Below are 576716 nucleotides of genomic sequence, written 5' to 3' on the forward strand. Positions count from 1 at the left end.
GTGTAGTTGGTGTTTTCTAGAGGGATTTCAATCTGTTGCACCAGTCCTTTCTGAAGCGGTTCCCTTTGTTTATTTGGCTTCTGTTTGCAAGTCTCTTCGGAGCCTCATTTCCACCCTGACACAGGGGGGCGAAGGTGGACTCTTATTCAGGTAGCTAGTTCCATCGCTCTGCGGGGAGGGGCTGGCGCTGCAGGGAGGGGCTGGCATTGCGGGGAGGGGCTGTCGCTGCAGGGAGGGGCTGGTGCTGCGGGGAGGGGCTGGCGCTGCAGGGAGGGGCTGGCATTGCGGGGAGGGGCTGGCGCTGTGGGGAGGGGCTGGCGCTGCGGGGAGGGGCTGGAGCTGCCGGGAGGGGCTGATGCTGCTTTCTCCGTCTGTGCTGCTGAGGCTCCCAGCTGTTCTATATGGAGCGCGCCCCGTGCTGCGCGAGGTTCCAGCCCTCGGGTGTTCCACAAAAGCGCGGAAGGAAAAGCTGTGCCTGCTCTCTGTGCCTTCCCCGTCAGAGCGGTCCAGGCAGCCAGGGGCTTGGTGGGCGCACTCTCCCCAGGTGTGGCGCGCCCACTCCCTTCCGCGGACCCAGTCTCAGTTTCTGCTGGCGCCAGTCGGGTGCGTGCGCCTTCTGCCCTCTGTGTCCCCAGCCCCAGTCCCCACCCGCGCTGGTCGGGTGCCTGTGCCCTGTGTCTCGCCGTGACCTTCCCCTCCCCCCTGCCTCCTGCCTCCGGCGGGGCTGGGCCGGTCCGCAGCCTGTGAGCTCTTCTCTGCACTTTCTCGGTCTCTTTGTTCTGCGAACGGCCGGCAGTGTGTTTGGGCCGGTTAATTTACTCTCTCTCTTTTGGTCTCCCACAGTTCAAGTTGGCAACTCACAGAAGCTCCCTCCGATTGTCCTCAGGGCACTCAGGCCCGGACCCTACCCCAAGCAATGCCGCCTAAGACTCCCTTCCCGGGACAGACCTCCGTCCTTAGCTCTTTTGTCTCACTTTTTATCTTTTATATTTTGTCCTACCTCCTTTGGAAGACAATGGGCTGCTTTTCTGGGCGCCTGATGACCTCAGCTAGCGATCAGAAGTTGTTTTGCGAAGTTTGCTCTGCGTTCAGTTATTCTTTTGATGAATTTGTAGGAGGGAAAGTGGTCTCCCCGTCCTACTCCTCCGCCATCTTGGCTCCTCCCCCTGATATTCCCATCTCTTGAAGAATTTTCCATAGTTTGTTGTGATCCACTTAGTCAAAGGCTTTGGCATTGTCAGTAAAGCAGATGTAGATGGTTTTCATCAGAAAAGGTGGTTTAGTGAAGTGATTAAGTGAGTATTTAGGCTCTGCAGTTGGCTTTGGGTGGCTCTTCATGGTGGAGGTAGCCCCTGATGACTAGCTGTATCATCTTTGTTACTGTTGCTCAACCGCTTTGTCACAGTTTCATTATCCCTAAAGTGGAAATAGCAATAGTTCCTGCTTCATCAGGTTGAGATAAATGAGAGTTAACATGTGTAAAGCATTTAGAATGTGTACCTGACACAAGATACCCATCAATAAACTACCTACATGAGTTTTTCTTTATAAATGTGGCTGCTTTCATGTTTTTACTTTTCTTAAATAAGTGAGCAGAGAATTATTTGAGGTTACATTATTTAGCATATGAGGGAGAGGGTGCAGTGGTCCTCTGATTGGGTGGGGGTGAATTGGATGTGAGTGGGGCTTTGTAGGAACTGGTCTACAGAGTGTGACATCGTGACTGTCCTACGCTATCTGCCACTTCCAAGCCAATGCTCACTGTGGCCAACCGCCTTGAAAGTTGAGTTTATATCACCTCTCCACTGAGTTGCTTTTAAAATCTCCTTGGCCACCACTTGGAAAGGATGGTATAAGGGTTAGGTGGTCATAGGACATACTTCCCAGACTCTGTGGGCTCTCTGCCCAGGAGTGACAGACACTGGGCACAGAGAGAAGAAACAATAGACTCAGGCTCACACACACACAGCCATCCTGGACACCTGTACCCTGCTGAAAGCAGCCCTCTTGCTCCCCAGGAGATCAGCCCATCCTTATTTTTTTTTCTTTTCCGGCCCATTCTTTAAGCTACAATTATTTATAAGTTGCATCATATAGTGTCCAGTGGGTTAGAAGGATGAAGTTATCAGTCAGTGTTGATGCTACCCTTGATTTTCTGTTTAAGGGGTTTACGAACTTTTTAAAAAGCCTTTGGACATGTGCATGGCTGATAAGTAAGCTTTGGTAAAGCCCTCAGAATGTAGAGAATCACATGTTTCCTCCTCTGGAGATCAGCCCAGATGACATCATTTGGATTCAAAGGACTAGGAACTGTTCTAAGAATCTCCTTCCTTGAATGCAAATCTCTTGCTGTTAATTTGTGGTTTATTTTCCTACACAGGATGGCAGGGATCCCCCAGCTGGCTTCCACATGGGATTCTGTCCCTGTCCTAGCCCTGAGGAGCAGGCAAAAAAAAAAAAAATCCAGGGCCATTTCTGTTAGCGATGAATCTGGGAAGCTGAAGGATGGTGCATGCTCTTCCTGACCTACCAATAATTGTCCTGAATCCTATTGAGGCCCTCCTTCCATCCACTTCCCACCCCCACTGTAACAAAAGGCAAAAAAAAAAGGTGAAGAGAAGAATGATTTGTCTTAACAGCAAAATGTATGCATCTCGATTTTAAATTTTATTTATTTTTTTTTTTGGCTACTCTGGGTCTTTGTTGCCACATGTGCTTTCTCTAGTTGTGATGAGCAGGGGCTCTATTTGCAGAGCATGGGCTTCTGCACTGTGGTGGCTTATTTCATTGGGGAGCATGTATTCTACAGCATGGGTTCAGTAGTTATGGCACATGCATTTATTTGCTCTGCGGCATGTGGGATCTATCCAGACCAGCTATCAAATTGATGTCCCCTGCATTGCAAAGCAGATTTGCAACCACGGGACCACCAGAGAAGTCTCCCCCTCTCCATTGTAAACATAGTACAAGCTTTGTGAGAGAGGACCCTCACTTTTTGTCAGATGGTGGATCAGACTCTGTCACAGTGTGACTTTTTTTTATCATTTATTCCTGGGTTCCTGAATCCAAGTGAGTAATGAGTAAAGAAATCCCTTTTAGGGACATAACTAGATCAATTAATTCTTCCTTTGCTTTATTACTTCCCCCAAACAATCCAAGTTTATCTTTTTATTTATTTATTTATTTTCTGAAGCCAGAGCCAGACCTGTTTATAGGCTTTCCACACCACCCATCCATCCCTTGCCACCAGGCGCAGCACAATAGACCAGGGCTGAGTGATTGAGACGGCAGTGCCCAGCTAGCTCGGTGGGCTGGTATCAGTGACGGGACCGAGGAAGATGGGCCTGTCTAGGACTGCCCCTCCTGGAGGCCTCTGTGGGTCCTGTCCCCAAAGGTGAGAATGTTTTTTGGCCTTGATGTGAAAAAGTGAAAGTGAACGTGTTAGTCGCTTAGTCGTGTCTGACTCGTTGCAACCCCATGGACTGCAACCTTCCAGGCTCCTCTGTCTGAGGAATTTTCCAGGCAAGAAATTTGGAGTGGGTTGCCATTCCCTTCTCCAAGTGGTCTTGCCTACCCAGGGATCAAACCTGGGTCTCTTGCATTGCAGGCAGATTCCTCAACATGTGCTGAACTGCAAAAGAGGCATAGGCTCTCCAAGTTCCATGGATCCCCTCTCGTCAGATCCATGAGAGCACTCTTAGGGCAGGGCTCAGGGCTTGTTTGGGAGCTGTACCTGGGCTCTGATTGCCATCTCAGGGAACAAGGAGGGCCTCACAGTCAAGATGTCTTTGGGAATGTGCATGGAAGTGGAAAGAAAGGGAGGAAAAAGTGAACAGGAGCCTTTTGTTTGGGTGCCTGGATGATGGGCCCGGCAAACCAAGGACAACCCAGACCAGCAACCCTGTGGGATGGAAAGAGGAAAGAATGGGCAGGAGCGGGAAGCAGAACTGGAAAGACACCCGGGGATTCTGGCACCTAATTCTCATATGGGTAGGAAATCATTTTTTTCCACATCACCAAGCAATTCTCAGGACACGAGCTGGGTACTGGCTCAGGACAACCTTACAATTTAACTCAGTTCTGACACTGTCTACCCAGAGCAATGTCAGCTCCCATAGGTGCGGAGTCCAGTCCTGTGAGGCCTTCCCCCACGGCAGACAGCAGTCACAAGTCTAAGTCCTCACCTGTGTGGCTATGGATCAATGGTTCCAATGATCCGCCGCCAGCCCCCAACCCCCACCCGCCCCTCCGCCCCACCTTTGATTAATTTGCTACAGTGGCTCATAGACCTTACAGAGACATTTTACTCACTAGATCACTGGGTTATTATGAAAGCATGTAACTCAAACAGAGAGCAGGGATGCACAGGACCAGGTGTGGGGGAAGGGTGAGGCGCCTCACATGGCCTCTCCCAACAAGCTGCTCACCCCGGGTTCATCAGCCTGGGAACTCTCAGAATCGCACTCTTTTGGGGTTGTACGGAGGCTTCATTACATAGGCATGATTGATCAAATCATGGGCCATTGGAAATTGAGTCAACCCTCAGCCCCTCTCCCCTAAAGGAAGGTGAGTGGGTGGGTGAGAATGGGAAGGCAGGACTGAAATCTCCAACTCTGTAATCACTGTTGGCTCTGCTGGCAGCCAGCCCCCACCCTTAGGTGGGGTCCAAAAGTCACCTCATTAAAATAACAAAAATCCCTTACTGCTCTATTTGTTTAGGAAATTTCAAGAGTTTTCTGTGCCAGAAATGGGGAATGAAGGCCAAATATATTTCTGATTATAAATCATGATATTACACCCAATACACACCTCTCCCACCCACACCATAGTCCCAATCCCTGGGCTCATCCTGGCCACTGATGGTACCGGGAGACCCTCTGGCTGAGAACCTTTCTGAGACAGTGAGACTTATCCTCACTTTCTTGGTATATAAAGTAGTACTTTTATAACTCATTTGTTAATCTCTTCCTGGGATAATACACAAGGATAAGATACAGAAATACTTTCCAAGCAGATAAGCTGAATAAAGAAAGGCTAACTTCCTACCCTCTTGTTTGTTAAGCTTTGGAAGAGGACTTATGGGCAAAGATCCTATTCTGCATGTTCCATCTGGGGTCGATACATCAAATGCCTTATAACATTTTAACTGTGCAACACAAGTCTACTGTTAAGAACATTTTTTCAATGGTGACAGATTAAAAAGAAATGACAATGACAATGCCTTCATTTAAGAGTGGAATCTTTTCCAGTGAAGTCAGAGGAAGGTCCAATCTCAGCCATGATCATCAAATCTTGTTTATTATCAGATAGTGCTATGTTCTTAAGAAAGATGCAAGCCAGACAGAAAGCAAGCAAGCAAACAAACAAAGCTCCTCAAACCCCAGAACTGACCCCATGGTGGCAAATGCCTGAAGTGTTTGTGGCTTTTCAGGAGCCTCTGATAACCTGGGGCTACAGACAGGGAACCCTGACCCTAGACTGTTAACAACTCCAGACAGGAACAATTTCATATTTGCTATTGTGCCCCAGTCCAAGCACAGTGCTAGGCATCTAACAGATGCTACTACAATTTGTGGGGCTAGATTGATGGGTATTTTTGCTCTTTTAACAGAGAAGCATAGATATAAAGAACCAGGGACTTAGAGAGAGGAAAACTATAGCTGAAAAGTTGGAGAGGTAAGGCAAACACATGGCTACCCAAACCACTGGGAAGTGACTCCCCATTTCAGGAAGCTTATAAAAGACTGGTGAACAAACTCAGACCCAACAGCCAGCTAGAATTTAGGAGAGCATCTGAGGACAAGATCTCAATATGGTCATTGGGGCAGTGGTACAAGATGAAGTGTGACCAAGGAGAAGCCAGACAAGAACCAGTTAAGAAAAAGGATGCAGATGGCAGAGCATCGGTATTCCCGGCCCCCAGGCTGGAGTGAAGCTGGAGCTGCGAGGCAAGGAAACTACCACACAAGGCTGTCCCCCGCAGGTCACTCAGTTCTCTGAGGTTGTCTCAAGGCGGCTTGTGAGTTTCCAAATCTTCCTTAGACCCACTTGTAGAGCTTCATACATATCAAGCAGCTTTTTTGGTCTCAATTGTTTCTACTTTATGCTGGGTATATTGCACTGAAAAAATGAAACAGAGTGGATAAAAATAATTGTAAAAATAATCCATGGCTGATATTTAAATGTTGCTTATCCTTATTTGCAAAGTCCGATGGAAATGTTTTCAGTGTTTTTCAGTAAGTCCAGTGCTGTAAAGAGCAATATTGCATAGGAATATGGAATGTTAGGTCCATGAATCAAGGTAAATTGGAAGTGGTCAAACAGGAGATGGTAAGAGTGAACATTGACATTTTAGGAAACAGTGAACTAAAAGGGACTGGAATGGGTGAATTTAACTCAAATGACCATTATATCTACTACTGTGGGCAGGAATCCCTTAGAAGAAATGGAGTAGTCCTCACAGTCAACAAAAGAGTCTGAAATGCAGTTCTTGGGTGTAATCTCAAAAACGACAGAATGATCTCTGTTTGTTTCCAAGGCAAACCATTCAATATCACAGTAATCCAAGTTTATGCCCCAGCTTGTAATGCTGAAGAAGCTGAATGTTTCTATGAAGACCTTCGAGACCTTCTAGAACTAATACCCCAAAAAGATGTCCTTTTCATTATAGAGGACTGGAATGCAAAAGTAGCAAGAGATACCTGGAGTAACAGGAAAATTTGGCCTTGGAGTACAAAATGAAGCAGGGCAAAGGCTAACAGAGTTTTGCCAAGAGAACGCACTGGTCATAGCAAACACCCTCTTCTAGTAACACAAGAGAAGACTCTACACATGGACGTTACCACATGGTCAATACCAAAATCAGATTGATTATATTTTTTGTAGCCAAAGATGGAGAAGCTCTATACAGTCAGCAAAAACAAGACCTGGAGCTGCTGTGGCTCATGAACTCCTTACTGCCAAATTCAGACATAAATTGAAGAAAGTAGGGAAAACCACTAGATCATTCAGATATGACCTAAATCAAATCTCTTATGACTATACAATGGAAGTGAGAAATAGATTTAAGGGACTAGATCTGATAGACAGAGTGCCTGATGAACTATGAACGGAGGTTTGTGACATTGAACAGGAGGCAGTGAACAAGACCATCCCTAAGAAAAAGAAATACAAAAAGGCAAAATGGTTGCATGAGAAGACCTTACAAATAGATGAGAAGAGAAGAGAAGTGAAAGGCAAAGGAGAAAAGGAAAGATATGCCCATTTGGATGCAGAGTTCCAAAGGATAGCATGGAGAGATAAGAAAGCCTTCCTCAGTGGTCAATGCAAAGAAATAGAGGGAAACAATAGAATGGGAAAGACTAGAGATCTCTTCAAGAAAATTAGAGATACCAAGGGAACATTTCATGCAAGGATGGGCTCAATAAAGGAAATAAATTGTATGGACCTGACAGAAGTAGAAGATATTAAGAAGAGGTGGCAAGAATACATAGAAGAACTATACAAAAGAGATCTCCATGACCCAGGTAACCATGATGGTATGATCACTCACCTAGAACCAGACATTCCAGAATGCAAAGTCAAGTGGGCCTTACCAAGCATCACTACGAACAAAGCTAGAGGAGGTGATGGAATTCTATTTGAGCTATTTCAAATCCTAAAAGATGATACTGTGAAAGTGCTGCAGTCAATATACCAGCAAATTTGGAAGACTCAGCAGTGGCCACAGGACTGGAAAAGGTCAGTTTTCATTCCAGCTCCAAAGAAAGGCAATGCCAAAAATGTTCAAACTACCACACAATTGCACTCATCTCACAAGCTAGCAAATTAATGCTGAAAATTCTCTGAGCAAGGCTTCAAATGTACATGAATCATGAACTTTCAGATGTTCAAGTTGGATTTAGAAAAGGCAGAGGAACCAGATATCAAATTGCCAACATCCATTGGATCATTGAAAAAGAAAGTTCCAGAAAAACATCTACTTCTGCCTTATTTTTTATGCCAAAGCCTTTGACTGTGTGGATCACAGAAAACTGTAGAAAATTCTGAAAGAGATGGGAATACTAGTCCAGGCTGGATAAAGCACAAGCAGGAATCAAGATTGCTGGGAGAAATATCAATAACCTCAGATACACAGATGACACCACCCTTATGGCAGAGAGCAAAAAAGAACTAAAGAGCCTCTTGATGAAAGTGAAAGCAGAGAGTGAAGAAGTTGCCTTAAAGCTCAACATTCAGAAAACTAAGATCATGGCATCCAGTCCCATCACTTAATGACAATTAGATGGGAAAACAATGGAAACAGTGACAGACTTTATTTTTGGTGGCTCCAAAATCACTGCAGATGGTGACTGCATCCATGAAATTAAAAGATGCTTGCCCTTTGGAAGAAAAGCTATGACCCACCTAGACAGCATATTAAAAAGCAGAAACATTACTTTGCTGACAAAGGTCCATCTAGTCAAAGCTATGTTTTTTCCAGTAGTCATGTATGGATGTAAGAGTTGGACTATAAAGGAAGTTGAGCATGGAAGAATTGATGCTTTTGAATTGTGGTGTTGGAGAAGACTCTTGAGAGTCCATTGGACTACAGGGAGATCCAATCAGTCAATTCAAAGGAAATCAGACCTGAATATTCATTGGAAGGACTGATGCTGAAGCTGAAACTCTAGTACTGTGGCCACCTGATGTGAAGTACTGACTCATTGGAAAAGACCCTGATACTGGGAAAGATTGAAGGCAGGAGAAGGGGATGACAGAGGATAAGATGGTTGGATGACATAATGACTGGATGGACATGAGTTTGAGTAAGCTTCAGGAGTTTGTGATGGACAGAGAGGCCTAGCGTGCTATAGTTCATGGGGTCACAAGAAGTTGGACACAACTGAGTGACTGAACTGAACTGATCCTTATTTGTATTTCCATGTGGTATAATCTGACAGAAATCACTTAACCCCATCACTTAACCATGTCCTCTTCAAACACTGCTACTCTTACGAGAAATTATGCTCCATTATTCTTCAGTGCTAGGGATACTTAGAAAGGAGGACCCAGAAGGTGGGCTTCATAAGGGGATAGGCTGGGCTTTATCTCATATTGAATGAGTTACAAGAACAAAAACCCAATCAGCTGATATAGAGCAGCTAATTAAGACAACTTCTAAAAATAGCAAGTTTATAGAATATTAGCATTTGGAAGGGATCTTGATGATAACTGGTTTCAACCCCTACATTTAAATTGAGGCAAACAGGTTTAGAGTTTGAGTGATGTGCTGAAGGCCACGAAGTTACAGGAAGGGTTAGGGTGGAATTTTTCTAACTCTGATCCCAATCTGTGCTCCTTCCAGCAATCTTCCTTGCTAGATCAAAGGGAAAGGGGACTGGAGAGAGAACTGCAGAGAGAGACAGGAGGAGAACTACATCTACATTTACAGTTTCTTCCAAAGATCCACCAAATAGAAGTAATTTTGTAAAATGGGGAAATTGTAGGAAATATTTTTTTTAATTTCCTAGTAAAAATTAGCCTCATAAATCAGATCTCTCCTCTAGAATTTCTAGCTCTTTCTAAAGACAATTTATTCATTTAGTTTCATAGCATTCTCTGCTTTTCTTTTCAGAAAAGAAAAGTATGTAATAGTGATATTTTTGAAATGGAAAAAGCTGGGAGAGGAGAAACTTGCCTTTGAAAAAATTCCAAAGAAAACCAATTTTAAAAATTCGCTTGCTCTCTAAACTGTGTTACTTTTCTATAGCGTAATGCCAATACTGAATATTTGAAACTCTTTAAAGCAGTACTATAATCTGTTAATGAGGTTCAAATTGTGGCAAAATTAGTTTTTGATTATACTTCAAGTGATAGATATTTATGTGAGGAATTTGCAACCCTATAAAAGCTTTCCTTACATCTCTGTTTGAACGTCTGTAGTTTCTGGTTAAAATTGATTAAATCTAAGGACATGCTCATCCAAGATGAAGGGAGAGGTTCAAGATGGTGCGCATCCTCTGTAAATGTATTTGCTAGTGTCATGCTTACTTGTTATCGGATGTGGGCACATTCTATTGACATACCCATGAATAACTAATTAATAATTAACATGGAGAGTTAGAGTTTTCTCTCCCTTTTTTTAAAGTTTATTTTTAATTGGAGGATAATTGCCTTACAATGTTGTGTTGGTTTCCGCCATATAACAAGGTGATCAGCCGTAAGTGTGTGTGTGTATATGCATATATATATGTATTGCATCCCTCTTGGGCCTCCCACACCAGTATTCTTGGGCTTCCCCTGTGGCTCATCTGGTAAAGAATCCACCTGCAACGTGGGAAACTTGGGTTTGATCCCTGGGTTGTGAAGATCCCCTGGAGAAGGGAAAGGCTACCCACTCCAGTATTCTGGCCTGGAGAATCCCATGGACAGTATAATCCATGGGGTTGCAAAGAGTCAGACAACTGAACAACTTTCCTTTTCACTTTTCTTGAGCCTCCTTCCCAGCTGCTCCATCTCACTCCTTTAGGTCTCACAGAGCACCAGGCTGAGGTCCCTGTGTTATGCAGCAGCTTTCCACTAGTTAGCTATTTTACACACGGTAGTGTATATATTTCGATGCTACTGTTTAAGTTGGTTCCACCCTCTCCTTCCTCTTCTGTGCCCCAAGTCATGGAGGGTTTTTTGATAGGAGGCCACTTGACATTCATTAAATGTCAAATTTCTTTAGACATTAGGGATATCTTGTGCTCATGACATGGATCTCTTCAGATAAAGAAGCCACGCATATATGGTGCCAGAATTTTATGGATTTTGAACTGTCTTTATTGTTAAAAATTCAATGTATTCTTCTTTAAAGAAGAAAAGAGCTGACTTGGATGGAACACTATTACACTATTACTTGCAAGGCACTATTCTAAGTGCTTTGTATGGAGCAACAACCTTAGAGGTAGGCATTGTTATTGTCCTGATTGTACTGCTTTATTCAGGTACAACAGATTAAAAATTTGCAAGGCTTACACAGAAAGTACAAGGAAGTCTGAGTCCAAGTCTGTTCTTTCACACTGTGCATTTCATCAATAAAAATGTGTGTATGTTTTTATCATTGTTCCTAATAGATAATGATTTTAGAGTATACACTAAATAGTCTAGTAAATGGAGAAAATGTGAATCCTTAAATTACCTTAAATTAACGATTTCTAACTGTCTCCTTGGAATGATCAGTGATAGCAATGATAGCCATGATTATAATTATGGACTTTAAAAATTATCTTTTGGTATGCCTGTTAAGTATATATATCAGTAAAAATGAGGGAAGATGGATAAATTCAAGTGAATTAAAATAACTTCTGCTCAGCAAGACACTAAAAGAAAATAAAAAGGCAAAACACAACCTTGAAGAACATATGTTCAATCCACATAACTCACAAAAATGTCATGTCCAGGGTTAAAAAAGAATTCTTATAAACTAATAAAACCTAATACAAAAATCATCTCCCAGAAATGGGTAAAAGAATAGACTCCCAAGGTGGCACAGTGGTAAAGAATCCATCTGTCGGAGGAGGAGACACAAGAGACACGGGTTCAATTCCTGGGTCTGGAAGATCCTCTGGAAAAGGAAATGGCGACCCACTCCAGTATTCTTGCCTGGAAAATTCCATGGACACAAGAGTCTGATGGGTGATAGTCTATGGGTCACAAAGAGTTGGACACAACTGAGCAAATATGTGGACACGACTGAGTGCACATGCACACATAGAATAATAAGCATAGAATAGTGAGCATAATGGCCCCAAAATATGAAACGATGCTCAGGCACAAATAGCAATCAAGAAAATGCAAATTGGAGGAAAAAATTGATATCATTTTACTACTCCTAATAGAATGGCAAGTTTAAAAGGTCTAGTCTGAAAATGCTAAGTGTTGGTGAAATTTTACATTGAAACAACCATTTTAGAAAACAACCAAGCATTATCTCATAAAGTTTAAAGCCACATGTTCTCTAACCTAGCAATTCCACTCCTAAATATAAGCCCTAAGGAAATTCTTAGCAAGTGTCCCAGAAAACATCTGTAAGAATAATCATGTCATCATTAGCAACAGAAAACAGCTGAAGACAATCCAAATGTCCAAGATGAATGATGGTAGTTTCATTCTTACCAATAAAGGAAATGAGCTAATGTTGCACGAATGACACAACTTGAAGGAATTTTAGAAACATAATCGAATTAGTGAAGCAAATTAAAGAAATTGAAAGCATCTGATGATATTTTTATCAAACTCAGAAATAAAGCTAAGCAAATAGATATATAAGTCTATCTATCTATATGTTTCAAATTATTTATTTTTTTTAAAAAGCCAGAGAATAATTAAGACAAATTTCTGGATAGTGATTAACTCTGAAAAGATGGGATAGGAGAGGGCCATATAGTAAATTCAAATGCAGGTTTGAACGGGGGTAAAATAAAAGGAGCTTTCATTTCCAGTGAAAATAAATTGTCAACATTGTTGCTGTAGTCTGAATGTTTGTGTCCTCACCAACTTCATATGTTGAAAACCTAATGTGCAAGGAAAGGTGGCCTCAGGAGAGGGAAAGAGTAGAAACTGGGCAGATGAGAAGTGCTGGAGTTCTAAAGAATTACACAAGAAAGGAGAATGAAAAGATAAGACACATTCTATGGCTTTGCTTGACCACATAAAACTTGAAGCAATGGAGATTAACATTAAAATTAATATTTGTATAACCCCAGCAGCAAACCAGTCTATATTACTGGATACAAGTGACAGTTTCTCCTACTATTGCTGCCCAAGTGTGCTGTCCTGGAAGAGGTTGAGGCTGGCTGCTCAGACAATTCAGGGGACTTTCTGTGGTCTTAACAGGTGTTCTGTTAGGCACTACCATGCATAAGACTAGTCCTCTCTGAATTCTGATACATTAATTCATATCTCAGTTAAGGAAATATGACATCATTTTAGAGAACGGGTACTCTCTAGGAGTTAAGTAAATGAACATACATGATTAAACTGGCTCATCAAATGGCAAAATAACTCCATAGGGTGCAGAGGTGAGCATTCGTTTCCTTCACCACCCCAAGCCACTTGACACTTAACTAGTGTTACCCCGCTTTCCTCTAGACACATTGCCTTTCTGTGAGTGCAGAATGTTCTGCTGCTGTTTACCATTTGTTTTCTTTTCTTTTCTTCTCAAAACAGTCTGCTTAATTCTTATTAAAGAGCTTCTAAGGAGGCAGGGTGTTGGGGCTGATATGGAGGTGATGAAGAGAGAGGGCTGAGGAGGGAATCAGTCAGCAGAGCTGCTTATGAAAGTGAACAACAAAACTTGTATTCAGATTTTTGGCTCAAGTTTTTGTACTTTGTGGTGTACTCGAGGCCTACAGAAATAATTTTGAAAAGTAAAAGAAATGGAGAGCTAAGACATATTTCATCTATAGGGCATTAACTTGAGTCACACTGGGACTGACATCATTTGGAGCTCCAGAGAGAATAGTCTACAAAACATGATTTTTTTATCTTGTTTAATGTCTGAAGTCACAAAAATGACTATCACAGAAATTCTGGGTCAGTTTCTCTCTGCCTTCTCCCAAAGCCACACCTGTGTGTTGAATCACCATCAGCCCTATGGGTCCACCAATAACAATGGTATTGAGAATATTAAAAACACGATTTCATGTAAACATGCCTAAGGAGACATTCCAGTGATAGACATAGAAATCTATTATTCTACAAGCCTAATGCAGCTGCAGGCATTTGTAGGTGGAACCAAGTTGTCTCTGTATGTAGACTGGCATGCTGAACTCTGGAATCACCACAGATATACTGGGAACCCACTGCCTGCCAGACCCTGATTATGGGCTTCTGGAATCACCATGGGTACACTGGGAACCCACTGCCTGCCAGAAACTGATTGTGGGTTTGTGGAGGTTCATCCTCCTGAGAAAACTAGGTCTCATTTGGCCACAGTGAATACCATATGCTTTCTTTCCACACACCTCTCCTTGAAGGAAATCTCATGCTCAAAAGAGCCAGTAGTCACTAAGCATCCCTTTTCCTTTAAAGGAAAGAAACATGGAATTACATAAATGCAACTCTTCCCTACTTCCAGGATGGTTTTATTACCCTTGAAAAACAGCTTTCAGCATACAAAGCACTGTGATATGCATTTTCATATTTTTCAACTTCCTTGTATTATTCTGAAGGGAAGATGCAAATGGTGATTGTGTTGGGATGGAAAATCTATGTGTAGAAAGCTATGTTAAGGAGCTAGACACCTAAACCAACCTATTTAGTAACTAAAGCAACACAGTTTAGGGAGAAGTATCAGATTAGTATCATGTAGGTGAAAGGACAAATTCTAGATTATAGCTAAAATTTCCAGATGAAGGCTCAGTTTTTCCTGGGAGGACGATGGTAGCTTTATAATAGGATAAACTTTCTACTGTTATCCACACCAGACAAAACTTCCCAATATGTATTGCTTTGGAGAGATTCCTCCTCTTATTTATTTTTACATAGGGCAAGGAAAAGTGCAGACCTGATTGGAAAATCAGGGACTCCACTTCCAACAAATGCAATTAAGGCCAAAAACAAAACTACACTTAATTATGAAGTTGAACTGTGATGATCATTCCCTGGGTGCTTTCTATGGGTCACTTGCCAATCAGAAAATGCCATATCACATTCATCACAGAAACAAGGGACTCTTTTTCTCCAAATTTTAAGATGTGTATTTGAAAAACCTTGGCCATTCTTAGATTCTGTGGTTCACCCCAATAATCATGCAGTTACATGATTGCATTCACTCTCCTGGCATTCTTTGTAATGTGAAAGAAAAGAAAATCATTGGCAGAAGATGCTGATTAAAGCATACTGCCTAAAAAATTTTCCACAGCACTTGAATGCTTAGATTCATTGCCACAGTTTTCATGGGGAAAGACTTCTTCTTTAGAAGACAATTCATTTTCCCTAAGTTAGAAGTGTGATCTTAGATGAAGTCATGTTTTCAAGTCAAATCCTCTTATGTGATATTGATATTTGTAATCAATTCTACGTATTTTATTTTAAAAATCTCACTGACAACTCAGCTCTATGAATGTATTTTTCTTAATTTGCTTCAGGGTTTTTAAAGCAATAAAATATTATAAACTCATTTGAAACTCTATGTCACCCTCTTTCCAATGGTAAGCACTATTGCGAATTGGTTTCTTTTCCTAGGCATGTATTTATACTAATGTGGCTTCCCTGGTGGCTCAGTTGGTAAATAATCTGCCTGCAATGCAGAAGACCTGGTTTCAATACCTGGGTCGGGAAGATCCCCTGGAGAAGGGAATAGCAACCTACTCCAGTATTCTTGCCTGGAGAATTACATGGTCAGAGGAGCCTGGTGGGCTGCAGTCCACGGGACTGTAAAGAGTTGGACATGACTGAGCAACTAATACTTTCATTTTCACATATATCCTACATATGTATATGTTGATAAATAACTGATATAGCATATTTTGCATATTTTAAGTTTTATATAAATGGTGTAGGTTACTCTGTGATATAATATTTTAAAGACTTATCTGTACTGATAAAGATAGCTCTAGTACATTCAGTTTAACTCCTGGATAACATTATGAATATGCCACAAATATTTATCAATACTTCTTTTGAAGGAAAATTTTATTGTTTCCAATTTTTGCTTTTAGAATAGTACTGCAATAAGCAAGCTTATACATGTCTTCTTATATGCATAGGGACATTGTCTCTAGAATATAAACCTAGAAGTGGAATTAACTAGGTTGTCAGATAGAATATCTCAAACTTACTAAATATTGCCAAATTGCTCTCCATGATGGCTATAACAACTGATAAATGGTGTATGAAACTTAAATTCTCACAAGAATTGCATAAAAATTCCTCTACAATCCTGCCAACATTTGGTATTATATTTTCTTATTTTGCATAGAGTATATCTCATTGAGCATATATATACTTATTGGCTATACAAATTTCCTCTGTAACTCTCTCTTTTTTCTATTAAGCTATCACATTATTAGACTTCCCTGGTGGCTCAGATGGTAAAGCATCTGTCTACAATGTGGGAGACCTGGGTTCAATCCCTGGGTCAGGAAGATTCCCTGGAGAAGGAAATGGCAGCCCACTCCAGTACTCTTGCCTAGAAAATCCCATGGACAGAGGAGCCTGGTGCAGGCTACTGTCCATGGGGTCGCAAAGAGTCAGACATGACTGAGCGACTTCACTTTTACTTTCATCACATTATTAATGTTGTAAGGTATGGCTATCAAGTCCTTTTTCATGATATATTACTTTGTCAACAAAGGTTCGTCTAGTCAAGTCTACGGTTTTTCCAGTAGTCATGTATGGATGTGAGAGTTGGACTATAAAGAAAGCTGAGTGCTGAAGAATTGATGCTTTTGAACTGTGGTGTGGAGAAGACTCTTGAGAGTCCCTTGGACTGCAAGGAGATCCAACCAGTCCATACTAAAGGAGATCAGTCCTGGGTGTTCATTGGAAGGACTGATGCTAAAGCTGAAACTCCAATAATTTGGCCACCTGATGCAAAGAACTGACTCATTGGAAAGACCCTGATGCTGGGGAAGATTGAGGGCAGGAGGAGAAGGGGACGACAGAGGATCAGATGGTTGAATGGCATCACCAACTCAATGGACATGAGTTTGGGTAAACTCGGGGAGTTGGTGATGGACAAGGAGGCCTGGTGAGCTTCAGTTCATAGGGTCGCAAAGAGTTGGACACGTCTGAGTGACTGAATGATGATGTGATTATAAATGCCTTGTATAGGATATGGATTCTTTTATAACTTTGGTCATTTTATTGTTCATTCTTAATTTTAACATAATTATATTTTTCAGTCTTTTCTTTTGTATTTGTGTGTTTCATATCTGGTTTAATGAAGTCTTCCCTACTTTAAGGTCATGAAGATATTCTATGTTTTCTTCTCAAAGCTTAGAAGTTTTAGTTTTCACTATTATTTTGTATATATGAAAAAGATTAAATTTCATTTTCTTTTTAAAATACAAGTAACTTATAAGCTCAGCACAATTTATTAAATTATCCACCCTTTCCTTATTTAGTAAGCCATCTTCATATGAGATATCATACATACATTTTTTTCTAGGCCTCTCTAATCTATTCCATCTCCTTATATCTGGTAGGAAAAGTGATTCTCTCCCCATCTTTTCTTTTTTTTTTTCATATCATCTCTATTATTCTTGGATCTTTGCTTTTTTATGAATTATTAAATAACATTGTCCAATTTTACAAGAGTGTACATTGGCCTTTTGATTGAAGTGCACTGAGTTCAAAGATTAATTTATAGAGAACTACTATCGTCAATCATTTAGAATCCCCTTCCACTGAATACTTTTATTTAATTTGGTCTTTCATTTCCTACAATGTTTCAAAAATTCCTCAAAGGTCTTAATAATGTTGTTAGATTCATTCTTAGATGACTTACAGTTCTTATTGTTCTTGGGAATGAACTTTTGATCTGTTACACATTCCAGTTGATTATTGATGGCATATAAGGATGGCTGTTTGATGCTGATCTTGTATTCACAAACTTGCTTGATTTTCTATTAGTTCTAATTACTTACATGTGGAATCCTTGCATAGGGAGTGGTATTTTCTGCAGATAAAAACTGTTTTGTCTCTTTCTTTCAATTGTATACCTTATTTCTTTTTCCTAGTCTTGCTTCATTATATACAACTCTTAGGTACACTTTAAAATAGCCATGTAAGGCAAAAACCATCACAAACCATATCTACCAAGTAATTACCCTCCAATTAAAATAAATTAATTAATAAAAAATAAAATAGCCATATAAGAGATCTTTCTAAAATCATTCCTGACTTTAATGGGAATGCTGATTCTAGAATCAGATCTTATAATGACTTTCAAAGGCTTAGGTCTCTGAGTAATATTGGGATGTTGTAGAATAATCACCAAATTGTAGGCAAATGGGTTGATTTCTCATTCATCATAACATTGAGTTTTTACCCTTTTGTATCTCAAGTTCCTCAGCTTAGTAACAGCCAAGATCCCAGGTGATCAATAACATATCCCTGTCCATCCTTTTATGAGAGGAGGAACTTCAGCAGCCTTATTAAGTCTTGAAGCACTTAGTGTAGTCACAGTTCTTGTCTTACATGAAATCTTTTTAGCACTTTCCTACATGTCCAGGAAGGAAGGAAGCAATGTCTGCTTCCTGGAGAAGAGCAAATCCAAACTTCAGCCACACATTTTGCATTGATTTTCTGTTCCATACATATTCAATATCTTGGGAGATTTTTCTCTAGCATATACACTTAGAAATGGAATTAGTCAGCTTAAGGCTAAAACATGTTAAAATTTACTAAATAATGCCATGAAGATGATTATCTTGTTTTTGAGCCTATCTTATTTTTACTTTTGCTTAGAACATTTTATCTCTTACTACTTGTTTGCAGTGGAGACTGAAATAATTATTATGCAAGCTTTCAGAGCCATTTTGGGCAAAAATATTATTGGTTCTGTTTTTAAAATGTTTCCTATGTGTAAGAAATCGTGAGAATCAAGAAAATTATGCTACACCTGCAGTAGACTCCCTAAATTATCAGTCTCCTGTGACTATAAACCCAACACAAGATAAACCACTTGCCCAGTTGGCATATGGCTCATTTGCTGAACATGATTTTCACATCTTAAATAATTTTTAAAATGGAGCCAATAGAAGTTTATGATTTTTTCAAAAACAGAGATTCTTAAGGAACTTTCATGTATGAGGCAATATGGTGGAGGGGGTTAAGAGAAGAGCACCTAGGAACACCATTGAGTTGGACTCCAGATTCTGCCAATTACTAGCTCTTTCTGCCATGGTTTCCTTATTGGCTAAAAGGGATCATGTGAGTAACAACTCTAAAGGGTTGTTTTGAAGATTAAGCAAAACATAGTACACATAAAACATTCAGCACATATTTGGCACAGAATGAATACTCAAAAAAACTTAGCTATTATTTAAGTTCAAAAAGATTAATACATTTCCCTCCTATACGAAGTATAAGTTGATAATCTGAAGACATTTATTGTCGTGATTTTCAATTTGTCTATTTTATAAAATTAATCACATTCTTTCAATAGTTAGCATGTAGTATAGGGATTTCCCAGAGTTTTTAGACAAGAAGTAAAAACTATACTTGTAAATAAATTAAATTTAAAATGTGAAATTTTATAAAATAAGCAAAGTCCACTAAGTTTTGTCTCATTGTTGATAACCACATTACACTGGTAATATTCTAAAAATATGCAAGTTACTCCATTACATTAGCTGAAGAGAAAAGTTAGTGATGGGTTAAAAAACAAAAAAAGAAATAAAATAATTAAAAATTAAAAATTAAAATCCAAGTTAAAGACCAAATAGAGATCCTATTACTAACACTGTAAGGTTCTTCTGCTTAGTATATGAGCAAACTCTGTTCTTTGAAAAAACACTTAAAGCTGGTAAATTTATGGTTTAGTCAATAAGATATATTTATAAGTTAGTTTCATAATTGAACACAATGTGAAAAATAGCATCGGATTTGTTGTGTTATGGTGATAGACGTCTTTTCATTTTCGGAATTGGCATTTTCCACCAGGTGTTTCCAATCACATGCTTCTTCCTCTCTTAAAGCAGTGTAGAACATGGGGCCAGAGAATCCATCCTCCTGGGCAAATTACAAATTTGCATGATTGCAAAATGTCTTTCAGTCAAATTTATCACCCTTATATAGACTTCCCAGGTGGTGCCAGTGGTAAAGAACCCACCTGCTGATACAGGAGACATAAGCAACGCAGGTTTGATCCCTGGGCTGGGAAGATCTCTGGAGGAGGGCATGGCAACCCACTCCAGTATTCTTGCTTGGAGAATCCCATGGACAGATGAGCCTGGCAGGCTACAGTCCATAGGATGGTAAAGAGTTGGACAAAACTGAAGTGACTTAGCACTCACACATCACCCTTATTGCTCTGGATTCTGACCCATGGAGATTTCTTTATTTCTAGTTTATAGAAGTACACACTCAAGTTTTCCTCTAGTATTTACTTGTATTTATTCTGTTGTATAGTATAAAGAAAAGATCAATTTAGCTTTTTACATATGGCTGTCTAGTTATCCCAACCCTACTTCAAAAACTTGTTCACTAATTTGATGTGCTACCTTTATTCCATGGTTTATGTCTATATACACTCAGTTCTTTGAAGCCAATGTGTCATTTCTCTTTGAACGTTTCCAATAGCTTTTCATTTGTCACAGTAGTTATACTGTGATAGGCTGATTATGGTTTTCTTTTTATTTATTAAATCTGAGTCTCTAGTACATTTTGAATTGTGAGTTAATGTCAGTTTTGGAAGATTCTCAGCCATCGTCTTTTTCAATATTGTTTCTGGCTCATTTGGGATTTCGATTACTCATATGTCCAAACTTTAAGCCACATTCTACACATCTTTTATTATTTTTACACTATTTCCTAAACATCTTCCTATGTTTCAGTCCATATATTTTCTCTTGATTTACCTTCAGTTTAAGAATACTCTCTTCATCTGTGTCTAACCTGATGTTAAACATACTTATTGAGTTCTTTATTTCAATTATTGTATTTTTAACAACTTTATTGAGATATAATTCATGTGGTATACAGTTCATTTACTTAAAATGCTTAATTCAGTAGTTTCTATGTATTTACAAAGTTGTACAACCATCGTCATAATAAAATTTAGATCATTATCATGACTCCTTTTTCAGAAACTCCATATCAATTAGCAGTGACTCCTCATCTTCTTCCAACACTCCTAGGCCTAGACTCTGCTAATCTGCTGTCTGTCTCACTATATTTTCCTATTCTGGACATTACATATAAACAGAATCACATAATAAGTCTTCTCTTGTGACTGAATCTTTTCATTTCCCATAATGCTTTCAAATTCATCTGTGCTGTAGCATGTGTCAGTACTTAGTTCCTTTTAATGGCTAAATAATATACCATTATATAGATATACATTTGATTTATCTATTTATCAGTTTACATTTGGGTTATTTCCACTTTTAGCTATTATGAGTAAAATTTCTGTGAATATTCATAGGCAAGTCTTTGTATGAACATCATTTCATTTCTCTTGGGTATACACCAAGGAGTGGGTTTGGTAGGTAATTATGAAAACTGCTGCTGCTGCTGCTAAGTCGCTTCAGTCATGTCCGACTCTGTGCGACCCCATAGATGGCAGCCCACCAGGCTCCCCATCCCTGGGATTCTCCAGGCAAGAACACTGGAGTGGGTTGCCATTTCCTTCTCCAATGCATGAAAGTGAAAAGTGAAACTGAAGTCGCTCAGTCATGTCCGACTCTTAGCGATCCCATGGTCTGCAGCCTACCAGGCTCCTCCGTCCATGGGATTTTCCAGGCAGGTATGAAAACTAGGTATGTTTAAGTTTTTGAGGAACTCCTAGACTGTTTTTCATAGAGATCACCCTATTTATTTAACATTCCCATTAGCAATATATGAGAATTACAATTTCTCTACATCCTCACCAACTCTTGCTATTATCTATATACATATATTTATTACAGCCATCCTAGGGAGTCTGAAGTGGTAGTTATACATTGTAGTTTAGAATTTGCTTTCCTTTTTTAATAGTTTAAAGGTAGCTTTTTATAGTTTTATTATAGTTTAGTTTATATTTATTATAGTTCAGCTTTCTCCTGAAGTTCTCCACATGGCATGTAATTTATTGATATTATTTTTAAATTAATTTTTATTGGATTATATTTGCTTTAAAATATTGTGCTAGTTTCTTCTGTATATGAAGGTGAATCTGACACACACACACACACACACACACACACACACACACATCCCTTCTTTTTTGGATTTCCTTCCCATTTAGACCATCACAGAGCATCGAGAAGAGTTCCCTATGCTATTCAACAGGTTCTCATTAGTTACCTATTTTATACACAGTGGTGTATGTATATCAATGCCAATCTCTCAATTCACCCCACTCCTCTTGACCCCAATAGCGAACATCCATTCTCTATGTCCATATCTCTATTTCTGCTTCACAAATAAGCTCACCTGTATCACTTTTCTATATTTTGCATATAAGTGATATTATATGATATTTTTTCTCTCTTTCTGACTTACTTCATCCATGTGATCATCTCTAGGTCCATTTGTATCTCTGTAAATTGCAAAACGTTTCTTTTTATGTCTAAGTAGTGATCCATTGTATATATGTGCCCCATCTTCTTTACGTGCTCTTCTGTTGATGGAAATTTAGGTTGATTACTGGCTATGTAATAGTGCCACAGTGAACACTGGGGTGCATGGGACTTTTTGAATTATAGATTTCTTAGAGTGTATGCCCAGAAGTGGGACTTCTGGGTAATATGATAGTTCTAATTTTAGTGTTTTAAGGAACCTCCATACTGTGCTCCATAGTGTCTGTATCAGTTAACACTCCCATCTGCAATGTAAGAGCTTTTATTGTTTGTAGATTTTTTGATGATGGCCATTTGACCAGCATGAGGCGATACCTCATTGTAGCTTTGATTTACATTTCTCTAATAATGATGTTGAGCACCTTTTGATATGTTTGTTGGTCATCTGTATGTCATCATTGGAGAAATATCTATTTATGTCTCCTGCCCATTTTTTGACTGAATTATTGTTGTTGTTTTGATACTGAGATGCATGCACTGTTTGTATACTTTGGTGATTAATCCCTTGTCAGCTGTGTTGTTTGCAAATATATTCTCCCAAACTGAGGGTTGTCTTTTTGTCTTGTTTATGGTTTCCTTTGCTATACAAAGGATTTTAAGTTTGCTTAGGTCTTGTTTGTTTATTTGTCTTTTTACTTCCATTACACTAAAATGTGAGTAAAGAAAGATCTTGCTGTGATTTATGTCAAAGAGTGTTCTGCTTGATTTCTTCTAAGAGTTTTGTTAGGTCTTTAATATATTTGGAGTTTATTTTTGTGCATGATGTTAGGGAGTGTTCTCATTTCATTCTTTTGCATGTAACTGTCCAGTTTTCCCAGCACCACTTATTGAAGAGACTGTCTTTGTCCATTGTACATTCTTGTCCCTTTGTCATAGATTAGGTGACCATGGGTATATGTATGTATCTCTGTAATTTCTACCCCATTCCAGTGAACTGTGTTTCTGCTTTTGTGCAAGTACCATATTATCTTGATTACTATAGCTTTGTAATATAGTCTGAAGTCAGGGAACTTTATTCCTCTGACTGCATTTTTATTTCCAAACATTGCTTTGGCTTTTGGGGCCTTTTGTGTTTCTATAAAAATTGTAACTTTTGCTATAGTTCTGTGAAAAACATTCTTATTAATCTGATAAGAATTGCACTGAATCTGTATATTGCTTTGGGTAGTAATTGTAATTTTCATAATATTGATTCTTTTAATTCAAGAACATGATATATATCTCTCCATTGCTTGTGTTATATTTGAGTTCTTTCATCAATATCTTACAGTTTTCTGAGTACAAATCTTTTGCCTACTCAGGAAGGTTTCAGTTCAGTTCAGTTCAGTCGCTCAGTCGTGTCTAACTCTTTGCGACCCCATGGACTGCAGCATGCTAGGCCTCCCTGTCCATCACCAACTCCCGGAGCTTACCCAAACTCATGTCGATTGAGTCAGTGATGCCATCACATCATCTCATCCTCTGCTGTCCCCTTCTCCTCCTGCCTTCAATCTTCCCCAGCATCAGCGTCTTTCCAATGAGTCAGTTCTTCCCATCAGGTGGCCAAAATATTGCAGTTTCAGCTTCAACATCAGTCCTTCCAATGAACACCCAGGGCTGATCTCCTCTAGGATGGACTGGTTGGATCTCCTTGCAGTCCAAGAGACTCTCAAGAGTCTTCTCCAACACCACAGTTCAAAAGGATCAATTCTTCAGCACTCAGCTTTCTTTATAGTCCAACTCTCACACCCATAAGTGACCACTGGAAAAACGGACCTTTGTAGGCAAAGTAATGTCTCTGCTTTTTAATACGCTGTCTAGGTTGATCATATCTTTCCTTTGAAGGAATAAGCGTCTTTTAAAGTCATGGCTGCAGTCACCACCTGCAGTGATTTTGAAGCCCCCCAAAATAAAGTCTGCCACTGTTTCCTCATGTATTTGCCATGAAGTGATGGGACCACATGCCATGATCTTAGTTTTCTGAATGTTGAGTCTTAAGCTAACTTTTTCACTCTCCTCTTTCACTTTCATCAAGAGGCTCTTTAGTTCTTTGCTTTCTTCCATAAGGGTGGTGTCATCTGCATATCTGAGGTTATTGACATATATTGATTCCAGCTTGTGCTTTATTCAGCCCAGCGTTTCCCATGTTCTACTCTGTGTACAAGTTAAATAAGTAGGGTGACAATATACAGCCTTGACTTACTCCTTTTCCGATTTGGACCAGTCTGTTGTTCCATGTCCAGTTCTAACTGTTGCGTCCTGATCTGCATACAGATTTCTTAAAAGGCAGGTCAAGTGGTCTGGTATTCCCATCTCTTTCAGAATTTTCCACAGTTTGTTGTGATCCACACAGTCAAAGGCTTTGGTGTATTCAACAAAGCAGAAATAGACATTTTTCTAGAACTCTCTTGCTTTGTTGATGATCCAGCAGATGCTGGCAATTTGATCTCTGGTTCTTCTGCCTTTTCTAAAACCAGCTTGAACATCTGGAAGTTCATGGTTCACATATTGCTGAAGCCTGGCTTGGAGAATTTTGAGCATTACTTTACTAGCGTGTGAGATGAGTGCAATTGTGCAGTAGTTTGAGCATTCTTTGGCATTGCCTTTCTTTGGGATTGGAATGAAAACTGATCATTTCCAGTTCTGTGGCCACTGCTGAGTTTTCCAAATTTGCTGGCATATTGAGTGCAGCACTTACAGAGCATCATCTTTTAGGATTTGAAATAGCTCAACTGGAATTCCATCACCTCCACTAGCTTTGTTTGTAGTGAAGCTTCCTAAGGCCCACTTGACTTCACTTTCCAGGATGTCTGGCTCTAGGTGAGTGATCACACCATCATGATCATCTGGGTCGTGAAGATCTTTTTTGTATAGTTCTTCTGTGTATTCTTGCCACCTCTTCTTAATATCTTCTGCTTCTGTTAGGTCCATACCATTTTTGTCCTTTATTGAACCTGTTTTTGCGTGAAATGTTCCCTTGGTATCTCTAATTTTCTTGAAGAGATCTCTAGTCTTTCTCATTCTATTGTTTTCTTCTATTTCTTTGCACTGATCATTGAGGAAGGCTTTCTTATCTCTCCTTGCTATTCTTTGGAATTCTGCATTCAAATGGGTATATTTTTCCTTTTATCTTTTGTTTTTCACTTCCCTCCTTTTCACAGCTATTTGTAAGGCCTCTTCAGACAGTCATTTTGCTCTTTTGCATTTCTTTTTCTTGTGGATGGTCTTGATCCCTGTCTCCTGTAGAATGTCATGAACCTCTGTCCATAGTTCATCAGGCACTCTATCAGATCTAGTCCTTTAAATCTATTTCCCACTTCCACTGTATAATCTTAGGGGATTTGATTTAGGTCATACCTGAATGGTCTAGTGGTTTTCCCTATTCTCTTCAATTTAACTCTGAATGTGGCAATGAGTTCATGATGTGAGCCACAGTCAGTTCCCGGTCTTGTTTTTGATGATTGTATAGAGCTTCTCCATCTTTGGCTGCAAAGAATATAATCAATCTGATTTCAGTGTTGACCATCCAGTGATGTCCTTGTGTAGAGTATTCTCTTGTGTTGTTGGCAAAGGGTATTGCTATGACCAGTGCATTCTCTTGGCAATACTCTATTAGCCTTTGGCCTGCTTCATTCTGTACTCCAAGGCCAAATTTACCTGTTACCCCAGGTGTTTCTTGACTTCCCTCTTTTGCATACCTATAATGAAAAGGATATCTTTATTGGGTGTTAGTTCTAAAATGTCTTGTAGGTCTTCATAGAACCATTCAGTGTCAGCTTCTTCAGCATTACTGGCTGGGGCATAGACTTGGATTACCATGATATTGAATGGTTTGCCTTGGAAGTGAACAGAGATCATTCTGTCAGTTTTGAGATTGCATCCAAGTACTGCATTTTGAACTCCTTTGTTGACCATGATGGCTACTCCATTTCTTCTAAGGAATTCTTGCCCACAGTAGTAGATATGATGCTATTCGGAGTTATATTCACCCATTCCTGTCCATTTTAGTTCGCTGATTCCTAAAATGTCAACGTTCACTCTTGCCATCTCCTGTTGGATCACTTCCAATTTGCCTTGATTCATGGACCTAACATTCCAGGTTCCTATGCAATATTGCTCTTTATAGCATCAGACCTTGCTTCCATCACCAGTGACATCCACAATTGGCTGTTGTTTTTGCTAGGAAGGTTTATTCCTAGGTATTTTATTCTTTGTGTTGCATTGGTAAATGGGATTGTTTCCTTAATTTCTCATTCTTATCTGTTGCTATTAGTGTATAATAATGCAAAAGATTTATTTGTTTTAACTTGTATCTGGTAACTGTACCAAATTTATTATAAGCTCTAGAAGTTTTATGGTGGCATCTTTCAGATTTTCTATGTATAGTATCATGTCATCTGCAAAAGAGACAGTTTTAATTCTTCTTTTCCAATTTGAATCCCTTTTACTTCTTTTTCTTCTCTGACTGGTGTGGTTAGGGCTTCCAAAACTATGTTGGATAATAGGGGCAATAGAGGGCATCCTTGTCTTGTTCCTAATCTTAGAGGAAAGGCTTTCAGTTTTTCACCATTGAGAATAATCTTTGTTGTGTGTTTGTCATCTATGGCCTTTATTATGTTGATGTAGGTTCCTTCTATGGCCACTTTCTGAAGAAGTTTTATCCAAAAAAGGGTGTTGAATTTTGTCAGAAGGTTTTTCTGCATCTATTGAGAACATCATGTGGTTTTTCTTCAATTTATGATATCTTTTTCTGGTTTTGGTGTTCAGGTGATGGTGGCTTTGTAGCATGAGCTTGTAAGTGGTCCTCTCTCTGTAATTTTTTGGAAGAGTTTGAGAAGGATAGGTGCTAACTCTTCTCTAAATGTTTGATAGAATTTGCCTGGGAAGCCATCTGATCTAGACTTTTGTTGTTGGAAGATTTTTAAGTACTGTTTCAATTACTTGTGATTGGTCTGTTCATATTTTCTGTTTCCCCTAGCTTCAGTCTTGGAAGTTTGTACATTTCTAAGCATTTCTCCATTTCTTCCAGGTAGTCCACTTTATTAGTATACAGTTGCTTATAGTAACCTCTTATGATCCTTTGTATTTCTGCTATGTCAGTTGTAACCTCCTTTTTTATTTCTAATTTCATTGATTTCAGTCCTTTCCCTTTTTTCTTGATGAGTCTGGCTAAAGTTTTATCAGTTTTGTTTATCTTCCCAAAGAACCAAATTTTACTTTCATTGATCTTTGCCATAATTTTCTTTATTTCTACATCATTTATTTCTGCTCTGATCTTTATTGTTTTTTCTCTTTCTACTAACTTTGCATTTTGTTTATTCTTCTTTCTCCAGTTGCTTTAGGTGTAAGTATACATTGTTTGAGATTTTTCTTGTTTCTGAAGTGGGATTATATAAACTCTCCTTTTAGAACTGCTTTTGCTGCATCCACTCCCTTCTGGCTTGCAGAGTTTCTGCTGATAAATCATCTGATAATTTTATGATAATTCATTTGTACATTAATTTTTGCTTTTCCCTAGCTGCTTTTTAAGATTTCTTTTTGCATGTATTTTTAATTAGTTTCATTAAATAAGTGTCTCCATGTTTTTCTCCTTGGGCTTATCATAGATGGAACTCTCTTAACTTCCTGGATATGGGTAAATATTTCCTTTCCCATGTTAGGGAATTTTTGTATTATAATCTTTTCAAATGTATTCATAGGCCCTTTCTCTTCTTCTTCTCAAGTGAAGTTGCTCAGTCGTGTCCGACTCTTTGCAACCCCATGGACTGTAGCCTACCAGGTTCCCCATTCATGAGATTTTCCAGGCAAGAGTACTGGAGTGGGTTGCCATTTCCTTCTCCAGAGGATATTCTTCTGAGACCCCCTGTAATTCAAATACTGGTTTGTATAATGTCCTAGACATCTATGAGACTGTCCTCATTTCTTTTCATTCTTTATTCTGCTCCATGGAAGTTTTTTCCACCATTCTATATTCCAGTTCACTTATCCATTCTTCTATCTCAGTTATTCTGATGTTGATTTCTTTTAGTAGACTTTTAATCTCAGTTATTGTGTTGTTCATATTGTTAATCTGTTCTTTACTTCTTGTTAAATATTTTTTTGTATCTTCTTGATCCATGCCTCCATTTTATTTCTAAGATCTTGGATGAATCATTTTTACTATCATTACTCTGAATTATTTTTCAGATAGGTTGCCTATTTCCTCTTCATTTATTTGGTCTTGTGGTCCAGGGATTTGTGTAGGCTTCCTATTGGGAGTGACTGGTGCCTGCAGTTTGGTGGGTAGAGCTGAGTCTTATCCCTCTGATGGGCAGGGCTACTTTAAATGGTGTGTTTTGGGGTGTCTGTGAGCTTAGCATGACTTTAGGCAGATTTTCTGCTGATGTTTTGGGCTATGTTCCTGTCTTGCTAGGTTTTTGGTTGCAGCATCCAGCACCATTGCCTGCAGATATTTAAGCAGAGCCAAGCCTTGGTGTTCAAATGGAGACCTCCAAGAGAGCTCACACTGATTAATATTCCCTGGGGCTGGGAATTCTTTGGCTGTTCAGTATCGTGGCTCTTACCCAGGCCTGACCTCTGGCTAGGTAACCAAACCCCTGCAAGCTACCCAACATTGGCCCCCCACAGAAAAAGGAATAAGAAAATAAACAAAACCTAAGATGAATGATAAAAGTAAAACTAAACAAAGAAAGGGAAAAAAAAAAACTACAGAACAAAGAACCCTAAAACAAAAACAAAGAATAAAAGCAATACTAATGAAAACAAAAACCAGAAAAGAAACTAAAAACAAAAAGCAAAGAAAACATACAAAAATGATTAAAAAACAAAACAAAGCAAAGAAACGAAAACAAGGAAAAACATGAAACAGCAAAAACGTAAGGTAAAAATAGAAAAATTGAGAATAAATTCTAAATGAAAAGTAAAGAAAAAATAATAGAAAAAATAAAAACCAACAGCAGAATAAAACAAAACCAACAAACAAAATAATAGTAACATTTTCCTAAGGCCATTGCTGTCAATGTTCCCCACATCTCAGCGAGCCAGAGCTAACCCCTGCCTCCCCAGGAGGTGCCCTAGTTCCTCTAGGTAGGTCTTTGGAGCTGCTCTAGGCACTGTAGAGGCAGCTTACACTCTGACATGGCCCAACCCTTGCATGCATGTGCCCCTAAAATGCTAACTGCTAAAGTTAGACCAGTCTGGGTTTTGGTAGCACTCATCCATTCAGATATTCTGTAGATTCAGGGTTTTTCAAGCAGTTCATAAGGATTTAATCTGGGGCTTGTGCAGCTAGAAATGTCCATTTTTCTTCTTTAGTCCCACAGCCCCTGGTGCTCAGTTTTAGTTTTAGCCCCATATGTGCATGTGGGACACACTCAGGCATCTGTTCACTGCCCAAGTGAGACGGGGTGGAGGTGAAAGCTGAATACGGCACTCTGACTGATTAGGGCACTTACTCAGGCTGGGGAGAGATAAAGCAACCACATCTGGGGTGTGTGTAGGGACCCTGTGCAGCAGAGACAAGCAGGAAGTTGTAATGGACTGGGACATCCTCACTCTGGTTGGGGTCCCTCCACTGTCTGTGGAGGCAGGGACTGGCAGGTGGGGAAGGGGGTCGCAATGGTGGCCCCACCCCTCGTGCACCTCTCAGCAATGGCACCTAATTTCCAGGGCAGACAACACTTCCTCTAGGAAAACTTCCAGTTTCAGAGCCCCTCTCTGATGTCCCCTCTGGTTGTCTCTGTACAGCCCTCTCCCCAGATCTGCTCTTCTAACTCCACACTTTAGCTCTCAGCCCCTGCCAGCATTGGTGGCTTCCTGTTTTGGGCTGGGGTTCCCAGGGCTGATGCCATAGGTGGCTTTGGTGTGGGCAATTTGCACAGGCACAGCAGGGTCAAAACTGGTTTTGGTGGTAGCAGCACTCAGGACCCTGGAGCCTGTGCAGGCAGAGGAAGCCGTGGCTTGAGGAATGGGTGAGCCTGCTCAGATGGGTACCTCTCCCAATGCCTGCCAAGGCAGGGGCCGGCAGGTGGGGAAGGAGGGCCGGCAGGTGGGGAAGGGGGTGGCAGTGGTGGCCCAGCCCCTTGTGTGCCCCTCAGTGATGGCACCTTGCATCTACAGTGCTTTGGATGTCCTCTGAAAAATTTACTGGTTGTGAAGTTCCTAATTTCTGTCCCTTCTGGCTTTCTCTTTGCAGCCAAAACTGTTCTCCCTGCATCCACTCTGCAAACCCCACTTCCCAGCATCTGGCCCCCGTCTGCAGCAGGAGACACACAGCTCAGAACGGGGTGTACCAGGCAGCACACATACGCTGTGCACAGTGCTTGCTTGGTTCTGCCTCCACAGACATGTTGCTGCATTTCCCTGTGATCCACCAATGGTCCCTTTATGCCCCCAGCTGATTTCCCTGCTGTGAATGGGCTTTTCTGAGTGCAGGAACCTCTCTTCACCTTAGTCCCCCGTCAGAGGTGCTGGTCCCCTCCTGTTTCCTCTTTGCTATTCTTTCTTTCATCCTAACTGGTTGCACAGGTGGGGGGGTGGTTTCTTATACTTTTAGGTGTCCAAGGTCTTCCTCTTGGCCAGCGGGTGCTCTGTGAGAACTCCCATTTGTTGATGTATTCATGATGTACTTGTGAGGAGGGATGAATTCCATATCCTCTCATTCCACCATCTTGGCTCCTCCTTTGAATAGTTATTTTAAAGTCTATGTGGGATAATGTCCCACATATATGGAACATATATGGATCTCCTTTATGTCTGTTTCTACTATAATTTTTTTTCTTTAATTTTGATTACATAAGCCTTTTCTTCAGTACACCTAGCCATTTTGGATTTAATCCTGGCTATTATGAATAATCACAAGGATTCTGAATAATTTTTTGGAGCTCAGCTTTTTTCACAGTCCAACTCTCACAACCATACATGACCACTGGAAAAACCATAGCCTTGATTACACGGACCATTCTTGGCAAAGTAATGTCTCTGATTTTTAATATGCTGTCTAGGTTGGTCATAACTTTCCTTCCAAAGAGTAAGTATCTTTTAATTTCATGGCTGCAATCACCATCTGCAGTGATTTTGGAGCCCAAAAAATAGTCAGCCACTGTTTTCACTGTTTCCCCATCTATTTGCCATGAAGTGATGGGACCGGATGCCATGATCTTAGTTTTCTGAATGTTGAGCTTTAAGCCAACTTTTTCACTCTCCTCTCTCACTTTCATCAAGAGGCTTTTTAGTTCCTCTTCACTTTCTGCCACAAGGGTGGTGTCATCTGCATATCTGAGGTTATTGACATTTCTCCCAGCAGTCTTGATTCCAGCTTGTGCTTCTTCCAGCCCAGCTTTTCTCGTGAGGTACTCTGCATAGAAGTTAAATAAGCAGAGTGACAATATACAGCCTTGACGTACTCCTTTCCTATTTGGAACCAGTCTGTTGCTCCATGTCCAGTTCTAACTGTTGCTTCCTGACCTGCATGTAGGTTTCTCAAGAGGCAGGTCAGGTGGTCTGGTATGTCCATCTCTCAGAATTTTCCACAGTTTATTGCGATCTACACAGTCAACGGCTTTGGCATAGTCAATAAAGCAGAAATAGATATTTTTCTGGAACTCTCTTGCTTTTTCGATGATCTAGCGGATGTTGGCAATTTGATCTCTGGTTCTTCTGCCTTTTCTAAAACCAGCTTGAACATCTGGAAGTTCACAGTTAACGTATTACTGAAGCCTGGCTTGGAGAATTTTGAGCATTACTTTACTAGCGTGTGAGATGAGTGCAATTGTGCGGTAGTTTGAGCATTCTTTGGCATTGCCTTTCTTTGGGATTGGAATGAAAACTGACCATTTCCAGTTCTGTGGCCACTGCTGAGTTTTCCAAATTTGCTGGCATATTGAGTGCAGCACTTACAGAGCATCATCTTTCAGGATTTGAAATAGCTCAACTGGAATTCCATCACCTCCACTAGCTTTGTTCCTAGTGATGCTTTCTAAGGCCCACTTGACTTCACTTTCCAGCATGTCTGGCTCTAGGTGAGTGATCACACACCATTGTGATTATCTGGGTCGTGTAAATCTTTTTTGTACAGTTATTGTGTATTCTTGCCACCTCGTCTTAATATATTCTGCTTCTGTTAGGTCCATACCATTTCTGTCCTTTATCGAACTCATCTTTGCGTGAAATGCCCCCTTGGTATCTCTAATTTTCTTGAAGAGATCTCTAGTCTTTCCCATTCTGTTGTTTTCCTCTATTTCTTTGCATTGATTGCTGAGGAAGGCTTTCTTATCTCTCCTTGCTATTCTTTGGAACTCTGCATTCAAATGGGAATATCTTTCCCTTTCTCCTTTGCCTTTTGCTTCTCTTCTTTTCACAGCTATTTGCAAGGCCTCCTCAGACAACCATTTTGCCTTTTTGCATTTCTTTTCCATGCAGATGGTCTTGATCCCTGTCTCCTAAACAATGTCACAAACCTCCGTCCATAGTTCATCAGGCACTCTATCTATCAGATCTAGTCCCTTAAATCTATTTCTCACTTCCACTGTAGAGTCATAAGGGATTTGATTTAGGTCATACTTGAATGGTCTAGTGGTTTTCCCTACTTTCTTCAATTTAATTCTAAACTCGGCAATAAGGAGTTCATGATCTGAGCCACAGTCAGTTCCTGGTCTTGTTTTTGCTGACTGTATAGAGCTTCTCCATCTTTGGCTGCAAGGAATATAATTAATCTGATTTTGGTGTTGACTATCTGGTGATGTCCATGTGTAGAGTCTTCTCCTGTGTTGTTGGAACAGGGTGTTTGCTGTGACCAGTGTGTTCTCCTGGCAAAACTCTATTAGCCTTTGCCCTGCTTCATTCTGTACTCCAAGGCCAAATTTGCCTGTTACTCCAGGTGTTTCTTGACTTCCTACTTTTGCATTCCAGTCCCCTATAATGAAAAGGACATCTTTTTTGTGTGTTAGTTCTAAAAGGTCTTTTAGGTCTTCATAAAACCATTCAACTTCAGCTTCTTCAGTGTTACTGGTTGGGGCATAGGCTTGGATTACTGTGATATTGAATAGTTTGCCTTGGAAACCAACAGAGATCATCCTGTCATTTTTGAGACTGCAACCAAATACTGCATTTCGGACTCCTTTGTTGACCATGATGGCTATTCCATTTCTTCTAAGGGATTCCTACCCACAGTAGTAGATATAATTGTCATCTGAGTTAAATCCACCCGTTCCAGTCCATTTTAGTTCGCTGATTCCTAGAATGTCGACATTCACTCTTGCCATCTCCTGTTGACCACTTCCAATATGTCTTGATTCATGGATCGAACATTCCAGGTTCCTGTGCAGTATTGCTCTTGACAGCATTGGACCTTGCTTCTATCACCAGTCACATCCACAACTGGGTATTGTTTTTGCTTTGGTTCCATCCCTTCATTCTTTCTGGAGTTATTTCTCCACTGATCTCCAGTAGCATATTGGGCACCTACCAACCTGGGGAGTTCCTCATTCAGTATCCTAACATTTTGCCTTCTCATACTGTTCATGGGGTTCTCCAGGCAAGAATGCTGAAGTGGTTTGCCATTCCCTTCTCCAGTTGACCACATTCTGTCAGACCTCTCCACCATGACCCAACCGTCTTGGGTGGCCCCACAGGGCATGGCTTAGTTTCATTGAATTAGACACGACTGTGGTCCTGTGATCAGATTGGCTAGTTGTCTGTGATTGTGGTTTCAGTCTGTGTGCCTCTGATGCCTTCTCTCAGTGCCTACCATCTTACTTGGGTTTCTCTTACCTTGGACGTGGGGTATCTCTTCATGGCTGCTCCAGCAAAGTGCAGCCGCTGCTCCTTATCTTGGACGAGGAGTATCTCCTCACAGCTACCCCTCCTGACCTTGAACGTGGAGTAGCTCCTCTCGGCCCTCCTTCCCACTCCTTAGTAGGACTTTAATATTTGTCTCCACAAAACTTCCAGTGGCTGCTTTTAGCTTTTCAACCTTGGAGTTGACATTTTCCATTCAGCCTCAAGAGGGTTTGAGGCACAGTATATCAGTATGCCTCTCTGTGTTTCTGTTCTCCCCAGCAGCATGGTTTCTCTAGTACTTACTGGCTTGGTAGTTTTCTGTTGCCTCTTACACACATATACACAAAATTGTTTCTTTTTCTCCTTATCCTTCTTATTCTTATTCAGTTTTTTGCTTACTCTCAGCAAGAGAACTGGTATATAACATGTTAATTCATCACTACAGAAAGCCTTAACATGAACCTGGATTCATTTCTTGGCTTTCTATTCTGTTCTATTAGTCTATCTAGTCATGCACCAACACCAGTTTATTATAGAGAACTTCATGATGTATTTTGATATCTGGTAGGGTTAATGCTTATGTGGACACATGTATACACATACACACACAAACATAGACACAGTTCACTTTTCCCAGTATTTTTTAGTTATTCTTGCTTGTTTCAGTCAGTCAGCTCAGTCACTCAGTCATGTCCAACTCTTTGCGACCCCATGAACTGCAGCACGCCAGGCCTCCCTGTCCATCAACAACTCCTGGAGTCTACCTATATCCATGTCCATTGATTCGGTGATGCCATCCAATCATCTCATCCTCTGTCATCCCCTTCTCCTCCTGCCCTCAATCTTTCCCAGCATCAGGGTCTTTTCAAATGAGTCAGCTCCTTGCATGAGGTGGCCAAAGTATTGGAGTTTCAGCTTCAACATCAGTCCTTCCAATGAACACCCAGGATGGATCTCCTTTAGGATGGACTGGTTGGATCTCCTTGCAGTCCAAGGGACTCCCAAGCGTCTTCTCCAACACCACAGTTCAAAAGCATCAATTCTTTGGTGTTTAGCTTTTTTCACAGTCCAACTCTCACATCTATGCCTGACCAGTGGAAAAACTATAGCCTTGACTGACGGACCTTTGTTGGTAAAGTAATGTCTCTGCTTTTTAATATGCTGTCTAGGTTGGTCATAACTTTCCTTCCAAGGAGTAAGCGTCTTGCTTGTTTAGTATTCCAAATAAATTGTGTTAATCAAGTTATTTAACTCCAGAAAAAATTGATACATGTTTGGGGTCAGGTTAAATTTATAAAGTTATTCACAAACTGAGATGTTTCTAAGCATTGAATCTTAAAAATATTTATGTCTCTGTCTTTCCTATAACTTTACACATATGAATATTAGATATATTTTTGTTAAGGTTTTACTTAGAGTTTTTTTCTGTTGCAAATGGAGTTTTCTCTTCCATTTATCTTTTAACTAATTATTAATGGATGTGAAGGGTATTGATTTTTGATCTGTATATATTAATGTTATACCTTGTAACTTTACTGAATTCTTTCATGGTTTATAATAATTTTGAACCAATTAGTTTGACTTTTCTAGAAATACACAATGTAGTCCTCAAATAGAAATAGTTTTCCCTTGTTCTTTCAAATTCTTATTTCTAACTCCTTTCTTATTTTATTCTATAGACAAATTTCTACATTATAAGATTTTGGTGGAGATAGTAGGCATATTGCTCCTGGCTTTTGCAACAAAGAGTCTATAGTATCTTTGTTGGGGATCATATTGACTTTTGGATTCGATATGATTTTGTCTTTTTAAGGAAGTGTCCATTATATGTAAGTGTCCATTCATGACTACCAACTGATATTCAAAATGGATACTGTATTATGTTATGTACCTTTTTGCCATTTAGGAAAATGATATTATTTTTTCTCCATATTAATATGATGAATTATATTGATGGATGTCTTAATAATTATCTCTGTATTTCTAAAATGTTTCTCATGTAGATTACAAATTTTTAATGTACTGTTAATTGTTCTTGCTAATATTTAAGAATTTTGCATACTTATATAAGTGAGAATAGATTGCATTTTTCTTGTGCTTTATTTTTCAGATTTTGATATTAATTCTCTATTTAATTCATTACTTTGCTTACTTTTTCATGCTTTGGACTAGATTAAATAGCATTTGGATGATCTAATATTTATAGGTTTGGTAAAATTTCATTATCAAAATATCTGTGGGGATTATTCTTTATATCCTTATTTCATCTTTTAAATTCATTCTGTTAAGATTTTTACTGGGATAAATTTTTGTAATTTGTATTTTCCTAGAAAACTATTTCTTTTAGCATTTCAAATGAATTTGTATAGCGTTGGGCAGAAAAGTCTCTTTAACTTTTTTCTTATGGCAGTTATCCATTACTCCCTCTTTTCTGTTTCTTTTGTATATTATTTTCTTATATGCTACTTTCTAATTTTCTCACATTTAACTGATTTAATTTAGTTGACTTTTAAAGAACTAGATTTATTAATTCATAGGCTCTGTGGGCTTCTTTTTGTTTTATAGCTCATTAATGTCTGGTTTCACCTTTAGTTTCTTCTAATTCTAATACCCTTTGCTCACAGTTTGTATCTATAAGGCAATTAATGAGTATTCTATTTCCATGTACTCTTCCTTTCTTCCCTAATTTTTGAAGTTATAATTTATTTACATGGTCAGGGCATATATTAAGCATATACTATGCTACCACCTCAATATCCACTATCAGCTCTACATTTAAATATATTTAATATCCTTATGGTGAACCTTTCCCAGAATTCAGTTCCTAGTTGATTCTTTAGAAATATTCCTTGAGCTCTTGCATATTCATAGCCTCATTGATGATATATACACTTAGAGGTAAGTTTAGCTAGATATAAAATTCTGGCTTACATTTTAAGTATCTTAAATATGGATCACAATAAACTGTGGAAAATTGTGAAAGAGATGGGCATACCAGACCACCTGACCTGCCTCTTGAGAAACCTGTATGCAGGTCAAGAAGCAACAGTTAGAACTGGACATGGAACAACAGACTGGTTCCAAATAGGAAAAGGAGTATGTCAGGCTGTATATTGTCACCGTGCTTATTTAACTTCTATGCAGAGTACATCATGAGAAACGCTGGGCTGGAAGAAGCACAAGCTGGAATCAAGATTGCTGGGAGAAATATCAATAACCTCAGATATGCAGATGACACCACCCTTATGGCAGAATGTGAAGAAGAACTAAAAAGCCTCTTGATGAAAGTGAAAGAGGAGAGTGAAAAAGTTGGCTTAAAGCTCAACATTCATAAAACTAAGATCATGGCATCCGGTCCCATCACTTCATGGCAAATAGAGGGGGAAACAGTGGAAACAGTGAGAAACTGTTTGGGCTCCAAAATCACTGCAGATGGTGATTGCAGCCATGAAATTAAAAGACGCTTACTCTTTGGAAGGAAAGTTATGACCAATCTAGACAGCATGTTAAAAAGCAGAGACATTACTTTACCAACAAAGGTCCATCTAGTCAAGGTTGTGGTTTTACCACTGGTCATGTATGGATGTGAGAGTTGGACTGTGAAGAAAGCTGAGCACTGAAGAATTGATGCTTTTGAACTGTGGTGTTGCAGAAGACTCCTGAGAGTCCCTTGGACTGCAAGGAGACCCAACCAGTCCATCCTAGAGGAGATCAGCCCTGGGTGTTCATTGGAAGGACTGATGCTGAAGCTGAAACTCCAATACTTTGGCCACCTGATGGGAAGAGATGACTCATTGGAAAAGACACTGATGCTAGGAAAGATTGAGGGCAGGAGGAGAAGGGGATGACAGAGGAAAAGATGGTTGGATGGCATCACCAGCTCGATGGCCATAGGTTTGGGTGGACTCTGGGAGTTGGTGATGGACAGGGAGGCCTGGTGTGCTGTGGTTCATGGGGTCACAAAGAGTTAGACACAACTGAGTGAGTGAACTGAACTGAACTGACAGTCTTCTGGCTTCAAATACTATTATTGCAAAGTAAATCAATCTTATATTCCTTACATTGTAAGTGACTTGGCTTTTTTATCTAGGAGCCCAAAGGATATATTATTAACACTGATTGGATTTTCCCTGGTATATCTTTTCAACATGTAAATTCAAATTTTTTTTTTTTCATGTCTGCGAAGAGTTATTTATTGAATTATGATTTTTCTGCTTCATGTCTTTGGTTTTCTTCTCAAGGAGTGAAATATACACATGAATTGAATCATTTTCCCCCAGTCTGCTAATTTATCATCACTAATTCTTTTTATATTTTTTAAAAATTCTACTTGATTTTTTTGTCTTTTCATTCATTTTTTCTTACAATAGTTTAATTGATTTCTATTGACTTTTTTCCTTCTAATTTGTGCTGTGCTGTGCAAAGTTACTTCAGTTGTGTCTGACTTTTTGCAGCCCTATGGGCTGAAGCCCACCAGGCTCCTCTGTCTATGAGATTCTCCAAGCAAGAATACTGGAGTGGGTTGCCACATCCTTTTCCATCCTTCTAGTTTAGCCTTCTGATTTTTCTTTTATTTATTTTTTTTGATTTCTTTTTTTTATTATTATTTTTTTTTCCCAGTGGGTTTTGTCATACATTGATATGAATCAGCCATGGATTTACACGTATTCCCCATCCCGATCCCCCCTCCCACCTCCCTCTCCACCCGATTCCTCTGGGTCTTCCCAGTGCACCAGGCTGGAGCACTATACTATCTATGGTGATTTTTCTTTTATTTTTTAATTATCTGTTGAGCTCTTTTTCCTAACATCTTGTAGCAAGTCTTTTCATCTCTGAAGCTTTCTGACTGATTATAGAACCTATATAGTTTTTTATTGTTGTCTTAGTTTTCTTTAGCTAGTTTTGAAATATTGTCACAATTTTCTTTGGACTTCTTGCCATAATTTTTCTTGTGTGTCTTCACTGTCCATTGTTATCATTCAGAGAATTAGTCCTTTTGCTTACAATGTATCTTATGCTGGAATTATTTTCTGTTACTCATGCTTTATAGAGATGGATTTTCCTTATTTTAGAAGGTTACCATATCTGGTGACAGGGCAGAATAGTTTTCCTAGATTCATAACTCTAAGACTGCTCTTCTTATTTCTGCAAATTACTTATAAATAAGAGATTTTTGTACCTTCTGCTTTCTCTGGTCCCCCTTTCTCCTTTGTGTCCAGAATTTCTTTCCCTTTACTAGCCATATGAATTTGAATTCTACTTTTGGTAGACATAGTGTAGAATTCTGCTCTTCTAGGAGGCAATTTGGTCATGCATTTCTGAAAGCTCTGGGAACCCAGACACACCTGCATAGTCTAATTTTCCTTAGTCTTTCTACGTTAATCTACAAAGTAGGTGCTCTGTACCCCTTTCCCAGTTTTGGCAGTTAGTCTCAGACCTGTGCTAGGCTTCTATTTCAAGGATGGGTCTTTCCTTGCATAGGTGAGTATTTGCTGGTGATTCCTTGTTCTCTGGCTCAAAGAAAATTGGAAAGTTCTCCTTTGCTCCCCTCTGTTACTGCTACTAATTGATGCTTTTTATTTGCCCGCTCATATACTCGAATATAGGAATGAATACTCTTTTTGTGACAGATGTTGCCCATGAGCTTTCACTGAAACAACTGTTCTGTTTCATAAGGTCATTTGAGAAGACTAGAATCTACACTGATGTTGCTATCTTGCCTTAACTAGAATCTAGACTACCTTCCCAACTTGAATTCTGGAATATCAAACTATTTTCTCTAATTTTCTAGTTTATCTCATTAGTTGTTTTATCCTGGGAATTATTTGATGGGTATTCTTTATTTTTTGACCTTTTGGTCCTTGTCCCAAAGGTAGTTCTGGGATCTTTCCTCTATTTACACTTGCTCTTCAATAATCTCATCCAGATGACTTTAAATACCATCCCCAATCTGATAACTGCCATTTTTCTCTCTAGCCCTAAATTCTCTCTTAAATCCTGGACTCATGTCTAGCTTTCTCCATACCTGTATCCAATTCACTATCAAGAACTAGTAGCACTACCTCCAATATACATCTTGACTGTATTCACCTCCATTCATAACAGCTCAGCTGAATTACCATCATCACCAGCTGAGATTACTGCAATAGCCAATTGACTAGGGCACTGTTACCACACTAACTTCCTCCCCACCTCTGCCTTGGTCTACTTTTCACAAAGTAGCCAGTTACTCTTTAAAAATTCAAATCTGGATTTACACGCATTCCCAATCCCGATCCCCCTCCCACCTCCCTCTCCACCCAACTCCTCTGGGTCTTCCCAGTGCACCAGGCCGGAGCACTTAAATCCATGGCTGATTCATATCAATGTATGACAAAACCCACTGGAAAAAAAAATAATAATAATAAAAATAAAATAAAATACAAAAATAAATAAATAAAAAAAAATAAATAAAAATTCAAATCTGATAATATCACATATTGGGGCAGAAACCATCAATGACTTTCTTTAACACTTAGAACGAAACCTGAAATCTTTTACCATAGCCTCCAAGGCTCTACGTAATCTGAACCCTAGTTACCCCCATAATTTTATTTCCTACTATTCTTCCTCTTACTAATTCTGGACCATGCTGGCTTTAGTTTTCCAGACACTCTAAGTGCTCCTATCCCAAGCCCGCTGTACTTGTTGACACATGTACCTTCAATGTTTTCCCCTCAGATCTTTGTGTGGCTCATTCAATTCATTCAGTTCAAACAGCACCGTATCAAAAACATCCTTCAAGGTTTCATTCAAATTTGTATTCCTCCACAACCTTGTCAGTTATTGATGCCTTCTTTGCTTTTCTTTATAGCTTTTAAAATGTTTTCTTCTTATAATAACACTTACCATTACTTGAAATTTTATTTTTATCTCCCTCGACAAAAAGGAAGTACTATAAATGCACTGGTTTTATCTATTCTCTTGACTCTAGTATCTCCAGAGTGCAGATCCACACCTTGTCCACAATAGGTACTAAGTATTTGTTGACTAAATTTATGAAGTATTTCCCAATTGTCACTTCTCATAACTTGCTACAGTACTTTTTATTGTCATAGTTTGAAGTTACCATGTTACTGTTGCTCTTATATTTAAAAAAAGGTCTTTCCCACCTTTATTCTATGCTTTTCTTCCAGTCCTTATGGTTTCATTTTAATTTTACTCATTAATCTAGCTAGGATTCATTTTACTTATGGTATGAAAAGAAAATAGTTTACTCCCTCCCTCAATTCCTCAGTATGCATTAAATAACCTGTACTTGTTTGAAGTATCACTTTTTAACACATACTAAGTATATACATATATAGAATTTCCTTCATAAATTATTTACATTGCTTTTACTTTGCATTTTAATAAATTTTGATGATATCTAGGCTTATCTACTTAACTATGTTCTCTTCTTTTATTGGTGGAACTGCATTCCAGCCATAGGGCAGTTATGGTTTAATACACAAACTGAAATTAAATTAAACCAATGTGCTTAGTCATGTAATGTCACTGTCTCAAACAATATGCTTTTAAATGACATCTATAACTTGTTTCTATTGTGTCTAAAACTCATATGAGATGTATGGATATTATGAGGAAGGGAGGAAGAGAAAAAAAATAAGATTAAAGATGGAAATACCTGGGCATTTGACTTTATCTAAGATATTCTATAATATTTTGATAGGCTCTTTACACTGACTTTCTCTCTCTCCTATGACTGGTTAAAACTCACAGAACTGTGTTAGAATTCCCATCTAATGGGGTTAAGGCTTAAGTGTTGCACCTTCACACTTTGACCCACTCTGTGCCCATTCACATGTGTGCTCATTCATTCTAAGAACATCTGTATTTCATAATACAGGTGGAGACCAGGCCTTGGCCCTGAGGGTTTGCTATCTAACAAAGAAATCCATGTATTTAGTTTTCTAACCAAAATAATTCTTTCTCATTCAAGAGATGCACTTGTGCATCTGTTATTTATTTGATATGCTTTTCCTTCTCTCCTACTCACTTCACAGTTTTGGTTTAGCAAATATATTGGGCAAAATGAGGAAAATTATATAGACCAAAATAGTAGGAAGTGCTAAATTGTCATTAATTAAATAGCCAAGTGTCTAAGAGAAAGAAGTAGCCTGAAGCCATTTGTGGCTGATTCTTTCTAAGGTTGCCATAATTTTGTTTCTAATAGACAAATTTCTTTGATGTATATGGAATTAAAATAATTTTTGTCACCAGAATTCAAATAAAATTGATAATATTTGAGAACCCACTATTGATTATGTCTATATATGGTTGAAAAGTTAAATAATATATAACTTTTTAATATAAAATCCCAACTACCAAGCAAGCACTCATTTTTAAAAAGAATGAGCTACTGGGAAAAAAGACTAGGTATTAATTCCATATTCTGTCCCAGCTTCCATTATATGGGATAAAGTTACCTAATCAAAATAGTGGCTCTTACAATGCAAGGTTATGTAGAGTGGGGAATAAGGTAAGGCACTCATTCTATTTTTTTAATTCACTGCCCCCCGCCAAAAAGACCTAAACCACAACACATTCGAGTACTTCTGGTCAAATGTATTCTAGTTCATTGTTGCCTAGCTTTAGGTTCACAACCTGATAAACCTAAATTTTCAGATGATGGAGGGAAAGACTTGAATAGGAAGAAGGTGGAAAGAAATTCTTTTAAAAGGAGAGAGATTCCTCAACAGGATGAACTTATGAAGGGCAAGTGACTCAGCAAAATCTTCACATGTAAAAGCTTCTTTTCACAAGTCTTTACCTTTTGCACTCTTGCATTTCTCTACCCATGCCCTAAACGATCCCTTTTCAGCCTTGACCCTCTGTTTTCTCTTCTGTCCTTTGTCCTTCCTCTCCTTTCCTTCTTTTCTCCCTCCATCTTTAAAATGGGCGGAGGCTACTTTCAGTGACTCACACTGTAATGCTCAGTTTGGGTTATAAATAAAGCTTCTGCAACTTCCCTGACCCTGGAATTCCTCTTGGACAGAATGATTATCCATACAAACTCTCTCCAGCTGTGGCCAAACAGATAGCTCTATTCTTTAAGCTCAACTAAGACAAACCCAATGAGCTTATCCATAACATCACATGTTCACTTCATATCCTTCATTGCTCTGCAGTGGGTTAACATCTTAGATCTTTTTAGTTATGTTTTGCCTTTTTTTACTTAAAGTTAAGGTATGTGTAAAATGTCAAAACAAAGTAACAAGACATGTTTGGATGGAAATAATTTTTAAATTAATAATTTTCATTACCATAACTTCTAGAAAACACAGTAAGGGGGGCTCTGAAACTGAGGGTAAAGGTTCTGAGAACCTTTTTCACCTGGACATCTATCATGGACCAAGTGTGCACACCTGTAAGCAACTAGTAGCTTACAGTGCATTTTAATACTTTTACAGAACAGTTAAATTATCATATCCCTGAAGATGCAGCATTTTCTGTTTCTTTGCCTAGGAATCTGTTTTGGAAGCTAATTCAATGATTACTACTAGGACATGGAATTTTGATATTCATTTGGTCCTGATTTACACCAGTATTTTTAAGGCTGCCAACAAGAAAGTCCAGAATTTCAGTCAGCCAAAATTCCACAAGAGACAACTGTCTTTTATTTTATAGCTTATGAATTTGGGGCTTAATATGATTTTCCACTAACAAGTTCTGTACCCCCTCCAGAGTGCGAAAGCTGGTGTGTAGATCAGCAAAGTAATACAGAACATATGAGGCAAGTTAATATTAAACTTAAAGGAAAACTGTACAAATTATATTGTTTACTTAGGAAAAAAGCACTCTAGTTGAAAGGGCTGACATATGATTTATTGCAAACACTTAACCAGCATGTTCACATTTTTACTCTCAACTCTACTGTAACGGTCATTTGGAGGTGGTGCAGCATGGATATTGTATTAATAAAGTCATCAATTAAAAATCCACTAGACGTTGGTAAGGAATAGCACTAAATATTTCATGTCTTCTGTTTTTATTAAATGTTTAGGAAAAATGCAAAATCACGTCCAGAATGAGTAATAAAATCACAGGCAAATAACTTATGGAAGAGTTAGATAGATAACTTTTTAAGTGTAAGTAATGAAGAACCTGTTAATTAAAAACAACAAAATGCTTTTTGTTACGAGAAATAATTCTGTTGCCAAACAAAACTTCCATGTACAGTTATGTCAGGTGAGTGTATGCTTCTCAGTCCTGTCTCGTCACAACAAAGATTTGGAGTGACGGGCATTAAAGCCCTCGGCTATTCACAGCTCTCGGGTCCTGGACAGACTGTGTTATAGCTCTTAGCAAATCAGTGTTACAGCTCCGTGTTACAGCTCTATTTTATTTAGAAAATAGAGGGCAAATCCATCCTTGAGGTGTGAGGGCACGTTTTTATATGTTTTTTTCCTCCCCCTGGGCCTGCCCTATGTAAATTGAGCTACCCAGGAGTGCTGTTTGTTCTACCTGAGGTCCTTACTCTGGTCCTCGGACCTTCATTTGTTCTATTTTGGTGGGCTTTTCCCTTCCTTGTTTTTTAGCCACCGCCATTCTGGACTCCTGTTTCCTATTCCAACTACCTAACAGTTAGAAGAGGAATTCAGTATAGTATTTCTTCATATGCTCAAAGAAATCTTTTGAAGAAAATCAAAGAGAGAATAAACACTGGAATGCTGAAATAACTTATTATCTTTATGAAAAACTATGAAATCTTCTTCCCCAGATGCCATGGAGAAAAAGAGAGACAGGCATTCATCTTTACTATTTAATTGTTCTATACCTAAATCAATTTCCCTAGGATTCCAGCCCTCTTAAAAAACTTTTGTGTTTCATACAACTTCTAGTATATAACTGATAAAATCAGCATAGGAAGCCTCAGAATTATTTATCTACAAAACTAGATATCAAACATGTCATCTTACAGTGTTTCTCAGTAAAGACACATTAGTTATCTCACATAACTTTACAGATGAGGCCTACTGAAAGAAAACATAAAGGAAATGTTTCTCTAGCTGAATCCCATAGTAACTGCTAAGAAAACCACACCAGATGCTCTCTAGACTCGATGTTAGACTCCTAAACTCTTCTTTCAAAGTCTGGCCATGTTACCTACCATGGATGACTTCTGGACAAGCCTCATCAGGATGTGCTCTGCTTTCTTGGAAGAGATAAGAATCTCCGATGAATTCTCTGGTTCATCAGACAGAAAGAGATAGCAGTATATACATATATGAACACCAAACAACACCACTATATTTCTGAACCAGTAGCTGTACAAAACAAAATTATTTTAACCATGTTGACAAGCTGCTCTATCTAATGACAGTTAAAACTAAATATAAGTATGAACAAATGGAAGAAAGACTTCTGACATCTATTATTTGCTTTTACAATAAGAATATTTATATAAAAATCATTAAAATATGTTGCTAAATTACTATATGAAATTTATTATCAGCAAATAACATAATTTTACCTGTGTAAAACCTTTTAAACTTAAACTGAGTGGATAAATTATCTCTCATGTAAAGTTACTGTTTGTAGAAGAAAATAACATGAAGAAATATATTCAAGTTAATCTTCAAAGCTTAATGTCTGTATCTGTATCACGTTACAAGATCATTTTATTTTTAAAGAAGGCCAAGGAAACACATTTTTGGTGGCAGACAACCACATACTTAGTGCTTTATCAGTACTAGCTCTTCATTTGAAACATGTATTTCTGGTTCATTTAATCAAGAATAAATTTGTTTTATTTGACACAGAGTTATGACAAATTTCACTCTTAAGTTCTCATTAGATTTCCAAAAGACACCCTACTAAATTCAAATTATGGCTAAACTCCACAAGTATGCTTTATGGAGGAAGTGGAGAAACGCATTTTCAACTATATCAGATCTGCAGCCAATTGCTTCACATTATAACTTGTTTATCCTTCCAAACTTCCCCTCTCTATTACTTTCTGTCCTACACTCATTCTTTATTCAGTCTTTACTATTTTGTTTTATAAACAGCACTATAATCAGCAGTAATGTGACCAGAATGCAGTATATTATATTTCCATTCTTTTTCATATAAACATTTTGGCAGTCAGTCAAGTTCACTGTGACCTTTGGAAATCTAGCCATACAGAAGACCAGGTATGGTAGAATGTACACTACTTAATATATACAAACCTGAATCCTGACAGCAAAAAGTAGAGATTAAAAGACAGAGTAACTTATCATTAGGACTGAAATAAATTTGATAAACTTAAATGAGAGGGTTCTAAAAACCCAGACTAAATTATACCCCTCACTTGTAGATGAATGAACCCAGTCTCAGGGAGCTTGCTTTGGAATGTTTTGTCCAGTCATTCATGACCAATGGGGAGCAGGTGCTCGATATCACAATTGTTTTATATTTGAACTCCATCTGCTGCTTTAGGTTCAAGGCAAGAACCACTCAAATGTGTCCCAAATAATTCTCCATCTGACAGCAGTGGAGTCACGGCAGGGGTCTGTGTGGTCAGTAGGGAAAGGGATGGGGAAAAACCGGGAGTCATGTCTTCTGGCACAGAACTGTGATGATAGTGAATGGGGGAGTGTGGGTATTTCCAAAGTACCTGCCTTGAGGTTATGGCTGGCATTCTTGGTGGAACTGCTTTAATCCCAGGTTGGGCTACTGCTGTTATCAAAGGGGGTGGAAAAACAAAAGATTTCTTCTCTTTTGGAATGCCAGGCATATGTAAATGCTCATCCTTTAGTTTTGCAATATCATTAAATACTGAGGCAAGAGGTTGGAACTTGGGTTCCCAACTGAGGAGATAATCCCAGGGATATCTCATCATGACATCATGATCAGAATCTTTCTCGGTTGAGAGAGCTGCACGTCCTGCTTCCCGATCACTTGAAATAAAGATAGTCTCTTTTCTGACATCAGCCTGGATGCCCACTTTGACCTCTCTCTTCTTCAGTGTCTGGAGTAAGACATTATTTTGGACATAGGTCATGCCACAGCCCTCTCCTTGAGCTCCTCCCTCAAACATATGGCTGGTTTCTTCTGTTTCAGCAGTGACCATCACATCAGTTCCCCCAGACAAACAGGAGAGCTGGTCTGAGTCCCTTGGGATGCCAGAGTCTGGCACCCTGGACTCCTGATCACTCAAAGTTGAGTCAGCATCCTTTCTGTAAGGGTGTTCATTTATCCTCTGGATTTCCTTATCTTCTGCAGTTTCTCCTTCCACAGAACAGTGATCACTGGAGTTTGAGTGCCTGTACAGATGTGCAATGTCCTTCTCCATGACTCTTATTAAACTCAACCATTCAGGCGTGGAGTCCACAGGCACTGCCTTATCACTGCTCTCATTAGTTTTCTGGAAGGGTTTCAGTGAACTGGCATCCCTAGTCAGTCTCAAATTGATATCTAAGGATGATGATGTTTTCTTTCCTTCATAATTATTTATTGCATCTTTTTGTTTATGTTTTAAAATCAGTACAATTAGAATGAAGACAAGCAACAGAAACACTAGAAAGGAAATGGTGAGACTGATCGAAAAGCTGCTAGCTAATCCTGTGGAATGTTTCCCTTCTGAGGAAAAAGACACATTCACAAAAACAGTACAAGATGTAAACTTGGAGTCCAGTTTGGGGCTATGAGCAATTATCTTCATTTCGATAGTGTCTTCTTTGCCGACCTGACTTATTATTAGGGGAAGTGCTCTACTCAAATAAATGTCTCCATTAGTTTTATTTACTGAAAAGAAAGGAGATGGAGTTTCCAGGGAGTAAAGGATGACTCCATCAACACCAGCATCTGCATCTGATGCTTCCACTCTGCCAATCAAATGTCTTACATGACTCTTTTCTGGAAGGATGAAAAAATATTGATCCTGAGTGAAAATGGGTTCAAACTCATCTACCCCTTCAACATCCACCCAAACCATTAAGGAGGCTGTTGAGTCACCCTTGTCTTTGGCCTGAACTGTGAGGCAGTATCTGTTGTCAGTTTCATAGTCAAGGACTTGCTGAGCACTAATATCCCCTGTTAAAGGGTCAATGAGGAAGAAGTTATGCTCACGTGGCATTTCATGAGGGAGAGGACAGGGTGATACAATGGAATAGGTCAAGTCTCCATAAGGGCCTGCATCAAAATCCAAAGCGTTTACAGAACATATGGTGGAGAAAACAGGTAGATTTTCAGGAACAGCACACTTTAAGTTTGGGAACATAAACTGAGGTGCATGGTCATTATCATCCAGGACATTGACAAACACAATTGCAAAAGAAAAATGCTTCTTTTCCTCATCTGAAGCTTGGACAGTTAAAGTGAATTTTATCGTTTCTTCATAATCTAGTGGTTTAATCAAAGAAAGAACTCCAGTTTTTTCTGCTAAGCAAAAATGCCCCTTCTCATTTCCAGAGGTTAAGTAGTAGCTGACTTCTGCATGTGAGCCCACATCACGGTCACTTGCTGAGACCACAATGATGGGACTCCCTGGAGGGGTACTTTCCTTGATGTGGGCATAATATTCCAGACTGCTGAATGCAGGTGGGTTATCATCCACATCAAGGACTTCTATTGATACAGTGGTTGAGGAACTCAGTGGAGGGCAACCATGGTCAAATGCCAGAAGGACAAGCTCATGACTGGCAGTTGCTTCTCTGTCCAGATGGTGAAGCAACACTAGATAACCAACTTGCTTATAAGAATATTCTGAATGAATAAAACTAGCTTCCACATGGAAATTGTTCTGTGAATTACCACTGATGATAGAATATTCAACATGCGTGTTTTCACGGGTCCAGTCATGGTCAATGGTTGAGAAGGTGACAAGTGTGCTTCCAACTGGAGTGTCTTCACTTAAGCTAAGATTATAATATTCTATTGCAAACTCAGGGGCATAATTGTTCATATCTTGTATTTCTGTCTCCACTAAGGTAACAGCCTTCAGGTCAGGAAATCCACCATCACTGGCTTCAACAAGAAATCGAATTGTTGATTTTCTCTCCATAAGGAAGACAGGATTGATAGTAAATATTGTGCCTGAAAAACAACACAGCCTTACAATATTGTGAAATAAAATTTGTATGATCCTCTTAGTCAGCAAATATTTACTAATATGTAAAGTTATCTGTTAGATGTGTCATTTAAGTTATAACCAAGGGTAACCCTAAATAGAAAGCTTAAATTATTGTATTTATACTTCTGTAACACTTAAGATTCAGAAATATTCATGGAGTTCACTCAATTAAATATGTGTGCTGCTTAAAGATTATTTGCCATAATTTTTTAAAAAATTCATTTTTGTATGGTAAATTGTCCCATTACTATTTTTTAAGGAAAGGTGGCTTCCCAGGTGGCTTATCTGGTAAAGAATCCACCTGCAATGCATGAAATGCAGGAGATGTGTTAGATCCCTGGGTTGGGAATATCCTCTTGAGGAGGAAATGGCAACCCATGCCAGTATTCTTGCCTGGAGAATCCCAGGGACAGAAGAGTCTGGTGGGCTACAGTCCACGGGGTTGCAAAGAGACAGACATGACTGAAGCAGCTGAATACAAACACATTCTTATTTGAATAATGTATAACCCATTCTACCATCAATAGAAACATGTATAGGGACATTGTGGCATAAAGATATTTATTCTGGAAATGCCAGATGGTATTCATTTGAGTCAAATGAAAGTAGTAAATATAACAGTGCAGACTTAACAGCCATTGCTTAATTCTAGAGCTGTCTTTCCTAAAGCTATGGGTTTATTCAGCAAGTGGATCTTCCCACCATTGATGAAATATATGTAATTTAATTTATCATTTTTAAAGACACATTTTAAAATATATGTAATACATTTTCACTATTCTAAATATATATATATATAAGTATGTATGTAAAAATGCTTTTCTAAGGTAAATGTGCTTTTAGTACAGTCATGAAAAAAGAAAACAAAACAGTATCTTTTAAATGCCACATTTCAGTTAGAGTCCCACTGTGAACTCAGCTGACAAGGTAATAGTCAAGATTTTAAAAACATTCTAATCAATGTCTTACTGTAAAGTTTGTTGATAATACAAATACAAGGAAAAGTGCTGCTAGAATTGTGATTTGCTGCAGTCAAGAGAGTGAGACACACTAAGACAGAGGGACAGAAAAGTCAAATTCCTGACATAAATCTACACAGTAACCAATCATCCACCGGCCATGGGGCTACATTAGCTACTTCTCCTAATTATAACATTCCGAGCGCCTCATACTGATGTTTTGTGACCAAATTCTCCCTTCAGGTAATCCTGAGGTTAGCTTTTTAAAAATGAGAATATAATTGACATATAAAATTGTACTAGTTTTCAGTGTATCCAACATAAGATTCAATATTCATGTAACTGCAAAATGATCAGAGCAGTAAACCTAGTTAACATCCATCTTTCAGAAGTTAACTTCTAAGTCAGCTCTCCCTTGTGAAATGATGCAGTGGTGGGTACAGATGGGGAATACACAGCATAACATGTCCCAATTCAGTTCAGTTCCGTTACTCAATCCTGTCTGACTCTTTGCGACCCCATGGACTGCAGCATGCCAGGTTTCCCTGTCCATCACTAACTACCAGAGCTTGCTTAAACTCAAGTCCATTGAGTCGGTGATTCTATCCAACCATCTGATCCCCTGCCGTCCCCTTCTCCTCCTGCCTTCAATCTTTCCCAGCATCAGGGTCTTTTCCAATGAGTCAGTTCTTCGCATCAGGTGGCCAAAGTATTGGAGCTTCAGCTTTAGCATCAGTCCTTCCAATGAATATTCAGGACTGATTTCCTTTAGGATGGACAGATTTGATCTCCTTGCTGTGCAAGGGCCTCTCAAGGGTATTCTCCAACACCACAGTTCAAAAGCATCAATTCTTCAGCGCTCAGCTTTTTTTATAGTCAAACTCTCACATCCAAACATGACTACTGGAGAAGCCATAGCTTTGACTAGACGGATCTTTGTCATCAAAGTAATGTCTGTACTTTTTAAAATGCTGCATAGGTTTGTCATAGCTTTTCTTCAAAGGAGCAAGCGTCTTTTAATTTCATGACTGCAGTCACCATCTGCAGTGATTTTGGAGTCCAAAAAATAGTCTCTCACTGTTTCCACTGTTTCCCCATCTATTTGCCATGAAGTGATGGGACTGGATGCCCTGAGCTTAGTTTTCTGAATGTTGAGTTTTAAGCCGACTTTTTCACTCTCCTCTTTCACTTTCATCAAGAGGCTCTTTAGTTCTTCTTCACTTTCTGCCATAAGGGTGGTGTCATCTGCATATCTGAGGTTATTGATATTTCTCCTGGCAATCTTAATTCCAGCTTGTGCTTCATCTAGCCCAGCGTTTCTCATGGTGTACTCTGCATATACGTTAAATAAGCAGGGTGACAATATACAGCCTTGAGGCAGACCAATCCCTCTTTGGAACCAGTCTGTTGTTCCATGTCCAGTTCTAATTGTTGCTTTCTGACCTGCATACAGAGTTTTCAAGAGGCAGGTCAGGTAGTCTGCTATTCCCACCTCTTGAAGAATTTTCCACAGTTTGTTGTGATCCACACAGTCAAAGGCTTTAGCATAGTCAATGAAGCAAAGTAAATATTTTTCTATGATCCAGCAGATGTTGGCAATTTGATGTCTGGTTCCTCTGCCTTTTCTTAATCCAGCTTGGACATCTGGAAGTTCTCAGTTTACAAACAGTTGAAGCCTAGCTTGGAGAAATTTCAGCATTACTTTGCTGGTGTGTGAGATGAGTGCAATTGTGTGGTAGTTTGAGAATTCTTTGGCATTGCCTTTCTTTGGGACTGGAATGAAAACTGACCTTTTCCAGTCCTGTGGTCACTGCTGAGTTTTCCAAATTTGCCAGCATATTGAGTGCAGTAATTTTACAGCAACATCTTTTAGGATTTGAAACAGCTCTACTGGAATTCTATCACCTCCACTAGCTTTGTTTGTAACGATGCTTCCTAAGGTCCACTTGACTTCACATTCCAGGATGTCTGGCTCTAGGTGAGTGATCACACCATCGTGATTATCTGGGTCATGAAGATTTCTTTTTTTATAGTTCTTCTGTTTATTCTTGCACCTCTTGTTAATATCTTCTGTTTCTGTAAGGCCATACCGTTTATGTCCTTTATCGTGCTCATCTTTCCTGGAATGTTCCCTTGGTGTCTCTAATTTTCTTGAATAGATCTCTAGTCTTTCCATTTTATTGTTTGTCTCTACTTTTTTTTTTTTTTTTTTTTTTGCATTGATCACTTAGGAAGGCTTTCTTATTTCTCCTTTCTATTCTTTGGAACTCTGCATTCAGAAAGATATATCTTTTCTTTTCTCCTTCTTCTTTTCTTTTCTCAGCTGATTTTAAGGTCTCCTCAGACAAGCTTTTTGCCTTTCTTCTCCTTGGGGATGGTTTTGATCACCACCTCCTGTACAGTTTTATAAACCTCCATCCATAGTTCTTCAGGCACTCTATCTATCAAATATAATACCTTGAATCTATTTGTCACTTCCACTGTGTAATCATAAGGGATTTGATTTAGGTCATATCTGAACGGTCTAGATGTTTTTTGTACTTTCTTCTATTTAATTCTGAATTTTGCAATAAGGAGTTCATGATCTGAGACACAGTCACCTCCAGATTTTTTTTTTTTTTTTTGCTGATGGTATAGAGCTTCTCCATCTTTGACTGCAAAGAATATAATCAATCTGATTTCAGTGTTGACGATCTGGTGATGTCCATGTCCCAGGCCCTGTTATTTTTCTGAACTGTGCCCTGCTATGGACAGCATTTTACTAATTACTCATCTTTATTAAGCTTAGCTTTTAATGTCTGTTGTTCAGTTGCCAAGTCATGTCTGACTCTTTGTGATCTCATGGATTGCAGCAATCCAGGCTTCTCCGTCCTTTACTATCTCCTAGAATTTGCTCAAATTCATGTCTATTGAGTCTGTGATGCCATCCAACCATCTCATCTTCTGTCATCCCCTTCTCCTCCTGCCTTCTATCTTTCCCAGCATTGGAGTCTTTTCTAATGAGTCAGCTCTTCACATCAGGTGGCCAACATATTGGAGCTTCAGCTTCAGCATCAGTCCTTCCAATGAATATTCAGGGTAGATTTCCTTTAGGATTGACTGGTTTGATATTCTTGCTGTCCAAGGGACTCTACTTGTTGTTATATTTTCTCTATACAATGGTTAACTTTTTTGTAATCACTTGCCTGAATGCATTTCACAATCATAAATGTCTTGATCTCTAATAACCAAACAAACAGCCTTGGGAGGCATCAAAGAAATCAGAACAGCATGAAAAACACAGAACATTCTACTTAATGGGTAAACATCTCTCAGTCATGTCTGACTTTTTGCAACACTATGGACTGTAGCCTGCCAGGCTACCCTGTCCATGGATTTCTCCAGGCAAGGATTCTGGAGTGAGTTGCCACTCCCTTCTCCAGGGGATCTCCCTGCCTCAGGGATTGAAGCTGGTTGTCCTGTATTTCAGGCAGATTCTTTACCATCTGAGCCACCAGGGAAGGCCACTCCACTTAATAGAGGTGCTCAAAAAACTTTCCTGTTTCAGTTTTTTTGTGTTCCTTGTTGAATATATGATACTATTACCAAACTTCTTATTCTTGGCTTGGGGAAAAAGCTTCCAAATTCTGGTAACATGCAGTCTTCAGTTCTAAATGAATCCCTTCCATTTTACTTTGATTCTTGTGGAGGCCTGGTTTATTACCCCAACTGTAATCACCTAGCTGAATGAACTGGTGTTTACTATACTGAGGTCTCTGAATTTCTATGCATTTGCCAGCATCTAATCAATTCCTTTTTCTTTCCAACCACTGAGATGTTGGAGAAGAGATGTAGCACCAGAATTTGCTATCATAGCATCTGACATGAAGAGAAGTAAGAAGGTAGTGTCTTTGATCCCAGCAGCAGGGCCTGAGGGCTATTTTAGGTATATTTGGAAAGGATTATTTCAGGTTTCCTCTCTGTAACCCAAACCTATGAATGCTAAAGCCACTACAAATAACTCACCATTGGTAGGATCAACTGAAAACATCTTAGAAGAGGAAAGGATCCTGTAAGTGATGTTCTCACTGCTTTCCACATCTGTAGCCACAACAGTCAGCACTGGGTGCCCCAGAGGCACCAGTTCGGAAATGGTGACCTGAGGGGGAAAAAAGGGAGACAGGCCCTGTGTTTAAAGAATGCAGCTATTTTCATGAACAGGGCCAGGACCTGACTCTTTTATTTATTTTGTTTATGGAAGTAACAGAGAATCTCACTTTATTAGGTATTATTAATGTATAGAGTGGACATATTAAGAAGATTGTGTTAGTAGTTCCAGAATTCAGAAAAACAAAATTAAAATTTTTTAAAAAATGTTTCATGCAGTATTGATTTTTATTATGAAAATATTTCTTTCTAAATTATTTCTGTGTAGTGGAGGATAGCTAATGCATTCACTAATGTATTCACTAATGTTTCATTACACTGTACATTATGTAACTATGAGCCTTATATTACTTACATACTTAAGAAATTGAATTGAATGAGAGATTCAATTCCATATGTACTTCTATTCTCCACGATGCTAAATATAAAACTCTCAGCATCAACTTAGGCAGTAAAAACAGTGAATACTATCTGTCTGTCTAAATTACTTTGTTGACTATGGTAAGTTTACATTATTCCCTATTCTTTCAAGTTTGGTTATGGTTTCAGCATCTCTTTGTGCTATTTACCTGGTAAGAATCTTGAGAGAACACTGGTGGGTTATCATTGATGTCCAGCACATGGACAATGAGTGTCCCCTCTGTTTGGTGCAACAAATCTGAAATTTGGATCTGTAGCTCATATTTAGTAGCTTCTTCAAAATCCAGTGTTTCAACCAGCACCACTACCCCAGTGTTCCGATCAATAGCAAATTTGGTTCCAGAATTACTCTCTTTGACAAAACTGAAGGTGAAAGCTGGATTCAAATCCACATCATGAACTGATATCCGAGTCACAATCGTGCCAGGCAAAGAATCTGAAATAGTCATGACCACTGTCAGTCTCCATTAAAAGTCATCCTTTGAAATATTTTTCTTTAATAGTTCAATCCAAGCATTTTTATTTTATGTCCAATATGATTTTCTCTTTCTTGGCATGATTTCTCATACAAGGCTCATTACAAACTGAATAAAAACTCTGAAGAATTTATGAGCCAATAAAAGTGAAAATTTACCACTAAGTAGGGAATTGAAGAGGCAGACTATTTTCAATTTTTATATTTCACTTTTTATCATATGTTTATCACACAATCCCAGCACCAAGAAACATTGTAAGGCACTTATTTGCACTATATAATTTCTATATAAAATTCATATATTCATGGGGGATGTGGGTGAGAAGAAGGTTATTATTCATAACATTAATACAAAACATAAAATTCTGAAAAGCAAGCAAGATTTAAACGAAAATGTTTGGATACTGAAGCTAGATACTTAGTTCCTCATATTCATTTTTGTAAAATTATTTCTTTTGAGAGGCACACACTGCTTCCTTCTCTTAAAACCTGACTCTCAAAATTATCAAGACTATAGAAAGTATACCTCATACTGGTGATCACAAAAGATCTCTAATAGTACACAAAAATAAATCATGAATAGATGACATGGTAAATGTTTCACATGACATATGTGTTCTTTAAACTGCCATGACAGGGACTTTGGTTTGGACTTCATAGGTATGGTACAGGTAGAAAGAAGAGTCCAGGGCATTTAGAATAATCCCATTGTGTATGAGACTAATAATTTTCATATTTCAAATTTGAACAACCTTGACATGCACCAATTACACTTGACTCCTTCTGGTAAGTTTTGATATATACAGTTTATTTTTGTGATATATTTATTCTGAGCACATTACTGCATTTTTATTCCAATGCATGTGCTTTAGAATAGCACTTTCAGTAAAAGCAGATGAAAACGCATCAAATAGGTGAGAGGTAAAACTAGACAATTTTTTATTAGTATAATATTTTAAATTATATATAGGTATTCTTCTATATAAAAATTGCTGGAATATAGCCCTCTTTGAGCAGTGTGTTTGTAATTTGTTTGGAAAGTGAACATAACAAAATGTTAGGCACATTTTAGGAATAAGTTGGATATTAAGAGTGAAAACAGAGAGGAGAGTGATGGGCAATTTCTGCAATTTCTGCAATTTCAACTACAAAAAGTTGGGTTGGGTTTTACCAGTACAGCTATTACCCACAGACAACTTTGAGATCACAGACTATGGAGTCATCATGTAGCCCAGAGACCCAAACAATTAAGATTAATCAGCATATCATGTAAAACTTTGTATTTTCAACCTCTACCATTAATGTGATAAAAGTTTTCTGCAGATGTTAAACTTTAGTTTATAGTAGAGGAAAATGATGGCTCTGCAAAAATCATCCAACTCCCTTCACTAATTACTTGTCATTAGTATATTGCAGCAGCAGTATATTGCAAATAAAAATGAGCAGGGCTCTATGGGGCCTTCCTGGGACAAACACTCCTCCATGGCCCTTCCTTGTCTTTTTTCTGTCGAAAAACTTCAGTCAAAGAATAAATTTAGGGAATTCTCTGGCAGTCCATGGGTTTGGACTCCTTGCTTTTGGCCTGGGTTAAATTCTGAGTAAAAGAACTCAGATTCTGCAAGCCACCCAGTATGCCCCCATAACAAATAATAATAACATAAATTTAATCTGAGAAGTGAGGAAACACAGAAACAAAGGAAAAACAGTCAAATAGGACAAAATAATAACAGTTCAGTCCTTGAGCAAAGTCAAGGACCTTTAGTTCTTCCTCGAGGGCTATGGATAACATTCTGAGCCATATTCTATGAGCCGTCTTGTAGCTAATGAGACTCCACCAGGTGGACGAAGTTACGTGATGATCAGACTGTAGCCATAACATAAGCTACCACAACTCTGAGAACCGCCCTCGGAGAAATGAGAACCAACCAGTCCCAGAACTGAAGATTCACTGGGCTTACAACAATCAAGACAACGGTTGGATTACCACACAGGCAATTTCAAGCTGATCCTGAGGTGACTGTGCCGTTCTGCATGGAGCCCCCTTACTCTAACCATACACCCGTGAAGCTCCCTGTTAAAAGCTGTTGCCCCCTATTAGCACTGGGGAATTGGCCTTTGGACACAAGTATGCCTTCTTCCCCAGTTACTGGCCTCCTGAATAAAGCAACCTTTCCTTTCCAACACTTGCCTCTTGAATATTGGCTTTCAAGTGGCGAGCAGCCGAACCTGAGTTTGGTAACACAAAGATTGACAAAGCTATCAGTCTAATAACATTGCATTCTCTCAGGGGAGCTTTAGGGTGACCATCATAGTCAACAAAAGATGCTTCTTCATTGAGCAGATTTCACTTTTAAGAACTGTCTGTATACAAAAGAAGCTGTGTGGAGTAGTGGTTTGACCTTAGGAAATCAGCTTCCTGCTGGTTTGAATGCAAACCCCAACTTTAACTTTTAACTTCTTTGATATTTTATATTTAATTTTTGACTCTCCATTTTACATTCTGTAAAATGAAGATAAACACAATTTATAGTTGTGTGGTTGTTGAGGAATAGTATGCATATTTAACACAGCATCCAGCTGAAAAAATAGTAGATGATATACAAGCTAATCAAAACCATTATTTCAAATTACCACACTTACTTTCTGCAATTTCCACTGCTTCAGAGGGGAGAAAAGTTGGGGCATTGTCATTTATGTCAGTCACCTGTATCTTGATCACAGTTGTATCAGAAAGCCTGGGCATGCCTTTATCTGTTGCTTGTACAATCAAACTGGTTTGGAAAAGAATCAAGGAATGTTATCCATCATCCAGAGAATAAGAAAACAACATAAATATCAAATATCCACTTGAAAATTTTAAAATGAGCTGACTAGCTTTTTTATTTCTCCCCTGACTTTTCTAAAAGGCATCATTTAAAGTTTATTTCATAAGAATGGTAGTCTGAAGTGTATTTTTTGACACATTTAAAGAATCAAATCAATCTTGGTTATTTAAACTAAATGGACTCTCTCTGGGAGACAGACTATAAATTTCAGTCCTTTCCTACTAAGAACAACTTAAAAAGTACAAACACCAATACCTGTTCTTTAGATAAGCAGACTGCCTCCACTCTGCCACACATGGCCTGAATATTGCTGTTGATACGTATTTCCATTTTACTGCACCAACAAAAGATAGAGTCACTACAAGTTTGTTTTGTATTTTTTTTCAGATCTAAATTGCAAATCAATCAAAACTGAAGAATTAACAGAGGGTGTTGCCGTTTATAACACACGCGCAAAAGATGCCTTACCGACCAGGACTGTGAAGCAGAGGCAAAAGCCCTGATCTGAAAGAAGCTACACGCAGTCATTCAATCTCTCTTGGATGACGGTACAACTCTCTTCTCCAGTAACTGACTCAGAAACCTTATTAGTGTCTTCAACTTCTCCCTTTCTGTCACCACCCTGACAATATCTAACTAGTTATGAGTCTTATAGATTTTATCACCTGAATATGATTTGGATCAGTGTACCCATCCATTTCACTCCCACCTGCAGAGTCTCAGGTAAACTGACCAACTGACTGGCTTCACAGGAACTGAAAGGTTTCCTGGGGCATGGTACTTTCAGTTTCTTTTTTTTTTTTCCACACACAACAGTTTCAATATTTAATAGAGGATTATTTGACTTATTTTCAATATGCAGTCATTAAAAGAAAAGAAATAGAAACAGTAGAGAAAAGTAACAGCACATGCATGACAGTCTCAGGCAAACTAGGACAAGGTATTTGCTCTAACCTCATCACCTTATCGTCTTTAGCTGGCATGCTGTGTATTCACTGTATCTTTTCTCAACTGGAGTGCCTGCTACTCACCAATCTTCCTACTGCAATCTCTTCATTCTCCACTCTGCAACTCCTCAATTGCTTTATCAAAAATTCTGGTTTGAAAACCTGAATCCTCTAATTAAAACCTTTCCTTGCCTCTCCATGTCTACAAGAGGTAATATAAGTCTTGAGCATGTACACATAACCTTTCGTGACATAGCTTCTGCCTGGAATTCCTATGTCTACACCCTTTTGGTCTTTAAAAGCTAACATCTCTGTAAGCTTTCCCTGGCATCTTATCTGATTTGGGTGCCCCTTTCTCTGCTCCATAGCACCCTGCACATTCCTCCACCATAGCAATCATCATTCTTTCTTCTTAATGACTTATTTGTCTACCTCTCCTATAAATTCCTTGAGGAGAGATGTCTTGCCTTATTTGGGTTTCCTTAATATATGTTGATTGGTTTCTCAAGAATTGCTCAAGATTATAAATATATCAGATGACAGAGCCAGGATTTAAGTACAGGTCTTAGTTGACTGGAAAGCTTGTGCTCCACTGTCTGATACTCTTCTATATGTCTCTCTTCCTGTGTATATATCACACTCTAAGGTATAATCATTAGCTTTCCACTGCATTCTAAACACTATGAGTTACAGGAGAGTATCTGAGTAATAAAGTAAGTTGTCAATTGGAAGATGATGTTCCTTTCAGAAGTGGAATTAGTCTTAGCCAGTGGGTGATACTATCTTTTGAGAAACTGAGTCTTAGAAGGTAACACACTTCTACTTTCTTTCCCATTCTTAGCTTACCTGATAAGTGTTCTTTTTCTTCCAAACTTAACTTTTTAAAATCATGTAAAAAAGATTAGAGATAAACAAGGGAATATTCCATGCAAAGATGGGCTCAATAAAGGACAGAAATGGTAGGGACCTAACAGAAGCAGAAGAGATTAAGAAGAGGTGGCAAGAATATACAGAAGAACTGTACAAAAAAGATCTCCATGACCCAGATAATCACGATGGTGTGATCACTCACCTAGAGCCAGACATTCTGGAATGTGAAGTCAAGTGAGCCTTAGGAAGCATCACTGCAAACAAAGCTAGTGGAGGTGATGGAACTCCAGTTGAGCTATTTCAAATCCTGAAAGATGATGCTGTGAAAGTGCTGCAGTCAATATGCCAGCAAATTTGGAAAACTCAGCAGTGGCCACAGGACTGGAAATGGTCAGTTTTCATTCCAATCCCCCCAAAAAAGGCAATGCCAAAGAATGCTCAAACTACCGCACAATTGCACTCATCTCACACACTAGTAAAGTAATGCTTAAAATTCTCCAAGTCAGGCTTCAGCAATATGTACACCATGAACTTCCAGCTGTTCAAGGTGGTTTTAGAAAAGGCAGAGGAACCAGAGATCAAATTGCCAACATCTGCTGGATCATCAAAAAAGCAATAGAGTTCTAGAAAAATATCTATTTCCGCTTTATTGACTATGACAAAGCCTTTGAGTGTGTGGATCACAATAAACTGTGGAAAATTCTGAAAGAGATGGGCATACCAGACCACCTGACCTGCCTCTTGAGAAACCTACATGCAGGTTAAGAAGCAACAGTTAGAACTGGACATGGAACAACAGACTGGTTCCAAATAGGAAAAGGAGTATGCCAAGGCTGTATATTGTCACCCTGCTTATTTAACTTATATGTAGAGTACATCATGAGAAACACTGGGCTGGAGGAAGCACAAGCTAGAATCAAGATTGCTGGGAGAAATATCAATAACCTCAGATATGCAGATGACACCACCCTTATGGCAGAATGTGAAGAAGAACTAAAGAGCCTCTTGATGAAAGTGAAAGAGGAGAGTGAAAAAGTTGGCTTAAAACTCAACATTCATAAAACTAAGATCATGGCATCCGGTCCCATCACTTCATGGCAAATAGACGGGGAAACAGTGAAAACAGTGGCTTACTATTTTTTTGGGCTCCAAAATCACTGCAGATGGTGACTGCAGTCATGAAATTAAAAGATGCTTACTCCTTGGAAGGAAAGTTATGACCAACCTAGACAGCATATTAAAAAGCAGAGACATTACTTTGTCAACAAAGCTCCATCTTAGACAAGGCTATGGTTTTTCCAGTGGTCATGTATGGATGTGAGAGTTGGACTGTGAAGAAAGCTGAGCGCCAAAGAATTGATGCTTTTGAACTGTGGTGTTGGAGAAGACTCCTGAGAGTCCCTTGGACTGCAAGGAGATCCAACCAGTCCATCCTAGAGGAGATCAGTCCTGGGTGTTCACTGGAAGGACTGATGCTGAAGCTGAAACTCCAATACTTTGGCCACCTCATGCAAAGAGTTGACTCATTGGAAAAGACCCCATGCTGGGGAAGATTGAGGGCAGGAGGAGAAGGGGATGACAGAGGATGAGATGGTTGGATGGCATCACCAACTCAATGGACATGGGTCTGGGTAGACTCTGGGAGTTGGTGATGGACAGGAAGGCCTGGCGTGCTGCAATTCATGGGTTCGCAAAGAGTCGGACACGACTGAATGACTGAACTGAACTGCAAAAAGCATCAACTTTTCGTTGGTTTAAATTCCACTTAGTAGGAAATAATCACTGTTTATCTATGGTTCACAAAGTATACAGGCTGCCTTTTATACTACTGAAGTTGGGCCATCATTGGAACAGCTACTTAAATTTCACACTTTAAGAGCCTAGAAATAATTCCCTGTTGAAAGTTTGCTTTGTTAGCATGAACATAAGTCAGGTACATATGGAAAAATTTTACTAAAAATAATAATCAACTCACCGTGTTCTCTGCCCCTGCTGCCTGCCCCTCCCCAGTGTCACACTAAAATCTCAGCAAAGACATTAAAGTTATGGCTCTGTTGATTCTTCCCCTGTGGTCATAAGGACTCTTATTTTCACAGTATTCCAATTTTGGGGTTCTATATAATGCCTATGTCATGTTAAAAAGCAAGATTCTTTGATATAGAGAGAAATATGATTCTGTTTCAAAACAAAAGGGCACGTCAAAGGTTTCTCAGTGGCTTGACGCACAAATGAAAAATCATGGAGGTAGATCCACTGAAATTCTACACAGAACTTCTATGAGACCTCAAGTTTTCTGTGATGGCTCTTTGGCAGACTTTGCAAAACTCTTGGCTGTGGTCAGCCCAACTGGCTCCATGTTCCAAAACTGTTGGCCTGATTAGCATATCAACAGAGATGATAAATGAAGTTCATCAGATAAAAACAGTCCCATTCTAGTTCAGAGCATAGTTCTCCTAATCTACCAATGGTGGGAAGCTGCTTTTTGTCATGCTAAATTTTAAATGAGACTTCAACCAGGCAGATTCTTTTCTGATTGCCTTAATACCTAAGATAGTGATAGAGGATTTTTCAAAACTCGCTCTCAACAGTATATTGAATATATTCCCAGAAGTAAATGTTTCTTCTGTAATTCCAACAGAAACAAAATATCAGTCAACATCATAACATTTCTGAAAGGAAGAGCTATAACTTCTGGTTATATCTACACAGGTTTTATATCCTGTTCCTCTAGAGATTCTGCTATAACAATGGCAAAAGAACTTAGAATAAGGTGTATGTTGATAAGGCTAAAAAGAAATGGGTGAAGATATTAGTGAGTGGAATGGGTGAGAAGTTTCAACAAATTTCTGAAAAATGCAAGCAGACTGAGAAGTGGTTAAAGATGTGTGTGATTGTGTGTGTGTGTGTGTGTGTGTGTGTGTGTGTGTGCGCAAGCATGTTAATTCATGCATGCACACTCTTAGTCATGTCTGACTCTTTGAGACCCCATTGACTGTAGCCCACCAGGCTCTTCTGCCCGTAAAATTTTCCAGGCAAAATACTGGAGTGGGTTGCCATTTGTTACTTTAGGCGATCTTCTTGATTCAGGGATTGAACCCACATCTCTTGCATCTCCTGTATTGGCAGGTGGATTCTTTACTACTGTGTCACCTGGGAAATCGGGTGGCAAAGGAATGCATTGATTAAAATGCATCTTGCATTTGAAGGAAGACAAGGATGAGTAAGAAACAGATTTGCCCTCACATAACCAAGGAGAGGCTCAAAACATGGCAAACTGCAGGGTAAGATACTGAGCTAAAAATAGCTTAAAAGATTAAATTCAAAATATAGAACAATCAAGATCCCTTGCCCATTTCTTTTCACTCCCAGGCAAAACAATGTCTGATGTTCATACTCAGTAATATTGAGGGACTGTCCCTGAAGAAATGAAATCCCCTCCTGAAGGGGAAAAACCCTTTCTATATATTGTTATTTACATGTCATCCTGCAAAGTAGTCAAGTTCTTCCCTGGTTCATCTGAAAGTCAAGCATGCTGGTCAATGAGATCCATCAGGAGATTCTGACTTCGATATTGCCTAACTTAGGACCAAGGATGGTTATTTACTCAGAGAAAGTCTCTCACATGAATAAAAGAGGATAAACTAGACAAGTGGAAGAAATAAATCCAGGGGACACAGAGATCTTGAAAGAGCAAAAGACTGCTGCTGCTAAGTCGCTTCAGTCGTGTCCGACTCTGTGTGATCCCATAGATGGCAGCCCACCAGGCTCCCCTGTCCCTGGGATTCTCCAGGCAAGAACACTGGAGTGGGTTGCCATTTCCTTCTCCAATGCGTGAAAGTGAAGTCGCTCAGTCGTGTCCGACTCTTAGCAACTCCATGGACTGCAGCCTACCAGGCTCCTCCGTCCATGGGATTTTCCAGGCAAGAGTACTGGAGTGGGGTGCCATTGCCTTCTCCAGAGCAAAAGACTAGGTAAAAATAATTCCAACTAATGTCTTAGGAGAGCTATCATAAGATAATGCATAAATAAGAACAAGATGCTATGGAAAAGCTCAAAGATTAAGAGTTTTTGAAAATTATAAAATATGTAATATTCAAAAAAATTTAAACTAAAAACAACAACAAAAAAGAAAGTTTAAAAAGTTATAATTAAGAAAATCTCCCAGAAAAATAAAACAACAAAAATAACCCCCCACACAACAATAAATGGAAAGTAGAGAATAAAGTATCAGTGACAAAGGATCAATCCTAACAGCCTAACACTTGACTGAATAGGATCCAAGAAAAAGAAACAGGGTAAAGTAAACAAACAAAACAAAACAATAAACAGAAGGGAGGTAATTATCAGTGAAATCATATGAAAAAATAGAACATTTATCCTCATTAAAACACTACATCAAGTACTCAGCACAAGGAAATACCCACACTAAAGTACATAATCACAAAACGTCTAAACACTGCAGATGAAATAACCTGAGAATCTTCACAGAAAGTGCAAAAAAAAAAAAAAAAAAAGAAATCATGTACCAAACATATTAGAATGGCATCAGACTTCTCAATAGCAGAACTGAGTTTTAAAAGATAACAGAACAACGCCTTCAAAAATCTAAAAGAAATGTTCAACTTCTATATTATTCATTGCATAAATCACATGTGAAAGTAGAATAAAGGTGTTTTCAGATGTGTAAGAACTAAAAGAATTTACTCCCTTGGCACCTTTTCCTACAAAGCTACTATAAAAGTAAGAGAAAGACATGGGATCTTCAAGTCATGCAACTAACATAGGAAAGCAGTAAAGCAAAGTTGCAAGTCACGGGGTCCAGCTTTGCAGTGGGCTTGGAGAGCCATAGTGCCCAGCTAGATCAGGAGGAGAGGAAACAGTAGGACTCAGGTCCCCAAGAAAACAGAAGATTTGATAGAATACATGATATGAGAGGCATATTAGGGGAGAAAGATGAGTGGGCATGTCTGATAGAGCTAATGGAATATTTACAGGGACATAGCAAATCAGGTGAGCAAAAAGAAAGATAATCATAAACTCTGGGGGTAAGGGAAAGAATAAGGAAAGAAATACAATTATGAAGTATGACCTGGTTCTGAAGTAAACCCATGTATAACCATGACTGCAGTCATGAAATTAAAAGACACTTGCTCTCGGAAGAAAAGCTACGACCAACTTAGACAGCATACTAAAAAGCAGACATTACTTTGCCGACAAAGGTCCATCTAGTCAAAGCTATGGTTTTTCCAGTAGTCATGTACAGATGTGACAGTTGAACCATAAAGAAAGCTGGAGTGCCGAAAATTGATGCTTTTGAACTGTGGTGTTGGAGCATACTCTTGAGAATCCCTTGGACTGCAAGGAGATCAAACCAGTCCGTCCTAAAGGAAATCAGTCCTGACTATTCATTGGAAGGACTGACGCTGAAGCTGAAGTTCCAATACTTTGGCCACCTGATGGGAAGAACCAACTCATTGGAAAAGACCCTGATGCTGGGAAAGATTGAGGGCAGGAGGAGAAGGGGACAACAGAGGATGAGATGGTTGGATGGCATCACCGACTCAATGGACATGAGTTTGAGCAAGCTCCAGGAGTTGGTTATGGACAGGGAATCCTGGCATGCTGTAGTCCATGGGGTCACAAAGAGTTGGACACGACTGAGTGACTGAACTGAACTGAAACACTGATTATTGATGAAACGAAGAACAGTGCTATGAATACAAAGGGAGATAAGACGTAAGAAGGTAAAAATATTAAAACCACATTTATTATAATAGGATATTGAGATATGTTTAAAATTACAAAGTTAGACATCTTAATTTTTATAATGGAGAAAACAAGTTAAAAGTGTCTACTCAATGGACAGGTGAGGCAATGGTTGCTGACTTTCATCTAAGTCTGCTGATCTTTGTGATGCATTTTAAAAAATGTGTTATTCTGATAACAATACAGAATTTTAAATAAGTAAACATACTTAAATCAAAGTCTTGCTGCCATTTGCAGCAACATGGATGGACCTAGAGACTGTCAGTGACGTATGCCAAACAGAGACAAACATCACATGATATCACTTATGTGTGGGACTTAAAAACTGATATGAATGGACTTGTTTACAAACATAAACAGACTCGCAGACATAGAAAACAAACTTATGATTACCACAAGAGGTCGTAGGGGAGGAATAAGCTAGGAGTTTGGGATTAACAGGTACACAGCACTATATATAAAACAGATGAACAACACGGACCTAGTGAACAGAATAGGGAACTATATTCAGTATCTTGTAACAACCTATAATGGAAAAGAATCTGAAAGAGAATATATAGATAGATAGATAGATAGATATAGTTGAATCACTTTGCTATAGACCTGAAACTAACACAGAATTGTAAATAAACCATACTTCAATAAAAAAAATTTTCAATGTCAATGGGGAAAAATTGGTATGACTTTTAATTATTTTTCTTGCCTATTGAACTACATAGCTCCACTACTGTAATACTGAATAAAAATTGTGGAAAACATCTTTCATCTTTATCTGTCTGTTGAATAATAACTTCCTGCCTGTTACATGGTCAAACGGAGCCAATCCCCCAAACATAACCTCTTCTCAAGCTCAAATGCTACTGATTTATCACCATCAGATATCCCTTTCTTTTAACTCCACATTGATGAAAAAGAAAAGTTAGTCCATTTTAATTGTCTCTCCTTACTATTTTAGTTACTCCTCAACTTACTATAACACTTTCTATCCACTACTTCAGTAATTCTTCTTTGGAAAATAATGTCAAGAGTTTTCTAATCACCAGACAATGGTCTCTTTCCAGCTGCAGACATAAATATTATAAATTTCAAAATGTTTAATCAGCCTTGTTTGAGATGAAAAGAAATTTGAGGTCAAAATGTTATTCGTTGAGAAATAAACAGAGGAAGTAATCCTGCCACACGTATTTTGAAAACTATAAGTGCTATGCTAGTACTCTGTCCATTGTTTATCAACAGAATGTTAAGGGCTGGAGAATACGTGCATCCTGGTGACCACATGAGGAAAAATGAAAGAAAGCACTGTTGGAACCTTGGTCAAATGAGGCAAAATTTTATCTAAGTTCTTATCATAAATTATAACCCTTTCTCTCTGAAGTTTACAGAAGTTTTCTAGGATAGTAATTCACAACCATGAAGATGTTTGATCTCCTGAACTGGAGGTGCTTGTAATATATAGTGTTATAGGACGTTTTTTGTACTCAGTCTGTAAAATACTTTTGTTAATGAAAATCTGTTGACTTGAGTTTTTAAATTAACTTCACAGTTTTGTATTAATTAACCTACAAATACAATAGCATGTATTTTATCCTGTTAGGAAACAGTTTGAGAGACGTCTCTATTCCTTGCAAATTTCTTAAAATAAGGAATACTTTTACAGATTCCAATCCAAAAACATTCAGAAAACTTTTTCCCCATGCAGTCCAACCTTTCCCCTTGCTTTCTGAAATTACATTTCCCAGGTTCTGTTCTGTTCTTTCTAGTCCCTGAATCTACCTAGCTGGCTACTTTTGTTCTTTCTAGCCCTCAAAAGGTGACAATGTCCTAAGTTCTCATTTCACATACTCTCCGAAGGTAGGTAATTCCATTTTACACACTTTCCTTGGATGAAGCCCAAGTCTAAATCTTGAAAGAAGATCTCTTTCCCAAGCTCCAGATCATTATTTTAATCATAGAAGGAGTATATTTACTTTTATTCTTACACTAGCTTCTCAAACTCCAAATGCCAATAAAAAAACAAAATCCCAATCCCAATCTATTCTTCTTCCTGCCTTTCCTATGTGGAAACTTCAGAAGTATTTCTTATCTCCTTCCTTGTTGAATAAATTCAGCTGATTACCATGTTCCTATGGACTCTGTATCTGAATCAACCAGTAAGTATACCCCCTCTTTTCAACTCCACAGTTTCATCCTCATAACAGACTTTTCCCTGCTGTTGCCTAGTTTAACTGCTCTGTCTGATGCTGGTTCTCTGTCCTGCAAGACATCCTTATCAGATATCTTATAAAAATAAAGATCTGAACAGGCACTCTTATACTTTTCTATAGCCTATAGAATAGAGTATAATTTCTAATAGGAAAGAAATACAAAAGTGTTAGTCACTAAGTCATGTCTGACTCTTTTGCAACCCCATGGACCATATAGCCTGCCAGGCTCCTCTGTCCATGGAATTCTTCAGGCAAGAATACTGATGTGGGTAGCCATTCCCTTCTCCAGGGGATCTTGCTGACCAGGGATTGAACCCGGGTCTCCTGAATTATATGTGGAGTTTTTACCATCTGAGCCATCAAGGAAACCCAATTTCCAGTATATGACACGCAAACTCCTCCAAGCCTAGCCTGTGACCTATCAGCTTCTTTTTTCATTGTTTTGTTTTTCAGATCATTGGGCGAGTTTCCTCACAAGTTTTATTCTGATATAATTGATATATAGCACTGTATAAGCTTAAGGTGTACAGCATAAGTAAGGACTTGACTTGCATATACTCTGAAAAATTTTCCCTTGTGATGAGAACACTTAGAACCTACTCTCTTAACAATTCTCATGTATACCACACAGCAGTGTCAGCTACAGTCATCATGCTGTACATCACATCCCTCTCTCTCTCTGTAGTTGCTAAGTCACGTCCGACTCTCGCGACCCCATGGACTGTAACCTGCCAGGCTCCTCTGTCCATGGGATTCTCCAGGCAAGAGTACTGGAGTGGGTTGCCATTTCCTTCTCCAGGGGAATCTTCCCGACTCAGAGATTGAACCTGCGTCTCCTGCATTGGCAGATTCTTTACTGACTGAGCTAGAGGGAAGCCCCACATTACATCGCTAGTACCTATCGTATTGGAAGTTTGTCTGTTTTGATAGGTGGTGGTGGTGGTTTAGTCGCTAAGCCATGACCAACTCTTGCAACCCCATGAACTGCAGCCTGCCAGGCTCCTCTGTCCATGGGATTCTCCAGGCAAGAGTACTGGAGTGGGTTGCTGTTTCCTTCCATAGGCAATCTTCTTGACCCAGGAATCGAACCTGGGTCTCCTGCATTGCAGGCAGATTTTTTACTGACTGATCTAGTCCTCCAAACCCCCAACCTCCTGTTTTTATAGCCCCACACTCAAGCACTTCTCAGGGACACTTTACCGCTTGTTACTGCCAAATACACCACTTTCTCATGTCCAGGTCTTTCCTTAGGCCTCTCGCCTGGAATTCCTTTATTCCCTTTTCCACAGAGAATTACAATCCCAACCTTGCTGCTTATGACTCATGTATTTTGGAAAGGATAATTAACATTTCCACTCGTTTCCTATCTTGTATATGTAACTGCTTTTTATTATTTCCCTCGTACTCATAATGAGTGTTTATTGGAGCATATGAGTTTAGCATTGCTACTGGCAATAACTGCTCTTTGACCTTGAATACTTATATCTCAAAATTAAAATTTTAAACATCTAAATTAACTCTTATTTACCCAGGACCTATTTATTGCTCATTTTTATATAAAGTCCCTCAAAAGACTAATTAAATCTTGGCCCTAAAGTGTTAAAGACTTACATGAATATCAATTACTAACTTCAGCAGTAATAAGCCTCTTCATATCAGTTATAAGATTGGAATGCAAAAGTAGGAAGTCAAGAGATACCTGGAAAATAGGAGAGTTTGGCCTTGGAAAACAAAATGAAGCAGGGCAGAGGCTAACTGAATTCTGCCAAGAGAATGCATGTTGAAAACTGCACCATTTTTCAACAACACAAGAAACAATTTTGCATACGGATATCACCAAATGGCCAATAGTGAAATCAAATTGATTACATTATTTGTAGCTGAAGATGGAGAAGGTGCATACAGTCAGCAAAAACAAGACCTGGAGATGACTGTGGCTCAGATCATCAGCTTCTCATAGCAAAATTCAGGCTTAAACTAAAGAAAGCAGGGAAAATCACCAGGCTAGCCAGGTGTGATTTAAATCAAATCCCCTATGAATATGCAATGGAGGTAACGAATAGATTCAAGGGATTAGAACTTGTAAATAGTGTGCCTAAGGAACTATGGATGGAGACCCATAATGTGTACAGGAGGCAGTAAACAAAACCATCTCAAAGAAAAAGAAAAGCAAGAAGTGGTTATCTGAGGAGGTCTTACAAATAGCTAAAGTAAAAAGAGAAGTGAAAAGCAAGGGAGAAAAGAAAGGTATAGCCAACTAAATGCAGAGTTCCAAAGAACTGCATAGAGAGAAAAGAGGGCCTTCTTCAATGAACAGTGTATAAAACTAGAAAAAAACAAAAAAAACAACAGAAGGGGAAAGACTACAGATCTCTTCAGGAAAACTGGAGATATTAAGCAGATGTTTTGCCCAAAGTTGGGCACAATAAAAGGACAGAAACGCTAAGACCTAGTAGACACTGAAGAGATCAAGAAGAGATGGAAAGAATACATGGAAGAACTGTACAAAAAGATCCAAATGAATCAGATTACTATGATGGTATGGTCAGTCACCCAGAGCCAGACATTCTGGAAAGCAAAGTCAAGAGGGCCTGAGGAAGCACTGCTGTTAATAAAGCTAGTGGATATGATGGAATTCCAGTAGAACCTTTCAAAACCCTAAAGGATGATGCCATCAAGGTGTTCCATTCAACATGTCAGCAAATCGGGAAGACCCAGCAGTGGCCACAGGACTGGAAAAGGTCAATCTTCATTCCAATTCCCAAGAACGGTAGTACTAAAGAGTGTGCTAAGCATCAGATAAGTTGCACTCATCTCCTATGCTACTAAGGTCATGCTTAAAATCTTGCAATCTAGGCTTCAGCATTATGCAAACCAAGAATTTCCAGATGTTCAAGCTGGGTTTAGGAAAGGAAGAGGAACCAGAGATCAAATTGCCAACATCATTGGATCATAGATGAAGCTAGGGAATTCCAGAAAAATATCTACCTCTGTCTCATCAACTACACCAAAGCCAGCAACAGTTAGAACCCTGTATGGAAAAACTGATTGGTTCAAGATTGAGAAAGGAGTACAACAGGGCTGTCTGCTGTCACTCTGTCTAACCTGTACACTGAGCACCTCATGAGAAATGCTGGGCTGGGTGAGTTATAAGCTGGAATCAAGACAGGCGGGAGAAACATCAACAACCTAAGACATGCAGATGGTACCACTCTAATGACAGAAAGCAAAGAGGAACTAAAGAGCCTCTTGATGAGGATGAAGAAGGAGAGTGAAAGAGCTGGCATAAAACTAAATATTAAAAAACATAGTAAATATTTAAAAGGCATTTAAATATTGAAAAAACATATTAAGATCATGGCATCTGGCTGCATTACTTCATGGCAATTAGGAGGGGAAAAGGTGGAAGTCATGACAGATTTCTTCTTTGTGGGCTCTAAAATCACTGCAGATGGTGACTGCAGCCATGCAACCAGAAGACATTTGCTTATTGACTGGAAAGCTATGACAAACTTAGACAGTGGTTGAAAAGCAGACATTATTATGCTGATAAGGGTTCATATATTCAACGCTATGGTCTTCCCAGTGATCATGTGCAGTTGTAAGAGCTGGACCATAAAGAAGGCGGAGTGCTGAAGAATTGATGCTTTCGAACTGTGGTGTGGGAGAAGACTCCTGATAGTCCCTTGGAGAGCAAGGAGATCCAACCAGTCAATCTTAAGGGAAATCAACCCTGAATATTCCTTGGAAGGACTGAAGCTGAAACTCCAGTATTTTGGTCATCTGATGCGTATAGCTGACTCATTGGAAAAGTTCCTGATGCTGGGAAAGATTGAGGGCAGAAGGAGAAGGGGACATCAGAAGATGAGATGGCTTGATGGCATTACGGATGCAATGCAGGTGAACTTGGGGCAAACTTTGGGAGATGGTGGGGGACAGAGAGGCCTGGCATGCTGCAGTCCATGGGGTCGCAAAGAGCTGGACATGACTGGATGACTAAACAACAACAACCCAGGAGTTTTTGTTGCTCATTTTTATTTATTTAAAGTCCCTCAAAAGACAGTAATCTTGGCCCTAAAGTATTACAAGACTTACATGAATATCAATTACCAACCTTGGACTGGTCCTGAATGTTCATTAGAAGGGCTGATACTGAAGCTGAAACTCCAATACTTTGGCCACCTGAAGTGAAGAACTGACTCATTGGAAAAGACCCTGATGCTGGGAACGACTGAAGGCAGGAGGAGAAGGGGATGACAGAGGATGAGATGGTTGGATGGCATCACTGACACAATGGACATGAGTTTGCATAGGCTCTGGGAGTCGGTGATGGACAGGGAAGCCTGGCGTGCTACAGTCCATGGGGTCACAAAGAGTCGGACACGACTGAGTGACTGAACTGAACTGAAGTCTCCACATTAGTTATAAGTCAAGCAGAGGAAAGTCGTAATTGAAATCCCATCTTTTTATGCTCACACCTTGACGTGTAATTTCACAACTGTGAGCTGGAATTTATTTTCTATGTTTCTCAAAAGTGTTTTTTTCCTGTATTGTTTCAGTAAATATACAGTTATATGCTCTAAAGATTCATTCACATGATACAGCAGAAAGCTCTACTGCTGCTGCTGCTAAGTCGCTTCAGTTGTGTCCGACTCTGCGACCCCATAGACGGCAGCCCGCCAGGCTCCCCATCCCTGGGATTCTCCAGGCAGGAACACTGGAGTGGGTTGCCATTTCCTTCTCCAATGTATGAAAGTGAAAAGGGAAAGTGAAGTTGCTCAGTTGTGTCCAACTCTTAGCGACCCCATGGACTGCGGCCCACCAGGCTCCTCTGTCCATGGGATTTTCCAGGGGAGAGTACTGGAGTGGGTCACCAGTGCCTTTTCTGGAAAGCTCTACTAGGACCACTCATAAAGGAAAGAATATCAGTTCCACATTTACTAGCTGTCTATTCCTGGCAAACAATTTTACCCCTGTGAATTTGATTTCTTTACTTTGTAGATCTTAAGTCTGTTATAGGAATTCAACATGTAAGGAAGGTGCTCCATAAATGACATCTATTGTGATTATTACTATGCTTCCTCCCATGAGTTACTAGGGCACTTATTTTCAAGTTCCTGGAAAATAAGAACTGTTTCATGTGTCTTTCTATCCCCAGTCTCATGCTTGGTAATTCATTTTTAAAATTCAGAAATATCAGTCAGACAGAACCTTAAGATCTATTTTATAATTTTTCCACTGAGTTTTCTTATATGTGGCTTAATATGAGAACTAAAAATTACTTAGTTTTTGTTTAAGACATTTATATTGAATAGAATCATAACTGACAATATCTTTCCCTCCTTCATTTTATATTGTAAGACAGAGGGCTAGAACTGGGAATATCTTCCTCAGTCGGACAAAACAGCAGAATTCAAGAGTTAAAAAGAAAAGTTAAAAGCTAAATGATACCAATTCCAAAACATTTACTAAAGGTATAGCACTGGAGGAAGTCATCCTTTTTGTTCAGTGCCTTAAATATCAGGGAAAGCACTAGAAAGGCAGAGAAGTCACAAGGGGGTGGGCATGGGGACCTAGAGAGGCAGGAGGTTCAAACGCTCCCTTGCCTTGGAGACAAGGGAGGCAGAATGTGTGAAGGGTGCCTCTATGTCTCTCCGGGCGGGATGTGTAGATTTCATCTTCTCTCAGTTCCTACTTCTCCCAGCCTTGAATTCAGGGGGAACTGGGGAGGGGTGCTTTCACACATTGTGACCAGTTAAAATGATGTGAACACTGAAACCATGATGCAAATAGGACAAAGCTGAAAGGGGTTAGATTTAATTGATAATTAGGCTCCACTGAGGAAGAACTCTGTAACAGAAAGTCATTACAACCAGGAAATACATAGCTCCTGAAACAGGGCAGACACTCAAGAATCTGAATTTGTAATCATTCAGGTAGCAACTAGACTGAGATTTACCTGCAGTCAACTATGGAGAGTAAAAAGAGCTTTATGCTTAAAATTACTAGAGAAGCAATGTAGCAGGGTTTTAACATATTTATATGATTGATTTCAATGTTTATATAATATGTATCATAACAACTGATTACACTAAAATATTACTGAAAAGGATCCTACTAGTTAAGACAGGGTAAGACCTTAAACTAAACTTTTAAAATACCTTTGAAGTAATATTTTGAAATATATTAAACAAAAAGAACTAAATACTTAATCAAATGTTTAGAGTTGGGAAGTTTTTCAGAGGTAAATTAATCCAGTCTGCCCAGGAACAGATCCCATTTTAACCGGCTCTTGATGTTTAACCACAAGAGTGGGAAATGGCAACCCACTCAGTATTCTTGCCTGGAAAATGCCATGGACAGAGGAGCCTGCTATGCATGGGTCGCAGACTGGATACGTCTGACAGACTGAGCAACCGAGCCCATTCAGCCACAAGAATACACAGCGCTTTCCCCGCATAACATGTAAGTAGTCTGGCCTCGGACAATACTGACATTTGGGTCTCTTGTATTCCTACTTTCTCCCTCCAAAGGACATCCGCTGTGTAGCTAGTATGGTAGATGCAGCACAGCATCAGAACACCTGGTGGTAAGATGACTGACGATGAAATGGTTCTGTGATCCTGAGCAAAACACTGCATGTCACTCTCAGCAGTGAGTGAGAAAAAGCCTAACTCAACTTCCCTGGGGGGTGACGGGAAGATCACAGGAAACACTGTGTATGTGGCCTTTCAGAAAAACACACAAATACAAGGCTGACTGAAACGCATGATAAGAAAGTTCAGGCTTCCCATGTGACCACTTCCTCAGAAACAAGGTTTATGGTTTCTTAGGTTTCCTTCCTAAAGTTGTCCAATTTTACGGGTGTGCTTTCACTCAAAAAGGCCTGCAGGAAAGCACCGTGGCGCATCTTGTCCCCTCCTTCACTTAGTCATACATCCTGGGGTTCTGTCTTCATTGGTACACATATGCCTTTTTTTTAAAATCAGTTTTTCTGTCCTTTCATGGAAGACTGATTTTCCATGAAAGACTGTCCTTTCCATGAAAGGCTAGGTTATCATTCTTGATGCAGCCTCCATTCACAGATATCTTATGTTCCTTAGAGTCTTTCATTTTCTTTTATAGACTGTGATGTCACAAATATCTCTGTATATATGCCTAGACACTTGGGAACACTGACTTTTAAAAATCACAGAAGACCTATGACACATTCTCTCTTTCACAGAATTTCTGTGTAAGTCTGGCATATTTTGAACTCTAGGCAAAAAATACATCTCTTCTTGAATGTGCACTTTAAGATGATCATTTCTATCAGAACACAGTCACGTAACATGGACCTGATAACAGGGTTGTACTTTCCCACACAAAAATGAATAAATAATTAAAAACAGAAACACCACTCAGTCTTCACTGTTTTTAAAAGCAACTAAAGCAACATTTATAGGGTCTCTATAGCTCAGGAGGCATTTCACAAATGTCTTTAATGTCTCTTATTTAATATCATACTTAATGGCATCACAAATGCATAAACTCTTAGAACTAGAAGGAATCTTAACATTCTTGTAGTCCAATCACCTTTTCCAAATCACGTTTACTTTCTAAAACTCTCTCAGTGTATCAAGGAAGATCCTAAGTTGGTGCAAAGGGAAAACACATCTTACAGCTAAGCATACCAAACAGGAAGTCATGCCCAAAGCAACAAGGCAGAATAGCTGGTCAAATGATCTGAGTTTGGGACAAACCTGTAGGCGCTACTGTACTCATAATCCAGGATCACATTTGCTGTTAGCACACCACTCAGCGGATCCATTTGGAACACTTTTCCTTCGTTGCCAGAGAGAATGGAATACTCCACGAGGCCATTCGACCCACTGTCCAGGTCTGTGGCAAAAACCTGTGAGGAATGGTAATGCTTACCATTAGGTAAGCATTGAAAGTGCAGAACGGGTTAAGCCTATCTTTCAGAGCAATGCATTATGAAAGAATCACATTGTCAAACACATTTTAAAGACAATGATCAAAGGAATATTAGCCATGGCTGAATTTTATATAAAAGTGAATGATGGGTGACTATTCTATAGACTAGATGCAAGAGTTTCCAAGTAATTTCAGTAGGAGTACCACAAGTTTTGAGTGAAATGAAACAAAATCCAGATTTAGTGCTAGCAAATTTAGATCCTAGTGATTTATTTGATGAGTTGTCTAAGTACTAGTGTTGAAGATAAAAAAGTACTAATGGTGAAGTGTGCATCACTATCCACAGAGATGTATTATTTAGTCTGATTTACATTTTAATTGCAAACTAATTCTATTAATGTATTCAAGACCTTGCATAAGAACAAGTTGACTGATTAATTTCTTTCTGTTTATTTTTATTCCCTAGGCCCCTCAGTCTTGCTCTGAGCTCCCATCTCCTGTCCTCTCTCTCCTGGGCAACTACACTGATGTCCTAGTGGGTTTGGGCTTGTAACTCCCTTCTCTTTCAATCTATGCTTCACATTGCCGCCAGAGTTCTCAGGTGATCCAGGACCTCATCAGGAAGACACAACACCAGACATGTGGTACAGAAAGCAGCATCAGACAGTCCCCCTCAGGATCATAAGGACGAAACTTACCTGCATCCAGGGAGAATAAGTCCATCATGTTCCCTAGGTCATACATTTAAAAGAGTTACAGACAGGAGGCCTCCAAGGAGACATATCATTTAGGGTCTTCAGATGCCATTAACACAAATGCACTGTGGCCAACTTCAGGAAAGAAACAGCAAGGAGACAGTGCCCAGGTGAAGCACAGGAACATGGATATCTCTAGGGCACGGCTTCTCTGAGCTGTTGCCATCAAGATGAATCAGCTCTTACTTGTCTTCACCTTGGGTTCTACCAGCCAGGGTTCAAATTCCAGAGAGAGAAAGTCTGTATGAGGCAGACACAGTTGACAACACTCTGTGACTGGGTGGGGTGGGGTGGGGGTCACCACCTTGACTGACAATCCTACCAAGACTGCTTCTGCCAGAGGAGGGGAAGTTCCTAAAGGGCGTTTGTGGGGCTGCAACCAAAAGGAGGGCACTGGGCAGTGTGGGGGCAAAAAGCAAGAGCTCCAGAACGTTCTACATTCCTGTTCATCTGAACAGGACACAGGAAAAATGACAGTTCTATTAATAGCGTCCCTGAAATTAAATGATCTAAAAAACACGAAGAACAAAGTTCCTTGTATCTGTCCCTGACTGAGCCTTCTCAAAGTTTACATTACTGAAGCACTGGCAGGTCGGGCTGTTTCCCTATTGGGGGTACTGGAGCTTCAAAGCTGCCCTCACCTTAACATGAGTGGTCTAGCTCTGTCCAGGTCAGCATGTGTGACAAAGTGCAAAGCACCAGTGCCCTGGGGAGAGAGGGTCCGCTGTGACCAAGCCGGCCCTGCAGTGACACTGGGGGCATCGGTCATCCCGGCTGAACAGGCATCACTGGGGGTACAGACCAGGAGAGAGGATGCTCTTACTCCTTACCTTCCTCTTAAGCATCTCAGTCCTGGCTGAAGCCAAAGTAAAGGCTCAACAATTCTGCAACATGCTGGAACCTGGAGCAATTAGGCTAAATCTGCAAAAATAATTTAGGATATCCTGGGGATCCTGGACCAACTGAGAGCACAAATCTAAAACTCCAAGACAGCTGAGCCTCTGCTGGTCTTGTCTGCATCTTCAGAGGGGAAGATGGCATCTGGACTAGACAGGGATCAAAGAAAGGTCTGTGTGCATATACAGGTGAAAGTGCTGCATCGAAACCTAGGGGATCACCTATACCCCTGGCCCCATCTACCCCAGAGAGAGAGTCATGAGATGCTGGGTCATGGGTTATAGAGGTGAAAGGGAATGTTCCACTCAGCCACCAACTGTCAGGAAGGGGGTTTACACACATTCTCTGTGCAGATTCCCGAGCCTGTAGGTGTCCTAATGCCCAGTTCTTGAACTCAAAGCATTAGTTCAACCCTGAATGGAAAGATGAAGATGTGCAGCAGTCCTGAAGCAGGGAGAGTCTAGCAAGGGTGGGTGGGTTTGGAGCTTGAGCAAGAAGACTGCCGTGTGAACAGACCCTCTCTTTCAGGCCACAGGGCTTTCTCCTGAGACGGGGCTGGGCTTGAAAACAGTGGATGTGCCTTTCACGTGAGACACCTGAAGGTCCCAAGCCCAGGGGGCCTTCCCATGTGTCTGCACCTCAGTCTGTGTGAGTCTGGCTGCAGCTCCACTTGAGAAATGCCTGCTCACCCTTTAAGACCAAGTGCAAACCTCGGGACCCATCTGTGTTTCCTCTTAGCTCGCATGACATTCAATATACACTCTTCTATTATCACATTAGAAATTTAAGTTGTATAGTGAGTCTTCTGACCTCTCCACTAAGCCGTACACACTTAGAAGGTGAGCTGCTTTTTGTGCCCATCTAGAGTTCCTGCTAATCTCCAACAGGGTCCCAAGAAAGAGCAAGTAGGCGCTACATGCATGTTATGCATGCTAAAATGCTCAGTTATATCCAACTCTTTGTGACCCTATGCACTGTAGCTGCCTAGACTCTTCTGTCCGTGGGATTCTCCAGTCAAGGATACTGGAGTAGGTTGCCGTTTCCTACTCCAGGGGAACTTCCCTACCCAGGAATTGAATCTATATCTCCTGCATCTCCTGCATTGGCAGGGGGTTCTGAGCACAAAAAGAAGGGAGTAAGGGTAGTGAACTCAGAGACTCCAGACTTCCTTCAACCTAAGGTTCCATACAGTACATCATATAATGCATATGCCAAGGAAACAGTTGCAATTTAATGTCCTGGAAAAGGTCTTTAGGTATTTGGATGTACATTGATTGATAAAAATTCACATACACACATAAAACATGTTTCTATTACCTGTACAATGTGATGATTGTAGAACTGGCCCTCAGACACTGATGCTTGGTAAACTGTTTGCTCAAAGTGTGGTGGATGATCGTTCAGATCTTGGATAAAGACTGCTACTTTGCTGTAGGCTCTATGCCCCCTACTTTCAGCTAAAACGATGAGTTGAACTTCTTTTCTGACTTCAAAATCAAGAAACTTGGGTTCTTTCACAGTGACTTCTCCTATTTTTATTTCCAGAGAGAAAAAAAAGGAAAGAATAGAAAATGATTTTACCTTTGACTGATGCTCACATGCTCTCCTCTCCTTCAATGCCTCCCACTGGCTGGAACCCCCTTTCCTAGTGTCTGGGGTCATTGTGAAGAAAGGTGAGAACAGGCAGACATTTACACGGTTCAGACATGTAGGAGGGAAAGAAACCATGAAACAGCTGGGATCTGAGGGTTCTGTCTTAAGTCATCCTTCTGTCTCTGTATTTAGCCCATGGCCAGGTCTTTGCAGACATCTCTGAATTCACCCTGTCCCTGCTGCTGCCCTCCTCCAAGCAACCAGTATTTCCCACCTTGTCCCCTGCATTAGCCCACTCACTGGCCTCCGCACTTATCCAGTTCCCATTCTGAATTAAATAATTAAAAAGGTACTGTGACTATCCTTAGAGCCCTTGATTGGCTTCCACAGCAATTACGGTGAAGCTCAGCATTTTAGCCTCCCCAGGACCACCTGCTCCAGACTCTCCCACCTGAGAACTCTCATTCACCTCTTTCTCCCGTTTGCTCTCTCTGCTCTGATGCTAACACTCATACATGTTCTGCTTCTGAAACACACACTTTAGAGTTTCCCTGCAGGCTTTTCCATCCATCTGGGATTGTTCCCACTTCTGTGGATCCTCAGGGATCTTTCCAGCCTATGCCATCACCGTATCTGTCTCTAACACACTCTCCCAAAGTGCCTGCAGAGCCTTTGTTCACCTGTTTCTGCCGAGTTACTCCCCCTGGTTTCTTAGAAGATTCACCAAGGTGAGCATGGTTACCTCTTACACCACCCTCTCCCCAATGCCCAGCTCAGGATCTGGCACACGGATGCACCTAATAATATCTGTTCCACCCTCAGGCAACAAGTAGAACCAGGTGAGGGAAACTGAGCCTTGGGGGTTATTCCCTGCACAGGTTTTCCCTTGGATTAAGAAACTTCCTCCCCTGACATAATTTTCTTCTTAAGTTTCTACTCTTTCCTTTCTTTCCCTTTGCAATTAAATTTCTTACTGAGTTTATTGTTATTATTATTCCACTGTCATGATTTACTCAGCTGTCACTGTCAGAAGTTCCATCAAGTGGAGTTTGCTAAAATGGGTACTGATTTGAAGTTTGAGACACCTGAAGCCAAGCACAAATCCTAGCCCTGGATGCTTTATTCAGGTAAAGTACCTGGCTTCCCCACTGCCAAGCTTGTGACCGGTCGGAAGTGACTGAGGTTCTGCTGAGCAGAGGCTCACCTTCTGTAAAACAGGGCCCTGAAGGCCCCGTGGGGTTGCCGTGAGAGCGGCTCGGTGCGTGTCGTGGATCTCTTTGTAATCACATGATATGTAGCCCAGGGTTCTCCCCTTGTCTCTCACCCCCCCACCATCAGATACAGATTTAATACCTACAGAAGCTCTGAATTTAGAAGGAGAACATTTAGTAGTATGGATTATTACAAATTTGGTCTTCTGGTGAAATAATCTGTATAGTTTTTGGAAATATGGCCTAGAGTCACAGTTCTGATCCATCTGAATCAGTTTCCCTAGAGAACCAGAGTCGGCCAAGGAAACTTTAAGCTATCATGTACCTACCTGGATGCTAATAGTAATCATGCATTAGTGCATGCTGAATCACTTCAGACGTGTCTGACTCTTTCTGACCCCATGGACTGTAGCCCGCCAGGCTTCTCTGACCATGGAATTCTCCAGGCAAGAATACTGGAGTGGGCTGCCATGTCCTCCTCCAAATAGTTATCATAGCCTTTTCTAAAAAGTCTAATGCTAGCACTGAGCATTGTGGGAGGTATTTTATTGCTTCTATTCTATTACTAAGAAAAAAAATACTTATATTCTACATGAAAAACTAACTACAATACCAAATTTTAAAATTCATAAATTCACTTTTATTGTCATCAGATTCAGTTATCAATTTTAGAAAGCTAAATTACTTTTACAAACCACAGTTTGATGTTACCAAAATCCCTGATAGAAAATTCAGAGTAGATTTAATGACAGGCAGCTGAAGAATTATTAAGATGCATTTTGATGAGCTGGTAATGAAAGAAGACAGCTTTCAGAAGTCTCTGTGGAACAAGGGCTGAGCCCATACCTCCAAATGAGAGAGGGCCCCCAGTTGACGTGGATTCAAGGCTCTCATCTGGAGCTCTGTCTCCACCAAACAGGGCATTCAGCCTGCTGTCGTGTTCTGTTACTATTAGTAAAGGAAATAAAATTGAAACACAACACTTAATTGCCAGTGTCACTTAGTAGAAAGTGTGCCAATCACAGTGCAGATCAAAGTGGATTTTTTTTTAATTAAAGGGTTGGGTTTAGGCTTGATAATTGGAATTTTGCACTTGGAATGAATCTGTAGTTCTAATGCGTTCCTTGCTTGGTTTTTATTTTTGGCATAATAATTGGCACATGCTGTGGAAATTGTACAAATAGAAAAGACAATGACCAGTCTGTGAGGTGATTCCGGGCAGGCATACCTACCAGATACACAACTTGCCTTGGATGACTGATGTACACTTTTTCTTAGAGATCTCCAGGATCTACTATCACCAGGGAGATGAAAGTACTCCTGGGTTCTGTCTAATAGTAGGGGCAGAAGTCTATGCTTTCTTTTGAGTAAGAGGCTCACAAATATCAATTTTTTGCTCATTTACATGTGAGTGTGCCAGTTATGTGTTTAATAACCTGAGAAGAAAATTGCAGCAATACTTTTCTTCTGATATATGGACACGCATAGCCTTTATCCAAGTTATAAAGTCCACATCAAAATGAGATTAAGAGTCTTCAAATACTCAATGCCAGGTAGCATAATCGGGTTACTTCAGTCAATTACAAACTGTGTACATGCATATGTATATGCCCAAAGCTGAATGTGATAAATATTTATGTTATCCCAAAGCTTTTAAACTCTCTCCTCTAAAGCTACATCCTTGAAACACTGGAAGTTTGATCACTTTTTTTATGTCAATCTATCAAATCATAGAATGAAAACTACCATTTGTTCTTTACATGCACAATGTTAGCCAAACTGCAAAATTCCTTCTGGTTTAAACACTGAGTAGTAGATATTTTTAAGTCACAGTGGCAACAAGTTTAGATGCAAAAGTAAACTTCAGTTTGTGACTGTGGCACAGGGCAAACTCAGGCACAATTGGATAGAAAACAGTTCTCTCCAGAGAGCCACCTAATCATAACTTACCAAACCAGTGACTAATAAAGTGATTTTCTCACACTGTTACCCTGCAGAAAAGTGAATATAACATGAGAGATCAAGTTTACTGATTTATCATACATACCAGTTTTCTACTTTGGCATATGTTTTAAAATACATACATTGGTAAAACCTATATTAAATGACTTTTGACACAAGTTTAATGATTATCTGGCAAAGGTGGCATGCAAGATGAATTTAATATCATAATTTAAGATCCTTAGAAATATTTCTTGACAAAATTATGATAAACTATATATTGGAATAAACTGCATGATAAAAGCAACTAAAATGCTTGATAAATTGTATGTGTGTGTGTGTGTGTGTGTATTAAAGCACTTCAAAGAATCCTCAAATAAAAAGTTTCCATGACTATGTGGTCTATAGTTAACAAGCACAAAATTCACAAAGAAGCAGGGCACCATGAATGTCAGCCAGCAAATTCAGAGGTAGCAGAATAAATTTTCAAAAACTTAAATGCAGAAGTTATTGGACAAATAATATGTTATATTAAATTAAATATATTAAAATATATTAAAAGAAGGTTGAAAACAAGAGCAAGGAGCAAGAGATTACTTATTTAAAATACCAGAAGTTGAAATAGAATTAAAGAAAACTTGTAGAAATGAAAAGTGTACTTCCTTAGAGTGAAGAGAAGAGGCATGTAGAAATAAAAAATATAGAAAGGGATGTAAGAGACAGTAATATAGTTCCAATATTTGTCTAACTAAAGTTCCAAAGAAATATGTAAATAAATGATATTTAGATCAGCAGCTGACTTATTAATATAACAATTGGAAACCAGAAGACAGAGAGTAATATCTTAAATAAAGAGAAAATAACCGAGCCTGAAATTCTGAGCCCAGCAAAAATATCTCTTAAAAGCAAAACTGAATAAAGACTATAATAAACAAAATCTTAGAAAGTTCATTGCAACAGCTTCTCACTAAAGGATGTACTTCAAGTAGAAATAAAATTATTCTGAGATGTAAGAAAAAATTCTTACTAATAGGAAAGAAAATAGAAAATAAGCAGATGAGTCCATTTAAAAACATTAATAATGCCTAATTTGAAAGACCTAAATTTGTGGTCAAGAAAAAAACTTATAAATTGCAAAAGCAGATATTAGGAGATAAAGAATTCTAAATCTCAGGTATTGTTTAAGAGCAAGATATTGATTAATGTTAGACTTTAATTTGGGCTTCCCTGATGGTTAAGCAGTAAAGAATCCACCTTCAATGCAGGAGACACAGGAGACTTAGGTTTGATCCCTGGCTCAGTAAGATCCTCTGGAGGAAGAAATGATAACCCACTCCAATATTCTTGCCTGGAAAATCCTATGGACAGAGGGGTGTGGCAGGTTACAGTCCAAAGGGTTGCAAAGACTTGGACATGACTGAGAAACTGAGCATGCACACAGGTTTTAAGTATGCCTGTCAAAATAGCTAGGCTAACCAATAAAAGAAGAGAAAAACCTACATAACTTCCAACAAACATGGGAAAATTTTCAGATGATTGTATATGTCAAATATACAGAAAAATAGCAGAATCAGCAAGGGTTTACAAGTTTTCTAGATACAAAATCAAAATATAAAAGCTAATTTCAAGTAAACAAACCTACACTGCCAGAAAAAAAGCATATTTCATTTACCTAAGCAAGAAAAAGTATAAAATATTTAGGCTAAATTTAGCAAGATATATGTTGCAGAAAAATAATGTTATTAAAATTAGTAAAGAAAAAAATTGGTGTGAATTTCTGTATCATTCTTGGATTAGAAGATAATACTGTAAAGATACACATTTTCCCCCAAACTAATATGCTGTTGCTGTTGTTCAGTCACTAAGTCATGTCCAGCTCTTTGCAACCCCATGACTGCAGCACTTGGAGTTTGCACAAATTCCTGTCCATTGAGTCAGTGATGCTGTTTTGATCACCTCATCCTCTGCCACCTCTCTTTCCTTTTGCCTTCCAATCTTTCCCAGTATCAGGGTTTTTGCCAATGAATCGGTTCTTTGCATCAGGTGGCCAAACTATTGGAGCTTCAGTATCAGTTCTTCCAACGAATATTCAGGGATGATTTCCTTAGGCTTGACTGATTTGATCTTCTTCCAGTCCAAAGGACTCTAAAGAGTCTTCTATAGCAACACAATTTGAAAGTATCAATTCTTTTGTGCTCACCCTTCTTTATGATCCAACTCTCACATCTGTACACAACTACTGGAAAAATCGTAACTTTGACTATACAGGCCTTTGTCAGCAAAGCGATGCCTCTGCTTTTAATTTCATGGCTTCGGTCACTGTCTGCAGTGATTTTGGAGCCCAAAAAGGGAAATCTGTCACTGTTTCCACTTTTTCTTTTCTATTTGTCATGAAGTAATGGGGCTAGATGCCGGGATCTTTTTTTTTTTTTTTTTTAATGTTGAGTTTCAAGCCAGCTTTTTAACTCTCTTCTTTCACCCTCATAAAGAGGCTCTTTAGTTCCTCTTTACTTTCTGCCATTACAGAGGTATCACCTGCATATCTGGGGTTGTTAATATTTCTCCTGGCAATCTTGATTCCAGCTTGTGATTCATGCGGCCTGACATTCCACATGATGTACTATGCATAGAAGTTAAATACACATGGTGACAGTGAGAGAGTCAATTCCTAGGGAAGTTGATAGGAAGTCTAGGGGTCCCCAAGGAGAGAGGGGTCTGGAATTCTCAAGGAAGAAAGGACAAACATTTTTTTCCCTCTACATTCCTTAGGATTATATAACAATAATGTATCCTGCTTGAGGACAGTCTCTGGAAAAAACCTTCTGGCTAATTCTGTTATCTCAAATTGTAAATTATGGGAGTAGGTCTGGTGAGGTCTTTACAACCTCCAGACATTCTTTTGATTCACTGTAATAACTAATTTGAGAGTATGTAATTCCATTGCTAACACTGGCACGTGGGTACTCTTTCTACGCCCTTCTGATGTCTATGTCAGAAGCTTTCTCTATCTCCTTTATACTTTAATAAAACTTTATTACACAAAAGCTCTGAGCGATCCAGCCTCGTCTCTGGCCCCGGATTGAATTCTTCTCCTCCGGAAGCCAAGAACCCTGGCGTCTTTGCGTGATTCATTAACAACCTTTCAACAGTATACGGCCTTGTCTTACTCCTTTCCCAATTTTGAACCATTGTTCAAATGTCCATTGTTCCATGTCCAGTTCTAACTGTTTCTTCTTGACCTGCATACAGGTTTCTTAGGAGGCAGGTAAGGTGGTTTGGTCACTCCCATCTCTTCAAGAATTTTCCATGGTCTGCTGTGATCCATATAGTCAAAGCCTTTAGTGTAGTCAGAGGCAAAAGTAGATGTTTTTTCCTGGAACTCCCTTGCTTTCTCCATGATCCAAAGATTGTTGGCAATTTGATCTCTGGTTCCTCTTCCTTCTCGAAACCCAGCTTGTCCACCTGCAAGTTCTCAGTTCATACACTGCTAAAGCTTAGTTTGAAGGATTTTGAGCATAACCTAGCTAGCATGTGAAATGAGCCCAATTGTACAGTAGTTTGAACATTCTTTGGCATTGCCTCTCTATGGGATTGGAATGAAAACTGACATTTTCTAGTTCTGTGGCTACTGCTGAGTTTTCCAAATTTGCTGGCATATTGAGTGCAGCACTTTAACAGCATCATCTTTTAGGATTTTACATAGCTTAGCTGGAATTTCATCACCTCCACTAGCTTTGTTTGTAGTAATGCTTCCTAAGGTCCTCTTGACTTCACACTCCAGGATGTCTGGCTCTAGGTGAGTGGCTTCACTGTCATGGTTATCTGGGTCATTAAGACCTTTCTTGTATAGTTTTTCTGTGTTCTTAATCTCTTCTGCTTCTGTTAGGTCCTTACAAATTCTGGCCTATATTGTGCCCATCCTTACATGAAATGTTCTCTGGATATCTCCAGTTTTCTTGAAGAAACCTCTAGTCTTTCTCATTCAATTGTTTTCTTCCTCTTCTTTTTGCATTGTTCACTGAAAAAGGCCTCCTTATCTCCTTGCTATTCTCTGGAACTCTGTATTCAGTTGGGTATACCTTTCCCTTTTTCCCTTGCTTTATGCTCCTCTTCTTTCCTGAACTATTTATAAAGCCTTCTCAGACAACCACTTTAATTTGTAGGTTAATACAACTCCAGTAAAAATTCTAAGAAACTAAATATCCATCAATAGATGAATGGATAAAGAAAATATGATATATCCCTATAATGGTAATTATTCAGCCTTAACAAATAATATCCTGCCATATAATAACATGGATGAACCTTGAGGACACTACATTTAGTGAAATAAACCAGCCATAGAAAGAGAAATATTGCTTGATTCCACTTATGTGACAGATCTAAAATAGAAAACTCAGAAGCAGAGAACAGAATGGTGATTACCGGAGGCACGGCAGGGTGAAATGGGGTTGCTGTTTAGCAGGAAATGAAGTTTCAGTTATGCAAGATTAATATGTTTTAGATCATGGCATCCAGCCCCATCACTTCATGGCAAATCGATGGGGAAACAGTGGAAACAGTGGCTGACTTTATTTTTCCGGGCTCCAAAATCGCTGCAGATGGTGACTGCAGCCATGAAATTAAAAGACGCTTAATTCTTGGAAGGAAGGTTATGACCAACCTAGACAGCATATTAAAAAGCAGTGACATTACTTTGCCAACAAAGGTCCATCTGGTCAAGGTTATGGTTTTTCCAGTGGTCATATATGGATGTGAGAGTTGGACTATAAAGAAAGCTGAACACTGAAGAATTGATGCTTTTGAACTGTGGTGTTGGAGAAGACTCTTGAGAGTCCCTTGGACTACAAGGAGATCCAACCAGTCCATCCTAAAGGAGATCAGTCCTGGGTGTTCATTGGAAGGACTGATGTTGAAGCTGAAACTCCAATACTTTGGCCACCTGATGCGAAGAGTTGACTCATTTAAAATGACCCTGATGTTGAGAAAGATTAAAGGCAGGAGGAGAAGGGGATGACAGAGGATGAGATGGTTGGATGGCATCACCAACTCGATAGACATGGGTTTGGGTAAATTCCAGGAGTTCGTGACGGTCAGGGAGGCCTGGCATGCTGCAGTCCATGGGATCACAAGGAGTTGGACACAACTGAGCGACTGAACTGAACTGAACTGAATTGAATGTGTTTTAGAGATCTGCTGCACAGCAGTGTGCCTATAGTTAACATGCAGTTTTGTACACTTAAAATTTGTTAAGAGATTTAATGTTAAGTAGATTAAGTAGATTTAACTTTAACTTAATGTTAACATTAAGTGGATTTAATGTTAGATATGACAAATAAAAATCATCAAAAAAGGAAAAATTTTATGAGATGATTGCTATCCACAATGCATAGTTATATAAGCTTTGCAAGATTTAAAAGGAAGATGTTTTGGCCTAATGACTAAATTCTAGATTGGATCTATATGATTTTTTTTTAATTTTTCTCATTAATTTGGATGAGTTTTCACCTGAAATAAAATATGCATGCCATAGTTATGTGGGTTACATTAATGAAGATGTGATGAGCTGTATATTACCACAATATCATGAATAAATTTCCTTTTCATAGAAAAACAATCCCAGTAGACATGCATGTGGTGTGTGTGTGTGTGTGTGTGTGTGTGTGTGTGTAAAACTTAACAAGTGGATACAATGCTTTATGTTAGAGCAAATGACCAATAACAGCCAATATATTGTTACTTGAGGCAGAACATGAGGATGGGGTAAGTATTGAGGGAGGGAGTTCTGCTTCCCTGATATGAAGACTTATAAAGCCAAGGTAATTAAGATAGTGTGGTGTTGGTGTTTGGATAGACAAAGAAATGAATGGAAAAGTCACAGAAACATGATATATATACATATGATCATGGTGGTACTGCAGATCACAGGAGAAGGTTATTGCCATTAGAATAACAGGAAATCATGGTTTTAAAAAAAAGAAAGGAAAGGGAAGAAAAAGAAAGGGTAGGAAAAAGGCTATCCATAACTCATGTAAAACACAAAAATCAATTCTAGATGCACTAAAGATGAAAATATGAAACATAGGAAGACTATAAAATTTTAAAAAGACAATGTAAGAATAATTTCATGACCTCAAGGAAGGGAAGAATATCTTAAACAACTTACAAAAAAGGCAAACCAAAAAGTAAAAAATTCATTCTAAATTTTAGATTCATTCTAAAATTGATCTTCCCTGGTGGCTCAGTGGTAAAGGATTGACTTGCCAATGCAGGAGATACAGGCTCAATCCCTGGGTCAGGAAGATCCCCTGGAAAAGGAAATGGCAACCCATTCTAGTAGTCTTGCTTGGGAAATCCCATGGACAGAGAAGCCTGGTGGGCTACAAGTCCTTGGGGTCTTGAAAGAGTTGGACATGACTTAGCAACCAAACAATAACAACATTAAAAATCAAAACATATCATTAAGAGAGTGAAAGATAGGCCATAAATTATTAAAAAAAAATTTGTAACAAAACCAAAGGATGAATAATAGAATATATTTAAAGTCTTTACATTTCAGAAAGAAAAACACAAGCTTGAAGAAAAATAGGCAAAAATATCAATATGCATTTCACATAGAAGAAAACAGAAATGCTCAATAAACTATGAAAAAAGTGCCCAAATTCACTAGTAGAAAGAAAATATAAGTTAAAGCCACAGTGGGATAATATTTCACACCCACCAGATTGGCAATAGAAAGTAAACAACTGTGACAGCTCTCATTGGATGCCGGTAGAATATAATGGAGGAACTACTTTATAACACAAGTTGGCACCATCTATACAGCTTAACATACACACACATACACTAACAAACACTCACATATACTCTGAGGTATTTGTCCAGCCTACACTTCAGGGCTTAAAGAACTCTTTACTTGTGCACCAGAAGACACATATGAGATTGTTCATTATATCCCCAGACAAGAAAACCTCACTGCTCATCAACAGCAGATGGATAAATAACTGTGATATACATTTACAATAGCATATCATAAAGCAATGAAAATAAAAGAATAAAATAATACCAGCTACACACCTTAGCGTGGATGATTCTAACTCTGAATTTAAAAAACCTATCAATAGAATGCATGCATGTGTGCTAAGTTACTTCAGTCATGTCCGATTCTGTGCGATGCTATGGACTGCATCCCACCAGGCTCCTTTGTCCATGAAATTCTCTAGGCAAGAATACTGTAGTGGGTTGTCATGCACTCCTCTAGGGGATCTTCCCAATTCAGGGATCAAACTCACGTCTTCAATGTCTACCTGCATTGGCAGGTGGATTCTTTACCACTAGTGCCAGCTGGGAAGCCCAATACCAATAAATACATAGGGTAATTTTTGAATCCATTTAGGTAAATTCAAAGCAAAACCAATGCTTCTACTAAATTTCTATTTGTAGGAATGCATTTAGTATATTCACAAGGGAATAATTATCCCTGAAGTATGGGCATTACTCAGGCTGGAGCAGTGGAGAGAAAAGATGCAATAAAAAAACGGCCCAAAGGGAACATGAGTGATAATGACAGTGTTCTATTTTGTAACCTTGGCAGCAGGTACATATCATTCTTTGCTATTCTTCTTTAATAGCTTCTGTACTATACATCATAGTAAAAATGTTGAGCAAAAAGCAATTCACAGAAGAGTTCATTCAGTGTGATTCTATTATGAAGTTTAAATCAAAGTAAATTGAAACAATGCACTGTCTAGGGATTCAAACATAATGGGGAAATTATAATGAAAAAAAAAAAGGTAGTGTTCAATACCAAATAGAGATTACTGACTTACCGATTACATCTGGGGTGAAATAAGACAGCTACGAGAGGGAAGGGGCACACAGGGGCTTCTTGAGGTTCAGTGAGGTCTCTTATTTGGAGATGGGTGGCAAAGATGTGGCCTTTTATTTTACTGTTGTTCATTAAATAGTTGTATATCTCTCAACATAACAGCTTATAGCTATTACACAATAAAATTTTGAAATATATTTCAACTTGAGTCAATCACTAATTAAAACTATAGTTTTCTGTAGATGACCACTTTGAACTAACCCTTAGATGTATTCTATCTTCATTTTAATGAGAGACTAAAGAAAATAAGGCCAAGCCTGGGCCATGTTAGGGGTGATGTGGCAAAAGGATTTGGGTGACCTGGGAAAATGTGAAAACTCAAATTTACCTTCTCCCTAAGCATTCTAATCTCAGCTCCTTTCCTAGAACCCTCAGATGTCAGACTGCTAGAGACGTAATGACTGGTGGGGGAAAAAGGTTTGGTGGTGTTCACAAACGGCCTTCTTGCCAATAGGCTTCCTGAACCGTTTGCTAACCACATGATGGGGTGAAGAGATGAAGACTTCTTGCAGGCTACATCAGAGAGGTTGCTGAGCAAAGGCTGAATGTATAAAAACAACTGTAACACTACCCTGAAGGAGAAGGCTTTTGCTTAAGAAATGACCCCCCTCTCAATTCTTCCCATGTGTACACAGTATGGATTAAATAAGGCAGTTGTACGGTAATACAGAAATTATTAAAAACATTCTTCTTGAGGTTTGACAACGAAGCAGTAGATACATATCTATGACATAGTTGTTAGATTAAAAAAAGAATGTTTCAAATCATCAATTGGTATTCATTTAAGGCACAATAATGGTCTTATTAAAGCTAAATTTAATACATGCTGTATTTGGAAGTAATTTCTTTACCACCACATAGAAACCTTTCCAGTTTTCCTTTCTTGTTGCACTGTTGACATTAAGTGGCGAATTAGAAGAATCTCTGATGAAAACTTCCTAAGGCTAGACATGTGTGCTTATTTTCAGTTCAACCCCATTCTCACTGATCTCCCTATTACATTCCCAATTCTCCCAAATGGATAGGGAAATTATAAGTAGAAACCAATTTATCACCAGATAACAGGTAGGGTAGGGCAGGTACTGTTTAACTTGCAAATGTGAGGAATAGAATTCTTAGAGAATACATATAAACAAATATTTTCTGATATCTCATCAGCTACCATAAAAATGCTTTGTTGTTTACCTTTGAAATTATTTACATCTGGCAATTTCTACCTTTGCAATCTTGAGTTTTCTTTGCAGACGTATGCCTTACTAGCAACAGTAAGCGGAGCAGAAAATAAAGCACAGAGGGTTTACCTGATTTAGAATTCAAGGAAAAAGCTCCATCTTCATTTCCGTTAAAAACTGAGTATTTAATGCTGTCCCGAATTGAGTCTGGAGCAAAAGCTTTTATAGTCACAACAGAAGTACCTGTAAAAATTAGGCAAAACAAACACACAAACCAAAAAAAAAAAAAAAAAAACCAACTTTAGTAAAAGGAAACTCAGAAAAAACCACTGGGTGGTTATTATTTGCCCATTAATTATATTTTCACTTACTCATTCAGTCAATGATTACTTATTGAGTATAGTCCATAAGCCAAGTCCCATGAAAGGTGTTGGGGGATATAGCGACAAATAAGATAGAAAAGATCTCTGTCTTCCTGCTGGTAATTAACTGATGGGAGGATATGAGCAATAAACCATTAAAGAAACACATAATCAAGGTAGATTTTGGATGTTCTAAGTTCCCTGTAAAGAATTAAATAAAGTTACCTGATAGAAAATACTTCTGCTACTGGGGAGGTAAACACCCCTTTGTAGAGGCCTCAGAGGAATGACATTCCAGTTGAACTCTGAAGCATGAGAAGCCACAGAAAGGATCAGAAGAAATGGATTCTAGGAGAAAGAGTAGTGAGTGGTAAAGAGGCCCTGGGCTGGGAAAAGGCTTGCCTTGATGAGGCACAGTGAGTAGGAGAAATGTGGATGGTGAAGACAGGAATGAGGAGGGCAGGATCAGATTTTACTCAGTGCATTGGGAAGACACAGAAGCATTTTAAAGAAGTGAGCAAAATTATTGGATTTACTTTTAAAAGGCATCAATCTGACTGCTGTCTGGACAAGAAAAAAGGGGGTAAGTATGGAAAAGAGAGGCTGATTACGATACTACTGCACTAGTCCATGCAAAAGACAACAACCTAGGATAACTGGAGAGGAGGGATGAAAAAACGGGGACAATTAAGGTCATATGTTGACACATTTTCCTGAACATTGCATGAGACGTGGGAAAGGAGGTAACAAAAGTATAAATATAAGAAATCTTTCTTCAACCAGTTTCCACTAGAATTGTGGGTAAAAGGAACACAACTAGAGAGTAATCAAGGTCTTAACTGCATGATACACATTCACTCAAGAATTGCTAAGCTAGGGCAGAAACAGTCAAGAGAAAACTTCAAGGAAAAGACAGGAACTGATCTAGGGGTAGGAATTAATGAAGAAAGAACGAAGTCATGTCAGTTTTTAGGAAACAGACTGATTACCAGCATAAAAGAAAAATCAGCAAGGACCTAGCTAGTAAGACAACTGGTGTGATGAGCCGCAGTTTCCATGGAAACGTTTTCAAGAATCTATCTGGGTCCCAAGTCAGCAGTCCGTCATCTCCATTTATATAATATCTTATGCCCTTTGCTGTCACCTCTGCCTTGCGTCTAGTCTCTTCTGTCCACATAACTGATAGACTAACACAGTTTAAGTATTAGTTCTATATACTATACACACTTATAACACAACTATACACACCTGTGACAACTATACACACCTGTGGAGCCACCATCACATTTAAGATGTAGAATATTTCTACCTACACAAAAAGTTCTCTCAGACCCTTGGCCATTCTACATTTGTTTATCCTTTACTCGTCTATGGACATTTGTATTGTTTTCAGTATGGGGCTTATGAATAATGCTGCTATAAACATTCATGTAGAAGTATTTTTGTGGACAAACATCCTCATTTCTACAGGAAGTGTATATTTATCCTCATAAGAAATTAAAAAACTACTTTCCAAAGTGGTTGTAACATTTAATTAATTAGTTTATTATTGAAGTATAGGTGATTTATAATGTGTTAGTTTCTGGTCTACAGTAAAGTGATTCAACATACATGTACATAATCTTTTTCATATTCTTTTCCACTATGGCTTATTACAGGATCATGGCATCTGGTCCCATCACTTCATGGCAAATAGATGGGGAAATGGAAACAGTGACAGACTTTACTTTTTTGGGCTCCAAAATCACTGCAGATGGTGACTGCAGCCATGAAATTAAAGGATGTTTGCTCCTTGGAAGAAAAGTTATGACCAACCTACATGGCATATTAAAAAGCAAAGACATTACTTTGCCAACAAAGGGCCATCTAGTCAAAGCTTTGGTTTTTCCTGTAGTCATGTACGGATGTGAAAGTTGGACTATAAAGCTGAGTGCCAAAGAATTGATGCTTTTGACCTGTGGTGTTGGAGAAGACTCTTGAGAGTCCCTTGGACTGCACAGAGATTCAACCTAAAGGCGATCCTAAAGGAGATCAGTCCTGAATATTCATTGGAAGGACTGATGCTGAAACTCCAATACTTTGGCTACCTGATGCAAAGAACTGACTCATTTGAAGAGATACTGATGCTGGGAAAGATTGAAGGTGGAAGGAGAAGGGGATGACAGAGGATGCGATGGTTGGATGGCATCACTGACTTGATGGACATGAGTTTGAGTAAACTCCGGGAGTTGGTGATGGACTGAGAGGCCTGGCATGCTGCAGTCCATGGGGTTGCAAAGAGTCAGACATGACTGAACAACTGAACTGAATTGAATACAATTCCCTGTGCCATAGAGTAAGACCTTGATGTTTACGGTGGTTGTACCATTTTGTATTCCTGCTAGCAACATACAGGAATTCCATTTGCTCTACATTCACTGGTATTGTCAGTCTCTTTTAAATTTTGGTCATCCTAGTAGGTATGTAGTAGTGATTCGTGTGGCTTTAATCTCCCTAATATCTGATGATGTTGAACATATGTTCATGTGCTTATTGTCACTTCCAATTCCCTTTATAGTTCATTTTGTACTTTGCCTTCTTGTTCTCTATTTATCCACCACTTCTGATAATTCTTTATTTGTCCTGAGCCTCCTGTCATAGGCCCATAACTCATGGCATCTATTTTAGACTCCCACTCTGGCAATGAGTGTTCTGAACATACTTGAAGACTGATCTTATCTCTCCACTAAGTTGAACTAGATTCTGTGAGTGCAGAAGAATTTTATATTTGTATTCTATATATCTCTATAAATCTAGTTTTGCCTCTAAAATTTCATGTACTTACAAATCATATAATAACTGTCATCTTTGCTTAGCAAACATTTTTTTTCACTTATTTTTATTAGTTGGAGGCTAATTACTTTACAATATTGTAGTGGTTTTTGCCATACATTGACATGAGATCAGCCATGGATTTATATGTGTTCCCCATCCTGATCCCCTCTCCCGCCTCTCTCTCCACCACATCCCTCTGGGTCTTCCCAGTGCACCAGCCCTGAGCACTTGTCTCATGCATCCAACCTGGGCTGATGATCTGTTTCACCCTTGATAGTACACTTGTTTCAATGCTGTTCTCTCTGAACATCCCACCCTTGCCTTCTCCCACAGAGTCCAAACGTCTGTTCTGTACATCTGTGTCTCTTTTTCTGTTTTGCATATAGGGTTATCATTACCATCTTTTTAAACACCATATATATGTGTTAGTATACTGTATTGGTCTTTATCTTTCTGGCTTTGCTTAGCAAACATTTTTGAGAACCAAGTATGTTGCTGTGTGAATCAAGTGTTAGGAGCTTTGCATGTTCCAGATGAAACGACAAGATAGAACCCCAGAAAAACAACTAAGTAAAGTGAAGGTAAGAAATCTACCTGATAAGGAGTTCAAGATAATAATCATGAAGATACTCAAAGAACTCAGGATAAAACTCAGCTAGAAGTTTAACACAGTTTGAAAATTTAAAAGAGAACCAAACAAACTGAAGAATATAATAACTGAAATTAAAAATTCACTGGAAGGAATCAACAGTAGATTAGATGATACAGAGGAATGAATAATTGACATAGAAGACAGAGTATCAGAAATCCTGTAGGTTAAACAGAAAAGAAAAGAATAAAAAAATGAAGATATTTTAAGGGGCCTCTGGGACAATTATCAAGGTATATTTTCATTTACATTGTAGAGGTCCAGAAGAAAAGAGAGAAAGGGCTCAGAGAACATATTTGAAGACATAATAACAAGACTCCTCTAACCTGGGAAAGGAAACATTCCTCCAGGTCCAGAAATCATAGAGAATCATAGAGAAAGGATTAACACTAAAAAGGATGATGCTAGGACACATTATAATTAAAATGTCAAGAATTAAGGATAAAGAGATAATGTTAAAAGCAGCAAGAGGATATCAATAAGTTATATACCATGGAACTCTCATAAGGCTATCAGCTGACTTTTCAGCAGAAGGTCTGCAGAACAAAAGGGTGTGGCATAATATGCTTGAAGTGGTAAAAAAGACATACTTATAACCAAATCTGAAGGAAAGATCATCAATAATTTTACAGACGAGCAAAAGCTAAAACAGTTCAGCACCAGGAATCAAACTTTCTAAGAAATATTAAAGGGACTTCTCTAAGTGGAAAAGAAAAGGCCAAAACTAGAAATATTAAAATGACAAAAGGAAAAACTTCTTTGGTAAAGGCAAACATACAGTAAAGGTAGATCAATCACTTATAAAGCTAGTGCAGTTCAGCTCAGTTCAGTTCAGTCGCTTAGTCATGTCCGACTCTTTGTGACCCCATGAATCACAGCATGCCAGGCCTCCCTGTCCATCACCAACTCCCGGAGTTTAGTCAAACTCATGTCCATCGAGTCAGTGATGCCATCCAACCATTTCATCCTCTGTCGTCCCCTTCTCCTCCTGCCCTCAATCTTCCCCAGCATCAGGGTCTTTTCCAATGAGTCAGCACTTCGCATCAGGTGGCCAAAGTATTGTAGTTTCAGCTTCAACATCAGTCCTTCCAATGAATATTCAGGACTGATCTCCTTTAGGATCTCCTTTAGGTTGAATCTCCGTGCAGTCCAAGGGACTCTCAAGAGTCTTCTCCAACACCACAGTTCAAAAGCATCAATTCTTCGGCGCTGAGTTTTCTTTATAGTCCAACTCTCACATCCATACATGACCACTGGAAAAACCATAGCCTTAACTAGATGGCCCTTTGTTGGCAAAGTAATGTCACTGCTTTTTAATATGCTGTCTAGGTTGGTCATCACTTTTCTTCCAAGGAGTAAGTGTCTTTTAATTTCATGGCTGCAATCACCATCTGCAGGGATTTTGGAGCCTAGAAAAGTAGTCGGCCACTGTTTCCACATCTATTTGCCATCAAGTGATGGGACCAGATGCCATGATCTTCGTTTTCTGAATGTTGAACTTTAAGCAAACTTTTTCACTCTCCTCTTTCACTTTCATCCAGGGGCTCTTTAGTTCTTCTTCACTTTCTGCCATAAGGGTGGTGTCATCTGCATATCTGATTTATTGATATTTCTCCTGGAAATCTTGACTCCAGCTTGTGCTTCTTCCAGCCCAGTGTTTCTCATGATGTACTCTGCATAGAAGTTAAATAAGCAGGGTGACAATATACAGCCTTGATGTACTCCTTTTCCTATTTGGAACCAGTCTGTTGTTCCATGTCCATTTCTAACTGTTGCTTCCTGACCTGCATACAGGTTTCTCAAGAGGCAGGACAGGTAGTCTGGTATTCCTATCTCTTTCAGAATTTTCCACAGATAATTGTGATAAAGCTAGTATGGAGGTTAAAAGACAATAGTCAAATCATCTATAGTCACAATAAGTAGTTAGAGAATCCACAAAACAAAAAGATGTCAAAAAAATACAATGTCAAAAACAGTAAATGTGGTGGAGTGAAAATGTATGGTTGTTAAAATGTATTCAAACTAAGAAGTCAGCAACTTTAAATAGATAAACAAATAGCTATCTATAAACCACAAACAAGCAATCTACAACAGATACAACACAAAACAGAGAAAGGAATCCAAACATAACACATAAACAGTCATCACAAAGGAAGACAGCAAAAAGAAGAAAAAGAACTACAAATACAACCTCTACAGAATTAACAAAATGACAATAAGGTATACCTATCAATAACTACTTTAAATATAAATGGACCAAATTCTCCAATCAAGAGACACAGAGTGGCCAAATGAATGCAAAAACAATACCTATGTATGTGTTGCTTACAAAAGACCTACTTCAATCTAAACACACACACAAATTTGAAGTAGGGGATGGAAAAAGGTATCTCATTCAAATGCAAATGAAAGAAAGCCAGGGTAGTACCACTCATATCAGAAAAAATAGACTTTAAAACAAAGACTGTAATTTAAAATGAAGGACAATACAGAATGATTGTGACCATTCCAAGAATATATAATAACTAAAAATATATATACACCAAACTTGGGAGCACCTAAATACATAAAGCGAATATTAACAGACATAAAAGGAGAAACTGACAGTAATACAATAATAGTAGTGGACTATAACACCCTATTTACCTCAATGGAGAGATCATACAGGCAGAAAATCCACAAGGAAACACCAACCTCAAGCAACACATTACACTGGATGGACTTAATAAATATGTACAGAACAGTCCATCACAAAGCAGTAGAACACATATCATTTTCAAGTGTTCATCAATAGATGAATGTATAGAGAAGATGTGGTATGTATGTACAATGGACTATTACTCAGTCATAAAAAGAATGAAATTTTGTCAGTTTCAACATCTTGGATAGACCTAGAGGGAGCTATACTAAGTGAAATAATTCAGACAGAGACAGACAAATACTCTATGATTTCACTTAATGTGGATTCTAAAAAGCAAAACAAATGAACAAACATAACCAAACACAATCAGAATCACAGATATATACAAAGAACAAACAGGTGATTGCCAAAAGGGATGAGAGAAATAGGTGAGGGAGACTACTAGGTACAAAATCAATGAATTGTGAGCTTGGAATGTACAGTACGAGAAGTTGAGTTCAGTTCAGTCACTCAGTCATGTCCAACTCTTTGCAGCCCCATGGATTTCAGCATGCCAGGCTTCCCTGTCCATCACGAACTTCCGGAGCTCAATCAAACTCATGTCCATCAAGTTGGTGATGCCATCTTATCCTCTGTCATCCCCTTCTCCGCCTGGCTTCAATCTTTCCCAGCATCAGGGTCTTTCCCAGTGAGTCAGTTCTTCACATCAGGTGGCCAAATTACTGGAGTTTCAGCTTCAACATCAGTCCTTCCAGTGAATATTCAGGACTGATTTCTTTTAGGGTTGACAGGTTGGATCTCCTTGTAGTCCAAGGGACTCTCAAGAATCTTCTCCAACACCACAGTTCAAAAGCATCAATTCTTTGGCACTCAGCTTTCTTTATAGTCCAACTCTCACATCCATAATGACTACTGGAAAAACCATAGCTTTGACTAGACAGACCTTAGTTGGCAGAGTAATGTCTGTGAATTTTAATATGCTGTCTAGGTTGGTCATAGCTTTTCTTCCAAGGAGCAAGCGTCTTTTAATTTCATGACTGTAGTCACCATCTGCAGTGATTTTGGAGCCCAAGAAATTAAAGTCTCTCACTGTTTCCATTGTTTCCCCATCTTTTGCCATGAAATGATGGGACCAGATGCCATAACCTTCGTATTCTGAATGTTGAGCTTTAAGCCAACTTTTTCACTCTCCTCTTTCATTTTCTTTTTTTTTTTTTGTATTTTATTTTATTTTATTATTATTATTATTATTTTTTTTTCCAGTGGGTTTTGTCATACATTGATATGAATCAGCCATGGATTTACATGTATTCCCAATCCCGATCCCCCCTCCCACCTCCCTCTCCACCCAATTCCTCTGGGTCTTCGCAGTGCACCAGACCGGAGCACTTGTCTCGTGCATCCCACCTGGGCTGGTGACCTGTTTCACCATAGATAGTATACATGCTGTTCTTTTGAAATATCCCACCCTCACATTCTCCCACAAAGTTCAAAAGTCTGTTCTGTATTTCTGTGTCTCTTTTTCTGTTCTGCATATAGGGTTATCGTTATCACCTTTCTAAATTCCATATACATGTGTCAGTATGCTGTAATGTTCTTTATCTTTCTGGCTTACTTCACTCTGTATAAGGGGCTCCAGCTTCATCCATCTCATTAGGACTGGTTCAAATGAATTCTTTTTAATGGCTGAGTAATATTCCATGGTGTATACGTACCACAGCTTCCTTATCCATTCATCTGCTGATGGGCATCTAGGTTGCTTCCATGCCCTGGCTATTATAAACAGTGCTGCAATGAACATTGGGGTGCACGTGTCTCTTTCAGATCTGGTTTCCTCAGTGTGTATGCCCAGATGTGGGATTGCTGGGTCATATGGCAGTTCTGTTTCCAGTTTTTTAAGAAATCTCCACACTGTTTTCCATAGCGGCTGTACTAGTTTGCATTCCCACCAACAGTGTAAGAGGGTTCCCTTTTCTCCACACCCTCTCCAGCATTTATTGCTTGTAGACTTTTGGATAGCAGCCATCCTGACTGGCGTGTAATGGTACCTCATTGTGGTTTTGATTTGCATTTCTCCGATAATGAGTGATGTTGGGCATCTTTTCATGTGTTTGTTAGCCATCTGTATGTCTTCTTTGGAGAAATGTCTGTTTAGTTCTTTGGCCCATTTTTTGATTGGGTCATCTATTTTTCTGGAATTGAGCTGCAGGAGTTGCTTGTATATTTTTGAGATTAATCCTTTGTCTGTTTCTTCATTTGCTATTATTTTCTCCCAATCTGAGGGCTGTCTTTTCACCTTACTTATAGTTTCCTTTGTAGTGCAAAAGCTTTTAAGTTTCATTAGGTCCCATTTGTTTAGTTTTGCTTTTATTTCCAATATTCTGGGAGGTGGGTCATAGAGGATCTTGCTTTGATTTATGTCGAAGAGTGTTTTGCCTATGTTCTCCTCTAGGAGTTTTATAGTTTCTGGTCTTACATTTAGATCTTTAATCCATTTTGAGTTTATTTTTGTGTATGGTGTTAGAAAGTGTTCTAGTTTCATTCTTTTACAAGTGGTTGACCAGTTTTCCCAGCACCACTTGTTAAAGAGGTTGTCTTTTTTCCATTGTATATCCTTGCCTCCTTTGTCAAAGATAAGGTGTCCATAGGTTCGTGGATTTATCTCTGGGCTTTCTATTCTGTTCCATTGATCTATATTTCTGTCTTTGTGCCAGTACCATACTGTCTTGATGACTGTGGCTTTGTAGTAGAGCCTGAAGTCAGGCAGGTTGATTCCTCCAGCTCCATTCTTCTTTCTCAAGATTACTTTGGCTATTCGAGGTTTTTTGTATTTCCATACAAATTGTGAAATTCTTTGGTCTAGTTCTGTGAAAAATACCGTTGGTAGCTTGATAGGGATTGCATTGAATCTATAGATTGCTTTGGGTAGAATAGCCATTTTGACAATATTGATTCTTCCAATCCATGAACATGGTATGTTTCTCCATCTGTTTGTGTCCTCTTTGATTTCTTTCATCAGTGTTTTATAGTTTTCTATGTATAGGTCTTTTGTTTCTTTAGGTAGATATACTCCTAAGTATTTTATTCTTTTTGTTGCAATGGTGAATGGTATTGTTTCCTTAATTTCTGTTTCTGTTTTTTCATTGTTATTATATAGGAATGCAAGGGATTTCTGTGTGTTAATTTTATATCCTGCAACTTTACTATATTCATTGATTAGCCCTAGTAATTTTCTGGTAGAGTCTTTAGGGTTTTCTATGTAGAGGATCATGTCATCTGCAAACAGTGAGAGTTTTACTTCTTCTTTTCCTATCTGGATTCCTTTTACTTCTTTTTCTGCTCTGATTGCTGTGTCCAACACTTCCAACGCTATGTTGAATAGTAGTGGTGAGAGTGGGCACCCTTGTCTTGTTCCTGATTTCAGGGGAAATGCTTTCAACTTTTCACCATTGAGGGTGATGCTTGCTGTGGGTTTGTCATATATAGCTTTTATCATGTTGAGGTATGTTCCTTCTATTCCTGCTTTTTGGAGAGTTTTAATCATAAATGAGTGTTGAATTTTGTCAAAGGCTTTCTCTGCATCTATTGAGATAATCATATGGTTTTTATCTTTCAATTTGTTAATGTGGTGTATTACATTGATTGATTTGCGGATATTAAAGAATCCTTGCATTCCTGGGATAAAGCCCACTTGGTCATGGTGTATGATTTTTTTAATATGTTGTTGGATTCTGTTTGCTAGAATTTTGTTAAGGATTTTTGCATCTATGTTCATCAGTGATATTGGCCTGTAGTTTTCTTTTTTTTGTGGCATCTTTGTCTGGTTTTGTAATTAGGGTGATGGTGGCCTCATAGAATGAGTTTGGAAGCTTACCTTCTTCTGCAATTTTCTGGAAGAGTTTGAGTAAGATAGGTGTTAGCTCTTCTCTAAATTTTTGGCAGAATTCAGCTGTGAAGCCATCTAGTCCTGGGCTTTTGTTTGCTGGAAGATTTTTGATGACAGTTTCGATTTCCTTGCTTGTGATGGGCCTGTTAAGATCTTCTATTTCTTCCTGGTTCAGTTTTGGAAAGTTGTACTTTTCTAAGAATTTATCCATTTCATCCAAGTTGTCCATTTTATTGGCATAGAGCTGCTGGTAGTAGTCTCTTATGATCCTTTCTATTTCAGTGTTGTCTGTTGTGATCTCTCCATTTTCATTTCTAATTGTGTTAATTTGGTTCTTCTCTCTTTGTTTCTTAATGAGTCTTGCTAATGGTTTGTCAATTTTGTTTATTTTTTCAAAAAACCAGCTTTTAGCTTTGTTGATTTTTGCTATCGTCTCTTTAGTTTCTTTTGCATTTATTTCTGCCCTGATTTTTAAGATTTCTTTCCTTCTGCTAACTCTGGGGTTCTTCATTTCTTCCTTCTCTAATTGCTTTAGGTGTAGAGTTAGGTTATTTAATTGGTTTTTTTCCTGTTTCTTGATGAAAGCCTGTAATGCTATGAACCTTCCCCTTACACTGCTTTTACAGTGTCCCATAGGTTTTGGGTTGTTGTGTTTTCATTTTCATTCATTTCTATACATATTTTGATTTCTTTTTTGATTTCTTCTATGATTTCTTGGTTATTCAGAAGCGTGTTATTTAGCCTCCATATGTTTGAAGTTTTAACAATTTTTTTCCTGTAATTGAGATCGAATCTTACTGCACTGTGGTCAGAAAAGATGACTGGAATGATTTCAATTTTTTTGAATTTTCCAAGACCAGATTTATGGCCCAGGATGTGATCTATTCTGGAGAATGTTCCGTGTGCACTTGAGAAAAAGGTGAAGTTGATTGTTTTGGGGTGAAATGTCCTATAGATATCAATTAGGTCTAGCTGGTCCATTGTGTCATTTAAGGTTTGTGTTTCCTTGTTAATTTTCTGTTTAGTTGATCTATCCATAGTTGTGAGTGGGGTATTAAAGTCTCCCACTATTATTGTGTTACTATTAATTTCCTCTTTCATACTCGTTAGCGTTTGCCGTACATATTGCGGTGCTCCTATGTTGGGTGCATATATATTTATAATTGTTATATCTTCTTCTTGGATTGATCCTTTGATCATTATGTAGTGTCCTTCTTTGTCTCTTTTCACATCCTTTATTTGAAAGTCTATTTTATCTGATATGAGTATTGCGACTCCTGCTTTCTTTTGGTCTCCGTTTGCATGAAATATTTTTTTCCAGCCCTTCACTTTTAGTCTGTATGTGTCTCTTGTTTTGAGGTGGGTCTCTTGTAGACAGCATATATAGGGGTCTTGTTTTTGTATCCATTCAGCCAATCTTTGTCTTTTGGTTGGGGCATTCAACCTATTTACATTTAGGGTAATTATTGATAGGTGTGGTCCCGTTGCCATTTACTTTGTTGTTTTGGGTTCACGTTTATACGATCTTTCTGCATTTCCTGTCTAGAGAAGATCCTTTCGCATTTGTTGAAGAGCTGGTTTGGTGGTGCTGAATTCTCTCAGCTTTTGCTTATCTGTAAAGCTTTTGAATTCTCCTTCATATCTGAATGAGATCCTTGCTGGATACAGAAATCTAGGCTGTAGGTTATTCTCTTTCATTACTTTCAGTACGTCCTGCCATTCCCTTCTGGCCTGGAGGGTTTCTATTGATAGATCAGCTGTTATCCTTATGGGAATCCCTTTGTGTGTTATTTGTTGTTTTTCCCTTGCTGCTTTTAATATTTGTTCTTTGTGTTTGATCTTTGTTAATTTGATTAATATGTGTCTTGGGGTGTTTTGCCTTGGGTTTATCCTGTTTGGGACTCTCTGGGTTTCTTGGACTTGGGTGGCTATTTCCTTCCCCATTTTAGGGAAGTTTTCAGCTATTATCTCCCTGAGTATTTTCTCATGGCCTTTCTTTTTGTCTTCTTCTTCTGGAACTCCTATGATTCGAATGTTGGGCCGTTTCACGTTGTCCCAGAGGTCCCTGAGGTTGTCCTCATTTCTTTTGATCCTTTTTTCTTTTTTCCTCTCTGCTTCATTTATTTCCACCATTTTATCTTCTACCTCACTTATCCTATCTTCTGCCTCCGTTATTCTACTCTTGGTTCCCTCCAAAGTGTTTTTGATCTCATTCATTGCATTATTCATTTTTAATTGACTCTTTTTTATTTCTTCTAGGTCTTTATTAAACAGTTCTTGAATCTTTTCAATCTTTGTTTCCAGGCTATTTATCTGTAACTCCATTTTGTTTTCAAGATTTTGTATCATTTTTATTATCATTATTCTAAATTCTTTTTCAGGTAGATTCCCTATCTCCTCCTCTTTTGTTTGACTTGGTGGGCATTTTTCATGTTCCTTTACCTGTTGGGTATTTCTTTGCCTTTTCATCTTGTTTAGATTGCTGTGTCTGGAGTGGGCTTTCTGTATTCTGGAGGTCTGTGGTTCCTTTTTGTTGTGGAGGATTAACCCAGTGGGTGGGTTAGACGATTGGCTTGTCGAGATTTCCTGGTTAGGGAAGCTTGCGTCAGTGTTCTGGTGCGTAGAGCTTGATTTCTTCTCTTTGGAGAGCAATGGAGTGCCCAGTAATGAGTTTTGAGATGGGTCTATGTGTTAGGTGTGACCTTGGGCAGCCTGTATGTTGATGTTCATGGCTATGTTCCTGCGTTGCTGGAGAATTTGCGTGGTATGTCTTGCTCTAAAACTTATTGGCTCTTGGGTGGTGGTTGGTTTCAGTGTAGGTATGGAGGCTTTTGGACAGTCACTTATTACTTAAAGTTCCTTGTAGTCAGGAGTTTTCTGGTGTTCTCAGGTTTTGGGCTTAAGTCTCCTGCCTCTGGATTTCAGTTTTATTCTTCCTGTAGTCTCAGGACTTTTCCAACTATACAGCACTGATAAGAAAACTTCTAGGTTAATGGCTAAAAGATTCTCCCCCGTTAGGGACACCCAGAGAGGTTCACAGAGTCACATGAAGAAGAGGAGAGGGAGGAGGGAGACAGAGATGAACAGTAGGAGAAAAAGGGGGACTCAAGAGGAGAGAGACAGATCTACGCAGCTGTCTGTTCCCAGAGTGTTCTCCGTAGCCCAGTCACCTACAAAGATTCACAGAATTGGATTGGGAAGAGAAGGGCAAAGGAGGAAATAGAGGTGTTCTGAGGTAGAAAACAGAGAGTCAAGATTGGGAGAGAATAATCTTCGGTTTAAAAATAGGGCTTCTCTTCTTCTTTTTTTTTTTTTTTGTAAGGTTATAGTGTATTGGAAATGAAAATTAAGGAGTAGTAGAGGAGTACTAGAGGACTTTAAAAGAAATAAGAGAAAAAGAAAAATAGAAAATAGAAGAGAAAAAGGAAAGAAAAAAAAAAGAAAAAGAAAAAAAAAAAGAAAAAAGAAAAAAAAAAAGAAAAAAGAAATTTTTTTTCCCCCTAATTAAAAAATCGTAAAAGTCTATGGAAATGAAAGTTAAGGAGTAATGGGGGAGTAATAGGGGATTTTAAAGGAAAATAAAAGAGAAAAAAGATAAAAAAGAGAGGAAAAAGTAAAATTATATCTAGGAGTTTCTCTGGAGCTGTTGTGGTCAGTGTGGGTTCGGCTCAGTTTCAGATAGCTCCTCGTTCCAGCTTACGCTTCTCGATATCTACAGGCTCCTCCGGTGTAGTCAATGTTTCCTAGAGGGATTTTAATCTGTTGCACCAGTCCCTTCTGAAGCGGTTCCCTTTGTTTATTTGGCTTCTGTTTGCCGGTCTCTTCAGAGCCTCATTTCCGCCCTGACACAGGCGGGCGGAGGTGGACTCTTATTCAGGTAGCTAGTTCCGTCGCTCCGCGGGGAGGCGCTTGCAGCGCCGGGACAGGCTGGCGCCGCGGGGACGGGCTGGCGCTTCCGGGAGGGGCTGTCGCTGTGGTGACGGGCTGGCGCCGCGGGGATGGGCTGGGGCTGCCGGGAGGGGCCGACGCTGCCCTCTCCGTCTGCGCCGCTCAGGCTCCCGGCTGTTCTATATGGAGCGCGCCCCGCGCTGCGTGAGGTTCCAGCCCTCGGGTGTTCCACAAAAGCGCGGAAGGAAAAGCTGCGCCTGCTCTCTGTGCCTTCCCCGTCAGAGCGGTCCAGGCAGCGAGGGGCTTGGTGGGCGCACTCTCCCCAGGTGTGGCGCGCCCACTCCCTTCCACGGACCCAGTCTCAGTTTCCGCTGGCGCCAGTCGGGTGCCTGCGCCTTCTGCCCTCCGCGTCCCCAGCCCCAGTCCCTGCCCGCGCCGGTCGGGTGCCTGCGCCCTGTGTCTCACCGCGACCTTCCCCTCCTCCCTGCCTCCTGCCTCCGGCGGAGCTGGGCCGGTCCGCAGCCTGCGAGCTCCTCTCTGGACCCTCTCGGTCTCTTTGTTCTGCGAACGGCCGGCAGTGTGTTCGGGCCGGTTAATTTACTCTCTCTCTTTTGGTCTCCCACAGTTCATGTTGGCAACTCACAGAAGCTCCCTCCGATTGTCCTCAGGGCACTCAGGCCCGGACCCTACCCCAAGCAATGCCGCCTAAGAGCTCCCGGGACGGATCTCCGTCCTTAGCTCTTTTGTCTCACTTTTTATCTTTTATATTTTGTCCTACCTCCTTTGGAAGACAATGGGCTGCTTTTCTGGGCGCCTGATGACCTCAGCTAGCGATCAGAAGTTGTTTTGCGAAGTTTGCTCTGCGTTCAGTTATTCTTTTGATGAATTTGTAGGAGAGAAAGTGGTCTCCCCGTCCTACTCCTCCGCCATCTTCTCCTCTTTCATTTTCATCAAGAGGCTCTTTAGTTCTTCTTCACTTTCTGCCATAAGGGTGGTGTCATCTGCATATCTGATTTATTGATATTTCTCCTGGAAATCTTGACTCCAGCTTGTGCTTCTTCCAGTCCAGCATTTGTCATGATGTGCTCTGCACTGATGTTAAATAAGCAGGGTGATGATATACAACCTTGACATACTCCTTTCCAAATTTGGAACCAGTCTGTTATTTCATGTCTGGTTCTAACTGCTGCTTCTTGACCTGCATACAGATTTCTCAGGAGGCAGGTAAGGTGGTCCGGTATGCCCATCTCTTTAAGAATCTTCCACATTATGTTGTGATTCACAGCAAAAGCTTTGGTGTAGTCAATAAAGCAGAAGTAGATGTTTTTCTGGAATTCTCTTGCTTCTTTTTATGATCCAATGGATGTTGGCAATTTGATCCCTGGTTCTTCTGCCTTTTCAAAGCTGGCTTGAATCTCTGGAAGTTCAGGGTTCAAGTACTGTTGAAGCCTGGCTTGGAGAATTTTGAGCATTATTTTCTAGCATGTGAGATGAGTGCAACTATGTGGTAGTTTGAATATTCTTTGGCATTGCCTTTCTTTAGGATTGGAATGAAAAGTGACCTTTTCCAGTCCTGTGGCCACTGCTGAGTTTTCCAAATATGCTGGCATATTGAGTGCAGTACTTTCCCAGCATCATCTTTTAGGATTTGAAATAGCTCAACTAGAATTCCATCACCTCCAATAGCTTTGTTCATAGTGATGCTTCCTAAGGCCCACTTGACTTCACATTCCAGGATGTCTGGCTCTAGGTGAACCACCAAAAAAATATGTCCTTTTCATCATAGGGGACTGGACTGCAAAAGTAGGAAGTCAAGAGATACCTGGAGTAACAGGCAAATTTGGCCTCGGAGTACAAAATAAGCAGGGCAAAGGCTAACAGAGGTTCACCAAGATAACACATTGATCATAGCAAACACCCTCTTCCAACAACATAAGAGAAGACTACACATGGACGTCACCAGATGCTCAACACCAAAATCAGACTGATTATATTCTTTGCAGCCAAAGATGGAGAGGCTCTATACAGTCAGTAAAAGCAAGACCAAGAGCTGACTCTGGCTCTGATCATGAACTCTGTATTGCAAAATTCAGACTTCAATTGAAGAAAGTAGGAGAAATCACTAGACCATTCAGGTATGACCTACATCAAATCCCTTTTGAATATGTAGTAGAAGTGACAAATAGATTCAAAGGATTAGATCTGGTAAGACAAAGTCCCTGAAGAATCATGGACAGAGGTTCATGACATTGCACTGGAGGCAGTGATCAAGACCATCCCCAAGAGAAAAAAAATACAAAAAGTCAAAATGCTTGTCTGAGGAGACCTTCCAAATAGCTGAGAAAAGAGGAGAAGTGAAAGGCAAAGGAGAAAAGAAAAGATATACCCATTTGAATGCAGAGTTCCAAAGAATAGCAAGGATTAGAAAGCCTTCCTCAGCGATCAATGCAAAGAAATAGAGGAAAACAACAGAATGGGAAAGACTAGAGATCTCTTCAAGAAAATGAGAGACACCAAGGGAATATTTCATGCAAAGATGACAATAGAGGACAGAAATGGTATAGACCTAACAGAAGCAGGAGATATTAAGAAGAGGTGCCAAGAATACACAGAAGAACTATACAAAAGAGATCTTCATGACACAGATAATCATGATAGTGTGGTCACCAACCTAGAGTCAGACATCCTGGAGTGCAAAGTCAAGTGGGCCTTAGGAAGCATCACTACAAACAAAGCTAGTGGGGATGACAGAATTCCAGTTGAACTATTTCAAATCCTAAAAGATGATGCTGTGAATGTGCTGCCCTCCATATGCCAGCAAATTTGGAAAACTCAGCATTGGCCACAGTATGAGAAAGATAGTAATAAATGTAATATATATCTATGGTGACAGAGGATAACTAGACTTATAATGGTGATAATTTTGCAATGTGTAGTTGCAGCTAATAGCTGTGTTGTATACCAGGGGCCAACATACTATTTTAGGTCGATTACACTTCAAAAATAAATAAACAAACAAACTCATAGAGAAAGATATCAGATTTGTGTTTACCAGAGGCAGGGAGATATAGGGTGACGGAATTGGGTGAAAGCAGTAAACAGGAATAACTTACAGTTACAAGATAAACAAATACTAAGGGATATAATGTATAACATAATAAATATAATTAACCCAGATGTATGTTATATATGAAAGTTGTTGAGAGAATAAATCCTAAGTTATCATCATTTTCTTGTTTTCTTTTATTTTGTATCTATATGAGATGATAGGGGTTCACCAAACTTATTGTGATAATCATTTCATGATGTATGCAAGTCAAATCATGATGCTGTATATCTTAAAATTATACACTGCTCTATGTCAATTATATCTCAATAAAACTGGAAGAAAGAGTTGTTTTTGTACACAGTAGGTGCTTAATAAGTGTGGAAAGACAGGAGATAATAGAGGACACAGAAGAAGTAAGGAGAAGAGATGATTAGTGAAATGTGAGAGATTAGAATAATGCTTCTCTGTTCAAAGGAAACTTCTAAAGCAAAAGCAATATTTTTTTTTCACTCAGTGAAGAATACAACTTCTGATATTGGAATTTGCAGTAGCTAAAAAATAGCACCTATTCAATATCTCTGCTGGGTTTCCTCATTGAATCCTACTCTGCAAGGTCTAGGAACAAGCTTGAAACAAATGCTGATAGAGATCATGGTAAAAATAATCCCTAAATGAAGTCAAATTGATGTATTTTTGTTTGAATACATAAAATGTTTTCACTAACATGAAGAGAAGAAATAAAAGGCCTGAAACAGGCAATATTTTCCCTAGGAATCTTTTCAACATTTAACACTCAAAGAAAAATACAATGATCAATATAAATATTAAAGGAAATAAATATGTGATATTGTCAACAAAACTTAAAATTCTGTGAAAAAGACATAAAACAATATTCATAATGGAGAAAGAATGGGAAAACCCAAACTGGATATATTACTCTCTTTTAAAATATTATGTTTAATATAAACTGTAACAAAGTTTAAAACTCCTTTATCAGAGTTTCCAAATGATTATTCTTTTCAAGCTAGTTATGAAGTCATTCAGTCACAAAATAAAGGATTTTAATTCAAATTGCCTTATAATCTGATGCTTATTTTGTTACATTTCAGGAGAACTTACTAACATAAAAATGCTTTACATTTTTGGTAGGAACATGACTTCATAGTAGTATAATAAATTTTATCTTCAGTGCTAAATCACAGTTCTCTGTTTCCTGGTACAATTTATTTATTTTATTTAATTAATTAATTTTAATTGGAGGCTAATTACTTTACAATATTGTAGTGGGTTTTGCCATACATTGATATGAATCAGCCATGGGTGAACATGTGTTCCCCATCCAGAATCCTCTTCCCACCTCCCTCCCCATCCCATCCCTCAGGGTCATCCCAGTGCACAAGCCCTGAGCACCCTGTCCCACGCATCAAACCTGGACTGGTGATCTATTTCACATATGATAATATACATGTTTCAATGCTATTCTCTCAAATCATCCCACCCTCGCCTTCTCCCACAGAGTTCAAAAGACTGTTCTATGCATCTGTGTTTCTTTTGCTATCTCCCATATAGGATCATCATTACCATCTTTCTAAATTCCATATATATGCATCACTATACTGTATTAGTGTTTCTCTTACTGGCTTACTTCACTCTGTATAATAGGCTCCAGTTTCATCCACCTCATTAGAACTGATTCAAATGCATTCTTCTTAAAGGCCGAGTAATACTCCATTGTGTATATGTACCACAGCTTTCTTTTTATTTTCTTCTTCTTTTCTTCTTTTTTATTATTAGTTGGAGGCTAATTACTTCACAACATTTCAGTGGGTTTTGTCATATTGATATGAGTCAGCCATGGATTTACACGTATTCCCCATCCTGATCCCCCCTCCCACCTCCCTCTCCACCCGATTCCTCTGGGTCTTCCCAGTGCACCAGGCCCGAGCACTTGTCTCATGCATCCCACCTGGGCTGGTGATCTGTTTCACCATAGATAGTATACATGCTGTTCTTTTGAAACATCCCACCCTCACATTCTCCCACAGAGTTCAAAAGTCTGTTCTGTATTTCTGTGTCTCTTTTTCTGTTTTGCATATAGGGTTATCATTACCATCTTTCTAAATTCCATATATATGAGATAGTATACTGTAATGGTCTTTATCTTTCTGGCTTACTTCACTCTGTATAAGGGGCTCCAGTTTCATCCATCTCATTAGGACTGGTTCAAATGAATTCTTTTTAACGGCTGAGTAATATTCCATGGTGTATATGTACCACAGCTTCCTTATCCATTCATCTGCTGATGGGCATCTAGGTTGCTTCCATGTCCTGGCTATTATAAACAGTGCTGCGATGAACATTGGGGTGCACGTGTCTCTTTCAGATCTGGTTTCCTCAGTGTGTATGCCCAGATGTGGGATTGCTGGGTCATATGGCAGTTCTGTTTCCAGTTTTTTAAGAAATCTCCACACTGTTTTCCATAGCGGCTGTACTAGTTTGCATTCCCACCAACAGTGTAAGAGGGTTCCCTTTTCTCCACACCCTCTCCAGCATTTATTGCTTGTAGACTTTTGGATAGCAGCCATCCTGACTGGCGTGTAATGGTACCTCATTGTGGTTTTGATTTGCATTTCTCCGATAATGAGTGATGTTGGGCATCTTTTCATGTGTTTGTTAGCCATCTGTATGTCTTCTTTGGAGAAATGTCTGTTTAGTTCTTTGGCCCATTTTTTGATTGGGTCATCTATTTTTCTGGAATTGAGCTGCAGGAGTTGCTTGTATATTTTTGAGATTAATCCTTTGTCTGTTTCTTCATTTGCTATTATTTTCTCCCAATCTGAGGGCTGTCTTTTCACCTTACTTATAGTTTCCTTTGTAGTGCAAAAGCTTTTAAGTTTCATTAGGTCCCATTTGTTTAGTTTTGCTTTTCTTTCCAATATTCTGGGAGGTGGGTCATAGAAGATCTTGCTGTGATTTATGTCGGAGAGTGTTTTGCCTATGTTCTCCTCTAGGAGTTTTATAGTTTCTGGTCTTACATTTAGATCTTTAATCCATTTTGAGTTTATTTTTGTGTATGGTGTTAGAAAGTGTTCTAGTTTCATTCTTTTACAAGTGGTTGACCAGTTTTCCCAGCACCACTTGTTAAAGAGGTTGTCTTTTTTCCATTGTATATCCTTGCCTCCTTTGTCAAAGATAAGGTGTCCATAGGTTCGTGGATTTATCTCTGGGCTTTCTATTCTGTTCCATTGATCTATATTTCTGTCTTTGTGCCAGTACCATACTGTCTTGATGACTGTGGCTTTGTAGTAGGGTCTGAAGCCAGGCAGGTTCATTCCTCCAGTTCCATTCTTCTTTCTCAAGGTTACTTTGGCTATTCGAGGTTTTTTGTATTTCCATACAAATTGTGAAATTCTTTGTTCTGGTTCTCTGAAAAATACCGTTGGTAGCTTGATAGGGATTGCATTGAACCTATAGATTGCTTTGGGTAGAATAGCCATTTTGACAATATTGATTCTTCGAATCCATGAACACGGTATGTTTCTCCATCTGTTTGTGTCCTCTTTGATTTCTTTCATCAGTGTTTTATAGTTTTCTATGTATAGGTCTTTTGTTTCTTTACGTGGACATCCTCCTAAGTATTTTATTCTTTTTGTTGCAATGGTGAATCGTATTGTTTCCTTAATTTCTCTGTTTTTTCATTGTTAGTATATAGGAATGCAAGGGATTTCTGTGTGTTAATTTTATATCCTGCAACTTTACTATATTCATTGATTAGCTCTAGTAATTTTCTGGAAGAGTCTTTAGGGTTTTCTATGTAGAGGATCATGTCATCTGAAAACAGCGAGAGTTTCAAATAAAGGATGTGTTTCCTTGTTAATTTTCTGTTTAGTTGATCTATCCATAGTTGTGAGTGGGGTATTAAAGTCTCCCACTATTATTGTGTTACTATTAATTTCCTCTTTCATACTCGTTAGTGTTTGCCGTACATATTGCGGTGCTCCTATGTTGGGTGCATATATATTTATAATTGTTATATCTTCTTCTTGGATTGATCCTTTGATCATTATGTAGTGTCCTTCTTTGTCTCTTTTCACATCCTTTATTTGAAAGTCTATTTTATCTGATATGAGTATTGCGACTCCTGCTTTCTTTTGGTCTCCGTTTGCATGAAATATTTTTTTCCAGCCCTTCACTTTTAGTCTGTATGTGTCTCTTGTTTTGAGGTGGGTCTCTTGTAGACAGCATATATAGGGGTCTTGTTTTTGTATCCATTCAGCCAATCTTTGTCTTTTGGTTGGGGCATTCAACCCATTTACATTTAGGGTAATTATTGATAGGTGTGGTCCCGTTGCCATTTACTTTGTTGTTTTGGGTTCACGTTTATACGATCTTTCTGCATTTCCTGTCTAGAGAAGATCCTTTCGCATTTGTTGAAGAGCTGGTTTGGTGGTGCTGAATTCTCTCAGCTTTTGCTTATCTGTAAAGCTTTTGAATTCTCCTTCATATCTGAATGAGATCCTTGCTGGATACAGAAATCTAGGTTGTAGGTTATTCTCTTTCATTACTTTCAGTACGTCCTGCCATTCCCTTCTGGCCTGGAGGGTTTCTATTGATAGATCAGCTGTTATCCTTATGGGAATCCCTTTGTGTGTTATTTGTTGTTTTTCCCTTGCTGCTTTTAATATTTGTTCTTTGTGTTTGATCTTTGTTAATTTGATTAATATGTGTCTTGGGGTGTTTTGCCTTGGGTTTATCCTGTTTGGGACTCTCTGGGTTTCTTGGACTTGGGTGGCTATTTCCTTCCCCATTTTAGGGAAGTTTTCAGCTATTATCTCCCTGAGTATTTTCTCATGGCCTTTCTTTTTGTCTTCTTCTTCTGGGACTCCTATGATTCGAATGTTGGGCCGTTTCACGTTGTCCCAGAGGTCCCTGAGGTTGTCCTCATTTCTTTTGATCCTTTTTTCTTTATTCCACTCTGCTTCATTTATTTCTACCATTTTATCTTCTACCTCACTTATCCTATCTTCTGTCTCCATTATTCTACTCTTGGTTCCCTCCAGAGTGTTTTTGATCTCATTCATTGCATTATTCATTTTTAATTGACTCTTTTTTATTTCTTCTAGGTCTTTATTAAACATTTCTTGCATCTTTTCATTCTTCGTCTCCAGGCTATTTATCTGTAACTCCATTTGTTTTCAAGATTTTGGATCATTTTTATTATCATTATTCTAAATTCTTTTTCAGGTAGATTCCCTATCTCCTCCTCTTTTGTTTGACTTGGTGGGCATTTTTCATGTTCCTTTACCTGTTGGGTATTTTTCTGCCTTTAAATCTTGTTTAGATGGCTGTGTCTGGAGTGGGCTTTCTGTATTCTGGAGGTCTGTGATTCCTTTTTATTGTGGAGGTTTTACCAAGTGGGTGGGGTTGGACGATTGGCTTGTCAAGGTTTCCTGGTTAAGGAAGCTTGCGTTGGTGTTCTGGTGTGTGGAACTTGATTTCTTCTCTCTGGAGTGCAGTGGAGTGTCCAGTAGTGAGTTTTGAGATGGGTCTATGTGTTAGGTGTGACCTTGGGCAGCGTGTATGTTGACGTTCAGGGCTCTGTTCCTGTGTTCCTGGAGAATTTGCATGGTATGTCTTGCCCTGGAACTTATTGGCTCTTGGGTGGTGGTTGGTTTCAGTGTAGGTATGGAGGCTTTTGGATGATCTCTTATCCCTTAATGTTCCCTGTAGTCAGGAGTTTTCTGGTGTTCTCAGGTTTTGGGCTTAAGTCTCCTGCATCTGTATTTCAGTTTTATTCTTCCTGTAGTCTCAGGACTTCTTCAACTATACAGCCCTGACAAGAAAACTTCTAGGTTAATGGCTAAAAGATTCTCCCCCGTTAGGGACACCCACAGAGGTTCGCAGAGTAACATGAAGAAGAGGAGAGGGAGGAGGGAGATAGATGTGAGCAGGAGGAGAAAAAGGGGGACTCAAGAGGAGAGAGACAGATCTACGCAGCTGTCTGTTCCCAGAGTGTTCTCCGTAGCCCAGTCACCTACGAAGAATCACAGAATTGTATTGGGAAGAGAAGGGGAAAGGAAGAAATAGAGGTGTTCTGAGGTAGAAAACAGAGAGTCAACCTTAAATGACACAATGGACCAGCTAGACCTAATTGATATCTATAGGGCATTTCACCCAAAAACAATCAACTTCACCTTTTTCTCAAGTGCACACGGAACCTTCTCCAGAATAGATCACATCCTGGGCCATAAATTTGGTCTTGGAAAATTCAAAAAAATTGAAATCATTCCAGTCATCTTTTCTGACCACAGTGCAGTAAGATTAGACCTCAATTACAGGAAAAAAATTGTTAAAACTTCAAACATATGGAGGCTAAATAACACACTTCTCAATAACCAACAAATCACAGAAGAAATCAAAAAAGAAATCAAAATATGTATAGAAATGAATGAAAATGAAAACACAACAACCCAAAACCTATGGGACACAGTAAAAGCAGTGTAAGGGGAAGGTTCATAGCATTACAGGCTTACATCAAGAAACAAGAAAAAAACCAAATAAATAACCTAACTCTACACCTAAAGCAATTAGAGAAGGAAGAAATGAAGAACCCCAGGGTTAGCAGAAGGAAAGAAATATTAAAAATCAGGGCAGAAATAAATGCAAAAGAAACTAAAGAGACCATAGCAAAAATCAACAAAGCTAAAAGCTGATTTTTTGAAAAAATAAACAAAATTGACAAACCATTAGCAAGACTCATTAAGAAACAAAGAGAGAAGAACCAAATTAACAAAATTAGAAGTGAAAATGGAGAGATCACAACAGACAACACTGAAATACAAAGGATCATAAGAGACTACCATCAGCAGCTCTATGCCAATAAAATGGACAACTTGGATGAAATGGACAAATTCTTAGAAAAGTACAACTTTCCAAAACTGAACCAGGAAGAAATAGAAGATCTTAACAGACCCATCACAAGCAAGGAAATCGAAGCTGTAATCAAAAATCTTCCAGCAAACAAAAGCCCAGGACCAGATGGCTTCACAGCTGAATTCTGCCAAAAATTTAGAGAAGAGCTAACACCTATCTTACTCAAACTCTTTCAGAAAATTGCAGATGAAGGTAAGCTTCCAAACTCATTCTATGAGGACACAATCACCCTAATTCCAAAACAAGACAAAGATGCCACAATAAAAGAAAACTACAGGCCAATATCACTGATGAACATAGATGCAAAAATCCTTAACAAAATTCTAGCAAACAGGATCCAACAACATATTAAAAAAATCATACACCATGACCAAGTGGGCTTTATCCCAGGAATGCAAGGATTCTTTAATATCCGCAAATCAATCAATGTAATACACCACATTAACAAATTGAAAGATAAAAACCATATGATTATCTCAACAGATGCAGAGAAAGCCTTTCACAAAACTCAACACTCATTTATGATTAAAAATCTCCAAAAAGCAGGAATAGAAGGAACATACCTCAACATGATAAAAGCTATATATGACAAACCCACAGCAAGCATCACCCTCAATGGTGAAAAGTTGAAAGCATTTCCCCTGAAATCAGGAACAAGACAAGGGTGCCCACTCTCACCACTACTATTCAACATAGCTTTGGAAGTGTTGGACACAGCAATCAGAGCAGAAAAAGAAGTAAAAGGAATCCAGATAGGAAAAGAAGAAGTGAAACTCTCACTGTTTGCAGATGACATGATCCTCTACATAGAAAACCCTAAAGACTCTACCAGAAAATTACTAGAGCTAATCAATGAATATAGTAAAGTTGCAGGATATAAAATTAACACACAGAAATCCCTTGCATTCCTATATACTAACAATGAAAAAACAGAAAGAGAAATTAAGGAAACAATACCATTCACCATTGCAACAAAAAGAATAAAATACTTAGGAGTATATCTACCTAAAGAAACAAAAGACCTATACATAGAAAACTATAAAACACTGATGAAAGAAATCAAAGAGGACACAAACAGATGGAGAAACATACCGTGTTCATGGATTGGAAGAATTAATATTGTCAAAATGGCTATTCTACCCAAAGCAGTCTATAGATTCAATGCAATCCCTATCAAGCTACCAACGGTATTCTTCACAGAACTAGACCAAAGAATTTCACAATTTGTATGGAAATAAAAAAAACCTCGAATAGCCAAAGTAACCTTGAGAAAGAAGAATGGAACTGGAGGAATCAACCTGCCTGGCTTCAGACCCTACTACAAAGCCACAGTCATCAAGACAGTATGGTACTGGCACAAAGACAGAAATATAGATCAATGGAACAGAATAGAAAGCCCAGAGATAAATCCACGAACCTATGGACACCTTATCTTTGACAAAGGAGGCAAGGATATACAATGGAAAAAAGACAACCTCTTTAACAAGTGGTGCTGGGAAAACTGGTCAACCACTTGTAAAAGAATGAAACTAGAACACTTTCTAACACCATACACAAAAATAAACTCAAAATGGATTAAAGATCTAAATGTAAGACCAGAAACTATAAAACTCCTAGAGGAGAACATAGGCAAAACACTCTCCGACATAAATCACAGCAAGATCTTCTATGACCCACCTCCCAGAATATTGGAAAGAAAAGCAAAACTAAACAAATGGGACCTAATGAAACTTAAAAGCTTTTGCACTACAAAGGAAACTATAAGTAAGGTGAAAAGACAGCCCTCAGATTGGGAGAAAATAATAGTAAATGAAGAAACAGACAAAGGATTAATCTCAAAAATATACAAGCAACTCCTGAAGCTCAATTCCAGAAAAATAGATGACCCAATCAAAAAATGGGCCAAAGAACTAAACAGACATTTCTCCAAAGAAGACATACAGATGGCTAACAAACACATGAAAAGATGCCCAACATCACTCATTATCGGAGAAATGCAAATCAAAACCACAATGAGGTACCATTACACGCCAGTCAGGATGGCTGCTATCCAAAAGTCTACAAGCAATAAATGCTGGAGAGGGTGTGGAGAAAAGGGAACCCTCTTACACTGTTGGTGGGAATGCAAACTAGTACAGCCGCTATAGAAAACAGTGTGGAGATTTCTTAAAAAACTGGAAACAGAACTGCCGTATGACCCAGAAATCCCACTTCTGGGCATACACACTGAGGAAACCAGATCTGAAAGAGACACGTGCACCCCAATGTTCATCGCAGCACTGTTTATAATAGCCAGGACATGGAAGCAACCTAGATGCCCATCAGCAGATGAATGGATAAGGAAGCTGTGGTACATATACACTATGGAATATTACTCAGCCGTTAAAAGGAATTCATTTGAACCAGTCCTAATGAGATGGATGAAGCTGGAGCCCCTTATACAGAGTGAAGTAAGCCAGAAAGATAAAGAACATTACAGCATACTAACACATATATGGAATTTAGAAAGATGGTAATGATAACCCTATATGCAAAACAGAAAAAGAGACACAGAAATACAGAACAGACTTTTGAACTCTGTGGGAGAATGTGAGGGTGGGATATTTCAAAAGAACAGCATGTATACTATCTATGGTGAAACAGATCACCAGCCCAGGTGGGATGCATGAGACAAGTGCTCGGGCCTGGTGCACTGGGAAGACCCAGAGGAATCGGGTGGAGAGGGAGGTGGGAGGAGGGATCGGGATGGGGAATACGTGTAAATCCATGGCTGATTCATATCAATGTATGACAAAACCCACTGAAATGTAAAAAACAGAAAAAAATAAAGAGAAAAAAAAATTAAAGGATGTGAAAAGAGACAAAGAAGGACACTACATAATGATCAAAGGATCAATCCAAGAAGAAGATATAACAATTATAAATATATATACACCCAACATAGGAGCCCGGCAATATGTACAGCAAACGCTAACGAGTATGAAAGAGGAAATTAATAGTAACACAATAATAGTGGGAGACATTAACACCCCACTCACAACTATGGATAGATCAACTAAACAGAAAATTAACTAGGAAACACAAACCTTAAATGACACAATGGACCAGCTAGACCTAATTGATATCTATAGGGCATTTCACCCCAAAACAATCAACTTCACCTTTTTCTCAAGTGCACACGGAACCTTCTCCAGAATAGATCACATCCTGGGCCATAAATCTGGTCTTGGAAAATTCAAAAAAATTGAAATCATTCCAGTCATCTTTTCTGACCACAGTGCAGTAAGATTAGATCTCAATTACAGGAAAAAAATTGTTAAAACTTCAAACATATGGAGGCTAAATAACACACTTCTCAATAACCAACAAATCACAGAAGAAATCAAAAAAGAAATCAAAATATGTATAGAAATGAATGAAAATGAAAACACAACAACCCAAAACCTATGGGAAACTGTAAAAGCAGTGCTAAGGGGAAGGTTCATAGCATTACAGGCTTACATCAAGAAACAAGAAAAAAGCCAAATAAATAACCTAACTCTACACCTAAAGCAATTAGAGAAGGAAGAAATGAAGAACCCCAGGGTTAGCAGAAGGAAAGAAATCTTAAAAATCAGGGCAGAAATAAATGCAAAAGAAACTAAAGGGACCATAGCAAAAATCAACAAAGCTAAAAGCTGATTTTTTGAAAAAATAAACAAAATTGACAAACCATTAGCAAGACGCATGAAGAAACAAAGATAGAAGAACCAAATTAACAAAATCAGAAATGAAAATGGAGAGATCACAACAGACAACACTGAAATACAAAGGATCATAAGAGACTACTACCAGCAGCTCTATGCCAATAAAATGGACAACTTGGATGAAATGGACAAATTCTTAGAAAAGTACAACTTTCCAAAACTGAACCAGGAAGAAATAGAAGATCTTAACAGACCCATCACAAGCAAGGAAATCGAAACTGTAATCAAAAATCTTCCAGCAAACAAAAGCCCAGGACCAGATGGCTTCACAGCTGAATTCTGCCAAAAATTTAGAGAAGAGCTAACACCTATCTTACTCAAACTCTTTCAGAAAATTGCAGAAGAAGGTAAGCTTCCAAACTCATTCTATGAGGCCACCATCACCCTAATTCCAAAACAAGACAAAGATGCCACAAAAAAAGAAAACTACAGGCCAATATCACTGATGAACACAGATGCAAAAATCCTTAACAAAATTCAGGCAAACAGGATCCAACAACATATTAAAAAAATCATACACCATGACCAAGTGGGCTTTATCCCAGGAATGCAAGGATTCTTTAATATCCGCAAATCAATCAATGTAATACACCACATTAACAAATTGAAAGATAAAAACCATATGATTATCTCAACAGATGCAGAGAAAGCCTTTCACAAAACTCAACACTCATTTATGATTAAAAATCTCCAAAAAGCAGGAATAGAAGGAACATACCTCAACATGATAAAAGCTATATATGACAAACCCACAGCAAGCATCACCCTCAATGGTGAAAAGTTGAAAGCATTTCCCCTGAAATCAGGAACAAGACAAGGGTGCCCACTCTCACCACTACTATTCAACATAGCTTTGGAAGTGTTGGACACAGCAATCAGAGCAGAAAAAGAAGTAAAAGGAATCCAGATAGGAAAAGAAGAAGTGAAACTCTCACTGTTTGCAGATGACATGATCCTCTACATAGGAAACCCTAAAGACTCTACCAGAAAATTACTAGAGCTAATCAATGAATATAGTAAAGTTGCAGGATATAAAATTAACACACAGAAATCCCTTGCATTCCTGTATACTAACAATGAAAAAACAGAAAGAGAAATTAAGGAAACAATACCATTCACCATTGCAAGAAAAAGAATAAAATACTTAGGAGGATATCTACCTAAAGAAACAAAAGACCTATACATAGAAAACTATAAAACACTGATGAAAGAAATCAAAGAGGACACAAATAGATGGAGAAATATACTGTGTTCATGGATTGGAAGAATCAATATTGTGAAAATGGCTATACTAACCAAAGCAATCTATAGATTCAATGCAATCCCTATCAAGCTACCAACGGTATTCTTCACAGAACTAGAACAAATGATTTCACAATTTGTATGGAAATACAAAAAACCTCGAATAGCCAAAGTAATCTTGAGAAAGAAGAATGGAACTGGAGGAATCAACCTGCCTGGCTTCAGACCCTACTACAAAGCCACAGTCATCAAGACAGTATGGTACTGGCACAAAGACAGAAATATAGATCAGTGGAACAGAATAGAAAGCCCAGAGATAAATCCACGAACCTATGGACACCTTATCTTTGACAAAGGAGGCAAGGATATACAATGGAAAAAAGACAACCTCTTTAACAAGTGGTGCTGGGAAAACTGGTCAACCACTTGTAAAAGAATGAAACTAGAACACTTTCTAACACCATACACAAAAATAAACTCAAAATGGATTAAAGACTTAAATGTAAGACCAGAAACTACAAAACTCCTAGAGGAGAACATAGGCAAAACACTCTCCGACATAAATCACAGCAAGATCTTCTATGACCCACCTCCCAGAATATTGGAAATTAAAGCAAAAAATAAACAAGTGGGACCTAATGAAACTTAAAAGCTTTTGCACAACAAAGGAAACTATAAGCAAGGTGAAAAGACAGCCCTCAGATTGGGAGAAAATAATAGCAAATGAAGAAACAGACAAAGGATTAATCTCAAAAATATACAAGCAACTCCTGCAGCTCAATTCCAGAAAAATAAATGACCCAGTCAAAAAATGGGCCAAAGAACTAAACAGACATTTCTCCAAAGAAGACATACAGATGGCTAACAAACACATGAAAAGATGCCCAACATCACTCATTATCAGAGAAATGCAAATCAAAACCACAATGAGGTACCACTACACGCCAGTCAGGATGGCTGCTATCCAAAAGTCTACAAGCAATAAATGCTGGAGAGGGTGTGGAGAAAAGGGAACCCTCTTATACTGTTGGTGGGAATGCAAACTAGTACAGCCGCTATGGAAAACAGTGTGGAGATTTCTTAAAAAACTGGAAATAGAACTGCCATATGACCCAGAAATCCCACTTCTGGGCATACACACTGAGGAAACCAGATCTGAAAGAGACACGTGCACCCCAATGTTCATCGCAGCACTGTTTATAATAGCCAGGACATGGAAGCAACCTAGATGCCCATCAGCAGATGAATGGATAAGGAAGCTGTGGTACATATACACTATGGAATATTACTGAGCCATTAAAAAGAATTCATTTGAATCAGTTCTAATGAGATGGATGAAACTGGAGCCCATTACACAGAGTGAAGTAAGCCAGAAAGATAAAGACCAATACAGTATATTAACTCATATATATAGAATTTAAAAAGATGGTAACGATAACCCTATATGCAAAACAGAAAAAGAGACACAGATGTACAGAAGAGACTTTTAGGCTCTGTGGGAGAAGGTGAGGGTGGGATGTTCTGCGAGAATAGCATTGAAACAAGTATACTATCAAGGGTGAAAAAGATCACCGGCCCACGTTGGATGCATGAGACAAGTGCTCAGGGCCGGTGCACTGGGAAGACCCAGAGGAATGGGATGGGGAGGGAGGTGGGAGGGGGGTTCAGGATGGGGAACACATGTAAATCCATGGCTGATTCATGTCAATGTATCACAAAAACCACTACAATATTGTAAAGTAATTAGGCTCCAACTAATAAAAATAGATGGGGAAAAAAGAAAAAGAAGGAAGATGGAACTTCCCTTGTGGTCCAGTGGTTAAGACCCTACACTCCCAGTGCAGGGAGGGCAGGTTCAATCTCTGGTTGGGGAACTAAAATCTTAACATGCCACACAGCCAAAAGAAGAAAGAAAGGTTGCAAATCAACAACATAGCTTCATATCTCAAGGAACTAGAAAAAGAAGAACAAACTGAAAATGAAACAAAAGAAACCAAAAAAAAAAAAAAAATGAAGATTATAAATAAATAAAATAGTAGGAAAACAAAAAATCAATAAAACTAAGAGTTTTTAAAATCAATGATATCGATAATTCCTTAGCTAGAAAAGAAAAAAGAAGTGAAAAAACCTCAAATAATAAAAATCAGAAATGAAAGAGGAGACATTACAACTGATGCCATGGAATTAAAAGTATCATAAGAGACTACCATGAACAATTATACACCAAATTAGACAACCTATAAGAAATAGATAAATTTACACAAATATACACCCTACCAAAATGAAATCATGAAGCAAGAAAAAAATCTGAACAGAGCTGTAACTAGTAAGGAGATTGAATAACAAATCCAAAACCTCAACAAAGGGAGGGGATATATGTATACATATGGCTGATTCATGTTGAGGTTTGACAGAAAACAACAAAATTCTGCGAAGAAATTATCCTTCAATAAAAAAAAAAATATTTTTAAAAAGAGGTTTTAAAAGGCAAACATACAAAAAACAATAAAGAGGAACAGATGGCTTCACTAATGAATTCTTCCAAACACATAAAGAAGAATTAACACCAATTCTTTCCAAACTCTTCCAAAAAAATTAAAGGGGCTAGAACACTTCCAAACTTATTTTATCAGGTCAGCCTTACTCTGATACTAAAACCAGACAAAGACACTAGAAAAAAAAAGAAAACTACAGGCCAATATCCTTGGTGAATATATTAATAGATACAAAAATCCTCAACAAAATATTAACAAGCTGATTTCAACAGCACATTAAAAGAATTATGTGCCATAACCAATTGAGACTCATCTCTGGGATGTAACAATGTCTCAAACATATGAAAATTAGTCAATATGATACACCATATTAACAGAACAAATGATGTAAAAAAATCACGTTATCTTAATATATGCAGAAAAGACACTTTGCAAAATTCAAAAATTTCTCATGATAAACACACTCAATAAACTAGATATATAAGGAAATTGCCAAAAAATAATAAGGTCCATATATTAAAAACCCATACGGAACATCCTGCTCAATGGTAAAAACCAGAAAACTTCTCTACTAAGCTCAGGAATAATGCAAGAATATCCACTCTTGCCACTTCTCTGTGATACTGAATTGGAACTTCTAAGTTATGGAAATCAGGCTTGAAATTAAAGGCATCTTAATCATAAAGAAGTAAAATTATCTTTATTCTCATGACATGGTGACATGATCTTTTATGCAGGAAACCTTATTGATTTCACAAAAAAATCAGTTGCATATCTAGGCACTAACAATGCACAATCTCAAAAAGAAATTAGGGAAAAATCTCAATTACAATATAAAAATAATTTTTAAAATTACAATCAAACAATTCAATTACAATAAAAAATAATTAGGAATAAACTTAGCCAAGAAGGTGAAAGTCTTATACACTAAAAAGTATAAAACATTGCTGAAAGAAATGAAATATAACCAAAATAGGTGGAAACACACTCTCTGTTCAAGAAGTGAAAGACTTAACATTATTAAAATGTCCAAACTACCGAAAACAATCTATAGTCAATGCAATTCCTATCAAAATTCCAATGGTAATTTTGCAAAAAAAAAAATGTTAAAATTGATATAGAATCTCAAAGTACTCTGTCTAGCCAAAACAATCTTGAGAAAGAAAAGTAAAGCTGGAGGCCTCACATTCCTGACTTCAAACATATTCCAAAGATACAGTAATCAAAACAGTATGGTACTGACATAGACCTATACAGACCAATGGAACAGAGCAGAGATTCCACAAATAAACTTTCACAGATAGTTTCAAATGTTCTTTGACAAGGATACCAAGGCTACACAATAGGGAAAGAATAGTCTATTTTATAAATGGTCTTAAGATAACTGAATATCAACATTCAAATAATGTATTTGAATATCTTACACATATTTAAAAATTAAGTAAAAATGGACTTAAATCTCCCAGAAGAAAACATGTGGGGAAAGTTTCATGACATTGGATTTGGCAGTAATTTTTTTGATATGAGACTAAAAGTACAGAAAGCAAAAGCAAAAGTTGATGAATAATACTATATCAAAATTAAAATTTCTCTGCAGCAAAGGAAACAAGAGTGAAAAGGAAGCCTATGGAATGGGAGAAAATATTTAGAAACTATATATATGATAAGGGGTTAATCTCCAAAGTATACAAAGAGATCCTAGAACTCAATAGAAAAGAAAATCAATTGAAAATGAAAAAATGACTTGAATAGACATTTCTCCAAAGAACATATAAAAAAGGCCCATGAGTACATGAAAAGATGCTCAACACTAGTCATAATCAAGAAAATGCAAATCCAAAACCAGAATGAGATACCACCTCATCACAGCTAGAAAAATAACAACAACAACAAAACCAGAAAACGACAAGTGTCAGGAAAGGTAAGGAGAAACTGAAACAATTTTACACTGTTGTTTGGAGTGTAAAATGGCACAGTCACTACGGAACACTGTAAAAATTGAAATTAGAATTACCATATGGTCCAGCATTCCAAAGAACTGAAAACAGGATCTTAAAGACATATTTGCACATCCATATTCATTGCAACATTATTTACAACAGCCAAGAGGTGGAAACAACCTAAATGTCTTTCAGTGGATAAATGGATAAAGAAATGTGGTATAAACATACAATGGTATAATAATCAGCCTTAAAAAAGATGGAAATTCTGCATCGATGGACATTATGTGAATATGATAGCCTCGAAAAAGACAAATACTGCATGTCTCCACTTAAAGTATCCAAAATAGTCAAACACTTAGAATTAGAAAGTAGAATGGTTTTTGCTTGGGCTGGAGGGAGGAGAAAGAGTTGTTCAACGAGTATAGAATTGGAGTTCTGAAAGATGAAAAAAACTGGAGAAATTCACTGCACAATGATATACATACTATTAACATGACTGTACTATGCACTTAAAAATGGTTAAGAGGTAAATTTTATGTCTCTTATCTCACTTTAAAAAAAAGAGCTGATTTTTTCCTTCCTACCTTATCATCATCAAAAATGATTGAATATATGTTACTAGGGTTTTCCAAAAATTTCACCCCTGGGACGAAACAATGCATGGAAAATGCTCAAAATGAATAATTTTCCAAAATTTGTGAACAGATGATAACCATGTTCTAAAATGTAAATGGCATGAAATCTTGAACACAACTGCTTTTTTAAACACCTGAAGAAATAACAGAGGAAGCCATAAAAAGTGCTTATTGACTCTTGTACTTGATATGGAAGAAAGCCAATACAGAAATAATACATGCAATGAGAAGTAAATAAAATATATTTGTAATGGGATTATGGATTTTAGTGGGCAACCTTTTAAAAAGGAGTGATTATCTGTAAATGGCTGTATTCAATCATTTAAAAATGCACTCATACAACCTAAAGAAAGGCAATGCTAAAATGATTCCTGGATGTTCCTATTACCTTTCCAATTTTGTGAATTACAGAAAACTAACATACAAAGATCCAATATGAACTTGAGAATTTTCACTGTTACTTCAATGTTGGATCAGACTCCAGATCTTACCTGCAGACCAGCTGCTGCTATCTTCCCTCATTTTTCAACCATTCCCTGTCTGGGTGATATACTCAGTTTGATAATCATACTTAAAATTCACTGTACTTTAAAAAAAAATTTAGTTTGAGGATAATTGCTTGACAATGTCATGCTGGTTTCCACTGTACAACAATGTGAATGAGCAATCAATTCAGTTCACTTCAGTCACTCAGTCGTGTCCAACTCTTTGTGACCCCATGGACTGCAGCACTCCAGGCCTCCCTGTCCATCACCAACTCCCAGAGTTTACTCAAACTCATGTCCATTGAGTCAGTGATGCCATCCAGCCATCTCATCCTCTGTCATCCCCTTCTCCTCCTGCCTTCAATCTTTCCCAGCATCAGGGTCTTTTCCAATGAGTCAGTTCTTCACATCAGGTGGCCAAAGTATTGGAGTTTCAGCATCAGTCCTTCCAATGAATATTCGGGACTGACTTCCTTTAGGATGGACTGGTTGGATCTCCTTGCTGTCCAAGGGACTCTCAAGAGTCTTCTCCACCACCACAGTTCAAAAGCATCAGTTCTTTTTTTTTTTTTTAGGCAATAATAAAGCAGAGTATTTTATTTTTTAAAAAAACCACCATTCAGTAAATGTTCTTACACTATGAAACATCTAGTTTTCAACAGAAAGGTTTTCTAAGGAGATGATTTGGAGTCTTTCACATTTATCAGATGCCTTTTCATTATTCTTTTCCATTTTTGCAATTCTGGATCCAAATTGCATGGCCCGCTTTGGCAGAAGAGCAGAGGCTGTTAGACCAAGTTCCACTGCTGCAAGACGCAAAATTAGTTTTTCACCAATTCCACGGGGTAAAGTCAAGTTTGCCTTTTCCCAGACTGGTAGGGAATTTAGAAAGGAGACAACATTTTCATCCAGGAAAGGAAATCTTGCTTCTTTTCCATGATCACTGATAACTCTACCATCACGACCAAGATTTCTAGAAGAAATTCGACCCAGCTCCATTGCGATTTCCTCATTCAGTCCTTCCAGCCCATGTGTCAGGAAGCGGGCCCGATGACGAGAATAACCCGCAAGCTGCTCATCGGCACCAATTCCAGTGAGAACCACCTTTGCACGACTGTGATACGGCTGTGCTCCATCCTGGGTCACTAACCAGCCAGCTCCTCGGGAAGCAAACCAGACTGCACAGCCAATGCTATCATCCAGGACTGTATCCAAGGGCTGGATCAAGTGCGATATTCGAGTTCTTCTTAATCTTTGCAGTTCTTCTAGAGAAACATTAATTTCAACAAAATTCCAAATCCGCGATGGGCTGGCAGCGTGCAGTTCTTTCAGTCCCGCTCTTCCTGTGACTTGATCTGGTACACTGAACTGTTCCCCAGGGCTGGCAGCGGCGGCAGCAGCAGCGCTTCCGGAGAATTCCTCAGAGGGCATCTCACAATGATTTTTCTGTTTTCTCCCTTTTTTGTTAAAATTAACTGGTATGATCTTTTCTTTAGTCATGAAAGCCACATTGAGAAGATCAATTGGTTCATCTAAAGGAATATGATGGTCAGCAAGCGCTGCAATGACCATGGAATCTATCCCTCCAGAAAACAGAACTGCAACATTTGCTTTCCTATTATTAGTTTTCAAAACTTCGCCTGATGTCAGCTTTTCATCCCTAGGTAAACACAAGACACGTCTCTTGACTGCGATACTCAGGACATCAATGAACTGCTGAACTACTTCCTTCGTGTGTCGATCAGTAAGAAAGACCGGAAGGGTCTCTCTTGTCAGCGGACTCCTGGAAATGCTGCTGCAATGGGTCTCAAATGCAGCTTGTGGCAACGCCATATTTAAAGGGACAACAGGTTCTTTAAGATACAGTTTGGCTTCATTTGCTGCCACCAAGACAAATGTTGGCAAGGCTGCTGAAATCTCAGTCAGGCTATTAACACATTCTCTGATATCATCCCCCCCCAGAATTGTATTTCCAAGGATACAACTTCAAAACAACAGACTGGGAAATGGAAACAGACTTGAGATCAATTCTGAAAATTCCAGAAAAAGCATCAGTTCTTCAGTGCTCAACTTTCTTTATATTCCAACTTTCACATTCACACCGGAAAAACCATAGCTTTGACTAGACGGACTTTGTCGGCAAACTAATGTCTCTGCTTTTTAATATGCCATCTAGGTTGGTCATAGCTTTTCTTCCAAGCAGCATCTTTTAATTTCATGGCTGCAGTGATTTTCAAGCCCCCCAAAATAAAGTCTGTCACTATTTCCATTGTTTCCCCATCTATCTGCCATGAAGTGATGGGACTGGATGCCATGATCTTAGTTTTCTGAATGTTGAATTTTAAGCCAACTTTTTCACTCCCCTCTTTCACTTTCATCAAAAGGCTCTTTAGTTCTTCACTTTCTACCATAAGGATGGCATCATCTGCATATCTGAGGTTATTGATAGTTCTCCCGGCAATCTTGATTCCAGCTTGTGCTTCATCCAGTCCAGCATTTCTCATGATGTACCCTGCATGTAAGTTAAATAAGCAGAGTGACAATATTCAGCCTTGACATACTCCTTTTTCTATTTGGAAGCAGTCTGTTGTTCCATGTGCAGTTCTAAATGTTCCTTCTTGACCTGAATACAGATTTCTTAGGAGGCAGGTGAGGTCGTCTGGTATTCCCATCTCTTGAAGAATTTTCCACATTATGTTGTGATTCACACAGTCAAAGGCTTTGGTGTGGTCAATAAAGCAGAAGTAGATGTTTTTCTCAAACTCTCTTGCTCTTTTGATGATGCATCGGATGTTGGATGTTGGCAATTTGATGTCTGGTTCCTCTGCCTTTTCTAAATCCAGCTTAACATCTGGTAGTTCATGGTTCATGTTCTGCTGAAGCCTGTTTTGGAGAATTTTGAGCATCACTTTGCTGAAATGGCAACCCACTCCAGTACTCTTGCCTGGAGAATCCCAGGGATGGCGGAGCCTGGTGGGCTGCCGTCTATGGGGTTGCACAGAGTTGGACACAACTGAAGTGACTTAGCAGCAGCAGCAGCAGCAGCAAGATGAGTGCAACTGTGTAGTAGTTTGAGCATTCTTTGGCATTGTCTTTCCTTGGGATTGGAATAAAAACTGACCTTTTCCAGTCCTGTGACCAGTGCTGAGTTTTCCAAATTTTCTGGCATATTGAGTGCATCTCTTTCACAGCATCATTTTTTAGGATTTGAAATAGCTCAACTGGAATTTGATCACCTCCACTAACTTTGTTCATAATGATGCTTCCTAAGGCCCACTTGACTTCGCATTCCAGGATGTCTGGCTCTTGGTGAGTGATCACATCACATCATAGAGATATCCACATGATCACATCATGATTATCTGGGTCATGAAGATCTTTTTTGTATAGTTCTTGGTATATTCTTGCCACTTCTTAATATCTTCTGCTTCTGTTAGGTCCATACCATTTCTGTCCTTTATTGAGCCCATCTTTGCATGAAATGTTCCCTTGGTATCTCTAATTTTGTTGAAGCGATCTCTAGTCTTTCTCACTCTATTTTTTTCCTTTATTTCTTTCCATTGATCACTGAGGAAGGCTTTCTAACCTCTCCTTGCTATTCTTTGGAACTCAGCATTTAAATGGGTATATCTTTCCTTTTCTCAAAGGAGAAAAGCCTTTCACTTCTCTTCTTTTCACAGCTATTTGTAAGTCCTCCTCAGAGAGCTATTGTGCCTTTTTGCATTTCTTTTTCTTGGGGATGGTCTTGGTCACCTCCTCTTGTACAATGTCAAGAACCCCCGTCCATAGTTCTTCAGGTACTCTATAAGATCTGATCCCTTGAATCTATTTGTCACTTCCACTGTATAATTGTAAGGGATTTGATGTAGGTCATACCTGAATGGTCTAGTGGTTTTCCCTACTTTCTTCAATTTAAGTCTGAATTTGGCAATAAGGAGTTCATGATTTGAGCCACAGTCAGCTCCCAGTCTTGTTTTTGCTGACTGTATAGAGCTTCTCGATCTTTGGCTGCAAAGAATATAATCAATCTGATTTTGGTACTGACCATCTGGTGATGTCCATGTGTAGAGTCTTCTCTTGTGTTGTTGGAAGAGGGTGTTTGCCAGTGTGTTCTCTTGGCAGAACTCTATTAGCCTTTGCCCTGCTTCATTCTGTACTCCAAGGCCAAATTTGCCTGTTACTCCAAGTGTTTCTTGACTTCCTACTTTTGCATTCTGGTCCCCTATAATGAAAAGGGCACCTTTTTCAGGTGTTAGTTCTAGGTCTTGTAGGTCTTCATAGAACCCTTCAACTTCAGCATCTTCAGCATTACTGGTCAGGGCACAGACTTGGAATACTGTGATACTGAATGGTTTGCCTTGGAAACAAACAGAGATCATTCTGTTGTTTTTGAGATTGCATCCAAATACTGCATTTTGGATTCTTTTGTTGACTCTGATGGCTACCCCATTTCTTCTAAGGGATTCTTGCTCACAATAGTAAGTATAATGGTCATCTGAGTTAAATTCATCCATTCCAGTCCATTTTAGTTTGCTGATTTCTAAAATGTCAATGTTCCCTCTTGTCATCTCCTGTTTGACCACTTTTAATTTGCCTTGATTCATGGACCTAACAATCCAGGTTCCTATGCAGTATGGCTCTTTACAGCATTGGACTTTACTTCCATCACTTGTTTTTTTTTTTTTTTTTTTGCTTTGGCTCTGTTTCATCATTCTTTCTGCAGTTATTTCTCCACTGACCTCCCGTAGCATACTGGGCACTTACCCACCTGGGGAGTTCATCTTTCAGCGTCCTATCTTTTTGTCTTTTCATGCTGTTCATGGAGTTCTCAAGGCTAGAATACTGAAGTGGTTTGCCATTCCCTTCTCCAGTGGACCACATTCTCTCAGACCTCTCCAGCACGATCCATCCATCTTGGGTGGCCTTACATGGCATGGCTCATAGTTTCATTAAGTTAGACAAGACTGTGGTCCAGGTTATCAGATGGTTTAGTTTTCTGTGATTTTGGTTTTCAGTGTCTCTGCCCTCTGAAGGAGAAGGATAAGAGGCTTATGGAATCTTCCTGTTGGGAGAGACTGACTGAATCAGCCAAAGGAGAAATATATCCCCTCTCTCTTGAGCCTCCCTCCCTCCACCCACCCCAGCCATCTAAGTCATCACAGAGCACCACCCTGAGCTCCCTGCACTATGCAGCTGCCTCCTGCCAGCCATCTATTTTACACACAGTGGCGTGCACATGTTCAAGCTTCTCTCTCAGTCTGTTTCACCCTCTCCTTCCCCTACTGTGTCCACAGTCCGTCCTCTAAACTTATGTCTCTATTCATACCCTGCATGTAGGTTCATCAGCACCATTTTTTGATTGCATGTATATGCATTACTGTAGTAATACAATATTTGTTCTTCTCTAACTCACTTCACTGTGTAACAGGCTCTAGGTTCATCCACCTCACCTGATTCAAGTTCAGATTCGTTCCTTTTCACAGGTGAATGTATAATATATATACACACAGCTTTCCCAGGTGGTGCTAGTGATCCACTGGCCAAAGAAGTAGACACGGGTTCGATCCCTGGGTGGGGAAGACCACCTGGAGGAAGAAATGGCATGCCACTCCAGTATTCTTGCCAGGAGAATCCCATGGAGAGAGGAGCCTGGTGGGCTATGGTCCATGGGGTCAGAAAGAGTCTGAACAGCCACATATGTACCACAATTTCTTTATCCATGCATCTGCCGATGGACATCTAGGTTGCTTCTATTTCCTGACAACTGCAAAGTGTCTCTGCACTTTTAAGACTTGTCCTTATTCTTTGTTCAGCTCCTAGAATCTGAGAGCCAGCCAGAATCTAGAGCCTGCACATCCAGAAAGAAAGGTTGCACGATTTTTCTGTATGAGTGATTAACCTCAATTATGAATATTCAGCACATTTCCAATTAAGAAACAAGGAAAATCTTGAAAGTATGCTTCAATTAGATTATAAGAAACAACTTTTATGTTTTTAGTGGCACATAATGAGTACTATAATATACAATTTTAATGAGTCAATTTGATTGTCACAGCAGCTCTTCGGGAAGACAATATTGTTATCCTCAAAATAATCTGAAAACAGGGGTCAGGATTCTCCTGACAAACAGTAGATGCTAGTTAAAACCTAAAAGAAATGAAATCCTGATATTTCTAAGTGTTATGCTGTTTTTGACTTACATATAAATGAAAATTCTTTGTCAACTTTAAAGTGCTATAAATCACCAATGTCTAAATCTCTTTTCAGCTTTCAAAAACAAAACAAAATAGCCCTCTGATCTTCAGTATTCTTCAAGATATTGAAGCATTACTTCTGTCCCTTTATGGCCAAGCTTTGTGAAAAACCTCCACTTCACTTTACATTTCTCTATACTCTGTCTTCTAAAAATATTAAGTTCTAGCAACTTAGTGCTCTCCAAAGTTCTCAGTCCTCTCTGAAGCTGTTGAATTTTGTCTGGCTGCACATGATTCTTGTAAACAGCCTCTGGTTCACTTAAGAGGTCTCTGTTTCTGGTCTTTATTCTTGGCCACATCCTGAACAATTTCAACAAAGTTTCAAACATACTCCCCAGAACTTCCTTTCTGGACTCTCCCAGCACTTACTTGCTAATTGTATCATTCTCTTATTGCCTTATCCTTTACACTTGATGTACAGATGTATCTTTTCAGATATGTCTTTCTTTCTACCATGTTCTTACCTCCTAGCGCCAAGACAGCATCCTCAGACCATGTCAGATAACATTCTTCCCAATCCTACCATGGAAGGCTCTATGAACACTGTAGCCTCACTCCCAGAGTGTGGCACCCCACCCCTCACCCAACTCACTTCTGCTTTGGGTATACATCTCTGACTGAGCTAACCTCCACTTTTCAGTCCTTATCTTCCCTCAGCTGTAAATTAGATAACGTTGACCACCCCCTGCTTCTTTAATGCATCACTTTCCTGTTTCTCTAACACCACCCTCCAAGCAGTGCCCTGGAAATCCATCTCAATATCTTTTGTGGATATATTACATGTCCAACTCCTGTAAAATGCCAGCATTACTTTGGATTTCCTCTCAGCCCACTATCTACCCCCACCGTTGACTTGCACACATAATAAATGGGAGTTTCTGCTGATTCACAATGTCTGGTCTACCTTTAAAGATGAGGGGGAAGGTAGATGTCCGGGCATCATTAATTTTTAAAAGCTTCCCAGGTAACCCTATGTGCAGCCAGGACTGACAACCTTGGCTCTAAATAGTTAGCAAGTCCCAGCGAAGCTGTCTTAAGAAACACTGGGGACCACATTCCCTCTTATCTTCCCCTGTTACTTGTGTGTTAGTTGCTCAGTCATGCCCAACTCTTTGCAACCCCATGGACTATAGCTTACCAAGCTCCTCTGTCCATGAAATTCTCCAGGCAAGAATACTGGAGTGGGTTGCCATTCCCTTCTCCAGGGAATCTTCCTGACCCGGGCATTGAACCCAGGTCTCCTGCACTTCAGGCAGACTTTTCACTGTCTGAGCCCCCAGGGAAGAACAGGCTTCCTGACCACTGCAGTTCACTTGGGCCCTGGACGTTTACCACGTGGATGACCACAGTATCCTCCTAGCTCATCTCCCTTTCTCAAACCACTCTTCTTCACAAGCCCTTCAAAGTCAGCTTTCTACAATATGGGAGCTTGTTCTGTTACTCCTTTGACAACTGAGAGGCCATCAGTCTCTCTCCGGTCCAGCTCATCACTGGAAAGCTCACGAGCGCCTCTGTCCAGGTCCTGAACACTGGGTGCCGCACAGAAGGTAAGCTTACCGCAAGCTCATGAGTCCATGAGCCTCTATGCCGGCCACTTACCCTGCCCAAAACTAAGTGTCTTCCTCGTCTTTTTTTTTCTTTTTTGGCTGGTTTTATTCTCACTCAGGCATAAACTTTTTGTCTTTTTAGAAGTATAGCAGTTAAATGATGAAATTATTTCAACAAATATTTGCTCCCTACTAGGAGCAAGCTCTTTCCTGGTTCTGCCTTCCATAAAAGGGAAGCTTCTCCAAAGTACTCCTGGCTACATTTTCATCTCTGTGATAACTGTTAGTAACAATGAAAGTAAAATGTTTTATAGATTATGAAGTGCTTATTTGATCATCAAAACTGTCTTGTAAGAGGAGAGATGAAAGGGATGTTCAAGGGTCTTTACAAGGCTGACCATTTGTTTCCCATACCTTTAAAAAATGAGTATGGAGTGCATACATTGTGTACACAGTCACCATTTACTTGGCATCCTCGAGAATAGAGATGAGTACTCTTTAAGGATTTAAAGCAAATGAAGCAGAGTTAGTTTTACACAGCACAACTTTGATGTGCAAAGAAAAAAACCATTTCTGTACTTTCTCATGATGGGTGTAAAATTCCTTAGGAGCACCATGACTGACAGGCTATTCACGTCTTCTCAGGCTTGGAGCAGCGCCGTCAGGTAAGGTAGAGGCTCTAAACTTGTGCCCAGTCTTTGAGGCTTCCTCCTTCACTGCTGCTCTGAAGATGTCACCAGCTGGAGGAGACTTGCAGTGAGGAGGTGGGGCCCGTGTGTGCTGTCCACTGGCTCTTAGAATTTGTCTCCAGGCAATGAATCTGGTCTTCCATGTCAACATGTTCAGGCTCAGAACAACACCCTGCTGGCCTGGCCCCACTGAAGCTGCTTTTGATGCTGCAGTTTTCTGGTGCCTGGCATGCTGTGTAACCCTGGGTTTTGGCTATCTACCCACAGACTTGGGGAGGGGCTCATCTCATCACTGGCAGCCATGGTCCTCATGACAAGCCTGTTGGCCTATACTTTGCATTAATCTGCGTCTGGGAATGTTGGGACTATGGGAAGTCTTTGGGGCCTTGCAAGAGGCAAACAAGAATGGAACATTTGCTTGTGCCTTCTCTTGACCTACATGTGTTACCCACTTGAATCTGCTTCCACTCACCTGTGTTAGGCAAAAGCTATCCCAGGAAGCATTATCCTCCCAGAGTTCCAAAGTGTCCTCTGCTTTTAGCTTTTCCTTTAGGCTGTCTCACTGGCCCTCCCAAGGTTGAAAGCTTTGAGGAAGAGGGTCAGGATGCTCACAGCTAACCACTTGTTTCCTACATCTTTTCTTCTAGACCTTGCTGCACTCTCCAACAGCATGAAGGAATGGGCTTTCTTTTCTTTTCATGTGGCAGATTTCCTCAGGAGAAATCTCTGTTTATAGTAAGGACTACCTATTTTGCTTGTCAGAGTCAGAATATTCTTTGTTTGCATTTCTGCTGTAACTATCCTAATGAGTCCAAAATAAGTGAATGCCTCTCACAGAATAGGTGGAAAGTCTTATCCACAGATAGGCAATATAGCAAAGAGTAGAAATATAGTAAAAAAGAAAAATATTAACTCTCAGGAAAAGAACAAAGTTGGATGAATAGGACTACTTGACTTCAAGACTATAAAGCTACAGTAATCAAGATGAAAGGATAAGACAAATAGATCAATGGAACAGAATACAGAGCCTCAAAAATAGACATGTAAATACAGTCAACTGATCTTTGGCATAAGAGCAAAGGCAATACAATGGATAGCCTTTTCAACAAATGGTGGAGGGATGCTGGGCTTCCACATGCAAAAAAAAAAAAAGAATCTGTGCAAGGACCTTACATCTTATAAAAAATTAAGTCAACATGGGTCATGGACCTGAATTCAAAATGCTAAAACACTAAACTCCTAGAGGCTGGAGAAAATTTAGTTGACTCTGGGTTTGGTGATTACTTTTTAGATATAACATCCCGGAAAGATGGAATTAAAATGCTGGCCTTTATTAAAATTAAATTTTTCTACTCAGCAAAAGATACTGCCAAGAGAAAGACAAGACATAGACTGGGAGAATATTTTTGCAAAAGACATATCTGATAAAGGCCTATTATCCAGAATATACAAAGAACTCAACAATAACAAACAACCAGCTTAAAAATCAACAAAAGACCTCCAAAAACACTCACAAAAGAAGATATACAGGTGGAAAGTAAGCATACAAAAATATTCACATCACATTTCATCATGGAAATGCAAACTAAAATGACATACAACCATGTATCTATTAGAATGGCTAAAACTTGGAACACTGACAACATCATACGCTGGCAAGGATATGGAGCAACAGGAATTCTCATTCACTGATTGCTGGTGGAAGAGCAAAATGGTACAACTGCTTTGGAAGACAGTTTGGCACTTCCTGACAAAACTAAATATAGTCTTACCATAATATCCAGGAATCATACTCCTTGAAATTCACCCAAAGGAGTTGGAAATTTCTGTCTACACAAAAGCTGTATGCTAGTTATTATAGAAATTTATTCATAACTGCCAAAACTTCAAAACAACCAAGATGTCCTTCAGTAGATGGGTATAGAAACTGCAATATCTAGACAATGGAATAGGAATTGAATAGTAATTCAATGCTGAAAAGAAATGAGCTCTCAAGCAACCAGTAGACATGGAGGAACATTATATGCATATCACTAAGTAAAAGAAGCTAATCTGAAAAGGCTACATACTATATGATTCCAACTATATATGACATATTGTAAAAGGCAAAACTATAGAGACAGTAACAAGCTCAGTGGTTGCCTGGGTTTGGGCAGGGAGTATGGGGAAAAGGATGGATAGGAAAAGTATGGTTTTTTAGGCAGAGAATCTACTCTGTATGATATAATAATGGTGTATACATGTTACTGTACATTTATCTAAACTCATCTGTCCTTTTATACAGTTCATGAGGTTCTCATGGCAAGTATACTGGGATGGTTTGCCATTGCCTCCTCCAGAGCTGGCTTAAAACTAAATATTAAAAAAAACCAAACCTAAGATCATGGCATCCAGCCCCATTACTTCATGGCAAATAGAGGGGGAAAAGGTGGAAGTAGTGACAGATTTCCTCTTCTTAGGCTCTAAAATCACTGCAGCTGGGACTGCAGCCATGAAATCAGAAGCCATTTGTTTCTTAGCAGGTCTATGACAAACCTAGACATCGGTTTAACACATTTAGACAAAAATGTGTTAAAAAGCACATACTACTCTGCCGACAAAAGTCAATATAATCAAGGCAATGGTCTTCCCAGTGGTCACGTATGGTAGTGACAGCTGTACTATAAAGAAGGTGGAGCACCGAAGAATTGATGCCTTTGAACTGTGGATCTGGAGAAGACTCCTGAGAGTCCCTTGGATAGCAAGTCAAGGACAAAACAGTCAATGTTAAGGGAAATCAACCCTGAATGTTCATTGGAAGGACTGATGCTGAAGCTGAAACTCCAGAATCTTGGTCATCTGATGTGAACAGATGACTTATTGGAAAAGTCCCTGATTCTGGGAAAGATTAAGGGCAGAAGGAGAAGAAAGCATCAAAGGATGAGATGGCTGGATGGCATCACCGATGCAACGGACGTGAACTTGGGCAAACTCTGGGAGATGCAAAGGGACAGGGAGGCCTGGCTGCAGTCCATGGGGTTGCAGACAGTAGGACATGACTGGGCAACTGAACAACATTTACACCTATAGAATGCACAACACCAAGGGTGAACCCTAAAGAAAACTGGAAACTTTGGGAGATTATGATGAATCAATGTAGGTTCACAGATTTTAGCAAATGTATCACTCTGGAGTGGAGAAGTAAATGGCAGCCCACTCCAGTATTCTTGCCTGGGAGATTCAATGAACAGAGGTGCCTGGAGGGCCACCGTCTATGATGTCACAAGAGTCAGACTAACCACCACCACCATCACTCTGGGAAGGATGCTGATAATGAGGAAGGGAATGAATGAGTCATTGGGGCAAAGCATACATGGGAAACCTCTGTGCTTTCCCCTCAATTTTGCTGTGTACTTAAATATTTGTTAAAAAGTAGCTGTTAAAAATATTAACTCTGTTACATCTCTAAACAAAATATAATAGTTAAGAAGAGAGCTAAACAAAATCACCTGAAGGAACAGAATCACTCCTAGGGCAGAAGGCTTGATGGAGGTGTTAAGACACAAAAAGAAGGGATGTGTGATCAAAAGGAAGTCAATGAGCAATGCAAGCCCAGATAGTCATGAAAGCCTCATAAAATTCTACTTGGCAATGCTGTGAGTTCTTTCTTAAGAAAGGGTAACACAGGCTGATGACATTCAACGTGTGAATTATATCCTACTTGAACTATATAAGATTAACAAGCAACCTTCTGAGTATAATTTGGTTTCCTGTGTCCTTTTTCCCAGAGAGAGCTGGTCATTATGAAATGACTACTGTAATCCACAGGGCAATTATAATTTTTCTATAAGTAAAAATAACTGTAAAAGTGAAAGTATTAGTCACTTTGTTGTATCTGACTCTTTGCAACCTCGTGGACTATAGCTTGCCAGGCTCCTCTGTCTATGGAATTCTCCAGGCAAGAATATTGGAGTGGGTAGCCATTTCCTTCTCCAGGGATCTTTCTGATCCAGGGATCGAACTTGGGTCTCTTGCATTGCAGGCAGATTCTTTGCCATCTGAGCCAACAGGGTCTAGGAGAATTGTACTCTGGTTTATATCTCAGTCCCCTTTCTAACGGTGAGTGACCACCAACCTCAAGGGAAGAACTCCTTGGTTTGCTAAGATTAGGCCTTGAGCCTATATAGCTGAGGCTCAGATGTGGGACTGGGGTTAATTCACAAAATGAAAACTGCCTTGTGAGAAGTTCACCTTCTTTTGAAAGGACTTTCTCCTCCTCTCTCCTCTGGAGCCACCTCAGAGTCATAAGTAAGGTGATGGAATTCAACACTGTTAGCCAATTGTAACTTAGAGGGCACTCATTCCAATAAATTCCATTCCAAATAGGAGACCAGCTTTAAAGAGCGAAGAGAAATGAGAGAGATTGTTTGCTTCCTTCTTTTCATTATCATAAAGTGTTATATATTGGACCCTGTTCCAAAGTTGTGGATGACATAGAGACATCACTTCCAAAATTATGGGAACTCTGACACCTTGTAAAATATAGTTATTATCTGGTTTGGAGACAAGTAAAACAGAAAGGACTCGTAGGGTTTTAAAAACTGCAAATATTTCATTGCTGTTAAATAATTGCTAAGTAACTTTCAGGAAGCATTTAACAGGAGGCTTCCTGTGTGCTGTTTTGGATCTGTCAGGAATCCTCTATTCCTTATTAATTCCTGAATATTCAGGAATTAAGACGAGAGGCAAGCCTCTCCTGGGGCTGAAGAATCCAGGCATCTCCTTTGTTAGTTTTTCAATACGGTGATAAGTACCCTCTTCCTTCTTATGAACCATACGGTAAAAGTGACTGTTTCACAACTCTCTCTCTCTCTTTAATATGGATCGCCTTATGTTTTGTAAGTCTGGAATTTTAATCTTTGTCTTTGCTGAGAATAACTACCTTGTAAGACAGTACATATGCCCACACCGTGTTGATTAAAACACCTTTGCTCCACCAGAGCTTGGGTCCCCGTGTCTTTCTCTCTTTCTCTCTCTCTCTCTATTTCTGGCTGATTCCCTGGAGTGTGAAAGCCAGCTGCGTAACCAGGGGAATATCAGCCTCTTTCCTTCTTTCACTTTCTCATCGTCGACTCCGGACCACCACGTTCCAGTCCAATAAAGGACCAACAAGTAACTATTAGCTGCTCTGGTGAGAATTTATGCTCAGTCAACTTTATGGAATTCAATTAAGGATTTGGGGCAGAAAGAAGACAACAGTAACAATGAAAACTGCGACTAGTAGACTCTCATGACCTCGCTTGATCCTTATGGTTTCCCTGTGAATCAGTTGTTTCCATCTCCACTTTCTGGAAGGAGTAGGAAAGTTGTCCAACCTGGGCAGGAGAGCAATAGAGATACCCTCAGCTACACTAACTCCTATGCTATTTCCATACTCCACATACATGTGCCCAACCTGATCTACCGTAGGAGCCAGGATTCTGGATCAATTGCAAAGGGCCAGAAGATGGGTTTTCCTCCAAAGTATCAAGATCTAATTTATTTAGTAGACAATGTTAAATGTATTTTAATACTTAGAATGCCCCCAGACATCATTATGTTAATTTTATCTCAAGTTTTTCAATGTCTGACTAGTCATTTTTAATCAAGGTATCAATGCAATTCATAATTTCAATTTTTCCTCTCATAGTAATTATTTAAAAACGCATGAAACTGTAGAAAGTCCACATTGGGGAATAGCTGCTGATTAACCCTTACTGGTATAACCAAGGCTTTGGAAGTGAAAGAGAAGAAATAAAAGCTGAAGGAGCATGAAAATGGTTCAAAGGATTAGAATATCATGGACAACTAAGCAGTTTATCTTCCACTTCAGAAAAATTCAGAATGGTTATATTTCTGCTCATGCAGGTAGAAAAGGAAGACCAAGTGGTAAGAGAAAGGGTGGGGCATCACTTGAGCTTCAGCTTTTCTTGCCACCTTGCAGTACGTCTAACCTCTCTCTTACAGGCAACTGGCACCTTCTGTGATGACTCTTTCTATGAAAAAGTGAATATTTCATGACATAAAAAGATTTTATCTACCAAAGGGCTGCGTCTAAAATGCTATAAGCTATAAAAATTATTTATATATATAATTAAACTATATTCTTTTTTAAACAACTCAAGTGTTAAGTTTAATGCTGTCAATAGAAAGATACAATATTAATTGAAATTCAAACTTGTGGGCTTTCCAAGAAAGAAATGTTAAATAAATATAAAATAGAGTTGTTTTAATTTTTATTTTCTTAAAAAGAATCTAAATGTTAAAAACAGTTTAAAATGATTAAAACTTAGGATAGTACAAAAAATAATTAACTCAGATGTCAAGTGTTCCTACTGACAGGCCATTTAAACCACAGAAAATGTAAACTTCCAATAGGCAGCTTCCAATATTTTTCATCTGAAAATAAAGATCAAAATTGCAGGCATATTGGAGAGGGAAGCAAAGCTGGAAGTTACAAAATGCTATGAAATAATTTATGTCAAGGCTGTTTAAACACTAATCAATGGATTTACAATGTTTTAAAACCATTGGAAGAAGGCAATGAGGATACACAGAAGAACTATACAAAAAAGATCTTCATGACCTAGATAACCATGTGGTGTGATCACTCACCTAGAGCCAGACATCCTGGAATGTGAAGTCAAGTGGGCCTTAGGAAGCATCACTACAAATACAGCTAGTGGGGGTGATGGAATTCCAGTTGAGCTATCTCACATCCTAAAAGATGATGCTGGGAAAGTGCTGCACTCAATATGCCAGCAAATTTGGAAAACTCAACAGTGGCCACAAGACTAGAAAAGGTCAGTTTTCATTCCATTCTTAAGAATGTTCAAACTACTGCACAACTGCACTCATCACACACGCTAGCAAAGTAATGCTCAAAATTCTCCAAGCCACGCTTCAACAGTATGTGAATCCTGAACTTCCAGAGGTTCAAGGTGGATTTAGAAAAGGCAAGGGAAACACAGATCAAATTGCCAACATCCATTGGATCATCAAAAAAGGAAGAGAGTTCCATAAAAACATGTATTTCTGCCTTAGTGACTATGACAAAGTCTTTGTGTGGATCACAAAAAACTGTGGGAAATTCTTAAAGAGATGGGAATACCAGACCACCTTCCCTGCTTCCTGAGAAATCTGTATGCAGGTCAAGAAGCAACAGTTAGAACAGGGCATGGAACAATGGACTGGTTCCAAATTGGGAAAGCAGTACGTTAAGGCTGTATACTGTCACCCTGCTTATTTAACTTATATGCAGAGTACATCATGAGAAATGCCAGGCTGGATGAAGCACAAGCTGGAATCAAGATTGCTGGGAGAAATATCAATAACCTCAAATACGTAGATGATACCACCCTTACGGCAGAAAGTGAAGAAGAACTAAAGGGCCTCTTGAAGAAAGTGAAAGAAGAGAGTGAAAAAGTTGGCTTAAAATTCAATATTCAATAAACGAAGATCATGGCATCTATCACTTGAAGTCTTATGATTTCAAGGCAAATAGATGAGGAAACAATGGAAATAGTGAGAGACTTTATTTTCTTGGGCTCCAAAATCACTTCAGATTATTATTGCAGCCATGAAACGAAAAGACACTTGCTCCTTGGAAGAAAAGCTACGACCAACGTAGACAGCATATTAAAAAGCAGAGACATTACTTTGCCAACAAAGGTCCATCTAGTCAAAGCTACGGTTTTTCCAGTAGTCATGTATAGATGTGAGAGTTAGACTATAAAGAAAGCTGAGCACTGAAGAATTTATGCTTTTGAACTGTGGTGTTGGAAAAGGCTCTTGAGAGTCCCTTGGACTGCAAGGAGATCAAACTTGTCCACCCTAAAGGAAATCAGTTCTGAATATTCTTTGGAAGGACTGATGTTGAAGCTGAAACTCCAATACTTTGGCCACCTGATGTGAGGAACTGACTCATTGGAAAAGACCTTGATGCTGGGAAAGATTGAAGGCAGGAGGAGAAGTGGATGACAGAGGATGAGATGGTTGGATGGCATCACTGACTCAATGGACATGAGTTTGAGCAAGCTCCAGGAGTTGGTGATGGACAGGGAAGCCTGGCGTGCTGCAGTCCATGAAGCCTCAAAGGGTCAGACACAACTGAGTGACAGAAATGAAATGAATGAACCCATTGGAATCAAACTTTTAAAAATCACCTTTTGGTGCCCTTGATATTATCTGGCAGAATTCACGCTTCAGGCAAAGCTTTGGCCAGATGAAATGTTAATCAATGTTTTATGCACCTCGTCAGTGTTGTCCACTGGGGCCTAGGAAATCCTGCTGACACGAGCGTAGGTTAGTTGCATTGAATCAGATTCAACAGCCTTCTTAACCATCATGCTTTCCTTTCTAGTTCTTCTTCCTGTCATACAGCTTTTAGGCTACTCCCCCTATAAGCTCCATGGCCTTCACACATGTCATAGCTACTCTTCAGAACAAGATCTCAACCTATTGTTTTAGATGTTTTGTAATGCATGCCAGCCTGGATATTTATGGATAACATATGCTTACTGCCAGAATATTTCTAACCTTGTCTATGTGTTAGATTGATAAACAAATTTTTTTTTCTTTTATTTTTATTAGTTGGAGGCTAATTACTTCACAACATTGCAGTGGGTTTTGTCATACATTGACATGAATCAGCCATGGAGTTACATGTATTCCCCATCCCGATCCCCCCTCCCACCTCCCTCTCCACCCGATTCCTCTGGGTCTTCCCAGTGCACCAGGCCCAAGCACTTGTCTCATGCATCCCACCTGGGCTGGTGATCTGTTTCACTTTAGATAATATACATGCTATTCTTTCAAAACAGCCCACCCTCACCTTCTCCCACAGAGTCCAAAAGTCTGTTCTGTACATCTGTGTCTCTTTTTCTGTTTTGCATATAGGGTTATAGATTGATAAACAAAATTTTTAAACTGTTAAGCTCTATTTAAAAGGTAGCAGTCAAATTTAATTCAATAATTCTAAATGCAAGAAGATTAAGAAGGATGACTTTGATCAGAGGTCAAAGAAAACACAATGATGCAACAGCAGAATAAAGTCTTCCCACCCATGTATTCTAGTTTCCTTGGTGGCTCAGTTGGTAAAGAGTCTGCCTGCAATGCTGGAGACATGGGTTTGACCCATGGGTTGGGAAGATGCCCTGGAGAAGGAAATGGCAACCCACTCCAATATTCTTGCCTGAGAAATCTCATGGGCAGAGGAGTCTGGTGGGCTACAGTCCATGGGGGTCACAAGAGTCAGACACGACTTAGTGACTAAACCACCACCACCACCACCACCACCACCACCACCACCCATGTGTTCATCAGCTTTTCTGCCTGAATCAGCAGCAGGGGGCCCAGCTTCAGAGGTCAGAAAGTAATTTAGTCTTCCACCCTAATTTTTTTTTTTAATCTCAGACCAGGTTACTGTTAACTAAACTGATTAATTCCAAATGTTATGGTTGGGGGTAGATGGAAGATTGAGCAATGAGAAACCAACCAAAATAAGGGTAGTTTCCTCCCGTAACGGCTGCCTCCTATCAGCAGAGTGAATCTTGGACAAAGAAATGAATGGCACGTTAAAAAATGAAAACAGGTATAACAGTTTTCCTTCTATCCATGGCAGTTTTCATTAGTGTTATTATTAAATCATTTCTTAATTCAACCATAAACATTATTAAACTTCCTAATCCATAACTTAATTTCATATTGGGCTTTTCTTGGGATGCCTTAGATATGGGCTTTTTTGGGGGGTTAATCCTACAAAGAAATTGATTCTGGGTGACTTGAGAAATGATATCTTCATAGGAAATGGACACATTACTTAATTTTTAGGAGTTTCACTTACTAATGTGAACAAGTGTGATAATGACGGTTGACTTAGTCTATACCAATTCTTTTGAGGGATAATTTACTTGATGCCTACTACTCTGCAGAACTTGTATTGGGTGAGAATATTCACTAGCAGTGGTTGGAAATCTCATTATGTGAAGAATAACTGAATGAACTAGAGAAAGGAAAACTATTTTCAGTAAAAGTCAAAGACCTCTCAGTGATCTTCTTTTTGTCTTCTTCTGACTTCATCTTTTACCATTCTTCACCTTGCTTACTCTGCTTTAGTCACACAGTCCACTTTACTGTTCACTGAACAAACCAGGAGAGCTCCCACGGGATCTCTCCTCTTTTTCTTTGGACATGCTCTCCTCCTACATATATGAATGGCTACCTCCTCTCTCTATGTCTTTGCCCAAAATTTCACTTGCTCAGTAATGCCAGTCCTAACTTGCCTTCTAAAATTGCCTTTGTGCCCGCCCCCAGGACTCCTGCTCTGTCTCTTCATACCACAGGTTTTAACGCCAGCTAACATACACTCATGTATGGATGTGAGAGCTGGACTGTGGAGAAAGCTGAGTGCTGAAGAATTGATGATTTTGAACTGTGGTGTTGGAGAAGACTCTTGAGAGTCCCTTGGACTGCAAGGAGACCCAACCAGTCCATCCTAAAGGAGATCAGTCCTGGGTATTCATTGGAAGGACTGATGCTGAAGCTGAAACTCCAATACTTTGGCCACCTGATGTGAAGAGCTGACTCATTGGAAAAGACCCTGATGCTGGGAGGGATTGGGGGCAGGAGGAGAAGGGGACGACAGAGGATGAGATGGTTGGATGGCATCACTGACGCGATGGGCATGAGTTTGAGTAAACTCCAGGAGTTTGTGATGGACAGGGAGGCCTGGCGTGCTACGATTCATGGGGTTGCAAAGAGTCAGGCACGACTGAGTGACTGAACTGAACTGAATATACACTACGTTTTAGCTATTTATTACATTCACTGATATTGTCTCTTTACCCCTGCTGGAATGTAAGCCTCTCAAGAACAAGCATCTTTGTCTTTTGGTTCACTACATATCCCAATAGAAAAGTACCTGGCACATAATATTCAATAGAATTTTTGTTGAAGGAGCAAATAAAACATACAAGGAACAGGTAATTGTGTAGATCAGTGGAATACTCCAGATGGCAGGACTAGAATTTATGGACATACATAAATGAGGCAGATCTGGGTTTAACACAGGAATTACTTACCAAACTTGGAAAGAGTTTTCCAACTTTGTCATGTAATCAAATCACCTACAGAGTGTTAAAAATGACAGCTCCTGAACCCCAGAACTACTGAAGCAGAACCGTCTGCAATCATCAGAGAGTGCTTGTTTCATACCCAAGTTCAAGAACCATTGTCCTAGACTCTCAATCACTCAAATATTCAAGTAGAGACCGAAAGGTCGTGTGTTAAGGAAAAAAATGTTTATAAATTCACTGCAGATACAAGCTGGACTTAAAAATTCTATAATTTTATCAAATTCATTTCAAGATGGATTACTATATTTTGTGCTGTATTATTTAGTACAAATATATTAATTATTATTATTTAAAAAAATTTACCTTTCCTTTCTATCAGGCTCTTCTCTGGAGTTAAGATGTATAGCTCTCACAAGGAAAGGAAACACAGCTCTATGGAGTATCTCATATTATTTAACATTTAACTGTTCTGTGGAATTCTCATTACACCTAAGAATGTAGGTGGAAATTTCTAGTTATTTTGGAAGATGCTATTATTTCATTTAATGAAGGTAACTTCAATTTACCCCTAATAATGTTTAGAATCATAAAAGGCCTTCTGAATAAGCAGCCCATGAGATAGCCATAATTCAAAAGATCAAGCTGGGGTTAACAATACGTAACTGAAAAGAATCCTAACTTGACATTCAATGTTAAGTTGAATATTCTCTTTTTATAGAGAATATAATGTGTAACAAATGTGTAATAATGTGTAACAAATATTTTCACTATGAAGTAAATAAATCAATTTCAGAAAAATTCAAGTTGCCTTTTAAACGGTGGTTGTTTTAGGTATGAATAAAGTGAAATTGAATCCAGAATGACAAAGCAAAAACAAAGAACAACTGGAGAAATCAAACAGCACACATCAGACTTATCGGAAGCAAACTCCTGCTCCCCCAAGCCTGGCATCCGCGTGCTTTGCCCTCTGGCTGGCTCAAAGATTCAGAAGGTTTATATTTCAACTCTCCAGTTAGATAAAATCACCTAGATGGGATTTCTTTCCATTCACAACTATCTGCAAATGGTTTTTTTTTTGCTTTAGGGTAGAAAGATCATTGGAACTAATTATGCTTCCCATTATGGCATAAATTTGAGTAGGGAAATAACTGAAAAATAATTGGGCATTATGGGGAAAAACAGTCACCATTCACAGAAGCCTGTTCTGAGTAGCATAACCTTGCCAAATTCTTTGAAGATCAGATATCACTGCACTGTTTGAAAGTAATGCTGACTGTATCAAAATGAAGTAATAATAAGAAAAATAGCACTTCCTTAAAATTACACACTGATTCTGAGTCAGATACTGTTTTAAGGGCTTTATATTCAGCTCATTCCGTCCTCAGAACACCCTAATGAGGTAGGTACCAAACTCATTCCTAATTTGCAGGTTGGGAAACGGAGGCCGAGACAGCCAGCTTCCCAAGGACACACAGTGGCAGTCACTGAACCACAACATATTTCACTTTTCATTGTATTTCCAGGAAAGTCATTTAGGAAATGTAGTTGTTCAGGATTCATAAACATTTAAATAAAAGTGGGTTTTTTGGGATTTTAAACTTAAACTTCAAGAGTCCTGAATGATTTCAGTGTTTTTATTAGTTTTTGCTGTCTTGAAAAGGGTGTGAATATGTTACTGTATTTGAGCATATTTTTCTAACGACATATTCTGAATGAAAATTCTAATACCAAGAATTGGCTGGACTCAGAAATTCATAACTGAATTTGTGATAGCACTAGCTCTCTAATCCTTAGTTTTAAGCATTTTGCCCAAACTGGGACACTTGACACTCACCTGCCTCACAATTTTCAGGCACGACTCCTTTATACAGATGGTGGCTGAAGGAAATCCTTACATCTTCTCCCTCCATGTGAATGACCAAGAGACCAGTGGTTGTCCTGGCTGGGACCCCCTGATCCACAGCTTTTAACTGCAGCCAGATAGGAAAATATTCTGAAGATGGAATTTGCTGAAGTTGAATTGCTCCTGTGTATTCATTAATAGAAAACATTGACTGGGGCTCTGCAAAGCTGAACATGACAGTACCATTGGGCCCCGAGTCTGGGTCACTGGCTGTGAGGATGGCAGCTGTCTGGTTTGTAGGTGACTGAGAGGAAAGAAAAATATCAAGGGTGTTCTGTTCCCAAACTGGATCATTGTCATTGACATCAGTGACATGTACTTTGATAAGCACCGTGGTGCTTCGTGAGCCGTGGACACCACAGTCTCTGGCCACAGCCTTAAACACGTGCTCAGACCTGGCTTCCCGGTCAAGGGTGCGGCTGGTTCTCAGCGTGCCTGCCACGGGATCGATGGTGAACGCCCCGGAAGCCTCATGCACCAGAGAATACTTGGTTTGCCCGTTCAGGCCCTCGTCCTTGTCTGCAGAGGACAGCACGAGAACAGTGGTTCCCACCTGAGCGTCCTCTCTCACAGAAGCCTGGTACCGGAGCCTGGGGAAGGAAGGGCTGTGGTCATTGTCGTCCAGAACTCTGACCTGCAGCTGTGCCGTGGAGCTTTGCGGTGGGCTCCCCAGATCGGCGCACAGGATGACGAGGGTGAAGTTGCCGACTTCCTCCCGGTCCAAAGTACGAGCGGTTGAGAGTTCTCCGGACACTTCATTAATAGCAAAGTACTCATCAATATTTCCATCTAATAAAGAAAGCAAGTTCAAAATATATTTGAATTGAAAAAGTAGCAGCTCTTTACTATGAATATATATATATTTATCCAACACATATGTATGTCCTGATTATTACAGTACACCATCATTTTTGTAAGTACATGATCAAGTCCCTACCCTCACAAAGCTTCCTGATAATAATACTCAGGGGATAAGCAAAAAATAAAATCCAACATCTATCTTAATTCAATCAGTAATTCAAACACTTGCTTTGACTGATTTGCAGCAGTGTGATTTTCTTTTCAACTTCAACTTTTCATAGTAACATGCTTTTCCTTTTTGAAGGATTAAAATGCATATTTTACTTGAAATAAAACATAGTAGGCAGAGATAAGCAACAAGATTCAATGTCCACTTGTAGATGGCAATCAGAAATTAGCAGATTGATTTATAACAACATATTTTTAATTTCCCCCTTACTCACTATAGATTGAATGCTGGTTATATTACTGGAATAAGGTCATTTTCTACATTCCATGGCCCTTTGTGCATGAACCATAACACTTCTTTCAGAGATGGTAGAACACTTGTCTATCTCTTCCATAACATAAGCAAGGATTATGTTTTATTCTTTAAAATACATCCCTTTTGCTATTGTACATGGTACGAAGTAGAATAAAATTTAAAAGTAATAGTTAAAGTTGCTCAGTCATGTCCGACTCTTTGTGAACCTATGGACTATACAGTCCATGGAATTCTCCAGGCCAGAATGCTGGAGTGGGTAGCCGTTCCCTTCTCCAGGGAATCTTCCCAACCCAGAGATCAAACCCAGGTCTCCTGCATTGCAGGTGGATTCTTTACCAGCTGAGCCACAAGGGAAGCCCTTTATGTGAGACAGCAGAAGAGACATAGATGTAAAGAGCAGACTGTTGGACTCTGTGGGAGAAGGCAAGGGTGGGATGATCTGAGAGAATAGCAGTGAAACATGTATATTACCATATGTGAAACGGATCGCCAGTCCAGGTTCCATGCATGAGACAGGGTGCTCAGGGCTGGTGCACTGGGATGACCCTGAGGGATGGGATGGGGAGGGAAGTAGGAGGGGGGTTCAGGATGGGGGACACATGTACACCCATGGCGGATTCATGTCAATGTATGGCAAAAACCACTACAATATTGTAATTAGCCTCCACTTAAAATAAATTAATTACTTAAAAAAAACACTATTAACTCAGCAATAAAAAGCTTCCAAAGGCATGTTAAAGTCAACCTGAAGATCAGTTGGAAATATGAAGTTCAGTGACCTACCAGTCACATTCTTGGACTAGCGGGGACTATTCCCAACAGAATAAGGACTTACTGAACCCTGCAGAGGCACATGGAGGAAGTAGAGCAGTGCTGAAAAAACAGCAGCGTCAGGCAGCACTGGGGGCTGAGGAGCAGGGACTGCATTTGAAGGCCTTCATGAGACATGTTAATTTGTACCAAACACAGGTGATGAGACAAGTTACATTTCTCTGGCATTTGTGATTGATAAAGCCATTCATTCCTCCAGTAAACATTTTAACAACACCTGTCATGTACCAAATATGTGTTGGGACACTGGGAATATGAAGAGAGGAAGATGTGATTCTGACTTCGATGAGTTTACAGTCCAGAAGGAAAGGCACATTTGTACGTGGACATTAAAGTATGGTGTGAAACTCACATGTGCAGGACACTGGGAGGCACAGAAGATGAGCACAGGGTCCTGCATTAGGATGTCAGAAAATGCTTATTAGAAACAGTGACACCAAACTAACTCCTGAAGGGAAGGAAGCCAGGCTACAAGTCTTAGGGGAGGGAGAAGAAAGAGGGTCAAACCTGGGTGAAGTCCCAGGAATATGACAGATCAATGGTTGCAAACATTTTAGTATGACTAGAATAGAGGATCCCCTGGGTATTTGAGGGTAGAATGTAGGGAGAAAGAGGACTGACAGTGGCAAGAACATAAATCTGGAAGACAAGCAGGATATCCAATCATGAATTGCCCTGTATACACTGCCAAGATGCTGGGCTTTATCTTAAAATCTACTAGGAGCCCCTGCAAGATTTTAGACAGGAAGACACCGTGAATTTTAGGAAGAATCCTGGGCAGCAGTGTCAGAGCTTTTAGACTAGTGGAAGATAGGAGACTATCAGTGTCTGTGAGAGCAACAAGGAGGTTCTGGAAAGATATGCACCTAGAAGAAGCGGGTGCATTCCAAAGAGACAGAGGAGGAAAAAAAGCAGTAAAGAAGGTAAGACCCATGGTCTGGCTTAGGAGACAGACTGAAGGGTGTGTAGACCAGTTGTGTTTAAAATGAGGTCTGAGGACCCTGGGGTGATATAAAACTATCTAAGTAAGGAGTATCTGGAAAAAGTTAAGTTTTAGGGCAATATCCAGAAGTTTAGTTTACATATCCTTATTTCAAAAATGGTTCTGCCTGAGAAAACCCATAGGATCACAAGGGTTTGTCTTTTCCAAAATCACTTTATAATTACCCTTCTTACAAATTATAAAAGAAAGGTTCACTTCTCACCCCTCCCAACCTGATCAAGGTGTACCAGACCAGGGTGTGAAAGTTTAAGCTGCCAGGTAAAGAGGCATTCCCAAAATTGGTGTTTCATGTTCAAACAAGAACTGACTTGAATGCCTGGGGGGATACATCATTTTTTTTGGAGAGGACTTTTGCTATGAACTAAACTTTAGGGCCTATTCTCAGCTGGTAAAGAATCTGCCTGCAATGCAGGAGACCCTAGTTCAATTCCTGGGTTGGGAAGTTCCGCTGGAGAAGGGATAGGCTACCCACTCCAGTATTCTTTGGGCTTCTCTGGTAGGTCAGACAGTAAAGAATCTGCCGGCAATGCGGGAGACCTGTGTTTGAGCCCTGAGTTGGGAAGATCCCCTGGAGAAGGGAACAGCTACCCATTCCAGTACTCTGACCTCTCCAGAACAGAGGAGCCTGGCAGGCTACAGTCCATGGGTTCGCAGAGACCCCTCACAACTGAGCAACTTTCACTTTCAAGTTCCTAAGTAGTAAATAAATAGATAATAAAAGCCATTAATTAATTTGGGGATATATATCAGAAGGAGTTTAAGAAATGTTACTACTATAACAACAATCTGTCTACAATGTAAAAAAACGTGAACAAGGATTTTCAGAACAAGATTTTTTAACGGCATATTGAGCAAAAAAGGCTGATCACTTGAAGAAATTCTAGAAAAAGCCAGATTACAACGAGATGAATGAAAAGGGAATGATGTTCAGTTTTTGACACAATGATAACGAGATGCTATTGGACATGAAGATTGGGTCCTTGAGGCTATCAGGAAAAAATGCTGAAACAATTTGAAATGAAAGGAAATAATAAGTGGATGTTCTATGGTAAAAGTAAAGATCAGTGTGTGGACTAGTCTGGTTTTGACATCAGAATTGTCTTCCAGGTATTTTATCTTCATTGTCTTTCAGGTATTTTATCTCTGTAAATTGTTGAAAACTAAATACATAATGAAAATGGTTCATGTTCACGGAAATCCAAATTAATTGTGTCCAGTGGAATGGCAATGATTACTGTCCTGTGGATAGAACTCTTCTGCATTTCAGAATCCCTTATTTTCTCTCTCTGTGTGTATGTGGTGTTTGTTGGATTTCTCCTTGAACAATTTTAACATCTTTTTGGCTTGTTTATTAACTAATGAGTTGAATAAAAACCTTTGGAAGTTGTCAGTTTTATATTTGTATGAAATCAATTATTTTCCTTTTAAAAATATATCCTTTGATAGGGAGCCATAGATAATAAGGGTGGTACAGAGCAAAGCCCACAGTTCACCACAGGACATAAAGTGTGGACAAAAATGCTACTTATTTTTAGCCAAAGGCACTGATCCTGATTTTACTTGCTCATTGCAGAAAGAAAAACAAGTAGAAAATAAAAAAAATACTAGAAGGTGGGATCAAGATAGTGGAGTGGGAAGACCCTGAGCTTACCTCCTCTTTGAAAGACAAAATTACATTGATATGAAAAGAAATTCTCTCTTAAATTGACCTGAAGTCTAGCAGACTTGCTCTTCTAAAACTAAGATTGTAAAGGAAGAACCACAAGGACTCTGGTGTTAGGGAAGAAGAAGAAGAAGTCCTGTCAGGACCCATACCCTTGGTGGCTAACACAGAATAAGATTACACAGGCTCAGGGATCTCTCCTGAGGAGTTAGGGATTTGAGTCCCATATCGGGCATGCCAGTCTGGAGATAAGCACGGGAATATGAGCCCTTTTTGGTAGTTTGAAAACCAGTGGGACTTAATGGAGGCCTGGGGAAACTGAGACTCTGTGTTTGAGGAGTGTTGACACACTTCTTTGCTCCCAGTCCTGGCACAATGACAACCAGCCCACCGTGACGGCCCCATACACCTCGCCCCGTCCGAGACGGGCTCTGAGCAGCCCACAGTGACCGCTCCATACACCTCACCCCATCTGAGATGGGCTCCGGCCAGCCCACTGTGACTGCTCCATACACCTCGCCCCATCTGAGACAGGCTCTGGCCTCTGCCCTCCATGACTACTCCAGCACACCTCGCCCCGTCCGAGACAGGCTTTGACCAGCCCACTGTGACCGCTCCATACACCTTGCCCCATCCGAGATGGGCTCTGACCAGCCCACTGTGACCGCTCCATACACCTCACCCCATCTGAGACGGGCTCCGGCCAGCCCACCATGACCACTCCATACACCTCGCCCCATCTGAGACAGGCTCTGACCAGCCCACCGTGACTGCTCCGTACACCTTGCCCCGTCCAAGACGGGCTCTGCCCTCAGTTCTCCCACTCCAGCACACCTCGCCCCATCTGAGACAGGCTCTGACCAGCCCACCGTGACTGCTCCATACACCTCGCCCCGTCTGAGACAGGCTGTGACCTCTGCCCTCCATGACTACTCTAGCACACCTCGCCCCATCCGAGACGGGCTCTGACCTCAGCCCTCCTGCTCCAGCACACCTCGCCCCATCTGAGACAGGCTCTGACCAGCCCACCGTGACTGCTCCATACACCTTGCCCCATCTGAGACAGGCTCTGACCTCTGCCCTCCATGACTACTCTAGCACACCTCGCCCCATCCGAGACGGGCTCTGACCTCAGCCCTCCTGCTCCAGCACACCTCGCCCCATCTGAGACAGGCTCTGACCAGCCCACCGTGACTGCTCCATACACCTTGCCCCATCTGAGACAGGCTCTGACCTCTGCCCGCCGTGACTACTCTAGCACACCTCGCCCCATCCGAGACGGGCTCTGACCTCAGCCCTCCTGCTCCAGCACACCTCGCCCCATCTGAGACAGGCTCTGACCAGCCCACCGTGACTGCTCCATACACCTTGCCCCATCTGAGACAGGCTCTGACCTCTGCCCTCCATGACTACTCCAGCACACCTCGCCCCATCCGAGACAGGCTCTGACCTCAGCCCTCCCGCTCCCTCCCTACTCTGTGACAATGCAGAATCACCAGTGTACCTTGGGAAAAGCCAGGGCTTGCTCCAGGCTCCTATTCTAACCTCTTGGGTCCCATCCCTACCCCTGGCCAAGACAGAAACCTCTATAGCACCAAGGAGATGATAACCTCACTCAGGATTGTGGCTGCAGCCTCTCCAAACCTGGCCCCACACCTCAACATGGCAGTGACTGCTAGCACATCCCAAGGAGAGAAATGGCCCATGATCACTTTCAATCCAGCTCTCCTACCTAATCCACTGGGCATAGGTAGACTGCATAGGGATGATCCAATACAATGACATGGCTTCAGGACCAAGATGTGTATGTTTTCCTTAATTTCATCAAACAAAATGAAAAGACAGCAGAACATGTGGCAAAGCAAAGAGCAATATAAAACTCTTGGTGAGGGGAAGCCTAATGAGACAGTAATTCATCTGATAAAGGGTTCAAAGCAAAAGTCATAAAAATGTTAATCAAACTTGTGAACATCCTTTTCACAAGGAAAAGGATAGAAAAATACAGTGAGAACTTCAAAAAGAACTAGAAAATATAAAAAAGAACCAATTAGAGATGAAGAATACAACAACTGAACGGAGAAATACACTAGAAGGAATTAACTGCAAATTAGGTGATACAGAAAAACACATAAATGACCTGGAAGACAGAACAGTGGAAATCACATTATCAGAACAGTGAAAAGAAAAAAGTTCATAAGGATTATTTAAGGGACTTCTGGGCTTCCCTGGCGGCTCAGATAGTAAAGAACCTGCCCTGCAGTGTGGTAGACCTGGGTTTGATACCTGAGTCAGGAAGATCCGCTGGAGAAGGAAATGGCAACCCACTCCACTGTTCTCTCCTGGAGAATTCAACAAGGGACTGCTAGGAAAATACCAAGCATACTAACATTAGCATTATAGGAGTCGCAGAGGAAGAGAGACAAAAAGGGGCATAAAGCATTATTTGATGAAATTATAGCTGAAAATATCACTAACCTGAAAAGGAAACAGATATCCAGGTCCAAGAAGCACAGAGTGGCCTAAACAGGATGAACTCAAAGAGGCTCACACTAAGTCATATCATAATTAAAATGAAAAAAATTTAAAGAGTGAATGAGAGAATTTTAAAGGCAGGAAGAGAAAGAGGCACTTAAAAGGAAACCACTAAAAATATTAGCTGATATCTTATCAGAAATCTTGCAAGACAGAGGGAGTAGCATGACATATTTAAAGTGCTGAAAGAACCTGCAACCAAGGACACTCTATCCAGCAAGGTTATCATTCAGACTTGAAGGAGAGAGAAAGAGTTTTCCAGACAAGCAAAAACTAAAAGAGGTTGTTACCATTAAACCGGCCTTACAAGAAACATTAAAGTGTTTTCTTTAAGTGAAAAAGAAAACCTTATAACAAGAAATTTTAAAAAATGATATGAAGAAAAAACATACTAATAATTATAAGTATATAGTAAACACAGTGAATCAACCACTTATATAAGCAGGCATAAATGTTAAAAGGTAAAAATTATAAAATCAAATATAACCATGATAAACACTGAAAGGACACAAATGTAAGCGCACAATATGACACCAAACCATACAGTGCGCTGGGAGTGAAACAAGAGGGGCAGAGCTTTCAGGACGTGTTGACTTTAAACAGCTATCAACTTAAAGCAGCTATATATAATTGACATATATAGACCTCATGGTAACTACAAATCAAAAATCTCCAGTGGACACACAAAGAAGCGGAGAAAATAACCCAAATATAAGACAAAGGAAAATCATTAAACTGCAAGGGAAGAGACTAGAGAAACAAGAAAAGAACATAGAAAAACTACAAAAAAAACAAAACAAAACAGAAAACAGTAACAAAATGGCAGTGAGTACACGTCTATAAATGATTACTTTATGTAAATAGATTAAATGCTCCAATCACAGGACATGCGGTGGCTGAATGGATTAGAAAACAAACCCATCTATAATCCTGCCTATAAGAGACTCACTTCAGATCTAAAGACACACACACTTGAAAGTAAAATGATGGAAAAAGATACTCCACACAAATGGAAAAGAAAAGAAAAAAAAAGATAACAATATTCATATCACACAAAATAGAATTTGAAACAAAGTTTATAACAAAGACAAAGAAGGGCATCATATAATGATAAACAAATCAAATCAAGAAGATATAACATTCGTAAACATAAATGCCCCTAGTACAATAGCACCTAAATATATAAAGCAAATATTAACACACATAAAGGGAGAAACTGACAGAAATACAATAAATACAGAGAATTTTCATAACCCAGTTACATAAATGAACAGCCAGAAAATCAATAAGGGATACATTAGATGATACATTCGACCAGAAGGACTTAATAGGTATTAATATCTACAAATCACTGCATTAAAATCAGAAGAAAACACATTCTTTTTTCAAGGGCACATGGACACTAGATCTCCAGGACAGGTCCCATGTTAAACCACAAAAAATCTTCAATTCATTTAAGAAGATCAAAAGCATATCAACCTTGCATCTTTTCTGACTACAGTGCTATGAAACTAGAAATCAATTACAGAAAGGAAACTGGAAAATAAACAAACGTGGAAATTAAACAATGTATTACTAGAAAACCAACGGATCAACAAAGAGGAAATAAAAACATAGCTTGAGACGAATGAAAAAAACAAAACAAAACACAACTTCCAAAATCTATGAGACACAGCAAAAGGAGTCCTTAGAGGGAAATTTATAGTAATTCAGGTCTAACTCAAAACACAAGAAATATCTTAAATAACCTAACTTTCCATCTAAAGGAACTAGAAAAAGAAGTGCAAACAAAGCCCAAAGTCAACAAAAGGACGAGAATAATAAAGATCAAGAAGTAAATAAAATAGAGACCAAATTTTAAAAAATAGAAAAAGCCTGCTGAAATTAAGAGCTGTTGTTTAAGATAAACAAAGTTGATTAAGATGAGCCAGAAACTCATCAAGAAAATAAGAGAAAATCTAAATAAACAAAATTAGAAATAAAAAAGGAAAAATTACAACCAATATCACAGAGATAATATCATAAAAGAATACTATTGACAACTATACACCAGCAAATTGGACAGCCTAGAAGAAATGGAAGAATGTCTGGAAACATACACTTTTCCAAGACTGAATCAGGAAGAAACAGAAACCCTGAACACTGATTATTAGTAATGAAATTGAATCAATAATCAAAAAACTCCAACAAACCAAAGACCAGGACCACACCAGAATTGGAGAGTTTCTACCAAACAATGGCACCCCACTCCAGCACTCTTGCCTGGAAAATCCCATGGACGGAGGAGCCTGGTGGGTTGCAGTCCATGGGGTCGCTGGGAGTAGGACACAACTGAGCAACTTCACTTTCACTTTTCACTTTCATGCATTGGAGAAGGAAATTGGCAACCCACTCCAGTGTTCTTGCCTGGAGAATCCCAGGGATGGGGGAGCCTGATGGGCTGCCATCCATGTGGTCGCACAGAGTCGGACATGACTGAAGCGACTTAGCAGCAGCAGCAGATCTAGGATGTAGTCAAGATAGGGAGATATTAAGGTTCAATGGTAACTAGAAACAGGGACTGGATGAAATGACCAGTAGGAGTGTGTCTAGGAGAAAAGAAAGAGATATGCCAAAAAGATCCAGGAAACTCTAACAAGTCAGAATAAAAAGGACATTGGGAAGGTTTGCCTAGAAAGACAGATGAAGAATCAGGAGAAAGTAAGTGGCTTTTGAAGTAAAAGAGAGGCCAAGCATCCAGGGCATGGTGCACAAAGACAGAAAGCAGTACAATTAAGAACTGAAAAAAGACCCAATGCACTTAGCAACAACAAGATCTTTTGTGTTTTCAACAAGGGTAGTTTCAGCGGAGTGACTTCAGTGGAATATATATTGCAGCAAGCTAAAAAATTAAAGTGAAATAAAAACATAGAAACTAGAGTGTAGACAACAATTTTTAAGAAATTTGATTGTGAAGGAAAAGAGAGGATGAAGGGAGACATCTATGCTTTTCAGGATAGGAGACTAAAAAACTGATTGGAAAAGCCAGTAGTGAGGGAAATGTTGATCATATGAGAAAGGTGAGTGGTCAAAAAGAAGGTTCTTGATGCAATGAAAGGGAACTGATGCAGTCTGGGGATTGTTTATATCCAGTCCTCAACAAAATAAATATAATAAATTGAGAGTAAACATTTAGAGAAATTTATAGTAGTATGACATAATAATCTTATATCTCTGTAATATAGCAATATTTTTTTTTAAAATTGGGGCTTGCATTTTGTATGCCTTTTTTCTCCCAATAATTTATATTTATTGTATTTTAAAAAAGTATCAATCACAGCAGACTGCAAATTTTAAAAAACACCAACTCTGGTTCTTCATCACAATTGATATGGGAAGTTTCAGAAAACAGGTAGACTTTACAGAGAAGGAAAAGTATCTATTCCTCTGCTACAGCAAAGAAAGAGGTAAGAATTGGGCTTATTCTTAAAAATTGGGCTTCTCAAAATTAGATTGAGGGATTATCATCCTTTTGGATGATAGTATGACAATATATGTGATCATTTAAAATAGATGTGTCCTTGGACAAAATAATCCAAATATATCTATCATAAGGAAATAATTGAGTGTGTTCACTACAACCTTTTTATAATAGAGTGTTCAATATCTAAATTAGCACAAAAGGAGATGAGTAAGATAAATCATGTTATAATAGGCATATTAGAAATGCTAATACATGCATATTCAATGACATGAAACATTTACACAGTGTATATTACTTTTAAAAGGAGATAACTTTGTTGATTTTTGCTATGGTCTCTTTAGTTTCTTTTGCATTTATTTCTGCCCTGATTTTTAAGATTTCTTTCCTTCTGCTAACCCTGGGGTTCTTTATTTCTTCCTTCTCTAGTTGCTTTAGGTGTAGAGTTAGGTTATAAATTATTCAGTAGTATAAGATTGGTGTCTGCATTCACTGAGAGTCATTGAAAAGTGATCTTCAAAAATATCAAATTAATTATCTCTGCAAGATATAAGATTTTGGTTTATTACTGTTGTTTTTCATAAATTGTATATAAATTCTGCAATTATATATCATTTTATAATCAGGGGAAATGACAATAAAACCATTCTCATTTTGGAGTAAAATGGGTGGTACATAGAAAACATGGCTTGGTTATGTAAATTTTAGTAAACAGAAAGTGACAGCTTCCAGAGTTAGCCTCACAGCTGTTTTTACACCTTAAAACAGCTTCTCTTCATGCATTATTCTAGCTTCATCTCATTATCATTCTATGTGTGCTCTGACATGTGCTAAAAAAATTAATTCTCCACTCCTTTTCAGGTAAATAAGATGTGGCCTTCACAAAGCTTGCCATGCTAATCCTTCCATGATTCTGCCAGAATTTTATGTCTCTCCTTGATCCAAAGGGGAAAATATTACAAAGTTATCTTCCAGTGCAGAAGTTTCTAAAGACCTTGATTTATTTCTGGAGTATTGTGATAGATCTGAAATGTTTCACTGGTCTGCAGATCTCAGAAAACTGCTTTCCTACTCATGTCCTCTAGGTCTGATTGCTCAAAATAATAAAAATAAGGGGTCATATGAAAAAAGTGAAAATAGAAGAAAAGCTATCTGCTTCATCTGTATATCCTTTAATGTAAATGGATTACTAACAACAAGAGTTGTTGAGGGCAGATATTTGAGGAGTTTGGAGGGCAATGGATCAGGGTAGCTGGCGGAAGGAGGAGGAGAGGACACCCGGGGTGCCAATTAGTTCTTAGCAGGTGTGTGTTCTGTAGACACTGAACTATGTACTGAATGCAGATTACTCACCGTGACATATGCGTCAACCACGCTGGTATCCTGGGGGGAATTAAAATAAAGATGATACTTACCAATTATATGATACGTGACAGCACCATTGCTGCCAGCATCCATATCAGAAGCCAAAATGGTGTAGACAAGGCCTGGCTCTTGGTTTTCCAGAACCTCTATGTCATCCCTGGGGACAACGATCTCTGGTGCATGGTCATTCTCATCTACCACCGTGCAGAGAATCACTGTGGTCCCGGACAGAGCAGGGGCTCCCCCGTCACGCACGAGCACTGACATGGAATAAAAGATGGCACAGATGGCGGCCATTAATTCACACCTAACACATGCTGCCCCGCCAGACAGCCTAGGACCGAATTAACTGGGTAGCACTGGGTCAATAATATTTTATTTAAAGACACCCTACTGAAATGTAAATTTCACCTCTCAACTGCCTGTGGCCGACTTTTGTTTGTTTAGCACAGTCAATGGATCGCTTACCTCGAAGGGTGAGGACTTCCTGAACTTCTCTGTCAAGTGTGGTGGCTGTCACTACCTCCCCAGTGTCAGAATTTATCTGGAACAACCTGAATGAAGTACCTGGCATAATTTCAAACTGAAGCTTGGAATTAATTCCTAAAGGAAAATATAGAGAAAAACTTAACCATTATCCCTTTGAATGCATTCATCTGTTTCACTTTTTCCTATGAATATGTTAAACCATAAGTGAAAAAGGCAAGACATTTAACCTTTAAATTAAAGTCAAAAACAAAAGCCAACTCTTTTGGCTGTTAAAAAATAAAAGCCTCCTGGGGTGAAATGCTTGATTTTCAAGTCTTATGAGACTTCACCACAGTAAATGCTTCAGAATTTCTCCCTTCCATAAAAATGTTCTTGCAAGTATACAACCCTCCATTAGGAATACAAACATATTCCTAATTATTTCTGTTAATATTAACTGTGATTTAATGACACCATTGGAAGCTTGCAGGGCAAATGGCAACTTCTGTAGATGACCCTCTGTTTGAAGGTCTGTGTCCAGTTTTGTTGCTCTGTTCACTTTCCCGCTCAGGAGGTGAGCACAAAGAGTTACGCACATATGCAGTTTTCTCCATCTTGTTTCCTACTTAGTATTCAGTCTCCTATCTGGACTGAGAAATGTGGTACCACATTACTATGCAATCTGAAAATAATTCTTCCCATGTTTTTGTGGTTTCATCTCTCCCCTGAGAAAAGTGTCAGGTCATTTCCATCTTTGGTATAAAGATTTCTTATGCCAGTAACTTTAACTACTTTATTCCATGATATTGCAGCTTATTTGCACTTCACAGAAGTTCATTTCAATCACTTTCCTAAATTCTTTTCTTAATTGATGAGAATCTAGATTAGATATAGTACTTAACATATGTGATTTACACTTCAATAAAAGATGAAATATTGTTCTTTGGACTTAACAAAAAAAACTTCAATTACTCATTTCCATCTTGTTTGTCATAAAAAGTAAATTTTCAGTCACCATGATCTAGTAGAACTGAGATCTGGAAAAAATGGAATATGCTAGTTTTACACAAGAATAAATACACATGACTTCTTACTATGCCAGTTGAAAGAGAAAGGATATTTGGGATCACCTGCAGGCATTTTAATAACCTTGAGAAAAAAAGGTCTAATAATGTAGGAACCAAATATTTGAAATGATACAGTCAGAGGTCACCAGACTATTTCAGCCTATCATTAGGCATTAAGCATATTATTACATTAATGATTATGTAATAATTGATTACTTTGATCTCACAGTGATAACATAACCTTTTCTTTGGTCAAGACAGAATTTTAAAAAATTCCAAATTGTTAAAATTTGCTTTACCCATTTCATCCTACATTATGAAAATGGGGACAATACCATGTTATATCTACTTTCTCTGTTCCTCAAATATTTGGTGAGCATAATTAAGTGCCAAGCACAGTGCTATTTGCCAAAGAGACAGGTGGTGAATCAAAGAGATATGGCCCTTGCCTTTATGAAGATATCATGGAGAACAGCATCTTTTAATTTTTGGACACTTTAAAAAAATAAATCTACTCATTTATAATGTGATGTTATTACACATTACATATAAAATTATATATTACATATTATATTATATACTATACATTTTAAAATCTTGACACTTGTCAAACCTAGAAAATGTCTTCACATGTTTAAACATAAACTCAAATTTTTATAGCTTCTCTTCCTCCCATTGGTCTAATTATTCTCTAATGTGCTTTACCATTGTATTCAATACTCCCTTGACTTCTTAGAAACTGTCACATTTTATTGTTCCTATTTTTCTACATTGTTTTATCCCTAACATAACACTCTACTTACCTTCAATCCTCCTAGTATTTTATTAAGAATAAATGAGATCTTTATGTAACCATAGTTTGCACATATGTTTTCACACTACAAACCGTGCACCCTTCACAACTTAAACAATGTGAAATAAATTGAAAGTATTACACTTGTGTCTTTTTCAGAATTCAATTAATGCCTTGCTTCTTCCTCAGTTCAATTCAGTTCAGTTCATTCACTCAATCATGTCCGACTCTTTGCAACTCCATGGACTGCAGCATACCAGGCTTCCCTGTCCTTCATCAACTCCTGAAGCTTGCTCAAACTCATGCCCATCAAGTCGGTGATACCATGCAACCTCTCATCCTGTCATCTCCTTTTCCTCCTGCTTTCAATCTTTCCCAGCATCAGGGTCTTTTCAATGAGTCAACTCTTCGCATGAGGTGGCCAAAGTACTGGAGTTTCAGCTTCAGCATCAGTCCTTCCAATGAAGACCCAGGACTGATCTCCTTTAGGATGGACTGGTTGGATCTCCTTGCAGTCCAAGGGACAGTCAAGAGCCTTCTCCAACACCACAGTTCAAGAGGATCAATTCTTTGGCACTCAGCTTTCTTTATAGTCCAACTCTCACTTCCATACATGACTCCTGGAAAAACCATAGCTTTGATGAGATGGACCTTTGTCAGCAAAGTAATGTCTCTGCTTTTTAATATGCTCTCTAGGTTAGTCATAGCTTTTCTTCCAAGGAGCAAGCATCGTTTACATGGTTGCAGTCACCATCTGCAGTGATTTTGGAGCTCCCAAAACAAAGTCTGTCCCTGTTTCCATTGTTTCTCTATCCATTTGCCATGAAATGATGGGACCAGGTACCATGATCTTCATTTCTGAATGTTGACTTTTGAGGCAACTTTTTCACTCTCCTCTTTCACTTTCATCAAGAAGCTCTTTTAGTTCTTCTTCACTTTCTGCCATGAGGGTGGTGTCATCTGATTATGGATATTTCTCCCAGCAATCTTGATTCCATCTGGTGCTTCATCCAGCCCGGCAATTTGCACGATGTACTCTGCATAGAAGTTAAATAAGCAGTGTGGCAATAGACAGTCTTGACATACTCTTTTCCCAATTTGGAAACAATCCATTATTCTATGTCTGGTTCTAACTATTGCTTCCTGACCTGCATACAGATTTCTCAGGAGGCAGGTCAAGTGGTCTGGTATTCCCATCTCTTGAAGAATTTTCCACAGTTTGATGTGATCCACATAGTCAAAGGCTTTGGTGTAATCAATAAAGCAGAAATAGATGTATTTCTGGAACTCTCTTGCTTTTACGATGATCCAACAGATGTTGGCAATTTGATCTCTGATTCCTCTGCCTTTTCTAAATCCAGGTTGAACATCTGGAATTTCACAGTTCATGTACTGTTGAAGCCTGGCTTGGAGAATTTTGAGCACTACTTTACTAGCATGTGAGATGAGTGTAATGGGGCGTAGTTTGAACATTCTTTGGCATTGCCTTTCTTTGGGATTGGAATGAAAACTGACCTTTTCCAGTCCTGTGGCCACTGCTGAGTTTTCCAAATTTGCTGGCATATTGAGTGCAGCACTTTCACAGCATCATCTTTTAGGATTTGAAATAGCTCAACTGGAACTCCATCACCTCCACTGCCTTTGTTCATAGTGATGCTTCCTAAGGCCCACTTGACTTCACATTCCAAGACGTCTGGCTCTAGGTGAATGATCACACCATCGTGATTATCTGGGTCATGAAGATCTTTTTTGTATAGTTCTGTGTATTCTTGCCACCTCTTCTTAATATCTTCTGCTTCTGTTAAATCCATACCATTTCTATCCTTTTTTGTGCCCGTCTTTGCATGAAATGTTCCCTTGGTATCGCCAATTTTCTCAAAGAGATCTCTAGTCTTTCCCTTTCTACTGTTTTCATCTATTTCTTTGTACTGATCACTGAGGAAGGCTTTCTTATCTCTCCTTGCTATTCTTTGGAACTCTGCACTCAAATGGGTATATCTTTCTGTTTCTCCTTTGCCTTTCACTTCTCTTCTTTTTTCAGCTGTTTGTAAGGCCTCCTCAGACAACCATTTTGCCTTTTTGCATTTCTTTTTCTTGGGGATGGTCTTGATCCCTGCCTCCTGTACAATGTCACGAACCTCCATCCAAAATTCTTCAGGGACTCTGTTCATCAGATCTGATACCTTGAATCTATTTGTCACTTCCACTGTATAATCGTAAGGGGGTTGATTTAGCACATATATGAATTGTCTAGTGGTTTTCTTTCTTCAATTTAAGTCTGAATTTTGCAATAAGGAGTTGATGATCCAAGCCACAGTCAGCTCCCAGTCTTGTTTTTGCTGACTGTATAGAGCTTTTCCATGTTTGGCTGCAAAGAATATAATCAATCTGATTTCGGTGTTGATCATCTGGTTATGTCCATGTGTAGAGTCTTCTGTTGTGTTGTTGGAAAAGGGTGTTTGCTATGACCAGTGCATTCTCTTGGCAAAACTCTGTTAGCCTTTGTTTTGCTTCATTTTGCTTCTTCTTCCTCACAGAAAAATCCTCCAGAACAAACGCAACATCATCAAATTTGAGAACCAAGGAAATAAAAATCAAATGAGATTAGTTGATCTAATTCCATAATTTTACTAAGAAAACTGGATATCTGCATCTGAAGATATTTAGGGATATACTTAAAACACATCTAGTAAAGGATGAGCGTTGTGTGTGTGTGTGTGTGTGTACACATACATATATCTGCTCTTAGAGCTCAAGACCTACAGTCTTTTGCTCTTTTACTTTCTCCCAGTCTTGGATACCCTTCCTCAATTCATTTCTTTCCCTATCAAGTCTAGACCCATGAATTAACACTTTAGAAACCTTGTAAATTTCCTCAGGTCTTGTAACTTTTTCTGAAAGAATCCCAGCAAAACCTTAGTTCAGGATCATGTCGACCATTTCTCTGACCTTCTGGAATACCCAGCAGATAATTGGGGCTGGAGAAAACTTCACAAAAGCATAGACTGAGGCCACTGAAATACCACTGTCATTTGGCAATTTGTCCAATTCTCCTTGGTCACCCCTTTCCTATTCAGGTCTTCTACCCAACCACCTACTTACTGGCTGACTCTCACAAACCACCTTCCTTCCTATTTCCCAGAGAAATGGAAGCACTGGGGAAAAAGCTCCCTCAGCCTCTTGCATCTGTACTCAACTCTACCTCTTGCTTTCTGTCTCAATGGCAAAAATAATGCTTCAAACACCCTCTTCAAGTTTTCCTGTCAGTTCTAACCTTTCTCATTTACATTTTTCCCTTAAATTATACTCTTCTCTAGCTATAAGGGGCTTCCCTGGTGGCTCAGCGATAACGGCTCTCCCTACAATGTAGGAGACTTGGGTTTGATCCCTGGGTTGGGAAGATCCCCTGGAGGAGGGTATGGAACATACTCTAGTACTCTTGCCTAGAGAATCCCATGGAGAGAGGAGCCTGGAAGGTTGCAATCCATAGGGTCGCACAGAGTCAGACATGATCGAAGCGACTAAGCAGCAGCAGAAGCTAGCTGTAAGAAACAAGTTTTCCTTCTCTTTATAGCCAAGTGTCTTTTAAAAATTATTTGCAGCTAGCTTGAAACCACTGCCATATATATTTATTCTTTCTACAGTCACCAATAAGCTTCTGGTTATAAAAATCTACTGACCTCTCAGTGATGCAATTCCAATAGATCCTTCTGACCCTCCACTGTGGACTCAATAGCAGGGAGATGAAGAGGAACGTGACTGAGAGATGACACGTGGTGGCCCCCAGCCCCTGCTCCTGAGGGTCTCCTGACCCACCTCCTTGCTCTCTCACACCTCGTTCTAGCCTTTAGGAGCATTCCCTTGGGCCTGGTGGTTCCTGCCTCGTCCTGTCATAACAGGCTTCAGGAGGATCCAAAGACACTAGGGACCCTAAGCCCCAGACCCTAGTTGTTTTCTGTCACCTTTGGAGGCAAAGCATAAAGGACTCCTGCCTTTTTGTGCCACAAAAGGGGGCGCAAAGATACCCTTGCTCTCCAGCTCCCCTCTTTGGGGGACTCACTGGGTCACTACTTAGGAGGAGGTCTCTGGGCCTCGCTGACCTTTCTGTCTTTCCTCTCGACCCCCACAGCCAGCCTGTGGTTCTTTCTCCTGCTCTCCTGAGAGTGTAAAATTAGGGTGATTTCTGCTGTGGTCTGCCGAGAATATGTCCTTCTGGGGAAGAGCCTTGCTTCCTCCTCTGGAATGAGAGCCTGAAGCACAACACAGGCTTGCTCTCGGACATGCATGCTGTCCTCCTGACTGTGCCCTTTGAAAAAAAAGAAAAAGAAAAGAAAAAGAAAAAAAAAATCTACTGACCATGTTTAGCTGACTTATCTTCTCTGTAATTTCAGGTATTGCTGACTAATTTTAAAAAAAAAACATGGAGAGCAAGGAACAAAGACAGAGAGGAAGGAAGGAAGAGAAAGGGAAGGGGGAAGAGGAAGGAAGGAATTCATTCCACCTCTTTCCCAGTTCACTGGCTTCAGTCTCCATCCATATGCAGATGACACATATGTACTAAGCTCCAGTTATTTCATTCATTCATTCATTCATTCATGCAACACACATTTATCTATACAATATACATTTACCAAGTGCCAGGCACTGGAAAGATACCACTGAATTATCTTGAGCTATCACTGAGTTATCTTGGTCCTCAGAATTCCTCTAAGTTCAGTTCAGTTGCTCAGTCGTGTCCGACTCTTTGCAACCCCTTGGACTGCAGCACACTAGGCCTCCCTGCTGCTGCTGCTAAGTCGCTTCAGTCGTGTCCGACTCTATGGGACCCCAGAGACGGCAGCCTACCAGGCTCCCCCGTCCCTGGGCTTCTCCAGGCAAGAACACTGGAGTGGGGTGCCATTTCCTTCTTCAAAGCATAAAAGTTAAAAGTGAAAGTGAAGTCGCTCAGTCGTGTCCGACTCTTCGCTACCCCATGGACTGTAGCCTACCAGGCTCCTCCGTCCATGGGATTTTCCAGGTGAGAGTACTGGAGTGGGGTGCCAGTGCCTTCTCTGCCAGGCCTCCCTGTCCATCACCAACTCCCAGAGTTTACCCAAACTCATGTCCATTGAGTCGATGATGCCATCCAGCCATCTCATCCTCTGTTGTCCCCTTCTCCTCCTGCCTTCAATCTTTCCCAGCATCAGGGTCTTTTCAATGAGTCAGCTCTTTGCATCAGGTGGCCAAAGGATTGGAGTTTCAGCTTCAACATCAGCCCTTCCAATGAACATTCAGGACTGATTTCCTTTAGGATGGACTGGTTGGATCTCCTTGCTGTCCAAGGGACTCTCCAGAGTCTTCTCCAACACCACAGTTCAAAAGGATCAATTCTTCAGCACTCAGCTTTCTTTATAGTTCAACTCTCACATCCATATGTGACTACTGGAAAAACCATAGCCTTGACTAGATGGACCTTTGTTAGCAAAGTAATGTCTCTGCTTTTTAATATGCTGTCTGGGTTGGTCATAACTTTTCTTCCAAGGAGTAAGCGCCTTTTAATTTCATGGTTGCAGTCACCATCTGCAAGGATTTTGGAGCCCCGCAAAAATAAAGTCTGCCACTGTTTCCACTGTTTATCCATCTATTTGACATAAAGTGATAGTGGAGAATTATAGACAGTGTGGTGGAATATGTGAAATCACTGAGGAAGGGGCTCAGGGAAGATTTATCACAAGTAGATAATTTGCTCATTTATTATCTCATTCAACAAACCTACAGGGGATAGTGAGAGTAGGTGCCAAGTTACCACACTGTGTGCTAAGGATGTAACTGCTGGCAAGAAGACACATTCTCTGCTCTCATGCTACTTACAGTGTAGCACTGGATGCAGATAAGTAAGCAGGCAATTACAATTCCACATGATAAGACATACTGAGTATGTGTTGCCTTCTGTATAAACTGAGACCCTAAAGATGAATTGGATTTATCAGGTAAGAGGGAAGAAAGTAAGTGCAATCAAAATAGGAACCAAACCCCATACTGCAGGCTACAAAGTCCCATATGATATGGGCTCTGCTTATTTCCCCAAGCTCTTCTCATATACTTGCTCTTGGCCCACCAATGTCCCTTCTGCTCTCTGAACACGCTAAGTGTCTTTCTGTTGGGGTCTTTGAAGTTGCTGTTCCTTCTGCCAGCATCTCCTCCATCCTTTATAAGGTGTACTAGTTATTGGTATACTAAATTATTGTGCCTTGGATCTGAAACCATTCTTCCCTCCTCTGCCCTGCGATGCTGGGGCTGGGGATCCAGATGCCACAGCTCTGTAGGATCTCCTCCGAGCCCCTGTTAGCAGCTGCCATAAAGGGACCCGCAAGGGAGACTGAAGGTCAGAGGAGAGCAGATGGGACTACTTCTTCCACTTCTCTTACATTCCCTGTCAGCAACACCATTTTTCCTGGTGTAAAAACTGCTCACAACTTTCTGGCTCTTTCAGCACTCCCAGACCAGGCTCTACAAAGCCCTTCTGCTCTTCCTCTTCCTAGGTTCTGATAATCTCATGCTCTTGTCTTTGTTTCCCAGAATTAGGGGTGGCAGCTACCTTCCTATAGTTATTTTTTTCTGGGTTACTTCAGGATTCCTTTTTCACTTACTCAGCCTTCCACACCTGTATGGTATCGGTTGGTTTTCCTGACTACATGTGACTGGGACAGTACTTGGAACAAGCGTGGGTCCCAGGTATCAGGGATTCTGATACTGGCTTGGTTGTGCCTTTGGCCTTAAAGGCAGTGCTGGGCTCCTGCCCAAAGGAAATGAAACACGAGTAATTTATCACTTGCAATGGTATCGCAGGGGCTTCTCAGGTGGTGCTAGTGGTAAAGAACCCACCTGCCAATATGGAGCCATAAGAGACATGGGTTCGATCCCTGAGTCGGGAAGATCCCCTGCAGGAGGGCATGGCAATCCACTCCAGTATTCTTGCCTGGAGAATCCCATGGACAGAGGAGCCTGATGTGCTACAGTCCATAGGGTCACAAAGAGTCAGACACCACTGAAGTGAGTCAGCGTGTGCGCACGTATGTGTGTGCATGTGCATGCACACACGCACTATGGTATCATAATCAATGAAATTACCACCCATGTTTGATTGTGGTGAACTGACTATTAAAGGATTCCTATTCCTCAGAGGACCAAATGGTGCTGACCATGGCCTTGGGATAGTCAAAGGAGTATGGTGTGAACTGGCTATCTCTGAATGCAATGAGAGCTTACAGAAAGAAAATTATAAGCTGAGGCTTTAAAGTCATAGTTTAGGTCATAGTCAAAACAGCTGAAAGCTTCTAAGGAAGTCAATCTCTCTGAATATCAGAACCAAATTGGGCAGCAGATATATAAGGAGTAACTTTTTGGAAGGGAAGATCCATATGAAGACCCACAGCTAGAGTCACATTTCAACATACTGCAGGCAGATCTCAGCATACATGCAAATATGACTCAGTCAGAGAAAGTTTATAGCTTTAAAAGAGTACCAAGATTTTTCTAACTTATATTGGGATAAATCTGTCCAAAATGTGTGGAAATCAATTCTAAGAATGTGAAACTCAGAAAGATTAAATAGCACTTTGGTTTAGGCTGGATTTATTGATGTAGTGTGCTTACTAGCTATTCTGAATTGGATGTTTTAACTCATATAGCTATGCCCCTTGACAGTTTCTTTTGATTGCTTGTGTCATGAGTGGCCTATCATTGTTGAGTTTGAGATGCCAGACCTTCCCCTGCATACTATACAGGAAAGGATCCAAAAGCTTAAAGAAATGGAAAAGAATATTAGGATGGATTTACGTATGACATGCCCACCACCCTCCTCTGACTATATTTACCAACGATTCAGAGGACTCTCCCTTCATAGAGACCATGGGAAGGCCTTGGTTAGAGGGACACAGCATCCCTTAAAAACCCTCTGGGTAGTAGCCCTCTGTGCAAGTTGTGGATGATGGTGCCACTAGCTCTGGAGGTCACCATTTGAGAATCAACACTCTCAAACTTCCTGGACCAGATAGCAGAGTAGAAGGAAGTTGAGCTCACCTCTCCCCACAAGCCCATCTAAATTACAACTAATTGTTGAACAACCATTGATAAAAGAAGACTGGAACCTACCAGAAAAGATATTCTACATCCAGAGACATAAAGAGCAAACCACAGTGAGACGGTAGGGGCATGAACTTGCAATATAATCAAATCTCATACTCCCTCCCCGGGATCAGCAACCCACAAACTAGAGAACAATTTATACCATAGAAGTTCTCCCACAGGAATGAGAGTTCTGGGGCCCATGTCAGGTTCCCAAGCCTGGGGGTCTGGAAGAGGGAGGAGTGAGACCCCAGAGCATTTGGCTTTAAAGGGCAATGAGGTTTGAGTGCAGGAACTCCGCAGGACTGGGGAAACCAGAGACTTCACTCCTGGACGGCTTGTCCAAGGTCTCACGCACATTGGGACCAAGGACAAAGTGCCTTCATAACCTGGGCCATAACTACCTGCAGGTCTTGGAGGGTCTCTTGGGGAGGCGGGGCGGGGGGGCAGCTGTGACTTATTCTGGGACAAGGACACTGGCGGTGCACACACTGAGGAGCATTCATCAGCATGAGCTCTCCTGGAGGCCAACATTTTGGTACTGAGACCTTGCCCCACCCAACAGCCTGCAGGCCCTAGTACTAGGACATCTCAGGCCAAACAACCAGCAGGGTGGGAACACAGCAGACAGGCTGCCTCAAGACCTCCTGAGCTCACAGCTGTCCCCAGATGCACTCCTTGGCACAGCCCTGCCCACCCTGGCCAAGGCCCAGCTCCACCCGCCAGTGTAGAGGCACTGCTCCTCCTGCTAGGAACCTTGAACAAGCCTCCAGATCAGCCTCACTCACCAGGGGGCTGACAGTTTTCTTGCCACAAGCAAGAAAACTGACTCTGCAGCCTGCAGAAGTGAGTCCACAAATGCAGGTCAGAAGCCACCCCAAGACCAGCTTGTCTCTGGCCCTTGAGTAACAGGAGCAGAGTGTACTGCTGGGACATAGGATGTCCTCTACAGACGGCCACTTTTCCAAGGTCAAGAAACATAACTGATATTCCACATCCATAAAAATGGAAATTCAGACAAAATGAGACAGCAGAGGAATATGTTCTAGGTGAAGGAACAAGATAAAACTCCAGGAAAAACAACTAAGTGAAGTGGAAATAGGAAATCTACCTGAGAAAGAGTTCACTATAATGATCACAAAGATAATCCAAGAACACAGGAAACAAATGGATGCACAGAGTGAGAAGTTATAATAAGTTTTAAACAAAGGGAAAAAATACAAAGAGCAACCAATAGAGTTGACGAATACAATAACTGAAACGAGAACAACACTCAACACTAATTTATAAGGACTATCAGAAGTGATCTGCTTTCATCCAGCAGGAACAACAGTACATCTTTATGTAAACTCTTCTACTACCAGCCATCATCTACTCAGCAGAGATGAAGATCATCTCAGCTCTAGTATTTCATCACACTGATCCACTACTGTGATGACATTGTAATTGGATCTGATGATCAGAAAGAAGTAACTTAGATATCTTAATTAGATATATATGTTGGAGCAGCAGTTGGCAAACTATAGCCCACTAGCCAAATCCAGCCTGTTGCCTTATTTTGTAAAGTTCCCTGGAAGTCCAGCTACATTTATTTCTTTATGTATTATCTATTGCTGCTGTCTTGCTCCAATATCAGTGTTGAGTAATGGAGACCATATAGCCTGCACAACCTGAAACAATCACTATTTTGCCCTTTACAGAGAAAAGTTTGCATAACTCTATCCTAGAGTAAAGGCGGGTGAGTGATAGGAACTGAGAACAGAGAGGAACACTACAACCACTTATTGAAGGGCCTGGTTGTTAAGCTAAAAGAGAATAGAAATTTATCCTAAAATCATAAGGAATTAATAATGAATTCTGACCAGGGGAGTGTTGATTTCAGATTTACTTTTTATGAATATCATTTTTCATGTAATTCCTCAACTGTACAATGCCTCCACAACTCAACCATTTCCAAAGCAGAAATAGGATTATGCCTGGCTGAGTGAATGAAGAAATAAACAAATGAATGAGTTCAGAAGAGTGAAGGCAGCTTGAAGCAGCCTATTTCACAGATGCTGCAGTTTCTCAAGTCGTGCAGTCAAAAATAGTTACTACACTCCCATATCATAGCTTGCATTATCTTAGAGACCTGGGACAAAAGCAAGTGAAGTATTAAAGTGTTTTGAATCTATGAGTTCACCTTTAAAAGGTAGGCAGACAAATAATCATATAATCACAACACCATGTATTAAATGAAATAAGATTATATTTCCAAGTTTTAATAGTGATTGTTTCTGGGTGAGTAGTCCTTTTTCTTTCTCTGTTTACTCTTTCATTAATTCTAAAATTTCTTCCCAATTTTAATATACCTGGAGTTGGATGCTTCTTACAATTAATGGTGTCTTAGATTCAGGGAAATAGATGAAATACTGTCATGGCAGTGTTTCTAACTTTGCTCCAAGAGTAGGGTGTTGGGTCCAGCTGTTCACCCAGCATGAGACAGTTTCCAAGAAACCAGATGTAGAGTTTGTTCACGATAAATCCAGATGCAGAATACATTTTTATGGGATAGAGAATAAAATTTCATTATAGAATTCCACGTTTTAGCATGGCAATGTGCTGTTGTGCTATTGTGTATTCACCCTGAATGAGCCAATGTATCAACATGACTGAGTCGTCTTTCCTAGAGGGGCACCCTTCCTTCCAGGACTAGGAGAAAGGTACCCCGGGGGGTTGATCTTTTCTCATTAACAATGGAGCTCTTGTTGGTGGCACCAAACGCTGTAGCAGTTTTAATATCTTAGTTAAAACGTGGTAGTTGTTTTTCCCATTTAATACAAGAAAAACTCCTGTTAGAACCAGTGTGAGTCATACATCATAAACATTCAGTACTCAAATTCCTATGGGTTTTGAATGCGAAACAACACTGTAGGCTTACATTTTTAAAAACTACACTGTAGAATGCTAGAAAACACATGTTAACCTTTCAAATAGTAAGTAAAGCTACAGTATTTTTAAGAATACATACTATTCAGCAAGCCATTAATAAATTCCAATGTGATGCCAGATATGTTGAAATCCTGATGTCATTTAATTCTTGTGCATAATCCTTCTTCATTGTCTTAACCCAACAAGCAAAGAAGAAAAAAGATATAGGAAAAATACGTTAAAAAGCACATGCATACATCCAAATTCACATGCACTGACATGACCATTGATTTAACAGATCTGGCCTCATTAAAAACACTGAGATTTCAGTAAACCAAGATTGTACACAAAACTTGTGAAGGTACATGAGACTCAGGAAATGCTAATTGTATATCTCAAACACCCACAAATGGAAAGCCAGAAAACCAGCAATTTTGCATCCAAATTTCCTGGCAAACCATAATCTCTAAAGTAATGAACTTTCAATTAAATTATAAATAACAAGTTGCAGACCATTCACTCCAAAAGAAAGGGACACTACCACTTGGCAACTTGACAGTGAAAACTGGAAAGCATATTTTGGTAGTCATCCTTAGTTGGCATATGAAAACTGCTGAGACAAATTCTTTTCTTCTTCAAATATTAAAGTAAATACTTTTCATAGAATCAGTTCTAAAAAATAAATTAATAAAGTCAAGGGGAGGAAACATTTTACAAACTTTAAATGATCGCTAAATCACACACCAGTGACTGGTTCTGCATTTCGTAAGTCTGCACTTTGGGAAGTGGGTTCTATGTTGCCCAGAGCCCTGCATGACTCAATTTACATCAGAAAATGCTCTCAAAGACCTTTACTGTACGGGATATGTTGGAAACACAAAGCTCATGTATATTCTCCATTGTTTCTATCATCTAAAAACCACACTGCCAGAAATGTGCTCAATTCTTAAAGCAGAGTTGGGATGAGCAATTGCCAGCGCATTCTAGCCCTCTGGGTGAGCACAAGAAGCAAAACTCTTTGATCATACTGCCCCGCTCTGGTCAAAAGAGAAAATTGGGCTGGCCCATCAAAGATTTTGTAACATCACAAAAAATACATTTCTTTAAAAGAGGATGTTTCCCAAAAGGGCAAAGCATCTAAATGGTAAATAACTTAAAAGTTCAAGAAAAGTGTATCTTTTACTCCTCTGATGAACAATTTAGGAGGTAAATGCTGGTGTTCATACTATTATTTTCATAGAAACATCTGTTACAGTTCTTTCAAGAGAAGAACAAAGTATTATATTGATTATGCATTGCCAATTGCTATATACAAACGTTCACTTAAAAGACCAACTTATTAAACTATTTGTATTAATTCAGATGGGAAAATTCAGCATATGCTATTAAAGGCAAATACTTCATTATAATTTTTATAAGTATTTAGTTTAAAATTTTAAAAGTATATTATTAGAGTTACTGAAACTTAAATGTCCCCCAAAAGTCACAGTGATATTGAAAAGAAATTCTAAGATATCTGAAAATCCCTAGTCATAGTAACTGTTCACTTCAAAGTCATTTGTCTGGGCACAGTGGTTGGTATTAATATTAACAGTGTCACAGTAACGATGGGAATTAACCTTCGTTGACCATTTGTTGTGCCAAATGCGGTCTCAGCTCTCTGTAGGTAACAACTCTTTCATCCTCAGAACTAGGAATTAGGCTCTATTGGGAAACCAAGGAGCAGACAGAACTAGTACAAAGCTGATGCAAGGTTACACAGCTTAAGTGGTGCTTCTAGGATTCAAACCCAGGCAGCCTGACAACAGCATTCTCTCTTCTATTATGCTATGCATTGGGGAAATCAGGAGCCATTTACTTTCTGGTACTTACGTACCTTGCTACTACAATCTGAAAAAAAAATGTGATACTGTGTCTATACTTGTTTATTATCAAGATCAAATCAATAAATTTCATGCTAATTGGATATGTATCTACTATAATAATAAAACTTAATATAAGCAAATGCTACAAAAACTACATGTTATACATTCATTTTTTACATGTATGCTAATTAAAGAAATATCAGAAATCTGAGATAACTAGCAACTGTTTTCAAATTTCTGGCAAATTTCTGATCCATTTTTAACATCAATTACTTAGTTCCCATATTTTTTAGTTACCTGAATCTCTGTCCACAGCTTCAACTCTTGTGACAAACTCTCCTGGATTTTGGTTTTCTTTAACTGAAGCTTCATACAGGTGCTGCTTAAATACTGGGGCCTCATCATTCACATCAAGAACAGTAATTGTCAAAGTCTGGGATGAAGAAAGTGTTGGTGTGCCATCATCTACTGCCAGAAGGGTCAGAATGTGCTGACTTTTTATCTCATAATCCAAAGGAGACGCGGTAGTTAGAAAACCTGTTTTGAAAGAGGAGAAAAGTAATATATAATATTCTTTGGGGAAGTCATACTTACTCTACTTTTGCATAATTACTCTAACCTGCTAAAAATTCAGAAGCTTTCTCTGTTAAAGAATTTAAATTTATATATTATCTAGAATAAAAGAGAATATTTTTAATCAGAAAAGTCATCCTAATTTAAATATAAGAATGAATGAGAATTCATAAATAATCCATCATGTACCATTATCTACTGAGATGATTACATCAAGAATATTTATCTACCCAACATCTATCTTCATTTAAAAAAAAGATACCACTATAATGGCAGAAAGTGAAGAGGAACTAAAGATCCTATTGATGAGGGTGAAAGAAGAGAGCTAAAAAGCTAGCTTAAAACTCTTCATTCAAGAAACTAAGATCATGGCTTCTGGTCCCATCACGTTGAGAGAGTCAATTCCTAGGCAGGTTGATAAGAAGTCTGGGGGTCCCCAAGGAGAGAGGGGTCTGGAATTCTCAAGGAGGAGGAAAGGACAAAAGTTTTTTTTTTTTTTTTTCCTCTACATTACTTAGTCTTAGTCACAAAGTCACATAAGTCACATTTTTATCTTTAAGCCTCAAACTGATGATTACACAACAAACAACTCAGTTTAAACTCTATACTAAGGATTATATAACAATAATGTATCCTGCTTCAGGACAGTTTCTGGAAAAAACCTTCTGGCTAATCCTGTTGTCTTAAAATGTAAATTATGGGAGTGGATCTAGTAAGATCTTTACAACCTCCAGACATTCTTTTGATTCATTGTAATAACTAATTAAAAGGTATATAACTCCCTTGCTAACACTAGCAAAAGGGGCACTCTCCATCCCCTTCTGATGTCTATATTGGAAGCTCTCCCTATCCCTTTTCTTACTTTAATAAAACTTCATTATACAAAAGCTCTGAGCGATCAAGCCTCGTCTCTGGCCCCAGATTGAAGTCTTCTCCTTTGGAGGCCAAGAATCCTGGCATCTTTCGTGGTTCAGCAACAACCTTTCAACTTCATGGCACATAGAAGAGGTAGAAGAGGAAACAGTGACGGATTTTACTTTCTTGAGCTCCAAAATCACTGTAGACAGTGACTGCAGCCATGAAATTAAAGAAAGGCTTGCTTCCTGGAAGAAAAACTCTGACAAACCTAGACAGCATATTAGAAAGCAGAGACATCACTTTGCCAACAAAGGTCCATATCGTTAAAGCTATGGTTTTTCTAGTAGTCATGTATGGATGTGAAAGCTGGACCATAAAGAAGTCTGAATGCCAAAGAATTGATGTTTTCGAGTTGTGGTGCTGGAGAAGACTCTTCAGAGTCTCTTGGACTGCAAGATCAAACCAGTTAATCCTAAAGAAAAACAACCCTAAGTATTCATTGGAAGGATTGATACTGAAGCTGACGCTCCAATACTTTGGCCATCTGATGCAAAGAGCCAACTCATCAGAAAAGACCCTGATGCAGGGAAAGATTGAGGGCATGAGGAGAAGGGAGCGACAGAGGACCAGATGGTTGGATGGCATCACCGACTCAATGAACGTGAGTTTGAGCAAACTCCAGAAGACAATGAAGGACAGAGCAGCCTAGCATGCTGCAGTCCACGGGGTCACAAAGAGTGGGACATGAGTTAGCAACTGAATAACAAGGTTCTAACAGTATCCCTCTGTATGTCCAAGGACACTTCATGTGTAAATGTGACCAAGTTACAGAGAGTTACGGTTATATCCTTCAAGAGATTAAGTTTCTGTTATAAAGCTATAGTTTCTTTATACTATTCTCAGTTAACTATCTTTTATATTAATAAAAATAATAAAGACTTTATAACTAGGACAATAATTACAAATAAAATGTCTCTATCCAACTGCCACTGAAGTACATAATTCATATAAGTCACGTGTTATAAAAACTTGCATATATATGTTACATAATTCCAACTGTCACAGTTTTTCTTTTAGAATTGATGTTTGCTTCCTAACACATGTTTATCCTATAAGAACATTTCTTCAAATAATTTTTTTTTTATTATTATTATTTTTTTTCTTCCAGTGGGTTTTGTCATACATTGATATGAATCAGCCATGGATTTACATGTATTCCCAATCCCGATCCCCCCTCCCACCTCCCTCTATTTCTTCAAATAATTAAAGAGGTTTACTGAGTCATATTTTATAAAATGGCTTCTCAATAATTGCTAATCATTTTATACCTTATAGAAAAAAGCCATTGACAACCTTACTTTGTCTTGATTTAAAAAAAAAAAAAATGAACCTTGTGAGAAAAAAAAAAAGCCCATTTCATACGAGTATATTCAGTAATTAGCATTTTATGATGTTAAAAAGATCTGAAACAGCCACTGCAATTGTTCAAGATTCATGATACCTATATTACTGAGACACAATTCTATTTTTATCCGCCCTCTTTAACAACCTGAAATAGACCTTCCTTAGCCATTCGGGAAAGCATTTTAAGCATTGCTGAAACAGATCCTTGGAGACCCTAGCTCTAACAAAAATCAGCAACTGGGTCTGGGCTCTCTCTCTGTCAGCGGGGCTTTTAGGTAGCGTGCATGCAGGTCTCAGAATGGAACCATATGCACAGGGTTTAATAAATATTTTGATGAAATTTTCCAACAGTATATAGCCAGACTATAATCATGACTTCCAAATCCTACACATTCAATCTCACTTCCAAATAACGTTCTTATTAACAGTTGGGCCAAATGGTATACATCTGAGATTTTTTCCTACATATGTACATATGTACATTTTTTCCTACATATGTACATATGTATATTTATATATATATATATATATATAAACTGGTGAGAAAATGTCAGTATTAAAAGGTTGACACTTTGTATATGTAACTGTCCATCAAGCTACATCAAAACTTTTAGAAGACAGTATCTGGCAATATGGTGACAGCAAGACAAGAGCAGTGACAGCGAGTATCATTTCTGCAGAGTACTGAAGAGTGAATAAATGCTTCTGCCAAAAATAAAATGGTTCAGTTGTGAAAAGTGAGGGTCTTGATGTCCAAATCAATCCAACTATTTAAAAACACATGATTTCCAACTATGTACAAGGGTATGTTCCTATGATCTTAGAGATGCTTTGATAGTAAAGTCTTTGATTAACGTGGTTGACTAGTCACGTTCTACCTTATTTTGGTATACCTCCTACCCTGTGAACACATACAATGAGGGCAAAGAAGTTGGCGACTGTAAAATATTCACCCCAGGAAATGGGACCTAGCTACAAAGCAGATCTATATTAACAAACAGGCCAACTACTGTTGGTTTTCTGAATACAACCTCTATGCCTACCACCTGTATGGTAGATCAAGTCAGATTTCCTTAATGGGTATGCGTCTTGAGAAGATCATTTGGTAACAGGACAACGGAAAGGATAAATGCAAGCACGCAATCACAGGCTGTAATCGACAGTGACGTGGACAGTACCTGATGACTCATCTAGCATAAAGGCCATGTTTTCATTTCCTGAGAGGATGCTGAATGTTACTCTTCCATTCCTTCCTGCATCTGGATCTTGAGCAGTTATGTGATGCACCAAGGAGCCCACCGCAGCATCCTCTCTGACACGGGCGATGGGGAAAGACGTAAAAGTGGGACTGTGGTCATTCACATCCAGAATCTCTACCTTCGCCATCAGTGATCTCAGTCGCCGGTCTGTCACATTCACAGCCTGGTCCGATGCGGTCACTGTCAGGACAACAGTGGCAACTCTCTCCCTGTCAAGGGGAGACGTGGTGACCAAAGTGCCAGAGGAAGGGTGGATGAGGAAGGGGTTCACTCCAGGGTGGCTGGCTTCAATGAAGTATTGTATTCTACTGTTCAAAAAACTGCCGTCACCATCTTTGGCATTGAAGATGTGCACCAGAGTGCCAACGGGGGTGTCCTCTGCTACACTTATCACAATGAACTCCTCCCGGAAAGATGGGGAGTGGTCATTCTGATCTTCCACAGCAACACTCAGGAAGACCGTGCTATTCACGGCAGGGCTTCTGCTATGGTCTTTAGTTACCACCCTGAAAAGATAATGAGACATCATTTCATAATCCAGTTCCTTAAAGAGGAACAAGTCTCCTGTTGAGCTGTCCACTTCAAAGTGACCATCCTTGTCATCTGCAGCGATACTAAAATGCAACTTTCCACCATGCTGTCGTTGAAGGTGATCAGGTGACTTTATCAAGCTCATTACTTTTGAAGGCTTCAAGTTTTCTGATATAACTAAATGTCTAATATTCTGAGAAATTACAGTTCTCCCTTTGGATAGTGGTATCACCTGAAATAAGAATAAAAAGGAGCTGTTAATTTGCAGCATTTTAATAATTTAATCAACACAGGTGCTGCTATTCTTTTGGAAGCTAATTCCTTCTATTCATGATATGTATATATGCATATTACAAATAAATATATATATATGTTAATTGATGAGAAAATGTCTTTTCTTTTGTTGCCTAATTCCAGTATGTCTCTGAAAATTAAAAATTGCATAATATCTAGGAGATAAGAAAGTACAGGATTTTCTACTTCCCGTTTGCTGTAATGGATGCAATGATAGTTTGCAAATGAGAACCAAGGTAGGTAGTTCCACAAGCTACTCTAAATCCTAGAAACCCTTGTCTCCTTAATGACAGTATCTGCATACATTTAAGTGTCATGTGTCTGCTTATGTGAAATTAGAGACTTGAGATATTATGATAGAATTTTCTCCTAAACCACATATACTTAGTCAGTAAAGAATATACTTTGGAAACAGAATACTGGGGGATATATATTCTTGCTTAGTATTCATACCTAAGTTAATTTTTCTGATTATCATGTGCTTGAATAAAAAATCTTCCTATAGTCATCTTGTTTTTGATGGGTTGCTGTAAATTTTTTCCTACTATCAAGACTTCCCACAAATCATTAAATATGGATCTCAAGTGACTAACTTTTAAAATAGTTAAAAACTATGTGATTTATTATTGGTCATTTGTTTATAAATATTTCTTCTGCAAATTTACCAGGTCCTTGCAATTAGGAAAAAAGAAAAGATTTTTGTTCTTCATTAAAAAAGTAGTATAAATACCCACATAGTGATGAAAGTATCTTGTCAGTAACTGTACAAAGTTAAAATAAAAATTTATTTAAATATAATCATTTCTCAAATGGTAGTAAAGTCACTTAATATAATGTACACATACATCTGCAATGCTCTTTAAAGGGAGTATTCATATTTTTGAAGTATTTTCACTGTATACATTTGTATATAAAGTAAAAAAAATCTTTCAGAGCATTTTCCACCACTTTGTGTGATGTGAGCTATTACCTGAATATTAATAACTGCCTGTCCTTGAAGAGGAGGCACTCCCTGGTCACTGGCAATTACAGTCATCCTGTAAGAAGGTCCATAATCATGTGAAAGTACTCTAGTTGTTCTTATTTCACCACTGTTGGCATCAATCTTGAAGTGATCAGAACTGTCTTCTACACATACACACACACACACAAAATTAAGAAATGAATGTTAGTTAATAATGCAGAATACAGAGAATTAATTAATACAAATATATCTGTGATCATTTGGGAGATTTATTTACCTTAAGCTCTGTGAGAATATGAACATAAGGATAATACTAAAAATATAGACAAGAAATGTAACAGATTACAAAAACTTTATTATGGAAATTTTCACATATTAAAAATTAGACAATGATATAATGAACTTTCACGTGCCTATCACTTAGCTCCAGTATTTATCAACTCATGTGCCACAACATTCAGCAATCCCAATCCTTGGCATAAATCCTGACAAAACTATAATTCAAAAAGATACACGTGTTTCTATATTCATAGTAGCATTATTCACAATAGCTGGGATACAGAAACAACCTAAATGTCCATCGACAGGAGAATAGGTAAAAAAGATGCAGATTATAAACCCAATGGAATATGACTCAGCCATAAAAAGACTGAAATAATGCCATTTGCAACAGCATGGATAGACCCAGGGATCATCATAAAGCGAAGTAAGTCAGACAAGAAAGACAAACACCATTTGATATCACTTACATGTCAAATCTAAACCACGACACAAATGAACAGGGCTATGAGACAGAAACAGACTCACAGAGAACAGACTGGCTGCCAAGGGGCAGGAAGGCAGCGACGCGATGGGTTGGGATTAGCCGATGCAAACTATCATATAAACAGTGGATGAATAACAAGGACCTATTGCATAGCACAGGGAATTATATTCAATATCCTATAATAAACCATATGGAAAAGGATAAAAATAATAAAATTTGTTAACTCATGGCTAATATTATTAGACATTCAGATATTTCCCTTCCCTGTCTTCTTTTGAAGCAAATCTCAGAAATCATATCATTTCTTCTGCATATTTTTCAACACACATCTCTAAAAAATAAGGAAACATATAATCATAGTATTATATTTTTTAAAATTAGTAATAATTCCTTCATATTATCAAATTTCTAGTTATTTTTAAAATTTCCAACTGTCTCAAGTATTTTTTAGTCAATTCAAATTAGGTGTAACATAAACTCCATATATGCATATCTCTTCAGTCTATGCATTCCTGTCATCCATTTATCTATTTATTTATTTTGCAACTCATCTGCTGAAGAATTGACTATGTATCCTGAAGCTTCCCATGGTCTATATTTGCTTGTTGCTTGTCTCCAACATGTAGCTTAATATGTTCTTCTGTCCTCTATGTTTTCCTTAACTTAGGAGGCAGATGTAGATAATTAATCAGATTCGGGTTCATTTTAAGGGGAAGGCTGCTTCTTAAGCGCTGTGTTGTGTTCTCCTTCAGAGGCACACGTTTGATTGTCTCTTTTCGTGATGTGGGCACCAGTTGGCACACAGCCTAGATCCATTAATGACTCACTAAATGTTGCAAAGTATAACATTCTAAGCCTAAGATCCCATCTTCATTTATTGACTGGAATGTATTACTCAAGAGAATCGTCTTCTTATCTGTTTATTGGTAACCCACTGGGGCAGTTCATTATAGGAAGAGTCAGGATAAATGTTTGATAGTAAAATTTTATTTAACAGTCTTCAAAATAATGGATTTGTTTACTAACATCCTTCAGTACTCCAACTAGGATCATTAAAGGTTTGTTTAGTTTCTGTTTTAGGAGTCATTAAACATAAATTTCAGAGAAGGCAATGGCACCCCACTCCAGTACTCTCTCTTGCCTGGAAAATCCCATGGACGGAGGAGCCTGGTAGGCTGCAGTCCATGGGGTCACGAAGAGTCAGACACGACTGAGCAACTTCACTTTCAGTTTTTACTTTCATGCATTGGAGAAGGAAATGGCAACCCACTCCAGTGTTCTTGCCTGAAGAATCCCAGGGGCGGCGGAGCCTGGTGGGCTGCCGTCTATGGGGTCACACAGAATCAGACACGACTGAAGCGACTTAGCAACAGCCGCAGCAAACATAAATTTAAACATATCATGAAAGGGTAAATCTGTTGCCATTATTATCCCTACTGATGTTCACACTGCTTCATCTCTGACCATTAGGATCTTCTTAAAGGTGGTTCCCAGGGTTCCCAGGTGGCGCTAGTGGTAAAGAATCTGCCTGCCAATGCAGGAGACATAAGAGACGTGGGTTTGACACCTGGGTTGGGAAGATCCCCTGGAGAAGGGCATGGCAACCCACTCCAGTATTGTTGCCTGGTGAATCCCATGGACAGAGGAGCCTGATGGGCTACAGTCCACGAGGTTGTACAGAGTCGGACATGACTGATGCAACTGAGCACGCATGCACAAAGGTGGTTCCCAAGTCTTTGATATGATCTAGTCATCTTTAGCAGCCTCCTGGTATCTGGTTTAACAAAATGCTACAGACTCATCTTGAAGATTTCCTGTCCAAGACCTAGAGTCAGTCATTTCTCCAAGGACTCCTGGTTTCTTCCATGGAACACAGTATTGGGAGGCTGTATTCTGCTCATTGCTTCTGGGTCACCCATTCTTTCTAGGCCATCTTCAGTGGACAGAGAACACACATGAACACACTAAAATATATCACAAGTTCATATTGATATTTCTAATTCATATTGATTATGGTAAGGTTTTTTTTCTAGTTTGTTAAATAATAGATTTGTATTCTTTCACAGAATCTTAATACTTCAAACAATCCAAAAAACTCAGTCTTGGGCCAGTAATGGCTCTCTTTCATTCTTTTATTCAGCTGTCAACGAGTCATTATGATACAACAGACACTTTACCAGTTATAGGGGAAATAAGGGCAAATAAAAAAGCAGTCCTGCCCTTAAGAAAGTCAGAGTACAGAGCAGGAAATTATGTAACATTTGCAGGTTGTGATATCTATGCTTTGATCCATTTACTCCATCCTCATAGGATATAAACAAAGATATGTATATATAAATATATGTGTAAACAAATATATATATGTTCCCACTATATTGATTTTTTTTTCCACTATATTGATTTTTATCTTGTTATTTTATTTTATATTTTGTAGTTGCCTCTATTTTGCAATTGGATGAAGTTAAAGCAAGGGTGTGAATAACATATAATATATATATTATTATATTATATATATATCTATATATATTATATATATAATATATAATAATAGATAACACCATATTTTTATATTGCTATGTCCCAAGTATCAGAGTAAAGACTAATTTTTAAAAAAAAGATCCACATTTCAAACTTTCAGAACTATATGATGACCATCCATGGAAACACTTCCAGGTTGGTAAAGTCCCAATATTTCTTCAGAATTTTTAAAGAAATGACAAACTATATGTACAGCAGAAAACCTGTGTATACCTCCAAATTTCATTTCCCTTTTTCTTCCCTGTAGACAGTCTCTGTCTTAAAGTGGAGATGTATCTCTCTAGTCCGTATATTCATGGACAGTTTGTAGCATCGTTGTATTTCTTTCCAAATAATGGCATCATGGAAGGATTATAGCTTAACTTGTGTGTGTGTGTGTGTGTGTGTGTGTGTGTGTGTGTGTGTGTGTGTGTGTGTATCTGTCTGTCTCTCTGCAGCAGGTTCATTGTCCCTGAACAATGCATTCTATCACCTTACGAAGCATGAACATGATTTGCATTTTCATTTCTTTCTGCTTTCAGGTCTTTCACCAATATTTTGTAATTTTCTACACAAAGGTCTTGAATATCTTTCACTGAAATTTTCCTCCATATGCTTTTCATCAAGATGATTTTGATTTGGAAGAAAGGAAAACATTTAATTTGTGGGCTCCCCTTTAAAGAGAATAGGACAATATTCCCATCCCAGAGAAGCTCCAGCAAGTGAAGAACCGTGAAGCCTACACATCATGATCTTCGAAGCAAGCCAGACCCTACACTCTATGATTTTCTTTGTTACAGTGAATCAAACCTTTGTTATTAAAATGCTAGTTTTTAAAATGCTAGTGATTTTTGTATATTGACATTGCTCCCAGAAATTTTTTTATGCTATTGATTCCAATGGTTTGCCTGTAGCATATTTGGGGTTTTCCATGCAGACAATTAAATTATCTGCAGGTAAGAGCAATGTTGTCTTTTGCTTCCCTATGTTTGTATCAAATGTGACAAAGCAAAAAATGCCTTTTAAAATGGTATAAAGACACAGTGTCAACTAGAGGTAATCACTGGACCCAATCGCAGGAATGCAATGCCTGTGCATTCTCAAAGAAACACACAAACATAAGCCTGTCTCAGTAAAATTCCCACATACACATACATGAGTGTACATATGTGATATTTTGAGTATGATTTACTCTGATCTTAAGAATACTTAATTTTCATAGAGATTTACAGGTGCTTGGTATTTATGTCTTCATGGTATATATGTCTTTATGGGGAAGTGTTAGTCACTCAATCATGTCTGACTCTTTGCAACCCCATGGACTATACAACCTACCAGGTTCCTTGGTCCATGTAATTCTCTAGGCACGAATACTAGAGAGGGCAGCCATTCCCTTCTCTAGGGGATCTTCCCAACTCAGGGATTGAACCTCGGTCTCCTGTATTACAGGCAGATTCTTTACCATCTGAGCCACCAGGAAAGCCCTGTCTTTATGTCTTTATACTCAATATCATTGTTTATACATTAGCTATTAATAGTGCTTTCCTCAATGAAAGCTGATTTGCATTTTTCTATTATTGAAAATTATTCATTTAAAGTGGATGATCGGTTGATTTCTCTTTAGGACATGAAAAAAATGCATGATTTTACATTAAACTTTTAAATTCTTTTTTAAAAAGGTGATTCTAAAAAACAAGAAAATCATTTTGCGTGCAATTTGGTGTTATTTTCAGCATTAACTATTTTCTCAGAAGGAGGAAGATGTTTGGTAGACAACAGAGGAAATGCTAAAAGCTCTTAATCCTTTATGAATAGTAACTTTTACCTGAAGATACTGAATATGTAACTTCTGCATTGTTTCCTTCATCAAGATCCTTTGCAAATACAGTTGTAACCAACATATTTACTGGCTGACCTTCCAGAACCTGTCATTAAGACAAATGAATGACAAATTAGTAGGTGAAATTTAAACAAGAAATATTAATGAAACTTGAAACGAAAGAACACAATGCTACTGTTATTTTTTAAGCTACTTTTAAACCCACACGTAACTCAAATGTCTACCGTATAAAGGTTATATGAGTGTAAATCCATGAAAAGAATCCATATTATACATTTAAATGTTTCATTCAATTTGAACAAATTATCTGCAGCATTTGAACTAATTTTGAGAGGAAAAAAAGGAAATACAACTGACTAAAAAATCTCAGATTTTTGATGCAAGAAGCAATAGTTAGAACCAAACATGGAACAATGGACTGGTTCAAAATTGGTAAAGGTGTACGTCAAGGCTGTATACTGTCACCCTGCTTATTTAACTTCTATGCAGAGTACATCATACGAAATGCTGGTCTGGATGAAGCACAAGCTGGAATTAAGATTGCAGGGAGAAATATCAATAACCTCAGATATGCAAATGACATCACCCTTATAGCAGAAAACGAAGAGGAACTAAAGAGGCTCTTGATGGAGGTGAAATAGGAGAGTGAAAAAGCTGGCTTAAAACTCAGCATTCAAAAAATGAAGATCATGGCATCTGGTCCCAACACTTCATGGCAAATAGAGGAGAAAACAATGGAAACAGGGACAGACTTTATTTTCTTGGGCTCCAAAGTCACTGCAGATGGTAACTGCAGCCATGAAATTAAAAATGCTTGCTCCTTGAAAGAAAAGCTATGACCAACCTAGACAGCATATTAAAAAGCAGAGACACTGCTTTGCCAACAAAGATCCATATAGTCAAAGATATGGCTTTTTCAGTAGTCATGTATGGATGTGGAAATTGGACCATAAAGACGGCTGAGGGCTGAAGAACTGATGTTTTTGAACTGTGGTGTTGGAGAAGACTCTTGAGAGTCCCTTGGACTGCAAGGAGATCCAACCAGTCCATCCTAAAGGAAATCAGGCCTGAATATTCATTGGAAGGACTGATGCTGAAGCTGAAGTCCAATACTTTGGCCATCTGATATGAAGAGCTGACTCATTAGAAAAGACCCTGATGCTGGGAAAGACTGAAGGCAGGAGGAGAAGGGGACGATAGAGGACAAGATGGTAGGATGGCATCACTGACTCAGTGGACATGTGTTTGAGCAAGCTCCGGGAGATGGTGAAGGACAGAGAAGCCTGGCACGCTGCAGTCCATGGGGTTGCTAAGAGTCAGACACAACTGAGCAACTAAACAACAACAAAAAGAATTCTAGCTTCTTATTCATCACCTTCTTAAGGCATTTTTAAAGGTTCAAAACATGCTAAAGATAAACATAGACTATTATTTCAGGAAAGGTGTCTTAATCATTAACAGAAACTTTCCTGGAATACTGAAATACACACATGGAACTGAACTCCAAGTTTATGTTCTATTGCCTAATTAAGCCGTGAAATGTCATACTCAGGGCTTCCCTGATGGCTCAGCAGGTAAAGAATCCTCCTGCAACACAGATGCAGGAGATGCGGGTTCAGTCCCTGGGTCAGGAAGACCTCCTTGATAGAAGGCATGGCAACCCACTCCAGTATTCTTGCCTGGAAAATCCCATGGACAGAGGAACTGGCAGGCTACGATCCACAGGATCGTAAAGAGTCAGACATGACTAAAGCAACTGAGCACACTGTACCCATGTCATGCATAAAATGAAATAATATAAAAGCATAAGGATGGTATCATAATGCTCCATGTTGGCAGAATTTTCTTTAAATGTGATTTTGCAAGATGACTTTAAAGTTATTAACTTCCTCAATACCTTTTTTGTGTTTTTCAACATGCATATCTGAGCTTAATTTGAATGTTCAATTATTTTAGAGCAATAGCTTCCAAACTTTTTATTTATATAACCCATTCATTTTAAAAGAAGTATGAGTACCTTCAAGATACATTTATCAATTATCTACATGAACTAACATGCTAATTTATTATGTACATTATAAAACATACAAAAACATGGAAATGAAAAACATAAGACCAAAAAAATATAACTAGAAGTTTTTGCATTTGCCTGCAAAGATCAAATGTTACAATCTTTGAGTGCATGTTGATCGCAAAGAGTTGGACACGACCAAGCATCTGAGCCCACGTGCACCCTTCACTTTAAAGTACAGATTGTTCTGTCTTCAACTAACCGGCTCAAAGATGTTTTTCAGTTGAGCTCTAAACAGAGAAAGGCATGAATATTACTGAAAAAAAAAATCCACATCTGAGCACTACTGATAATGAAGTACCGTTATATTTGCGTACAACAGACAGAACCACATTATCATAAAACAACTGGATGTGTGATCCTAAGTAGAACATATAAGCATTTTCTTTTTTAAATGCATTAATTTTTTAATTGGGGGACAATTGCTTTACAGTACTGTGTTGGTTTCTGCCATGAATCAGCTATAGGTATACCTTTTCTTTTTTTTTTTAATAATTGTAGGTTTCACATTTAGATCTTTAATCCATTTTGAGTTTATTGAGTTTTTGTGTATGATCATGTGTGACGCAGATCACCAGTCCAGGTTTGATGCATGAGGCAGGGTGCTCAGGGCTGGTGCACTGGGATGACCCTGAGGGATGGGATGAGGAGGGAGGTGGGAGGGGGGTTCAGGATGGGGAACACAAGTACACCCATGGCTGATTCATATCAATGTATGGCAAAACCCACTACAATACTGTAAAGTAATTAGCCTCCAATTAAAATAAATTAATTAATTAAAAAAAATAATTGTAGGTTTCTATGACATGTGGACAATTCTAAATCTAGAAATGTAGGCATTTCCACACCAAGACTGACTGGGTAAGTTCATGCTTTTTACCACAAGATGGTGCTCAAAACCAGTGACCAAAAATAATACAAATGTTGCAGGGCTACTTTCCACATACCTTGATGGACAATTCCTTCCCATCCAGGCACTGTGGGAAATATGGCCTGTTGTCATTGATGTCGGTAACTGAGACATGCACCAGTGTGGTGGCATTGCGCGGAGGGGAACCGTGGTCGCTCACGAGGATGGTCACCTGATGGTGTGCCCGCTGCTCGTGATCCAGGGCCACCCAGCTGATAAGTTCACCTGAGGAATGCAGAGCAGCATGAGAGAAGACGCCACTGACACCAGAATTTCGGCATTAAGAACCCCATCCAGACCAACGCCCAGAAAGGAAAATCAGATATAAAGCTCTCAGAGCACAATTCCAAAAGCACATTCTTTAGTAATCTAGTTCCACTGTTGAAAGAATTTTCTGAAGTTTCTTCTGTCATCTTCAATTTGTCATTCTTTGTATTTCAAATTATCTACTATGGACCATTTGAACTAAAGAATGTATAGAGTTATTACTATCTCAAAAAATATATGTATAGTGAGCATAATAACTTCCCAAATAACTTCATGCTTTATAAACCATACTTTGCATATTCTTGCTCAAAACTGTCTTCTAAGCTATCTCCCTAGTGTTTCATCCCACAGACTCAGGCATAAAATTGTAAATGCTTCCACATACTACCAAGGGCCATCTCCCACTGCAGAGTTCCACCAGGAATTAATTTCCTCACTATCTATGAAAATATCAATTTGTGAGAAAATAATCATGAAGAAACTATTACCTAACATTGCCATTTCTAAGATTTTACTTTTGCCCTCATCCTCCAAATGAAATGACAATGTTAAAAACAAAACAAAAAGTGAAATCAGGAACTAAAAAATTCATATGGATAAGTTGCTGAATTGGTGAAGCTAAAATGCAGTGTTGACATATCCCTTTACTATGACAACTATATTTATAAAGTATTTACTGTTTGATTCTAACAAAAATGACAAAGACAACACCTGCATTTTTAAAGTTGCAAAATATAATTCTTCTCAGAACACCCTAAATGCTGAATGGCAGACTTTCACTTGATGAACCAACTCTGACTGACAAGCGGCAGCTGTCTGGAAAAGACTGGGAGGCTCAGCCAAGGATGGGCATGAGGGTGCCATGCAGGGCTCCAGGGCAGAGGGCCACTACCGAGGCTGCCTGGAGTCCTGGATGTGGAGAGCACACATGCAGGCCACACTCTGGAGGATGCCCTCAACCCCACATTGCCACACTGTCCCCAGCCCTGGTGAATAGGAAGTTTATGACTACGGAGCCTTCCAAGCCCCTTCATACACTTTAACTCTTCACCCCCCAGAGCAGGACATGGAGCATGGCAGGAATTCTCTCTTCTCGTCAAGGTAAGGACAGCCCTGAAATGAAGCTTCTTGCTTCTAGCCATGTAGCAATTTTAGGAGTGGACACCTGGTCTTCTGAATTTGGGCACTGGGCTGACTGTGCGAGAGAGAAGATCATGGGGGGACCAAACGTATATTTTATTTCCAAAACAATAAATTGCTGAGTGCAACAGAAGACCTAAGAAAACTATTCAGCACGTGGAAGTAAAGAGAAGCAGGACCACCTCAGCAGCAGTGCCGCTTGTGCCCTGTTGGGGGGCCCCCCGCTCAGGAGGGAACGGGATCTGAGATGCAGCTTGCCATGCAGCAGGCCTCGTGTCCTGGGGTAAGGCGCCATCTGCTGGAGGAAGGGGCACCTTTTCCTAACTCACACAGTGGGCACTTAGAAGGTAATTAGAATTGAATTCAAATTGGGTCCCACTAGTCCATGGGTCACAGACTGAGCAACTCACACACACACACATACATAGAGCAAAGGGCGACATGTACAAGGACCACAGCATGAATGGTGCCTCTTGGAAATGTACGAAGTGGTAACCTTCTCACTTCTTTTTAGCCCCATGACCTTGGGCATGTTATCTGAGCTATGTGGGTCTCAGTTTCTGCAGCTATATGGTTGCAGTATAAACACAGTTCATTTGTAGGTAGCTGCAAGAATTAAAGTCCTTGTAAATTTATATAAATTTTTAAATATAATAAAATTTGTATACTTAAGACTTGAAAAAAAAAAACCTTAGTGTAAATATTTACCCATTCCCCATGGTTACTTGAAAAAAAATGAAAATGGGGAAATACATCAAATGAGTAATTTTGAAATCTTAACTAATGGATTATTTTCTAGTTCTTCATCGATGACATTCATGTTTTATAACATATTACTTGAAAAATTTAAAGACATCTACAAGTGAAAAAATATGGTGGGGGAGATTAGACTTTACACAAGAGTTTATCCAGTCCAGTTCTCATTGTAGCTCTAATTCAAAACAAGAACCATGTATGGACAGCCAGTATGTAGGTGTGAGGCAAGGGAAGTATGGACCATTCTAGGAAAAATTCTATTCAATTTCGACTTTAGTTTAAAATCACAATACTGTCATCAAGTAAAGTATTTACTAAAAACTGCAATTTTAACTATATATTTGCGCTAGTGTTATAACTTAGATTTGGGTTTTGTCAATTCCAATTTTAAAGGAATAAGTGCAAGCTACAAAATGCTACCTGTATTAGGATTTATCTTGAAGAACTTTCCATCGGACAAAAGGAAATACGACAGCTGTCCATTCTTTCCGGAGTCTCTGTCAATTGCTGTCATTTTGCCTATTACCCCTTGGGGAACAGGACTCTCCTGGACTTTTAAAAACAATACATCATGCGAGAAGGTAGGGGAATTGTCATTCTCATCCAGGACATGAACAGTTACTGAAGTGCTCACATTTTGTGACAATTTGTCCTCTGGGATCCAGGCAAACACTCTAAAATTATACATTTGTGTGGATTCATAGTCAAGCTGTCGCCGCAAATAAATCCAACCTGTGAAAGGATGGACGCCAAACGCAGCGGAATCAGTATTGGGCTCCAACCAGTACACGAGCTGCGGGGGAGCCCTCTGCGGGCCCAGTGGCCAGGCCCGGATGTGCAGGACTGCGGTCATTGGCGAGAGCGCCTCACTCACTTCCACTTGATAGACCAAATGCTCAAACGTCAAAGACGGGCTTCGCTCCTGTGGCGCGATAATGACTGTCAGCGCCATCAGGGACGCCCGGGGAGGAGCGCCGAGGTCCTGGGCCAGCAGGGTCAGCGTGCACTCCCGGGGCCGAGCGCCGGGCAGGCTGCGGCTGAGGTACACCACGCCGAGCCCCGCGTCCACCGAGAAGACGCTCGGGCTCTGGCGCGCGATGGCGTAGCGCACGCGCCCGTTCTGCCCGCTGTCTCTGTCTTCCGCGCGCGCGCGGTACAAGGCGGTGCCGGGCAGCGTGCTCCGAGACACTGTGACTTCATCAGACGCTCTGGGAAACACCGGGGCGTGGTCATTGACGTCGACGACGGTGATGTTGACCTCGGTGCTGCCGCAGGCGGGGGAGCTGCCGAGCTGTGCCTGGACGGTGAGCACAGCCACCGGCTGCGCCTCGTGATCCAGAGGCTTCTGCGTTCGAATGGTACCCAGCCTCGGGTGAATGGAGAACGTGCCGTCCAGGTTGCCAGAGGAGATCCGATAAAAAACTGGCTCTGAGGAATCTGAAAAGAAAAAGAAAAAAAGAAATGACGAAATTCAAAGAGAAGGCAATCTTTTTAGGCTAAAAGAATGTACCTACTAGAAACGCTAAGAACTGAAAACGCTAACGTGTATCACATACGTGGAGAATACTGCGCAATGTCTCACGTCTTCATCGGCTCTCCAAAGCCTGTTGCAAGTGAACACATGGTTTCTCAAGTATTAGTAGACAAAAGTACTGTCCCACGGGTTGCACCACCTTCCTTCCCTCTTCTTGAATTAAGTAAAAGAGAAAGATATTCAGAAAATAATGTGGACGCCTATATTTGAGGAAGCAAAGTCAAGTATTTCTTACTCCAAGGGATACTCCCCACCCAGGAATCTAACCCAGGTCTCTTGTATGGAGGAAGACTCCTACATTGCAGACGGATTCTTTACCAATCGAGCCACTAGGGAAGCCCCTTCTCTATAATAGCTATTGACAAAAGGTGAATACCATCCCCAAAAGTTAAGGAAAGAAGAGGAGATGGATTAGGTTTACGGTTAGGGAGCAGGATGGGCTTCCCTGGTGCCTCAGACAGTAAAGAATCCATCTACAATGCAGGAGACCTGGGTTCAATTCCTGAGTCGGGAAGATCCCCTGGAGAAGGGAATGGAAATCCACTCCAGTATTCTTACCTGGAAAATTCCATGGACAGAGGAGCCTGGTGGGCTACAGTCCAAGGGGTCTCAAAGAGTCAGACAGGACTGTACGACTAACACTTTCACTTTCACTAGGGAGCAGGATAAAATCCTTGAACAAGTAATTCACTTCTAGGAATTCTTCTTGCAGAGAAACCTCTACAAGTCATATAAAGATATTTGCTTAAGTGTTATTTGGACTAGCAAAAATAACTGTAAATCATTCAAATTGATAGAAAAAAGAAAATGTTTAAATAAAGCATACTTTATACTTATAAGTTGAAATACTAGGCAACTTTTTAAAATGAGATGGAATGATGTCCAGTTACTTGGAAAACCATCCACAATACACAAACTGGGGAAGTAGGGGGATGGGGGGAAGGTGGTTGTAGAACAGCAAATACAGTTGGATGTGTTTTCATAAATTTTTTTTAAGTCTGTGTGTCTGTGAAATGAGCAGTGGGTTAAAAGTACCCATTACTTTTGTGATTTAAAAAAGTAGGATAAAAATAATGTTGAAAGAACAAAGAGCAAGCCATAGGTTGTATGGTCTCAATTCTTTCATGGAGAAAAGGAAAGATTTATTCAACACTGCATTGTTGTGTCCGATTCTTTGCTACTCCATGGACTGCACCATACCAGGCTTCCCTGTCCTTCACCATCTCTCGGAGTTTGCTCAAACTCATGTCCATTGAGTCAGTGATGTCATTCAGCTTATCCTCTGTTGTCCACTTCTCCTGCCTTCAATCTTTCCCAGCATCAGGGTCTTTTCCAATGAGTTTGCTCTTCGCACCAGGTGGCCAAAGTATTGGAACTTCAGATACAAATCAGTCCTTCCAATGAATATTCAGGATTGATTTCCTTTAGGATTTACTGGTTTGATCTCCCTGTGGTCCAAGGGATTCTCAAGGCCCTTCTCCAACACCACAGATCAAAAGCACCAATTCTTTGGTGATTAGCATTCTTTATGGTCTAACTCTCACATCCATATATGACTACTGGAAAAGCCATAGCTTTGACTATACAGATCTTTGTCAGAAAAGTAATGTCTCTGCTTTCTAATATGCTGTCTAGGGCTGTCACAGCTTTTCTTCCAAGGAGCAAGGGCCTTTTAATTTCAGGGCTGTAGTCATCATTCACAGTGATTTTGGAGCCCAAGAAAATAAAATCTGTCACTGTTTCCATTGTTTCCCCATCTATTTGCCATGACATGATGGGACCAGATGCCATGATCTTCGTTTTTTGAATGTTTAGTTTTAAATCAGCTTTTTCACTCTCCTCTTTCACCTTTACAGAGAGGCTCTTTAGTTCCTCTCTGCTTTCTGCCAAGGGTGGTATCAACTGCATATCTGAGCTTATTAAATTTCCCCTAGCAATCTTGATTCCAGCTTATGCTTTAACCATCCCAGCATTTCGCATGATGTACTCTGCATAGAAGTTAAATAAGCAGGGTGACAATATACAGTTTTGACATACTTCTTTTCCAATTTTGAACCAGTCTATTGTTCCATGTCTGGTTCTAACTGTTGCTTCTAGACCTGCATACAGATTTCTCAGGGGGCAGGTAAGATGTCATTTTTCTATCTGTTTAAGAATTTTCCAGTTTGTTGTGATCCATACAGTCAAGATTTTAGTGTAGTCAATGTAGAAGTAGTAGATGTTTTTCTGGAATTCTCTTGCTTTTTCTATGATCCCACAATATTGGCAACTTGATCACTGGTTCCTCTGCCTTTTCTAAATCCAGCTTGTATATGTGGAAATTCTCAGTTCATGTACTGTTGAAACCTAGCTTGGAGGATTTTGAGCATTACCTTGCTAGCATGTGAAATGAATGCAATTGTGCAGTAGTTTGAACATTCTTTGGTATTGCCTTTCTTTGAGATTGGAATGAAAACTAACATTTTTCCAGTCCTGTGGTCACTGCTGAGTTTTCCCAATTTGCTGGCATATTGTGCGCAGCACTTTCATAGCACCATCTTTTAGGATTTGAAATAGCTCAACTGGAATTCTGTCACCTCCACTGTCTTTGTTCGTAGTGATGTTTCCTAAGGCCCACTTGACTCCGCATTCCAGGATGTCTGGCTTTAGGTGAGTGATCACACCATTGTGGTTATCTGGGTCATTAAGATCTTTTTGAATAGTTGTTCTGTGTATTCTTGCCACCTCTTCTTAGTAGCTTCTGCTTCTGTTAGATCCATACCATTTCTGTCCTTTATTGAGCCCATCTTTGCATGAAAGTTTCCCTTGGTATCCCTAATTTTCTTGAAGAGATCTCTAGTCTTTCCCATTTTATTGTTTTTCTCTATTTCTCTGCATTGTTCACTTAGGCTTTCTTATCTTTCTTTGCTATTCTTTGGACTCTGCATTCAGATGGGTGTACCTTTCCTTTCCTCCTTTCCCTTTCACTTCACTTCTTTTCTCAGCTATTTGTAAGGCCTCCTCAGACAACCATTTTGTCTTTTTGCATTTCTTTTTCTTGAGGATGGTATTGATCACTGTCTCCTGTACAGTGTTACAAACCTCCATCCATAGTTCTTCAGGCACTCTGTCTATCAGATCTAATCCCTTGAATCTATTTGTCCCTTCCACTGTATAATCATAAGTTCATACCTGATTTAGGTATGATTTAGGTCATACCTGAATAGCCTAGTTGTTTTCCCTAATTTCTTCAATTTAAGTCTGGATTTTGCAATAAGGAGCTCATGATCTGAGCTACAGTCAGCTTCTGGTCTTGTTTTAACTGCCTGTATAGAACTTCTCCATATTCAGTTCCAAAGAATATAATCAATCTGATTTCAGTACTGACCATCTGGTGATATCCATGTGTACAAATCATTTCTTGTGTTATTGAAAGAAGGGGTTTGCTTATCCTTCTTTCCAATAATGTTCCAATAATGGATTTCAATGTAGCATAAGACTTAAGTACTTACTCAAGGACTCTTTAGCTTTCACTGTTCCCACAGGACTGTCTTCAGGCACGTCTTCATAAACAGAGAAAGTGTACTTAGGCCTTTCAAATTCAGCAGGTGCCAGAGTCGTCTGGAGAATGTGTATGGTGACTTCAGCATTAGTGACAGATGTGAGCCCACCACCATCTCGAGCACAGACCATCAGCAAAAGTGTGGTGGATTCCAAATGACTAACAGTTGATGCTAAGTAAATAATCCCTGATAGGAGAAAGAGAGAATTAAAAGGCAGATAACATGCAATAAATATGTTCGAGCAATGTTAACACCTGATCTGCTAATGCTACTGTGATGGTTGCTACTTGAGTGGGCCACGGTGTACTCAGTATTCGTTGAAACATTATGCTGTGTATTTCTATGAGGGTATTTTTGGGTGTGACTGAGTCAAGCAGATTGGCCTCCCTGCTGTGCATGGGCCTTATCCAGTCATATGAAGGTCTGACTAGAACAAAAGGGCTGGTCCCCCCCAAATACAGGAGATCCCTCTTGCTTAACTACCTTCAGCTCGGCACAGTGGCTATTTTCCTTTCCTTTCGAACTGAATTGAGACATCTTGGCTCTTCCTGAGTCTAGAGGCTGCCAGCCTACAGCCTTGAACTACACCATGGGTTCTGTGGGTCTTGAGTTTATCAACTCACCTGCAGATCTGGGGGCCTGTTAATCTCTGTAATCTCTATAATCACAGGCCCAATTCCTTCAATAAATATATACATATATATATACATATATATATATGCACACACACACACATATACACATCTTCATATTTATATATGTCCTATTGGCTCCATTTCTCTGGAGAACCCTAATACATCCACTTTCCAATCAAAGAACTTGAGAATATTTGCAAAATGATGGTCCAGATTCCACCAAGTAAGCAATATTTCCGCGGGCTTAAACTTTAACTCATCTTGGAAATATATCAGTTAAGCAGGAAAAAACATAAACTGTTGCCTTTATCAGCAGCCTGGGAGGAGGGCCAAGCAGAGTATATCTCACAACCCAGTGTAGTCTAGGCTAATGCCAGGTTTTGGGTAATTACCATCTGCCCAGGCACCAGACCTTAAAGCCACAGATGAAGCTGAAGTCTTATCTTCTAGGGTATCTGCCACAGCAAGACCAGAGGGCAGCTCTTTTTCAGGGAACTCCATTTTCTTTGTTAGTGAGAGAATAAAATATTAATGGCTGTGGGTAAGAAACCTTCAAGAAACATTAAAACTGTTAGGTAGGAAGTTAGGCATGAGCAATAAGGGGTTGCCTGGCTGAAAGGGATGCAAGCTTATCTCTCAAACCCATCTCAGACATACCCAAGAGCAGCTCACAGATATGTTACAAAATTAACCACAGAGACTTTTCCAACTCCTGCACATATGCCCTAGACACACAGTGAATACAAACTTACCACAGGGGCTTTTCCAAGTAACCATGGGCAACTAGGGGCCCATTAAGAGTTCACAAATATTCTACATCTGATTGTAACAATAGACTGAATTATGGGAAGATAGAAACAACACAGCCTGCTGTTACATAACTTGCAATTGTCAATTGGCTTTGAGTGTATGTCCATTTGCATTCTCTTTCATTGACTGGTAGTGGGTACAAGCCCTATTTTGCACAAAGCGTAACCAAAACGAGGACATATGGTGTATAAAAAAGGGGTAGCTAGCGGAGAAGGCAATGGCACCCCACTCCAGTACTCTTGCCTGGAAAATCCCATGGAAGGAGGAGCCTGGTGGGCTGCAGTCCATGGGGTTGCGAAGAGTCAGACACGACTGAGCGACTTCACTTTCACTTTTCACTTTTATGTGTTGGAGAAGGAAATGGCAACCCCCTCCAGTGTTATTGCCTGGAGAATCCCAGGGATGGGGTCGCACAGAGTCAGACACGACTGAAGTGACTTAGCAGTAGCAGGGAAAAAGAAGACTCCTTTGAGGTTGGCCTGCTCCCCTATCTTGAGAATGTCTGTCTAATGAAAGGTCTATCTGCTTGAGGTGAACTGAACTACAACTTCTCTGTTGTTTTAAACTCTTTAAACTGTCATTCCAAATCTTTGTTGCAATGAGGCAAGAATCAAGGAAGAAAAATAAACCAACCTGACAGAAGCATGAGGATAATTTAGGCTTATACACAGAGTGCTTGTGAGAAAAGAAGATGTAAATGGTTAGGTTGAGGAGAGATCCAGTAATGCTGAGAAAACCCATCATTTTTTATTGCCAATACCATCTATTGGTGTGTTAGTGTGCAAAGACAAAACGAGGTCTAGCATAACCAGTTTAAGAAATGAAAATATTAGTTGTATTTAACAAAAAGAGAAACACACACATAAAATATTAGATGTATTTACATATAAATAAATGTGGCTGAACCGTATGGAGTCTATCACAACACAACTGGCTTTAAGCATTGATTAGATGAAGGCCTGACTACTGCAATTTTGCCAGTTTATGAGAAGCTGGCAAAAATATCAGAAATGTTTGTTTTCCAGGCATTAAAAAAAACTGACACCCATTCAACTTCTTTCTTTTTTTTAAGTCAAATCTGCCCTATTATAACTCCAATTTCTCTTTCCGATGTTCGTTAGAGATTTAGTGAATTTGTCTTATTCCTCCTTGGCAAACACATCATCAATAACCAAAGCTAAATATCCCATCAGACCTGTGCCAGGCACAGCAACTCCATTTTCTTATCTGACATGAATGGATGTCATTTCACTTGCAGTTCCTTTCTCCTGCACATTCTCCACATTGATCTGGGAACACCAGGTTCCAGATGCAATCTGACGATAACAAAGAAGAGCAGAAGCATTTTTTACTGGAATACTTATAAAACAGGAATGCAACCAAGTATTAGCACACCCACATGTGCAGTCATGTTAAAACTGGGGTTCATACTGATTTGCTGGTCCACAAAAACACTCAATATTTCTGTTATTGATTAGCTTCAAACTTACTTTCTTAGAAAAGTCTATGCTTGATTGAAAAATAAAACTCAATAATGCAAAAGTATCTGTCTACAGAAGAAAATGAAAAATCTCTCTAACCCAATTATCCCCCATTCTCTGGGTATATAGTCTTCTGGAATTAACTCAATTTTAATTATCAGACATGTAAAGGCTTTTATTTTCCACACAGGTGGTGTCATTTCCATTATGACAATGAAAATATTAATGCCTGCCTCAAATAGACCACAAGCTGGTCTACCTGCTTTTAGATTCCTTCCACATTATTTTTCATGTTTGTATTAGAACAGTCTTCCTAAATCCAAATCTTGACTTATCAGTGCTTCTCCCAGTTTTCAGGGAAAGTTTAAATGCCTTATTGTGATAAGCATGCTGCTCAATTAGTACTTTTCCATCTCTGTGGAGCGGCTCCGTCTTACCGCTCTCACTGTACAGGACCTTGTGCTTGGCACAGAGAACTATATCTAATTTCCAGAATAGATCTTCTTCTTTTCTATTTGGATTGCTGCATCCCCTCCCTGGAATAACTTTTCTGGCAGTGATTTCTACTCACATTTTAAAGCCCAGCTGTAGGTTCGAGTGGCACAGGGATCTTCTTCCTCCCACCCTGCTTCAGAGACCGCTCCTCCAGGACCCTGCAGTGGCCTGAGTACATGTGTCCATAACACACATGCCACAGTGTACTTAACTCTTCTTTAATTGGAGAATAATTTCTCTATAATGCTGCATTGGTTTCTGCCATACAACTGTCATAACTATATATTAATATATATTCCTTCCCTCTTGAGCCTCCCTCTATGCAACCCCATCCCACCCCTCTAGGCTATCACGGAGCACCAGGCTGGGCTCCCTGTGCTACAGAGCTGCTTTGCATCAGCTATCTGCTTTACACATGGGAGTGTATATAACTACCTCACACTTCAGCTAATGGTGTTTGCCTTTCTTATCATTCATTCACTTATTCATTATTTACTCATGGTTTAAAAATCAAAAGACAACATTTTGAAAATACATAAAAAACAATTTAATATACATAATAATGCAGAGATCTATAACTAAGATGAAAAGATACAAATAAACCAAAAGTTAAGGTGAATAAGGGCAGATAATTCTTATAAGAAAGAATAAAGCATAAATAAATATGATAATGCTCAAACTCATTAAAAATAACAGAAATACAAAATTTAAAACAACTGCCTCCTATTTCACCTCTAATGTTGGCTAAAACTTTTAGGTAATATTTTGCCAGATTAATAAAGGATGTGGTATCAACATACATTGTCCAAAAGACACTTTGGCAATATTTATCTAACAGTAAATTGTTCTTATTCAAAACCTAGAAATCTACCCTGTACTTACATAAGGGCTCTGAAATAGGAAGTCCTTTACAATATTGCAAATGACTTTAATATCCATCAAGAAAATAATAAATGTTTAAGTCTATTGTAGTATATTAACACAATATAGTAAGAATACTCCATAACACCCAAAATGAATAAAGGAAAGATACATGTTTTCATTTAAGAAGATTTTACATGCTACTGTAGTTGCTTAGTTGCTTAGTCATGTCCAGCTCTTTTGTGCCCCATGAACTGTAGCCCACCAGGCTCCTCTGTCCATGGCAGTTTCCAGGCAAGAATACTGGAGTGGGTTGCCATTTCCTTCTCCATTACATTGTATATTTTATATAAAAAATGAGTTGTAAAAATGAATCTATATATAATTCAGTATGTTTAAAAAAAATTTAGTACTAAAACATTTAAACAGTGTATAAGTATACAGTGTATTTCTACTGTAAAAAAATTCAGGAAGTGTTAAATGAGAATGTTAGATTACAGAATAATATGTAAACTATAATCATAAACACTAACATGTATATTTTGCATGCACACACACATGCAAAGAAATATGCACACTGGAAAATATGGAAAGATCTGAACAACTATAAAGAGAGCCCTTCTATATGGGTTGAGATTATAGGACAACTCACTTTATACTTCTTACGTTACTATAGCTTTAAAGAGCATATGTGCTGTGGACTGAATCGTATCCATCTTCAATATGTTGAAGGTCTAACCCCCAGCATAGCCGTATTTGGAGCAAAGATGTAATTAAGGTTAAATGAGGTCATCAGGGTGGATTCCTGAAACTACAGGATTAGTGTCCTTACAGGAGAAGATGCCAGAGAGCTCTCTCTCTCTCTCCATCGTGTGAGACAACAAGAGCTAAATCAGCCAGGAACTTGATCTCAGACTCCCAACCTCTAGAACTGTGAGAAATTAACATCTGTTGTTCAAAACAGCCAGTCTGTGGTGTTTTGTGACAGTAGCCCAAGCTAGGGCTTCCCTGGTGGTACAGACAGTAAAGAATCTGCCTGCAATGCAGGAGACCAGGTTTGATCCCTGGGTCAGGAAGAGCCCCTGGAGGAAATGGCAACCCATTCCAGGATTCCTGCCCGCAAAATTCCATGGACGGAGGAGCCTGGTGGGCTACAGTCCCTGGAGTCACAAAGAGTCAGATACGACTGAGTGACTAACACTGACTGAGCCCAAGCTAAGGCAATTAAGTTTGTAAGTAGAAATTTTATATATGTGTGTATATATAAGATAGTCATAAAAATATGTGTTTATTACAAAACATTATACTACCTCTGTTTAGAGCTTGTATACTTGCATACATAATGAAGCTCTACATTGGACATTAAAACATGCATTTTAAAATAACTGTGATCAAGTTTTTTCAAAACATAAGATTCTTATTCTGTAAAAAGCTTCAAGGATGTACAAGAATGGAAACATCAGAACTAGCAAATGAAGATGTTTAGGAGAGCTGTATTCAATTAAATGAATCCCTGAGGTTGAAATAAACATGCCCTGTAGAAATTACCTATATAAAAGTGTTTGAACATGTGATTCCCAGATATAAACAAAAATAATGCCCAAATTACTAGCAAAATGTGTCCCAACAACATATGGTAAATTGGGAAATGTAATAAAATAAATATCTGTACTATATTCACTCTGCTAGTTGAAAACATTACCTTCAGTGAGAGTAATCTAGTGTTCAATGGGCCTCATCCCCAAATTCCAAAACTGGTATTTTAAATTGAGATAATTTGATAATGAGATTAGAAGTCTCAATGGTTTGACAGCGGGAACACAAAAGAACACACAAGTTATCTCTGGTTTTTATTAGTTTATGCTTGTGCCACACAGAATGTTATTCCATGTGGCAAAATTAATTTTCTTGTTTTTTAACAAAATTTCACTGATAAATGTCCATCTCATTTGTTATATTACAGATTCTCAACAAATTTGAAGGAAAGGAAAAGAGGAGAAAAAAGAGACACTGTGGCAAATACAGACAGCTGCACAATTATAACTTTGTCAAGAAGCTTCACACTTAAGAAATATGCACTCACTGGTCAACAGCTAAATGCATGAAGTGACCTAGTTAGACCTGGCAGCTAAGGCACTGCACGATGTCAGCTCTCACAGCGAGGGCTTGGCTTGCACGCCCGCTAAGTCGCTTCAGTCATGTCCAACGCTTTGCACCCTGTGGACTGTCTATGGGGTTCTCAGGGAAGAAAACGAGTGGGCTGCCATCTCCTATTCCAGGGGATCTTCCCGACTGGGTATCAAACCCACATCTCTTACATCTGCCGCACTGGCAGGCAGGCGCCTCATATTCCACAGCCATTCACAGAAATGGACTCGCTGCTGGGCAGTGGCAGGAGACTCACTTCCCAAAGGGAAGGGCCTTGTTGAGAAAATATTTTTCAAGCCTTTTAAAACAAATAACACTGTAAAAGAGCCTGACCCTACAAGGTAAATATTTCTAGTTTTAGTTTTTCAAAAGGTTCTTAAAAGAAGATGCCCGTTATCTTATACCTTCAGGTCTCATTTCACAGACATCTCAGAAGTATGACCTTTGCTCTAGGGTGTCTGCATTAAGATAGTTTACTTTCACATATACACATACACTTATATATGTGTGTGTACATAGATACATACATATCTATATATACTTACACATACTTGTATTGTGTATATATATATATAATATATATAAATATTAATCTACTCAAAATTCCTCTGCAATGATGGGATGGTCAGTTTTACATGAATAGGAAATCTTTTCATCAATACCAAGTGCCAAGTACTGTCTCCATACTATCACAAACTGCACTGACTTCCGTGAATGCCCACAGATTAGTCACCTAAATCTATCATGGATTTACCCTCCTCATCTCTAAATTAGGATGATGGTAATCACCCAGCAATCTCAGACACAGTTAGTTACTCTCTGAAAATGTCCAATTCTTGCATTAACTGTTTTCAAAAGCCCCAAATTTTAGGATTTCTAAGATTTTTCAAAAACTTTCATTAAACAAAAGCATGATACTCTATTAAGAACAACTACTCGAAAGGCAGCACAGCTGATAAATACACTTGTCTGAACGTGCATGACTCTGCTGACTGAGACAGAACAGTCTGACAGAGACCTGAGGACCGCTGGGTCACGTATTAGTAGACGTGCATGCTCACCTCTTCATGTCTTCTTCTGTGTGTTTAAATATAAGACGGGTGCTTGTGTCAGTCAGGAACCAATCAGGGAAGCAGAAACCACACTGAGAATGTTAGAGACGATACAATTAAAAGAACCAATGACACCTGTGTGAAGTGAAAGTGTTGGTCATTCCGTCGTGTCCGACTGTTTGCAACCCCGCGGATGGTAGCCTGCCAGGCTCCTCTCTCCATGGAATTCTCCAGGCAACAATACTGGGGTGCATTGCCAATCCCTTCTCCAGGGGATGTTCCCCTGGATCCAGGGATCGGACCTGGGTCTCTTGCATTGCAGGCAGATTCTTTACCGTCTGAGCCACCAGGCAAGGCTGACCACACATGTATGAGAAGCTGAAGCCGTAAGAAGGGGAGAATGAGCAGCACTGCATGAAGCAGTGGGCTTTTCCGGGGTTGCAAGGGCAGAGACGAAGAGCTCTGGGGTGGTGCTGCTTGGATGGCACCCAGTGCCCAGGGCACCTCCTTGCAGCTGATATTCAAGTGCCTGAGAGAGCGACTCACAGCTGGTGTTCAAAACTTCAAGGGCAAGGCCAGCAGGCACTTAGATTGCCTTTGAGACATCACAGTGAGGGTAGTACTCACCACCCCAGGGGACACTGCAAGGTCAGTGCAACTGATGGGCACTTCTGAAGGGAACGCATTCTCATATGTGGGAAAAGGGGACACCGATAATTATATACATAAGTGACATTTTTTAATAAAGAGAGACAAAGATAAAATCTTACAGCAGCAACAAGAGAAGAAAGACTGAGAACCCATAATGGAATAATTCTATGACTTCTCAATGGCAATGACAGAGGTCAAAGGATAAAGCAATATTGTGAAAGTTATGGAGGAAAACAACTGCCTATCCAAAATTTTCTACTCAAATAAGCTGTTTTAAAGTATGAATACTGGATCAGTCAGAATTCTTCAGAGAAACAAAAATAGTGGAAATGATAGAGAGAGAGACAGTGATGGGGGAGAGAAGACAGGGAATGAGGGGAAGAAGGAATAGAGGTCGAGAGACTAGAGAGATTTAAGGAACTGGTTTATGTGGGAGTTGGCAAATCTGGAATTCAGGGCTGGCCAGCAGGTTAGAAATTCTTGCAGGAGTCGATGTCACAGTCTTGAGTTGGAACGCAGCCTAAAGGTACAATTCCTTCTTCCTGGGGGTACATCAGTCTTCTCTTTGAGGGCCTTCAACTGATAAGATGAGGCCCACTCATATTAGGGAACATTCTTTGCTTTACCCAAATATTACTGAGTTAAGTGTTAATCACATCTTAAAAACTCCTTCACAGCAACATCTAGACTGGTGTTTGATCAAAAACTAAGTACCATAGCCTAGTCAAGTTAATAATTAAAATTAATAATTATCACAAGCATAAAATAAGACCAAGACAGATAGATAATTTACCTCTTACAAATCATCACTAAAAGAACTATTAAAGGGAACACTGTTTTGATACTAAATACACTGACCACCTCCTCCCTGAAAGCAAGTACTGCAAGAAATATAAAAACAAATCAAATATATCCTTTAAAATACAACAAAAAATTGGCAATAAAAACAGTAAAATATGAAGTGAGGCACCTAGAGTGACTACAGCATGAATTCAGCTTTGGCCTTCAGAGTATTTACCAAATCCCAGTGTCCTTGAACTTTTATTTTAATGACTTTGTGGAACTCAGGAGGCAGAAGACAAGACCAGGGCCTTTGGGGATGACAGCAGGTTGGAGAGGTAGTGTTTCACAGAAGTTCCTCCAGTAAACTTAGATCCACAAATCTTTCCATGTAAGAGGGAGCTAGAAATAAACCCCTGCCTGCCGAGTGAAAATTAGCGACTTGAAACCTGGTGCTCTAAACAGAGGAGTAAAAATGTCCTTTGAGAATTCATAAACATAAGCCAACTTTAACAGTAGTTTTTAGCCTGAATTCACAATAAAGGATGATGTAAAAATTTTCAAGTCAAGAATATAGTTGAAAACAATATAGATTTATCCTTCCCTAGGGTGCTTAGCTTCTTGAGAAACCTGTATACAGGTCAGGAAGCAACAGTTAGAACTGGACATGGAACAACAGACTGGTTCCAAATAGGAAAAGGAATATGTCAAGGCTGTATACTGTCATCCTGCTTATTTAACTTCTATGCAGAGTATATCATGAGAAATGCTGGGCTTGAGGTAGCACAAGCCGGAATCAAGATTGCCGGGAGAAATATCAGTAACCTCAGATATGCAGATGACACCATCCTTATGGCAGAAAGTGAAGAAGAACTAAGGAGCCTCTTGATGAAAGTGAAAGAAGAGGGCGAAAACGTTGGCTTAAAGCTCAACATTCAGAAAACTAAGATCATGGCATCTGGTCCCATCACTTCATGGCAAATAGATAGGCAAACAGTGGAAACAGTGGCTGACTTTATTTTTCTGGGCTCCAAAATCACTGCAGATGGTGATTGCAGCCATGAAATTAAAAGGTACTTGCTTCTTGGAAGGAAGGTTATGACCAACATAGATAGCATATTTAAAAGCAGAGACATTACTTTGCCAACAAAGGTCCGTCTAGTCAAGCCTATGGTTTTTCCAGTGGTCATGTATGGATGTGAGTGTTGGACTATAAAGAAAGCTTGAGCACCGAAGAATTGATGCTTTTGAACTGTGGTGTTGGAGAAGACTCTTGAGAGTCCCTTGGACTGCAAGGAGATCCAACCAGTCCATCCTAAATGAGATCAGTCCTGGATGTTCATTGGAAGGACTGATGCTGAAGCTGAAACTCCAACACTTTGGCCACCTCATGCGAAGAGTTGACTTATTTGAAAAGACCCTGATGCTGGGAAAGACTGAGGGCAGGAGGAGAAGGGGACGATGGAGGATGAGATGGCTGGATGGTATCACCGACTCAATGGACATGAGTTTGAGTAAACTCCGGGAGTTGGTGATGGACAGGGAGGCCTGGAGTGCTGCGATTCATGGAGTCGCAAACAGTCGGGCACGGCTGAGCGACTGGACTGCACTGAAGTGCACTGAACTGAAGGTTCTTAGGCAAGGGAAACACAGATGCTTTTCAGAGGAGCCCAACTTCATCCCTGGGGTTAAAAGAATTCTCTCAGATAAAGATTCAAGCCACAATAGAAAATCACACAACACATGAGGAAATATGTTAATATGAGTGAGACTCATTACTAACAGCAGATTTGGACTGGGAAAGACTTCAAAATGGACAAAATGCTCTAGTTATGAGAGAGAAATTACCCAACCATATGCTGTTTATATGAAACACAACTGAAACAAAAAGATACAGGCAGGATGTGAGTGAAAGATAGATGACTATATGTTGCCTCCACCTTCACACCCCTTGCCTTTTACAGTCTATCTGATCCAGGCCAGCCCCTTGCTCTTGGACCAGAACCCCTAGCTCTGGTTATGCTATAATCTTATTTTTGCCTTTCCTAACAATTTCGGAGATTTGATCCACAGTCCTTCCTACTGCTTAGAGTTCTAAGCATTTCTCTGGCTTCATACTAGGCTCTTCTTGTAGTCTCTGAAAGATCTCAAAGGGTGTCCTGGGCCACCTGCATCAAAATCATCTAGATTACTTGTTAAAAAAAAAAAAAGATTTTCAGGCTCTTACCTAGATATCCTGATGTCTATAAAGACGATTAAAATTAAAAGATGCTTGCTCCTTGCTAGGAAAGCTATGACAAACCTAGACAGCATATTAAAAAGTAAAGTGATTACTTTGCTGACAAAAATCCATAGTCAAAGTTATGGTTTTTCCAGTAGTCATGTACAGATGTGAGAGTTGGACCATAAAGAAGGCTGAGTGCTAAAGAATTGATGCTTTCAAATTGTGGTGCTAAAGAAAACTCTTGAGGGTCCCTTGGACAGCAAAGAGACCAAACCAGTCAATCCTAAAGGAAATCAACCCTGAATATTCATTGAAGGACTGATGCTGAAGCTGAAGCTCCAATACTATGGCCACCTGATGAGAAGAGCTGACTCACTGGAAAAGACTGAGACACCAGAAAATATTGAAGGCAAAAGGAGAAGAGGGCGGCAGAGGATTAGACGGTTAGATAGTATCACCGACTCAAAGGACATGAATCAGAGCAAGCTCAGGGAGATGGTGAGGGACAGGGAAGCCTGGCTGCCACAGTCCATGGGCTTGCTGAGACATGACTCAGTGACTGAAAAACAGCAAAAAAGAAATATTATAGAAGTGAGAAAGGATGCGGGAATTGAATTTCTAAAGATCTCTACCAGTAGTTCTCATGTGTTCTAAAGTTTGAAGGCCACAGCTATCTATTATTTCCATCAAAATATTCATATGTTTCATGACTTCAAGAGTTACTTTGCTGTAGTATCTCCCCATGTCCTCTCACCTGAATTAAGTTCTATACCTCCTTCTAGGTGGCACTTCCCCTGGGGTATTTGTCAATTTGACATCAGTTGGACTATCTATCATTCAGTTAAAACTAAAGAATTGTATATGACTCTTTCATTAATAAATCAAATTAATCACCATCTCTATCATTTTCCTCTTAAAATATTCTCAGATTAGTTCCTTTCTATTTTTATTACTATCTCCTCAGTACAAATTTTATTACACTATCCCTGGATAACAATAGTAGCATGCTATTATTACATATATATTACATATGTAAATATTACATATTTACATATTATATAATATTACATATTACATAATTATTACATATTATTACATATTTTCTGTTAATTAATATATATATTCCCTGTTCAAATTATCTGGTCCTTAATCCAACCAGCACACTATTTCCAGGGAAATTTTTCTTAAATATCATCATGATACACTGATGCTCAAAACCCTCATCTTGTGTATTTCCTATATTCAAACTTCTTTGTCATGATTTATTAAACCACACCCACTCAGTGTAGCCCTGGATCATCATGAAGCCCATCTCTCCACCTCAGACACCACCATCTCGTGTTGTCATAAATATATGTAACAAGTATGATAGCAAAGCACAGTTCATGGGATGCAACCATAGAGTGCTTTTATTCTTTTCTGTTTTAATTCATTTTGTATGGCTAACTATCCTTCTCCTGACCCAATGTGAAAATTCAGGAAGCTCCTGCCACCTCCACAATCACTAGCAGCCAATTAAAATTCTTTTTGTTACAGTAAGTCACAGAACAGTCTCAATTTAATAAATAGAGTATAAATGTCCATAGAATAATCAAAATTCTAACTGAGTCCAGGTGGGGAAAAGAATCTGACAAGGAACGGATATATGTGTAACTGAATGACTCTGCTGTACCTGAAACTAACACAACACTCTAAATCAACCACGTGGCTTCCCCGTTGGCTCAGTAGTAATGAATCTGTCCGTCGATGCAGGAGACACGCGTTCAGTCCCTGGGTGCAGGAAAGCCGCTGGAGGAGGGAATGGATACCCATCCAGTACACTGGACTGGAGAATGCCACAGACAGAGGAGCCTGGCAGACTACAGCCCATAGGGTCACAAAACCGTCGGACATGACAGCGACTAAACAACAACATAAATGAGCTACAAAAGTGAAAGTCTTAGTTGTCCAACTCTTTGCAACCCCTGACATAGCCCTCCAGGGCCCCACTGTCCATGGAACTCTCCAGGCAAGAATACTGGGGTGGGATGCCATTCCCTTCTCAGGGATCTTCCCGACTCAGGGATTGAACTCAGGTCTCCCACATTGCAGGCAAATTCTTTACCATCTGAACCACCAGGGATTATCAGTTATACTCCAATAAAATTAAAGATAAATAAACAGTTGTAATTTAAGGGGAAAAAAGGTTTAGGTAAAGCAGGTGCTACAGGTCAGAAGTTGTTAGCTTCTTCTTTCTTTCCTCACCTAACTCTCCTCCTCTTCCTCATCTTGCTAACGTGAGTTTCTGAAGCATCTAGGTGCATCTAGGGAAAGGAGGGGATAGGAGAGCAGCAAAAGCATTCTCACTGGACCAGCGCCAGCGTGAGGTTGGAGCGTCAGTTCTCTCCCGCCTGGGCAGCTGTTTAAAAACCACTTTCCATCACTAGTGCTTTCATGGCCTCTGCAGGGAAAGCTTCCATCTTCTAATCTGAGGCTGCCATAATAGACACGACCACATCCCTCTGCAGACGCACTGCTTCCTCATCTCCTGGAAAGTGGGCATGGCTCAGACCACTAGCCCCGGCCTCTGCCGGCAGGACTGAACCCCGCCCCAGCTGTCTCCACCGCAGAGCCCGTCCCAGGAGACGCCAGTAAGCACTCTCAGCCCCACCTCGGGAATCCCTCCTTTATTCCACTGTCTGTCATTCCTGCTCTAGATTGTTCAGGTGAGAGACACACCTGATTGTATCTGAGATGTATCTTTTAAAATATGCTGAACCAGAGGGTAGCCAACAAGCCCAGTAAAGTAGGAGAAAGAGAGGTGACTGTTGGCACACATCCAGATCAGGCCGTAGAAGGACAGCGAGGACAGCCTTCAGGTGTTTCCCTCCTGACGAGCAGCAGGGCAGTGCAGGGCGCAGTGAGTCAGCAGGCCTCCACGGCTTTGTTCTACCCACAAGGACATCCTTACGATGGAGAAGACCCGTCAGGCTACTTTAATCTGGTACCACTGCCTATTAACATTATGGCATTCCCTTCTTTAAAAACCAGTGCTGTTTGCAGTTTCCCAGGATCTGACTTTCTCCAGCGTGCCTGAGTGCAGAGCCTCAAGAGCTCCATTCCTGCAACAGTCACAGTTCTCACTCTGAACTGGCAATGGGCATTCGGTCCGAGGCAGCAGCAGAAAGAACTCGCCTAACACAAACCTGAAGATAAAATAATTCAAGTATGGAATACCATCTGGTAAAACTAATAAGCCAGAGAGTTTTGAGCTTCTTATGGTCAAACACTACCCTACCGTGTGTGGCCTCAATATATGACATTCGGGATGAAATTATTAACTCTCTGGTTTTCTTCTACATGTGTTTTCTTTCTATATTTCCACATATGTTTCCATAGATTTTTGTACTGTGGTGTGTACTATCTATTTCATTTCCAGTACTAAACTTTAAAAAATTAGTGTACTTTCACAACATGATTTTTTACATTTATTTATTGAGACATAATTGACCATATATATTGTATTAGCTTTAGATGTACAAATTAGTGATTTGATGTGTGTGTATATACATATATGCATTGTGAAATTATCAGGATTATCAGCAACTATCACATACATATTTACATTAATAAACTTTTTTCTTGTGATAAGAACTTTTATGATCTACTCTCTTAGCAATTATCAAATATGAATATAATATTGTTAACTACAGTCACCATGCCGTACATTACATCCCCAGAATTTATTTATCTTATAAATTTAAGTTCGTGCCTTTGGACCCCTTTCACCTGCCCCACCCCTCCCTTCTCTGGTACCCACCAATATCATCCCTGTGTATTATAAGGACTATTGTCAGTTCAATTGGACTACAAGCTTTTTTGTGGCAACAATTCCATCTCAGTCTCTCTTTTTTATTTGACAACCACATACTTTGTCCCATCGACCTCTCATTACTGAGCTAGTAACCGGAAAGGGAGCCAGGAACAGAACAGACAGTGTTGGTGGGGCACAGACAAGCAAATATTCACAAAACGTGCAATTATAATATAAAGAGAAGCTGTGCTAAAATATCAGCGGGGTACCTGTTTTAACGTGCTTGGGGAGATCATCAGAAAAACGCCTCCATGAAAAGGTGACCTATAACATGAGCTCTGAAAGATGAGTTGGGCCATCAGCTAGGTGAGGATGCATGTGTGGGGACAGAAGAGGGGAGAGAGCCATCCAGTGTTCTGGGCAGAAGGGAGAACATGTGACGCAAACAAGGAGGGAAGCACATGAGCTCAGGGAAAGCAGGTGAAGGAGCAAGGAGGAGGAGGGAGAGAAAAAATGGCAGCTGGTGTAAGGAATGAGCACAAAGATTAAGGAGAATTATTGGAGCTGAGGCCACAGGGAAAGCAGGGCAGGTCATGAAGAGCCTGGGAGACCATAACAAGGGTTGGCTTTTGGCCAACGAGCCATGGGAAGTCACTGAAAGATTTAGGCAGGGGAATGAGATAACCAAATCTGTCTTTCTATATTTGGACAAGGTCCATTTTGTGACTCTCTATATATCTACATCTATATCTATATCTATACGAATTTTACTAAGCTTCTTCTGAGCCAATGACTACTTTTTAGGCTTTCAATGCCAACTTGGGTAGTGAAACAATTTCTACTAGAGACCAGGAAGAAGCTATAAGTTTCTTTGAATGAACAGTCATCACTTAGAAGAGGTGAGTATTAAGATTAAATTTGTCCTTCTATATGTTGAATATTTCAAAATATTCACTTTTAAAAATATTCAGGTATAAAGAGGAGCTAGAAAACTCATTTACTTGAATTCAACATTCAACTAAGAGCTGAGGAGCCAGAAAATGTAGCTCTATAATATATATATGTATATGTATTAATTATATAATATATAATATATATTATATTAATTATATAATATATATATAGGGGTATACAGAATATATATATATGGCTTCCCTGGTGACTCAGATGGTAAGGAATCTGCCTGCAATGCAGGAGACCCAGGTTCAATCCCTGGGTCAGGAAGATTCCCCTGGAGAAGGGAATGGCTACCCACTCCAGTATTCTTGCCTGAAGAATTCCATGGACATAGGAGTCTGGAGGGCTACAGTCCATGGGATTGCATATTTACATATAATAAATAATAAAACAGTAAGTAACGTCAATAGCTCTATTTACCTGTATATTTTCCAGCTTAAAATTTATGACATTATATTTTAACACTTTAAAGTACAGTGATTATATAGCTCTTTTTTTCGTGACACGTAAGTTATTAATTACTATTTTGGGGATCAATTTTAACTTTAAAAAATAGATACTGATTCATTTACAGAGCACGAGTCATTTTATGTTTTAATTGCTGAGTGCTTAGATTTATACATACTAATTATAATCTGTAATATTATTTGTTTATGCTCTTGTCATTTAAATAGAGGAAACTGCTGGGATTAATTTTTTTAATTGATAGACTAATAAAAGGACTTAAAGATTTCTATTAAATAAAATCTAATAAACAGATAGAATCATGTTTTCCTACTAATTAAGCAATACTTATTTTTAGAATCAAACCTCCTGGAAAAGAGGAGGTTTGCCAAAGTGGTACTTTGTAGTTAGACAATAATCTGTGGGTCATTACTAAAACTGTAAGCTATGTGATAGTTATGAACAAAAACAAGCACAAAATCCTGACCATCACCAAACATGTAGTCTGTAAATGTAACTTTCTCAAAAACAGAGATAGCTCAAAAACTATAAGATATCAATATCAATTTCTTATTGATATAAAGTCACAATGAGAGAATGTTTTTATATCTTATCTACTTGAATCAATGTAACGTGTATTTATCTTAGCTTTGTCTTTAGTTTTTTTTTTTTTTTTTCTGTTTTTCAAAGCCATAATCACGGAAAGAGCTTCAAAATAGAAGTTTGAGAAGTCAAAATGTGTCAGGTTTACTACTATTGTCTTGAGCAAATCACTAAGACTCTTAGGGTCTCCAGTCTCTTAATTTGTGGATGGGCATAAATACTGCCTTGCTTATCTAATATGCTAATGGAAAGCTCAAATGAGCAATATATGGAAGAGATGGCAAAAAGCATTGTCTGATACAGAGCAGTGCAGCAGCAGATCACAGGTCCAGGACGGAGCTCAAGCCCGGTTATGCCACGGACCAGCTGTGTGCCTCTAGGGAAGTCACCGCATTTCTTCCTGCCTCAGTTTCTTCCTCACTGAAGGAGGGAGCTGAACCGTAAGGCTCCTTCCCTCTCCAAGCCTGTGATCTTTAACTGGAAAAACTGACATGAAAACTTTCTACATGCTTCTGTTTCCCATGAAAGTGATATACACTGATTAGGTGCTTGTGATTCATTTTAGTCTCTGTCTTGCAAGTTAAAGAAAGTCATCTTGGTTTTTATTTTGGCATGAGCAGACTCACATGCTTTAGAAATAAGGTGTGGTGTTAATTTGTTAACTATATATCAGAACACTCTGATTGTAGGAAAGTGACAATCATGTAGAATTATGAGAATCATTACAAGGTATGAAATCTGAGCATAAAACTAGCACTAGAAAAGAATCTGCCCTTGAAATAAAGGAAAGCTGTCCTGGTGCGACATTGCTATTCATTCCTGTTACAATGCGCACGCCCTGCCCAAAGAGGGTGATCACAACTAACCCGGGAGGCAGTGCGGGCCTCGTTTGGCTGTTTAACTCCCTCGGTTGCCCTTTTAATTACTTGTCCCTCCACAGTGTTAAATTTGGATTTTGTGTACACCACTACTAAACCCAGAACAGACAATAGGTGAAACAGTGAGAGCTTTTGTTGTCAGATCTATGAGACTGAGCAGGAATCTTTATCTGTCTTGTTCACTGATGTATTCCAAACACTGAGAACTGTGCTTAGTTCATAATAGGCATTGAAACAATATCTGTGGAAACGATGAACTTGCTTCCATTTTCTGTCTTTCTTTTCAGAACTTTTGACTTTTTCTTATACCATTAGCATAAAAAGAGATAAATCACAGAAATGTAACCATAGGTAGCCCTGGTAAAAGAGATAATTGGGCAACAATAAAGGACTCACACAAATGCTTGAAATCTGCCACCTTAAAATAATCTGAATTATAAGTAATGCTTGTTGCAGAGTAAAATCACTAAATAAATAGAATCAACACAAAAGCTAAAAGTTGTTCTTTTTACATTATTAAAAAGACTACTTCGGACAATGTAGGAAAAAAATCGACCAATAGTTCATAAAACAGGATTAAAAATACATGAAAAAGGGCTATTAATAAGTAAGTTTCTTGTGTTTCCTCCTTTTAAAACTCAAAACACTGTGGTCTGCCTTGTACCCACATCAAAGGAAACCACTAACTAAGAATAAGAGAAATGAAGGCTCAAGTCAATCTCTCTCCTGGTGCTGAGACACATTCTAAAAAAATGTTCTTTGAACCAACAACACACTTAGAAAAGCAGAAACAGAACAGGGAGATAAACACACAAGAGGAAACAATAGGACGTCGCCACACCCCCTGCTCTAAAACATGTTTCTTCCCAGCTAAACACAGTAAGTCCAAGAACTCTATTTTTAATGCATGAGTCCTGGTTATGGCACAAACAGATAATGGAAAATCTCTTGTCTTCAGGAAAACTGGAGCCTACGTAAGCTTATAAAATAGTGTATCTGATAGAGGAAATCTCAAAATGAAACCACAAAGGAACCAGTGAGTAAATGAATTAATGTCTCTAAGAGAGAATTTCAGAGTATTTCAGGAAGAAGTGACAATGTATAAATCAGCTTTCAATTCTCAGTCTTCTCCTCTGCTATACATATGTACAACCACATGCATGTGTGTGTACTTAGTTTATATAACTAGAAAAGAGTTGGCATAGTTATGCTGCAGAGGGAATTTGAGAGAGTTCTGGAGAAAAGTGGGGGTAGGCCCTCAGATCCTGGGATTCTGCAATGGGGAAAGAGGATTTTAAATGAAGGTATGCTCTGTTATCAGTGACACTGCTCTGCAATTTCTTAAGAGGCTGTAATAAGAATTTAAATCATTTTCCAATTATTCCTAATGTCATTTATTCATTTATTCCATATATATTTACTGATAGAGGCAATTTCTTGAGACCGTGTTTCTACTGGCAGGCTCTGTAGAGACAGGCCTTTAAAATGGAAGCAAGAAAGTCCAGCCTTTTACAGGTTCAACAAAGACACAGATCTAGGAGATGAAAACCATATTCCAGTACAGCTCCTTGTTCCATTCTTTGAGAACATCAGCATTTAAACCGGTTTTTATGGCAGGGCCTGGAGGCCTAACTATTACGTACAAAATAGAAAATGTGTCTGTAGTTGTAGTCAACCAACAGATGAACTGGAACTCAGCTGTTCAAATTGGAGGCTACCTGTTCACCAGGCAACTTCGCTCCACAATTAGTCATGATGCTGTTTCATTCTCTTCTAAAGGTTACAGTAAAGCATTAGCAGGTCCCATGAATTTCTCATGAGTTGTGATTAGGTGCAACCACATTCTCAGCCCTGTCAGACTGAGAATGTCTTCATCCTAAATTCACCAGCATCGAAATGCCAACAATAATATCCCAAGGCCCCTTCCATTACAAAGTTGGTCTTTGCTTTTAAAAAATACCAAGATACTCCCTTAGATAATAACCACTTAAAGTGTTCTCCCTGATTAACAATGGCATTTGTCTAATGCCCGTGCCAGGAGAGGAAGCCTGTGGCTGTGGAAGCCAGCACAACAACAGAAATATCTCCTGAAAACATAATACAGTACAGATCATTCTTCAAGATTGTCCAGGGGAAACTAGAGGATGAATGTGTTGATATCTTTTAAAACAATCTGCTAAATGCTTTTAGATCATGTGTCCTGATTACTGGCTGACCTATACATTTTTGGCAATGTTAGTGCCCTGGAGGGCCTGACAATTTGACAAGTAGTTAAGGTCCTCAGTATAGATGAATTTTGAAAAAGTCAAGATAAGCAGAGACTAATTTCCTAAAAAAGTATTTTGGTCTGATCTTTGAAATGCTAAAAGGAAATGTCAGTGGATTATCTTGAGCAAGGAAAGTTTTGTCTTATGAAGACTGCCATTGTAAACAACTAATCCCCTGGTCAGTCATACACACTAGAAGTACACTTTCCAGGCAAGATGCAATAACACTTTAGCTAATGGGGCTGGTTAAGAGGGAAGACTAACTTGGTAGATCAGATTCCCTGTCTCAGTTATCGTTTGTTGCTAATGAATACAGTCATTACAAAGGGTGTTGTAAAGATCCAGTATGACATGTGCAGAAAAACCCAATGTAGCACCTCACATCAGTATTAGCGTCACAATAGAAACACATTTCACTCATGCTCAGAGAAAGTGTTTCAGAAAAAAATGAAATCTAGAGATGTCTGCATCCCCACATGTTCTGAAGCACTATTCACAGTCACCAAGTTGTAGACACAACTTCATGTCTATCAACAGATGGATGGATAAACAAGATGTGGCATGTACATACAATGTAATATTACTCAGCCTTGAAAAAAGAAGGAATTTCTGAAACATAGGAAAATACGGACAAACCTGGAGGACATAAAGTTAAGCAAAATAGGCCATCCATAGAAGGACAGTTATTACATATTTCACTCTATGAAATATCCAAAATAGTCAAGTTCATCAAATCAAAGAGTGGAAAGATGGTTGCCAGGGATCAGTGAAGAGAGAGAAATGGAAGGTGCTAATGAAGGAGCATAAAGTTTCAGTGAAACAAGATGAATAAACCCTAGAGATCTCCTATGCAACATTGTACCTCTGGTCAATGATAATGTTGCTATTCAGTCTCTAAGTCATGTCTGACTCTTTGTGACCCTGGACTGTAGCCTGCCAGGCTCCTCTGTCCATGAGATTTCCCAGGCAATAAAACTGGGATGAGTCACCATTTCCTTCTCCAGGGGATCTTCCTAGATCTGGTATGGAACCCACATCTCCTGCACTGGCAGGCAGATTCTTTACCGCTGAACCACCAGGGAAGTCAAACGATAATGTACTGTACACTGAAAAATGGAAGATTTCAGGTTAAGTGTCCTTATTGCAATAAACAAAATAAAAAATTTTTAAAGAAGAAATACAACAGAAAAAAAATTTTTTTTGAAGTCTCCTTATTAGGACCAGAATATCTGTAATGTCTCTATAGGATTATAATGTAATATTATACACTTAAAATTTTATATTTTCTTATAACCAAACACTTCAAACATTTCTGTTAACAACAAACCAATAGGGAAAGGAGGTAACCTCTTAAATATTGATTACTTCTGAAAGATTCAGCTTACCCACTGGATTTCTTCAGCAGATACACAATTACCACATAAGAGACCTAAAAGGATTTTTAGGTATCATTTCAGAAGCAATGAGACTAAGACCTGAAGAGATTAAGGGAATGCCAGACATAGCACCAGAAAGGCATTTCTTTGGATGTCAGTACAATGCTTTTTGCATAATTAGGGTTATTCATACATTGAAAGGATGCAAGTTATCCTTAGATGATCATCCAAATAGGGGACATTTGCAAAATAAATACTACTAACCAGTATCTTTTATAATTTACCACTGTTAATCCTCACAGAAACTTTGCAACATAGGAATTACTAGTGCTCCTAAGGTAAGGAGTCAGGCCACTGAAGGCCATAAGACCAGGAAGAGGCAGAGCTGAGGCTCAAATCCAGTCCCAGCCTAACAGCAAATCCTGGCTCTTCTCAACTTGCCTTCTGGAAGGAAACGTGAGTTCTGCAACACCCCTGCCAAGGAAAAAATCATTTCAACTCATGTTCTGGTTCTTAGGCAGAAGCTATTGATTCCAAGCTCACATACCTGAGGTGGAGTCGATGGTGAAAAAGGATGACAGGTCTCCGGGGACGAGCTCATAGGCCACTGTTCCATACATCCCGGAATCCCTGTCTGTGGCAAGAACATTGATGACTTCGGTGCCCAGCTGCGCCTGGCCACTAAGGCTCGTCACATAGGTTAATGGGTGAAACACAGGTTCATTATCATTTACATCCTCCAGTTCCACACGAACAAAAGCTTGGGCACTGAGTCCACCCTGTTGGATGGATGAGAAGTGATTACAAATGGGTCTCACGTGAACACTGGGATGCAGAATAAGTGAGCAGGATCCTAGAAAAGACTTCCGAAACAAAAAGTATGTGTGTGTGTATTCATTTTACTTTTAACATATATGTGTGTGTGTGTGTGTGTGTGTGTGTGTGTGTGTGTGTGCATTCTACTTTTAAACTTGAGCTATGAGTTCATGTGAATAGCATAATATCTGTACTCCAATACTGATGCTTAAATTGGAATTAGATTACCACACATGTATTTAGGTATGGCTGAATCTCTTCACTGCTCACCTGAAACTATTACAACATAATCAGCTATACCTCAATACAAAAGAAAACGTTTAAATAAACAAATAAAAGGAAAAAAACTCCTAGGAGGTAATAATTTCAGAGTGGAGGCCAAAGAGGCCTTACTTAAGATTTCCTTAAATAAGGAAATCTCTCCTGACGTCCAAAGTGGAAAAAAAAAATCACTTTCAATGCCCAGATAACCTCTAACTGCTAAGGAGAAGGGATAAGAGAGTACTAGAGGGAGGTGTAATTTCAAAAAAGGTAACTGGGGGCAAAGCACCACTAAGAAGGTGCAATCTGAGTAAAGATGGACCCATACGAGGGACCAGACCTGTTATTTGGAGGAAAAGCATAACAGAGATGAGAGCACATGCAACGGCCCTGAGACGGGAGTGGAGTGCATCCCAATCCTGATCAGAATAGCAAGGAGACCAGTGGGTGATATCAGAGGGGCGGGGAGGGTCACAGGGGGTTCTGTGGGCCTCTGAGAGGACTATGTCTCTGATACATCTGAGGGTTGTAAGCAGAGGAGTAGCTTGATTTGCCCCTGAAGGGCAGCAAGGCTGGAAGGAGGGAGGGAATCCAGATAGTAGCCAGAAGAATCATCAAGTCCAGGACCACAGGTGACCATGAAGCTGCTTTTCCTACAAACTTAGCTCCAGGCTCATTTTGAGATTTAAAATTTTCCACATATTAGAAAAGAAATCAAGTGCCTCAAATAGTGCGAGATGGATCCCATACTGACTTTTTGTCTGTGCTTCCTTCATCTAAAAACAAGGAGCAGGAAAGAGCACAATAGAAGGAAATAATCCCTGCAATTTTTAGTTTTCTAAAGGAAAACATATGTTCCTACTTCAAAGCACCATTTTCCATTTCTCTCTGGCATACTTTGATACTTTCATCTTAGGCAAAAGTCCTTGGTAAGTCACAACAGGGTTTTCTCCTCCACTTACCCTCTTCTCTCTCTCCTTTGTCTCTGTCTCTCTCTCCCCCACTGTGGCAGGAGGCACTGAGCAAAAAGGAAAATCAAAGGCAGTGAAGAAGCAGCTTTGGCAAGGACAAAGGGAGGCTGCGGTTGTGGACTCTGGAGGGAGCATGTGCTGAGTGTGAGGGAGGGCGCAATAGAGAGAGCATCATTTACTATTGTTCGGGGTGAAGTTTTTTGACTGTGAATTCAGAAACAGTTCTCATGCTCTGAGGGCCCATGAATACCCAACACTGAGGACAGAGAAAGATCAGGGAAAGAATAAAAAATAGTGGTCTTCCATGTTCTAAGTTGAATAAAGTGCCAGGGCTATGCTAGTTCTAAATGAATACAGTAGACACAATGAAAAAAAAAAAAATTAACATAACAGCCTATCAATACAATAAAAAAAGAAAAAAAATGAACAGTAGAAATGTATGACAAAACCCACTGGAAAAAAATAATAATAATAATAAAAAAAAAATTAAAAAAAATGATGTATGGAAAAAACCATCACAATATTGTAAAGTAATAATTATCCAATTAAAATTAATTTTTAAAAATTAAAACAAAAACAGAAAAACAATAGCAGTACCATCTATTCTGTGTCCTTGACACTTAGACAGGTGCTGTGTCTTCAGCAAACTGAAGTAACCCGTGGGTCCCCAGGTGGAGTGGAGTGAGGGGCTGCAGATGGGAAAGGCTGCACCCCATCTCAGAAAGCCCTGCTGGTTCTTCAAGCTGGATTCTTTCCCAGTTTTGCTTTCCCTTTATCTTCCCTTTCCTTGTCCTTTTAAATTTCTCCTCAAGATCAAGAAATCATTTAGGTTTGGGGGTGGGGAGATGCTAAGAAAGCAGGTAGGAGAAGAAATGAGAGTGGCAAACAAGTGAAGAAATGAGGCTCGCTCCACCTTAAGGCCTTCAAGAACAAACATGTTCATTGCCAGGCTGCCCATGAAGACTCTGGATCAGGCCACGCCATCCGAAACAAGTAAAATGTTAGACGGACAAATCTAACAACAAACTGTTGTTACAGTTAAGTGAATCTTCTTGCAGGAACAGTATTACATATAGATCTCAGCTTTCTTTTTTATGAATCCAATTTTTATCTATTAAATGTGTCAACAGGGGGCACTCTCCTGTCATAACAACCATTTGTGAATGAATGTTAAGTGTGCTTTACATGTATTTTCTCCTTCAACTGTTATAATCTCACTTTCTAAAGACTTTTATGGGGTCTTCCATTTTATCTTTTTTTTTTTTTTTTTTATTAGTTGGAGGCTAATTACTTCACAACATTTCCGTGGGTTTTCTCATACATTGATATGAATCAGACATAGATTTACACGTATTCCCCATCCTGATCCCCCCTCCCACCTCCCTCTCCACCCGATTCCTCTGGGTCTTCCCAGTGCACCAGGCCCGAGCACTTGTCTCATGCATCCCACCGGGGCTGGTGATCTGTTTCACCATAGATAGTATACATGCTGTTCTTTTGAAACATCCCACCCTCACATTCTCCCACAGAGTTCAAAAGTCTGTTCTGTACTTCTGTGTCTCTTTTTCTGTTTTGCATATAGGGTTGTCGTTACCATCTTTATAAATTCCATATATATGTGTTAGTATGCTGTAATGTTCTTTATCTTTCTGGCTTACTTCACTCTGTATAAGGGGCTCCAGCTTCATCCATCTCATTAGGACTGGTTCAAATGAATTCTTTTTAATGGCTGAGTAATATTCCATGGTGTATATGTACCACAGCTTCCTTATCCATTCGTCTGCTGATGGGCATCTAGGTTGCTTCCATGTCCTGGCTATTATAAACAGTGCTGCGATGAACATTGGGGTACACGTGCCTCTTTCAGATCTGGTTTCCTCAGTGTGTATGCCCAGAAGTGGGATTGCTGGGTCATATGGCAGTTCTATTTCCAGTTTTTTAAGAAATCTCCACACTGTTCTCCATAGCGGCTGTACTAGTTTGCATTCCCACCAACAGTGTAAGAGGGTTCCCTTTTCTCCACACCCTCTCCAGCATTTATTGCTTGTAGACTTTTGGATAGCAGCCATCCTGACTGGCGTGTAATGGTACCTCATTGTGGTTTTGATTTGCATTTCTCTGATAATGAGTGATGTTGAGCATCTTTTCATGTGTTTGTTAGCCATCTGTATGTCTTCTTTGGAGAAATGTCTGTTTAGTTCTTTGGCCCATTTTTTGATTGGGTCATTTATTTTTCTGGAATTGAGCTTCAGGAGTTGCTTGTATATTTTTGAGATTAATCCTTTGTCTGTTTCTTCATTTGCTATTATTTTCTCCCAATCTGAGGGCTGTCTTTTCACCTTACTTATAGTTTCCTTTGTAGTGCAAAAGCTTTTAAGTTTCATTAGGTCCCATTTGTTTAGTTTTGCTTTTATTTCCAATATCCTGGGAGGTGGGTGATAGAGGATCTTGCTGTGATTTATGTCGGAGAGTGTTTTGCCTATGTTCTCCTCTAGGAGTTTTATCGTTTCTGGTCTTACATTTAGATCTTTAATCCATTTTGAGTTTATTTTTGTGTATGGTGTTAGAAAGTGTTCTAGTTTCATGCTTTTACAAGTGGTTGACCAGTTTTCCCAGCACCACTTGTTAAAGAGGTTGTCTTTTTTCCATTGTATATCCTTGCCTCCTTTGTCAAAGATAAGGTGTCCATAGGTTCGTGGATTTATCTCTGGGCTTTCTATTATGTTCCATTGATCTATATTTCTGTCTTTGTGCCAGTACCATACTGTCTTGATGACTGTGGCTTTGTAATAGAGTCTGAAGTCAGGCAGGTTGATTCCTCCAGTTCCATTCTTCTTTCTCAAGATTACTTTGGCTATTCGAGGTTTTTTGTATTTCCATACAAATTGTGAAATTCTTTGTTCTAGTTCTCTGAAAAATACCGTTGGTAGCTTGATAGGGATTGCATTGAACCTATAGATTGCTTTGGGTAGAATAGCCATTTTGACAATATTGATTCTTCGAATCCATGAACACGGTATGTTTCTCCATCTGTTTGTGTCCTCTTTGATTTCTTTCATCAGTGTTTTATAGTTTTCTATGTATAGGTCTTTTGTTTCTTTAGATAGATATACTCCTAAGTATTTTATTCTTTTTGTTGCAATGGTGAATGGTATTGTTTCTTTAATTTCTCTTTCTGTTTTTTCATTGTTAGTATATAGGAATGCAAGGGATTTCTGTGTGTTAATTTTATATCCTGCAACTTTACCATATTCATTGATTAGCTCTAGTAATTTTCTGGTAGAGTCTTTAGGGTTTTCTATGTAGAGAATCATGTCATCTGCAAATAGTGAGAGTTTCAATTCTTCTTTTCCTATGTGGATTCCTTTCACTTCATTTTCTGCTCTGATTGCTGTGGCCAACACTTCCAAAGCTATGTTGAATAGTAGTGGTGAGAGTGGGCACCCTTGTCTTGTTCCTGATTTCAGGGGAAATGCTTTCAATTTTTCACCATTGAGGGTGATGCTTGCTGTGGGTTTGTCATATATAGCTTTTATTATGTTGAGGTATGTTCCTTCTATTCCTGCTTTTTGGAGAGTTTTAATCATAAATGAGTGTTGAATTTTGTCAAAGGCTTTCTCTGCATCTATTGAGATAATCATATGGCTTTTATCTTTCAATTTGTTAATATGGTGTATTACATTGATTGATTTGTGGATATTAAAGAATCCTTGCATTCCTGGGATAAAGCCCACTTGGTCATGGTGTATAATTTTTTTTAGTATGTTGTTGGATTCTGTTTGCTAGAATTTTGTTAAGGATTTTTGCATCTATGTTCATCAGTGATATTGGCCTGTAGATTTCTTTTTTTGTGGCATCTTTGTCTGGTTTTGGAATTAGGGTGATGGTGGCCTCATAGAATGAGTTTGGAAGCTTACCTTCATCTGCAATTTTCTGGAAGAGTTTGAGTAAGATAGGTGTTAGCTCTTCTCTAAATTTTTGGCAGAATTCAGCTGTGAAGCCATCTGGTCCTGGGCTTTTGTTTGCTGGAAGATTTTTGATTACAGTTTCCATTTCCTTGCTTGTGATGCATCTGTTAAGATCTTCTATTTCTTCCTGGTTCAGTTTTGGAAAGTTATACTTTTCTAAGAATTTGTCCATTTCATCCAAGTTGTCCATTTTATTGGCATAGAGCTGCTGGCAGTAGTCTCTTATGATCCTTTGTATTTCAGTCTTGTCTGTTGTGATCTCTCCATTTTCATTTCTAATTTTGTTAATTTGGTTCTTCTCTCTTTATTTCTTAATGAGTCTTGCTAATGGTTTGTCAATTTTGTTTATTTTTTCAAAAAACCAGCTTTTAGCTTTGTTGATTTTTGCTATGGTCTCTTTAGTTTCTTTTGCATTTATTTCTGCCCTGATTTTTAAGCTTTCTTTCCTTCTGCTAACCCTGGGGTTCTTCATTTCTTCCTTCTCTAATTGCTTTAGGTGTAGAGTTAGGTTATTTATTTGGTTTTTTTCTTGTTTCTTGATGTAAGCCTGTAATGCTATGAACCTTCCCCTTAGCACTGCTTTTACAGTGTCCCATAGGTTTTGGGTTGTTCTTTTTTCATTTTCATTCATTTCTATACATATTTTGATTTCTTTTTTGATTTCTTCTATGATTTGTTGGTTATTCAGAAGCGTGTTATTTAGCCTCCATATGTTTGAAGTTTTAACAATTTTTTTCCTGTAATTGAGATCGAATCTTACTGCACTGTGGTCAGAAAAGATGACTGGAATGATTTCAATTTTTTTGAATTTTCCAAGACCAGATTTATGGCCCAGGATGTGATCTATTCTGGAGAAGGTTCCATGTGCACTTGAGAAAAAGGTGAAGTTGATTGTTTTGGGGTGAAATGTCCTATAGATATCCATTAGGTCTAGCTGGTCCATTGTGTCATTTAAGGTTTGTGTTTCCTTGTTAATTTTCTGTTTAGTTGATCTATCCATAGTTGTGAGTGGGGTATTAAAGTCTCCCACTATTATTGTGTTACTATTAATTTCTTCTTTCATACTCGTTAGTGTTTGCCGTACATATTGCGGTGCTCCTATGTTGGGTGCATATATATTTATAATTGTTATATCTTCTTCTTGGATTGATCCTTTGATCATTATGTAGTGTCCTTCTTTGTCTCTTTTCACATCCTTTATTTGAAAGTCTATTTTATCTGATATGAGTATTGCGACTCCTGCTTTCTTTTGGTCTCCGTTTGCATGAAATATTTTTTTCCAGCCCTTCACTTTTAGTCTGTATGTGTCTCTTGTTTTGAGGTGGGTCTCTTGTAGACAGCATATATAGGGGTCTTGTTTTTGTATCCATTCAGCCAATCTTTGTCTTTTGGTTGGGGCATTCAACCCATTTACATTTAGGGTAATTATTGATAGGTGTGGTCCCGTTGCCATTTACTTTGTTGTTTTGGGTTCACGTTTATACGATCTTTCTGCATTTCCTGTCTAGAGAAGATCCTTTCGCATTTGTTGAAGAGCTGGTTTGGTGGTGCTGAATTCTCTCAGCTTTTGCTTATCTGTAAAGCTTTTGAATTCTCCTTCATATCTGAATGAGATCCTTGCTGGACACAGAAATCTAGGTTGTAGGTTATTCTCTTTCATTACTTTCAGTACGTCCTGCCATTCCCTTCTGGCCTGGAGGGTTTCTATTGATAGATCAGCTGTTATCCTTATGGGAATCCCTTTGTGTGTTATTTGTTGTTTTTCCCTTGCTGCTTTTAATATTTGTTCTTTGTGTTTGATCTTTGTTAATTTGATTAATATGTGTCTTGGGGTGTTTTGCCTTGGGTTTATCCTGTTTGGGACTCTCTGGGTTTCTTGGACTTGGGTGGCTATTTCCTTCCCCATTTTAGGGAAGTTTTCAGCTATTATCTCCTCGGGTATTTTCTCATGGCCTTTCTTTTTGTCTTCTTCTTCTGGGACTCCTATGATTCGAATGTTGGGCCGTTTCACATTGTCCCAGAGGTCCCTGAGGTTGTCCTCATTTCTTTTGATTCTTTTTTCTTTATTCCACTCTGCTTCATTTATTTCTACCATTTTATCTTCTACCTCACTTATCCTATCTTCTGTCTCCATTATTCTACTCTTGGTTCCCTCCAGAGTGTTTTTGATCTCATTCATTGCATTATTCAGTTTTAATGGACTCTTTTTTATTTCTTCTAGGTCTTTATTAAACATTTCTTGCATCTTTTCAATCTTTGTCTGCAGGCTATTTATCTGTAACTCCATTTAGTTTTCAAGATTTTGGATCATTTTTATTATCATTATTCTAAATTCTTTTTCAGGTAGATTCCCTATCTTTTCCTCTTTTGTTTGACTTGGTGGGCATTTTTCATGTTCCTTTACCTGTTGGGTATTTCTTTGCCTTTTCATCTTGTTTAGATTGCTGTGTCTGGAGTGGGCCTTCTGTGTTCTGGAGGTCTGTGGTTCCTTTTTATTGTGGAGGATTTACCCAGTGGGTGGGGTTAGACGATTGGCTTCTCAAGGTTTCCTGGTTAGGGGAGCTTGCGTCAGTGTTCTGGTGCGTGGAACTTGATTTCTTCTCTTTGGAGAGCAATGGAGTGCCCAGTAATGAGTTTTGAGATGGGTCTATGTGTTAGGTGTGACCTTGGGCAGCCTGTATGTTGACGTTCAGGGCTATGTTCCTGCGTTGCTGGAGAATTTGCGTGGTATGTCTTGCTCTAAAACTTATTGGCTCTTGGGTGGTGGTTGGTTTCAGTGTAGGTATGGAGGCTTTTGGACAGTCACTTATTACTTAAAGTTCCATGTAGTCAGGAGTTTTCTGGTGTTCTCAGGTTTTGGGCTTATGTCTCCTGCCTCTGGATTTCAGTTTTATTCTTCCTGTAGTCTCAGGACTTTTCCAACTATACAGCACTGATAAGAAAACTTCTAGGTTAATGGCGAAAAGATTCTCCCCTGTTAGGGACACCCAGAGAGGTTCACAGAGTTACATGAAGAAGAGGAGAGGGAGGAGGGAGATAGAGATGAGCAGGAGGAGAAAAAAGGGGGACTCAAGAGGAGAGAGACAGATCTACGCAGCTGTCTGTTCCCAGAGTGTTCTCCGTAGCCCAGTCACCTACAAAGATTCACAGAATTGGATTGGGAAGAGAAGGGCAAAGGAGGAAATAGAGGTGTTCTGAGGTAGAAAACAGAGAGTCAAGATTGGGAGAGAATAATCTTCGGTTTAAAAATAGGACTTCTCTTCTTTTTTTTTTTTTTGTAAGGTTATAGTGTATTGAAAATGAAAATTAAGGAGTAGTAGAAGAGTACTAGAGGACTTTAAAAGAAATAAGAGAAAAAGAAAAATAGAAAATAGAAGAGAAAAAGGAAAGAAAAAAAAAGAAGAAAAAAGAAAAAGGAAAAAAAAAAAGAAAGAAAAAAAAAATTTTTCCCCCCTAATTAAAAAAATCGTAAAAATCTATGGAAATGAAAGTTAAGGAGTAATGGGGGAGTAATAGGGGATTTTAAAGGAAAATAAAAGAGAAAAAAGATAAAAAAGAGAGAAAAAAGTAAAATTATATCTAGGAGTTTCTCTGGAGCTGCTGTGGTCAGTGTGGGTTCGGCTAAGTTTCAGATAGCTCCTCGTTCCAGCTTACACTTCTCGATATCTACAGGCCCCTTCCGGTTTAGTCGTTGTTTTCTAGAGGGATTTTAACCTGTTGCACCAGTCCCTTCTGAAGCGGTTCCCTTTGTTTATTTGGCTTCTGTTTGCAGGTCTCTTCAGAGCCTCATTTCCGCCCTGACACAGGCGGGCGGAAGTGGACTCTTATTCAGGTAGCTAGTTCCGTCGCTCTGCAGGGAGGGGCTGGCGCCGCGGGGAGGGGCCGGCACCGCGGGGAGGGGCTGGCGCTGTGGGGACGAGCTTGCGCCGCGGGGAGGGACTGGCGCTGCCGGGAGGGGCTGACGCTGCTTTCTCCGTCTGCGCTGCTCCGGCTCCCGGCTGTTCTATATGGAGCGCGCCCCGCACTGCGGGAGGTTCCAGCCCTTGGGTGTTCCACAAAAGCACGGAACGAAAAGCTGCGCCTGCTCTCTGTGCCTTCCCCGTCAGAGCGGTCCAGGCAGCCAGGGGCTTGGTGGGCGCACTCTCCCCAGGTGTGGCACACCCACTCCCTTCCACGGACCCAGTTTCAGTTTCCTCTGGTGCCAGTCAGGTGCGTGCACCTTCTGCCCTCTGTGTCCCCAGCCCCAGTCCCCACGTGCACTGGTCGGGTGCCTGCGCCCTGTGTCTCACCGCGACCTTCCCCTCCCCCCTGCCTCCTGTCTCCGGCGGGGCTGGGCCAGTCCGCAGCCTGCGAGCTCTTCTCTGGATTTTCTCGATCTCTTTGTTCTGCGAACGGCCGGCAGTGTGTTTGGGCTGGTTAATTTTCTCTCTCTCTTTTGGTCTCCCACAGTTCAAGTTGGCAACTCACAGAAGCTCCCTCCGATTGTCCTCAGGGCACTCAGGCCCGGACCCTACCCCAAGCAATGCCGCCTAAGACTCCCTTCCCAGGACAGACCTCCATCCTTAGCTCTTTTGTCTCACTTTTTATCTTTTGTATTTTGCCCTACCTCCTTTGGAAGACAATGGGCTGCTTTTCTGGGCGCCTGATGACCTCAGCTAGTGATCAGAAGTTGTTTTGCGAAGTTTGCTCTGCGTTCAGTTATTCTTTTGATGAATTTGTAGGAGAGAAAGTGGTCTCCCCGTCCTACTCCTCCGCCATCTTGGCTCCTCCTCCCTGGGGTCCTCCATTTTAATAATAAGGAAACCAAAGCAGAAAGAGGCTAAGTGACTTGTCCAAAGTAAGTAAGACTATAAACAGCAGATCTGTAACTGGAGTGGAGATCCATCTGTCCCCAAAGCCCCCATGACTTGAGACTTTTAAAGTATTGCTATGGCATAACTTTGACTTTTCATGAAGGAATGTTTACAGACCATGCTATGGGCAACACCAACCACGGATTTCGTCTCAGAGGAGGCCTTGCAGGCCTGTTGTTGCAAGGAGTGATATCATATGTGTGAAAGCATTTATTATGGCTAACCACCACCAATTAGAAAAATTTACAGGCTCTTTATCCCAAATGCTTGGGAGCAGATGTATTTTTATTGAAATTTTGAATTTTTTAAGTTTCATAAAAGAAATATAGTGCATCCCAGTGAAGTCTGGAATGATGGCCCATAATCTGGGCTGCAAAATGGATGAATAAACACATTTACAAGGATAAAAAAAAAAAGCCTCAAGGATCTCACAAATTCTGGGGACATATACCTTTCCTGGAAAGGGATTCCAGTTGGACAAATAACATTTAGAAAGAAGCTTTTAACAGAGTGCCTGACCCTTGGCAAACAGACTGCGGCCCAAGCACCAGCTGTGCTGGGAGTGAGTTCACCAGGAGCAGGGTGGTGATGGTGGAGGGCTCTCCTGAGTGTCTCCCTGGCCTCATTAGCACCTCACTCACTGCTGGGGACCAGAGTACTAAGATGAAAAGCATCTTCACAGAGAAATCAAGCCCTGAGCCTTTGGAGTGGGAGGAATGACTCCAAGACCCTAGACTACCAGAGGACTAACCCTAGGGAGCATCAAACAGTGAGAACTTCCACAAAGGGAGCCACTTGAATACAAGACCTGGCATCACCCAACCACCAGTAACACCCTGTGCAGGATGCCTCATCCAAACAACAAACAAAGGATACAAACCAAATCATCAGCAGACATGATTACCACCTCACTCAGCCTTGCCCATCAGAGGAAAAAAAAACAACTCATCACAAATCTCACCTTATACAAAGCTTACACAAACCACTGCACCAACCAAAAGGAAGAAAGAATTCAACTTTGATCCATGGGAAAAGGAAACCTCAAACACAATAAGATTTAAAAAACATAATGAAAAGGCAGAGAAATAGTATACAAATGACAGAACAAATGATAAACACAGAAGTCCAAATAAATTAAGAGGAAAGAGGCAAACTACCTGAAAAAGAATTCAGAATAACGATAGTAAAGATGATAAAAAACAGAATCAATAGCAGAATATCTGAAGCGGAAAAACAAATCAGTGAGCTGGAAGATAAAATGGTGGAAATAACTTCTAAAGACTAGAATAAAGTGAAAAGAATGAAAAGAACTGAGGATAGTCTCAGAAACCTCTGGGACAATATCAAATGCATCAACATTCAAATTATAGGGGTCCCAGAAGAAGAGAAAAAGAAAGGGTATGAGAAAATTTTTGGAGAGATTATAGTTGGAAATTTTCCCAACATGGAGAAAGAAATAGTCAATCAAATTCAAGATGCGCAAAGAGTCGCATATAGGATAAACCCAAGGAGAAACATGCCAAGACATATACTAATCAAACTAACAAAGATTAAATACAAAGAAAGAATATTAAAAGTAGCAAGGGAAAAGCAACAAGTAACATACAAGGGAAACCCCATAAACTTAACAGTTGATCTTTCAGCAGAAACTCTGGCAGGCCAGAAGGGAACAGGATATATTTAAGGTACTGAAAGGGAAAAATCTACAACCAAGATTACTCTACCAGGCAGGATCACATTCAAAATTGATGGAAGAAATCAAAAGCTTTTCAGACAAGCAAAAATTAAGAGAATTCAGTACCACCAAACCAGCTTAACAACAAACATCAAAGGGACTTATATAGTCAAGAAATACAAGAGAAGAAAAAGATCTACAAAATCAAACCCCAAACAATTAAGAAAATGGCAATAGGAACATATATATCAATAATTACTTTAAATGTAAACTGATTAAATGCTCCAACCAAAATACAGACTGGCTGAATGGATAAAAAAACAAGACCCATACATATGCTATCTACAAGAAACCCACTTCAGACGTAAAGACACATATGGGCTGAAAGTGAGAGGATTGAAAAATATATTCTATGCAAATGGGAAGCAAAAGAAAGCTGGAGTAGCAATCCTGATATCAGACAAAATAGACCTTAAAATAAAGAATATTACAAGAGATAAATAAGGACACTACCTAATGATCAAGGGATCAATCCAAGAGGAAGATATAACAACTGTAAATATCTATGCACCCAACATAGGAGCACCTCAATACATAAGACAAACAGTGACAGACATAAAAGGAAAAATTGACATTAACACAATAATAGCAGGAGATTTTAACACCCCACTCACACCAATGGACAGATCATCAAAACAGAAAATCAATAAGGAAACACAAGTCTTAAATGATACATTAGATGAGATGGTCCTCATTGATATCTTCAGGACATTCATCCAAACACAAAAGAATATGCCTTCTTCTCAAGTGCACATGGAACATTCTCCAGAATAGGCCACATCTTGGGTCACAAATCAAACCTCAGTAAATTTAAGAAAATCGAAATTGTATCAAGCATCTTTTCTGACTACAACGCTATGAGACTAGATGTCAATTACAAGAAAAAAACTGTAAAAAACATAAACACATGGAGATTAAACAAAAGGTTTCTAAATAACCAACAGGTTACTAAAGAAATCAAAAGTGAAATAAAAAATTCCTAGAAACAAATAACAATGAAAACACGACAACTCAAAACCTATGGGATGCAGCAAGAGCAGTTCTAAGAGGGAAGTTTATAGCAACACAATCCTACATCAAGAAACAAGAAAACATCAAATAAATAACCTAACTTTACACCTAAAACAATTGGAAAAAGGAGAACAACAAAAAAAACCCCAAAATTAGTAGAAGGAGATAAATCATAAAGATCAGAGCAGAAATAAATGAAAAAAATGAGAGAAACAATAGTAAAGGTTAAAAGATGGTTATTTGAGAAGATAAAATTGATAAACATTTAGCTATAGTCATCAAGAAAAAAAGAGAAGAATCAAATCAACAAAATTAGAAATGAAAAAGGAGAGGTTACAACAGACAATGCAGAAGTACAAAGGATTATAAGAGACTATTCTGAACAACTATATGGCAATAAAATGAGTAACCTAGAAGAAATGGACAGATTCTTAGAAAAGTTCAATCTTCCAAGACTGAATCAGGAAGAAATAGAAATTATGAACAACCCAATTACAAGCACTGAAATGGAAGCTATGATACAAAATCTCCCAAAAAACAAAAGCCCAGGATTAGATGGCTCTTTGATAGGAGAATTCTATCAAACATTTAGAGAAGAGCTAATCTCTATCCTTCTAAAACTCTTTCAAAAACTTGCAGAGGAAGAAACACTTCCAAACTCATTCTATGAGGCCACCATCACCCTGATACCAAAACCAGACAAAGACAACACAAAAAAAGAAAACTACAGGCCATTATCACTGATGAACATAGATGCAAAAATCCTCAGCAAAATTTTATGAAACAGAATTCAGCAACACATCAAAAAGCTCATATAACATGATCAAGTTGAGTTTATTCCAGGGATGCAAGGATTCTTCAATATACAAATATCAATCAATGTGATACACCATATTAACAATCTCAATAGGCGCAGAAAAATTCTTTGACAAAATTCAGCACCCTTTTATTATTAAAACTCTTCAAGAAATGGGCATAGAAGGAACATACTTCCACATAGTAAAGGCCATATATGATAAGCCCACAGCAAATATTATTCTCAATGGTGAAAAGCTGAAAGCATTCCCCCTAAGATCGGGAACAAGACAAGGGTGTCCACTTTCACCACTATTATTCAACATAGTTTTGGAAGTCCTAACTATAGCAATCAGAGAAGAAAAAGAGATAAAAGGAATCCAGATTGGAAAAGAAAAAGCAAAGCTCTCACTGTTTGCAGATGACATGATACTGTACATAGAAAACCCTAAAGATACTATCAGTAAATTACTAGAGCTAATCAGTGAATTTAGCAAAGTTGCAGGATACAAAATCAATATACAGAAATCACTTGCATTTCTATACACTAACAATGAAGAATCAGAAAGAGAAATTAAGGAATCAATCCTATTCACTATTGCAACAAAAAGAATAAAATATCTGGGAATAAACTTACCGAAGGAGACAAAAGAGTCTTCCCTGTAGCTCAATTGGTAAAGAATCTGCCTGCAATGCAGGAGACCTGAGTTCGATCCCTGGGTCAGGAAGATCCTCCGGAGAAGGGAATGGTACTCTACTCCAGAATTCTTGCCTGGAGAATCCCATGGACAGAGGTGCCTGGCAGGCCACAGTCTGTGCGATCGCAAAGAGCTGGACACGACTGAGCAACTAACACTACTACTACTACTAAGGAGAAAATTATAAGACTGATGAAAGAAATCAAAGATGACATAAACAGATGGAGAGATATTCCATGTTCCTGGGTAGGAAGAACCAATATTGTGAAAATGACTATACTACCAAATGCGATCTATAGATTCAATGTGATCCCTATCGAATTACCAATGGCATTTTTCACAGAACCAGAACAAAAAATTTCACAATTCATATGGAAACACAAAAGACCCCAAGTAGCCAAAGCAGTCTTGAGAAAGAAGAATGGAGCTGGAGGAATCAACCTTCCTGAGTTCAGATTATACTGCAAAGCTACGTTCAGCAAGCCAGTATGGTACTGGCACAAAAACAGAAATATAGACCAATGGAACAAGATAGAAAGCCCAGAAATCAACCCATGCACCTATGGGAACATTATTTTTGACAATGGAGGCAAGAATATACAATGTGGCAAAGAGAGCCTCTTCAATAAATCGTGCTGGGAAAACTGGACAGCTACATGTAAAAGAATGAAACACTTCCTAACATCATACACAAAGATAAACTCAAAATGGATTAAAGACCTAAATGTAAGACCAGAAACTATAAAACTCTTTGAATAAAACATAGGCAGAACACTCAATGACATAAATCAAAGCAAGATTTTCTATGACCCACCTCCTTGAGTAATGGAAATAAGAACAAAAATAAACAAGTGGGACCTGATCAAACTTAAAAGCTTACAGCAAAGGAAACTATAAGCAAGGTGAAAAGAAAACCCTCAGAATGGGAGAAAATAATAGCAACTGAAACAACTGACAAGATTAATTTCCAAAATATATAAGCAGCTCATACAACTCAATACCAGAAAAACAAACAACCCAATCAAAAGGTGGGGAAAAGACCTAAACAGACATTTCTCCAAAGGAAACATACAGATGGCTAACAAACACATGAAAAGATGCTCAACATCGCTCATTATTAGAGAAATGCAAATCAAAACTACAATGAGATATCACCTTACACTGATCAGAATGCCCACCATCAAAAAGTCTATAAACAATAAATGCTGGAGAGGGTGTGGAGAAAAGGAAATACTTTTGCATTATTGGTGAGAATGTAAATTGATACAGTCACTATGGAAGACAGTATGGAGATTCCTCTAAAAACTAGGAATAAAACCACCATATGACCCAGCAATTCCACTCCTAGGGATATGCCCTGAGGAAAGAGACACATGTATCCCATTGTTCACTGCAGCACTATTTACAAAAGCTCTTAGAACCTGGAAGCAACCTAGATGTCCATTGACAGATGAATGGATAAAGAAATTGTGGTACATACACACAATGGAATATTACTCAGCCATAAAAAGGAACTCATTTGAGTCAGTTCTAATGAGGTGGATGAACCTCAAGCCTATTATACACAGCGAAGTAAGTTAGCAAAAGAAAGATAAATATCATATATTAACACATGCATATGGAATCTAGAAAAACGATACTGAAGAATTTATTTGCAGGGCAGCAATGGAGAAACAGACATAGAAAACAGACTTACAGACATGGGGAGAGGGGAGGAGAGGGTGAGATGTGTGGAGAGAGTAACATGGAGACTTACTTTACCATATATAAAATAGATAGCCAACGGGAATTTGCTGTATGGCTCAGGAAACTCAAACAGGGGCTCTGTATCAATCTGAAGGGGTGGGATGGGGAGGGAGATGGGAGGGAGGTTCAAAAGGAAGGGGACATATGTACACCTATGGCTGATTCATGTTGAGGTTTGACAGAAAGCAACAAAAATTCTGTAAAACAATTATCCTTCAATTAAAAAATAAATAAATTTTAAAAAAATAGCCTCATTTGAGTTTGACTCAGGTTTCTCATCAAATGAGCTTTTAAACATTTCCATCTTTGAGAGCTTTCAGATCTACAGATAAAAGGCTGGGGATCTTTACTACTCAGATGCAGGTGTGCTGTGAGCACTGGGTGCAGGGAAGCCTCGGGACCCTTGAGACAGGTCCTCACAAACAAAAGGCTCTTTCAGCCCAGTGGGTGTGCAGTCCTGAGACTCAAGAAGCCCTTTTTAATTGGGAGATGTGGTCCCTGAGACATCTGGGGAGTGAGGAGGACCCACTATGGTCCCTCCCAAAGGGGCTCAAGGGCAGTCTCTTCAGATTCCAAATCAGAATCCTGTCACTATGGCTAATCCAATCACTTTCCTGCTCTCCTTCAGCACCTTTTCCATAAAAGTCCTTCCCTTGCTCCTGTCCATGGAGCATTCCCAGCTACTTCTGGTTGAATGCTGCCTCACTTGAATCAAGTTTTGTTCAAATAAATTCTTGAAAGTTAAAAAAAATAGGATTAAAAAACATATTTTAAGTGAAAACAACATCCTATAAAATATAATGACATTAAAAAAAAGTCTCTGTCACGTTTTAGGATGCATGTCTTGGAGGGAGAAGGAGAAAATGGGAAAAATCTAAAGAAAAGCCTTGATGGACAGATTCATGGGGCTTGATTTAAATGCTAAGGAGGATAGATTTTATTCTGCACATCTGTAGATTCAGTAAAAAGTGTGGGGTGCACATCTTGAATACATATATATTTACTAATAAATTATGTATTCATTTACTGTCTGTATTATTTATATTAAAAACACCACAAAAGGTTTATAAGGATGAAATTCAAAGTTGTTACATTTTCCTCCTAAACCCCCACTTGGGACACTATTACCATCATGAATGAAGGGACGTGATCAAATCTAGGTTTAAGAAAAAGATACCTGAGGTGGCAATTAAAAAGGTGCATCTTAAAAATAAACAAAGAGGTCCCTTAGTCAAAAAGTTATGAAAATGATTAATTAACCAAGTCAAATATGTTCTCTGACCCTGGATTTCTCACAGAACCTTCCAGAGGCATGTTTCTATGGGGTGGGGTGAGTTCTAATGTGTTTTCCACTCTTACTTACCACAGAACTCTCAGTGGAAGGGGCATCTCAGGAGGCAAGAATGCCATAGGACATTTGTGGGGAAAGCTCATCTAAGCTCACTTTCTCTATCTCCTCAAGTGTTCACCTCCCAATCCTCTGAAACTAAACTTCTATCTAGCTCCTTAAGACTGCCTTGATCATGCAACCTCTGAGAGACTCTGTCCAGAACTGCCCAAATAAGCAGCTTCCAGATTCCTGGCCCTTAGAAACTGTATGACATATTAAATGTGTTTTATTTAACCTATAGTACAACTTAAATAGCCAACATTTATCATGAACATATTTAATAGTGAAGGGCTAGTCAATTTGATTTCCATATTGCTAGTCTGAGACAATGTTCTCCTAAGCCTGGAGTGGTGACACAGAGTTGATATAGCTTTATCTCAGCTAAATGTGGGGATTTAGGAGCTAAATGTGGGAATAACTTGTTACACAGCAATAGGTAACTGATATACCCCATAAATTCTAAGTATATTTAATTTTAATTTTTAACTTTGTCTTATCTTTCTCTTTCCACCAACAAATTGTGATTCACTTTGATATAATTTTAATCATTTAAGTTTGAAAATTATGGTAAGAGACTCTTAACCAATCTACCTGAATCTCAATTCTCACAAGAAGTGTTGTGAAAGTTGGGAGTATTTTGGGAAAGCACCAGACTTGAAAGCACACAACATTGAAGACAGGGGGGTTGTCTAGGACCATCAATGCATATGGAAAATTTCTGCTGTTTGTCTGTTTTGGCTATTGACTACTCCCCATGCTCTGTTTTTGCCTCTGCAGCTCCTGAATAGTAGAATATTAGTATCAGTCCTTCATATCTCAGCATTTTCTGGGCTGTTCTTTCCCTTGCCAGTGCATTAGAGTCTACAGTTCATAACTCAATGAGCAAAGGTGAAGGGAACTGAAGGTCCAATTTTTAAGGAAAAATAAACAAACAGTGAGCCATGGTGTCACCAGAGTCAAGAAAAGCAGTGTTCAAAGAACAGTTTCAAGTCCTTTGGGAAGCTGAACAAAATGAAAATAAAGAATCTGAGGATGTGTCACAATGTAAATCACACTCATAAAAGCAGTTGTATTAGAGGGGAGGGATGGAAAGAAGGATCAAAGAAAGACTGAAAAGTGAGAAAACAGACAACTATTTTAAGTAACTCTACTGTGGGCTTCCCGGGAGGTGCTTAGTGGTAAAGAACCTGCCTGCCAATGCAGGAGACAAAAGAGACTCAGATTCTATCCTTGGGTCAGGAAGATCCCCTGGAGAAGGAAACGGCAACCCACTTCAGTATTCTTGCCTGGAGAATCTCATGGACAGAGGAGCCTGGTAGACTACAGAGGGTCTCACAGAGTCAGACACTACTGAAGCAACTTAGCACGCACACACTGTGAAAGACAGAAGAGGAAGAAATGGTTTTCTCAAAAGGTACATGAAACTAAAAGAAGGCTTTTTTCAAAAGATGGAAACCATTATTATGCCTTGTATGCTTACGGGAGACATTCAGTTGAATTTGAGAAAATCATTATAGAAGTGAAATCCTTAAGACAGCTGGAATGGTTGGGAGCCTGATCAGCAGAGGGACTTGCTTTCGATACAAACAGGGAAATCTGTACTATGCTAACAGGAAAGAGGGCAAAAGATGTGAGCTGATAGCTAGCAGGAAGGTAAGGTCTCTCTCAAGCAGGTATGTTATTTTTCTCCATGTTCAGCTGCTTAGGCAAGTACAGAAAAGGCAGAGTCAGGTTGATATAGGGCTAGGGTTTTACCTGGAAAGTTCTATGGAGTAACAGAACTAAAGGGAATTTGCAACTGAGTGACTTTAAACTAGTGATCTGACCAGGAGAAGAGTTATCTATGGGTATGGAGATGCTATGTGAGTGAAGAGAAAGATTAGAATGTCTATCAGAATACTGCATGCTTGAAATCAAGGTTTCAGAGGTTGCAAACCAGAAAGTCAAGGGACTGAGAGGTTTTTGGGGTTGGATTGTTAAAATAAAATGGACAGTAAAGTTTCCAGGAGGGAACAACAGTAGAGAGGAAAACTGAATAAGATATAAAAGTTCTTGATGACAAAGAGGTTTGGAACCCAACAGCAGCAACAAACAGTGTCCATGGTATAGTCTGACAACGTAAACTTCAAAAAGATTTGGTTTTGAAGAATGAAAGGGATAGGAATGATTTGGATGCTGCGATGGGCGACAGGAGGGCACCTGCCTCAGCACCTTAATCCTGGCTTGTGATTAGTGGATATAGCTTCTCTGAGAGAGCAGGGAGGAGTCAGTATCCTTGAGGGATGCCTGTTGTGACCAGAGCAAGAAGATGAAGGCGCTGTCAGAGATCAGACTGAGCATAATGGCGTGTGCTAAATGACGGGCCAGGAGTTCCAGAGCGTGTGTCAGAAGACTGGTCTGAGTTAAAGGGTGAACAGAGGGTCAGTAGGAGACTGGTCTGAAATAAAGGGAGAACAGAACAGCATGGGGATGAGAAGACAGATGAGGGGTGGCTGGGAGGCTTAAATGTCTAGAGATAAGAATGAGGTAAACTGGTATTCAAGACATTTTGAGATTAATCCCGGTACTGTATTAAACAATGGCAGACAAGCATTTTGAAATATGATTCAGACAATTGAGGTAGAAAATGTGGGCAGCTGGGCAGTGGTTTATTCCTGAAATTGGGAAGGGGTGGTGATCAATGAAATATATGATAAGAATAAACACTTGGAAAATGAGATAATACAATCTGTTAAAATGAAAATGAGCATGTCCTAAGTTTCAGTCATGCAGAACGAATGCAATCTGGAGATCTAATGCACAGCATGATGATTATAGTTAATAATACTGTATTGTATAGTTTACTTGAAATTTGCTGAGATTCTATCTTAAGGGTTCTCACCACTCACTATGTTTGATGACGAATCTGTTAATCATTTTAATTGTGGCCATCATTTCACAATGTATACATATAATCAAAACCACCATGATGTATACTTTAAATATATATGATTTCAATTTATTAGTTGCATGTCAACAGAGCTGAAGGAAAAGAGAAAAAATGAGTATGCCCTTTTACTCAGCAAGTTTGCTTCTAGAGATTTATTTGCTTTGCACACAAAGTCTGTAGTACAACTTCAATAGTCAATATTTATCATGAAAATATACAATGGTGAAGGGCTAAGTCAATTTACTTTCTGTATTGCTAGTCTGAGACAACCATCCCCTAAGCCTGGAGTGGTGAGACAGAGTTGAAATATCTTTATCTCAGATACATCTTTCAGCTACAGAATTTGAGATGTCAAAAAAAATAGAGATAGAATATTAGTAAACATACACACCAAAAAAGAAACATTCATTTGCTAACAGTGAATGGTAAAAGGAAACAGGAGTTAGATATAAATATGGAATAATTCAATTACTGTGAAAAATCACTTGATTTCTAGTGTAGTCCAATAACTTATTTTCATTATGTAATTTTATAGCATCCTCCTGACTTCTATGTATGAGGTAAATAGCCACAACTGTAGGAGAAAAAAATGGCCTATTTCAGAAGTACTATGGGTAGAATACAGGAAGTGATTGAGTTTAAAAATAGTGACAGTCATCATAGGGATAAACAGAGAAGAAGCCCAGAACATCCAGGTATAAGAAAATTCTTCTACTGATGAATAGATATCTCTTAGCAACAACAGGCAAATGGGTTCTCAGCAATTTCTTCCAAAGAGCTTTCAGGAAAAACTATAGATTACCAAGGTAATTCTGTATAGTTAAAGGCCTTTGGCAAGGTGCAGTCCATTGTTTTAAATAAATTCATTATTGCCCAGAATCCAACATCTTAGATTAAAATATCTTGCCTGAGTTCATTAATTTTTCAGATCCAAGCTAGATGGCTTTTAGGTGATAGTCTACCAAGTCATTATCAGCCTTGATATCTTCATCTTTACCAACTGTTTTGATTAATAACTTGTGCTGTGAGCAGATATTGCAGGGTGATGATGACAGATGCAGACTTCACCCTATAGATATGCACAGTTCATCTCAGAAGAAACTGACAAAGATTACACTGACAGCAGAATAAATACTTCACACTGAAACACACACACACACACACACGCTGCTTGCTCTTATATATTCTGAGGCAAACACAAGGAAAATTGGAGGCAGTTTTAGGTCCAAACAAGGTGAAATTAGGAAGCTGTTAAAAGGCTATGATTTGGGGGTGAGGGAAGACTCTTCAAAAATTTGTCTTTAAAAATATATCAGCAGGTCTGCCCCCAAGAGAACCTGCTTCCAGGCAGGTTAAGTGTGCAGCTCCCTCAGAGGTCCCCTGCCACTGCAGACACACATGATGGACAAGAAGGAGAAAACAGCTACCAAGATGGAGAAGAAGGTGTCCAAGTGCTGAGGAAGGAGGAGACTCTTAGGCTCTGATAGCCCATTTTTAGATGCTAGATGCTAGAAAGACTCATATAGTAGAAATAGCATGATCCCCTACTCCGCAGTGTTGAATGTATTGTTCTCTGCTCATCCCGAGAAAGACAAAACGACCCTATTCACCACACAGATCTTTGGGTCCTGCATTTGGCAATCAAGACCTGGGAGCAAGTCAAATCATCAGGAGGTCCTCTAAGTCAAGGCAATATCAGATGGGAGCCTGGAAGACACAGCTGACTCTTCTTGGTGGCTTCCCCAACAGTGCAAGAGACATCTGAGAAAATGACGCAAATGCCTTTAACCTGGGCATATTCACATGAGGAAGCTGTTGCCTTGAGGGAATGGGGCCACAGCCAGGCCAGGCTGCCAAATGTCCATCACCCTCCAGGGGACGTGACCGTCTGTGGAGGCCACTGGAAGACGTCAACAAGGGTGGACCAACACATCCTGCATTCAAATAAAATCCAAGGAAGTCTGAGGAAAGAAGAAAAGGCAGATGGGTACAGACCTGGATTTCCCCTGGGGAAAAGAGCTCACTCTCTCCACAGTCAGTGTTTAGACAGGTGTGGCCTGAATCATCAGCCACTGCTCCTTGGGTGTTGGGGTGTCTGTAGTGAGGAAGAGGAAGAGAGCCTGAGGGGTGACTACTTTGATGACCTGTGCTTCAATGACACTGGGATGAACCACTGGTTTGTGGGACTGCTGCAGGAATCTGGGTCAGAGAAGAAAAAATGTAAGTGAGGCAGGAAAAAAAAAAAAAGAAAGTGAAACCCAGGGATGTCGCTGGAGGTCCAGTGGTTAAAACTTTATCTTCCAAAGCAGGGGATATGGTGTTGATCCCTGGTCAGAGACCTGTGTGTGATCCCTGGTCAGAGACCTACGATGCCCCATGACTTACAGTCAAAAACCCAAAACAAAACAGAAGCAATATTGTAAGAAATTTAATTTTAAAAAAGTGAAATGCAAAGATGATAACAAGCAGGAAAGTGGGGAAGCATCATCCAGGAGCTCCGGGAGGGGCTGAAAGTTGTGGATGCAGAGGATGAGATCATGATCACCACTGAACAAATGCCGTCTATCCCAGGCAATGGGAAGGAGGAAGAGAATTCAGAAGAAGCCTGTGGCCTCTGATGGAGCCAAGTCCTCGCTTCCACATCATGCTGGCTCTGAAGCGTAGGCTGCTCTAGGTTTATGGGGCTTGTCTGAAGCAGGTGACTGCCACTTCACCCTCAGACTTGCACTTCCTTGGTCTCCACAAGATGGAAGAATGGAAGATGGCAGAGATGGATCCAAAAATGAACAGCATCTGAAGTAGACTTGGAAGAGAAGGGGGATGAGATACAGGACTCAGAAGGAAGAAGTCAAGATGAGGAAGATGATGACAACAGACAGGGAAGTGGGGAGGAGGGTGACTCTGCCCAGGACTGAGCAATACTGGGACCTGACACAAAGGAGAAGAAAATGCTGAGAGTAACCCATAAGCCATGACAAAAACTTTCTCTGGTGATTTAAGATGCTACAATGGGTCAGAAGTTAAACTGAGTAGTGAATTCCCTCTCTAACTTTGGATGTTACATCGAAGAAATTGGAGCAAGACAATGTAGCTGCGAAGATTTTTTTTTTTTGTATACTCTGATACCTACCAGGGTTCTCATCAGCCCTTTGACATCCTTTCTGGGAAAAGTCTGCATTGACTGCATCTTCTTTTTCTGTATCCTGATGCTTTGACATTTGGGGCCTTTATTGTCCTGGAGGGACTGCCAGGATCAGGCAAGTGTGCCTTTCCAATGTAAACAACAATTTGAACCACCTCCTGCACTGGCTCTCTACACTCTAGGCTGGTCACCCCATAATCACCTGCCCTGCTAACTCTTGCACTGGCAGACAGATTCTTTACCACCAGGCTACCTGGGAAGCCCCATTACCTGCCCTAATCACTCCATAATCAACTGTCCTAATCACCCCCTAGCCAGGTACCAGGTAACTAGAGATGGCATTTATGGCCCAGGCTACTGAGACTATTCAATCTAGCCAATCTTAAACCTGCTTATTCTGCCTCTCCCACTCCTTCCCTCCGAAACCACAACAAAGACCCTTACCCAAAGTTTTCCTCTTTCCTCTGCTTCCTGATTGACCCCCATGCTTTCCATCATGCATACACTATATACACTCACTCTCGTAATGTGGCATGCCCTTCCTCTTGGGATCTGTGAGCATAATAAACTGTTTTTTCAGTGGCAGCTGTCTCCTTACTAATATAAAAATAATAATAAAATCTGTATTAAGTCAGGAAGGGTGCAGACCAGGTGCCATCTATAACAGAGCTGGGCTTAGGATGTCACCTCAACAAGAGGATGAAGTCCCCACAGGAAGGATGTTTCTATCCCCAAAAAACAAGAGTGTGTTGTACTGTGTTGGAGGGTTTTCCATCTACAAAACAGAGTTTTTATAGAGGAATATCCTATAGATACAATATTGTACAGAATACTCACATACGCCATTGTCTACAACAAAATACCATAGAGGGATGGCTTATAAACAATAGAACTTTATTTCTTATAGTTCTGAAGGCTAGGAGTCTTTGATTAGAGTGCCACTATGGCTAGTTTCTGGTGAAGCCCAAGACTTCTTGCTGTGTCCTCAGACAGCAGAGACGCTGAGGAGCTCTCTGGGGCTTCTTTCACAAGGGCACTAATTCCATTCATGAGGGCTCCACCTCCATGACCTAATCACCTCCCAAAGGCTCCATCTCTTAATATCACCTTGGGTTTTAGGATTTCAAAATATGAATTTGAGGGGAACACAAATATATAGACTGTAGCTATCTTGAACTTGAAGAATATCTTCTCTTTGATTTCTAAAAACTACCAAAAGCTGCTACATGGTCTTACACACTTTCTTAGTTATCCTGACAATCAAATACCTTTTATAGCTGGAGAAAGGAAGCGTCTCTTTCAGTCTGGGAAAGCTTTATGGACAGATGGTGTAGTTAAAGAGGAACTTGAATGCTGCAATAGAGATTGGTGAGCTGAGAGGGAAAGAAAGCATTCTTCATAGAGTAAGTGTGCAGAGTAGGGTTCAATATGAAAGCAGAAAGAAATAGGCAAGGAGGTTTAAATTAAATATCTGGATTGTTTTTTTTTTATTCTACTGCCAATGTTCCTAATTGATGCACTCCTTTTTTGGCAGTAAAAAATTTCTGGCAACAAGTGATCTTATTTTTATTAAGATAACCAACTAATTAGAAACAGATGTTCAACTACTGCAGCATTGGATTTAAACTGGTTATTTAATCCTAGGATGCCTTTTACAACTGGCACAAAGTCTATTAATAATATATTTCTGAAGACTTGGGTAAATATTTCTATATGCATATATTGAGGTTTAAATAATCACATAGACTTAAATTAACCTAAACTCCTCTGTCTACTATTGTTTTTGTTTCCCATTGCTTTTCTAACATAGAAGCAAAATATTCCTGAAACCACACATACAGAGATTGGTAAAATCTAAACAAATAGACCATGGTACTTTTATTGAGTTAAAAGACTTTCCTTTCAAGTTAGTTTCTACATAAATGTTGTTGTTCATTGTTCAGTCACTAAGTCATGTCAGACTCTTTGCAACCCCATGGACTGCAGCACATCAGGCCTCCCTGTCCCTCACTATCTCCTGGAGTTTGCCCAAGTTCATGTCCATTGAACCAGTGATGCTATCTAACCATCTCATCTTCTGCCACCCCCTTATCCTATTGCTTTCAATCTTTCCCAGCATCAGGGTCTTTTCGAATGAGTCAGCTCTACACAGCAGGTGGCCAAAGTTTTGGAGCTTCAGCTTCAGCATCAGTCCCTCCAGTGAACACTCAGGGTTAGTTTCCTTTAAGATTGACTAGTTTGATCTCCTTGCAGTCCAAGGGACTCTGAAGAGTCTTCTCTAGCACCACAATTCAAAAGCATCAATTTTTTGGCACACAGCCTTCTCTATGGCCTAACTCTCACATTCACACATGACTACTGCACAAACCATAGCTTTGACTATATTACTTTGTCAGCTAAGTGATATCTCTGCTTTTTAATATGCTGTCTGGGTTTATCATAGCTTTCTTTCCAAGGAGTAAGTGTCTTCTAATTTCATGGCTGCAGTCACCATGTGCGGTGACTTTGGAGCTCAAGAAAATAAATCTGCCACTGTTGCCACTTTTTCCCCACCTATTTGACATGACGCGATGGGACTGGATGCCTTGATCTTAGTCTTTTTAATGTTGAGTTTTAACCCATATTTTTCACTCTCCTCTTTGACCCTATCAAGAGGCACTTTTCACTTTCTGCCTCTAGAGTGGCAGAAGAGTATCTGGGGTTGTTGACATTTCTTTTGGAAATCTTGATTCCAGCTTGTGATTCATAAAGCCCAGCATTTCACATGATAGAAGTTAAATAAGCAGGATGACAATAGATAGCCTTGCATACTCCTTTGCCAATTTTGAACCACTCAGTTATTCCATGCCCAGTTCACTTTGCTTCTTGACCTGCATACAGGATTCTCAGGACACAGGTAAGATGGTATTGGAGAAGACTCTTGAGAGTCCCTTGGACTGGAAGGAGATAAAACCAGTTAATCCTAAAGGAAATCAGTCCTGAATATTCACTGGAAGGACAGTTGGTGAAGTTGAAGCTCCAATATTTTGGCTACCTGATTCGAAGAACTGACTCACTGGAAAAGGCCCTGATGCCGGGAAAGATTGAAGACAGGAGGAGAAGCAGACGACAGAGATGAGATGGTTGGATGGCATCACCAACTCAATGCACATCACCAACTCAATGCACATCACCAACTCAATGGACAAGTTTGAGTAAGCTCCATGAGTTGGTTCTGGACAGGGAAGCCTGGCGTGCTGCAGTCTATGGGGTTGCAAAGAGCCGGACATGACTGGGTGACTGAACTGAACTGAGGTAAGATGGTCTGATATTCCCATTTCTTTAAGAATTTTCCAATTTGTTGTGATACACACAGTCAAAAGCTTTAGTATCACCAACAAAGCAGAAGTAGATGTTTTTCTAAAATCCCCTTGCTTACCCTATGATCCAGCCAATGTTGGCAATTTTATCCACGGCTCCTCTGCCTTTTCTAAACCTAGTTCATGGTTCATGTACTGCTGAAACCTAGCTTGAAGGATTTTGAGCATAACTTTACTAGCAAGTGAAATGAGCACAGCTGCACAGTAGTTTGAACATTCTTTGGCATTGCCCTTTTTTGAGACTGGAATGAAAACTGACCTTTTCCAGTCCTGTGGCCACAGCTGAGTTTTTCAAATTTGCTGATACATCACTTTAACAACATCATCTTTTAGGGTTTTAAATAATTCAGCTGGAATTGCATCATCTCGACTACCTTTGTTCATAGTAATGGTTCCTAAGTCCCACTTGACCTCACACTCTAAGATGTCTGGCTCTACATAAGTGACCACATTATCATGGTGATCCAGTTCATAAAGACTTTTTTTTTTTATAGTTTTTCTATGTATTCTGGTCACTTCTTAATCTCTTCTGCTTCTGTTAGGCCCTTGCCTGTACTTTATCATGCCCATCCTTGCATGAAATTTTGCCTTGATATCTCCAAATTTCTTAAAGAGATTTCTAGTCTTTCCCATTCTATTCTTTTCCTCTATTTCTTTGCATTGTTCATTTAAGAAGGCCTTCATATCTCTCCTGCTGTTCTCTAGAACTTTGCTTTCAGTTGAGTTTATCTTTCCCTTTCTTCCTTGCCTTTAGCTTTTCTTCTTTTCTCAGCAATTCATAAAGACTTCTCAGACAACAACTTTGCCTTCTTGCATTACTTTTTTTTTGGATGGTTTTGGTCACTGCCTCCTGTATAATGTTATGAACCTCCATCCAAAGTTTTTCAGGCACTCTGTCTACCAGATCTAATATCTTGAATCTATTCATCACTTCCACTGTATAATCATAAGGGATTTGATTTAGGTCATACCTGAATGGCCTAGTGGTTTTCCCTACTTTCTTCAATTTAAGCCTGAATTTTGTAATAAGGAGCTCATGATCTGAGCCACAGTCAGCACCAGCTATTATTTTTGCTGACTGTATAGAGCTTCTCCATCTTGGGCTGCAAAAAATGTGATCAGTCTGATTTCAGTATTGACCATATGATGATGTCTATGTGTAGAGTCATCTTTTGTGTTGTTGAAGGGGGCATTTGCTCTGACCAGGGTGCTCTCTTGACAAAACTCTGTTAGCTTTTGCCCTGCTTCATTTTGTACTCCAAGGCCAAACTTGCCTCTTACTCCAGGTATCTCTTGACTTCGTACTTTTGCATTCAATCCCCTATGATGAAAATACTTGTAATAAATAAATTTAGACTCATTTGTTCCATCAATTCATGTCTTATGTAGGTAGCTTCTCCCACTAATTTCAAAAATTAGACCAGAAAGGTAATAGCAGTACTGATCTATATGAGTGCGTATAAAGCAGATAAAAAAATTAACAAAGTCTCTAAAACAGACTACATAAAAAGAATGTGCAGAATAATGCATATAGAAGGCTATCTTTGCTGCACTGTAATGGAAAGTTGACCAAGCTATTCCTAAAATGTACTTGAAAATGTAGAATGATCAGGGACAACCAATGCAATCTTGAAAATGGACAAATCTAAAAAAATGAATGATATCATGACCTATTATAAAGCTAAATAATCAAGAGAATATATAGCTAGTACAAACGTAGACAAATAAGTAAAAAAAATAGGGTGCCCAGAAGTAGACACACATATATAATCACAAGATTTATGACAGAGGTGACACTGCACACAGTGAGGAAAGACTGACCATTTGAGCAAATGGTGCTGGGTCAACTGAATATCCACACTGGGAAAAAATGAAACTTCCCCCCAAGAGACTGAAATAATAAGTGCAAAAGTTAAAACAATTAAATCTTTGAAAGAAAATGTCTTAATGTCCCTGTGCACTGTGCTAAGTCACTTCAGTCGTGTCCAACCCTTTGCGACCTGATGGACCATGGCCTGCCAGTCTCTTCTGTCAAAGGGATTCTCCAGGCAAGAATACTGGAGTGGGTAGCCATTTCCTCCTCCAGGTGACCTTCCTGCCCCAGGGATCTAACTTGAGTTTCTGGCATTGCTGCTGCTGCTGCTACGTCACTTCAGTCGTGTCCGACTCTGTGCAACCCCATAGACAGCAGCTCACTAGGCTCCTCTGTCCCTGGGATCCTCCAGGCAAGAACACTGGAGTGGGTTGCCATTTCCTTCTCCAATGCATGAAAGTGAAAAGTGAAAGGGAAGTTGCTCAGTCGTATCCGACTCTTCACGACCCCATGGACTGCAGCCTACCAGGCTCCTCCATCCATGGGATTTTCCAGGCAAGAGGACTGGAGTCGGTTGCCATTGCCTTCTCCTCTGGCATTGCAGGCAGATTCTTTACAGTCTGAGTCACCAGGGAAGCCCTTAATGTCCCTAATATAAGCAATACTTCTTAAAGGGACAGAAAAAGTATTGGCTGAAAAGGAAAACAAATGGATAGTGCCCCTATAGATCTTAGGGGTTCCCTGGTGGCTCAGACGATGGTCAGTTGACATGAACATTAGAAAGGACAAAGTCAGCGATGTATGCACTCTGCTGTGCTTCAGTCACTCAGTCACGTCCAACTCTTTGTGTCCCTGTGGACTGCAGCCCACCAGCACCCCTGTCTATGGGGATTCTCCAGGCAAGAATATTGGAGTAGGTTGTCATGACTTCCTTCAGGAGATCTTCCTAATCCAGGGATCAAAACCAGGTCTCCTACATTGCAGGCAGATTCTTTACTGTCTGAGTCACCAGAGAAGCCCAATAATACTGGAGTGGGTAGCCTATCCCTTCTCCAGGGGATCTTCCCAATCCAGAAATCGAACTGGGCTCCCCTGCATTGCTGGTGGATTCTTTACCAAAGCAATGAATGAAACACATCAAATATACAAAAAAAAAATCAAGAATTTATAATCAAAGTAAGAAAAAAATCATCAGTAATATTTGAAGATAGTAAATGTATCGACTCATTATTTTAAAAACTGGTAAAATAAAGTGAAATAATCAAGCATTATCCTGCCTTTCTTGAAGAACTGTACTTCAAGCCAATCAAATAGTTGATGAGAGAACATTCTTCTTAATTGAAGAATTTCAGATAATAAATGCAAAACATAACAGAATTCAAAACTTGCCCCACTGAAACCCCTAGTGAAATAATGGCATGTGTCTGCTGATGCAATAAGAAGCACAGAGCACCACTGAATAAAGCCAAAATTCATCAGTCTCTAGTTCAAAATGCCATTTTATAGAAACTGTGACAAAAGAAAGCATTAAATGAATCTCAATGATGCAATAAACCTCATTTAGAATATGGAAATTTTATAGGCCAATTGATCAAATTTTTTCCAAAAATCAATACTGTGGGAGAAAAGGTGAGAGGGAATAGGTAGAGGGCTGTTACAGATGGAAATTTAAGGAATACAACAATCCTTATTGTGGACTAATTTGGATCTTGATAAAAAACATGCCAACTATTAAAAGTTTGTAATCTTTCTTTGTAATCCAGTAAAATTTAAATGGAATATATATTAGATAAAGAATTACTGCTAATGTACTATAGTGTAGTTGTGTTTTTAAAAGTCACTATCCATTAGAGCTATTACTGAATTATTTACAAATGATATGTCTGGTATCTGCTTCCAAACACTCCGGAAGGAAAGAGGCAGTGATTTATGAAATAAGATTGACCAGTTATTGATTGTTAATTCTTCGTACTCTCAAATGCACACACAGTAGTTCACTTTTGAGTATGTGTATAATTTCACAGATAAAGACTTACCCCATCCTTAGCTTTCACCAAGAGATCATAGGTGGCTGGATCTCTTTCCCTGTCGGTGTCTTGAGAAACACAGATGTGTCCATCATGTGGGTCTATCTGGAACGCTTGAGGTGCATCGTAGCTTTGGAATCCAGCATAAAGAGAATATTCAACAAAGCCATAGAGTCCTGCATCTGCATCGGAGGCTTTTACCTAGGAGACAGAAGGTTGATCAGTGAGGAAGAGGGATGCCAGCATGACCTTTCAATGGACTACAAATCACCATCCTAATGTGCACAAGCACATGGTTGAAATAGCTATTCACAGAGTGTTGTTATTGTTCAGTCACTGTCGTGTTCAACTCTCTGTGACCCCGTGGACCACGGCACGCCAGGCTTCCCTGTGCTTCCCCATTTCCTGGAGTTTGCTCAAATTCAAGTCCATTGAGTCAGCGATGCCATCCAGCCGTCTCGGCCTCTGTTGTTCCCTTCTCCTCCTGCCCTCAGTCTTTCCCAGGATTAGGGTCTCTTCTAATGAGCCAGCTTTTCACATCAGGTGGCTGAAGTGTAGGCTTGGTTTTCTCTCCCCCCTTACGTTCCGTGACGATGCACCTTTACTCTCTCCCTCCCTTTTTAAGGTCTCCTTTTCCCATTCCTATCCTTTTATGTGATCTCTGGTCCATTTGCCTTCTTATTTCACTCACTATTCCTAAGTGATCTCATCCAATCTCAAGGGTTTAAGTCTAAATGCTCACCACCTGATAACTTGTGGATTCCCACTCATTCTCAAAGCCTTCAAGTGATGAGCTTAACACTTACCTTCACCCTTTCATAGCAACAAGGACAAAGAAACCAGGCACAGCTACTAGCATCCAATCCAGTTAACAGGATTCACCTTGGAGCATGAGATTTGACTTTCCTAGGACAGATTTCCTTCTGGGGGTAATGCGCCCACCAGGGCCCCAAACAGTCATGCAGACTGAACACTACACAGAGATGCCTTGCCCAGGGGGTGTGTGGGGGTGAAATCCAGCCTGTGTTCTGCTGGTCAACAGGTGCACTGACATGGAGCTGAAACTGCCCAGAACCTTTCTCTTTAACCACGGTATCATTTATGTTAGCAGTGATCATATGCCCGGTAATTAGAAAGCAATTAGAATTATGAAAGCCCTTAACTTATTTATACTAACCATTGGAGTATACAGTTAGAAATACAACAGGCTATTAATAGAACTCAAAATATTCTTGCACTCATAGGCTTGGTATAATTCTTTTGATATGCAACCTAATTAACTAGTGATAAGAAACATCTAGATGGCACTGACAATAAAAGAAGCACTTGAAGGGAAGATCAACCAAAAGGAGAAGGAGAAAGAAAAGGAGGAGGAAGAGGAAGAAGGAGAAAGAAAAAAAGAATAAGAACTATATGTTACAGAACACATACTATATATATATATGTGTGTGTGTGTGTGTGTGTGTATTATATATATATATATGTAGGCACAGAACACGGCTAAAAAGGGTCAAAACTAGGATTAAATTCAGGCAATTGAACAGCAGACTACACACTACTAAAGATCATGCAATCCTGCCTCTCAAGTGTCACCCCTTGGCATTTCATCACTTTATCCTTTATTTACTGAAAAATACTCCTCAAATCCCCTAACCTTCATTCAGTACAAAAGTTGCTAGAGCATGTGTAACATCATATGAAGTTTACTTCATAAGCATGTGGCTTTCTCACCATCATTAACATGAAGAAAGGCAACTGACAGCGATGCTTGTGCTCTTGAGTCTTAGCTGAACCTTCTATTCCCATAGCCAAATCCTAACTGAATTCCAAAACACAGAAAAATAAAGTGATGACCACTGGAAATATGAGAATTAAGCAGGTCAATTCTTAAGAGAGTCCAATGGGACTCCGGGAGCTGGTGATGGACAGGGAGGCCCGGCGTGCTGCAGTTCATGGGGTTGCAGAGTCAGACACGACTGAGCAACTGAACTAAACTGAATACCCAACTAAAAGACATTCCAAAATAAGACAGCAGAGAACAGAGACAATGAGAAAAAGGAGCAGCTCTTCTTTGGTTCATAGGACGCGTACTGCTGAGGGCCCCAAAGCCTCTGTGACAGGAGAGGAGAGAGTGGAAGACACACTCTGGTTTTTAGCTTCCTCAGCCCATAAGTTAGGTTCAGCTCACATTTCACTGGACGGTTTGTTACAAGGCGCCAGCCTAACTCAGAAGGAGACTGGGGAAAGTTGATGATTGCCCAGGCATTTGGTGAATACAGTCTTGGCCTCAAATGCCACTTTGTCTCTATATGCAGACATGCATATGAGAGTATCTAAGTCACCGAGTGGCCTCTCTATGTAGTAAAATTTAAGCAAGTGGAAAGTTATACCCTAAGCACTCTCCGCAGTGTCATCCCACTGCTGATTTCGTTTTGGCAGTTCTACATATTTCTGTCAGGCTTTTTGGGGGGAGGTAAAATAGAAGACAATTAATCACCCACATTTTTAGTAGACCTACTGCTCTCATTAAAACACTATATTGAAAAAAAATAGTCTATCTTTCATCAGTACAATATACAATAGAAGCTAAACCTCAATTATTATGTTTCCCAAATGAAATTCCATCCCAATAACACACTCAATAAGCACAAGTTCTCATAAATCTGCCTCTTCATCCTGTTCAATCTTGACCTTGGAACCACAACGTGACTTTGTGGGTTATCTCTGTAGCCTCGCCTAGTGGATCTCACTCAGGGACAAGTTTGCCCTCATGAGGACATTTGGCATTGTCTGGAGACAGTTTTGATTTTCACAACTGGGGAAAGAGTTTTACTGGCATCTCAGGAGTTGAAGCCAGAGATGCTGCTAAACCGTGAAAGAACAGACCCTACAACAAAGAATTATCTTGCCCTGAACCTGATGAACCATTTTAAAATTGGCAATATTATTTCCCTCTTTAAGTTTCTTCAGCTGATGACACAGGCTTTTACATTTATCTTCACTCTCATCAATGTCATATTCTCAGGCAAAATTATTCATCTTGTGCAACTAGCTAACATGTTTGTGAATTATTCTTCTCATCAGATGGGCTGAACCAGGAAATCCACAAACTTCCCCACTACAAAGAACTCAATTCCAAGTACATTTGGTCTACTCCATTCTGTCAGCTGTTAATGATTTAGTAGCCTCAAGTTTCCAAAGACACCAAACATATCTTCTAAAACCATATGGTACTCTCAATAACTTTGGCTTGATTCAAAGATAAGTACAATGAACTTAAAATTATAAAATTCATTCTCAGCCTATAATAGCCCATATTAACAAGTAACATGGCTTGTATAAAATAAGTTTCCTTATTTCCAACTTCAAGACCTTTTTCTCATTTGAACTTTTGGCAAGCAAAATATATGGAGTCAAAGGCAGGACAAGAGTGCTGATATCTGTTTATGTTATCAGTTCAGATCCTAAGTTTCAGAATCATGAAATTAAAAAGTATTCCTCTTCTCTTTATTCAACTCCCTAAAAATAATGGCCTACTCACTAATAATTGGTCTTGAAAGTCTACATGTAATTTGGCATTTTTAAGAGGTCTACATTTTCCAGTTTCCACTGACTTTACACATAACATTTAGGTAATTTAAAATAATAGAAATGGCTTTGCCAAATCTTTAAGAGAAAATTCTGACTATTGAGTAAATAAGCTCAGTGGGCCCTTTCGTGAAGAGATAGTTGCTTCAGAGAAAGAAGCTTCTGATTAGAGTCTATGATCACAGTCCTCTAGGGCTAAATTGGGCATCTAGAGGAGACCTTGGGAGGATCTCATCCTTGAATCTACTCAAAGAGTCACATCACAGTATCCTCAATGACATCCTTGTGTTCCTCCTCTCAATCTCAATTTGCCTGCTTTTGACTGAGAGGAATTTGCTAATTTTTACTTTAAACTTATTCTGACTCAAAACTGTTCTCCCTCCCAGTCTCGCAGTTTGACCTTTCACTGATTTAATGGAGACAGTATAAAGATACAAGCTATTAATAAAATAGTAATACCTCCTTGATTGCATTACTAGCTTCCTAAAATTTAAAGAATTTTTACCACTTCCTTCTTTTTAACATCTGGGTAAGGATTTTTCCATATGAAGATGTCATGTTGAAAAGTCAAAGTTTTAGTCATTCAGTCATGTCCAACTCTTTGTGAGCCCATGGACTGTAGCTTGCCAGGCTTCTCTATCCATGGAATTCTCCAGGCAAGAATACTAGAGTGGGTAACCATTCCCTTCTCCAGGGGATCTTCCTGACCCAGGGATCGAACCTTGATCTCCTACATTGCAGGCAGATTCTTTGACATCTTAGCCAAGAGGGAAACCCCTGAATATGTCATGGGACAAAATGGGGACAATGGCACATGAAAACATGTTTTCATATTCTACAGACAGATTGGATCCATCTGCCTTCCCATCACCAGCATAGTCTCCCTCTACTTGGAAAGGTCTCCTCTTCAACAACTAGGTACATGCCCAGCCAATCACATTGGCACCCTGAAACCAAAAAATCAACCTAGAGTCATAGGGTGATATATTGTTACTGACACTGTCCTTTATATACTGCTGGGCAATCATATCACACTTAATTCAGTGGTCTCTGTATAGAAGCCTTAGAGCCCAACCTAAAAAACTGAGTGATCAAATACTAAAAGTCCTAGGAAAAAAAGGCTACACTTCAAATAAAATTTAAAATTAAGTAACTCATTTTAATTTTTTCTTATTTTAACTTCCAAAATTTCAAAGAGGCACAGGAACCAGAGGTCAAATTGCCAACATTCGTTGAGTCATGGAGAAAGCAGGGAAATTCTACTGCTTCTGCTTCACTGGTGGCTCAGATGGTAAAGAATCTGCCTGCAATACAGGAGACCCAAGTTTGATCCATGGGTCAGGAAGATCCCCTGGAGAAGGGAATGGCAACTCATTCAACTATTCTTGCCTGGAGAATCCCATGGATAAAGGAGTCCGGTGGGCTACAGTTCAAGGGATTGCAAAGAGTCAGACATGACTGAGTGATTTAACACTTTCACACACTTTCAGTTTCTGTTTCACTGACTACACTAAAGCCTTTGACTGTGTGGATCACAACAAACTGGAAAATTCTTAAAGAGATGGGAATACCAGACCACCTGACCTACTTCCTGAGAAACTTGTATGTGGGTCAAGAAGCGACAGTTAGAACCCAACATGTAACAACAGATTGGTTCAAATTAAGGAAAGGAGTATGGCAAGACTATATATTGTCACCCTGCTTATTTAACTTCTATGCAGAGTACATCATGAGAAATGCTGGGCTGCATCAATAACAAGCTTGAATTGAGACTATTGAGAGCAATATCAACAACTTCAAATATGCAGATAATACCACGCTAACAACATAAAGTGAAGGGGAACTACAGAGATTCTTGATGATGGTGAAAGAGGAGAGAGAAAAAAGTGGCTTGGAACTCAACATTAAGAAATCTAAGATCTTGGCATCCAGTCCCATGACTTTATGGAAAATAGAAGGGGAAAAAGTAGAAGCAATGACACATATTATTTTCTTGGGCTCCAGAATCATGGTGGACAGTAACTGTAATAATGAAATTAAAAGATGTTTGCTCCTTGGAAGAAACGTTATGACAAATCTAGACAGTGTATTAAAAAGCAGATACATCACATTGCCAACAAAGGTCCATACAGTCAAAGCTATGGTTTTTTTAAGTAGTCATGTACAGGTGTGAGAATTGGACCATAAAGAAAGGTGAGCTTTCAAATTGTGGTGCTGGAGAAGACTTATGAGAGTCCCTTGGACTGCAAGGAGATCAAACCAGCCAATCCTAAAGGAAGTCAACCCTGATTATTCATTGGAAAGGATGATGCTGGAGCTTAAACTCAAACACTTTGGTCACCTGATACAAAGAGCCCACTCATTGAAAAAGACCCTGATGTTGGGAAAAGTTGAAGGCCAAGAGGAGAAGGGTGCAGCAGAGGATGAGATGGTTTGATAGTGTCAATGACTCAATGGACATGAATTTGAGTAAACTCTGGGAGATAGTGACGGACAGAAGAGTTTGACACACTGCAGGCCATGACTTAGCGACTGAAAAACAACAACAATTTCCAAAATTTCTACCATGAGCATAAACTAGTTTGAAGAACCAAGGTTACTGACACAACATACTCACACACAGATCTTCAAGTAGAAAGAAAATAAGAAGAAAGAAACGCAAAGTATCTTTATACATTGAAGCACTTTTTACATTGGCCAGTCATGGATGCAACAGCTAAAACAGGGCTTCCCTGGTAACTCAGCTGCTGAAGAATCCACTTGCAATGTAGAAGACCCCAGTTCAATTCCTGGGTCAGGAAGAGCCCATGGAGAAGGGATAGGCTACCCACTCCAGTACTCTTGGGCTAGCCTGGTGACTCAGACAGTAAAGAATCCGCCTGCAATGTGGGAGACCTGGCTTTGAACCCTGGGTTGGGAAGATCCCCTGGAGGAGGGCATGGCAACCCACTCTAGTATTCTTGCCTGAAGAGCCCCAAGGACAGAGGAGCCTGGAAGGCTACAGTCCATGGGGTCACAAAGAGTTGGACACAACTGAGCGACTAAGCACAACAACGACCGCTAAACCAGGGTTAGAATATTTCAGTGGAAGCTGGATCAGCACTGGGGACCACAATGGAATCAAATAGCCACTCTTGAATACGATTTTGGCAAGTTCACCAATGACAAGGTCTTACCAAATCTAACAATCAAGATTGGGCCCTTATTTTGTACACCACTCAGCTGCTTTCACACAGCTAATCATCTCCTTCTCACTAAAACTCTTCCTCATCAGTGACCACACTGACTCTCTCTCCTACATTTCACTGTCTACCTTTAGTTTTCTTTATTGCTTCTGTGTTCTCTCTGACTTCTGAATACTGTTGTGTTCTGGAAGTCTGTCTGGGGACCACTTGGCTTTTCAACCCATAGTCATTACTTGTATAGGGCCGAAAGGTGGCCAATACAAAAGACACAACACAAAAGGTGGCCCCCAAAAGACACGTCTGCCTCCTAACCCTTGAAACTGTGATTTTACTTTCTTTTATAAAATAGTGAATTCTAGCTGGATTGCCAAAGTTGTGATTAAGGATTCTGAGAAGAGTTTACCCTGGATAAACTTTATCAGACGAATCTTTAATCCAGTGACAAGTGTTCTAATAAGAAAGAGGCAGAGAGATTCCATGGACAGAAGAGGAGGAAGCGATGTAATCATGGAAGCAGAGACTGGAGTAACATGGCTACAAGTCAAGGAGCACTTTACAGGAGTCAGAGCTGGAAAAAAACAAAGAAGTGACTTCCCCATCGAGCCCTTAGAGGGACTAAGGACCTGCTAGATTTTTTTCTTCTAGCCTTCAGAACTATGAGCAACAAAAATTTCTATTTTCTTAAGACACAAAGTTCATGATTATTTCTAATAGAAGCCATAGGAAACTAATATGTACCTTGAGTGATCTGACCCAACCCCAGGGCATTAAACCAACACATATTCCTCCAACACTTGGTCTTGTGCCCCATATTCACACATCGTCCAATTAATTAAACATCCTCTGAAGTGACTAATATGCACAGCACATCATGTGAAATGTCAGTTCTGGATGAATCACAATCTGATATCAAGATTGCTAAAATAAATATTAAAAACTTTAGATATGGAGGTGATACCACCCTAATGGCAGAAAGTGAAGAGGAACTAAAGAGCCTCTTGAAGGGGTAGAAGAGCAGAATGGAAAAGCTGGCTTAAAACTCAACATTAAAGAAACTAAGATCATGGCATCTGGTCCCATCACTTTATGGCAGATGGAAGGGGAAAAGTGGAAGCAGTGACAGACTTGCTTTTCTTGGGCTCCAAAATCACTGCAGATGGTGGCTGTAGCCATGAAATTAAAAGATACTTACTTCTTGGAAGGAAAGCTATGTATTAAAAAGTAAAGACATCACTTTGCCTACAAAGGTCCATATAGACAAAGCTATGGTTTTTCCAGTAGTCAAGTATGAATGTGAGAGTTGGACCATAAAGAAGATTGAGTGCCTAAGAACTGATGCTTTTGAATTGTGGTGTTGAAGACTCTTGAGAGTCCCTTGGACTGCAAGACCAAACCGGTCAATCCTAAAGGAAATCAATCTTGAATATTCATTGGAAAGACTGATGCTGAAGCTCCAATACTTTGGCCACCTGATGTGAAGAGGGGACTCACTGTAAAAGACCCAGATGCTGGGAAAGATTGAAGGCAAAAGGAGAAGAGGGTGGCAGAGGATGAGATGGTTAGATAGCACCACCAACTCAATGGACATGAGTTTGAACAAACTCTAGGAGGTAGTGAAGAACAGGGAGGCCTGGCGTGCTGCAGTCCATGGGGCTGCAAAGAGTCGGACATGACTTAGTGACTGAACAACAACAAATAACTAATAGGTACTTCCAATGTACTATGATCCCCACCACTCCAAAATCTACTGCTCTCCCAGTGATTTTAGTGAATAGCATCACCATTCACTTATTATATTGGCAGCCAGATAGATACTACTAAAACACCAAATCATGTTACTCTCCTGCTGAGAATCTTCCAACAGCTTCTCATATGCATAAAATCCAACTCTTTCATTTGACCCCTTTCTCTGACCTCATCTTCCACTGTTTTCTGACTCACTCACTACCCTCTGGATACACTGATCTTCTTGATGAATCCACCACCTGTATAACTGATAGCTTATGGTGAACTGTGTCGGATCTGTGATTTAGCTTCAGGACCAGAAGAGGCTTCAGGCACTCAGAACTTCATGTGGCAAGTTCATCTTAAGGAGAAATTTGATGATGGTAGCTTTATCCAGAAACACAGGGACCTGGACATCTTATCCATAGCAATGCTGGACCCAACATGAATGGCCCCAAGTTTTTCATCTGCATTGCCGAGACAGAGTGGTTGAACAGCAAGCACGTGGTTCTGGCAAGGTGAAAGAAGACACGAATATTTTGTAGAAGCCATGGTATGCTATGGGGCTAGGAATGGAAAGACCAGAGAAAACATTGCCATTGCCCATTGTGGACAACCCTAATAAATCTGACTTGTGTTTTATCTTAACCAACAATCTGTTCCTTTTGTAGCTCAGGGCATCACCCATCATCCCTGTCTGTATGCATCATCCTATAAATTCTACATTCTCAGTGCAGTTTTCTGGGTTCCATATTTTCCATGTCCCCCTCCAAGTCTTGCTGGATTGAAGAGTTAAGTTTAGGATTACATGAAATAAAAATAAAACAAGAACAACAATAAAAGAACAAGATATTTCATAACACCCATCAAATACTCATTGAGGAATATTTTTTTATTCCTAAGACACAATCTATCAGCTAAGCTATATCATTATAGAACAAAATCATAAATGTTAAAAATGGCAAAAGGAAAAGAAAATCATCCTCAGGCATGTGAAAACTGGAAACAGAGCTGTGTTTTATTTTCAGTTTTTAAAATGTGTTTCCAGAGAAGTTGATAAAGGTGTTAGATGAATAAACTGAATATATAGTTTCAAGTTAAAAAGCCAGAAAGATAAAGACCAATACAGTATACTAATGCATATATATGGAATTTTAAAAAGATGGTAACGATAACCCTATATGCAACACAGAAAAAGAGACACAGATGTACAGAACAGACTTTTAGACTCTGTGGGAGAAGGCGAGGGTGGGATGTTCTGAGAGAACAGCATTGAAACAAGTATACTATCAAGTGTGAAGCAGATCACCAGCCCAGGTTGGATGCATGAGACAAGTGCTCAGGGCTGGTGCACTGGGAAGACCCAGAGGGATCGGGTGGGGAGGGAGGTTGGGGGGGGGGGGATCAGGATGGGGAACACATGTAAATCCATGGCTGATTCATGTCAATGTATGGCAAAAACCACTACAATATTGTAAAGTAATTAGCCTTCAACTAATAAAAATAAATGGAAAAATAAATAAATAAAAATTAAAAAGTTTACCTCTCTGATAATGTTTTTATTGCCTTAATTGAGAAATGAAATTAAAAGAAGACTAATCCCAATGCTTATTGTGCCCTCCAACCAAAAAAAAGAAAAACAGCCAAAGGAAATTTTGTGAAAAGAGATCAATGGGTAGGAATGGGTGGTAACTTGTTTTACAAAGTTATTACAAATTGTTAAATTAAAAAACAGCATGACCTGAAAAGAAAAAAAGAGAGAATTGGCAGGCAGGTCAATAGAACACAAAAGTAGAACCTGAAACAGATCCTGATAAGTCTTTTTGTTGTTGTTGTTATTACAAAGAAAACATCACAAACCACTGAGGAATGTGGGTTTATCCATGTAAGTTGCTAGAAAAATTGGCAAAGTACATGGGGAAGAAATCAAGTTTGCTATTAACCTTACACCAAAATAAATTCTACACAGATATGTTAAACATAAATAATGAAATCATTTAAGGCACAATGAATATATAGGGAAATTCTTGGCTGATTCTTACATTGGAAAGAAATTTCAAAGCAAAAGGAATTACAAAACTAAAACAGATGGACAGAAATCACAAAGGGAAAAGTCAATACAATGACTACATAACCAGGTAAAACTCTACTATGTTAAAAATAACCACACAAAAAAATTTCAATGCAAGTTAGTTATATCTGTAAGAAATGTAAAAAACATGTTAATATGGAGATAAATCTTTAAAAATAAAAACAATACTGATTTCTCACTACCAAAAATTAGGCAAAGGACAAAAATAATTTATAGAAGAATAAATATATATAAGATTTTCAACCTCACTAATAGTAAAATAGGTGAAAAATAAAATAATATATTTCAAATACTGGTAATCATTAAAACTGTCCACTATTAAAATAATTGACAACCATTAAATTAATAGCTAATTGGTAATCATGTGTGTGTGTGTGTGTGTGTTGTGCACGCGTGCATGTGCACACACCCTTAGCTGTGTCCAACTCTTTGAGACTCCATGGACTGTGGCCTGCCAGGCTCCTCTGTCCACAGGATTTCCCAGGCAAGAATACAGGGGTGGGTTGACATTTCCTCCCCCAGGGGAACTTCCTGACCCAAGAATCAAGCCTGCATCTACTGCACTGTCAGGCGATTCTTTACCACTATCGCCACCTGGCAATCATTAAAAATCATGTTAAGTATGGCAAAGATGAAATAAATATGCAGTCATTTTTAAAGCCTATCTGGAAAGTAACTTTGTTTTTACCATATACATATGGTAAGCATTCTCCTAAAACCTAAAAATAAAGCTTGACCCAGTTAGTATTTTTCTAGGAATATATGTAGCCAAATATTTGTATAAAAGACATATAGTATAGCATTATTTAATCTAAAACCCAAACGTCCACAATAAAATAGTTATTATATAAATTATAATTTATCTATATGGTAAAAAATCAATGTATTCATGGAAACTATGAGTATATGTAAAGACATATATTAAGTGAAAAAAGAAAAAATACAAGTAAATATATATATATAAAATATTCCATTTATGCAAAAAAATGCAACATATAGAATAAAAATCAAAAGAAGATAAACCAGAGGAGCTAACACTTCCAAATTCATTTATAGATGCAGAAATCCTCAACAAATTATTAGCAACTATTAGTAATCCAGACTTAATAATACATTAAAAAGATTATGCACCAGGATCAAGTGTGGTTCAATATCTACAAATCAATCAATGTGGTACACTACATAATCAAAATGAAAGATAAAAATCATGTGACCATATGAATAGATGCAAAAAAAGCATTTGACATAAAAGTGAACACCCACTAATGATAAAAAAACAGCAAGACTGCCTTTATTTTTAGATAAAATTGTATTCAGTTCAGTCACTCAGTCATGTCCAACTCTTTGCGATCCGATCCCATGAACTGCAGCACACCAGGCCTCCCTGTCCATCACCGACTCCCAGAGTCCACCAAAACTCATGTCCATTGAGTCAGTGATGCTATCCCACCATTTCATCCTCTGTCATTGCCTTCTCCTCCTGCCCTCAATCTTTCCCAGCATCAGGGTCTTTTCAAATGAGTCAGCTCTTCACATCAGGTGGCCAAAGTATTGGAGTTTCAGCTCCAACATCAGTCCTTCCAATGAACACCCAGGACTGATCTTTAGGATGGACTGGTTGGTTCTCCTTGCAGTCCAAGGGACTCTCAAGAGTCTTCTCCAACACCACACTTCAAAATCATCAATTCTTTGGTGCTCAGCTTTCTTTATAGCCCAACTCTCATATCTATACATGACCACTGGAAAAACCATAGCCTTGACTAGATGGACCTTTGTTGGCAAAGAAATGTCTCTACTTTTTAATATGCTGTCTAGGTTGTTCATAAATTTCCTTCTAAGGAATAAGCGTCTTTTAATTTCATGGCTGCAATCACCATCTGCAGTGATTTTGGAGCCCCCAAAAATAAAGTCAGCATGTTTCCCCATCTATTTCCCATGAAGTGATGGGACCAGATACCATGATCTTAGTTTTCTGAATGCTGAGCTTTAAGCCAACTTTTTCACTCTCCTCTTTCACTTTCATCAAGAGGCTCTTTAGTTCTTCATCACTTTCTGCCATAGGGTGGTGTCATCTGCATATCTGAGGTTATTGATATGTCTCCCAGCAATCTTGATTCCAGCCTGTGCTTCCTCCAGCCCAGCGTTTCTCATGATGTACTCTGCATATACGTTAAATAAGCTGGGTGACAATATACAGCCTTGATGTACCCCTTTTCCTATTTGGAACCAGCCTGTTGTTCCACATCCAAGGTAAGGAACAGTGGCTGCACTTTGCAGGAGCAGCCGTGAAAAGATACCCCACGTCCAAGGTAAGAGAAACCAAGTAAGACGGTAGGTGTTGCGGGAGGGCATCAGAGGGCAGACACACTGAAACCATAATCACAGGAAACTACCTAATCTGATCACAGGACCACAGTCTTGTCTAACTCAGTGAAACTAAACCATGCCATGTGGGTCCAAGACAGATGGGTCATGGTGGAGAGGTCTGACAGAATGTGGCCCACTGGAGAAGGGAATGGCAAACCACTTCATTATTCTTGCCTTGAGAACCCCATGAACAGTATGAAAAATTGTATTATAGACAGGAAACCTAAAAACTTAACAAAAAATTGTTAATAAATGAGTTCAGTGAAGTTGCCAGATAGAAAACCAATATACAAAAATCTGTTGCATTTATAAACACAAATAATGAATTATCAGAGATTTTGTAAAAGAAATTCCATTTACAATTGCATCAAAAATCATAAAATACCTAGGAATATATTTAACCTAGGTGAAAAACCTTATATTGAAAGCACCAAGACATTGATAAAAGAAATTGAGGCAAATAAATAGAAATATATTCTGTGCTCATGGATTGTAACAACTAATATTGTTAAAATGTCCATTCTATAAAAGCAAATTACAGTTCAGTGTAATCCCTACTGAAATTCCAAAGGCATTTTTCACAAATATAGAACAAATAACCCTAAAATTTGTGTAGAACCATGTGAGAACCCAATTGGCCAAAATAATCTTGAGGAAGAAGACCAAAGCTGGAGGCATCTCACTTTCTGATTTCAAATTATATTACAAAGCTGTAGTAATCAAAACAGCATGGTGCTTGCATAAAAATAGTAACATAGATCAGTGGAGCATGCTAGAGAGCCCAGAAAGAAACCCACACGTATGTGGCCAATTAATTTTCAAGGAGCCAAGCATAAACAATGGGGAAAAGACAATTTCTCCTATAAATAGTGTTGGGAAAACCGGACAACCATATGCAAAGAAGACAAAACTGTACCACTATCTTACATCACATATAAAAATTAATATCATACTCAAAATGAATTAAAGACTTGAATGTAAGACCTGAAGTTATAAAACTCCTAGAAATAAACATAATGGGTAACTTCCTTAACACTGATCTTATAATTATTTTTTAGATTTGACACCAAAAGCAAAGACAACAAAGCAAAAACAAAAAGTAAGACTACATTAAATAAAAATACTTCTGCATAGCAAAGGAAACCATCAACAAAATGAAAAGAAAACCTATGAAATGAAAAAAAATGCAAATTATATATCTGATAAGGGGTTAATATCCAACATATATATATAATTCATATAACTCAATAGAAAAAAATCCAATAAAAAGATACATACATATGGCCAAAGTTACATGAGAAGGTGCTAAACATCACTAATCATCAGGAAAATTCATATCAAAGCCACAATTAGACAATACCTCACATCTGTTAGAAGGGTTATCATCAAAAAGAAAAGAAATAACAAGTGGTAGAGGAGACATGGAGAACAGGGAACTCTCATGCGCTGTTTAGAAATGTAATTGGCACAGTCACTACAGAAAACAATATGGAGGTTTCTCAAAAAATTAAAAACAGAACTACCATATGATCCAGTAATCCCACCTCTGAGTTTACATCCAAAGGAGATATAATGAGCATCTTAAGAGATAGTGGCACTCCATGTTCCCTGCAGCATTACTTACAGTAGCTAAGATACAGAAAGAATGACCTAAATGAATGAGTGGGTAGAGAAGATCGGGTCTGTTTCCACACAGTGAGGTATTATTCAGCCATGGAAAGCGGTCCTGCCGTGGGCCACAACCTTGAGGGCATTATGCTAATTGAGACGTCAGACAAAAACAAATACTGCATGCTACCACTTATATGTAGGTCTTAAAAGTCAAACTCACTGATACGGAGAGTAGGAAAGTGCTTACCTGGAGTGGGAGAAATAGGCAGAGTTTGGTAAGAGGGTATAAACTTCAGCTATAAGATGAATAAGATCTAAGGATCCAATATAAAACATGGTGACCACAGTTGATAACACTGTACTGTATAATTGAAATTTGCTGAAAAGCTGGCTTAAAACTCAACATTCAAAAACAGACAACAGACTTGACCTGGTCCATATGCCAGTTTATCAACCCCCAATCTAAAGCATAAGCAGAGGACTTCCCTGGTGGTCCAGTGGATAAGAATCTGCCTGCCAATGCAAGGAACATGTGTTCAATCCCTGGTCTGAGAAGATTTCACATGCCATGGGGCAAATATGCCCATGAGCCACAACTACTGAACCTGAACTCTAGAGCCCACGAGCCGAAACTACTGAAGAGGAACTAAATAGACTCTTGATGAAGGTGAAAGAGGAGAGTGAAAAAACTGGCTTAAAACTCAACATTCAAAAAACTAAGCTCAAGGCATCCAGTCCCATCACTTCATGGCACATAGATGGGGAAAAAATAGAAACAGTGACAGACTTTATTTTCTTGGGCTCCAAAATCACTGCAGACAGTGACTGCAGCCATGAAATTAAAAGACACTTGTTCCTGGGAAGAAAAGCTATGACAAACCAAGACAGTGTCTTAAAAAGCAGACTTCACTTTGCTGACAAAGGTCTGTATAGTCAAAGCTATGGTTTTTCCAGTAGTCATATTCAGATGTGAGAGTTGGACCATAAAGAAGGCTGAGGGCTGAAGAACTGATGCTTTTGAACTGTAGTGCTGGAGAAGACTCTTGAGAGTCCCTTGGACAAGCAAGGAGATCAAACCAGTCAATCCTAAAGGAAACCAACCTTGAATATTCATTGAAAAGACTGATGCTGAAACTGAAGCTCCAATACTTTGGCCACGTGATCCAAGAACCGACTCACTGGAAAAGATCCTGATGCTGGGAAAGATTGAAAACAGGAGAAGTGGGCAACGGACGATGAGATAGTTGGATGGCATCACCAATTCAATGGACATGAGTTTGAACAAACTCCAAGAGATAGCAAAGGAGAGGGAAGCTTGGCATGCTGCACTCCACGGGGTCACAAAGAACTGAGCATGACTGAGAGCCTGAACAACAAAAAGAGACTTAGGGACTAGAGCCAAAAGTTCTCTCTCTCTCTCTCTCTCTCTCTCATACACACACACACAGGATAATTCAGCCATGGTTGTGTTAACTAACTAGATACAGTCAGGAATCCAATCATCACATTATAGACTTGAAATAACTTCTAGTTTTATGGGTAGATTATATCTCAATAAAGCATAAAGGACATGACGTAGCAACTAAACAACAATGATAACGAAACATAAATGAGTCAAATGTTAAGTAATGCAATGTGGGGGAAAAGTGGTTTTGTTTTTATTTCATTCAATTTTTTTTGTCCAAATTTTCATATAGTTTTATTGAAACAATATTATGACAAAGAGGCTGAGTATCAAAAATGGTAAACCTAGAAGAGAATTAAATTTAATAGGCATCTGTCATCTATTTATTCAGCTATTTGCAAGTGCATCCTCTAGTATTTCATTCTTGAAGACCCACTAAGCACAGACATATGAGACAGTTACAAGGCCTAGGGCATTGCTGACCTCTGAATCAGGCATCTGCAAATTTTTTTCTGTAAAGAATCAGATAATAAGTGCTAATATCTTAGGTTTTGCAGATTATAAGCCCTCTTTTAACTCAATTCTGCTATTTTAGCATGAAAGAGCCATAGGTGATACGTAAGTGAATGGCTTTATTCCAAAAAAAAAAAAAAAGTTTTATTTATAAGCACCACATTTTATTTTATCATTTTCATTTATGACAAAATATTGCTTCTGTTTCTGTTTTCAACCATTTAAAGATATAAAAATGTTCTTAGCTCACAGGTGCTACAAAAACACACAACAAACTGGGCATATTCCATATACCAGTTTGTCAACTCCCAATCTAAAACATAAGCAGATGACTTTCCTGGTGGTCCAGTGGATAAGAATGCACCTGACATTGCAGGGAACATGGGTTCCATCCCTGGTCTCAAGGATTCCACATGCCATGGGGCAAACATGCCCAAGGACCACAACTACTGAGCCTGCACTCTCCAGCGCGAGAACTGCAACTACTGAAGCCCACAAACTCTAGAGTCTGTGCTCCACAAGAGAAGCCACCACAATGAGAAGACTTCTCACCACAGCGAAGAGTAGCCTTCCACTTGCCCCAACTAGAGAAAAGCCTGTGTGCGTAGCAACTAAGAGCCAGTGCAGCCCCCCCCGAAAAAAAAAAAAAATTCAGAATAAAAAATAAACGCATAGGGAGAAATCTCTTTAAAAAAGTCAGCACTTCAGGTCCAAGAGAGTAACTTGTAAGTGACTTCAGTCTAGAGTGTATTGGGGGCTCATTTGAGATCCCATATTTGAGCTCGATTTATAGGCAAGTTTACTCTCCATCCATCATCACTACCTCTATGTTGTATTCCTACAGTAAAGCTAAATTTTAAAATAAAAGGAAAAGCAGCAGGAGCGGAGGAAGAAAAAAAGAATCAAACCATTTTATCTTATTTCTGGCCCCAGACAAATGTTTTCACTAAGTTAAATTGTTATATCATGCTTGTCACTGGAAAACTAAAACTAAAAACATTACCTACTTTTGTGAAGATCCTTTAACTTTACATTTAAACACACATACACTCAAATCAAACAAATCTAAAACCCCCAAACATCCAAGGTGCCTGTGCTACAGGGAATCAAAGGAGGTCAAAGTTCGAGGAGCTACAGCCCATGGAAGCACTCCTCCCAGAGTTCTTTTCTACCAATGACACTTTTAATGAGGTAGAATCTTCCAACACACGTAAGATTCTCTTCTTTAAAAGAATAATTAACTGATAGTTATAACATAAAAATTAGGTTGCCATAATAGCTGATCCACTGATTGGTATGCCTTTGACTTATTTCAGTGATCTGATTTAGGTTTTTGATATTCTTAATAATCTTGTGGCAAAATAACAGATAGAAATACTGAAAGCAATTTTGAATAACTGGTTAACTCAGTACTAACATTCAAGAATCAACTCACATCATAAGTAGTAATTCACACACACACACACACATGAAGTAGCCCAAAATATACCTACATCATCTTTTACTTCCAGACACATGCTCAGACAGTAAAGACTCTGTCCTCATTGCATGAGACCCAGGTTTGACCCCTGGGTCAGGAAGATTCCCTGAAGAAGGGAATGGCTACCCACTCCAGTATTCTTGCCTGAAGAATTCCATGGACAGAGAAACCTGGTGGGCTACAGTCCATGGGATCACAAAAGAGTCAGACATAACTGAGCGACTTAACACACTCACCTGAAAACTTCTAGCTTCACAAGTTTTAACTGCATGAGTTTCTTCAGTTTCAAGGTCTCTTTTTACTTGTTTATTAATAGAGTTAGCATTAAAAGTGTTAGTAACAAAAGCAAAATCCTCTTGGTTGTGGTTCTTCTTATCATCTAACATTTACAGCCATCCTCTGTCTCATTTTCACAAACAATATCAGAGTAAAACTTTTTAAATTATTTAAGACATCTATCATTTTCAAATATTTTACAGTACTCTTCATAATCAATCTATAATAAAATGGAAAAAATGTGTTTCAAGAATAAATCAATGTTTAATTGTATGTTTTCATGGTATTCTTACAAGTATCTGGAAACAAAAAGAATTACATGATAAGAAACATTTTGTGTCCAAAAATAAACTTGTATGACAAATACTGTATGATTATCAGAGATGTTTACAATGTCTAATACCATAAATCCCTAAATAACTAACAAATTCATAACAGGATCTTAGCTAAATATTTTCTCCAAGGTTTTATTTCCCTGAAGCTCAGACATAAATTCTTTAGCCATTATGAGTCTTATATTTGATGAAACTTGGCAGAAGAAACAGGGATTATAAAAGCTGATATATCTTATTTCTTCCTACCTCTAGGATTTCACAATGGGATTTATTTTCATATCTGCCTCATAAGCACATTCATTAGTGCTTACAAACCGCTGAGTCAACATCTCTCCTTCTTTCTCTGGATTCCCTGCTTTGGTGATCTCATCCAGTCTCCCTGTTTTAAATACCTCCTCTTAAAACAACCTCACTTCAACCGCCTCCTTGTACTCCAGATTCACCTATGGAAGAATCTCCATGACTTCCCCACTGGACATGGTTCATGGGCAAGTCACATTCAACATGTCCAAAACAGAACTTTCCATTTCTTCCCACTCACGCTCCTACTCACTTCTCTCTCCACTTCTCTTTCCTCTTTTCCAATGAGATGGCATCTTCACACACCCTGTAGTATAGTAGGGTTAGTTGTTCAGTCATGTCCAACTCTTTGTGACCCCATGGACTGTAGCCCACCAGGCCCCTCTGTCCATGGAATTTTCCAGGCAAGAATACTTGGTGGGTTACTGTTTCCTACTCCAGGAGATCTTTCTGATTCAGGGACTGAACCCACGTGTCTTGCATCTCTTGAATTGGTAGGCAGACTCTTTATCACTGTGCCCCCTGGGAAGAGCCCACAGAGGGAGGAGAGGAAGAGCAGGGAGGATTAGGGAAAAAAATGTTTCTCCCAGAAAGTGGCCACACACAAATGGGGAGGAAAGACCACACCGGGTCAGAGGGACAGTGGGACTGGGAGCACCACAGCTGGCTGCTCAGCTCCCTCCCCAGGTAATGGGCCGCACTGCACATAAGGACCTAAAATATGAAGAAGACTGCACCTGCTTGGGGCTCCATCTGTGTGGTCCCCAGAAAAGAATGAAAACCAGACACGGCCTTCCCTGCTGTCACCTGCATCCCTGCAACATGAGCAGCAGGAGACGAAGGCAATGGGCCACGCAGCGCCACTGGCCCACGGAAAAGTAAAGCTCGCTGCCCTGTGGCCAGTTTCTTAATTCAGGAGAGACCACTGAGCTGAGTTACAGAAAAACTACTATTTCTGGAGAAGAAAAAACCTGAAGAATATACCTCCAAACTTCTAACAGGTGTTCTCTTTGGGATGCAATCATGGCAAATGTTCATTTTTCAAATGATATGGTTTTATAAACAGTGTTTTCTAATGAACCTGCTTTACTCCACATCTATGTGTATACACAGATATGTGAAGTTTCTATGTTACATGATTTTTAAGGGCCACTTTTGCTCTACTCCATACACACAGGACACGCTGAAAGTCTGAAAAGCCTAAAAAGGGTAATCAGTTGCCAGTTTTTTTCTTAAAGATGCACGTTTAAGTAACTCATTCTCTTTGGGTGATTAATATCATAGTTTAGAATCATGTGACTTTTATCTTGTAGTTGAACCTCTCCTGTATTGCTGTTGTTGTTCAGTCACAAGCTCATGTCCAACTCTTTGCAAACTCATGGACTCCATTGTTTTCCACTAACTCAGTGTCCTCTGTCCTCCACTAACTCCCAGAGTTTTCACAGATTCATATCCATCGAGTCAGTGATACTATCTAACCATCTTGTCCTCTGCCGCCCCTTTATCCTTTTGTCTTCAGTCCTTCCCAGCACCAGGGTCTTTTCCAATGAGTCAGCTCTTTGCATCAGGTGGCCAAAGTGTTTGAGCTTCAGTTTCAGCATCAGTCCTTCCAATGAATATTCAGGCTTGATTTCCTTTAAGACTAACTGGTTTGATCTCCTTGCAGTCCAAGGGACTTTCAAGAGTCATCTCCAGCATCACAACTGGAAAGCATCAATTCTCAGCACTCAGCTTTCTTTATGGTCCAACACTCATATTTGTACATGACTACTGGAAAAACCATAGCTCTGACTACATGGACCATTCTCAGCAACGTGATGTCTCTGCTTTTTAATGGGCTGTGGTTTTGTTATAGCTTTCCTTCCAATAAGTAAGCATCTTTTAATTTCAAGGCTGTTGTCACCATCCCCAGTGATCTGAAAGCCCAAGAAAAATCTGTCACTGTTTCCACATTTTCCCTTCTATTTGCCGTGGAGTGATGGGACCAGAAGCCATGATCTTAGATATTTTAATGCTGAGCTTCAAGCCAGCTTTTTCACTCTCCTCTTTCACCCTCATCAAGAGGCTCTTTAGTTTCTCTACACTTTTTTGCCATTAGTGTGGTATCATCTGCATATCTGAGATTGTTGATATTTCTCCAAGCAATCCTGATTTCAGCTTATGATTGATCCAGTCTGGCATTTTGCATGATGCAATCCACATATAAGTTAAATAGGCAGGGTGACAGTACACAGCTTTGTCATACTCCTTTCCCAGTTTTGAAGCAGTCCATTGTTCCATGTCCAGTTATATCTGTTGCTTCTTGACCCTCATAGTTTCTCAGGAGACAGGTGAAGTGGTCTGGGGCTTCCGTCTCCTGAAGAATCTCCCACAGTTTGCTGTGACCCACACAGTCAAAGGCTTCAGAGTAGAAGCATATGCTTTTCTGACTCCTTACTTTCTCCATGATCCAATGAACGCTAGCAATTTGGTCCCTGGTTCTTCTGCTGCTTGGAAACCCAACTTGTACATCTGAAAGTTCTCAGTTCACATACTGCTGAAGCCGAGTTTGAAAGATTTTGAGAATAACCTTGCTAACATGTGAAATAAGCACAATTGTATGATAGTTGGAACATTCTTTGGCATCCCCTTTCTTTGGGATTGGAACGAAAAACTTACACTTTCCAGTCCTGTGGCCACTGTTGAGTTTTCCAAATCTGCTGACATACCAAGTGCAGCACTTTTAGAGCATCATATTTTAAGATTTGAAATAGCTCAGCTGGAATCCCATCACCTCCACTAGCTTTGTAGTAATGCTTCCTAAGACACACTTGACTCACACTCCAGGATATCTGGCTCTAGATGAGTGACCACGCCATTATGGCTACCCAGGTCATTGAGACTTCTCTTGTATAGTTCTTTTGTGTATTCTTGCCATCTCTTTTTAATCTCTTCTGTTTTTGTTAGGCCCTTGCCATTTCTGTCCTTTATTGTGCCCATCCTTGCATGAAATGTTCCCTTGATATCTCCAATTTTCTTGAAGAGATGTCTAGTCTTAACCATTCTACTGTTTCTCTCCGTTTCTTTGCATTGCTCATTTAAGAAGGCCTTCTTATCTCTGCTTGCTCTTCTCTGGAACTCTGAATTCAGTTGGATATATCTTTCCCTTTCTCCTCTGCCTTTTGTTTTTCTTCTTTCCTTAGCTATACCTCTCCTGTATATGTTTTACAAAACAAGGGGGTACTCTAAACTTATGCACAGAGGTCTTTTCAATGGAAGGGTATACTTTCAGATATAAACACAAACATGTATACCTTAGGTTCTAGGGGGACCCATGGGTTTGAAAAATCCCCCATGCTTCCCTGTGACTCAGACGGTAAAGAATCCACCTTCAGTGTGGGAGACCTGGGTTCGACCCCTGGCTTGGGAAGACCCCCTGGAGAAGGGAAAGGCTCCCCATTCCAGTATTCTGGCCTGGAGAATCCCTATGGACAGAGGAGCTTGGCAGTCTACAATCCATAGCTTTGCAAAGAGTCAGACACTGCTGAGCAACTAAACACACACAATGAAAAGATAAACAGTGGGAAGGCAAAGTGAGGGAGTCCACACCAGACACTTAAGGCTGTGAGTTCCATCACAGACCCCATCTTCCTGAAAGAGTGGTAACTGCTCTTCTCACACCAGCAAAACCACTGTAGCCATAACTGCCAGATTCTAGGGTTTGGAAACTTGGACACCTCAGCAGCTTTGCTTTCCTGGAGGAAAAAGAAGGCACGAGCTGCACTGCTTTGCCTCCAAATACAAACACATTTACAGGAGGGTGGATTTATTGTAAGCATACTGTTTAGAGGCTTTCCTATTGCACATCTGTGTTCCCTCCCTCTGAAAAAGACCTATCGGAGAAAGATTCCCCCAGGCTTTAGTCCCAGGAAAGTCCATGCTTCTTCTCCTAAAAAGAAGGAATGTATCTACATGAATCTTGTCACTACAGGAACAGTTCCAGTCTTAACACATATGTGCGATCCTACAGATTTTGTTTTCATGTACTAAATTCTTCCCAGCTTCATCTTACTATGCCACTTTCCTTACCTTTTGCCCTTATGTCATTTTTTTCATCTTTTTGAATTTTGCATAATTTTGTTAGCAATTTCATATTATACTTTTCATTGTTGTTCAGTTATTCAGTTGCTAGTGAAGTGAAAGTCACTCAGTCATGTCTGACTCTTTGTGATTCTTTTTGTGAATTCTCCAAGCCAGAATACTGGAGGGGGTAGCCATTCCCTCCTCCAGGGGACCTTCCCAACCCAGGGATCAAACCAAGGTCTCCCACATTGCAGGCGGATTCTTTACTGTCTAAGCCACCAGGGAAGCCCGAGTCACTGTCGTGTCCGACTCTTTGTGACCCCACGGACGGCAGCACGCCAGGCTCCCCTGTCCTTCACCATCTCCCGGAGCTTGCTCAAACTCATGCCCATTGAGTCAGCGATGCCATCCAACCATCTGTCTCCCCCTTATCCTCCTGCCTCAATCTTTCCAATCATCTTTTCCAATGATTCGGCTCTTCGCATCAGGTGGCCAAAGTACTGGAGTTTCAGCTTCAGCATTGGTCCTTCCAATGAACATTCAGGGTTTATTTCCTTTAGGATTGACTGGGTTGATCTCCTTCCTGTCTAAGGGACTCTCAAGAGTCTTCTCCAGCACCACAATTTGAAAGCATCAATTCTTTGGTGCACAACTTTCTTTACAGTCCTTCTTTACTACTGGAAAAACCATAGCTTTGACCATATGGATCTTTGTCAGCAAAATGATGTCTTTGCTTTTTAATGTGCTGTCTAGGTTTGTCATAGCTTTCCTTCCAAAGAGTAAGTATCTTTTAATTTCACGGCTTCTGTAATCATCTGCAATGATTTTGGAGCCCATGAAAACAAAATCGGTGAGTGTTTCCACTTTTTCCCCCATCTATTTGCCATGAAGTAACGGAACCGAATGCCATGATCTTTGTGTGTATGTGTGTGTTTTTTTATGTTGAGTTTTAAGCCAGCTTTTTCACTCTCCTCTTTCACCCTCATCAAGAGGCTCTTTAGTTCCTCTTTGCTTTCTGCAATTAGAGTGGCATCATCTGCCCATCTGAGGTTGTTGATATTTCTCTCGTAATCTTGATTCCAGTCTGTGATTCATCCAGCGCATCATTTCACATGATATACTCTGTATAAATGTTAAATAGGCAAGGTGACAGTGTACAGCCTTGCCATACTCCTTTCCCAGTTTTGAACCAGTTTGTTGCTTCATGTTGGGTTCTGTTACTTCTCGACCTGCACACAGGTTTCTCAGGTAACAGGTTAGGTCATCTGGTATTCCTATCTCTAAGAATTTTCATTAGATATAGTACAAATACATTAACTCAATACCATCCTACACTGCAGATCTGTGCACTTGCGATGCACATGCTCATACACATCTCTGTACCATGTCAGCTGAAGGTTCTAGGCCCTCAGAATACGGGACCCAGGCTGAAGTCATCAAGTAGCACCTCCTCAAAGAGCCTTCCTATGTATCCTCAGAGCCCCCTGGGTTGCCCTACCATTGATCACCCTTGTGATTTGTCCTCCCCCAAAAAACATAAGCTCTTCAAGGAGAGTGACTATTTCCAACTTGTTCTCTGCCTAGCAGGGTGTTGGGTCCAAACAAGCACTCAGTAAAGCCCCCTGCTCTAATGGAAAGCTTCGGCTCATTGAGCATGTTCTATTTGTATACTCAGAAGCTCATCAAATTTCAATGATAACTTTAAGCATTTCCAAAGCACAAGCAAATTTTCTTCCCAATGCAGAGTAGCTATAGGGTTGTTACATAAAGTAACTAAGAAAGGGTTTTTTTAAACAGCACTCAGTGAAGACAAGCAGGCAAGAAGGAAAGTGAAAGAATAAATCAGAAGACAAAGAGTAATTAAAGTAACAAGGGTTGCTAAGAAAGGAGAAGAAAGAATACATAAGCAGAAAACAGTAAAGCTTATTAACTAAATGCTTCTTTATGTGTGAAAAATATGTTAACATTTTTAATATGTTTTCATTTGACCTAAAAATTGAGGAGTTATTCAAAGGAAGAATTCTTATTACCATTTTAGAGGTTAGAAAATTGAGTGAGATAAATATTCATCATTTTGTGATCATAATGCATCTTGAGTTTGGGGGGAGAAATTAAGCACAGTCAACTGAGACCTCTCTTGGATTTTCTTCTCAGATTCTGTCAGCCTTAAGAGCACTTGAACGCTCTCCAAATATAGATTCTGTGTCTGCCCTGTACAATCTTTACCCTCAGCAGGTAGAGAAGCAGCGGGCACAGCTGAGCTGCTCAGTCTCATCCGACTCCTTGCAACCCCATGGACTATAGGCGCCTCTGTCCATGGGACTTCCCAGGCAAGATAACTGGAGTGGGTTGCAATTTCCTCCTCCAGCGGGTCTTCCTGATCCAGGGATCAAACCTGTATCTCCTGCGTCTCCTGCCTTCACAGGCAGATTCTTTACCACTGAGCCACCTGGGAAACCAATAGTTACTCAATAAACATAAAAACAAAAACAAACAAAAAACAAGAAGGAAGAAAGGAAGGAAATAAGGAAGCAGGGAGACAAGGAAGGAAATAACCAGTGGAATAGGCCTTCCCTTGAAGAGAAGCCTAGGGATTCTCATGCTTGTTTGGTGATTCTAATTAACAAGTCCAGCTGGTCACTGGTCTTTTTCATTCTCTAATCAGCTGTAAAGGTAATTGTGATGAGATTATAATTATAGTTTGTTGACTCTGAGATCTCTTAATTGGCTCTGAACTCAGGAAGGGAATAGTTTATTGTGTCCCCAGCACCAACAGTTGCATTCCAAGCTTCCACAGTGTTCCTAACTCACTGTTACAAAGTATTTTCTCTTATTTCACTTTTAATGTCTGTGTTCCTGTCAAAATAACACAGTCACCCTTTTCACATACTTCTCACTCTAGGCGTTGTCTCATGGTGTTCTCTCCGAGTGGAATTACTACCCTCCCTCCACTTCAATACAATCAAATCCTACTCAGAATTCATTCATTTGAATGCAAAGTCCCAATGCAAGTGCTCCCTCCTCCAAGAACTGCTGTCCACATCTGTCTCCGGGCAGCAGGGCCACTCCGTGAGGCTCCCTGGAGCACACACAGATACAGTCGCAGTCACACTGGGTGCAGCCGAAGCCAGTCTGGGATCAGTTCAGTTCAGTTCAGTCGCTCAGTCGTGTCCGACTCTTTGTGACCCCATGAATTGCAGCATGCCAGGCCTCCCTGTCCTTCACAAACTCCCGGAATTTATTCAAACTCATGTCCATCGAGTCAGTGATATGGGTTACCGGTTAGTGTTTGAGGGCCACTGAGGCTGCCTGGCCCGTGTCCCATCCCTGACTGACACCTGAGTGTGTGAGCATGTGTCTCTCTCTGCTTTTCTGTCTTCCAACAATTCCAGTGGCTTGCTACCTCTTCCCTGATGCACTGAGCTGAAGTAGTCTTTCTTCCCCCTGAATTCCCACAGAAATTCATTCTTGTAACACTTCCCATTCCCTATCTGATTTATTTGTATCTTAACCCTTTCTTGCCATCACTTCTTTAAAGGATCTCAAGGAATTGGGAGGAACTGGATAGTCTAAGGAAAGAGGAAAGTGTCCTTGGTGAAATTAACAGTCTGAGCAAAACAATAACCACCATGACTGTCAAACCTGATGGCTTCCCTGTTGGCTCAGAGGGTAAAGAATCTGCCTGCAACTCAGGAGACCTGCATTCGATCCCTGGGTTGGGATGGTCCCCTGGAAGGGGGCATGGCAATCCCTCCAGTATTCTTGCCTGGAGAATTCCATGGACAGAGTAGCTTGCTGGGCTACAGTCCATGGGGTTGCAGAAGAGTCAGATAAGACTGAGTGACTTAGCAAGCATGTGGACAGAGGAGGCTACTCATATGCAGGTTGTAGAAGCCAAGTGCAGACAAGGACACTGCACTATGAGGCAGGATGCACAATGAATAGTGTCCTTCAGAAGTCCATAAAACTTGGAATAGGGAGGCGACATACACAGTTATCAGACTGAACAATTTTTAGACAGAAGTATCTTATGTATTTGTGAAATTCTATTTCACCATACATATAACATTGGCTAGGACTTAATAACTGGGCATCTCCGTTTCTAGTCTCAGCCTCTTTCACGCGTGTGTGCTAAGTCACTTCACTCGTGTGTTGACTCTGTGCGAACCTGTGGACTGTAGCCCTCCAGGCTCCTCTGTCAGGGGGATCCTCCAGACAAGAACACTGGAGTGGCCTGTCAAATTAAGCCAAAAGTTTGAAATCATGGCTGTCTGGGTCTAGGAAACCTAGTCTACATTCAAGAAGAAAGCTCATTTGTACTCCCGAAAATGGCCCAATTTAGGACATGAGATTCGTTTAAATAAAATATTACATCATATATCATGGAAGAAGTTCACTTAACACTTCTTAGGCTTCTGACCAAGTATGACTTGTTTTCCACAAAACTGTGACAATCCCATGATGCTGTGTCCTCTGATTTCTAGACAACTGTCCCTTCTGGGCGGCCACGCCTTCCCCTGCTCTTCGAACCTGACTATTCCATACACACCAAGTTTTACCCATCCCACAGTTCACACTCTCAAGGACAAAGTATTTACTTTCTAAAGAGGTTTCCTCTTAAAAACAGCATTTCCTGAGACTCAGATTTCACCGCTGCTGATGAATGCTGTAGTCTTGCTTTCACAGCAACGGCATCTCAGAACGAGGAGATGAGAGGCAGGCGGGAGGCATTTCCCTTCTCTCATTCACAAGAAAATGAATAATGAAAACCTGGCACATGGTCTCAGAGTATTTGCTCATCTCTCAGCTGAATAAAATAGAACTACATAGAATGGATGCATCTAGTAAGGGGAGAGACTGAAGATACTTTAGAAAGTATTACTGAATGGACCAGAAAAGGAGGTGAGGATAGGTGTAGTAGAGATGTTTGGGGTTCTGTTTTTGCTTTGGGGAGGGGCAGAAGTCCCATCTGATACATACTCACCTCCTATCCTTAAAATTAAACTTTTTAAATTAAAATTGTATTCATTTAAGGTTTGCAACATGATGTTTTGATATACATACATCTAGTGAAATGATTAACACAGTTAAATAACTAAAATACCCATGTCCTTATTTCTTACCTTTGTGCATCTGATAGCTACGCTCTTAGAAAATGACCAGTATAGTCATCACACTATACACTAGGATTTATCCATCCTACATAAATGAAACTTCGTACCATTTGATCAACATTTCCATGTTTAGCTAATTTCACTTAGTATAATGTCCTCCAGATTCAACCACATTGTCATTACTGACAGGATCCCCTGTTTTAAGGCTGAATAATTCAAAATCTATGTCCTCACAAAGATTTATACTGTGGTCAATAGATATTTGTTGATTTGATTTTGATTTCATTCAAATAAGGAATAATATAAGGTGAATTTTCTCAATGCCCTAGAAGAACAAGGGCACTAAATAGGATTTTGAATCCTGGGTCCACCATTGTGTTAAGTGGGAAGAAGAGCCACTTCCCAGGGTGAAGATTCAGTGAAATCACAGAAAGTGCCCAATGCCTGACACTCACTAAAAGCACTCACTGAAAGTTACTATTATTCCCATTTCTCATTTTCCTGCCCACCCTCCTGTTTTTACCTGTTATGACTCCAGCCCTCCCAGGGTCACACTGAGACACTTGTCAACAACTGTGCCCCAGTGACTGCTGCTCCAGGGCTCAGCTATGAGGGATGTCTCAAATAACATGCTTACGACATAAGACAACTTCCAAAGTTCTTGAATAAACTGTGGAGAATAAATGCTGTTATTTTTGTTGAGGTAGAGTTAATTTGCAGCGTTGCATTAGTTTCAAGCATACAGCAGAGTGACTCAGTGACATACGTACACATGGGAGTGGGAGTGTTCATCCCTCAGTTCTGTCCATTCTTGGTGATCCCATGGACCATAGCGCGATAGGCTCCTCTGTCCATGGAATTCTCCAGGCAAGAACACTGGAGTGGTTTGCTATTCCCTTCTCCAGGGGATCTTCCTGACCCAGGACTGAACCCAGGTCTCCTGCATTGCAGGTGAGTTCTTTATCATCTGAGCCACTAGGGAAGTCCCATATATACATATTCTTTTTAAAATTCTTTTCCATTATAGGCTATTACAAGATATTGAACACAGTTCCCTGTGTTACTCAGTAGGTGCTTGTTGTTTACTATTTTATATATAGTAGTGTGTGTGTAGGAGAAGGCAGTGGCACCCACTCCAGTACTCTGGCCTGGAAAATCCCATGGATGGAAGAGCCTGGTAGGCCGCAGTCCATGGGGTCGCTAGGAGTCGGACTTGACTGAGCGACTTCACTTTCACTTTTCACTCTCATGCACTGGAGAAGGAAATGCAACCCACTCCAGTGTTCTTGCCTGGAGAATCCCAGGGAGGGGGGAGCCTGGTGGGCTGCCGTCTAGGGGTCGCACAGAGTCAGACACGACTTAAGTGACTTGGCAGCAGCAGCAGTGTGTGTATGTTAATCTCAAACTCCTAATTTACCTTTCCTTATCCCCCCGTCCCACCTCACTGACCCTGTTGGTAACCATAAGCTTGTTTTTTATGTTGAGTCTATTTCTGTGGAAAATAAATGTCATTCAATGTCTATCCTTTTCAGGCTATCCCCAGGATAATGTCACTTTTAGTCGTTCTCACTCCAGTAAGTTCCCCCTTAGGACTCTTCCCCGCAAAGTGACTGCCAGCCCGTCACATACAGGCACACCTCAGAACCTCAGAGATACTGAAGTTCAATTCCAGACCACAGCAATAAAGCGAATATCACAATGAAGTGAGTCACACAAATTTTCTGGTTTTCTAGTGCATGTAAAAGTTATGTTTACAATATAATATAACCTTTAAGTGCATAATAGCATTAGTCATTAAAAAAATGTACATATCTTAATTAAAAAATACTTTGTTAGTAAAAATGCTATTATCTGTGCCTTCAGTGAGTCATGATCTTTTTGTAGTTGTAACAACAAAGATCGCTGATAATGGATTACCATAATGGAATATAATAATAATGAAATGGCTTAAAATATTGTGAGAATTAAAAAAATGTGACACAGAGACACAAAATGAGCAAGTCCTATGAAAAGTGGCATCAATAGGCTGGCTTAACACAGGACTGCCACAAGCCACAATTCATAAAGACCCTCAATATCTGCAACAAGCAATAAACAATGTATGCCTGTCAATTTACTAGATGAAGACATTCAGTTTTCCATTCCTGCTCAAGACTAAAGCCTAAGTCCAGCTTTGCACCCTCAAACACTCAGCTCACTAAGGTATTCTACTCATCAGGGTCTTTCATTACAGGTCTACATGCCTCAGAGCAGCACGAGGCTTTAAAAGGAGTCCCTCCTTAACCTGATCAAATTCTTAGGACCTCTCTCTCACTCCGTCCTCCTTCTCACTAGTTGATGGGGAATAGGAAACAGACTTATTTTCCCCTTTATCGGCAAAAGCCGTTGGTGTTTTTGGCTTTTTTCCATGCCTCCAAAATATCATCTTAAGAGGATACTCAGAGTTTTGTAAAAGATTTCCTGATATCTGTGCTCTGGGAGAGCTGGCAATTGAAACTGAGCTGTAAATGCTGGACTGTCACGCCTGAAAGCAACCTCCATTTTCCATTCTGGATTGGTTTTAAAATATGGTATCATTCCCAGAGCTGTTACGAATAATTCAACTTCCACCTTCCCACCATTTCCCTTGCTCTTAATCCTTCCCTCAAAGCAAATGGCATGCAAGATTTTAACATTAAAATCTGCCAAGAAATATGAAAAACTAGTAAGCAGAAATCTGTTAATAGTTAGAAATATTTTATGGAAATACATTTTTAAAGCACTGTGCATTTGGGGCAAAAGCCCATTATTTGAGAGGTGTCTCAATGTTGTACAAGGATGTTATCGGGGCGTGGGGTTGAGAATGAATGAGTCACACAGTGTTAAAGATGGATAAGGACAAGAAGGGTTAGGGTTAGAAAGAGAACCGGGAATAATAATAACTAAGTTTGATGGAGTGCTTACTCTTAAATGAATGTTTTGTTCTCATTTGGAGTTCTTTATTTCCCAGGAAAATTTTTTTAAAAATCACACTAGCTGGGGAAATGGATTGATTGTAAGATGCAAATTCAAGGCCAGCAGAGGGAGTTGGTGGCAAAGGGATTCATTTACCAAAGTTGGATCCATAAGAATATAGGTCTTTAGTGGCTGAGCAGTAAAGTCCAGCTGTGCCCGAATGCTCTGCTGAGGTTTTCAGAGCTCTAAGCTGTTTCACCACAGCCAGGCAAACCCAGGGGTCCTCCTGGAAACAAAGGAATAGAGAGGGAGTTCCAAACTGCTGTATGCGAGCTGCAAGAGAGCATAAACCCACAAGGTAGAGCTTTTCACCGTGTGTGTGTGTGCGTGCACAATCAGTTGTGTCTGACTCTGTGACTCCATGCACTGTAGCCCACCAGGCTCCTCTGTTCATGGAGTTTCCCAGGCAAGAATACTGGACTGGGTTACCATTTCCTTCTCCATTTCACCCTGGATTGAACCTGGGTCTCCTGCATTGCAGGCAGATTCTTTACCAACTAATCCACCAGGGAAGTCACTATTTCACCCCATACAAGCAACCAAAAAGAAATCACAAGAGTTTTCATTTATAAAGCATGGGTAAAATTTCACTTTACAGAACTAGGTTCTCAGGACTTTTGATGACAGAAGCCCCACTCACTGTAGAACCTCCTCCAAATGGGGCTGTTGTGCTGTTTGGTGATTAAACAGGAGAGCTGGAATCCCCTGGACATGCCTCCTGAAACCCTTAGGAGTCTGAGTCCTCTGCTGCCTAGTCTCAGGGTCATGGCACTTTCAAAAGAATGCCAATCTACTCTGAAAGCCAAGAACACAGAGCTCTTCAGGTTTTCTCAAAGGGATAACCAGAGTCTTCACACTCCTTCAACAGACAGGAGTCCCTAACATCCTTCTTGGACAGGGTTGCTTTCCCCCAGGTTTCATGCTCAGAATAGCTATGAAATCCCACCCTCCCTCCTAGCTCCACTGTGCTCTGATTCACCTCCTCCTCCACCTGCAGTGACCATCCGTCCCTGTCCATGCTCCCAACTAGTGAGCTGCAGACCATATCCAGCCCCAGAAGTGAAGTGAAGCTCACGCCCTCACCCTAAGCATTGTCCTCTTATTTTTTAAACTATAGTAAAAGCTATATCAGTGATCTGTGACAATCTTAAGGTATAGTTAGATGAGTTTTGACTAATATATATGTATGTATGTGTATTTTATATATATTTTTTCCATTTATTTTTATTAGTTGGAGGCTAATTACTTTACAATATTGTAGTGGTTTTTGCCATACATTGACATGAATCAGCCATGGATTTACATGTATTCCCCATCCCGATCTGGGATGTTTTGAGAGAACAGCATCGAAACATGTATATTATCAAGGGTGAAACAGATCACCAACCCAGGTTGGATGCATGAGATATATATATATTTTTTAAATGCTCGTTCCTTAGAAAAAAGCTATGACAAACCCAGACAGTGTACTATAAAGCAGAGACATTACTTTGTCAACAAAGGTCTACACAGTCAAAACTACAGTTTTTCACACACATGGATGTGAGAATTGGACTACAGAGAAATCTGATCACCAAAGAACTGATGCTTTTGAACTGTGGTGTTGGAGAAGACTCTTGAGAGTTGCTTGAACTGCAAGGAGATCAAACCAGTCCATCCTAAAGAAGATCAGTCCTGGGTGTTCATTGGAAGGACTGATGCTGAACCTGAAACTCCAATACTTTGGCCACCTGATGCAAAGAACTGACTCATTGGAAAACACCCTGATGCTGCGAAAGAGTGAAGGCAGGAGGAGAAATGGGCAGCAGAGGATGAGATGGTTGGATGGCATTATGGACTCAATGGACATGAATTTGGGCAAACTCCTGGAGACAGTGAACAACAGGGAAGCCTGGCATGCTGCAGTCCATAGGGTCAGAAAGAGTCGGAGATGACTTAATGACTGAACAACACGAACATGTGCTACATATAAATTAGTAATATATTACTCCATAGTTGATCTATAGTATATTTAGAGTATATGTGTGTGTGTATCTGCATAACCAACATATAATTCAAAATTTAGAAGATTTCAGTCGCCCTAGAAAGCTTCCTTTCTTCCACCCAGTCACTCTCCACCCTGTAAGCAGCCACCATTCTAATTTCTATTACCATAGACTAATTTTGCCAGGTCATTAACTTCACATAAATAAAATAATATACATGGTTTTGTGTTTGGTTTCTTTGACTCAGTGTAGGGGCTTTGAAATTCATCCATGGTGTTTCATGTACATCATTTTTTTATATTGCTGGGTAGTGGTATAGTAAATCCACATAGCACAGTTTATCCATTCCCCATGAACATGTGTGTTGTTTCCAGTTTGGGGCTGTTGTGAAAGAGGCTGCTACGGACATTCTGGTATGTGGCTTTTCACCCACTTTTCTTGGGTAAAAATCTAGGCATGGAATTGCAGGGTCAAGGGAAAGTGCATATTTAACTTCATAAGTAACTACCAAACACTTTCCCCCAAAGTATTTCACCAGCAATACATGAGAGTTCCGGCTCCCACATTCTGGCCAACACTGATGCTAATTGTCTTTTCAATTTTACCCATAATGGTGGATGCAAGATCTTTATTTCCTTGATGATCAGTGCTGTTGAATATTTTTCCATGGATTTACTGAATATAAATACATCCTTTTTGTGAAGTGTCTGTTCAAGTATTTTGCACATTTTATTGACTTTGACATATTTATTATTGAATGTAGCAATTTGGCAAACATATTCTCTTAATATGTAGCTTACTTTTTCATTTTCTTAATGGTGTCTGCTGATGAGAGGAACTTTTCAATTCTTATTTAATTCAGTTTTACCAGTTATTTTTTTTTCTTCTTTATGATTTGGGATCTTTTTGTCTTCTTTGAGACATCTCCTCCTACCTGAAGAATGCAAAGATATTCTCCTATATTTTCTGCTACAAGTTTGAAAATTTTTAATTTTGAAACTTTTAGCTTTTATGTTTCCATTTAGATCATGTTTAAAGCTTCCCTTTTTTTTGCTGACATCCCCATACAGTCCATCAAGACCAACCTTTCCTTCAAGTCCTTAAACATATTTCTAACAGCTGTTTTAATCCTTGTCTGCTAAATCTAACCTCTGGGTCATCATAGGGTCCACTTCTCTGGGTTACATTTTCTGACTCTTCAACACGTTTGGTGGGTGTTGTGTAAAAAACCTGAATCATGCTTTCTTCCTTTCAAGAGTCAGAGTTTTGTTCTTAGGGTATGGCCCTTTCTTGAGGGAACGGTTCTGATCCCCTGGATGTGGCCTCTCTGTGATCACACATGCATGCCTGCATTGTTCAGCAGGGTCTCCCCACTGCTGAGGTGGAACCACCCACAGCAGCCCCTGGCACTGGGCAAACTTGGGTTTCTTCTCATGAGAAGCTTTGCTCCCCAGCTACACCTCACAAAACCACTCTTTGCACGTGCAAGCCCAGGCCTGGGCCACAGACCTTGGATAAGCACCCACACAGATTTTGAGGTCCCCTATGAGCAACCTGTTTTCCAGCCCCTCCACCCCGAATGTTCAGCAGCATCAAACCCCAATTACTGCCTCTCAGTTCAGCAGACCACTGCTCTCAAGCTCCCCCTGACGTCCCACGTTTGGGAAAAATCCCTGAATACAAGAGCCAGGGCTGACGGGCTTCCTCTCCGCCCTCTCTGCCCTGCCCGTCGCCTAACACCTGCAAACAGCTGCTTCCTCCACTCTGCCTGTCTGATAGCTGTTTGTGGTCGGAAGTGCAAACGATAGCCCTCAGTGTTTCTCTTGTGAGAACCAGCCTGGCCCAGGAATGTTAATGACTAAATTCCTTCACTCATTACAACTTACTCCAAGACTTTTAGGAATCCTGACAAATCTATTACATTGTCCTCTCAGAGGGTTTCTCTGCTACATTTCCTTGGGGCCAGTGGAGCTCTTCTGACTTTCAGCAAAGACCCCGCCTTCTTTTCTTCTTCTGTTCCTGTGTTCAGGCAACATCACCAGTTTCCCAACTGCACACAGAGAAATTTCTCTTAACACATTTTGGAGCCGGGGGATCAGTGGCTGTCTTGGGAAGGAAGCAGTCAGTATCAGGTTCCAATCTTCCTCTGCTCTGGGGTCGGCATTTCTCATCAGAGAAAAAAGATGCCAGGCCCACGTAATCCTCTCCCTTGTGGATGCAACTGGACAGCAAACTCTGCCCAGAGAGTAGAGGGACCCCCTCCCCAGTTCTAGGCAGTTCTGAGACCATCTAACTCATAGTGGGGTCTTCAGTGAGCCGAGGAGCAAATGGCCAAAGAAGTCCCCTCCACGACAATAAAGGGGAGGGCAGGACACATGCTAAGATGCTCAAATTCTGAGCCCGAAGGACTTTTACTTGGCAGCAACTTTACCTCCTTCCCAACTATGGGAACACTCACTGATCACAGGTATGACTTTTAATTTCTGGTTCAAAAAGGACCTCATATCTGGTCTACATTAACGTGACTCAAGAAGGCTACTATGTCTTCCTCTTTTTCTTTTCTTTTTTCTTTCACTGTCAACCCCAGTCTGCCTCCCCTAAATTGAAAACTAATGCTTCGCAGGCATGTAGAGAAGCACAGGTTATGCAGTAAGTGAACTCCGACTGCCTCCAGCGTGGATCTCATGCAAGCAGACACTCCGAACTGAATACACACAGAAAAGTTTCTCTCTTTCCTAAGCCGTTAAAAACTTAAAAACAAACAAACAAACAAAAAAATCCAGAGGGGATGAGGAATTCAGTCAAGGCAGTCAAAAAGTACAAACTTCTAGCAATAAGATCCAATCAGCACCAGGGATGTACAACATAATAAAGAGGGCTACCACTGCTGAATGCAGTATGTAAAGTTGTTAAGAGAGTAAATCCTAAGCTATCATTACAAGAAACATTTTTTCTATTTCTTTAATTTTACACCTATATGAGATGATGGGTGTGCACTAAATTTATTATGATAATCACTTCGTGATGTATATATAAATGCTGTACTCAAACTTATACAGTGCTTTGAGTCCATTATATCTCAATAAAACTGGAAGGAAAAAAATAGTTTCAGGCATACTCTGTCCTTCCATGTGTTTGATTTGAAGCAGAAACACAGTCCATCCCAGCAGAGAGGTCCTGTAGCTTTCATTGGAGGCTAAAAGCCGAGACACGAAGAGTCCCCAGCTGTGTCCTATGCACAGACTGAGTCTCTTTCCCCTTGGTCTTTGGCACATGCTTCCTTTCTCTGGGGTCTGGAAGGAAGCCAGCTATAACAGTGTTTGCAAAGTCTGCCTAACTGCAAGTTCCACAGGTGTGGTCCCAGAGGAAACCACTTTCTGCTCATAGTACGGAGCGAAAGTCCAGCTTCCGGCATCCCCGTGACTACAACCGGCATTGTCTGCTTCCCCCAGACCTACCTCACTCCAAACGCTATAGTTTCTAAAACTGGACCCTGCCTGCTGCTGCGCCCTGCCATCCCAAGGACAGTCCACCTCTCATCCTCAGACCACCCATGTCGCAGGCAGGACCTCTGGGGTCTTCTCAACAGTGTATCTCGCTCCATCTGGATTTGATCTAGAATTAATCTTGGAAAGCAAGTTTAAAGATGTGAAAGTTAACATTCACATAATCTTAACTCCTCAAATACCTAGGTTCCAGGATTTTAGTGGTAAAAATGCAAATTTAAAACATCCTTTCATGTGTGAAATACATTCTTTAAAATCACATTAATAATATCTCATTTGCTACTCAGTGATTACTCCAGTCTAAATATTACACTAAAACTCTATCCAAGAAGGTTAATAGTTCTTGAGGAAAAATTTCCACAGGAGACAAATCTATAATTCATATATATGTTGGGTAGGGAAAACACAGCATATTGACCTTTCCTAATGTGGCTCAGATGGTAAAGAATCTGCCTGCAGGCGGAGGAGGTCCCCTGGAGAAGGGAATAGCTACCCCACTCCAGTATTCTTGCCTGGAGAATTCCAGGAACAGAAGAGCCTGACTGGCCACAGTCCCTGGGTTGTAAAGAGCTGGACATGACTGACTGAGTGACTAACACTTTCACAATATAGGCCATCACTATTTTTGTACACAATGTAATTTCTTTAAACAAGCCTAAGGTTAAAAAGAAAAAAACTTAAGAGTAACAGGGAAATTCAGTCTCTAAAGAGTCGTTCTTAAAAGCACAAAATAGGTCATAATGAATCATGGAGCTCTCTTTTTCCAAACCAATTCTGTGTTGTCAATATCGGAAGTGAAGAGAAACCACAGCAAACTTCTAAAGGAACTCTCTGAGTACAGACTTCAAAGTCAGCTCGCTCCCCTCCACTGGGAAGAAACCTGTGCTCTACACACACCCCACCCCCCAGAGACCTCAGCATCCTTTGGAGCAGGAGCCTGGGGGTGCTCCCTACCCCAGATCACCGCCTCTCCCAGCTCCCTGCCATCACTGGTGAAGTCTCCCCCTGCCTGCCTTACTGCTGAGCTCAGGTCTGTAATCCCAGGAAGGGGGAATCAGGGCAATGCTGCCATGGAGAGGAAGGAACTCACTCTGGACCCAAACTCAACCTGTGTGGGTCTGTCAGTGAAAATATCTTCTTCTTACACAATTTAAATTTAAAATCTTAGGCACATTTGGTACACAGTAGGTCAGGAGTCCCCCACCCCTTGGCCTCTTAGGAACCCGGCCACAAAGCAGGAGGTGAGTAGCTGGGAGCAAAGTTTTTGTCTGCAGCGCCCCACCACTCCACATCACTCCTGTTACCTCCCGAACCATCCCCTTCTCCTATTCCCCTTGGAAAAACTCTCTTCCAGGAATCCAGTCCCTGGTGCCAAAAAGGTTGGGACCACTGCAGTGGATTAACAGTCAATTTAATATTTCAGCAAATGGATGCTTCTTTTATTTTTTTTTCATTTATTTTTATTAATTGGAGGCTAATTACTTTACAATATTGTAGTGGTTTTTGCCACACATTGACATGAATCAGCCATGGATTTACATATGTTCCCCATCCCGATCCCCCCTCCCGCCTCCCTCCCCATCCCATCCCTCTGGGTCTTCCCAGTGCACCAGCCCTGAGCACTTGTCTCATTGAGTGCTTCTTTTAAAACAAACACACCTTTGTAGGGCCAAAATGCAGAAGGTCATTTCAGTAAAATTCCTTCTCCTAAATGTTTAATGCATTCTTCATAAGACAAACCAAGTCCTCTGAAATAAGAATAGTGTCTGGTATATATATACTTAAAATGGTTTGAAAAGTGTTAGCTATTACTATTATGAGGGCTTCCCTTGTAGCTCAGAGGTAAAAGGATCTGCCTGCCAATGCAAGAGACATGGGTTCGATCCCTGGGTCAGGGAGATCCCACGAAGGAGGAAATGGAAACCTGCTCCAGTACTTTTGTCTGGGAAATCCCATGGACAGAGAAGCCTTGCAAGGTATAGTTGATGGGGTTGCAAAGAGTTGGACATGACTTAGCGACTAACAATTACTACTGTGGTCCTGTTGAATCACGGGGAACCATCTGGAATGATAAAATTGAAACTGAATTCCCAGAGTAGGAACATAGTCTTGCTCAGTACAGAATCTTATTGCAACTGTGTAAACTGCGGACTCTCAATAAATGTTTGTCGAAGGCACAGAGGTAGAGAGGAAGGGAGAAGGGAGAGACAGAGGGAGAGGGAGAGAGGGAGGAAGGAAGTCAGCAAGTACCTATCAATGTGATTTATACAGTGAGCGGAAACAGAGGGAAGTAGGTTTAAGTACAAGTCTATGATTCTAAAAGGATTGTAGAGTTTAGCCAAATTGTTCAAAGTTGTTTAGCCAACAATTTTAGCCAAACTGTTCCTAAAACACATTTCTTAAGCTCAACTGCAATTACACTCACTCCATGCAATATTTCATCTTCCAAAGTGGAAGCAAGGCCTTCTTGCTCTCAAATAGAGTTACAATGTATAACAATTTTATCACCGATAATCAGTTTTATGTTGCTGGCTATCTTTCCATAAACTTACTTTGGATCACTTAAAATAAACTGCAGACGGTTTTGAGGCAGAATGAATATGACGTTTGAGATCGCCAGCCTTCCCCAGGCACCTCCATGGCCCACCCTGCTGCCCCTTGCTCTGTGCCCGGGAAGGCTGCCAGGTACAGACTGCATCGCCCCGCTGCCTCATCCTGTGACTTCCAGCAGATTCCCCCAGTGGGGAGCCCGTGAGTGGAGTTTCCTTCCTCAGTTCTCTCCTCACAGCAGCCCGGCCAGCAGTCTCGCTGACCTGGTCCTCTCCACCCTGGAGGGAACCGGGCCCTCCTCTTCAGGGTCTGCCTCTGGTCCCAAACTGACCGCGCTACGTTAACTTCTGAGGTCTCCTTACTCTGCTCCTGTCATACCTGCATTATTATTATTTTTGACGTGGACTGTTCCTACAGTCTTTATTTAATTTGTTACAATATAGCTCCTGTTTTATGTCTTGGTGTTATGGCCATGAGGCATGTGGGATCTTAGCACCCCTACCGTGGATGGAACTCACAGCTCCTGTGTTGGAAAGTGAAGCCTCAATCACTGGACTGCCAGGGAATTCCTTCTGTACCTTTATGAACAGAATTTTTTATCAAATTATTATAACTCTCTGCTTCTTGCTAGGACCCTGATAAATACAACTGTTTTATTTCCTTCTTTGTGTTTAATATCTAAAGTAATTTTATTAATTTGTTTGTTTACTGAGTTTTGTACTCTTCTCCCACCAAAAATAAATGAATAAGTTCCCTTGTCTTATTCATCACTTGCCAGACAGAAAGGAGGCAGTCAAAGATATTTGTTGAATAAATAAATAAAATCTATATACATATATTCCAATTGAAAGTAATACTTCTGTGTTTCAGAGGTGATTCCAAAACACCAAGTTAGTTATTAAACCATGTTTTGAAAATTTAGAACAAAATGTTAACAGCCTGAATATAGCATTTCTTTAAACCCAATGAAAACACAAAATGCTTAAACCTGTACATTATTTTCCTGAAGTTAAGCTTCTAATATTAGCAGAAGCAAAGCAGAAAAATCCCAGAGTGTATAAAACAGAATGAAGACAAAAAGACATCTCCAACTAACCTTTTCTTGACAAGGGAAATATAACTGCCAAAAAATCAGGCCGTGATTTAAGACGCATCTCTGATACCACGGTACACTTGTTTCCCTACTCAGATAAGAATGTATCACCACTGTCACTGGACTGCATCCAAACACAAGCTTCTCAATACCTGCCTGAAACTATGCTTTTAAAGTACTAAGACTAATACTTATCAAGATGCGGGGACAGGCCTTTCCTTATGAACATATAGGTGTTCCAATATGAACACCTAAAACTTCACTTACGTATTCGAGAGGGAGAAGTGAAGTGAGACCCCATATATCTCACCCCTTCCCTAGATGAGACACTGTGGGTGTCGAGAAAAAGAGGAGTAGATGGACTGCAATTTAGAAAGGTCTAAACCTGCCAGCGTGCCAGGCCACTGGGAAAGCAGCGCTTTGGCAGTGGGGGTGTCTCCCCTGCCCTTAGCTGCCAGCAGAGGGGCTGGTCCCATTCTCAGATGAGCTCACGTGGGTGTGGCGGAAGGCTCACCCCCGGCTTTGTCTCCAACAAGCTTCAGCAGCTGTTCATCTGCCTAACAAGTGGCTATTTTCCTTGGCTAACTAATTATCCTAGTGAGAACCATGAGGTGTTAATGAAACCCTAGTGTCTGCAAATCAACAGATGAGGAAACTAAGTATATAGATAAACAGTATTTCCAAGTATTTGATAGCTTTTCTTACAAGGAGTAAGTCTCTTTTAATTTCATGGCTGCAGTCATCATCTGCAGTAACTTTGGAGCCCAAGAAAATAAAGTCTGTCACTGTTTCCACTGTTCCCCCATCTATTTGCCATGAAGTGTTGGGACCACATGCCATGATCTTTGCTTTTGAATGTTGAGTTTTAAGACAGTTTTCTTCAATCTCCTCTTTCACTTTCATTAACAGACTCTTTAGCTCCTCTTCACATTCTGCCATAAGGGTGGTGTCATCTGCATATCTGAGGTAATTGATATTTCTCCCGGCAATCATGATTCCAGCCTGTGCTTCTTCCAGCCTGGCATTTCTCATGATGTACTCTGCTTAGAAGTTGAATAAGCAGGGTGACAATATACAGCCTTTATGGACTCCTTTCCCAGTTTGGAACCAGTCTGTTCCATGTCTGGTTCTAACTGTTACTTCTTGACCTGCATATAGATTTCTCAGGAGGCAGGTAAGGTGGTCTGGTATTCCCATCTCTTGAAGAATTTCCCACAGTTTGTTGTGATCCACACAGTCAAAGGCTTTAGCATAGTCAATGAAGCAGAAGAAGATGTTTTTCTGGAATTCTCCTGCTTTTTCTATGATCCAACGGATGTTGGCAGTGTTGATGACAGATGTTGGCAATCACTTAGTAGGATTTATTTTTTATCTTTTATCTGAAGTACTGATGACACATTTCATAACTTGTCCTGCTATGCATAGGTTTCACTGCATACACATTTGATTGGAGCCCATAACCCATTTGTAAGAGAACTTTCTAACATCTTCCTCATTCTCACAGTTCCCAGGGATGTTTATTACCTCTGGGGGTGTCACTACATCATCACTTGGGGGCATTTCCCCTCCCAGGTCTGCCCTTGAATTCGGGCATTGAACAGAATCCCTCCTTGCTCAGAGAAGCGTCCAGTGGCGACATGAGTTTATTCAGATATTGATCAATGACTCGAGTGCTGAGGGAAGACCAGGAAGTCAGTGCTTTCAGTTAATGATTCTCAAGTCAGTCTGACCTGGGGTAGCGGGCACTAGAGCCCCAGGCCCTGCACTGCAGAAGCCAGAGCCAGTCAGGAGGCTGTGCGCGCAGCGACAATGAGACGGATCATATGCAGGTCCAGCTGCACTCCTGTCCGGCCGGGCCTTCAGACCACACAGACACACCTGAAGGCTTGGCCAAGTGGAGACAGGCAGTTGTGGGAAAAAAACCACATTCATTTTAATAATTTTTTGACTGCTTCCACTTTTATTTCTATATATCTTATATACAGATATATACTTTGGAGAAACATACCGTGTTCATGGATTGGAAGAATCAATATTGTCAAAATGGCTATTCTACCCAAAGCAATCTATAGATTCAATGCAATCCCTATCAAGCTACCAACGGTATTTTTCACAGAACTAGAACAAATAATTTCACAATTTGTATGGAAATACAAAAAACCTCGAATAGCCAAAGTAATCTTGAGAAAGAAGAATGGAACTGGAGGAATCAACCTGCCTGACTTCAGACTCTATTACAAAGCCACAGTCATCAAGACAGTATGGTACTGGCACAAAGACAGAAATATAGATCAATGGAACAGAATAGAAAGCCCAGAGATAAATCCACGAACCTATGGACACCTTATCTTTGACAAAGGAGGCAAGGATATACAATGGAAAAAAGACAACCTCTTTAACAAGTGGTGCTGGGAAAACTGGTCAACCACTTGTAAAAGCATGAAACTAGAACACTTTCTAACACCATACACAAAAATAAACTCAAAATGGATTAAAGATCTAAATGTAAGACCAGAAACGATAAAACTCCTAGAGGAGAACATAGGCAAAACACTCTCCGACATAAATCACAGCAAGATCCTCTATGACCCACCTCCCAGAATATTGGAAATAAAGGCAAAACTAAACAACTGGGACCTAATGAAACTTAAAAGCTTTTGCACTACAAAGGAAACTATAAGTAAGGTGAAAAGACAGCCCTCAGATTGGGAGAAAATAATAGCAAATGAAGAAACAGACAAAGGATTAATCTCAAAAATATACAAGCAACTCCTGAAGCTCAATTCCAGAAAAATAAATGACCCAATCAAAAAATGGGCCAAAGAACTAAACAGACATTTCTCCAAAGAAGACATACAGATGGCTAACAAACACATGAAAAGATGCTCAACATCACTCATTATCAGAGAAATGCAAATCAAAACCACAATGAGGTACCATTACACGCCAGTCAGGATGGCTGCTATCCAAAAGTCTACAAGCAATAAATGCTGGAGAGGGTGTGGAGAAAAGGGAACCCTCTTACACTGTTGGTGGGAATGCAAACTAGTACAGCCGCTATGGAGAACAGTGTGGAGATTTCTTTAAAAACTGGAAATAGAACTGCCATATGACCCAGCAATCCCACATCTGGGCATACACACTGAGGAAACCAGATCTGAAAGAGACAGGTGCACCCCAATGTTCATCGCAGCACTGTTTATAATAGCCAGGACATGGAAGCAACCTAGATGCCCATCAGCAGATGAATGGATAAGGAAGCTGTGGTACATATACACCATGGAATATTACTCAGCCATTAAAAAGAATTCATTTGAACCAGTCCTAATGAGATGGATGAAGCTGGAGCCCCTTATACAGAGTGAAGTAAGCCAGAAAGATAAAGAACATTACAGCATACTAACACATATATATGGAATTTATAAAGATGGTAACGACAACCCTATATGCAAAACAGAAAAAGAGACACAGAAATACAGAACAGACTTTTGAACTCTGTGGGAGAATGTGAGGGTGGGATATTTCAAAAGAACAGCATGTATACTATCTATGGTGAAACAGATCACCAGCCCAGGTGGGATGCATGAGACAAGTGCTCGGGCCTGGTGCACTGGGAAGACCCAGAGGAATCGGGTGGAGAGGGAGGTGGGAGCGGGGATCGGGATGGGGAATACGTGTAAATCCATGGCTGATTCATATCAATGTATGACAAAACCCACTGAAATGTTGTGAAGTAATTAGCCTCCAACTAATAAAAAAAAAAAGAAGAAGAAAAAAAAATACACGCTTTACATATTTACAAATTTAAATGTTGTATATCTATTTATACATATTTTATACAATGTAATATTTCAATATTCTATAGATTTATTTATAATTTCATGTGTTTTCACAAGGAAATTAACACATATTGGAATTGAGTACTGGAAAATTCTTATTTGTTCATATATTCAATCAAAAAAGCTGGAAGGCTGAAGTTGTAGACATGCGACGGACACGGAAGAAGTAGCAGGAAGGGGGTGCTCCACACGGTGGTCAGGATTAGCTCTCGGCTCTGGGGAGCACCCGCAGGGCACAGGAGCACGTTGGAGACCAGCAGCCTGGAGGAGAGTCCACGCCGCAAACACGGAGGACTGTGAGCACTGGAAGAGGGCAGCGTGCCCGCTGCCCGCCGCCCGCTGCCCAGCAGGCTTTCTACTTCCCGCTGGGATAAGAAGCCAGAGGGTCAGGGTTGCCCTCCCAGCATCTTCTCTTCTCCTTCATGTCTCTGACACTGGTCCCACCCATGAGGAAGTAGTCTCCCTTCCGATTTTGTCCTCACACTGCGTCCTCTAACTGTTGCTTCCCAGCTCCTGTCTGCCATCTGATCCTCAAATTCCTCCTTGACACCGGCTCTAGAGAAGACTTCTCTGACATCTCCAGACAGATGCTGACTGAAAGCTCTGCACATCCCATGCTCTCAGATCACACAGTAGCTCCACCCACTTCCAGAATAACCAGCTTATCACCACACAGGAGAACTGGGGAAAAATCAAACTTAACAAATGGTTATAAATCTGGCCAGTGTTCCCAAGCATAACACTATGATTTCTCTGTTGTTTTTTAATCTCGAAGCTGGAGGCTGAGAAGAGGGAAGGAGGGGCCCTCTCCAGTTCCCCACTGCACCTTCCCACACAGCCTTGGCAAAGGCTCACACCTGCAGTCAGCTTCATTCATTTTATTTCCCAGATGTTTTTATATCTCAAGGCATTAACAACATGCATGGCTCCTTCCCTGTCTACCCAGACTCCGTCTGCCCATCCCTTCTGCTCTCTTTGTCCAGTCCCAGGGGCACGTTTATTACCGTATTTACATGCACCCTCAAGGTGGCAGCCTCCGTTGGAAGCCACCATCCTTAGCTTAGTCACGATAGTTCCAAGCTTGTGGCTTGTCATCAGGGCAAGGGGCTCAGAGTCATTCTCACCTGTTTACCCTGTGGATTCCCAGGTGAAACTGTGAGCAGATTGGACAGTTTGATGCTCAAGATGAGAAGCCCTTCCCACATTCTCTTGGTCAAACCAGAAAACTATTTACATTCAAGCCAAAGCACTTTGTCCTTATCAAAAATTGCTGGACTTAACTCCCTCACAGCAACTGTGCCCCCTACGAGCTGCTTCAATGCAAGAACCTTGGAATATTCTTGGACTTCCTACAAAAAAAACCCTCAAATGTTAGGAGACTGCAAATATTAATGTTTTAGAAATCACACTGCTCCATGTAATATTTGAAACATACTTAAAAAATGATTTGCTGTTTATCTGAAATTCAGACTTAACTGGGTGTCCTGTACTTTTATTTGCTAAATCTAACAATGCTACCATAGTCAGGGAAAAAAAATGTCCTGGAATACAGGGACTTGGACCACAGGGACTTGGACCAATAAAACCTCTTAATAGTTACAAAACAACCTTCATAATGGACCAGATTTTAGATTATCTTTCTCTCTGTCCCACCACCAAAACAGAATCACAGGCTTTTTCCCAACTTTCAGAAAACAAAATAAGTTAATAGAAAGCACTTCCTCAATTTTACTCTTTTCTTGTGCAATATTTTCCCTTACCGTTTCAGCCTTGCTTATCTGCCAGCAAACCCCATTGGATGGCAGACAAAGTGAACAACTGTTAATAGGAAAAACACCTGACCATTCTTCATTTGGAGTTTGCTTTTGTCATGGTCAAGTTCCATCATATGGTCACATTTTCTGGTAGTAAAATTCTTCCCAGTAAATAGGATTGTTTTAAATGCAAACTGTGTTTCACAATGTTCTTCTAGGGACATAATTATTGGACTAAATATGAAAAAAATGTCAAAATAATCAAATCTATCACTTTTAGATATGTTGAAATTAAGGCTCAGACATATATATATATACACACACTCAACATTATATATACATATACACTCAATATTTTCTATATATATTCAATATTATATATACATATACACACACATATATATATATATGTTCCAGATTCTTCTCCCACATAGGTTATTATGGAATAATTGAGTTCCCTGTGCTATACAGTACGTCCTTGTATATGTTACTCTCAAATTCTTAATTTATCCCTTCCCACCATCTAATAAGTATGGAATTATGAGAAATAAGACATTCAATATGCCTTTGTACATATTTTATAATTTGAAATAAAAGCTGAAAAAAGATATCCACACAAAGAATCTGCATGAATGCTACACATGAATGCTTCTTATCTGACATCAAAAATAAGAGTAAAATAAGTGTATATTCATGTGCACAAACACCCACACAAAGTCAGTGTGCAAAGATCAGCTACAAATGCAGACTGATACAGGTCTCCCAAACTGGTGACATGATTTAGCAGGCAGTGCTACCATGGGTGATGTATCTTGCAAAATAGTACAGTTACAAAGACAACAAAGTATCACCTTCCCTCAGTTTACTTGATAGTTGTTTTCCTGAGTAATTCAGGACATATTAAATCAGTGCACAAATTATGTGTTTACATAAAAAAGAGTAAGGTGTCTAGGCTTAGATAATTATAAGTAGATTTTTCATCTACTTGAAAGTTTAACTGTTCAATCAAAATTTATGAAGAACTCAAGAAAATTCTGCATTGTTTGGGAAACTGGGAAACAGAAATTCTACTAAAGAGGGCAGGAATTGCTGGGAGTGTGGACATAGGGCTGTAGGACAGTGGAAAGGAGACACTAGACTCAGTCTGGGCATGAGGAGGGAAGGTCTCCAGGAGAGGAAGTGGGGTGATGCTTGAACCATGTCTTAGAACTAGAACAAAAACAAGCAAACAGGGCCAGAGAAAAGGGTGTGAGTGGACAAGTATTTGGGGTATAGGGGAAAGTGGGGGTGAGGTTGCATAGATACAGGATAATGAAGGGTTGAAGTGTATCCTGAAGTCTTTTCAGCCAGGGGTCACACCCCCTTGTGTTAAGAACATCCTTTGGCAACAGTATAGAATGATGACTAGGAAGTGGGTAAGTCAGATAGATTAGTAGATTGTTGTATCAACACAAGTGAGAAAAAGTGAGGATTTTAAACAATGGCCATGGGGGCTGAGTGAATAGGATGGACTTGCTATGTACCATATATATATATGGGCAGACTCAATGGGATGGGAAGACTAGCTTGAGAGGGGTGGTTATGGACACAAAGGGGACCCTTGTGGGACATTCTAGGGGGTAGGTAGTGATGGAAGGAAGAGAACTTTTTTGGCATCAGTGAGTGGTGGGTACTAATAAACCTAATCCTTATTAGTGCCTACCAGTAACTCAGGAATTACCACTATTAATAAGTATAACACATATGTCACCATTATTGGAACTGTCACCCCTAAATCACACCTACTAGGAGTGGGTTTAATGACACATTTCAGCAAAATTTTATTGACATCACTGATATGATAGGCATTATCTATACACTGGGAGAGCAGAGTGAAGTCCCAGTCCTAAGGAATGTTAGCCACCCAGGAGGCATCATAGGAAGTAACCCATGGTCAGAAACTCACTGTCTTTGCTATAACCTTAGCTACAGCATAATCCCTGGCATAAAGCGAAAGCTCAGTAATTATTTACAGAATATGAAACATCTGATGAAGCATCAAAATACATCATTAAAACATCACTTCTTTCCCCTCTAAAAGTTTCCCCTTTTAACCAGACCCTTCTCATCTGTGTTTAAACATGCATTCATATTCACGTTCAGTCACTCAGTCATGTCCGACTCTTTGAGGCCCTATGGACCATAGCCCACTAGGCTCCTCTGTCCATAGAATTCTCCAGGCAAGAATACTGGAGCGGATTGCCACTTCCTACTCCAGGGGATCTTCCCAATGCAGAGATCGAACTGCATCTCTTACTTCTACTGCATTAATAGGCAGATTCCCATTAGTGGCATCTGGGAAGCTTAAACTTGCAAAAGTCCTTAAGATGCTAAATTTGAACCCATTTTTCCTTTCAGCCACGGACTTTTCTCTCTCCATCCTGTTGCAGCTAAATAGTTCAAATGAGTTTCCACATGCCCTTTTCCTCACTTTTCATCCCTTCCTTAATCTGCTCCAGCCTGGTTTACCACCCCATCACTTCACTGAAAACACCCTTAATAAATAGCCTCCATGTTGCTAAAGCAATACACATTTCCATCCTCACTGCATATAACCACTGAGCTTCATTCAACAAAGCTTGCTACTCCTTATTTCATGATACATTCTCTTCCCCTGATTTCACAGAACCACACTGTCGTGATTTCCCTTCTACTTCTCTAAACACCCCTCTCAGTCTCATAAGCTGACTCTTCCACTTCTATCCAACCTTTCAGCGCTGGGGTCCTCAGAGGTTTGGTCTTCAAGGCCTTCTCAGGCTATGCTCTCTACTAAGGCCACTTCCTCTCTGCCCATGATTTTAACTACCACCCACGTGATAACAATGCTTCAACTTCATCATCTGCCCAGAACACTCATTTGAGTCCTAGTCCTCCAAGTACAACTTTTCAGCATCTCCATATGAGTGACCACAGGTCCCTCAAACTCAATATATCCAACACTGAACTGATGGAGTACAAATCAGAAACCTGAGTCATCCATGATTCACCCAGCCCCACTCCATCAGCAAGTGTTAACTCCACCTTCAGAACATATCCTGAAACATGCACTACTTTCCTTCTCCACTGCGACCATGTCTGTCCAAACCTTGGACTCCCAATGAGTCTTCCATCTCTACTCTTGGTCCCTATCCACCCTATCCAACCCATTTTTCACCCAAAATCAAGAGTGATTAAAAAAAAACAAAAACAGCCACACCTACTCATTGCTGAAGCTCTGTAGTAACTGTCTATTGTTCTAGCGTAAAACTCCTTGCACCCTGAGGGCCCCTCAGGTCCTGACCTGCACCCAGGACCCTCGCCTCCTCTCGGCCCGTGTTCCATCACATGGCTGTGCAGGTCTGCATGTGCTGTGGAGCCTCCCGCCGTGGCCCCAGGTGGTGCTACCCCTCTTCCTGGAATGCTCTCAACTGCCCTGCCTTTACCCAGGAAATTTCCACCCATTCTTCAAAGCTCTGCTGAAGGGACACCTGATCAAAACAGCCTTTCACATCCAGGCCTGAAGCCTCCAATATACATACTCATAGCATCCAATACTCTTTCTCTTCAGTTCAGTTCAGTTTAGTGGCTCAGTCGTGTCTGACTCTTTGTGACCCCATGGACTGCAGCATGCCAGGCCTCTGTGTCCACACCAACTCCTGGAATTTGCTCAGATTCACGTCCATCAAGTTGGTGATGCCATCCAACCATCTCATTCTCCATTGTCCCCTTCTCCTCCTGCCTTTAAACTTTCCCAGCATCAGGGTCTTTTCCAATGAGTCAGTTCTTCACATCAGGTGGCAAGTCTCCTAGTCTTCCCCAAAATAACTGTTAACACTTTTATTGATATAATTCACATACCACAAGATTCACACAATTATAGTATAGAATTCAATGGTTTTTAGTATATTCATAGATACACACAACCGTCACCACATCCAATTTCAGAACATTTTCATCATCTCCAAAGAAACACATACCCTTTATCTGTCACTGCCCTATCCAAGCCCATACCCTTTATCTACCGCCACCCTATCCATCCCTGACCTCCATGAAAATATCCTTTCTCTAGCCCTAAGCTAACACGAAATCAGTTTCTGTCCTATAGATTTTCCCTATTCTTTTCATAAGCATGGTTTAGTCACTTAGTCATGTCCGACTGTGACCCCATGGACTGTAGCCTGCCAGGCTCCTCTGTCCATGGGATTTTCCAGGCAAGAGTACTGGAGTCAGTTGCCATTTTCTTCTCCAGGGCGCACATGAATGGAGTCATGTAAAATGTGGTTTTCTGTGACTGGCTCCTTTCACAATGATTTCAAGGTTCACCCATGCTGTAGCATGTGTCAGAACTTCATTCCTTCCTAATAATTGAATAACTGGTTGTGTCTCTGGTTAAAATGTAAGTTTCCAGAAACCAGAATCTATCCATCTTATATCATACAGATGTTTCAAAAACAATTTGTGGAACTATCAACAAATCAACAAGTGAACATGGCTCAACGTCCCTGCAATATATCTCTCTAACTTTGAAGGAGAGTTTCTTTTCATCACTGAGATAATAAAAGTCAGTCTGTAATCTATATCTGTACATTTCAGTAATAATTTACAAATAATTAAAATCTAGCATGCAAAATCTACTAACACATCCTTAAAATTTTTGTATATCTCTGTGCACTCTTCTTAAACTGTAAGATGTATGCAGATGACCTAAGTATCTTGGTTCAGCACATCATGGGCAGGGCCTGAGCCTCTGTATTTCTAACAAGGTGATGCCAATGCTGCTATTCCAGGGACCACACTTTAACAGCAGAGTCAAAAAGCATCATATTTTATCTTCTTCGAAGGTTGGTGGTATTGTAAAAATATGTTGTACTGTAAAAATATGTGCTTGTCGTACTGAATAAGCACAGAGTAGGAGGTTAACAAATACTAGTCAAATTGTTAAATGTGTAAATGACATCCAAGTATACAAAGGCTCCTTTAGAAAAGAAAACCTTCCCACAATGTTGATGGGAAAGTAAGTTGGTGCAGCCACTCTGGAGAAGAGTAGGGAAGGGAAGTTCCTTAAAAAACTAAAAAATATAGAGTCACCATATGACCCAGCAACGCATGCACCCCAATATTCACAGTGGTACTATTTATAAGAGCCAAGACATAGAAGCAACCTAAGTGTTCACCAACAGAAGAATGAGTAAAGAATATGTGGTATGTATGTATAATGGAATATTATTCAGGCATAAAAAAGAATGAATTACAAAAGAATATTTGCAGCCATACTTGTGGACCTAGAAAATATCATACTAAGTGAAGTAAGTCGGAGAAAAAAATATTATATGACATCACTAACATATGGAATCTAAAAAATAGTACAAGTGAACTTACTTACAAAAGAAAAACAGACTTACAGACATAGAAAGCAAACCTATGATTACCAAAGGGTAAGGGGAAAGGGATAAACTAGGAGTTGGGATTAACAGATATAAATCACTATATATAAAATAGATAAACAAGGATTTACTGCATAGTATGAAAGTGAAGTTTCTCAGTCGTGTCCCACTCTTTGTGACCATGTGGACTGTAGACTACCAGGCTCCTCTGTCCATGAAATTCTCCAGGCAAGAATACTGGAGTGGGTTGCCATTTCCTTCTCCAGGGGATCTTCCCGACCCAGGGATTGAACCCGGGCCTTCCGCACTGGAGGCAGATGCTTTAACCTCTGAGCCACCTGGGAAGATATACTTTCCTATTGCATAGTATAGGAAACTATATTCAATATCTTATAATAACCTATAACGGAAAAGAAAAAAAAGCTCCTTTTACATGCAATGGTAGATAGCACTGCAACAGAAAGTAAAAGCAAGGAACTTCAAGAATCAAAGCATTCAAGAAGAAAGAAGTAAATTGGATCCTGAACAACTATAATTCAAGGCATACGTAGAAATAAGTCACTGAGATGAATGTAAACAATATTAAAACTGAACCAAGAAAAAAACTTGTGAACATACCAACAAATGCGTACAATATTTGAAAATAAAGAGCCTCACTAGTCTTTACACAGTGATTATAAGGAGCTAAAGAAAATGAGAAAATACAGGCTGTGGAAAAATGAAAATTTACAGTGCATAGGACCAAAAAAACAACAACATGTAAAAGAAAATGAAGATGAAAGCAAACTATAGATCTAAACAACTAAAATGAATTTTGAGAAACTGAATTATGCAGACATTAAACTGAATTATTAAATCAACCTAGAATCTCTTGGATTTCAGGGTAAACAGCCCAACTGCACACTGTGAAGAAATATATGAACTGTGGAACTAGGAGTTTTAAAAGCTGCAGGTTGTCAGAAACCTTACACGTTCTCAGTAAATTCCATAGACCTGTGAGAATGAGCCTTTACCTCAAATCAGATGCCTCACAGAAACCAAGAAGGTTATTTTCCTTCAAGCCCATCCTGTTTAAGATTCAGGATTGTGTTATCTGCAGATACCGCCTCCCCCTCTGCCAGGTAACGGATGCTGCCTGGAGGAAGGCTGCAGCAGGATCCCTTCCCCCCTGTGATAAGTACATCTACGATAGGGAGAGAATTCAGAGATAACCAGAGCACTCAATGATTCATTTTTGACAGCCCTATTTCTTTTTTAATTAACAACTTTTCCCAGCAGGAGAGAAGACTTCACCATAGAAACCAGATTCCTGATAAGTGCCCCGTGACAGCGGCAGATAAACAGGATCTCTGGGCTCAGGGTTCACGGCCAAGTAACAGGGGACAGCGATTACTCACCGAGATGTACAACAGGGCCTGCTGGGATCCATCCCTTCAGTACAGAGGCTGACCACCAAAGTCATCCCAAAGTTGCAGCTGAGTGGAAAGACTAAGACTTTTGGAAAGCTCTAGTGCCATCAGCGGGGAAAGTAGCTTTGTGGTCCCTCTATGTTGTGCAAACACTAGACAGCAGCAGTCCCAGCTAGTGCGGCCCCTCAAGTGGCCTTTGGAGAATGCTTCCCTGTTCAAAATTTCTAAGCTAAGTAAAAGCTACATTTCTTCCAGATAGAATAATTTAATTGATTGACATCACTTGCATTTTCAAATGTCGCTAAAAAACATCTACAAGGAATATAAAACTCTTCCATTTAGAAGTCAAATACCAACTAGCTGGTCCCCTTAATCATTAAAATTGGAACTCTGACACTGACATGGTAGTTAGTTTGGGAAACAGCATTTTAACACGTAGCAGGGACTGAAGTTCCATTCTACCAGGTCTCTATATCAAATAATAGAAAATACATTTCTGTTTCATCAGACTCCACTTAACTAAGGCAATACACTTAGCTGTGAGCTAACTCCCAAAGCCACAGGGTTTAAATGAACCATAAAAAGTTTTTAAACAGGGCTTTTTAGAAGTAATCCTGTTGTCAGCTTCTCCACCCACACACCACAGGCCCCTCACCCCAGCCAAGCATGTCTGATTGCTTCTCCCCACCGCCCACACACACTCTGGGAGCCATTCTGGCCTCGAGTGAAAAATAAGGGGGGATTCAGTATCACACTCCACTCGGCTACTGACACCTTCTGTCACTAATAATCCACCTGCTCCCCTTGGATTGGAACACCCTGGGGCCCAGACCGGGGCAAGGGGATCCTTGGTCCTTTCTTTGATCCCTGACCCTGCCTTCTTTTTCCAGTCTCCTTCCGTGGTTGACCTCATGGCCTCTGTTTTCCTCAGGATCAATGTGCAGCCTGCCTAGATCAAAATTACACACCAGACTCTTCCCGGGGCCCAGCCGTGTCCAGCTGCTCCCCATGGCCATCCTCTTGCCATCTAAGTCCTCCTACCACAAGGGGGAGCATCTCTTTGCCATCTCATCTAAGCAGACACTTCACCTGTAATGACTTCTCGTTGGCAGACGGCGAAAACTGGATGTGGATGCCAGCAGAGAACAGGTATCCGTGGTGTCAGTGATGACAACATAGATCCTTTATGACCACTGCTTTTACATTTGGCGGGCTTTGGATTGGGAAGCTTCTGTTCATCAATGCTAATACTTGGCAAGGTAAGGCAAGAAGAAGGAACTCACCTGTGACTCCTCACACGATCTAGATATGAAGGACCATAATGCAAAGTGTTGATCCATAAAAGAGATAAACGCTTGGGGAATCAGAGGTTACTTGGAGCAACAGTGATTCAAGAATGTTTTACTGAGTGGATGACATCTGAGTGGTTTTGAAAGAAGGAGCAATTTCGGCCACACAGAAATAAAGGGAAGGGGTACCCCACACAGAGGCAACTGAAAAGGCAGCTGCCAAGAGATGAAGTGTGCTGGGAAGAACACTGACCTCGGAGCTGGGAAGACAGGGCTTGAAGCTCAGCTCCACCACTTACACCAGAGTGACCTTGAGAAAGCCCCACAGCATCAACTCTCTCTCTCTCTTCATCCATAAAATGGAAAGAATAAAAGCTTTTCACATAGGATTTTTGTGATAAAATATACAGTTGAGGCCAATCAATTGTCCTACACATTGTAAGCAGCTGACAGACAGAATATTCTAGAATATTCACACCCAGCTTGGCTGAGGGAGTGTGGATGAAAGCAGTAAGTGGAGAACTCGGTTGGGGATGTGGGCTGGTGCCATATCAAAGGATGCCCTGAACTCAAGCCCAGGAGGCCATGAAGAGTCAGGGGCAAGAGAAAAATAAGGCTTGAGCTGTACTACAGAGAAACTTAATTTGGTAGCAATAAGGAAAGGCAGATTGGAAGAGGGAAGACTAGAGATATCAAATCCCATTACGTATGCATGCTGCATGCTAAGTTGCTCCAATCGTGTCCAGCTCTTTCCAACCCTGTGGAATGTAGCCCACCAGGCTATTCTGTCCATAGGATTCTCCAGGCAAGAATACTGGCCTTGGTTGCCATTTCCTTCTCTAGGGGATCTTTCTGCCCAAGGATCAAACCCAAGTCTCCTGTGTCTCCTGCAAAGGTTATTGACCACTAGCGCCACCTGGGAAGACCACCATTAAGTATCAAGTCATGCAACAAATAACAAGGGTGAAACAAAATGAGAGGGCCAATGTGCTAAAGTTTGGTAATCGTCTGACCCCAGGTGTCGCTAGTGGTAAAGAATTCGCCTGCCAATGCAGGAGACAGGAGACACGAATTCCATCCCTGGGTCGAGGAAGATCCCCTGGAGGAGGGCATGGTGACCCACTCCAGTATTCTTGCCTGGAGAATCCCATGGACAGAGGAGCCTGGCAGGCTATAGTCTATAGGGTCACAGAGAGTCAGAAATGACTGAAATGTCTTAGTATGCATGCATGCAAGATTTGGTAAATACTTAGATGCTGGGGTCAAAGGGGATGGGGAAGAGAGAACAGGGTAAAAGGACAATGCTACTGATAAGTTTACAGAACCCCAAAGAGGGGAAGTTTGAAAAGAAAAGAAAAAGTAATTAATGTATGAGATTCTAGTAGGATATTGGATTATGATTCTAAAAGCAGGAAAATCTTAGTGAAATCTTAGGAAAATCAGGGCACAATCTGGCATCAGCATACAAACTGGATCAGTATTTCTGGTGCAACAGGAAGGGGCTGGTGTTTAATGTCCTAAGTCTGGCTTATGCAGACAGCTCTCCCGTTTGCTGGCATGGAATCAGGCACGGAACACTAGTGGCAAGGGGTCACTCTGGGTGAGCAGCTGGCTGTGGGATGAACACACTCTGCAAGCAGGAGGCTCTCATGGCTGTTCGTCACCTTCTGGCTGTGCAACATCTAAGTCTGCTCCTCCAGTGGGGAAGCCTTCAGTCCATGGGTTGTGATGGAAAGCCAAGTCTTACTTGTCATCGTGGAAGCCAGAGGAGGCCACATTCTCTCTCTTCACCCTTGGCAGATGGAGCACTCACAGGTGTCCAAGACAGGGCCAAATGGAAGTTGTCACAAGAAAACAAACTTTTGAGCAAGTGAAGCAAGAACAAGCCGTCAGTTCTGCCTTGGCTGCAGCCCCTAGCAGCAGTGGATTTATCTGACCACTTCTGCAAGGTGACCCAGCTAGTCTGGGTGTCTGCCCACACTCCTAACCTAGTTTCTTAGACTTTGGATCACTTTTTTAAACTACCCCATATTCTTTCAAGAATGTTTTTTCTATTTAAGTAAGGCAGGGTCAGTTTCAGTTGCCATAGAAGTTAAAAACTTTTCTTAATCAGTTTCTTCTGTATATAATAGAAAACAGTATTCCATAGTGAGTAGCCAAGACTTTAGGATTCCCATGGCATTGTTCCCTAGCTCCGCTCCTGACTAGCTGTGAGATCACCAACAAATCACTTTACACCCTGGGCCTCAATTTTTACCTCTGCAAAATAGGGATTCCAATAGTTATCCACATCATGGTGGTATCTAGGGAATATATTTGATAATACTAATGCATGCGTGCATGCTCAGTTGCTTCAGTCTGTCTTTGAGACCCCATGGACGGCAGCCCACCAGGCTCTTCTGTCCATGGGATTCTCCAGCCAAGAATGCTGGAGTGGGTTGCCACGGCCTCCTCCAGGGGATCTTCCCTGACTGAGGCACTGAACTTGTGTCTCTTTTGTCTCTTGCACTGGCAGGCTGGTTCCTTACCACTAGGGCCACCTGGGAAGCCCTGATAATATTAATAGAAAGTACCTATCAGAGAGTAAGCATAAATGTCAGCCAGGATTACAATAGTTCAATAACACTAACAGTGTAAGTGCCCCTCAAACGAGCCACGATCACTGTCTTTAGCACTTTGGAATCTAACTGAAGAGGCAGGAGGCACACACATTAAATACTTCACAAGCAGGAAAGGATGGCGTGGCATGCACGTACGGGGCACAAATGAGAGTCTAAACCCTGTTATGACATCAATTTATGAAATGTTCTTTTTTAAAGCAGCCACATTTATGTCACTGAAATATTAGGTCATATTCTAGGGCCATGAAAAGGTTTCCAGGTTCATCTAAGAACTCATGACAGGCTAAGGTTAAATGAGAAAAGGACAATTGTTTCAAGCCTAGGCAGTATCAGAAGTTCAAACCCCTCCACCCCACACCCAGGAAAGTTTGTTTCACTGTCCTTTAGGTGTTCTGATTAGCTACTTGGAAATTCCAGGCAGAATAAAAATAAGAGGTACCTCTAGAGAAACAGAGTAGGATCCTATGGTCCTTCCCCTCATGTTCTCCACCTGCCTTTTGTCTGTAGAAGAACTTTAGTCAAATAATAAATTTAATCTGAGAAGTGAGAAAATGCAGAAGCAAACAAAATCAATAAAGAGGACAAAATGATAACCATTTATTATTAAGAAAAGTCAAGGACCTTGATTTGACCATAGATCCTCCTCAAGGACTTATAGGTAATATTCTGAGCCATATCCATTGAGCTGTCTTGTAGCCATGACATAAGCTGCCACAATTCTGAAAACTGGCCTCAAGGAAATGGGAACAAACCAACCCTGGAACTCAAGATTAACTCTACTTAAAACAATCAAGATGATTCTGGTCATACCACCGCATGACCGATTTCAAGATGAATGTCAGAGCTAACTGTACTGCTTCTACAGGTAGCCCCTCCCCCAGCCTAGAAATGCTTTTGCCCACTGATTGTCACTGGGGGAGTCAGCCTTTGGACACAAGTCTGCCCTCTCCCCTGGTTGCTGGTCTCTGCAATAAAGCAAACTTTCCACCAACCTTGCTTCTGGAGTATTGGTTTTTGAGTAGCAAGCAGTCAGACCCCATTTTTGGAAACAATAGTATTCTTCTTGAGAACATGTGAGAATTAATACCCCAGGATAAGGAGTTAACTATAGTCCAATGGTCTCTTCTGTGGAGCAGAAGGCACTGTACAATTCGTGGACCCATCTTACAGCTACAGTCTGAACTATGGATCTTTTAAAATCTAAGTATGAATTGTATGCTGTGGCACTATCGATGGGCCTCAAAAATGTATGCAGCCCTGTAACACCTCAAAAAACTACTTTTCTGTTTTTTTTTTATTAATTTATTCCAAACAACTAATTTTAGGATTCAATTTCTGCATCATCTACTACAACTGCTTATGGGGATTCAATTTCATTTTTTCTCCATAAATTCTCAATTGTCCTAGCACCATTTAATGAAAAAAGACCATCTTGCCCTGTGGCTCTGCAGTGCCACTTCTGAAAAAAATCAAGTGTCGTATGTGTGAGTCTGTTTCTGGGTTCCATGGATTGACTTGTCCATTCCTATACCAGTAATAATGTGATCTTAATTACTATGCTTTAATAATAAGTCTTCCTTCCTGGTAGTTCAAGGACCCTGGCCCCCTTCTTCTTTTGCAAAATTGCCTTGTCATTATTGGCCCTCTTCATGTTCACATACACTTGAAAATCAATTGATCAAAGTCCACCAAAAAAAACCCACAAAACACTGGGATTTATATGTGCATGCATGCTAAGTCCCTTCAGTCATGTCTGATTCTTTGTAACCCTGTGGACTGTAGCCCGCCAGGCTCCTCTGTCCATAGGATTCTCCAGGCAAGAACATTGGAGTGGGTTGCCATGCCCTCCTCCAGGGGATCTTCCCTGACCCAGGGATCAAACCCGTGTCTTTTACATTTCCTGAATTGGCAGGCGGGTTCTCTACCACTAGTAGGGGTGGGATGCCCCCACTCCCCCACCCCCCACTCCAAGATTTATATTTCCAGTAGTCATGTATAGATGTGAGAGCTGGACTGTAAAGAAAGCTGAGCACTGAAGAATTGATGCTTTTGAACTGTGATGTTGGAGAAGACTCTTGAGAGTCCCTTGGACTGCAAGGAGATCCAACCAGTCAATCGTAAATGAAATCAGACTGATGCTGAAGCTGAAACTCCAATACTTTGGCCACCTGATGCAAAGAACTGACTCATTGGAAAAGACCTGATGCTGGGAAAGATTGAAGGCGGTAGGAGAAGGGGATGACAGAGGATGAGATGGTTGGATGGCAATGCCGACTCAATGGACATGAGTTTGAGTAATCTCAGGGATTGGTGATGGACAGGGAAGCTTGGCGTGCTGCAGTCCATGGGGTCACAAAGAGTTGGACATGACTGAATGACTGAACTGAACTGCATCAAGTCTACAGGTCAATTTATGGGAGTATTAACATCTTTAAATATCATAAGAGAAATAGTAAAGAGACCTCACCTCGAGTAAGGGAGAGATTTGACACTAAATTATATTTTGAGCTTTGGCTATCATGGAGGACTGGATATTTTATTTACTGAAATAAGGCTGTGCATGTAATTTAAAAGAGAACACAAGTCCCAGTTACCTGAGAGTCATCAGAAATGATAGTGCAAGCTGCAGTCCAAGTGTGGGGACAACCTCCTCTTTTAGACACATTTTAAGAGACAAAATTAAAGCTGCATTTTGATTACATCATAAGTGGTGTTTGTTCAACTGTCATCCCTCAATACTGGTTTGAAGTTAACTCAGAAATTTTCTTGCACATCTTTTATTAGATATATTTTGCTAAAAGGTTAGCTACCTTATCTGACAATGTCTCATTGTTTCTTACTGGTATTTAGGAATGCTTTTGAGTTTCTATACATTGTTCAGGAAGTCATCCAATAATTAGCTGACATATTTTCCTGAATTTTTCTATGCAGACAGTAACACTGATCCACTGAATCTCTTTCAAGACTCGTGATGGCATTAAAAGGCTTCTACTCCACGGGGACACTGAAATATCATACTTCCAGCCTCAAAGCCCACGGGAAGCCTGCTTCCCTTTGTGGCCACCTGGTTCAGAGCCCTCGGACCATCAGTCCTCTCTATCTGCAGAAGCTGAACTAGCCACCACTTCCTGCTTCCAGACATCCCAGAATCAATGCAGAAGCCTAGGGCTTTGGCTTAAATTACCATTCTTCATTTGTTCCGCAGAGAAGAAGTTGTTCTTTTGAGCCTGGATATATATTTCAGTTGGGCTTCCCTGGTGGCTCAGCAGTAAAGAATTCTGCCATCAATGCAGGAGATTCACGTTTACTCCCTGGGTCAGGAAGATCCCCTGGAGAAGGAAATGGCAACCCACTCCAGTATTCCTGCCTTGAAAATCCTATGGACTGAGAAGCCTGGGCGGCTACAGTCCATGGGGTTGCAAAAGAGTCAAACACGACTTAGCGACTAAACAACAACAATATATTTTGGTTACCTATATTTAATAAAAACTAAGATCATGGCATCCAGTCCCATCACTTCATGGCAAATAGATGGAAACAATGGAAACAGTGACAGACTTCATTTTCTTGGGCTCCAAAATCTTTGCAGATGGTGACAGAAGCATGAAATTAAAAGATACTTGCTTCTTGGAAGAAAAGCTATGACCAACCTAGACAGCATATTAAAAAGCAGAGACATTACTTTGCTGACAAAGGTCCATATAGTCAAAAATATGGTTTTTCCAGTAGTCATGTATGGATGTGAGAGTTGGAATATAAAGAAGGCTGAGCAGTGAAGAATTGATGCTTTTTAATGGTGGTACTGGAGAAGACTCTTGAGAGTCCCTTGGACAGCAAGGAGATCAAGCCAGTCCATTGTAAAGGAAATCAGTCCTGAATATACAATGGAAGGACTGATACTGAAGCTGAAGCCACCTGATGCGAAGAAGTGACTCATTGGAAAAGACCCTGATGCTGGGAAAGATTGAAGGCAGGAGGAGAAGGGGACGACAGAGGATGAGATGGTGGGATGGCATCACTGACTCAGCGGGCATGAGTTTGAGCAAGCTCTGGGAGTTGGTGGTAGACAGAGATGCCAAGACTGCTGCAGTCCATGGGGTCACAAAAAGTCGGACACGACTGAGTGACTGAACTGACTGGTATTTAATATTTCACCTGCCACCACTTGAGTTTATAAAGGGAGAGTGGTCACTAAAAGAACAGGTGTGGAGAACAACTTTTAGGAAATGGGGGAGTGATGGGATGAGAAAAAGAAGAGGGGGAGCGTCAAGAAACCTAACATTTATGTCCCAAATCCCATCTCTACTTTTGTCCACCTTGCTCTGTGCCCTCAAGACTCACCTTATGGATCTCATCCTGAGGCTGCCTCACTCTCTGGACTCCCAGGGAGCTCAGCCAAAAGGAGGCAGAGCAGGAGATCAGAGAGAGGAAGATCAGAGCATCTGTTTCCTGGCTCATCTTCACAGAGTCATCAGCTTCTGAAGGGAGGCCTCGGCAGAACTCTCTGCCCAACCTCTCTATCTCACCCCCTCTCTCTCCCCCCAACTGGCTCTAGTAACTGATTCCTTCCTGTAATGGTTTGAATGTGTCTCCCCAAAAGTTATGTTCAAGTCCCAAACTCTGGTACCTGTGAATAAGACTGTATTGGAAATACAGTTTTTGCAGATGTAAACAAGTTAAGATGAGGTCGTGTTGAATTAGATGGATGAAATCCAATGATCTGTGTCTTTTAAGAGAAAATATAATGGGGAAATATAGTCTCTTTAACAAGCGGCATTCAGAAAACTAGACAGTTACATGTAAAGGAATGATACTAGCCCATTTTTTAACACCATGTGCAAAAATGAATCCTAGATGCATTAAAGACTTAAATGTAAAATTTGAACCCATAAAACTTTTAGAAGGAAACATAGGCAGTTTGCTCTTTGACATTTCTCTTAGCAATCTGTTTTCAAAGCTCTCTCTTTTGTAAGGGAAACAAAAGGAAAAATAAAAATGACTACATCAAACTAAAAATCTTTTGCACAGCAGAGGAAGCCATCAACAAAAGGAAAAGGCAACTACTGAATATGAGAGAATATTTACAAATGATATGTCCAGTAGGGGTTAATATCCAAAATATGTAAACAACTCATACAACGCAATAGCAAAAAAACAAATCAACTGATTTTTTAAAAAGGACAGAGGCCCTCAATAGACATTTTTTCCAAGGAAGAGACACAGATGGCAACAGGCACATGAAAAGATGCTCAGCCTCACTAATCATCAGGGAAATGCAAATAAAAAACACAGTGAGGTAGCACCTCCTACCCATCAGAAAGACTATTAACAAAAGACAACAAATAACAAGTGTTGGCAAGGATTGGAAAAAGGAAACCCTTATACACTATTGGTGGGAATGTAAATTGATGCAGTAACAATGGAAAACAGTATGAAGATTCTTCAAAAAAATAGCAACAGAACTGCAAATGACCTGCATGGTGAAAGACGTGCATGGCGAAAGACCTGCCTCTTGAGAAACCTGTATGCAGGTCAGGAAGCAACAGTTAGAACTGAACATGGAACAACAGACTGGTTCCAAATAGGAAAAGGAGTACATCAAGGCTGTATATTGTCCCAGCTTATTTAACGTATATGCAGAGTACATCATGAGAAATGCTGGGCTGGAAGAAGCACAAGCTGGAATCAAGATTGCCAGAAGAAATATCAATAACCTCAGATATGCAGATGACACCACCCTTATAGCAGAAAGTGAAGAAGAACTAAAGAGCCTCTTGATGAAAGTGAAAGCAGAGTGAAAAAGTTGGCTTAAAGCTCAACATTCAGAAAAATAAGATCATGGCATCCGATCCCATCACTTCATGGCAAATAGATGGGGAAACAGTGGAAACAGTGGCTGACTTTCTTTTTCTGGGTTCCAAAATCATTGCAGATGGTGATTGCAGCCACAAAATTAAAAGACGCTTACTCCTTGGAAGGAAAGTTATGACCAACCTAGATAGCATATTAAGAAGCAGAGACATTACTTTGTCAACAAAGGTCCGTCTAGTCAAGGTTATGGTTTTTCCAGTGGTCATGTATGGTTGTGAGAGTTGGACTATAAAGAAAGCTGAGCACCGAAGAATTGATGTTTTTGAACTGTGGTGTTGGAGAAGACTCTTGAGAGTCCCTTGGACTGCAAGGAGATTAAACCAGTCCATCCTAAAGGAAATCAGTCCTGGTTGTTCATTGGAAGGACTGGTGTTGAAGCTGAAACTCCAATACTTTGGCCACCTCATGTGAAGAGTTGACTCATTTGAAAAGACCCTGATGCTGGGAAAGATTGAAGGCAGGAGGACGAGGGGACAACAGAGGATGAGATGGTTGGATGGCATCACTGACTCAATGGACATGGATTTGGGTGGATTCCTGGAGTTGGTGATGGACAGGGAGGCCTGGCGTGCTGTGGTTCATGGAGTTGCAAAGAATCAGACATGGCTGAGCGACTGAACTGAACTGAACATCCATCAATTCCACTTTTGGGTATTTATCTGAAGAAAACTAGAACACTAACTTGAAAAGATATTGGACCCCAACGTTCATTGTGACATTTTTAAATAGCCAAAATATGGAAGCAACCCAATTGTCCATCAACACATGAAAGGATAAAGAAGATAGGGTGTATACACACAATAGAATACTATTCAGCCATAAAAAAGAAAGAAATTCTGCCATTTGAAACAAGGTAGATGGAACGAGAGAGCATTATCCTTGGTGCAATAAGTCAGGACTTCCCTGATAGCTCAGTTGGTAAAGAATCTGCCTGAAACTGGAGCTCATTATACAGAGTGAAGTAATCCAGAAAGATAAAGAACATTACAGCATACTAACACATATATATGGAATTTAGAAAGATGGTAACGACAACCCTATATGCAAAACAGAAAAAGAGACACAGAAGTACAGAACAGACTTTTGAACTCTGTGGGAGAATGTGAGGGTGGGATGTTTCAAAAGAACAGCATGTATATTAATATATTATCTATGGTGAAACAGATCACCAGCCCAGGTGGGATGCATGAGACAAGTGCTCGGGCCTGGTGCACTGGGAAGACCTAGAGGAATCAGGTGGAGAGGGAGGTGGGAGGGGGGATCGGGATGGGGAATACGTGTAAATCTATGGCTGATTCACATCAATGTATGACAAAACCCACTGAAAAAATAAATAAATAAATAAAGGGGGGAAAAAACAAATAAAATAAAAAAAAAAAAAAAGAATCTGCCTGGAACGCAGGAAACCCTGGTTCAATTCCTGGGTCTGGGAGATCTGCTGGAGAAGGGATAGGCTACCCACTCCAGTATTCTTGGGCTTCCCTTGTGGCTCAGCTGGTAAAGAATAAGTCAGATAAAGACAAATACTCTGTGTTATCATTTACACGTGGAGTCTAAAAAAGAAAACGAATGTATATAACAAAAAGAGACTCATGGATGTAGGGAATACACTAGTACTACCAGAGGAGAGAGAGAAGGGGGAAGGGATTGGGTAGGGGAAATGCGACTAAGAGTCACAAACTACTGTGTAAAGGAGAAAAGGAAAGATACACCCATCTGAATGCAGATTCCAAGAAGAGCAAGGAGAGATAAGACAGCCTTCCTCAGTGGTCAATGCAAAGAAATAGAGAAAAATAATAGAATGGGAAAGACTAGATAACTCTTCAAGAAAATTAGAGATACCAAGGGAATATTTCATGCAAAGATGGGCCCAATAAAGGACAGAAATGGTATGGAACCTAACAGAAGCAGAAGATATAAAGAAGTAGTAGCAAGACTACACAGAAGAACTGTACAAAAAAGATCTTAAGGACCCAGATAACCATGATGGTGTGATCACTCAACTAGAGCCGGACATGCTGAAATGCAAAGTCAAGTGAACCTCAGGAAGCATCACTACGAACAAAGCTAGTGGAGGTGATAGAATTCCAGCTGAGCTATTTCAAAGCCTAAAGATGATGCTGTGAAAGTGCTACACTCAATATGTCAGCAAATTTAGAAAACTCAGCAGTGGCCACAGGGCTATAAAAGGTCAGTTTTCATTTCAATTCCAAAGAAGGGCAATGCCAAAGCATGTTCAAACTACTGCACAATTGCACTCATTTCACATGCTAGCAAGGTATGCTCAAAATCCTTCAAGCTAGGCTCCAGCATATGTGAACTGAGAACTTCCAGATGTACTAGCTGGATTTTGAAAAGACAGAGGAACCAGAGATCAGATTGTCAATACCTGCTGGTTCATAGAAGAAGCAACAGAATTCCAGAAAAACATCTACGCCTACTTTACTGACTACGCTAAAGTCTTTGACTCTGTGGATCACAATAAACTGTGGAAAATTCTTAAAAAGACGGGAATATCAGACCACCTTACCTGCAACCTGAGAAAGTTATATGCAAGTCAAGAAGCAACAGTTAGAACCAGACATAGAACAATGGACGGGTTCAAAATTGAGAAAGGAGTACATCAAGGCTTTATATTGTCACCCTGTTTATTTAACTCATGTGCAGAGTACATAATGTGAAAGGGCTGGATGTAGCACAAGCTGGAATCAAGATTGCCAGGAGAAATATCAATAACCTCAGATATGCAGATGACACCACTCTTACGGCAGAAAGCAAAGAGCAACCAAAGAGCCTCTTGATGAAAGTGAAAGAGGAGAGTGAAAAAGCTGGCTTAAAACTCAACGTTCAAAACATGAAGATCATGTCATCTAGTCCCATTATTTCATGGCAAATAGATGAGGCAACAATGCAAACAGTGACAGACTTTAATTTTCTTGGGCTCCAAAATCACTACAGATGGTGACTGCAGCCATGAAATTAAAAGATGCTTGCTCCTTGGAAGAAAAGCTATGACCAAACTAGACAGAATATTCAAAAGCAGAGACATCACTTTGCCAACAAAGGTCTGTATAGTCAAAGCTATGGTTTTTCCAGTAGTCGTGTATGGATGTGAGAAAGGGAAAGTGAAAGTTGCTCAGTCGTGCCTGACTCTTTGTGACCCCATGGACTATACAGTCCATGGAATTCTCCAGGCCAAACTACTGGAGTAGGTAGCCTTTCCCTTCTCCAGGGGATTTTCCCAACAAGAGCTGGACCATAAAGAAGTCTGAGCACCAAAGAATTGATGCTTTCGAACCATGGTGTTTGAGAAGACTCTTGAGAGTCACTTGGACTGCAAGGAGATCCAACCAGTCAATCATAAAGGAAATCAACCCTGAATATTCACTGGAAGGACTGACACTGAAGCTGAAGCTCCAATCCTTTGGCCATCTGATGCGAAGAGCCAACTCACTGTAAAAGACCCTGATGCTGGGAAAGATTGAGGGCAGGAGGAGAAGGGGGCAACAGAGGATGAGGTGTTTGGACAGCATCACTAACTCAGTGGACATGAGTGTGAGCGAGCTCCAGGAGATGGTGAAGGACAGGAAGGCCTGGCGTGCTGCAGTCCATGGGGCCACAAAGAGTCGGACACAACTGAGCAACTGAACAGCAACACTACTCTGTAATAACTTTAAATGGAGTATAATCTATAAAAATATTGAATTTTTAGTACACCCGAAACTAATATTACAAATCAACTGCACTTCAACAAAAATAATAAAATAAATTTTAATAACCCAAATCCTTTTTTTCTTAAATGTCATAACGCAGAAGTTCAAATTTTACTTCAGGAATAACACTCATCAATTCCTCTGTACACCAACATGCTCTCAGGCAGGCACTCACAACACCCCCTCACCCCGACCCAAGGAGACTATAGTAATAAGACATTTGCCCCTAAAATCAGCTTGCCAGATAAACCCAATCAAATGATTGTCCTTTCTCTGCATACATAATAGGGCACCAAACACTGAATGGGCACAAACTGCAGTAGGAAGAGCAGATACCAGCCAAGCCTGGCAACGGTCCACCGTGCCTAATCACAACCAGCTCAGCAGCCTGTGAGTCTCCAGTAGGTAAGGCCAATCAAGACCCAGATTGCTGTGGACAGCCAACTAATTTCTGGCTTTCTGTTCCATTAAATGGGTCCTCTTGTCTAATCATGGGCCAAGTATTCACTATTTCCATTATTTTAATTTTATAATACTCTTTAATATCTGGCTGCCCAGGCACATGCTCATTATTCTTTTCAAGATTTCCTAAGCAGTTCTTACCTATGTTTTTTATTCTTGCAGAAGCACTTTAGGATCATGTTGTCAGCTTTAATTTCCCATGGATTTTGACTAGATAGATTTGCACTAAAAATCTATAAACTTATATGGAATCATCCAAGTCAAGAACCTGGTACATCTCTCCATTTATTTGGGCTTTCTTTTATATACCTCAATAAAATTTAATAGTTCTCTTTCTACAAGTCCTGCACAGTTCCTGGCGGGTTTATTCCTAAGTCATCTATATGTTTGTCATTGTAAATGTGATAATTTTCTAAAATGTCTTCCTTTAACTTGACTATGCAGTAATACATGCACAAAACCCCCAATGCCACAGAAGGGTAAAATCAAACGCTCTCATCACTCATCCTGCCGACCCTGACTCCTCCCATCAGCAGAAATATCAAGGAAGAGTTGGGGTTGTATCCATCAAGATGATTTTCCATACTGTCTGGATTTTGTTGAGTTTGGGGGCTTTTCTATGTTTTAAATAAATAAGATTATACCACATACTTTCCCTGTGACTTTCGCTACAGCAACATGTCTTAGAAGAGTTTCCATGCCAGTAGATGTAGCTATATGTATCCAGAACTACATAATGTGACATTATCTGAATGTGACAGTGTAATCAATAAACGTCCCTGCTAATGGACCTTTAAGTCACTTCCAGTTTTTCACAATGGAAATACTGCTTTGCCAAACATTCTTGTACATATATTTATATGCATATATGCCAGTGTTTTTGTAGGAGAAATTTCTGAAGATAACATTTCTGGGGCCACAGTAATAAGTGCATTTTGAAAAATTGAAAGCTACTATCAAATTGTGCTAAAAATAGGATTTACCACTTTGTACCAAGATTATGAAAAGACTCATTTCCCTGAACTCTTTATACTTTACATTTCCACTCTTAGTTTTTGGCAATCTGCCAAAGTATTATTAAATAATTATTTCTTAAATTCATATTTCCCTGAGGATCTGAGAGACACTTTTATATTTGCATTGGCTATATCAATATCTTCTTCTATAACATGTCTTATCATAACACTTTGTTGATAAGCCATGAATTTTCCCCTTAATCCCATGAGTCTGCTGTAGAAGCTCTATTTTTGTTATGAATATGCATCTCTTATATTACATATGCATTTTCCTTTTAATTTTGTGGTACTCTTATTAAATAAAAGTTTTGTATTTTTACATGGTTAAATGTGAGATTTACAAAACATGTAATTTACTAACATGTTAAATAACAAAATCTCGAGGTGGGTCAAGTAACTACTGTTACTTCAAAGTAGTTACAACCATAGATAATATTTCAAGATATCTGCAAAAACTATAATGTGCTATGAAAATAGCTAAATCTGTTGGTGAAAAAGTCCATATTCTGCTAATTCTACTGTGGTGTGCCACATCATAATGGAAATAAACAGTAAATTTCAGATGGAGTTAATTGAAAAATAAAGACATAATTGTTTCCCATCCAAGTTGGCAAACTCCTTGGTCTAAAGTAATCCCTTTATTGAATCGTTTCCTAACTACTTTCCTGCAAAGTTAACTATTTCTTCCTTTGTGATCCCACAGCTGTCTACACTTGCACTTACAGAGTGTTCATGCCAAGGGCTTCACTTTCCTTATCTCATTTCCTCCCAAAAACAGTCAGCTGCTCGAGGAAAGGAATAGTGTTAAAAAAAAGAGAGAGAGACAGGTTCAACTCAAAATCCTGACTATATATGTGACTCACAGGCTGGAAACTCAGTGTAAGATTGATGGTTAGCAAACAAACGAAATTATACCTGGAAAATATGTAATTGGAATTTATTTTCAAAATCTATGTATATTATCATGTCTGTGGTCCTCATTTTACCTTGGCGCTAAGCTTCCATCTCCAAAGACTAAGTCAGTGTTTCTCATTTTTCTCGGTGTTTTTGTTAAATTTTGTTTAAGGAGCTTTTTTTTTTTTTTTTTTTTAATTTGTCCTAATTTTTTGCTTCATGAAATTCGCAGATATTCTATATCTCTATGTATGTACAGTGATCCTTTGGAGAGCCAAAAAATTGTCATTTTTGTTTACTCTCCACAAATGAATTTTTGCCAGAGGCAAAACCCATTATCACTCTGTTAAAGATGTATTGACTGGATGAAATTCTATGAACGATTAAACATATCTGTATTCTCAGACACAGAAATCACAAAACATTCTGTTAGCTACCCAGAAACAATTAGGTCTTATCCTCCTTATTTCTCCAGGCCAAGAAGTTATAAAACAAAAGAACACAGTATAAAGAAAAAGCAAAGACATTTAAAAAAATCACAGTTGAACTCTGTTCTTGCCACATAATACACTTTCTCTCTTCCACCAAATAATGTCTTTCACATGTTTATTACTCCACATGCCATTAAGAAAAAAGCATGGGATGCCTGGAGTTATAATGCACAAAAGGCACACACATATACCACCAGTTTGAGAGTTACTATGAAGTCTCTTTGAACTTTTCCAGCATTTTAGAAAAATGATTCACTTTTGCTGGCAAGGGCAAAAATAAAGAGGCACCGCAGCACTGACAGTCCTTTGATATTAGGGTGCTTTTAAAAGAAAAGATGCTAAGTCTTTGTTGGAATCATGTACTAAAATAGAATGGAAAACCTCAGCGACTTAAAAGCTGAATGGAAATTGGTTTGATCATATTTTAAAACTTTAGCCAAGATTTGTTCAATATGATAACATGGTATATTCAAAAGATTTCTGCATTAACAGTAGTAACCTGCTGATGGTCTGAGACCCCAGAAGATAAGACTGAATCAGTTGTCTTAGAAGCAGAGATTACAATAGTTCATAAACTGGTTAAACACCATGAACATTTTAATACATATAAAGTTCATTTTTAAAACCACACAAAGTATAAAATATATTTCATTTCATAAAACTAAGCTGAAAAATGGAAAAGCTCTCTGTATTTGCTGGCAAAAAGTATGATGTACATGAAAGATTTCAGAAAAGTTCTTTCTTTTATTTTTAAACTCCTTTGCAGCACAACAGCCTTTCTCCAAATTAAAAAAAAAAAAACTGAATAAATTTATCAGCGTTAACGTAACTTTATTCACTTGCAAATATTTTGTTTGTACTGAAAGAATTACGTCACTCATTAGACTGTTATGTTTTGTTTTCTATTTGAGGGTCTCATTGTCTATTTACAAAGCATTTTATTTTATAAAAATAGTTATTTTATTTATTAGAAAACATAAATACCCATTTATGGACAACAAAGTTCTTGTGGTTTTAAGGGTTGGGGAGAGGAAAGGACATAAATAATGGCCACAGTGGGTTACATCTGGGTGACGTTCTCATGAGCTGCACTATTTGGGAGTAACAGTCTTGCTCCTCATTCTCCACACGTGCTGATCAATAGCCATTGGGCCAATGAATGAGCAAATTTTACTGACTGCTAATCCAGACAGGTGAAGCCCTATCCTCTATATCAAATACAGCATACTTACTCAACACTCCAAACATTTTACAATCTCTTCATCTGGGTGATCTCTCAACCTTGTTATTGTGAGTAACAGAATTGGCAGGGGAGGACAGGTACACAGAAGTCTGACTCAGACTCCTATTTATCCTCCTCCCTCATGGCGCCCTGCGACAGAGCATAAATGGTGGATCCCATGGGGGAAGCTGGAATGGTCTGATCATCAGTCTTCTCTAAGGGAACGGATCTCACCACTATGCCCCCATCCTGCTGACCTCAGTCCCCAGAAGAAGGCAGAGTCTCCACTCCTGCACTCCCTAACTCCACATGGCTCTGAGCATCCCTGGACTCAGACATGCCCTTTCTGGATCCCCCCAAATCATCTACCACTTGAAGAGTCCACATCTGTCATCAGGAAAATCCCTTGTGCTCTCATCCTCTTCTCTGAATGTTCCCTTCACCCTGGTGAACACACAATCATACCAGGACATGCATGGCTTACCTGGACACCCTTCTGAGGGACAGCTGATTTTCTCTCACACTCCTTGTGCCTGCAGGCTGGCAGTGAGGCACGTGTACTCTCTGCTACTCCCAGGCTGTGTGCTCTTCCTCCATCCTAAAAACTGAGGTCCCTTTGGGGCACATGTCCCCAGATACACAAGCATATTATAGTTATCCACTGTATCCAGTAATATGCAGGAGACTCGGGTTCAATCCCTGGGTTGGGAAGATTCCCTGGAGAAGGGAATGGCAACCCACCTCAGTATTCTTGCCTGGAGAATCCAATGGAAAGGGGAGCCTGCTGGAATTGCAAACAGTCAGACACAACTGAGCAACTCTCACTAGCACTAGCATATCCAGTGGGGATTTCCTGGTAGCTCAACTGGTAAATAATCTGCCTGCAATGCAGGAGACCTGGGTTTACTCCCTGGGTTGGTAAGATCCTCTAGAGGAGGGCATGGCAACCCACTTCTTGCCTGGAGAATCCCCATGGACAGAGGAGCCTGATGGGCTACAGTCCATAGGGTCTAAAAGACTGAGCATCTAAGCATAGCACAGCAGAGCATATCCAGTAATACTCCCCTTTATTCCTAGAACATTTTTGCTACGGTTCTGTCTTCCTCTTGGTCACTAGTCTGATTGAGTTTAGAAATTTCACTTAAATGACTTAAATTTCACCTAAAACTTTGAGGAGGGTCCATGCCCTCCTCATGGCCAAAGATCCTGTCTTCTTGTGTTCCTCCACCTTCACACCCCTACACCCCTACTCACCCTGACCTGTGAGTCAACCCACTCAAGTAGCCCCACTTCGACCACCTCTGGCAGCCATCACTTCCTCCCCACACCCTCACTGCTCTCCTTCCAGTATCTAGATTCCATGGTCCACTACCAAAGACGCCCGTGGCCAACCTCTTACTTCCATTGCTCCAAAGTTGATCAAATCCAACTCCATTTAGGCTGTCCCTACAGAACAAAACGGCTAAATATACTCACAGTTATCCTGGCTCTTTTCCCTTAAAATGTATCATTACCACTTTAGTGGCCATTGAAGCTGCCCGACATCCAACATCTCTCTGCTATATGGACATTTCCATTTGAGGAAACCCACTGGAGATCTACAAGCTTCCCTTGCAGCTCAAATGGTAAAGAATCTGCCTGCAATGCAGGAGACCCCAGTTTGATTCCTAGGTAGGGAAGATCCACTGAAGAAGGGATAGGCTATGCACTACAATATTCCTGGGCCTCCCTAAAGGCTCAGTTGGTAAAGAATCTGCTTGCCATGAGAGAGATTGGGTTTGATTCCTGGATTGGGAAGATACCCTGGAGGAGGGCATGAAACCCAATCCAGTATTCTTGCCTGGAGAATCCCCATGGACAGAGAAGCCAGGCTGCAGTCCACAGGGTCGCAAAGAGTTGGACACAACTGAGTGACTAAGTATAGCATAGCACATTGGAGATCTCTGTTTAAATGACTTTATCCTCTCCATCACCAGCACCTTGCTAATGGCCTTCATTCTCATTTCCCTTATTTCTCTGAGAAAATAAAATATAATCAGAAGAGAATCCAAACCCCCAACGCCTCTGCATGCGTGACCACACATCTACACCTTTCCTGCTGAGTTCTGGATCCCAACCTCCCCCCACGCTACTCCAGGACTCTGCTCCTGCAATTATGCCACTCAGTAGGCATCACCGATTGTCCCTTGTCATTCCTTCAGCATGCAAACATGCTGTGAGTTCTCAATCAATCAATTAATAATGACCTCCAGTGAAACTACATTCTCCTGCATCACCCCACATTTCTGGGACACAGCAAAAATTCCCAGAAGAGTTGTATGCAAATAGTCACCTCTTCTCTTTACATTCTCCTCCATTAAAACTGCTTGTCAAGATCACCAATGAGCTGCTCACTGCTTGTGGTCAATTCTTAGCCTTCATCTTTATCCAGCTCCCATTTGACAATAGGTATCACTCCATCCTTCTTGAAATGTCATTCTCCTTGCTTCCAGGGTATAGCACTCTCCTAGTTTTCCTCCTTTCTATCTAGCTGTTCCTCCTCAGTCTCCTTGCTGACTTTCCTCTGTCCCAGAGCTCACAAACCGCTCCTCTATCACATTCAACACACTGATCATGTGTCTAGCCTTAAATACCACCTGTTTTTTGATGACTCTCACATTCACATCTCCAGCTCCAATCTCCTTCCTGAATCTCAGAATCATGCTCCAAGTGCCTCACTGTCATCTCACTCTGTTTCTGTAGGTATCTCACACCTAACATGACTCTGGATCAACTCCTGACTTACTCTCCCAAACTTATTTCTCCCAGGTTCCATAATTTAGCACCTGCACCTTGATTCACCCAATTACTCAGGCCAAATGCAGTAGGAAATGGCAACCCACTCCAGTATTCTTGCCAGGAAAATTCCATGGACAGAGGAGTCTGAGAAGCCACAGTCTACGGGGTAGCAAAGAGTTGGACACGACTGATCAACTGAGCATGCACACACACACTCAAGCCAAACTCCGTGGAGAGGGTTTCTCTGCCACTACCCACATCCAATCCGTCAGCAAATCTTGTCTCCTTGCCTACAACACAGTTTCTGAGTCTGAGTTCTCCCTACACCCACCTGTGCTGAGGGTATGGGGGTGAGCCTCCACAATCTCTTGCCCGCATCTCTGTATTAGTAACAGCCTCCTAAGAGCTCTCCACGCTGGAGCTCTTGCCCTGTCACCATCCCCAACACCACCAGACAGACCAGCCCTCCACACGGCACCAGGGGGTCCTTTTAAAAGATAAAGAGGACCATGTTATTTACTGGGCTCAAAAGCCTCCATTCACACTCACTCACACTCGGGGTAGAATGCAGACTCCTTGCTGTGGTCTATGAAGCCATGCCTCAGCTAGCCCTTGGTAATCTCTCCAGACTCAACCCCACTTACTGCTCAATCCTCCTCCAGCTCCTGGTTCTACCACAGGCAGAGCACATGGGCTCCTACCTCCGGGTGTCTGCACTTGCTGTCTCTAGCCCAGATGCCTGACTCCTTACTTCACTCAGGTCTCTGACCAATGCCACCTCATCAGAAAGGCATCTCCTGCCCACCTCATCTGATAGGGCAATACCTGTCACTCATCTTGTTCTAACTACTAACAGCATTTGTCAACAGGTGTCACCCCTTATTTGCTCCCTTAGTATCTTTCTCACCCAGTAGAATGGCTCCCTGAAGGAAGGGACTTTGACCCACGGTTATTTCCAGAACTTAGAGTAAGTCTGGAAGCTAGAGGTGCTTCAGTAAATAAATCTTTGCCAAATGAATGTGAGAATCTCTCTTGTCTTCTTGCTCTGAGAAAACCTACCCCATAGGAACTTCATAATTTCTCCAGGGAATTTGGGATAGAAGGCAATGTTCCACCTTACTTTCACAAGTAAGAAAAGAAAATGTTTTTTTTTTCTTTTAATACATATAATTCATTTTTCATGTTCTTCCCTGGACACCCTAGGACAGCCTCCAATAGGTGATTGCTGCCAGTAAACCTCGTCAGGCTGAGGTCACCTGCCCTCTGTCTGAACTTGCCGATGTCTCACAAGTAAGAGAAAAAAAAAACAACTGTAGAATCTCCAATGAAAAAAAATATCATTCACCTGCCTGAACAAAGACTCAACATCTCACACAGTAAAAGTCAGGAAAAGAGATTCATCATTAAATTCATGGTTGATATAAATATTTCTTAAATAAATCTTTTAACAATCTCATCTCCATTTTCCTGTCACAAAGAACTCAGACTTCTTTTCCAATCATCGGTCTGACTCCCCTCTATCAGATATGTGGTACCAGCTCTTTATAAATCACCAAGATTTCTCAGGAAATAGAAATTATCTAAAAGTCTAATCCATAATAACTTACATGAAAAATTCAAAAGTTAAAGAGGTTATCTTTAAAGCTTTCATCATGGCTCTGAAATTGAACTATTTTATCAGGGCCAATACACCCCTGGGAAACAAACATAGAGTAACACACTCCAATCCACACCAAAAGTTAAATACACACAACAGTTACCACAGACCGTGTGCAAGAGAACCCCTTGCTTTACAAAGAGTGAAGGTCAGTATCAGACCTGTTTCTGGAATTTCCACTTACAGGAGACAGTCACTTACACAAGGTGCTATTTAATCCTCAGGACAACCCTGGAAATAGGCCCTGCCATCCATCACCTCCACTTCACACATGAGGGAAGTGAGCCAGAGAGAGGCCAAGGAGCTTTTCTAAAACACAGGGACAGGGCTAGGGCCTGAGCCCAGGCGCCGCAGCCCAGAGAACACGCCTCCACCCGGCCTCCCCACAGGCACCTGCGGCCCACACCACCACCCCCAAAGACACTGGGAAACGGCCAGATTCCAAAAGCACAGGGAACCATGGTTAACGAAAAGAAGTCAATTAAATTGGTTATATTTTCTCTTTGACCACTTCACATATAGTTTGTTATCAACTATTCCAAATTAGAGGATTAACTTTTTCTCTCATTCAAAATGTTTCGGCTGTGGTGGTGGATATACACACCTACACACGTGACGCATCTGACAAAGCCCTGCTGGACTAGATACACACACAGCAAACGCGCGTACAACACAAGAAAGCTAAACAGACATGTTATCTCAGTGTCAGTATCCTGGTTGTGATACTATATCCCAGGCTTGCCAAAGGTTACCATTGAGGGAAACTGAGTGAATGTCACACAGATCTCTCTGTATTATTCCTCATGATGATGTGTAAAGCAACTATAATCTCAATAAAAATTTCAAACACAGGGACTTCCCTGCAGTCCAGTGGTTAAGACTTTGTGCTTCCAATGCAGAGGGCACAGGTTCAATCCCTGATCAGGGAACTAAGATCCCACATCCTGCAAAGTGCAGCCAAAAAAAAAAAAAAAATCAGATACAAATTATTAAAACTACATATCTTGAGAGGGGTTTGCTGCTTGGAAATCTACTTTGGAACAGATTTGGATTTTCCCTGCTGAATTTCAAACTACTTTTTGTTCCTAACAAGATGCAGCTTTAGGAAACTCCTGCTAACCTACCTCCCACTCCCAGTCTGCCCCCCTCCCTCCAAGGGACCCCTTACTTAAAACACCTTGGTGGCTTTTTATAACAAGGTCCAAGTCCTTACCAGGGCCCAACTCTCTCTCTCTCCAGCCCCAGAGGCCTGTTCCTTCCAGCTCCACCAGGCTCTCCAACTCCTCTGCCTAATACTTTTCTGCCCACTCTTCAAATTTCAGTTCCATAAATAATCCTTTCTTGGGCAAGACTTGCCTGTCCTCCCCATCCTCAGTCCTCACCCTCAGATCCTCAGGCAATGGCACAGAATATTCTCTGTAGGGTTCACTGAAATGTAAATTTAACATCCACCTATGTAATTGGCTGGTCAATACTCACCTACTCACTGGACCTAAACTCCATGGAGGAGTTATGTTTACATTCTTCAACACTGCATCCACATGTGAGACACTCCCACGGATAGAGGACTTTTTACTGAAGTAACATCAAAAATTAAAAGTAGTTTTTAAAAATGGTAACTTTTGCCTTTCTATTTCCTCCTATCTCTGTACACCCTGATTGGGGAAGGGGGTGGGATTCTGCAAATAATGTGTATAATATAATTTGCCATTGAAACATCTAAGAAACTGAATTCTTAATATCACTATTTAAGTGTCCATATTCAATGGAATTACCTTTTTTCTAAACTTATCTTGGTTTTTTCCCATATCTCCATTCCATAGATAATGAAAAGGTAAAAAACATGCAAAAATAAAATCATTTTTAAAATTCACTTTCTCTCTGTGCCCTACGCTTAGTCACTCAGTCGTGTCCAACTCTTTGTGACCCCATGGACTTAAGCCTGCCAGGCTCCTCTGTTCATGGGATTCACCAGGCAAGAATACTGGAGTGCGTTGTCATGCCCTTCTCTAGGGGATCTTCCCAACTCAGGGATCTTACCCAGGTCTCTGGCAATGCAGGCAGATTCTTTAATTCTAATAAATTAGCTTTATTTCTTCTTAAACCTTTGATCCAAAAGTAAAAAGATGAAAATGCATAAAAATGAGGCTTTTTTATTATTGTTAAAATAATAAGTGGAATTTTCAGGCTTGTTACTAAACAAAAGCCAGTAATGATTATTCTACTTACAGCAATGTATTTGTTTTTGCTTTTGTGATTGTCAGTGTTATATTTTTATTAGCCTATTCATAGCATCTGCGACTATACAAAAACCATTACCATGCATATTAAAAAGCAGAACATTACTTTGCCAACAAAGGTTTGTATAGTCAAAGCTATGGTTTTTCCAGTGGTCATGTATGGATGTGAGACTTGGACTGTAAAGTTGAGTGCTGAAGAACTGATGCTTTTGAACTGTGGTATTGAAGAATACTCTTGAGAGTCCCTTGGACTGCAAGGAGATCCAACCAGTAAACCCTAAAGGACATCAGTCCTGAATATTCATTGGAAGGACTGATGCTGAAGCTGAAACTCCAATACTTTGGCCACCTGATGCGAAGAACTGACTCACTGGAAAACATCCTGATGCTGGGAAAGACTGAAGTCAAGAGAAGAAGGGGTTAAAGAGGATGAGATAGTGGGATGGCATCACTGACTCAATGGACATGAGTTTGAGCAAGCTCCGGAAGTTGGTGATGGACAGGGAAGCCTGGAGTCCTGCAATCCATGGGGTCACAAAGAGTTAGACAAGATTGAGCGACTGAGCTGAACTGACCCCTCCTACTACCAGAAAAAGAGTAGGGGAGGTTTCCCTGGTGGCTCAGCTGGTAAAGAATCCACCTACAAAGCAGGAGACCCTCGTTCAATTCCTGGGTTGAGAAGATCCCCCAGAGAAGGAATAAGCTACCCACTCTAGTATTCTTGGGCTTCCCTGGTAGCTACGTCAGTAAAGAATATGCCTGCAATGTGGAAGGCCTGGGTTCGATCCCTGGGTTGGGAAGATTCCCTGGAGGAGGGCATGACCACCCACTCCAGTATCCTTGCCTGGAGAATCCCCAGGGACAGAGGAGTCTCGCAGAATGCAGTCCATGGAGATGCAGAGTGGGGCACAACTGAGCGACCAAGCACAGCAGTACCAAACAGAGTCACAATGTCCAGCAGACGCGTTTGGATGTTGGAGGCAGCATATTCCTCACTTGGCTGTGCCACTCCATTCACCGAATGATTCAAAGACCTGCCAGTGGGACCCAGACTAGAGAGGCCTCTGCAGTAGGTTCAGGCTACTGTGCGAGCTGGCCTCTCTCTTGGGTCTCCAATCCAGGGAGCCTGAAGTGTAAGTGGCAAAGCCAGAGGCTGCAGCCTTCAGAAGGGCCCTGCAGGGGACTCACGACACAGACACTCAGGATTTGGGAGCAAAGTTCTGCTGCCATCTGCAGATAATTACTCTCCTTCAGAGAAACAGCTCTTGGCTGCTGCTGGCCATAACAGACACAAGACACTTAACCACTAGCCACCATGTTCCCATGTGACCTGAGCCATCCATCATGAACTGGGTGCTGTCTGACCCTCCACACAGTAAAGCAGGGCATATACAGCAGTGATACATATAGGATCAAACCAGTCCCAAATGCCCATAGTCCCCACTCCACCCCACCCCACTCCTGATTCGTTACCTCCTCTTTCCTAGCCCACACCTCTGGCCACACAGGCTATTCCATTCAACCCTCTGACTTAGAAAGAGAGAGCCCAGGCTATTATGATAGTTCTGCATGATATGCAGGCACCACCCAGGAGTGGAGGGCAGCAGCCCTCCAACCCCTTTCTGGGACATCTAAGTGGTGAAGGGAAATCCTGCCAATGGACAGAATTGCAAGTACTGCCTCTTATTGTTCATTTTGCTTGAAAGGAGAAATGGCCAGAGATACGAGTTTATACTGCTTCATGGGCTGTAACCAACAACTTGGCTGGATGGTGAGAACTTCGAAGGATATGATGAGAAAACTGGTAAGGAGGAGGGAAGACGTATGTCTCTGAACACTTAAAGATATCTGTGTCCACACAAATGTTCATCAAAGGGTTATCTCAGCAGAGGAGGACTTTAATACTCAAGAAGACAGGATAACCTATTGTGCAGATACCAATCAGCCTCTTTCCCCTGCCGTTCCTGTCATTGCCCAAAGGGCTCAAGAACAAATGTGACCACAGTACTGATCCAGTGATGGAGTACTTGTGAGACACACACACAACACAAATACAAAATCTATCAGGCCAGCTGTCATCACAGCTTTTCTGCTCATGTTTATATATATCACTTATTATACAGTTTGATACTCTAATTTAGCATTATCACTACAGAAAAGAGAAAGAACACAAATATCTGTTGTTTACATATTTAATAGAAAGAAGAACCAAACTTCTAACAAATAATAACTTGTCAAGAATTTAACAAGCTCTACTAAAGAAGCTCAAAGAGTCAGAAACTGGGTTTCATTTCACATATCTCAAAAGGGAAAAATCTAAATTCATCCAAATAATCCTGAATCACTTCTGAAACTAAACAGGATCTGTGTAGACCCTCTGTGTGCCAGGAAAAACTGTTATAAGAAAAAGAAGCAGTATTTTTTTACTAATTACAAATATGAGTATGATGAATCAAGGCAGCTGGAGGTCCTTTTATTTGCTGATCACAGAAGCATCACGCTCAGCATAATAGTTTTATAATCACCTGAAAGGACATGGGTAAGCATTCCCACTTCAAGCAGTATGGAAGACCAGGTATTCTAAAATGCTCCTAGGCAATAGTTCAGATAGACACTGGATTGACCACAACAAGCATGATGCTTGCTTATCTCATGGTCACTTGGAAACTCAAGTCCAGGTCTGGTGCCAGAGGGTGGTAACAGCAAGGAGACAGGAGCTGTCCCCTCGGATATAGCCATACCTGCAGCTCTTGCAGGCAAAGGTGTGGGGTCAAACCTGAGAAGCCTGCATCAAGCCAGGACTCCTGGAGGAAACATTTTTGCCTTTAATAGGGGTCCTCAGGGGGTCAGTACTGGGACTTCAGGGCACTGCCTAGTAACACAACACACCCAGGGACCGTGCGGCCTCCTAGACGTGAAAAGGGGGAGGGGAGTCAAAGATAACCTCAAGATGACTGTATTTTGGAAATCACAAAAATTTGTCTACCTTTTCTAGTAAAACAAGGGTTAGAGGCTGCTTCAAAATTTCCAGAAACAACTTCCTTCAGCACTAACCCAGAACCATGCAACAGGAGCTCTTCTGACAAGCAGACCCCTCAGGTCAGGCATTGGAACCTAGTCAAAGACGGACCTGCATACTTCATATTGTCTTCCCACCATGAGCTGTCAGGATTACCTTCAGCAGCAACAAACCCAGCACTGATAGAGACCAACAAACTTCTGTTTACAGCAAACAGAATTGTATGGTTCCTTTCATAGTTAATTACTTGTTCCAGCTGGAACTAATTTGGGCATGTGGTTTAATTTGAGATTCTAACTTGATTTTATTCCAAGTATTAACCAATTTTTTTCATCCAGGGATAGAGGATCCAAGTCACAAAGGAAAAGAGAGAAAGAAAGCTCTAACCAAACACACCAAAAAAAAAAAAAAAAATCCTTTAAACCTCCACACAAAAAGCAAATATAAGATGAAAAGGCAAAGGACATACTAAAGAGAAATAAAGAACAAAGACAAAAGAGTGCAACTCATGAAAACCTGTTTCTAATCGATATGAACAACACTGACCTCCTACAAGAAAAATTGGCAACAGTAAGAACAGAAGCTCACAGAAGACTAAATAGAAAAGACAGGGAGAAATGTGCAGCCCAACTGGTCAGAAGTTTAAACAATTTAACATTTTTACATATTTGAAATCTTCAAATAAAATAAGGCTAGCCCTCAGGTTTACAGAGAAAGTGTTATTGCATACTGGTTATTCTGAATGTCACCTGGCTCCAGTGTATTCTGAACAATCTGCAAGTACCAGTAATATTTACATAAATAAATATTTAGAAAGTCAATTCTGAAGATGGATGTTTGGTGGAATTGTTTAGAACACTGCATGATTATGGCAGTCACGGGAGTGGGCTTCTGAGACCTCCCTGGAAAGAGAACCCACCATGAGGAGTACAATTACCTCACAGCCTCCAGCTCCGGAGCCTTCAAAATCTGCCTCACACCTGGGCCCAGGTGCAGGGCCATTCCTGCCCAGCAGGGTAATCCTCCCCAGGGCAGCGTTCCCTCTGGGGCCTCCTGATGGTCTGGCCAAGACTCTTCAGGCACTTATTCAGTCTGAGCCCCTTCCGCCCCATTCTGCCTCCTTCCTCTGTCCCACCACAGTCCCGTCCTCTGTCTCAGAGTCTGTGCCCACCTGCTCTTGCTCACGTGCTTGTATCTGATATGGGCTTGTCTCCAGTGAATCTCCTGCCTGTCCAATTTCATCATAGATTCTGCTTTCCAGAGCCAGAACTAGTTTAGTCATCATTAATACTATTTTGTGGTTTTTATATTCTTCTATAAGAAGGGAATAGTTACTTTAGATATATGGCACATTAAACTTCATGAATGCTAAGCAACTGCTTACTTACAAAAGAATTTGTATAACAAATACTATTACAAATACTACTAGCTTTCATACACTAAAACTATTAAATGACTTAACAGATGTAATTTATGAGCATGAAATAGTAAGTAGAAATTATAATTGTTTTCATACAGAGCAATAATTTTATACATTCTCACGGTTCAAACAGCACTGATATATATACATAAACATACTTTCCAGGTTACTGGTGTATTCACCATAACACACTCAAGTCTTCCAAAGGAAATGATTTTGATCAGAGAAATAAGTCAGCAATCTACTTAATAACCACAAATTAAGGCTTAAAAGTGAGCTCTACATTTGAACTGGGTAACTAGTATATTTGTAATTTGAGTTATATTAATTAACAGACAAAGATTTACTTATTTTGTTTCTATAGCATCTTGGATATGACAGCCTGAAAAAACTACAAAGTAGGTAAAGCTTCCCTTGACAGCCTCCGCCTCAGTTTTAACCTTTCAAAGTACTCTGAGACCTCCCTCTCCATCTCACTGCTACTCAGAGGTGGAAACCAGGCTCTTCTCTCACCATTCACATCAGTGGGCTTTCAGGTAACCTCACCTCCCCAAACATCAGTTTCAGGCTTCAGGCTTTTTCCCCCAAATGCAGGGGTTGCATTATCTTCTGAACATTTTTCTCTTTGATAATTGTGAGGATCGTTCATGTCACTAAGAGATACCATTCATAATACACTTGTTTTTCAGGAAGAAAATAATCTGAGCTCCAGTTAAACTTATCCTGCCTATGTAACCCTGTGACCTGGAGCTGAAGGGATTAAAGCAAAGCATCATTGATTTGATAAGTAAAATATAGCTGACTTCAGCTTTTATGCTAACTATAGCTTTCTAACTATTCCTTGTCAAAATGTGTTATTGCTGGCTTTGTCTCCAAAAATGTTAATGGGAGGTAGCTGCTAAAGAATTGTGTGAAGACAAAAATTTCAAATAAGAGAGATGTAAGATAAACATTTGTCTTTAAACATATTAGAAGCCCAGTGTAGGAAACACTCTTCATAAATCTTAAAAATCCCAGCCACTGTTAAACTTATCAGGTCTAGCCCTACTTTCTCTTGTTGATGTTCATTTAATCACATCTGATTTCCTCCTTAGAATTTATTAACTTACCAACCATTTAATCTCAGTAACACACCTACTGGAGAAAGGTCCAGGCCAGCTCCTGAGATTCACTGGATCTGGACCATTTTATATAAACAAAGAATCATCTGACTCCCTAAATTGTCATGGGAAATATCAAAGGAAGGAAGAGAGGGGAATGGAAAAATTAGACTTTCAGCAGTGACTTGGATTCTGTCTTTTAACATATAAGACATTTTGTCATATAAGTTCCCACCATCTCTGTAAGTGATCCTTGTTTTTTAGATGCTTTTCACTCACACTATTTCACTTAATTGTCAAAACAACCCTGGGCTGTAGGTTTGTATTGGCTCCACTCTGCAGATAAGGAAAAGTCTGCTGATGGGATCTTAGTGACTTAGGTGAGACCTACATTTACTCTGTGATAGACCAGGGGATTGACCCCAAACAAGAAGTCTGCTGCAGAGTCCGACATCACACCACACCATCTGCAGTTCCTCTTATCACCATATGTCACAGGAGAATGAATGGCTGCTTGTTTAATTCCAGAATGTAGTCATCTTTTGTTTCTTAGTCAGATAGGAATAAAAAGGCTAAAAGTGATATATGAGAAAAAATATAAGCATATCTAAAACCCAAGAAAATACATTTTCTATAGCTGAACTGTAAGGTGTAATATTTTCTCCTGGAAAAGAAAGCTATAATAATGAAAACTATAATAGTAGACAGACCCCTATAATAAGTGTCACTGCCTATAATCATATTTGAAATCTGGATAGTTTACATCTTTACGCAACCACTTCTGTAAATCTTAAATACATGAATACATTTTAGTCTTTCCTTTAAATTGAACATTAATTCTCTGGGTTATAAAGTAATTAGTCTTTGTTCTCCAGATTGCTGTGTTTCTATGTTCTTAAAAAAGTGCTTCTTTTGTTCTTTGTTGAAAAGTTATCAAGAGTCTTTCCTCATTGTTATCATGTCTACACCAGAAAACTCTCTTTTAATTTGCTGTTTCTAAAGGACTGGGGCTTAGAAGCCAGACGCCCACATTAAAGTCATTAATGGAACAAACATTTATGGAGCTCCTTGTATTTATTACCAACAGTCTGGTGGGTGCTAATGACACAAGTTCCATGAGATGAGGTCTCAGGAATCCACAGTTTCACGGAGATAAGTGCAGACAGGGAGGAATTCAATAACAGACTCCAGACCCTCATGCAGATCAGACAAGCTGCCAAGAGGCACAGGAGAGGGAGAAACTAGCTCAGACTGAGAAACAGAATGAAGGGGTCCCCGGAGTGCGACTTGAGCTGGATTTTTAAGAATATACTCAATTTTAAGCAAAAACAAAAAGAGAGAGAGAGAGAAAATAAGGACATTACAAAAGAAAAATGCCTGATAAAAGGCATAAAGTAATGAAAAGACTATGGATTTAGAAGAACTAGAGAACTTAAAAAATATGAGTCAAATAAGGCTTCTGAAAAATGAACTTTGAGTCAAACCTACAGGGAAAGAGCATGACAATTAGCAAATGGGCCTGTTGACAGCAATTTTGGGTTCTCAGAGGCCTGCTTTCTTACTGATTGTTTGTGTTTGAAACTACCATCTAACTGAGCTATAAGTAGGTAAAACTGTCATTGCTACATAGGCCTATTTTGAATTGTAAATTTTTCTACTAATTAGCCTCAGTTTGCTTTTAAGAACCCATTTACAGCTTCATTTATAACAAATACAGACTTACATATAACCACAGCTCCCCAGAAAGAGCTCCAGGAGGACATGGACTTGGCGTTTTCTTCACCTACAACCCTGAAATGCTGACTCTTACCCAAGTCGCATTTATACCACTTTCCAACATGCAAATCATCTACTTGTCTATCACCTCCATTATCCTGCAATACAGGCGAAAGCAAGCCCTATGCCTGCTTCCTCCACCTCCCCTCTTGTGGCCTAGGTGCCCCAGAAATGAGTTAAGAACAGTGTACATATCCTGCCTTTAGAACCAGATCCGCCTTATCCCAAACATAGTCAGGCAAGGACCTTTACAAATGAAATCAGCATCAGTGGTATTGATGATATTAGAATATTTGTGCCATCACCTACACCTGGCTTAGAGTGATTCGAAGTGGAAAGTGGCAACTTACTGTAATGATTCTAAGGTTCACAGAATCATCTGGCGAGCTTGTTAAAACGCAGGTCCCTCCCCGCTGCCCATCTCCTACTGAAGGTTTCTGCTTCAGTAGGTCTGGGATGGGACCCAAGAACTTATAGTTCTAATAAGTTCAGTGATCCTGATGCTGCAGGTCCAGGGGCCACACCTTGAGAGCTACTGATCTGGAAAAGCAGTCCATCGATACCACATGCAGAAACATAGCATCATTGTTATAATTATTGCAATTGCATCTGCTTGCCCTGTGCTGTTATATTTAACTCTTTTGGTAAGTGTTTTTACCCCACATAAATCTGCAGTCAGATGCACAAATAAATGTCTGTTCAGATGAATTATTTTATGAAAACCACAGTTTTATTTATTCTCCTGCTAATTCAAATGAGTTAAAAGAAAAAAACACACATTGCAGAAGGTGTGGGTAACTGTAGAGAGTTAGGTTAACACCAGCCACTTGAAAATTACATATTTCAATTTACAACAAATTTTTTTGACCCAAACAGAAATAGTAATTTGCTAAAATTTTAAACAAACTTTTCTAACTGTTTAAATAGAAAATCAGACCCATATTTCCAAAGAAATGGAATTTCCATTATAGAATCAAGTTACTTGGTTCATAAACTTAGTATGTACAAGCTCCAAGCTTCCAAAAGACAAACTAGAAAACAGTTGCTGGGGTACTTCTCCTTCTCTACGTCTTAATTCCACTGTGAAGAGCCAATTTTTACTATTTATAATATAAGCATGTCACAGTGTTACTCATTATGAAATGCATTGTTTGTTTTGAAGTTCAAAAGGTGATGGTTACCTGTGCAGGTCAGGGCTCATGAAGTTCTAGAAGTTGGTGAGTTCAATTTTGAGATAAAATGCCAACTCTTGTATATACCATCCTAATAAAATTAGAAATTTGTATTTAGATAGTTGTTGAATGATCTTCCATGTTACAATCACAATATCCTCATATAGTATATGAATATGTGTGTATATATGTGTGTATACACACACACACATACATATGTGCATGTGTGCTCAGTCAGTCATGTCTGACTCTTTGCAACCCTGTGGACTGTAGCTCGCCAGGCTCCTCTGTCCATGGGATTTTCTTGGCAAGAATACTGGAGTAAGTTGCCATTTCCTACTTCAGGGGATCTTCCCAATCCAAGGATCGAACCCTCATCTCCTGTGTCTACTGCATTGGTAGGCAGGTTCTTTACCACAGAGTCAATTGGGAAGCCCACATATAGAAAAGCCTAAAGAAAATAAAACAAACTTGAACTTCTGTTCAAAAAAGTTGATAAATTACAATGTTCACTGATTCTAAAGTTCCCTGCACTGAACATGTTATTAGTCCAAATACAGTCCCCCAAGGTCACAGTTTCTCAGATGTACACACCACACTCCATAGATATATGCAAAGCAAATCCAATCCTTACAAAAGAATTTAAAAACCACTATTACAGTACTTTGAGTTACTAAATCTCCCCCCACACCAAAAAAAAAAAATAAACGTCAAACAAAAATTCAACAACAAAAATTAAGTAAACTGTTTCCAAAATTGCAAAAAATTATATATATGTATAATATAAGAGATTTCTAACAAGAAAACATCTCTGCAGTTAACTAAGGGAGGCTAAAGTTTTAAAGAATCATGACGAACTCCTATTTACCATGTGTGAAAAAAGCTATATCAGGGCAGCCGCTCCCATTGACAAGATGCCACTTGACAATCAGGTCTGTCAGGGTGAGGCTTCTTCTGAAGCACCTTCTCATCACAAAATGGAATCCCCTCAGCAGAGTCTGTTAGGGAAACCCTTATTTAGAAATCCTGGAAGGGAAGGTTAGAACTGAAGCAGATCCCAGGTGATAAGACTCCTACCTTCAAAGATCTCACCATTTTAAAGAAGAATTTCATGGTTCATAAGGAAGCAAACAAATGAGACTTTAAAGACCATAAAAAATTTCCCTGATCAGGAGTTCATTCTCTTGTCCCATCAAAAAAGGGAGAGAGACAAAGGCTGCCCCCACAGATGCCGTGTGGGCACGGCCCGTGTGTGCGCCTGCCCTGGCCCTGCCCCACTGTGTCTCACAGACTGACCCCCACGAACTGCAACTCACGGGCTCCTTTACCAACTGGCTTCTCCCTAGAGCTGCACAGAGGGACATGGGAAGACACCGGAGGGCCAAAGAAGCGGTGAGACCCAAGGTCTGTCTGAGCCTCCAGTGACGTCTCTAGCAGCGGTCCTGGTAACTACCACCATACCCACACACTCCGTGCCAACTATTTCCAACTTACAAAACACAAACCAGACGCTAAAGTGCAAATGAACCCAATTAGCTCAACAAATACTAACCTGGTACTTAATACGGTCTTCTACACCAGCAAGTTTACAGCTTTTGAATTGGTAATTGACTGGAGCTTTTCTTTTCATATTAAGGGATACTGTTATGAAAATTGGGGCAATACCACATCCAACCAGTCGATCCTAAAGGAGATCAGTCCTGGGTGTTCATTGGAAGGACTGATGCTGAAGCTGAAACTCCAACACTTTGGCTACCTGATGCAAAGAGCTGACTCATTTGAAAAGACCCTGATGCTGGGAAAGATTGAGGGCAGGAGGAGAAGGGGATGACAGAGGATGAGATGGTTGGATGGCATCACCAGCTCCATGGACATGGGTTTGGGTGAACTCCAGGAGTTGGTGATGGACAGGGAGGCCTGGCATGCTGCAGTTCATGGGGTCGCAAAGAGTTGGACATGACTAAGCGACTGAACTGAACTGTTACATATAGACCACTGGTACGTTAATAAGGACACACATGAAGATTTACCTGCAAATCTGAGCTTCAGTTACCACATCTATTCTGGTATTAATTACATTGATTTAATTTAGAAAAGTCTTCCATAGTTTAATTGGAGATGCTTACTGGGGGAGGAGGGGGAGAAAGGTATTGTTATCTCAACACTGTTATTTTGATGATCCCCAATACACCATTCCTAGGTATATATCTTGTCAAATGATTTATTCAATGCTTATATAAAATTTTATCATGTGATGTGGAACTCCTCCCTAAGTGAGATTTGTAAACCTCTGTAATATCCCCAACACAGATATTCTGATTCTACCATCTATGACTTGTTTGACCTCAGGCACATTATTTTATTGCTATAAGCCCCAGTTTCCACAGCTATAAAATGGCTTAATTATAAGATCTAAATCATGGGGTTGCTGTGAAGATTAAATCAGATATTCTGATTAAAATGCACAGCATTACCTAGTACATAGTAAGAATGCAACAAATGTTAGGTATTGTTTTATTGTCAGCTACAATTTCATGCTAACATGAAAGGAATACAAAAGAAAAAAAATTTGCTGACATAAATTATTTGATTAAAATAATAATAGTAATAAACTATCGGTCTAAAATATCCACATCACTCATAGAAACCCTATTTTTACCCTTAGCTTTCAACTAAAAGTTATAATTAAATTACTGTATGTCAGTGTTTCCTAAATCAGCTTCCAGACCAAGAAAAACTAAAATTAGTTAAAAGGGGAAAAGGCAAAGTAATTCAGTGAGCATAGGAATAACATATGAAGCATGAGGTTCTGACAAACATCAGATGCTTAGAGCTCTTTTCACCAGTCCTGTTAAACCCTGAAGGGGCTCATGCCAGAGGCGTTCCAATCCAAGTCCCAGACCCGCACTAAGGAGCAGCCTTGCTAAAGCGCACCCCATCTGAATGTCTGCATCCCCCCAGAATTCATGTCTGAGCCACTGCGGTGGTGTGTGGACGTGGGGTGCTGGGGAGGTAATCAGTCCGATCAGTTGTGAGAGGAAGGCCCTTAAAGAGGGTTAGTGCCCTTATGAAACAGAGCTAGACAAGTCAGCTCTCTCGTCTCCATCATCATCTGAGGATGCAGCAAGAAGGCAGCTGTCTGCATGCCAGAAAGAGGGCTCTCATTAGAGACCGGCCACGCTGCACCCTGAGGTTGGATCTCTGACCTCCAGAACCACGAGAAATACAGTCCTCAAGTCACCCAGCCTGTGGTGCTTGTCACAGCAGCCCAAACTGAGACAAAACTCAAAAAGAATTTTAGGTCTTATCTAAGAATCTAGAGTTTTCTATAAAGACATCTTTTATTCTTTTATCAAATATCATTTTCTTATCATTCAGTATCAGTTTGTTATATAGCCAATACACAGCTGCCCAGGGCCTAGTTAAATAAAGCTGACAGATATAGTCTTAAGTCTACAGTCTTAAAAAATACATTTCTAGAACCATGAAAACAAATAATTCTACTTTATACCCCAAGATATATCAATATTTAGTATATTTCAATAGGACCTTCATATTTACCCACCTTTAAAAGCTAACATTTATTTCTCTATCCCACTGGGTATACTTTTCAAGAGATAGAGGAAAAGAGAAAGAAAGAAAGAGAGAAATACATAAAATAGAAAAGACTGTTAGATCATAGTGACATAGTATAATGGTACATAATAATTCAGAATAGATTATAGTAGGTAATTAAATAGAAAATATTTTTATAATGAAGTACACTATCAATCTTCTTAAGTCTGTATATACTAAAAAGAGCTAAAAATATTGCCTTTTTCCCTTGTGCTCTTAAGATTGTTACCATCTGGTCATAGCTGATAGATCCTTAAGTAACTGTATTTATCATTTACAGAAACATACCAAGAACCTGGAAGTTTTTGAGGACTGTCCAAGGAATAGATGAGGAGGGGGAGTTTTCCAGAGGAAGATTTTCCTATACTTGTTTAATTTCCACAGCTTCCCAGAAAGCTCTCCCTGAGGTCAGGAACTGATGTTCAGCGCCCCACGCTTGGTGTTAAACTAATCAAAAGCACAAGAGGTAGGTCATGCGTTTAAACCCAGAGGAATAAAGGGGACAGAAGCCACCTGGCAGAGTCACCCTCACCCCACCCCCTCCGTCCCTCCCCAAATGAGAGGCCTCCCTCCACTCCCTTCCTTTCAGCACAACCAACATACTTTATCATCCAGAAGGCTTATCCCCCCTTAACATAAAGTATTTTCTGCTGCTTTTTCTCAAGCTACGAATGTTATACTTGACTGTTTTCCTTAGATTTTTGGCTTCATAGATGCTGATTTCTTCAACATCTTTTCCTTCTTTAAAATACAGAAAATTGGATGTCTAATGCATGGTCTCTCTTTGACACTTTACAATGGAGCAAACGACTAAAACCAATCAAGCCTTATGTTTGCATATTGTTGCACAGCATGCAAAAGCTCTCGTGAACATTATCTTTTGTTCCTCATCACAAACCTGTAGGGTAGGTGAGAAAGAAGTTACTGTTATTCATGTTCTCAGACAGAAAACTGTCTGGAAAACAGTTGTTAATATTGACTCTGTGAGCAGGGGTGGGTGGAGGAAAAGATGAGAGGGAACCTTGGTTAAATTTCTTGTACAGGTTTTACAACTATTAAGTGACAGAATTTAAATCCTTTCCAAAATTTCTGATTCTGGATTTTGTATACACTAATTGACAACTGTTCAAGTCTTAAATGTGACAGAAATTTAATAACTCTAAGATATATAACCAAAAAGAATTATACACTTGGATAAAGGAAAAAATATGAGATAGGCATTCATACTATTCATAACTTAACAACAATTAAATGTGTAAACTGAATATCTAGTAGAGACCATGGGAAAGAGAAATGATAAAATGGATGATAAAATAAAATTATTGTATACCATTCTTTACAACTAAAATATGATTGTGTTACTCATATGTGTCCACTCAGGATTTAAATTAACTAGTTAATTGGGAAAGTGACATGTGAAATGATAAAAAGTAAAATAATTCAAAGATGCATAAGGAAAAAAGAGTTCTTCCATACCAAATATTCAATCTTCCTCGTCATTTCTCTGTATCCTTTTTTTTTTTTAAATTTTTTTATTAGTTGGAGGCTAATTACTTCACAACATTTCAGTGGGTTTTGTCATACATTGATATGAATCAGCCATATCCTTTTAAATACACATTTAAGTGTACACATATGTGCATGTGTGCATACACACCCAGAAGCTTTGAGTATACAGCTACTTTTTTTTCCAGTAAGAATGCATTTGGGCTTTTTTTCCAAATCAACATCTATAGATCTACTTTTAAAAAATTTCTCCCAAACTAAGAGCTTAAGATTGCAACTACTAACTCCCCTATCATAGCATTCTTCAGAGAACATATGTACTCCATGTGATTTGGAGTTAGTACTTAACCACACAAGATTATTTACTTCTTTACTAGAAACTGTATGTAAAAATAAAAGCTATCGAGGTTAACTTTGCAGAGAATAACAAATATTCAAACAGAATATGATAGCTGAAAATATGCTATTTCTCTCCCTACTATCCAGATGACATCAAAACACAATCCTTGTCTGCCAGAGTAAAATTCAAAAGATGAATTAGCATCAGTTAACCCCTTACCACCCATCCATGTGGGCTGGAAAATAGCAAGGCCATCACATAAAACTGACAAGCAGCCAAATCAGATTGGCCACCAGCAAAGTACCCTTCTGAGTATTAGACGGAAAAAACCGCACAAAATTCTTTGGGAATTCAGTAAGCTATCACACTGAAACCTACAGCTGAATATGCTTTGTGACTTAAGATGTACTACGCAACTTCTTAGAGACAGAAGGAAAGTACAGTCTGACTCCCATTTCCAGTCCCCTCACAGGACGACCAGAAAAAAGGGACAACATATTTAAAGAAATAACCAATTGAGAGCATCCAAGAACTCACAGTATAGTCAAGAGTTATTGCGAGGATGGCAGGGAAGGAAGTCCAGGTTAATACACCCCAAATCTGGGGATACTTCTTCCCTGGGAACCATATAACTCCAGAGGGGAGAGCCAAGGCTGGCTGCCCAGTGGGACGATGCTTGGGTCACCGAGGCTGGGGCGGGGCCTCCACAGGGCTGGGAGCTCCTCCCAGCTCCGTCCCTTTGGGCAGTCCCTTAGAGAGGAACACCCTGTCACTTTGGCAACTGGCAGAAATAGATCATTTTTATGAGTTATTGATTGCTGCATAAAAAATTATTCCAAGCTTACTCACTTAAAACAATAAATATTTCTCTCATCTGACAGTTTCGGTGGGTCAGAGATCCAGGAGAAGCTCAGCTCAGTGGTTCCGGCCCAGGATTCCAACGGGCTTCTTTCCCAGGGTTGGGTGGTGCTGCAGTCACCTAAGCTCAGACGATCTGGAGGGGCCACTTCCAAGTCCAACCACATGGCTGTGCTTCCAGGAGGCTTCAGCTCCTCACTTTGTGAGCCTCTTTACAGTGGTTGACCCCAGAGCCAGGAGCCAAGAGCACCAGAGGGAGAACGACACGGAATCCACATGCTCTCATATATTAATCTGCAAGGTGACATACCATTACTTCTGCCATTTTCTATTAGTCAGAGTGAAGTTACAGTCTAAGCACAATCAACAAAGAAGACTGTGCTTTGCATGGGGTCACTGGGGACCATCTTAGGACCTGGCTGCCACCTCATCCTAGCCTCAAATGATTTTTTACAAACAGTGCAATATCCTCATATAGTCAAAGGTAATCAAAGATTTAAGCCAAAAACACAAAAGAAACACAAAGCTTCAGATACTGGAGTTCAGATGTCAGATAGAGTCTTTAAAAGTTGTATATGTGCTTGTGTTTGTTTTTTTCCATTCCTGTATTACTGAAGTATATTTGGCTTACAATGTTGTGTCAATTTCTGCCATATAGCTAAGTGATTCAGCTATACATATACATACATTCTTTAATATTCTTTTCTATTATGGTTTATCATGGGATATAGAATATAGTGTGCTATAATGTAGGACCTTATTGTTTATCCATCTAAATATAAATGGTATTTGGTCTGATGGTATATGGTATATCTTTCATACCATATGATATGTCTTTCTCTTTCTGACTTACTTCACTTAGTATCCACTTGCAAGTATCCACTTGCATCCATGTTGCTGCAAATGGCATTATTTTGTTCTTTTTTAATGGATGAGTAATATTCCATTGTATATATGTACCACATCTTCTTTATCCATTCATCTGTTGATGGACATTTAAGTTATTTCCATGTCTTGGCTATTGTGTATAGTGCTGCTATGAATAAAGTTGTGTATTTGTTTTGTTCATGGAGAACAAAAAGTAGATGATGATTTTTTTTTCCAAGATGATGAATTTTAACAGATAAATCTAAAAAAAAAAAAATCCTAGATTTCAACTTCCAGGCGTGATGGTATAACTGTAGACTTAACATTTTGTCATAAACAAGTAGAAGATTGGACAAAACAGGAAACAACTCTTCTCAGGACAAAACTGACCCCTAAGTAGAGACAAACAGCAAGGTGATTGTTACAGTCCCTCAACCTACAGAATCCAGGCAGAAACAACAGAAGAAATGAGACATGGGACTGCGGAAGCAGACGTGACAGGCTCGCTCACTCACAGTGAAAGCGACAGTCTAATGTCAGCACATTCACGTCAGCTCCCACACCCAGGCACTAAGGGTCAGGCAGAGGGCCAGGTGAGGCCCGCATGGGCAGTAGGTAGCTTTTCAGGAGCTTGGGCGACCCATCATTTTAGGGCCAGCAGCATGTCCTGAACGAAGACACTACCTCGCCCCTCGAGGCCCCTTGCTGCAAGCGCAGGCCTGAGAAATAATGCAGGTAGAGAGCACCGTGGCACGCCCAGCAGGACCTACGCGGAGGCTCAGGGTTCCATCAGAGTGAAGCGAGCCACTTAGGCCAGTGTCACAGTCCTAAAAACTGAACTATTCTCTGCCAACTTAAGAAACCAAACTGCTTACACTCAAAATGTTTATTAATCAAATAAAAGAATTAATGCTAGAGTTTAAGTTGATCCAAGATTTTACCTTTTTACCTTGAAGAATATATTTATACTTTTATACAAAAGGCAATATAAAATGTAACTAGATTTTACTATAATTTCTTTTTTTACTACAGCTTCCTCTACCAGCATGTAAGCAATACTTTGCCAACAATGTTCTTGACTTTGTTGAGAGCTTAATGATGTCTGTCCCAGGTTCACAGGTCAGTGTCTGATACAGAAAGAAAAGTTTTCTAAGTGTTTAGTGTAACATCTATGAAGATACATGAGATTGTTGGTTTAAAAAAATATGAAAAAAATCCATAGCAGGAGGAAGTTCCAATTACATCCAGAAATCATTCTAACTAATCTGGTTTTTTACTATCTATGTTTTTTTAACGATCTGTGTTTTTCACTATCTATGTTTTTTAACAAAAGAAGACTGAAACTTGTTCGTGAATGTAAAATCTATTCATATGTTTATGGAGTGTATTAGCAAAGAATAAAAAAACAACATTGGTTTCAGATACCATGTGTGTGCTGGTTGCTGAGTTGCCTGATAACTGTGGGTAGAAGTTATACGATAAACTCATATAATTTGAGTGTTGTACAAGTAATGAAGTATTGCCAGGCATGAAAAGATACTATGAGATAGTTCCTATAAGGCATATCTCAATAAGGCATATCTAAATACTTTACTTTTATTAAAACTATATTTCATATTATTTTAATTGTAAATATATATATTCTGTAGCCATTGTTAGTCATTTGAACATGACAGCTTATCTCTTAAAACTGCTAAAACAATGAAAATATTCTAGAAGTATTAGCCAACTTTCAAACACTTGTAAGGAGTTTTCAGAATGTCAAAAGATTATTAATTACTGTTCTTGTAATTATTTCCACGAACAGTCCTGAGAATATTTACATGTTTCTGAAACAGTATTTAGTGAAAATACATATTTATAGGTTGAATTATAATTCAAATGCATGATGAAAATGATACTTCAAGGTAATTTTGAAAAAATCATTTATAAAGCAAACAATCTTTTTGTGAAACAAGTGGATTTTCACAAATTAGACTTGTTTAAAATATGGTATATCTCTATATGTCTTATGAAAGCTTACAGAGTGATATTCAATATCACAATTCCTGAGGTCTGATGAAATCATTGTTATATGTTCATGTCAGATTATTGAGTAAGCATGAAAAAATGTTAAAGACACATGCCCATTTTGTCACTGTGATGTGTAATATCTGGCAGGTACACATATAAGTCTGACAAGGTAAAGTGTGTTTTAATGCCTGATTATCTTTACTCTGAGAGCAGAACCTCGTCTGAGTGCTCTCCTATTCGGTATCCACAGTCTTCTCTGATTAGTTGTTTCATATACAAGGATTAGTAACTGTGAGCAGCACTCCAGCCTGACATTCTTACCCAATGACAAGAGACTTTTACTACACATTCATATTTCATGAGCAGTAATACCACATTTTAAATGTTTTAGAATGTTTCTTCGGCTCATGTAAATATAAATCATAAAATAATCAAGACTAGAATGTGTAGCAAGATTATTGAATTCACAAGGTATAATCATAAATTGTTACAAAGTTTAAGCATTTTATTTTAAAAGCTTGCCAGAATTTTCTTAGACCACTGATGTTATCTAAAGCTCCCTAAGGCAGATTCGTTTTTTGCCTGGCCAATTCTCTATATTAACCTTTTGATTTACTCGCTGGACAATTTCGTTATGAATTTTTCCTTAAAAGTCTCATCTGCCATATAGTATAGGATTACATTTGCTCTAAGGTCATATACTAATGGAATATCATTTTAGTTTATGATATAACAGCATCAAGTTGAAAAAAATAAAATTAGCCCATTCCATAATAATATTTCCTTATTGCCATTGATACAATGGATTCTCTTTAAAAAAAAAAAACCTATAGTCATTAACTCTCTCATTAAATTATTCACTGACTCCTTCTTTGCATACCAGGTATTACTGCACTAGGCTTAGGAGTAATACTGCTATACTTAAAGCTATTCATTAAGATAGCAAATACTATTATCTGCCAGGCATTGCTCAGACAGATAATAGACAATATTAAAAGATAACAAGAAAAAAACGTAGCTAAAAGATAAAGAAAGAGTAAAGCCAACCATTAAAAGTACCATAACTTACCACATACTTATAGTGGTAAATAATGGTACTTACCACCAACATTATATATTATGAAAAGTGTACTTGAATCCAGCCTCCCCACTCAGGAAAATTTATCTTACAGTTATATCTTAAAAATATAGAATGATACACAAAGAAGTTTATTCACTGCAGCACTGTTTGTAATACCAAAAGGTAAGAACCCAAGAGTCGATCAGTGAAAACTGGTTAAACAGCATACAGCACTTTTCACTCCTGGTGGCTCAGCTGGTAAAGAATCTGCCTGCAACGCAGGAGACCTGGGGTCGATCCCTGGGTTGAGAAGATGCCCTGGAGAAGAAAGTGGCAACCCATTTCAATATGCTTGCCTGGGAAATCCCATGGAAAGACAGAGGAGCCTGGTGAGTTACAGTCCACAGGGTCACAAGAGTCAGACACGACTTAGCAACAGCACTACCACCACTTTCCACTCAGTGAAAAGCCTGCCTACTCTAAAGTGGAGTGGGCAAGCTCTGTGTACTGAAGTGGAAAATTCTCCAGACTCACCTTTAGGTAAAGAAAGCAATATGTAGAAGAATACACACACATACACACAAGTCTTGGTGAAGGGAGGGGAGAAAGGGAAGTAAGAATACATATTTAAATTTGCTTGTATTTGCATGAAGAAACATTAGAAAAATTCACGAGAAACTAACACAGGAGGTTGTCTCTGGGGTCAAAGATGAACAGTGAATTGAGCAGATGCAGGAATGGGAGAAAACCATTTTAACACATAAATTTCTATATTGTTTTTATTTTCAGACACTATTAACACATTAAAGTTTAAGAAAGAAAGGAAGTATACTATACAATATTATATGATTGCTAGAAGAAAGCTGCAAATCAGCTATGAACTACGTGCGTGCCACATCACTTCAGTCGTGTCCGATTCTTTGCGACCCTATGGTCTATAGCCTTCCAGGCTCCTCTGTCCATGGGGTTCTCCAGGCAAGAATACTGGAGTGGGTAACCATTCCCTTCTCCAGGGGATCTTCCTGACCCAGGGAACAAACCTGCGATTCATATGTCTCCTACATTGATAGGCGGGTTCTTTACCACTAGCACCATCTGGGAAGCCCCAAACTTCCTACAAGTTAAATCAAACGGAGACTTTGTATTGGTACATGAATTGGAGATAAAATTAAAAATGTTTTTAACTGTTTAGGCAGTGGTGAGACCTGAAAGGAGTTTCTTTACTACATACTGAATAACTTGACATTCTGTGATCTAGAGAATGACACTCTCACCATCTTTTAAATACATTCTCAGAAGGCTTCAAATCATGTGCCTGCTTATAATTCTCCAATACCCTTCCATTTAATCAAAATAAATCGAAACTTCTTACCATGGTCTGTAACACCCCACGTGACCTGGCTTCTACCTCTCTCTCCTCCCACTCTTCCCCTTAATCATGGAGTTCCAACCACACTGGTTGTCCCCTGACCGTAATAAGCCCCTACCATAATGAGTTCAGAGTAACATCAGTGCTGTTCCCCAAGGTAGTAGTAGCAAAACTGCCTCCTTCTCATTCAGGTCTTAGCTCCTGAGAAACCCTCCCTTTCTGCTCTAGCTAAAGGAGCACCATGTTGTCTCTAGCCATCTATCATTAGGTTTTATATTCTTTATATCACTTATTATTTAGTCTGCTATTTTTTTTTTTCATCTTCTGACTTCTCCCACAAGAAAACAACCTTTGAAACTGTTGACTACTGTATCCTGTATCTTGTATCTTCAGGGCCTACAATAGGGCCTGGAACACAATGGGTGGCTAATGAATGAGCAACTGAGAAAGAGCAAAAGAAGGAAGAAAAGGAAGAGAGGAAAGAGTTTGGAAGAAGAGAGAGAAAGAAAGGAATTTCTTAACAAATTTATTTGGCTAATATTAAGTAAGATCTGTCAGCTAACTCTGATTTTGTTTCATGTAAGATTAGACACCAATGGCTTATACACATCTTCAACAAATGTTAGTTAAGGTCCAAAGTTTTGATACCACTGTTTGTGTAGTCACTCATTTCATAAGCAGGGCTTCCCTTGTGGCTCAGCTGGTAAAGAATCTGCCTGCAATGCGGGAGACCTGGGTTTGATCCCTGGGTTGGGAAGATCCCCTGGAGAAGGGAAAGGCTACCCACTCCAGTATAATTCCATGCACTACAGTCCATGGGGTCGCAAAGAGTCGGACATGACTGAGCGACTTTCACTTTCATCTCATAAGCTACCTATCTCAAGAAAACCCATATTGGAAAAGTCCTAAAAATTTCACTACCATTTGGATTTAGGTTAGGTTTATAAGTCAACAGGCATGAGTTTGAGTAAACTCCAAGAGTTGGTGACGGATAGGGAGGCCTGGCATGCTGCAGCCCATGGGGTCACAAAGAGTTGGATACAACTGAGTGACTGAACTGAACTGATAAGTTATAAATTATATAAATTTAAATATAAATTAAAATGCATGTTTTTCAAAGTATTTCCCCCTCCACACACACAGAAAAATAATAATAAAGCATCACTAAGGATTCTAAAAGGCAATTTTTATCACTGCACTTTCCCATTATAAAACTTGGTCAAATTTAACTAAAGATCATTCTAGGTATTATATAAGGTATTATATAAGGATTTTGGATTTGGGCAACTATACCTAGAAATCAAAAGAAGTAACCTAGAAAAGAATCTACTGAATTACTGGGTTTCTGCAGCTGTGCAACAGAAGAAATCTAACATCAAACTTACTTTCTGTGACAACATGACTCATCAAAGTCATCTACAGAAATATCAAATCACTATGTTATTAAGTACCAAAAAGTTACACAGTATTGTAGGTTAATTATGCTTCAAAAATAAACAAATACATTTTTAAAAAAAAAGAGAGAGCTCACATTTGTGGTTATCAGAGGTGGGGGTAATGAAAGGGATGGACTAGATTAAGGGCATCAAAAGGTATAAACGTTCAGTTACAAGATAAATAAGTACTAGAGGTGTAATGTACAACGTGATTAACAATTAAATTGCTGTATGATATACATGAAAGTGGTTAAGGGAGTAAATGCTAAGAGTTTTCATCACAAAGGAAAAAGATTTTCTATTTCTTTAATTTTGTATCTATATGAGACAAAGGATGTTCTCTAAACTTGTTGTGATAATCATTTTATGATGTATGTAAGTCAATCACTATGCTAGTCACCTTAAACTTATACAGTAGTATATGTCAATAACATCTCAGTAAAATTGGAAGGAAAAAATTTTACTTTCTTCCAGTCATTTCACAGTGGTTAAAGAGAAGACATCTATAAATGTTTTCTACTTATTGGCCCAGAATTAAACTGCATTTATGTATGTATGTGTGTATGTATGTGCTGGGTGGATTTTATAACCATTGCCATGTGGTTTCAGGACACATTGATTTACTTGAGGTTACACATTAAAACTGTCTCAACTCCACAGTGTCTCTGACAGCCCAGTTTTCTACTAGAATGATTCCACAATCTATACAATGTGTTAAATTACTCACCAAAGATTACTTTCCATATTTTGCATCTGTTGAGATGCATGGGCTTTATTTATTCCAGCATAGAACTAAAATAAATTATATTTTTAAAAACGTGCTCCTGATAATGCCCTTTCCACATCACAAATGAGAATACATGGTGAGAAAGCCTTTCCACTTTCGATCAGACTATGCTTTCCTTTATTTTCAAGGTCCGCTGTAAAAAGAGTTATTTTTCTAATTGAATTAGAAAAGATTTATCTTAGTATCTTATTGGCTGTCCTCAATCACAGATATTTTCTTTTCAGTTAATAAATCCTGGATCAAATTTAAGATCCACTGACCCTTCAGAAACACATATGCAGAATCCTACAAGGATGACTCTCTCTCAGGGAGCAAACATCTCTGCCATCCCCAGAACTGAAGCCTAGTTACGGTCATGTGCATAGCATTTGTTCTATGCCTTTTCCATTCTCTAAACTTTAGAGAATGCTTTAGAGTCTTAGACTGAACTTTCCTCTGGAAGAGTAATTCTTATTAAAGCAAATCTATCCCAAATCTTCACAAAAGGTATAGGAAAAAGTTGCAAGCAGAAGCAGAGAATAGAAATGCTCACAGCCCAGATTTTGAAGGTGATACACATTTCACTAGGGGATCTGAACACTGCTGGAGCTTTTAGACTGAAAAATGTAATCATGTTCTTATTTTAGCAGTGATACCATTAAGAATTCCATGACAAATACTGTATGTCTTATGTCCTATGAGTCTTTAGCAAGAATGACTTGCTATTTAAAGAACCGCTTTGGGCAAAGAAGGTGGTTTGGACTACACAGTTATTAAGATGACAGCAAAGCTGCAGGACAGGAAACCACAAGGCAGCTCTCTGGCTGGTTGTTAGCATGTCACACACATAAATAATCCACAAGTTTAAAGGGCCCTTTTCTCTTCTATACTTTATCGCCTTGACAGCAATTGTAATGCTCTGTACTGAGATCCCTTCCAAGTCTAACACTTGATCACAGACTAGTATGACAGCAATTCTAAAAGACAAACAAGACTGTTGCCAGCATGTCAGTCTGCCATGATCTTAACCAAGCAGGTAATGCTAAAGTTACACGGGCATTAACTGATGAGCATACACGTGTGCATCCATTTCTCCAGCTGCTGGGAACAGGCTGTGGTGTCTCTACCCAGGAGCTGCCCCTAGCCAAAGGGAACTGCCTCTTCCAAGGCCATGAACTTGCCTCAGAGGCAGCGAGGTGAACTGGGATAGAATGCTGGAAATAACTGAAGCAGAGCAGAATAAAGAAGAAAGAATAAAAAAAAATGAGGACAGTCTCAGAGACCTCTGGGACAATATTAAGCTCAGCAACATCCGAGTTATGGGGGTCCCAGAAGAAGAAGACCAAAAGAAAGGGTCTGAGAAAATACTTGAGGAGATTCTAGTCAAAAATTTCCCTAACATGGGAAAGGAAATCGTCACCCAAGTCCAGGAAGTCGAGAGTCCCATACAGGATACACCCAAGGAGAAGCACATCGACACACACATTAATCAAACAAACCAAGCCTCAGCTAAGGAGAGATCTGCACGACTCCTGCAGCCCAGGGCTCCCGAGGGGAGGCTGAGGTCAGCACTGCAGCTGCACCACCATCCGCCCGGCTCCCGGCCTCCCTCACTCCCGTCCAGGTGCGGTCCCGAGGGCTCTCCCCAGGAAGCTTCCTTCGTGCAAGTTCCCATCCCAGCATCCGTTCCCATCCCAGCATCTGTTGCCATCCCAGCATCCGTTGCCATCCCAGCATCTGTTGCCATCCCAGCATCTGTTCCCATCTCAGCATCTGTTGCCAGGCAGCCTGACGCCCTGCCACTCACTGGCCGCAGAGCTGTGGCTGGTACCCAGTGTGTCCGCTGCTGATGTTCTCGTCCACGAGAGGACAGAGTGGCAGTGCTTTCCACGCAAGGTGTGAGAACGAAACAAGTTAGTCCACTCAAATCTCCCAGAACAGTGCCCATGGACAACAAGTATTCAATGAATGCCTACTATGAACTATTATTATGAGTGCATTTTCTTACCGGAAAAGTTTTCAATAAGAAGTGAATTCACAGGCGTTCCCTGGTGGCCTAGTCGTTACGATTCCAGGCTTTCACTGCCATGGCCCAGGTTCAATCCCTGGTCAGAGAAATAAGATCCCACAAGCTGCGCAATGTGGTCCAAAAAAATTGTTTTTAATAAAAAAATACATTAAAAAAGTGAATGCCCTTTCATATAATACCATGTTTTTTTCACTTTTCCCTAAGCTATAATCAACAGAACAATGAAGTCAAAAACATTAGGCTATGGTTTACATTATTTTTTATGTTCTAATTATATTAAAATTAATGTGCTAGTACTTTTAAAAATTACTATCACATCATCATAATTTACAGGTTATTTATTTTTCAGCAAAGGAATGAAACCATTTTTGCACTCTTTATAAATATTAGAAGAATGAATGAACTCAACGCTTTCTATAAACTCATATACTTTAATATATCAAATCCAACAAAATCAAAAAGGAACTTCAATTTAAACTGAAGTCTTAATATTTTGGGGTAGCTCTGGACCTTATAATGTCTGACACTGTGGAGTTCTGATCATCAGTTTGAAATTAAACCTTGGAGAGTGATATAAAGTTAAGGGTAGGTTCATACAATTGATAAACTGAAAGCCTAAAGGAAAAAATTAGTCATGCTTTTTTTGAATTTTGCAGCTATATTTTATTTTTTTTCAGGATTAGGATGTATTATTTATGGCCATGCCCAATCTCATTATTTGTTAGGATAAAATGAGTAAATCCTAGGAAATCAATTTAAATAAGGAAAATTAATCCTGCAGACAGAGGGATCAAATTCTATTTTCCTCTTTATGGTAAATATTTCCTCCATTGCTCTGGAAAATATCACTCTGTTCAGTAAGAGCCAGTCCCAAGAATAACATCTGGCTGGGTTTCTGTCTCTATTTATAATAGTTATGACTTATTAAGTGTTTACTATATGCTAGGGTTTTAAATATGTTATCTTTGAATCTCATACTAAGACTAAAGCACATATTATTATCCCATTTTCTAGATAAATAAAATGAGGTTCAAAGAACGCAGCTTAGAACACACAGAGCCAGACTCAAGTTTATCTGTGAGCACATAACTATGAATAAGTCAGCTCATATTCTGCTTAAAAGGATTGGAAAAGTGCATTACAATATTAGCATGCCTTCAAAAAAAACAGGAAATGCACTTAATAAAACTGCTCTCCCTTTTAAGTTTTGAACTGTTTTGTTTGAATTATTATTCAAGGTAGAGAATAGACAGAATAAACTAAAAAGTTCAATTATTGCTATATTCTCAAATCAGTTACGCAATTTCTTTGGATAACAGTGAGAGATACATGCCTTTTAAGACAGCTTGAAGAACTAAATATAGCCGATTGTTAACTTGAGATGTTAAGAAGCAAAAAGACTCTAGAAATAACTCTGCTAATATGCAAAAATCATAGCTTCATATTCTGACAGTCTAAAAAGTGGCACTGACAGAGATCATGTTTTTTACATGAAATGAGAAATGTCTGGCACTAAATTGCAACATAAAGAGGATGAGTTGTCTTGCTGTATTATAATGTTTATTAGTGGCTGTTCCAGTGGCAGCAGTGCTTTTTGCAAAGTCTTAGGGATGCCGTAGGAGATGCCAGTCCTGAAGCAGTCAACACTCATTTAAGTGAGTACCAGGCAGATCACTCCACTTTATCTCTGAACAAATCCTACTGTTACTATGTACTGTGCACTTGAGTAGGCACTTAGCAGTAAGCAACACAGATAAAGCCTCTGCCATCATCTTTTGAACCTACAATGAGCAAAGAAGCAAATACAGCACAGGTTACTTGTGTGAGGCAAGCTACAAGAGGTTTATTGTATGATGTGTATAGTCGATGGGTGTTTATAAGACGGACTTAACAAACAGAGGTGAAATGGAAAGCTTAGTTTGTTAAAGAGGTCTTCCTGAGGACGTGATATTTAAAATGAAATTTTTAAAAAGTGAGAGGAGCTGGAGGAAGGGGGACCAGTGGCAGAGGTGACAGGACAGCACATCTCATGCTAGGAGAAGAACTGGGGCCTCACTGAGTCAGCTCTGGCTGCCACAGGACACGCACTGGCTGGCTTAGAAAGCAGAAATTACTCTCAAGGTCCTGGAGGCTGCAAGTTGAAGGTGAGGGTGCCAGCATGGTCAGGTTCTGGTGAGAGACCCCCTCCTGAATTACAGACGGCCTCATACCACGGAGAAAGTGAGTTCCAGTCTCTTCTTCTTATAAAAACACTTATCCCATCACAGGGCCCCACCCTCACGACTTTATCTAAACCAAGACCTCCCAAAGGCCCCAAAGTGGGGTTAGGGCTTCAACCTATGGATCTAGGGGGCATGAACATTCAGTCCATAACACAGAGCAGACACCTGAGGCAAGAAAGAGTGTAGCGCCTTGGTGAGAGGTGAGGCGGTGGGGAGAGTCCCCCAGAGCAAGGAGAGAAAAGCAGGGAGAATGGGTTAGACAAGGACCTTGAACTTGACCTTACAACAAGTTCATGAGTAATATAACCAGGCCTGTGTTACAGATGCTTTTGAAAGAAAGTAATTAGCATAGGGTATGTTACGTTCTATCTGATATGTGATCAGAGAACAATGAACTTACTTAGTAAAAGATAATTGTTGAGATAGGGCTTCCCTGGTAGCTCAGTGGTAAAGAATCCATCCACCTGCTGATGAAGGAGATGTGCGTTTGATCCCCTGGGTCAGGAAGATCATCTGGAGAAGAAAATAGGAATCCACTCCAATATTCTTGCCTAGGAAATCCCATGGACAAAGAAGCCTGATGGGCTACATACAGTCCATGCAATTGCAAAAGAGTCAGATACAACTTAGTATCTAAACGACAACACACGTTGTGAGATATTTTGGCTCTAGAACCTTGACTTACAAAAAGAAAAATGGCAAAATTAATTTCTACTTAAAAAAAAAGCTTCTTTGGCATATTAACACTTATTCCTAATGATTTTTAATAATCCTAGCTGGTTCCTCACATTTGGACAAGTCTTGCTAAGGACTTATTTTCCCCAAGTGGGTCACAGTGAATTACATTTCCCACATGTCTCAGCCAAACCTAAATATAGTGGGAAATATTGTCAACCAATTCATAGAGTTGGTTTCTATGTTTACCTTTTAAAGAAGGATGACCATTTAATTAAGATTCTAGACTTAGAGATATATAAAACTATTTATTGAGCATGAGTGAATCTAAAACATACTTAAATGACTTTAAGCTGCTAACTTTCACTAGTAACATTAATTAATCTATGAAAAGCTGAATCAGTAAATATTTTTTCCATACACACTAGCTTCCTCTCAACTGTAATCTAACATATTTTGAATAGGGTAAAATTCTACAGACTTTATATTCAAAGGGCCCTTACCATTAAGTCTTAATCATCTGAATCCCATTGAAATTGATAAAAATTTGAATTTAAGGAGAATGCAAGAGTTTTGCTTCTGGTATGACTGAGTACACAACTCACAAAGACCTATTCTTTTGCCTGAAACAACTATAAACTCCAAATAAAATAGGAAAAAAAAAAAAAAAAAACGTGAAGGCTTTTGGGACTGAATAAAAACAGCAAAATTGTCACAAGGGGTCAAAGAATTGGAAGAATGGATGGACTTGCAGTAGGTTTTCCTTTTTTATAAGTTTAATTTATTCTATTTTTTTTTTTACCCTGTTACCTAAGGACAGGTGTAAGTCATCAATAGAAACATACAGTATTCCTGGACTGAAGAACCTTAGTACAGAGGTCAGGGCAACTATAATCATTAGAAAGTGGGAGGAAAATCCCAGATAGGAGAAAGCCTTCTGGGCAAGTCCCAAACTCCATACAAACCCAGTCCAAATCTCTGATTGACCCCTGAACTATACATGTGTGGGGAATATTGCAAAAACCCAGTTAAGAAAACTGAACTGAAATTTTCACTGGTGCCCAAAATTCAGTCTTCAGTTTGAGTCCAACCAAGTTAACTGCCTGCTACAACAAAAATATCAACACTATTCAGAAGAACACAGCAGAATCTAGAATTTCCACATCATAATGTACACCATGTCCAGAGTACAATGCAAAATTACTCCACATATGAGTAACTAGGAAAATGTGATCTGTTTTCAAAAGAAAAAAAAACAAAGAGACCAACCCTAGGATGATCTGGGTGTCAAAATTCAGAAATATTTTATAACTATATGAAATAAAGGAAGACTTTTTTTAATGAATGAAAAGATAGGGGACTTTAGCAGAGAAAGAAACTACAAAATAAACAAAATAGAAGTTCTACAAATGAAAAATGCAATACCTGAAATTTTTTAAAAAAATTGTTGGAGGTGCTTAACAGTAGAATAGAGATGAGGAATAAAACAGTGAACTTGAAATTAAAGAAGTAGAAATCATCTGAAGAACTAAGGATAAAATTATTGAAAAGAAAGATGAACACAGATATAAGACCGGGTGTATTTAAAATCTTAGGAATACAGAAAATAAAGAATGAGGTAGAAAAAGTTTATTTAAAAATAAACAAAACACAGCTTCTAGAATGATCTCTCTTTATAAGTGGAATAAGCTTAAACTTTATCCTTTTAAAAAAGGAAAACTTACCTTCACAAATGACAGACAAAAGTGGTAACTCTACTTCACATGTTAAAGTGGATTTAGAGAAATAATAGCAGAGCAGCATCCTTAAGGGGCTTCCCAGGTGGCTCCGTGGTAAAGAATCTGCCTGCAATGCAGGAGGCCCAGGGCCAATCCTTGGGTCAAGAAGATTTCCTGGAGAAGGGACTGGCTTCTTACCCACTACAGTAAGATGCTACGAATTTAGAAAAGAGTACAACTGTACTTCTCAGCATACACGGCAAAAAAGAGTATTACCATGTTCAAAAAAAATTATCTTTCTTTTAAAATATACTAAGATTCAAACAGTTTGTGCTATTAGAAGTATACTGTAATATACATAGAATTATATTTTAATGTAAGTAAGCAAATTACCTAGAGTATATTAGTTGGTAAGTATCAAACTTAATAAATTACCCTTCCTGTCACCTCTCCTCTTTATGCTCCACACTGACAAACAGACATAAGCATGACAATTAGGTTCTACACAGGAAAAACTCCACATAAAAGTTTTTGTAAGATGAGTCCAGGAAATAAAGTATCTGCCAACACTGAAATACTGTGCTCTTGTTTATTCACAATATAACAGAACAGCCTTTGTAACAGCTCAGTACTTAAAACAACATATACTTCAAAGGCAAGTAAACAGTGCACAAGATTAGATGGTTCTTTACCTCATGACTGGGTTCTTTTACAACAGACATTCCTAAAAACTAGACAAGTCAACCTCTATGTAAATAACTTCCTCTGTGTTCTCAAATGTAGAAATCAAAAGAAGTATACAATATGAGAAGTTTCTAACTAGACAACTGTTGCAAATCAAATAGTAAGTCTACTTATGGTAAGCCTAGAAATAATATTTAATCTCTTGAAAATGTATCCATAACACTGGCTACTTCTACATAGTTAATCTAAATGAAAAACAAAAGAACTTTCAGAATACTGTGAGCAAAAGAACTTTTAAAGGTAAATGACAATCTCTTGTATTAAACAGTTTTTAAATTAACTGCCAGGAATCAAACCAGGATGAGAAATCACCTCAGGTCCTGTTTTGTTCTTTACTCTCTGCTAATCTTATGAGCACCAGCCATACTATAAGTCCTACTCACTTTTTGCCACAATAAATTCCTTAAAAGCATCAAGTGTTCTTGTCTGATGATTTAGTATGAAGTAAACAATACGGCTTCCCAAGTGGCTCGGTGGTAAAGAAACGGCCTGCAGATGCAGGAGCCTCAGAAGATGCAGGCTCCATCCCTGGGTCAGGAAGATCACCTGGAGTAGGAAGTGACCACCCACTCAAGTATTCTTGCTGGGATAATCCCATGAATAGAGGAGCCTGGCTGGATACAGTCCATGTGGTCTCAAAGAGTTGGACTTGACTGAGTAACTAAGTGCGTGCACACACACACACACACACACAGACACAAACGAACAATACCATCCCCCAAAAATCTACAATTAAAAATTACCACCATACTTTAGAATAGAAAACATAGGCTAAATTTCTATAGTTGTTGTTCAGTCACTAAATCAGGTCCAACTTTTTGCAACTCCATGGACTTCATGCCAGGCTTCCCTTTTCTACACTATCTCCCAGAGTTTGCTCAAATTCATGTCCATCAAGTCAGTGATGCCATCTAACCATTTCATCCTCTGCCATCCTCTTCTCCTCTTGCCTTCAATCTTTCCCAGCATCAGGATCTTTTCCAATAAATCAGCTCTTTGCAGCAGGTGGCCAAAGTACTGGAGCTTCAACATCAGTCCTTCCAATGAATATTCAGGGTTGATTTCCTTTTGGATTGATTGGTTTGCTCTCCTTGCAGTCCAAGGGTCTCTCAAGAGTCTACCCCAGCACCACAATTCAAAAGCATCAATTCTTTGGCACTCAACCCTCTTTATGGTCCAACTCTCACATCCCTACATGACTACTGGAAAAACCATAGCTTTGAACATACAGACTTTTGTCGGCATAGTGACGTCTTTGCTTTTTAATATGCTGGCTAGGTTTGTCATAACTTTCCTTCCAAGGAGTAAGCATCTTTTAATTTCATGGCTGCAGTCACCGTCTGAAGGGCTTTTAGAACCAAGAAATTAAAATCTGTCACTGTTTCCACTTTTTTCCCTTCTATTTACCATGAAATGATGGGACTGGATGCCGTGATCTTAGATTTTTTTTAATGCTGTTTCAAGTCAGCTTTTTCACTCTTCTCTTCCACCCTCATCAAGAGGTTCCTTAGTTCCTCCTCACTTTCTGCCATTAGCACGGGATCATCTGCATACCTGAGTGTGCTTAGTCACTCACACGTGTCTGACTCTTTGCAGCCCCGTGGACTGTGGCCTTCCAGGCTCCTCTATCCATGAGGATTCTCCAGGCAAGAATGCTGGAGTGGGTTGCCATGCCCTCCTCCATATCTGAAGCTGCTGATATTTTTCCTGGCAATCTTGACTCATACAGCCTGGTGATGTACTCTGCATAGAAGTTAAATAAACAGGGTGACAATGTACAGCCCAGTCGGTTGTTCCATATCCAGTTCTAACTGTTGCTTCTTGACCTACATACTGGTTTTTCAGAAGACAAGTAAGGTGTCCTGGTGTTACCATCTCTTTAAGAATTTTCCACAGTTTGCATGATCCACTCAGCCAAAGGCTTTAGCATACAAAATGAAGCAGAAGTAGACGGTTTTCTGGAATTCTCTTGCTTTCTCAATGATCCATCGAATGATGGCAATTTGATCTCAGGTTCCTCTGTCTTTTCTAAAACCAGCTTGTTCATCTGGAAGCTCTTGGTTCAAGTTTAAGCTAGCTTGAAGGATTTTGACCAGTACCTTTCTAGCAGGTGAAATGAGCACAATTGTATGATAGCTTGAACATTCTTTGGCACTGCCCTTCTGTGAGATTAAAATGAAAATTGACCTTTTTCAGTCCTCTAGCCACGGCTGGGTTTTCCAAATTTGCTATCATATTGATTGCAGCACTTTCACAGCATCATCTTTTAGGATTTGAAATAGCACAACTGAACTTTCATCATCTCCACTAGCTTTGTTCCTAGTAATGCTTCCTAAGGACTGCTTGACTTCATACTCCAGAATGTCTGGCTCTCGGTGAGTGACCACACCATGGTGGTTATCCTGGACATTAAGATCATTTCTATATAGTTCTGTGTATCCTTGACACCTCTTCTTAACCCCTCCTGCTTCCATTAGGTCCTTACCATTTCTGCCCTTATGGTGCCCAGTCTTGCATGAAATGTTCCCTGGATATTTTCAACTTTCTTGAAGAGATCTCTAGTCTATCCCATTCTATTGTTTTCCTCTACTTCTTTGAACTGTTTATCCTCTTATCTCTCCTTACTATTCTCTGGAACTCTGCATTCAGTTGGGAATATCTGTCCCTTCCTCCCTTGCTTTTTGCTTCTCTTCTTTCCTCAGCTATTTGTAAAGCCTCCTCAGATAGCCACTCTGCCTTCCTGCATTTCTTTTTCTATGGCATGGTTTTGGTCCCTGCCTCCTATACAGTGTTACTAACCTCCATCCATAGTTCTTCAGGCACTCTGTCTACCAGATCTAATCCCTTGAATCTATTCATTACCTCCACTGTACAATCATAAGGAATTTGATTGAGGTCACATCTGAATGGTTTTCTCTAGTTTCTTCAATTAGAGCGTGAATTTCACAATAAGGAGCTGATGATCTGAGCCACAGTCATCTTCAGGTCTTATTTTTGCTAACTGCAAAGAGCTTCTCCCATCTTCGGCCACAAAGAATATAATCAATCTGATTTTGGTATGGACCGTTTGGTGATGTCCATGTGTAGGGTCATCGCTTGGGTTGTTGGAAAAGGATATTTGCTATGACCAGTGTATTCTCTTGACAAAACTCTGTTAGCCTTTGCCCCACTTCATTTTATACTCCAAGGCCAAACTTGCATGTTACTCTAGGTATCTCTTGACTGTCTACTTTTGCATTCCAATCTCCTATGATGGAAAGGACATCTTTTTTTGGTGTTAGTTCTAGAAGGTCTTGTAGGTCTTCATAGAAACTGTCAACTTCAGCTTCTTCAGCATCAGTGTTTGGGGCAAAGTGTTTGGATTACTATGATACTGAATGGTTTGCCTTGGAAATGAACCAAGATTATTCTGTCATTTTTGAGACTGCACCCAAGTGCTGCATTTGGAACTCTTTTTGTTGACTGTGAGAGCTATTCCATTTCTTCTAAGAGATTCTTGCCCACAGTAGTAGATATAAGGGTCATCTGAATTAAATTCATCCATTCCAGTCCATTTTAGTTCACTGATTCCTAGAATGTTGATGCTCACTCTTGCCATCTCTTGCTTGACCACCTCTAATTTACCTTGATTCATGGACCTAACAGTCTAGGTCCCTCTGAATATTGTTCTTTACAGCACTGGACTTTACTTTCGCCATCAGACACATCCACAAATGAGCATTGTTTCCACTTTGGCCCAGCCACTTCATTCTTTCTGGAGCTATTAGTAATGCCCTCTGCTCTTCCTCAGTAGCACACTGGACACCTTCTGATCTGGCAGTCTCACTTTCCAGTGTCACATCTTTTTGCCTTTTCACACTGCTCATGTTCATCTGGTTCTCACCATAAGAACACTGAAATGGTTTGCCATTCCCTTCTCCAGTGAACCATGTTTTGTCAGAACTCTCCATTATGACCCATCTGTCTCGAGTGGCCCTACATGGCATGGTTCATAGCTTCCTTGAGTTATGCAAGGCCCTTTGCCACAACAAAGCTGTGACAAAGTGAACATTAACAAGTAACTTACTAACTACAAGAAAGATCTCAATATATTGAATGTATGCACTATACATAAAAGTATAACTGGAAAAAATTTTACCTTAATATAACATGACTGCATCACTTTATATGAGGAAACTTTATCATTCAAGGATTTTTGTATCTGTGGGTGACCCTGGAACCAATACTCCCCAAATACCAAGGGATGACTGAATTTAATCTCTAAGTTTCCAATTTTGATATGCAAAGGAACTTCTAAGGAATGATCTGTTATGTTCAGTTTTCTTAAAGGAGGCAGCCAAATAAATTTTAATTGATGTCATTTTTTTCTTTCATTGTATCTGTTTTCTGTCATTATTCACGTGAATGAATTATTCAAAACCACTCAATGTGCATCAATAAATGATTGTTAAAGAGTACTGTAAATGATATTATTCCTCTTGATTTTAATTAAAAGAAAATTCAAAATATCTCTTCTTTCCCTTTGCCCAACTTCCACTACTGAATGAAAATGAGAATCTCTCAGGATAAGCAATAAGAAAATGAATATACAAGTCAGCCACATCCTAGGATGTCAATGTTTTCCTCTTTTGCTAGGATAATTTACATCTGAAGAGACAAATACAGCAAGACAAAGCCTGGTGGTGCTTCTTTCTTATGAAATACACTTGACCTGGTGCAACCGGAGGGAAAGGGGCACAGTATAACCTTTGAAAGAATGGCAAAGCTCAAGAACACAACATAAACTGATTAGAATCAAATGAATCCAAGATGGCAAGTAAGTGAACTTCAACTAGACACTGGTCTTCAGTATACATTCACTGTAACACCTCAGCAAGCTAAATGACAAGCCCGGAGGTGCCCTGAAAGTCCCAAGACCAACCCTCAAAGACCAAAAAGTAGGTGGTGGCCTAATTCCTGGAAATCTCTGCCCCTTCCTCAACACAGTTGGAATGATCCTCACTAGCCTGTGAAATTAGCCAGCCCATAAAAGCTAACTACAGTACATTTTGAGGTTGTTCTCGCCTTGTGCAATGGCCCGCATTCTTGCCTCAGCAGTGTTTCTCCCAAGGCTGCTCTTGCCTTTTGAGATGGTACACACTCTGTCTGTGGAGTGTTTCTCTCTAAATAAATTCACTTCTTACCTATCACTTTGTCTCTCATTGAATTCTTTTTTCCATGAGACATTAAGAACTAGAACTTCATCAGGTGCTAAAACCAAGTTTGTGGCCTCAGTTGAAAGACTGTGGGTTTTGGCTGAGCAAGTCCTGGTCTCATGGGTTTGAGTCTCAAACTGGGCTTTGACTGGGCATGAGTCCTGGCACATATGTTCAAGTTCCAATCTGAGGTAAATGGTTTCACTTGGAAGGCCAGAAACATGCCCAGGGTCATAGGTGCCCTAGGTCTGGTGAATATGACCAGAGATGAACTGTGGAAGAATGTCAGAGATCAGGCTACTCTAATCTATATTTTCAACCAAGAAGGTCAAGGCATCCTCAAGGCCTAGAAGGCTCTAATGACTATCCATGCTAAGCAGCAGACTAAATCTGGGACTAAAGGTCTACATGGGACTTAAGACAGTGAGCTTCCCTAGAGTGCCATTTGAGGTACAGATTCATATTTCTATCCATTTAACATGACTAGCCACAGAGGATTTTCAAACAGGACACTGACCTTTCTTTCACTCTCACTTAGCTTTTCAGTTTGTGAGTGGTGAAGTAAAGATACACATAATAAATTTTCCTGGGAGTTTACCATGTGGCAGACAACACTCTCCACCCTGGATACATATCATCTTATTTAATCGCCTCAATAGCGCTGAGAGGTCACTCCTATTATCATCCCTATTTTATGGATGAGAAAATTGAGGCTTACAAAGGTTTGGGAACTTGCTCAAGACCAAGTTACAGAGCTGAAATATAAACCCTGTTCTGTCTGGTTCTACAGAACAAGCTTTTAACCACTAGATCACTGCCACTGTCCAAATCAAAGACACCTGAAAATCATGAGCAGCAGTAAACCTCTTCCATCTTCTCTATTAGAGAATATCCATACACTTCATCAGTGAGGCGATCTGAAATCTGTCTTTTTATGGGAAAATGGTAAACCCTGAAATGAAGCTAAGAGCATGCATGGGCTTTTTATAATAAAAGGAAATTCAAGACAGAATTTCTAAGAAAGACAGTGTCCCATTGCACATACAGGGTAGGACTAGTATGCCCAGAGGCCATAGAGTCAAAAGGTAAAAACAGGAAGATTAAATAATCAAGATTAAGATATTTTTGTCTGTTTGATGCATTATCCTATCATAACTGATCCAAGTTTGGCGCTGGAGTACAAAATGAAGCAGGGCAAAGGGGCAAAGGCTAACAGAGTTTTTCCAAGAGAACACACACATAGCAAACCTCTCTTCCAAAAACAAAAGAGACAATTCTACAAATGGACATCACCAAATCAGTTCAGTTCAGTTGCTCAGTCATATCCGACTCTTTGAGAGCCCATGAGCTGCAGCACACCAGGCTTTCCTGTCTATCACCAAGCTCCGGGGTCTGCTCACAATCATGTCCATTGAGTAAGTGATGCCATCCAATAATCTCATCCTCTGTCGCCCCCTTCTCCTCCCGCCTTGAATCCTTTCCAGCATCAGGGTCTTTTCCAACAAGGCAGTTCTTCACATCAGGTGGCCAAAGTACTGAAGCTTCAGCTTCAGCATCAGTCCTTCCAATGAATATCCAGAACTTATTTCCTTTAGGATTGACTGGGTTTGATCTCCTTGCAGTCCAAGAAACTCTGAAGAGTCTTCTCCAACACCACAGTTTAAAAACACCAATTCTTTGGTGCTCAGTTTTCTTTATGGTCCAACTCTCACATACATATATGGCTACTGAAAAAACATAGCTTTCACTAGATGGAACCTTGTTGGCAAAGTAATATCTCTGCTTTTTAATATGCTGTCTAGATTGGTCATAGCTTTTCTTCCAGGAGCAAGCCTCTTTTAATTTTATGGCTGCAGTCACCATCTACAGTGATTTTGAAGCCCAAGAAAATTAAGTCTGTCCCTGTTGCCATCGTTTCCCCTTTTATTTGCCATGAAGTGATGGGACTGGATGCCATGATCTTCATTTTTTGAATGTTGAGTTTTAAGCCAGGTTTTTCACTCTCCTCTATCTTCTGATTTTGGTATTGACATCACCAAATGGTCAAAACCAAAATCAGACTGATTATATTTTTTGCAGCCAAAGATGGACAAGCTCTATACAGACAGCAAAAACAAGACCAGGAGCTGACTGTGGCTCAGATCATGAACTCCTTACTGCAAAATTCAGACTTAAATTGAAGAAAGTAGGGAAAACCACGACACCATTCGGATATGACCTAAATCAAATCCCTTACAGTTACATAGCGGAAGTGACCAATAGATTTAAGGGATTAGATCTGATGAACAGCATTCCTGCAGAATGATGGATAGAGATTCATAACACCATACAAGAGGGGGATAGCAAAACCATCCCCAAGAGAAAGAAAGGCAAAAAGGCAAAATGAGGAGGCTTACAAATAGCTGAGAAAAGAAGAGAAATTAAAGGCAAAGGAGAAAAGGAAAGATATATCCATCTGAATGTAGAGTTCCAAAGAATAACAAAGAGAGATGAGAGAGTCTTCCTAAGTGATCAATGCAAACAAAGAGAGGAAAACAAGAGAATGTGAAAGACTAGAGGTATCTTCAAGAAAATCAGAGATAGCAAGGGAACATTTCATGCAAAGAAGGGCACAATAAAGGACAGAAATGGTATGGACCTAACAGAAGCAGAAGATATAAAGAAGAGGTAGCAAGAATACACAGAAGAACTATACAAAAGAAGATCCTAATGACCCAGATAACCATGATGGTGTGACCACTCACCTAGAGCCAGACACCCTGGAATGCAAAGTCAAGTGGGTCTTAGGAAGCATCACTATGAACAAAACTAGTGGAGGTGATAGAATTCCAGTGAAACTATTTCAAATCCTAAAAGACGATGCTGTGAAAGTGCTGCACTCAATATGCCAGCAAATTTCGAACACTCAGCAGTGGCCACAGGACTGGAAAAGGTCAGTTTTCATTCCAATCCCAAAGAAAGGCAATGCCAAAGGATGTACAAACTACTGCACAACTGCACTCATCTCACATGCTAGCAAAGTAATGCTCAAAGTTCTCCAAGCCAGGCTCCAACAGTATGTGAATTGTGAACTTCCAGATGTTCAAGCTGGTTTTAGAAAAGGCAAAAGAACCAGAGATCAAATTGCCAACATCCATTGGATCACTGAAAAAGCAACAGTTCCAGAAAAACATCTACCTCTGCTTTATTAACTACAGCAAAGCATTTGACTGTGTGGATCACAACAAATTGAAAAATTCTTAGAGATGGGAATACCAGACCACCTGAACTGCCTCCAGAGAAATCTGTATGCAGGTCAAGAAGCAACAGTTAGTACTAGACATGGAAAAACAGACTGGTTCCAAATCATGAAAGGAGTATGTCAAGGCTGTATATTGTCATCCTGCTTATTTAACTTATTTGCAGAGTACATCAGGCAAAATGCCACACTGGATGAAGCACAAGCTGGAATCAAGATTGCTGGGAGAAATATCAATAACCTCTGATACGTAGATGATTCCACACTTCTGGTGGAAAGTGAAGAACTAAAGAGCCTCTTGATGAAAGTGAAAGAGGAGAGTGAAAATGTTGGCTTAAAACTCAACATTCAGAAAACTAAGATCATGGCATCTGGTCCCATCACTTCATGGTGAATAGATGGGGAAACAATGGAAAAAGGGACAGAATTTATTTTGGGGGACTCCAAAATGACTGCAGGCATGAAATTAAAAGATGCTTGCTCCGTGGAAGAAAAGCTATGACCGACCTTGATAGCATATTAAAAAGCAGAGACATTAGTTTGCCAACAAAGTTCCATCTAGTCAAAACTATGGTTTTTCCAGTAGTTATGTATGGATGTGATAGTTGGACTAAAAAGAAAGCTGAGTGCAGAAGAATTGATGCTTTTGAACTGTGGTGTTGGAGAAGACTCTTGAGAATCTCTTGGACTGCAAGGAGATCCAACCAGTCAATCCTCAAGGAAATCAGTCCTGAATATTCATTGGAAGGACTGATGCTGAAGCTGAAACTCCAATACTTTGGCCACCTGATGTGAAGAGCAGACTCATTGGAAAAGTCCCTGATGCTGGGAAAGATCAAAGGTGGGAGAAGAAGGGGACTACAGAGGATGAAATTTTGGATGGCATCACTGACTCGATGGACATGAGTTTGAGTAAACTCCAGGAGTTGCTAATGGACAGGGAAGCCTGGTGTACTGTGGTCCATGGTGTCTCAAAGAGTCGGACACAACTAAGCGACTGAACTGAACTGAACCTTAGATCCCCTACCACATGAGTAGGGAACTGCTGGAGCCCTCTCCAGGATTAGAGGTGCTGGGGAGTCATTGTTTAAGCCCCCCGAGGACTTCCCCTGGCCTCTTACCTTCTCCAGCTCCAATCATCTTTTCAAGAAAGCCTTGCCCCTGAGTGCCCTGTGACTGCCACTGGCCCACGTCTGCTCCAGTACCAGCCATCCTGCTAAAGTGGTCTTCGTGCTCTGCATTCCAAGGACTGCCCCTGACCTGCACCCACTCCTGTCAAAACCACCAAGAAAAGAAGTTCACACAGGGGTGTTCCCACATAACAGCACTCCTTCAAGACTGGGAGAGGGAGATGTTTCATCTAATTCATAGAAACAAACACCATGAGTCAAACAAAATGAGGACACAGAGGAATAAATTCCAAACTAAAGAACAAAATAAAACCCTGGGGGAAAAAAAAAAAAAACCTAGTGAAATAGAGATAAACAACTTATCTGACAAACAGCTCAAAGGAATGATCACAAGGATGTTCACCAAATTTGGGAGAATGGAGGAACTTAGTGAGAACTTCAAGAAAGATTAAGGAAATATAAAAAAGAATCCATCAAGAAGACTACCATCAAAAGTGGATTAGATCAGGGGTCCGCAACCACTTTGGCACCAGGGAAGAGTTTCATGGAAGATAATTTTTCCATAGACTGGTTTCAGGATGACCCATTGTGTGCTTTATTTCTATTATTATTATTACAGTGTGATATATAAGGAAATAATTATACAACTCACCATAATGCAGAATCAGATCATTGGGCATTAGATTCTCATAAGGAACACGAAACCCAGATCCCTCACATGGGCAGTTCACAGTAGAGTTTGCACTATGAGAATCTCATGCCACCACTGATCTGACAGGAGGCAAAGCTCAGGTGTTAAAGTGAGCAATGGGAGTGGCTGTAGACACAGATGAAGCCTCGCTCACTTGCTCACCACCTGCTGTGTAGCCCAGTTCCTAACAGGACATGAACCAGTACCGGTCCACGGTCTGGGATCTGGAGACCCCTGGATTAGCTGACACAAAAGAATGGATAGACAATCTGGAATACAGAAGAGTGGAAATCACCTAATCAGAAGAACAAAAGAAAAAAAGAAAGGATTTTTAAAATAAGGATAGTTTAACATTCACATTTATAGGGGTCCCAGAAGGATTTCATCCTAGGATGGACATATGGACAAAAATGGCAAGGACCTAAAAGAAGCAGAGGAAATTAAGAATAAGTGGCAAGAATACACAGATGAACTATACAAGAAAGGTCTAATGACCTGGATAACCACGATGGTGTAGTCACCCACCTAGAGCCAGACGTCCCAGAGTGTGAAGTCAAGAAGGCGTTAGGAAGCATCACTACAGACAAAGCTGGTGGAGGAGAAGGAATTCCAGCTGAGCTATTTCAAATTCTAAAAGATAGTGTTGTGAGAGTGCTACATTCAATATGCCAGCAAATTTAGAAAACTCTGCAGTGGCCACAGGACTGGAAAAGGTCAGTTTTCATTACAATCCGAAAGAAGGGCAATGCCAAAGAATGTTCAAACTACTACACAGTTGCACTCATTTCACACGCTAGCAAAGTAATGCTCAATATCCTTCCAGCTAGGCTTTAGCAGTACATGAACCAAAACTTCCATATATACAAGCTGGGCTTAGAAAAGGCAGAGGAACCAGAGATCAAATTGCCAACATTCACTGGATCATGGAGAAAGCAAGAGAGTTCCAAAAAAGCATTTACTTCTGCTTCATTTAGTAAGCTAAAGACTTTGATTGTGTGGATCACTAAAAACTGTAGAAAATTCTTAGAGATGGGAATACCCAGACCACCTTACCTGTCTCCTGAGAAACTTATCTGGGGGTCAAGAAGCAACAGTCAAAACTGTACATGGAACAAAGGACTTGTTCCAAGTTGTAAAAGGAGTATTACAAGGCTGTGTTTTCACTCTGCTTATTTAATTTATATGCGGAGTACATCAAGAAAAATGCCAGGCTGGATGAATTACAAGCTGAAATCAAGATTGCTGGGAAAAATATCAACAACCTCAGATATGCAAATGTTATCAATTTACTCAAAGAAAGTGAAGAGGAACTAGAGAGCCTCTGGATGAGAGTGAAAGAGGAGAATGAAAATACTGGCTAGAAACTCAACATTTAAAAAAAAAAAAAAAAAACTAAGATCATGGCATCTGGTCCCATAACTTCATGGCAAATAGATGGAGAAAAAGTGAAACAGTAACTGATTTTATTTTCTTGGGCTCCAAAATCACTGCAAATGGTACCCACAGCCATGAAATTAAAAGAGAATTACTCCTTGGAAGGAAAGCCCTGACAAACCTGCTACTGCTGCTGCTAAGTCGCTTCAGTCGTGTCCGACCCTGTGCAACCCCATAGTCGGCAGCCCACCAGGCTCCCCCATCCCTGGGATTCTCCAGGCAAGGACACTGGAATGGGTTGCCATTTCCTTCTCCAATGCATGAAAGTGAAAAGTGAAAGTGAAGTAGCTCAGTCGTGTCTGACTCTTCGCAACCCCATGGACTGCAGTCTGTCAGGCTCCTCCATCCATGGGATTTTCCAGGCAAGAGCACTGAGTGGGGTGCCATTGCCTTCTCCGATGACAAACCTAGACAGCATATTAAAAAGCAGAGATATTACTCTGCCGACAAAGGTCCATATAATCAGATCTATGGTTTTTCCAGCAGTCATGTATGGATGTAAGAGTTGGACCATAAAGAAGACTGAGTGTCAAAGAATTGATGTTTTCAAACTGTGGTGTTGGAGAAGACTCTTGAGAGTCCTTTGGACAGCAAGGCGATCAAACCAGTCATTCCTAAAGGAAATCAGTCCTGAATATTCATTGGAAGGACTAATGCTGAAGCTCTAATACTTTGGCCACCCGATTTGAAGAGCTGACTCAGTTGTAAAGACCCTAATGCTGGGAATGATTGAGGGCAGGAGGAGAAGGGGGCAACAGAGAATAAGACTGTTTGATGGCAGCACTGACTCAACTGACATGAGTTTGAGCAAACTCCAGGAATTAGTGGAAGACAGGGAAGTCTGGCATGTTGTAGTCCATGGGGTTGCAAAGAACCAGACACAACTAAATGACTGAATAATGGCAACGTGACCTAGTAATTCCACTTCTGGTTATTTTCCAAAGAAAATGAAAACATTAATGAAAAAAGAAACATGTTCTTCTTTGTTCACTGCAGAACTATTTACAATAGCTGAGATAAGGAAACAAAGTAGGTGTCCAACAACAGATGGATACAAAAGATGTAGCATATATACATACATGTATATACACACACAGTGTGTATGTCTGTATATGTATATAGTGGAATATTACTCTGCCATAAAAAGAATGAAATCTTGCCATTTGTGGCAACATGGATGGACCCAGAGAGTATTCTGCTAAATTAAATATGTTAGAAAGAGAAAGACAAATACCATGTGATTTCACTTGTATGTATAATCCAAAAAACAAAGTAAAACAGAAACAGACTTTTAAGTACAGAGAACATACTGGTAGTTGCCAAAGGGGAATGAGGTGGGGGGATTTGTGAAATAGGTAAAGGGGACTAATAGGTAAAAGCTTCCTGTTATAAAATAAAGAAGTCTCAGGGATGTAATGTACACACAGGAAATGCAGTTGATAATATTGTAACAACTTTGTATGATGATGGGTCATAACCAGATTTATTGTGGTGATTGATTTAATTACTATGCTGAACACCTCAAACTAATATCATATCGTATGTTAATTACAACTCAATACAAAAAAGACATCAAGGTACTCTGTAGGTCAGAATCATGCTCTGCGCAGCTGAGAGGGATCAGGTCTTGACATTGAGTTAAGTGTGGTACTGAGTGCATCTTGGGTGAACCCGTGAGGACCCATCACACCAAGGTCTTTGCCACGACTGTCATCACATCGCCTAGTCTTTCTGCAACTTTCACAGTGGAGTTTTTGTGGAAAGAACGAGGGAGAAGAATAGCTATTGAAAGGTCATCTGAACCTTCCTTTAGGACAGGTGGGATTCTATAAACCCATAAAGGGATGTTACAAGTTTCCAGTGTAAGCAAAACAGATTTCTCCCTTCACTGTAAGACACATACATCTAGCTGAAAACTGAAAATTTGAAATTTTTTCTGCTACTTTCTTTTCATGCAGGAGAATTTTATTTGAAATGTCATTTTTAATTAGTCCTCAGCATCCACTATACACAGCAAAATAGTTTTATCATTTCTATAAGTCTTCTTTACTACCATTTAATAATAAATAACACATATCCAGCACCTAATGTGAATAAAGCATTATTTTAAGCATATACATACTAATTCATTACATACAAAAAAACTTTATCAAGCTGATGCCATCATTATCCATATTTCCCAGATGAGGACAAGGGGCACAGTGCCCAAGATCACATGGATAGTAAGTAGTGAAGCTGAAATTCAATCCAGGTGCACGGACCCCATGGTGTAGTTGTATCTTTCATCACTGCGTGAAGCCTAATTTTAGTCTTCAAAGCTAAGAACTTTCAACAGTGTAACATTAGTCATCTTTCTCTAGTTCTAGAACCAAGAACTAGACAAAGGGCTGGAAAGTTATTTATTGAGTGTAGGTAGAGATGCATCCCACAGATTCCAGGATATACCCCTCCGATGACATAGCCAAACAAATTATATGATCATCTTTCTCAAGCAGGAAAAGGGGAAAGGAAGTAAAGCCTGCTCACTGATCTTGGGCAGCAGCAGGATGGGGGACAGGAGAGGAAGGATACCAAAGTGAAGTTGGAGAGAATTCTACAGCCATCTCCAGTACCTAAAACAGATCATTGAGAACTTCCCTGGTGGTCCAATGGTTAAGAGTTTGCCTGCCAATCAGCGTACACAGCTTTGATCCGTGTCCTGGGAAGATTCCACATGCCACGGAGCAGCTAAGCCCCGGTACTGCAATGACTGAAGCCCACGTGCCTGGAGCGCAGGCTCCACATCTAGAGGAGCACCACCACTGGAGAGGAGTCCTCGCTCACGGCAACTAGAGGAAGCCCATGTGCAGCAATCAAGACCCAGCATAGGCACAAATAAATAGTAAAATAGTAAGTCAGGTTATCACAGCAAAGCCGGAAGCACACAGCACATGCAGGAACGGTAACGTGAGGCCAGCAGAAGAGAGATAACCAGAGAAGACGACAGCTTGCAGGTAATCCAGACACATCCTGGAGATGGGAAATGCCCACTGGGGAAATCTCATACGCTTTCAGTGCATGAGCACAGATAGGTCAGGTCCATTCACAAGAGCAGGAATAAGACAGTCACATACAGTCATAAATTCTACGACGTCAAAGCTGGCACACAGGACGTACGTGCATAAACTTGTATCTAAGATAAGCAGCCAGAGTATGTCTGTAGTAAGGTGAGGGATAAACAAGGCAATTCAGACCATAAAATTCCAAAGGACCAATAATACAATATATGCAGGAAGTTAACTTTATAATAAAGTTAATAGACGCACAAACAAAATGTCAAGAAAGTAAAACACCTTGACTAGCTGTAACCCTGACTTAGTAATTCTTTTTATTATGCTCTTCAATCCAATTTAACAAAAGTATTGATCTTCTAGTATATGTAATTGAGGACACTAGGAATTACAGGGACTCAAATGCCATTAAATTGCAACTGCACAAGGTAATCACGATCCATCATCTTACTAACACAAATAAACAACTGCAGCACCATAAGGAACATTAAGAAAAGAGCTGGTCAGAACAAGGAAATGTTTAGAGGAAGGAGGTGGCATTTGAGATACACCTAAAATCCCTCCAGTGCAAAGGACAGGCAGCAGAAGACAGGGAACGATGTGGACAGAACTAGGGTGACCGTGGGTATGAGTGAAGGACCAAAGCAAGAGACACTGCGGCCCTTGGCAGCTAGTGTGGTTAGATGTGGGGAGGAACCAAAGAAGTTAGGAAACATCTTCCTAATAGAGTATCTTGATCCCAGCCTGGCACTAGGACAGCTTCTTGAAAGAAGACCTCACTGTTCCTAAGGACCACCTAGCTCAGCATCCCTTGCCATCATCACCACCCAGGCTTCGGAAGAGGGGCTGCAAGCCCTGGACACTCTGACTAAAGCTACTTAATAACCCTTCCCTTAAATCATTGCACCCCCAGCAGCGTTTTACATTCTCCACTTTTACCTCCACAGTACAGCTGAGACAAAACCAACATATTTGGAAAGAATTTACTAAAGGCTAGGGATTGATAAAAGGGAAGAAACCCCCAAAGATAAAATGAATCAGAAACAAGATAGAGGTTAGCCCCCTCAGCCCATAGAGCACAGTTGGCATCAGGCCTTCCCATCTCCCACATCTTCCCAAATGGCAGATACTGTGTTTAATGACCGGGCATCCCTCATAATCAGGCTCCTCAAAGTCAGCCCAGGATAGCAAACACATGAGCACAGCCTGTGCTGTCTCCCATGCCCTACTATGGTCTCAAGACCTGCTTTTTACCTAATTAAATTAGTCAATTATATGAGACCTGACCTTGCTCTTCACCCTTGTAATTCTCAACAATGAAAACCGCAGCCACTCCAAAAAACAGCAAAACACATATCCCAAACACATACCAAATGCATAAACACAACTATAGAAAGGATCCATTCAAAAATATAGAAAGTGTTTAAAAGGAGCTGATTTCTGAAGACAGGGGTGGGGGGAGTGAGAAAGAAAGAAAGAGTTGAAGGAAAATGACCTTGGTTTGTGAAGTGGTTGATTTTGAAAAGTCAAAAATACATCCAGGCAGAGATACACAGCAGGTAAAGAAATGGGGTGTGTGTGCGTGTGTGTGTGTTGCTCAGTCGGGTCTCTTTGGGAACCCATAGTCTGTTCATGGAATTCTCGAGGCAAGAATACTGGAGTGGGTTGCCATTCCCTTCTCCTGGAGATCTTCCCAACCCAGGGACTGGATTAAACTAGGGTCCCTTGCATTGCAGGCAGATTCTTTACCATCTGAGATACTGTTAGTAAAGGAGGTTAACCCTAGAGATGTTAAAAAAAAATTAAAAAGTTGAAGTTCTGGGAATGTTTAAGTAGAAAGTATAAAAAAGAGGCAAGGGAAAGGAAGAAAAAACCTTTGGGCATGCCTCTATCACAAAGAGTAGGTGACACAAGAGGAAAAGAGGAATTGACAAGATAGAGACACGGAGGATGCAAATGAGACAGAAGGTGGTAAAGAGGACACATTCAAGAAAGAGGAAGTGGGCAGTTTTAGAGAATGAGGCAGGCTAAACCAAGCAAGCCCACTGGATACGAAAGTATACAGTATACTAACGCATGTATATGAATTTAGAAAGATGGTAAGGATGACCCTATATGCAAGGCAGCAAAAGAGACAGATGTAAAGAACAGACTTTTGGACTCTGTGGGAGAAGGCGAGGGTGGGATGATTTGAGAGAATAGCATTGAAACATGTATATTACCATATGTGAAACAGATCACAAGTCCAGGTTCGATGCATGAGACAGGGTGCTCAGGGCTGGTGCACTGGGATGACCCTGAGGGATGGGATGGGGAGGGAGGTGGGAGGGGGGTTCAGGATGGGGAACACAAGTACACCCATGGCTGATTCATATCAATGTATGGCAAAAACCACTACAATGTTGTAAAGTAATTAGCCTCCAATTAAAATAAAAACAATTTAAAAAAAAAAGAACACAGCTGCTTTTGGAGCGGCAGAATTTAGCACAGCGGTAGGGGAGGTCAGAACCCAGGTAAAAGAGTGATCAGCAAGAAGGGGTGGGGCATATGCCTTCACTTGGAGAAAGAAAGGAGACAGGATATGGAGGACTTAGGACTCTATACTTGGCTGGTACCGAGAACTCTCCCATTATACTCACCACTGCCTCTCCAGCACCAAGACCTAGTCCTGGAATAGGTACCCAAGAAATACTGTTCATGGAATGTTGCTTATTCAGTGAATGCTGTTGTTTGATTAAGAAAATGAACTAGTCAATGAATATAATACTAATATTTGAGGAAGGATGAGAGAATAATCTTGCTATAGCATGTGTGTGATTCAGGCATGCAGGCTGGAGTTACACTGTCTGAAGATCTAGTTGCAAGATAAAAGCTGTTGATGCAGTTCTCATCTGTTGGATTTAGTGTGGGGCAGAGAGTGGCAGTCCCACCAGTGAGAGAGGCTGAAGTCAGTCTCTTTGACAGTCATCTGAAGAAAAAGGGAGTCTTTCAGTACTGGACATTAAAACTCAGAGGAAAACACCAGGACAAATGCAGAACAGAAATCCCTCCCTGCCATGAGCATGAGGGCATCAAGACATGCTGAAAGGAGATCCTGGGGGTGGGGGTGGGGGAGCAAGTTGTCGAGAAGGGGCTCTCCATGTGGAGGGCAGTGGAGAGCAAGGAACTAAAAACCCAGATGAGTGCCCTCAGGGCTGGGAAAACCCTTTCGGGCTAGAGGACACCCAACTCAGGCTACTGGTTCTTGTCCTCTGTATTAAATCTGTTTGTTCTGAACCACACTTCAAGTCTTTGGAAAGTTCCAGTCTGGGTCTGAGACTATGGAAGGGTTCGGCCAGCACTGGTGACCCTAAGTGGCAGTAAGAGCAGAAAAAGCCCAGGGATTAGTGCTTCAGACTAAACACTGAGACATCTTCAAGGTTCGGAGTTTATTTTATTAGGTGACATGATATTCCCCTACAGGGAATCCAAGAAAGGGCTTTTTCTCCCTCCTGTTGTTTCTCATTTTGTTTTTTCTTTGATTCTGACCAAGGAGAGTTGAACAATTATGAGATCTAGAGAGAGAAAGCTGGTAAAGGAGAACAGAAAGGTTCGGCTATAAGAACTGATAGAATGTAATTAAACAAAGCCCCAGGAGAAAGGAGAGGCCACGAGATCCAGAGAGAGCTGGGACGGTTTGTTTTCACAAAGCAATATAAAGAAACATCGAGAGCAAAGAGATGGCGAGCAAACGGAGGACAGGTGAGAAGCTGAGGGACAGAGTCAGCCAGAGAGCTGACACAGTGCAGAAAGTTCACACAGCTGCTGTGGCGAGGCCGCCAGAGGACTGTGGATAAGCCGGTCTCTGCAATCTAGAGGGCCTCAACTGTTGGAGTTTCCAGACATGCTAATCAGCACCATTTAATAGTATCAATACCCACAGCAATATTTGGTAACCTGAAGGGTTTTTTTTTTTTTTTTTATTGAAGATGCACTCTTACACTTGAGCCATGTTCAGTTCACCATAATGGATCCAGATCCACATATCAAGTCATAATAATGGGATAAGCTCACATGTCATGGCACAGTCATCTCACAATTTTAAAAAGATTCTAGTCAAAGGAATTACAGTGACTCCACTCTGCTTATTTTTCTTCAAATAGAGTCAAGTTGTACTGTTTTGTACCAAGACCTTTAAGCTCTTTCAGATGAAAGAAATCTTAGCAATTATCTAGTCCAACCTCTCAACTCTAATGACTTCACTTTTTGACAGCTGTGGCAGACCCGATCAGTCCCCACCGGCAGCCTTGTGTTCCTCTCCATTTCTTAGCCACCTTTGCGGTACACCATATAGCTAAGCTCTGACCAGCAGAACACTGATGGATCCAATCTAAGTCGCCCCCAGATCTGACCCTACCTTGGATGGAGAAGGACCAGCCAACCCTCATCACAGCAGACTGCCTCAGATGTAAATAAACTTCCACCAGCATTCACAGATCTACCTCTTTCAGCAGCAAGCATTAATTGATTTTCAAGCCTTCTTTTAATTACCTAACAACTAATGAGTTGCCAATCATGCCAGAGAAAGTGGTAGAGATTATTATGTATACCACTTATCTAATGTAACAACAGATACAAAGGATTAAAAAAAGACAGCAAAGCAGTCAGGTAACTCATGTTTAAAATATAGTGGCATCTTAAATTATCTGAATATTATTGAGACATGACTTATAAGGCCTAAAGCCTCACCCCCTAAGAACCAAGAAGTAAGCTACAGAGGTCTTAAAACAACCCAGCCTGAGAGCTAAATGGCACTTTACAGCTTTGATCACTAGTTAGGCTCTCAGGCTAGAGTTATTCACTCAAATCATCTTGGTGTAAATAAAAGTTTTGGAAATCCAGTTTGTTATCTCACATCAGATAACTTCAGATAACTACTAGGAAATCAGAAGCCATAAGAATTACTGCTAGAAGGGTGCATATTACAACATTCTGAGATCCATTTGTAAAGGATACCACCCACTTTATAAAGGATGACTGAGACTCACCCCTCCTCAGTCTTGAAGACATCATTGGAGGATTCAGCCCACAACCGGTAAAAATGACTTGGTATCCTCAACTAGTTCTTGTAAGTTTCCAAAGAAGGTAGGACTATCTGTAGTAAGTCTCCGTAAATGGTTACTCGAAAGAGTTTCAGTGTTTAAGGCCACACACTTGCTTATTTGAGAAAACGACATGTGAGGGCCACCTTCCTCCCCCAGCGTGCACATAATGATGTTCAAATACACACGATACTGCCATCGGTACACTGTTCAGAAGCAAAGCTGAGAACGGGTGGGTCCTCCCAAACCAATTTGGGTGCTCAGATACAGAGAGAGGGAAGTCAGAATTCCGTAGGAAAAATCAAGATCCAAGTATCATGTGAAGCAGAAAAGATCTTAAGTGACCTTTCAGTTCAAGCCCCAGCAGAAGGGCTAGATTCCAGGAGGGCACCCATTCTTCTCCCTGCAGAGCAGGAACCAGAGCCCATGTCCTCTGCTTTCTGAGCTTGAGTATAACTATCCACATCACACACAAAAAAATCCTTTCTGAACTTACTCACAGCTCCTCCATCCCTTCCCAGGTCTCCCCTTGATCCACAGGCCTGATGCGCTCACCTGCAGAAAGCAGTGCCCAACTGCGGTGTGTTCCGGGAGCGTGGCGTTGTACACCTGCTTCAGGAAAACGGGCTCGTTGTCGTTCACGTCGTCCACGGCGATGCTCACCAGGCAGGTGGCCGAGAGTGGGGGCTCTCCGAGGTCGTGGGCCACCACTCTCAGCTCTATGGCCTCCTGGGCCTCCCGGTCCAGGCTCTGGGCGGTGCTGATCACACCACTCTCGGGATCAATGCTGAAGGCCTGCCGGCACTCAGCGGGGGGCCTCGGAGCCTCCGGGTTGCAGAGAGCGGGGAGAGGGAGCAGCGCGTAGCGCAGCCTGGCATGGTCGGTGCCAGGCTCATCTGCGTCCGAGGCGCTGACGCGCAAGACCGCGGTGCCGGGAGCCGCGGCCTCGGACACCGAGGCCCAGTAATGCTCCTGGCTGAATAGAGGCGGCTGATCATTGAGGTCAGCAACCCGGAGCAGCAGCGTCTCCTCGGTGCTCAGCGGCGGGGATCCCGCATCCGTGGCCACCAGTCGCAAATCATACAGGTCTCGGCTCTCCCTATCTAGGGGCCCCTCGACGCAAAGGAAAAATACCCCTGGGGAGCCTCCGGACCGCAGCACAAAGGCTCCCTCACCGCCCTCCATGGTCAGCGAGACGCTCCCGACCCCGAGGCCTCCACCGAGCTCCCCGGCGGCCTCCTCGTCCTTCTCTGGGTCACCTTCCGCGTCTGACACGGAGACCCGAGCCACATAGTCGCCGACTCGAGCGCCCTCGAAGACGCGTGCAGCGCCTCCCTCCGTGAGGAAAAGAAGATGAATGGCGGGCCGGTTGTCATTCACGTCCAGCACCGCGATGGACACGCGCACGGTGGCGACCTCGGGCTCCGCGCCTCCGTCGCGGGCCTCCACCACCAGCTGGTGCCAGGCCTGCGCCTCGCGGTCCAGCGGCCTCTGCACCCGCACCACGCCACTCAGCTCCTCCACCACGAAGTAGGCCGCGTCGCCCAGCGTCCCGCCGCCACCCGCTGCCCCGGGCGCCTGCCGGGAGCGGATGCTGTAGCGCACGTGGCCGTTGGGGCCCAGGTCACGGTCGGTGGCGCGCACGCGACAGACCTCGGTGCCCGGCCGAGCGTCCTCGCGCACCGCGGCGCGGTACTCGCTCTCCTCAAAGACCGGAGGATTGTCGTTCTCATCCAGCACGCGCAGTTCCACTCGCAGGCGGCCGGTGCGCCGCGGACGACCGCCGTCCCAAGCCTCGATCTGCAGCTCGTGTGCCGCCACCGCCTCTCGGTCCAAGCGCCGAAGCAGCACCACGTCCAGGGGCTCAAGGGACGACGAGGACGGCGGCGACGGTGGCGACCCCGGGGCCCCGTAGCGCAACTGGAAGAAAGGTCCTGCGGGGTCCTCAGGCAGGTTGGACGGTTGCACCAGGGTGTAGCCCTGTATGCTGAAAAGCCCAGCGTCCGGGTCTCGGGCGCCTGGCAGGCGGAAGGCGGTACCTGGTGGGCTGAGCTCCGAGACGTTGAGTTGCAGGGAGTCCAGAGGAAAGCGGGGCGAGTGATCGTTCACGTCGTTGACTCGGATCTCCACCTGCACCACCGCGCCCAGTAGCGTGGCGGCCACGAAGCTGTAGTGGTCGCGCCGCTCGCGGTCCAAGCGCCGCGCCGTGCAGATAATGCCTGTGTCCGGGTGCACTTGGAAGTCGTCCAGCAGCGGAGAGTCATCGGAATCCTCCGAAAGAAAGAAGCCGCCCCCCTCTTGCTGCTGCTGCGTAGCCGGCAGCCCCGCGCGGATGTCGCCGACCAGAGTGTCCGGAGGAAGGCCCTCGTCCACGGAAAGGCTGAGGTTGAACACCTGGGCAGACGAGCCCGAGGCCGCCCACAGCCACGCGTGCACGTAGAGCCGAAGCAGGAAGCGCTGCGCCCCGGCGCCGCCGCCCTGCCTCCCGCGGGGTGACCCTCTGCTTCCAGGGAGCAGGAGGCGCTTCCAGGCTGGACGACCTTCACCCATCCTCCGCCCTGAAGGGCTCTTGTCTCCGCCAGCTCCTTGGGAAGGCTCCCGGGTAACTGCTGGCTTGTGGTGGAGTGGCAGAAAAATCCAGGAGCCTCTTCGGTGTCTGAGCCAAAGAAGAAAAGACTTTGTTTGGCAAACAAACCGACAGACGCAGGAGTTCCCGCGGTTACATCTGCAACTGGTGAAGACGTCCTCCGCCCGCAGCTCGCGCAGACAGGCCGGGGGAGCTCAAGCCGCTTCCGCCGCTGTCAGCCACCTTTTGAGCCCCTGGATTTCTTTATACGAGTCTCATCTCATTTTCTCTCTCCTTTTATTCCTTTTACATCTGTTCCTTGTTGGGCTCTGCTGGTCGTTTCCCCCTGGTAAAGTCAGGTGCATTATTTCCTTTGCCAAAAAGGATGAAATTATTTAAAGCGAGCGCACCGGAGAAGGTGGGGGTCGGGCCGGGGAAAAGGGGAAGGTAAGGATGCGAGGGCGCGGGGCCGGAGCGGGAGGGAGGAAGGGAGAGGCGGATCCGACTGCGGCGCAGTCTGCGGCTCCGGGGCGGCCGCGCCCGCCGCGTCTCGGGGCGCCCGGGACCGCGCGCCTCCCCCCGATTCTCTGCGCGCGGTGACGCGCCGCACACCCCGGCGAACTCCCACCTGCGAGGCGCAGCTGCAGCCGGGCACGTTCCTGGTCAGGCTGGGGGCGGAGGAGAGGAGAGCAAACGTGAGAAGAGCCGCAGATGGGGGGCGTGGGACGGGTGGGGATTGCGCAAGCTGGGCTAGGCGTGAGAGTGGTTAGGGGTGGGGAAGGCGAGGGGGCAGCCCTCCTAGCTCCATCCCTGAGACTGGCTCTGCCGCGGGCCTGATGCTGGGGAGCTCCAGCCGAGCGGAGAGGGCGGGGGGTTATCATTACCCTGGAGAGCCAAACTTGTGTTCTCCATGTGGCGAGAAAGACTCGTCCCCAGCGGAAGGACAGATGGAGTCAAAGGCCGATGCACAGCTGGGGCCAGAATGACTGCAAAGGGGGAGAAGGCGGAACTTGGAAAAACCTTCGAGAAACCCCGAGAAATCTGTGACACACACGGTGCAAACCAAGCTTTATTACGCCGCGTGCCGCGCGACGGGTGAGCTACTCATCGCTCCCCTCTGCCACCGGCAATGACGACAATAGGTTCGGTTCACGAACACTCTTTATGCATTCAGCGCCATCACAACACTTCCAGGATGGTTTACGACGCTGATTTATGGGCAGAAAGACGGGGCAGCCGAGGCCATCACCTTCCCAAGCTCCACCATCGCCGCTGAGCAGGGAAGTTTGCAGGCGGAGCAACTACTGATACCACTTTCAAAATAGCTTGTGTCTGAGCCGGAGATTATCAATGAATTGTTATAGTCGCGAGTTTCCCTTCAATTATCCGTAATAATAGGTAAAAATTGATAAATTGCCTCTCTTAAAAAATGCCCGTGGAAAGACTCTGCCCTCTTAAGGATGGCTTGCCATATTTAGCAAATGGTTTCTGCAATTTTGCATTTAGACCAGAGGAAAGGCTTAATTTCCTGGATACTGTTGCTCTCCTTTGTTGTTTAGTCACTAAGTCCTGTCTGACTCTTGAGACCCGATGAACTGTAGCGCGCCAGGCTCCTCTATCCGTGGGATTTCCCAGGGAATAATCCTGGAGTGGGTCGCCTTTCCTTCTCCAGGAGATCTTCTGACCGAAGGACTGAACCCACATCTCCTGCACTGGTAGGTGGATTGTTTATCACTGAGCCACCAGGGAAGACATTTAAGGAGCACCAAGAGCCCTGAGTAGCAGTCCCTTACAGCAAGATGTCTTTTTAATATATATATAATTGCTAATCTACAGCCACCCATCATCCCTATGGCTGATAAAATAACAATAATTTATTTTATAGCAGACACTTCCCTATGTATGGAGACATTATTGAAACAAATTCACTGTCTCTTCACCAATGTATATTTTCCACTGAGATTTGTTAGCAGTCTTCAGTCTCCGTTAACCTCAGCCTCTGAAATCTCACCCTCACTAGGCCCCCTGTCCCCTTGTAAGTGACCCTCAAGCAAGCATCCAGACTGATATTTTTAAAACTAACTCAAATCATGTCATGCACACCCCCAACCCCACTCTCCCCTCTTAGAACCTGTCAATATATTTCCATTATACTTGGATTTTAATTCAGACTCCCTTCAAACAGTGCAGGACTCTACCTAGCATGGTGCTGTCCACCCTTCTGACCTCACAGCTGTATATCCAGCTCTACTGCCTTTTTTCTGACCTTAGTTCCTGTTGTAGACTGAACACTTGGGTCTCCCTCAAAATTCATGTGCCAAAATCCTGTCCCCTGCCCAGTGTGATGGCTTTAGGAGGGCAAGTTTTGAGGGTGATTAGATTACTTGAGGTCATGGGATTAGCGCCTTTATGTGAATGAGGAGAGGACCTGAAGCTCTCTGTTCCTCACCTGCTGCTGCTGCTAAGTCGCTTCAGTCGTGTCCGACTCTGTGTGACCCCATAGATGGCAGCCCACCAGGCTCCCCCGTCCCTGGGATTCTCCAGGCAAGAACACTGGAGTGGGTTGCCATTTCCTTCTCCAATGCATGAAAGTGAAAAGTCAAAGTGAACTCGCTCAGTCGTGCCTGACTTTTAGCGACCCCATGGACTGCAGCCTACCAGGCTTCTCCGGCCATGGGATTTTTCCAGGCAAGAGTACTGGAGTGGGGTGTGATTGCCTTCTCTGCTGCTCCTCACCATGTGATAGAAAAAGCCAGCGGCCCACAAACGGGAAGAGGCCCACCAGAAGTTGACCATGCTGGCACTCTGATCTCAGACATCCAACCCCCGGAGCTGTGAGAACAAGTGTCTGTTGTTTATAAGTGACTTCCACCCCCACCCCAGCATCAGTGACTCAGTGGACATGAATTTGAGCAAACCCCCTGTCCTTCACAGGGAAGGACAGGGAAGCCTGGCACGCTGCAGTCCATGGGGTCACAAAGAATTGGACACAATTGAGTGACCGAACAACAACAGTCTATGGCACTTTGTGACAGCAGCCCGAGCGGACTAAGACAGTTGTATATTTGAATTGTGAGACCCTGTCTGTGCCTGGGAGTTCTTTCTTCTGATTTGTGATGATCTAGCTGTTTCTCATTCAGGTCTCAATTCAAATACCAGCTGTCTGGAGACCTCCCTTGACCACCCTACCTCCCTCAAGTAGTTTCTCCACCTTAAACCCTGCATCCTTATATTAGATTTCATTCACAGTGTCTGTCAGCACCTGACATTAGTTTGTTTTATCCTTTTGTTCATTAGATTATTGTAATCTCAACCCTCTTCAGGCACTTTAAGTGCTGCTTTATCCCAGTACTTAGAAGAGTACTACCATAGTGTGGCTTTATTCACTAAATGTTGGATGGATGAATGGATGGATGGTTGTTGAACTGAAGAATAGATGGAAAGATGAGTTGTTGAAGGAGGGGATTGAAGCCATAACTCAGAATTAATTGGTGTGAGATCTTTTATTGTGAATTGTATCTTCTCAATTTACTCATTTTGAACATTCTATGGAACTTTACACTTATTTCTTTTTCAATTTATTTTGCTAACTATATCATTATCAAATATTTACTTGAGTCTAAAAATAAAGGAAAGGACCTAGTTTTTCCACATCTTTCACTGACACATTCACTGTAAACAGTGGTTTAGTTTAGAAACGAACGGGAAATCAGGAACTTAACACATCTATTTCCCCATTCATTTTTAGGCTTTCTCTTTCATCATGTATAATTTAAGGTCTCCTATCCATTTCACAGTGTCCTTTATTGAATTCCTGAGCAGCCTTCTAGAATTAAGAATTTAATTTAGTTGAGTAAAAGAAATAAAATTATGTCTCAAATATGCAAAAAGTAATTTTATATAGCATAGGAGTCAACAGCCTGCAAGAACTAGGTCCAGAGCTGACCCTCATGAGAGAAACATCAGGGTATAACTAGCAATAATTTGGGTTTTGAAGCTGGGCAGCACTGGTTCTGTTCTATAATTTGGGGCAAGTTATTTCAATCTTGATAAGCCTCAATTTCCCCTTCTCTAAACTGAAGATTAAAATATTTAGCTCTCAAGGATGTTATGAGCCTTAAAGGAGACAATGTATGTGGACCAGCACATAGAAGGCATCCAGTAGGTGTCACTTCTCTTGCCCTCTGTTGTTTGCATGATTAACATTTTAGGGGTAAATGTTTGGGGTAAAATGTTTGGGAATTATCAGTACTATCAAACTCTTAACTTCTTAGCCCCCTTGAGTATTAGGAGAGGAAAAATATAAAATTCCTAGATTCATAAACAGAAATTATCATGGGCAGAAATAGCAGATTTTCCCTTGGTGATAGTTGGTTTAAGTAGTACAGGAAGTCCATCATCAAAAACTTTTCCTCACAGCCTGTAGATAGTCCATCACTTTGTAACAGTTAACTTAAATAGTCTAAATAGATAGTAAGGGCCTGAAGACTCTCACATGAATCCTTTGGGAAAGGAATTATAATTTTTATCCCCATCTTACAGATGAAGTAACTGAGGTTCAGGGCACTGCACGTAACTTGATCAAAGTCACATAAGTATATAAGTGGTGGTATACCTGCTGTCCATGGTTTTCTGAGAACTTCACTGGTCATTTATCATCTCGGTGACCTTCATTATCATCTCCATGAAAATCTGTCATGCTTGTCATGCTTCTGAGTTCTCACGGAAATCCACACAGTGAGATAGAAAGAGTTTTTGAAAGACCTTGGAGAACTACCAAAAAAAGAACTTTGGACACGTGCTTGGGTGAATGGCAAAACAGCACAGGAGAGGCGCCTCAGTGAAGTGGCTCCTTCGGGACTCAACAGAAAGAAGCCAGCTATTTAGAAACGGTACTAAAGGCAAGTGAGGAGAATTGTGTGGAATATGGAGGGGTTTCTTCCCTTCTGCTTCCCCAAGGGGAATGTAAGGTACATTTCCGGCGAGGCAGAAAAGGAAAGACGACCTCAACAGAAGTAGGTTACCTTTATTCAGGCAAGGAGGGGTGACAGTCGGCCTAACGACCAGGCTGAGCGCTGAAAGGGATCAGGGAGGCTTTATGCTTATAGGGAGGTTTGTGGAAGCAATAAGGGAAACGTCAATCAGGCGGGATATTTTGAGTATTCTTTTGTTGAGATGACACTTGTAGTTGGGCAGGGGGTGATAAGTCTTTTGGGCAGGTGTAGGGGGTGGTAGGTTTTTGGACAGGGGGTGATAAGTCCCAGATAGATGCAGCTGGCCTGGAGCATCAGGATGGAACTAAAGTTATGCTTTGTTTTCTCCGAAGTTAGATGATTCAGCAAGGGGCCTTTGAGACTGTTGTTCTCTTTTCTAGGCCCAAAAGACTCCTTCAGGGAAGACCCTCTGAAGTTAGGAAGGATGCTATGACTGCAGGGAGGAACCTTGCCACCTTTGGTTCATATGCCATCTTTCTAAAAAGATTAACTGAAGAGTGTTTGGAGTGTTTAATTCAGGGTTAAATTTTATACAGCAATTTGGCTAGGCCATGGTTCTGAGTGCTTCAGTCAACCACTAGTCTACATGTTGTTACAAAGGTATCACATGGATGTAATTAAGATCTATGAGGAGGGAGATAATCTTAATGATATGGTAGCCCTCACCTTATCAACCAGGTGAAAGCCTTCTGAGAAAAATCTAAGGTTTTCCAGAGAAGAAGGAATTGTGCCTCAAGACTATAACTTAGAGATCCTGAGTTTCCATCCTACTGGCCTGCCCTACCAGTTTTGAACTTGCCAGCCCCCACCTCCCCCCCCCCCCCTGCCCCACAATCCTTTAAGTCAATTACTGTATGTTTCTTGGTTCTGTTTCTCTGGAGAACTCTAATACAGAGCTTTATAAAAGGAAGTGATTTAGTGTCTAATATCAAAGTCTGTATTTCATATATACATATATCTTGTGTTCATAAAGGTTTAACGTCATGATCCTGGACATGATGAGGATCTTGTCCAGATAGGTAATACATGCTAGATAATCCAGCATACCTCCCTACCTTAGGACATAACCCATCCCAAAGAGATAAATGATAGTTTTTTCCTTCTTTTTGGTTTTGAGAATTGATTCTATACATATCCATTCTCTTCTCAACCCAGCAGAATATGATTTAATTTTATAGAGTATTGGTCTCTGTTTTTGTTATCAAGGTATAATTATTTCCTCTGGTTCTTTGGGAAAATGGAGAAAAACAGGTCAATAATTTCTTTATAGAAATATTTCATCATGTGATTGGGGAGAAGTATAACATGGCTTATCATTAAGTAGATTTGGATATACTATATCAAATCATATTTTTCAAATCTAGTAGAAGCTGGAATGTAAGAGTTACATACTAAAGTTCTCCCTACATTTGAAGATTATGGTATCAGTAGGCCTGAGACAGAAGCCCTAACTAAAGTAATTCCTGCCCAATTTTTCCCAAGTTTTCACTCTCTCCTAAATTATTATCCCTCCTAGTAACTGGTAAGGCATACCAACTTCTCCCCACTCCGTTTACCAGGTCCCAGATGGCCTACAAAGGCCAATCAAACATGTTCAAACACATAGCCTTTAAAATCTGACTTTTTTGACTTGTCTTTGGTGCACACACACACACACACACACACACACACACACACGCTCACACATCTTACTTTCCCTGAAAGCCTTTCTTCAGATGAAATGATCCCAGCTTCTTATTTCCCCCAACCTTTAATCATTTTGTTTCTGTTCTATGAACTCTTTCCAATTTCCCTATATATTGTACAAGATGTGGAAACCAAAACCACACACCATTTTCTAACAGGATCTGTGCATTGCCAAATCTAGGGAGGCTGACTTACTTTTTCAATCAGCAATCAAAGCCAAGTCCAACAGGTTCTTAACAAGTAGATGACTGAACAGGTGACATCCCCATTCCAATAAAGCAGCGGCTTGTGAGTAGATAATTATTCAGTCTGGAAAGGTAATTGACTTGCTTTCACTCAAAGGGATTTTTAGAATATTCATGTATTTGTGTAAGGCGGCATGAAGGATATAGCTAGTGAAGAAAAAGATAAACAGTGTTTAATCCTACCCATATTTTTCTAGGTGTAATTGCTCTTTGTGTGAAGTAAAGGAAGCTGATCTGCTTCCTGGCACAAAGCAAAGTTCACTGAAATACATATACATAATGTATCTTACAATAATTCCAGGCAAGAGAAAGCAAAGGAAATACACAGAGCCCTGCCAATCCCACAAATATTCAGTGAGAAAAACACCTGGATTCTCCCCAAGCCACAGCTGTTCAGTGGAAAATGCCTGGATCCCATTGAAACAAGGCAGTCAGGGAAAAGAGCCACATCTGGCCCAGTGTGTCTCCTTAATACGACAGGCACACATGAATCCTATTTGATCAAGACACAGTTGTTTTGGAAATAAGTAGATCCTGGTGGATTCAAGCATGGTTCATGACTAGCACACACAGATGGAGATGTACTGGGTACAGATATTATCTATGAGAACTCCCTCAATGCATAGACATTTGGTAAGAAAACGTGTGCCACAGATTTTCGGCCATCTCAACATCTCGGTTACTTCTCTCACGGAACATATGTGGATCTGGCAGCGTTGCTGCTTGATTAAGTTTGCCTGGATCACACAGGATCTGTTTTGCCCTGACTCTTTAGATTTAGCAGTGTGTGTCTGCAAAGAGAAAGGCAAACCTGAGTGTCAACCTTATTCATTAGAATGATCAACAACACAGTAGTGAAGTCACAATAGAAGTGTTCCAGGCCTTTCTGAAAACATGTGAATTAAGGAAAAAACTTTCATCTCTATCATCACAATTTACATTTTGTTCATATTTTCATCTTTTCTGAACATAAACATCATCTGTGTCTAAGGCAACATTTTCATTACATTTTCCAAAAAATTTTGAACAACTCATGATAAAAATACTACGATCAGTCCTGAAACAAACCTGAAAATTAGGCAGATATTTACACAAATTAAATAATCATTGAATTTATCTACTTCAAGGCATACAGTTCTCTTACAGCTACTATAATTTATAAGGAGTGGATCGGTGCTTAATAGTTTTAAAGATGCTTTTAAATTGCAGTCCAAGCAAATTCTAAGGAGAGAGCTTGTGCTTTGAGAAACCACAGACTTGGATTCTGAGGGCTCTAGAACCCTGAAGTCCTGGGAGAGTCTCTTCTACTCAGAAAATTTCCCAAGAAACAGGACTGCCGTCCCTGGAGAGGCCATGGTAGAAACTGCTCCAAGAGTTCAGGGGCTCCTCAACTTGTTTCTGTTGACTGCCAATTTCTTATTTCCTATAACTATTTGTATCCAGTGCAAAAAAGAGAGAAACAGAGGAATGAAATTCCAGAAGCTCTTGTCTTGGCAGATGCATTTAGTTAATAAACCATCATCCTGCAGCAAAGCAGGCCTGAATCCCACGGTCAGTGATCTCCATCCTGACCACTGCACCCTGTGTTTAAGCCATCAGCTGGGCCCCAGGGCACCCACAGCAGGAACATTACTGCCTTTGCTGGACCTTCTCTTGAAAGACCACTTCCTGTCTCTGAAAATATATTTTTTTTCCTCTCTGCCTTCATGGACTTTTATCTCTAACCCTTTGCTTTATTTATAAACCCAGCTTCTAAGTTTTTGCTGTGTGTTTTATCTTCAAGATCTCCTTTGAAGGCCTTCAGACTCTTGTCTCATGTGTTTTCATCCACCTACTTCACCTGTGGGTTTTGCTCACTGCTCTTTCCTTCTTTTAATCCTTCAACTCCAATCTAGGCATAATGGGGAAGCTTAGACATAACAGCCATTCAAAAAATGCCATATAGAGGAAATGCTTAAAAACCCAAATGATAAAAACCTTCAAGGACACAGATGAACGTTAAAAACTCAGAAGCAAACAGCAGCGATCTGACAGGCTCATTTATGAGCAAGTGTGCAGCGCAGCTCTTGAGGGAAAAGGCAGAACTGCACCAGGCTACAAAGTGGCCACAGCTGCCAATCCTTGAACTTTGCAGGTGCCCAGAGTGAAAGATTTCAGTAACCTAGCCCCTTCTCTGCAAGCATGTCACCAGCAACAAAGCCATGGTCACCAATCCAGGTAATCTGAAAGATTATTCAGGACCTCCCTTCCCCCTGCTCCTAGGCAAGGAAGACATCCCTGCCCTAATCCCAAGAAATTTACATGACCAGAGGGACTTTGCAGATGGGGATTAAATTACAGATTTTGATGTGGGGAGATTGCCTGGATGGGTCTTCATGAGTGAAAAAGGAAACAGAGGGTCAGAGTCTGAGAGGAGATGGGACAATGAAAGCAGAGATCAGCATGAAGGGACTGTGTGGGAAGTACTCAGGCAGCCTGTTACAGAGTCCAAGCTCTCTCTCCTTCTGGCGCAAAAGGCCAATGAATGGGAGGAGCTGGCAAACCAATGTCTCAAAAGAATGCCAGGTTCTTTTATAGATCAGAGATGGGGAGAAGAAACGAACAAAGTAAAAAGGCCATTAATGTTACAAATATCTCCTAGCTTGGCAAGGTGGGGGAGATGTGTTAATTTCTTCCTTCTGACCATCTACAGGTGGACACAGCTCTGAACAAACGCGCTTCATTTAACAGACAGAGGGGAAGGATTCTCTGAGGCAGGCCATTATATATAATTATAATAACAAAAGCAAGACAAAGAAAGTTCCAACATGGAGTCAGAATTGACTTCTCCCTGCAATACCTCTATAGATGGAAAAGACAAGGAAGCTGATTCTCCTCTAAGCACCCAGAAGGCTCACAGCCCCGCCAACACCTCGATTTTGGCCCAATGAGGCCTGTATCGGCCTTGTAACCTCTTGAACTGTAAAATGATGCATTGGTGGTGTTAGGCCATGAAGTGTGTGGTAGTTTGTTAGAGCAGCAGTAAGAAATGAGTACAGCCCTGGATTGTGCCTGGGCGCAGGGAAAGCGCACATTAGCACGGTGGCTGCTCGGGCTCTCCCACCCCACAGTCTCTGGCTTTACCCCACGTTTTGTAAATAATAACTCTATGGTAGCTGAGCTCCTTTATAGCACTGCGCAAGCGTGTCGTGAGGCGCGCACTTGGTGGCGGGCTGCTCTGTGCTGTATGCGTATGTGAAAGTGAAGTCGCTCAGTCCTGTCTGACTCTTTGCGACCCCGTGGACTGTCGCCCACCAGGCTCCTCCATCCATGGGCTTCTCCAGGCAAGAGTACTGGAGTGCGTTGCCGTTTCCTTCTCCAGTGCGTGTATGCGCTCCACCCAAAAAGCAGCGGCGTCACTGCCGCCTGTTGGGTCAGCCACGAGAGGCGAGAATACAGCGTGTTTGCTGCTACGGCTGCTGCGCCAGCCGGCAGGGAATAAATGTGTCTGCAGTCCCTGCAGCTCCTTGAGCTTTCTTCCAGCCTCCCTGCTCTGCCTTGCCCACCATGGGTTTAGCGAACAGTGCGCACAGTGAGATAACGGTGAGACCACAGGAACAGGAAGAGAAGCAACACGCAAGGCCAGTCTGTCCTCTTCTCTGCCTTCTCTGAAGTGAATTCCAACGTTTCCGGTGCCTCTGTTGTCTCTCAAACATCTAAGTTCTCGTGGCAAAGGAGGCGGAAGGTATCACAGCATTGCTTTTGCTTCCTGCCAACAGTATCTCAAGGGATTAATTCCAGCTGGACATCTGGGGAGATTCATTTCAGAGAAAGTGTTTCTTACGATGTCAAAGGAGTGTTTTCCCTCTGATTGAAATACATTATTCAGTGTTTTATTCTTGTATGAAATGTTTTAGAAAAATATCTGCAACAAAAAAGCACTTCTGTTTAAAAGGTTAAAGGAATTCTATACAAATAAAATCCAATCACGATTATTAAAACCTTAACTAGATGAGCGTTCAGAGCACAATTGAGAGGTAGCCACAATTTATCTAAGAGAGTCTTTGGGAAAGGTTAGTTTTAAAGCAGTGCTTGGCCCAAGAGCTGGAAAATGGTATTGTGGGTCTGTTGTGGAGAGAAATAAATCCTGAGTGTGGAAACAATCTAAGTGTTCTATAATTAGCCATGAAATTGACTCAGTGGGGGTTGCTGGCCTAAGAAGTAGGAAACCTGCTAACACACAGGCAAGGAATCCCTTCCCTTTCATCCTCAAGTTCTCAAATGTAAATGCACTGGTAGATTTCAAAGTTTTCTGACCTCCTCTAAGAAATACATTTTATGTCATAAGCTGCTACACAGGCATATATAACACAATGTAACTGGAACAATAGTTTCACAACACCTACCTTCCCTTATAATGTGACATGAATTTCCTAATTTGTACTATTATTTTCTTTGTTTTCTTTTTTTTTTTAATGCTGGCTAGCACCCACTAACTAGTCATGACCTGCAGTTTAAAAACACATCTTCAGTAATACTATTTATCACCAAAGTAGGCATTTTCTGCCCAGTTAGTGCTAATAATTTCATTATTACTGAGTGATAGTTTTGAACAGGCTACCTTTAATGTCTTTTCCAACTTCATAATTTTCTAGTTTTTCCTTGAGAGAAAGATTATTCTATCCAAAGTTTCTTTTTTAGTAGAATGAAACAACTGACAACTAGTAACTTTACCTCCAGCAAGTTTATTTAATTAATAAGTAAATGGTTTATTTAATTAATAAATGCCAGAGATAAGTCTGGCAATTTTGGTTCACCAGTGATTAATTCCTAATAAAAATCAGGAATTATTGAAAGAATTGCCATATCAACATTGGTATTTTTGAATTTTGATATCAGAAATTGGGAGATCAGAATCAGTCCTAAGAGGTAAAGTATTTCAAGCCACTTCCTGCCAGACTTTTGACTTCCAATCTTGGAGTCTAGCCAGCATCACCTTGAAAATCCCCTCCAGTCCTCACCCCTAAATCTGCTCACAGCAGGTGATGGCTAGTGTTCTAAGACTCCCAGAACACTGCTCCATCACTTGAGTTCAACAGTTTTGTTTCATAACACACTTCTCAGGTTCTTGCCTGTAAAATAGGACTGACGCTAAACTCTCAGGGCTGAGGAATAGTAAATAAACTGTGTTAACCCTACAGAGATGTAAAAGAATAGCAATCACTCATCCGTTTGCTGAGAGGGGACAGATTCCAATTTCCCATTTTCTAGAGATATACTCCTCATTACCAAGCAAAACCAGACCAGTTACCTTACCTAAGATCTATAGCTCGCTAGAATGATCTCATTGGTCTGTGTCCCTGATGGGGACTCTAGTTGTTGATGCAGGGGCAGGAGGGGAGGAGAATCTGATAGGAGGAGACATATTGCCTAATCAGGCACATCCACCAGGCCAGCTAACTTCCCTTCTATTTGAGAAGAGCAATTATTTTAAATTGCTGTATATTAAAATGACTTTGGGCCCTCAAATACAGCAAATCAATAAACTGTAATGTGAGCATCTCCAGCTACTTTGATTTAAAAAAAAATAAATATGAAAAAAAGAAAGAAACGGCTCATGCTGCTTCCTTTAGAATTGAAGCAGGATCACAATTTAAGGCCTTACATCAGTAAGCAGGTAGACAGAAAGCATACTACTTTGGAAACTTTGGACTATATAGAAAAACTGCTTTATAAGTTTGCTTTTAAACCGCATTAAATTCTGGTGAAAAGTTTTGTGTTTTGGGGAAAAGGACCTGATCTCTTTTATAGAAGTGGTAGAAGAATGTTGTTTTTCAGTCGCTCGGTTGTATCTGACTCTTTGCGACCCTACGGACTAAAGCAAACCAAGACTCCCTGTCCATCACCAACTCCCGGAGCTTGCTCAAACTCATGTCCATTGAGTCAGTGATGCCATCCAACCACCTCATCCTCTATCGTCCCCTTCTCCTCCTGCTTTCAATCTTTCCCAGCATCAGGGTCTTTTCTAATGAGTCAGCTCTTTGCATCAGGTGGAAAGTATTGGAGTTTAAGGATAAAATAGAGGGATGCTGGATAGTGGATGTGGGATGTGAGACAGCAGCTAGGAAGATACCAAGAAATCTCTTGACTGTGTCTAATATTTACCTGAAGCATCAACACAACAGAAGCCCAGAAAAATTCACCTGCCCAAACTGTCCAGACCAGAACTTAAGGAGGGGTGACCAAATACTCCGTTTGAAATGTGGTTTATAACTAATAAAAAAAAAAAAAAAAAGAAAGTTTTAAACAAATGAAAAAAAAAAAAGAAATGTGGTTTATAAAGAGAAATGCATCCAAAATTCCAAATTAGGATTTTAAAGGAAAATTTTGGAATTTATATTTAGATTTAGCAGCCCTGAGCGGGAATAGAGTGTTGATTTATGAAGCTAACAGAAATTATGAGCAGCTGGAATATTAAGGACACATTGTCAGAGGGACACTTTCATTTCCAACTTGGACTGAAGTTCTAGAACTTTCCAATGTCATGATTTGGACTCGTAAAATTTTGTGTGTGCATGCACACTCAGTCGTGTCTGACTCTCTGTGATTCCATGAACTGTAGCACGCCAGGCTCCTCTGTCCCTGGGATTTTCTAGGCAAGAACACTGAGCAGGTTATCAGTTCCTTCCCAGATGATCTTCCCAACCCAGAGACTGAACCCATGTTCTCTTGCATCTACCTGCATTTGCAATCGGGTTCTTTACCAATTGAGCCACCATAAGATTTTAGAGGTTCCTATCTAGTCAGTTTGAGGAAGTGTTATAATCAACCCTTGGATTATTTGATTGATAGAGCAGTTAAAGACATAGCAGTTAAAGATAAATACAAAAGAGTAGTTAAATTTTATTCTCTTGTTTTTTTCTTTAGACATTTGTTGTTACTGTTCAGTCGCTCATTCCTGTCCAACTCTTTGCGACCCCGGGACCGCAGCCCACCAGGCCTCCCTATCCATCACCATCTCCCAGAGCTTACTGCAACTCACGTCCATTGAGTCAGTGATGCCATCCCACCATCTCATCCTCTGTCATCCCCTTCTCCTCCTGCCTTAGTCTTTCCCAGCATCAGGGTCTTTTTTAAAGAGTCAGCTCTACACATCAGGTGGCCAAAATACTGGAGCTTCAGCATCAGTCCTTCCAAGGAATATTCAGGGTTGATATCCTATAGGATTGACTGGTTTGATCTTCTTGCAGTCCAAGAGACTCTCAAGAGTCTTCAAAACCACAGTTCAAAAGCATTAATTCTTCAGTGCTCAGCTTTCTTCATGATCCAACTCTCACATCCATACATGACTACTGGAAAAAAACCATAGCTTTGATTATATGGAACTTTGTTGGCAAAGTAATGTCTCTGCTTTTTAATACTCTGTCTAGGTTTGTCATAGCTTTTCTTCCAAGGAGCAAGCGTCTTTAAATTTCATGGCTGCAGTCACCATCTGCAGTGATTTTGGAGTCCAAGAAAATAAACTCTTTCATTGCTTTCATTGTTTCCCCATCTATTTGCCATTAAGTGATGGGACCAGATGCCATGATTTTAGTTTTTTGAATGCTGAGTTTTAAGCCAGCTTTTGCATGCTCCTCTTTCACTTTCATCAAGAGACTCTTTAGCTCTTCTTTGTTTTCTGCCATAAGGGTGGTGTCATCTGCATATCTGAGGTTATTGATATTTCTCCCAGTAATCTTGATTCCAGCTTGTGCTTCACCAGTCTGGCATTCTGCATGATGTACTCTGCATATAAGTTAAATAAGCAGGGTGAAAATACACAGCCTTGACGTACTCCTTTCCCAATTTGGAACTAATCCATTGTTCCATGTCTGGTTCTAACTGTTGCTTCTTGACCTGCATACAGGTTTCTCAGGAGGCAGGTTACATGGTCTGGTATTCCCTTCTCTTTAAGAATTTTCCAATTTGTTGTGATCCACACAGTCAAAGCACTTTAGTACTCAATGAAACAGAAGTAGATGTTTTTCTGGAACTCTCTTGCTTTTTCTATGATCCAATGGATGTTGGATATTTGATCTCTGATTCCTCTGCCCTTTCTAAATCCAGCTTGAACATCTGGAAGTTCACAGTTCACATATCATTGAAGCCTAACTTGGAGAATTTTGAGCTTTACTTTACTAGCATGTGAAATGAGTGCAATTGTATGATAGTTTGAGCATTCTTTGATAGTGCTTTTCTTTGGGATTGGAATGGAAACTGACTTTTTCCAGTCCTGCGGCCACTGATGTGTTTTCCAAATTTACTGTCATATTGAGTGCAGCACTTTCACAGCATCATCTTTTGGGATTTGAAATTGCTCAGCTGGAATTCCATCACCTCCACTAGCTTTGTTCATAGTGATGCTTCCTAAGACCCACTTGAATTCACATTCCAGGATGTTTGCCTCTAGGTGAGTGATCACACCATCACGGTTATCTGGGTCATTAAGATCTTTTCTGTATAGTTCTTTTTTTTTTTTTTTTTTGTATAGTTCTTCTGTGTATTCTTGCCACCTCTTTTTAATGTCTTCTGCTTGTTTGGTCCATTTCATTTCTGTCCTTTATTGTGCCCATCTTTGCATGAAATTTTCCCTTGGTATCTCTATTTTTCCTGAAGAGATCTCTAGTCTTTCCCATTCTGTTGTTATCCTTTATTTCTTTGCATTGTCCACTTAGGGAGGCTTTCTTATTTCTCCTTTCTATTTTTTGGAAATCTGCCTTCAAATGGGTATATCTCTTCTTTCTCCTTTACTTTTCACTTCTCTTCTTTCTCAGCTATTTGTAAGGCCTTCTCAGACAACCTTGTTGCCTTTTGGCATTTCTTTTTCTTGGGGATGATTTTGACCACTGCCTCCTGTACAATGTTACGAACCTCCATCCATAGTTCTTCAGGCACTCTATCAGACTTAATCCCTTGAATCTATTTGTCACTTTCACTTAAAAAAATCATGATGAATACTTTTTGAAATCAAAAGACATTTTAAAAGAATAATTGAATAAAAAGAAATTTTGAAATCACTCTATTAACTCCAGAAATCCTGGCTGTCCAGCTGCAAAGCTCTTCCCGAGGTAAAGCATCTAAATGAATATAAACTTCCTCTTATGTGCTGAGCTCACAGACAGAAGCTTAAAGCAATAAGAATAATGTCTCAGGGTGGAAAAATACATAGTAATTTTCTATATTATTGGATGACTAAATTACTATGTTATAATTTATCTTAACCACTTTTTCTTCAAATTTGTATAAAAATTGCATTTTCTTACTTCCTTACTTCTTGTAGAGGGTTTCTAAATATATTGGGTTCACTCCTGATCACTTTTCAGTTTTTTTTCAGCCATCTTTAAACCAACATAAAGATGAACAATTTAAATCATTGATTTCTATCTCTCTCTGTTTGAGGATTTATCTATTATCACTCTCCTGTTGTAGAGACAAACAAGTTGCGTGGCCTTTGTGATGATCCAGTCATCTACTCCATACATAAGCAGATTATGTATTGGACCCTCACAAGAGTCAGTGAGTCACATTTTTCCAGCTTGCATTCCAGAAAGTCATATTTTAAGCATTTGTATTAAGCATTCAAGGAATAATCCAATAGACAAAATTCTCTGTCTAGATGAACTCACATCTACTCAGGGAAGTAGATAACTAAAAAAATAATTACAAGATAAATAATGCCATAATAAGGTGAAAATCAAAGTCTGGCTGGGCTCAGAGAACAGCTTCACTTCTTTGCAGATCCAGTCCAGCTGAGACTTTAGTTCTTTATTTAGTTACTGGTTTACCGTCTGGTCAGCCTCTGCTCTAAAATGTCAGATCCTTGTGTATTTTATTTACTTCTTTCTCCCCAAGGCCCACAACAGTACTGAATTAATGCAGGTTGCCATTGTTTCAAATCTATAGGTTCCAATCTCAGTTTGGTCTCCACAGCTGTTCAATAAACTCATTTATTTTCAATTTATTTTTTTTAATTGAAGGATAATTGCTTTACAGAATTTTGTTGTTTTCTGTCAAACCTCAACATGAATCAGCCATCAGTTCAGTTCAGTTCAGCCGCTCAGTCGTGTCCGACTCTGCGACCCCATGAATTTCAGCAAGCCAGGCTTCCCTGCTGGGATCCAGCCTCGGCAGAATCCAGTGGGTACCCTTGGGATGAACGGCGTCGGCGAGAGAAGAGAGAGAAGACGCGTGAGACCAGCCTTGATAGGGCCAAGTCTGCGAGGGAGAGAGAGAGAGTGACCAGACAGAGGTGTTTGCAGGGTCTGGCCATGCTTTATTTTTTACTGTAGCTTTTATACCCTGAGTTAGTACATCTCTAAGAGGAAGATGGTTTAACATTACACCAGCTTATTCTTCATGAAACCAGGGTGTTTTCTGCATACTTCTTTGTTTATGAGGGTCTTGTACATTATCTTCTGGCCTTGGGGCCCATTAACATTTTATGCAGGTCAGGTGAATGTAAACCTATTTTCCATTTCTGTGGTGACCTTAACTGAAAGGTAGCAGTCTCACAGGGCAACAGTACAGAGTAGAAGTATAACCTTCTTAACATAAAAATTAATCCTTCTGCAGAAGTTGTCAGTTGAGTTTATCTAAGAAGTTTACCCCACACTGACTCTGCGACTTTGGTGAGGCAGCCTCTGCCTAGCACTCCTGGGTGACAATTAACAACTGTTTCATTGTTACCACACTAGGGCTAAGCTCTTATTTTTCTAGATCTATAACTATATTAACAATGGTTTCTATAACACAACCTTAGCACATTGAGAGCAAAAACACAGCAAGCAAACATCAACCCAATAACCACCTTTAGAATAATTTTTCTTATGTTTTCTAATAGGACTCCTTCACCCATCAAAAAGGCTCTATGTCTATTAGGGCCTTTATATGATCAGTTTCTTTATGCTGTTTTATGATTAGGGCATTATGAGCAGTCATGCATATTAGTACCAAGGGCATAAGCGCATTTGCCAAACAAACTAAAATACCAGCAAAGGAGTTTAAATTAAAACACTCCTTTCACCCTGGATAATCTCATAAAATACCACCACCCAGGAAACTTGTTAATTAAAGTTCTAAATTGATTCTTATTTGGAAAGAAATCGGGGAAGGCCTTCTGCCTGTGTCACAGAAATTAGGGAGTAGTCTATTGTAGCAAGCATCAGAAAGACAGATATCATCTTTAAGGTGAGCACTGGGGGCAGCTTTTCGGAATCCCTGAAAACCTGATCCGCCTTGCCTGTCAGGTTTTCTCTTTCATGACCTTGTCACGGGTGAGATCTTGTGTGCTGGTTCCCGGCACTTCCCTGTCCATCACCACCTCCCAGGGTTTACTCAAGCTCATGTCCATCAAGTCGGTGATGCGATCCAGCCATCTCATCCTCTGTCGTCCCCTTCTCCTCCTGCCCCCATCCCTCCCAGCATCAGGGTCTTTTCCAGTGAGTCAACTCTTCGCATGAGGTGGTCAAAGTATTGGCGTTTCAGCTTCAGCATCAGTCCTTCCAATGAACACCCAGGACTGATCTCCTTTAGGATGGACTGGTTGGATCTCCTTGCAGTTCAAGGGACTCTCAACAGTCTTCTCCAACACCACAGTTCAAAAGCATCAATTCTTCGGCGCTCAGCTTTCTTCACAGTCCAACTCTCACATCCATACATGACCACTGGAAAAACCATAACCTTGACCAGATGGACCTTTGTTGGCAAAGTAATGTCTCTGCTTTTTAATATGCTATCTAGGTTGGTCATAACTTTCCTTCTAAGGGCGTCTTTTAATTTCACGGCTACAGTCAGAATCTGCAGTGATTTTGGAGCACAAAAAAATAAAGTCTGACACTGTTTCCACTGTCTCCCCATCTATTTCCCATGAGGTGATGGGACCAGATGCCATGATCTTAGTTTTCTGAATGTTGAGCTTTAAGCCAACTTTCTCACTCTCCTCTTTCACTTTCATCAAGAGGCTTTTTAGTTCCTCTTCACTTTCTGCCATAAGAGTGGTGTCATCTGCATATCTGAGGTTATTGATATTCCTCCCGGCAATCTTGATTCCAGCTTGTGCTTCTTCCAGCCCAGCATTTCTCATGATGTACTCTGCATATAAGTTAAATAAGCAGGGTGACAATATACAGCCTTGACGTACTCCTTTTCCTATTTGGAACCAGTCTGTTGTTCCATGTCCAGTTCTAACTGTTGCTTCCTGACCTGCATTAAGGTTTCTCAAGAGGCAGGTCAGGTGGTCTGGTATGCCCATCGCTTTCAGAATTTTCCACAGTTTATTGTGATCCACACAGTCGAAGGCTTTGGCATAGTCAATAAAGCAGAAATAGATGTGTTTTTTTTTTTTTTTTTTTTTTTTTTTCTGGAACTCTCTTGCTTTTTCTATGATCCAGCGGATATTGGCAATTTGATCTCTGGTTCCTCTGCCTTTTCTAAAACCAGCTTGAACATCTGGAAGTTCTCGGTTCATGTATTGCTGAAGCCTGGCTTGCAGAATTTTGAGCATTACTTTACTAGCATGTGAGATGAGTGCAATTGTGCGGTAGTTTGAGCATTCTTTCAGATTGCCTTTCTTAGGGATTGGAGTGAAAACTGACCTTTTCCAGTCCCGTGGCCACTGCTGAGTTTTCCAAATTTGCTGGCGTATTGAGTGCAGCTCTTTCACAGCATTATCTTTCAGGATTTGAAATAGCTCAACTGGAATTCCATCACCTCCACTAGCTTTGTTCGTAGTGATGCTTTCTAAGGCCCACTTGACTTCACATTCCAGGATGTCTGACTCTAGGTGAATGATCACACCATTGTGATTATCTGGGTCGTGAAGATCTTTTTTATACAGTTCTCCTGTGTATTCTTGCCACCTCTTTTTAATATCTTCTGCTTCTATTAGGTCCATACCATTTCTGTCCTTTATTTTGCCCATCTTTGCATGAAATGTTTCCTTGGTATCTCTAATTTTCTTGAAAAAATCTCTAGTCTTTCCCATTCTGTTGTTTTCCTCTATTTCTTTGCATTGATCACTGAGGAAGGCCTTCTTATCTCTCCTTGCTATTCTTTGGAATTCTGCATTCAAATAGGAATGTCTTTCCTTTTCTGCTTTACTTTTCATTTCTCTTCATTTCACAGCTATTTGTAAGGCCTCCTCAGACAACCATTTTGCCTTTTTGCATTTCTTTTCCATGGGGATGGTCTTGATCCCTGTCTACTGTACAATGTCATGAACCTATGTCCATAGTTCATCAGGCCCTCTGCTGTAGGTATACATAGACTCACTCCCTTTTGAACCTCCCTCCCATCTCCCTCCCCATCCTACCCCTCCAGGTTGATACAGAGCCCCTGTTTGAGTTTTCTGAGCCATACAGCAAATTCCCATTGGCTATTTATTTTACATATGGTAATGTAAGTTTCCATGTTACTCTCTCCGCACATCTCACCCTCTTCCCCCCCTTCCCCATGTCCATAAGGCTATTCTCTATGTCTGTTTCTCCGTTGCTGCCCTGCAAATAAATTCTTCAGCACCATTTTTAGATTCCATATATATGCATTAGTATACAATATTTATCCTTCTCTTTCTGACTTACTTCACTCAGTATAATAGGCTCTAGGTTCATGCACCTCATTAAAACTGACTCAGATGTGTTCCTTTTTATGGCTCAGTAATACTCCATTGTGTATATGACCACAACTTCTTTATCCATTCATATGTTGATGGACATCTAGGTTGCTTCCATGTTCTAGCTATTCTATATAGTGCTGCAATGAGAAATGGTGTGAGGTGATATCTTGTTGTAGTTTTGATTTGCATTTATCTAATAATGAGCAAATAGCTCATAGCTATTACAAATAGATGAGAAAAAGAATAGAAGTGAAAGGCAAAGGAGAAAAGGAAATATAAACCCATTTGAATGCAGAGTTCCAAAGAATATCAAGGAGAGACAAGAAAGCCTTCTGAAGTGAACAATGCAAAGAAATAGAGGAAAACGATAGAATGGAATAGTCTAGAGATCTCTTCAAGAAAATTAGAGATACCAAAGGAACATTGCATGCAAAGATGGGCTCAAAAAAGTACAGAAATTGTATGACCTAACAGAAGCAGAAGATATTAAGAAGAGGTGGCAAGAATACACAGAAAAACTATACAAAAGAGATCTTCATGACCCAGATAATCACGATGATGTGATCACTCACCTAGAGCCAGACATCCTGGAATGCAAAGTCAAGTGGGCCTTAGGAAGCATCATTACAAACAAAGCTAGTGGGGATGATGGAATTCCAGTTGAGCTATTTCAAATCCTGAAAGATGATGCTGTGAAAGTGCTGCACTCAATATGCCAGCAAATTTGGAAAACTCAGCAGTGACCACAGGACTGGAAAATGTCAGTTTTCATTCCAATCCCTAAGAAAGGCAATGCCAAAGAATATTCAAACTACTGCACAGTTGCACTCATCTCACATGCTAGTAAAGTAATGCTCAAAATTCTCCAAGCCAGTCTTCAATAGTATGTGAACCATGAACTTCCAGATGTTCAAGCTGGATTTAGACAAGGCAACCAGAGAGGAAGCAGAGCAACCAGAGACCAGATTGCCAACATCTGTTGAATCATCAAAAAGCAAGAGAGTTCCATAAAAACATCTACTTCTGCTTTATTGACTACACCAAAGCCTTTGACTGTGTGGATCACAACAAACTGTGGAAAATTCTTAAAGAGATGGGAATACCAGACCACCTGACCTGCCTCCTGAGAAATCTGTATCCAGGTCAAGAAGCAACAGTTAGAAATGTAATTGGAACAATAGACTGGTTCCAAATTGGGAAAGGAGTACATCAAGGCAGTATATTATCACCCTGCTTGTTTAATTTATATGCAGACTACATCATGTGAAATGCTGTGTTGGATCAAGCACAAGCTAGAATCACCGGGAGAAATATCAATAAGATCAGATATGCAGATGACACCACCCTTATGGCAGAAAGCAAAGAGGAACTAAGGAGCCTCCTGATGAAAGTGAAAGAGGAGAGTGAAAATGTTGGCTTAAAACTCAACATTCAGAAAACTAAGATCATGGCACCTGGTCCCATCACTTCATGGCAAATAGATGGGGAAACAATGAAAACAGTTGCAGACTATTTTTGGGGGGGTGCTCCAAAATCACTGCAGATGGTGACTGCAGTCATGAAATTAAAAGACATTTGCTCCTTGGAAGAAAGGTTATGACCAACCTAGACAGCACATTAAAAAGCAGAGACATTACTTTGCCAACCAATGTCCATTGAGTCAAAGCTGTGGTTTTTCCAGTAGTCATGTATGTATGTGAGAGTTGGACTATAAAGAAGGCTGAGGGCTGAAGAATTGATGCTTTTGAACTGTGGTGTTGGAGAAGACTCTTGAGAGTTTTTTGGACTGCAAGGAGATCAAACCAGTCAATCCTAACAGAGATCAACCCTGAATATTCATTGGAGGAACTGATGCTGAGGCTGAAACTCTAATACTTTGGCCACCTGATATGAAGCACTGACTCATTAGAAAAGACCCTGATGCTGGGAAAGATTGAAGGCAGGAAGAGAAGGGGAAGACAGAAGACAAGATGGCTGGATGGCATCACTGACTCAGTGGACATTAAGTCTGAGCAAGCTCCAGGAGATGTGAAGGACAGGGAGGCCTGGCTTGCTGCTATCCATGGGGTTGCAGAGTTGGACATGACTGAGCGACTGAACTGAACTGAAAGCTCAGAATACTGCCATCTTGTGTTGGGAGAGGAAGGTGGAAATATAACAGATCCCACATTTTTCCATTAACAAGAGCTGAGAACTGGAGAGATCCTCTCACTATTCTCCCTCCCTTAAAATTAACAGCCCTTTGCTCACTAGTAGAAACTCCAGATTACAAAACTCTACATTCAGTGTCTCTACTATTAGTCTCTTCTGTAGAATCTTATTGATTTCCCTCAACCAGATGATTTAGGATATTTAAGGACACATTTTGCAGGCTCAGGTGTCTTACTGGCCCAGAGAACATTTTTAAAGTTTTAAGAAACTCATAAGAGCTCCAGGTCATGGCTGTCAACTCTATGAGGGCAGAAATGTACTGAATGTTTGCCAAGATAAATGCAAAACAGGGCAGGTAGTAAGTCTTAAAGAACTGTTGATTGAGAGAATAAATGAATGACTACATCTATAGCAGATATGGTGACAATTTTAAAAGTGGAGGCAACTGTTTTTCTAATATTTTGAAAAACAGTCAGTTCATTTTGAAATTTTAAGTCCATCTTGAAACATTCACATGTTCTTTAATCTTGACCCAAGCACCAGCAACGCCTGGAAACATGCTACGCTAAAGACAGGGCTGAGAAAAAGTAATAATGGATGTGCAGAGAAGTGAAGTGTCGTGTTCAAAGGTATATCAAAAATAGGTTCAGAGCAACTGCCCGAGGTCACTGCAAGGAGAGAGTAGGCGTGAGTGGGCAGAGAGAAAATGAACATTTAGAAGTTCACCAACTCTTTATGATATTGCTTTGAAAAAAAGCTTCATCAAAATCTCTCATTTCTTTCTTTATTTCTGTTTCTCAGTTATTATTTCACCACACACACTAGCTTATTTTTAAGAAAGTCTGTTCTCAGGATGATTGTTTTCAAACGGCTTAGAACTGGGTTTCCAATAATCAGTGTTGTAGCCGCTGGAGACTTCTGTGTGTTGGTATAAAGTGAGCTGTTTCGAAAGGTCATTGATCATTCTAAAGCTCATCTGTATCTTGTGACATCATAGAAAAATGCTTTATAAATGACTTGTTTTTCACAGAGTCAATAACTAATTACCAGTTTGCACCCTATAAATAAGTCAATATCGAAAAGTAAGTCTGAGTGGTTTCATTGTGGAAATGATTAGCTGACTGACCAGTGAACAGACCCTTGGATTACTACTTGGCTTACTTGCTCTGTTTACATTTCTTTTTTAAATTGCTTCCCCTCCCTCCATCATTATCATGATAAAATACACACATAGAAAAGGTGAGAAAAGGATAGTCGAAGATGTGAATTTAAAAATCATTGATTCTAGAAAATGTTTTTTGACTTCTGACTTGTTGAGAATATGAAGCAGTTTTCAGGACACAGAACAGAATCCTTGAAAAGTTGGTTGGGCAGCCTGACAATTATGTAATTCACACTCACAGCAATAAAATGAAAAGAGAAGTATTTGCAGAATGAAAAAATGGCACTGCTCCACTAGTGTGTTTGAAACAAGTTAACATTGTCTCTGAAACTCAATTTTCCTTCTTGGTCTTCTTCATGGATTTTTTTTTTCTTCAAAGAAACTATTTATTTATTTATTTTTGGCCATACCACACAGGGATTGAACCCAGGCCCTGGAAGTACAAACGTGGAGTCCTAACCACTGGATCTTCAGGGAAGTCCCAAGGATCTTTACCATTTTAAAAAATTAAGTTTTCAAGATGAAGGAACTTCCCTGGCCACAGTGAGGACTGTGCCCAGGCTGGAGGCCAATCCCAGAGGAAATCCAGGCCCTTCTCTCTGTTTCCCTCTCCCAAGTCCCACAGCAGCTGGCTCCTCTTGGCTAAGTTGTCTGTGCTACTTTTGGCTTGTTTATACACACAGTGCGATTCTGGCTGGTCTAGGGAGCATGGGATAGTCTGTTCTTAACAATATATCCCCAATTTGGGTGCAATAAATTAAGATTTTCGTGATTGCTGAGTCTTGAACAAAACACAAATATCTGTTGCCTGGTAGAGTTGAAAATCAAAATAAAAAACCATCAGAGGAAACAAACAAGTAGCATATGGTAAAGCCAAGAAGTGAAGCTGGCCTCATTCCAGAAGGTCAGTCATGCTCAGTCCAGATGTTAGAAGTTGGGTCTCATGTGCCCTGATGAGCTTTCAATTCTCTTCTTTAGATGTTTTATTCCCATCTTCACTGAAGTATAATTGACAGATGAAAATTGTAAAGATGTGATAGAATGATATTTTGATATACATATGCATTGTGAAATAATCACCATAATCAAGCTAATTCACATTTCTTTCTTTTTTTTTTCTGATGTAGTGAGAATAGTTAAGATCTACCCTGTTAGCAAATTTCAGCATCCAATATACTATTGTTTACTACAGTCATATTCGCAGATGGCAACACCCTTATGGCAGAAAGTGAAGAAGAACTAAAGAGCCTCTTGATGAAAGTGAAAGAGGAGAGTGAAACAGTTGGCTTAAAGCTCAACATTCAGAAAACTAAGATCATGGCATCTGATCCCATCACTTCCTAGCAAATAGATAAGGAAACAGTGGAAACAGTGGCTGACTTTATTTTTCTGGGCTCCAAAATCACTGCAGATGGTGATTGCAGCCATGAAATTAAAAGATGCTTGCTTCTTGGAAGGAAAGTTATGACCAACCTAGATAGCATATTAAAAAGCAGAGACATTACTTTGCCAACAAAGGTCCATCTAGTCAAGGCTATGGTTTTTCCAGTGGTCATGTATGGATGTGAGAGTTGGACTGTGAATAAAGCTGAGCGCCAAAGAATTGATGCTTTTGAACTGTGGTTTTGGAGAAGACTCTTGAGAGTCCCTTGGACTGCAAGGAGATCCAACCAGTCCATCCTAAAGGAAATCAGTCCTGGGTGTTCATTGGAAGGACTGATGCTGAAGTTGACACTCCAACACTTTGGCCACCTCATGCAAAGAGCTGACTCAGTTGAAAAGACCCTGATGCTGGGAAAGACTGATGGCAGGAGGAGAAGGGGTCGACAGAGGATGAGATGGCTGGATGGCATCACTGACTCGATGGTCATGAGTTTGAGTAGACTCCGGGAGTTGGTGATGGACAGGGAGGCCTGGCGTGCTGCGATTCATGGGGTTGCAAAGAGTCGGACACGACTGAGCGACTGAACTGAACTGAAGTGCACTGAACTGAAGGTTCTTAGGCAAAGGGAAACACAGATGCTTTTCAGAGGAACCCAACTTCATCCCTGGGGTTAAAAGAATTCTCTCAGATAAAGATTCAAGCCACAATAGAAAATCACACAACAAGTGAGGAAATATGTTAATATGAGTGAGACTCATTACTAAGCAGATTTGGACTGGGAAAGACTTCAAAATGGACAAAATGCTCTAGTTATGAGAGAAATTACCCATGGACATGGGTTTGAGTGGACTACGGGAGTTGGTGATGGACAGGGAGGCCTGGCGTGCTGCAGTTCATGGAGTTGCAAAGAGTCAGACACGACTGAGCGACTGAACTGAACTGAACTGATAGTCATATTGATGTATGTTAGATCTGCAGAATTTACTCATTTTCATAGCCAAAAGTTTGTACCGCCATGCCTGGCAACCACCATCCTACTCTCTACTTCTATGAATTTGACTATTTTAGAGTTTTCCTGTAAATGAGATCATTAGTATTTTCTTTCTGCGATTAGCTTTTTCACTTAGCATAATGACCTCTAAGTTCATTCATGTTGCTGCAAATGGATGATTTTCTTCCTTTTTTTTAAGTTAAATAGTATTCCATTGAGCATTTTTGTGTGTTTATCTCTCTATTTCTGTCTGTATGTCTACCACATTTTCTTTGTACATTCATCTACTGACAGGTTGCTTCCATATCTTGACTATTGTGAATAAGGCTGAAAAGAGGGAGTGCAGATATCTTTTTGAGATGTTAATTGTATTTCCTTTGAAAATATAGCCAGAAGTGGGATTACTGGATCAAATGGTTTTTCTACTTCTAATACTTTGAGAAGCTTTCATACTATTCTCCATAGTGGCGCTACCAATCTACACCCACCAACAATGTACAGGGGGTCCCTTTTTTCCACATTCTCAGCACTTGTTATCTTTTGACATTTTGATAGTAGCCATTTTAAAGTTGTGAGGTGATAGCTCATTGTGGTTTTAATTTGCATTTCACTGGTGATTAGCAATGCTGAGCACCTTTTCATGTACCTGTTGGTAATTTTATTGACTCCCTTTTTTTTTTCCCCACAATAGTAAAAGATGTTTATCAGTTTTCACAATCAATAGCCCGACAGAAAGTAAAAGATAATTACTATTGCAAGCCATAGTGGGAACATGACTAATTTAACAATATGAAACATTATGTATAATTTGTCAAGCAGAGTGATGTGGTAAATGGAAGTGCATACATGCACATGTTTTCTTCCACCCAGCCAGTCTGTGTCTCATGGTTGGTGCATTAAATCCATTTACAGTTAAGGTAATTATCAATATGTATGATCCTATTACCATTTTCTTAATTGAGTTTATTTTGTGTAGGTCTTTTCCTTGTCTTTTGTTTCCTGCCTAGAGAAGTTCCTTTAGCATTTGGTGTCAAGCTGGTTTGGTGGCCCTGAATTCTCTTAACTTCCGCTTGTCTGGAAGCTTTTGATTTCTCCATCAAATCTGAAGGAGAGTCTTGCTGGGTAGAGTATTCTTGGTTGTAGGATCTTCCCTTTCATCACTTTAAATGGCTCAAAGAGTTTCTGTTGAGAAATCAGCTGATAACCTGATGGGAGTTCCCTTGCATGTTATTGGTCATTTTTCCCTTGTTGCTTTTAATATTTTATCTCTGCCTTTATTTTTCTCAGTTTGATTACTATATATCTTGGTGTGTTCCTCCTTGAGTTTATCCTGCCTGGAACTCTCTGTGCTTCCTGGACTTGGCTGACTATTTCCTCTCCCATGTTAGGGAAGTCTTCAGCTATCACCTCTTCAAATATTTTCTCAGGTCCTTTCTCTCTCTCTTCTCCTTCTGGGACCCCTATCATGAGAATGTTGGTACATTTAATGTTTTATCTCAGAGGTTTCTTAGGCTGTCTTCATCTTTTTTATTCTAATTTCTGTATTCTGTCCTGGGCAGTGATATCCACCATTCTGTCTTCCAGGTCACTTGTCCATTCTTCTGCCTCAGTTATTCTGCTACTGATTATTTCTAGTGTATTATTCATCTCTGTTTGTTTGTTCTTTAGGTCTTCTAGGTCTTTGGTAAACATTTCTTGAATCGTCCCAAAATTTGTCTCCAAATTTTTTTCCGAGATCCTGAATCTTACTGTCATTATTCTGAGTTCTTTCTTTTTGGAATGTTGCCTATCTCCACCTCATCTAGTTGTCTTTCTGGGGTTTTATCTCGTCCCTTCATCTGGGACATAACTTTCTGCTTTTTCATCCTGATTGACTTTCTACAATGTGATTTTTTTTTTTTTCTAGCTGCTGTAGGATTATGGTTCTTCTTGCTTCTTCTGTCTGCCCTCTGATGCAGGAGGCTAAGAGGCTTGTGTAAATTTCCTGATGGAAGGGACTGGCGGTGGGAAAAACTGAGTCTTGCTCTGGTGGACAGGGCTTTGCTCATTAAAGCTTTAACCCATTTAACCTAACTCATTAAAGCTTTATCTGCTGATGGGTGGGGTTGCAATCCCTCCCTGGTAGTTGTTTGGCCTAAGGCAACCCAGCCCTGGGGTCTATGGGCTCTATGGTAGGGTTAATGGTGATCTCCAAGAGGGCTTATGCCAATAGGGACCTTCCAGGACTGCTGTTACCAGTGTCCCTATCCCTGTGGTGAGCCCCTGTCAACCCACGTCTCCACAGGAGACCCTCCAACACTAGCAGGTAGATTTGGTTCAGTCTTCTGTGGGGTCACTGCTCCTTTCCTCTGGGTCTTGGTACACACAAGATTTTGTTTGTGCCCTCCAAGACTGGAGTCTCTGTTTCCCCCAGTCCTGTGGAAGTCCTATAAGCAAATCCCATTGGCCTTCAAGATCAGATTCCCTGGGGATTCCCAGACCCTTTGTCTGATCCCCAGGCTTGGAAGCCTGATGGGGTTCAGAACTTTCACAGTAGTGGGAGAACTTCTTTGGTATTATTATTCTCCAGTTTGTGGTCACCAACTTGATGGGTATGGGATTTGATTTTATTGTGATTGTGCCCCTCTTATCTCACTGAGGCTTCTTCTTGTCTTTGGATGGGGATATCTTTTTTTGGTGGGTTCCAGCATCCTTCTGTCAATGGTTACACAACAGCTAGTTGCGATTTTGGTGTTCTCACAGGAGGAAATGAACGCACATCCTTCTACTCCGCCATCTTGAAACAGATGCCTCTGTACAGCTCCTTGTAAAGAGAGTCTTTTGCTTACTTGTCCATTTTTGTTTTTATTGCCTGTTCTTTTGGTGTCAGATCCATAATTATTACCAAAACCAACATCAAGAAACTTTTTCCCTATGTTAAGTTCTAGTTGTTTTGCAATTTCCAGTCTTTAACATCACAAGATGTTCATCTGAACTGCCAGCTTTCCACATTCTGCCATCTGTTATGCAGATAAAATTCCCATACAGTTTCCATAAAACCCTGGGATAAAGTGGCAAAAATTATAAACCACTGAGTGGTAAGCCATGCAGCTGCTTTTTTTTATATATACGAGATAGTCTTACTAATACTAACCTCAACATAAATATTGAAATTCATATAACATGGATATTGACAAAAACTGCCAAACCTCCTTTTGATATAAACAAGGCCCAGGAACTCCCAAGACCCACTGGCCATCCTTTGCCTTCTCTATTTCCATGTTTCTGTTTCGAGCTAAAAATCTGCCTCCTCCAACATCCTCCATCAGATGAAAACAATAGACCAGACATAGTAGAGATAGTTCTTCACCTGTTATGCTGACAGCAGCTAATTAACATTATTCAGATCACAGAGTTTTCATTTCCTGCCTATTAATGAGGAAGTATCTCTTTACTGTATATGGGCATGTGGAGATATTGCCTGGAGTCTATAAAACAGACCTGACAATTCCAATTTTCTGATTTTAATGGAGTATAATAATGCACCAGAGGTCTTCATTCCCTGCCTTCAACATACACACCACCATAGTTTAACAAATTTGTTTAGCTCAGATTTTCCTAGTTTGCCCACAGAAAATCCAGCCCCTGTCCCTTGGGAAAGGCTGTTAGTCATGCACAGACGTTCTATTAATTATGCACAAAGCACCAGCCAAGGGCTCTTTGGTAGTTACCCTGTGTATCGGGTATAGTTCTTTTTCTAAAACTATAAGAAAGGTCCTTCACTCCCACACATTGAATTCTTTTCTGCATATTCATTCTCACATTTACAAATCTCCCAAGGGCAGACAGTTTGCAAAGACCGTATGGTAGGAAGACATTTTGCCCTGTTTTTTAAATTCTTTTGCAAAACTGGTATAGGCAAATAGATGATTTATCCAACCAAATATTGTCAAGGGATGGAGTAAATTCTATAATTATAGTTGGCCCCATTTCACAGGAAAATACCTTTTATGATTTTTAATATATTTTTAGTATATATATTTTAATGAAATAGTTGCCTCTTGCCTTTTAAAGTCTGCTGAACCTAAACTTTCTGTAATGAATCTGTGATACAATTAGAAACATCACTGATTCTTCAATTCCCCAGTGCTCCCAGGGTCTGCTTAGGTATATGAAGCAGTTTCTTAATACACGAAACATCTGACACTGAATTTTTTAGGCTTTCTTTTTTTATGTTTGCATAGTTTCTTGTCTCTTGGAGCTAGTTCTTATTGTTTGCAAGTGTTCATTTCTAATAGCTTAAAACATTCTAGATGAAGCCTTACTTGGCTGCAGTAGGTAATTATTGACACATATCAAGACATTTCTGACTCTCCACACTTATGGCTATCCTGACAGTTTATGATTTCACTCCTAGTATGTAGAAGAGTCTACCTTCACAACTAAAGAACAAAATTGGGAGATGTAGGTGCTGGTGACTGACAGACTAACTCTCTGATGGCTCCACATGACATCTTCTCATGAACAGGATTTAAAACCTGTAGTTAATAAAATTTAAAAGAGCAACAGTTTACATACTTTGAGTTGTATCCATAAATGAAAACAATCTAATAAATTGAATTTCTGATTACACAACCACCATCATAAGTGAAGAGTGTCAACTCAAACATCTTCAGGAACCAGCAAATAATATCAGTGTGAAACAGTCAAGTATAAGATACTAGTAGGTGAAGCTAGTAGTAGTGTGTGCCCCTCTTAGTAATGTAGATATCTTTAGGAATATTGTGCCTCAGGCAGGCACAGATATGCAAGTCAAATGTGGCCTCTAGAAAATTATCATTATTGTATTTGAAAATCTTATATTTCTTTTTTGTGTCTTTTTTACTACTCACAGAAGACACTTCACTCCTGATTACCAAATGTGTAGGAATTTCCCCCATCATCAGGCAGTTCTCTGAGATACTAGATGTCCTAGATTCTAGATGTCCTAGAATTTATCTCAGTTCTAACATAATCTACCTGGAGAGAGCATCAGATCCTGCAAGGCAAGGACTCAGTCCTACATGTCAGCCCCACCTCATGTCAGACACCAATCACAAGGCCAGGTTGTGCCTCGACCATGGACTAGAAGTTCCTAGGGTGCCCTTCTTAGTTTAGTTTATTTGCTAGAGTGGCTCACAGAACTCAGGAAAACAGTGACTTATATTTATCAGTCACTTATATTTATCAAAGAAAACAGTACAATTTTGTCCTGCACCTGCTGCTGTTGGACATGCATAAGCGCCCAGGATTGACCTGCCAGTCACAAATAAGCAGACGTCAGCAGTGTTTTCCTCTGTACACCTGGGTCACAGTCTCCCACGGACCTCTTTAGGACCAAGACCTGACTCTAAAACTTTTCTTACCTTATCACTGTCCCATCTAGGGTAATTTCATATGTTAATGAGTGGGAGGATTATTCCAATAATCTTTATGGGTTATTTACATAAAGCTGAGTGCCAAAGAATTTATGCTTTGAACTGTGGTGTTGCAGAAGACCCTTGAGAGTCCCTTGGACAGCAAGGAGATCCAACCAGTCAATCCTAAAAATAAATCATCCCTGAATATTCATTGCAAGGACTGATGCTGAAGCTGAAACTCCAATACTCTGGCCACCTGATGTGAAGAACTGACTCACTGGAAGACTCTGATGCTGGGAAAGATTGAAGTCTGAAGGAGAGGGGACGACAGAGGATGAGATGGTTGGATGGCATCACCAACTCGATGGACATGAGTTTGAGCAAGCTCCAGGAGTTGGTGATGGACAGGGAAGCCTGGTGCACTGCAGTCCATGGGGTTGCAAAGAGTCAGACACAACTGACTGAACTAAACTGAACTGATATTTATCAGTTGACAAACCTGTCAATCCTAAAGGAAATCAATCCTGAATATCCATTGGAAGGACTGATGCTAAATCTGAAGCTCCAGTACTTTGGCCATCTAATATAAGGAACCAACTCATTGGAAAAGACCCTGATGCTGGGAAAGATTGAAGGCAAAGGAGAAGAGGATATCAGAGGACAAGATGGTTAGATAGCATCACCAACTCAATGGAGATGAATTTGAGTAAACTCCAGGAGACAGTGAAGGACAGGGAAGCCTAGCATGCTGCAGTCCATGAGGTCTCAGAGTCAGACATTACTTAGCAACTGAACAACAATAAAACAGATGAACTGCCAGGTAGAGAGATACACAGACGTCTGGAGGATACAAAGCTCAGGAGCTTGTTCCTATGGATTTGGGTTGCATCACCATTCTGGTATGTGAATCTCTTCACCCACCTGGAAGCTCTCAGAAGCCCATAGTTAGAAGCTTCATAGGCACGATGGACCATTGCCTCCATTTCCAGTCCCTCCCCACTCTCTTGAGAAATTGGGAGTGAGGGTGGGGCTGAAAGTTTCAAGCTTCTAATCACGGCTTGGTCTTTCTGTGAGAATCCCCCATCCAGAAGCCCACCCAGACTTACCTCATTAGAGCAAAATGTGCCCCTAGTGCTCTCATCATATAGGAATTAACAAGAATTTTAGGAGTTCTGGGCCAGGAACTTGGAGCAGAGACCAAACTACATATATTCTGTTATCTCACACTAATAGTTTCATTTTTAGACTACCTTCATCAGTTTTTTTCATATTAAAGTAATATAACTAAAAAAATCAGCTTTTCATTTTTGAGTGCTCTAAAAGATTTTTTTTCTGGGGCATTATCTTTTCTTTCAAAGCATGAAAAAATACATAGTTAATGCCATATGGAGAAAGTGCTTTAATAATTCTTTTCATTGTCCCACAGTTTGGGGGACATTTAGGACACCCAGAAAGGAAGAAGCATGTGGAGGTTCTGAACAGGGGCCCTGGGCTCAGATTGCAGGGCTGCACATCCTTTCTCCTCTAGTCCCAGAGTGAACAATCCCAGTCATGTTTCCCAGGCTCCCTGAGACTTGGCTTCTTCATCAGTAATGTGGATGGGAACAATGCCCGCTTTACCAATAGATGTACTTCCTTGGTAGCTCAGATGGTAAAGAATCCACCTGCAATGCAGGAGTCCGTGGTTTGATTCCTGGGTTGGGAAGCTCTCTGGAGAAGGGATAGGCTACCCACTCCAGTATTCTTGGGTTTCCCTGCTTACTTGGCTGGTAAGGAATCGGCCTGCAATGCGGGAGACCTGCGTTTGATCCTTGGATTTGGAAGATTCCACTGGAGAAGGGCATGGCTAGCCACTCCAGTATTCTTGCCTGGATAATCCCCATGGACAGAGAAGCCTGGTGGGCTACAGTCCGTGGGGTCACAAAGATTTGGACATGACTGAGTGACTAAGCACAGCATAAATAGATCATAGGAGACAGGCAAAGGACTTTGAGCCTGGCAAATATCAAAGTTTAATATGTGATAGTTATCATGATCACCATCATCATGGCATTGTATTTGGTCCAGGAAATGATGTCTTCCAGTGGAGTTGCCCTGGGCTCTCCACCCAATGAATCAATGGCAGTCTTTGTTTCCAGGAGGAGGATGAGTAAGACTTAGAACAAGACCTCAATTAAAGCACTAAATTAATTTTTGTAAATCTTTAACAGAAACAACAAATGAGGAAGCAAGACATTCACTTTCAGGAGTTGGGCTTTGTTAAGAGAGACAAGGATTTGTGTTTCCAAAGGCCTGGAAAGTGGAGCACTTGGGCCTTGAGTCCACGCTGTAAATCAAATGACAAGGAAGAACGCACAATGATGCACTTGGTCTGCCTCCACACTGGGAAGAGACAACTCCCTGGAGAAGGGAGAGCCGGGAATGGAGAAGATGAGCCAGTACAAAGGCTGTTAGACACCAAGAAAATGACCTCTCTGGGACCCCTTCCTTGACCCCCCAGCGTGTGTAGGGCTCCAAAAGCACAGGGGGCTACCCTGAGCTCCCATCTGGAGCTGGAGGCGCAGACAGCTCTCCCGATGACCCTGTGACCTCCTGAGCCGCAGGAGAGCAGCATCCTGGAGCCCCTCAGGAGGAAGGTGCGTGCATGCCCAGAGGGGTGTGTGTGTGTGTGTGTGTGTGTGTGTGTGTGCGCGTGCGTGTGCGTGCGTGTGAAGGGGGAGGGCCCAGGAAAATTTATTTAATTCTTGGCCAGACTCTATTTCAAACCAGAAGTGACTGAGTTGTTGAGCTGGCAGGATGCTTTTTCCTACTGCCAGGCAGAAACAGGGGCTTGAGGATGACACTGACTTGCATGAAAATAAAGTCACCAAACTCAGTCTTGTGACTGTTTATGATTCTTCTTTATTCACTGATTTCCCCAAAGGCAGTTTTTGCGCCTTCCCTTTGCTCCAGAGCTCTAGTTACTAAGGAAACAACATCACTGACTTAACAATGGTGTACTCTCTCCATGGGGTCTGTGCATCTGATTTTCTCTGCCCTTGTCTCCTCTCTGCGTGTTACAGCCATGCGAAAGGAGGAGTGTTTCAGCCTCCGCTAGGCTACGGCTCAGTTCTTGCTTGGATTCTAACCTCACACTGATTCCTCGTGACCAGAAACATGGTGCTGCCCAGCTGCCCAGCATGTCGGTAAACTCCATCCCCTGGCCTCGCTCTCCGAGCAAGTCCTGGCGGCGTCTTACGGGAACTGGAGCCCACGGAGGCTCTTTCCCAGGAGCCACACTTTCAGTTATGTAGACGAGATTAAGGTGTCAGAGATCTCTTGCTTCAGCTTCTTCTACACTTCTCAAGCTGACATCTACTTTTTAAGTTAAAAGACTTTGGGAGATGTATATGTGTGTGAAAAGAATATTTATTGAGTAGAGAATTTTCAATTGTATGGAAAAGTGAATATCAACCCAGAACTGTTTTATGGTGGCATAGGACACATTTTACAAAGGTGGGCTTACCTGTGAAAGCCACGGAACCAAGAGGAAAAACATCAGTGTGAGAATTTTTTTTGACTAGTTATCCATTTCAACAGGTGAAGAAGCCCCTCCATCCAAAATGGACAGTGTTGTGAAGAAGAAGAGTATGCATTGTGGAGAGGGAGCCCAGCAGAGCCATGGGTGAGTGGCGGTCCAGTTGGGGCATTTGCACTAGTGGTGCTCCAGGCTGGATGTGTCACTGGTTAGTCCTGCTGTCTGGTGCCTTGGAGCATCCGTGCAGAAGTGAGCAAGCCCAGGATTGCTGCCCTTCCTCTCTGCTTGCTCTTCGCTTCCAAGGCAGGAAGCTCTTTTACTAGAGGGAGCACTGAGACAGCAGATTAAGGCCTTGCACAAAGAGAAAAAAGAAAAAGAGATTAGGGAATCCAGGAGAAAATCCCAACCTGTCTCGAAGTCCTTGTTCATCCCAAGCATAAATGCCAGCATTACCTTGTTCCAGGTAAATACAGAGGAACCAAAATAATTACATGCTCAGCACTGAGTTATCTTGAGGGAGAATTTTGTTACTTGTAGCCAGATATTTCTATTGCTGTTGTGAACCTTCAGATTTAAATCTGTAGGAAACATCAATTGCTTGATTGCAAAAAGATGCTTGTCCTCTCACATTCTTCCCCTCTGTAATCCCTAGTCAAATTCATACATAGCAAACTAGTTATTAAAATGATTCTTCCCAAGTGGAGAGGAATACAGGAAAAGAAACTATCAATATCTAATGTAGAAATACAGTGAGAAAAATTTGAAGATGGAGGTGAAACTTGGAGATAATACTGAGGCACTTCATCCAGTCTTCCTGACTGTAGTTTCTTCATCCGAATCCATAAGCAGAGCAGTGGGGGAGGGATGGGGACGCAGCATTCAACTCTGCAGTGATGGAAATCCTCCAAGTTCGGGCCATTCAACATGGTAGCCGTTACTTCATGAGACTACTGAGCACTTAAAACATGACTTGCATGAATGAGGAACTGTCTTTTAGTTTTATTTTAGTGAAGTAAATTAAAATTTAAAATTAAATTGCCATACAAATCTCGTGATTTTGAACTGCAGTGCCCCAGAGGACTTCTAGACCTTGGTTATAAAATGCTGCTCCTTCAGTAAGGGCAAAGAAAACACCAAGGGGTTGGGAAAGAAAGGGGCCTCAACAGAGGCATAGGCATAACGTAGGCCACTACACTTGACCTTGGTGGTGACCCTGTTTGGAGCCTCAGAGGATTTCAGAAGCTGACACTGGGAGAATGGAAATGGGCTAAGATGCCCTTTATGATTCTCTCCCAGGTTCATGAGAATTCTACTCCATTCATTGTGTGTAATTGAAGTTTCTCCGTACCTCCAGACATTTTTTCTCATTTGGAGAAGTGCTGGTTGCTAGGAGACTGAATTGCCTTTTCAAGTAGAGTATTTTAGAGAGGAACAATTCACATGATTTTCTTCTTTAGTAAAATGAAAATTTGTAAAATGTTTGAATGCATAGTGAAAAAGTCAAGCTTTTACATTTCTTTATGTATTTGTTTTAGCAGTCATAGAAACTTTCATTTACTTTTTCCACTGCCTCACCCTGCAAGAAAGAAGACAAACACAGACTGCCTTTTCTGTAGAATTTATTAAGGAAGAGTGACATTCCCAGACTTCCTCCCGGGGATGGGAAGGTGATATCTATTTCACTTACTTCACAAGGGAGCTGTAAATGAGAGTCAAAAATAATAACATTTATAATGGAAATGGGAATTGTAAAACACTATCTACCAAAAATATATTAGTATTGCACTCAATTGCTCATGGTTTTATCCAACAACTTCTTACCATGATTTTCATAAATTTATAAAATCAATCCTTCTGAACACATCATTTAATAAGCAAAGAAACTGCAACTTTGAAAAATGAATAAATTCTCCCAGGCTTCTAACATCCAGGCAAAGATTTCACTGTTCTACAGTGATTTCTTGAGGGACAAGAATAAAACTCATTTAAATGTTCAGGCAAACTTATGTAATCACTGTCAATAACATTTGAATCCTGCAAACATAGTTATGTGAAATAAGATTTCCTATATAACTCACCCAATCTGATGTCTGACATATAATAGGTGTTCCATTTAAAAATAGCTATACTAATGATGACAATAACTTAGCAAGTAAAGATCTTTTCTTTCAAATTGCTTGGCTCTTGCTTTAAAAATCCAGTTGCAGTTATCTTTTTTTTTTTTTTTTCACTAACAGAATTCTCTAATTTCACTAACAGAATTCTCTGAGTTTTGTTTGAAGAAATTTGACAACATTAATTGATAGAATCTGTGGTGTTTCCTTCCCTTTTTGTGTATCTGAGCTGCAGAAGAATTCATCAAACAAGGGATAGGAGTATCTGTTTTACAAAGGAAGAATGTATAATGTAGTTAAAAGAGCTATTTGATAATTCTATTGGATGCTGTATTTTTCCAGGTTAACTATGGCTTTTGAGGAGATCGAACTCCTTAGAGTTAAGTGTCAGTCTGACAAGCATCCTAGAGGGCTTCTTCCTGGAAGGAACTGGTAAAAGCCAGCACTTTGACACGGTTACACTCCTAAAGATGACACTGGTTTACTGACAGCATCCCACAAACACAAGGAACAACTTGCCAGCCATCCCCAAGGTCTCTGGACCTACCCTGAGGTTCTCAACCTGTCTGCCCAAAGCTCAGAACTGCCCAGAGCTTTTATAAACACCCAGGCCTCTCCATTGGCCAGTAAGTACTATCTTTGGGAGGTGGGGCAAGTCCAGGCAGCTTTAAACCCCCGGGGTGAACCTAATGTGCAGCCGTGTTAAGAACAAGTGTATGCAGGAGTTCTGATTTCAGGTTTCCCTTGCTTAAAACAAGCATTTCCAGGCCCACAGCACCACTCTGGCCCCAGCATAAAGACCTCTGAGAGCAGAAGTCCTCTGTACCACCTAACAAGAGATCGCACCTATAGGATGCACACAGACTGTCTGCTTGCTCCTGTTTTCCTCCCCTTGTAACCAAGCAGGACCCTGTAGGCCTTCCAAGAATAGACCCTCACCTATGTACTCTGCCTGCCTTTTGTCTGTAGAAAAACTTTAATCAAAGAATAAATTTAATCGGAGAAGGAGAAAATGCGGAAAGGAAAACAGTTGACAAAATAATACTTTTGTCATTAAAGGCAAGGACCGTTAGTTCTTCCTCAAGGACTCTAGGTAATATTCTGAGCCATGTCCTTTGAGCTGCTTTGCAGATACTGAAATCCCCACCAGGTGGAAAAACTTAACTATATGCTTCCCACAAGCACGCAGACCCCAGACTGGTTGGAAACAGAAGGTTGACGTGCTGACTTTAGATTACCTCACCACCAATGAATCCAGAAGATTGTCCATGAGCTGATGATGCCACCCTGCTCCTTGAACACTGTGAAACCCCTCACTAACCCAGCCAGGGTGGGTCACACAGTCTTGAAGACTTTAGCCTGCTGTGTCTCCCTTTGGCTGGCAAAGCGATCAAGCAATTCTTTCCTGCTTCACCCCAAACTCTGGCTCCATATGTCTATTCAGCACCTGTGAAAAAGAGGCCGAATTTCAGCAACACTCCCCTCTCTCCCTCTCTTTCCTCCCACCACGCCACCCTCGATCTTGATCTTTATTCTCTTATTCACATCACTCTCCTTTTCCCTGTCCCTCCCCTAGCCCTCTCAGTTCTGCTCTGAGAAATCCCCCTCCTTGATACTCCTTTGTTCTCTTCCTTTTCCCACTTTCTGTCAGTCTATCTTAAGAATCTTTCCTGTGTTCCATTTCTACATGTTTGTTACATTTGTGGGCCAAGCTAAAAGCTTGGGGTGGGGGTGGGAGAGTCATTGGTCCAGACTTACATAGAAACACTGAAAAGATATGATTCAAAAGGAATCAGTGCCACTGCTTTAAAGCCTTTGAAAGTAGCTACAAGTCCCATTTGGAATGTCTTCATCCTCCTCTAATTAGACTTGCTTTTCCTTAAGCACCATTATTCCAAACAACACACTGTTTTGTTTTTAAGCATAGCTTTAAGCTCTTCTCTTTTAATTAAGGGCACTGGAACATTACTCTGCTATTATTTCTTCGCTTTCAGATTCAATTCTCCCCTTCTGTAGTTGGATGCCTGTAATCCACATGGCAGTAAAGAAGTGGGAGATGGAGAAATTTAAAATATGAAGGAAAAACTTGTTTAAAGTCATCAGGAGAGTAAGCCATTATTATTAACTATTAGTGTCCATTTGACATCCCTTCCTCCCTGGAGTCTTTTGAGGATCTCCCATCTAGGCCATTTTGGGGAGGTTGCTCATAAATTGATTTCACTTTCAGGAGACACAGGTTCAGTCCCTGATCTGGGAGGATCCCACACGCAGGGGAGAACTAAGCCCGTGCACCACAGCTACTGAGGCTGTGCTCTAGAGCCCAGGACCCCCAACTACCGAAGCCTTCACCCCCTACAGCCTGTGCTCTGCAACGAGAGAAGCCACTGCGACGAGAAGCCCCTGCACCACAGCTGGAGAGCAGCCCTGGCTTGCCACAACTGGAGAAGAGCCCATCCAGCAATGAAGAAACAACAAAGCCAAAAATAAATTAACCAGAAAATTATTTTTAAAATAAAGTAAAAGATAAGAAATAAAATGCATGCTGAAAGGCGTTGGTCTCTGTGTCTGAACTCTCACTGAAACTGGTTGACATGACAGGTTTCTGGAATTTTCACTCAGCAGTTATTTGTGTCCATCTCTGCCTTTGTGCTCCAGAGTCCCTCTCATTGGAATTCTTCTCCAGTTCTTCTCCTGTTTTTCCCAAGAGAAGCTGACATTCTGCCCTTGTTTTGCCATCTCTGACACTCTTCCTTTAGGTATCTCACTGAACTCTAGAAGGGGTGGCTTAAAACTAACCTAAATAAGAATTTGATTCCTTGAGATTGTTGTGAATGCATGCAGAAATGAATTTAGTGCATCAGAACCTTTTTTTAATAAAAGAAAGGAAAAAAGATTAATTAAACAATTGTTAAGCTGGTCCAGGTTCCCTGGGTTTTTACTGACTGACCTAGGAACCCAAATAAAAGAGAGGCAATTTTTTTTAAATGAATTCTGAGCTCCTAATAGCCAATTTGCAGCAAATACATGGCACAAAATTGGCACATAACTAGTCAGTATATAGCTACTGTTCTGGAAGTTATGAACTAGGGACTGCCTCAGGTGAACAAACAAGATAAATTTGCCTTGGAAAGTCTTCTTAGCCTGTGGAATTCTTAAATCACACTGGCTAAAAATATTTGGAGAATAGACATTGAAGGAGTTGGTGGTGAAAGAAGCCAAAAAGTAGGACCATAACAGGCAACTTAATGGGTTTCAACATCTTCCACCTCCAATCCATGAGCACTTTCTGCCAGGGTCACCCTGTGCCCACACTTCCTCACTGTCACCATCAACAATGTACCAAACAATGACGACCCAAATCCCTCCAGGAAGCCAATGGTAGGGAAAAAAAAAAAAAAGAATTTAATGTGCTAAAGATCAAAAGTTTAGGAAATAATAATATTTAAAACTAAGTTAAAAATGGAGAAAAAAATATACAAAATGGACCAAAAAGCCAAAGTTTTATTAAAACAGCTCAAAGAATAACTTGGAGAATAAAATTTAAAATAATGTAGATTATACTTAAATAAAAATTTCATAAAGAGTATTTTGAGGAGATATTACAACTGATACCACAGAAATATAAAGGATCATAAGAAAGAGACTATATGAATAATTATATACCAACAAATTGAACAACCTAGAAGAAATGGATAAATTCCTAGAAACATACAACTTCCCAGTCATGATGATGCAGAATATCTGAACAGAGATGCATTAAATCAGTAGTCAAAAATCTCCCAACAAGCAAAAGTCCCAAATCAGATGACTTCACTGGTGATTTCTACCAAACATTCGAAGAATAATTAATATCAATCCTCTGTCAAGGGAGTTTGTAATTTCCTCAGTTCTGTCTCATCACAATAAAAATTTGAAGCAACGGACAGACCAGTGTTACAACCCTCAGACGGACTAGTGTTTCAGCTCTGTGGTACAGCTCAGTTTTATTTAGAAAGTAAAGGAAAATACATCCTCAAGGTGTGAGGGAATGCCAACCCAAAAGACACAAAGAGAAGAGAGGCCCTGGCCCAATTTTAGCTCCTCTTTTTATATGTTTTTTCTCCTCCCCCTGGGCCTGCCCTATGTAAATTGGGCTAGCCAGGAGTGCTGTTTGTTTTACCTGAGGTCCTCACTCCAGTCCTCGGACCTTCCTGTGTTCTATTCGTGCAGGCTTTTCCCTTCCTTGTCTTTTAGCCACCGCCATTCTGGACTCCTTTATCCTATTCTAACTCCCTAACATTCCCCTCTCAAGAGATAGAAGGACCAATTCTTTGGGAATAGGGGTGTCGAGGTGTTTCTGGCTACTTCCTGCTGAACTGGGACAGTGAGGGGCCTTCGTGCCCCCCTCTTGCTAGTATCAAGCATCAGAGTCCTTATAGTGGTCCATCTAAGGGTGAGTGATATTTTCTGTGGTCAGCTGTAGTTTTATATATCCTTGTGGGACTGGCACTGTTGTAGCTTGTGGACCTGCGCAGAGACAAAATGGGTTAGACAATTGATAATACATGGGGCAATCATAAGCAACATCATGGTGATGACAGGGACTAGCAGGGGCATTAACCAACTCCAAATTCCCATCACCAGGAGAATCACCCAAAGAGAGACTGTAGCCACCCCGAGAACTCTCCAGTCCATTCTGTGAGACCCTGTAGGGTCTGAATGTCTTTCTTGAGGACTGTGAGACTTTCTCTAACTTAGCTAGAGGTATTTACCCAGAAACAATTTGTCTCAGTCAAGATGGCTCAAGTCCCTCCTTATTCAGGGATCAGGAGATCTATCTCCTGTTTTGGAGTACAACCCCTGCCAAACTGTGTTGGCTCTTTAGAGCTGACCTGAAAAATCTTATCCCCAGAAACTTAATTTTTGGGGTGTTTATCAGAACAAGAGTGGCACTCATTTGTAGCCCTGAATAGGTATCTGAGATCTCCCAGGGGCTCACAAGTGTATTGAGTGTCCTCTTCTGTTTTCTTCCATGGCTTGACTCATGAGTAGTGAATCCAGGAATCATGTCCTGGTACCCTGACCATTGTGGGGGTAGAAAGTATTACAGCCTCCCATGTGGGCTGGAGTTGAGCCTTTGGGGACACATCTTTCCAGACTTTAATTAGGACTTGAGTCCCTGGAGCATATAGTGGTAAATTTTTAGAATCTTTTGGGTCTAGGTTAGAATCTTTGCTGCCTAGGATGACACCCCACAAGCATATATCCTGTTGGAATTGCCCAATGGCTATGGTATAAGACTGGAGGGTCTGAGCCTCTGGATCTAGGAAGAGGTCATTGACATAAACAGAAGGTCTCCCACATAGCATCTCATAAGGACTAAGACCAACCTGTTCCTTAGGGGCAATACAGGTGCAGAGGAGAGCTATTGGTAAAGATTCCTTCCATCTCAGGGAGGTGTCCTGGGTTATCTTTTTTATCGCTGATTTTAAGATTTGGTTGGCTCTTTCTACTTTTCCTGAAGACTGAGGCCTACAGGCACAATGGAGATAATAAGTAATGCCCAATGCTTTAGAGAACCTTTGGGTGACCTTAGAAGTAAATGATGACCCACTGTCACTTTGTAATGACCTGGGCAGACCAAATCTTGGAATGATTTCATGGAGCAGTTTTATTACCACCTCCTCAACCTTCTCAGTCCAGATGGGAAGACCTTCAATCAATCCTGTGAATGTATCTATCATGACTAATAGATATTTATACCTTTGAGAAACTGGCATCTGGCTGAAGTCCATCTGCCAGTCCTCTCCTGGGTAGGTCCTACATCGTTGGATGGGCTGGGCCAGCTGGGGTCTTTGAGTTCCTTGGGGGTTGTTTAATTGGCAAGTGGGGAAAGAGGAGACCACTTGCCTTATAGTTGTTTGGAGGCCTGTTCCTCTGAAAGACCTTTTTAGTAATCCTTGGAGGGCCTTTTCCCCTAAATGAGTAGTGGCATGTAAAGAGTTAACCAACTTCCATTGGAGGTTCCCAGGCAGAAAAAGGAGTCCCTCCTTTTGGAACCACCCCATATGATCTTCTTGATAGCCCTCACTCTTAGCTTTAAGAGTTTCATCTTCAGAATATGAAGGAGTTGCTGGCAAGTTAGTCTGTGGAACTAAGGTGGCAACCCCTACTAGGTCATGGTTCTGTAACCCTGCCCTTTTAGCTTCCTGATCGGCTGCTTGGTTCCCTCGTGCCACTTCCATGCTCCCTTTTTGGTGTCCTTTATAGCAGGAGACTGAAACCTCAGTGGGCAAATGGACTGCCTCCTAGGGTCTAAGGATTTGATCACCATATTTGATTGGGGACCCTCGGGTGGTCAAATGGCCCCTTTCTTTCCAAATAGCTGCATGTGCATATAGCACCAGAAAGGCATACATGGAGTCAATGTAAATGGCTATTCTTTTTCCTTTTCCCAGCTCCAAACCTCGAGTCAGGGCTATGAGCTCAGCTAATTGGGCTGAAGTACCTGGTGGCAAAGGTTTAGCCTCTATGGTCTCAAAATTGGAGACTACTGCATATCCAGCTCTTCTTTTTCCATCCAAGACAAAGCTGCTTCCATCAGTGTACCAGATTTCCTCAGGGTTGGTCAGAGGATCTTCTGACAATCCCTCTCGGAGTTTTGCCCAGTGGTCCAAGGTTTCTAGGCAAGAGTGAAAGGGGAGAGAGCCTTCAGGGGTAGGCAGGAGGGTGGGAGTGTTAAGAACCTCACAAGGGGATATAGTGAGGCCTGGATTTTCCATCAGCACTACTTGATATCTGAGGATTCTTTGATCAGACATCCATAAATGGCCTCTCCCATTTAGGAGTTGTTTCACTTGGTGGCTGGTAAAAACAGTTAGTTTGCCGCCAAAGGAGAGTTTGCCCCCATCTTCTATCAGCATTGCAATAGTTGCAAGATTTTGAAGGCAGGGAGGCCAGCCTCGGGTGGTTGGGTCGAGCCTCTTGGATAAATAAGCTACAGGATGGGGCTCAGGTCTCAACATTTGAGTTAACACTCCCAAGGCTATTCCTTCTTTTTCATGGACATTTTTCTGGGTCTGGCAACCTCGAGGCGGGTACTTGAGTTAAGGCTCGTTTTAGTGTAGCCTCTGCCTTCTTTTGAGGAGTTCCCCGTGTCAGTGGATTGCATCATCCCGTCCGTTTAAGCTTTCATATAACGGCTAGGCAATTAGACCATAGTTGGGTATCCAGATTCTACAGTACCCAGTTAGTCCCAGGAAAGCTCCCTATTGTTTTTGAGTCGTGGGGGAGGGCAACTGGAGGATTCCTTGTACCCGATCAGAGGACAGCCTCCTGGACCCGTGTGTAACCTGAACTCCCAGGTAAGTGACCTTTGTCTCGACCATCTGTGCCTTAGCACAGGAGACTTTATATCCCCTCTGTGCCAAAAAGTTTAGAACCTGAATTGCATGTTGTTGGGCATTTTTCTTATCTGGAGAGCAGATTAGTAGGTTATCTACATATTATAATATTTTTCCATTAGGTCTCTGGTCCAGATCTAGGAGATCCCAGGTAAGAGCTTGCCCAAACAGGTGGGACTATCTCTGAACCCCTGAGGTAATACTGTCCAAGTCATCTGTTGGTGTTTTTCTCCTGGAGCCTCTGACTTGAAAGCAAAAGATATTGGGATTCTTTAGTCAGTGGTATGCAAAAGAATGCATCTTTGAGATCCAGGGCTGTAAGCCACTTGGCACCGGGTGGGATTTCTCCCAAGATTATACAGGGATTGGATGCTGTGGGATGGAGGGGGACTACAGCTTCACTTATGATCCTGACGTCTTGAACCATTTGCCAGGTTCCATCCTTTATCTTTACAGGGAGGATCGGGGTGTTACACAGCAAATAAGTGGGGACCGATAGCCCATAGGCAAGGAATTTATTTATTAGAGGCTGCAGTCCTTCGTGAGCTTCTCTTCTGAGGGGATATTGTTTCTGGTTAGGAAACCGAGTGGGATCTCAGATGACAATGATGACTGGTTCAGCTTGTTGGGCCCATCCAGGATTCCCCTGGCCCCACACCTGGGGTTTAATTTTGTCCTCCCATAGTTTTTGGTCTCTCTCTATTGGATAGGGTGTAATGGGTTCCTCAGTAGTAACCAGAAGCTCTAGGGCTTTAGGGGCTGAAAAGCTTCCTACAACAAGGGTGGTCCCCAGTTTAGTGAGTATATCTCTTCCCAATAAGGGAGTAGGACACTCAGGGACCACCAGAAACTTGTGGGAAACTATTTGAACATCCCAGCAACAAAGAAGTACTTGGGTGAATCTTTTTGTAATCATTTTTCCTATAGCACCCAAAATAGTACAGGTTTGGAAGGATAAGGCTCCTGAGTAGGAGATCAGGACAGAGTAGGTAACCTCCATGTCAACCAAGAAAGTCTTGGACCTACCTGCCATATCCAGTTACACCCTTGGCTCCAGTCCCATGATGGTTATCTGAGACAGGTGGGCTAGCTGGAGTGGGCCTTTTCAGTCTTATTGAACCATTGTGAGGGAAAGCTTGGCACTTGACCTTGAGGCTCTTGGGTCCCAAGGGCAGAGTGCTGCCCAATGTCCCAATTGATGGCATTTGTAGCAAGCCATTTTAAGAGTCTTGTCACGGTTTGGATACTCTTTGGCCCAATGCCTCACCTGTCTACAGATTAGGCATTTGCCTCAGGCCTTGTCCTTCAAGGATTTGGAGTGTGCCATAGGGCTTCCCTGAAGGGCGGCCAGCATCTGGGCATGCCTTGTCTCTTTCATTTTCTCCCTTTCCTGGGCCTTGGCCTCCCTCTCCTGTTCTCTGTTATAAAAGGTATTGGTGGCTGTCTGGACCATCCCATCTAAAGAGGGAGCAGGGTCCTGCTGCTGTAGCTGTTGTAACTTTATCCTGATGTCTGATGCACATTGGGACAGGAATTGGTCCTTTAAAATCACCTGTCCCTCGTAAGAGTCTAAGTACAGATTGGTAAACTTTTGGAAGGCCTATTTTAGCCTTTCCACAAAGGCAATGGGGTTCTTGTTGGGCTCCTGAGTTATTGCTGAGCCTTAGGCATAGCTGATTACTTTTTGCTGGGATGCTTTCAGTCCTGCCTTCACACAGATCAGAAAATGATCCCTCTCCCAGATGTGCTCAGGGTCATTATAATTCCGATTAGGATCTGAGGAGGGGACTACAGTTTCCCCTACTGGCTATTTATCACTTGACATGTGAAGCCCTGTAGTATCCCTTCAGACTTCCTTTAAGACCCTAGCATGCTCAGGGTCAGATAAAGTTTAACTAAATATGACCATGATATGCTTCCATGTCAAGTCAAAGGCCAAGGTAATGTGTTGGAATGTATCTATATATTTGCCTGGGCCATTTGTGTAGCTTCCCAGGTCTTGTTTGATCTGTCTTAGTTCTAAGAGGGGGAAAGGCTTATGGACCCGGGTTGGTCTGAATTCTCCTCCAGTTTCAACTAAAGGACATACTTGAGTTGGCTTTTGTGGAGGGGGTGCTCCTGGATATGGGAGCAAGTTTGGGTACAAAGAAGGAGAGCCAGGCAACTCGGGAGTCATGGGAGGTGAGCCTTCATGGGATGGGGGTGATTGCCTAGTAGGGTCACTTTTAGGGCATACAACAATCTCATACTTAAGACAGAGTTCCTTCATATTTTAGTTGAAAGAAAATTTAGACATAGGGGATCTCTGTCCATTTCCCTTGTCTTGTGCAGAATAAGTCTAGCTTCAGGATGATATTGTAATTTAAACTCCCACACTCAGACAAGTTTTCCTTGTCCTCCAGAGGATACTGTGGGCATGCAGTGGCACAAAAGAATTTTAAGCGACTTCTCCTTAGAGTTAGAGGATTGAACAGATTCCATTTATCAAGGATGCATCTCAAGGGTGTCTGTCAGGAAGTGGATTGGTTATTTCCCATCTGAAAGACAGTGATGACAGGGAGGAAAAGAAAAACTAATAGGCCTCCTTCAATTTCCATGGGTGGACTTCCTTAGGGGTAAGTCTTTTTGAACCTTATCCTACCCAGTATTGTTGCAGCCTGAGAGCCAGGTGTCCCTGGGTCAGGGTGCAGATCCCCAGGCAAGCTGAGGCATGACAGCTTCCTGGAGATCAAATCCCCGGGCAGGTTGAGGCATGTCCACCTCCTGAGAATTGGGTCCCTGGGCAGGTCAAGGCATGTCCACCTCCTGGAACCCCTGGACTGGCAGATCCCCGAGCAGGTTGAGGCTTGACAACCTTTTGAGGACCAGATCCCTAGGCAGGTCGAGGCAGGTCAACCTCCTGGGACCCCCAAACTGGAGTTGGGCATCCCCAAGGTCTCCAGTGTGACCAGTGCTGGGTAGGATTAAGGGGTTGTGATTTTAACTCATTGCCAGTCTGTTCACTGCAGATAGGAATAGATATAATGATGTAAAGCAATCCAAGCATGTACCCTGAGACTGGGAACCTGGTGAAGCAGCCATAAGCCTTATCCTCTTATTGCTCTGAGGGAATGTAAGTCACTGATTTCATCCCCTAGTCCTCCATAAGAGCAGTTTAGGGTGTCTCCAATGGTAAACATTCCATTGTCACAGACCCACTCTAGGTAATAGCAGAAGTAATGACAAAGGAGTGGGTTATCTGGCCCTGTTAGAGGCATTAAAGTATTTTAATAATAGACTGGGTGGAGCAATGTTGCCTATAAGGGGGCAGGGTCCTGGTTGTAGGAGTTAGTAAGTGGCTTAAGAACAAATTGATAACAGGCAACAGACCAGATGTTCCATAAAAGTGAAGTGGAGATTTGATCTGGAGGTATGTTTGTAACTTTTAGGAGAAGGGTGGTAAGGGTTTGGGCCCAAATGGCCTGCAGGGCTAACTCCCAAAGTGACAAACATTATCCCTGGAAGCCCAATTGCCCTTGAAGGGATGCCACCAACAGATGGACTTCTAGCAGGCATTGTGTGCCTGTCACCCGCCATAGTGGGTTCACCTAGAGATGCTATAGTTGTACATGTTGTAGGAAACATGGAAGATGAAGGCCTGAATATCTAGAGGGATTGGATATTATAATTTCCCTCCCAAGGGCCAGCTATTTTCTGGTTGACCCTCCAGACAGTTGTAGTGGCAATGTTGTGGGCCTAGATGGGGCTCAGGAAAGGAGCATGAAACAGGAGGGAAGGGGCAGGGCACTACTTTTGAAAGAATGACATAGCCCATGGGCACAAAATTAACTGATTAAAATCAAATGGGTCCAAGATGACAAGTCAAATTCAACTAAACCTTGATGTGCAAGCTAAATGACACACCCAGAGGTGGCAGGACAGCTCCAAGTCACTGTCAAAAGACAGAGGAGTGGGTGGTTCCCCGATGGTTGGGATGATCCTCCCACTCATTAGCATATGAATTCACCCATCTCCAAAAAACTAGCCACACCACATTCCATGGCCCCTGCACTCTCCTCTGTGATGGCCCCCACCCCGTGAAGTGCCCTTCTCTCTGAATCTGAACAAATCCACCTGTTACCTATCTGTGTCTCTCACGGAATTTTTCCAATGAGACAGCAGAGCCTGAGCTTCATTAGGTCCTGAAGCCAGGCACCATGGGTTTTGGCCAGGCTCAAGTGCTGGGAGAGAAGAGCTGAAGGACAGGAGGAAAAAGCAGTGGAAAAAACATGCCAAGGAATCCCGTTCATAACCTGCTGGAAAATCTGCTAAATACCTGACCTGTGCTCACTGTTTTCATTTTTTCATTGGCCTGATCCTTGGCACAAAGAAGATTAAGAAGAGAAGAACCCCCACTGGTTTGGGCAACAGCTACTGGGGCCCAGCAGACAGTGGAGCCTTTGGGGCACAGGGAGGAGTAGGCCCTGCCAGAGCCCCTCAGTTGCACCCACTGCTGCTCACCTGTTCATGGACGGGGAGGTGGTTTGAGGAAACAGGAAACGAGAGATTGTAAAAGAACTAAGATTTTGTTAGGTGTATGTCCTTTCAGCCATAGGTGCGAGGACCCCCTACCTTACCCAGAGGTCTTCTGGAATCTGAGCCTGAGACATGTGAGCTTGCTTTTGAGTTTGTTTTTCACTGCCCCGGTTTCCAGCACGCTGGGCTTCTTGTCACTTCCCCTGCGCTGGGTTTTCTTCACATACAGCTTCCACTGCGGGAGCTTTTGCTGAGTTGGGCTCCTGCTGTGCTTGGCCTCCTCCTTGCAGGGACCAAGCTGAGGTTGTTTCAGCCAGGTTAAATCTGAGAAATGGCACCATAGATGTGAGGGGAGTTTGTAAGTTCCTCGGTTCTGTATCATTGCAACAAAAAATCAAAGCAATGGACAGACCAGCATTACAGCCCTCATACTGACCAGTGTCACAGCTCCATGGTACAGCTCAGTTTTATATAGAAAGTAAAGGCATGAGGCATTACTTGAGGCATGAGGGAATGCTGACCCGAAAGGTGCAAAGAGAAAAGAGGCCCCAGCCCAATTTTGGCTCCTCCTTTTATGTTTTTTTCTCCTCCCCCTGGGCCTGCCTTATGTAAATTGGGCTAGCCAGGAGTGCTGTTTGTTTTACCTGAGGTCCTCGCTCCAGTCCTCCAACCTTCCTTTGTTCTATTTCTGTGGATTTTTCCCTTCCTTGTCTTTTAGCCACCACCATTCTGGACTCCTTTTCCCTATTCTAACTCCCTAACACTACTCAAACTCTCACAAAGAAAAAAAGATGAGGAACTTATCCAAATGCATTACAAATGCATTACCCTGATACCAAAGGAGACAATAATATCACAAAAATAAACATTTAAATGACAAGTTGATATCCTTGATGAACATAGATGCAAATATTCTCAACAAAATATTAGCAAATTGAGTTCAGTAATACATTACAGGGTTCAAACACCACGACTAAGTAGGATTTCAGGGATTCAGTGATAGTTCAACATCCATAGCTCAGCCAATCCAATATATCATTAACAAAAGGAAGAATAAAAATTATATGGTTATCACATTAGATGTATAAAAAGCATTTGACAAAATTCAACATCCATTTATGATAAAAACTCTGAACAAAGCAGGTATAAGGAGAATATACATTAACAACATAAAGGCCATGTATGACAAGCCAATAGCTAATATTATACTTAATGGTGAAAATCTGAAAGGTTTTCCTCTAAGATCAAGGATAGGGCAAAAATGTTTACCCTTACTACATTTAGTAATGTAGCAATGAAAGTCATAGCCAAAACAGTTAGGCAAGAAAAAGAAAATAAAGAAATTCAAGTTGGGAAGGATGAAGTAAAACTGTCACTATCCACAGATGACACAATATATACATAGAAAACTCTAAAGACTCCATCAAAAAAATTGTTATAACTAATAAATGAATTCAGTAAATTCACAGGATATAAAATCAATACACAAAATCAGTTGTATTTTTCTACACAAATAATGAATTATCAGAAAGACAATTATGAAAAAAATTCTATTTACAACTGAATTTTAAAAAAAAGCTAGAATAAATTTAACCAAGGAGGTGAAAGACCTGTATACTGAAAACTATGACACTGATGAAAAAAATTGAAGAAGACACAAATAAATGGAAAGATATTCTGTGCTAATGGATTGGAAGAATTAACATTTAAATTAAGTATTTATACTATCCAAAGCAATGCACATTCAATACAATCCCTAGCAAAATTCCAATGGTATTTTTCATAATAATAAACCAGTTTTAAAATTTGCAATGAACCTCAATAAAACACCAAATAACCAAAGCAATTTTGAGAAAGAAGAACAAAGCTGGAGGCATACTCCCTGATTTCAAACCATAGTACAAAGCTATAGTAATTAAAACAGTATGATACTGGCATATAATCAGACACATATATCAGTGGAACAGAATAGGGAGCCCAGAAATAAACTTGAACATATATGGTCAATTAATTTATGACAAAAGAGCCAAGAATACACAGAAAGGAAAGGACAGTCTCTTCAGTAAGTTATGTTGGGAAAATTGGATAGCCACATGCAAAAGAATGAAACTGAAACACTATCTTCCACCACACACAAAAATTTACTCAAAATGGAGTAAAGACTTGCATTTTAAACCATAAAGCTCCTAGAAGTAAACATATGTGGTAAGCTTCTTGATATAGCATTTGTTGTAAAGCTGGTTTGGTAGTGCTGAATTCTCTTAACTGTTGCTTGTCTGAAAAGCTTTTTGATTTCTCCACCAAATCTGAGTAACAGCCTTGCTGGGTAGAGACACATAGTAATCAAACTGACAAAAATTAAAGACAAAGATAAAACATTAAAAGCAACAATGGAAAAACAGCAAATAACTTACGGGAACTCCCAGGTGGAGCTCTGGGACACCGCCATCCTGTGGCTTGTTGTCACAGGGTCCCCAGGGAAGCTGTCAGCTCCTAGAACTCCCCTAAGAATATTAGCTGATTTCTCAACAAAATTCTACAAACCAGAAGGGAATGGCATAATATATTTAAAGTGACAAAAGACAAGAGTATTCTACCCAGCAAGACTCTTATTCAGATTTGATGGAGAAATCAAAAGCTTTCAAGACAAGCAAAAGTTGAGAGAATTCAGGGCCACCAAACCAGCTTTGCAACAAATGGTAAAGGAACTTCTCCAGGCAGGAAACAAGACAAGGAAAAGACCTACACAAAGTAAACCCAAAACAACTAAGGAAATGGTATTAGGATCATTCATATCGATAATTACCTTAACTGTAAATGGATTAAATGCACCAACCAAGAGACATAGACTGGCTGGGTGGATGAAAACATGTGCATGCATGCACCTCCATTTACCACATCACTCTGCTTAACGCTCCAAACTGTATGTAATTATTTTATATTGTTAGGTTAATCATGTTCCCATTATGGCTTGCAATTGCAATTGTCTTTTATTTTTTGTCTGGCTATTGATTGCGAAACCTGATAAACCTCTTTTACTCTTGTGATTATATAACTGTTATTTGACTAATCTCATTGTATCATGATTGGTCAACAGAAAATAATAGAATTCTGTATCACTAAAATAACCAGTTAATAGAAAAACCTGTAATCACCTTTTAAAATCCAGATGCATATCAGAATTATGTTGGAATTTTTTGAAAAACACAAATGCCCAGTTATTGCATTTTCCCCCAAAGCTCCAGATGTGTTTCTTTTTCTTTTTTTTTTTTTTAGTTGGAGGCCAATCACTTCACAACATTTCAGTGGGTTTTGTCATACATTGATATGAATCAGCCATGGATTTACACGTATTCCCCATCCCGATCCCCCCTCCCACCTCCCTCTCCACCCGATTCCCCCGGGTCCTCCCAGTGCACCAGGCTGGAGCACTTGTCTCATGCATCCCACCTTGGCTGGTGATCTGTTTCACCATAGATAGTATACATGCTGTTCTTTTGAAACATCCCACCCTCACCTTCTCCCACAGAGTTCAAAAGTCTGTTCTGTATTTCTGTGTCTCTTTTTCTGTTTTGCATATAGGGTTATCGTTACCACCTTTCTAAATTCCATATATATGTGTTAGTATGCTGTAATGTTCTTTATCTTTCTGGCTTACTTCACTCTGTATAAGGGGCTCCAGTTTCATCCATCTCATTAGGACTGGTTCAAATGAATTCTTTTTAATGGCTGAGTAATATTCCATGGTGTATATGTACCACAGCTTCCTTATCCATTCATCTGCTAATGGGCATCTAGGTTGCTTCCATGTCCTGGCTATTATAAACAGTGCTGCGATGAACATTGGGGTGCACGTGTCTCTTTCAGATCTGGTTTCCTCAGTGTGTATGCCCAGAGGTGGGATTGCTGGGTCATGTGGCAGTTCTAGTTCCAGTTTTTTAAGAAATCTCCACACTGTTCTCCATAGCGGCTGTACTAGTTTGCATTCCCACCAACAGTGTAAGAGGGTTCCCTTTTCTCCACACCCTCTCCAGCATTTATTGCTTGTAGACTTTTGGATAGCAGCCATCCTGACTGGCGTGTAATGGTACCTCATTGTGGTTTTGATTTGCATTTCTCTAATAATGAGTGATGTTGAGCATCTTTTCATGTGTTTGTTAGCCATCTGTATGTCTTCTTTGGAGAAATGTCTGTTTAGTTCTTTGGCCCATTTTTTGATTGGGTCATTTATTTTTCTGGAATTGAGCTGCAGGAGTTGCTTGTATATTTTTGAGATTAATCCTTTGTCTGTTTCTTCATTTGCTATTATTTTCTCCCAATCTGAGGGCTGTCTTTTCACCTTACTTATAGAACATACCTCAACATAATAAAAGCTATATATGACAAACCCACAGCAAGCATCACCCTCAATGGTGAAAAATTGAAAGCATTTCCCCTGAAATCAGGAACAAGACAAGGGTGCCCACTCTCACCACTACTATTCAACATAGTGTTGGAAGTTCTGGCCACAGCAATCAGAGCAGAAAAAGAAGTAAAAGGAATCCAGATAGGAAAAGAAGAAGTGAAACTCTCACTGTTTGCAGATGACATGATCCTCTACATAGAAAACCCTAAAGACTCTACCAGAAAATTACTAGAGCTAATCAATGAATATAGTAAAGTTGCAGGATATAAAATTAACACACAGAAATCCCTTGTATTCCTATATACTAACAATGAAAAAACAGAAAGAGAAATTAAGGAAACAATACCATTCACCATTGCAACAAAAAGAATAAAATACTTAGGGGTATATCTACCTAAAGAAACAAAAGACCTATACATAGAAAACTATAAAACACTGATGAAAGAAATCAAAGAGGACACAAACAGATGGAGAAACATACTGTGTTCATGGATTGGAAGAATCAATATTGTCAAAATGGCTATTCTACCCAAAGCAGTCTATAGATTCAATGCAATCCCTATCAAGCTACCAACAGTATTTTTCACAGAACTAGACCAAAGAATTTCACAATCTGTATGGAAATACAAAAAACCTTGAATAGCCAAAGTAATCTTGAGAAAGAAGAATGGAACTGGAGGAATCAACCTGCCTGACTTCAGACTCTACTACAAAGCCACAGTCATCAAGACAGTATGGTACTGGCACAAAGACAGAAATATAGATCAATGGAACAGAATAGAAAGCCCAGAGATAAATCCACGAACCTATGGACACCTTATCTTTGACAAAGGAGGCAAGGATATACAATGGAAAAAAGACAACCTCTTTAACAAGTGGTGCTGGGAAAACTGGTCAACCACTTGTAAAAGAATGAAACTAGAACACTTTCTAACACCATACACAAAAATAAACTCAAAATGGATTAAAGATCTAAATGTAAGACCAGAAACGATAAAACTCCTAGAGGAGAACATAGGCAAAACACTCTCCGACATAAATCACAGCAAGATCCTCTATGACCCACCTCCCAGAATATTGGAAAGAAAAGCAAAACTAAACAAATGGGACCTAATGAAACTTAAAAGCTTTTCCAGATGTGTTTCTACTGAGCAGCCATGTTTAAAAATAACTGGACTGTATCATGATCTTCTACTTTTATCTAGTTTGTTTCACTTTTTCTATTTCATATTCAGTGCTCCCATTTCATTTAGTTTATGTTTTCCAATTAATTTTTTTGTCCATCTCTTTTTTGAGTTCTTTCTCAAGCCTTTATTAAGCATAGTAGAAAATTTTCCATACACACATATATATAAATAGCATGTGTGATGTAATAAATATATTTTAGAAAACTTATATTTGCCTAGCTAAAAATATATGACATTTTGATTTCACTTGTTTGACTTAGTATGAATAGAATGCTAGATTTCTAATTTATATTCACTCAAAACTTTGATATAGTTTCATGTATTTTGGCATCCAGTATTACTGTTAAAATTCTAGAAAGTTTATTATCTTAGTGATTTAAAAAAAATTTTCGAATGAGGTTTGAAACTTCTAATCCAATTCTGAGGAAATAAAGAAATACTATGTTATAAAAAAAAATAAATGGAATGGAATATAAAAAATATATTGACTTCTAAATGCTTAATTCTCTAGAATACATTAAGGAAGCAATCAGTAAGCCTGCTAAATTGTGGAAATTCTGTCCCTATCACTAAATTATCATAGTATAACATAAAATAATTCTCTGCTTATTTATATGTATGTTCTTACACACAGTCCACATAAATATCTAGGCAAATACTAAATGACTGTCCTATAAACAATGCATGAATTTTAAATCCCCATAGATTAATGTACATAACAATTTGATGTTAGTTTTCAAGATAGCAAAAAAAGAAGTCTTGCTCACACAGGAATTTTCTATGCAGGCATTATTGCTTGGTTATTCAGAGGTGCATTGCTAACGCTATTTAATTTTAATAGCTTGTTCAATACTTAATTCTACCTGCAAAATGTGCATTCAGTTCTTGATGTTTCATGCTTAACTTGTCCGTGCACCTAGGAGAAATTTCCATTTTGATTTGCATTCAAGATTTTTTTAAGTCATCTGTTTGGAACCAACTAATATCTGAAAGCACAACCAAATAAATCCTCTCTCATTCGTATGACCCAGGAAAGCCAAGATTAGCAACTGTGAATGTGCTTTCTAAACATCAGGTGTTGTCATTATTTCTTTAGGATCAAGGAGGTTTTGCCATGTATTTTTGCACACGTAGAAGTAAATGTCAAAAGTAGACACACATATTCTATTTTTCAATTGAGTTTTTGGCTGCTTATATAATTTAAAAATATTTCCTTTATCTATCTGTTCATCAATCTATCAATCTTTGGTCTAACAGAATCTAGTGCTGCTAAAGGAGATAGCCTGTGTAGGATAACATCAGATATATTTTTAATGGTCATTAAGATATGATGAAATCTCAAGAGTGAAGATATCTAAGAAGGTCCATTTTTTGGAACTATGCAGAAAAAAATGTTAAACTAAACTTGAGGTCTCTCTTTCATAGAGTTAGTAGAAATTCTCTCCAGAAACTGATAAATTTCACTATGGATTGGTTGCTAGGATACCCCTCAAAATCTATTAAAGTAAGTTCTTTCCTTTAAAGGGCTGGACAGGTTTTCCATTATTTCAAAATGACTTTGAAAATCATGATGTGTGTTCTAAGTGAACAAAACAGGTGAATGATAGACCCTTTAAAAGTTTTTTTTAAAGTCCTAGAAAATAATTAGACTCTCTCATATGGTTTATTTAAAAAGTCAGCTTGTCAGAGGGTTTCAGATTCTCAGTCCTAAAAAAAAAAAAAAAAAAACCTCAAAGGCCAAATGGTCAGTGCAAAATTCCTTGGGAGCTGTTAAAGGTCTGGAACTGAAGGAAAGAAGGGGAAAGAATTTATATTTATAGTGGACCTATTATTGCCAGGTCTCATCATAAAAGTCTTTTTTCTTTGGAATTGAAAGTAGCACAGATAAACTGTTTGAATTTCTGTCTGTCAATAATATTGGAAAAATTTTGTAAGCAGTTCTATAAGGAAGTTTGTATCTAATCCCATTATGTGTAAGGCAGGCTGGGGAAAATAGATGAAGATGTTATAGAAACAGAATTAGAAATATGACTTACTAGGCTCAAGGACACACAATAAATATTATATATAATATGTATATATATGCAAAGTCATTAAACCAGCTGGACATGGAACAACAGACTGGTTCCAAATTGGGAACAGAGTACGTCAAGGCTGTATATTGTCACCCTGCTTATTTAACTTATATGCAGAGTACATCATGTGAAATGCCAGGCTGGATGAAGCACAAGCTAGAATCAAGATTGCCGGGAGAAATGTCAATAACCTCACACATGCAGATGACACCACCCTTATTGCAGAAAGCAGGAAGAACTAAAGAGCCTCTTGATGAAAGTGAAAGAGGAGAGTGAAAACGTTGGCTTAAAACTCAACATTCAGAAAACTAAGATCATGGCATCCAGTCTCATCACTTCATGGCAAATAGATGGGGAAACAGTGGAAAAAGTGACAGACTTTATTTTGTCAGGCTCCAAAATCACTGCAGATGGTGACTGCAGCCATGAAATTAAAAGACATTTGCTCCTTAGAAGAAAAGTTATGACAAACCTAGACAGCTTATTAGAAAGCAGAGACATTACTTTGCCAACAAAGGTCCATCTAGTTAAAGCTATGCTTTTTCCAGTAGCCATGTGTGGATGTGAGAGTTGGACTATGAAGAAAGCTGAGCACTGAAAAATTGATACTTTTGAACTGTAGCGCTGGAGAAGATTCTTGAGAGTCCCTTGGACAGCAAGGAGATCCAACCAGTCCATCCTAAAGGAAATCAGTCCTGAATGTTCTTTGGAAGGACTGATGTTGAAGCTGAAACTCCAATACTTTGGCCACCTAAAGTGAAGAACTGACTCATTTGGAAAGACCCTGATGCTAGGAGGGATTGGGGGCAGGAGGAGAAGGGGATGACAGAGGATGAGATGGCTGGATGGCATCACTGACTCAATGGGCATTGTCAGGAAGCATTTAACAAGAGGCTTCCTGTGTGCTGTTTTGGATCTGTCAGGAACCCTCTGGCCCTTATTGATTCCTGAATATTCAGGAATTAGGAGGAGAGGCACGCATTTCCCGGGGCTAAGGAATCCAGGCATTTCTCATTACAGTGATAAGTACCCTCTTCCTTCTTATGAAAAGGTGATTGTTCGCAACTCTCTCTTTGATAGGGATCCTCTTATGTTTTGTAAGTCTGGAATTTTAATCTTTATCTTTGCTGAGAATAACTACAGTATATATGCCCACGCCATGTTGATCAAAACACCTTTGCTCCATCAGAGCTTTGGTCCCCGTGTCTTTCTTTCTTTCTATTCTGTGTTTCTCTCTCTATCTCTCTATTTCTGGCTAATTCCTTGGAGCACGGAGGCCCGCTGAGCTCCCTTTCTTGCCCGGGCTTCTAAGACCCTCTTGAGAGGGCGCCTGGTGCCTACGTGGCAGCAGCGCGAGCCCTAAGAACAGGACTCTATTGGCTTTCCGCGTAAACCAGGGGATATCAGCCTCTTTCTCTCTCTTACTCTCTGAACCACCAGGTTCCGGTCCATTAAAGGACCAACAGGGCATGAGTTTGAGTAAACTCCAGGAGTTGCTGATGGACAGGGAGGCCTGGAGTGCTGCAATTCATGGGGTCGCAAAGAGTGGGACACGACTGAGCGACTGAACTGAACTGAACCAAAAATGAAAATCTTAATGTCAATATTATCCAAAATGATCCAAAGATTTAGTGCAACCCCTATCAAAATCTCTGTAGGGAAAAAGCAAATTAGCCAAGATGACGAGGTCAAGCTCTCTCGTCCCAGGGCCTCTCGCTTTTGCCTCGCGTTTTGTAAATAATTAGGTAACAACTGAGATCACTTATAGCACTGCACATGTGCGTCATGAGGTACTTGCTTGGCCACAGGCTACTTTGTTATATAAGCTCCACCTGAGGGAAAGCCAGGAAAAGATGCTGCATTATGGTTCCATCATGGTTAGGTTGCTGCTGCTGCTGCTGCTGCTGCTGCTAAGTCTCTCAGTCGTGTCCGACTCTTCGCGACTCCATGGACTGCAGCCTGCCAGGCTCCTCCATCCATGGGATTTTCCAGGCAAGAATACTGGAGTGGGCTGCCATTGCCTTCTCCGATGGCTGGGTTAGGTTATGTTATGACTGCTGCTGTGGCTGCTCGTTAGCCAGGAGAGAATACTGCTACAGATGCTGTGCCAACCAGGAGAGAATAAACATGTCTGAATTTCCTAGGGCTCCTTGCATTGTCTTCCTTCAGCCTCTTAGCTCTTACCTTACCTACCCTAGGTTCAAAGAACAGTGTGCACAGTGAGATACAGCAAGACAGTCCCAAAGACAGTTTTTCAGAAAAAGAAAAATTCACTGTAAGATTCATATAGAATCTAAAGAGACAAACCCTGAATAGCTAAAAATCTTGAAAAATTACAGAGTTAAAGGTCTCACACTTTGTAATTTCAAAAGTTACTACAAAGCCACAGAAATGAAAACAATGGTATTGACAGAAAGACATATACCAATAAACTAAAATAGATCAGAAATAAACCCTTGCATATATGGTGAAATGATTTTCTTCAAAGTTGTCAAGATAATTAATGGGGAAAAGGTAGTCTTTTTACAAATGGTGTTAGGAAAACTGGATATGAAAAAGCAAAAGAAAGAAATTGGATCCTTATCTCATACCACATACAAAAATTAATGAAACGTGGATTAAAGACTTAAATGTAAAAGCTAAAATTATAAAACTCTTAGGAGAAAACAAGGGAAAATCTTCACGACATTAGATTTGACAGCGATTTCCTTGATATGACACTAAGAAAGTGAAAGTGTTAGTTGCTCAGTTGTGTCTGACTCTGTGACTGAATGGGCTGTAGCCTGCCAGGCAAGGATACTAGAGTGGGTTGCAATGCTCTTCTCTATGGGATCATCACAACCCAAGGACTGAACCCAGGTCTCCAGCATCGCAGGCAAATTCTTGACCGTTTGAACCACCAGGGAAGCCATGACAGCAAACACATAGCGACAAACGCAGAAATAAATTAGAGCAGGACTTGCCTGGTCGTCCTGTGGTTGGGAGTGTGCCTTGCCGTGCAGGTGATGCAGGTTTGATCCTTCGTCAGGAACTAGGATCCCACACGCCACACGGAGCAATTAAACCAGCAGGCCACAGCTGCTGAGCCCGCATGCTCCGGGGTCCTGGAGCCAAAACTACTGGGCCCGCGCACCACAACTAGAGTCCCCGAGGCACAGTGAAAGACCCTGCATTAGGCAGCGGAGATCCCACGTGCCGCAACTGAGATCTGCAGCAGCCAAATAAACAAATAATGAAATACCTCAAACTACCAGGGTAGCTACAATAAAAATAAAAATAAAAGCAGAAAATAAGTATTGATAAAGATTTGGAGAAACTGCAACCCTGGTGCACTGTTGGTAGGAATATAAAATGGTCCAGCCACCATGGAAAATAGTACAGCAGTTCCTCAAAAAAGTAAAGATAAAATTACCATATCAGCTCACAATTCAATTTCTAGGTATATACACAAAAGAACTGAAAGAAGGCTCTCACCAAGATATTTGCACACCCATGTTCACGACAGTCAAAAGGTAGAAATTACCCAAAAGTCCAAATGCCCATTGTCAGATGGACAACAGAACAAATGTGGTATTGCACACATGGTTAGTGTCAAACACAAAACGGCCAAATTTGAAAATCCCCTGAGGAGAAAAAACATGAAAAACATCCAACTGAAACAATTTAGCCTATTCTTTAAAATGAATGGAAATTAACTAGAGCTGCTTCTTGTAAATGTCACTGAGCATCACAGTAAAAATTTAAGCTATTCCCTAAAATTGACAAGAAATAACAACTTTTAACCAGTCCCCACCACCAGGAAAACTCTAATGGTACAATCAATCATTGTAAAGAACAAACAAGACTCTGCATTTTCACTGTATAAGCTGTCTTAAAACTATATAACTCTGATCTTCATTCCATGCTTGGTTTGAGAACTTCCAGTTTGTAGAATGTTCTATATGGACAATAAACTCTTACTAAATATTATTTTATTGACGAGGTGGCATAATTTTGCTATTTTTGCTTTCTTGACAATACATGGAATATTGTTTAGGCTTAAAGAGGGAGGAAGCTCTAACGTGTGCTACAACAAGGATGAAACCTGTGGATGTTATGCTAAATAAAAGAACCCAATTACATAAAGCCAAACGTTGTATGATTCCACTTACATGAGCTATCTGCTGTTGTTTAGTCACTAAGTCGTGTCTAACCATTTTGAATCCCCATGGATTGTAGCCTGCCAGGCTTCTCTGTCCATGGGATTTCCCAGGCAGGAATACTGGAGTGGGGTGCCATTTCCTTCCACCCAGGGATTGAACTCAAGTCTCCCGCTTTGGCAGGTGGATTCTTTACCACTGAGCCATGAGGTATCTAGAGTAGCCAAATTCATAGAGACAGGATTTAAAAGGGGGGTTGCTGGGGGTTTGGGGAGAAAAGAAGTGAGATTGTTTAATGGGTACAGAGTTTCAGTTTTGCAAGATAAAAAGAGTTCTGGAAATTGGGAACACAAAAATGTCAGTGTACTTAATACTATTGATGTATAAAATGATTAAGATGGTAAACTTTATATTATGTGTGTATTTTATCACAATTAAAAGAAATTAGAATAAATAAAAAGTTTGGGCAAGTACAGGAGGTGAGTGATGGAGGCCCTGACTTTTTTAAAACAAAAATAAAGCACTGTCCTAAATACCCCAGGGGAACACAATCATATGTACACCACCTTTAACAGTAGGATCCTCATTTATGTGGATTTAAACAAGCGTACCCTGTTGGCTCAGCTGGTAAAGAATCCACGCAATGCAGGAGACCTGGGTCTGATTCCCGGGTTAGGAAGATCCCCTGAAGAAGGGAACGGCTACTCAGTCCAGTATTCTGGCTGAAGAATTCCTTGGGGTCACAAAGAGTCTGGACACGACTGAGTGACTTTCACGTCACTTCAGTGTGAGGTAAAGGTTTTGGAAAGTGCAGATGGTACCAAGTGTAACCAGTTGATTAAGCCAAGAACAGAAGTGACAAGCTTTGATTCCCAAGTCTTTCCTTCATTTACTTACCTTTCAAACATAAATCACACATACTAAATTTTAACCTATCATATAAAAAAGCAACCAGCACATTTAAATTTTGTTACTTGAAAAAGAGCAATTTAAGGAGGAGGTGAATGAGAACCAGGACTGAAAGGCAAAAGAAGGGAGTTTAAGGAGAGGTTTATCCACCAGGCCTTGGGAAGACCAAGGCCACTGAGGATACAGAGAAGGTTAAAGTAAGGAAATGAGGAGAAGCAAACCTTGAGGAAAAGAAGCCTCATTAGAGTGTTATAAAGATTTAAAAAGTTTTTTCCACTTTGTTTATGAGGAGAATATTTGCATACTTTTCTCTGGGAAATTTTTAAAAAGTAAAGCTGGTGTCAAACCTCGCTTTGGATATTTTTACCTATGTATGTTTTTCTGCCTTTCATAAACTAATATGTACAATTTATTTTAAGAGATACCAAAGATCACATTTTTAACATTATTAACGTGTGTGATTCAATTAGTGTGGTTGGGTTAGGATGACCAAATCAGAAGAATGTTGTACTTTATTGAATTTGTCTCCTTATTTAAGGTAGAGTAATTAAGTCTAGAAGACTTCCCAGGTGGCTCGGTGGTAAAGAATCTGTCTGACAATGCAGGAGACTTGGGTTCGATATCTGGATGGGGAAGATCTCCAGGAGTAGGAAATGGCAACCTACTTCAGTATTCTTGCCTGGGAAATCCCATGGACAGAGGAGCCTGGTAGGCTACAGTCCATGGGGAGTCTCAAAATGGTCACACACGATTTAGCCACTAAACAACAACGTCATAGAAGTTAGATCTCTATTCACAGCCTGAGTTCTGCCGGAGGACAAGTGAGATGAGCTTCCTTGGGGTAGGCGGGAGCCGGCGGGGTGGGCCTCTGAGGTCTCTACACCCTGCTCGAGAGGAGAATTCCCGGACATATAGTTCCCACACTCCCCAGGGTGCCCCAGGACTGGAAGAACTGCACTCTGCAGTTCATGAAGAACCAGGGGAACTGAAAAACCCACTATCCTAGAAGGTTGATTTTGTCCTTGAATGCCTTCCACCCTGTGCTGGGCATGGGGTGGGGGCAGGGAACTAGGGCAGGTGGCATTTATATTTTTCTGTATTTTCAAGGAAACATAAATGGAACTCTTCCTTTTTTATATGCCATTGTTAATAAGTACAGACCTTGGAGATTTAAAATCAGCTGTGGATTCATTCAAGAATAAACTTTTTTATTTCTCCATCAAACTCAATCCTCATTTAAAAAGTATTTAACAGAAACTACTTAGAGGAATATCTCACCATTTTTCATCCCTGATTCAAATCAAATTATAGAGTAACAATGACCCGTCCATTTTTCCCTTCTTATATATTATCAACAAGGCAACTTCACAAAGTTCAAAAATTGATTTGTCTTAGTAATGAAAGATTTACAAACAGTCTAAATGTGAAATGTTATCATCCATTGACAGGCAAGTGTCCACAACTAAATGGCTTAAAACTCAACATTAAAAAACTAAGATTGTGGCATCTGGTTCCATCACTTCATAATAAATAGAAGGGGGAAGAGTGGAAGCAGTGACAGCTTTTATTTTCTTGGGCTCCAAAATCACTGCAGACAGTGACTGCAACCAGAAATTAAAAGATGCTTGCTTCTTGGCAAGAAAGCTATAATAAACCTAGAAATTTATTAGGTTGTATGAGTGCTCAGTCTGTCACTCTTTAAGACCCCATGGACTGTAGTCTGCCAGCCTCCTCTGTCCTTGGGATTAGCTAAGCAGGAATACTGGAGTGGGTTACCATTTTTTTCCTTCAGGGGATCTTCCTGACCTAGGGACTAAATCCACCTCTTCTGTGTCTCCTGCACTGGCCGGAAGATTGTTTACCTCTGAACCACCTGGGAAGCCCTAGAAAGTGTGTTAAAAAGCAGAGACATTACTTTGCCAACAAAGGCCCATATAGTCAAAGTTATAGTTTGCCAGTAGTCATGTATGGGTGTGAGAGTTGGCCCAGAAGAAGGCTGAGTGCCGAAGAATTGATGCTTTTGAATTGTAGTGCTGGAGAAGATTCTTGAGAGTTCCTTGAATAGCAAGAAGAGCAAACCAGTCAATCCTAAAGGAAATCAACCCTGAATATCCACTGGAAGGACTGATGCTGAAGCTGAAGCTCCAATAGTTTGGCCACCAGATGTGAAGAGCTGACTCATTGGCAAAGACCCTGATGCAGGGAAAGGTTGAAGGCAGGAAGAGAAGGGGGTGGCAGAGGATGAGATGGTTAGATAGCATCACCAACTCAATGGATATGAATTTGAACAAACTCTGGGTGGTAATGGAGGACAGAGGAGCCTGGCATGCTAGGCTATGGGTCACAAAGAGTTGGACACGATTTAGTGACTTAACAACAATAACAAAGACAGCAAGGTTGTATATTCAAAGCTGGTTTTTGTACATAAAATGACCCACAACATGTTGATAATGTTATACTTAATTTTGACAAGATCTACTGTATTCATGGGTTCTCCTTTTGAGAATTTTCTCTTGAAGTATGCATACTCCAAGCAGAACAATACTTCTTAGGAGGTTTGATGGATATTTCTGTTTGGCTAGTACTTTTAAAAGTAAACAGAAACTATACTGATTGTGATTTGCTTGAGCAAATATGTTTTCATGCTACCACAGCATTAGAAGACATCTTGGTGGTGGGTGCCTGCAGTGAGACAATGGGATAAACTTTCATTTCTGTATTCTTCTTCCCCTACTGCCTGACCTTTCCACTCATCACTCAGAAGCAATCATACAGCCCAGAGGAGAACTAAAGTTGTTAGAGCAGAATTTAAAAATGAAAGAAATTATTTATAATATTAATATTTTCCACTTCCAGGTGAAGACTTTAGATTTAAAGGAGAAGCAGAGAAGGAAACAGAGGGGAACAGAGCAGAATGTTCATAACCTTTTCAAGAGGAGAGAGTCGGCCAAATGCCAGCTCTAGTCCCTTGGCAGCAGGAAGTCGAACCAACACGGGGGACCATCACTTATCATTTCTGTGAGCTAATCATTTTGCCCCGGGCAGAGAAGCTACAACTTCCCCTCACTGTGGAATGCACCTAGACTATGGATCATTCAGCAAAAGACCCACCCCACTGTCCCTGCCTTGAGACTTTGATGAGCTCCCAACTGAATCGCCCCAGATCCTCATCTCCTAGATCTGTGAAGATCCCACTCCTCCTATATCTGTTAAGATTCAATAAGGCTATATGTAACAGGAAAGCTGAAGTAACAGTAGCTTAAAAAAGATGGAAGTTTATTCCTCTATCATATAATAGAAGTTTAGAGGTAAGTATCAAGGGCTGGTACTGCTGCAGTGTGGTCGTAGAGGCTGCCACTTCTGCATTTCTGCTGTATTATCCTAGCTCTGGTTACCATCTTCAAGGTCACCTCTTATTCCAAGATGATGGCTGGAGTTCCAATTATCACAAATGATTTCTGACATGAGAAAGCATGAAAAACCATACCTCCCAACTAGTCAGTAACTTTAATCAACCTGTCTGGAAGTTCCACACAATGTTTCTGATTAAATCTTGCTGGCTAGGACTTCCCCCATGGCTATACATAGGTTCAAGGAAGTCTGAGATGTGACGCATTTACACCTCACAAAACATAAGTGTTCTAAGACAGAAGAGGAGAATAGATACTGAGTATTAGCTTACAGAGTCTTATGGGTTTTCCCTCAACAACAGCAACAACAAAAAAAAAACCCAGGGTCTTCGAAAGGGAACTGGTGTAGAATTGAATGTAGAGATACATTCCTGTGAAAGAGACTGGATAGTGGGGAAACTCAATCTTGTTTCATCATAAATAACCAAGTAAATAACTTTCTATTAATAGCTTTAAAAAAAATTAAATGGCAATTAACAAAGTCAAAGATTTCAAGTGTATTGTATATTTATATAAAATATATAAATATTTATATATAAAATACATAAAAAATAAAATATATATTATATATGTGGGTGTATTTATATATAATAAATAAGAAGAAGAAAAGCATGTGATGCGGAAAGACATTGAAACACCTTTGTAGGGAAGCCTGCAAGTAGCAAGGATGGTGTTGTCCAGGGACATCTTGATTTGCATCTAAGCAAAAAGAGCTGCTTTGCCAATGGCTTTGGGAAAGATCAATTTCTTGGAGTCTAAAACAAATTTACCAGCCCCAGCTAGAAGTTGGAGTGAAGAACCTGTAAAATTTTTTGGCATTTATAAGACTTAAGCAGCAGCAGCTAAGAATTATGGAAATCGCTGTACCCAGGGAAATAATAAATAACACTTAATAGAGTGCTTACTATTTGCTGGTCTTGTTATGACCAGCTGATTATTTAATAGGCACTGCAGCTCTATGTCATCGCCTTGTTTTACCAGTTAGGAAACAGCGTGACAGAAAGGTTTAGTGGCTCGCCAGTGTATGATGGTGTGCTGCGCTGCTGACCTCGGCAGGGTCGAGCCTCGCACTGGGCAGTTCCTCTCTGAGCTGTGCGCTGAACACTGCCTTCTCCCCTTCCCGAGACAGTCATCAGGATGGTGCTGGTGGTGGAAACCTGAAACGTCTGAACGTGTTAAAGAAATTCATAAGCATCGTTTTGAAATGATGTCAGAGAAACCAACCAAATCTGCTTTTCTCAGTGGTGGGCCATTTCTCTTCCAGTTTTGTTAGGGGAAACACACTGACTGAACCCACCCACCCTGGCCAAGCACCCCAGTAACCACAGGAACCACTCGGGTGAGTTATTTTACAACAGGAGATCCTGGGAAGGAACTAATAAGCCACCACCATCCGGAAGAGTTTGGGAAAGGTCAAGAGGATTCCACATCCCGGAACCCTTCTCGTGGACACCCATCCTGGCTGAGTCATGCGTGCCCCACCAGGAAGGACCCCGAGTCAGAAACGGCTGGCCAAAGGCAACCCAGAAACCAATCCCTTCACCTAAAACGAGAGACCGCACGCCACGTGGCAGAGCAGCTCCCCTGGCTTCCCTCACCCTCCTGCTGTCTGCCTGGTGCCCCTTCCCAAGAAAATCTCTTCCTCTGTCAGCACCGTGTGTCTCCTTTGACAATTCAGTTCCGAGCGTTAGACGAGAGCCCCCTGGGGCCCTGGAAGGGGCCCCTTTTGCTGCAAAAGTTTCAGAGATTTTCTGTTGCTACTTTTTCTTGCCCCAAATGACAGCTATAGAGAAAGACTGTGTAAAAAGCACATCAGTCCTTGCCTTTCTTAAATTCAGTTTCTACTGAAACCATAGGGGGAAAGATGCTTATCCCCAGAGCATCTTTCAACTCTGTCAAGTACAGGAAACACAGTTTTGTATCCAGACAAACGCAGTGTCTTAGCACTGGCCTTCAGGTCATCCTCACTTACCTGAATTTTTAAATTCATCACAGAAATTAAATAAGAATATAACACATAACATATTTACTAATATTGTTTCGAGACTGCAGAGTTAAATTCCTCAGAAACGTAACCCTGTGCAGATCACATTGAAAGTAAAAATCTTAAATAATTTTGAGTCTTAGTAGCTGTTGTTCAGTCACCCAGTCGTGTCCAACTCTTTGCGACCCCATGGGCCACAGCACACCAGGCTTACCTGTCCTCCACTGTCTCCCGGAATTGGCTCAAATTCATGTCCATAGTATATTCAGGGTTGATTTCCTCTAGCATTGACTGGTTTGATCTCCTTGAACCATAAGCTGTACCAAAAAAGGGCAGTAGAGGGTGCCATTTGTTCAAAGAAGAGAATTGTCCAGACTCCTTGAAAAACTGAGTGGTGCAAATAAGGAGAAAAGTCACACTTTCTGCATTCAGCTTCATCTGATCAGAGTAACTTCCAAATCGGTTCATTTGTTGTGTTAACTGTTAATTACATATTAAATTCATAAAAGTATAAATCATTCTCATTTAACTTGCTTCTAATCCTGCAGTATTTAATAATTCATTCAATAATTTACTCTTATTACAAAAGTAAAGGAAAACTCAAATAAGATCACTAGAAGGTGATTCTCCTGATTTTAAATTACTTAGACTATCTGACTTCGATTATCTCATGAAATATAGTGAGCATCTAGTACATGTAAGACACTGTTCTGGGTGCTGAAAGTACATTGATCAGTAATATATTCCTGTTATTTGCAGGTTACATTCTATTGGGTGAAATAGATTCCAAAAAATGAATAAACTATATCAAGAATAAAGCAGAGACAGGGGATAGATAGGCATGTTATGTGCTTAAAATGGGAAGGTCCAAAGAACAAACAACAAAAACAAAACTCATAAGTGGGACTACTTTGAACTCAATAGTTCTGCACAGCAAAAGAAACAATTAACAAAATTAAAAGGCAGCATACATAATGGAAGAAAAGTTTTGCAACCCATATATGGAACAAGGGTTTAAAAATCCAAACTACGTGAAGTACTTATACAATTTAGTAACCAAAAAATCCAAACAATCCAATTTTTAAAGTGAGTAGACTGCCTAAATATATTTCCAAAGGAGATATCAAAATGTCCAATAGGCACATGAAATGATGTTCCAAATCACTTAATCACAATGGAAATGCAAATCAAAACCACAATAAGAGATCACCCCACCCCTGTCAGAATGGCTATCATAAGAAAGCCCACAAATAACGAATCTGGGGAGAAATAGAAAAGCTACACTTGTGCACTGTAGGTGGGAATGTAATTTAGCCCAACCACTGTGAAAACATGGAGGTTACTCAAAAAACTAAAAACAGACCTACATACAGTTCAACAACTCCACTTCTGGGAATATACCAAAAGGAGATGAAAACAGAAATTCCATGAGATATACACACCTCCATGTTTATGGCATAGGGTTTTCCTGGTGTCTCAGCAGTGAAGAATCCATGTGCCAATGCAGGAAACATGGGTTTATTCTTGAATTGGAAAGATCCCCTGGAGGAGGAAACGGCAACTCACTCCAGTATTCTTGCCTGGGAAATCCCAGGGACAGAGGAGCCCTGCAGGTTACAGCTCATGTGGTTGCGAAACGCTGGATATGACTTAGTGACTAAAACAACGTTTATGGCAGCGCTATTCACTGCAGCCAAGATATGGACACAATCCAAATGCCCATCAACAAATGAATGGATAAAAAAAGATGTGGTATATATTCACAGTGTAATATTATTTAGCAGGAATGGGGGAAATTCTGCCATTTACAGCAAAATAGATGGACCTTGAGCACCTTATGCTGATTGAGATAAGTCAGGCAGAGAAAGATAAGTACTGCATGAGCCCACTGAAATGTGAAAAATAAAAAAAAAATCAAACATGTTTTAAAAAAACCTGAGCACAAAATGGTGTTACCAGGAAATGGGGGTGGAAGATAAAATTAATGGTGTTTAAGCATGCAAATTAGCAATGAGTACTAAAACGAGCACAGGGATTTGATGTACTGTTTATTGAGCATAGACAATAATATTTTACTGTATATAATGTGAGGGATATCATTACAGTGACAGTTATATCACAATACATAAATGCATGAAAGGAACACAAAGTACATCTTAAATTTGCACAGTGTTGTATGTCAAATTTATCTAATAAATAAATAGTGGGAGAGTCACAATTTAAAATCAGGTAGAAAGCATATACCCATTCCCACATAATAAGGCAGAGGAATTCAGTAAACCTCATTCTTTATCAAGTTAAACCACACTGTATGACACTTAAGTATCAACATTTCTATTTTGATACATTAATATAATTAGTAACCAAGTGCCAATATACTTTGTGAAAACAGATTTGTTTATAATAGACATCCTAGAACTTACAAAGGAACTGTGCATATCCTACTGCATCATACTCTGTGGGAAGTCCAGGGTGTTTTTCAACAAGGAGAATACAAGTATGGGCCTGGAATTTTAGACGGTGAGCATGCATCCAACTCAGGAGGAGTATTATGGCTCCCGTGGTCTTTGTGAGAAAACCCGTGGTCACCATTACAGCCCCAGTGCCATCAGCTTTGACTATGACAGAGTAAGCTGTCAGAGGAAGCTTGTTGATAAATGTACTGGAAAGCCTGTTTCACTGTGAAAAATCCTGAGATGGCCGATAACAAGAGTGCTGTTGATTCAAACAGAGTGATGATACACGTAGTGGAATCTGTGCGTAAGATGTGGATGTGCACTGGTGCCTTCCAAGATGCTCCTTTGCTAAAACAGCTTCCAAGCCATTGGAAAGGGAAATTGGATAGAGAATTCTGGAGCTAAGAATTGTCTTTTTTTGTCCACACTGCTCATCCATTCACTCTCATCTCTAAATTATCTCTTTTCACCTTTAAATCCAGACCTTCAGAAGAAAACATTTTTCATGTTGCACTTTACAGATTTCTTAAAATATATTTTCTGCAAAACTTTGAAAATATTAAAAGGCTGCAAGCAGATTAAATATATATAACTTTAATATATATTTTTTATATATTTAATAAATATATGTAACTTATAATAAATATATAACTTTAAAGAGAAGAAATAACTGGATTCAAAGAAATTAAGGTACAAAAGCAACATTAATTGTTGAAGACTTGACTGTCATTTGGCTGTCTACATGAAAACAGGGGATCTGTTACCAGCTCTTATCTTATAGAAATAGTCATTATACATAAAGAGATCAATGATATGAGTTATAGGACAGCTTGTAATAACCAATTAAAAATGGAAAAAATTGCATTTCTTCAAGTAGTAGAATATTTAAATGAATGACACATTATAGAATACAATATAATTAAAAACAATGAAGCAATATACATATGCAGGGTATGGGTAGATCTTTAAATGCATTGGCTAAGAAAACAAAGAATATCTCAATATGTACAGTGTAATGCAATTTATAGAAATCATGTCTGTTTCAGTTGGAGCTGCTGTAACAAAAATACCATAGACCCAGTGGCTTAGACCGCATTTATTTCTCACAGTTCTGATGGGTAAGAAGTCCAGGATCAAGATACAGCGTCCAGTGACAGCCTTCTTAGTGACTGGTTCATAGATGGCGATCTTCTTGCTGTGTCCCCACCAGAAAGTTCTCAGGCTTCTCTTTACAAGGACATTAATCCTTTTCATAAGGACTCCACCTTCAGAACCTAATCACCTCCCAAAGACCTCATCTCCTAACATTAACACATCAGGGGTTAGAATTTTAACATTTTGGGTTTTGGGGCACTCATTCAGTCCATAGCACTCTGCCTAAATACGGGGGTACAGATAAAACCCAAATAGATACATACGTACATATGAGAATAGACAAAAATAGGCACATCAAATTGCAGTGAAATATAATGTGCATTGCAAACTGTTCACGAAATAACTTTAACAATTTACATTTACCTCAAAAGCTTATAAGTGTGGAATTAATGGGGCTTCCCATGTGGCACAGTGGTAAAGAATCTGCCTGCCAACGCAGGAGTTGAGGGTTAAATCCCTGGACTGGGAAGATCCTCTGGAGAAGGAAATGGCAACCCACTCCAGTATTCTTGCCTAGAAAAGTCCATGGACAGAGGAGCCTGGTGGGCAACAGTCCATGAGTTCGCAGAGTTGGACACTACTGAGCATGCATGTATGTGGAATTAATATAATTTGGCATCAAAACATTTTTGGATTATATACATATACATATGTATATATATATATTTGATTCAAAAAAAAAAGTTTATTATTATTTTTGCAAAATACTAGAAGAAGAAAGCTTGACAAAATTGGTTTGGCTGGGATAAGAAGAAGAAAGCAGTAGTTTACAGTAGGTGTCATAAAGACTCTCCAGGGTGGGTATCTGTGAGTATTCGACTGCTTATCAACAAGGCCCACCAGTTCTACAAGGTTGAGACCCATTTCTCTAAACTTGCTTTCTGAGAAATCTCATCCATTGATCTGTCCTCAAATACTGTTGGTTTATATCTAACTTTTTTCCTTGGTTTAAATGTCTTTGAATGATTTCCCATTGCTTACACGTTATATGGCAGAATAAAAAACAAGTTCTTGGCCCAGTATTCAAGGGCCTTTTCCAACAAGGTGCTCTTTCCACATGACCAGACTTGTAGCCACATGTTCCAGGAAACAAACTCATTTAGAAGGATGATGCAGAGTGTGGAATGCAGTTTATTACACCGGCAGGCCCAAGGCAGAGTCTCCTCTTAACCAAGGACCCCGACCAGTTTTGTGAAAACCTTATATACTACCATGCTAGTAAAGTAATGCTCAAAATTCTCCAAGCTAGACTTCAGCAATACATGAACTGTGAACTTCCAGATGTTCAAGATGGTTTTAGAAAAGGCAGAGGAACCAGAGATCAAACTGCCAACATCCGCTGAATCATTGAAAAAGCAAGAGATTTCCAGAAAAACATCTATTTCTGCTTTATTGACTATGCCAAAGCCTTTGACTGTGTGAGATGGGAATACCAGAACACCTGACCTGCCTCTTGAGAAACCTGTATGCAGATCAGGAAGCAACAATTAGAACTGGACATGGAACAACAGACTGGTGCCAAATAGGAAAAGGAGTACATCAAGGCTGTATGTTGTCACCATGATTGTTTAACTTATATGCAGAATACATCATGAGAAACACTGGGCTGGAGGAAGCACAAGCTGGAATCAAGTTTGCCAGGAGAAATATCAATACCTCAGATATGCAGATGACACCACCCTTATGGCAGAAAGTGAAGAAGAATGGAAGAACCTCTTGATGAACGTGAAAGAGGAGAGTGAAAAAGTTGGCTTAAAGCTCAGCATTCAGAAAACTAGGATCATGGCATCCAGTCCCATCACTTCATGACCAATAGATGGGTAAGTAGTGGAAACAGTGGCTGACTTTATTTTTCTGGGCTCCAAAATCACTGCAGAGGTTGAATGCAGCCATGAAATTAAAAGACGCTTACTCCTTGGAAGGAAAGTTATGACCAACTTAGACAGCATATTAAGAAGCAGAGACATTACTTTGTCAACAAAGGTCTGTCTAGTCAAGGCTATGGTTTTCTAGTAGTCATGTATGGTTGTGAGAGTTGGACTATAAACAAAGCTGAGCACTGAAGAGTTGATGTTTTTGAATTGTGGTGTTGGAGAAGACTCTTGAGGGCCCCTTGAACTGCAAGGAGATCCAACCAGTCCATCCTAAAGGAAATCAGTCCGAATATTCATTGGAAGGACTGATGTTGAAGCTGAAACTCCAATACTTTGGCCACCTGATGTGAAGAGTTGACTCATTTGAAAAGACCCTGATGCTGGGAAATTTGAAGTCAGGAGGAGAAGAGGATGACAGAGGATGAGATGGTTGGATGGCATAGCCAACTCAATGGACATGGGTTTGGGTAAACTCCAGGAGTTGGTGATGGACAGGGAGACCTGGCGTGCTGTGGTTCATGGGGTTGCAAAGAGTCGGACACGACTGAGTGACTGAACTGAACTATATACCCTAAGTGTATGTGCCCAAACCCACCTCCCCAAATTCCCTGAAACTAGTCTGAACAAAGGAAAAGAAAGAGACAATCAAAATTAACCTGTGATTCATATGCCTTAGGCCTAGGTAGTTAACAATGGACAGTTATCAGAAGGCCTGTGGTCATACCCCAATAAGCATAATAGAATGTATGGTTCTATTTGGTTACACAGGTAATCAGGATATTCTTTTAGGCAATGGAGAGTCTAGGGATGAGCCCTGGGCCTCTTCCATCCAGGGGGTCTGCTTTTCCAGTTGGTGTGACATTTCCATAGATACTGGTCATAGAGCTCTCAGTCCATAGTCGGGCCCAAGACAGAGTCCTGCTTTCACGATGGAGCCTGTTCTGTCTGTCTCCTCCTTCAGGCTCAGCTCCCACTCCACATCCACAAGTCATCTGTACTCAGCTGCACCACACCTTGGCCTTTCTCAGAACACATTACACAATTTCTCACCTCTAATTTTACTCTCATTTTCTCTCTGGGAATGTCTTTCCCTTTCTTCCTCTTTCATTATGCTAGCAACACTCATTCTGTAAAGGGCCCCTGGTCAGAATGAGCCCTTCTTTCACATTTCTATGACCTTTGCAAAGGAAACCTCTTATGTGGTACTTGTTTTATGGCACCTCACATTCCAGTTATCATTGCTATTTTTTGCCCACCCCAAAAAGAAGCAGTCAGAATGTTTAAGCTCTGTCACCTACAAATTGGCACTTGCCAAGAGCGTTTGCCAATGACCAAACAAAACAACAAGGACATTGCCTCTGCCTGTGCTGCTGCAGCTAATGACCTCCAATGCTCCCTGCAGGGAGTTCAGGGTGGAGAGTGAGGTGCTCTGTGTTCCAGGGAAGCCAGTGAAATGGATCTTTAGACAGTTAGATATTTTCAGAAACTAATTTCATGATCCCAATCCTTCAGTATTCTTGCCTTGAGAACCCCATGAACAGTATGAAAAGACAAAAAGATAGGACACTGAAAGATGAACTCCACAGGTCAGTAGGTGTCCAATATGATACTGGAGATCAGTGGAGAAATAGCTTCAGAAAGAATGAAGGGATGGAGCCAAACCAAAAACAACACCCAGTTGTGGATGTGACTGGTGATAGAACCAAGGTTGGATGCTATAAAGAGCAATATTGCATAGGAACCTGGAATGTTAGGTTATGAATCAAGGCAAATTGGAAGTGGTCAAATAGGAGATGGCAAGAGTGAACATCGACATTCTAGAAATCAGCAAACTAAAGTGGACTGGAAGGGGTGAATTTACTCAGATGAACATTATATCTACTACTGTGGGCAGGAATCCCTTAGAAGAAATGGAGTAGCCATCATAGTCAACAAAAGAGTCCACAATGCAGTATTTGGGTGCAATCTCAAAAACAACAGAATGATCTCTGTTCGTTTCAAAGGCAAGCCATTCAATATCATGGTAATCCAAGTCTATGCCCTGACCAGTAATGCTGAAGAAGCTGAATGGTTCTGTGAAGACCCACAAGACCTTTTAGAACTAACACCCAAAAAAGATGTCCTTTTCATTATAGGGGACTGGAATGCAAAAGTAGGAAGTCAGGAAACACCTGGAGTAACAGGAAATTTGGCTTTGGAGTACAGAATGAAGCAGGGCAAAGGCCAACAGAGTTTTGGCAAGAGAATGCACTGGTCATAGCAAACACCCTCTTTCAACAACACAAGAGAAGACTCTATTCGTGGACATCACCAGATGGCCAACACCGAAGTCAGACTGATTATATTCTTTGCGCCAAAGATGGAGAAGCTCTATAGAGTCAGCAAAAATAAGACCTGAAGCTGACTGTGGCTCAGACCATGAACTCCTTATTGTCAAGTTCAGACTTAAATTGAAGAAAATAGGGAAAACCACTAGACCATTCAGGTATGACCTAAATCAAATCCCTTATGAATATACAGTGGAAGTGAGAAATAGATTTAAGGGATTAGATCTGATAGACAGAGTGCCTGGTCAAATATGGATGGAGGTTCATGACATTGTATAGGAGACAGACCATCCCCAAGAAAAAGAAATGCAAAACAGCAAAATGGCTGCCTGAGGAGGCCTTACAAATAGCTGTGAAAAGAAGAGAAGCAAAAAGCAAAGGAGAAAAGAAAAGATATACCTATTTGAATGCAGAGTTCCAAAAAATAGCAAGGAGAGATAAGAAAGCCTTTCTCGGTGATCAATGCAAAGAAATAGAGGAAAACAACAGAATGGGAAAGAATAGAGATCTCTTCAAGAAAATTAGAGATACCAAGGGAACATTTCATGCAAAGATGGGCTCGATAAAGGACACGAAATTGTATGGACCTGACAGAAGCAGAAGAGATTAAGAAGAGGTGGCAAGAATACACAGAACTGTACAAAAAATATATTCATGACCCAGTTAATCATGATGGTGTGATCAGTCACCTAGAGCCAGACATCCTGGAATGTGAAGTCAGGTTGGCCTTAGAAAGCATCACTACAAACAAAGCTAGTGGAGCTGATGGAATTCCAGGTGAGCTATTTCAAATAGTGAAAGATGATGCTGTGAAAGTGCTGCACTCAATATGCCAGCAAATTTAGAAAACTCAGCAGTGGCCACAGGACTGAAAAGGTCAGTTTTCATTATAATCCCAAAGAAAAGAAATGCCAAAGAATGCTCAAACTACTGCACAATTGCACTCATCTCACACGCTAGTAAAGTAATGCTCAAAATTCTCCAAGCCAGGTTTTAGCAATACATGAACCATGAAATTCCAGATGTTCAAGCTGGTTTCAGAAAAGGCAGAGAAACCAGAGATCAAACTGCCAACATCCGCTGGATCATCGAAAAAGTAGGAGAGTTTCAGAAAAACATATATTTCTGCATTATTGACTATGCCAAAGCCTTTGACTGTGTGGATCACAATAAACTGGGGAAAATTCTTCAAGGGATGGGAATACCAGACCACCTGACCTGCCTCTTGAGAAACCTGTATGCAGATCAGGAAGCAACAGTTAGAACTGGACATGGAACAACAGACTGGTTCCAAATAGGAAAAGGAGTACGTCAAGGCTGTATATTGTCACCGTGCTTATTTAACTTCTATGCAGAGTACATCATGAGAAACGCTGGGCTGGAAGAAGCTCAGTCTGGAATCAAGATTGCTGGGAGAAATATCAATAACCTCAGATATGCAGATGACACCACCCTTATGGCAGAAAGTGAAAAAGACCTAAAGAGCCTCTTGATGAAAGTGAAAGAAGAGAGTGAAAATGTTGGCTTAAAGCTCACCATTCAGAAAACTAGGATCATGGCATCTGGTCCCATCACTTCATGGGAAATAGTTGGGGAAACAGTGGAAACAGTGGCTGACTTTATTTTTCTGGGCTCCAAAATCACTGCAGATGGTGAGTGCAGCCAGGAAATTAAAAGACAGTAACTCCTTGGAAGGAAAGTTATGACCAACCCAGACACCATATTAAAAAGCAGAGACATTACTTTGTCAACAAAGGTCTGTCTAGTCAAGGCTATGGTTTTTCCAGTGGTCATGTATGGATGTGAGTGTTGGACTATAAAGAAAGCTGAGAATCGATGAATTGATGGTTTTGAACTGTGGTGTTGGAGATTACTCTTGAGAGTCCCCTGGACTGCAAGGAGATCCAACCAGTCCATCCTAAAGGAGATCAGCCCTGGGTGTTCATTGGAAGGACTGATGCTGAAGCTGAAACTGCAATACTTTGGCTACTTGATGCGAAGAGTTGACTTTTTGGAAAAGATCCTGATGCTGGTTGATTGAGGAGGAGAAGGGGACGACAGAGGATGAGATGGTTGGATGGCATCACCGACTCAATGGACATGGGTTTGTGTAAACTCTGAGAGTTGGTGATGGACAGGGAGGCCTGGCGTGCTGTGGTTCATGGGGTTGCAAAGAGTCGGACACAACTGAGTGACTGAACTGAACTGAACTATATACCCTAAGTGTATGTGCCCAAACTCACCTCCCCAAATTCCCTGAAACTAGTCTGAACAAAGGAAAAGAAAGAGACAATCAAAGTTAACCTGTGATTCATATGCCTTAGGCCTAGGTAGTTAACAATGGACAGTTATCAGAAGGCCTGTGGTCATACCCCAATAAGCATAATAGAATGTATGCTCTTATAAACTGAGCACTTGATTGACTTGAACTCCCCCTTCACCACAATCCTATATATCGACCTTTCCCAGCTGCTTCTTCGGAGCAGTCTCTCAGAGCTCTCTGGGCCGCTGTCTCTGGACCACGGTCCTCATTTTGCCCCAAAAAGACTTCAGTCCCAGCTGGCATGTTGTGCATCACGTAGTTGACAGCTCCAAAGTAGGCAATCAAAAACAAGTTCAGAAAGAAATCCATCAGGATTCATCTTTATTTTTAAAGGTATCTTAAGCAAGAATTCTACATCATTCATTTAAGAGATTGTTGGTTATTTACCTGTTGTTTGCCTGTTATCCTCAGACCTCTCATTCTATTCTCTGCTCTGTAACTGTTACTAGGGGCCAAAAACCCTAGGCTTTTTTGCCAGTTGGCTTCCAGTTAGATTCTGCTAATAGAATGCATCATTAGGAATTCACACGGTAGAGAGATGGGGGAAATCAGTGTTTGTTCTCTCTACATCTCTCCTCTCTACACCTCTTTCCTTTGTAGAGAAGCATTCTTGGAGCTGTGTCCATTCCAAGTAAAGTTTGCCTGATTTAGCAAGTAAAAATAAAATACAGCCAACTAAATGTGAATTCAAAATAAGCAATGAATGCTTTCTTTTATTATAGATATATCCCATGCAATATTTGGAACACACTTATAATGAAAAGTTATTTATTTGAATTATACATTTATCTGGGTGTCCTGTATTTTACCTGTCAACTTCAATGACAAAATTTCAGCATTTTGTTTAATTATCTTCCCTTATTCTAGTTTCTGGGTTGATGCTGTCCATTTCTGAGTCTTCGAGGATTGATTCTTCTGCATAAAATAGCTTTTCCTTTTTGGCTTCGTTCATTGACAGTTTAAGATTAAGTTTTCTCTAGTGTGTTGGTTACCACTTGTCTACATGCCTTTTCATTTCCAAAATTTTTTATTTTTTTCTTTTGCTTATTCCCACGCTTGCGGTTTTGTTGCTGGTGAACTTTAGGTTCTTTCTTCATCACGAAAGAATCTGGAGACAAGCAAAGAAGTTAAGAAAGTAAAGGAAGTGTGTATTAAGTAAGGATATGCACATGCTCTCAGGGCTTCCCAGGTGGTGCTGGTGGGAAAGAGCCTGCCTGCCAATACAGGCAGCAGAAGAGACACAGGTTCAGTCCCTGCATCAGGAAGTCGTTCTGGAGGAGGGCACGGAAACTCACTCTGGTGCTCTTTCCTTGGAGAATGCAATGGACAGAGGAGTCTGGCAAGCTATAGCCCATGGGGTCACGAAGAGTCAGACAGGATTGAAGTGAGTTAGCATGCATGCATTCTCAGAGGGAGATCAGGCAGACAGGTGAAGAGTTGGTGCCCTGGGCCTCTTTAACAAGTTGGTTCTGAGGGACAAACAAGTACAGGGGTGGAATATTCACTGAGGAAGAAGTTTGGGGATCAGCTTCCCTGATTTTCATCCCAGCTCCATTTTTTCAAGGGGAGGAGGGATTTCTGTCCCCCATTTAGCTTAGATCAGAAGTGCCACGACATTGGTGCATGAAGAGTACTTCTTATCTATAAGTAAGTGTTAGTAGCGCAGTCGTGCCTGACTCTTTGCGACCCCATGGACTGCAGCCCACCAGGCTCTTCTGTCCATGAGATTTTCCAGGCAAGGATACTGGAGTGGGTTGCCATTTCCTTCTCCATTCTTATCGATAAGGCTAATCTTATGGGGCTTCTCAGGTGATGTAGTAGTAAAAAAATCTGCCTGCCAATGCAGAAGACCCAAGAGTTGTGGGTTCAATCCCTGGGCCAGGAAGATCCCCTGGAGGAGAAAATGGCAACCCACTCCAGTATTCTTGCCTGGAAAATTCGTGGACAGAGGAGCCTGGCATGCTATACGGGGTTGCAAAGAGTCGGACACAACTGAACGACTGAGCACAGTCTTATCCAACGAGAGTACAATGAACAAAGGCTCACATTTGGATGCAATGCAAGAGGTCCCGCCTTTCCCCACCTTTTTTTGGTCTGCTACTCAGACCCTTCATAATGCTATTTCCTGTCAGCCTGTAGTTTTCTGCTTTCCTTTGTCTATGAACCCCTACTGTTTACAAGATGCCTGATTTCCTGCCACCTGGCCCCTGTCCCCATTTCTCTGCTCATAGCTAGCTACCTGCCTGCTATAACAGTTTTATGCCTAAAACAAACAAAAACAATTCTTCTGTCAATTTAATGAGTTTTGGGGAAGAAGCAGAAGTAGATTTATATATTCAATCCACCACCTTTATATTTATTTAATATGTTCTTACAATTTTTTTCTGTCTATTTTGGCTATTTTTCTTACATCAGCAAGTTCAAATCCACTTCAGTTTTTCTTTGAATGGCAGCATAGTATTCCCTGTCCCACTGTCTCTATGCACCAGAAGTTACTACTAAACTAATTTTTACTGGAGGAATTAGAAACTTCTGTTGAGTTTTGAGAGCTGGGAGATAAAGACAAATGTGGAAACACATTTCCTATGAATGTGTCTGGATATGGAACAGTTATGTATGAGTGAGGAAACAGTCAATAGATTTGAATATCTGGTTGATATTTTCTGTTAATATTTTGACTAGAAGTAGTAGTTACTAATTCCTAATGAAATACAAAGTAAAAGATTTACCTTAGCTTCTATTTTATACTCCTGTTAAGGGTTTAACTGATGTCCTTCTAGACTTAATACATACTTTTTTGTATTAAGATCATGCTATATATTGTTCTACACATTTTCCCCAATATTCTGTGGCTATTTTGTTAAAATTAATTAATTCATTTGTGTTTGGCTTCCCTGGGTCTTCACTGCATGCAGGCTTTTTCCAGTTGCAGCGATCTGAGCTATTTATTCTCTCCTGGCGGAGCATGGGCTCTAGGGCTTAGCTGCCCTGCAGCATGTGGAATCTCCCCAAACCAGGGATCCAACCCACATGCCCTGCATTGTCAGGCAGATTCTTAAGCACTGGAACACCAGGCAAGTCCTTCTGTGGCTATCTTTATACATTAACATTGTCTAATATATTCTTTTCAAAAAAAGCATGCTATTTTTTCATACTGAAAAACATATTAGTCAATCCTCTATTCATGGGAAGATGCTCTATATATGCTTTCTATACCTGGTATAGATATTCCCACCTCCCATTCTGATCTTTCAAAAGTTTATTATATATTTCCCAACTTGATCATCAATTTGTCAACATCTCCAACAAAACTCATTGAAAATTTGATTAGGATCATATAAATCTACTTTAATTTCCACAGAAACAGCATATTTAAAAATTTTTCTTTTCTTCCATGGTCAAGGTGTGTCTTTCCACTTAAGAACTTTCAATCAAGCTTTATAAGATTTCATGCAAAAATGGTCACAATAAAGGACAGAAACAGTATGGACCTAACAGGCAGAAGATATTAAGAAGACAGAAGAACTATACAAAGAAGATGGTGTGATCACTCACCGAGAGCCAGACATCCTGGAGTGCAAAGTCAAATGGGTCTTAGGAAGCATCACTACAAACAAAGTTAGTGGAGGTGACAGAGTTTCAGTTGAGCTATTTCAAAGCCTAAAAGATGATGCTGTGAAAGTGCTGCACTCAATATGCCAGCAAATTTGGAAAACACATCAGTGGCCACAGGACTGGGAAAGCTCAGCTTTCATTCCAATCCAAAAGAAAGGCAATGCCAAAGAATGCTCAAACTACCGCACAACGGCACTCATCTCGCACGCTAGCAAAGTAATGCTCAAAATTCTCCAAGCCAGGCTTCAACAGTACGTGAAATGAGAAATTCCAGATATTCAAACTGGATTTAGAAAGGGCAGAGGAACCAGAGATCAAATTGCCAACATCCACTGGATCATCAAAAAAGCAAGAGATTTCCTGAGAAACATCTACTTCTGCTTTATTGACTACAATAAAACCTTTGACTGTGTGGATTCCAACAAACTGTGGAAAATTCTTAAAGAGATGGGAACCCAGACCACCTTACCTGTCTCCTGAGAAATCTGTGTGCAGGTCAAGAAGCAACAGTTACAACTGGACACGGAAAAATGGACTGGTTCCAAACTGGGAAAGGAGTAAGTCAAGGCTGTATGTTGTCACCCTGTTTATTTAACTCATATGTAGAGTACATCATGAGAAATGCTAGGCTAGATGAAGCACAAGCTGGAATCAAAATTGCTGAGAGAAATATCAGTAACCTCAGACATGCAGATGACTCCACCCTTATGGCAGAAAGCAAAGAGGAACTAAAGAGCCTCTTGATGAAAGTGAAAGAGGAGAGTGAAAAAGCTGGCTTGAAACTCAACATTCAAAAAACTAAGATAATGGCATCTGGTCCCATCACTTCATGGCAAATAGATGGGGAAACAATGGAAATAGTGAGAGACTTTATTTCTGGGGGCTTCAAAATCACCGCAGATGGTGACTGCAGCCATGAAATGAGACCACACTTGCTCCTTGGAAGAAAAGTTATGACCAACCTAGACTGCATATTAAAAAGCAGAGACATTACTTTGCCAACAAAGGTCCACCTAGTCAAAGCTATGGTTTTCCCAGTAGTAATGTATGGATGTGAGAGTTGGACCTAAAGAAAACTGAGCACTGAAGAATTGATGCTTTTGAACCGTGGTGTCGGAGAAGACTCTTGAGAGTCCCTTGGCCTGCAAGGAGATCCAGCCAGTCCATCCTAAAGGAAATCAGTCCTGAATATTCATTGGAAGGACTGATGCTGAAGCTGAAACTCCATCTGAGTTGGCCACCTGATGCGAAGAACTGATACCTTGGAAAAGACCCTGATGCTGGGAAAGATTGAAGGCAGGAGGAAAAGGGGACGACAGAGGATGAGATGGTTGGATGGCATCACCGACTCGATGAAGCTGAGTTTGAACAAGCTCTAGAAGTTGGTGACGGACAGGGAAGCCTGGCATGCTGCAATCCATGGGGTCACAAAGAGTCAGACACGACTGAGTGACTGAACTCAATCACGTTTTATAGTTTTTTTGTTCCTCTACATAGAGTTTCCATATTCCTTATTAAAGTTATTCTTATATATATATATATATAAGATATATATATATGATAGGTTTTGTTCATAGGGTGAAAGTGGTTTTGGTCTTTTAATTGGAGGAAAACTGCTTTACAATGTTGTGTTCATTTCTGCCATACAACGTGAATCAGCCGTAAGTATACATGGGCCCCTCCTTTGCGAACCTCCCTCCTATCCCCCATCCCACCCCATCCTTCTAGGTTGTCACAGAGCCCTGGGTTGAGCCTTCTGCGTTATGCTACACAGCAACGTCCCACAAGGTATCATTTACATATGCTAATACATATGTTTCAGTGCTACTCTGTCAACTTGTCCCCTTCTCCTTCCCTCACTTTGTCCACAAGTCTGTTCTCTATGTCTGTGTCTATTCCTGCCCTGCAAATATGTTCATCAGTACCATTTTTCTAGATTCCATATTTATCCATTTATGATGTTTTTCTCTTTCTGACTCGCTTCACTCTGTATAACAGAATCTAGGTTCATCCAACTCACTAGAACTAACTCAAATCCATTCCTTTTTATGGCCGAGTATTAACACATTGCATATAGGTACTGTAACTTTTTCATCCATCCATATGTGAGTGTACATCTAGGTTCCTTCCATGTCCCAGCTATTGTAAATAGTGCTGCAATGAACATTGGGGTACGTGTCTTTTTGGAAAGTGGTTGTTTTTAAGACAGTATAAAACTGTTAGCTCATTGCTGTTTTCATGTCCCATATTTTTCTTGTATGGAATAATCTTCTAGGACACATTCACTAGTTTTTAACTGATTTTCTACTGCTTGCTTTATATGACTCATCTATAAATCATTATAATTTGACTTTTAATCCTGTTAAAACTCTCAGAACCATTATCAAATATAAAATGTGTCGGTATCCCCTTATTATTCCTGTGCCTGCCTCTGTGTTCCACCATGAAGAATAATTTAGTATTACTTCCTAATAATTACTCCTTAAGAAATTTTTGACACCTCAGCATTCTCTTAGACCTGGTATTTTTCTTGAATTCTGTCAAATGATTTTCCTGCAGGTATCAGTTGATCATTTTATTTATCTGAATTATTTTTAATAAAATGTTGTCTAACATCTAACTAGTTTTCAGTCATTTCCTCATAATGTTGTTTATTTCCTACTTTCTAATTATTATAATTTTACTTGAATCTATTAATAAATGTAGTGGCAAGTTCTAAAAAAAAGTTAAATTAGTGATGATGGGTATCCTTGTTTCTGAAGTTAATAGGAATGCTTCTAGTGTTTCCCAGTTAACAACTGAGGCAGGGTCGTTGGATTTAACCAAGTTCTTAAAGTATCCATGTGTTCCTATTTAATAAATTTTTTATTTAATGAAAAATGGACTTTGAACACTGAATGGCCTGTACCTTCTATGAAGATGCTCGTGATTTTTTCATTATATAAAACAATGTGGTGAACTACATTATTTCCTAATAGGAAAAATTTTTAATGAAAGTTTCCTTGCACTATTAGACTAAATTAGGTATGTGAAACTTGATTCTTTTACTAAACTTTACTACTGATTTTTGTGTCGATTTATAAGCAAAATAAAATTACAATTTCCTTTGTGTTTTATTGAATTTGAGTATTTTTGTTATACTCACACTTTAAATCATGAAAGCTCTCCTTTATCCAGGTCCTAGAAAAATTTAAAGTGCATTGTAGTTAGAATTTCATTCTAAATCTGCACAAGCTTGGTGATGTGTGCAGGTGGTTTTGATAGAAGTTGACTACTTCTGTGGTAATCTGTGTAGGTTTTTTGCATGTCTGCAGTCATAGGAATTTATTAAAAATTTCAGGAAAATTTAAAATTTACCATTCTATTTGACTCTTTCAAATATGTTGGCATGGATTTTGACAGAATTCTCTCCTCCCACCTCCTTTTATCATTTTTATTAGGATATCTATGATTCTTCTGTTTCTTATCTAAATTGTTTTATCTATTTTAATTTTGCAGCAAAAAATTAACATTTAGGTTTATTACTACTGACTCTATATCTTTATTTCATTAATTTATCAATTCTTTTTACTATTTTTTAAAAGTTTCTTCTAACAATTATGTTGAACACATTTGTCTTCATTACTTTTGGACTGGAGTCTGTTAAGGCAAAGGGAAGTGAGGAATTAAAGAGGTTAGGTTATAAATGGGTAAAGAGAAATGGTACATACCCAGAGGTGAACATTTGGTCTAATGATTTTTAAGACAGTCATTTTAAATATATACATTATTTAAATTACAACATACTTCGTTGATGAGCATCATTTGACAAAAAAGGAATTTATGGTGCAAAAAAGAAAGGGGTTAATTATGAAAGTTAAGTTCTTGAGTAGGCAAGAGTATAAGGCAGTAATTGTATACATACTTGACAGTTTTGAGTAGGTGGGTAGTTCATCCTTTGCAAAAAAAGGCGTAATTTTATTTGTAGAAATGAGTGTGGTCACTGCTGATGGCTTACATATGGTCTGTGCTCATAAATCAAAAATGAGTTCAGCTAGCACAGTTGTCTCGCTAACATTTTACAGCTTCTTGAGTGACTCAAGGCATAGGCACAGTAAGGTTCAGGTTTAACTTGGGTTGAGGTTTTGCCAAGTAAATACAAAGAACAAAGGTACACACAAGAAATTCTGCTTAGGATTTCATGAGGTTCATGACCATACATGGTGGAAACTTTCTGCAAGAAGAGTCAATAGCACCTACCGAACAGCATGAAGCAGGGTAATGGACTTTTCTCATGCTCTTCAGAATTTGATACTTGTGTCTAACAAGAACAGTAGGCTGAAGCTTTGCTAGGCAGGATAACAAGGGCTATCATCCTCCCCTCCTTGTTCTAACAATTTCTCCTTGGCTTTTGGACCAGGCTTTGGGACAGTATTCACCTCTATGATCTTTCTTCTGTTGGAAGGCGTAATTCAAATGTCTCAGGGATGCAAGTGCCGTGGGGTTTTTTTTTTTTTTTTTTTTTTCTTTATTTAAGTTTACAAAATACATGCTTATAGAAAATTAAAACATTATAGAAATATATGAAGCCAATCATGAAAGTTCTCCCATAATTCCACTCTCACAAAGCCACTGATAACCATGTGGTGTTACTTCCCTATTATTTTTTAGAACATTAACAAGTTATCAAAAAAAAAAGAAAAAGCTTGTACAACTTCCTTTTTCATATAACCGTAAAATTTGGACATCTTATTATTCCAGAGATATTTCTCACCCTTAATGGAGAGAAACTGAAAATACCACAATATATCAAGCCCTTATTGTTAGGACATCTGGGCTAGTTTTAATTAAAGAACAAAGGTGAAATGAACTTGTTGTGTACACTTGTCAGATTATTCATATTAGGTAGTTTCCTAGTAATTTCATTTCTAATGAAGAGTTGGCCAAAGAGTCGAAGCATTTTCAATATACTCTGGAAAACTACCCTCCCTAAAGGCTTAACAACTACATTCCCACCTACAGCATGCAAGATGGGACATGTATATTTGGAAATGTTTATTCAAAATTATGGTTTAATTTCTTCATTTGAAACTATAAACTGATTGTTCTTATAATTGTGTTTTCTAACTATAGAAAGTGAAGTGTGATAAATTTTTTTGACTGATAGGGAATCAGGATACTAAGGACAGAGGAACAGGCATCAAAAACTTAAAACTTTTCTATGGAATCTCTGCAAAAGACTGCAACCCTTGCTATAGCTTCAAATAATTGATATCTCCAGTTACTTCTCCAGAGTCTGATACCTATATTGGTAACCTACTGCTTGTGGAAAACTGAAACTCAAAACACAAGCTTTCCCTGCCACCACCAGCTGTTCTCATTCAAGTGCAGCAGACAGCTCTCTGTTCCTGGAACATAAACCTCTCATATGTCTGGTTTTTCAGTTCACACCATGCCTTAGAATACCCTTGCTTTGTGTGACCTCTCAAGACTCAGCTCAAATACCACTGACTCCATGAAGTCTTCCACAATCTTTCCCAAGGAAAATAAATGGGTTTTTCCTCTGTGTTATCCTGGTTTTTCACTGGCACTTCTATGATAGTATTTCTGTAATAAGCTACTAAAAGTGGAAGTCTTAAAGGCCAGACACATCTTATCTGTATACTTTCTGAACAGTACCTAGTGCAGAACTTTGCAGAACATGCACTCAAAAACTGTTGGTGAGATAAACATACATAAGACTTCAAAATCCTTTAATCCCAAAATATCAATCACAGATACCAGTATTTAAGGATTTAAGAAAAAGATTACTCCCCTCAAAACATGTCCTACTATAGTAAGCAGTTCTCTAAGTTAAAAAAAAGGGGTGTGTTTTAATAGAAGTGGCAAATCATTCTGTTTAGGATAGTTATAGTCAAAAAACCCACATATGCTTGATATCTGCATCTTACTTCCTAGGATCTCAAACTGTTAATTTTAGAAATAAAAACATGGGGGAGGACAGTTCATTGTGAAATATGAAAATGCAATGATTCAAGCATAAGTTTTTGCTTTATATTCCTAGCCAGAGCACAAATGACTGGATATTCTCATCAACACCAAGCTAAAAAGAAATAAAAAAACAAAAACTGGAACCACTGTGAAGACAATGTCACATCAAAATCTCTTTCTCTTGATAATTTCTGGCTTCCAGCTGACCGGATGAGTTTCTTCTGTCTAAAAACAGAAAAGTAAGTAAGTTAAAACAAAGTATTACTGGTATCCTTCATATTTAATAAGTTCCTTTCTAACAAAAATAAGGCACTTATTCTAAATTATATTACTTGGCATTATATATTTAGCAGTTCTTTAACAATTTTAAGATAGATGACAAACTTTTGGCATTATCTGATTATTATCTAGTAAATATTAAGATAAATAATGTTTAATATCTAATAAAGGATGAATGCATTTGCTACAAATTCAGTTTGTGGTTTTTCATTTTAAATCAAATGGTTTTTAGATATTCAAGTAACACCTAAGATTCTGATTCTAAAATTAATTTGCATAGCAATCTATTTTTTTGCTGTTATTCTTAGGGTAAGATTTTCTCACTAACTCTAATAAGCAAAGTTGAGATAAAAATCAAAATTATCTATGGATTTGCCGCCACCCATGAATGCAATAATCTATGAGCAGGCACTATTCAACATGACAAATATTTTAGTGTTATGAAGATTATTTCCCCTCCTGATAATTTCAATAGCTTTAAAATGAGAAAATGCCTGGAAAATTGGCAAAGCTGATTCATTCTACTTTAAAATATCTATGAAATACAGAACTTACCGCTGTATCATCCTCTTTGTACACTTTTATGGTTTTATCCGCTTCAGCTGTTAGTAATCGACTTTCAGACTGATCAAAAGCACAAGCAAATATTCCCGACTCACTGTCCAAAGACCCAGGCTGCACTGCTGCATGAACCCTCTGGAAATTGTAGCCAGTTCTCCAGTCCCAAAGATGCATAGTGCCATTGTCAGCTTAAACGTAAAGATACAGTTAGACCAAGTGTCCCCTCAACAATTCAGCTTGACAAACACTCATTATTACACCCATCATTAGCCAAGCACCATGGAGCTATAAAGATATATAACACACAGGCATTTGAGCTCCTCTTAATATCAATTTGTCTACTTTCATTTGTGCTTAATTCAGAATTTATTATAGATCTCAAAAAGCACCACAAAATGACATTCAACTTCAAAACACAAAACCAAACTTTAGGTGATTTCTGGCATAAATCCTTAACTTAGATTTATCAACGTTGGGAACTTAAAAGAGAACTGAACTATGAAATATGCTATATGTATTATGAATTTTCATGAATACACATGTTAAACAGGCAAGTTCTATTCTAATACGTCAGTGTAACTAATGACTTAGAAATTTTATTCACTAAAAAAAAAAAAGACAGACTAAAACATATTTATCATAAAAATACTTTACCTCCAGATACAAGCACTCCATCAGAATTTACTGTCAATGTGTTAATAATAGCATTGTGACCAGAAAGATTTTGAATGAAACTTCCATCAGGGAATTTCCACTGTTTTATGTTATCTGGAGAACCAGACGCAAATGTGTAACTGAAGTAAGAAAAGAATTTAATAATAAAGTAAACAAAGTTAAATGGTGGATTTTTAAAAAATCTTATTACGGCTATATTTTGCATGTATCGTCAGGATCTACGTAGTTTTGGCAGAATATTATCGTCATACCAAGATAAAATTATCAAGACAAAAACATTTGTTTCAACTTATATCAGATTTCTAAATTACTTTAAATGTATGATAAGTCCTAGATTGAAGTTATATTCTCCTCTCATTTCCCCAATGCTCTACACTGAACTAAAGGAATGAACATACAACCTCCTAAACTCACAGGAAAGGCAAGGGGTGATGTAAGTGTTTTGGAGAAAGCAAGAGAGAAAGCCAGAAGAGAGAAAGAAGAAAGGAGAGAAGGAGAGAAAGAGGCGGGAGGAAGAGAGAAGGGAGTCAGGGAGAGGAAGAAAGGGAGTGAGGGAAACAGGGAACAGAAGGACAAGACAAAACAAACGCAAGGGAGGGTGGGGAAGGGAGGAGAGGCAGGAGACGACTGTGACCTTGGAAGCGCCAGGGGATATGGTTTTATAAACAGCAGTTTCTCATGTTATGCTCCATCTCTCTGTGAATAATGTTCATGATACCTACTATTTTTTTCCTATGTATATTAATTTCTTCATTATGAAATTAACTATTCTATGTTTAGCCCAGTGTCCAATATTTTTGTCCAAAACATTAAATCTAGTGACTATTAGCTTTGATTACGACATGCAGCTTGTCACCATGATTTATTTGTATTATCATTTGACATCATTTTTCACCATGTAGAAAGTTTTTCTCATCTTATGGAGGACAAGAAGAAAAATACTTCACAAGGAAAATAAAGGAAATGCAAGCTCATAAATGGAACAGATCTGAAAAATGACTAAATGACTACAAAGTAATACAATTTTGCTATTTCTAAATTATACTAAGAATTGAAGGAAGAAGAGAAGCTACTTAGGAAAATATACTTACTGTCTTGGATGTAAAACCACAGCTCTGACTGATTTTTTGTGATTTGTTAATGTGACTCTTGTTTTTCCAGCCACCAAATCCCATAATCGTATTGTAGTATCATGGCTTCCTGTAAGGAGAATCCCCAAAATACAGATTAGGAAAAAAGAATGCAAAAGTTAAATATAATAAAACCTGAAGCATTCTTCTACAGACACATATATATGAAACAAAAGTCATATCAACCTTTGACTAATTGCTTTCTATATTTTCAAAGTATTTGATTTTAATTCTTAAATGTAATAAATGCTTAGTGCACTGTCATCTGAAGAGCCACAACAAACGTGAAAAGAAATACATAATGTCATTCCCTAGTGGAGAGGAAGGCAAAAACTCTAATGATTATTTAAATAAAACAAGGGAAGGAATTATTTTCTAGTCTTAAAGATTCATTGCTATTAACCATATTTTAAGCAAAGCAAGACTCAAATCAGTTCTAAAAGTCGGGGGGTAGTGCATCTTCTAACTTTAATTTCTTAGACTGGTAATTTTGAAACTATAAAACAGCACTTAGCTGTATCTAATAGCACTACTTTCTAGTCAGACATTACATGATACAAAGATTCTATGATATATAAAAGTTATGATATAAAAACAATGGAATTAAATGTTACCACAATAAATTTCAAGTGCACACAGAAACACTGAATATACAACACAAAGCGAGAATCACAGTAAATATGAAAAGTATATAATTATAATGCACGCTGATATGAATATACTGTGGACTTGAAAAGCATGGATCATACCAGTAATAATTTGTGGTTCCGCAGCCTGACACCTCACTGTAGCCACCGCATTAGTATGTCCAGATAATGTGTGTACACTGGCTTTAGTTCTCACATCCCAAATCTATAAAACCAGCACACAATACCATCAATGAAAACAGGTACTCCTATCTTCAGGCAGGTAACAAAATCAATTCAAGCATGGGAATTGACTAGAAAACTGTGTGGACCTGTCTGAATAGAATGAAGAAAGTGTGTAAATCAAATAGCCTGTCACATTTCGGGGGCAGGGCTGCCCAACAGAGGACATGGTGAGGCCACAGAGCTGGGGATGAAGACTAGGTGGGGTACTGACGGGTCAAAGTAAGGCTCTTGAAATTCTCTCTCCAGAAACACAGACCTCAGGACCGAGCCAGCACCCTGCAGGAGGCATGGACGCACAGAGGGGCTCCAGTCCACTTACCCGTGCGGTTGAGTCTCGGCTACAGGTCACCAGCACATCGATGGTTGGGTGCAAATCCAAGCCATACACGGCACTCAGATGTCCATGGTAGTGCCTTATAACCTGAAAAGAAGGGAGGAGAGTTAACGTTTCTGTAATCGGGAAGATAAACAGGGGCTCCTGATGCTTTTGGTCCTCAACTCCATACATACCTTATTGTACTCGAGATCCCAGCATTTGACTTGCTTGTCCTCTCCACAGGAGAACAGGTACGGGCTCCTCGTGCTCACTATCACACCACGCACTGTGCTTATGTGCCCAGTTAATGACAGTTTCAACTTGCCACTAGCCAAGTCCCAGATCTGCATTCAAAAAATACTTAATTTTATTCTTGCCGATTATTTCAAAGCAAATTTTTAGAATCTTGATGTTAAAATTGTCTTCAAAAGTGAAAGATAAAAACATAAAAATAAAAAGTTTGGAAAATAACCTCATCACCAAAAATAAAAAAGCAGGAGAAAGAGAATTAAAAGGCATGCTCAAACTAGGAAAGTACTTGCATAAATGACAAAAAGTTCTTAATATATAAAGGGTATTGATAGCAAAAAAAATGAATATTGAGGTATTAAATTAGTGAAGGATGGCATCAACTTAAAAACATCCTGAAAAGTAGCAAATAAAGTATCAAAAAGTTCAACCTCACTACAAAGTTTATATATAGTTTTCTTTTTTAAAAATTAGATATTCATTTCTACTTATATTAGTGTGCTAAGTTGCTTCAGTCATGTTCAGCTCTTTGTGACCCTATGGTCTGTAGCCTGCCAGGCTCCTCTGTCCATGGGATTCTCCAGGCGAGAATACTGGACTGGGTTGCTATGCCCTCCTCCAGGGGATCTTCCCAACTCTGGGATCAAACCCACATCTCCCACACTGCAGGTGGATTCTTTACCGCTGAGCCACCAGAGAGCCCATCTTATTAGTAGGTATTTTTAAAGAAACACAAGTAATGTCCTGAAAAGGATCCTCTCACACGCTGCAAGCATAATTCACCCATTTTGGAAAATAACTTAACTTTGGGTGTCAACTTCAAGAATGTCTGACCTTTTAATACTTTTTCTGGCAAACTATAACAAAACAATACAGAAAATACAGAAAAACAATACAGCAAATTTAAAATACAAATTTTAGGCACATACTAATTACACATAAGCACTGCTTATGATAGTGAAAAATTAGGAAGCTAAAAAACTTTTATGTCCAACAGTAGGAAAACAGACTATAGCACATCCAGTGATAACAATACTATAGAAGCACTTAAAAAGATGTTCAGAGGAGGGGTGGATAGGCAGTTTGGGATTCAGAGATGCAAACTAGTACATATAGAACTGACAGACAACAAGGTCCTAATATACAGCTCAGGGAACTATATTCAACATCCTGTAATAAACCATACATATATATATATATGTACGCACACACACACGTATACGGGGCTTCCCAGGTGGCACTAGTGGTAAAGAACTCGCCTGCCAATGCAGGAGACATAAGAGACACAGGTTTGATCCCTGGGTTGGGAAGATCCTCTGGAGGAGGGAAGGGCAACCCACTCCATATTCTTGCCTGGGAAATCCCCGTGGACAGAGGAGCCTGATGGGCCATCTCCTTCTCCAGGGGATCCTCCTGACCCAGTGACTGATTCCACCTCTTCTCCATTGCCAGGCAGATTCTTTGCCACTGAGCTTCAGTTCAGTTCAGTTCAGTCCCTCAGTCGTGTCCGACTCTGCGATCCCAAGAATCGCAGCACGCCAGGCCTCCCTGTCCATCACCAACTCCCAGAGTTTACTCAAACTCATTTCCATCCAGTCAGTGATGCCATCCAGCCATCTCATCCTCTGTCATCTCCTTCTCCTCCTGCCCTCAGTCTTTCCCAGCATCAGGGTCTTTTCCAATGAGTCAACTCTTCACATGAGGTGGCCAAAGTATTGGAGCTTCAGCTTCAGCATCAGTCCTACCAGTGAACACCCAGGGCTGATCTCCTTCAGGATGGACTGGCTGGATGTCCTTGCAGTCCAAGGGACTCTCAAGCGTCTTCTCCAACACCACAGTTCAAAAGCATCAATTCTTCGGTGCTCAGCTTTCTTCACAGTCCAACTCTCACATCCATACATGACCACTGGAAAAACCATAGCCTTGACTAGACGGACCTTTGTTGGCAAAGTAATGTCTCTGCTTTTTAATATGCTATCTAGGTTGGTCATAACTTTCCTTCCAAGGAGTAAGCGTCTTTTAATTTCATGGCTGCAACCACCATCTACAGTAATTTTGGAGCCCAAAAAAATAAAGTCTGACACTGAGCTTAATACACTGTAAATCAAGTATACCTCAATAATATAAATTTTTAAAAAAAGATACTCAGTTTTTTCAGGAATATGCCTTTGAAATAACATTAAGTGAAAAAAGGGATTCCCTGGTGGCTCAGCTGGTAAAGAATCCGCCTGCAATGTGGGAGTCCTGGGTTTGATCCCTGGGTTGGGAAGATCCCCTGAAGAAGCAAATGGCGACATACTCCAGTATTCTGGCCTGGAGAATTCCATGGACAATATAGTCCATGGGGTCTCAAAGAGTCAGACACAACTGAGCGACTTTCACTTTCACTTAAGTGAAAAAAAACCTGGGACAGAATTACATACTGAACATGAATTTTTAAAAGATATACATTTATAACCACAGGCAAAGTGCTCAGAAGAAAATGCAGATACACATACACAGAGAAGTTAAAAATAAATTTATTCAAATATCTGACAGTAATAGGATTATGTATGGGTCCACATTCTTTTATTCTCCTTTACATTTTCCTGTTTTTTAAATAGATAAGCCTGCTTTAATTTTGTAATCAGAAGGGGAGAAAATATGAAGGAATTACTTGGAGATAGTCAGCATGCACTATCTGGAGAAAAACTGTTGTTTACCACTTTCTCAAACAGATACTTATTTGGGACGTTTAACTGGTACAAATTATTTTAACAGGTAATATACTTTACTGCACACTCAGGTCTAACAAATCAGAGAACTACAACAGCAGTTACCCAGAGGAAATTACTTAAAACACATTAAAATATCATGGCAAACAAAAAGTCATATTTACTTTTTCCTTCTTTTCTTATTACCTTTATAGTTCTGTCAGCAGATCCAGTAACAAACCACTGATTTCCAGGTTCCACAGCAATACATCGAACCCAGCCAAGATGCCCACTGATCACCTGTATTAAGAAAAAAAGACAGAATGAGCAAGCTCACTACACATAAGCTAAAGCTGATTCAATTTCAAGTCATCATGCTTATGTTAAATTTCATCCCATCTGACTTGCCCTACCCCTATCCTCAAATGATAAGTTTATAAGATGAACTGCTAATTAGATTTTAAAATAAGAGTTAAATTATCTTCAACTGGTGAATGGATGAATATACAAACTGTGGTATATCTATACAATGGACTACTACTTGACAATAAAAAGGAATGTATTAATATATGTAACAACTTAGATGAATCTAAAAGCAGTAAGCTGAGTGAAGAAACTCACCCCCAAAAGATATATACTACATTTATGATACAACTGAAAAGCACAACTATAATGATAGAAAACGGATGAATGGTTGGCAGGGTAGGGAAGGGTGTGATTATAAAAAACACCAGGGGTATGTGTGAACTGACAGAACTCCTAATTACCCAGACTGTGGTAGTGGCTAACCAAGTTTATAACCTGTTAAGATTTATTAGATCTGTATACCAAAGAAAGTCTCCTCTGTGGCATGGTAACATGTACAGCTGTACGCTTCCTGCTATTTACATTTTAATTAATAGTTGGTACATTTCAAATGTCCTGATGCATTGATTTTCTCCTTGACATTCATAAAGAACACCTCAAACACATTCCTAAATTTATTCTGTGTGCTGTCCATTCAGGAGCTTTCTATCAATATTTTACACTATATTATATATAAAATATAAGAATATAACTTCTACTTAATGAAGTCTACTTTCTAAGATATCTTTTAAGATAGTGCCTAACCCCATTCCCCCCAACCCCAAACTACCAGCTGTCATATATTCACTGTTTCCTCTTTATTCTAGTCCTTGGCTCTTGTTTAACTGGAAAGCAGTGATCATGTTTCCTGCAGTGCAATAACGGACAGATTCACTCACTCTGTAGAGCTTCCATGGTGGGTGCCACTGGGGCTTCGGCATTGTAGGGGCTTTTTTAGCCATCAGTGCAGAGTTCTTGGCATTGCCACCCTCCATAACAACCTAGATGAGGAACAGATGACATTATTATTAAAGATATCATATCCACAATTTCATGTTATCAATTCTAAAATGGAAAAGTAAAAGAGGGGATTTATGAAAGGTTTTTTTCCTTAAATGAAAGAAAGCTGAAAAATATTTGCATACCCAGAAAATGAGTCTAAGACTTCCAATCAGAACTATATATTCTGTTTGTTAATTTTGACTTTAAAACACAAAAAATCTCACGAGGCAAAAACCTTAGCATTGAAACCACGTATCACTGTGCATGGGTTCAAAACCCAATTCTGTCCATCACCAGTTGAAGACCTGAGGTAAAAAATTAAGTAATTTCTGTGCCTCATTAGTAAAATGGAAATAACAGCAACTGCCCCATAGAGCAATTCCAACAACTATGACAGAGTAGTAAGTGCTCAGCGTAAACTCCAATTTTTCTTTAAATAACCATAAGTGGATTAATGAAACTGCCTTTGTCACATTTTAACATTATTGATTTAATATTACAAAGGACATTGAAAATTTCTTCTATTTATCTCCTACAAAAGTATTTCAAGACTATATAAGGGTATACTAGCTGATATAACCATCTACGGCTAGCATCCCATCCAAAAAACACTGGAGTCCGTAAACTGCCTGCCCTCAAGAGGCTTATGCTATGCCCCAAGAAGGCAGAAAGTCTGGGCAGACCCTGTGAATGGAGGCTACAGAAAAATGTGGTAGGAGGACTACAAATTCATCCACTTCATAAAGCAACTGCATAATAAACTGAGGAAGTAAGGCCTATACTTATTTCAAGTGACAGCATAATAAAGCAAACTGTATTTTCAGTCATTCTTTCTACAACTATTTCATCGATAACAACAGCTGCCATTTACTTACAAACAGATAAATTACATATTTCTAAATGCTCATTTATAAAATACTAGTTGTATAGCCTGTGAATACTATGATGCTAATAGCACTCAACTTGAACAGGATAAACCAACTGAGAGCTTAATAAAAGACACTTCACATCTAACACATACTAATACAATACTAATACAAGCTTCAGCACAACAGCGCTTATATTTTTAATACTGGGTAACAAACAGCAACATCACAGTATCCTCATCAAAATAACTGTCACGCCCAACATGCAAGTAAGACACAGGATTAACAGAACTTCTTTTGTCAGTTCACTAGCAACTTAAATTTTAGGGCTATGAAATATTAACAACGAGCTCAGGAAGAATCTGCCTGCTATTGCAGGAGACCTGGGTTCAAATCCCTGGGTTGGGAAGATCCCCTGGAGAAGAGAATGGCAACCCACTCCAGTATTATTGCCTGGAAAATTCCATGGGCAGAGGAGCCTGGTGGGCTACAGTCCATGGGGTCACAAAGAGTTGGACACAACTGAGCGACTAACACTTTCACTTTCAGGCTGCTATTTACTTGAAAAATTCCAAGGAAAATGTTCATTTATTTAACATTTAAGGTGAGACTCTTAGAATAAAGGGAAACAGGTATGCTCCAAAAGTTAGAAACCCACAGTATGATGTGATCTGACACAAACTCACCGCCCCTGCAGGCTGCGAGCGGTCAGAAGCCCCAGGATGTCGATATTCACCTCCAGCAGGTACAGGACGATTTGCATCAGCTCTGAGGAAAAAGAAACACCACACTGTAAGTAAGCAATGCCTCCAGTCACATGATCTGCAGGACCGACTTTTTAAAGTTTTTGTAAGCACTGGTAAAGGAAAATGTCACATAATACATAATTACAAAGAAACAAATTTAAATATGAGAAAAAAGGTAAGCAGTAAACTATGCTTTCAAAATCTTTGTAATTTAGAAGCATAATATTTCCTACCTAGCTTGAGAAGCAGGTAATGCCACAGCTAAGGACTGTGCAGCTGATTCACTTGGCATTCTTTGGATCTTAGTGTCTGCTGTCAAAGCAACCCCTGTTAAAATTTGAAAAAAAATCAACTATTTTTAGTATCTATCTTTGCTTTCATTTACATGCATTTACAATAAAAAACTGGAGGAAGACATGCCAAAAAGGAAATGGTAATTATCTCCAGGTGGTGATATTACAAAAAATTTGTATTATATTTTGCAGGTCTTTTAACTCTTTTGTAATAAATATTGCCTAAAGTGTATCTCAAATTTATCTCACATATTTAATCAAAATAGCTTGATATGAACATAGCCCAACATAGTAGTTAAATTTAATACATGATAGTTAAATCTCTATTATCTTAGGATACTACTTTCAAATATAAAAATTAAGCAGTTCCCCAAATACTAACAGAGTGTTTCCAAGGGTAAATGCAAATTCCTACAACAAAAAGCACCAATTTATCTATACTTTCAATGTGGTGAATTCTGTCCTCTAAAATTACTAGAATCTAGATATACTAAGCTTTGTGTCCTCCGCTCTGTGACTCTGGCCACTCTACTTGTGTGCTAATTCCTCTACACACACAACATAGCCAGGATATGTTTCTATTATACCTGCTTCTACACTTAACACTTTCAACACTTTTATAAGCTTAGTGATATTAATGTGTTTAACTAAACCTCCAGGTACTAAGCTTGTCAGCCCGGAGTGGCCTTTTGAATTCTTAGCACAGTGCCTGATGAAAAACAGGGGCTTAATTTAGTTTGCAGAATGACTGCATATGAAACTTATGTTAATTCTTATCTAAAATGCTCTGCCTGAATACCCGGTTATGGAGCTTATCTTATATTTTACAGGCAATGGGGATCATATTATTGGCTCATTCGTGGAAAATAAGTGACGATAAGACATTTTCAAATATAACAGTTCACTTACCAGGTCCTGGTGGGTAAGGATGTGTACCTGACACCAAATATTCAACTTCTTGTCCTACTGAAAAAAAGACAGAGAAAGAAAATTCATCAATGGCAAAATTACCTTATATACATGTACTATCTCTTTTAATGAATTAAATAATATTAAATTATCAATTGGATTTTTTAAAGTTTCCCAACTAACCAAGTCTCAGAAATAAGGTAAGTTGATCATTTTTGTTTTGTCTTCTGGAGATATATACATAGCTATTTCCTTGGTCATTTGCTGATGTGAGGTCAAGAAAGCTTGGAAGTTTGTTACATAGCAATGGTGTATAGAAAGGTCATCCTGTCAAGTAATAATCCATTCAGGCTTATCTTCTAAGAAAATGGTTTTCCTGTGGAACCCTGGATTATCTTTATTCACTATGATTTTAGTACTTAATATCACCTTTCTGAATTATAGCCAAAACAGATAAATGCCCTCTCCACAGGTTAGGAATTTTCCCTTTAGTCTCCCCTATGACTATCTCCATATCCTAAGAATCTCTGTCATCATCATAACACTGTTTTTCAATTTCATATAAGGAAAAAATCCACCAACCAATAATCTCACTATGAGGAATGAGGAAATCAGGACTTCCACTATAATCTTGGTGCAGTTGTGATTCTAATAAGTCCTTCCAGGAGGAACACTAAAATAGTAAGATATTTTCATTTTTCTATTTCTAAATTCACATTTAAATCCTGACATTTCTGACAAAGCCACACTCACCTTGATTGGCAGGATACTGTTTGTGTCCATATGAATCTGATGCACTCTGAGGGACTTTCTCTTTAAGATTTTCTTTGGAAGTAGGCATATGCAACACAGGACCATATTCATTACGCAGTTTGATTGCCATTTTCCGTTTGTGACTATTTAAAAATTATAAACACAAAAATATATCTTTGAGTACTTTAAATATATTTATGAATGTAAATATATTCATAGATAGCTAGGACACAAATTTTTAAACAGCTTAAGCGTGCCTAATCTGAATGTAGACAAAGTTTCTGGTAAGATTTTAAAGTTAAACAACATTTTAAGAAATTTCCAAGTGTATTTCCATACTTTGTTCACAATCTACCACACAGCATCCATTAAGCTGAGTATATTTTGGTTTGTTAACCAATTATAAAAAACTTTCATGTTGATTTATCGAAGGTCTAAATGATTTTAAAATATATAGAAACTAATATATCCTTTAAAAAACCTCAGAGTCAATATACTTCCCTTCATATGTCTAAATGTAAAAATACAGTAAGAGCTTCTATAGCAACCTTTCCTGGATATATCTAGAAAGACTAATTAAAACTAATCCAAGTACTTAGTTCAGTATTTTAGAAAGAAATGCGAGTACTATGCTACTTTTAAGGACAGCCCACTTTGTTAATTAAATATAAATGCTTGTTTGAGGAATTAGGTAGATTTTAAAAGAAGGGTAAAGGACAAAGAAGGAACACTGCACATAATGCAATCCCAGACTGGAGCTGGAGGTGTAGAACCAAAAATATGCCACCACTCAAGAATCTTCATCATACTAACGAGAAAAGATGGGAGTAGAGGTACTGGCCAGGTACAATTTCAGCTCAGCAAGGCTCTGAGAGCAGCAGGAAGCTGAAAGCACATACAAAGTGATTGATTATAAAATATAACACCTAAACGGGACTCTCCTAATTACTGGGTATTTGTAAAATGCAATTAATTAGTGGGAATTTTTCTGTAAAAAGCCAAAAAAAAGTTAATCAGCTTAAATTATGCCCAAACATCATTCATTACTAATAGACCTCTTAAGAGTTAGTATTACTCACTAATTTTTAAAGGTTCCCCTCTCCCTGCTCTCGTCCCCCATTATTAAAAGTTGAAATATTCTAGCAATTGAAAACAAACTATCCCTACCTCTCTTCATCCAAAGGCACAGGTTTCCCATTATCAGCCACAAACATGTCATGGGTTCTCTTCAAGGACCTGAACACAAGCGTGTGTACAGAATGTTTCTGCACCTCCTGGAAAGAGAAGAGTGTAATTACATACCTAGCTACAAATTACATACACCATAATCTAAACTAAGCAAATTAATTATAAACTTTACACCTTTAAATATGTAAAACTTTGTACCACTCACCACAGCTATTTATAACAAGCTATAGGAGCTTGTTATAGCTCCTATAGGAGCTATAGGAGTCAAGTTCAGAGAAGAGGAGGAAGCTCCTCTTGGGCCACAGCCCCAGGTGTACCAACTGGGTGATGCCGGAAATCAGTCATTTGTTCAATAAACATTTACTGCTGCTGCTGCTAAGTTGCTTCAGTCGTGTCCGACTCTGTGCGGACCCCATAGATGGCAGCTCACCAGGCTCCCCAGTCCCTGGGATTCTCCAGGCAAGAACACTGGAGTGGGTTGCCATTTCCTTCTCAGTTCCTATTAAATGAGTGCCAGGTATCCTGCTAGAAACTAACAAGAGAATAATGAAAAGGCAGCCACCATCCCTGTGCTCAAGAGGAAACAGATAAAAATAGGGTAAGTAACTCCACATTTTAATAAGTGCTATGAAGGAAACAGCAGGGGGCTGAGACAGAACAGAGCAAGACCTTAGGCTGGTTATGGAAGATCTCTCTGAAGTAGCAGCTAAGCAGAGAAGGAATCAGTCTTGCACAAAACAGAGGTAAGAACAATCCAAGTAGGACCGCTCCGGTGGTACAGTGGATCAGAATCTGCCTGCCAATGCGGGGACACAGGTTCCATCCCTGGTCGGGGAAGAATCCACAGGCTACAGAACAAGTAAAGTCCCTGCACCACAACTACAGGAGCCCATGTGCCTCGAGTCTGTGTTCGGCAAAGAGAAGCTACCGCAATGATAAGGTCCCCCACGGCAATGAAGAGTAGCCCCTCCTTCCCTGCGACTGCAGAAAGCCCACGCGCAGGAACGAAGACCCAGTGAAACTGAAAAAAATCAATCAATCAAAAGAAAAAAAAAAAAAATCCAGGTAAGAAGAAATAAGCCATATACAAAAGCGTTCTGTAACTGAAATACTGTCAGAAGCTGTAGTGCATAATGTAGTATATAATGTACAGCACAGAAGCTGTAGAACGTAGTATATGTTCGGTGAAAAGGAGGGTTAGTGTTGGAAGATGAGGTTGGAAGGACAGACAAGGTCCCGGTAAATTGTTTTTTATACCATTGCAACGGTGGGCATTTTCGCTCTAGTTTTACATAGGGCCACTAAAGTCTCATGCAAGAAAAGCTCGATCAACTTAGGTTTTAAACAGATCAATTTAGGAGGGGAAGGGAGAGGGATGACAAAGAGGAAGCAAAGAGACCGACCACACAAAAGCAAATCCATCAGTGCTGATGGAAGATGATGTGGTCTGAATTCAGGTGATGACAGTGGGCCTAGACAAAGAGCCAAGAATTCTGAGATGAACAGAGCTTGCTAACAGAATGATAGTTTAAGCTAGGGGGAAATGCAAAAATTCAAGAATGGCAGGTTTTCCCGGAGAAGAGCTTAAATAGGAGACAAAATGAAGACCAGAGGAGACCCCCAGTCAGGACAGAGTCACTGACTCTACCCAGCAGACGGCGAGTACCTGTGGTCAAACATCGATGTTCGATAAAAGCCCCACCTAAGAAGACCGTGACGAACTCCGTACCCAAGGACCGCGTGAAAACTGGAGTAATTACCTCAGGCTTCCCACCTGGAAGGGCTTCCCTCAAAGCTCAGTTGGTAAAGAATCCGCCTGCAATGCAGGAGACCCCGGCTCGATTCCTGAGTCGGGAAAATCTGCTGGAGAAGGGAAAGGCTACCCTGTCCTACCCAGGCCAGTGTTCTTGGGCCTCTCTTGTGGCTCAGCTGGTAAAGAATCTGCCCGCAATGGGGGAGACGGGGGTTCGATCCCTGGGTTGGGAAGATCCCCTGGCGAAGGGAAAGGCTTCCCACTCCAGTATTCTGGATCCCCACTCCAGGCCTGGAGAATTCCATGGACTATACAGTCCATGGGGTCGCAAAGAGTCGGACACGACTGAGCGACTTTCGCTTCACTTCTCAACTCTGGTTTCTCATCCTCCAGAAACCCTTACGAGACCACCGGGTCTCGGCCAAACAGCCTCCCCTCGCAGCCACTGCTCTCACCAGTCCCCAGACTCCCAAACCCTCGATCGACCACACCCGCCGCCAAAGAAACACAACCCAGAAGCAGACGGCCCCTGAGCACCCAAGTGTCACTTTACCTCGACCATGGCTCCGTCGTCTATACAGGCGCTCCAGGAGGGAAGAAGCACTGCTCAACAGACAGAACAGAAACCGCCACCACCACGGCTCAGCCCTTTCCGGAATCGGGCTTCCTGGCCCGGATGTGACGCAGGGCTCCGCGCAGGCGCGCGGGGCGCTCGCACGCCTTCCGGGGTGAAGCGGCGGGCTGTTCTCCCGGCCGTCTCGGGGGAGGAGCTTCTGGGAGGCAAAGCGGAAGATGAAGGAGTCGCGTTACGATACGTTTCACTCGCTCTTGCAGAAATCTTGAGATACTAACGTTTTCTGCCTTACTCACAACCTTAAATACTTTGGTTTATTGTTGTGGTTGCTTGCCCTTTGTTTTCTGGGATGTTAATGCTATTTCTTCAGACGAACCAAACAGTTCTAGGGAACTTCCGCCACGTTCTTGCCTTCTTTGAGGGGACGCCTCCGTGATTTACGTAGCCAGATTGCGCTATTTGACTCAATTTGGCTGAAAGCCTTTAGACGTCTTTGTATTCTTGGCGCCCGGAAACAGTTCCACTTACTGTCCATTAAGCACTTGTTGGAACAGTTTCAATTTGAGAAATTTTGCAAAAGATTTTGGTTTTAACAGCATGTGGTAAAATCTCAAATTTATTTTCCATACGTTTAACATAGGTTTTTTTTTTTTTTTTTAAGTCTCTCATAACTCTTGGCCATTTATTTTCCACTAATACAGATTTTTTAAAATTTTAATCTCTCAAAACTCTTGGCCTAACTCTTGTTTGTTTCCTAGTTGTCCAATGATAAATGTGGCTTCAACAATGCCAGGGTAAGTTGATCAAAGTTGGTAGAAGAAAAACACAACTGAAGACAAGGCATTTTTATGTATCAATATATACAGACTGGTGCCAAAAGATGGGCATTTTGTTTTATACCCAGGTAGACTCTGCAGTTTGCGATCGTTGGACCTATATTTCTAGGTAAGAAGGAAAATTGATGGAACTGGACATTTGCAGATTTGAATAGATGAGCGTTTTACTGGCTCTCCTGTTCTTTAGCCATAGTCAGTTTCCGCAGATCTTGTCACCAGAGCACCCTGCTTTAAGAGGGAGAAAAATCTGATTATCAAAGTATAGCAATGTGAGTTGATCATCTCATTTAGAAGTTAATTTTTAATTCATTATAAACATTAAGATCATGCATGTATTTGAAAATACAATCATCTCTGAGTTTAAGTTTGGCTTTAAGGGCATTTCCATGGTGGGTCAGACGGTAAAAGAATCTGCCTGCAATGAAGGAGGCTTGGGTCAATACATGGGTCAGGAAGATCCCCTGGAGAAGGGAATGGCTACACACTCCAGTATTCTTGGCTGGAGAATCCCATGGACAGAGGAGTCTGGCCAGCTACAGTCCATGTGGTCGCAAAGAATAGGTAGTGACTGAGCGACTAATAATTCACTTGGCCTAAAGAACTGACTTTCAATAACTGTGGTCATTAATGGCAGCCCTTGCAAGGAAATGCTGTAATATAAATATATACTTGGAAAATAAATCAGAGTATAACTTGCCTATAGATAGAAATAATTATATAAAAGAACATGATGTTACAGAGCAATAAAATTACAGAAAAGAAAACAAGATTCTAATATATCTATGGCAATGTAGATGAAGAAGACGTGGTACATATATACAATGGAATATTAGCCATAAGAAAACAAAATAATGACATTTGGAGCAACATTAGATGGAGCTAGTGATTGAGTGAAGAGGTTGTGCCGAGTAAAGTCAGATAGAGAAACACAAATATCATGTGATATCACTTATGTGTGGAATCTAAAACAAAGTGTACAAATCAGCTTAGCTACAAAATAGAAATAGAGTTACAGATGGAGAAAATAGACTTGTGGTTACCAGGGAGAAAGGGGGAGGGATAAATAGGAATTGACTTATGCTCACTACTATATATAAAATAGATAACTAAGAAGGACCTAGTGTAGAGCACAGAGAGCTCTACTCAATACTCAGCAATGGCCTATATGGGAAAAATAAAAAGAAGAGTGGATATATGTATATAAATAACAGATTCACTTTGCTGTACAGCTGAAACTCACACAACGTTGTACTCCAATCAAAATCAAAACAAAACAAAATGAAAAAAACCAACCGTATCCTGGCTGATACCCAGAGCTGCCTTACTTGAGCAGTAGAGGTCAGTGCTGCTCTTCATAAATGTAGAAGGATTGTTTGCAAAAGTGCACATGGTGAATACTTTATTAATGTATATTATTAAGTCTGTTTGGATGAAGCCTACAGTACAGATTTTAAGGAAAGTCCCCCTTGATTAGTTCTTTTTTTTTTTTTTAATTCATTCACCAATATAGGAGATCCCTTTATTCTCTATTAAAAGTCAGTAACTTTTATACATGCAGCTAAAACATGATGGGGGAAAGATCTCATTTATAGCAACAATAATTGAAAAAATATTCAAGACAGAAAAATGACAGGGCATAAAAAGATTTTAATGAAAATGTATACCTTATGAAGACTCAAATTTATAAATGTCTGTTATGTTGTTAATCTAATCTTGGGAACATTTTACAGAAAATACTGTTAATTTTTTTTATTTTTGGCTGCGCTGGGTCTTTGTTGCTTTGCATAGGCTTTCTCTAGATGCGGTGAGTGGGGCTACTCTTCAGTGCAGCGGGTTCTCTCGTTGCAGAGCACAGGCTCTTAGGCACACCAGCTTCAGTAGTTGCAGCTCACAGGCTCTAGGGCTCAGGCTCAGTAGTTGTGGCCCATGAGCTTAGTTGCTCTGCTGCAAGTGCAGTCTTCCGGGATCAGGGATCAAAACTGTGTCCCCTGGATTGACAGGCAGATTCCTGTCCACTGCACCACCAGTGAAGTTTGAAAATACTAGTAATTTAATTCAGTGAAAGTGAAGTGAAGTCACTCACTCGTGTCTGAGTCTTTGTGACCCCATGGACTGTAACCTACCAGGCTCCTCGGTCCATGGGATTTTCCAGGCACAGGTGACATTGTTATTAAATAATGAAAAAGATTTTAAATAAATGTTATAAAATACTCCAAATAAAAATTTTTAATTTCCTACAGAGTTTTAGTGCTGATACTTTTATATATACTTAATATATAAAACTTTAAGTGATTTATTGCTTTGTTTGAAAACACAGCTTCTCTTTCTAATGCACAATTTATGCTTTTCTTAAAAAAAAAAAAAAAAAAAAAAGCCAGCTTGATTCCCAATCAATTGATCTTAACTTTCCCTTTGAAATAGTTCCGCAGACCCCAGAAGCCATTTCAGCCTAACTTACTAAAAGATAATGGGGGGGGGGGGTACTATTTAAAAGGACATCAGGTGTCTCAAAGATTTGGCAGAAGGGTCAAATTATTAAGTTTAGAAGTTTTGATGACTTCTGCTGCTGATGTTGGTAGACTTTCTCTCTAGAATGCTGCGGTAAATATACATCTAGTCAATCAACCTGATTATTTTCTTAGCTTGTTTCCTTCACGAACATGAAATTGGGGAAGAGAAGCTGATAGGGCTGGCTTGGGTAAGGGAGCTACCCCTGCTCAGTCACCTGTGGCTAGAAGGTCAAGGTATCACAGTACTAACGACCACAGGAGCTGCACTCCTGCATTTTAGGGGTCATTCCAAGAGAAGGGAGTGGCATTCCAAATTCCAAAATGGTTGTCACACCATTGTGGTTTTGAGTCTCATGGGACAGAAGTAAAACAGCATCTCTGTCTTTTCTCTAGCTCCTGTGATTGGCGTTGTGTTGAAGGAAAAAATGTCCTATTTGTCTCCTTCTTGCCATGGTCTATATCAGCTTCCTTTGTTTTTTTGTTGCTATTGTTCAGTCATGTCTGACTCTTTAAATATCGATGGAAATCTCCTCTGTCCATGGGATTCTCCAGATAAGAATTCTGGAGCGGGTAGCCATTCCCTTCTCCAGGGGAACTTCCTAACCCAGGGATCAAACCTGTGTCTCCCAAATTGCAGGCAGATTTTTACTGCCTGAGCAGCTAGGGAAGCCTATCACCTTCCTTAAGAAAAGCAAATTGACATTGACCAAATCAGTAGAAGGAGACTCTCCACAGGAGACAGAGCTGTCTTACCCTTCTTCCCTGCAATGTGCTTTCCCACTGCTAACCAATCATGGCTGCCACTGCCACCCTGGTCTCAGGCTTGCTCATCAAAGCACTGGTCCAAGTCTTCAGTATTAATTTCTCCTTGGCTACTAGTTCTCAAACCGTGGTTCATGGTAAGAAAACAAACAAACAAAAAGACCATACAGAGACTAACAATGATTTAATATTGTTCTCAAAGCCTCTGTCTGTCTAAACAAAGAGAATCAGTATTTCATTTTGTTCATTCAATTATTCACTCATTCTGTGTTCACAAACTAGTTCAACAGATATTTGTCAAAACCTATTATGTGTCAGGTGTCTGATATAACTATATAGTCACTCAAACCACAAGTTTCAAGTCCAAAAGCCTTTTCAAGTCATTTTTCCCTGGGAAGAAGGTTTGGGTCTGTAAGTTACTGTTCCCAAAGCCTCACATTTCCCCTGCTTTGGCACAGGGTTTCAGGTTCAGCACATATAAGCAGTTTTTTATTTTTGTCTCCCCCTCTAAACACAAAGCTTCTTGATTACAGGGCACTTGACTGTCTTGGAGACCAAAGTATCCTTGGCCTCTAGCACAAGGTAGGTGCTCTATAAACATTTGATGAACGCAGATTGCCTTGTGTGCTATAACTGGGCCTGGCTTGAATTGTAAAAAAAACAAAAAATGCACTGACGATCAGTGCCGGCAAGTCCACCCTTCTTGCCAGAGAGATGCTGGGCAGTTCGGATTATTTCTGTTTTCTCTGTCACTGATTTACTGCCCTTGACTTACATAAGGGGATCAGCTACTACAAAGAACCCTGCCCTATTGATCTACAAGTATAACTGAACAAATAGTACTCCCTTTCTCCTCCACCAATGGTATCAATGTTTTAAAAAAATTAAGTATTTTAGTAAGCAGAATCTCTGTAAATGTGTTTCTTCTCATTGAAAATATAGAAATTTACTGTGTAATATTACACACCTTAAAGTGTTAGTATAGCTGTATAAAACTCTGAAAAATCTAGCAATAACTAGGCTTAAACTCATAGTTATTACCACTCCATCAGTCATGCCTCTCACACAGATATGAATATCCAAGCCACACTCACATATTACAATGAAAATGTAAGAGAAAATAAAGGGTAAGGATGGGAGTGCCCATCTGAGACACTATAGTCTCAAGAGAAAAATGGCTGGCCAATTCAACAACAGCAAACCCAAAAGGTACAGGCCATTTCTTCACCATGTTTGCATTTGTTGGGCAGTATGTTGTAATGGGCACAGAGTGTGAACTGTCTGCTTAGACATGGGTCAAGTCCTGGTACCAGTACACCTGGAGTTCTTTACTTAACCTCTGAGCCTCAGTTTCGTCATTTTTAGAACTTACAGTAAATAAGTGATTATTAGAACTTGGCATTTGAGGCCTGTTTCAATGGAGAGATAGTTCACTCACTCATTCTATGACTTTTTAAATCAAATGCCTACTATGTCTGTCTTACTCACCAATGTATCCTCAGCTTCTATTACACTGCTTGTCACACAGAAAACCCTCAAGAGCTATTTGTGGAATGCATGTTTGGTCTCTGTCTTATGGAATGTAAATTCTAGTAGCTTCCTTCACTTTCCTGGTGGTGATGGTGAGAATGCCTGTCAGAACAGAACAGAAAAGTGAGACTGTAAAGGAATTTTCACTTTAATGTTGTACAATGTACTGTAATATACTAGAAGGAATTTTAAAAATTAACAGACCTCTGGAAATTAAATAATGGTTCTACTGCTAGTTGATGTAATGTCAGTGTTGGAAAATGAAGTAATAATGTGATAATGTTACCTCAAAAGAAAAAACATTTTTAGTTTTCTTAACATAGTCAATCGTTTTAAATCAGCAAAAGTCTGACATCATTAAAACCCTGTCCAGATGGTTAAAATGGACTTTTTCTCAGTTACATTTTGAAGGAAAGTATTATTGCATCTTATTCTAATTACATGCACATACATACATTTGTCTTCCTCAGAGTGTGTATTCTTCTAAGAAAGTCTCTCAGTCATGTGCGGCTCTTTGTGACCCCATGGACTGCAGCACACCAGGCTCCTCTGTCCATGGGGATTCTCCAAGCAAGAATACTAGAGTTGCCATGCCCTTCTCAAGAGGATCTTCCCAGCACAGGGATTGAACTCAGGTCTCTGACATTGAAGGTGGATTCTTTGCCATCTGAGCCACCAGGGAAAGCCAATTAATTAGATGTATTATATGTATATATGTATTATAGATGGAATAATTCAGTCAACTATTTTTCTTATTTTAAACTCAATACTTTGATTCTATAAATCTGAGTTAAAAAGATTTAGGAATGCAGCTTAAGCTATCCAGAGAAGAAAGAAATTTAGTGTCTCACTCTATTACTGGGAGTCCATTTCCGAGCATTATTTAAAACATACTTTTCAAATATAAACCTGGATCTTTTTAATAAAATCACTTAAAATTGAATGACAAAGGTTTTATTTTCCATACCAAAAAACCCAGAATATGCTGTAAAGCAGCACACTTGCCAGGATTTACGCTGTTGGCTTTGGTTTTCCTTTGATTCTTGTAAGAGTTGTTAATCCTGATTGAAAAAAAACAATGAAAAGATAAGAGAGATGCATTTGTTAGCTTATAGGAAAACATGAAAGGACACATTTAGTGTCTGAGCTTATATTTAATATAGGTAAATGAAGGCTTCCCTGATAGATCAGATACGACTGAGAGACTTTCACTTTCTTTTCACTTTAAATGCAGGCTTCACTAATGTTAAAATAACATTGTTTTAAAGATAATATAAAAATAAAATGTAAATATCTATCCAATCACCATAATAATGATTTTCACTTAGGAATCTGTAATCTATATTCTACCCAAAGCAATCTATAGATTCAGTGCAATCCCTATCAAGCTACCAACGGTATTTTTCACAGAACTAGACCAAAGAATTTCACAATTTGTATGGAAATACAAAAAACCTCGAATAGCCAAAGTAATCTTGAGAAAGAAGAATGGAACTGGAGGAATCAACCTGCCTGACTTCAGACTCTACTACAAAGCCACAGTCATCAAGACAGTATGGTACTGGCACAAAGACAGAAATATAGATCAATGGAACAGAATAGAAAGCCCAGAGATAAATCCACGAACCTATGGACACCTTATCTTTGACAAAGGAGGCAAGGATATACAATGGAAAAAAGACAACCTCTTTAACAAGTGGTGCTGGGAAAGCTGGTCAACCACTTGTAAAAGAATGAAACTAGAACACTTTCTAACACCATACACAAAAATAAACTCAAAATGGATTAAAGATCTAAATGTAAGACCAGAAACTATAAAACTCCTAGAGGAGAACATAGGCAAAACACTCTTTGACATAAACCACAGCAAGATCCTCTATGACCCACCTCCCAGAATATTGGAAATAAAAGCAAAACTAAACAAATGGGACCTAATGAAACTTAAAAGTTTTTGCACTACAAAGGAAACTATAAGTAAGGTGAAAAGACAGCCCTCAGATTGGGAGAAAATAATAGCAAATGAAGAAACAGACAAAGGATTAATCTCAAAAATATACAAGCAACTCCTGCAGCTCAATTCCAGAAAAATAAATGACCCAATCAAAAAATGGGCCAAAGAACTAAACAGACATTTCTCCAAAGAAGACATACAGATGGCTAACAAACACATGAAAAGATGCTCAACATCACTCATTATCAGAGAAATGCAAATCAAAACCACAATGAGGTACCATTACACGCCAGTCAGGATGGCTGCTATCCAAAAGTCTACAAGCAATAAATGCTGGAGAGGGTGTGGAGAAAAGGGAACCCTCTTACACTGTTGGTGGGAATGCAAACTAGTACAGCCGCTATGGAGAACAGTGTGGAGATTTCTTAAAAAACTGGAAATAGAACTGCCATATGACCCAGCAATCCCACTTCTGGGCATACACACTGAGGAAACCAGATCTGAAAGAGACACGTGCACCCCAATGTTCATCGCAGCACTGTTTATAATAGCCAGGACATGGAAGCAACCTAGATGCCCATCAGCAGATGAATGGATAAGGAAGCTGTGGTACATGGAATATTACTCAGCCGTTAAAAAGAATTCATTTGAACCAGTTCTAATGAGATGGATGAAACTGGAGCCCATTATACAGAGTGAAGTAAGCCAGAAAGATAAAGAACATTACAGCATACTAACACATATATATGGAATTTAGAAAGATAGTAACGACAACCCTTTATGCAAAACAGAAAAAGAGACACAGAAGTACAGAACAGACTTTTGAACTCTGTGGGAGAAGGTGAGGGTGGGATGTTGCGAAAGAACAGCATGTATACTATCTATGGTGAAACAGATCACCAGCCCAGGTGGGATGCATGAGACAAGTGCTCAGGCCTGGTGCACTGGGAAGACCCAGAGGGATCGGGTGGAGAGGGAGGTGGGGGGGGGGGGATTGGGATGGGGAATACGTGTAAATCTATTGCTGATTCATGTCAATGTATGACAAAACCCACTGAAAAAATTAATTAATTAATTAATTAATTTTTAAAAAAAGGAATCTGTAATCTACTAATCATTTTAACACAGTTTACAATTATTTGAAAATTTTAATGTTTCAGTAAAGAACAATATATGAAAACCGGTTAGAGCAGAAAACGACTACATTTTCTTTTTGATGTTTGTCTATCGTAGCATAAGGCATGAATATTAATTTTGCTATTCTGATTAATGTCTGAAAGATAAGATGAACATATGGTAATGTAATTATTGAGTTTAGTGGCCTTTTCAAAAACTAAACTACAAGGTTACCTACAAACAACATTTACGGTAAATCTTTAGTGAGTTCACAGTGTTACTGGGTGCCTTGTAAGTAGGTCCAATATTTTGTGCTCAGATTAAAAGTATTTTTTTCTTCACACATTCTTTGGGAACCTGTGTAGCATCCACATTAATTTACAGGAAATGTAATACACAGCTCTTTTAGGAATGTCCCAATTTCCCATCATATTGTCCAATTAAATGAACTAAGGAACTTTGGTGTTACTAAACTTGGCCAATAGAGAACAATTGTATGACAAGTAAATAGGTCTTGCTGGGAAGATGTTGCTTAAGGGATAAAATGGTTCAGTCAACAAGTGAACCAAAAAATTAAATGTTAACTAAGGAAGGTAACCACTTGAAAAGGGATAGCTAACAGAGGATTCAGGTATATATAGGGTTGAAGATCTCTCAGTTAAGTCCAAAGCAAAGGATGATTTCTTGGAACTTCCAAAAATTTAAAACCATGAAACATCTATTACTGCTACTTTTGTGTGCTTTTATAGTTCAGGCCCAACATTCTACTGACTATGAAGAGGTGACTTTTACATATTATTATATTCTTACTAATACTATTAATATAAAATATAACCAAATCATAATCATATCTGAATGTTTATTTTAATGAAATTAGCATTGATTTTAGTTATGAAATTAAATTGTTAATTTCTAGGACCTATTTTATTTAAAGAATGTTGTATAGTATTTCTTACATAAAAACAAAATAATAATTTCTCATTTTCTGGTTTATCACCTTTATTTTCCCAGGAAGAAGATGACAGAGCTAAGGTAAGTTGTGTTTTTCTTGATTGTTGTTGTCCTGAGTAGTATGATTTTCATTTAGTTCTAGCAATATCTTATTACAATCTGAGAACAAAAACTTGAAAATTTCACAGACTATAAAATAAAAGAGCAGTATTTTAAAAGAAAAAAGGTGTAATTGCTGGGTAGCTCTTTGGTGAAGGAAGGTAATATATAGCTCCTGAAATTGTTGGCTATTGGTAAATGAAAATTGTCAACTAAATCTAAAAGTAAAATAGATCACATTCTGTGATAGAAGATTAAAAATTGTTCTTTTTTTATTGAGAAATTTATATATTGTTATTGTTAATGGTTATGAAATATAGCACTCCATTTAGTTTATTCATTCATAGAACAGTTTTGCCTCAAATATCACTCCTACTGGTTTGAAGATGTCAAAATACAAAAATACATTTAGAAAAATGACATTTAAAAAATTTAAACTTTATTATCAGATGACTCCTGATCTAATTACTTGTATATAACATGGTATCTGTCACACTAAAAATAAAAGTACACAGTGAATGAAGTAATTAAATGAAGTGATTCATTTTGGATCATTTGTTGAATTTAAATGGAACCTAATATGTAGCTCCTGAAATAATATATAGCTCCTTCTAATTATCAAAGTATACATATAAAAAGATAGTTATATGGTTAATTGAGTTAGGTAAGAAAAATGTAAAGAATGTTTAAAAGTCAACTTTTATAAAGCAGTAGGCTAAGCACTTTTACATTCCTGCTCACTGACTAATCTACACAGAGATAGTTTACTTATTTATCCTTCCAACTGGATTTTCTAGTTTTAGTTATTTCAATAAGTGGTCTTCATAAACCTAAATATCCATATAATTTCTTTTAAACATTTTTCATTTCCTTTTCTCTAATAAAGCTAGATCCCCTTTGCTACCTCTCTAATGATACTCTGAAATAAAAAGAAAGTACTTTTCTTCTGTTATAATTTGATTTGTAATAAACAGATGAATCACATTTCATAAAATTCCTGTTAGAACAGACCATGTCTGACTAGGACCATGTCTTCGAAACAATATATATTTCCTACAAATCTTCATATGTTATTATTTTTACTGCAATTACACATAACATACTGTAGTTTAATTTCAGAATTTAAGCAGGGGAATCTGGAAGCAATCTGCCTAGGTTTAAAGCCTAGCACTCTCCTACTAAATGTATTGTTTCTTACTGAATAAATGATAGTAAAATTCCAAATAGAGTCATTCAATGACCTCTAGACCCACCAGGTAGCTAGAGAGCTTAGTCTCTGGTGCAAATCTAGTCCTTCATTAATTTTTAATTAAACCCTGAAGATGAAAGGTGTGGTGGTGGTGGTGGTTTAGTTGTTAAGTTGTGTCTGATTCTGCGACCCCATGGATTGTATAGCCCGCCAGGCTCCTCTGTCCATAGAATTCTCCAGGCTAGAATACTGGAGTGGGTTGCCATTTCCTTCTCCACCTGAAAGGTGTAATTACTGACAAAGACCATACGATGATAATAAAGTTAATCCAAGCCAGCACTTTTGCATTGTATTGCATATTTTTCACTTCACTATCTTTTAATGTTATATTTTTTAATTAGCAAATAATTTAATTGCAATGCACATAACCTAAGAATTATTTAAATGAAATAATTATTTTAAATGAGAAAATCATGGCATTTGATAAAGAAATCATGTAAGAAATTTCATGAGAATGATTTGACAATTTTGTCAGTAGAAGACAAGATTGGAGTTAATAGTGGAAAAGCCACTTACACTATATATCTGTTACTGTTACATGTGATTGCAACAAAGATAATAATGAGAACTTAATATGTGCCAGGCACTCTTCTAAGGGTGTCACATGCAGTAAATCATTTAATACTTAAAATCATCTTATATAGCAGATACTATGACTACCTTTATTTTAGAGATAAAGTAACTCGCCCACAATCTTTAGAACTAGAAAGCAGTGTGGGTCAAGACTTGAAACCAAGCAGTCTGGCTCCAGAATACCTTATTCCTTTACAAACATGTTAGAGTCAATTGTTGTCTTATTACAAATACATTTGTTTTTAATAAATCCATATTGCCACTTAAGTATTATTATTAACTAAGAGCTAGAGAAATTAATCAATTCATAAAAATTAAAAGTGAAAAATAATTACTGGAATTTAGTAATTCAAGTGACTTGAGAACATTTATTCCTCCCAACAGTATAGATTTCATAGTATTCTGTGTGTTCTAATGTATAGATTTCAGGAATCTGAGTTCATTACTATTCATTATCTGATGCAGCTTTTTTTAAGGACTCTTTTGAAAACTCCTCCGGGTACAATAGCTCTTTGCACTGTTTTTCTGTCTGCTCTTACTAAAGAGACCTGAGGAACCTATTGATTTGCCAGCAATAGCTAGTCAGTTGATGGTCCTTAAGCAAATCATCATTTAATAACCTATGTTATAAAATGAGACTGTTGGAATACTACATCTCAAGTTTTCCACAACACTCTTCATTTTATTTCTGCCTGGTCCCCTGAAGTTACATTTGGATGCCCGTGGTCATCGGCCCTATGACAAGAGGAGGGAAGAGGCTCCCAGCCTGAGACCTGTACCCCCTCCCATCAGCGGAGGTGGCTATCGGGCTCGTCCCCCCAAATCAGCTCTGGGCCAGAAGAAAGTGGAGAGAAAGCCCCCTGATGCTGATGGCTGCCTGCACGCTGACCCGGACCTGGTGGGTACACAGATGGCTCTGTCAGCGGTGGGCCTCCCCTGTGGAGAAAACCTGTATTTATCATGTCTTCCTAATGAAGCACTGACCCACATTACCATCATTGTCATTTTGTTTGTTTCTTCTAGATGTAAATACGGAATATAAACTTACTGGGCCTTGGGCTGAGGGTGCTTTTCTAGTTTTCTTTGGTCTGTAACCAAGATTACAAATCAGGACACAGGGTGTTGCCTCTCCTTTGCACTTGCCCACTTTGTCTGTTCAGGTGGTAATACTTTCATACCTAATTACATTTGTTCTGTGGTAAGGATTATTTTTAATCTTCAGAGAATTATAATGGTGAGTCTAGAACTTCTGGTCTTATATAAAGAAAATCAAATTGCAAGTTTTTATATTGGTGAAAGATATCATTGAATTTTCACTATGTGCTTGTTTTGCAAATACCTCAACCCTACATCTGATGTTGGCCATTTTCTTTGTATACAGGGTGTGTTGTGTCCTACAGGTTGTCAGTTGCAAGATACTTTGGTAAAACAGGAAAGACCAATCCGAAAGAGTGTAGAAGATTTACGTAATAATGTGGAGTCTGTTTCCCAGACCTCTTCGTCCACCTTTCAGTATATAACTCTGCTAAAAAACATGTGGAAAGAAAGGCAGAATCAAGTAAAAGGTAGATATCCTTGTGGTTTCTGTTTGATTCTATTACAAAATTGAAACTGTCAGAGTGCCATGGGAACACACAGTTCTGAGAAGATCCAGGTCTCTAGATGAGCCTGGGTAGTTCAGTATGAGCCTGATTACCCCAAGGTCATCACTTAGGCATCTTCACCTGCAGCTTGTTACATAAGCACTATTCAACTCTAACTCCCAGTCTGGTGTCAGCAAGGATGATTTTCTGGGAAAATTTTCACTGTGAGTCCTTATTTTTATTCTATAAGAAACTTATGACTCTGAAGACAATATATTCACGAGTGAAATTTTAGCATTTATAGATTTAACCTTTAACATTTTAAATATATGTGTCTATGATATCTTCAGTTGAATTGCAAATAATGATCCCATCATTTGAAACTTGAGATCTGAATTTTGAGTGCTATTGGCTTGGTGGTTAGGAATCAACTAGTGAGTGAACCAGGCATAGGTGTCTCAGGGAGTAGCCTACCCAAATCTGGACATTTTTCCCAAGGAATCATGGCATTTCTCTTGTATATTTCTTTTGTATTTCTGCTGCAGTTATGAGAGATGGATAAGTAAATCAAATGTATCTACTCCATAAGATGTTGAACTTCTGAGATGGAAGGCCTAAGTACTGCTTTCTCCTCTTTTCCTTGTCAAAGAAATAAATAACTTATTGAATATATCATTAGGCTTAATTTTTACCTTAATCTAAAGTAAATTACTAGTGTAGTGACTAGACTATATGTTAATTTATGTATGCCATGGACCAAATAATTTTCCCTAAGTACAACTACATATCATGACTGTCCAATGCCTGAGTCTAGTTTATTCTCAAAATCAAAATCATGATTGTATAGTTGAATACATTTAGTTTTTTTGTCAAGAGAAAATGCTAACCATTCCTACACAATTTCATTTTTCCAGATAATGAAAATGTAGTAAACGAGTACTCCTCACATCTGGAAAAGCACCAGTTATATATAGATGAGACTGTGAACAGTAATATCCCAACTAAGCTTCGTGTGCTCCGTGCAATTCTGGAAAATTTGAGAAGCAAAATACAAAAATTAGAATCGGATGTCTCAACTCAGATGGAATACTGCCGCACCCCATGTACTGTCACTTGCAATATTCCTGTGGTGTCTGGCAAAGGTAACTAGTTAAAACATATTTATAGAAGGTTACAGAAGAATTCACACTCTCTAAAAATAAGAGAACTAAAACAAGTTCAGTGGATTTTCCCCAACAGATCCTAAGTACATCTCAGCACATCATGAAGATATCCCCAGCATACCTAATGCACTCGCCAGTTTTTGAAGAGTAGGAAGCAGTGTAATGATGCTGGTAGCTCAATGGGTGTAATGTACATGCTTGCTTGAATAGATGGGAACCATGGATAGATGCAGGGATTTCTCCATCACATGTGTTCTGGAAGTTTATGGTTTATGGATATCAGGACACAAAAGATGGAGAAGGGCTTTTTCACTCCCTTGGAAGATAGGATTCCTTGAAACCGAGTGTGATTTTTAGTAAGAGGAAGCTTCAGTTTCTATAACATTTATCCTCAAATGTCTAAAATAAAACATTCCTTAGTAATCAATTATCTTACAAACTTGGTGACTAAATACAAAGTAATGATGTTGTAGTCTCTAAATATAATTTGTTCTCTTATGATTGCAGAATGTGAGGAAATCATCAGGAATGGAGGTGAAACATCTGAAATGTATCTTATTCAGCCTGAGGATTCTAGCAAACCATATAGAGTGTACTGTGATATGAAAACGGAAAAAGGAGGTACATGTTTGATAGCTTTTGACTATTATGCTGAAATTATTTTGATACCATAAAATGCCAGGAAATAAAACCTAGCTTAACAAAACTAACAACAAGCCATTTGATTTGGAATTCAATATGATATTTTAGAAGTTATAAAATATTTCTGAGTCACAGTTTTGGGTAAAAGATAAAGCACTTGCAGTTTCAAAAGATTTTGCAAGTTTTCCTTTCATATTTATTTCCTTATTATATCTATTTAAGGGCACTAAATATCAGTGGGCATAAATTAAATGGAAAAGGAAGTCAGACATTGCCCTCAAAGGGGTATTATTTGTTAGTGGTTAATATGTGCTATTTTTTTTCTTTCAACCAAAGGATGGACAGTAATTCAGAACCGTCAAGATGGTAGTGTTGACTTTGGCAGGAAATGGGACCCATATAAACAAGGATTTGGAAACATTGCAACCAATGCAGAAGGGAAAAAATACTGTGGTGTACCAGGTAACAACTGGGAGTACAAAATAAGATCATTCTTTATTTAGATTTTTTTTCCATTTAAAAAATATAGTGCTAGTAGTCTGCTTTTAGGAATTTTAGGAGGTTAAGAAGAATTTACAGAAGGAGCATAAAAGCTAATAATAAGAGGGGAAAGGCAACTTTTTGCTTTCAAAGGTTTTATTTGTGGTGAGATTTTCTTTTCTTTTTCCTTTAGGTGAGTATTGGCTTGGAAATGACAAAATTAGCCAGCTTACCAACATGGGACCCACAAAGCTTTTGATTGAAATGGAGGACTGGAAAGGCGATAAGGTGACGGCACTCTATGAAGGATTTACTGTACAGAATGAGGCCAACAAGTATCAACTCTCAGTGAGCAAATACAAAGGAACAGCAGGCAACGCCCTCATCGAAGGGGCTTCTCAGCTGGTGGGGGAGAACCGCACCATGACTATCCACAACAGCATGTTCTTCAGCACGTACGACAGAGACAACGATGGCTGGTAGGTGCCGCTGCTTCCCTCCTGCCTTCAGGGCCGTGGCTCATGCTGCTGCCCGAGTCATTAACGACAGAAGCATGGTTAGTGACTCTCGTTTCCTGGGAGGTTCCTATGTGCCAACCACTGTACCAAGCTTTTTCTGGGTCACTCTAAAGCACTTCAGCTTCAAGGTTGCCACTGCTATCCTTATTTTACAAATGAAGAGTAGCAAGACTAAGTAATTTACCCAACATTACATAACCATAAAAGATAAAACTGTAATTTGAGCACAGTTACTAAGTAGTGAGTACTTGATAGATTTCTGTATCTCTATCATGGACTGTGTCTTTTGAAACCTCCATTTTGTTTCCCAAGAATCTGTAACACTAAGAGATCTGAAAGCTATCATTTCAGGATAACGTAATGAATATTGATGAATTTGCCACATGGGCCCAATTATCTCCTTTTCTTGCTATAGGGCACAGGAAGCCCTTGGTGCTTTATTGTGACTTTACATATAGAATCAGAGGGAAGGAGTCTTACACCCAGCACTCCTCTGTGGGCTTTGCAAAGAATTAACTTGAGAGCACTGCAGTTGTAATAACTCCAAACACATTTCCTTTCAGGAAAACTACAGATCCCAGAAAGCAGTGTTCTAAAGAAGACGGTGGTGGATGGTGGTATAACAGGTGTCACGCAGCCAATCCCAACGGCAGATACTACTGGGGTGGGGCGTACAGCTGGGACATGGCGAAGCACGGCACAGATGATGGAGTGGTGTGGATGAACTGGCAGGGCTCCTGGTACTCAATGAAGAAGATGTCCATGAAGATCAGGCCTTACTTCCCGGAGCAGTAGTACCCACCCCCCACCCCACGGATTATTATTCTTCCACACGTAATGACAGCTTTGTATATCATGTTATCAGAAAATTTTTTTCATACCTTATATCTCTCTAAAGCTATCAAAATGTAGTTGGTGTGAGTTTTCAGAAAGTTTTTAGGACAAATAACATTAAAAACAGCACATGGTTTTCTTTCGTATTTGTCATTTCTATCGCATACCAAGAAGTAACTAAAAGGATGATTGTAGACACTCAGTGTTCATAATTTCCATTCCAGTGGATTGTGAAAAGTTTCAAATTAGGAAGAGAAATTGAGGTGAAGTAAAATCATGTGTTTAAAATCCACTTTGAACCTCTCTTTATTTATGTAAGATCTATCACAGAAAACGCAAAAAGATTTATTCATTAAACTGGTTTATATTACAAAACATTAATGTTGTCTTATTTTGTAATCCACATGGTCACTGAGTTAGGCTTTTAACCTGTAGCAAAGAGAAGCATTCACAACCTCAAGTAGCTAATGAGCTGACAGTGACACCCTGAAGGTTCAGCATTTCACTCTGCTTCAGGGAAAGTCACTGCTCTGCAGAGAGGTAGGCTTGCGGATCACACAGACCAAGAGCACAGCCACAGTCATGTCTCCATTTGTTTTCTGAGGGAAACAGTGAGGTAACAAGCAGCATTTGCCCCTGGAAATGAGGCCTACTGGCCTCAATTGGGTTTTTGTTTCTCACACGGTCACAGCAGAACTAAAACAGAAATGGATTTCTCTTCTTTCCCCTTCTTGGGAAATGAGTATGTCAACTCAAATTTTCTTTCACTTTGTATTCTCCATCTGCCGTGGGACAACCCTCTGACCTTCAGTCTTACTTCCCTCTTGCAGTGTCATTGCCACTGATTTTCATGGAAGCATTGTCCTGAAGCCCGTCTTCTTCATCTCTGCATCTAAGCAAATGTTCATTTCTATCATGGCAATGCCATCACTCTCTTAACTCCTCATCATAGCCAACCTTACCTTTTATCCGGTTAACCTCCATAAGTTCTGCCCATCCCTACCTATATTCACGCTGTCACTGTTATAATAAATTAATGTAACAGAGTATATTAAGTGTACTAAAAATAGAAAATTGTGCTAAACATAGAAAATTCTGACCAAGTTACTTTCCTTCTTAATGTTAGCTTGTTGTTATCTAAGTGTTAAAATCCAGGCTTCTTAGCTGGGAGTGAAAATGGTTTGTTACAGTCCCAGCACTGTCTTCTGCCCCTGTCCCCGTTCACCATACATCTACATTCTTGTCACAGTGAATTTTTCACCATTCCAGGAAAGCTGAGGCCCCTTTATATTATGCTCTGGTTGTCAACAGCATCTTTCCTCCAATACCATCTGACAAATTGCTGTTCATTTTCAAGGCTTACTTTAAATGCCATTTGTTAGGTCTACTTATCTTTCTCCTTTGCTAGTAATAAGCTCTTATTAACCTTTGATTCCAGAATCATCTGTCAGAAAGTCTGATTTTTATACATTTATAAATATTATATAATATATAAATTTATATATATTAAAATATATATATGTCTTGTATTATTAAGATCTTGCTATTCAGTTGTTAAGTCACATCTGACTCTGTGTGACCCAGTGGATTGTAGCTCACCAGGCTTCCCTGTCCTTCACTGTCTCCTAGAGTTTGCTCAAACTCATGTCCATTGAGTCGGTGATGCCATCCAACCATCTCGTCCTCTGTTGTCCCCTTCTCCTCCTGCCCTCAATCTTTTCCAGCATCAGGGTCTTTTCCAGTGAGTCAGATCTTCAAATTAGGTGGCCAAAGTATTGTAGCTTCAACTTAAACATCAGTCCTTCCAATGAATATTTGGGGCTGATTTCCTTTAGGATTTTCTTTAAGATCTTGGATAGACTTTTATAATGTAGAACACATTTTCCAAAAAAAAGGCATACATAGAAATTCAACATGCAAAATACTTGAAAGTAGACCTTTTTAAGCAAGATCGAGTATAGCAAAAGCCCACGGACTAAGGGATGGGGAGATGCAATATCCCTCAGACCTTTGCTCAATCCCCTTATGCACTCAGGACTGAGTGAATTCCTAGAGTTTAAAGTAAAGCCACAGACTAAAACCCACTAAAGTAGATAATCCTGTGGTCAATTCTTAGTTAATGTACAAGTATCAGAAACACAGAGATCACACCTAGATAATATGTAATATCTATCTAGAAAGAAGTAAGCATTCTTAAGGTATCATTTGGTAAGAAATGTTACATATTTGATTTTTGCCCATTCAAGCTTTAAAATTTTAAATACAGTCAAAAAGTAGTGTCCACTAGTTAGAGTATATAAAACAGTATCTAAAAAGGTTAGCTCATGACTTTTATGAAGATAATAAAAATTGAGTTGAAATTAATAATCTCATACTTTGGCATGAGAACTATAACATATTTCTTATACAATTAAGATTGAAAGCCTTAATTTGTATAAAACAAATTGAGGAGGGCATGGTAACTCACTCCAGTATTGTATTCTAGCCTGGAGAATCCCCATGGGCAGAGGAGCCAGGCAAGCTACAGTCCATGGGGTCACAAAGAGTATGACACAACGGAGTGACTAAACCCAGCATAGCACATATAATTCATTAGAACTATGAGGGATATATATGCAATTGGGATGTAAACTTCCCTTTCCTCTGCATTTAGGAACCAAGGAAAAACAGGTAACTAATATAACTAAAGCCTTGTTTTTTTAAGATGAACATACATGGGGAAAAAACATGGATTATCTAACATGCCACAAACCACAGCGTCGAGCCAACACTTCTGTTTAACCATTGCACACCAAATATGTACAATGATCATCTAAACCTGCAGAACTTATTTAAAACACAGAGTTCCTGGTCTCAATAGGTTTATTGCATCAGAGTCTCTACATGGGAAGATTGTAAAAATACATATTTTTAAATAAATGACCCCAACAGATTCTGATCAGTGGCTGGACTTCATAACAAGTGAGTCAGTCTATGTTTGCATTCTCCAGAGACTCCTGTCTTTCTTATCTAGCACTTTTTCCACTCAAGTGGTGACTATGAGGCAATATTTAGAGAAAGAGGTCATCTTTGAGATTACGTGACTTCACAGACAACCACAGCCTATGTTTAAGACCCAATTTGGCTGCAGAGACCAGATGTCTCTACCTTGGTTGGAAGATGCCCCAATCTTGTCCACCTAGACTTGAGCAATAGTGTCATGCTGAAAAATGACTGCTTTCCAGAATTTTACCAACTCAGCTACCTCCAACACCTATCACTCAGTCAGTGCTATGACATAATACCTGAAACTTTGCTTGAACTTGGAGAGATTCTCACATCAAAAACACTACAAGTCTTTGGAATCATGCCAGATGGTACCCTTCAACTGTTAAAGGAAGCCCTCCCTCATTTACAGATTAATTGCTCCCATTTCACCACCATCACCAGGCTGACCATTGGCAACAAGAAGCACCAAGAGATATGGGGCATCAAATGCTGACTGTCACTGGAGAAGCCCAGTTGTCTATGAAGCCTCTATTGCAAGATGGTGTCTCCTCTTTTCTTTGAACAGGGAAAGTAAGCAGGAAGCCCAATTGTGGAGAGCTCAGCTATCTTTATTCTTGGTTTTCTGTTGCCTTCCTTCTACAAATATATTAGAGAACCATTGGAGAGAGAAAACTATGAAGTGTTGCTTTTTAGAAATGACTATGAAAGCTTTTATCACTGCTATACCCTTAAGAGCCTAAGCTCTACGCTTTTTGAAATTTTAGGGAGAGTGGGCCTATAATTTCACGATAACTTAAATAGCAAAATTTGAACCACATCTTCCAAGTGCCATGCTTCATAAATCTGTTTAGAATCAAGCTTAAAAATCATGACCAGCAAATCATTTGCATAACCTATATGGCAGCCTATATGGCAGCTTTCTTCTATTTAATTTTTCAGCACTGCTTTATTATAAGAATTAGGTTGCAAAAAATAATAAGCTATTTGTAGTGTAAGCTGAAAAGAATGAGAATCATAGAGTAGATGTGAAGCAGTCTCTTCTGAGGATAGCAAGAAAAATAGACATTTCAACGGTGCCTTTAGATTCGCAATCAGGTTGATGGAAACAAATATCCCCAGGTCATTCACCTTAAAACCTAAATAAGAAACAACCAGAGGTATAGAATTGGTATAGAATTCAAAGACTCAAGAGGCAGTTTTCTATAACAGGTTAACCTGGGGTATCCTCTAATGCACATTAATGACGTCTCCTTTATGTACAGTTGGGAAGGTCCCCTGGAGGAGGAAATGGCAACCCACTCCAGTATTTTTGCCTAGAGAATCCCATAGACAGAGGAGCCTGGCGGGCTACAGTCCATGGGGTCGCAAAAAGTCAGACACGACAGAGTGACTGATACTAATACTTGGGTTTAGCAACATGATCCCTAAATACTAGAACCACTATTTCTACTCTGGTATCTATCAGTCTCAGGTGATTCTTTAGTTGGACTTTTAGTTTTTCTGAGGTGTAGTAACAAATGAGAGATGCTACCTACCTTTTTGTACGTAGAACTGAAGCTGTGCTTCTGAACACTATCCGTCCCCCACACTGTGCCATGTGGTTTGATGATCCCTCCTTGAGTTTTCTCTACCACGCAGCTCTGCACCAGGTCACAGTGTGTTGCTGTGTTATGGCTAAACCTAGGAAATGGAATAAGTTCTGTTTATTTTAACGTTGATTGTGGGTTGTTGCAGAGAAGGCAATGGCACCCCACTCCAGTACTCTTGCCTGGAAAATCCCATGGACAGAGGAGCCTGGCGGGCTGCCATCCATGGGGTCACACAGAGTCAGACACGACTGAAGTGACTTAGCAGCAGCAGTGGGTTGTTGCTTTTTTTTTTTTTTTTTTGGCCACACAAATTCGCAAGTGGGATTTTAGTTCTCTGACCAGGGATCAATCAAACCTGCACTCCCTGCATTTGAAGTGCAGAGTCACAATCACTGAACAGCCAGGGAATACCCTGATTATGGTTTTAAAATGAAAGTAGTACGTATTACTTTAGATGTTTTGTGAAATACAGAAAAAAGTAGGATCATTTATAATTTCAGCACTTAACAGGGAAGCAATTAATATCTTGATAGATTTTTGTTGTTGTTATTATCCAGTGCATGTTTTAGAACTTGAAGTTTTCACATTGTGTCATAGAAAATTTTTCATGTTACTTAATATTCTCCTATAATGTTCTTTTCTATAATATGATTTTTAATGGCCATATGATATTCCATCATGTGCCATGTACTTGTTTTTTTTTAAACAAATGTCTCTCATTAGGCATATAGATTTTTCTGACCTTGTTCTAATAAGGACAATGCTGAGATTAGCATATTTTTGCATGTAAAATATAATCTGTATTATCTATAAGCTTTTATCTACTTCCTTCTAGAATAAATTCCTAGAAGCAGAATTTCTAGAGAAAATAAAGGATTTTGGCATTCTAAGGGCTTTTAAATGACAATATTGCCAAATAACTCTCCATAAAGATTTTACCTATTTACCTTTGACACATAGAATTAGAGGTGTTTTCATTTTTATTTTCTCCTCCTTCATTAATGCTGAATGCTGATTAAAATATTGAAAATTGCTTTAAGTTTCACATATTTAATTACTAGTGCAACTACAGGATTTTAAAATGTTTAATGACCATTTGTCTATCTTCTTTTAAGAGTTTCTTTTCAGGTCCTCTCCCCAGTTTTCTACGAGGAGAATCATCTTTTATATGAATTTTTAACTATTCTTTAGGTATGTAAGACAGCAATCAGGAGCGTGATATTACCCACTATCTATTCAAGTATTTTATTTCCTAGGTGATTACACTGGGTCTTACTCTTATGAAAATCCTTTTAACTGGTATGAATAGTAATCATTGCACCATTTCTCTCCTAACAGCAGGTGATGTGGTTTTTGGCTTTGTCTTTTGACTGAATTGTATTTATTTGTCCAACAACTTTTAATTTGACAAGTTTCAGTTTTACAAAGAAATTATAAGAACAGTTTAATGAATACCTCTATGCCCTTCACCTATATTAAACAATTGTTTGCTAGGTTTGCTTTATCTCTTAAAAGGAGATATTTTAAATGCAGTTTTGCAAGAACTTATGTAGGCATACAAACCTAAGGTCATAGACCTATTGCAGATAGAGTCAAAGGTGGATTTAGCAAATATTTTCCAGAGTGCCCTGTTGCAATCAACATGTAGCCACCCTGAGCAATGAGCTGATGAAGAGGGAGATCGCTGACCATTTCTCAGCTCAAAGCTGGCAGGGTATCTTAAATTTTCTTGCCTCTGTTTCTTGAACTGTTGCTTTTACTATGTGGAAATGGAAAACAGAACGTACAACTCTCAGATAATGATTGATTTGCCTCTCTTCCCCAGGTGCAAATTCCTTACCATACCATTTCCTTCCATGATATTTAAGGCCCTGCCACCTTGCAGAAAGTGAAGAACTAAAGAGCCTCTTGATGAAAGTTAAAGAGGAGAGTGAAAAAGGTGGCCTGAAACTCAACATTCAGAAAACTAAGATAATGGCATCTGGTTCCATCACTTCATGGCAAATAGATAGGGAAACAGTGAACAGTCGCAGACTTTATTTTTTGGGGCTCCAAAATCACTGCAGATGGTGACTGCAGCCATGAAATTAAGACACTTGCTCCTTGGAAGGAAAGTTATGACTAACCTAGACAGCATATTGAAAAGCAGAGACATTACTTTGACAACAAAGGTCCATCTAGTCAAGGCTATGGTTTTTCCAGTGGTCATGTATGGATGTGAGAGTTGCACTGTGAAGAAAGCTGAGCACCAAAGAATTGATGCTTTTGAACTGTGGTGTTGGAGAAGACTCTTGAGAGTCCCTTGGACTGCAAGGAGATCCAACCAGTCCATCCTAAAGGAAATCAGTCCTGAATATTCATTGCAAGGACTGATGCTGAAGCTGCAACTCCAATACTTTGGCCACATGATGCAAAGAACTGACTCATTGGAAAAGACCCTGACACTGGGAAAGATTGAAGGCAGGAGGAGAAGGGGATGACAAAGGATGAGATGGTTGGATGGCATCACTGACTCGATGGACATGAGTTTTACAGGGAGTTGGTGATGGGCATGGAAGTACTGGGGTACTTGGGCATGCAGTATATGGAAGTGCTGCAGTACATGGGGTTGCAAAGAGTTGGACATGACTGAGTGAATAAACTGAACTGACTGATAGGACCAGATGCCATTGTCTTAGTTTTTGAATGTTGAGTTTTAAGCCAGCTTTTACACTCTCCTCTTTCACTTTCATCAAGAGGTTCCTTAGTTCTTCTTTGCTTTTTGCCATAATGGTGGTGTCATCTGCATATATGAGGTTATTGATATTTCTTCTGCAATCTTGATTCCAGCTTGTGATTCATCCAGCCCAGCATTCTGCATGATGTACTCTGCAATAGGAGTTAAAAAAAGCAGGGTGACAAATACAGCCTTGATGTATTCCTTTCCCAATTTGGAACCAGTCTGTTTCCATGTCCGATTCTAACTATTGCTTCTTGACCTGCATACAGATTTCTCAGGAGACAGATTAGGTGGTCTGGTATTCCCATCTCTTTAAGAATTTTCCACAGTTTGTTGTGATCGATACAGTCAAAGGCTTTGAACTACTGAATAAAACAGAAGTAGTTGTTTTTCTGGAACTCTCTTGCTTTTTCTGTGATCCAGTGGATGTTGGCAATTTGATCTCTGGTTTCTCTAAATTAAGCTTGAACATCTGGAATTTCTCTGTTCACGTGCTGTTGAATCCTTGCTTGGAGAATTTTGAGTATTACTTTGCTAGCATGTGAGATGATTGCTATTGTGTGGTAGTTTGAACATTCTTTGTCACTGCCTTTCTTTGGGATTGGAATGAAAACTCACCTTTCCCAGTCCTGTGGCCACAGGAAGTCCTGTGTAGAATTAAGATAGAGTTGGATAGTTTTTACGTTTCTTACTCAGGATCAAAATCCTTAATTCAGTATTTTCCTCTGTAACAAATATATTTAAAAATCATGTACTTCCCTGCAAAACTTTCAGGTTCATATTCATTTATTCATTCATTCAGTCCAGTAGAGGTTATTTTGAAATGGCTAATCTAATAGAACCTGCAGATTAAGAGAGAGTTTGATTGGGGTGGTGGGAGAGGGACGAGTACCATGAGTAAGCAGCAGAAGTTAAAGAAAGAGGAAACAAGAAAATTTTAAGAGTCAATGTAAAATAAAATTGTAAAAAATTCATCAATTGTAAAACAATTCTTCTAAATTAAGTAATGAAAAGCTTGGAAATAAAGTAGCAACATGCAAAAAATTAAACAAACGAGCAATAATAAAACTAAAAAATAAAGTTTAAAAATACATTATTATTTTAGGAAAATCTTCCAAATGGAGTCATAATATTAAAAATAAAATGGCTGGTAAAGATATATATAAATGCAAAGAAAAAGAAATTGGGGAGTAATGGCACTATTAATACTTAACAAGGTGGATCTCAATCCTAAAAGGATAAAACAGGTAAAAGAGGGACCTTATATAATGATTTAAAAGTGTAATTCACAGAGAAGATATAACAGTCATAAACTTTAATGTACTATATAATAAAAGGTCCAGTCACACAAAGCAAAATTTTTAGAACAGAAAACGTAACACACATACACAAAACCACTGAATGTAATCTTATTGTATACAGACAGTATACACATAAGATATGTTCATGCATACATGTACATATTTCAAAATATGATACATTAATTACATGAAACAAGAAAGATACAAAATATTTAAATACTAACATCAACAAACTTGGTAATATAAAATTTTGTAACCTGTAAGTGTAAATACACAGATTCTTCTTTTTGCCTATGAAACAATCACAAAAATTAAACATGTACTTATCAACAGAGAGTATCTTAATTCTAAAACAGAATGAAAGAATTGGTTAAACTAAGTAGTTTATTAAATATTCGGAAATTAATAACTAAAAGCTGACTCATCAATTCTACATGAGGTCAGGGTTATAGAAAAAAAAAAGACATCTCCCCTTAACCCCCTAAAAATGTATCTAATTGGAAACTAAGAAAGGTTTTTCTAAATAGCCCATAGAACAAACAAAAGAAGTAAACACTGAAATTGGAATTTTTCTAGACAAAAAGAAAAAAAATGAAGGGTAAGAGGGAAAATACTTCATCCAAAAGCTACACTTTAAAGTTGACCACGGCAGTGTAAGCACTGGCAAGAGTCTGTATACAGATTCAAAGAGACATTCTTATATAAAATTGCCATTTCAATTCCTCTGGCAAAGAATGGTTTAATAAATGACCTCAGCATAACTGGCTAACTATCTATAAGAAAGCAAAAGTAGACCTTCACAACATATTAAAGTGAATTTGAGGTTAACAAAATATTTAAATGTAAAAGAAAAAACAATAAAAATATTTAAAGAAACTAAAAAGCCATATGTATAATCATACATTAGGTGATACATTCTTATTCAGAGCAAGAGATACTACAGAAAAGTGCACTGGCTTTAAGAGAATTCACATCTGATGCCATAATAACATAAACAAATATGGCAAAGTTAGAAATGGCCTTATTATTTTTGAGATATGAACAAAAGCTATAGGGGCCCAGAGAACAATTCCTAGTTTTATGTTCTCTGATGGGCATGAAGGAAGGGTTACAGAAGGAACATTACTGAGCTGTATTTTAAGGGATGAAGGAAAGGTTTCTAGGCAGCATAGGGGAAGACACAGAATCATTAAAGGAGCTGGTATCCCAATATGAGTGAGAGATTCAATGTAACTGCAGCCTGAAGTTAATGAGTATAGACACCAAAAAAGAAACAGCTTATAAGCAAAGATGAAGGATTTTAACCCAATCTTAAGGCCTTAAGCAGGAGAAAAACATGATTGGATCTATTTTCTTTAAGGTAACTTTGTGGGGGATGAATGAGCAAAAGAATGGGGTAAAAGATAACCTATGGATTGGGAGAAAATTTTGCAAACTATGCTACTTACAAGAGATTAATTTCCAAAAGATACACATAGCTCATATGGCTTAATATCAAAAATTAAACAAACGAATCCCGCCAAATTGCAGAAAACTTAAATAGACGTTTCTCCTGAGAAGACACACAGATGGTTAATAGGCAAATGAAAAGATTCTGAATATCATTAATCATTCTGACTCTTTGCGACCCCATGGACTGTGGCCCACCAGGCTCCTCTGTCCATGGAATTCTCTAGGCAAGAATACTGGAATGTGTTCCCATTCCCTTTTCCAGGGGATCTTTCTGACCCAGGTCTCATGCACTGCAGGCAAATTCTTTAGCATCCAAGCCACCTGGGAAGCCGCCATCACTAATCATTCAGTTCAGTTCAGTTCAGTCGCTCAGTCCTATCCGACTCTTTGTGACCCCATGAATCGCAGCACGCCAGGCCTCCCTGTCCATCACCAACTCTTGGAGTCCACCCAAACTCATGTCCATCTAGTCAGTGATGCCATCCAGCCATCTCATCCTCTGTCATCCCCTTCTCCTCCTGCCCCCAATCCCTCCCAGCATCAGGGTCTTTTCCAATGAGTCAACTCTTTGCATGAGGTGGCCAAAGTACTGGAGTTTCAGCTTCAGCATCAGTCGTTGCAATGAACACCCAGGACTGATCTCCTTTAGGAGGGACTGATTGGATCTCCTTGCAGTCCAAGAGACTCTCAATAGTCTTCTCCAACACCATAGATCAAAATCATCAATTCAAAAAAAAAAAAGCATCAATTCTTCAGTGCTCAGCTTTCTTCACAATCCAACTCTCACATCCATACATGACCACTGGAAAAACCATAGCCTTGACCTTTGTTGGCAAAGTAATGTCTCTGCTTTTTAATATGCTATCTAGGTTGGTCATAACTTTCCTTCCAAGGAGTAAGCATCTTTTAATTTCATGGCTGCAATCACCATCTGCAGTGATTTTGGAGCCCCCCAAAATCAAATCTGACACTGCTTCCACTGTTTCCCCATCTATTTCCCATGAAGTGATGGGACCAAATGCCATGATCTTAGTTTTCTGAATGTTGAGATTTAAGCCAATTTTTTCACTCTCCTCTTTCACTTTCATCAAGAGGCTTTTTAGTTCCTCTTCATTTTCTGCATTAGATAAATGCAAATCAAAACTACAGTGAGGTATTACTTCACATCAACCATAATGGCCCTTATTAAAATGTCTACAAATAAGAAATGCTGGAGAGGGTATGAAGAAAAGGGAACCCTCCTACATTTTTGGTGAGACTGTAAATTGGTGCAGACACTATGGAGAAAAGTACGGAGGTGCCTTAAAAAACTAAAAATAGAAGATGGTTATTTTGAGACATTAGTCTGCCATCTTCTCAGTCAGCCAGAATCTGAATAAAGTCATATTCCTTGCATCAAAAGAAGAAAAACTAAAAATAGAGTTACTGTATGACTTAGCAATCACACTCCTGGGCATGAGTTTGGAAAAAACTCTATCTCAAAAAGATACATGCACCTCAGTGCTCATACTAGCACTATTTACAGTAACCAAGACATGGAAGCAACCTAAACATCCATACATCTATTAACAGGTGAATGGATAAAGAAGGTGTAGAATGTATATACATATAATTTGTTCAGCCACTAAGTGTTCAACAATTTGTGACCCCACAGACTACAGCACACCAGGCTTCCCTGTCCTTCACTATCTCCAGGAGCTTGCTCAAACTCATGTCCATTGAGTCAGTGATGCCATTCATCCATCTCATCCTCTGTTGCTTCCCTTCTCCTCCTGCCCTCAGTCTTCCCCAGCATCGGGGTCTTTTCCAATGAGCTGGCTCTTGGCATCAGGTGGCCAAAGTATTGTAGCTTCAGCTTCAGCATCAGGCCTTCCAATGAATATTCAGGGATGATTTCCTCTTTGATTGACTAGTTTGATCTTCTTGCTGTCCAAGGGACTCTCAAGAGTCCTCCCTAGAACCACAATTCGAAAGCAGCAATTCTTCAGCACTCAGCATTCTTTATGGTCCAACTCTCAGGCCACACATGACTACTGGAAAAACCATAGCTTTGACTATACAGATCTTTGCCAACAAAATTATGTCTCTGTTTTTTAATACACTGTCTAGGTTTGTCATAGCTTTTCTTCCAAGGAACAAGCACCTTTAATTCCATGGCTCAGTCACCGACTGCAGTGATTTTGGAGTCCAAGAAAATAAAATCTACCAGTTTCCACTTTTCTCCATCTATTTGCCATGAAGTGATGGGATTGGATGCTATGATCTTATTTTTCTTAATGTTTCAAGCCAGCTTTTTCACTCTCCTCTTTTACTCTCATCAAGAGGCTGTTTAGTTTCTCTTCACCTTCTGCCATTAAGGTGGTATTATCTGCATATCTGAGGCTACTGATATTTCTCTTGGCAATCTTGATTCCAGCTTGTAGATTCATCCAGCCCAGAATTTTCCATGATGTACTCTGCATATGAGTTAAATAAGCAGGTAATAATACACAGCCTTGACATACTCCTTTCTCAATTCTGAACCAGTCTGTTGTTCTATGTCCAGTTTTAACTGTTGCTTCTTGACCTGCATACAGGTTTCTCAGGAGTCAGGTAACATGGTCTGGTATTTTCATTTCTTGAAGAATTTTCCACAGTTTGTTGTAGTCCATGCAGCTAAAGGATTTTGCATAGGCTATGAAACAGATGTAGATGTTTTCCTGGATATTTCTTGCTTTTTCTATGATCCAGTGGATGTTGGCAATTTGATTTCTGGTTCCTCTACCTTTTCAAAATCCAGTTTGTACATCTGAAAGTTCTCAGTTCTTAATGTTTCAAGTCAACTTTTTCACTCTCCTCTTTCACTTTCATCAAGAGGCTCTTTAGTGTCTATTCACCTTCTGCCATAATTGTGTTGTCATCTGTGTATCTGAGGTTATTGATATTTCTCCTGGCAATCTTGATTCCAGCTTGTGATTCATCCAGCCCAGCATTTCACATGATGTACTCTGCACAGGAGTTAAATAAGCAGGGTGACTATATACAGTCTTGACATACTCCTATCCCAATTTGGAACCAATCTGTTGTTCCATGTCCAGTTCTAACTGTTGCTTCTTGACCTGCATACAGATTTCTCAGGAGGCAGGTAAGGTGGTCTGGTATTCCTATCTCTTTAAGAATTTTCCACAATTTGTTGTGATCCACACAGTCAAAGGCTTTGGATAGTCAATAAAGCAGAAATAGATGTTTTTCTGGAATGCTCTTGCTTTTTTGATGATCCAACAGATGTTGGCAGTTTGATCTCTAGTTCCTCTGCCTTTTCCAAATACAGCTTGAACATCTGGAGGTTCATGGGTCACATATTCTTGAGGCCTGGCTTGGAGAATTTTGAGCATTACTTTGCTAGCATGTGAGTTGAGTGCAATTGTGTGGTAGTTTGAGCATTCTTTGGCATTGCTTTTCTTTGGGATTAGAATGAAAAGTGAACTTTTCCAGTCCTGTGGCCACTGCTGAGTTTTCCAAATTTGCTGGAATATTGAGGGCAGCACCTTCAAAGCTCATCTTTTAGGATTTGAAATAACTCAACTGGAATTCTATCACCTCCACTAATTTTGTAGTGATGCTTCCTATGGCCCACTTGACTTCACATTCCAGGTTGTCTGGCTTTAGGTGAGTGATCACACCATCATGATTATCTGGGTCATGAAGATCTTTTTTGTATAGTTCTTCTGTGTATTCTTGCCACCTCTTTTTAATATCTTCTGCTTCTGTTATGTCCATACCATTTCTGTCCTTTATTGTGCCCATCTTTGCATGAAAGTTATCTTCAATTTTCTTGAAGAGATCTCTGTTCTTTCCCATTTTCTTGTTTTCCTCTATTTCCTTGCATTGAAACTGAGGAAGGCTTTCTTATCTCTCCTTGCTATTCTTTAGAACACTGCATCAAATGGGTATATCTTTCCTTTTTCTGATGCCTTTACCTTCTCTTCTTTACTCAGCTATTTGTAAGGGCTCCTTAGACAATCATTTTGCTTTTTTTGCATTTCTTTTTCTTGGAATGGTCTTGATCACTGCCTCCTGTACAGTATCATCAATCTCCACCCATATTTCTTCAGATACTCTATCAGATCTAATCTCTTGAATCTACTGTCACTTTCACTCTATAATAATAAGGGATTTGATTTAGGTATTAACTGAATAGTGGTTTTCCCTACTTTCTTTAATTTAAGTCTGAATTTGGCATAATCTGAGCCACAGTCAGCTCCCAGTCTTGGTTTTGCTGACTGTATAGAGCTTCTCCACCTTTGGCTGCAAAGAGTAAAATCAATATGATTTCAGTACTGATCATCTGGTGATATCTATGTGTAGAATTGTCTCTTGTATTGTTTGAAGAGGATTTTTGCTATGACCAGTGTGTTCTTTTAGCAAAATTCTGTTAGCCTTTGTCCTGCTTCATTTTGTACTCCAAGGCCAAGTTTGCCTGTTACTCCAGGCATCTCTTGAATTCCTACTTTTGCATTCTAGTCCCCCATAATGAAAAGGACATCCTTTTGGGTGTTAGTTCTAGAAGGTCTTGTATGTCTTCATAGAACTATTCAAATTCAGCTTCTTCAGCATTACTGGTCAGAGCATAGACTTGGATTACTGTGACATTGAATGGTTTGCCTTGGAAACAAACAGAGATCATTCTGTCATTTTTGAGATTGCACCCAAGTACTGCATTTTGGACTCTTTTGTTGACTATGATGGCTACTCCATTTCTTCTAACGATTTCTTGCCCAGAGTAGTAAATACAATGGTCATCTGAGCTAAATTCGCCCATTCCAGTCCATTTTAATTCACTGATTCCTAAAATGTCGATGTTCACTCTTCAAATGCTGAACATGCTTCAACATTGCCCTTTTTGGGATTGGAATTAAAACTGAACTTTTCTAGTCCTGTGGCCATTGCTGAGTCATCCATATTGGCTGGCATATTGAATGCAGCATTTTAACAGCATCATCTTTTAGGATTTGGAATAGCTTAGCTGGAATTCCATCACCTCCACTAGGTTTGTTCATAGTGATGGTCCCTAAGACCCACTTGACTTCAGACTCCAGGATATCTGGCTCTAGATGAGTGACCACAACATTTTGGTTATCCAGATCATTAAGACCTTTAATGTATAGTTCTTCTGTGTATTCTTGCCACATCTTCCTAATATCTTTTGCTTTTTTAGGTCCTTGCCATTTCTGTTTTCTATTGTACCCATCTTTGAATGAAATGTTCCCTTGGTATCTCTAATTTACACAATGGAATATTACTCAACCATTAAAAATAATTAAATAATGCCATTTGCAGCAACATGGAGGGACCTAGAGATTATCATACTAAATTAAGTAAATCAGACAGAGAAAGACAAATGTTACATGATGTTGCTTATATGTGGAATCTAAAACATTGATGCAAATTAATTTATTTACAAAATAGAAATAGATTCAAAGACATAGAAAATAAACTTACTATTACCAAAGAGGGTAAGGGGAGATAGATAAATTAGGAGTTTGGGATGAACATATATATAGTAGTATATATAAAATAGATATAAAACAAGATACTGTTATATAGCACAGTGAACTATATTCAATATCTTTTAATAACCTATGATTGAAAAGAGTACAAAAATAATATATATTCCTTTTCATAATACATATATGTGTATAAATATACACATATCAATCACTATCCTGTATACCTGATGGTAACACAACGTTTTGTGAATTAACTGTACTTCAATAAAAAAATAAAGAATGGCAGTAAAGTGTGAGGTTAAGTTATACTATATGAGGTTACACATAGCTGTGACAAGAAGAGAAGGGAAAAGCAAAGGAGAAAAGGAAAGATATCCCCACTTGAATGCAGAGTTCCAAAGAATAGCCAGGAGAGATAAGAAAGCCTTCCTCAGCCATCAGTGCAAAGAAATAGAGGAAAACAACAGAATGGGAAAGACTAGAGATCTCTTCAAGAAAATTAGAGATATCAAGGGAACATTTCAGGCAAAGATGGGTTCAGTAAAGGACAGAAATGGTATGGACCAAACAGAAGGAGAAGATATTAAGAAAAGGTGGCAAGAATACACAGAAGAACTGTACAAAAAAGATCTTCACGAGCCAGATAATCATGATGGCGTGATCACTCACCTAAAGCCAGACATCCTGGAATGTGAAGTCAAGTGGGCCTTAGAAAGTATCACCATGAACAAAGCCAATGGAGGTGATGGAATTTCAGTTGAGCTATTTCAAATCCTGAAAGATGATGCTGTGAAAGTGCTGTACTCAATATTCCAACAAATTTGGAAAACTCAGCAGTGGCCACAGGACTGAAAAGTTCACTTTTCATTCCAATCCTAAAGAAAGGAAATGCCAAAGAATGCTCAAACTACTGCTCAATAGCACTCATCTCACATGCTAGTAAAGTAATGCTCAAAATTATCCAAGCCAGGCTTCAGCAATAAGTGACCCGTGAACTTCCAGATGTTCAAGCTGGGTTTAGAAAAGGCAGAGGAACCAGAGATCAAATTGCCAACATCTGCTGGGTCATTGAAAAAGCAAGAGAGTTCCAGAGAAACAACTCTTTCTGCTTTATTGACTATGCCAAAGCCTTTGACTGTGTGGATCACAACAAACTGTGGAAAATTCTGAAAGAGATGGGAATACCACACCACTTATCCTGCTTCTTGAGAAACCTATATGCAGGTCAGGAAGCAACAGTTAGAACTGGATATGGAACAACAGACTGGTTCCAAATAGGAAAAGGAGTACGTCAAGGCTGTATATTGTCACCTTGCTTATTTAACTTATATGCAGAGTACATCATGACAAACGCTGGGCTGGAAGACGCACAAGCTGGAATCAAGATTGCTGGGAGAAATATCAATAACCTCAGATATGCAGATGACACCACCCTTATGGCAGCAAGCAAAGAGGAACTAAAAAGCCTCTTGATGAAAGTGAAAGAGGAGAGTGAGAAAGTTGGCTTAAAGCTCAACATTCAGAAAACTAAGATCATGGCATCTGATCCCATCACTTCATGGGAAATAGATGGGGAAACAGTGTCAGATTTGATTTTTGGGGGCTCCAAATCACTGCAGATGGTGATTGCAGCCATGAAATTAAAAGATGCTTACTCCTTGGAAGGAAAGTTATGACCAACTTAGACAGCTTATTAAAAAGCAGAGACATTACTTTGCCAGCAAAGGTCCATCTAGTCAAGGCTATGGTTTTTCCAGTAGTCATGTATGGATGTGAGAGCTGGACTGTGAAGAAAGCTGAGCACCGAAGAATTGATGCTTTTGAACTGTGGTATTGGAGAAGACTCTTGAGAGTCCCTTGAACTGCAAGGAGATCCAACCAGTCCATCCTAAAGGAGATCAGTCCTGGATGTTCACTGGTAGGACTGATGCTGAAGCTGAAACTCCAATACTTTGGCCACCTCATGTGAAGAGTTGACTCATTGGAAAAGACCCTGATGCTGGGAGGGATTGGGGGCAGGAGGAGAAGGGGATGACAGAGGATGAGCTGGCTGGATGGCATCACCTACTCGATGGACATGAGTTTGAGTAAACTCTGGGAGTTGGTGATGGACAGAGAGGCCTGGCGTGCTGCGATTCATGGGGTTGCAAAGAGTCGGACATGACTGAGCAACTGAACTGAACTGAACTGATGGTTTTTAATGGTCAGTAAAAGGTACCACATATCTAGTCTTAGGAAACAAAATATTTATTGAAGTGGTATGTAGATAAATTTTCACCAGCATAAAACTGTTAGTGGAGTTTTCAACATGGGTCTTTTTACTCTTAAAATGAAGTGAGGCTTTGCAAGTCCCTTGTCCCATAGGAAAAATATTATCTTTTTCTTTTCAGATAAAGTTCTTTAAAAAAGCACTGGGAAGACCCAGAGGGATGGGATGGAGAGGGAGGTGGGAGGGGGGGATAGGGATGGGGAACACACGTAAATCCATGGCTGATTCATGTCAATGTATGGCAAAAACCACTACAATATTGTAAAGTAATTATCCTCCAACTAATAAAAATAAATGGAAAAAAAACTAAATAACTTTTGAAATGGTCTTTTATACGTCTCCAGCCTATGTTCAAAACAAATAATATATTAAAAAGATATAATTATCTCCATTAAAAAAGAATAACTAAATAGGAATGATTTAGAGGTAATGAAATACTTAGACATTTGAATTCCTAAAGTCTGCTCCTGTTATATTAGTAGATACTAAACTATTTTTAAAATAATTTAACAAATCACCAAGACACAATTATGTGTGATCATTAAAATGCAAAATATCACAATGAATTTATTATATATTTAGTAAATAAGCTAAAATATTATCTCATCACATAAACAAATTTGCGATTCATGGGGTCACAAAGAGTTGGACATGGCTGAGTGACTGAACTGAACTGAACTGATGAGGTACTGATGAGGTTAACAGACTGTTACACAGCTTGAAAGAGAAAAGATTAACAGGAGATAACAAAAGAGCATAAAAGTGTTGTAACAATGACCGTTTTTAGAGTTGAATATGATTTAGGAGTAGACTGGATAATTGATTCAAAGGAAGCATAGAAGCTGAGGAGACCAATTTTTCTAGATTAAGGAACAGGAGGGCTAGTGAGGTCTATAACTAAAATAAGAACTAGAGTGAGGCAATAGGTTTTGATGGGAAAGTAATTAGTTAATCTTAGATTAATGAGAAATATTTAACTGAATGTTTTCAGTATTAGTTGAAAAATATAGATTAGATTAAGTTATCAACAGTTTATTGATGGTAACTGGAGCTGTAGCAATTGTCAAATCATCTAAGGAGAAAACATTGCAGAGTGAGAAACTGGTCTGGCTGTGATTGCTGATTGCTTCTCATAACTTCTATCCTCCCTGTCTTCTTCATTTTAATCAGGATAGTTTTGTACCCCAGCAAATAAGCAAGGCATCTTGACCCTTCTGGCCACTTGGCCTGTCTTTGTGACTTATGGGATATAGTGGATATGCTCTATGGAACATCATGGGAAGTTCCTTAAAAGAGACAAGCTACCTCTTTCTCCTCTGTCTCTCCTCCTCCAGACTGCCCAAGACAAAATATTTGGGCCATGAGGTAAACTTGAGGGTGAAAGTTATTTATTAGGATGATGGCTTCCTCAAGACTTCATGGGGCCATATTTCTGTAGAGGTTTCTGTCTTATTTAAGCCACATGAATTAGGAATTCAAACCTAATTCCAACTGATAAAAATGAGTACTAAAGTTGTTGCAATGAAAAGCTCCTACCTTTAAGGAGTTATCTGAGCAGGAATTGCGAATTACAGACTGAGAGAGGTAAGACAGGAGGGTGTGGGATACCAGAAAGAGAGAGAGAAATAGTTTAAAGAGGTAGATGGAGAAAATGGCCCTTCCCAGTCACTTTCATTTGGAGACCAATTCTGTCCCTAATAGTGTGATTTCTGGAAAATAAAATACTTCTACTTCCAACTCAAATTGTGTGTAGGCAGATGTGTGGGTAGATATATCTAAGAAGGTAGACATAGAAATAATATGACACACTAATGTCTGAAATAAATGAAAATCCTTTTAAATTCTGAAGGAGCTCTTAGCCATCTATATAGTGATTTGGAGGGAGTCACTTATTTGTAGCAAGGATTTTCAGCTGCACATAAGGAAATGCAAGAATATTGGACCATTATATGTGACTCATTTGCAAGCTCTTTTGGTTATCTTTTTTCCCACTTCCCCAGGCACTACCCCGAGCCCGTTCCTTCTTCCTGCCCCTCCTCCCTCCCTCCTTCTTCTCCCTCTCTCCCTCCCATCCTTCCTTCCCCTTCTTCCCTTCCTAGGAGAAAGGATGCATTTTCATTGGGATGGAAACTATGCAAGTGAGAGCAATGTACAGGGATCCCAATATGCTTGTGATATTTTAATACATTTTCAAGGGTAAGTGGCAAGTGGTTCTCACTAGAAGAAAATGTGAGTTAAAAATTGGGGCCAGGAGCCAAGGCCACCAAAGATGCAAATTAGGTGAAATGAAATACTGACCAATGTAAATATATTGAATGTATGACTATGTTTATATAGATCATATTGAGGTGGTTTCAAAAATGTCTTACTTTAATAATAAGTAATACATCACAGAACAAACTTTATGATTGGTGAAAAATGAAGTGAAATGAAAACTGTGGGGATTTTTTATTAAGGTGTTAAGTTCAATGTGTTTGGACTACTTGTAAATATTTAAAAGATTTTAAATGCTTTTTTCCACATATTTTCTGAAAGAAATTGGTTAGACTCTGGGGAAAAATTTTAATGTGCATTAAGGTCTTCATTGGAAGTCTTAAAATGTAGATAGTTTTCTCTCCTTCTGCCTTGCTGGATTTGCTTGCCAACAGAGGAGATTAATGTACTTAGTAACTTGTAAATTCCTAAACAAAGGCCAGCCCGTTGTTCAGTCCAGTGATTTGCAACTTAAGATATTAGTTTAAAACTATTCAAGTAGAATAGATGAAACTACTTTTTGCTTTACAATGACCCTGTGACTTTGGGTGGTATGAAATGGAGACATTCTCAAAACTACACCCTTAAGTGTTGCAGAGAGGACCTTCCACCTCACTTCCTCTTACTGATGTACTGTGTGTCCGTTGGTGCACTTTAATACAAATTTTAAAGCCCACGGAGCTATTTTAAAGATTAAAAACTCATATAACTTTATTTTATAAACACTACTAAGTCTCAGTTACATTTAGCTACAGTACAAAGGACAATAAAATAGCACCTGAGAAATTTTAGTAGGCTCTAAAGAATCTCAACTCCTTTCTCTTCCTTAATTGTTTCTCTTCTTCACTCAATGGAGTCCTCTCACTCCCACCCCGTCAGCCTGTTGTGTCCCAAGGGCCGGATCTTCATACGAGCAGCCCTGAGAGAGTAATCTGCACCCCTGAAGGGGACCCAGACCATGCCATTCTCAATCTCATAGGGACTGTTGTCCCTGGGGTCATAGGAGCCACCAGGGTAGTAGATGCCATTGAGGTTGGCTGCCTGGCAGTTGTTGTACCACCAGCCTCCTCCGTAGACTTCGGCGCAGTTGTCTTCCCACTTGTCTGCATCCCTGTCGAAGGTGCTGAACCGCATGCCAGTGTGAGAAGTGTACTCTGTCCCTTCCTCCACAGAACCCTCAATCAGAGCATCACCTGCTGTGCCCTTGTAAGAGGAGACCTCCAGGGCATAGCCCTCTGCCTCAGAGCCTACCCTCAAGTGATATTCTGCATAAGCCCCTTTCCCAGCCCAGTCTTCTAATTCAACCCGAAGAATGGAGCCCCTCAGGGTTAGTAAGTGGAGGTATTCGTTGCCTAGCCAGAATTCTCCTTCTCCCTTGTCATTTAGGCTGCCAAAACCTCTCTTGTAGTCTTGCCAGGTTCGGTTAAAATTCAGTGATCCATCCATTCTTTGCTGGATCAAAAGCCATCCTCCCAAACTGGTCTCTTGATCGCAATAAACAGAAAAAATTTTACTGGATCCTGGTAGCTTGATACTGAAAATGCCACTTTGGGCACCTGAAGGATGTGTTTGGAGGACATCATAACAGTCTAAAAAAAAAAAAAATTAAGCTGGTTGGAAGAAATGTCTCTCATTTAACTTTACAAAGTTAAATGGCCTAGATTAAATGAAGGTAAATGGCTTCCTTTCCCTCCCTTCCTTCCATTCTTCCTTCTCTTTATAGAGAAAGGATGTGCTTACACAGGGATGGAACTTATGCAAGTCAATAGCATTTATATGTACAAATTGCAAGGGGGCTTTTCGTCAATGAATTTGTAATTTCACTTGTACATACTGATTAATGGCAAGTAATCAGCAAAGATATCTTAGCATTTAGTACTAATATCACTTATTTTCAACCTGATCTCAAAGCCACCTGAGCCATACCCTAAAAATATGACTAATATGTAGAGATAATTTCCAACAGCACACATTTTGAGTGGTAAAAGAATTTAAATAAACAAATTTAAAATTGAGTTCCAGAGGGACTAATTAATTCATTCATTTAACACATATTTATTGAATGCTGATTCCACACTGCTAGGCATTTGGGAATACAGAAATGAACATGATAGACAAAGTCCCTGCCCCCATGGCACTTACAGTCTCGCGTGCATGTGCGCACACACACACACACACACACACACACACACAAATAAACAAAACCATGAATTTCAATTAAGCATGATAGAGGACTAAGAAAGAAGTAAAAGGTGCTATGGGAGACACGTTGCAGGAGTAATGAACTTAGTCTAGGGGGTCGGGGAAGGCTTCCCCAAAGGAGAAGTGTGGATACCTCTGGCAGGACGAGCTTTAGCATGGCCTTTCTGGGTGGCATGTGCTCCTTTAAGGCCAAGATCCTCTACGCTTTCGGCCTCATCTGCCATTTTAAAGCTCTTGCTTTCAATCGCGGAGCCACCTCTGTTGATAGTTGTGCTACTGCTTACAAACTGTTTGCTCTGAGTTGAAGTTTTACCACTGGAAGAGCCAAATTCCTCTAAGGCTGGAACACCAGATTCTAAGCCTGTCTTACCGTCAAACTCGTGTAACTTATGGGTGAAGAAACCATCATTGTTTCTAGAAAAGAAATCATCTAGGTTACCCCTCACAGACAAAGTACGGTGCCAGTCTAAGTCTGCATCACCACAGTCAGAACCATCTTCAGACTTTACCACTTCTTTGGTCGTTTCTGTGTGACCGTCAGCATTTGTAACAGTCTTTGTAATGACTTTAGAGCATGAACGACGAGTGGTGGTTGTGTGACCAGAGGAGACCCCCTCATTACCAATCAGAAGCTCTTTTTCTCCTTTAGTAGTGACAAGTTTACCTGTGTGGAACTCTTTCTTTATCCCTGAACTTACACTTCCTTCCTCTCTAAAGGTACCCCAGTCTGGGCTGGAAGGCCTAGTGTTCCCATGACCTGAGCTATCTGGCCTAAAACTTGAAGATCCAGAGCTTCCAGTATTCCAGGTGCCAGCACTTCCAGGCTCGGGGCGGCCGGTGTTCCAGGTGCCAGCACTTCCGGGCTCGGGGCGGCCGGTGTTCCAGGTGCCAGCACTTCCGGGCTCGGGGCGGCCGGTGTTCCAGGTGCCAGCACTTCCAGGCTTGGGGTGGCCGGTGTTCCAGGTGCCAGCACTTCCAGGCTCGGGGCGGCCGGTGTTCCAGGTGCCACTACCTCCAGGTCCATAGCTCCCAGGGTTCACATTTCCAATACTACTGGTTCCAGGCCTCCTGGGCCTTTCTGGTGCTAATCCTGTTCCTTGAGATACAGAGTCTCCTCTGGCATGTCCGTCTCCACCAAAAGTTTCCAACACCATTTTCGTCTGCTGCATTTCCAACAGTGCCTTCCATTCTGAAGGGACCTCTTGAAGCTGCTTCTTGAACTCTCTAGAAACAGGGCCTGTAACTGCACTCATTTTTATCAGTGGTAAGTATTGAACGTCTCTAGAGGGAAGTAAGTCTATGGCAATAACCTGTTCAAGTTTCTTCTGCTGATCTTTATAGTCCTCCAGATCTACCTTATGTTCTAGAGCCCTACTGCATGACCCTTTGCAAGATCGGATCTTAATATCAATGTCCACCTGGAGAAAGGGAGGAAAGATAAAGAAAAAAGGTAGCTGTAAATGAACTGCCTGTTGAGTTCTTAGTAATTAACTTACTTTTTGGAAATTGGTTTTACTTGTTTGACTAGGAGACCTACCAACCAATACTCCATCCTCAGTGGAAGAAACACTGGGTATCGTAAGGCTGGCCAGGATAAGCAATAGGAGCTATCTGGATGTATCTTATACTTAGAACAGATCAAGAGGAAAGTACTATTCCCTCCAAAGGAAACATTAATGATGTGATCCTCTGTGAGACTGAAGCTGAAGACTCAGAGACACGGTGGTGTTAGGGACCAGCAGGGCTTGGAATAATACAAGCAGAGACTGAATATTTGCTTTTGAAATTACAATTTTACATGCCCTTGGAAATTTTACTTAATAGCACTGAGCTTGTTTTTTCACCTGTAGAGTGGATCCATAATACCTACTTTGTAGGTAGGTAATAGCTATAACACATTGCTCTATGTAAAGTAGGCATTTAATGAATGACTATTGCCTTCCTTTCCTTGCTACTCAAAAACAAGGAAATCTGAAGTCAGAGCCACATAGTTACTCACCTCCAATCGTTTCATATCTACCAGTTGATCTCTGACATTTTTCTGCAGAAGGTTGATATATTGTACTTGTTCTATGACTTTGCGCCTCAGGATCTCAATTCTGCTTCTCAGATCTTCTGATACTTGGTTAAATGTATTATCATTGTCTGAAATGGTAAATATGGATACTGAAGTAGCTGCTGAGTGATTTGCTTGTATTAGTCAGAAAAAGAAGAAAGTTTGCTTATGGATATTCCCCATTTTACTTCTATAATAGTTTCTTCTCTGAACATTTAATTTGTGATTTTCAAATCTATTAGATGTTTGATATTTGGACAATATCCTGCAGTCATCCATGAATATCAATTAAGGTGCATTCTTCAAGTAAATCTCTGAAATTTTAAAGGTATAATTGAGATAAAATAATGTTTAATCATATTCCAATTATTTCATTATATCCTTAATCAAGGAACTTGAATATATTCTTGGATTTTCTTACTGAAAAGGTTTTCTTCCCAGCTATAGGTTTGAAATTGTTTGTAAACTTTCTTTTTTTATAAGTCAGCAGGATCATTCACTTGCCAGTTGCTCTTGCTCCATAAAATTAATTAGCTGAGTCTCCCAATGATATAAAGAGTGAAGGCAAGGTTTCATGAGCTGGAGTCTTACTGCTCATGCCCAGAGCAAGTCTGAAGTTTCCTGGTCCTAATGAGACTTAGTGCTAGGCCTGGGAGAAAGAGACAGCATGACTCCATATTTTAAAAAAAGCAAAACACTTCATAAGAAGCTCAGTGGAGTCTGAATTGCACTCCCAGCCCCCCCACATGAGAGTTTTGTGCCTTTGGGCAAGTCCCTTGATCTCTCAGTACTTTCCTTTGTAAGGCAGAAACAGAAATATCTACTCAAAATGTTGGGCTCATCTTATTTGCAGAATATACTCTTGAAAAAGAACACACTTAAATTCTAGTCTTCAGTCCAAAATTCTGACTGACTTTGTGACCTAAAATAATGCTAAACCAACTTGTTTTACATGACAAAAACAACTAAAACAAGGTCCCTCCTTAAAATTCAGGGATATCATAAAGATATGTGTTTCTACTTAATGTAACCTGGAATAAAATCACAGTTGTTACAAAGAGACACCCTATCTATTTCTGATTTTTGTTGTTTTTGTTGTATGCAGTAACTGTAATACTTACTGTTAGCTTTGGCAAAATCCCCTCCCAAAAGTTCCACTATGTTCTTGGTCAGTGTATTAGAGTCTTTATTGTTCTTCTGATAATTAAATAGTGAATCTCTTAGTTTATTTATTCTGCTTGTAAAATCTTGATTGACTTCATCAATCAACCCTTTCATCCTGCAGCCAGAAGGGCATTTTTCACCCTGGAAATGAGTACGAAAATTTAAGAGTCTATCTCTAGAAATGGACTTATGGGTGCCAAGGGGGAGGGAGGGTGGAGGAGGGATGGATTGGGAGTCTAGGATTAACAAGATGTAAATTAGTATATGCAAGATGGGTAAACAGCAAAGTCCTACTGTATAGCACTAGGGACTATAGTCAATATCCCGTGATAACTCATAATGGAAAAGGGTGTGACAAAGAATACACATATGTATTACTAAGTCACTTTGCTATATAACAGAAATTAACACAATATTGTAAATTGACTACACTTCAGTAAATTTAAAAAAAAATTAATAAAATAGTCTGTCTCTCAGATCCAGTAAAATTTTGCAGGTTTCCGTGAGCCCCCGCTGTTCTCCTCTTCAGTCTGTTCAGATCATTTCTTGACCTAAAATACTTTAAGAGGGCTAGTCAGAGATCATAAAGAAATTTTGGAATGAGGGTCTGCTTAACCGCAAATTAGGACCCTTGAAATCTGGAGGCCCTAGTACTCAGGTTCCTAGTACTTTCCTGAACATGCAACTAAAATCCAACCTGTTAATCCCACCAATGACCCAGAGTCTGGGAGGTAATTTAAGCAGTGCTCTCAGGCCTAGGTTCTCTTCCATTTGTCTTCTTTTATTTGCTATGTAGTTTAGTTAGGTCTTTTCCTACTAGACGAGTTTTCAGTGGCCTGAAGTGGCAGCTGGCATGCACTGCCAGCAGGCCAGGAAGGACGTCCTGATTCGACCCATGTGCCCAGGAAAGGACTCTCCTGCCCCCGTCCCCGTGCCCATGGCTCACCCAGTCTTCATCAGCGCAGAAGGGCCAGCCTGTCTCTTTGCAGGTAGATTGCTGTCTTTCCACAAGTCTTGGGCCACGCACCCCTCCTCCTTCAGCTAGAAATTCACTACTGGCAGGATCACTACCATCTGCTGCCTTTAAGGATTTATAAACACACACAAAAGAGAGAGGTGATCTTTAAGCAGATAAAGAGGAGACACTAGCATGCCTATAAATTCTGAGCAAGGGATCCAAGGAGCTCTATAAGCTTCAGTTTTCTTATCTTTTGGGTGAAAATCCTTAAGGTCCATTTTGTGGAGTTGTGAGGTTAAAGGAGATTAGTGAATAAACCTTAACTGTGTTTGACACTAATGAAACCTTTAGTAAATGTTAGGAGTTTTAAAGGATCTGTTATAAAAGAAAAATTATTTGAATAAACAAACAGTTAAAATTTACTTTTACATTTTCATTCATATCTGGAGATAGAAAAATAATGGAGAAACTCAAGAGTTCTCTCTCCTCTAACTCCTGTTTTAGTAGGAAAAAACCTATACTTCAGGTCTATGTCTCCTTCAAATATCTGCAATGACCTTATGGGTCCAAAATTTGAGCAAGCATATACTGAGGACACATATGTGGCCAATTCAGACTCAGAAATGCTTTTGGGGTTACTCACGTAATAATTTCTTTTATTTGAAATGAAAAATATACTGAAAGAAAAAAAATGGTCCAAGATTGACAGCTTTTTTGGAACATCTTGTAATTAAAAATACAAATTTAAAAAAAATTTCTGTTGTGATCAATGAGTGAAATAGGATATATAAATATTCTTCCAACTAGATGTTATAACTTAATACATCAATGTTGATTTTAGGTTTTAACTATTTTTATTGTGTACCACCAACTTGCAGGGAGTTTTGTGACTATCTTAATCTCAGTAGTTTATTTATGTTACAATTTTATTTATTTATTTTCTCTGTGCTGGCTTTTCTCTAGTTTTGGGAATACTCTCCACTTATGGTGTGCGTGGCTGTGGGTTCTCTTGTGGAGCACAGGCTCTAGGGCTTTCCGGCTGCAGTAGTTGTGGTTCCCAGGCTCTAGAGCACAGGCTCAGTAGTTCTGGAGTATGGGCTTAGTTGCTCTGCGGCATGTGGGATCTTCCCAGACCAGGCATTGAACCTGCATTTCTTGCATCTCCTGCATTGGCAGGTGAATTCTTTACCACTGAGTCACTAGGGAAGCCCTTAGTAGTTTATTTTTATAATTAGTATTTTCTGTCTCATTAAAAACAAACCAATAATAGTAATGTGAATTCGCAATCAAGAGCAATTTATTTAAAGGAACAAGTACAATCTTTTTGTTTAAAAAAAATAAAATTATAAATTTAGACATACTTTGGAATAAAATGGCAAGATAATAAAAACAGGCAAAAATTAGATATTTATGCCAATAGTGGAGAAATAAATGAAATTTATGCATTATGCAAAATATAACTTTAGCAAATGACATTAGTCTTATTTCCTAAAAAAATGGTTATTTATTGCTTACTGTAAGGGAGAACATTATGTTAGGAATACTCTTTAGTTTCTTCTACTCTGGTAGGGTTTATAAGCAGTAAAGAGAAAGAAATAAGCCAGGATAGTTCACAGCCTGGAAGTAACTGAATTTTTAGAATAGATTTATCATGTTTTCATAAGATTAATGTGTTTCAAAAGTATTGTTGAATGAAGTTTCTCTTCTTTTGTGTAGATCTCTGTAGTCAAACTTTAGAAATTATTGCAATATTTGTGATTATCTTAAAAGAATACAATTGCTTCCAAAAAGCATATTGCTTTATCAATTAATCTCTTCTGATTTTACTGTGTAATATGTTTTCAAAAAATAGCTAATTTTCTTTTGTTTGTCTTAAACACAAAAGCAAACTTTTAGAAAAGCTACAGTAAACCATTGTTCTGCTTGTTATGGGCAAATAGAAATTAATAATTAGGTTAAAAATTCTTATCATAAGAATATTCTGTTAGCTAGCAATCCCAAGGCTTTACAGCAACAAAGATAGCAAAGACTTCTTCTCTTTAAAACAAACAAACAAACAATATAAAACCAAGCTACAGGTGCAGAAGCTTCCCTTGTGAATTTATACACTTTGGTCCAGCTAAGTCTGTCTCTTAGGATTATATTCCCTGTATTCTTGAGATGTCAGTCCCATCTGGGAACTTGCCTCCACAGGCTACAGTTTATAAAGCCAGCAGTGTGTGATGACATACACATAGCTGACTCAGACCTGCAAGCTCTTTGTGGAAAAAACACCAGAGAGAAAGAGAAAAGGCAGATGGCTAACAAACACATGAAAAGATGCTCAACATCACTCATTATTAGAGAAATGCAAATCAAAACCACAATGAGGTACCATTACACGCCAGTCAGGATGGCTGCTATCCAAAAGTCTACAAGCAATAAATGCTGGAGAGGGTGTGGAGAAAAGGGAACCCTCTTACACTGTTGGTGGGAATGCAAACTAGTACAGCCGCTATGGAAAACAGTGTGGAGATTTCTTAAAAAACTGGAAATAGAACTGCCATATGACCCAGCAATCCCACTTCTGGGCATACACACTGAGGAAACCAGATCTGAAAGAGACACGTGCACCCCAATGTTCATCGCAGCACTGTTTATAATAGCCAGGACATGGAAGCAACCTAGATGCCCATCAGCAGATGAATGGATAAGGAAGCTGTGGTACATATACACCATGGAATATTACTCAGCCATTAAAAAGAATTCATTTGAACCAGTCCTAATGAGATGGATGAAGCTGGAGCCCCTTATACAGAGTGAAGTAAGCCAGAAAGATAAAGAACATTACAGCATACTAACACATATATATGGAATTTAGAAAGATGGTAACGATAACCCTTTATGCAAAACAGAAAAAGAGACACAGAAATACAAAACAGACTTTTGATCTCTGTGGGAGAATGTGAGGGTGGGATATTTCAAAAGAACAGCATGTATACTATCTATGGTGAAACAGATCACCAGCCCAGGTGGGATGCGTGTGACAAGTGCTTGGGCCTGGTGCACTGGGAAGACCCAGAGGAATCGGGTGGAGAGGGAGGTGGGAGGAGGGATCGGGATGGGGAATATGTGTAAATCTATGGCTGATTCATATCAATGTATGACAAACCCCCCCCCCCAAAAAAAAAAGAAAGAGAAAAGGAAATAGAGAAGGCCATACCTGAACTGCACCCACCAAACTCAGGACCAGGCAGAGGTCCCTCACGGAAAACATCTCTGCCGTGGGTAGGGCTGACTCAAGAGGAGCACCCCAGCTGAAAGAAAGGAAGACTGCCTCCTCTCCCAGTCCCCATCCCATTTAAATCTGCAGGAGGTCTGATTAATCATTATCTTTGTCCCACTGAGACAGTCAACAAGCACCCTGCGTCCCTTGCTCCTTCTGTAAGGTTATTGTCCTAGAATTTCTTGCTCAATTCCCCAAGCTTGTTTGCTTCTGATAAGCTATTGCAAAGGTAGCCCAGTTCGTGGAAAATTCCACATTCCAGGAACAGGGTGACTTTGGAAATGCAAGGGGGAACATGGGAGGACCTACTATTGGAATACTTGAAAGAATACAGAGGGTGGCAGAGGCAGGCTAGCCATAGCCCACCAGGAGGTAGAGATTTGACAACTGAGGTTTCAGTTTACATAGGAATGATGGTTGGTGGATCTGACTTTTGACTGACTGACGATGAACTGACCCTGAAGGGCTTCGATAAGCTTACTGTGAGCAGAGATGACTTCCCTCTATCCAGAATGGTTAGGACAGGCAGCCCCTGAAGCCAAATATCCTAGATTCATAATCCCAGCTACACCATTTCCCAGCACTGCTTTTGGACAAAGCACTCTACTTCTTTATGCCTCAGATTCTTCATAGTGATAACTTACCACACATTTTTATGAAGAATAAATAAAGCCCTCAGATTGCCACATAGTAAGTACTCAGTAAGTGTTAACAATTATTGGAAAACATAAAGTGCCATGAAAATACTATTTCTTTTCAGTTTCTGTGACTTTGGACCTGCTAATTTATTTCCCTGCTCTTTATCAGATTTTCCTTTCTAAGGAGTTGCCAGATTTAGCAAATAAAAAACTAGGATGCCCAGTTAAATTTGAATGTCAGATAAGCATCGAATATATTTTAGTGTAAATATGTCCCATGCAATATTTGGACATAGAATAAAAATTTATTGTTGTTGTTTATTTGAAATATATATTTAACTGGGCTGCCTGTGATATGTCTGTCAATCCTACCTTGTCTCAAATGCTGCTTCCTATGTGAAGCCAATCCTGATGGTAGTATAATAACCAAAAATTATTGAGTGTTTACTAAGTGCTGGGCACTTTGTTGGACACTTTACATAGTAACCTAATTTCATGTCTCCAATTGAAATCAGCCTCTTATTTTTTCATACTTCCTTAGACCATGTACCACTCATAATATTTAGTACTACAGGAACATTATCCATCTCATCCATTAAATCATAAACTGGAGAACTGACATATTTTATTGATCTTTATATTTTCCCCAGAAGGTACAGGACTTCACTGAACAAGAATGCATGAGTGAACTCCACTGTTGTGAAACTGACTGCTGTCTCCTTGGGCTCTGTGGGTGTGTGAAGCCTGATGTGAGTGTGTGAGAGCCCTGGTGCAAGGCAGAGCCCTCCTACACTGCCTACTCCATAGAAGGTTATTTGCCTAACCAGGCTCACCTCTGATGTGGCTTTCTAGGGTTTCTAGAGGCAGCTTCAGAGCTCAGAGAGAGCCCTAGAGCCTTATCTGGATTCTGGAGGGCAGTGATTCCATGGAAAACTGGGTTACACTTGTTTACAGAGGTTGAACTAGCAAAAAATGCCAGGAATATATAGGACCCAAGACTGACTTCCCCAGATGTTTTCCTCTGCCCAAAGGAAGTGTCTTTCTTGGAGGTGAACATGGTGTATGGAAAAAGTTCCCAGAGAGTAATCTGGTGAACTTCAGATGACTTGGTTGGACAGAATCTGATTGAAAGTAACCTGAAAGAAACCAGTTTGATTGAATGCCAGCACTCTGGTGCCATGTCTAGACATTTCCAAGGTAGCACCTGGGGCACCATCGTTGCTGTTCATGACTCCTTCAGGTATCTGCACATCTCACTCCCTTGCTTCATCTAGGTCTCTGGTCAGATAGCCCCTCTTTGGAGAGGCCTCTTTTTTTTCTTTTTTTTTTTTTATTATTTTTATTTTTTTTTTCCAGTGGGTTTTGTCATACATTGATATGAATCAGCCATGGATTTACATGTATTCCCAATCCCGATCCCCCCTCCCACCTCCCTCTCCACCCGATTCCTCTGGGTCTTCCCAGTGCACCAGGCCGGAGCACTTGTCTCGTGCATCCCACCTGGGCTGGTGATCTGTTTCACCATAGATAGCATACATGCTGTTCTTTTGAAATATCCCACCCTCACATTCTCCCACAAAGTTCAAAAGTCTGTTCTGTATTTCTGTGTCTCTTTTTCTGTTCTGCATATAGGGTTATCGTTATCACCTTTCTAAATTCCATATACATGTGTCAGTATGCTGTAATGTTCTTTATCTTTCTGGCTTACTTCACTCTGTATAATGGGCTCCAGCTTCATCCATCTCATTAGGACTGGTTCAAATGAATTCTTTTTAATGGCTGAGTAATATTCCATGGTGTATATGTACCACAGCTTCCTTATCCATTCATCTGCTGATGGGCATCTAGGTTGCTTCCATGTCCTGGCTATTATAAACAGTGCTGCGATGAACATTGGGGTGCACGTGTCTCTTTCAGATCTGGTTTCCTCAGTGTGTATGCCCAGAAGTGGGATTGCTGGGTCATATGGCAGTTCTATTTCCAGTTTTTTAAGAAATCTCCACACTGTTTTCCATAGCGGCTGTACTAGTTTGCATTCCCACCAACAGTGTAAGAGGGTTCCCTTTTCTCCACACCCTGGAGAGGCCTCTTTTGACCACCCTACCTAAAGGGCAGCCACCTTCACATGCTATTCTTTTAACCTGAGTTGGTTTTCATTCATTCTATTTTATCACTACTGGATGGTATAGATGGGAAAGTTGTTTATTTTTTGTCTCTTCCACACTAAGTTCCTGAAGCTGAGGCACACTGCCTAGTACAACGCCAGGCATAGAATAAGTGCTATTAAGTATAAACAGAAAGTTCCTGTGTCATGTCTCCAGTGCCAGAGTTCCCTAACCAAGCACTTTTGGGGGACTCTTCAGCCTGGCACTGCAAGAATGAGCACCAGGTGAGGTTCTTCATCTCGTGTGTGTGCTGAGTCGCTTTAGTCATATCTGACTCTTTACAACCCTATGGACCCTATGCCACGCTCCTCTGTCCATGGGGTTCTTCAGGCAAGAATATTGGAGTGGGTTGCTGTGCCCTCCTCCGGGGGATCTTCACAACCCAGGGATCAAACCAGCATCTCATATTTCCTGCCGTGGCAGGTGGGTTCTTTATCAGTAGCACCACCTGGGAAGCCCTCTTTATCTCACAAACAAGCCTTGTTATCAGCCATGGAGAAGCAGGTTCTGCTTAGACAGAAAGGCATGCAGGTGAATAGGCAAGAATAATACAAGGAATATCATTTTTTTTATTGAGGTGTAGATAATGTCCAATGTTATGTTTCAGGTATACAACATATTGTTTCACAATTTTTAAAGATTATAGCCATTTACATTTATTATAAAATATTGGCTATATTCCTATGTTGTACAATATATAGGAGTATAATTTTTTAAAATCATATGACAATAAGGATATCTTTACAGGAGTAAAAATGGGGAAAAAATTGAGAATTTTCCAATTTCTTAAGCCAAAACCACTCTGTATTGCATTTTCCCCACAGATTACTATATTCTATTTTCTTTAGCGCTAATGAAATAAATGTTTCCTTCATTAATATAATTTTCCACAAATTACAAGTATCTAAATACAGAATTCACATATAAGTTATGCCATCACACCTGGCAGGACTAGAATAGTTTCTATTTGTATAATATATAATGTATGTAAAAAGAGTAGAAATTCTATAACTATAATTATGTTTCACTTTTAAACTATATCCACACATTAAAATTTATATAGGAGGGTAAAATACATAGCCAGTCATCTAGATATTTGCCCTTGTAGAAGCATAACTTTAAAATACAAATGAAGCAAAATAAAGCAACCCTCTGCTTTCTTTTGAATGGGGTATTTGTCCTTACTGGGGCCACATCCCAGAAAGGAGAACATCCCTTCCTTCCCCAATTTATTTTAAATGTATTGAATTCTGAATTCAGTTCATTTATTCATTTGTTGAGAATAATAAACATTTATTGTATATCTGCTATTTGTCAGTCCTGCATGCTATGTTCTTGAGATAGAAAAGCAAATAATGTGTAGTCTTGTACATTCAAATTGCTTGCAGTTGGGGAGCAAATAAATATATGTGCAGCTAAGAAATTAAACCATATAAAATTGCCATTTTTGTAGATCAAAATGATTAATGTCTCAATTTCACTTGGTTTAATCTGATACGAAACAATGGGAAAAATCCCATGAGGTAAGTTCAAAGTACTATTTGAACACAAAGCAGAGATTGAAACAGTGTTTCTGCATTACTTCATGTCATATTTTTTATAAAATATTCCTTAAAATATCAGATTTAATTCATGTCTAAAAATGAAAGATACCTCTTAAAAATAGTAATTACATCTTTGAGCATAAAAACTTGTATGAATGTGTATCTTTATTAGTCTCCTAATAACAAGAACATGACGGTACTTTGACAGGAAATATTTTGTTAAAATAGTATTTAGTGCACAATTGGAAAGTAGCACAATTAATTTTTATATTTTAAAGTGTCTGAATTACAAAAATATAAAAGATCCTGGCACTTATACTACTCTTTTGGCACTTCTGGCTCAGGTTTTTTTTTCTTTCTTTTTTTGCCTCGGGTTTTGATAGCAGTGACTGTTCTATAAAGGATTTACTGGAAAATGTTGGCAAGGCTACTTAGCTTTGTGTATCTTATTTTCTCTCCTTGTTTCCTGAATTTCAAGCAAAATTGCAAAAGCTTGTTTTTTACCAATCTGCTTACTGTGAAAGGTGAATAGATTAGTATGACAATCTATCTGAAAGTGACTAATGGGCTTTATACTTTCAGAACTCATCAATACTCTGACTGCAGATGGTTTTCCTGAAAGTTACAGTTGTAGAAAGAAGATGAGAATTTCCTTAAATATACAGAAATGATTCTGAGCTATACTTATGAAAGTGAGGATGGAAAAAAAGAGTTCTTGATCATTCCTGATATTCCATCACAGTGTGTTTCTCTTTAATCTCTTTATTCATGAAAGAAATCTACTTTATTTTTTAAATTAAACTATCCCCAGATTAATAGCCATTTAATTGAATTTTTTTAGCATTTTTGGAATTAAATTTCATAATTTTCCAATAATAAAATAATCATTTTCTTTTTTTGTTCTTATGCATGATTTTCATGGTCTTTTACTTAAGTACTTTTAATCAAGTTTCCACTAAGTCATTGTGTGTGTGAGACACATGTATGTATGTGTGAGGAGTGCGTGTGAGAGAGAGGTAAAAGTGAGGTCCCTTAAGTGTTGTCACTGCTTCATTTCCTTTGGTTTTGAACCCAGGTCTCCTGAATTGCAAGCAGTCTCCTGTATTGCAGGTGGATGCTTTATTGACTAAGCCACCAGGGAAGCCCTTTTAACTGTATTATTGATTAAATAATTCATTTTTCAAGATTAATCAATTTTACTTACAGTATGCTTAGCTAAATTTTGCTGGATATATCATTTTTTGTTGAATGTGTATTAAAGTATAAATGGTATTTTTGAAAAATAAAACCATTATGCAGGTGAATAATCAAGTGATGTGTTAATATCAATAACATGAATTTATCTCAACATCATATAGCTTAAATTCATTTAATTTGGCACACTTCTCTGCTGATTTCATTGAGGTTCTTCTATTAAATATGGCAAACATGATCTATCAGTTGGTATTTATTTAATAGTGATGTATTGAGATCCGGGAAAAGAGTATCTGTAAGGTATTTAGACTTTTCATAGCAAGGAATTTATTAAAATTATGGTGTAATTTAATTATTAAGACTGATTTACTTCTCCGTGATTCTTCTTGAAACCTGTTTTTAATGGAAAATTTTATAGTAAAAAAAAAAAAGAAGGCATTTGGGTAAAATTTTGCTTAGACAAAAGTCAACAAAAATAAGTATGGAGCACTGAAACCCAAATTGACAAGTATACCACAGTGTATTTGTCTAAACAGTCAAGTTCATGAACTTGGGAATAGGGAAAGACTAAGAAACTGTTACCAAAACTGACTAAGGAGATATGACAACTAAATGTAGTGTATCCCAGATCAGACCCTGGAACAGAAAAAAGGGCATTAGTGTAAAAACTGATGAAATCTGAATAAAGCATGGAAGTTAGGTAAGAGTAACTACTAGGGTTGGTTTCTTAAGTTTTGACAAATGAGCTGTGGTGATATCAGATGTTTAACATTAAAGGAACTGGGTGATAGAGATAGGGGACTGTCTGTAGTATCTTCTTTTCTGCAAACAAAAAATAATTTGGAAATTTTAAATGTATTAAAATATATGGGTCAAAAAATTAAAGTTTTAAAATTATGTTTCCAAACTTAACCAACATTAGATTCAAATCTCATGCAACAATACCAATCTTAACAGCACAAAGCAATTCAATTTTGTCTTTGTCTCTGGAGCAGTTTCATATATGATCTCATTTGACGCTTCCCATAGCTTTGTGGTATAAAAAGAGAAAATTAGGAAGGAAAACATTTCCAGTACAAGGTCACTTAAATGTTAGGTCATTTTTTTCTAAGTCACACTTTAACTAGTCATCCCTGGGGATTTGAAAGAGGTCACATTCATGGCAGAATAGAATCTGTCCTACTCTGTTTATTTAGGAAGGGTCAACATTCAGGTTTATTCAGGGAGGGTTCCCATCTACCTTGGCTTACTTCATGCTTTTAAGTTACCAGCAGAAGCAAACCTAGATAAGGACTTGGGAAATGGGAGAGAGGGCCAAGAATACTGGATTTGGGATTTGGAAAAGACAGTTTTGAGCCAGTTATAGACCTGATTAAATGTCATGATCTGAATTTATCCATTTGGGCTTTCAAATATTTCCCAGTGAAACTGAGATTAACAAGAGCTTGAAATTTCACCATCCAGCCTTCCCCAAAGGCTTTCAAACCTGCCACAGTGGCATGCTGTACAAGCCAGCAGTCAACCCTACTATCAGTGCTCAAGATTAGCCATTTGGGCCAAAACTTGTGTTTACAAGGCTAATCATTATCTATCTTTGGTTCATTTTCCTTATTAAAGGAAAAATATTAATGCCCTTCTTGTAAGCAGATCATTATTGGAGAGTGCTTATGATTTAGGTACATGGGACCATTACTTGTCTGATAATTCCTGTGTCCCAAAGTAATTTGTGAACTCTGTCTCAAGAATAAGATCATCAAAATTACGTTCTTTGATCATAATGAAATGAACTTAGATAGTAATTTAAAATACAGTTTTAAAAAGCACAAGCTTTGGGACCAAATAATATTCACTTTGTAAGTCTTGGAATCAAAAGGAGATTAAGGGAAGTTACCAAATACTCAGATTGTAGGTAGAGCTTAACAGTACTGAATGAAAAAGTAGTAAGCACAATAAAGACCTTAGTAGTGCTTCTCAAATTGAGGTAAAGGACCAGCTTCATTAAATTTCTAATGAGTCACAGGCCTGTTAGACCATAAAATGCAATAAAAATAATTATTAGTAAAATGAAGTGTAAAAAAGCAAGGATATACAAAATATAGGTCAATTTTTTATTATTAGATTCCAAAGGCATATAATTACATTTGAATAAATATAATCATTACACACAAAATATAGGAAAAACATTTCTACACTATTCTCAATTTTTTTTTGCTTATCATAATGCTGACATGTAACAAAAATTTGATGATCAGCATTCTAAGTCACACTGATTTACAGCACGATGTCATTTATATAATTTAAAAATGCATAGTACAAGAGTATGTACAAATAAAGAAACACACATCAAGTCTATCACAGTGGTTGTTCATTATAAGGAGTAGAGAGAAGAAAAGAAAATTTAAATGAAAGAGACTCAATAAATCAGAGTGACCTGACACAGATGTGTGTGAATGGTGTGCTAGAAGTATGACTAATTCAACTTCGGGGTTCCCAGATGGTGCAGTGGTAAAGAATCTGCCTACCAATGAGGGTTCCACCCCTGGTTTGGGAAGATCCCCTGAAGGAGGAAATGGCAACCCACTCCAGTGTAGTTTTGCCTGGAAAAGTCCATGGACAAAGAGGCCTGGTGGGATTGCAGTCCACGGCATCACAAAGAGTCCAAACACAGCTGAGCAACTGAGCACAACTCAATTTCTGCCTCTGGGACACACACACACACACACACACACACACACACACACACACTGAAAAGTTATATGGAATAGTCTTTCCCACACTCTAGGACTCTTTTTCCTTAGCTTATATTTTCTATTTATTTTAACTGAATTGCAGGCAGATTCCTTACTGCTGAGCCATGAGGGAAGCCCATAGTACTTAAGAGGTATATTTAAAACTCTTGATATTGTTCACTAAATGCTCCTGTCTGCTGATTAAAGAACTCTGCCCTGTAGTTCATGATCTGAAATCATAGTATTGGTGCATCTGTACCAATACCTTCCTTTTTGGAAGCTTCCCTGAGTGTTTTTTTCAAAGTATGTGACCATACACATCTGCGTTGTACTTAGCCACCTCCCCGCTTTGCAGTGACCTGAATTTTGTATGCCTGGAAAGTGAAGGGAAAGGTTGGGGAATCTGTGATTTGAGTTGTGTAGAAAAGTAATCTGTCCCTAGGATGCTCTAAACTCTTTGTTTCACTTAAAAGTGAAAAAAACTGAGTTACAAAGATGATCCTCTCATTTCTATTTGTAGACATAATCCAGTTGAGTCTGTAAGTGCATCTCTTGTTTCATTTCTTAAACTCTGAGTTTGAGCAAGCTTCAGGAGTTGGTGATGGACAGGGAAGCCCACTGCAGTCCATGGGGTCTCAAACGGTCGAACACGACTGAGTGACTGAACACCTTCAGTGTTCACCACTGAATATTAATAACCAAATAAGTAAACATTTCAATTTCATCTGTTTATCTCAATCTAATTGGATTTTAAATTAACTATAGAACTGTTAATAGTTTGTGCTTTAGCTCAGTTATTCATCTGTCCAGCTTTTTGTGACTCCACGGACTGTAGCCCACCAGGCTCCTCTGTCCATGGGGATTCTCCAGGCAAGATTCCTGGAGTGGCTTGCCAATTCCCTCCTCCAGGGGATCTTCCTAACCCAAGGATCAAACCTCCATCTCCTGTGGTTTCTGCATTGGCAAGTACTTTCTTTACCACTGAGCCACCTGGGAAACAAAACTAACAATGTTTTGTTTGTAAAGACCTGGGCTCCATCCCTGGGCTGGGAAGACCCCCTGGAGGAGGGCATGGCAACTCAACTCCAGTATTCTTACCTGGAGGATCTCCATGGACAGAGGAGCCTGGTGGGCTACAGGCCATGGAGTCGCAAAGACGGACACGACTGAGCGACTAAGCACAGCACATAAGACAAACGGTGAAGAGGTATAAAGTGAAGTCGCTCAGTTGTGTTTGACTCTTTGTGACCCCATGGACTGTAGCTCACCAGGCTCCTCGGTCCATGGAATTCTCCAGACAAGAATACTGGAGTGGGTTGCCATTTCCTTCTCCAGGGGATCTTCCTGACCCGGGGATTGAACCCAGGTCTCCTGCATTGTGGCAGACACTTTACCATCTGAGCTACCAGGGAAGCCTGTGAAGAGGTATACAAGAAAGTTAGAAGCCCCTTCCCATCAATCACTCCTGAATTACCCAACATGCAGAGCATGTATGTACTTTGGACACTCCAAAAACAGGGGCTCCAAATGTTTATGAAAAAATGTTATAATTTATATTTTAGAAGAAGCATTGGAAAAGTGATTATGAGAAAATCAGAAACTTTTGGACTTGTTTATATTTATTTTGTTTATTATTTTATTAAATTTTATAGATAAGTTGGAGGAGGACAAATACATACAAATAATGCATGTTTGTCAAGACTACATTCTATTCAAGATGTATATGCATATGTACTTTTACATACTTCTCATTGTAAAGTTGTTTTTCATCTTAAAGTTTCACATTTATTTAGTAAATGCTTCTATGTTCATAGAGAGATATTATACATATGTAATCATTGCATTCTATCCATTGTACTAATAAACCACCTTGCTTGTTCATTTTTCCACTGTTAATATTTTGTAAATTTCCCACTGTTATTAAGTATTTATTTAGTATTTAAATAATTATTTACATTTCTACATAGACCTATTTTCTTTTTCAAAAATAATTTTCTTCAGATAAATCACTGGAGTGATATTCATATACTAAAACTTATTAATATTCACATAACTGTTCTATGAACAAATAGCTCACCCAAAGGATTTTAACATTCTCAAGGGTAGATTGTATGCATTCTGCATTTAGAGGTGGTTTGGAGCATGATCTTTTTTTTTTTGGGTGTTAGTTCTAAAAGGTCTTGTAGGTCTTCATAGAACCATTCAACTTCAGCTTCTTCAGCGTTATTGGTTGGAGCATAGGCTTGGATTACCGTGATATTGAATGGTTTGCCTTGGAAACAAACAGAGATCATTCTGTAGCTTTTGAGATTGCATCCAAGTAATGAAATTCAGACTCTTTTGTTGACCATGATGGCTACTCCATTTTGTTTAAGGGATTCCTGCCCACAATAGTAGATATAATGGTCATCTGAGTTAAATTCACCCATTCCTGTCCACTTTAGTTTGCTGATTCCTAGAATGTCGTCATTCACTCTTGCCATCTCCTGTTTGACCACTACCAATTTACTTTGATTCATGGACCTAGCATTCCAGGTTCCTATTCAATATTGCTATTTATAGCATCGGACCTTGCTTCTATCACCAGTCCCATCCACAACAGGGTGTTGTTTTTGGTTTGGCTCCATCCCTTCATTCTTTCTGGAGTTATTTCTCCACTGATCTCCAGTAGTATATTGGGCACCTACTGACCTGGGGAGTTCCTCTTTCAGTATCCTATCATTTTGCCTTCTCATACTGTTCATGGGGTTCTCAAGGCAAGAATACTGAAGTGGTTTGCCATTCCCTTCTCCAGTGGACCACATTCTCTCAGACCTCTCCACCATGACCCGTCCATCTTGGGTGGCCCCACATGCCATGGCTTAGTTTCACTGAGTTAGACAAGACTGTGGTCCGTGTGATCAGATTGGCTAGTTGTCTGTGATTGTGGTTTCAGTCTGTCTGCCCTCTGATGACCTCTCGCAACACCTACCATCTTACTTGGATTTCTCTTACCTTGGACGAGGGTTATCTCTTCATGGCTGCCCCTCCTGGCCTTGAACATGGAACAACAGGCAACTTTGGCTTTGGAGTACAGAATGAAATAGGGCAAAGGCTAATAGAGTTTTGCCAAGAGAATGCACTGGTCATAGCAAACACCCTCTTCCAACAATACAAGATAAGACTCTACATATGGACATCACCAGATGGTCAACACCAAAATCAGACTGATTATATTCTTTGCAGCCAAAGATGGAGAAGCTCCATAGTGTCAGCCAAAACAAGACCAGGAGCTTACTGTGGCTCAGATCGTGAACTCCTTATTGCCAAATTCAGATTTAAATTGAAGAAAGTAGGGAAAACCACTAGACCATTCATGTATGACCTAAATCAAATCCCTTATGACTATACAGTGGAAGTGAGAAATAGATTTAAGGGACTAGATCTGATAGACAGAGTGCCTGATGGACTATGGACTGATGTTCATGACATTGTAGAGGAGACAGGGATCAAGATCATCCCCATGGAAAAGAAGTGCAAAAAGGCAAAACAGTTGTCTAAGGAGGCCTTACAAATAGCTGTGAAAAGAAGAGAAGTGAAAAGCAAAGGAGAAAAGGAAAGATATTCCCATTTGAATGCAGAGTTCCAAAGAATAGCAAGGAGAGATAAGAAGGCCTTTCTCAGTGATCAATGCAAAGAAATAGAGGAAAACAACAGAATGGGAAAGACTAGAGATTTTTTCAAGAAATTTAGAGATACCAAGGAAACATTTCATGCAAAGATGGGCAAAATAAAGGACAGAAATGGTATGGACCTAATAGAAGCAGATGATATTAAGAAGAGGTGGCACGAATACACAGAAGAACTGTACAAAAAAGATCTTCATGACCCAGATAATCATGATGGTGTGATCACTCACCTAGAGCCAGACATCCTGGAATGTGAAGTCAAGTGGCCCTTAGAAAACATCATGACGAACAAAGCTAGTGGAAGTGATGGAATTCCAGTTGAGCTATTTCAAATCCTGAAAGATGATGCTGTGAAAGTGCTGCACTCAATATGCCAGCAAATTTGGAAAACTCAGCAGTGGTTACAGGACTGGAAAAGGTCAGTTTTCATTCCAATTTGAAAGAAAGGCACTCCCAAAGAATGCTCAAACTACCTCACAATTGCACTCATCTCACATGCTAGTAAAGTAATGCTCAAAATTCTCCAAGCCAGGCTTCAGCAATACGTGAACTGAGAACTTCCAGATGTTCAAGCTGGTTTTAGAAAAGGCAGAGGAACCAGAGATCAAATTGCCAACATCCGCTGAATCATCGAAAAAGCAAGAGAGTTCCAGAAAAACATCTCTTTCTGCTTTATTGACTATGCCAAAGCCTTTGACTGTGTGGATCACAACAAACTGTGGAAAATTCTGAAAGCGATGGGCATACCAGACCACCTGACCTGCCTTTTGAGAAACCTTAATGCAGGTCAGGAAGCAACAGTTAGAACTGGATATGGAACAACAGATTGTTTCCAAATAGGAAAAGGAGTACATCAAGGCTGTATATTGTCACCCTGCTTATTTAACTTCTATGCAGAGTACATCATGAGAAACACTGGGCTGGAAGAAGCACAAACTGGAATCAAGATTGCCGGGAGAAATATCAATAACCTCAGATATGCAGATGACACCACCCTAATGGCAGAAAGTGAAGAGGAACTAAAAAGCCTCTTGATGAAAGTGAAAGAGGAGAGTGAGAAAGTTGGCTTAAAGCTCAACATTCAGAAAACTAAGATCATGGCATCTGATCCCATCACTTCATGGGAAATAGATGGGGTAACAGTAGAAACAATGTCAGATTTGATTTTTGGGGTCTCCAAAATCACTGCAGATGGTGACTGCAGCCATGAAATTAAAAGATGCATACTCCTTGGAAGGAAAGTTATGACCAACCTAGATAGCATATTAAAAAGCAGAGACATTACTTTGCCAACAAAGGTCCATCTATTCAAGGCTATGGTTTTTCCAGTGGTCATGTATGGATGTGAGAGCTGGACTGTGAAGAAAGCTGAGTGCCGAAGAATTGATGCTTTTGAACTGTGGTGTTGGAGAAGACTCTTGAGAGTCCCTTGGACTGCAAGGAGATCCAACCAGTCCATCCTAGAGGAGATCAGTCCTGGGTGTTCATTGTGGACTGATGTTGAAGCTGAAACTCCAGTACTTTGGCCACCTCATGCGAAGAGTTGACTCATTGGAAAAGACCCTGATGCTGGGAGGGATTGGGGGCATGAGGAGAAGGGGACGACAGAGGATGAGCTGGCTGGATGGCATCACCTACTCGATGGACATGAGTTTGGGTAAATTCCGGGATTTGGTGATAGACAGGGAGGCCTGGCGTGCTGCGATTCATGGGGTCGCAAAGAGCTGGACATGCCTGAGCGACTGAACTGAACTGAACTGACGGTTTTTAATGGTCAATAAAAGGTACCACATATCTAGTCTTAGGAAACAAAATATTTATTGAAGTGGTATGTAGATAAATTTTCACTGGCATAAAACTGTTAGTGGAGTTTTCAACATGGGTCTTTTTACTCTTAAAATGAAGTGAGGCTTTGCAAGTCCATTGTCCCATAGGAAAAATATTATCTTTTTCTTTTCAGATAAAGTTCTTTAAAAAAGTAAATCACTTTTGAAATGGTCTTTTATACGTCTCCAGCCTATGATCAAAACAAAAAATATATTAAAAAGATATAATTATCTCCATTAAAAAAGAATAACTAAATAGGAATGATTTAGAGGTAATGAAATACTTAGACATTTGAATTCCTCAAGTCTGCTCCTGTTATATTAGTATATACTAATCTATTTTTAAAATAATTAAAAAAATCACCAAGACACAATTATGTGTGATCATTAAATGCAAAATATCACAATGAATTTATTACATATTTAGTAAATGAGCTAAAATATTATCTCATCAAATAAACAAATTTATAATAACTGTGTGTTTAGTAACTTGGGAATACAGTCCAAAGTGAGTTTTAATTGCCATTCAGGGCTAAATATCCTTAAAGAAAGACTTAAAATTAATAAATACAGTAAGAAAAAATGAGAAGAAAATTCAGGAAAGTTTCTGAAACTCTGTGGGTTAACAGAACAAACAGCTCAGGGCAAAATGACTTAGTCATATTCTATTTCAACATGATGTTCTGCTCCGACCTGTTTGGCTCCCCCCAGATGGTGCTGCTGTCCTTCTCCAATGGCAATTCTGTTAAATGGGATTATCTTCATGGTGGTTTTCTTCATTGAATACCACCGGGATTTCCAGGTGGCCCAAATAATGCCATTATCATAACCATTAGGAGTAGATGTTTTTGAGTAAGTGCCACCTGAAACAAACCATAGATCTGTATATCACCACTCCTGAATCTTCTCCCCTCAGAAAGTCCACGAAGAGCTGTCTATTATGAAGCCCACTGTCATTTACATCAGATTTATAGTGCTAGCTACTAAATGAAAATATCCGTAGAGACTCAAATTCTCGATTTACAATTGACATAAACTTATTATTAAACAAACTTTACACCTGTATTGTGTTTTCTGGCCACACTCATAATTTAAATGAATTCACTGCTAACAGGGCTGAAGTGAAGTGAAGTCGCTCTGTCGTGTCCGACTCTCTGCTACCCCATGGACTGTAGCCTACCGGGCTTCTCCGTCCATGGGATTTTCCAGGCAAGAATACTGGAGTGGGTTGCCATTTCCTTCTCCAAGGGATCTTCCCAACTCAGGGATGGAACCCAGGTCTCCCGCATTGCGGGCAGACGCTTTACCGTCTGAGCCAGCAGGGAAGTCTCTAACAGGGCTAGAGCCCCGTATTTCCCTAATTGGTCTCTCTCCTTAAGCTAAGTCATGCTAGATTCTGCTATTATGGACCCTCTTCCTGAAAACAGGTTAGAATGGCAGTCATGATTCCTCATCAGTTGGATTCAGGTCACCTGAAAGCACAATTTTACTGGAAAATATTGGGCTTCCCAGGTGACACAGTGGTAAAGATCCTGCCTGCCAATGCAGAAGACGTAAGAGATTTGGGTCTGATCTCTGCATCAGGAAGATCCCCTGGAGGAGGGCATGGCAACCCACTCCAGTATTCTTGCCTGGGCACCTTCCTTGAGAACTTTTTCTAATTACATGGTTTGTTGGTGCAAACATAAGTTAGGTTTTGAAAACATGTGAAAACCGAAAGGTAAATGTATGTAGTTTTAAGAGGATTCCAAGTCACCCCTTGGCTAGGATTGCTCATTTAGTGGGTAAGGACTTCCCCATGCATACCTGCTGGGGAATTCCAATAGTCTGTTAGTAAGTAAAAGCAGTGCTCAGAACTACTCCAGCCTCAGAGCAAACTATAGCTTGCCCTCCCCCTGTGCTAAAATAAATATCTACACTCCTCAGGCTGGATTTTTCTCAAACTTTCATGGACCTGTAGACCCACCAATATATCCCTGCCCTTCACTTAATTCCTCTAGACATTGCTTACTGATTCTATCTGACACCATCTCATGGGAAGCTGAGCCAGGCTATTGTGTTAACAGTATAGACATGGCAATGTTAGTCCATCTAGATAATATATAGGGTAAGACTAGAGGAGACACCATAACCCAAAGTATCAACCTTGACAGAAGCATCATGAATATCACTGCATAGTTTGCAGGAGGTGGATTTCCTATAGAGGGCCAAATTCAGGTATAAGCTAGAATTATCCACTTCTGGCTTAAAGAACTGTATAGCAAGCTCCCAATATCTTTACTAATTATTTCTTACTTGTATTTATTTACTTTTATAAAAATATAGATCATACATAAATTCATGTATTAAGAAAGAAAGCCATACCTTGATAATAAACTCCATTGAGGTGGCCAGCATGACATTTGTTCATCCACCAACCAGATCCATCCTGTTCAGCACAGTTGCCATCATACTTATCATTGTCACTGTCCCAGGTACTGAACTGCATGCCATTATGGGATGTGAAAAACTTGTCACTAGAATCATCACCAAAATCATAGCCATCAAATGCATCTCCAGCATCTCCACCAATGAAATAAGCATATGTCAGGCGGTATTTGTCATTTTCACCTGTTAACTTGAATGAAGCATAGTCTGCAGTGCTACAAAGAAGGGAATAGAGATCTTAGACCCTGAACCTTATAAGTCATCTCAGAAGTTCCTTCTTTCATAGGACAATTGTTAGGAATTTTAAACTTTGCTTCATAAGTCTGAAATGTGTTTACTGAACAAAATTTTTCACAAATCTGGCATGGGATAACAGGTGTGGGTAACAGTCTCAAGGTCATCAGCACCACCCAGGATGGGTCTAGAAGCTTTCAGGGAAGACTAAAAACTTCAGCTATCCTGAATGCTTTTTGCCTATAGTATCCTAATATCTAACCCAGATATATTGATGAACCTAATTTCACATTTTCCACTTTTATCTCAGTATGTAGCATATACACACAGTTCTCATAAACCACATTAATTATCTGAAAGTGAGTGACTATTAATTAATGCAGCAAGCTGAAAGGAGCTCTAGTTCCACTAGTCACTCATACCATCTAAAGGCTGAAGTCCCTTTAGGGTTTTTTCTTTCTGAAGGAAGTGTGGGAGTGGCAAGGAGAGTTTCCTTGAGCATCACATAAAAGAAGTGACTCCTGTGTGGCCCACAAAACATGAACTGTAGGGTCAGAGAGAGATTCTCCCCTGGAAAATAATTGTAAATGAAAGCCAGAATTCTATGGAGTGCAGGGGAAAATGGGCTTTGGTGCATAAACAGAGATTTCCAGAAAACATTGAGCTTCCCTGATGTCCAGGACTTAAGAAATGGGAGATGTTCTCATAGGAGAAGGTCTACTGACTATGGTATTATACTTTCTGGTTAAAATTTTTAAAAATACACATTTGGGCACAGACTATACTTCATCATGTCATAGACATAACAAGAGGGTTGGATATTGTTTTCAATTTCAATGAGGTATATACAACATTTAAAGTGCCCAGACAGCTCTGTGCATAGAAGGAACTCTAGCTCACCAAAGGTACCAGCTGATTTCATTTTAAGGTAACTCCTGGATTTGATTGACTGGACTTGATTCCCAGTTATTAAACACTGGGAAATCTGAAAAAGCTAGATTACTTTCCATCTAGGATAGCAGCTAAGAAGGTGGGTTATAAGAGGTAAACTACCTGAGTTTAAATCCATTGGATGCAACCTTGGAAAAGTTAATCTGTAAAATGGAATTAATAGTAATTCCTGCCTCATGAGCTATTTGGATTTAAGTTATAATTTCATGTGCAATTTATGGTACATAAATGCTCAGGAAATATTAGCTATTGTTTTGTATGATTCCAGGGTAAGTGGATTATACCAAAACACTCAGATCCTGCCTGAATGGGACCTAGTGCCTTGGAGTGCCCAAGAGCCAAACTGACTTCTGGGGAACATAGCTGAATGTGTTCTTCACATCTGTCAGACTGTTTTCCACATTATTCTGCTGAGAGCTAGCAAGTGCATTCTCCAGGGTGTCTCTACAACCAAAGTCAGAAGTCCTTCTTGATAGTACCTGGTTCTGCCATTCCAGTCCTCCAACTGTATTCTTAATACATAAGGGATGGTAGACTGTGTGCTTATCAAATGAATCTTCTCATTTCCCAGCCAAAATTCTGTGTTTCCAGTAGGAGACAGATGTCCAAACCCTTCTTTATATTGAATCCAGTTTTTCTTGAAATCCACACTGCCGTCAAGCCTCTAATTACACAATTGCACAGGCAAAAGGAGAGAATGTATTATCGGTGCACATAATGAAAACATTATAGCCATTTTGGCCAAAATATGGAGGCTATGATTTCATCATTTACCAAGTGACCCTGGGCTAGCTGCCTGTTTGCTCACCTGTCTCTTAAATAGGAATAATGATGCTTACTTCTCAGGAATGTTTCAGGGATTACACCAGAGAATATAAAAGTACTTAGAAGAGGGCCTGGCACATGATAAATTGTAACCTAGTAGTAGTTTTGAAAAGACTCCTAGAGGACTTCAGAACATCAGCTTGATGTCGCTGATTCTTGTACTGACGGTGGAAAGGTCAGCCTATTGCTCAACCTGTGTCTACCAGCTAAGTTCCCATCACTCACTTGCTCTGAGTGCCCCCTGCAGCTTTAGCTGTAACAATGGTCAAAGGTAAACAGAATGTAAGAGGATTTGCAGTGGATGCCTGGGGCTGGCAAAGGCTGCAGAGGGGCCTGGTCATGGGACAGCCTGACTGCATCCTCTGGGGGACACCATCTTCTTGCGATGGGCAGCCCTGGGTCTTGATGTCAATGTCAAGAGGTCCCTCTGTCACTGTGAGATTGTGATCATGTGCCATCATGAATGTACACAGCAGGGCCGGTGTAGTAGATAACCAATCTCAGTACAGAGTGAAATCAGACTATATTCTGACTCTGTTACTTATTAGTCATGTGACCTTGGGCAAGCTATTTGGCCTCTTGTGCCTAAGTATCCTTCTCTGTAAACAGGAATAAGCAGGCCAAACTACCACAAAGGAAAGTTGTGAATGTTATTGAATTAATGCCTACAAGGTGCTTGGAAAAGTGTCTGGCATATGGCAGAACAATCAGGTGTCTATTAAATACACAGGGTGAGGGAAAAATACCTTCTGAAACACAGTCCATCCATTTCCAGACCCATCAATTTCACAGTAGACTAAGAACTGCTGCTTAGCTTTCAGAGGTCTGATAAAGTAAAGTCCACTCTCTTTGGCCCCCTTATTGGCAACCTCTTGGCAATCTGAAAAAGAAGAAATTTTTATGGTGGTTTGAAATCCAGGTATGATTGTGTCAGCCTTGAAAATGAAAATTTTAACATGTCAGAAACTATTCATTTCCTGAGAAGTATTTTCTTATTTCTCAATCATTATTCCTTTCAAAGTAAATTTTCAGCTACTCAAGGGAAAAGTCTAAGCAATTAAACTGTTTATATTTAATGGCTAGACACTGTCCAATGTATTTGTATATATTCTAATACATACAATCTCCTTTACTTTTTATATCTGCTCTGATGAACTTAATCTCATTATAAACCTTTCACTTACCTCTCCCAGTTACATCATGTATTTTCACTGTATCTTGACAAGGCTCTTGACACTTTGCTTCAAGCTGGACCACTTTCTGTTTTAGGTTACTGATTTTTTGATTATTTGAGTTATACATTTCCTGCAAAAATCTACAAGCAAAATAATAAGATAACAGATTATTCTTTTCAGATGAATAATGTTGTATGTTCTTTTAAAAATACCACCTTATTTTCTCAAGAATTATTTCCTGACAAATTACTCCATTCTTGGAAAAAGTTTAAAATGATTTTAATAAATTGAGGTGAATTAAAATTCTAAGCTTTTTTGGAAAAGAAAATAATAAAGTCCTTGCCAATAAACCATATCACTGTAAGTGGTCATTCTGATTTTCGTTTCTGCATAAAAGGCAACAGATAATAAAGTACACAAGTGATGAGCCTGATAAAGACAACCTGGTGATTATTCTTAGGACAATATTCTTAGGGAAGGAAGAGCTCTGTTTAGAAATTCACACATGCTAAATCATTATTCCTTTTCACTTGTGGGTTTAACTGAAGATCTATTTATGGACTTCAGTCTATAACTTACATGGGAAAAGTATCTGGGGTATCATCTTACATAAACAACAGATATTTTCCCTTTCTTCTTAATGTTTCTGTTTACACAACTTCAGAAAAATGCTGGGGAAAGTGAAAAATCCTGCTTTTGTAGTTTCTCACAGGACAACCTGTTCATATTCAGAAATGATAGAAAACTATTATGCACACAGACTGTTGTCTCTGAGGTTCTGGATAGACAAACTATTTGACCACTTTTTTCTCTACTGCACCTTGGACATTTTCTGAACTGTAGTCTCCCTTCAGTCTCAAAGATGGGCAATAATAATGCAAATCATAATGCCAATAATAATAACAGTAACGATAATAATAGTATCCCTCTGCTACCAAAAAGAGGATAAATCCCTTCTGGGCCACTTCTGCTCAGCCACCATTTATCTCAATTTCTTATGCTACTTTTAGAACAACTTAGGATAAAAATTGAGGAAGAAACTAAAATTGCATCTGAAACCCAATGTTCAGAAAGTCTACAAGTTCCTGGGAAGTTGTTAACAGAGACATTTTACTTTCAAGAGAAGGGAGGTTCTGTGCAACAGGCAGCTTTACAATGTTTATCACACAAACTTGTCTCTTAAGGCAAGTTTTTTTTTTCTGCTCTACCTTTCAATGTCATTTACCAAGATCATTCCTATGTTTCTGCTCACAAATTCCTCGCCACCCATTTGTTGACACTTTTATAAAAAGAATTTTATTTTCAACACTCAAATTTCCATCAGTTTGAATTTATGTGGAAAGCAAACTAAAACAAAAAATGCTTACCGAATTGTTGATTCATGTGTTGCTATCAATGTTTCATATTTCATAATTTCTTCCATCATTCTCTTGGAATTCTTGGTAGCACTCTCTATCTTATCTGTAATATGGGGTTAGAGATATAAAAATACATAAGCAAACAAAACCATGGAAATAACAGCAAAAGAACTTCATAGATGACTTTCTCAGGCAGTGGTGGTTAGATTCTCACTTGGCTTTGATGGTTCATCAGGGTTATAGCTGATTTGGATTGCTTTGACCAGCTCTCTGGCTTCTGATGTTTTGTTCTCAACCTGATATAAGATGCCTTCCAAATTTTGTAGATCCTTGTCTACACTGGTTTGGTAATTAGACAGGAAATCTGCAACTCCACAGGTAGTTGGGCAATAACTACCCTGAAAATACAACAATAGTGTGATTAAAAATTCTGATAAAAAGCTACATGAGATCTATTAATAAAAATAGGTAAAACCTAGACTATGTTTTTAAAAAGTCTAAACTGCCAAAAGATATTTGCTAAAGAATCTCTTATAAGGAATAAAACTTCCTCTGCCCACGTCCAGTTCAAACACAGAGAGAAACATAAAAGCGACTTACAAATCTTTCATCTAAGATGCAGCAGTTGTCTCGGGTAGCAACATACTAGAGGAGGAAAATACAGAAATTTCACTTGCTTATCAGATATTTTCTTATTTTTAAGCTTTCCGTTTAAAACAAATAACATTTTGTAAACAGCACACTTACTGCCAGGCATGCTGAAGAGAGCAATGAAAGAATGTAGAAGTAGATTACACTCGGAGGGTGCGAGGACCAACTCATGGCGTCGGCGGGCCCTGGGCTCCGAGCCTGGAAGGTCAGAACTGTGACTCTCTGGGCTCGAATCGTCCCTTTATTTAAGCTCCAAGGACGGTAGGACCGCCAGTGGCTGAAGCCGATCACGGGGCCTTCTTACCAGAAGGGCGGAACATCTTTCCCGTCTCTTCCTCACCCTGGCCCCGGACCAATGTTCAGTCAGGTTCCCAGATTCTGCACACAGATCTAAGCTCCTCCTTGCTGGCCCAGCTCAATGCGCCTCCTGGGAAGCCAACTCTCTGCAAAGGCTAGTGAAGCACTGACTGATGCTAGGAGGAGGGAGGGGGCCGGAAGGCTGCGTGATGCAACCACTTCCAGGACAGATAGAGCAAACACACTCACCGCTGACCTCGGCCAAAGCAAACTGCCCCTGCCTTCAGATGGAGTCTGGTACCATAACCCAAATGCCCCGAAATATCGCAAGTCAATTCTGAGACGAGGGGATGAGTGAACACCAGTATTTTTAACCTGTGCCAGTGGCAGGTGGAAACTTTGCCTTCCACTAGGTCTGAATATGTCACTGTTACCAGGAATGAATGCCTGACCCACCACTTTGGCTATTTTCCTTTTTCAAAAATTGAAATATGATTACTACATAGCATTATATTAGTTTCAACTGTACAAAATAATAATTTGATATTTCTATATATTACAAAATGATCATCACTATATAGTTAGCATCGGTCAGCACACATAGTTGCAAAAAACTTTTTTTTCTTGCGATGAGAACTTTTAAGACCTACCCTCTTAGCAACTTTCAAATATGCAATACAATACTCTTAACCATAATCACCATGCTGTATATTACATCCCCAGGACTGACTGACTTTATAGCTTGAAGTCTGTGTCTTTTGACACCCTTCACTCAGCTGTTGATTATTTTTGTAGACTCTCAGTTTGCGGTGGGATATTTAAATTTTTTTTCCAGATGGTAGCCTGAGGACACATGCCCCCTTCATTTATTTTGTTTTGTTAACCATTTAAGCATTTTTATCACTGATTGGCTGCTCTGGGTCTTTTGTCTGGTTGCAGAGAGCGAAGGCTACTCTAGCTGTGGTGCATGGGCTTGGTAGGTGCGGTCCCCAGGTTCTAGAACACAGCCTCAGTGCTTGTGGGCACAGGCGTAGTTGCTCCGAAGCATGTGGGATCCTCCCAGACCAGGAACAGAACCTACGTCTGCTGCACTGGCAGGTGGATTCTTTACCACCGACCACCAGGGAAGCCTTTTTTCTTGAGTATAATTTACAGTGTTGTGTTAGTTTGAGGTGTACAGCAAAGTGATTCAGTTATATATATACATGTATATATTTAAAAATAATTTGAAAATGTATCTATACATATGTATTCATGTTCAGATTCCTTTCCATTATAGGTTGATATAAGATATTGAATATAGCTCCCTGTCCTATGCTATAAACCTTTGTTGGCTATCTATTTTATAAATAGTAATGTGTATATATTAGTCCCAAACTCCTAATTTATTTCTCCCCCTCCTCCATCCCCTTTAGAAACCATAAATTTGTTTTCTATATTTGTGAATCTATTTTTGTTTTGTAGATAAGTTCATTTGAATCATTTTTTTGATTCTGCATACAAGTGATATCATATGATATGTGTCTTTCAAACTTACTTCACTTAGTATAATAATCTCTAGACATTATTTCACTTTTTATGGCTGAGTAGTATTCCATTGTGTACATATACCACATCTTATATCCATTCGCCTGTTGATGGACAGTTTGATTGTTTTCATGTCTTGGCTATTATAAACAGTGCTGCTGTGAACAGGGGTGCGTGTATCTTTTCATATTGTGGTTTTCTCCAAATATATGCTCAGGAGTGGCATATATTTACATTCCCACCAACAGTGCAGTGAGATTTTGAGCTCAGCCCCTCCCTTTGTCTACAAGTATCAGCTGGTGTAGCACCATGCCTGCCTCAGAGGGGAAACAAGTCAGGAGCCTATTGTGTTTTTCCTGAGGTTCCATCTAGTTACTTCAGAGCAAAGCCTGGCTATAGGAGGCAGGGGCCATATGTCCCATATATTGACTAGGAGCATAACTGGAGGAAAGGGGGCAAAAACTAGGCAGGAGCTGTCCTTTTTACTCTGACCCTCAAGTTTCCTTGTGTATTGGGACAGTATGTTTATTATCATCTCCAATTAATAATTTATAATTATGTACTATCATTATCCCTCCTTTTAATATCCCTCGTTTCATTCTCTGAAACCAGCTTACTGCAAATTTTCATTATATATTTAGTGGGAGAAATACATCTAAATTGATATAAATACTAATACTTCAATGTCTAATCCTAAATCTTTACAAAGAAATAATTGTTTTGACTTGAAACAAAGATAAATGTTCCTACTCGGTAAATAATAATTATTGTAACAAAATGAATACATTAAAACCAGATTTGTTGCCTTTTCTTTCCTCCTTAATAGTTACCCTCTCTGATTTACCAATCGTTGCCAGTCACATCACCAAACATCAGCCAATTAAAGCCACAGTCTTCTTCAACCTCGTTTATTCATCTTATCAGTTGTTGAAGCTTATTATTAAAACTGCTTTCTCATTGTCACTTCTGTTTTATTGCTCTTTTCTATTTCCATTGCCAGTATCTTAAGAAAGACAGTTTATTTCTTGTCTAGACTGCAAATAGATGGGAAACAATGGAAACAGTGAGAGACTTTATTTTCTTGGGCTCCAAAATCACTGCAGATGGTGACTGTAGCTGTGAAATTAAAAGACGCTTGCTCCTTGAAAAAAAAAAAAAAGGCTGTGACCAACCTAGACAGCATATTAAAAAACAGAGACATTACTTTGCTGACAAAGGTCCATCTAGTCCAAGTTATGGTTTTTTCAGTAATCATGTATGGATGTAAGAGTTGAACTATAAAGAAAGTTGAGCACCAAAAAATTGATGCTTATAAACTCTGGTGTTGGAGAAGACTCTTGAGAGTGGCTTGGACTGCAAGGAGATCCAACCAGTCAATCCTCAAGGAAATCAGTCCTGAATATTCACTGGAAGGACTGATGCTGAAGCTGAAGCTCTAACACTTTGGCCACCTGATGCGAAGAACTGACTCATTGGAAAAGACCCTAATGCTGGGAAAGATTGAAGGCAGGAGGAGAAGGGGATGACAGAGGATGAGATGGTTGGATGGCATCACTGACTCAATGGACATGAGTTTAAGTAAGCTCCAGGAGTTAGTGATGGACAGGGAGGCCTGCTGTGCTGCAGTCCAAGGGGCCACAAAGAGTTGGACATAACTGAGCAACTGAATTGACTGAGACTGCTTATGCACACTGTCTGTTAACTGATTTCCCTTCCTCTTCAATGACCTCCTGCTCCAAATCTGTTGTCACACTGCAGACAGATTCATCTTTCTGTAAATGTAGCTCTGATTATGATATTCATCTGCTCAAAAACCTTTCTATCTCCCATCACAGTGAATGTAAACATAATAGACATCCCTTCCTACCACTGCTACTTCTTCTCTCTTGATTCTATTTCTTACACTCTCTAGTCTGGCCAGCCTGAATCACACAACATTCCTAATGTAAACCATGTTGTCCCATTTCTCAGATATGTTTCCTGTTTTACACACTGCTCCTTCAGTCTGGATTGCCTTCACACACACTCCTACACCTCTGGCTGTGTATTCATTCCTACTTCCCCCAAACTTGGAGAAGAGCATGGCAACCCACTTCGGCATTCTTGCTTGGAGAATTCCATGAACCAAGAAACCTGGCAGGCTATAGTCCATGGGATCACAAGGAGTTGGACATGACTGAGAGATTACTACTATTACTACTACTCCCCAAAACCAAAACCCAAGCTGTGGAGGCCAGCTTCTCTTTAATAGCATTTCAGCAACCTATACATGCTGCATCCACCTCATTAGATTGTAAATACTAATAGCAATTTTATGGCAATAGCCATAAAAATATTATATATGTATGCTTAGTTGCTCAGCTGTGTCCAACTCTTTGGAACCCCATGGACTATAGCCTTTCAGGCTCCTCTGTTCATGGAATTCTCCAGGCAAGAATACTGGAGTGGATAACCGTTCCCTTCTCCAGGGGATCTTCTCGACCCAGGGATCAAACCCTAGTCTCTTGCATTACAGGCAGATTCTTTACCATCTGAGCCACCAGGGAAGCCCCTATAAGTGTGTTAAACATTCCATAATGATTTAATAACACTGAATTGGTCTGGAAGTAAGCCTTTAAATAATGTTTGCATTTCTAATAACACTTAAAACTTCCAAAGTGCAAATGTAAATGACTTTGGCAAGGGTAATTAGGTAAAGGGAAATGAATAATCAATGAGAGAGTAGCTATTGATAAGGTGGATATATAAAAATTATTAATTAGAAACCAATAGCCATCTTCTATAAATGAACAGCTAGTGAAAATATACAATGGAAGAAAAAATGTACTTATATATATGTAATTTCTACCACACACACATACACATACAACTAGATAAAATATCTAAGGAGAAATTAACAAGAAATAAGCAAGATTGATATTATTAAAATTCCAAACAATACTATCAGGATATAAAATAAGAGCTGGTGAAAATTAAAATCTTGCTCTATGCCTAAATAAAGAGATTCAATAAAACTGTGATAGTTTAGAACTGTATTGATATTGTAATAAGGCTAAATTCAATTTTTTTTTTGTTCTTTCTCCTTTTCTTCCTTTTTGAAAAGGAGTTAGGTAAGATGTTTCTAAAGTGCAATGAAAAAAAGAAAATTATCTTGGAAAATTCTAAACAAGAAGAAAAATGAGGGCAAAACTATCTCTCAAATATTAAAGCATGTTATTAATCCATAATTTTTAAAAAATGCAATACTGGACCATGGTAGGTAGATAGATAAATATTCTTCAGATATAGGCCTAAATATATGTTGGTGTTTAGTATGATCAAGTTGACATTGCATAGGGAATGATAGAAAAAAATTATTCAGTATATGGCATTAGTATGGTATTAGCATAATTGGGAAGCTATCTGCAATGAACTGCAGGATGATTCTTTTATTTTTTATTTAAATTAATTTACTTATTTTAATATGAGGCTAATTACTTTACAATATTGTAGTGGTTTTTGCCATACATTGACATGAATCAGCCATGGGTGTGCATGTGTTCCCCATCCTGAACCCCACTTCCACCTCCCTCCCCATCCCATCCCTCAGGGTCATCCCAGTGCACCAGCCCTGAGCACCCTGTCTCATGCATTGAACCTGGACTGGTGATCTGCTTCACATATGATAATATACATGTTTCAATGCTATTCTCTCAAATCCCAAGAGGAGACAGCATTTCTCTCCTAGAGAAGAAAGTAATTTAGGTGGAAAGGCCACTCATCACAGATGAAACGATATTAGGACCAGTTGACTTGCCCTCATGATAAGGTGTGCATCTTACTAGTAAGCATGTTGGGCAGAACATGTTGTCATTGAGCTTCTTTTTGCTGAAGACCATAAAATATCAACTTCTTGAATTTAAGGTAATAATTTATAACTTTATGCTAACTATATATATAAATATAACACATAACTTCATATATACAAGGTTAATAAACACTTAAATTGAGGAAACTGGAAATTCTTATATAATTTTGGAAGTGTAGTATATTCTGGTTTGGGGCTGATTTGCCTTAGGATCTGATATGTGTCATCACAGTTTTACAGAAAAGGCTTGTTTTCTTTTTCTCACCAGAATCTCAAGTCCTAAATCAGAGTCCTATCAGATAAGATGCTCTCTGAGGGAAAATGGCCAACAGTGACTCAGTGACCTGCAGTGGCCTTGCATTTAGGCACTTGGGTTTTATTAAATTTTAACTACTTGTTGTCTTCCATGTTTGGGATACTTTTTTCCCCCTCTGATAAATTATAAATGATTAATGAATTCCAGGAAAGAAGAATATTTCTTAAATCAAATTTCTTCTACATCCCAGTTGATTTTCTGAGAAAATAGCATAGGTAATATTTAAGCCAAAATAATCATTTTATTTAATTCAGAGATCAATGGGCTTGCTTATTGATTTAATAATTTCCCAAATCACCTATCATCAAATTATTTGTACTCTGATTTAAAAATAGAAGATCTATTGCTAATGATCTTCATGTACATTGATCATTCACTCAATGAGTTCCCTTTTCTCTTTTGTTCATCTCTGCTCCAAATTGTTTGTTGAATTTGAATTGGATTATGTAAAGCTAAACTTAAGATGTCCTAACTGTGACAAATGTTATAGGCCTGAAAGAATAATAGAAGCACTGATTTTAAGAATCTTCCTTATATTTGATGTCATGCTACAGTTTAGCTGATGATGTTTTGTATTTTCTGTCATTTAATCCTCACAACACGCCTTGTAAGTGGATCTGATTATCTGCATCTTATGAATGAAGGAGAGCCTTTGGGGGGTTATGGTGATATACACAAGGTCATTGTGCACACGGAGTTCCAAACCCATGGGTCCAATACCTGTACTCTTAACCATGACTGCAAATGTAATCATGAAGCACTTCTTTTTATTTTATTTTTTAAAATTTTAATTGGAGGATAATTGCTTTACAATGTTGTGTTGGTTTCTGCCATGCAACAACATGAATCAACTGTAAGTATACATACATCCCTTCCCTTGAAGCCTCCTTCCCACTCCCCTATCGCCCACCCCCGACCACCCCACCCTTCTAGGTCAAGCAGAGCACCAGGTTGAGCTTACTGTCTTGTACACAACTTCCCACTAGCTATCTATTTTACACATGGAAAAATATATCTTTCATTGCTACTCTCTCAGTTTCTCCCACCCTCTCCTTCCCCCACTGTGCCCACAAGTCCGTTTTCTATGCCTGTGTCTGTATTCTTCTCCTATAAATAAGTTCATCAGTGCCATTAATGAAGCACTTCTTAATCTAAGGTGGTATACAGATATAAAATGTTATCATGAGAATCAAAGTTATTCATTGATAGAATGGTTTGCTGGTGGGGTTTATGGATTTTAAAAATTAATGTGTGTATGCATGTGTATCAGAGAAGGGAATGGCCACCCACTCCAGTATTCTTGCCTGGAAAATCCCGTGGACAGAGGAGCCTGGTGGGCTACAGTTCACGGGGTCGCAAGAGTCGGACACAACTGAGGGACTCAGCAGCAGCATGCATGTGCCTGTATGATTATATGAACTTGTATTTACATCTCTTTTACCTGTCTATCTAATCTGCCTATCTATCTTCTCTGGGTTAGAAACAAGGTTGACTTTTACTGTCTTTCTTAAACCTGGATTTTAGTTATTTTATAATTGCATTTGTATTTTCAGTCCAAGTTTAAAAGGAAGCAGTTTTTCAATGATGACCACATGGTTCAAGTAAATAGGACTTGATGAATTGAATTCTCTCAGTAGCTTAAAGGAAGGTACATCAGTTGAATGGTCCAAGGAAACTCAAATCAATGCTGACAATGATAAGTCTATTTTTCTAACATTAAACCATTTCCAGATCTAAGCTAAATTTATAGCCTTACTCTTTAGAATTGGATTTCCTTAAAATAGCAAAAAGAAATGACCTGTTGACACTGCTGAAAATCAGTCCAACCTAATAGTTAAAATATACCACTAAGGAAAAAAGTTATCTGTTAGAATATTTGCTTTGTTTATAAAAACAGCCCAAGGAAAGTGAAAATGAAATTTTTTCCTTGATAGTCTATGAATAACGTGCTTTTAGTTTCACTATGTAAATTAAAGACAGAAAAACAAAGTGAGACAGGTAATACAGGGTTCTCCCTGGGGGTGGGGTAGCAGTCACAGACTGGGTTTTGAGCTTCTTAACTTTTCAAAGAAAGTTTCACTGGATGTGTCCATGGAAGCATATGGCTGAGGGCAGGGGTGTTCACAAAGTGCTGTGGCTGGGATATAGGAAACTAAGGGTTTAAGAGAGAAGGTTAAGAGAGAAGGATTATCCTAATTGGAATTACATCAAGAGCCCCAAATGGCCAAGAATCAGCCCTTTTCAATACTGACTGGAGATAAAGGAATGTGCTGAGGCCGCCCTGGATTGATACAAAGTGAAATGGAGAAGTTAGATTTAAGCCTTTGATGAGACAACTTGGTCCCTTACTGCATTCCTAGTTGGTTTGTTTGTTTCTATCTTCACGAAATTTGCAATTTGAGGTCCCTTGCCCTGTGAAAGAAATTTCACCACTAATTTTCGTTTTTCTGTTTGAGAAACTCTGATCATTTTGTCCAATAAATTATCTTTGGAGAAAAACAATGATCTATTCCCAAAGAAGAAGAGAAGGTAAGAAGAATGCTGTCAGATCAACAAAATGATTCATCTTATCCTACTTAATGCCCACATTTACTTTAACTTCCTATCTTGAATGAGGGCAAATAAACATTTGCAAGACTTGTATCTTTGTTTTAAATTGTAACTACTTAGGTTAGCTTACTACCTTACTGTGATTTGGCTTTAGTCCCTCCTGTTCAAAGTTAAGTCCTTAAAGAATACACTGTGTACAAAGGCTGACTCCTTATTGACATTTTGAAGGACCTTGCTTCATCCCTGAAAGGTGACATGGTTGCTACCTTTCTTCAAGCAGAGATTGGTGTGTGTGTTTTACCTTGAGTGATGGAGAAGTAACCTCTGATCAGTAAATAAAGATATGATTTGTAAACACCCAAATGTTTGCTGAATGTTTTGCAAGGAAGACTAGAGCTTGTAAACCACACCCCTAGTTGATAACCATTGTGCCTGCAGGACTAACTGGGACAAGCTTATTCATCAAGAAACAAAATAAGTCAAAATTCAGAACACTGTGTTTCATATTTTATAAAGAACACAGAGGAAATTCCATTTACCAAGATCCAGAAAACTAATTGCTTAATCACACATCCGTCTAGTTCTGAAACTGCCCAATATTCTTACCTCAGTGCTTCCTGTGGATCTCACTCAATTTGCTCTATTAAGTCAATTTCATTGATATTTAATTCCACATCATCTCATTGTGGATGTGGAAGGCCCCTTCCTCAATCCTTTCATATCTTCCTCACGTGGTAAACTGCCTCTGGATCTGACACATGGACCATATAGAAGCATTCTAGGAAAATTCCTGAAATAATGCTTGATCAGATATGCACCCCCAATTTGGTTAAAAGGTCACTAAACATTTCCCGTGATGCTCCTCTGCTGGCTCTCAGACCAAATGCTTGAAGTTCTATATGCCAGACCCTCCTTGTCCAACACAATAAGCAAAATAGACAAAACTCTGCTTTCAGGAAGTTTACCCTCTCCTGGAGAGAATGAGGCAATAAACAACATATTATGAAATGCTGAAAACAAAAACCGAAAACAGCCTCAGGGTGTCCGTGCTGGGTGCTGTGACTTTGCTGGGTTTGTGGTGGGCGCGTCGCAGAGTGCATGGCTGGCTTACCACTGGCACTTGGAGACCTCGGGAAGGTGGGTGGTTTGGGGCCAACATACATAGTTTTTTTGATTTGGGATTGTCAGAAATTTGACAAGCTCAGCTAAGTGACAGAGTAAGAATAAAGTAGAGGAAGCTTGTAAAAGTCCCCAAACACCACGAAGTCCATCTATCCACATCTGCTCACGAGTGTCACCTCTGGGATCATGCCTCATGATGCCATTTTCCTTATCAAAAACTTCCAAGGACTCCTTCAGTGTGTGCAAGTCGCTTCAGGGTCTGACTCTTTGCAACCCTCCACCAGGCTTCTCGGTCCATGGGGTCCTCCTGTCAAGAGTACTGGAGTGGGTTGCCATGCCCTTCTCCAGGGTAATCTTCCCAACCCAGGATTGAACCCACATCTCATAGTCTCCTGCATTGGCAGGTGAGTTCTTTACCACTAGGGCCACCTGGCAAGCTCAGAAGCCAAGGATGTGAGCTCCTAAAGATAGGTTTTAGGAAACAACCCTTGGGAGAGAGTTATGAAATCAAATAACACAACTGAGGTGACTAAAGTAGTATTATAAAGCAATTTAATGGTGTAAGAATAATATTTTATTTCTTTATTAAGCACTCAGAATTTCTTCTACATGACTTTTTCTTTAGAATGCGACTTAGATTTTTGTTTTATTTTGTTTAAAAATGCAGATCTCTCAGCTTTGTTTTGAATATACTGAATCAGTGTAGCAGGGTGTGGACCCCAAGAATTTTCATTTTATTAACAAGCTTCCCCAGATGATTACTAAGCCCAGGAAAGGAGGAAAATTCCTGACTAGCTCTGGGCTGCAAAATAATCACACTGGCTCTACATAAGGAGGCCCGATTTCTGCTCTATAATCTTAAAGCTCACATAATTCCACTTTGTTATATTGGATTGGCCAAAAAGTTTGTTCAGGCTTTTTTGTAAGATGCTATGAAAAACCTGAACAAACTCTTTGGCCAACTCACTTTATTCAAGATACACGAAATCATTTATTGTGACAAGAAGAATAAAACATCAAATTACTTCAGTTTCTTCTATTTAAACTAAAATAAGATTTTTGGTAATTAAATTTATTGACATGTACTGCTCTATGAGTTTTGCTTCAATGCTGCCAAAGCAATGAAAAGTAACTGGCGCCAAGTCCAAGGCCTTCACACAGTGCAAGAGTCCTTGTTTATACGAAGGATTCAAGAAACAGTTTCAAGGCCTGCAAGCACTTTACAGAATAGACCAGAAAGGATTTAGGGAAGGATAGAATTGGGAGGATGTGGAGGGGAGAAAAGGATCAAAAATAGTAGCTTTGAGGAACAGAGGAGATGGGGGACCATTAACAGAAATCAGAAAATGCGAAGAAGGAAGCGGTTTAGGGCAGAGAGGAGACTGGGCAAAGTTTCCAATATTTTAAGTCTGAGCAGCTGCAACAGCCTTGGAACTCTGGAGTCAGAGTTTTGGGAACGAAAACTGATGTTGAGGTGATGGTTGGCAATGAGAGTTTCCCAGAAGAAAATGTGGTGTGAAAATAAAAGGGCCTGGAAACAGAACTTGGACCTGAATTTAAGGCTATCAGAACAGACAGATAAGGAAAGAATGGTTCTGTGCCTGCCTCACTCCCCAACCCTACAAGACCCCAAACACTTTCAAATCTCCAAAGTGAAATCCCTTGGACTGAGTTCACCTATTTATCTGGACTTGGAATACTTTCAAATTAAAAACTAATAAATAATATTATATATAGAGAACCTTTTCTGTTGGATAATATGTCTAATGATACAGAATGAGTAGTGGGGTAGTCATTTCACTTATTTGGTGTCCTATGGAGCCAGGAGCAGGTAGACTATTCTAGTAAATGGATTTTGTTTTCTTTTCCAAAAACTAAATACATGTATTGAGTTTCCTGAAGGGCCTGGGGGAAACTGTTGGATTGCACAGTGAATGGGCTTAATATCACACATGTTATTGTAAATGCCCATGATTTGAAGGGCTTGCTGAGCTGTGACCAGATATAAGGAATGTATGTACTTTTTTTTCAGGCCCTAGGGCTGAAGGCAGACCCTCTCGGATGTGTTATGTAACAGAGCCGCCTGCTGGTGAAATTGGACAACAACAAGCACACTGGTGTGGACACACACCTATCCACTCAAACTGCTTCATAGATATTGCATGTACAATATCTTCCTGCCCATTCCTTTTGTGTGTATATTATTTGTTGTCTGAATGTTAGATTTCTTTGTTTTTGTGCTGATGAAGGGATGGCGAGGCAATAACCATCATCAGCCACGTTGATGACCAGCATTCAAAGTGGGTCCTCCAGTCAGAACCCTGGATCCAGAATTCAGGTATGCACCATCCGTCTGGGCCTGGTGGAGCTGTGCGTGCTGGCTCTGTTTGGCTGTACTTCCTCCTGGGTCTTGGGATACTACATAAATAAGCCGAAGATGATGCCCGTATATTGGCTCCTGGATTGTTGTGAAGACAACAGTCTGGGATCCCTAAACTCAAAAGCCTGTGGACTCCCAAGCCAAATTTTCGTATTTACAGCATACTCAGCTGTTTTAAACACAGCCTCAGTTCAGTTCAATTCAGTTCAGTCGCTCAGTCGTGTCCAATTCTTTGTGACCCTGTGGACTGCAGCACGACAGGCTTCCCTGTCCGTCACCAACTCCCGGAGTTTACTCAAACTCATGTCAGTGATGCCATCCAACCATCTCATCCTCTGTCGTCCCCTTCCCCCACCTTCAATCCCTCCCAGTATCAGGGGCTTTTCCAATGAGTCAGTTAGTCGCATCAGATGGCTGAAGAATTGGAGTTTCATCTTCAGCATCAGTCCTTCCAAAGAATATTCAGGACTGATTTCCTTGAGGATTGACTGGTTGGATCTCCTTGCAGTCCAAGGAACTCTCGAGAGTCTTCTCCAACATCACAGTTCAAAAGCATCAGTTCTTTGGCACTCAACTTTCTTTAGAGTCCAACTCTCACATCCATACAGGACTACTGGAAAAACCATAACTTTGACTAGATGGACATTTGTCAGCAAAGTAATGTCTCTGCTTTTGAATATGCTGTCTAGGTTGGACATAGCTTTTCTTCCACGGAGCAAGCATCTTTTAATTTCATGGCTGCAGTCACCGTCTGCAGTGATTTTGGAGTCCCCAGAAATAAAGTCTCTCATTGTTTCCATTGTTTCCCCATCTGTTTACTATGAAGAGATGGGACCAGATGCCATGATCTTAGTTTTCTGAATGTTGAGTTTTAAGTCAACTTTTTGTTGCAGGATATAAAATTAACACACAGAAATCCCTTGTATTCCTATATACTAACAATGAAAAAACAGAAAGAGAAATTAAGGAAACAATACCATTCACCATTGCAACAAAAAGAATAAGATACTTAGGAGTATATCTACCTAAAGAAACAAAAGACCTATACATAGAAAACTATAAAACACTGATGAAAGAAATCAAAGAGGACACAAACAGATGGAGAAACATACCATGTTCATGGATTGGAAGAATCAATATTGTCAAAATGGCTATTCTACCCAAAGCAATCTATAGATTCAATGCAATCCCTATCAAGCTACCAATGGTATTTTTCACAGAACTAGACCAAAGAATTTCACAATCTGTATGGAAATACAAAAAACCTCGAATAGCCAAAGTAATCTTGAGAAAGAAGAATGGAACTGGAGGAATCAACCTGCCTGACTTCAGACTCTACTACAAAGCCACAGTCATCAAGACAGTATGGTACTGGCACAAAGACAGAAATATAGATCAATGGAACAGAATAGAAAACCCAGAGATAAATCCACGAACCTATGGACACCTTATCTTTGACAAAGGAGGCAAGGATATACAATGGAAAAAAGACAACCTCTTTAACAAGTGGTGCTGGGAAAACTGGTCAACCACTTGTAAAAGAATGAAACTAGAACACTTTCTAACACCATACACAAAAATAAACTCAAAATGGATTAAAGATCTAAATGTAAGACCAGAAACTATAAAACTCCTAGAGGAGAACACTCTCCGACATAAATCACAGCAAGATCTTCTATGACCCACCTCCCAGAATATTGGAAATAAAAGCAAAACTAAACAAATGGGACCTAATGAAACTTAAAAGTTTTTGCACTACAAAGGAAACTATAAGTAAGGTGAAAAGACAGCCCTCAGATTGGGAGAAAATAATAGCAAATGAAGAAACAGACAAAAGATTAATCTCAAAAATATACAAGCAACTCCTGCAGCTCAATTCCAGAAAAATAAATGACCCAGTCAAAAAATGGGCCAAAGAACTAAACAGACATTTCTCCAAAGAAGACATACAGATGGCTAACAAACACATGAAAAGATGCTCAACATCACTCATTATCAGAGAAATGCAAATCAAAACCACAATGAGGTACCATTACACGCCAGTCAGGATGGCTGCTATCCAAAAGTCTACAAGCAATAAATGCTGGAGAGGGTGTGGAGAAAAGGGAACCCTCTTACACTGTTGGTGGGAATGCAAAACTAGTACAGCCACTATGGAAAACGGTGTGGAGATTTCTTAAAAAAACTGGAAATAGAACTGCCATATGACCCAGCAATCCCACCTCTGGGCATACACACTGAGGAAACCAGATCTGAAAGAGACACATGCACCCCAATGTTCATCGCAGCACTGTTTATAATAGCCAGGACATGGAAGCAACCTAGATGCCCATTAGCAGATGAATGGATAAGGAAGCTGTGGTACATATACACCATGGAATATTACTCAGCCATTAAAAAGAATTCATTTGAACCAGTCCTAATGAGATGGATGAAACTGGAGCCCATTATACAGAGTAAAGTAAGCCAGAAAGATAAAGAACATTACAGCATATAACACATATATATGGAATTTAGAAAGATGGTAATGATAACCCTATATGCAAAACAGAAAAAGAGACACAGAAATACAAAACAGACTTTTGAACTCTGTGGGAGAAGGTGAGGGTGGGATGTTTCAAAAGAACAGCATGTATACTATCTATGGTGAAACAGATCACCAGCCCAGGTGAGATGCATGAGACAAGTGCTCGGGCCTGGTGCACTGGGAAGACCCAGAGGAATCGGGTGGAGAGGGAGGTGGGAGGGGGGATCGGGATGGGGAATATGTGTAAATCTATGGCTGATTCATATCAATGTATGACAAAACCCACTGAAATGTTGTGAAGTAATTAGCGTCCAACCAATAAATAAATAAATAAAATTAAAAAAAAAATTAAGTCAACTTTTTCACTCTCCTCTTTCACTTTCATCAAGAGGCTCTTTAGTTCTTCGCTTTCCGCCGTAAGGGTGGTGTCATCTGCATATCTGAGGTTATTGGTATTTCACCCAGCAATCTTGATTCCAGCATGTGCTTCATCCAGCTCAGCATTTTGCATGATGTACTCTGCATATAAGTTAAATAAGCAGGGTGACAATATACAGCCTTGACATACTCCTTTCCCAATTTGGAAACAGTCTGTTTTTCCATGTCCAGTTCTAACTGTTGCTTCTTGACCTGCACACAGATTTCTCAGGAGGCAGGTCAGGTGGTCTGGTATTCCCATCTCTTCAAGAATTTTCCACAGTTTGTTGTGATCCACACAGTCAAGGGCTTTGGCGTAGTCAAACACAGCCTAGATGAGCAGATTTTTAAATGTTTAGAAATGGCCTGCTTTGTATATCCTGAGAAACTGCATCCAGCATCTGAGAGCCACAGAGAAGCCTGGAGCTGTTAGAGACCTTGCTGGCCGGTACCCTTTGGGAGAGCCTGGAAGCAGAGACTCCCAGAGGGCCTGCCGAGTGCCCTCCTCTAGACGCCTAAGTCCCTCCCCACCCATCTCCCTGAGAGCTCCTTTACCTTCTCACTCTCTGCGGGGTGGTTCCGTGCGGCCTCTGAGGGCCCATAGCTTCTGTGTGGAATTCCCCTCCTCATGTTCCAGATACAAACCTATCAAAGTGTTGCTCCAAACTTTTGCTTTTATCTTTTTCCCTCTTCAGCCCCCCAGCATCCCTTGAACTCACTATACTGTGCAAATATGCCTCTTTTGGGTGGGGAGAGAGAGAGGAGCTTCATAAATGGACCCAAACCAAGTTGTACATGGTCATAGTCAATACACATCCTCTGTCCTTCCTCTTTGACTGCCCTTGCTCCCCTTCAGAAAGCAAAACCGTTTCCCAAATAGGAGCCTGGAAGGCGTGGAGGTACTGGCTATGCCTTCTCAAAGTGCCCTGAGGCTGGGCCTCAGAGGGGATAGAAGCTCAGTGTGCAGGCGCTCTACATACGCTATGATTCCTCAGGAAAGAGACAGGGAAGATGTCTGGAGCATGGGTGGTTGGTCGCGTCTGACTCTTTGTGACCCCACAGACTGTAGATTGCCAGGCCCCTGGTGGCCATGGAATTTTCAAGGCAAGAATATTGGAGTGGGTTGCCATTTCCTCCTGCAGGGGGTTTTCCCAACCCAGGAATCGAACTCAAGTCTCCTGCATTGGCAGGAAGATTCACCATTGAGCTATTTGGGACTCATCTAACTCTGCATTTGGTCAAGGATGCCTGTGTTCTCAGCATCACTAGTGGAGTTTAGGAATGTTAGAGCTGCTTGAAGAGAAAGCCCAGACCAGCATTAAATCTAGGAAAGAGCATGAGTGACTGAGTCTAAAAGCCAGGGGCTCAGGTCATGAAAGCTTCATACACTTTGTTTATTTTATTTTTTTTAGAAAGATGGTAATGATAACCCTATATGCAAGACAGAAAAAGAGACACAGATGTACAGAACAGACTTTGGACTCTATGGGAGAAGGCGAGGATGGGATGATCTGAGAGAACAGCATTGAAACATGTATATTATCAAGTGTGAAACAGATCACCAGTCCAGGTTGGATGCATGAGACAAGTGCTCGGGGCTGGTGCACTGGGACAACCCAGAGGATGGGATAGGGAGGGAGGCGGGATGGGGGTTCAGGATGGGGAACACATGTAAATCCATGGCTGATTCATGTCAATGTATGGCAAAAACCACTACAATATTGTAAAGTAATTAGGCTCCAACTAGTAAAAATAAATAGGAAAAAAAAAAAGCTTCATATACTTTGGAGACAATTCATTCTATTTCCACATGGCTGAATGTATGAAAATAGCTTCTCTCTTCTTCTGGTTAATTAAGAATCAGACGGGGGGCCCCACTTACAAGCTCTGTGATCCTGGACAGTTCCTTAGCCTGTGTTTACATTTCTTTTCCTGTAAGACTGAGAAATAATAGTACCCACCTTGTATATTTGTTGTGCGGATTAAGTAAGATCTTAGTTCATTTTTCTTCCAACTGAGGCCGTGTAACATGAGAGCTGAGAGTGCGGACACTGAAGCAGATCATCTGGCTTTAAATCTCAGCTTTATAACTTACAGCTGAGTGACCTTGGAGAAGATACTTTTTTTCTGTGTCTCAGTCTCAACTGTAAAATGGGGATAATTACAGTATTCATCTCATACCTGCTAAGTGCATGCTTGCTAACGTGCTTCAGTCATGTCTGACTCTTCGTGATACTAAGGATGGTAGCCTGCCAGGCTCCTTTGTCCATGGGACTCTTCAAACAAGAATACTGGAGTAGATAGACATGCCCTCCTCCAGGGGATCTTTCTGACCTAGGGATTGAACCTGAGTCTCCTGCACTGGCAGGAGGGTTCTTTACCAGTAGCCTGTGAAGCCCCATTCATCTCACAGGGCTGTTTTATTTAATGTGCTAATAAATGTAAAACATTTAAGGAAATGCCATAAAAGATGATTTTTATTATAAAGTAAATAAAGCTATTAGAACAGTTTCTGGTAAATAGTAAGGACTCAATAAATGTTGACTTGTATTATTTATCACAAAATTGTCTAGACAATCCATAACCTTTATTAATCATCCTGTAAAGAAGGGAGGCCTGGTTTCTGTTTCCTTTTATTTTGCTTCTTCTAACTTGAACTCTTGCTTTGCTAAACTCAATCTAAGAAGAGAGCACCACTGGACTTGAAAGAAAAACCCATTAATGGAAACAAAACAAAAGATTAAGTTTAAAAAAAGAGACAGGCGACCCTTCGTTCACTAACAATTAACTAGATTGTGACTTCCTGTGTGTGGTTCTTTCCCATCGTTTTCAGTACCTAGGAAAGAACCTATGTGGTCATCATGTGCCCCACAGGCTTTGATCAGATGGTATTTATAACTATAGGAAAACGAAGCAAACAGGTTCTTCACCGCCCTGTCTAGAGAAGCAAAGCTGGCCTAGATACAGTTCTCTAGCTGCTTGGAAAAGACGTTGTTGTTTTTCTGTCAGCCAGTGGTGTGTGATTTTTTTGGGACCCCATGTACTGCAGCACGCTAGGCTCCCTGTCCTTCACCATCTCCCGCAGTTTGATCAAACTCATGTCCATCGAGTCAGTGATGCCATCCAGCCGTCTCACCCTCTGTCGTCCGCTTCTCCTCCTGCCGTCTATCTTCCACAGCATCAGGGTCTTTCCAATGAGTGGCTGTTGGCATCAGTTAGCCAAAAAAATTTGGGGGCTCCCCAAATTTATCTTGTTTGATTTTTTTCCTTCTGAAACTCAGAATTTGGAAGGGAATGGGGAGTGCAGGGAGAAATTTTAACTTTTTGGCGCAAACTTCAAAAACAGAAGGAAGGAGTTGAACCAGCAACCCTAATCAAGGTTTTGCAGGCTTGATGGTTGCACCTGATCTCTGTTCAACGCGGGGCCTCCGGGCCGGGCTGGGCGCTGTGGCGCTCGGCCAGTAGGGGGCGCGCGGGAGCCGAGGCCCCTCGGGGCGGCTGTGCGCCCGGGGCCGGTGGCTCTGGGCTTCCGCGCGCGCGACGAGCGGAGACGCGCCGCTGCGCCCGCTTCGGCGATGCTCCGGCCCGGGATTGGTCTCGCCCGGGCGCCTCCTCGGCCGCGGGGTCGCGGAGACTGGGCACCCGGGCGGAGGCGGGGGACCGGCGAGCGCTGGAGGGCCCCGTCCCGCCGCACGCCGTGCGCTCTGGCCGCGCCTCCGCTTTCTGAGGAGTCAGGTAACCGAGAGGCGGCCCTCACTCAACGCGCGCGGCGCCCGCGTCCACCCCGCGGTCCGGAAAGGAGAGGCGGGAAGGGAGGGCGCCGAGTCAGCTGCAGACGTAGCCCCGGTCGGGGCCCCTGGCCCCACTGTAGCCCCGGTCGGGGCCCCTAGCCCCGTTGGTGGTACTCGGACTCTGCCAAGCCAGAGCCCCGTCAGGCTTCGCGGCTCCGGAGGAGGCTCGGCCCCTGGAGGCCCTCGCGGATCCTCGCCCTGGCCAAGTGCCCGCCTTTCCTGGCCTGTGATGGTCAATCCTCCGTCCCCACTTCGTGCAGCTCCTTTTCGTCCATTCCCCGCTCTTCTTCCCTTTGGAAATTTTCACTTCCTAGTCTGCAAAATCGTTCAGCAGATGTTGGCAACAGTGGATTCCTTAAAGGAATTGGGGTTGACTATTGGGGGTTGAGTTTGAGCGGGGCACCTTGATAAAGTCAAGTAAAGGAAAGAGCATGCGGAATCAGATCCCTTCTCTTCAAGTCCTGACTATACGTAGCGCTAGTGACATCTGGTAATCAGGCCTGATTATTTACATGGGAATCTAATTATTGACATGGAAATCACCTAGCAAAATGCAATGAGCAATGAACACAGAATTCATTTTGAGGAGATGTAAACCTTCCTTTGCATTGAATTGTGTTTGACACCTGGGCCTGCCCTCTTTGCAGTGTCTGTCTACTTGATATGAGGGCCATTGTCTCTGTTATGAAATGCCAAACCTTGGACTGTCATTGTGCCCCCAAATTCTACTGACGTTCATTCCTTTTGGGTTATGGTCTTAGTATCCTTTTAAAGCCCCCCTCATGAATGGCAGTTACCATGGGAAGGATGGTCATAATAGGTAGAAGAGCCTGGTCTGGAATTCAGGAACCAAGGCTCACTTCTGAAGGCCTGTGTTCAGGGTTTTGTTCTGGGCCCCCAGTTCTATTGCTAACTGGCTACGTGACCCTGGTTGTTCAATTTATTTAATCTTTCAGAACCTTGTTTTTCTCATTTTGGGGAAGCTAATAACACTAATAGCGTCCTAGTATTCTTGCCTGGAAAATCCCATGGACAGAAGAGTCTGGCAGGCTACACCCCGTAGAGTCAGAAAGAGTTGGACATGACTGAAACAGCTTAGCTGGCACACATTGGCCAATGACTGTGCTAAATTCAGTAGTCAGTCTTGACCTTCACCCTCCTTGACCTATCAATGGTATTGGACCAAATCAATCATTGTCTCTGTAAAATTCTTTCTTCTGGAAGTCTTATGATTTCTGTCTTCCTCCCTCCCACTCTTTCTTAGTCTCCTTGACTGGATCCTCTTTGTTTCTAAAAGTTAAAGTGTGGAGTGCTGTAGGCCTTTCCTCTGACTCACTTTGTAAGTTTGCTAGACCCCACATTTATGCCTCCAACGTGGACTTGTCCTCCTGTAAAACCCATATTCAGGTGTCCAGCTGCCTTTTTGACGTCTTTTATAAAAGGCATCTTAGAAGTAATATGTTTAAAGCTGAAACTCCTGATCTTCATTCCCACACCTGCTTCCCTCCATCCTCTAGTCTTGTCTGTCTCCGTAAATGGCAGTCCCATCTCTTCATGCTCAGGCCAAGACCATTGCAGTCAAACTTGTCCTTCACCATCATTCTAGTATAAAGCACCACCCTTCTGATTGGACTGTAGAAATGCCCCCTGCCTCGTCTCCCCTTGCCCTTCTACAGTCTTTTCTTGTAGCTGCAGGAGCAGTCATGCAAGTTAGTCATGTGCTGTGTTGGTTGAAAGCTGTCCAATGATTTGTCTCCTTCAGAGTAAAATCCAAAGTCCATAAAGTGACCTAAGAAACAGTGATTTAGTCTCAGCTCCTTTTCTGGCCTCATATCTTTCTTGCCGCCCTCCCCTCTAGTTATTAACACTGCCGGCACATTGACCTCCCAGCTATTATTATGGGTTGGTGCAAACATAATTGCAGTTTCAGACCATGAATTTAAAATCTTTATAAGTAGGCTCAAAAACATCTTCATTAATCAAAATAGGAACCAACACAATCAATGCATTTGATACAATAAGAAATAAGTTTGTTTATTCCTGTAGCAAAAAAATTTGTGCTTCAGAATTCAATGAACTCTTGGAAAGCATTTTCTGCCTCCTGCTGGTTGTGGAAGGGTTTTCCCTGCATAAAGTTGTCAAGATGCTTGAAGTGGTAGTTGGTTGGTGAGAATATGACAGATGAGGCGAAACTTCGTAACCAGATTCATTCAACTTTTGAAGTGTTGGTTGTGTGACATCAGTTGGGCGATGTGAAGAATTGGGCCCTTTCTGTTGACCAAAGCTGGCTGCAGGTTTTTCAATTTTCAGTGCACCTCAGGGATTTGTTGAGCATCCTTCTCAGATGTAATAGTTTCTCAGGGATTTAGAAGGCTGTAGTGGATCAGACTGGCAGCAGACCACCAAACAGTGGCCATAACCTTTTTTTTTCTTGTGCAAGTTTTGGCTTCCAAACTTTGGTTTGGCTTCTTCTTGGTCCAGTCACTGAGCTGGTTGTCGCTAATTGTCCTATAAAATCCACTGTTTGTTGCGTATCACAGATTGAGAAATGGCTCATTGTTGTTGTGTAGAATAAAAGAACACAACTCTTTAACATGATAGCTTTGGTTTTTGGTCAGTTCACGAGGCACCCACTCATCGAGCTTGCTCGCCTTTCCAGGTTGCTTTAAACACCAGATGACTGTAGAATGGGTGACGGTTGACTTCTTTGGCAGCTTCTCATGTCGTTGTAGGAGGATCAGCTTCAGTAATTGCTCTCCATCCAACGTCGTCAACTCCCAAAGGCTGTCATCTCCTCTGTAAAACTGCTTGAACCACCCCTGCACTGTATGTCCATTAGCAGTCCCTGCGCCAAACGCATTGTTGATGTTGCAAATTGTCTCGCTGCTTTACAGCCCATTTTGAACTCAAATAAGAATGTTGCTCAAATTTGCTTTTTGTCTCACGTTGTTTCCATAGTCTGAAATAAATATAAAGCACACAGCAAGTAATAAGTCATTAGCAAAAAAAAATAATAATAATAATGATAAAGCAAGAAATGCTCTTTAAAATGAAGTATAACATAACTATATTTATTTAAAAATGTGTTCCAATAATCAGACAACAAATTTTAACAATGCAAAACTTCAATTTCTTTTGCACCAGCCTAATATTCCAATAGGCCAAGAACATCCCTGTTTTGGGGACTTTGCACTTAATAGTCTGCATCTGGAACACTCTTTCTGCAGGCTGGCTGGCTCTACTTCCTTCAGATCTCTGCTCACTCAGATATCTTATGAAAGACCCCTGCCCTTGACCACTCCATACTCAATAGCTACATTTCTACCCAATCCTGCCTAGGACCTCCTAACTCCTTACTTTGCCTTATCTTTCTCCACCGCACTTGCCAACTGGACAAATATCTGTTGGGTTTCTTTTTTCCTCTTCCCACACCCTCGCCAGAATGTAAATTCCAAAGACAGTTTTGTTCACTGCTGTGTCTCCCATGCCTGGAACAGTGTTTGGAATGTGTCTTAGATGACTTGGGATTCTGTAACAAAATGCCAGAGACTGGGTAGCTTACAAACAACAAAAATGTATTTCTCAGAGTCCTGGAGGCTGGAAGGGGATCTGAGAACAGGGTGCCAGCATGGAATGGAAAGGCCTCTTCCTTATTGTATCTTCACATGTCAGAAGACACTAGGGAGAATCCCAGTGATGACCTAAGCACCACCCAAAGGCCTCACCTCATAATACCATTCTACTGGGCATTAGGACTTCAGCGTATGAATTTTGATGGGACACAAACATTCAGTCCAAAGCAGCAGGTAAGGTTATCAATATGTCTTTATTGAATGAGTGAGTCTGTAAAGTTAATACTTATATCATGTGGTTAAAGTTAGGATCACATTGTGAATACACTTTTTATTCTAGAAAGAACCCTGGTTTACAGTAACACAAATCTGGCTTCAAATCCTGGTTACACACACTTTATGGTGTGAACTCCTCAGAAGGTCTGTTTTCTGTATTTGTGGGATGGATATAGTATAATGCCACAAAGGCTTATTGTGAGTATAAGGTGAAACATTAACACACATACGACAGTTAGTTATGAGGAGGCTAAAAAATGAGCAGCTTTGATAATTTATGTATGGATGTGCTTTGTAAAGGATTCCAGGTGGCTCAGTGGTAAAGAATCTGTCTTCTAATGCAAGATATGCAGAAGACTCAAGTTCGATCTCTGGGTTAGGAAGATCCCCTGGAAGAGGAACTGGCTACCCACTCCAATATTCTTGCAGGGAAAACCCCATGGACAGAGGAGCCTAGTGGGCTACAGTCCATGGGATTGCAAAGAGTAGGACATGAATGAGCATGCATACACACTTTGTAAGTTCTAAAGTCACATACATACATATTGCATGAAAATTACCAAGGACTGTCATATGCAGTGTACTGTTCTAAATATTTCAGGGTGAAATGAGCATTTCAGTGCTCATAGAATAGTGCAGTTTAGAAAATGAATAGTCAGTGGCACCTATACCTCATGTGTTCTAATGGAATCAATTGTCTGACATCCATTATTCCTGCGTAATTTTCCCTTATCCTTTGGCCCTGCTGTGCCAATATATAGGCAAAATATATTCTTTTCTTTTAAAGTAAAACAAAATTTAATGCATTTAGACAATTTTCAGAGTAGCAATTCTGTTTAGTGAAAGTGGACATTAAGCTTGGCCCAATTATACAGGCAATAATTCCACAGAGGTGCAGTAATCGCTTTTTTCAGACGTCATCAAAAGACGATATTTTTGTTTTCTGTGGTAGTTTTTATTTATTATTATTTTTAAACTATTGTTAACATAGCATGGCAGAAAGATTATATCAGGAATGTGATATAATACAACTGTTTCCATTGACGTCTTAGAACTTACTGTTCCCTAGGCAGCTGAGAATGTCCTCCTCCCTTGCACTAAAGTTCAACTGTGATGCCTTTACTGCCTTTCCCAGTAAATAGAAAAATATCACACTACTACACTGAAGGTATATTTTACAATTACCATTAGCAGCATTACTGAACTTTCCATAATTGGGGTTCTACAGAGTTAAATACTTTTGAAACAGGCAACATATATTCTTGTTATCTCAGTCTCTCATAAAAACTTGAGTACAAATTCAGTCACTTAAGTCACTGACAGCTAACCCGAGTATACAGCTGGTAAGAAAAGCTGTCAGTTGCCATCTCTTCAGCATGGTCGTACTGCATGAATACTATTTTAATTCAGTACATAATGTTGTGAAGATCCCCTAGAGGAGGAAATGGTAACCCACTCCAGTATTCTTGCCCAGAATATCCCACGGACAGAGGACCTTACAGTCTGTGGAGTCACAAGGAGTGGGACGTGACTCAGAGACTGAGTACACATGTAATGCTAGGCCTCAGAGATTTAAAGGGAAATGTGGCATTTTTTTTTAATCTTTTGATAGTTTTTTTCCTGAAATTCCATATTCTTAAGACTCTAAGTAAGCTTAGAAGAGTCCAGGTCACTGTTGTTGGGGGGTGGGGGCTAAGACCCAGACCTAGTTTTGTATTCTTATGGGTAGAGATTTCAGAATCATGGTCTACAGGACTGCTAGATAAATGGAGACAGCTTCAGAACCTGCCTGGGAATTCCCCAGCCATCCTACTTGGGCTGTGATGTGACTTTTCCTTGGTTTGCAGCACCTTCTTGAGTACATGCAGGTTCAGAATGATTTCAAGAACCCAGGAAGCAGCTGAGCTTTCCCTGGATCCACACCCCCGCCTCCCAGACAGCCCCGCCTCCCAGACAGCCCTTCCCTAGTGGCCCAGTCTCCCCCACATCCCACCTGAACAGAGCTAGACTCCCTACGGGTGCCCCACCTGGTGCTGAGGGAGCCGACCCCCAACGAGTGAGGGTTCAAGCAGACAGAGGTGTCCTAGGCCTGGAGGAGAGGCTGGTGTATTTGACCTTAGGACATCACACTTGAAGAAGAAACTTCTTCAATTTAGAAGTTGGGTATGGCCAATAAGTGCCTTTATTTTCCAATAAAGTAAAAACAGCCTGATAAGCACTCACAGAACTGAGACCAGGTTTTATTCATTCTTGCCTGGCACAGTGCCTCTCTCACACAGAATATCACTTATTTATTAATTGTACATAGATTTATTCTTTAGGAATATTGATGAGTCTCTTATTCATCAGGAATTCTGGAATATCTACATAATTTGAATTGTTCTGGTTAGCATTTACTTAACAATAAATAATTCTTGAGCACTGTGCTGAATCTTGGAAATACAAAACAGAACACAAGCTATTGGAGAGAGTCAGTCTTTTCTAGCACGGGGGTCTCTGTTGCTTCTGCATCCTTGTCCCTTCCCTTTCTGACATGGGCTGCTTGGCTGGTTCCCGGGCACCGGAGGTAAGGCAGACTGATAGCCAGTTCTGCTCCTTCTTGAAATTTTCCACCGTTTCTTCCACTGGTTCAGATAGCTTTCATCAAGAAAGCAAATCTCATGAGCCTCTCCATTTGCTTCTTGACAAGTAAAACACTCACTGGCAGATATGATGACTTAAGAATCTGAACAAGGAAACATTTAAAACTGCATGGCTCTCATTTGCAATGGAGCTCCCCTCTGTTTTGGAGTTTGCGTTGTCTCTGCAGCCTATGGTGGTCATTAAACCACCTGTCAGCCACAGACTGGGCTTTGTCTGCTCTCTGTGGTATCCATTTGTTCTTGTCTTGCTGTTCTCTCTTCCCACAATATTCCCGCGATCGCAGACACAACCTTGTTTGAATTTCATACTTTTACTAGGCATTTTGACTTGAAATCCCAAAGTCAGATTTATCATCCGTCTCTGAAATCCCTAATGAAAAGATTCTGTTTTGTGTGCAGTCTGTAGAACAGTTTAATTGGAGATTGACAGACATCTCATCAGATAGTTCTGCTTCTCATCTCAGAGTAGTTTCTGTAGACCTTTCTGAGTTCAGATGTCCTGGAGAAATAACGTAGAATTAATTATAGATACATTTGTCTTTCAAAAATTTCTCCTCATATTTTAATAGTCTTTTTGTATGTATATCACATCATGTCTGAATTTGCTCTTCTATGACTGTAAAAGCCACCCATCGTCTCATGGCATACTATCTTGTAGCATATTATACAGGGGGAGATATGTGAATAAATTCTCAGTAATTAAGAAATACTTCTGCACTGCCCTTATGTATTTGCATAAGACTTTGCTGTGCCAAGGTCTCTGATGTAGTAGAAAGTGTTTCCCTGTGAAAAACCTTTACATAGAATCTTTACAGTAGGCATGAGGAATTTCAACAGGTCAGAAGAAAGGGATTCTATGGCAGTTAATAAGAAATTAGAGGTTGAAGTACTCCTTCATTATGACTCACAGCTCATGAAAAATGAGAGATATGTGAAGAAACCTTTAAGAATAAGAGCTCTTTTGAAATATATTCTCTATTATTTCAACCAACTTTTACTAAGTGCCCATCGAGTACAGTGCTGGAGACTTAGGGACCCCACATTAAGACAAAGCTCCTGCCTTTCAACATACCACTGTTTAGGAGAAAACAGTATCTTATGATAGTATTTTTCTTTAGACTTTTTAGTTCTCTTGTTTTGCACTTTGAGAATTGCCTTTATTTTTAGTTAGGGAGTAACTTGAAGACAGCCAGCTATCTTAGAATGAGGTAAGGAGCAAAACTAGAGGCTTGATTGGAGCAGATTTGCCCTTTGACCTCTCATGTTTACATCAGACCAGGTAGTGAGGGGCAGAGTTGATTTTTGTCTGAATTGATTTATAAGCTTGGAATAGCAAAGATATTACACCTGGTGAATTAAAAATAGATCATTTCTTTTATCAACAGTCTTTGCCATTTGAGGGAAATAACTTCTGGGGGGCACTGGGCATAGGGAAATCTGCTGTCACTGTTGTAGATATTTCTCTACTTCTTGTCTTTTCTGTTACCCTGTAATTACTTTTCTTTAGTTAGCATGGTTCAGTTTGTGGATTTTCACCCCAAAATGATGATGCTTGGATGTAAAGAACAATGACCAAAAGCTCACTGTGATAAAATGATTTCCCATGCATAACCCCAAAAAGCATAAGTGTATACCCACAGCATCTGTACTTGAATATGTAAAGCAAATAAGATCTTACACATTTTCCCAATTAAATCAAAGTTAAATTCCAATTAAACATTTTTGATTAAGTTATTGTTAAAATTAAATTTTAAAAAGCACAAATACTTTGTGCTTTACTTCTAGTTCCTCAGCTACTATCTGTAGAGAAGCTGGATAATTTGTTTTCTTTTAAATTTATTTATTTTTAATTGTAGAGTAATTGCTTTACAATGTTATATTGGTTTCCACCTTGCATCAACATGAATTATCCATAAGTATACAATGTCCCCTCCCTCTAAAACCTCCCTCCCACCTCCTACTCCACCCCACCCTTCTAGGTGATTATTTGGTTTTTGATTAATTCTCAGAGATAACCATATGTCTGCTAACTGCTACAAAAGTAAAATAGTCTGTAAGTTAAGTAATGTGGTCATTTTAATGGCCAAGTAACCACACATGGGTGGTTACAAGGAAATGATTATGTGATTTATTGTAAAACTTTAAAATGTGAGGTCTTCTTAATTTTTGTGAAGTCTTCTTCAGGCTTCCATTGTGGCTCAGCTGGTAAAGAATCTTCCAGCAGTGCAGGAGACCTGGGTTCGATCCCTGGGTTGGAAAGATCCCCTGGAAAAAGGAAAAGCTACCCACTCCAATATTCTGACCTGGAGAATTCCATGGACAGTCCATGGTGTCATAAAGAGTTGGACACGATTGAGTGACTTTCACTTTCACTTCTTTTTTTCTTATTCTTGGGGAAAAAGTATAAGTCTTTGGCTATTTGCCATCACATAAGTCAGAATTATCCTGAGGAAATATAGCTAACTGCAGAAGAACTTTATTCTAAAAGATGGATAGCACAGCCCCATGTATTATGTACACAAAAACTAAAGGCCTAAATGCCTAACTGGAAGGAAATGGTTGAACAGATGAGGAGATCTCCAGACGATGAAAACTTAAATACTCAATAAAATTATGTTTATGAAAAGCTTTCTTGACAAGGAAATTTTTTATGCTGTCATATATGGTACATGATAAATATCTTAGTCCTAACTTTGAATATTTCTGTTAGTTCCAGTGGATTAAATTTTATCCTTTTAAAATGTAGGGCCTAGATGTTGGCCTGAGGCATGGACTATCCCAGCAGAAATTCCATTTAGACAAGAGAAACATTCACATGATTTAGCTTGTTAGAAAATATGTAAAAGTCTTAGTATAATTATGCCATCAACTTTGTGATATTTAGTCTATGTAAGTACCTGCTTTTACTTGGTAGAATTAATTTTTAAAAAATGAACCCATAGTAATAAAACTAATTATCTAGCTTGTGCTTTAAACTGTAGTTTGATTGAAAATGAGATACTTTTGAATAACTACATCACTCCCAGTGACTCTTAGTTCAATCTACCATTTTGGTCTCCTGTATCTATTTCTATAATCTTATCAACTACATGTGAACTTAATGGCGTCTATTGAGAATTAATGTTGGGTTTTCAATATGAATGCTCAGGGCTTGTATAGTGTTAGCAATTTTAGGTTTTACTAGAACTTTGGAATTAAAATTACTAATAGATCACAAAAGAGAAGTGATACTTTTTAAAGTTATTATCATAATGCTCAAAATTCTCCAAGCCAGGCTTCAGAAGTATGTGACCCGTGAACTTCCAGATGTTCAAGCTGGTTTTAGAAAAGGCAGAGGAACCAGAGATCAAATTGCCAACATCTGCTGGATCATCAAAAAAGCAAGAGAGTTCCAGAAAAACATCTCTTTCTGCTTTATTAACTATGCCAAAGCCTTTGACTGTGTGGATCACAATAAACTGTGGAAAATTCTGAAAGAGATGGGAATACCAGACCACCTGACCTGCCTCTTGAGAAACCTATATGCAGGTAAGGAAGCAACAGTTAGAACTGGACATG

At 39.9% G+C, this 576716-nt stretch overlaps 6 protein-coding genes and 2 non-coding genes across 9 annotated transcripts; 2 read left to right on the plus strand and 6 right to left on the minus strand.

The window, feature by feature from the left end:
• Positions 1 to 45742: 45742 nt before the first annotated feature.
• Positions 45743 to 378190, minus strand: DCHS2 (dachsous cadherin-related 2). The gene is made up of 21 exons (XM_061140717.1): positions 378136 to 378190; positions 375815 to 378039; positions 248906 to 249097; positions 217930 to 218161; positions 195877 to 196113; positions 191272 to 192288; positions 188726 to 188913; positions 185693 to 185792; positions 180591 to 180748; positions 178715 to 179558; positions 174999 to 175238; positions 159961 to 160095; positions 159543 to 159752; positions 147285 to 148142; positions 91229 to 91342; positions 78612 to 78823; positions 75468 to 75619; positions 57754 to 57884; positions 54788 to 55074; positions 54078 to 54210; positions 45743 to 49076 (listed from the first exon to the last, which is right to left on the minus strand). The coding sequence occupies exons 1-21, from the start codon at positions 378188 to 378190 to the stop codon at positions 46450 to 46452; spliced, it is 10347 nt and encodes a 3448-aa protein (XP_060996700.1). The 3' UTR covers positions 45743 to 46449.
• LOC133057944 (asparagine synthetase domain-containing protein 1-like) lies at positions 126439 to 127911 on the minus strand (the record flags this gene model as incomplete). Its single annotated transcript, XM_061145062.1, is given in 2 exon segments — positions 126439 to 127826; positions 127828 to 127911. Coding segments are annotated over 2 exon segments (1395 nt in total), but the record flags the coding sequence as incomplete, so codon positions are not given.
• On the plus strand, positions 165502 to 165587 carry LOC133058140 (small nucleolar RNA SNORD62). Its single transcript, XR_009693249.1, has one exon. It is a non-coding gene; the product is annotated as a small nucleolar RNA SNORD62 (small nucleolar RNA).
• On the minus strand, positions 300345 to 300416 carry TRNAW-CCA (transfer RNA tryptophan (anticodon CCA)). The gene has a single exon. It is a non-coding gene; the product is annotated as a tRNA-Trp (tRNA).
• An 86343-nt stretch (positions 378191 to 464533) lies between the features above and the next one.
• PLRG1 (pleiotropic regulator 1) lies at positions 464534 to 480134 on the minus strand. 2 transcript variants are annotated; one of them, XM_061142543.1, is made up of 15 exons: positions 479987 to 480134; positions 477660 to 477766; positions 476493 to 476635; positions 475740 to 475793; positions 474771 to 474864; positions 474478 to 474559; positions 472823 to 472924; positions 471786 to 471878; positions 468831 to 468980; positions 468640 to 468741; positions 468198 to 468300; positions 467410 to 467518; positions 466298 to 466437; positions 465638 to 465831; positions 464534 to 465028 (listed from the first exon to the last, which is right to left on the minus strand). In XM_061142543.1, exons 1-15 carry the CDS (start codon positions 479993 to 479995, stop codon positions 464969 to 464971), a joined length of 1542 nt encoding a protein of 513 aa, XP_060998526.1. In that variant the 5' UTR covers positions 479996 to 480134; the 3' UTR covers positions 464534 to 464968. The 2 variants fall into 2 exon arrangements, with proteins under 2 accessions (XP_060998526.1, XP_060998525.1); XM_061142542.1 differs by having other exon boundaries at positions 475740 to 475796.
• A 4012-nt stretch (positions 480135 to 484146) lies between these two features.
• FGB (fibrinogen beta chain) lies at positions 484147 to 497161 on the plus strand. Its single transcript, XM_061140718.1, has 10 exons — positions 484147 to 484252; positions 489462 to 489493; positions 489724 to 489744; positions 492291 to 492482; positions 492966 to 493149; positions 494082 to 494309; positions 494838 to 494951; positions 495309 to 495434; positions 495646 to 495931; positions 496534 to 497161. Exons 1-10 carry the CDS (start codon positions 484147 to 484149, stop codon positions 496763 to 496765), a joined length of 1521 nt encoding a protein of 506 aa, XP_060996701.1. The 3' UTR covers positions 496766 to 497161.
• A 21994-nt stretch (positions 497162 to 519155) lies between these two features.
• Positions 519156 to 526500, minus strand: FGA (fibrinogen alpha chain). The gene is made up of 5 exons (XM_061140914.1): positions 526447 to 526500; positions 523233 to 523367; positions 522244 to 522427; positions 521066 to 521211; positions 519156 to 520484 (listed from the first exon to the last, which is right to left on the minus strand). The coding sequence occupies exons 1-5, from the start codon at positions 526498 to 526500 to the stop codon at positions 519156 to 519158; spliced, it is 1848 nt and encodes a 615-aa protein (XP_060996897.1).
• A 14427-nt stretch (positions 526501 to 540927) lies between these two features.
• FGG (fibrinogen gamma chain) lies at positions 540928 to 548065 on the minus strand. The gene is made up of 9 exons (XM_061140915.1): positions 547991 to 548065; positions 547844 to 547888; positions 547458 to 547641; positions 547253 to 547346; positions 545895 to 546025; positions 545457 to 545590; positions 544365 to 544549; positions 542638 to 542915; positions 540928 to 541136 (listed from the first exon to the last, which is right to left on the minus strand). The coding sequence occupies exons 1-9, from the start codon at positions 548063 to 548065 to the stop codon at positions 540928 to 540930; spliced, it is 1335 nt and encodes a 444-aa protein (XP_060996898.1).
• Between the last annotated feature and the right edge of the window lie 28651 nt (positions 548066 to 576716).

The sequence above is a fragment of the Dama dama genome, chromosome 5, assembly GCF_033118175.1.
Source record: "Dama dama isolate Ldn47 chromosome 5, ASM3311817v1, whole genome shotgun sequence".
Taxonomy (NCBI): Eukaryota; Metazoa; Chordata; class Mammalia; order Artiodactyla; family Cervidae; genus Dama; species Dama dama.

What these genes read in the sequence shown, in the direction of transcription:
- DCHS2 (XM_061140717.1), bottom strand. Translation starts at nt 378,190, where the DNA reads ATGCACCTGACTTTACCAGGGGGAAACGACCAGCAGAGCCCAACAAGG. An exon ending in GAGCCCAACAAGGAACAGAT is followed by an intron (nt 378,040 to 378,135) that starts GTAAAAGGAATA and finishes AAGCGGCTTGAG; the next exon opens with CTCCCCCGGCCTGTCTGCGC. An exon ending in GGAAGTCCTCACCCTTCGAG is followed by an intron (nt 159,753 to 159,960) that starts GTAAGCGATCCA and finishes ATTCCATGTCAG; the next exon opens with TGCTCGTGCGTGACGGGGGA.
- PLRG1 (XM_061142542.1), bottom strand. An exon ending in GCCGAGACTCAACCGCACGG is followed by an intron (nt 468,301 to 468,639) that starts GTAAGTGGACTG and finishes CTGGTTTTATAG; the next exon opens with ATTTGGGATGTGAGAACTAA. An exon ending in TGGAGTGCTTGTATCTGGAG is followed by an intron (nt 465,832 to 466,297) that starts GTAAAGTATTTT and finishes TTTACGTTTAAG; the next exon opens with CTGACAATGGCACTATGCAT.
- FGB (XM_061140718.1), top strand. Translation starts at nt 484,147, where the DNA reads ATGGCTGCCACTGCCACCCTGGTCTCAGGCTTGCTCATCAAAGCACTG. An exon ending in TTCTCAAACCGTGGTTCATG is followed by an intron (nt 484,253 to 489,461) that starts GTAAGAAAACAA and finishes GTGCTTTTATAG; the next exon opens with TTCAGGCCCAACATTCTACT. An exon ending in TATGAAAACGGAAAAAGGAG is followed by an intron (nt 494,952 to 495,308) that starts GTACATGTTTGA and finishes TTTCAACCAAAG; the next exon opens with GATGGACAGTAATTCAGAAC.
- FGA (XM_061140914.1), bottom strand. Translation starts at nt 526,500, where the DNA reads ATGTTTTCCGTGAGGGACCTCTGCCTGGTCCTGAGTTTGGTGGGTGCA. An exon ending in GGATTTTGCCAAAGCTAACA is followed by an intron (nt 521,212 to 522,243) that starts GTAAGTATTACA and finishes TTACCATTTCAG; the next exon opens with ACAATGATAATACATTTAAC. An exon ending in TAGATATGAAACGATTGGAG is followed by an intron (nt 520,485 to 521,065) that starts GTGAGTAACTAT and finishes CCCTTTCTCCAG; the next exon opens with GTGGACATTGATATTAAGAT.
- FGG (XM_061140915.1), bottom strand. Translation starts at nt 548,065, where the DNA reads ATGAGTTGGTCCTCGCACCCTCCGAGTGTAATCTACTTCTACATTCTT. An exon ending in TGATGAACCATCAAAGCCAA is followed by an intron (nt 547,347 to 547,457) that starts GTGAGAATCTAA and finishes CCCATATTACAG; the next exon opens with ATAAGATAGAGAGTGCTACC. An exon ending in CAATGGAGTTTATTATCAAG is followed by an intron (nt 541,137 to 542,637) that starts GTATGGCTTTCT and finishes GGTTTGTTTCAG; the next exon opens with GTGGCACTTACTCAAAAACA.